The sequence below is a fragment of the Rattus norvegicus genome, chromosome 6, assembly GCF_036323735.1.
Source record: "Rattus norvegicus strain BN/NHsdMcwi chromosome 6, GRCr8, whole genome shotgun sequence".
Taxonomy (NCBI): Eukaryota; Metazoa; Chordata; class Mammalia; order Rodentia; family Muridae; genus Rattus; species Rattus norvegicus.
The window spans coordinates 32,856,424-33,318,923 of NC_086024.1; the positions used below are offsets into that span (position 1 = coordinate 32,856,424).

A 462,500-nucleotide genomic window follows, 5' to 3' on the forward strand; every position below is an offset into this window, starting at 1 on the left:
TAGACTCGAGGGGACTCAAGGCAGCACAGGAGCCTGTTGGAGTAACCCAAGGAGGATGCCTACCAAGATGGAGGCCGGGAGGGATGGAGTGGATGAACTTTGTGTGATGTGTCTTGGGACATCCATTCACATCAGTCCTGTATCTATGTCCTCTGTATGCCATATACTGAGTCCTCGAGATCTGGAGCTTAGAGGAAACCTTCAGACATGGAGAGCTGCAGCCACCAAATATTTAAGAAGACCTTAAAGGGTGCGGAGCTGCTCAGGAGAAAGAGGGCTTAAGACGATGTGCTGGGAAGAAGCCATTGTGTAGAGCCCTCGGTGACAAACTGTCCCTGGCCGGTCTCTATGCCCGCTGGGGCCTGCATGGCACAGGTGGCCTGTGGCCACATTTCTGTCTGATAGCATTTTGTACCCTGACAAACAAGGACAGGAGTGAACCTTGATGCCTGGAGGAGGCAGGGGCTGACGTACACGTGCACACTTTGTAAACTACAGAGCCTTACATGGGTGCCTGCTTTCCCTCCCTCTTTCCTCCTTGCCCTCCCTCCCCCCTCCCCCCTCCTTCCCTCTCTCGTCCTTGCCCTCCCTCCCCCCTCCCTTCTCTTTCTTCTCTTCCCTCTTGATCTTAGCCCAAGCTGGCCTCCAACTCATCAGCCTCCTGCCTCCAACACTTGGGCGCTGAGATTACAGGCTTCTGTCACCATGCCTGGCTAAGTTATTTCTCTATTCCGTCTGGTCCTGATAGTCACCTCTTACCTTTGATCTATAAATGAGTCAGGCCAAGTTTTTTCATTCTTTTTCCAATCACCATTTCTCCTCCGGAAGAATTATCAAAAGTGTCTTGAGCCTTAATCCTCTGTATAATGTAGCAGAACATGACCATAGGGCCAGTGTTTATTCATTGATTTTTATTAATTGTTCCTATCTTTCCCCTTATGATTTATATATTCCAGCTGCAACCTGTTGCTTCTGTGCTGTCCCCTCCTGGCCCTTTTCTGTCTTGATGCCTTTTTCTCCCTTGGGTCATGTTTTTAGCTTTTTTTCTTTTCTCCTTGTGATTCCTGAGGAAGACACTTTAATGAGAAACAGCTCCTCCCCATTCTCAACACTGCCTGGAAACAGAGGAGTAAGGGGCACCTTTGAGAAGGACCCACCCTCACCCCCTTTACCTCTGTAGATTGGACTTGAACATCAAGGTTTCTGTTTGTGGTTTGTTGTTGACTGTCTCTTCAAGATTGGCTCTCGAGATACACAGCTGAATCAGATTGTGCAGTGCCTATGGCGGCCACTGCTGGCAACGTCGCGGCTGGCTCTAGGTGGGCCCCTGGCACATCCTTCAGGCCTGACTTTTACCCATGAGGGCCATGCCAAGTTCTTACGTGACTGGCAACCTGGCTGGGTAACTTCTAGTCTTTTTTCCATTCCTATAACAAAACACCCAAGATCTGGTAATTTATGAAGAACAGTGGTATTAATAACTCATGAGTCTAGAGACTGGGAATTTTAAGAACATGGCGTCTAGTCAACTTCCGGTGAGGACCTCGTGTGGCTTCAACTGCTGCCAGAAAGCCAGGACTGGGGAGGAAAAATAACCTGAGTTATCCATAATTTGCTCTCGAGAGAACCAACCCAGTCACATGAGAAAGACATTGATTTCTTAAGGACCCGGATAACTTTTAAACACCATATGCTGTGGTAAACACCACAGTTAAAAGCAGTGTGGGGAGGAAAAGGTTTATTTCTCCTTGAAGATTACAGTTCATCATTGAGGGACTTCAGGGCAGGAACCTGAAGGCAGGAAAAGGTCACAAGGGAATGCTGCTTACTGGCTTGGGCCCCATGGCTTACTCAGCTGGTTTTCTTATACAAACCAGGACCACCTGCCCAGCACTGGCACCACCACAGGAATGCTGGTCCCTCACCCGTCAATCATTAACCAAGGAAACGTTTCCCAGACTTGCCTACAGGCCAGTCTGATGGAGGTGTCTTCTCAATTGAAGTTCTCTCTTCCCTAACGACCCTGGCTTGTATCGTTGACAAAACAAACAAATAAACAAACAAAATATCATATGTCAACATGAATTTTGAAGGAAACTGTATTCAAAATATAGTACCTGCAAACCTGATCATGGTAGGGGAACCTTCTTCGAAGGCAGTAGTGTGGAGGCAGGTTTAATACCTCTGTATGTGTCCCTATGTGCCTTGCAAGTCTTTCTCAGTCCCCAACTGTGGTATTGGATCCTCAGTCCCTTCTAAGAAATATCCACATGTTCTTTTTCTAGATACTTTGTCTACTTTGTTGTATTTGAGACCAGGTCTCTCACTAGCCTAGGTTGGCCTTGAAGTTGCCACCTAGCCAAGGATGACCTCGAGTTCATGATCTCCTTCCCCTATTTCCCAAGTGCTGAGATTACAGACTTACAACACCATACCTTGTTAATGTAATCTTTATTCTCCTGTATAGTTGTCGTCTTGGAGGCTTTTTGCCTCTGTCTGTCACCTTAAGCCTAGTCCTGGAAGCTTCTAGCCTCCATACATTGTAATCTAGGCCTAGACTGTTTTCAGCCTCTGAGACTAGTGCTGAATAAGCTCACCCTTTCTAGTTCCTTTTGAGCTGTAGCTGGCTGGTTCAATTCAGCTGTTCTGGCTCCAACTCCTCTCCAAGCTGACTGATTCAGTCCAGCTTCTTTCTTTCGGCTGCTCCTGAATTGCTCTGCTTGGCCTCATACTAACTTTGGCAATATAATCTTCTGGCTTCTTCTCATTCTCTGGCTTATTCTGTCTTCACCTGTGGCTAGCTTGTTCTGTCCCTCTCTGCAGCCTCTCTCTATAACTGTCCCAGTAAAACGTCCACCACCTCCTCCTCTTTCTGCCCTGCTCTTAAGTAACTTTCCTTTTCTCTCTCTTCTTGTGAGAGTTGGGCGTATCTTAGTCTGTCAATTCTTTCTCTGATTCATGACTTTGTCTGCCACTCAATTAGACATCACTTTCAAACATGGTGGGTCCTTCTACAGAGTAACTTTACCTTCGTTATTTGGGATTAAAGGTGAAAACCAAGGGTGTGTCTGTATTCCAGCCAGACGGATTAAAGTTGTGTGCTAAGGGCTGAGCCACACACCGACTAGAAAAAGATTGTTTTTGCTTGTTTGATTGTATTGCTTTGTTTTTTTCTCAGTACATACACAATCCCAGGGTTCACAGTGCGATCAAGTATCCTGCAGCAATACCTGCCTCTGAATGGTCTTTGAGTTTATGATTCTAGCATCCGTGTAACAGGCCAGACATGGTCTTCAACATGGCTATGGGGAGGGGAACACTGGATTGCTGGGGTCTTGTTGGCTTCCAGCCTAGCTCTAGGTTCAGTTAGAGATTCCACATCAAGGGACTAGGTGGTTTGTGATAGAGTAGGACACCTGGTGTCCTCTGGCCTCTATGTACACAGGTGTGTGTGCCTGAATACACACCTGTGCATTCACCCTACACACCTGTGCATTCACTCTACACACCTGTGCATTCACCTTACACTACTGTGCATTTACCCTACACACCTGTGCATTCACTCTACACACCTGTGCATTCACCTTACACTCCTGTGCATTCACCCTACACACCTGTGCATTCACCCTACACACCTGTGCATTCACCCTACACACCTGTGCATTTACCACACACACCTGTGCATTCACCTTACACTCCTGTGCATTCGCCCTACACACCTGTGCATTCATCCTACACACCTGTGCATTCACCTTACACTCCTGTGCATCCACTTACCTTTGCCTCTCCAGTGCTGCCCCAACAGTGCGTCTAATCAGTTCTCCAGTCCCCTCTGGGAGGTGCTTGCCCTTGTCCATGGCATTTTATAGCCAAAAAAAAAAAAAAAAAAAAAGTGGAGGTAGGCAGTGATGGGGAACACTGCCCGGGGAAGCATGGTGTGTCTGCTCTCAAGGCCAAGTTTTCCAGATTCAAATGCCCTAAAGGATTCTTTCTGGAGGATGCACAACTTCTGAATGTGAAATTTTGAATTATTGTGGCAGACTGTGCATGTCAGAGCATGTAGCACCACATTTTAAAAAAGACAATAACAAGATAAGCACAGGCGGCACGGGTGGCGTCAGGGTGGTGTGGTAAGTGCTGTGGGAACTTTGTGGAGCTTGTGTTGGGGGAGTTGGCTGCCTGGGCTATGGTGGGATTCTTGTGGCACTTGCAGAATTCTGTCTATGACTTTAACTGGGAATATAGACATATAACTTCTTATAACTGTCAACACCTGTCACAGTGTATTTGTGTACATACACACATACACATATGTACATACACACACAAACACGCACATGCACACACACAGATACAAACACACATACACGTGCACACATACACATACAGACACATACATGCACACACGCATACAGATACACATATATACACATAAATATACAAACACACATACACATGCACACATACACATACAGACACATGCACACACGCATGTACACAAACATACATACATACACACATATACACAAATGATTATGTGTGTAGAATCCAGAGTTAACAGAAAGATGTCTTCTGAATCACTTTTTATATTAGATAGGGTCTCTCACTGAACCCAGTACTCACCAGTTTAACTAGAATGGCTAGTCAACAAGATCCTGGAACTCTCTTGGTTCCTTGATGTAAAAGAAAAGTGGTCTGGACACTTTTGTGTCCAACAAACCCTGTGTCTGCAGTGCTGGATTACAGGCTTGTGCTCCCATAGTTAGCTTCTCCCGCTCTTCTTTCCAGCCCTGAGTGTACCTGGATAGGTGCTGATGGCTGCGGGATGCTATATTCCCAATCAAAAACATACAGAGAACTCCGCCATCACCATGCATGTACTACTGTGCCCTTGCATGCTCGGAATCTGAATTAGGTCCTCACTGTAACACTTAACTCATTGAGAGAGTTATAGCAGGAAGGTAATTATTATTTTTTTTTTTTTGGTACAAGATTTTAACTAATTTCTGTCTGGAAAATATGTTGAATAATGTGGAATTTTCTATTTGGGCTATCGTGTGTGAATGAAAAGCTTTCAGGTTTGGGAGCATTTTGGATTTCAGATTTTTTTGATTAGGGAAATTCAGTCCTGTGCTATAGAGCTTTTTGTGTGGCTTCTTGTGTATCTAGCACGTGTGACCTGTAATTTCTGATTTCATAAAGTTAAGTCATTTCCGGCTGGAGAATTGTTTCAGTTGTTTGAGAACACTTGCTTTTTGCAAAAGACCTAACTTCAATTCCCGGCACCCGTGTGGCCGCTCTCCACTGGCTGTAACCGCAGTTCCAGGAGCTCTGGAGCCCTCCTCTGGCCTCTTGGGGTACCAGGCACACACACGATTCACAGATGAACATGCAGGCATGCACACGGTACACAGGCATGCACACAAAACACGCACACACATATAATGACTCTAAAAGCACCTCTTAAAGAATTAAGTCATTTGGAAATAATCAGCTTACAGAAACCACCTAGATATTTGTGATGTTCCTTTTTTATTTGTGGTAGACTTTTCTTTAGTTGTTATTGATGACCTCCAGTTCCCTGGCATTTTCTTTCTGCTACTCGTACTTTTGAACATTTCTGAAATCTCTTTCTTAGAAACAACAGCCATCTTGTGTATTTTGCCTGTTCGGGTTCTATTTTATTATAAAAATACAATGTCCTAAATAAACTTGCCTGTCTAGATTTGCTGCTAAACACACTCGAAGGAAACAGCTGAAGACTTGGAGCGGAAGTAAATGCCTGCCGTCTAGAGAGGCACCTGTGGGCCTACGTGTGAGGTCAGGAAGTTGTGCAGGGGTGATCCATCTTCACCCGACTGGTGTATTGGCCCTTTAGACTTTGGAAGTGGCCTGGGCTCCTGCCCCCTTTCTTATTGAACCTTCTTCTCTTTCTCAGAGCTCCCATTCCTGTCCTAGATGAGCCACAGGAGGTGGCGTGTACGTGCCTCTTGTTTATACCCCATGTTGAATTCAGCCATCTTGCTCTACTGAGGTTTCAGCATCCCAGCCCACCTTGCATCACAGAGCACTTAGGCGTTACAGTTTTACACCTTGTGTGGCCCCTACCAGACCTGGGAGCACCTGCTGTTAGACATGCCTTTCCCACTTGCTCTAAAAGTCTGTCCTGCCTGTCAGGACTCAGCTACTTAGAATCATCGATTCTAGAGCAATAGGTTTAAGATGAGGGTGCTTCCCACTCCTGATGGCAGGCTTTAAGAAAGGAATGTTTATCTGTGGAGAGGGTTCCATCAGCAGAAGCTTGGCTTTTCCTCCTAAGATGTTGTGCTTACTGCATGAGGTAGAGAAACTGGGAGAGACCTCTCAGGGACCGAGTCCTCCTCAGGGCTGCCTGCTGACCAGGCCAGGGCTGTGCCCCTCTGAGCCTCCATTCCTGTTGCTTCCCTGTCCCCATCTTCCTGTGGGGACAGTAAAGGTCAGGATAATTGGTGCCTGACACATCCCCTTTCCAGATCCCCACTTCTGTTAGAGAGATGCTGTAGCTGATGTTAAATTTAGAACATGTAATTTCATTTGTATGTCTTGTGATGGACATTGGCTTTTCTATTCCCTTAAGGATCTTTTTCCTCTGCCAAACTCATGTGCTGTTGGACGAAGGCTTGCACAAGCTCTGGGCTGCTGGTAACATAGAGAGCTGGTGTCCCCGTCTACAGGAGAATCACTGCCTCCTATGATGACTTCTTTAAAGTTTATTGTGGCTGAGGACGCAGTTCAGTTAGAAGAGTGTTTGCCTAGCATGCACGAGGTCACAAGTTCAATTCCCAGCACCACAGAAGCCACACGTGGTAGTGTATGCCTGTAATCCCAGTACTCAGGGGTGGAGGCAGAAGTTCAGGGTTGTCTTCAGGTGTACAGTGAGTCAGAGTCTAGCCTGGACTATATGAGACCTTGCCTCTAAAAGAACAACAGTTTACTATTGTCTGCACACTGGCTTGGTACAATGAAATCACTCCCTAAATAATTGGTTAAATATCAGATAGTTAGGCTGACCTCTATGAAACCATCTATATCCAGTTGCTTTCAATTTGTCAAAAGAGCAGACTTATTTTATGTGGTTCAGTTTGGTATAGGGGAAACATGGAAATCCTGGAAAACACTATATCATATTTCACATAGACTTTATATAACCATAATATTATCCTTTAAGGTTAGCTACTGTTAGCATTGGACCCCGTTAGTAATGGGAATACTTATTTTCTCCTATTTTATGTACACACTCATAGTGAGAAACCAATTTAACCTAGGCAAGGGCATAAAGAAAAACAACGAAATTCCTCCTTCCCTCCCAAGTCTGGAGAAGGGATCCTGGCCTGCCACGACCTCAGCGTCCCCAGGGATGTGACACAGTTTTAGTACTGAGTGAACAAGAGCAAAGTTTACTCTGCCACCAAGAGCAGCTCTCCCGGGCTAAAGCCCTGGCCTACAGTGGACACTGCAGTGCGGAGGACTGCAGAGCATCCCCACCCAGCAGCGGTACCCAGATACCTGCCGTCACATGACCACACTCTCTCTGCTTCCTCCCTGGACAGATTCCTCCTAACCCTCCCCTGTCCTAGCAGTCACACTTGCCCTCTGCACCCACACCTTTCCACCCGCACCTTTCCACCCGCACCCCTCCACCCTCACTCCTCCATCCGCTCCATCTGCACCCCTCCATCCGCACCCCTCCATCCGCACCCCTCTACAGCCTGCCTCCCCCCAGCACTACTATCCTGTCTCCACATCGACTCTCACTATTAAGAGCCACAGACTCTCGTGCATAGGACCTGACAGCATACACAGGATTTCCCACCTCCCCTTTGAGTCCTGAACCTGCTCCCAGGCCGGCGACCCACCAAACAGGCTGGCACCTTGCAGTAATCATTAGCTCCCTAGCTGGTAAAGAGCTGGGTAGATTGGACTGGGAATCAGGGCTTCTGACACCATCACGTCCACGGTTCTGCTCTCTAGAGGGCTCAGTGGTCTATCACAGACCCTGCTCTCACACTTCCCCAGGCCAGGGCTCCAGGCAGCCGAGGCAGTAGACGCAAGATCCCCTCTGGCAGCCACAGCACCCCCGCCCCTCTCATCTGCAAATATTCTCAGACGAAATGCAGTTTAGTCCACGTCAGTGGACCTCTGTGGAGTTAGGAGTCATAAATAAGCATGCAGTGGTAATGCTGAGGCTAGAACTGGCACTTGAGTGAGGTTTCTGGTTTACCAGAACTTTACTCACTGGCATTATGCGGTCTTTACCACAACCTCTGAGACCTGACACAGTCAACACTGTCAAAGTTCGGGCCATTGTCACTCTGCCCATGATCACAGCACTGGTTACAGCAGATCTAGCTTTGGAGTCAGATGGTCTAGCCTCAGGTTACTCAGTCTGTCCCATATTCTACCCTTCACCGTGAAGGTGGGGTTATAAGCTCAGCAAGGTTAATGGGTTATCCCGGACTCTGGCCCCCATGGAGGGGCAGAGTGTGCAGTCAGCTCCCATCCCCTGACAAAACAGCTGAGGAACATTAAAAAAAAAATTCTGGTCAGGTATGGTGGTGCACACCTTTAATCCCAGCCCTCGGGAAGCAGAGGCAGGCAGATCTCTGAGTTTGAGGCCAGCCTGGTCTACAGAGTGAGTTCCAGGGCAACCAGAGTTACACAGAGAAACCCGTCTTGGAAAACAAAAACCAAATAATTCTGAGGCCAATTCTGCCACCATGCCTGCTCTGCCACAGTGGGCAGTGGCCTTATTCTGTGGGCTAGAATTAATTCTTCCTTCCTCGTTTTAGTTCTTGTCAGGGGTTTAGTTAAAACAAAGACGACAACAACAACAACAACAACAACAACAACAACAACAACAAAATAACCAATAAACTCTGTCTCATATAAAAGGTAGGGGCTGGGAAGATGGCTCAGCGTTCACATGCAAACATGGCTATGACAGCGTGTGAGTGTAACCCCAATGCTGTGGGGGTGGAGACAAGAAGGTCCTCTGAGGTCACTGGCCAGCCAGTGTAGCGTTAATGGCAAGCCTCCGGTTCAACGAGAGCCTCTGTCCCCTGTTTGCACACACATGGCCATGCACACCCACACACACACAGGAAAACAAAACAAAACAATGACACGGCCTGATCTAGTTTATCAAAAAGTGACGAAACCAAAAGAATGGGTGAGTCCGTAATTGTGTTTGGAGATTTCCGCACTCCTCAGTTACTGACGGAACAAACTGAAATTAGTGTCTGTCTGTTACGCACATGGACCACTTGAGTGAACTGAAGTCAGCTGGACTGACAGCACATTCCTAGAAGCTTATGCCTAACAACTGCCGCACATAGGGTTTCTGACGTGCTCTCGGCGTGTATGTGTGCACTAAAGCATCGTATCCTATCTACTTATACATTTAAAAACAATACAGTTAGGGCTAGAGAGGCGGCCCAGTGGTTAAGAGCACCGGCTGCACTTCCAGAGGCCCTGGGTTCAATTCCCAGCACCACATGGAGGCTCACAACTGTCTGTAGCTCCAGTTCCAGGGGATTCAACACTCTTTTATGGCTTCCGAGAGTATTGCACACTTGTGGTGTGCAGACATACGCGCAGGCAAAACATCCATACACGTAATAAAAATAAATCTTTTGAAAGATCCATAACATTAAAAAAATACAATTCTATAAATGATGTCTCAGGACAAGATGTGGGCGAGGTACCACGCATAGCTGTGGAGGGAACACACAAACACTTCAGTCCTTGTCACTCATTTGCATATAATATTCGAGATGCCCCCGTGACAGTGAATTCTGCTGAACCCATGATGTCTGGGATAGCGCAAGACACGGAACAAACCCCCAAATAAATATCCTCATCTGTGGCTAGGCAGGGTGTGCATGGTCCCTCGAGGCTGTCCTTCTCCACGTACTAGGATGTCTTTAAATGCAGAGAGGTGGGGGAGTCCTCAAACACACACAGGCAAAGAATTCCCTCTTCTCTCTCTGGTTGCCTCCCTGAACTAGCCAGCCACTCGGTACTGAAGTTGATGGACCCCAAGGAAAGGGAAGATGGGACAAATCCTGCGTCTTTGCTTTCTTTCCTCCTCACTGGTTAGTGAGCAGGAGGTACAGGCATTACTAGACCGTGTGTGTTTCAGAGTGAAGAGCACGTTAATGCCGTAGAGCGTCCCCGCCACTGTGCTGAGAATGAAGGGTGTGTTCAATTGATCCACGCGGCTCATTGCATCATTGCTGTGGTCCCAAGCATGAATCACATGCTCTCAACCAGCATCGAGCATTTAAAGATAGAGGTCAAACCTCTGCTAACTAATAATGTTAAATAGTGAACCCACCCTGGCATGTCCAAGGATCATGGAAGAGAAGGCAAAAGTTTTAATTTATTTTAATTTTTGTATGTGTATGTGGTTTTTTGTTTTGTCGTTTTTTGTTCTTTAGAGGCAGGGTTTCTCTGTGTAGACCTGGCTTTCCTGGAATTTGCTCTGAAGACCAGGCTGGCTTCAAACTTGGAGATCTGCTGCCTCCCAAGTGCTGGGATTAAAGGTGTGCACCACCACCACCTAGCCTCATGTGTGTGTATTTTTTAAATCAAGTTTGAAGGTAAATGATTAGGTGGGCTGGAGAGATGGCTCAGTGATTAAGAGCACTGACTGCTCTTCCAGAGGTCCTGAGTTCAATTCCCAGCAACACTGGCAGCTCACAACTGTCTGTAATTCCCTCTAGTTCCAGAGGATCTGACACACACACACACACACATGCAAAACACCCATGCACATAAACAAATAAATAAAAATTTAAAAAGAAAGGCATGTGATTAATATAAAAGACCCAAGTTTATTTTTATGTGCTAACAAAATCTAATGGAGATTTTTAAAAATCCACCTTAAGAAACATCCCAAACTATACTTAAAAGCTGTAGGTGGCAGGATGTGTGTAAGAATTCTATAGAAAGTCCCTTGGAAGCTAGGTGCCTTGTTCTCCCTGAAGTTGGAGTTGTATGTGGTTGTAAACTACCCAGCATGGGTCGTCTGCAAGAGCAGTGTATGCTTTTAGCCATGGAGCCATATCTTAATTTTATTTTAACATCTGTATGTATCTGTACGCCACAGTACATGTATGGAGGTCAGAGGACTGCCAAGTGTCTGTTCTTCCTTCCCACCATGTGGATTCTTCTAGAAATCAAACTCAGGTGTCAGGCTGTTAGCAATCGGGCTAACACTAAGCTATCACACCAACAACCTTAAAAAAACGATTAATTTATTTTACATTACTCCTATTTTATATTAATCCTATCAAAATAATCCCTACCAAAAGGATTTATACTCAATGTAAAATTATACATGTATGTTGACTTATTGTCACATAAAAAAATCTTTAGAACTTCCTTGTTTTTCCCCAATTCTAGGGTTTCTAACTACAAAGCCAATTTTGAGTGTGTGGTTTTATTTCTGAGTTTAGATCTGCATGATCTCTCAGTTTATAGATCACCACTGATTGTTGCATCTGTCTGACTACCAGCTATCGATCATCATTTGAATTTTATTAATTTGCATAGTGAAGGGAACACCAGCCTGTTGTGATCCATGAGGAAGTCACTGACTTCATACATGTTTCCTCCCCAGCTTTGGAACTGATAAAACAGTTCCCAGAATTCCACTGTTCACTGCAGTCCTGCACATCATTGGGACCCTCATTTGGAAAAGCGCAACTTTGTCATCCTTCATCCACGATACTTAAATTCAGAACAGATTCCGTTTTCCTCATTTTGACTTTAAGCAGCTCCACTTCTGCTTAATCCTCCATCAGCTCTGCTTTCTAAAAAAGGAGTAGATCCGTCACTGACATGGGTGGGTGGGTGGCAGTAAATGACAGATGATTGGCTTGGCAGTGTGGGCGAGGTCACCTTGAGTTTCCTGGCCTCAGAAAACAGAACAGAGTGCAACAGGTGGACTGAGTGCCCAGGCTTTGTCCCAGCATCCTAGCAGGCTCCCCTCCACTGCCAGCCCCATGCAGCATGTGTCGGGAGGTGAGGTGTGGGCAGTGAAACGGTGACATTTTTGGCATACCTGATGGGCTCAATGTGGAGGTTGTGGAGGGAGAAGTTTGCTGGGAGCGATTTAAGGTGCTCAACTCTGAATCCTGGAGATTCCACCTGGTTGGGGGAGAGGGTGAAGGATCATCCCAATAGGAGATTTCCACAGTGGAGTCTCTATCTTGATGGGTCTTCAGACTGATGTTGGTCAGGGGTCCAGAGGAGTGGGGAATTTCAAATAGCACTCATGTTTCTTCATTGTTTCTTCACAAGAGGACTTCAGATTCATTCCAGAAAGGCAGGGAGGGAGAGCTGAGGAAGAGAAAAGAAAGGAAGCCAGTCTTGAAATACCCACTCTTCTGCACAAGATGGCCCCTGTGGTGTTTCTGCTCTTGGCCCATTTCATTTCCAGAGAGTATGATGAACATAGTTTGGGGTTCAGACCTACCTTCCTCACTGCCATTTTCATTCTCTATATAATAAAATGTAGAGCCAGGGGAGAGAGTGCTTGCTTAGAGCTGGGGGCGTGGCTGGGAAGGCTCTGTAGATAGGCAGCATTTAGCTACATCATGAGGGAAGGGGAGAGCTGTGGTCAGCTTGGGGAGTTGCATGTCTCGTATTGGGGTGAGATGTGGTTTTGTTTGTTGAGTGAAAAATGAGGACAGAGAGAGAGGAGAGAGAGAGAAGAGAAAGGAGGGGGTAGGGCTAAGAGAGGAGCCACAGACCAAGAGGTCAGTAGAGGAACCAGGAGCCAAGAGAGTGCATGGGCAAAATGGTTGAAGTTATATAGGAGAAAAGAGAAGCCTGAGGTCGGGTGGAGAGCGAAGCTCTGGGCTGGAGAGATTTAGGGTGGGTGGTGGTGGTGGTGGTGGTGGTGGTGTGTGTGTGTGTGTGTGTGTGTGTGTGTGTGTGTGTGTGTGTGTCTGTGTGTGTGAGGGGGGGTGGAGCATGCTTGTGAACCTGAGCACCAGGATGACACTAACAGGTGCCTGTAAGTAGAGACTGACCTTGATATTGCTAATAGGCATCCCAGGCATTGGTTAATGAAGGAGCCACAGGTCCCTCTTGCCACAGTTCAGTAGGAACTATCTTCTTAAGTGCCCAAGAGAATGGTGGCTTTTGTGTAAATGCCAGACTTTGGCAACAGGAATTTCTTGAGACCTAACAGTTGCCTGATGTCTAATAAACGTGGGCCTAGCAAGCCCCTCCCTCTTCTCCTCCTGCCTCTGTGTATTGTACTGAGTGGCTGTGGTGTCAGATGTTTGCCCAGTACTGGGTTGTCAGTGAGGATGGTGTAGATTTCCCCTGCTTATCCTGTCAAGGACAGATACCCATTCAACTAGAAGACAAACACTTCAACATTTAAAGATAGTAATACACTCATGGGTTTTATGGAACAGAACGCAGCCTCCAAGTGTATTACAAAGTGAGATGAAAGGTTACCTCCCCAGAGACTGTGGTGGAAAAGTTTGAGAGATCTTGAATATGGATGTTAACACGTAGAGATCAAGGGTCCTGGCAGGGAGTAGGGCACATGAGGCAAGAGCTTGGCTCAGGTAGACAATCTACATGGAGGAAGTAGGATGTGTAGGGAAAAACCATAAAGCCCAAAGTCTGTAGACCTAGCAGGCCAGAACTAAGACTGAGAACTTTTGGACAATGGGCAACTTTGGGGTGCTTTAGCTGGAGGTGGTGTCTTAGTGTTCTATTGCTGTGAAGAGACACCATGACCACAGCAAGTCTTACAAAGGAAAGAATTTAATTGGGGCTGGCTTACAGTTTCAGAGGTTTAGTCCATTATCACCATGGCCAGGAGCATGGTGGCGTATAGGTAGATGTGGTGCTGGAGAGGTGACTGAGAGTTCTACATCTGGATTTGCAGGCAGCTGGAAGAAAGAAGACACTGGGCCAGGATGGGGTTTTGAAATCTCAATGCCTGTCCCCCTAGTGACACACTCCCTCCAAGGCCACACCTCCTAATCCTTCCCATGCAATGCCATTCCCTGATGACAAAGCACTCAAATATATGAGCCTATGTGGATCATTCTTATTTAAACCACCACAGCTGATACTTGGAAAATGGCAAATGTGGAAGGTTAATATGAAATCAGGGGTAGATCGGCAGGACTAGAGAGGAGTCAGAAAGACCGGAGATCTCCAAGCTTTATGGGAGAGAAAGGTTTGGGGTACATGTTGACTGGAGGAATAACAACGAGACCTGAAGGCACTGACCTGGGAATACCAGGCGTTATGACTGGCGTAGTCACTGCAAGTACAGTGCACAGCCCCAGTGAAGCAGGGGTGCAAACTGTACCAATTATGGGGGTTAGCTAAGGTTTACTGAGGCTTGGTTGTGTTGGATGCCTTGCCTTGTCAGATGGGGCAGTCAGTCAGAAGAGTTGTGTTTTCATTCCTCAGTTGACAAAAAAATGGGACCTCAAATTGACCCTGGTGAGGACACTTGGGCATTCACTTTGGTATAAATAGTGTTTCCTACTCCTGGATGCACCTTTGAGTTTCTGGGTGGCTTTTTAACAATACAATGTCTAGACTTTTGATCTCACTGTTTTGGGATGTTGCCTGGCCATAGTGCTACATGATGCTAACATGTAGCTAAGCTGGGATCTGCTGAGGAAGGGCAAGCGGGGTACATACAGGTGGCTCCAGCTTGAGACGGGGCTGGCTGGAGGATGGGGTTAAGACAGATGATACGTATCTTTGTCGTGTGACTGAGGTGGTACATCGACAAGACTGGTCTGTGATCAAGAAGGAGGCAGAGAAGAAATGGTGGGAGGAGGAACCTTAACATGAGGTAGAGGCCAATCGTGTCATTGTTGACAAATGACAGCTAATGAATGGACATGGGACAGGCTGAAGCATCCATTCCAAGGCTTTTGTTTAAAGTACCAGGAAGGTTGGATGGCTGTTGCTTTGTTGTGGGATGTGTTACTCCGCCTTGTAGTGGTGCAGGGATAGCAGTCACCAGGGAGAGGCAATAATGCAGGCATGAGGGAGAGCCCCTCCTTTTGTTTCCTTGAATTTTTTTTTCTTCTTTTTTCTTTTTTTCGGAGCTGGGGACTGAACCCAGGGCCTTGCACTTGCTAGGCAAGCGCTCTTCCGCTGAGCCAAATCCCCAACCCGTTTCCTTGAATTTTTATGGCACTCTCCCTCCATATAGCCTGACGTTGAACTTGAAATCCTGCTGACCCTGCCTCTCAAGTGCTGGGGTTACATGTGTGCGCCACCACCATTGGTTCTGGAACTTTTTTTTTAACTAGGTCCCCTCAGGGTGGTGATAGGTTTGCCCCAGAAACTGACCTAGAAAAACAGCAGTTGGTGTAGCACTGGCCTTGTATGTACAAGGCTCTGGGGTCGCTCTCCAGGATCACACAGAAGCCAGTGTGGTGGTGTATACCTGTAACCATGCCACTCAGGAGAAAGAGAGGTAGGAGGATAAAGAAGGGTAACCTGCACAGTGAGTTTGAAGCCAGGCTGGGTTGCACGAAAGTCAGTCAAAGTCAGCCAAAGGAAAGAAAAGGAAAAGAGAAATAGGAACTGGGGGATTGAGTCAGAAGTGGGAACTAGAAAACATATGCACAGATGTCCTCAGGAACACCGTGAGAGGCTCTAGGGGAGGGGCTGCCGAGCCCCAGTGGAGGAACTGGGAATGAATCAAGTCCCAAGGAGGAAAGCATGGTCGGGAGGGGTAGATACTTCTGCTCTGTGCAGCTGAGTGGGCAGAATGTGTCACCGCCAAGACCTGAGTCTTCTGAACTCTGACGCGGGCACTTCAGATTCCCAGAGGGGTTTTCCCCTAAGGATTTGGATACAAGGGGTGGGGGCTCCTGGGCCTGTGGAGTCATGGACTGACTTCCTCCAAATATGACATGCCATGTTCATCTGATGATGGTATTTCTGGAGTTTAGACGTTTTCTTTTGTCTCTAGACTACTTTCCTCTTTCTCCTGGGAGGCCAGCAAGCTCCAAGGTCTACTTGTCTTTTCCCCAGTACTAGGATTAGCAGCATCCCCGTGCCTGGCATTTTTACTTGGATTCTAGGGATTGAACTAAAGTCCTCAGGCTTTATTAGCAAGCCTTTTCTCAGTTACTTATCCCTCCAGCCCCTGGGACATAGTTTCCAGGTTCCTTCTCATGAGTGTGAGGGGATCTGTGTTAGAAATACAGTATGACTCCTAAAAGTACTTTGTTATTACTTCATGACTGTATTTTTGCTACTGTTATGATATACTACCGCCAAGGAGTCTCCGTCCTCAGGTTGAGAACCCCCGGCTTAGAACCGCACTAGACCGTGAAGAACCCTGTTATTCAGATTACTCTCTACATGGTATACCCTTTTGTCTTTCTTTCATTTGTTATTGCCAATAGGCAATCAGGTAGAAATCAGACAGGATTTCTTACAACCCAGAATCCATACGTGAAGATTTATTGCACAGCTGATGTTTTCACTGTATGTGAAGCACACACCTTTGAGTGCCTAGCGCAGCAGCTTTTCCTCCGGTCGTTTGCTGACTTACTCTGACTCTCCTCTGAATCGATCTCTCTCCTGTTTACTGCAGCATCTTTACCCTCCAGAGATTCAAGCCCCCTGAGGTCTTTCATCTTTAGGACCCTGCATGGGGCCCCGCCACCCACTGGAAAAGCTCAATAGGTTTAAATTGGCCACTTTTAAAAGAAAGGCCTGAAGCCAAACATGATTAAAGCATTTTAAAATAGACTCTGCAAGTGGGGTTGAGATTATTTGGTTTGGAGACAGAGACCAAGGTGACTAAAATAATGAGGTTCCATCAATAAAAAAGGACAGAAAGTGCTGTGGCCAGTGTTTCCATTTCTTTGCTGAAGCAACGAGAGCAAGGGCAGTTTTTGATTGGCTTTGTGCTTCCTAGTCATCTGGGCTAATAGATCTTTTTGAGAATCTGATAAAAGAAATGGACTTGTGTGCTACAAAATGGCAACTTTCTCCCTAGTTTCAGGGACTCACTAAAAATCCTAAAACTTAGTCTATATTTGAGTGACCTACCCCTGGGTTAGTGTAAGTAGTTCAACATCAGTGCTTTATATCTACAGGAGAGCAAGGAGGTAGACCAGATGACCTTCTCTGGTTTACTCACCAGGACTGGGCCCTTCTTTGTGAGTGCAGTTATCAAGCTTCTAATCTTGTTACTCTGCAAGTTTCTCTAGTATTCTGATCTTAATTCATGAATGAACATGTGAACGAATTCTGTTTTGGGGAACAGGGAAGCATGTTGGAGCTAGTCTTGGCCTTGATATAATACCAACAAGTTCTATTCCTTGTAGGGCAAAGATAAAGTGTGCTAGTATTTGACAAAGCCAAACTCACAGATTTATCCAGTGTAGACCCTGGTAGGCAGGAGGGCTGGGGCAAGTGGGGTTCAAATTAGTGCCACAGAGTCCTGCAGTTGTCTATCTTATAGGAGACTAAACAGAGCCCATTGTGGCTATGGTAAGAGAACCTGTGGGACCAGCCAGGTCAAAGACAGAAGAGCCTGAAAGTCGTGGCCTCCATGTTTTGAGTCTCTGGGGAGAAGTCCTCACGTCAGAGCCTCAGAGTGGTACCCCTGGGAGTTGAGTAGGCTGCTCTGGCAGTACTGCAGGCCACGAGGGAGCTTGTACAAATGTCAAGTCGGATGGCTGCCTCATCTAGAAGCCCTTTTAGTTTTTGAAAAGACATTAAGTATTTTTCTCTAGAGGCATGTACAAGATCATAACACAGGAAGCTTCTGGAAGTCCCTTTGGTAGGAACTTAGGAAGTACCAAGATGGGGAGGGTAAGCACACGTGAGCCCTGTATTGTATTCAAGATGGTTATACTTAAAGGAGACCCCAGGATACTTTGGTACTGCAATCTGGGGGGTTGCTTGAGGCCACATGTAGTCATGTCTCTGTCTATAGATTTTATGCCTCCTCTGGATGCCTGTCCTGAGCTCTTGGGGAACTCTAGCCCTCACCCAGTCTGGGGGACCCCCTCCAGTTAGCAGAGGATACTGAAATATAGGGAAGAAACCTGGGCTCATAGAGAAAGACCAGGTTCCACTTTCAACATGGCCAAGATACCATGGTTTCAGAAAGCCCGTCTCTCTGGTTTCAGGTCAGTTCTTTCACCAAGTGAGCATGGAAGATGTCATGGTCCCCCCCCCCCATGGTGCTGGGGCTTGTATAAAAAGGGAGATGAGGCGTGTGGAAGCTCTCAAGTATTCCTTCCTCGTTCAGATCTGTGTAGCCACTGTCTCCTTTCTGGAAGCAAAGATTTGGAAATGTCCTAAGAATGCATTTTATGCTGAGCCCTATGGGAGGTGGAGCCGATATTATCTCTCTGAGACCTGCTTATTTTATTTTTATTGCTTAATTAGTGAATTTATTTAGAGACAGGGTTTCTCTCTATAGCCCTGGCTGTCCAGGAACTCCCTCCATAGGCCAGATTGGCCTTGAACTCCCTGACTCCCCCTCCTCTGCCTCCCAGGTGCTGGGTCTAAAGTCATGCGCCATCATGTCCAGCTTGAAACTGTTTAGACTGGTCTTCAAGGCTGTGGTGAGGATGAGGAGCCAGGTGTCAGCCAGGTGAAGGTCATTGCTCCAGCCTTCGAAGCCCACCAGCTCAAGGCCAAGGTCCATCTCCTCCTACCATGGATTGTCCGCCAGTAGCCCTGGGCAACTTTCCAGTTATTCTGGGCACTAGGGGAAAATCAGATTCACCACCAAAGCACCCCCACCCTCAAGAAGCAGACAAATGAATAAGGGAGAAAGGACGAAAGAAGCAAGGAGCAGTGGTTTTGCCTTTAATCCCAGCCACTGGGAGGCGGAGGCAGGGGATCTCTGTGAGTTTGAGGCCAGCCTGGTCTACATGGTGAGCTCCAAGAGAGCCAGAGCTACATAATGGGGCCCTGTCTGGAAAAAACAAACAAGCATATAAAAATGGAAGGAAAGAAGGAAAGGAGGGAGGGAGAGAGGGAGGAAGGTGAGGAAGGGGGGGTTGTGCCACTTGGCGTGGTAGGCCTCTAGGAAGAGGGAGCATTTGAGTAAAATCCTGACTGACAGAAGCCACTATGGGTGTCTCCAGAGGTCTGAAGCAGGGCTTCCCTGAGCTGGGAACTCCACACTGGCACATGGCATAGCCACAGGCTCTGGGCACACTGTCTTGGGTTAGAGGAGATTGGCTGCCTTGTGAGTTACCGTCTCCTTCACTCCCTTATGTCCTGCAGCTGCTTAGAGACTTTTTTTTTTCCAAAACATCCAAGTATGTCTTAATGAAGAGAGGCTCAGAGCTGCCTAACCCCAGCAACAGAACATTATCAGTCTCCAGGGTGACCCACACCAACACTGGCACCAGAGTGCTCTGGAATCTTCAGGCTGCAGTGAGCTATAAGGCAAGACTGGCTTTAGGCAAGAGAACCAGCAGACCACCTTCAGAGGGCAGCTTCTATTTTAAAGCCCTCTTAGAGCTCCCGGTTCCCCTGGGGCTGTTAGAAAAGTTCAAGACATCTTGATGCATAGACTTCTAAAAGGAAAGACTCCCTGAGGGACTTACTTCTCTCATGCCTGACTGCTGTAAACACTTCCTCAGGCTACATGGGCTGAAGCTCTGCTCTGGGTCCTTACCCACTCGGAAGACTTGTTCATGTATTCATTGTTTTCATTTTGGCTTAATTTAAAAAGATACTTCTTTGTTGAGTGTATGTGTGTATGTATATATGTGTTATATGTGTGTGTATGTGTGTGGAGCAAGTGCCTTTACCTAAGTTAACTTGCTGCCCTCTTACCCTTCTTCTTCTTCTTCTTCTTCTTCTTCTTCTTCTTCTTCTTCTTCTTCTTCTTCTTCTTCTTCTTCTTCTTCTTCTTCTTCTTCTTCTTCTTCCTCTTCCTCTTCCTCTTCCTCTTCCTCTTCCTCTTCTTCTTCTTCTCCTTCCTCCTCCTTCTCCCCTCTCCTCCTCTCCTCCTTCTTGAGACAGCCTCTCATGTAGCCCAGGCTGACCTTGAACTCTCTTATGTAGTCAAGATTGATGCTGAACTCCAGATCTTCTGCCTCTATCTCCAGAGTGCTAGGACTATGGGCTGTGCTGTGCAACCGCTCCTGGTTATTCATTGCTTTTCAAATGATTTTATTTATTTGATTGGTTTAAGAGGAAATCTGGGCTGAAGAGATGGTTCAGTGGTTAAGCACACTTGCTGCTCTTCCAGAGGACTTGGGTTGAATTCGCACATGCACCCACATAGAAATTCAAAACTGTAACTCCAGTTCCAGGGGTTCAAACACCTTCATGCAGGCAAAACACCAATGCACATAAAATAAAAATGAATAAATCAAAAAAGAAATTTCCATAGACTATTTTTAGAATTAAGAAAACTGTTTTTTGGGGGTGGGGTGGAGCGGGGAGTGGCTTTGTGTTCCTATGCTAATTAGGGATGGAAGCCAGAGTCTGAGGTGCGCCAGGCAAGTACCCCATACTGTTATATCCCAGCCCAAGAAAACTTTGTAGTGTATAGAGACCCAAGGATCTGGTAGCTATAACATGGCAAACTTTTGCCACACAGAACAGTCTACAGGGAACCCCTATGGTGAGAAGTTTCGGGAGCACTTGAGTGTGTCTCAGCCGACGCTCTTAGGAGAACATCCTTAGATAGCGGTCTGGCCATGTGATATGTGATGAACTCCATGTGCTGCTGCTCCAGAACCACACCGAGCAGGGAGAGGCCTGGGGCCAGCAGTCCTGGCTCTTGCTGGCTGCCTCTGTAGCTGCCTTGGTGGGGCAGCATCTCATGGCTCTGACCTCATTTACCTGAAGAAAGCTTGAGGCTTTATTGTGTGGGAAGATCAGGCTCCTGTGTTCTATCCCCCCCCTTTTTCCTCTCTCTCTCTCTCTCTCCCCCCTCTTCCTCTCTCCCTCTCTCTGTCTCTCTCTCCTCTATTTGATAGGGTATTGTGCTATAGCTCAGGCTGGCCTCAAACTATCTATCCCCCTGCCTCAGCCTCTCGAGTGCTGGGATTACAGGACTGTACCATAATGCCTGGCCCCCCATCTTTCTCTAATATCCCCGCTTCCATGGTGATGTCATCACCACCTCCATGGTGGAAGTTGTGCACACACAGCTATGTAGATGATGGTCAGCATCTCTGTGTGTGTTCTCCGCGCCCGGTGTTCTGGGTGGCTCATCACCCACCTGCTCTGCTGTCTTAGCTTTCTTCCTCTTTCTCGGGATGAGGGTTGGGGAAGCCTGGAATGTTAATGAGGCTCAAACAGCAGAAGCTGTGTCTGGGGTGGCAGGTTGATGATAATTTCTGTGCTGTTTGCTGGCTGCCTGGTAAATCTTAGGATGGTGTCACCTGCATGGGTCTGTCCCATTCAACAACTGTCAGCTTCCAGATCACCTGGTGGGGCATGGGGTCAGATTGGACCTCGGGGACACAGTAAGGAATAGGACAGTTGTACCTGAAATAGGGAAGGTGATATAGGGCAGGCATGGCTGCCTCCCAGCTCTACAGAAGGTTCTGTGGAGTACATGGGAGGCCTGAGCAGAGCTGAGCAGGTGGATGGGGTGTGGCTCGAGTGAGCTGGAGGCTGAGAAGGAGAAGGATGCAGGCTGGCTGCTCTAGAGGGAGGAGAGCAAATTCTGAGAAGGAAACGCCCAGACTCGTGACTCCTAAGGCCTCATCCGAGAAAACCATTTGTCACAATCACCCGATCCATTTTGGATCCTCAATGGGGTTCAGGTTTTCCCCAAAGGCTGCATGCCCCTCCCCAAAGGTTGTACCCCTCTAAGGCTGCACCCCCCAACCCGGCCCCAAATCTCTCCAAGTACAATGAGAGGCAGTGCTGACAGAGGTCATCTAGAGCAGGGCCCACTTCTCACTGTCACGCCCTTGCTTAAGGCCTTACCTGCCTGGCTTTCTCCCACCTGACAGTGGTCCCTAGGGGACAGAGACACATGACAGTCACCCGTCCTTCTGGTCAGCCTAGGGCTGGCTCACTGCCAGAGTGGAAGCTTCTGTCCCCGAGCACATTCTGAGGGACAGATCTATCTTCCTTAAGATGACACTCTTACATTGTAAATATGAAAGAGAAACCCCCATGTTTCACCTCTTGGGAGACAATGACTCCTGCTGTGTTTGGAGTCAATGGGATATCTGCAGACATATATCTTTGTTTGGGCTTAAAATGTATGTAGCCTGTGAGTGGGGGGTCACAGTAAAGAAATCACCAAGATGGCTACTCTGAGATTTGGGGAGGTGGGGTATTGTGGATAAGAGGAAGAACATTGAGAGGGATCTAGAAGAGTCCACAGCAAAGAGAAAAAGAAGCAGAGTGGGCATGGCCAGGGATGTCTTTGAGAGAAGCAAGATAATAACAAGAGCATAGTTGGGGTTCAGGGGAGCCTTGCTGTTATATAGAGGATGAAAGGTCCTGGGCGGGCCAGTGACCTACAGCATCCTGGGAGCTGGCACTGTGGAGGAGGAGTGGGGGAGGTGAGGAGGGCCAGGAGGCTGCCTCAGACTATGAAATGCACAATAAGTGTGCATAGGGACTAGAAGGGCCAGCCTGGGCTTTGATGTGCAACTGTAGGTACGTGCCAAGGGAAGTAGCCCTTTCTGGCTGGCAGAACCGATTCCCATGTTTCTGAGAAATGCTGGCTGTGGACTTTTAGCAATCCTATAGTCCAGCTTGAACTGAGCAGGGACCCTCATTTCCGGACATATGCACTGCCTTTTGGAATTTGGGAAATTGGAGTTTCCCTTTGGACCAGACACAACCCACACTCCTGTGCTTTAAGGCTGATATCTTTGTGACAGTTTTAGTTTAAAACATGCCCAGTGTCCTTTATGGGGAAGATGGGTTGTACGTGTAAGTGGGCTTGAGTACTTCGGGGTAGTTTGAAACCCAGAGTAGGCCTTGAGCGTGGGAGGGGATGGGGTGTTTGACTTGGGGTCATTGCTTGGTTGTGCTGCTTTCTGTGTGCAAGGGGGTACAGTATAGAGACTGTTGACATGACCGCTCCAGGAGATGGGTCATGACTTTTATTGTAGATATAAGAGAAAGCAGAGAGAGAAAGAAGCAGAGTAAACTTTCCAAAGCAGGGCTAGGAAAATGGGAGAGCAACAGGAAAGAATAGTAGAGAAAGCAAGAGAATTGAACGCATGGGCTGGAGAGATGGCTCAGCCATTAAAGGCCTGGCTCACCAACAAAAATATGAGACTAGAATGCATGTGCACACATGCATGTGGATACACACACACACAGAGAGAGAGAGAGAGAGAGAGAGAGAGAGAGAGAGAAGGAGGAGGAGGAGGAGGAGGAGGAAGAGGAGGAGGAAGTGGATAGGAACAGGTAGAGTATGGTGAGACTAAGTGCAGAGAATCGTGAGACTATCTGAGGTATAAGAAGGATGGGTAGCTGTGGGGAGGAAGCCCGTGAGCTAGAGAGCGTTTAGGGTAGGGGGAATGAGAAGACTAAGATGCTAGCATGGGCTGGTGATAAATGTGTAACAGGTACTTGTGATACTGAGGGAGCCTGGAGGCCAGCATGGGCTTTGATATGCTGACAGGTGCCACTGGTATATGTTAATGGGGAGCCATATGTCCCTTCAGCTGGCTATTTCTAAGGGAAATGACTCCTTTTGGTGGCTGGGAACCAGTTTCACAAGTCCCTGGGGAATGCTGGCTTTTCTCTAACCTCCAGAAAGCGCACAGTCTAGCCTGAACTCATCTCTGGATGTGTGGACTGCCTTTTGGAGTTTGGGGAATTGGACTTTCACTCCCCATAAAATCAGAACGATGCCCTAGCAGTGACTGGAAGAGAGGAAGCTGAGAAAGTGTGTCCTGTGTCTAGGAGTAGATGTACTGTTGACATGATGGGGGACACTGAGGCCTGCTGCCCTCCCTGGCTTCCTCACTCAGTGCTCTTCCGGGGTCTCTGAGGGATCATGCAGTGGTGCTGGGAGACCCCTTACCCTCAGGGCTCTACGGGTGTGCACTTGGACCTTCCTTCCCTGTGGCCAGCTCCTGCTTCCCTGGATTGTTGGAGGTTTCCTTGGCTTGGCAGCATTGGCCTGCTGGATTTATGCCCTGATTAGCCTCTGTGAGACCTTGGTGGAACCTCCCAGCACCCATCACTTCTGTCAGAGGCTGCCAAGCTCCTTTGAGGCTCTGCAACCATTATTCCAGCAAGGGAGGGTGCGGAATGGAATAGAACCCTGGACTTCGTTCGGGGAGCGAAAAGGACTGGAGGCTTAAGAAACTCAAACCCTGGCCTCCTGCTGGAATTACTAAGAGAGAGGTGAATTCATGGGGGCGGGGGGTTCTGCCACGCACAGGCCCTGCACACCTACTTCCTTACAGAGAGCTTTTTGGAGCCAGTGGGCATCAAATGCTGGTTGGGAAAAGGATGAGGGGACTGTGACTGGGCTCTCGAGGACAGAAACATTGTGACAACCTGAGAACCATCCACCTCTCCTGCTCTTTGGAGTCCTTCCTGGGCTTCACGGACCAAACCTTCCTCAGTCTCAACTTCTGCCTTCAGAATAAGGCCAATGAAGACACCGGGGGGATCAAGGCTGGGGATCAAATAGCTTCAGGGACCACTGTGTAGTGAGAATTAGGTATAAACTCGGGGTCCTCCTGAGTTCTTGTCTCTACTGTGTACACTTTATTTTAGAAATAGGCAGATCACAGATGCACGGTCCCGTGAAGAGCGTCATCAGGCATGAGCCTGCATCTACATTCCTTGACTTAAAGTGTTTCTGGTGATAGTTTGGTTTTCTTGGGTCACCCCCCTATAGGGTAACCATGTCTTTCCTGTTTGTCCTTCTGAGATGGCCAGGCAGGGAGGCAGGGCCTGCCCATGTTGGGGGGTGGGGGTGGGGACAGGATGATTCGAGGGCTTTAGCTCTAGTTCAGGCTAGGTATAGTCAGGGAGAAATGTACAAATACCTCTCCAGAGTCAGACCTGTGGTTGTAGGGCATCCTTCCCTACCTGGAGCCCTCTGTTTGGGGACACTGGGGTTCACAGTGGAGACCTAGCTATATGGGTCCTAGTTGGACACTCCCTCCATGTGCAGTGTCTTTTTTACAAGCCTCTCAGAGCCTCAGCCCTGGTGGCTGCTATAGAGGAACCAGCCTGACCTGCCGGTTTGTGGCTCTGTGAGCTTGGGTGTCGTGGGCAGAGTCAGTGGCCATTTGGCCCTGCAGGAGGATGGCCCCTGCTGGAGACTCTTGGGCAGCTTGCTAAACTGACTCTGAGACCCAGCAGGGCCCATCTCTATGACTGGCTTCAGTTCACCTCAGAGCGTTTGAGACGCTCAAGCAGATATAGCCCACCAAGACGGCGGGGCCTGTCAGGAAAGCAGGCAGTACAGGGATGGTACTGAAGATTTTGACCCCAGATAATGGCAGCTGGGACTGCCTCGGCCCAGAAGTAACACAGCTCTTAGACGGTGAGCCAGCCGCCCAGGAACTTAGGAATCTACTCAGTGTCTTCTGAGCAGTGCAGACACACATTCCATCCCCTGAATCATCGTTATTCAGCAGCCCCGTGGTGGAGCTTCCCGTGGACTCAATGCTGCCTCAGCCTGTGCCCTGCCCTGCCCCCTTCCCCCAAAGCTCTGTAGGGTGTGGTGGTGAGTCCTTAAGGTGCTGGGGACCAGCTCTGATTAAGTGAAAAACAGCTCACAGAGGGTGTGGCATAACCAGGAGAGTACTCATCCCCTTATCTGTCCTCTAAAGCGTGCATTTAAAATCCCAGTGCTGACTTCGCCATAATTTCCTCTGACCCCAGACTCTGCTGTGTATGCCATGGGCTGATTTTCTCTTCCTGTAGGGCCAGAAACTAAATTCCTAATTTCCTTTTCATCCTGCTTTCAATTCCAATCTTGGCGGGGGGTGGAGGGGAGATAGCCGCACCTACCATCTCTAGGTGGTGACTGTCCCCCCTTCCCTGCAGGACCTGAGGAAAAGGGCAGAGGAGCAAGGATAGCTTCGAGAAGGTGTGGAGAGGGGCTGGAGAAAGAGTTCACTGGGTGAGAGCACTGACTACTCTTGGAGACCTGAGTTTCGTCCCCAGCACGCACATGATGGCTCACAACTGTCTATAACTTTAGTCCCAGGGGATCTGATGCCCTCTTCTGACATCCTTAGATACCAGGCATGCACATGGTACACAAACATATATGTAGGCAAAACACTCTTATACATAAAATGGGAAAAAAAAACTAAAGAGGGAAAGAGAGAGACATGACGTGGAGCTGGTTCCAGAGAAATAGTTAGAGCTAGACCAGGAAGCAGCTTTCATGAGAAAGCCCACTCAGGCCAGTGGACTACTTGCAGACCAACAGGGAATAAATCCTTGACCCAGCCATTCCAGGTACTGACCAAAGCTCAGAGCCAATAAGCAGCCACTAACACCGGGAGCCATGTGTGATGGGGACATTCAGGTCCTTATCCAAGGCTCCCTCCAGCAGGAAACTGTTGGGTCTGCAAATCCAGCACCCTTTAGGCATGCCTGGGGACCAGGTCGGCAGACAGAGCAGCCTCCTGACAGCCACACTCTCCCACCGGCGCTAGGCTTGTGGGCAGTGGGCTGGTACGGACAGCACCTACCAAGCTGGGGTTCATACACGCAGCTGATTAAACAGCTGAGTAGCCAAGAGTTGCTCCGCCTCTCAGGGAGGCGACCGGTCGTTGTATGATGCAGGAGAGGAACAGCCATTTCTCACCAGACTTGTCAGCTTGCATCCAAGTCTTGTGGCCTGTACACCCTCCTGGCCTGGAGCCATGTCTTGTTGATTGTGATTTACAGGGAAGGCTCCACTCAGGGGCCCCTAACGTTGATCCTTAGAGCTGGATGACTCCTAGTTGACCCTGCCAGCCCCACCTCCATGTCCCTGTTTTCCTGAAGATACACAGTCATCAGCCCTGTTTTCTCTCTTCCTTGGCACGCAGATCCTGGCTAACGTCTTCCTCTACCTGTGCGCCATCATCGTGGGCATCATGTCCTACTACATGGCAGACCGTAAGCACCGAAAGGCCTTCCTGGAGGCCCGCCAGTCGCTGGAGGTGAAGATGAATCTGGAGGAGCAGAGCCAGCAGCAGGTGAGACTCGGGGCTCGGCAGGCCCTGGGAGAAGGGGGTCTTGGGCCTGGGTTTGTGCTAAGAGAAGGAGTGTGTAAGAAGGAGAGCCTGCTGATGCTGTGGGCTTGTGCAGGGCAAGAGCCCATGAGGCCCATAGAAGTAGCAGCAGCAGCCCGGTCCTTGAGGCTCTCCTGTTTACCTTTCTCCATCTGGAGGAGAGCTCGCTTGTCCCTGCTCTCTGTTTACTGGCTGTGCTCCAGCCTAATTCACACAGAATGGTTTCCCCCAACCCCCCTACTCCCACGTGACTCAGCCTTTTAAATGAGTTCCGGTCTGGATTCATCTCGCTTTTTAAAGGTCTCTAGAAATGACACCCACCAATGTCCTGTAGGTCTACCTCCATTCCCTGAAACTGAGGCTAGTCCTCATGTTATGCTGGTGGTGGGTGTGGGCTGTGTGGGGTGAATGGGTGCTATAGGTTTCCAGAAGCTTCTAGGCTCTGCCACAAAGGCTGATGGGCCTTTAGCTTGGGGATCATTTAAATGAGCTCCCTCTGTTGGCCTCATCTACGCTCTCTAGACCAGCAGTTCTCAACCTGTGGGTTATGACTGCATATCAGATAACATGCATATCAAATATTTAGGTTATGATTCACAACAGTGGCAAAATCAGTTATGAAGTCACAGTGAAATAATTTTATGGCTGGCGGTCACCACAACACGAGGAACCGTATCGAAGGGTGTCAGCATCAGGCATGTTGAGAGCCGCTGATGTGAACAGTGGTATTTGAAGGCACAGGTAGTCACTTGGCTGATGAGACCCAGTTCCGTGTCCCCTGGGGTGTGTGCCCTCTGTGTACCAGGGAGATCTGGAAGTTTCCAGAGTTTCGAGAAAGCAGGATTTATAGGAGGATTTCCCTTGCCCCTGTGGTCACAAAGACCCCTGATGTGCGGCCCGTGGTATTCTTGGGGACCTGCTGGATATATTTATAAAATTCGCCGTTATGGCTTTATAAAGGCGCTGTGTGTCTAGTCTCTTATGCCATGGTGGCATTCCAGAGGCACCGCTGAAGTAGCGCAGGAGGGAGTTCCTTTATCCCTCAGAGCCTTACTTCCCTCACTGAGAGCACAGGTGCAGCGTTTGCCTTGCAGGGTTTCCGGGGGGTCACTCACCTGTGAACTTGGGAATGGCCATGGCACCTTTAGGTTCTTATCCCCAGGGCCACATGCTGCCTCTGGGCAGGGTCAGTGCAGACAGTCTGGAGACTGGTCTTTTCTGGTGCCCTAGAAATCTGGGACACTGTGGAACAGCCTGCAGGTACTGGCACTGCCCCCTGCTGCCTGCCTACCCGTGCCAACAAGGTGGACCTCGGGGGCCCCCCAGTAAGCAAGCTGCAGGTGAGGCAGATAGGAGTGGTGGGGGGTCCTCTGCGTTCACTGAGCACACAGTATGTATCTGTGAGTGCCCACTACGAGGGATGAGTTTAACCAGGCTGTATCCTGAGTGTGGCCTTAGCCTCTTTTTATTCATTTTTATTTTACATCTATGGATGTTTTGCCGGCATGTGTATCTGTGTGCTCTGTGCATGCAGTACCCACAGAGGCACTCTCCTAAGGGTAGTGGATTTCCTGGAACTGGAGTTACAGATGCTGTGAGCCCCCCTGTGGGCGCTGAGAGTAACTTGGGTCTTCTGCAAGAGCTCTTAACCATGAAGCCATCTCTCCAGCTCCGTTCCTTAGCCTCCTGAGGCCTCCGTTTCTCTCCTTGCAAAGCTCCCCCTGAGAGAGTGTTTTAAGGTAGTGGGTGCTCTGGTGAACCCTGCAGGAGGGCTTAGTGTCCTTTCAACCGGAGGGGTATGACTGTGCCCCCTGTTGGGGTTTCGGTGCACTCCCGTTTCCTCGGGAGTTCATGACACTGCTTATAGTAGGAAGGGGCTTGCCAATCTCATATCCATACTGTTGGCTTACCAGACCCCCGCTCCCCCACTGCTGCCTGGAAGAGTCTATGTGCGCTGTGCATAGTGAGGACGTTCGGAGTTCTTCAGAGGAGCTCCAAGTACCCAGGACAATGGGAAGATTCGACTTTTGTCACAGAAACAGGTGGTTCAGAGTTTGTTGGGTTTTGATACCTTTTGAAGACCCCCACCCACCGAAACTTGTTCATTTTGTCTAAATTTTCAAAATGTTGACACAATGCTCATGATATTTTCTTTCTTTTGATGGCCTATCATCTGTGAGATTTTCACTGATTTAAAAAAAAGAATTATTTATTTATTATAAATAATTTTACACTGCAGCTGTCTTCAGACACACCAGAAGAGGGCATCAGATCTCATTACAGATGGTTGTGAGCCACCATGTGGTTGCTGGGATTTGAACTCAGGACCTCTGGAAGAGCAGTCAGTGCTTTTAACTGCTGAGCCATCTCTCCAGCCCTGCACTGATTGATTGTTTTGATCACTGGTAATTTGTACCTCCATTTTTTCAGTTTTTTTCTTCATCTGCCTTGCTAATCAATAGACTCAGGATTAGTCTCACCGCTGAGACACCTTATATTATATTTTTCTGCTGTCTTTGTACATTTCTTGCCTTTCACTCATTCATTTATGCTTTTTAACAACTTTATCATTTTCTCCTTGTTGTTTCTTTGATTTACTTCATGTCCTCCTTGCCTTCTATGTATGTAACCTACATGAATAACCTTTGACATGTTTTGCTAAAATGCGCTTTTAAATTTTTTCTTTGTTTTGTGAGACAGGGATGTTCTACATAGCCCTGGCTGTCTTAGAACTCACTATGTAGGCCAGGCTGGCCTTGAACTCACAGAGATCTGCCTGCCTCTGCCTCCTGAGTGCTGGGATTAAGCCACCACACTAGGTCCTAAAATCATACGCATCTAATGTGATCATATGCATCTAACGTGATACATTTCTCCTGACCACACTGCTTTAGCTTATCCTGTGTTCTTTAAAAGATTTTTATGGACATGTGAGTGCTTGCATGTATGTATGTGCAGCGTACAAGTGGCTGGGGCCTGAGGGGGCCAAGAGAGGCTGCAGATCCTCTAGAACTGAAGTTACAGGCGGTTGTGAGCTGTGGGATGTGGGTGCTGGGAGCCAGACTTGCTTCCTCTGCAAAGATCAGCAAGTACTCCTAACTACCGAGCCGGTTGCTTTAGCCCCTCTGACAGTATCTCTCCTTGTTTTGTTCTGTTCTGTCATGTAGCCCAGGCTGGCCTCAAGCTCACCATGTAGCCAAGGGTGGTCTTGAGTTCTTGTTCCTTCTCCCTCTGCCTCCCTAATGCTGAGATGGTGGGTGTGACGTCACTCCTGGCCTACATCTATTTGCTGCATTTCCACGCGTGTTTATCGAAATATATCTGATTCATGAGTTCACAATTTCTGAACATCTAGGAATTTGTTTAAAATTATGCTTTTGTTATTTTTAGCTTGACTCAGAAAAACATCCCTGGGTTTTATTTTGCTACACCAAAGAATAATGTGTATTTTCCAGAATGAGTCCAATATCTTTGGCACAAATAGAACTTGTGCTCACATTAAATCAGTGGTTACAAGGAAGACTTTTTAGCAACAGTTTAATTTCAGTTAACAATTTCCTACTCTCCACTTTCTGGCTGTTGTTATGCTGTGTTTTAATTCAACATGCGTTTAAAGATGGACAACACATTATCATGATTTTCTTATATAGTCAGTATTTACTAGCCACGCCCACTTTCTTCTCTAACCCCTCTCTATTCCTCTGAGCCTGGAACTTCAGTTTTTGTTAGACTATCTGTACAGGAAGCCCCTGGGAATAACTGTCCACACCCCTGCACCTCAACCCTATGCCTCACCCCTGTGCCTCACCCCTGCACCTCACCTGTGCCTCACCCCTTCACCTCACCTGTGCCTCACCCCTGCACCTCACCTCTGCACCTCACCTGTGCCTCACCCCTGCACCTCACCTGTGCCTCACCCCTGCACCTCACCTCTGTGCCTCACCCCTTCACCTCACCTGTGCCTCTCACCCCTTCACCTCACCTGTGCCTCACCCCTGCACCTCACCTGTGCCTCACCCCTTCACCTCACCCCTGTGCCTCACCCCTGCACCTCACGTGTGCCTCACCCCAGTGCCTCAACCCTGTGCCTCACCCCTGTGCCTCACCTCTGCGCTTCACCCCTGTGCCTCACCTCTGTGCCTCAACCCTGTGCCTCACCTCTGTGCCTCACCTCTGTGCCTCACCCCTGTGCCTCAACCCTGTGCCTCACCTCTGTGCCTCACCTCTGTGCCTCACCCCTTCACCTCACCCCTGTGTCTCACCCCTGCACCTCACCTGTGCCTCACCCCTGCACCTCACCCCTGTGTCTCACCCCTGCACCTCACCTGTGCCTCACCCCTGCACCTCACCCCTGTGTCTCACCCCTGCACCTCACCTGTGCCTCACCCCTGCACCTCACGTGTGCCTCACCCCAGTGTCTCACCTCTGTGTCTCACCTCTGCGCATCACCCCTGTGCCTCACCTCTGTGCCTCACCTCTGTGCCTCACCTCTGTGCCTCACCTCTGTGCCTCACCCCTTCACCTCACCCCTGTGTCTCACCCCTGCACCTCACCTGTGCCTCACCCCTTCACCTCACCTGTGCCTCACCCCTGCACCTCACCCCTGTGTCTCACCCCTGCACCTCACCTGTGCCTCACCCCTGCACCTCACCCCTGTGTCTCACCCCTGCACCTCACCTGTGCCTCACCCCTGCACCTCACGTGTGCCTCACCCCAGTGTCTCACCTCTGTGTCTCACCTCTGCGCTTCACCCCTGTGCCTCACCTCTGTGCCTCACCTCTGTGCCTCTCACCTGTGCCTCACCTCTGTGCCTCACCTCTGTGCCTCACCCCTGCACCTCACCCCTGTGCCTCACCTCTGTGTCTCACCTCTTTGCCTCACCTCTGTGCCACACCCCTGTACTTCACCTGTGCCTCACCTCTGTGCCTCACCTCTGTGCCTCACCCCTGTGCCTCACCTCTGTGCCTCACCTCTGTGCCTCACCTGTGCCTCACCCCTGTGCCTCACCCCTGCACCTCACCCCTATGCCTCACCCTGTGCCTCACCTCTGTGCCTCATCCCTGCACCTCACCCCTATGCCTCACCCCTGTGCCTCACCTCTGCATCTCTTCTTTGATGTCAGTTGCAAGCAACTCTGTAGCTCTCACACTTGTACCGGGGATCTGGTCAGGTCCCCATGCTCGTACACAGCAAGAGTGTTAGTCACAGGTCCCGATTTTCTGTTGTTGTTCTTTTAATTAAAGATTTTTACTAATTATTTTATTTTATGCTTTTATGTGTATGCATGTTTTGCCTGCTTGCCCCTTTTGTGCATGCCTGGTGCCCAGGGGGGCCAGAAGAGGTTGCCACATCCCCTGAAACTTAGAGTCACCAATGGTTGTGAGCTGCCACGTAGGCACTGGGAACTGAGCCTGGCTCCTCTTACCTAGCCACAGAGCCATCCTTCTAGCATTCTTTTCTCTTTTTAAATACAGAGTCAACTCAGGCTGGCCTAGAGCTAGTGACAACCCTGCCTCAGCCCCCTGGACACTGAGATCACAGGAGTGTGCCACCATGCCTGGCTTCCCCACTGCCCCAACTCTCTTCCGTTTCCTTTCTACACCTCAGGCAGAGAGTACTTGTGCTGACCCCGGTTTCACTTTCTGATCTTTTCTTTCACTGCTTTGCCAACCAATCCCTGCCAGTCCTTCTGCCCATGTCTTAAATACAGGATTTTGTAGCATGTCACCTGACATGACAGGGACAATAGTATTTATAATTCCTTTAAGGAATGTTACTCAATGATACATTGATGTGCAAGTTCTTTTGGTTTATATTCTTAAAAGAATAATAGCAAAATGATGTGGACTCTTCAGTGTGAGAGAGTGGTGGAGACAGTGATTCTGTCGGCGTCTCTAGATTACACATAGACAGTCAGACTTCAAAGTTTACAGATAAAGTTAACTTCAGCACTGCCCCTGAGGGGGGACCTCTCTCAATTCAGACAGCTTTCAGGCCAAAAAAATTTTTTTTAAGACTTATTTATTTTATGTATGTGAGTACACTGTAGCTGTCTTCAGACACACCAGAAGAGGGCATCAGATCCCATTACAGATGGTTGTGAGCCACCACGTGGTTGCTGGAATTTGAACCCAGGACCTTTCTCTCAAAGAGCACTCAGTGCTCTTCACTGCTGAGCCATCTCTCCAGCCTCCAGACCAAAATTTTGATGGTTTAAAGTATTATGTGTGTGTTTTTAAATTTTTTTGTGAAATAGGATTGCTCATAGCCCAGGGTAGACTTGACCTTGAAATGTAGCCAAGGATGACCTTGAACTTGTGGTCCTCCTGTCTTTGCCTCCTAAGTGCAGGGGTTGCAGGTGTGCTCTAACATACTCCATTGGTCCTGGTCCTTCATGAAGACATTTTCCTCAGCATCACTCCCTTTTAATACCACCTAAGTGCCTGGCTGTCCACGAAAGCCTCTGTTGTTGACTTCCTCTGGGACCTGACTGGGAGTTTGTTTAGTACCCGTGTGTTTTTGCTCAGTCCTGGGATTTCAGCTCTGGTCTCCCTTCACTCCCTCTTCTACACCGCCAGTCGCACATGGGGAAGAGACCCCGTGCAATTCGAGTCTTTGCTTTTGATATGAAAAAGTTCATATCATGTCTTGTGTAAGAGCTAGATTTTTTTATTTAATTAATGTGTGTGTGTGTGTGCGCGTGTGTGTGTTGTGTGTGTGTGCATGCCTGTGCACATGCATGTGGAGGCCAGAGTTTCTCTGCCTTGTTCCTTTGAGACACCATCCCCATTAAACCTCATGTTCCTTGTTTGGCTTAGGCTGGCTAGCCTGTGAACTCCTAGCATCCCCAACCCTACGCGCCCCCATTGGTGGGTTACCAGCATTCATGGCCACGTCTGGCTTTTATGAGTGTTGCTGGGCCTTCAGACTCTGGTCACTAAGCTTGTGCATCAAGCATCCTGCCCCACTGAGCTGTCTCCACCAACCTCTGGGTTTTCTTTTCCAGCCTTAATAAAAAGTGGCACTCATAGTCAAAACCACAGGTAAATTTACTCAGGACAGCTCATTAACCACAGGATCCATGGCTGCATTCAGGGAAGGGCACGGCGAGCACAGGAACAGTGTCCGCAGTGTACTCTGCATAGCCATTCTTGTACGAGAGCCAACTTCAGTAGGAGCCCAGCGTTGACACACAGAAGGACCTCTGCACACTGCAGCACCTGGTCTCTTGTCCTGATGAAGAATTATGTGTAAAAGTATACTGACTGGCCACCGGGGCATGACCTCACTTGCGGGTAATTCACTCTGACCTCTATTTAAACTTTCAAGTTTGGCTTCAGCGGCAGAAGGATCTGCTGCTCTCTCAGAGGATCGGAGCCTGGTTCTCAGCACTCACATCAAGTGGCCCACCACTTCCCATAACTCCAGATCCAAGACAGCAGATGCCCTCTGCTGGCTTCTGCAGACACGTGGGCACACACACAAATGGATCCTTCAGAAACCTTGACTTCAGGTCTCTGGTTAAATAGAGCATTCTGTATCTCAGAGCACTTATGCTAAGATCTCTCAGCCATAGTGTCTGGAATAGAGAAGGGTCTACATTTCTCTTGATTTTGGGCTGTCTTCTGGGTTTGTTTTTTTTTTTTTTTAAACTAAATGCCAGATACTGTGTACGGAAGGTTGACTGTGAATGGCACTCTATCTCTTACCTTCCCCAGCAGACATCTGTGGTTGGAACAGATCACTCAGGTCCGGCCGGTGTGATGGAGAGGATGACTTAAAGTTCTTAACGTTAGAGAGTACTGCGTCTGCTCTTAGGAGGCTGGTCCTCCTCTTCAGGGGAGGGACTTGAGCTCCTTAGCTGTCGGATGCTGTGGACAGTCTTCTGTCTGTACCTCATTTTTGGTTCTTGCGTCTGCACACGCTCAGGAGGAACAGAGTCCCGGAAGTCAGCCTCGTGTTAAGCTCCCATCCTTCAGCACCTCAGACCTGTTGCTCTGTCTAGAGTCTTTGCGAGCCAAGTCTCATCTCACCATTGCCTGGTTCCTGGCCTCGGGGGAAAGATGTTGGAGTGTATTAGGTTCACCTAAATATGTTTCTTTTTTTCTTTAAGCTCCTCATATCTTAACAATTGTGATGTTTCTTATTGCTTCTAGAGAGGTAGAATTTATGTGTGTGCAGTGTCTATGTGCTGTGTGTGTGTGTGTGTGTGTGTGTGTGTGTGTGTGTGCAGTGTCTATGTGCTGTGTGTGTGTGTGTGCAGTGTCTATGTGCTCTGTGTGTGTGTGTGTGTGTGTGTGTGTGTGTGTGTGTGTATAAGCCAGAGAACAAGCTCCCTTTAAAAAAAAAAAAAAAAAAAAAGACAGGATCTCTCATTAGCCCAGAACTTGAAATTTGGGTAGGCTGGGTAGGCTGTTCTAGACTGGGCTAGGCTGGTTGGTCAGGAAGCCTCAGGGATTTGCCTGTCTCTGCTGCCTCAGTGTGGGGCTTACTAGCATGGACCACCATGTGCGGCTTTTTCATGTAGGCTTTGGGTCTAGAACTCAGATCGCAAGATGAGCCAGCTTCTCAGCCCTCCTAGCCGTTTTTTTTTTTTTTTTTTTTTTTTTTTTCCGGAGCTGGGGACCGAACCCAGGGCCTTGTGCTTGCTAGGCAAGCACTCTACCACTGAGCTAAATCCCCAACCCCTCTCCTAGCCGTTTTTAAGAACAGTGCGGCACCAAGTCCTTTTACAGTGTGAAGCAGTAGATCATCCCAAACAGGAAGGAATCCTGCCTGTTAACACTGACTCCTCATTCCCCAGCCTCTGGTGGCATCGATGAAGCCACCTTCTGTAGGTATCTCGTAAGCAGAAGCACAGTACCCATCCTCTTACATCCAGCTTGCTTTGTTTATTAGCATAATGTCTTCAGGGTTCGTCTGTGCATAGCATGTGCAGAACTTCCTCCTCTCCCGGGCGGCATTCTACTGTTGTAGACCACAGTTTACCCGCCAGGACCTTCGAGTGGCGTTTCCATCGAGAATTGCCTTGTTTATCCTTCAGTCTGTTGTGAATGATGTCACTGCGAACACTGATGCTCGAGCGTTAGTCCAGTCTTTACTTTGCCCCTCTTGGCTATGAAGCCAGCAGTGGAATTGCCGGGTCGTACAGTACCACTGTGTTTAACTTCCTAGGGCACCAGCCTTGTACATTTTCAATGTTGATAAACATTGCCAAATCGTCTCATACACATGTTCAAACAATTTATCTTCCTTTCAGTGATGAGTGAGAGTTGCTTAGACACTTACGTTTCCCTCACTTATCTAGAAAATACTTCTTTGCTCTTGGAACCCCTGATGCCCTAGACACTGTTCTTGTTCGTGGAGTCGGCAGACCCAGGTTCTTGCACACCCCATCCCTGTGTGTCTCTTCATCTTGTGACTGACACCAGAGCCTGTACCACAGGGGATCAGCCTCACCCCCTAATCCTATGCCAGTGGCCTCAGATCTGAATTAAGTGCTTGCACCAGCTTTCTTGGGACACTAGGCTTTCCCTGTGACTTTGGGGCTATGCCTCTTTGTCTCCAGTTTAATCTTCTGAAAAAACAGAATTAAAGACAAAATCATCATCGTGGATGATTTGGGAGCACATGGTGCAAGAAGGTAGAAGTGAGCTTTAAAACTATGAAGTCCTTTGATGCTGTTAACTATGAGGACATGTTTCAGCCCCTGGGGACACACCGGCTGAAGGAGGGTTGAGGAAGAAGGTGGCAGCCAGTTGAGAGAGTACCTTTCTCCTCTGTTCCAGTCAGGACAGTGGTTACACCCTCTCTGGGCATCAGGGCTGACTGTACACAGGAGCCTCCGCCAGGTTGACTTGGGATCCGAGAGCAGGTCTCCATGTGCTTTCCTCTGTCCGAGCCCCTGGTACGGGTGGAAATGAGATGACAGACAGGGACACTCGGGACAAAAGGCTTTAAAGAGCCACTTGAAGTCCCTGCCACACTAAATATCATCTGTGTGGTCCTTGCATAAATGTCAGAACATCCTCGGTGCCAGCTCTGAAGCCGGATGAGGTCCTTTGAGAAGGCAGCACTCAGGCCCAGGTCTCACACTGTGGTGTCAACATGTATCAGGTGCTTTCTGAACTGCTTTTGTGCCAGCCCTGCCCCCGAGGCTGCGTGAAGCCCTCAGCCAGTCTCCTCTTGCCCTCATCTTCCTCCTCTGTCACCGCAGGGACCCTGTCCAGGTGACTCTGGGCACAGTCCCTTTTCTACCATCTCCATGGAGGTGTCTGGCTTCTTGCTTGGGATGAAGGTGGACAGAGTTATGGCTGCCAAGAAGGGGTGAGGTGGTCCACTCCTTTCACACACAGACACCCCTCCCACATTTTCACAAGGGAGGCACCCATCTGGTGACAGATGGGTGGAGACAAAGTAAGTAAGAAAGGTTGGGAACAAAGTGGTTTGGCCCCACTGCCGGACTTGGCTCCTGCTTCCCTGAAGAGCAGAGCTGTGTCTGGCTTAACTCCAAAGCCTAACTGATGTGTCTTTCTGAGCATGACTCTGCCATGAAAAGAGATTCAGGCCAGACATCACGGGTGGTCGGGTACCTGGATGGAGTAGAGCTATCTGAGTGGACTTGGGGTCTCTCCAGTCTCCTCTCAGCTCCATGGGTATGTTAGTGTGGATCCAGAGGACCAGAGGGAAGAACTTTCATTATTTGTTGTGATTCCCATGTGACCTTACTTTGAGGATTAGTTTGGGACCTTGAGAGTTGCCAAGCACCCCAACTGGCAACCGAGGCACCCAGAACATCACACCTGTTGCCAGGCACAGACTTCAGAATCGTGAGGTACCTGAATCACCCCCAGAAGCATTTCCCAGGCAGCGAAAGTGAGGAATGAGGTGCATAGAGAGGTGGCGGGGAGGTAGCCAGCCTAGGCTTACACTTCCTCAGGGCACACCCTACCCTAATTCAGCCTCCACCCTCCAGCACTTCGGAAGCTGCATTCAGGCTCCGGTGGGAGATGCTGGGTATACAGGGTTATAAGAGAGCTGTCCACTGTCAGCCCTGGGAATCATGGCTTAGGGGACACTGCTTCTGTGGTGCCCACACAGGTGAAGAGCTGCCGTATCCTGCTTCTCAGCCTGTCTCTGCCTGGGTCATGATCCTTCACCTGAGGTCCGGCGCTTTTGTGAGCCAGGACTTTACTTGTGTTTGCCACAGGATTGGGTTTCTCTCCAGGAGCTGAGAACTTGGAATGCACTGCCCCATTGGCTCCATGTCTGAGTGTCCCTGTCCTTGTCCTTTGCTCAGGCCTGCTTTACTGCCTACCTCAAGTCCTTTGGCTGCTAGGACATGGTGCAGAGTCCCCTTAACCTGAGCCTTGTTCTCTTTGGAGGGCCGTGGGGGGAGGGGAGAACCAGGTTTCTAGTACCAACCCCAAAGTTGTCCTGGCAACAGTGAGGTGGGGTGATGGGCCTGCTTCTGGTTGTGGTCAGAGAGCAGGGCACCTCCCGGACCCACAGGGGCGCTGGACTTCAGTGTCCCTAGTGTTGAAAGTGGGTGGATCTCCTGATAGGGCCACAGATGCCCCTTCTCCAGCATTAATTTGGAAATACACTTCCATTTTAGCCTTTAAACAAAAACACTCTTGAATATAGTTAATATTCTTAGCTTTCGTTGTAGCTTTGAGATTCCTTGACGTGAGAAAAGTCGGAAGGTGCTTTCCTTACGTTGAATGGTAAATATGGTTTCTCTGTTGCTTCCAGTTTCCACCATTTGGACTTTATAGAATGTTCTTCATGCCAGTAATTGAGAACTTAGCAAGGCATGTCCCTGTTTCAGGCAGTTTGGGCAAGGGGGCTTCTGGTGAGGGTAGGAGGGCTCTGCTGTGCTGTGCCGTCTCCAGGCATCAGTGATAAATGAGGTTGGCACTTTTAAGCCCCTCCCCCAACTGAGCCCCACCTCCCAAGCCCTTCCTACCCTAAAGACTTCCTTCTGAGCCTCTGCTGGTCGAGCAGGTCTCCAGTCCTGACCACCACTGCTGGCAACGTCCTCAGCAGCTGTGCACCCGTGGTCTGTGGCCAGGGCTTGGAGCATCTCTTAAGTGGCTGAGGGACTGCCGCTGCGGCTAGTAGTCCAGGTAGCCTATTAAATGCCTAATTAATAATTAAGAGATGTTTACATCCTCTACAGCAACCTGGGTTTTTTACTATTGTGACTAATCTCACCCTGTGGCCCAGGCTAGCCTTGAACTCATGGCACTCCTGCCTCAGCCTTCCGATACGGGCATTACAGGTGTGAATGAGCCACCATGCTGGGCTTCAGCGTGAGACCTCGAGCTGAACCATTTGGCACTTGGCCCTGAGAAGTTTCTTATGGGCTCTGAGCCCAGCCTGTCTGTGGAGCAGGAATAGAGAATAGCATGGTTAGGAAGTCCATGAGAGGCCTGGGGAGATGGCTCAGTGGTTGAGAGCACGTATTTTGCCTTTGCGGATGACCTGAGTTCATGGTCCCAGTACCCATGTCAGGGGCCCCACAACTGCCTATAACTCCAACCCCAGGGCATCTAATGCCTTCTTCTGGTCTCTGCGGGCTCCTGCATGCACATACATATACTAGCAGACAGGTAAGCAGGCACGAAGGCACGCACATGCATACGCACACATACAGTAAGCATACATTCAGGTCACAGGTACCCAGGGCCACCTTCCAAGAGGACATGGTCCTGAGCGTAATAGATTCTGTGAGGGTGGCCGGCAGAATGGGTATGAGCTACAGAGTAGGGAAAGGAACTTACCAGGAACCACGGGTAGAAGGGAGTTGGCATTAGTAGCTTGAGCCAGGCAAAGCTTTCTTGAGGTAGAGCGGAGTGAAGACCTGAAGGTGGCGAGCAGCAAGCCATGCAGGGGGAGGCAGCATGGGAAAGGACCTGGGGGTGTCCCCAGGACACGAGGAACACAGTACTATAGAACAGAAGGAGATGGGAATGGGGTGTGCCCATGGGACAGGACCACAGTACAATGGGACAGGAGAGGGAAGAGAGGCAGAGTGGTCCTGTGAGCCTCAGCCTGGAGCCTGCAGTCCTGGCGAGAGCCTTGGCTTTGCGCTAAAGAGGGCTAGGACTAGCCATCCCAGGGCATTGGAGTTTAAACAGGTAAGGGTAGCTATTGGTGGGGAAGATATAGCCAAGGAAGTAGGGAGATCAGTGGGACGTGGTGACCCAGATCAGGAAGACAATGGTAGAAGCTAAATGCAAGGAGGACATAGATGCATCCTGAAGGCAGAGATGGCCAGCTGTACAGCTAGGTGGACCAGAGAGTGGAAAGAATTGAGGACAGAGAGGAGGTTGTTGGGTTATGGGTAGGCTATGGTTAAGTTTGAGGTGCTTCTGGATATCATAATGGAGGGGTAAACGTCCCACACAGACACTTTCAGGGAATAGAGGTCGTTCTGTGAATTAACTACACAACTGGTAGGTTTGAGGGCTGAGACCCACGTTTGTGGACTTTTACATGGGCCCCGCTGGGCTAAGTGGGTAAGATAGGGCCTCCTAATATGCTGGTGGGCTCAGCGAAAGCTGTTGAGCATGCAGCTCCTGGCAAGCCTTCAATTGCTTCTATTAGGGTCTTATGAGAGTCAGGTTTCTCCTGAAAGGCCCCCCCTCCAGCCTTCACTCTGGTCCAGAGTCACTGGGGCTTACCAGAAGCTAGCCAGAAGAGTAAAGCCTTTGCCTCCCCATTCCAGTCAGGAGTTCTGTCGTGTTCTGGTCTGCCTGTTGTAGGACATGGCATGATAAAGGGTGCCTAAGGTATAAGGAACTCTAATCTGAATGGGGTTGGACATGGGATAAACACAGTTCAAGAAAGAAGAGCTCAGAATGTAAAATAAAGGCAAAGGGTCCAGGAAAAGCAGAGGGATGAGGGATTCAGCAGACCACTATGGAAATACTCAGTATTTGGAACTGGTCTTAAAGCATAATGATTCTTAGGGCTGGAGAGATGGCTCAGCAGTTAGGAGCACCTTCTGGAGAAGGCCTGAGTTCCATCCCCGAGCCTATTATCAGTAACTGCAGTTCCAATCTGACGTCCTCTTCTGGCTTTCATGGGCACTGCACACATGTGGTGCACATTCATACATGCAAGCAACACACTCACACATAGTACATAGTAAACATTTATAAAGCACATGATTCTTTCCGAGCTTTTCAAAAAGAAGAAGGGAGCTGGTGAACAGGTGCTGGCAGAAAGTAGTTGATCTGGGTCAGAGCAATGGTGTGTGGGGATGGGGCATGTGCTTACTCTGTGTGTGTGCAGTAGGTGTGCATACACATGTGTTTATTTCCATGTTTGTGTGTGCACAAATGTGTATGCATATGCATGTGTTGTCTCTGTGTATTTGTGTGCCTATGCATGCATGTGTATAAATGTGCATATGTATGCATGCTTGTCTATGTGTATTTATGTGCCTATGCATGTGTTTATATGTGTGTACATGAGTATATGTATATGTATGTGTGTCTGCACATATGAATGAGTGTATGTGTGTGTGTGTGTGTGTGTGTGTGTGTGTGTGTGTGTGTGTGATAGGGAACTGTTGTGTGATGGGCAGTCATCATTGGTAGAATATTCTTTGTTCTCAGTGTGGAAGAGACTGGTGTCAGACAAGCCAGGCACTGACTTGGGGACAGAGCTGGAGGGGGTGGCTGTTACTCACAATAAAGGGAAGCAGGAATACATTGGGAAGGCATGCTAGTGAGGCTGACTCTTTTCCTCAGGAGTTGGCACAGGGAGGGATTGAAGCCATGGGCAGCTTCGTCCATGTGGGAGCGAGTCTGCATCGTTTGCTGGGGCCGCCATGCCCAGCATGCTGTTGAGCCGTCTTTTTCTGGGTCAGTGACAGAGCAGGTGATGTGAGCTGCCAGGTCAGACTCTGGAAGCACTGTCCCCAACCACGCACAGATGTCACCAGCACATCCCCGTGAGCACAGGGCTCAGGCTAGACTTAGTTTCCACATTGTCTTAAAGCTATCTGTCTACTACAGAAGCCACTAGCCATATGTAACCGTTTAAACTGTGATTGACTTCAACTAAAAGTCAGTTCTCCTAGTTGGATTGTTAAACACGAGGGTCTTCTGTAGCCTTGGGTGACTCAACCTTGCCTGGTTTAGGTGATGCTGAGGGCCAAGCCCAGAGCTTTATGCATGTTAGGCAAGTACTCTCCCACCTAAGCCATGTCCCCAGCCCCACTTTCTCAGTTGTATCGGTCAATATCTGTGTGCTCAGTAGCTGCACATGGCAAGTGGCTACCATATTGGCCAGCACAGATTCAGAGCGTTCCCGTGACTCAGGAAGTTTTGCTAGAGCCCTTCTAGAACATGACAGCTTGTCTCCTGGGCCATGTCTCCTCCTCGATGGCTCATTAACTCACTAAGCCTCTGAGGAACACCTACTCCGTGCCAGATTGGCTCGGCAAGGATGGCAGGTACCACAAACTTTGGACCCCGTGGGCTGTCTCCTCAGAGTGCAGTCATCTTGGCCCGTGCGCTTTCCTGGTCTCTAGACACCACTTGGGAGCCCAAGCCCGTGACAGGAAGTGGGGCATGGTCAGCAATGAAGAGAGCTCTGAGGTCCTGGTCCTTCCCGACCTGATGCTTATCTTCCTGCACGGACGAGGGCGACTAGTCACTGAATGTCTGAGTCTGGGACTAGATCATGCAAGGACAATAGCCTTCAGTTTCCAGATTTTCCACACTGGTCCTCTCCTTGGGGGGAGCTGAGATATTTGGACTTGACCTCACTTCCTGCCTCCCATAGCCTCCTCTGCCCAGAGGGTTAGGCCAGAATGGGCGCTTGGAGGGCTTCCAAATGGCCTAGAAGCTCCAGGAATCTGGGTATTTGGATAAATTGGAAACAGGACCGGATGTATTTGGCTAAGTAGTTGCAGGCTGCTTACAGTGGCAAGTATGTGGGTGGGTAGGTGTATGCTACACAGCACAAGAGGTAGACTTTACCCATCTCACAGACACTGTATACTCAACATCCATGCCACCAGGGTCTACACCCCCCCAGCCCCCACCCCACTCACACACATATACACACACTCACACACGCATATACACACTCGAACCCACTCACCCATACACTCACACATACACTGACACACACATTCTCACACACTCACACTCTCTTACACACATACACACTCACATACACACTATCTCACAATACTCTTACACACTCACACAATACACACTTTCTCTTACACACACACTCATACACTCACACACACTCACACAATATACACACTTACATACATACATGCACACTCACATACACTCTCACAATACTCTCTTACACACTCACATGCATACATACTTTCACACACACTCACACACACAGACTCATTCACACTCATATACTCACACATATACTCTCACACATACACACTCACATACTCACACCTGCATACACACTCTCACTCTCACACACACACACTTACACACTTTCTCTCACACATAGTCATACTCACCCATACTCTTATACATACGTCCTCTCTCACACACGCATTCTCTCTCTCACACACGCATTCTCTCTCTCACACACTCACACACAGTTCCCCCACCACCTCCTACAAGTGGATTCCTTTGCTGTCAGTGTCTCCTCTCTTGCAAGGCTGTTGCAGACGCTTAGCCTCTCACCAGCAGAGTTCATTTATCCAAATCCCTCCTGGCTTCCTTGCTGTAATTAACTCCTGAACGCCTCATCAGAGTGTCAACTCTAACAACCGAGGGCCCCTGGGACAATGCTGGCCTCCTTCCTCCATCTCAATCCTGAGCCAGCACTCTGAGTCACTGCTGACAAGGACCTGACTGGTTCCTTCTGAGCTTGGTGGGGGCCATGTTGACAGACTTCGCCTCTGCATAGCCGTGTACTGTTTACACATGTGACCCTGGCCCGGGTTAGGAGGCAAGGATCCTACCTAGGGTACTGTGGCCTTTTCTCTGAGGTACAGGCCTTGCCACCTCCACCCCGTCAGCCCCGTACTTCGAGGTGTGTTTGCACACTGCCTAAGACAAGCCTGGGGGTGCTTCTCCCCCAAATCTGAGGGCTTTTTGCTTTTACCCTGAAGGCCTCCCAGAGTTCAAGTCCTTCTCTCTGCAGACTTTGGCCTTTTTCCCATACAGTTTCAGGCCTTTGACTTGTCCGCACCTGTAGCCATTAGGGCAGAGCTGACCTGCTGTCTTTTCAGAGCTGAGTGGTGCAGTCTCAGTGCCCCAGACCTTGCTCTCTGGCTCTTAGGCTTTGGTTAGTCCACCACCCTTGGGCCAGCCTCCTACCTCCAGCTTAACACCCACAATCCTTCTTACCAGGCTTCAGGACTCCCACCCCCGAGGCTCACACATTCTTTGTACTGTGACAAAAAATACTCTCCTTTCTCAGAAGGCATCTGCTCCTTTATCAGCCTTCACCCAAGGCTTCCAAAGTGAGTCCTCTCCACACAGCACCTTTGCTCAGACGTGAGGGGGCTCTGTGATCCCTGCAAATCCCCCACCCGACTTTCCAGCTGCCTCTCAGCCCCCGGAGATGCCCTGCTCAAGCTCCCTAACTTCCTGCTCACTTCCTGCTCACTTCCTGAGGGAAGCCTGAGTGTGCTATCCTCCTGCAGCAAGAGGTGTGCGTGCGGGGTGGGGGACGTTGGGGGAAGTTAGGGAGAGGAGAGACTGTCTAAAGGTGCAGGCACAAGGGGCACATTTCAGTGGCCACGCATGCAGTGAAGTCCTTCAGATCTACCAGCATGGCAGATGTCAGCCCCCCCCCCTTATTATTGTGGCTCTTCTGTTCCTCCACAGTTGGTTTGGGGACTTAGATGGGTAATATAACATTCATGCTCACTTTACGGCACCCTGTCCATTTCACCAGATCACCATGGGTAAAATCTATATTAACCACAGTCCTTGTGACATAACTAACTTTTCTGTGACTCTTGAAAAGTTTTCTCTCTGAAAGGTTTCATACTTTGAACAGTGGAAAGAGCTTACAAGGGTTCCCATTGTATTGTTGAAAGGCTAAACCCAGAAGTGCTTGCCCAAGGTGAGAGGCCTTGGTAGCCTGATCCCTTGAAGCATGACCCCCGACCTGCTGTGCGCCCCCATCCCTCTGCCTGCCTATCTTCCAGAGATCATGTCTCATGTAACCCAGACTGACCTCGGACGGGCCTTGTACTCCTGACCATCCTGTTTCTGCCTTTCTAGTGCTGGGATTACAGGCTTTTATGGAGAGGGGGTTAGGAGGGGGGCGGCAGGGAGGAAACTAATGGCCTCCACAGACAGGGGATTTCTGAGACTTTTTGTGGTTTAGCCTCCAGAGTCACCCTCATCTTGTAGTCATGCTGAGACTTGAGGGTCCAGACCCAGCTAGGGAGGAGGCAATGTTTAAAGGGGAGTCAGGGTGTGACCAGGGACATACAACTCTTCCCAGGGCTGGAGTGATCTCTGGTATCCTTGAGGTCCTAAGGGGGCCCAAAAGGGTTTTGCTGTGTCCCCAGAGCTCTGAGGCAGCGGAAGAGGAGTGGCGTCAGGTAGCTGGGGTTGTAGCTCACAGGCTAGCAAGATCAACTCGGGGCTCGACCTTCCTAAACCTGAGTTCTGTGTATGTGCTTACACAGAATGCACTGCCCCCACTCTGAGCCTCCGTCACTTAGCACCGGTATGCACATTGGTGGTGTGGATACATGTGCACATGTCGAAGGTGGTGGACTGTCAGGAGAGTTGCGGCGAATAGAGGGACCCTTGTTTGTATATTTTCATTACCCCACCTGCTTGAGAGAATCCACGAAGCCTGGCTGAGGGACAGAAAGGTGTTCTGCTGATACTACGCTATCCAAAGGAGCACAGCCCAGAACTCCGTGACCACCCTGGAAGCTGAGAGGAAGATGGGGCCACACCTTGTTGAGGTCCCAACTCCCTCAGCCATACTTCGCAGTGACACAGGACAGCTAGGATATACCAAGTACGTCCTGGGGGCCGGGCATTGTTCTGAGTGCTTCCAGCTAATGAGCCACTTAGTCCCGACTCACCACCTAGGAAACCAGGCACCAGGGATTTTGGGTGACTTGTGTGATATCACACTGGGAATATAGAGTTACATTCTTCACCCTGCCTGCTCCCACCCCTGTGGGTTTTGGTTGACAAGAGCAATTACATGTTTCCCACTCCAGGTAGGCCGGTGCCTTGAGATGTTCAGTCTAAAGCCCTACGCCCACCCCACCCCTGCCTCCTCTCTACTGCTTTCAGAATTCCCAGCTTCTGCTACTCAGGACTCCAGCTTTCTTTGGGCTGCCCTTGAGGCTAACAGGGCCCTGGCTCTGGCTGTTTGCTTATTTACTATCAGATTTCTCTGACTTCACCTCACTGGCAGGGGCTTGGGGACACCAAGGGCCAGGGTCACCGAGTCTTACTTGCTCTGCTAGGCTGTAGGTCCCTGGGGCACTCTGCTGCTTCTTGGGCTCCGGTGGAGCTAGGGCAGGGCGCACTGGGGTTATTTATGTGGCTTCTCATCCCCATTCTGTAATGATGCCATCTCGAGGTTCTTAACACTGGACAAGGGCAAGCAGTAAGATTTGTGTACGAAGCACTTCGGGCTAGAGCTGGGCACCAGCCATCCTGAAACTACGTGACTCATGAGACTCAAGCAGTGGTGACCGAGCTCCTGACACCCCCCAGCTTCTCAGTAGCTGAGCTCAAGGTGTCCTCTGGCTTGGTCACAAGGATTCTGTCACCCAGGGTGCTCAACCTATAGCTTTATCACATCTCTACTCTTTTCTCCAGCCCCGCCCCCTTCTCTCCTTGCCAAGGGTTCTCTTGCCCTTTGACCTTCACAGTTTCCATCCTGTTAAACCTTCACCAGACACCATCATCCCTTCCTTCCCCCTGCGGATGATGGAGACCGCATTTTTGCTTTCCTCTAATTCCTGCCCTGCACCCCTGGGGGGTCCTGTGTCCTCCTCCCCCAGCCATACCTCATTATGATACTGTCTGCTGTAGCTCCTTCTTTCCCTTCCACCCAGTCTGAGCCATGTGCTACCGTGATTTCCAGAGCTTCTGGTGTGGCCTCTAGGCCTCTCCTCAGCGCTGACTGCAGGGTGTTCCCTCATGAAGGCCCTGTGGGCCTCCTCAGCCTAGGCACGTGTATGGCCACGCTCCCGACTTTCCCTCACATCTGGTTTTCTTCCGCGGTTCCATATTTTGAGCACTGGCGCCATCCCCTCAGATGTCCAAGCCACAGATTTTTTTTTTCTGGAAAGAGTTAGAGTGCAAATATTTCTGGCTTCGCCAGCCATATGGTCTTTGTCATAACTGCTCAATGCTTGTTGGCGTGTGAAAACAGTCAGAAACAATGTGTAAACAAGCGGGCCCGGCTGGGTGCCAATAAAACTTTATGAAAGCAGACAGCAAACACGTTTGGCCCAGAGGCCAGCATGCCGACTCTTGATCTCCACCTAGTTAGGACTTGAACAGCATTTCTGTTTCTACTGTCACCAAGATACTTTCAGGCCCTTGAGCCGTAGAGGACTTTCCTTGAATGTCTGCCTTGGATACGTGGCTCACTCTCTCAGAAAGGCCTTTGTTTACCTACCTTTGAGACTCCTCGCTGGCTCACGTGGTGGGTTTGACCCCTTCCCCACGTGGTACTCTCCTCCCTACTTTGGTGGTCTCCACCGTCTCCGCTGCCTCCATTTTCACAACGGAGGTCCACAATTCTGACCTGTGTCCTCAGGAGACGCTAGGCTCATGTAGAATTCTTGCCGGCTCTGGGATTACCGTATGTATGTGTCATAGGACTTCAGTCAGGTTGAGTCTGAATTGGTGATTGCTCTGTGAAGGTGCTGTGGGAGGCATGAGAGGGGCCGCACTTCTCATAGACAGAGGAGCAAGTTGTGCCAATGGCTGTCAGTTGATATGCAGGCTGCCGTGTCGGGGTAAGGAACCACCCAGCCTGGCCTTTGTCTGCTGCCATACGGGCACTGGAGCCTCGGTGCAACGCTGTGTAGTTCCTGAGTGACATCCCTCACCAGGATCAGGGGTTTCTTTCCAGAAGCGTCTGAACTTGGCCTTGTAGGAGGAGTGCGCCATTTCCCGCCAACCCTGTGCTTCTCCTCACAGGAAAACCTTATGCTTTCCATCCTGCCAAAGCATGTGGCTGACGAGATGTTGAAGGACATGAAGAAAGATGAGAGTCAGAAGGACCAGCAGCAGTTCAACACCATGTACATGTACCGCCATGAGAATGTCAGGTGTGATGGCGGAGGGACCCTGGGCCCTGACAGCAGGATGGCCAGGGAGGCACACTGCTCCATGGGATCTATTGAGTAATGGGGGGCCTGGTTTTCCCAAGGACTAGAGGCAAGGCCACCCCACAACGTGCACCTCGGTTCCCCTGAACCAATGGGAGGAGCCATTGTAGTAGACAGCAGGGTGCAAATGTGCATCACCTGCCTGGGCTTACCGGCAGCTGAATAAATATCACCCAGAGAAGGGCACCTAGCCCTCTGAGGCTAAGGGTGGGAGGGAGTCAGAAGGGGTGGGGTAGTGGTCAGTAGGCAGGACCTTTGCAGAAGATAAGCTTCAGAGTCCAAGCCGTGTCAGGACCTCACTGCATCAGGGTTGAGTAAGACTGTTCCCTGCTGGCGGGATTGGTGGCGAGCTGCTGCCTGGAGTCTCACTGCCTATGCCCTCTCCTCCTGCAGCATCCTGTTTGCAGATATTGTGGGCTTTACCCAGCTGTCCTCTGCTTGCAGTGCCCAGGAGCTCGTGAAGCTACTCAACGAGCTCTTTGCCCGCTTTGACAAGCTGGCGGCCGTAAGTCCCAAACGTGCCCACTCCTGCTACTGTGGTCCGCAACCCTCTGCCCTGTCTCTGGCTCCCAAGCTTTCCCTACCTGGCCTTCCTCCACCTGTTGTGCCTTTCCTCCATGGCCAGGGGCCAGGAGCATAGCCCACGCTCTGCCCTTTCAGAAATACCACCAGCTGAGGATCAAGATCCTAGGCGACTGTTACTACTGCATCTGCGGCCTGCCTGACTACCGGGAGGACCACGCCGTGTGCTCCATCCTGATGGGGCTTGCCATGGTAGAGGCCATCTCGTAAGTGGGTCCCTCTGGGGGTGGGGGGAGGGACTGGCCAAATGTCCTGCACCATGGCTGATCTACTTGAGGCACGGAATGAGGTTCAGTTCTGGTCCTGAAATCCAGATGTGGCTTCCCCATAGCTAAGGGAAACAACAAAACTCCTCAGTCTCTAGGTCATGTGTCTCAGGTCTGGCTAGGGGAAGGGAAGCCCATGCATGAGCTGGAGGTTTAGGGTGGGGTGGGGTGAGAGGGCCGGGATGCCAGCATGGATTCTGTAACAGAAATTCACAATGCTGAGAGAACATGGAAGCCAGCACGCACTCTGGCTGTGTCCACAGCATGTAGAACACACCAGACACACACTCAGGGAAGCATTAACTTTATGAATGAATGAGGGATGGAAGAAATAGGAGGTTCTCTTGCGGAAGTCACCGTGTTCCCCATGCTTGTCCTCACTGAACCTGGGCCCTGGCCTCCATTAACCCCAGTGCAAGCCACTTGGCTCAGGCAGAAAGCCAGAGGGGACATGCTAGGTCCTCTCAGTCTGGAGGAGGAGTCCACCTGCGAGGAATTCCAAAGGCCACAGGGCACCTCACAATGCCAGGCCTGACCCAGCACCACCACTCTGTGCCTGGCAGGTACGTGCGGGAGAAGACCAAGACCGGAGTGGACATGCGTGTGGGGGTGCACACAGGCACTGTGCTAGGTGGCGTCCTGGGCCAGAAGCGCTGGCAGTATGATGTATGGTCTACCGATGTCACTGTGGCAAACAAGATGGAGGCTGGCGGCATCCCAGGGTGAGTACTCTTTCCAAGGGGGTAGATATAAGGGCCAAGGGAGTGGGGATCATCTCATCCACTCTCAGGGCTGTGGCCCTAATGAGGGACAAGGGGTCCAAAAAATCTCATTCCTCCCATGTTGTAGCTTTATTCTTGTTCCTATATTTAACACTGCCCAAAAACAACCTGTGGAAGAAAGGATTTATTTGGCTTATACTTCCAGTTTATCACTAAAGGGAAGTCAGAGAAGGAGCAGAGGCAGAAACCATGGAAGTTTACTAGCTCAATCTCTTCCTCCCTGGCAGTAGTTTTCTTGTACAGTTCAGAGCCTAGGAATGGTGCTGCCCACAGTGGGCTGGAAGCTGGCATCTGCCATGTCTCTGTAAAAGGAGACAGGTTTCGGATGCTGTAGGAGGTAGACAGAGATTCATGGAAGCTGGCTTCCAAGCCCAGGCCCTTGGATCATTAGTCAAGATAATTTCTTTCAGACATGGTTATAGGTCAATATGATCTGGGCAGTTCCTCAGTTAAAATTCCTTATTCCCGGGTGACTCTAGGTGGTGTGGAGTTGACCAAAAAACAAACAAAACTTAAGCAGCACACCTGCACACCCAGCTGTCTGGGAGAGTGCCCTCAGGTGCCTGTCTCTGGGCAGGATGCAGGAGGCCTGGCCTACCTTTCCTGCCTTTGGGGCCTTATTAGAGGCAGTTCCTGTTCTCTCCTTAGTGACTCTGAGGCTTTTAGTCCCTTTGGTAGGAGGGGAGACAAGGTAGAGAGAATCTAATTCTTGATGTCAGCACTCAGAGCTGGTATTCAAATTTGGTATCTCATTCGATACCTAAAAGATTTATTTCTATTATTTTCACATATGTGTAGGCATATGTATCTGTATGTGGGTGTGCATGCATGTTGTGTGGTACCTGCAGAGACCAGAGGCATCGGATCCTCTGGAGTTAGAGTTATAGATGGTTGTGAACTGCCAGATGCCGGTACTGGGAACCAAACCCAGGTCCTCTGGAAGAGGAGGAAGTGCTCTTAACCACTGAGCCATCTCTTTAGCCACTCATCTGATACTTAAAAACCAGGAAGGAAAATTTCGTTTCTGTTCTAAGAATTCGACAGCCTCTGGGACGGAAGCTCAGAGCACTGGGCACCACGTTGACCATACAGTTAGCCAACTGCAGGTCTGCTCCCCTGGTCCCTACTGCACATGCTCTGGAGTCATTCATCCCAGCAGCAGTCAGTGCTTGTGTGCCACTGTGTGTCTCTGGGGCAGGCAAGGGCTACCTCCGGAGCATGCTCAGAGCCTCTCTCTGTGCTGCAGGCGCGTGCACATTTCCCAGAGCACCATGGACTGCCTGAAAGGGGAGTTCGATGTCGAACCTGGTGATGGTGGCAGTCGCTGCGACTACCTAGATGAGAAGGGCATCGAAACCTACCTCATCATTGCCTCCAAGCCAGAGGTGAAGAAGACAGCTCAAAATGGCCTCAACGGCTCGGTGAGTCCTCTGTCCAACTCTAAGTGCAGCGAGGAGGAAAGAAGGGGATTTAGAAAAGAGCAGTTAGGTGCGGTGTGGTGGCGAGCTCCTGAAAGTCTAGCACACGGGAGGCTGAGGCAGGACTCCAAAGCCTGCCTAGGCCACACAGCAAGTTCAGGAACTTCTTAGGGTTATATAAGCAAGTTCAAGGCCAGCCTGGGCCTATGTAGCAGGATCCTGTGACAAAAAATACATTACGTTAATAGAGCGGTCATAGAAGGCTGGCTGGTGGTTGACACAAGAAGAAGAGCACAGCATGAGAAATGCTTGAGTCCCATGGCACTCAGTCTGGTGGTAGTTTCTTTCTGAAACCAGGTCTGGGGGACAACGGTGTCATGTGTGACAAGCTGGAGTTCACATGACAGTATGTCCTGAGACAGCAGCCAGAAGGGAGAGGCCACCACAAGCCTGGAAGTGGCTAAAGCTACAGTGGTGTTATGTGCACCAAGGGAGGGAGATGCAGTGAGCGGGGGCTGCAGAGGGGAGCCAGAGCCAAGGAAGGGTTTCCAGTGGAAATGAGAAGGAACAGAACAAAAGCAGTCTGGGGCCTGCCCCGGGCCTGGTCCCTGCACAGTGTCTGCCACAACCTCCCCCTGCTTACTCTGCTCCAGTAATGCTGGCCTCTTGGCTGTCACTTGCATCCTCAGGGCACAGCCTACTGCTAGCTGTTCATTTACCCTGTAATTCCCTTTCCTTTTTGATGTCCCTTCACATCTGTTCTGAAGTGCTGTCTTCACAGAGACACCCTCCTCCGATGACCCTCTTTATGACTGGATTCCCCCCAGCAACCCCCACGCCCTCTTTCTCCATCCCATTTTCTTTTGACTGCCTTTTCTTCCCTTACCTATTTTGCTATTGTCTGCCCTTCCTCTTGAGAATGTGGGTTAGGAGAAGTCAGGGCTCAACAGACACTTATGAACTGGGCGAGCAAACTGTTTCCCTTGACAGAGTCTGGCTTGCTCCATCAAGGGCAAACACTGACCTGAGGTTTACAGCGGTTACTCGCTTGACAAGGCCCCCACCCAAGAGATCTCAGGGCACTGCCGTGGAGTCGGTGTCTTAGCAATAGGAGTTGGAGCACCTGGGTCCTCTCTCTGTTTCGAAAACTGTTCTTAGTAGCAATGGTTACTAGAAATGACAGGATTTAAAACATGGACGTTATAGAGGACAAACTGATGAAATTTCTTTGTCAGCAAGACTTCCATAAATGTAGAAGGAAGTTTCTAGAACAATAGAACAGTCACAGGCTGGGGCAGTTAGGAGGTTATGTTTCACGGTCCTGAGGAGCACTCTTTTCTGTGGCAGGCCCTGCCAAACGGAGCACCGGCATCCAAGCCCAGCTCCCCTGCCCTTATTGAGACCAAGGAGCCCAATGGGAGTGCCCATGCCAGCGGCTCCACATCAGAGGAGGCTGAAGAACAGGAGGCCCAGGTGGGTGTGGAGTCCGCAGGAATGGGGACGGATGGGCTGCTGCAGCGGGAGCCCATGCTGTGAGGATGCAGTTACAGGGGAGAAGGGAGGATAAGGTCCCCAGAGGCACTCCCCTGAAGCATCTTCTCGCTGGTGTGGCCTAGGCGTGTAGGCTCATGCTCTGTGAGGATTCTAGGATGGGAACGTATTTGCGAGTGAGAGTTTGTATCAAGCCACGCCCTTCTCATAAACCCATGAGTTTCATGCATCGAAGACCTGGAAGTAAGGGCTGCCATGTTGCCCCAAGGGATAAGGAGACAACCCAGAATTTCCCTTTACTAAGAAACTTGTCGAACGTGCCCACTGATGAAGGCGACATCTGCCTTAAAGTCCCTGTGGCTGGAAGCTGGCATCTGCCATGTCTCTGTGAACGGAGACAGGTTTCGGATGCTGTAGGAGGTAGACAGAGATTCATGGAAGCTGGCTTTTCTTTGCACATCCATCCGACTGCTTCTCTTGACAATAATTTTCTTGGGGCTGGAGAGATGGCTCAGTGGTTTTGAGCACTGGCTGCTCTTCCAGAGGATGTGGGTTCAAATCCCAGCACCCACATGGCGGCTCACACCTGTCTGTAACTCCAGTTCAGAAGCTTCTGACACCTTCCACAGACATACATACAGGCAAAACACCAATGCACATAAAATAAAAGCAAAGAGATTTTTGTTTTTGATAGGAAGTGGACTCATAAACTATGGAGCTTGCCTCAGACGTGGCTCTAGAGGCCGGTGAGTCTTCAGCCCTACCCGTTAGTGGGTGTCATACACATCTAGCTCACACTCCATGAAAGAGACTCTTGGTGCCAGAGCAGGCCACCCACAATGTTTTTTGGGAGGAAAAAAATTAGGGACCAAGTAAGCTGGGCCTCAAACCAGGAATCTCAGCTCTGCCTTCAAATGCCCTTCAGACTTGCACAGCCTTGATGGGTCTGAGCAGTCACCCCTTGGGCTGATGGCTGTAAGACTTCTGTTTTGGACCTTTTTCTGATGGGGCATAAAGTGGTGGTGGATGCCCGCTCTGCCAGCCCTTTCTCATTAGACCACTAGCGACTGATAATCTTGAGCCCTGAGACTGGGATTACAGGATCCCAAGGTCATCCGTATGTAAGGCTTCTTGTGAGAAGAGGGGCGACAGGCCCATCCGAGACCGGTTCCCCAAGGCACCTGCATCAGTGGACAGCTCCCATAGAGCTTCCCAGGGAGACAGTGGCCGGGTGGAACCAGGGAAAGGGTTTGGTCCTCAGGAGTGTGACCCTTCGTTCCCTCCCCTTCACTAGTCTTCCCCACACCCGACCCCACCTGTCCCATCTGCCCCACTGACTCTGCCTCCCTGGCTTACAGGCTGACAACCCCTCGTTCCCCAACCCCCGCCGCAGGCTGCGCCTCCAGGACCTGGCAGACCGTGTGGTGGACGCCTCTGAGGATGAGCACGAACTGAACCAGCTTCTTAACGAGGCCCTGCTGGAGCGGGAGTCCGCCCAGGTGTAAGTGGCTACTGCTGAGGCCCCAGCTGCCAACCCTCACTGGCCCTTACTCAGTGCAGGGAATAGTATCTGAAACAGGGCCCCGTCCCAGCAATCATGGTAGGCCTGTCATGTGGGTCACAGGGCTTGTTTCCGTGGCAGGGTAAAGAAGAGAAACACATTCCTCCTAACGATGAGGTTCATGGACCCAGAGATGGAAACACGCTACTCGGTGGAGAAGGAGAAGCAGAGTGGGGCTGCCTTCAGCTGTTCCTGTGTGGTCCTTTTCTGCACGGCCATGGTGGAGATACTTATCGACCCCTGGTGAGGAGGTACAGGGTGGGGCTGACAGGCCAGGAGAAGGGGGATCAGGGAATGGGTGGCAGCAGTATAAGGGGCGGGGGCCTCTGACCTTGTTTGGGTTCCTGGTTTCTTTCCCTGACCCCCACCTGGATTCCACGGCAACATCAACCCCGGAACGAGATCTCAGCCGGGGCAGGAAGGCTGGTGACAGGCCCATCCAAGAGGATGGAGACATGGTTAGATGGCTGCTACAGAGTTCTAGGGAGAAGAGTGGGGATGTCGCCAAATCTTTAGTCAGAGTCACGTTGACTCTCAGCTCATCTTTGTAAATCTAGATTCTAGGCTCTAGACACAAACTGACGTCAGTGGCATTTCCTCTGGGGTAAGACACGGTATTCCAGAGTCAGCTCAGGTGTGGAAGTCCTACCTGAAGGTTAATGATCACCTTCCTGGCCTCAAGGGACAAGTGGGCATCTCCCCTCTGCACGAGTCTTTCATGCACAGATCCTGGAGCCCTGCTTGGGGTATTTGGAACCCTTGGTACCTGGCTGCCATCTGAGGTTCTGTAGGCAGGACAGTGGCAGGTCCCCGAAGGCACCATGAGTGCCCGCTTGTTCATCTGCCAAGTAAGGACACCCGCCCTGCATGACTCTCAAGACTGTTGTGAAATTAGAGCCGTTCAGTTTATAAACGCTGAGTTGGGTCTGGGGACGTAGCAGTTCTTGTGAAGCTTATGTCTCATGGGGAGTGGGGCGGTGATGGGGGAAGGCATGAACAGGTAAACAGGAAAGTCTGTGTGTGGTGGTGATGAATGTGGGTAAAGAGAAGAAGGGTAAAAGGGGGTGCGGCAGGGTTGTAGGTTTCTGTAGGATGGTCAGAGCAGGGCTCGCCGACAAGGTGGTATTTTACAGTCCTGAAGGGCTGGGGAGTGAGTCAAGGGATGCTCGTCTCAGGCAGGCATGGAGGGAGGCAGCAGTGGGCCAAGCCTCTCAAGGCATAGTGGGGGGACAGTGCTGGGAGCTGGGGTGGTATGGACAATGACAGGAGTCAGGGTAGGGAGCCGGGCACAGTTCATGCTTTTGGGTGCAGAGGCTGGCAGAAAGATTCAAGGTGGGTACAGATTTGAGAAGGGAACCCTCTGAGTGTGTCAGAACAGGTTAGCGTGCAGGAGTGGAAGCTGAGGCCAGGCAGGGTTACAGAAGGTGAGGATGAGGGGCTGCACTCGAGTTTTATTGATGGCTGGATGACTGGATTTTGAAGACCGTGATGGCACGAGTCACTGGCTGGTTTGCTATGGGGTATGAAAGGGCAGAGTCAAGGACATCCCCAGAGCCTCTTCATTTGAGCAAAGGGCATTAGCCACGTAGAGAATATAGGAGAGGGAGCCTTAGAGCAGGAGAGGTCTAGAGTGAGCTGCCCGTGTGGCACTGCCCATGAGGCAGCTGAGTTAGTCTGGGGCTCAGGGCGAGGCTAGAGGAAACCTGAGCGCCACCCACATAACGCACACTCGGGAGCGTGAGGCTCACTGAGATCACGAAGGGGGAGTGAGTGGAAAGAGAAGCCCTTAAGGCCTGTATGTGGTGACAAAACCAGACACCAAAGAGATCCCCCAAACCAAGTGAGATGTAAGAGGCGACCCCGAGTTTGATACTAGATTGGCAACCTAAGCTTCTGGGATCTCTTGGCAACAGTATTCTCCGTGGAGGGATGAGATATAAGGAGGATCTGGAGCAGATGGATTTCCCAGAGCGGAGGGAAGAAGTGGATGTGGAAAACCTCATTCCGTGTGCAGTGTTCGGTCAGAGGTCACACTTCCCCAGCTCTCGGCACTTCTGAGTTCTGCTCTGTACTGTTCTCACCCCAGCTACAGGGCTGCTGCTCGTTCCTAAGAACCCTTTCCCAGGCTATTACTGGGCTATTTTCAGGGCATCTGTGACCCTCCTCACCTCTGGAAAAGTCCCAGCGGACACTTAGCAGCTCGAGGGTGGCATTCCCAGGCCCTTTGTTGGCATTCCTCTCTGCCAGGGCCTGCCATTCTTGTTCTGCTAAGATAATAACAGCAGTTCCCTGGTGTCAAAGAGAAGATGCCAGTCATAAGCTTATGCTCAGCTGACCACTGTACTACCCAGTCCCCTTCTCTCTGCCATAGGTTGATGACAAACTACGTGACCTTCGTGGTTGGAGAGGTTCTGCTCTTGATCCTGACCATCTGTTCGATGGCTGCCATCTTCCCCAGGGTAAGAGGCACTCCCCAGTTGAGCCTGGAACCTTCTAGTCCCTAGAGTAGTACTCTGTGTAAATGATAGGATTTGGGCTTCTGGTCAAGTCCTGATAGACTTGTCTGTGGGGGTCATTTAGGCATCCATCCATCCATCCATCCATCCATCCATCCATCCATCCATCCATCCTCCTCCCCCATTCATCCCTTATGTGACGTGGTATCTTGAGGACCATGACTAAACATATATAAGTCAATAAAGCACAATCCAACTGGAAGATGGGTTGACTTCAACTGTGTGAAAGACCTTAAAAGCCAGCTTGAGAGTTCTGTGAGCACTTGTGTGCCAGGAAGTTTTTGATTAGAACGACAAGGGAAAAGCAGTCTTAGAAAATCAGTCTAACAGTGTCTAACAGGCCACTTGCCAGGTGACCTGGTGTACTGATGCAGAAAAGGAAGAGGGAGGCAGCTAGGCAGATGGCTATCCCTGAATGCTGCTCCTTGCCCTGGCCTCACTTCTGGGGGCTGCCCACATATTCTGGATGTGTCTGCCTAACCAGGAGCTATGACCTGAAGGCCTAGGGCTATACTGCCTCAAGGACTGTCAGTTTTGGGGGCCCATAGGCAAAGCATGGCCTTTTAGGTTTCTAGAACCAGAGCATGGGAACAGCCATGAGCAGTCGTCCCTTCAAGACATACAGGTGGAGGCTCAACCCCCTTGAAATCACTCTTGTTTGTTCTCCTAGGCATTTCCTAAGAAGCTCGTGGCCTTCTCATCTTGGATTGACCGGACCCGCTGGGCCAGAAATACCTGGGCCATGTTAGCCATCTTCATTCTGGTTATGGCCAATGTTGTGGACATGGTGAGCTTTTGCTTCTTTGCTGAAGTGGGGCTAAACCCAGGGGAGAGGGGCTGTACTCTGTCAGCTTGCTAGTCCATTCCTCTGTCAGCATATATTTCAGGCAGATAAATCTGACACAGGACATCCCAGTGAGGTGGAGAGGGTCTTCAGAGAACTTCCAAGACTGACTGAGTTCTTCGTAGCCCCTTCCCTCCCACCATCCAGTGTCCCCAGTCCTCAGCTAGGTGCACCAACATCTGTGGTTTCACCTGAAGGGATTAAAGTTCAGAAAGGTTTGTTTGTTTGCTTTAGGTCACATAGTAACAGTGAAAAATTGAAGCAGTTTTAGAAGCTGGGAGATAACTCAATTGGTAACCAGCTTGGGACCCAAGTTTCATCCCCAGAATGCATGTGGAAAAGGCCTGGTGTGGTGGTGTATGCTTATAGTCTCGGTGATGGGAGGCAAGACACTAGTCTCTGGGATCACTGGCCAGCCAATTTATTTATTGACTTGTACTGGGCCAGTGGGAGACCTCGTCTCAAAAACAGAAAAGGAAAAACAAAAAGCAGATGCCACTGATGGAATGACACAGGACTGTTCTAGCTTCCAAAAGTACACGCATCTTGTATATGTATATGCACACACCTGAGATGTCTTCCTCAACCACAAGGTGTACGATACAAGCACTCATGAGCTGTGTTCCTGGAAGCATAGCCAGTGTCGGGATCCACTGGGCTGAGGTGGGCCCGTTTTATCAGGGATCGTCCCACATTCCTAGGTGGCCGAGCAGGAACAGCCTCACAGAGCCTGGGAGATCTCTGGGGAGGCCATCTTCTGTTCTGCTCAGTTTGTGGAGAGCTAGGGTTCCAAGAGAGGGCAGCCGGATGCTCTGTGAGGGACAGGGGACAGGAAAGGTCACTGTTCCCACCAGTCGATACATTCTGTTCTAATTTGGGCATACTGAATGTACTCTCCTAAGTCCTCTTAAGAATGTTGTATAACATTCTTGTAATTTAACAACTTAAGCCTAGAGCCTTACTTTGGAAGCACTAGAAGCGGGAACTGCAGGGCTATAACTGGACAGCTACCTGGTCAAGAAGTGAGAGCTCCAGAGTGCAGGACGTCTGTGGGCTGCATGGTGTCCACCATGTAGAATGACGCCCATGATCCCATGAGACATACGAAGTTGATATCCAGGTCCAAGGACCTGGGATGGGTGCACAGGGATCCCGCACGTCCTGGCATTGCATGCCAAGTCCTTACCCAAAGCTAGGCGAGCTGCAGGCTATCTAGAAAGGCTTAGTTAGCTCGAGGACACACTTTCTGTTGATGGTGAACAGTATTAGTGCAACCAATGAACAGACTCCACAAGGTAAGGGTGCCTTGTTGGCAGAATAGCTGTCACCCCAGAGATTCTGAATGGCCACACAGCCTCTCTTGCAGTGAGTGTGATAGGAAAAGCATGTTGGACCAGGAGCCAGGAGCTCTGGTTCCAGGGTCTCCTATCACCACTTGCTAACCGTCGGAGGGATTTCTGTAGAATAGGAGCAGTGACACGCTCTTCGCAGCAGTCACTAATGTGTAAGCTCACTCTCTGTTAGACTTCCCGTCTCTCTGAGGGCACTGTGGAGAGAGCTAGCTGATCGTCGTGGTGGCCGAGAAACCCCTCTGATCTTTTACCCCTCCCCTCCCCATTGTCCTGGCCTCCAGCTGAGCTGTCTCCAGTACTACATGGGACCTTACAACGTGACAACCGGGATAGAGCTGGACGGTGGCTGTATGGAGAACCCCAAGTACTACAACTATGTTGCTGTGCTGTCCCTCATCGCCACCATCATGCTGGTGCAGGTCAGCCACATGGTGAAGCTGACACTCATGCTGCTCGTCACAGGCGCCGTGACTGCCATCAACCTGTATGCCTGGTGTCCTGTCTTTGATGAATACGACCACAAACGCTTTCAGGAAAAGGAGTAAGATGAAGCCTGATTGAGGGTGTGCATGGCCTCTTTCCTCTCACGTGCCCCACCCCATCCCTGACTCAGGTTCATCAGAGAAGTAAGGAGTCATGAAAATTCAGGGCTTCTCACAGACACGCACAGCTTGTTGGGAGTGGTCCTTTCCATCTCACCGAGTAGATGTGGGACACCTCAGTGTCTGGCTGGGGTATCAGCCTCTTATGTCCAGCTATGGCCTGAATGCGCTATTATCTTCTCAACAGCTCTCCTATGGTGGCCTTAGAGAAGATGCAGGTACTTTCCACCCCTGGGCTCAATGGCACTGACAGGTAAGAGTCATTACATTTCCCCCTTGTCTGCTTCATAGCCCTGGCCAGAGACAGCAACTGTAACACGGTTGCCGGTGTATCAGTTAAAGCGGTTGCGTATTTCTATGGGTTAGCTAGGCAGAGGCTATGCTCCGTGTGGACCTGGCCATCTGGGTTCCTCTTACATCAGAGACAGAGGAGCAGAGAGCAGAAATGTGTGTGCAGATGAGAGGGCACAGAGGCTGGAGCTGAAAAGACTCAAGTGGGTGGCAGCTGCAGTCAGCAGGCCAGCAGGATACACACAGGCAGGGAGGCGAAGAAAGAGGGCTAAGTTGGAATGAAGGTGGTTAGCCCTCCCCTCAGGAATCCACCTAGATCAGCTTTCCTGGGCTGTCTTCCCCACGAATATTCCCTAATGTTTGCATACTAAAGTTTTAGATCAGACCCTGAGGTGAGGTTTTTGTTTTTGTTTTTTAAAGACAGTACTAGTAGAGGAAGAGTCGGAGAGTTGAATGTGCCCTTCATAAAATAAGTCTAAATGGCTAGACAGTGGTGGTGCACATCTTTAATTCCAGCACTCGAGAGGTGAATCTCTGTGAGTTCAAGGCTGGCCTGGACTACAGAGTGAATTTCAGGGGGAAAAAAAGTCTTAAATGGACACCAGTGAAGGGCATTTAGACAAGCAAAATAAAACCCAAACACAATTAAAGCCATAAGAAACTGTCACTATACCCCTACCAATTTGGCAAAATTTTCAAGCTGTTATTAAGTTCAGTGTAACCTCATACACTCTTGGTGGTGGTAAACATTGTTATAGCCATTTAGATTTGGTTAGGAATAGACCTGGGGGGGGGGGGTTGGAGACACACTCATTTGGTAGAAAGCTTGCTTTAGCATGGACAAAGTCTTGGGTTCCCAACACTGCATAAACTAGAAATGGTGGTGTGTACCTACAATGGAAGCAGGAGGTCAATAGTTCAAGGCCAGCCTGAGACACATGAGATCCTATCTCAAACAAAAATCTAAAACCCATAGCCCAGAAACTCCACTTCTATACCCATCTTAGAAAAGAACATACATACATACATACATACATACTCACTCCAAGGTAGTTGTACAAGAATATCCCTAGTATCATCATCCATAATACAAAGCCCAAATGACACCAGCATAACAGATACTCTTCATGCAGCAGAGTATACAGTGACAGAAGGTAGCTGTAGGGCCACACCAAACTATGGCTAAAGTTAGAAAGACACCATAGCAAAACTGCAGCCTGGTCCCACCACTGGGGAGTCTCTTTCTTCTTCAAAATCAGGATAGCTACAGCTTGGATGTGTCGGGTGCTGCAGCTGAGTCTGAGGAGCAGCCCAATGTGAACGGCCTGCAGCCGGGGAAGCTGGGGCTGCTGCTGATTCCAACTCCAGTACCCCAGTCACATGCCGGGGAGGGGAGGGGAGGGCAGCCTGGACTGAGGAACTGATGCCAGGGCGGGGGCGGGGGCGCTTCTGAAGGGATAGCTAACAGCACAGCCCTGTTGGAGGGTGGCAAAGGGACACTTCATGCTCTTGTCTATCCAGCAGGCTGCCCCTGGTGCCTTCCAAGTACTCGATGACTGTGATGATGTTCGTTATGATGCTGAGCTTTTACTACTTCTCACGCCACGTGAGTGCCACACCCGCTTCCGTGCTAAGGGCCTCCTAGCCAGCAATCTTAGAGCTCAGAAGCACAGGCACCTACGAAAAGCAGCTCCTTCACCTAACACGACAGTGGATGCACAGCTCTGCTGTGTCCTGGGTTCTTCTTCTGCCCTCCTCCAGGATGTGCAGTGTTCCCTAGGCAGGGCTCAAGGCCTCTGCACTCACCCTGGCATGGGTGGTCACTGCCGCACTAGCATTGGAGCCAGAGAGAAAGGGAAAGGCCCCAATGAAATTCTGTTCAGTAAAGATGAAGATACAAGGACAGTTAGCTTGGATGCCCCCAAGTGGTTTGCCAGGAAAGTACAGCCTCCCCAAGGCACTTCACAAATGGATCTGCTAGAGATGGGGATGCCTCTTGGTTCTGGCAGAGCCTTCTCTGTCCCCCTACCCCCACGCCCCTGGCCCCCAACCCCGGACCTGCAACTAAGTTCAAAGTCTTCTTGGAGCTCCACTGTATCAAGAGAACCAGGTCCTCAGTACAAATGTGGGATAACATTTTGATTAGGTGACTCCTCTCAGCTCGCCTGTCATTTAGCGATCTCCTTCCAGTGTTAGCACACGATACTCAATACCCCGTTCCAGATCTTTCCATTGGATGGCTTTCGAGCACTCATCTCACCTAACCTGTGCCTGTAGGTGGAGAAACTGGCCCGGACACTGTTCTTGTGGAAGATTGAGGTCCATGACCAGAAAGAACGTGTGTACGAGATGCGCCGGTGGAACGAGGCCTTGGTCACCAACATGTTGCCAGAGCATGTTGCACGCCATTTCCTGGGCTCCAAGAAGAGAGATGAGGTAAGAGGATGTCAGGTGGAGCTTATGCTTTCTGCCAAGGAGCACCCGCTATCAAAGGCCTTTTATAACTGGGGTTGAAGTCCAAGTATGGCTGGACCTAACCAGAAACATCAACAAGAGGTAGTCCCAGGGTGTCTTCTACAGAGCCTTGCTGAACCAGAGTGCCCCTTCTGCCAATAAGACCTTCTCAAACCAAGGTGGTTGGCCATTTTACTGACCTTCCCTGGAGGCTTCTGTCGCTGGGATGAAGCACCACGACCATAAGCAACTTACTTACACTTCCAGGCAAACAGTCCATCACTGAGGGAAGGCAGGAAGGGACAGATGCAGAGGCCATGGAGGATGCTCCTCATTCTAATCATTCAAAGTTGGGTTCAATAGTTGAGTGCACACATCATGTGTGAGGACAACAGAAGACCCCTTAGTACACCATCCTACCAGGCAGCCATCCCTCGAGAGCTTGGGCCCTGCTCTGCGTGTGGTTTATGTATGTGTATGCATGTGTCCACATGGAGGCTGGAGGATGACACACTGGTGCTTTTCTTTACTGCTTGTCCCCAGTATGTGGAGGGAGTGTCTCTTGCAGAAGCCAGGGCTGCTAGTCTGACTAGCCGGCTGGCCTCCACCTCAGTGCACTCAACTCTGGCCCTTATGTTTGTGCAGCAGTGCTGCACCCCAGCTCAGTCCTGCCTCTTTTTAGGAGCTGTACAGCCAGTCTTATGACGAGATTGGAGTCATGTTTGCCTCCTTGCCCAACTTTGCCGACTTCTACACTGAGGAGAGCATCAATAATGGTGGCATCGAGTGTCTACGCTTCCTCAATGAGATCATCTCTGATTTTGACTCTGTGAGTGTCCTCCAATCCGAGCTAGCTCCTTTTATATCACATCCCAAGACAAGTTCTCCACATTTCCCACATGAGTCTTTGACACTAACTGGGCTTCTGCAGACATCCAGAACCCATGAGTCTGAAGGCTATGGCAGGGTCCTGGGATGGCCCTGGAAAAGTTCGTGTGATTAAGGATCATCTTCTCTCTTACCTCTGACTGGATACTTTTCCTTAGGACGTTGGCCACTTAAGGAGACTTAACTTAGTGTTAAGTTATGGTAACTGAGGCTGAGGTTTATGTGCCAAGGTAGCATGGAATGAACAAAGCCACTGCAGGAGAGTGTCCCTTAGGTGCATTGTTGATCCTTGAAAACAGGCAAATTTGATAACAAACTCAATCCTCTTCCTTAGTTCTACTAATTCTGTCCGCAGCTCCTGGACAATCCCAAATTCCGGGTCATCACCAAGATCAAAACCATCGGCAGCACCTATATGGCAGCTTCTGGAGTCACACCAGATGTCAACACCAATGGCTTTACAAGCTCCAGCAAGGTAATTCTTTAACTAGCAAAGTAACCCAGTAGCTAGAGAGGCAGCTCTGACCAGAAGAGTAAGAGATGGACAGCCGTAGCCCATGGAAAACAAGAATCAGATGAAAAGTTGATTCTTGTGGGAAGGGCTCATCCCCCACAGTGCCACCAGCAGCACCAATGGGCCATGCCCCCAAGGGTTTAGGTATTGTATCAGTTCTGGAGCAGTGGAAACTCCTGGCTGCTGTTGACTGGCCTTTTCACTGAGCTTGGGTAGACCTGTGGAACCTGTTGTGCAATTCCCTGATGGAGATTCACAAGCAAGCATGGATCTCAAACGATCATCTAGTTTTCCTTTACACCGACACTTTCTGAATTAAGGCTAAGTAAACCAAGATGAAGGTGCTCACCAAGTGCTTACAACCTTGAGGGACCAAGCAAGGACCAGACTCAAAACAGCAACGAGAGCTCTGCCTTGTGATCAGTCACGTGGCACACTGGTCGTAACTGAGAAAGGGCCTCCTTCCCACCTTCTGGGCCGTCTTTGCCCTAGACAGATGCGTGACTTCTGTCGGCATTGGTGACATGCTAGCCCTGAAGAGAGTACCCACACTGTCGCAGCTATGCCTCATTGTTATTCTGACAGTGTTACCGTGCTTCCTTCCACACAGGAGGAAAAGTCAGACAAGGAGCGCTGGCAGCACCTGGCTGACCTGGCAGACTTTGCACTAGCCATGAAGGACACGCTTACAAACATCAACAACCAGTCATTCAACAACTTCATGCTGCGCATAGGTAACGGCATTGCCATCGCTGGGGTGCTCGGCAGAACAGAGGCTTAAAAGGCAGATGGTAGGGGAGCCAGATGACCTTTAGTTCTGCTCCCTTTGAGGTGACCCCATGTAGAAATCTACAGTGATGAAAGAGTATAAAGACAGACCCATCCCTACTGTTCCCAATGGCAGTTCAGACTCCCTTCTGCATCTGATTCTCCCAAGGTTTATGCCAGCTACACGATGAGGAGTGGCCTCACCACTTCTGGGCAAATTTACAGGAGTTTGAAGTATCAGGAAGGTTACATTGAAGCTGGCCACTACAGTCCTGAGAAACAGCTGTGCAGGAATGTTTAACAAGGAACACAGCCTTGTGGTGGGGGTCAGATGATTGTCTGTGAAAGAGAAATTGGTAGCTTCTGCAAGCTAATGCAAGCTTGGCTTGTGGCTGTGCTCCACACTCTCTACACTAGGCATGAACAAAGGAGGAGTTCTGGCTGGAGTCATTGGAGCCCGGAAGCCACACTATGACATCTGGGGGAACACGGTCAATGTGGCCAGCAGGATGGAATCCACAGGGGTCATGGGCAATATCCAGGTATGTGCAGCACCAGAACTGAGCATGTGTTTGAATGCAGGGAGTGCAACAGAAGCAGAAGCCTGGGTGCTTTGCCATATATTACAGCCCCTGTGGCCCATATATATATGGGCCTCAGGTCAGTGTTGGCAGTAGGTAACATATATTGAGGCCTTGAGAGCTTTAACTGGAGGGAGAAAAGGCTTTGGTCCATTCGAAACCTTGGTAGTCTGTTGCTTGAGTGGCCGTCTGTGGTTCTCACCCATGCGGGGCTGGGAGGAAGTACTACACACTCTATCTATGTATACTACTATTGAAGCAGCAGCAGCAACACCTGGAGCCATCAGCCCTAACTGACAAAAAACCCTTCTTTCCTACCATCCTGGCTTTCTCTAACTTTGTCTCTGTTCTCCATGTGCAGGTGGTAGAAGAGACACAGGTCATCCTTCGAGAGTATGGCTTCCGCTTTGTGAGGCGAGGACCCATCTTTGTGAAGGGCAAAGGGGAGCTTCTGACCTTTTTCTTAAAGGGGCGGGACAGGCCAGCTGCCTTCCCCAATGGCTCCTCTGTTACACTGCCCCACCAAGTGGTGGACAACCCCTGAACAGCCCTGGCTCCACAGCGGTCCACACTGGAAGGGAGACATTTTGGAAGCAGAGAAAAGCTTTGGGAAAGGGCAAACGACCGAGTCCCGGGGTTCCCAACTGTTGAAGTGCACATTCCCATAGACTTTAGGTTTCAGATTTCCTCCAGCCTCCCTGTGTGGCTGTGAGCTCTGAGCGTGGCTATTCCTACTCCTCAGTGTGCCTGTAGCTTCCCCAAAGCAGGGGTCTAGGCATAGTACTGGAGCAGCCTTTCCAGAGCCTTTGTTCCAGCTCAGCCCTTCACCCCTAGAGAGGCCACAGCCACTGTGAGCAGGATGCCAGCAGATGTGGGATGAAGCTGCCTGTGCTGCAGGGTGGGGGCACAGGCTGGGCTCAGGGCCGAGAAGGCTCGGCGCCTGGCTGCGCCCTCCTGTCTAGTTAAGTCAATGGCCCTTACCCCGATGTTCCTGATAATCTTGAAAGGTTCTTCTGGAACCCCCGTGTCACCTTAGTCACGAGAGCAGAAAGTGCAATATTTCCTTTCACCTGGTTGGGAAGGGGGGTTATTTCTGAAAGAAAAAAATATATAAACAGATCTTCTACATTTATATTTTTAACCTGTTCAAAAAACAACTTTCCAATATTGCCTTGTCTTCTGAGCTCTTGCTACAGTCGCCTTTGCTACTGCTTTAACAGAGAATCTGCAGGTGTTGATAAAGAACAGGACTGTTTTATTAAAAGCTTTACTCAACTTGATGGGACTGTTGTGGCAATTCTGTTACTGTGACACAGACTTCCCACCCCAAACCTCTGTCAGGGGGACCCATGCTGGCTTACCATCCATGCATTCTTCAGGGAGTTTGCCGGAGCTCCCTCACATGGAGATTTCTAGGGAGCAGCTAATTTAGAGTGAAGCCCAAAAGCTGGGCCTGTGGAATAGCGATCCTATTTGGGACTAGCAGAGGAAGGGAAGGAATTGTAACGGCAGAACGTGACTAGCAGACAGGCCTAACGATGTCAAGAAGCCCTAAGCTGAGGAACAGTACATGTTGCACACCACAGCCCCATGGTTGAAGAGAAAAGGCGTATTAAAGTGTCTAGGAAGTGGGAAGATCACAGCCATGCCTGGAGCATGCAGGAGGGAGACATGACGGGGAGGCTCCCCTCATCGATGTGCATATTTCCAACAGTGCGTCCTGAAAGTGACTTCATGCATTCCGTTCTCTGCCCAATTGTTATAGGAAATAATACTAAGTATACAGAAACCCCAAGTATAAAAATACTGCCTCTCACCAAAGAGTGGCCTAGAACATGCTGCTCCAAACCCTAGACTAAAAAGTTCTTCCCCTTCTTAACTATAAGCCCTACCAGAGATTGATGGCTCCCACCAAAGCTAGAGATGCTTATGAAATGTCTTCAGTTACCCCCATTTTAGCTGATTTTCAGCAAGAATATATATACATACGGTCAAATCAACACTGGTACTTATAGGAGGAAGAGACAACTCTGGAGCACTGTACCGAGTGAACAGGCAATCATGGAGGACTGTCTGAATCACCCAGTGCCTACAGACATGGACTTGTCTATGTCTACACACAGGCTCCTGGTGATTCCCAGGACGTGGGTATCTGTTCTTACAGTGGTACCCACGCAAGCTCTCCCAACAGCTTTTGCTGACAGGTCCTGATTGCAGGCAGCACAAGTGTGCTCACTTTAGATGGTCCCAAACAGAGAAAGCTTTTCAGGAGACCAGGTTCAAATGCAGCATTTCTGTCTCTTTGGAAAATGAAGCAAACGCCTGGTGCAGGGTCTTGGTACGGAAGAGCATTTCATGGGATGCTCTGTGCTCTTCCCAATGAGGGGACGATGCTTCCACACCTAAAGGAAGAGAGTCTGTCAAGCCTGTTAATGCAACCAGAGGAGGGAGTCAGAACTCAGACCGCCACTCTTCTGGACCCACCTGACTTTTTATTTTTTGTCTTTAGCTCTAGAGAGGATGCCTCACCAGGGTTATTCAGAGAACAGGAACTTAGAAAAATATAGACAGAGATGGACAGTTTAAAACCTGTGGGTGTGCAACTTGTGGCATCGTCAGAATACTGCCCTCCACCCCCACTACTGCCCATGTCAGATTATTATGGTACCTCTAGGCAAGAGGACACCAAAGTGTCCTGGCAGCCCTGACCACCTGCCACCTAGAGAATATACCCTAGAGTACTCAGTGTATGCTAACCCCATCCCAGAGAATCCCAGCACTCTGCCTCAGTGTTCTGTCTTGGGGTGGGGAGCACATGCCTGTGAAATTTAATTGTAATTAATGAGAGCATTCTGGCCGATCTGGGAAAGGAAAGGGATAGGGAAAACTAAGATTATGATACTTAACATCTACAAAGAGAAAAACCTGTAGAAACTGTAGAAATTGGTAAATTTCTAGTATGTGAACAGAGGGCTCCCAGTGGTCTACTTGATCTTATCCCACATACTCCACTCCAATTGCTTGAACTAGACAGAACATGTAAACTTTTCAGTGAGGCTTCGTTCCTCATACCTGCTGGCCTTGTCACAGTGACTCCTGTGGGAAGAGCTGCTGTGAGGTCCTCATACAGCAACCTGGCACTAAAGGAGAAGGCCTGGGTCCCGTGTTCCACTTTATAGGTGAATGACAGCAAGTTGCACAGGGCGCTTCTCTGCAAAGGTCCCGTGAGGAAAGCGCAGAAGTCACTCTACCGGGGGAAGGGTGGAGAGGGTGATTACTGTTCCAGAGGCACCCTGAGGTATGGGGCGAACCCTCTAGCCTGACCCCACACAACACTTTGTCTCCTGAAACAAAAGGGCCATCAAGAGTCTGGCAGGAAGCACTTCCAGGGGATGGTCAAGGAACAGGTGCAGGAGATAGCATTTCTGCCAAGTTTCACTGAAATTATCGTGTGGAAAGACACTCTGTTTAGCTGATGCCTGGATAGAGGTAGAGCTGCTCAGCTACAGAGTCGTTTATTTTCTTTGTATTTACTTCTAGGGTTTCCACCCTAAGAAGGCAGCCAGAGTTCAGGAGTCCTACCAGTCCTCTGTGGAACTGGACACCTATGTTCAGCACAGCACTGCACACAGAGCATCAGAGTTCAGAATCCATGCTGCATTAACAGCATGGAAACTGTCCGTGCTGTGACGAAAGTGTGAGGATCCCCATTAGGACGGTGACCCTAGAACAGGACCTGCTCTTCAGCATCACTGAGAGCTGCGGAAGGGTGGGAAAGGAAGAGAGGGAAATCTCTTCTAGGTAAGAAACAAGTACCAGGAAGTGAGTGGACAGGCCGGGTATGGTGACACAGGCCCATAACCACCCATGATGCCACAGCAGGAGACTGCTCTGGAGTCTGAGAGTGGCTGCGACATCACAGTAAGTTCCAGGCCAGCATGGGCTACAGAGTGAACACCTATTTCAAACCAGTCAGTCAGTCAGCCAGCCAGCCAACCAACCAGAGTAAAGAAGGGTAATGGACAGACTCTGCCTCAGCATTAGGAAACGTCAGGGTTGGGGCCATAGCTCAGTGGCAGAGTGCTTTCCCAGCATGCACAGGGCCTTCAGTCTCCAACCTTGCCAAAAATAAATATATTAAAAATAAAACCAGCCATGTTGGCAAACACTTGTAATCCCAGCATCTGGGAGGTAGAGACAGGTATATTGGCCCAAGTTCAAGACCACACTGGGCCACATTCTAGCTGTATAGCTAGAATTAAAGAACTCTGTCTCAAAAATAAATGTGCTTTCTTCTTTAAGAAAGCATGCTCCTTTGTCTTCCTTTGAAGTCTGTCATGGGCAATAACATATAATAATAAATAATAAATAATAAAATTAGACACAAAAATCCCTACACAAATACCTCAAGTTGGTCTGCCTGATACTTCCTTCCCACGTAGGCATTTAGGTACTCCGAGAGACTAAACAGGAGGCGCTGAACGTCAGTCTGTAGGTATGCTGTGGCTATCTTTTCCAGAGGGATGAAGGCTGGGATGGAATGGTGATGAATCCGGAGTGGTTTCTCTATGGCGAGGTCCACAAAGTAGGAATCTAGTAGGTTCCCCTCAAAGGCGGTGCTGATGTACACACAGACTCTACGGTTGGTCAACTTCCCGCTGAGCCCTAGGCAAACAGTAAGCAACACCTCTCAGATGTCAGACAGAGGTCCTGGGCTGCCGTCTGGGCATTCCGGTAACCTTGTACAAGGCTTAGTATACAGACACTATGCACAAATACTGCTCGAGTGGGCGACACCATACGTTCCTCCTGACTGGTTCACAGGAGCCTAAACTGTTAAAATTACAGATGGATGGGGGAAGTAAGAAGATACCCCAGATATCAAATTAAGAAAAAATTAAAAATTTTTACTCTATGGATTCTTTATTCCCTGAGTTACAGTTTTTGTGAGTCCCCAGTTTTCCCCACAGTTCTCTGTGGCACAGTGAAGAACAAATTACTACTTATGATGAAACAGAGATCTGAAGTTCAAACTCTAACCACGACTATAACTCAGGCAAGCAGTAAAGTTCTAGCAGAGGGTCTAGCAAATGATTGTGAGGAGAAATGGTTCTAGCAAGCCGCCAACCACCCATCCTTTACTGTCTAAAGGGGCAGAGCTTACAGGCAGACAGGCCTACAAACCAGCACGGCAGTTTGTGTAAGTAAGTTCTGAGGAACTTCGTCCAGCACTGGTAACAGAGCTAGCTGACCAACTCATGACCAATCAGATGAGAACAATGTCCTACCTGTAAATCGATATGCCTGCAGAATGGCTTTCAGGTTTCTCCACTGCTTTTCCAGAACTTCCTGTTCACTAAGCGTGGTTTTGCTTGAGTCTTCTTTGGCAGAAGATTCTTTAACCTACAAGATACATAGCAAATATGTGGTTACAACAGGGGTACCACAGTCTTTGCCACCATCTGATTGAGTAGCAGTAAAGGCAGTTTATTCTGTAAGGCATCAGAAATTGGTGTTTCCGTGACTGAAACCTCACAGGGTGCTGACATGTACAGCAGAGAGAGGATGTGGGCCATGCTGTGAGGAATCGCGAGCAGAACTGCTAGCTAATAAACCAGGATTCGATGGCCCTGGAGAAGACCGAAGAGGAACAAGAAAAGGTGAGAACGAAGTCTAGGAGGAGCACAGGGTGGACCAGACAGACGGCTGTGGTAAATCCAGAAAGGCTGTTCTCAGCCAGACTGTAGGGTTTTGTGAGCCAGGACCCCCCAAGACTTGAACTTGTTACAGCCCAACAGACACTACCAGGCTACCTTTTCTTCAGAGAATAAGTCTGAGCTGAATGGACTACCCAAATGAAATAAGCAAACAGAAAACCACCTGAAGGTATTTTTAAAATCCAAACAGAACTGAGAAGAAAAAGAAAGAAAAGCTTTTGAAGAAGTTTGTTTTCCTGAAGTTCTCCCCTCCCTCAGAGCACTTGCTGATCTGCACTCCAAGGCCTACTTTCAAGGGAACCACTGCTACCACAGTGGCCAAGATCCCACAAGAAAGGAAGCCCACATCTGCATACAGTCTGGCACATGCCAAGTCCAGAACTGCACGTGTGTGGCTGGGGTTAAGAAATGACATAAAAAGAAACTGCTCATGGTTACAGACCTGTCCCCAACACTTCCAAACTTGTGACTGGAGAAGGGCTGCACCCTAGACCACCCAAGCAGCCATGTGCTATCTGCCTGCTGGGGTGGGGGTGGGGAACAAAACTGAAGTCTCTGGAGGAAGACAGCACAGCTCAGAACCCTGCTAACCGTTTTCTCAAGCTCATCACTGACTAAGAAAAACATTACCAAGCATACGATCCAATTAACTTTTTTTTTGTCAATTGGACAAAAGCTAGAGCAGAGGATTATCAACTTGTGGGCTGAGAACACTTTGAAGCTGAACAACCCTTAGGGGTTGCCTAAGACCATCAGAAGCACAGATATTTATATTATGATTCATAACAGTAGCAAGATTACAGCTATGCAGCAGCAACAAAAATAATATTACAGTTGGGAGTCAGCACAGCATGAGGACCTGTATTAAAGGGTGGCAGCAGTAGGAAGGGTGAGAACCATTGTTCTAGAGGCATCTGAAAGGGGAGCCTCAGTTGAGAAAATGTCCCCATCAGATTGACTGGAGGCAAGTCTGTGGGGAAACTTCTTGATTAACGACTGATTTGAGAGGGCCTAGCCATTGTGGGTGGTACCTAGCCCACAACTTTGGAGAGCAAGTGGTCCTGGGTTGTGTAACAAAGCAGACTAAGTATAGAGAGCAAGCCAGTAATCAGCTCCTCCATCTGCTTCAGTGCCTGCCCAGATTTCCCTCATTATAGATGGAAAGCTGTAAGAAAGAAACCCTTCCCCTCCAAGTCCTTTCTGGTCATGATGGCTCACAATAGAAACTAACACACATACCAAAAGGAGAGATAAGCCATCCATGGTGGCACACACCTTTAATCCCAGCACTCAGGAGGCAGAGGCAGGCAGATCTCTGTGAGTTTGAGGCCAGCCCGGTCTACATAGTGTGTGTTCCAGGACAGCCAGGGCTATATCACAAGACCCTGTCTCAGAAAAGATATCCTATCATGGAAGGAAGAGGGCTCACAGATTCCCCCCTACGGGCTGTTAACAATGAGAGAACACTTCCTCCTCGGACATAGCCACTGGCAAGGTGCTGATATTCCTGTCCTGTAAGCAAACCCTAATAAGCAACCCAATGAAAACCACTGGGTCACTACCTTATAAAACAAAACAAAAAACTGTGAAAGGAAAAGGGGGACAAGCTGGGACAAGGGATGGAGCAGGGAAGGTAATAGGAGTAACATTACATATGTGTATGAAGATGTAATGAGATCCTTTATTATAATAATTGGAAACTTAAAAAAAGAAACAATTATTAAGAAAAGGCGATTAGCCAGGTGGGTGGTGGTGGAACTTGCCTTTAGTCCTGGCATTCGAGGCAGATCTCTGAGTTTGAGACCAGAGAAGAGTTCCAGGACAGCCAGGGCTACCCAGAGAAACCCTATCTTTGAAACAAACAAACAAAAGAAAAAAGAAAAGGTGAGGTAGACATCTAGGCTCGGGTGTAGGCCACGCCTGTCATAACAGGTAAGAGGTCCACCTTAGAACCCTTCCACATCCTCCATTCAGATTCCAAAGACCCCAAACCAACCCTTCCCGCCTTCCCACTACCAAGTCCCCATTCCTCTATGGGCAGATAACTGCCGCTCAGGTGAGCCCTGTCAGTGGAGAGGTGCAGGATATGCCGTCAGAACAGAGAAGCTCTGCTGGACCAAAGACCACGTTAACTGCCAGGAAGTCCCGCTTCCAACTCTGATGTTCTACCAGAGGTTATGTCAGTCACTCTACAAGTTGGAAAAAAAGAAATGAACAATTTTCTTGATAGATACCACTTACCAAAGTTAAATCAAGATCACTAAACAATATAAACAGACCTATAACCCTATCATTAAAAGTCTCCCAACCAAGAAAACCAAACCAAACCAAAAACAAAAACAAAAAAACAAAACAAAACAAAACAAAAAAATCCCCAAGGTTAGATGGTTTTAGGACAGAATTCTACCAGACTTTCAAAGAAGAACTAGTACCAATACTTCTCAAATTATTCCACAAAATAGAAACAGAAGGAATATTGCCAAATTCATTTTATGAGGCCAGTTATTCTGAAACTCAAACCACACAAAGACTCTAAGAAAATTACAGACCAATTTCCCTCATGAACATTGATGCAAAAATATTCAATAAAATACTTGCAAGCCAAATCCAACAACACATCAAAGAGATCATTCACTATGATCAAGCAGGCTTCATCCCAAAGATGCAGGCATGGTTCGATATGTCAATGTAAACAACCTGAAATCATCTCATAGATGCTGAAAAAGCTTCTGACATCCACACCCCTTCGTGACAGCAGTCTTGGCGAGACTAGGGATACTAGAGACAAACGTAAGCACGATAAAGGCAGCATACAGCAAGCCCATAGCCAACATTAGAGTAAATGGAGGGCAGCTCAAAGCAGTTCCACTAAAATCAGGACCAAGACAGGGTTGTTCACTCTCCATCATCTATTCAATACAGTGCTTGAAATCTAGCTAGAGCAGTAAGACAACTAAAGGAGATCAAGGGGATACAAATTGGGACGGAAGAGGTCAAAATATTGTTATTTGCAGATGATATGGTAGTATACACAAGTGATACTCCCAAATCCTACCAGTTAGCAACACCTTCAGTGAAGTGGCTGGATACAAGATTAGCTCAAAAAGCAAAAAAAATTTCAGTAGCCCTCCTACAAACAACAAATGGGCTGAGAAAGAAATCAGGGAAACAATACCCTTCACAATAGCCACAAATAACATAAAATATATTGGGAGGATGAAGGGAGAGAGTACTGGGAGAGACAACTGGAACTGGGGGGCATTTTGGGTTCAAGGTAGAAACTTACTGCAATGGAAATTTCCATTGATCTCTGAAGGTGACCCTAGTGAAGAATCCTAGCAACAGGAGATACAGAACCGGAATCAGACATGTCCTGTAACCAGGCCCTGTCCACTGGGACACCAACCCAGTCTTAAAACCTTCTACCTACAATTTATCCTGCTTGCAAGATGTGCTGGGGTAAAGGTGGCACAGAAATTGTGCGAGCAGCCAACCATTGACTGGCCCAGCTTGAGGCCCATGCTGTAAAAGGGAGCCCACACTTGACACTATCTAGAGGTCCAGGAACCAGAGTCTGGATGCCCAGAGACCTAGGATAGAACCAACCAACCAAACCTCAATGAAATGACCCCTAATGATACTCTGCTGTACTCGAAGATCAGAAGCTAGCATAATCCTCGTCAGAGAGGCTTCATCCAGCAACAGACAGGAGGAGATGCAGAGACCCACAGCCAAACATGCTCTGGAAGGGGAGGAAGTACTCTGGGAGGTAGAAGGGCCAAGGACACAAGAACATTGCCCACAGAGTCAACTAAGTGGGACCCACAGAGACTGAAGCAGATACCATGGAGCCTGTGTGGGTTTGACCTAGGCCTTGTGCATACTTGTTACAGTTCTGTAGCTTCATGCTCTTGTGGGACTCCTAACAGTGGGAGTGGGAGCCGTCTCTGACTCCATTGTCCGCTCTTGGAACCCTTTTCCTCCTACTGAGCTGTCTCCAGCTTTAATATGAGTGTTTGTGCCTAGTCTTACTGCAAGCTTATATTCTGTGTTTGCTTGATATCCCTGGGAGGTCTGCCCTTTTCTGAAGGGAAATGGAGGAGTGGATCTAGGGAAGAGGGGAGGTGTGGAGAGGGGAAGTGGGAGGAGAGGACAGAGGGGAAAGTGCAGTGGGGTATAATATGAAAGAAGAATAAGTTTTAAAAAAAGAAATGAAACGGTAGTTAAATGAAACAGGCATGTTTTTATATTCATTAAAACAAGCATCAATGCAAAACTTAAGATTGGAAAATCAGTATAGATATGTTACAGGAAGACAAGAACAAACTAACTAAAAAACCCAGTATTCATGGGAATCCCAGAAATATAATAAAGAATGCCACTGATACATTACTTGAAATGATAATGGTCACATTTTTAATAAAAGAAAACCTTCAAGTACTAAAATAAAGAACACCGCACCTGACCACATTATGGCATAAATCTGTCACATACCAAAGACAGAGAACATTAAACTGTGGAAAAGCAAGCAAGCAAATTCAAACAAGAATATCACTTAATAAGACTAATGCCTAATCATGAAAATATGGGCCTAGAGATAACAGATAACATCCTTAAAGTATGAATGAAAATGACATTCAAACTGATCTCTAGACTCCAAATATAAAATGGAAAGAATCTTTTTTTTTCTTTCTTTCTTTCTTTCCTTCCTTCCTTTTCTTTTTGAGACAGGGTCTATTATGTAGCCCTGGCTGTCCCGGAACTCACTATGTACATCAGGCTGGCCTCAAACTCAGAGATCCACTTTCCTCTGCCTCAAGAGTGCTGGGATTAAAGATGTGCACCATATCCAGCCTTCAAATGTAGATCTGTACAACAAAACACTCAACTAGGAAAAACATCTAAAAGACAGAATAAAACACTTGAGGGGTAACCTATTGTTTGTATTGTTATAGCCCAGGCTGAACCTGAACTCTGGATCGTTCCTCCTTAACCTTCCCCAAGCGTTGGCATTCTAAGGCCTGTGCCGCCACGGTAGACAGGATCTTTTCTTTTGTTAAGTGAGGTTTAAAGCTCGCACCATGCCCATCTTTCACATCGCCATGCACATCACAGACTAAATACCTGGCCCTCAAAAAATAAGGTCACTGTTTAACAGACCAATGGAACCAAACAATCTAGAAACAACCAACTACCATTCGATGAGACAACACACACACAGAAATCTATTCTAGAAAGACTATCTCTGAAAGACTACGAGGTGTTAAATTGTACAGAATACCACCATCGTGGTGTTAGATGAGGATTTATGAAACAAAAACACAGAGCTAAGTTTCAAAATGATCTCCATGTACAGAAATGGAAGGCAAGCCACAGTCTAAAGGGAAGAACTCAAACCCGAAATATGTAAAGAAAAAACTCTTAACTGATGACATCTGTCTGTCTGTCTGTCTGTCTGTCTGTCTCAAAGGCCTTGAACAAATACTTGAAATTCTCAAGATTCTAACACATAGCCCTGAAGGGAGATTGATTTTAGGATCCACTCTGGGTACCCAAATCTACTGATGCTCAAGTCCCTTGCCAAAACGGCCAGAGACTTGCATATAACCTCCATTTCTTGTATACTTCAAATTCTCTCTGGATTACCAGTAACACTTAATAAAATTATGTAAATACCATGCAACAATTACAAAAAACAGCAGACACTTCACTGTTTACGAGGATGACAAGAGGAAAGTCAAACGCAAATGAAGCCCACAGTAAGAACTATTTCAGTCCTACCATAATGAGAAACTTAAAACTGACGACGCCAAGCACTGGTGAAGTTGCAGAACAATGGGAGCCGCTCACTAGCTACTGCTGGGGACATAAAACGGGCACATGCACTTTACTCATGTCCATGTCCTAGAAGAATGTCACAGCAGCAATCCTCATAATGAATCCAAAGTGAAATAACCCAAACCACCCACATGGCTGTCACAGAACAGGTCAATTGTAAAGGTCATGAAACAGAACTGTGGAGCAGCAATAGTGACGTGAATGTGTCTGCACAGACTGTACCTCTCAGCACAATAAGCCAGACACAAGGGTTCACACTATACAGCGGTATGGAGTTCAGGGTATGGTGACACTCTTGAGGCTGAGACAGCAGGAAGACCAGCTGTTTGGTCTATGCCAGCTTGGGTTAGAGTGAGTTTGGGCCTGGCTAAGTAGCAAGATTTAAAACAATGCTCAGAAACAGATAAAGACCATTCTTGGTGACAGAAGCTGGATCCGTGGCTACACTGAAGGACATGCTTACCAGGAGGCAAAAGGACAACCCTGGTAATAGCCTGCCTTTTTCATTTGCTTGTATTCCCTTAAGACATTCATTAGCTTCTTCACATTACATATTTTACTTCACTAAAAAGCAAATTAAAGAAAAGAGGAAGAGTGGGAAGGAAGGGAAGGAGAAGGCAGGAAGGCTAGCCCTATGGGTGATGATGGCATCATGGGAGTGGTTACTGACTGCCTTTGGGCAGGGAGAAGATGTAACATTTTGTAACATGTTCTTGGCCCTAAAGAATTTAGTGAAAAAAATGGAAATATTAAGAGATCCCAAACTCCCAAACAACTGTCATTCTCCTCAGATCCAAGCCATCTGGTAAGTACTTACCACTTGTGTTGATAATGTTTAATGCATAGCAGAAGAGACTCTAGGTACAAAGACAACCGAAAGGAACATTTGACAGATCTGCTGACTGGACCTCAGCTTCATTTGGGAAACCAGAACGAAGGACTGGCCAATGTGCGCTATGAAATTTTGAGATTGGGTAACGGAACATTGGCACCAATGGTAAAATTATAAACGGCTCAGATCTGCTGAGGTTGAGGAACCAGACTCAGGTGTCTATGAGAGAAGGCCAAGGGGACTTGTTACAAAGAACACCAAGAACTCACCCGCCTCCTCATCCACCTGACAATTAGTAGTTGGTTGTTTCTCTGTATAAGCCCTGGCTCTCCTCAACTTGCTCTATAGACCAGGCTGGCCTCGAACTCACAGAGATCTGTCTGCCTCTGCCTCTCGAGTGCTGGGATCAAAGGTGTGCACAACCACTGTGTGGCTAGTACTTGATACTCTTAGCAACATCTTTACAGGTCTGATTATTTGATGAGTCAAAGACTTGAAATCAATTTGGTCTGATCTCAAGGCAAGCACATGATCCAGGTTTACTGACCCTAAGATTCCCAGATTGTGGCTGATCTTCCGGACCCGGTAGAGCCAACCTGGCCTTTCTACTCACTCTGGCTCGCCACTGCTTCACTTCCACCCTCAGCCTATCTCGCTGTTGCTGCAGTTCTCGAATCTTGGTTCTAAGAGAACTTTCCTTTTCACGAACTGTTGGTTCTTCAGACTTTCTATTCGATCTGTTCATTTGAGCCTCTAGTCTTTCCAGGTGAGCTAAAACACCTAAAGAAAGAGAAAACAAACAAACAAACAGACAAATAAACACCCTTCATAATCAGACAAAGGTTTAACTTTGGCAAAAAGCGTGCTCCAAAAAGGAGCAGTTTGCTGTGCTAAACGCTGACCAAAAGCAGCAAGTCAGGGAGGAGAAGCCCTATTTCACCTTGCAGGTTACAGTCTGCCGTGAAGAGGAGTCGGGGCACAGGCGTAAAGCAGGAGCTAAAGCAGATGGCTGAGGAACACTGCTTGCTGCTGGCTTGCTCAGTTTGTATTTTATCCACCCCAGGGCCACCTGCCTGGGATGGTTCCACCCACAATGGGTTAGGCGCTCCTCCATTAATTAGCAGTCAAGAAAATGCCCTAAAGGAACTGCCCATCAACCAATCTATGAGTGAATTCCTCAACAGCTGAGGGTCCTTCTTCATTGACCCATCAAACTGACAACCAGAAACAGTCATCACCACAGACAGCACATACAAATAGGCCAAATTAACAATTAATTAATGCATTTATTTATTTATTTACTAAGATGGTCTTTCCTACATGTCTGGCCCAGAACTCACTGCATAGGTCAGGTTGTCCTTGAACTCACAGAGATCCATCTGCTTCTGCCCAGAATGCTGGGATCAAAGGCATGCACTGACACAACTAGTTCTGCCATAAATTTATGAAACCATAGGCCTGAACAACCAAACCAGAGCTGATCAACCTCCCTGCTGAACGCTGGTGTGGAAACACGCCCTGATTAGTGCACTCACTTGAGGAGAACAAGACTCCTGATCTGCCCATTGCTTGCTTTGTAGGCAGCTGCATCTCATCTAAGCCTGCTTATCACAGAAGCACAAGTCTAGAGTGGAAAAGCACGATTCTCCATGCTCTCCCACAACCCAGATGGACTCTCCCTGGAGAAGAACGATGCTTCACCTCGTGTAATCAGGTTCCTTAAGCAGATTGAGTATTTACTTTGCAGGGTTCACAAGAATAGACATACACAGAAATCTGTTCTTTATTTGTCTTGGGACAGACCTGGCTCATTCACCACCCAGCCAAGGCTAGACATCAAATTATTAGTATATATCTCCTTTAAAAAACAAAACAAGGGGCTGGGGATTTAGCTCAGTGGTAGAGCGCTTACCTAGGAAGCGCAAGGCCCTGGGTTTGGACCCCAGCTCCGAAGCTCAGCGGTAGAGCGCTTGCCTAGCAAGCGCAAGGCCCTGGGTTCGGTCCCCAGCTCCGAAAAAAAGAAAAAAAAAAACAACAAAAACAAAACAAAACAAAAACAAAAAGCTTGGGGCTGGAGAGACGGGCTCAGTGGTTAAGAGCACTGACTGCTCTTCCAGAGGTCGTGAGTTCAATTCCCAGCAACCGCCTGGTGGCTCACGACCATCTGTAATGGGACCTGATGCCCTCTTCTGGTGTGTCTGAAGACAGCTACAGTGTACTCATACATAAATCAATAAAAAATGTCTAAAAACACAAACTTCCGTAAGGTCAAGAGATTCCCACAGTAGGCATCACCACGGTATTTCACTTGGGTCTCTCACGGTTTCCGACTCCTGACCTATTTCCTTAAGAGCTTTAGACAGCAGTTATCACATCTCTCTGCTGTTTCCAGTTCCTCTCCACATTCACACAATAAATGGCGGTAATTAACAAGCAGAAAGAGAAGACCCACATGATCATAACTAAATGTTTCAATCTTTTGGATTGAAGAGATGACAAGGGAACTGAAGAATAATTGACCTGTGGAGGTCTGATGATTATTCAAAACCTTTCACTCATCACTTAGCTTACCCTGGTGTGATGACACACAGAAGAGAGAGGCAGAGGAGCACGGTGAGTTCCAGGCAAACTGGGGATTACATAGTAATTTAGTTCTAGAGTTGTGGGTTACACCTGATTGCAGCATTTTTTTTTTAACAAGTCATCAATCTTTTAGTTTTTTTTTTTTAATTTATTTATTATATATACTATAGCTGTCTTCAGATACACCAGAAGAGGGCATCAGATCTCCTTACAGATGGTTGTGAGCCACCATGTGGTTGCTGGGAATTGAACTCATGACCTCTGGAAGAGCAGTCGGGTGCTCTTAACCGCTGAGCCATCTCTCCAGCCCCAATCTTTTAGTTTTTTAGTAACAATTTCAACCCACATGTTGTTTATTACCTCACTTTTTTTTTTAAAGGAGAAAGTGAGGCAGAATTGTAATGTGTCTAAAACAGAATATTTATAAAGGTAGAGCCCTGAATAAAATCCATATTTTATCACCAAAGTTACAGCCCTACAGTGGCCCTTCCTTCGTAATAGTCTGGAAAGAGAGATCTTACTGTGGTAAGGGAAAGGCCAACCCTTTAATACCTCCTTTACACTCTGTGCCTGGACACAAAGAATTTGCAGATTCCATCTTCTCTTAGGGTTCTCAAGTGCTTTTTCTCAAGTGGACGGACAGGGCAGGTTTAACATGGACCCGAACGATCTTAACTGTAAACAGGAAAAGAAACGCGAATCATCAATCTATTGCCACTATTGCCTGACAGTTCCCAGACAAGCAAAGTGTCCCCGCTGTTCTCCTTTGCCTGGTACTGGTCAGCCTTGTCCACGCCTACTTCACCGCCGTGGCCACTACGGTCCAGCCGGGCTTCCTCAAATACCCAAAGAAGCTGTACATTAATGCTAATCGGTCTACCACTGGGTCTTGATTTCTCATCAACGCTTCCCCGCTCAAGATCCAAGATCCAGTTCTAAGAATTCCCGCCGAGCGCAACTTCAAAAACGCAACTTGCTGATCCCAGCGTGCTTTGCGCTTCCGCCGTACAAAAACATGGTGGCGCCCACGGCTCCACACTAATCCCAGCATGCAACGCAAAATGCGTCCGGCCATTCTGATGATCAGGAAGATGGCAGGCTCTGGGGTGGAGCCACAGATCCTTGTACAGTACTTAGTATTACGAAAGGATCTATCTCAGGCTCCTTTTTCCTGGCCCACGGGCGCATTGGTAGCGCAGGCTTGTCACGCCGCCACAGCAGCCTTGCACCTTCATCGAGACCATCCGCACACAGCAGCTTATCTCCGGGAGCTGGGGCGCATGCGCAAGGTGGTTCTCGAGGTGAGGCGTAGTGGAGTATCCGGAGGGACGCTAAGGGGATGGGGTGCCGAAGCCGGAAGTAGATCTGCTCTTGGGCATAATCCTTAACTTCCGGGAGCACATGTGGCGTGATTGTAGGAGGGACCTTTTAAGAGTTTGGGGAATGGTCTGCGGCTTGAGCTGCTCTGTAGCGAACCTTCCCTGGGCAGAGCATGACTGTGAAGAGTAGACGTAGACCCCGCTGTCACAGGGTTCACCAGAAACTGGTTGTTCCAGCGTCCCTTAGATCCCTGGGAGGGCGAAGCTGGGGGAAGCGTGGCCCTTTATGCCTGTGCACCAATCTGCCTTTTAAAGCCGAGCCTAAAATTACTACTGCCTTAATAAGTATGGTTAGTAAGAAATAGAGGCCGTTTATTTAAAAGGAGAAACACTCAGGAAAGCGGGAAAAGGGATACATTTTTCAGAAGCTCTGGAGTCTCATAACTGTCATCCACATAGTACCAGTTTCTCTAGAGAGAGATTGTTATGTAGAAAAACACTGTCAAGGGAGTGAGAATGGAAGAACAATGGCCAAAGGGACTGTCGTGACAACCTACATGTTTACATCTGAGGGGTGCTTTCTCGTCTAGATGATACACATACCCATTGGATTAACTTTTTTTTTTTTTTAAAGATTACTTAAATTATGTGTGGGCATGTGTGTCTGTGGGGTATATGAGCATGAATGCAGGTGTCTTTGGAAGACAGAAGAGGATGTAGGATCTGCAGCTGTAGTTATGGGCAGTGTGAACAACTCAGTGTGGGTACTGGAAACCAAACTGGTCTTCTGAAAGAGCAGTATCCCCCAGACACTAAGCCATCCCTTTGGCTCCTGGACTAACTCTTAAGGGTTAGGACCATAGGACATTCTTTACCAGAAAGCCTTCTGGATCTCCTAGAATTTCAAAAAGTTGTGATTTTATCCAGGTCAAGATCCTCTTGGCCTTAGATCCTATTCTGCTAACCAAAAACCATATAATAGGGTAGATTAAAAAGGGTTGGTGAGGTGGCTCATTGGATAAAGGCATATGCCACCAAGCCGGACAACCTGAGTTCTATCCCTGGACTCACTTGAAGGGAAAAAAAAACAAAAAACAAAAAACAAATCTTACAAGCTATCCTCAGGGTGAATGCATAATACAACGTTCTAGTTTGCTTTTTGTTGCTGAGATAAATACCGTGGCCAAAAAATCAACTTGAGAAGGAAAGGTTTATTACACCTTACAGGTTACATCCATTATCTAGACAAGCTAAAGCAGGAAATCAAGGCAGGATCTTGAAGCAGAAACCACAGAGGGACACTGTTTACTGGCTCCCCTGACTCTCTCAGCTACCTTTCTTATACTGTTAAGATCCACTTGTGTTGTGGTTTTCCCTGGAGTTATCTGTATTTTGATGCTAATTCCACTGCCCCAAGGACAGCTGCCTAATCTTGTACTCAGGAATCATGTGACTTCACCAGAAACTTCTCCCCTTTGAATTTGTAAAATATAGGTAAGGGGCAGGTACAGCATAGAAGGAGGCCTGTCATTGGAGGAGAAGGAAGGATGGGCGGGAGAGAAGTTTGAAGGAAGAGGAGGAGACTGGAATGGAAAGGAGGAGAGGAGAGGAGAGGGAGAAGCTGAGACAGGACAATATGGTGGGTGACATTAAGATTCTATGCTGTACCTTTACAGGTTGTTACAAATTTTTTTGTTGTTGTTAAAAATGTTTTTAAGGGATGGATGGTACTGAGCTTTGTATGTTTAGGTGGGCAATTATATCTTACCAATTGGGTCAAAGATTATTGTGTTGTGTGTTCTTTTATGTGACGATTTGAGTATAGCAAAGTGTGTGGCGGCAGGAGACACTGGGCCACCGAGGAGTTGTTTCCGCCAAGATGTCTAGCAGATATCTTGGGGCACCATGGTGCCGAACCCAGCGAGGTAAAAAGACAGTGATACCTTTTTTATTTTTTATATTTTTACAACAACACACTTGCCTAGGGATGGTACCACCCACAGTGGACTGAGCCCTCTTGCATCAAGTAGTTGAGAGATGTGTCCTGCATCAACTTAGGCTTGGGCCTGAGCTGATGAGAGAGGGAGAAGGAAGGTATGTGTAACTTTAGAAATCATTCCAGTGGTCAGCTGGGTCACGGATGGCTGAAGGATGAGGGTGAGCTGCAGAAGGCACACAGCCGTAAGGAAACTAGATACCATACACCAGAATTCAATACGAAAAAGAAAATTGCATTTGATTAACGGGCTATCAAGCCTCCTTCTCGGTCCCTTCCTAGCCACTTCGGTAAGATCCCAAAGAAAGGAAGTAGCAAACCAGTGGACACAGCTGCTGCCCTACACTCTTTGGTGGAGCCACAGCTCCAGTTTCAGAGCCCTCCCACCCTCTTGTGATCCTCTGACACTTCCTAAATGGGTTGTTCAGTCTGTGTTGTGTGTTCTGCAACTCGTAGGCTGCCGATGAGACCACCTTGAAGGAGCTGGCTGAGACCCTGCAGCAGAAGAACGTTGATCACACACTGTGGCTGGAGCAGCCAGAGAATATTGCCACTTGCATTGCCCTGAGGCCATACCCCAAGGAAGAAGTCAGCCAGTATTTGAAGAAGTTCCGATTGTTCAAGTGACTGATGTTCTGGTAGAAGAGAATGTCAGCTGGGTTTGGGGAGCCAAATGGCCTACATCCTGATGCATTATGGATTCCTTTCAATGTTCATGTACTCTTCCCTTCTAATTAGGGTGGTTTCTTGAGAACCAGCACAAATTGAAATTAAAGCCCTTATTAGTAAGCACCTGCTACTATCATCATTATCATCATCGCCACCAAGTTCAAGTGAGGAGAGTTGATAAGCACCAGTAGTATCTGTGGGTCATTGCTGAAGCACAATATATATATATATATATATATATATATATATATATATATATATATATATATATATATATATATATTGGTTAGGAATAATGGACTTCACTCAGGTTTAAAATGTTGCCTTTGGGTTCCTTACCTCCCCTGCCCCTTCCCTGCTCCCTATTTCCCTCTCCTTTCCTTGCTGCCCTGTCACCAGCCTCTCATCTCTCGCTCAATAGTAGAATGCTTCTAGTCTTCCCCTTTCTCCTGAACTTAACTTCATTTAACTTATCACCTTCACAAAGTCTTACCAGCCAAGAATTATTCCCTTCTCTAAACATCTGTACATGCCAGACAGGACCCTTTCAAAAATATTTCTGTAAACATTTGCATGTGACAACAGAAATGGATTGAACATTTATGAAGCAAAGTTTATTGTAAACAGAGCTTTTCTGTGCCTCCCTTGTTCTTTAATGATGACACAGAGACCTGGCATTTTTATTAAGAAGCTTCTTGCACTATGGCTGGGCAGGGGGTCACATCTATTCTAACCCAACTATGCTGGTCTGACCTACCACCCCACCACCTTAGTCTCACCCTGGCTGCTCCATCTGACCTCCCATGGTGACCCTCTCTGGTGGAGTCTCTGGTGAATCCACCTCTCTCTGGTCCCCATCAGAGACCCTGTCACTGGGATCAGAAGCCCCCCTCCTGCTCTCCTGCCCTGCTATTGGCTGATTGGCTTCTTATTAACCAATCAGAGATGATGGAAAATAATTTTTACGCACCATCGAAGACAGGAGATGCTTGACAATGCCGATGTTGGGACTGCAACCTGATCCTCTGGCACAGAAATCAGCATGTGATTACACAGTGCACAAAACCATCCCATAACCATTTATATGGAGTAATTTTTTTCTGTAGAAAGAATTATATGAAACATGAAAGCTAGGAGTTGTGGCTTATGGACTTGAGAAATGGCCCTGCACCTGGGAAGCTGAGGCAGGGGGAATGTCTTGAGTTCAAAGCTGGTCTTGTTGTTGAGCAAGATCCTGTCTCAAAAATAAATAAATAAATAAGTAAATAAATAAGTAAATAAATAAATAGGAATAGGCTAAAAATATTAAGATGAGTATATTGATCAACTCCTTATTCCTATAATGAAACACATGTGATAATTAACTTACAAAGAGAACATATGTGGCGAAGCCTGCCTCTTGCCTCATAGCCCGGAAACAGAAAGAGAACACGGAAGAGAGTGGTGCCCCAGAATTCTTTCAAGGGCATGTTCTCGGCTACCCAATGACTTCCCTCTAGGTCCTGTCTCCTAAAGGCTGCTTTGTCTTCTATTAGGGTCACTGTAGGAGCAAACACTTAACATTTGGGCCTCTGAGGCACATTTACCTGAGTGGGTAAAGAGCTCTGGAAGAATCTGTGTAGTGCTGAGGGCAGCGCCAGGTCAGGGAGCCAAAGGAAGCTCGGGGTAAGAGAGCAACAAGAACAGCACAGGATTTCAGCAAATAACTGAAAAGGCTTTAGCAGTTGGGAGTGCACTGCAGACTCAGTGAAAGCAGTTTAAAGAGCCTAAGGGTGAAAATCAGATTCTAGTTTGAGACAAGAATGGGAGGGGAGTGCTGGAGATCACTTCGGGAAATTCAGAGGGAAGAAGGGAAGGTAATAGTTGAAGGGGAAGCTGGAAAGTTAAATTCTAGGTTATGTTAATGGCTTTTAAATAAGTGTGTGTTATAGTTTTCCTCTCCCAAATAATTGAGGCTGGACTATTATATTTATTTAACCAGCTTTAAGGGCACAACAACTGAGCAGTATTACTCCATTTTAATCCTCTAAAATAATATGGCTATCTCCCAGCCAAAATCCCTGAGATACTTTATTTTATTGCTTTCTCTGCTTCAGCTGTTTTTCCCATGTCTCCTGGACTCTCCCCATGGCTAATCCCCACTTCCCCTGTCTATCTTGCCCCCTCCCCTGACTCGGAGGGAAATCCTGCCTTATTCTCTCCCCTGCTCAGTCATTGGCTGATTGGCTTTTATTGACAAATAAGAAAATAAATGGGTAGCAATACTTACAGGACATTGAGTCAGGAGATACATAGATAAGGATTGCAACTAGATAGGCGGGCACAGAAATCAGCATCTGAATTACACAGTGCACAAGAACATTGTGCCTACAAGGACCCACCTGGAAAACTGTTTTAAAAGTTTGAGCAAGATAATGGGTAAGGGAACACAACCAGCTCCAGAGACTATAGCACCACCTTCTGGCCTCCATGGGCACAGCAAACACACGGTGCACAGACATATATGCCGGCAAATACTTACATATATATTAATATATATTATATATATGATGAATTAAAACACTTTTTAATTATTTATTTTGTATGTATGGGTATTTTCTGCATGCATGTCTGTGCACTAAGTGTGTGCATTGTGCCCACAGAGGCCAGAAGGGAGCTTTTGATCCCCTGGGATTACAGGCAGATGTGAGCTACCTATCATGTGGATACTGGGAATCAAACTCAGGTTCGCTGGAGGAGAGCAGCCAGTGCTTTGGACCACTGAGCCATCTCTCCAACCCCCTTCTTCTTTTTCTTATCTCATTGCATTGGCTAGGACCTCTTGTCCTACAGCAGTGGTGCTAACAGGAGTCCATTGGTTGCTATCGGTTTAACAGTAATGTTTTTAGATTTTTTTTTAACTGAATCAAATTATAGGGGTTTTTTTGGACTCCTTTTCTAAAATTAAATTAACATAAAAAGATTAAAAAAATATCTTTTTATACCTATGGAGGCAACTATATGACCTTTCTCTACTGTCGCTGTGGTGAGTTACACTGCTAGACTCCAAATATCAACTAGTCTTTATTCTTGGAGTAAACTCCCTGGAAGGGGATGGCATAGTTGCAAAACCTGGCTTGGGGTCATTTTACAGTCTCCTTAAAGACTGTTGCCGATGACTTCCTGCCTGTATCTTCAACCCCAGTTTCTCTCCAAAGTTTCACGCTGTTGATCTGAGTTCACTTGGATGCCTGATAGGAATCTTAAACATATGACAGGAAGCAAGTAAATATGTGTTTCTTCCCCGCCTCTGTGAGGGCCATTCCATCCTTCCAGTTGCCCAGGCCCAACACCCGGGAATCACTTTTGTTCTCCCCCTTCCCGCCTCTCCCCCTTACCCTGCATCTGAGATGCCAGCAGATTGCTGCCTGTGGCTGAGGACCACTTCCAGGACCTCATCAGGGCCCGTTCAGTTTATCACCTCTTGATGCTGCAGCACCTCCCCAGCAGGTCTCCTTGCTTCTGCATTTGCTTTCTTTGCAACTGTTTTCAACACAAAAGTTCCTTAGTACTGACTCTGTTCGGGTTTCTATAGCAACTTTGGGATTAAAGGCGTTATTTCAGTTTAAAGTTCCACATCATAGTCAGTTATGGAAGGAAGTCAGGGCAGGACCCTGGAGGCAGGAGCTGATGCAGAGGTCACAGAGAGGTGCTGCTTACTGACTTACCCCTATAGCTGGCTCAGCCTGCCTTCTTGTGTCACCGGGTTCCACCTGCCCAGTCACCAAGCAAAGCAATGCCCCACAGGCTTGCCTACAGGCTAATCAGAGGGGTGTTTTCTCAATGAAAAGTCCTTCTTCCTCGATACGTCTAGGTTTCTGTCAAGCTGATTAAAAACCAACCAGCACAATACCCAGGCTGAGAACTTATTGTTCCCTGTTAAAAGTTCCAAGGCTGCAGAACCTCTTTGACCCATTACCTCCTGTTCTCTTGCTCCTCTATCGCCCCAGAACTCTGCACCTCCGGCTCCTCTCCATAAGGCCTTCCCTGCTGTCTCATCTCTAGCTTGTCACTCAAACATCACCTCTCCCGAAGGCCTGTTCTGTTTTCCTTGAACCCAGGGCCTTGTGCTTGCTAGGCAAGCGCTCTACCACTGAGCTAAATCCCCAACTCCCTGTTTTCCCATTTTAAATGGTGGTTCCTCCTCCCTTTCAGAGTTCCTGCCTCTCCCTCCTTACTTAAATTTTCCCTTCAGCACTTGCTCCCTGCCACGGTCACAGTCATCGATTGTGCATAGGTGCATAGTACATGTATGGTGTGTATGCCACCTGCACAGTACAGGACGGCTTTGTGGGTTCAGTTTTCTCTATCTACTCTTGCAGGCATAACAGTTCTGGGAGCTGTGTCAAGGTATCCTTGTGTTATTCAAATGCTTGTTTCTTGGGGCTCACATATCTTCTTTCAATCAGGATGTGGCGTTGTAATGCTTATGTTAGGAATCTCCTGGAGACAGAGAGAGAGAGAGAGAGAGAGAGAGAGAGAGAGAGAGAGAGAGAGAGAGAGAGAGAGAGGGCTCAGTGGTTAAGAGCACTGACTGCACGTCCTGAGTTCAATTCCCAGCAACCACATGGTGGCTCACAACCATCGGAAATGAGATCTGATGCCCTCTTCTGAGGTGTCTGAAGACAGCTACAGTGTGCTCGTATAAATAAAATAAATCTAAAAAAAAAAAAAAAGAATCTCGTTTCAAGTTTGCGCAAATAATTCTTACCATTTATTCTCTGCCTTGTCAATAAATGCTGACCATCCAGTGGCTGGGCAGAAGAGAGAATAAGGGCGGAAGTCTTGACAGCCAAGGGAGGGGGAGAGGAAGTGAGTTGCAGATCTGCCCCGAGGAAAGAGAAAAGAGTTCTCGATGAGTTCAGCAAAAAATGGAAGGCCTCAGTGCAAGTATTATTGGTATGTTGGCTGGGAGGTAGCCAGATTAGCTTAGGGGGGTTAAGACAGATCATTTGACTGCCCAGATATTGAGGTGAAACTTGGAAACAAATCTTGGTCTCTCTGTGTCATTATTGGGAACTAGTGAGGATAAATAATTCATTTTACTTTGACATAGGTTTGGGGGATTAAACTCAGGTTATCAAGTTTGTGTGACAAATGTTTTTTTACCTGTTAAGCCATCTCTCAAGCCAACTATTAAATTATTTTTTAAAAATTCATCACCTAAAATAAGTATTCGAACTTTTATAAGACAAAGCCTTATAGAATCTAGCTTCTTTGAGGTAGACCTTGGGGGTAGGGAGGGGGGTACTGTTTACTTTCACTTAGGTCACAGTGGTTCTCAACCTTCCTAATGCTGTGACCCCATAATATATAGTTCCTTATGTTTTGGTGACCCCTCAACCCTAAAATTATTACATCGCTACTTCACCGTTGAAGGTTGGTCTGTTGCTATGTATTACAATGCCAAATACTGGCCCTGGTTGCCACAAGGATGAGAAGATTCTCACGTACACCAAGTGATGCTATGTAACCTTGATCCCCAAGTTATCCTGATTGGTTAAGAAAGATGCTGACAGCTTATAGCTAGGCAGAAGAGAGATAGGCAGGGTTTCCATTCTTGGGCTTGGGGTCTAAGACAAGAGACCATAGAAAGGGGAGGAGAAAGTGGAGAGAGAAGACACCATGGGGTAGGTGACTCATGAGAACATGGCCATGAGGGCTGACCAATCAGAGTAAGAGTGGCCCAGGCAGAACATTGCAAGTTATAACTCGGGGTTATTGACAGCAGAGTAGACACTAATAGCCTAGAGGGCAGAGATCTGCCCAGCTCTAGTGCTTTAAGGCTTATCATAAAAATAAAGGGGTTGTGTCTTTTATCTGGGACCTGAATGATGTAAGGAGGAGTAGAAACCCAAGATTAAATATTTTCAACAACATTTCATAACTGTGTTTTTGCTACTGTTATAATTGTAAATATCCAATATGCAGGATATCTGATACTTGACCCTCCCCCTCAAAGGGGTCCACAGGTTGAGATCCACTGACTTAGGATCATAAGATCACATTAGATAAATCAGTTAGGAGTGGGTCACTTAAGACAGACCCCCTAGGGCTATAGGTTCACAGATGGGAACTATATCTTTCTTAAACATCATTGCTTCTACTCCCATATATGCTCGGGGATTTCCTTAGTGAAAAACTTTCAAGAGAAGCTAGGAGAACAATTTGAAGACTAAAGAGAGCTACCTGAGTCTTTAAATAGAGAATGTTCAATAGGAACCGTTCTCCACGTATGATTTCAACTCTAAATTCTAGATTACCAAGTAATTATCATTTAAAATGCAATTCCTAGCACCAGAAGAATGTTCAGGTAAGAATTAATTTAGAAAGTTTTTTTTTTCTCTCTTTTTTTTTTTTTTTTCGGAGCTGGGGTCCGAACCCAGGGCCTTGCGCTTGCTAGGCAAGTGCTCTACCACTGAGCTAAATCCCCAACCCCGAGAATCAATTTAAATGTGCTTGTGTTTATGCAAGTTTGTAGGTTAAAATGGAAAATGAACAGGCAGTGCGGAGCCTAAGATTTGGGACAGGCTGTATGGCGATCGTCTTAGAACCAAGAGCAAAGCAGAGCTAGGCAGGGCTAGGCCGTTTTGAGGAAAGAAATCCCAGGTAAGACCTCTGAGATCTGAGATCTCCCTGTTCGCTGACTCAGTCCATCTGCCCCACACTTCGAGTGGGCAGCTTTCAGAGGCACTGGCATTGAAGTTGAGTCTAAGAAATCTCAGAGCCATCCCACAACTGCTTCATCTTAACACTAAATGTTGCTTTTCAGAGGTCCACACTGCAGATCAGAAAGAGATGGGATTCACTTTCTGCTCATTTGGGAAGGAAGCCTGCAAGTGTTTCAGTGATCTTCAACGTGGTTCAGTTCCTGCATTTGGAGACTTTCAAAGACTGGTTAAAAAAAAAGAATTCCTGGGGTTGGGGATTTAGCTCAGTGGTAGAGCGCTTGCCTATTCCAGCTCCGAAAAAAAGAAAAGGGGGAAAAAAAAAGAATTCCTTCACAATTCGTGAAAAAGGGAAAATGTAGAAACAGAACCGCGCCATGCAAGTTGTGCACGTATTTGTAACCTTCTAGAAATGCAAAGATCCTGATTCCAGGGGACAGCTCAGTGCCGACTTGTCCCTTAGCAGCTGAAACACTCCATTGCTCCAATCAGCATTCAAGAGGGGGCTGGGAAGAATGTTCTGAGAAGGGGAAAAGATGTGTCTGACTTCTGACGGAGATGACTTAGTGCAGGAAAGAGACCAGTGTGCATATAGCCAAGTGCTAATGAAGGAAACCCTGCTCTGAGTGCAAATCGAGGGCTGTAACCTGGGGAAGGTTCTGGAACAGGGCCCTGAAGGATGAGAACTAGAAAGAAATCATTCTAGACAAGGCAGGAATGAATGTGGGAACAGTTGAGTATAAGGACCAGTAGTAGCCTGAATGTGGTTCCATTCCCAGCTGTCTGGAGGCTCAGGCAGGTGGATTTTAAGCTCAAAGCTTGCCTGGTCTATGAAGTGAGACCCTGCCTCAACAATAGACAAAGAATAAAAACCAGATGAATGCTTGGAGCGTTTGTTTTCTAGAGAGCAGAGGTTGCCACACTTGGGCTGATTTGCTCTAAGTAGGAAGCAGTCGCCACCAAGAACTTCCAAAGCTGTTTTATTTTCTAAATAAAAAAAAGTCAGAAGCCTCAATGGAACTTAAGTTCTGAAGAATAATTTTGAATTCATTAGGATTCCCAGTGTGGAGCTAGAAAAATGGGTACACATTGAATGGTTAAGAGTGTTTGTTCCTCAGGCTGGAGAGCCAGCTCAGTGGTTAAGAGCACTGTTCCAGAGGTCCTGAATTCAAGTCCCAGCAACCACATGGTGGCTCACAGCCATCTATAATGAGGTCTGGTGCCCTCTTCTGCCTCTCTTTCTGAGGTCCTAGCTCTCGCTCAAACACACACACACACACACACACACACACACACACACACACACACACACAATTTGTGTGACTCCAGCATCCAGTGAATCAGATGATGTCATCTAATGCCCTCTGTTATGTGAACAACCCCCCTCCCCCAATACACATACAAGTGAAAATTATCAGCCTTAAGCAGGTACGGTGGTACGGTGATACGGTGATACGGTGGTACGTACCTTTAAAGCAGTAGAGAAATGGAGCCAGATAGATCTCCATGAGTTTGGGGCCAGCCTGGTCTATGTAACAAAGTGAAACCCCATCGGAAACAACCATGACAACAGAGCCCTGGTGGCTCCCAGCCTTTCTGTTGGTATCTGAGAGTCTCATCTTTAGTGGTGATTCTGTTTAACACTGAGGGGTTTCATCCAGAAGCTCAACATCTAACTCACAGGCCGGAATTTCTGAACTCCTTCGCCACAAGTTGGGGATTCAGTTTCAAGATCTGTGAACGGGCCTGCTCTACACTGCGGGGTGGGGGTGCTGAAAGATGAAACGCAGGGGGAGAGAGCCGATGGCGAACTTCCTGGCAGAGCAGAAAGGGATAGCAACATTTGCGGCACTGAGTCTCAACCTGTGGGTCTCGACCCTTTCAGATAACCTGCATATAAGATATTTACATTACAATTCATAGCAGTAGGAAAATTACAGTTGTGAGGTAGTAACGAAATAATTTTATGGTTAGGGGTCACCACAACACGAGGAACTGCATTAAAGGGTCACATTAGAAATGCTGAGAGCTGCTGGCTTAGAGAACGAGAGTCTCTGCCGCAGGTAAGATGGAGTCTCCACCGTGGTAAACGGGCAGCTCAAGCAGTTATGCCTGGTGATGTCCATGTCAGTCACACATCAGCCCATCAAAAACAGAAGCTATTTTTATGGCCTGGGATTTTTTTTTTTTTTTACTTTGTTCTAAATCTTAGGACCTTTGGCCACAGGGATGGGAGGACTCTCTGATGAGAAAGTAGCTGGTCCTTTCATCGTTTTACTCTTGGTTTCTGCTTGGTAGGCTTCACCATCTAAAGTGAGCACAGACAAGAACGCTTCCAACTGTGCTCCACGAAAACTCTGACTTTGAATTATAGACTCTACAATGACCTGGCTTCACGGAAAGGATCCTGATAGACACAGACTTCTGGAGTCTACCCAGGGTCCCATGCATGCTAGGTGAATTCATTATAACAGAGCTGTATTTAGCATACTTCCCAGAAGAAAGCTGGGTTTAAGTTCTACATGAGATTAAAGTCTGTAGACTCTTAACAGTCTTGAATCATCTAGTTCACGACAGTAAACCAGAGTCTGCAATTAAAAGATGAGGCTGGAGGGATGCCTCAGCGGTTAGAGCACTGCTGCCTTTGCAGAGGTGCCAGGTTCCAGGTCCCAGCACCTCCATGGTGGCTCGCAATCATCTGTAAGTCCAGTTCCAGGGGATCCAATGCCTTCTGCTGCCCTCTGCAGGCATCAGGCTCTCCTGTGGCCCACATACACACATGCAGGCGAAACACTCACACACGATACATTTTTAAAGCTGGATTTCATGTCCCCACATTGATAAACAGTTTTTTTGTGTCATAACTCGGCGAAACTTTTTTCCTGTTTACAGCTCTCTCGAAGGTCTGCAGAGGCTCTCTAGGTCTGCAGAGGCTGAGGCAGTGATCCTAACCACCTTAGAAAATGTTAGAGCACACATGTACATTCATTGAATGTCTTTAATATTGTCACCAGCTACACATAGGTGGGTAGAAGGAACAGAAGGCTCTGCTTCTGGTTGGGTAGGGCTAGTTATGGAAGAGACCTTAGCTATCAGATGCTATGATTTCCAAACAAGGCCCTCAAGCCTAGCACAGGTTCCTACTAGAGTTGGCCCCTTCAGCTACTTTCCAGCTCCACCAGCTGACAGAACTCTGAGGGCTTGTTTGACCCAGAAGCCAGCTTTCTATGGCTCCTTCCCATCTCCGCCTTCCTGTGCTCCTCAAATCTGTCCTGGACCCACCCTTCACGGCGCTGTCTGCTGTACTCTCAGTACCTCACCTCCAATGTCATCTCTGTGCAAGGGAGCCTGCGCTGACCTCCAGGTGTGGCCCCTCTCAGAGACCTCTCCCTCCTTTGTGCCACTCCCCACAAGTTAGCACAGGGCAGGGGCCAATTCTGTTTTCACCCTTTCTTATTCCTGGAGCCTTGGGTAAGGAATAAAATATGTCGAGTAAGTAAATGATGGCAGAGCCTTTGTTTTTCAATATTAAGATTATGGTAGCAATGAAAATAAAATAGGCAAAGAAAACTAACATTGCTGGCAGAACAGGCTCAACCTCCAGCAAAAAGAATGCATGGGCTCAATTAAATCAGTGAAACGTAGAGGCAGGGGAATGAATGGTCAGGGACCATTCAGCATATTCAAGTGCAGGTGCGTTTCTGACAAGAGCAGTTAATGTCAGCACAGGATTAGCACTGTGTAAGCAGACAACTATCCTTTCTTTTGCTTGGTCAGCCCAAGAGGCAGCTTCTAGGAACTTCTCTGTTAATGGAATCTTCCCTAGACAAGACCACAAGGCAGGCAGTTTCCTCATTCTAGCACCTCAGCTTTCCTCACTGTTTCTGTCTGCTGTTCTCTCTTCACTGCCATTCAGGATAACTTTACACCAGTGGGAGGCCTCATCTAAAAGGAGTATCACATTCCTCTCATCCTATGGGAAAAATGTATTATTTCATTTTGAAATATGATTTTAAACAGCAGATTCCAAGTCTGCAATTATGTGTGGGGATATACATGAGAAACAGGCCCTCCGGAAGTGGTTCTACTATGGGTCTAAGTTTAAACTAAAATTATTATTGGGGTGTGTGTGTGTACACACAGCATAGCACTCCTCTGGAGGTCAGGGGACAACTTTCAGGGATGAGGAGCCCTCTCTTTCCACCATGGTTTCTAGGACAGAACTGAAGTTGCTGGGCTTCCAGATGCTGAGTCGTCTTCCTGACAGGGCCTAACGTTTCACACTGAAGCAGCATCCTCGAGTAGAATTCCACCTGTATCAGTAACTGAGAGAGGTATGCTTTTTCACAGTTCTTTAGTGTTGCCTGGATATATGCTAGCCCCAGACACAACAGGGTTTACTCATCAGACCAATGGCACAGTTAAGTCAGCATTTCCTCAAGCCCCCCCCCCCCCAACATCGTGACATTGGTCTCATCAAAATCTTTCTATATGTCCCCTCCCCTCCACAGCGCATAAATGAAGAGACAGTCCATGAGGTTGTTAAACAAATTCTATTCAGTAGCTGGAAAAGTCAATTTCCTGTGGAATGACAGGAATTACATAGAAGCAAGCAATTTTATTTTCCTCAAATGTAGCAATAATTTTAATCTGTACATACATAAAACAAACAGTGCAATTATAAAACCTTGAAGGTGACATGCATACTTTAAGGTGCAGTGGGGATGGGGGAGGACATTAGCATCTCCAACTTTCCTTACTGCTGTTCTTTTCTAGGTCCTTACGCACAAGCCCGGAGTCAGGAAACTCCATCTGGAATGCTGAATTAAAGGTGGACTTCCTGAAGTCTGCATGTTTATTATCACAAACAAAATGGAAACGACCTCTTAGAGCAGTTTGGTAGGAACTAGAGTAACATGGCTGGGCTTTCAAGCTGGAAATGGATGAGATCAGGGATGCACTTTCTGGAAAACTAAAAAAGAGAATGTCTGTAACTGAGGGTCCTATTTCTGTTTCATAGCTGCTACCACATGAGCCCTTCCACCAGTTTCAAAGTCCTGTAGTTTCTGAGTAGATGCTGTTCTTATGGAGTTGTTTGTACCAGGGGCGGTGAGATGCAGAAGGAAGGACCTGGGGAAATGGCTTCTTCCTTGAAGTCTTGAGTCCATGCTCCTCATCTGCATTGGTTCTTATGGCCTTTTCTCTGCCGTGCGAGCAGAGGTAGCTGGTGCAGAAGGTCAGTGTTGTCGCCCACAGGCCAGGTGTCGGGCAAGGTTAGCACGGGAGGTCTCCCTTGGCCTCTCTGGCCATGCTTGCTCAAGCTCTCCCAGCCTGTAGCAGAACTGCTAGCACTAGAGTCGGTTTGCTGGCTCCTTTCTTGGAGGGCCAGGGTGAGCTGGGATGTGGCAGAATAACAAGACGAGGGCCTCGGAGCAGAACAGAGAAACACATTTGCACTGATGGAAATTCAAATTCCCAAAGTTATTCTGAGACAAAAAGAGGAGATTTTCTTTGAGCGCTGACTTCCCTTCATACAAGCGGCCTGTGTACTTTGATCAGCTCAGCTAGAATTGCTCTTTCCAGCGGTGCCACTTTGATGAGACCCAAAGTAAATCCATACATGGCTTCACAGTTACTGGGATAACGAATTACCAGCCAAATATAATTGCAGTTCAATCAACATTATATTTCACACACAAATTTAGAAAAACCAAGAGGATGAAAAAAAGCATAAAATTAAACAGAACAAAATCAATTTCTACAAGAAATCAAAATATATTTACAGTGAGATTTAAGGGAAAAAAAGCTACTCGGATCATAAACTTAATTTTATTTTAAATAACTTTAGCTACCTTGCTGTTAACAGAGTAAAAGCAGAAAGAACAGGCTGCCTTCCCCGCAGACTTAATCAGAAAATCGTATCTACAATAATTGATAGAACTCGGTTCTTGTCCTTCACCCATCTTATCAAAAATTATTGCATTTTCCCCCCAAACTGCATTTTTGGATTCCGTGGTGAACACACCTATTTCATCCTCTCTCCTGGAGGCATCGTGGTTTAAATCCATCTTTATAAAAAGGAGAAGGGTACATGTGTAGACGCAAAATAATCTCTCGGTGCCAACAGATCGGGCGGAGTTGCTTGAAGAAGCTGATTGTGCGCACAAGCTGCCTGGGGGCAGGGGAGGGGGGCTGTGGTGGGAGGAGCGTGACAGCCTTTGGTGGACAGACAGGTGGGGCCCCAAGGCTCTTCTTCCAGGGCAGGGACAGCCCTGAGCCAGTGAGGCAGGGCTTCGTCCTCCCCTCCGAACTCGTTATTTTGGTTTCCCTCCAAAAGCCTTTATCCAGATAAGAAGCCAATGACTGATTATAAAAATAAGAATAATTAACTTTTGGCTCAAGAAATAAGATTGTCCAACTGTTCTGCCTTGTTATTCTTTTCAATATCCAAGGCCTTTACAAAGAAGGAAACAAAAACACCACCTCTCAATCTCCCAACAAAAGTGAACTTTTTTCTTTTCTTTTTTTTTTTTTTTTTTTTTTTTTGCTCCAAATGCTACGACCTGAAGAATGGCTGCAGATTGAGATATCAAAAATCTCAGAAAAATATATAATATATTTGTATAACTCTGCATGTCTATTATTTAAATTTCACATTCCTTTAAAAGTGGTTATTCAGTCAGTAGCTGCTGAAGGAGGCTCTTCTGCTGGGCCTGGGGGGTCTGTGGTCCTGACGTGGGTTTTTGAGTTCCCAGAGGACCAGGCTGGTTCAGGTAAGGGTCCCCGCCTACCAGGTTCACTGTACACTGGACGTCAGCAAACACCTGAAGCTGCTGCACCTGCTGGAACACAGATAAAAGATGTGTTTAGACAGAAGGGCCTGCCCCCCCGGCTTATGAGTGGGTACTACGTGAAGTGGAAACTCACTAGAGCTCCTCTAGTCTGTAGTCACCACAGAGAAGAACTCTTCTGTCTTCTTGTCCTACAAAAAGAAAATCGCTGCACTCATTTTGCTCAGGGTTCTGGAAAGTTCACACTTAAAATAAAACCAAACCTGGACTGGTCACGCCTCCTACAGTGTTGCCATCTGGACCCAAAGTGTCTTCCCTAACACTGTCACGGCCGGGGAAAGCCCAGCTTCAGAGTTTGGGGGTACAGTGGTGGGCTTTAAAAAATCACATGCTAATTGGAAAACTAGCTCAAGATCATCAATGGATGAGTTTTAACGGGAAAATATTTTTTTATGTCACTGAGAAATAAGGGCTTTTACTGAGTATTAGCAAAATAAAGTCACCGCACTCTGCCGGCACTGGCATCCTGAGGCTCACATCTAGACGGTTAGTGTCACACACTGTACACAGCTCCTTCACACAACACAGAGCAGCAGAGACATTTTGTCTCTGATTTTTTCTCCCTCATAGACAATTTACTCAAACACACCAGCTCAAAAACCAATAAACATCATTTAAGAACAGTATGAATTTCCCTTTATTTCTAGTAGTATATAATAAATGAATGTATTCCTTAAAATGTCTAAACTTACATAGTTCTGGCATCTCCTACTGGAAAACAAAAGCAGTATTAGTCTTTCCACACTAGCCTTATTAAAACATTGTCTACAGAATTGATTAAGAGGCCACACTTCCGAATGCCCCACGTGACAAATGGAAATGCTTTCTAAGGTAGCTCAGTAAGTAAGACTTTTGGCAGATGTGCCTCATATTTAATAGGTTGTAGAGGATTTTATATTAGTAACATCTTATATTGGTCATTTATCACTAATGCATCCAGTTTATTCAACTTTTCTGAAAATGTTCTAAATGGAATATAAGCTGTTTCCATTACCCCCACTGCCCAACTGACCAGTGTCCTGTCACCAAGTGTCTGTGTCAGGCTAGCCTGTGGTCTCCTTAGTCTTACTCCCTTGTCTGCCCCTTGACTCCCTCTCTAGGACACAGACAGCCATGGAGCCCTTCAGTGTCTGCTGAGTTAGGCTAGCATCCCTCCTTCCCCGTCATCCTTAGTCACCAGCTTCTCGGGCTTGGCTCCTGGCTCTGCTGGGCTCCTTCCCTGATCTCTCTCACGAGACTACCACACACCATCTTTGGTCCATTTCCAGCTGCTGTATCCGTCTCACAGTGGGTCTTGTAGCTACTGATCCCATTCTTTCTCTTCTAGAAACTCACAGGGCCTTCTTTTCTCACACCAGCCTCCCAACCCACGCCCTGCTTCTTCACTCCGTGTTCCTTTCCTCTTTTCTGTCTGTCCTCACGCAGCTGAACCTTGGTACTCCCTTCGTCTTCCCCTTTTCTGTACGCCAGTCTGCATGCCACTATTCCTGTGATGTCTCTAGTTCTGTCTAACTCAGTTTCCAGTTTCTGTCTGGCAAACACAGAATGAGGGATAAGAAGACATCATGCTGGGCTACAATGAATGAAGATTATCACACTGGACCTTCACATGAGCACAAACAATGATGCTTTTCTGTTTTAAAAGCAACACAAAAATTCTATGCTTATTTGTTTCTAAGTATGAAATATTGGAGGAGAACATCATAGGTGATTTTCTTCCCTAAATATTTTAAAACAATCCTGATAAAGAAAGGAACCACAAAACAAACTAGAAAGAAAATTCTGCTTCTTTAAAAAAAAAGAGTATTTTAAAAGAGTATATAAAAATTATAAAGATTACATTAGATTCCAAAACTTTTATGAGGATGCCTGAGACCAGACCTAAAGAGACTTAAACTCCTACGTCTGCACAGGCAGGCAGAGGCTGACAGAGGAGCTGGAAACGTGCTGGCGAGGAGAGAGGACGCAGCTCCAGACTCCCCCAGTCCCTGCACTGTTCACCCTAACTCAAGCACCGTCTGAGGACGCTGGACTCTCAACACCTGGGTGTGGAGCCATCTGTCATGCTGCTCGGACATGTCTGTATGAAGGTGACTTTCAACATCTAGTGGACGACAACTGACTTCCATTTTCCATCACAAATGCCCATTTTTACCTCACAGGACTTAGATGAAGTGCACTACAGCTCAGCCTCTGGACACGGCCTCCAGACTCACTTCCCATTCTGAACACCAACATCCCTTCCCTCTCCTCCTCTAGCCAATGAGTGTGTTAACAGTCATCTCCTTCAGGGATGGCTTTGTCACCAGGTCAGAGCCCAGGTTCCTGCACTCAGCATTCAAGTCAAGTGTGACGCCATCTACTCTGCCTCTTGGTTCCTGTGACTGACACACACACTCTCTCTCTGTCTATCTCTGTCTCTCTGTCTCTCTCCTCCCTTCCTCTGTCCTCAACCTCTCTCTGTCTGTCTGTCTGTCTTAAGACAGGGTTTCTCTACATAGCCCTTGCTGTCCTAGATTCACTCTGTAAACCAGGCTGGCCTTAAACTCACAGATCCACCTACTTCTGCCTTCTGAGTGCTACCACTGCCTACTGATTGCCATGGTTTCTTGTCACACACTTTTTGTTCTCAGTGGCTGTGGCTTCCTATAACTATATGACGGTATAGCTATTTCCTGCCTCTGGATCCCAACAACTGCCACTCTTCTCTCCCTCACATGACCTGAGGATTGTTGTTCAAGCCCAGCTTAGTCCACCTCCCATGTAAATGTCCTCTGACCATCTTAGCTTCATTCATTTCAGTACTGGGATAGAACCCAGAGCCTTTGTGAGATAGACGAGTGTCCTGCCACTGAGCTGTGTGTCATCCCTGTTTATCCTTTCTGTGGATGCTTGGATTTTGATACACACATATTTGGTAGTCTACCTTCTTTGTTTACACAACACGTTATATGCATGGTTCTGTGTGCTGCACCTTTAACAGGTCCTGAGAAGGCTCTGGTGGCGGGAAGATCTCTCTAGCTTGTGAATAATGCCCACAGTTAAAGGGCCTCCCTCAGGTTCCGTCTCTTCGTCTGTGAAGGAAAGGAGTACTACAGCCTCCACAGTTACAATGGAAGGTTAAATGAGATAGGCCCACTGTGGAGAGCACGGCTCCCTGCAAGTCATACACTTTACAGTAAGGATGTATGCATTTTTATGTCTGTGTGCCCTGACCTCTGTGTTAATAGTAAGAGATCGAAGACTAAATCAGCTGCCAAAGTGAATTAACCCCACCCCTAAATTTAGAAGAGACCACCTTGCTATTTTGCTGTTCAGAAGTGCCCTGCTAGGGAGGCACAGTGCAGAGCAGACACTGCTTTGTCTCAGTACTGAACTATTCTGAGATCTTTGGTTACAGCATTTTAGAACACTGGTTTACCGCAGAGCTCGTATCACTATTAGTGGCCACATCTGTGACTGCACTATCTGACCAGGAACTAAATACGCCCTTTGCCAGCTTATCTCATTTAACCTTCTCAACGCCCAGTAAGCAAGCATGTTGGCCGTTCTGTAGTCATACAGAACTCAAGAGAGGACTTTAAAAATCCACAGTGCCAAGGCTGGGAAGGAAAGAGCCAGGGACCACACCCACGTCTGACTTCCAGGGTTCGGCTCTTAACCATGTCATGTGACGTCCTCCACGTCTCCAGAGTGATTGCATCTGCCAGCTCTGCACTAGGATTTTCTTTCTTACTGACCTGGTTTCCATCTGCTTCGGTTTTGAGAAGGTCAGTGGATGAGAGCTGGTTGCAGTAGAGGCCTGTGTGTCTCAGTGCTGGATCATTCATCTATTAGGGATAAACAAAGACCCAATTTTCAGCTAGTTGTTTAAGCTGAAAACCACAGTCTTCAATAAGACAGACAGGAAAGTTCAAGGAGGACTGCCAACCTAACAGCCATTTATGACATTGCCAGAGTCAGACAGAAGCTCCCTTGTGGGTAGAGACTATGAGGACTTCCGGATGCTGGTTCTGCTCTCTTGCTGACCTAGGTGGTTGCCTGGAGTGTTGAGCTTGTGAGAATCATTAAGTTGCATACTTTTCTGTATATTCTAATAATTGACATGAATAAAGAGCAAATTCTTTTTTCCGTCTGTCTTTCCTTGACTTACTCTCTCTCCTCTCACACAGGGATACACACTCAAGTTGATTCACCACCTCAGCTAAGAGCCAGTAACAAAGGGCTGGAGAGATGGTGAGTTACTCTTGAAGAGGATCTGAGTTTGGTTTTTAGCACCCAAATCAGGTGGCTCAACCCATCTATAACTCCAGCTCCAGGGGAGTCCAATGCCTCTGGCTTCTGTAGGCAACTGCACTTACATATGGGTGCACATACCCACAAGAATGCATGCACCTGAAGACATGCACACACCCACCTGCACACATATACATGAACACACACGAACACACACACAAACTTAATAAATCTTAAAAAGAAATCAGTAGCAAAGATCATATTTATACCACTGTCTGAATTCACAACAAACAAACAAACAAACAAACAAACAAACAAACAAACAACTCAGGAATCCAAACCAAACCCCAACCCTCCCCTAGCCCGCAACCTGGCTAGAGTGTGGAACAAAGGCATTTTGAGACACCAGACAAAGGCAATGCAGAGCACTGTATCTCTGAGATCTGGAAAACTACTGGGGACTCACTATTGTAGCAATTTTCTAGTCCACAGTTGAGAAGGCACCTTGAGTTTAGAAGCTGTTGGAATTCCCAGGGAAGAATATCAAAGGAGAAAAGGTCAAAGAGACAGGTCTGAAAATGTGTAAGGTCCTCTGGTCTGTGGCTCACAATGTAGAGGAAAGAGGTGCCTGAATAAATAACACGGGATAATCCCAAAAAACCCACACAGGGCTCCGACCGGGTCTCTGCCTCAACAGCCAGAGTGGAAAAATGCCAGATTCGTGAGGTAGCAGGAAATACAGTAGAGCCTTACTACTAAGGCAAAAGTGCATATAAATACTGCTTTATGCCAAATAAAAAGTAATACCTGAAAGGATCAAATTGCTTCCAGGGAACCTAACTGCTTCCCATAACAAAGATCAGAAATATTTTTAAGAAGATAGATAGTAAATTTTCATAGTCTTATGTTCAACAAAAAATTACCAGTCACATATAGAACAGACAACCATGAACCATAATGAAAGGAAAACCAATGAACTGGAATCAGTTCCAGGCCAGTTCAGGTGCCAGGACTTGCCAGGTGAGAATTTAAGATGGTTGCTTTCCATATGTTCAAGAGGCAAAAAGAGCTCTTACTTTGCCATTGCCAAGTCCTATAAAAGTAGAGGCTTAGGGTGCTCGAGATCAGTTGCTCAGTTTCTCATAGAACTCACTGCCATACCTAAGGAAGTCATTGCTAAGAGAAGTGTGACAAATGTTAACACTGACTGTAGGAGGACAGGAAATGCCCTGAAGACATACACGATGGTCTAGCACTTGAATTGTGAAGTTGCTAAGGCCTTAGAAGCACCACGTCCATCTTTGTGCACTTGTGTCCACCTGTGATGAGCTGAAATACTTCCAGTTGGTGGAGGCCTCCCTTTGTGATGAACACCAAGCCAACCTAATGAAGGTTAATGGCAACAAGAAACTACCCCTAGTAGGTAAGCGTCTGCAAAATTGATTGAGGGAAAACCCTGTAAAATGGTTGCTGTATCTCGATAGTAGTTAAGGCTTGTGGCAATGAATCTTAAGCCAAGGTTATAACTAAAGAATACTTCAAATTCAAGAAATGAAATAATGAAAAACCTGGCTCATTCAAAAAAGATAGAGAGCTGGCAAGAGACTCAGTCTCATCTAACAGGATGACTCAGCAGGTAAAGCACCTTCTGCACAGGTCCAATGACCTGAGTTCCATCTCCAGATCTACATACAAGTGAAGGAGGGAGCTGACTCAACAACATAAGAAGACAGCAGAGGAAAGATGAAAGGTATGTTAGCAATTTGAAAAAGAAAAGATTCATAGATAACATCTAGATATTGAAATGTCTGAGATGAAAAAATACCAGACAAAATTAGCAGATTAGATAATGAAAAAAACCAAACAAACACATAGGGGCCTCAGATACAGCTTAGCTGACTAAATGCTTGCTGGGGTACATGAAGCCTTGAATTCAATACTCAGCATCACATAAAAAAATCAGGTATGGTGGCACATGTCTGTAATCACAATACTTGAAGAAACAGGAAGATCAGAAGTTCAAGGTTATCCTTGGTTGAGGTCAGCCTGGGCTACAGGATCCACTCCCTCCTTCAGCCCCAGGGTATCAGTGAATGATCTACTATATGTGTTACTGGAGGGAAGGGATAGTGTCAGAAAAAACAAGTTTGAAGAATGACTAACATTTTCCTATAATTTGATGAAAATTATACATTCATGGACCAAGAATCTAAATAAGTCCCAAGAACAGGAAACAAAGAAAAGCATGTCATAATCAATTACTGGAAGTCCATTACAAAGAGGATAAAACGACAGCAGAAATAAACCCCTCATTAGGATGAGCTGGGAGGCAGCAGTTTACTGTCCTGAAAGTTCACACTGCCGCACTGGAGCTCAGGGAAAGTACTTCCGGAGATAAAGTAGGAACAGAGACTTATAAAGCCAGACTTGGCAGCAGACCTGCACCATGAAAAACACTACAGGAAGTAGGGAATTATACCAGATAGGCAAATACAGAGAAATTACTTAAAATTTAAAAACAGTTGACTGAAAAGTAACCATGTAGTGAGGCATATATAACATACACAGATATAATAGGAGTGATAACATAGGAGGGCCAAGTGGAAACACACTGAATAAGATTCTTCCACTACATATGACATGATGATGGCTATGGAAAGTGAAAGAATATAAGTGCTAAAGCAAAGGTAATCAGACAGTTATATGATGGTGGATAAGACAACAAAGTAGATAAAACAAAGAAACATTCATTCATACGTACAAAAAGTCAAAAAGAGGACAAAGCAAGAACAAATAAGATGGACTATTTAAACCCAACCATACCATGGGGGCGTGGTAGTGTATGCCTTCAATACCAGCCTGGCCTACATAATGAGTTCCAGGCCCAGCAAGACTATATAACCACATTAAATATACATGGACTAACTGATCTAATTAAAAGGCAAAGACTACTGAATTAAACAAAAATGTAAAATACAACTACATAAGGAATACCTGTTAGATATATTTTCACCCAATTATATTTTGTTTTAATCTAAAGGAAATAGTGAATAACCTAATCTAATAATAACAAAGATAAAATTAATTTTATTTTGTGCCTTTATTTTACTACAAGATGGGCACTGAAGGACCCAGTAATTGGGAGGTAGAGGAAGGAGAGCAAGAGTTCAAGATCATCCTCCTTCACATAGCCAGCTGTAGGCTAGCCTGGGCTACATGAAACCTTGTCTCAAAAAGTAAACAAAACAATACAGATTATTAAGTTACTAGGTTCTGTTTCCTTAGGCTTACTATATAATTTCTGGGAAACAGGAATTCAAAAAAAGGAAATCTATAGAAAAGATAGCCAGTGTTTGTGTGTGTGTGTGTACGTTTGTATGTATGTATGTATGTATGTATGTATGTATGTATGTATGTATGTATGTGTGTGTGTGTATTCTATAAAATTGTTATAATGTTATTCTATAATTCTATAATATTCTGGGGGGTGTCAGAAGAAAATTTGCAGGAGTCAGTTCTCTCCTTTTAACCTGTGGGCCCTATGGGTCCCAGGGACTGAACTCAGGAAGTCAGGCCTGGCTAGCAAGCACCTTTACCCATTGAGCCGTTTGTCTGGTCCATTCTATATTTTTTATTTTTACTTTTGTATTTTGTTTATGTGTATACCTGTACACTACATACATGCAGAGGTCAGAAGAGGGTGTTGGGATCCTTGGAATTACGGATAATTGTGAGCCCCCATGTCGGTGCTGGAAATTAAGCCCTGGTTTTCTGGAAGAGCAGCGGATGCTCTTAACCACTGATCTTCTGTTCTAACTTTCAGGGATGAGTACTAATCAGACAGTGGGAAGGGATAAAGAAGCATGGTTCCTGCTGATAACTGTCAACATACCTGGTTTTCCTCGGTAGTTGACAGTGTTGTGTGGTGGGTGGTAAAGCTGCCAACTCTGCTGCTTACCTGCTCAGAGCACACAGTGTTCATCCCTGGCATCTGCAGAGAGCTCATTTGCATCTGGCCCATCATTGGATTCATGTTCTGAACGTTTGCGTTTCCACCTGCCATGGACACGGTGATGCTCATGTTGTTGTACACTCCTGGCTGTGCAGGGGCAGGCTGGCTCTGGACGGCTTGACTGAACACACTGTTAACTCAAAAACAATCCAGGTTACATGCACTGTTCATGAACATGGGGTTAATGGGACTGGAGTTTGTTTTTATTAGACAGAATTCCGAATACAGTATTTTACATTTTAAATACTTGTAAATATATATTAGAGCAGATCATAATTCAGGTACGTTCTGAATTCTGCCTAATGGGCTTAATAATGAAATGGTTCATGTCCAGTTTCCCCCTCAGTGGTGAACGTAGATAAATTTCACATCTTTTCTTGGAAGCAACATACAAAGGCAGCTGTGCTTTGCAGAGAGCTTGTTTAAACTGAGCTCTGTACTTATTCGTGGTCAGGCTTTGGACTGTTACTAGTTCAAGGATCTCAAATGTAAGGTAAGTTTATTTTAGTAGTTAAAGTAATTTGGAATAAATTTCAAGTAAATTCAAATTGGAACTTTATATACAAACTCTGAAAAAACCTCCAATGACACAAATGTATACTTCTAAAAGAAAACAGTTTGTCTTTTGTAAGATCTAAAAATACCAAATATTTTGATTGTTACTCAATCGTAATTTCTGATTCCAAAAATGATTTTGCCAGTTGTTACTTATTTATTCCTTGTTAGCTCTCAAGTGGTAAGTAGGACTTCCTGACAACTATAGCTTCAGTCCATTAAGGTAATCATACTGAAATCAACAAGCCAAGAAAAAGTCTATTCATCATGGATAAAGAAAAGTAGCAATTTTCTCCCCACGTTAATTATAAAACACTGAAAATTATAAACCTCAGAAACAGTCAATAATGCATCTATGAACCTTTCAAGTCTGCACAGTGTGTATGCTTGTTAGGCAGTGTTCCTACAACTAAAGGGACCGATCTCGTCTATTAACCTGCATTCACTTTCCAACAAGAACATTTCGCCTTAGCATTCCTTTGTCAATTGGTACCCAAGTCATCCCTGTGGGGAGCAAAGCTCCGTAAGTTAACACACATGGTAGTTCTAAGAACTGCGGTGATGTTTAACTGAAGAAAGCTTAGTTAGAGCTTAATTTTCCTTCAGATTTACACTCGGAACTGTATATTAACTTGTGTTCCTTTGGACTGTTCTTAATTACACTTTACTTTTTTCCATCAAGGGAAGAAGACAGACCCCTCTGTGGCCTTAACCACTGTTGTAGGTCAGCTAGACTCACAGCACCTTAGGTCCAGTTCTCATGTACCCTGCATTCCTGTCCACCTCACAGGGATGATCACTGCTATTTTAAGTAGTGCTACTTATTTTTCAACCCAGAGAGAGAGAGAGAGAGAGAGAGAGAGAGAGAGAGAGAGAGAGAGAGAGAGAGAGAAGAGAAGAGAAGAGAAAGATGAAGACACCTGGTCCAGAGTGGTTCCCATTGGTGCTACAGATTAGTAATAACCAAAAAGGTCCTTGTTTAAGTACGTCTGAGAAACAAGAGGGTGTGGCTTTTACAGTGGTTCTACTGAGAACCACTCTAAGGTCTGTGTGGAGCTCTCCACACAGATAGATGAGTGTGATCCAGACACAGACCAGTTCTAGGACACATAGATTCGGTGTAACAGTTGGAGTTCTGATATCTGCCTTGGGAGTCTGGCCAGTACTCTGGCTATAGCTAAGACAGGAAGCTACTGTGATACAGGGTGCTATAGGTCAAGCGTGTTAGATGTATAGGTGGGTGGGGCAATGGCGTGATTTGTTGGTTTGTTTGATATGAGACGTGAAAAACAGAACAACTATAAGAATGAAGTTGTCACGTACTAAGATGGAGAAACGTAGGAGGTCAGGTTTTAGGAAGAGTGTCAGTTAGGTTTGGGATGGCTTTAGACTTCTGAGACTGAGACGGCAGTGAGGCAGTTGGATATACAGTATGACATTTGGGGAGATGTATAGCCTAGAGATTAGACTTTACATAAAAGACTAAGTGTACAGACACTTGCTACAGTAGGTCTAGAAGGAGAGAGATGGGTTGAATGAGGCCATGACTGTATGTGAGGGCCTGGGTCGGCTGGCTGTCCCCTTCAGAACTATCATCTACTTCCTGTGGATCAAGATCTCTTACTGGCCTGAAGCTTGCCATTTAGACGTATGTCAGAGAGCTCAGGGATTCTCCAGTCTTGGATTATAAACTGGGGCCAACAGTCCTGGCATTTTGATGTGGTTTCAGGAGTTAGGCAGGTACTCTATATTTTTTTTAACAGGGCTTTGTACTCACTAAGAAATGGAAGTCAATCCTGAACTCCTGATCCTCTTGTCTCTACTTCCCAAACGTTGAGATTACAGGTTTGCCACAATGCTTGCCTTAAGACTGGAGGTGATGGCCAAGAGAACAAGTTGTGAGAAAGAGATCCTAGGATGGATTCCTGGGCTTGCCTGGAGGCCAAGGCGCTTACCTCCTAGCAAATGATGGTCTCCAGCAAGAGAGACTAAGTAGGAGGGAAGTCATCAACAGCAAGAGAGCAAGAAAAAAAGGTGTTCCAAAATCCAAAAGAAGAAAGAACTTTAAAAAAAAGGTAAATATATCAAATGCTGCTGACATGAATTGCACCTGGCACCACACAGGACACTAACCACTGTGGCAGGAACACTCTTTGGTGGTGAAGATGAGCCTGACTGGCTTGACAGGACGTGGGCGGAGGTGAACAGAGCACAGTCTGTCAGGGAATTAAAGTGCAAGTTGGAACAGAGACAGGTTAGTGAAACCTGTCAGCATGGCTTCCCAGTTGTTCCCCTTCCTTTCCTCCCTCTCTTCTCTCTTCTTTCTCCTTTACTTCCTCCCTATTCTCTGTCCATATCTCTGTTTCTAGGGACTCTACCTCATGGCTTGTATGTGCTAAGTAAGAACTTCCCTGCTGAGCTCTACTGCTAGCCACTCATATTTACATTAAATATGTAGGTGCCTCCAGTATGGAACATTCACCCCAGGGTTTCACTGGGGAGTTGCTGTGTCTAAGCACAGCAGAAAGAGCTGGAAAAGGGGACTGCGTGCCTACAGGGTGCAATTATAATGACAAACCATGCAGTCTCAAGTGAGTCAGGAAGTTGGGATTAGAACGCACTAAGAGGCTGAATGCTTCTTGCATGTTTCAGAGATGGTTCCACTCCCAACCCATTTACTCACAGTCTTCACTGAGAGCTACACAGTTTTCTCACAAAAGCTTCCCTCTCTCACCTTTCAATGAACTTTAAGAGAATATGGTTTTATGTTTTCAACTTTAACTGCCTTACTTATTATATTGTCAGACTAAATGGTTTCCCTGTCATCAGAACCAAGACACAACCAAATTAAAATCTTTATAAAATCAAGTGGTGTGTGAAAAGTTCAGCATTCAGAATTAAAAAAAAAAAAAAGACTCAGCGAGGTAATTTTATAAGCTAACCGGGTAGGATGAGGCCACTGAGACTCCAGACATGTAAGAGCAGGTGAAGCAGATGACGTTAGAAGCCTCAGGACTGTTGGGTATTGTCTGAGAGCTCTCAAACACTCTGAGTGGAGTGAGGCTATGTGAACTCTAACATTTTACTTGTGTGGCTTTAAGAAATTATCTGCTCTATTTTCAATAAAAAGATTTTCTTATCATCATAGTTTATAGAGAATTTATTTTAATCAGTGGATATCAAGTTTGGCCTTTTTCTGTACCTGATTTAACAACATATTTTCTACATCTGTCCTGGAAAAGTTGTTACTGATAGGCACAGGCCTCATCCCTCAGGTGTGTGAAGACTGGGGTAAAAAGGCCAGAGCCGCTAGACCCTTACAATGTAAATGCACAAATGTGCCTAACTGATGAATTGATGCTTCATGCATTAACAATCCTATTTCCCTTTGCTGATAACAAAATTCAGTTCCTTCTATCACGAAAGTGGTAGTAACCAGTCTACCTGGATTGTGAACACACAATCACCTTAGGGAAGCATGGCTGCTCTTGTGAGCTGCAGAATGCCAGGGGTTTTCATACAGAAAAACCATCCCCTTACTTGTTGTTTCCCATTGTTCCTTGCTGCCAGGCCTTCATGTCCGGTGACTGGTACCCAGAAGTGGGTGGAGTTTGTTGGAGCAGAGAGCTTTGAGGAGGGATTGGCATCGGCACCATGGAGCTCCCAGGGCTTAGAGATGGGGCAAAGTTGGCCTCAGCTTGGGGAACCAGTCCTGAAAATTGACACACATTAATTGATGTAAATACACCATAAATGTATCAACATCATAAAATAATAATAACAAAAGCACCTGCTATAATTCACTTAGAAATGCCTTCTTTAACAGAGCAGAAATTAAGGAAAAGTGGTCTCTTAACAGCATTGCAGGAAATCTTAGTACAAGTAGACAAACAAGCACGAAGTCTGGAAGGGCTTTTAGTTGCTGGGATATTCACTTGTACAGTAGGACTATGTTTGATATTTTTCTGTTATTTTTTTGCTAATAAGAATTTTCAAGTGCAAAAACAATAAACATATAAAGTAGATTTTTTATCTGATAAAAAATAACTTGAGAAAGGAAAATAATTGGGCAAGAAAAACCCATATGTGAAATGCAAAATCATCAGACTACTTCCCAGGCTTCTCTGTGTGCTCTGTCTTCCTTTTCCCTCTTTAAAAAAGCTGTATCTATAGAGGTGAAACTCACCCATGGCGTCCATATTCAGTGACCTTAGTGAATGTACAGAATCGTGCAACCAACCATTACCACACTGCAGCTTAGGCATTTGGATCCCACCTGATTCCTCCGTGCCTATTCCTAATGGACAATCTCTGTCTGTATTCATGCAAACTCAGATCTGCATATAAACTGTTCTTTGTTTTTAAGACAGCATCTGAAGACTTTCAGGCTGGCCTTGAACTTGTTACAGAGTCAAGGGTTACCTTGAATTTCTTACCTTCTTGTTTCAACCTCCTGACTGCTGAGATTATAAGTGTGGATGCTGCCATGTGAAGCTGGGGTTAAACCTAGGACCTATGCACACTAGGAAAGCACTCTTCCAGTGGAGCTAAAGCTTCAGACTTCATAGATCATAAGATACCATCATAAGATCTATCTGGTCTTTTGTGCCTGGCTTCTTTCACTTAGCATGGCACTTTTGGGATTCAACCATTTTGAAGCATTTGTCAGCTCAGTGTTCATTCCTTTTTAAGTTTAGAAACATGTTTATTAACAGACATCAATAAAACTATGTTAAGAAGAAACTGGTATAAAAATAGTATTTTATTTATAGACATTTTATTCTGTTGTAGTGATATACATCTCACTGTATGTACATATAAGCTTTGAAATTAGATAGTTGTCTAATTTTATCTTTCCTGTACAAAACTGTTTTGGTTACTCTAGGTCCTGTAAGTTTCCATATACATTAGAGTATATAATATGGGGAAGTTGTCAATTTTTCTAAAAAAATGTTGAAATTTTGGATTGCAGTGAATAATAGGATCGATTTCAAATGAATTATTAGCATTTTTTTACTCTGCTTTAAAAAAACCCTGAGCATTTTATTTATTATTTTTATGTGTATGGATGTCTGTGCACCACATGCATGAAATACCCATGGAACCCAGAAGAGGGTGCTGGCTCTCCAGAGACGAGAGAGATACGGTCATGGGTGCTGGGAATCAAACCACGTGCTCTTAACTGCTGAGCCATCTCGCCAGCCTCATCACAATTAGAGTATTGAGGCAAGTCCTCTCTCTATAGTCCTGCCTGTCCTGGAGCTCACATTGTAGACCAGGGCAGCCTTGAACTCATGGAGCTCCTGCTGCCCCTGGTAATCAAGTGTTGGGATTAAAGGCAGGCACCTCTGCTTTCCTCTTGTTATTCTAGTTTCCATTGTTATTATTCCCTTCTTATGTAACTGTTTAACCAGCTGTTCCCACTATTTACTGTATTTTTTTAACCTATGCTCTTCACTGTAAGTTTGATTTCTATTTTATGGATCTTATCTATTTAACATGCTCAAATTTCCTTCTAATTTATTGAACACACAGAACACATTCATAGTTTCTAATTCCTCAAAGTGACGATTTTTTGAATATGAAAGTTCCTACCTCATTCTAACATCTGTATGATTTTTATTAGTGTGTGTGTGTGAATTATATAAATAATAGGCCTCACTGTGACATTTTATGTTTGTATTCAATATACTTGGATTATATTAACTTCCTTTATTGTCCCCTCTTGTCTCCTCTCCGCAGGTCCCCTTTGTCTTCTCAAATAATCTGGGCTGGGTTTGGTAGTTACAGGCTACATTTTTCTGCTTCTTTGCCTGCCTGGTGGTTTTAAAAGCCAACCTTCAGATTTCCTGAATTTTACCTTTTAGGAGCTTTATATATATATAACTTTAAGACGATGTTTGAGTGTTTCCGAGCTTACTGTCTGCATTGTGGTTAGGTTATATGGAAACCTTAGCTCTTTTGGGGTCTTGTACCTAGAGAAATCAAGAACAAGATTTGGGTTGGGACTTATTTTGCCCACCTGAGGTAAAACAATATTCTAATTGACACCTATGAGTTATGAGGTTTTCCAGGCTGGTTAGAAGGACAATGGCCCCATGTGAACTCTGAACACTGTTTCTCCTAATCTTCAGGCTTGCCGCTCAGTCCCTGCCACTCTTGCTGGATTCTGAACAGCAGTGCGCTCTGCCAGTCCCTAGGACTGCTGTCTCCTGTTCTTTGTCTGACACTGCTTCTCCCCCAAAGAAGAAGGAATATGGCCACTGTCACTCTTCCACTACAACAGAAGCCCTTAAAAACGTGTTTCTTTTCATGTTTTGTTATGCTAGTGCTTTCTTTTCACTTGTTTCCATAAGAAATTGTATCTCAAAGCTGAAGGCTTTTCAAGACAGATGAAGTTAGTTATAAAAGTCTAGAAGCAGCTGATAATTTAGTATAATTCTTTCAAGTATTTTTCAGAAAGTCATGTATATTCTTAAAAAAGATTTATTTTTATTTTATGTGTATATGTGAGTGTCTGCAAGTATGTATCTGCACCATGTGCATGCCTTGTGCCTAAGAGAGTAGAAGAGAACGTCAGGTCTCCTGGAGCTGGAGTAATAGACAGTTGTGTGTAGTGTGGTTTACCTTATGTGCCTGGCCCTTTAATAATTCTTAGGTGTCAGAACTGCTTGATCCTATGACCTTCAGTGTTAGTTGCCTCTTGGATTTTTGGGGACAGGATAGGTTGTACAAAAGCTAGCTGAGGCAGAGAAAGTGGATTGGGCTAGCAGAGTAAGAAGAGAAGACAGTTGGTGCAGAAGATATTGTTAGAGATAGTTGAGTTGGGAGAAGCTGAGCTGAGCAGAGGCTAGAACTGTTGTTTGGAGCTGTTAGTACTGGGAAAACTGGGAGAAAGAACTGTTAAAGCAGACTGCTGGGGAACAGAGGGAGGAACAGTTGGGAGAAACATTTAGAGGTGCGGGCTAGAAACTGGGAGGCGGGCTGGCCAGGAGTTAAGAGGCCTGGTTACTGTTCTAAAACAGCTAGCCACTTTATCATTGTGAGCTGCCATGTGGGTGCTGGGAGCTGAACCCACGTCCTGTGCACAGAAGTGAACGCTCAACCCTCACATGTAGGCTGACCTCTGCTTTCCGCTGCTGTGTCCTTATGTCTTTGCGCACACAGTGCAGATGCCTGTACAGAACACTCCGCTGTGCTGACCTCTCACTGACCCCTCCTTATCTTTCTGTGTGCTCAATCTGCCCAGAGATGGACTTAACTTACTCTTCTTATTTTCTCCACAGGCTGTAATTTTAAAAATACTTTAAAATTTCTGTGAAAGCTGTAATTTGTATATTTTCTAAACTTTCACTTAAAGCTTAACTATTTTTAAAAAAATATGGTATAAATAAAGCAATGCATTCTTTGTGTGCATCTTCTATATGTAACTCAAACTTCGGTAAATAACTTAGATCTTTCCTTCATTTATGATTCCTGAGGGTACGTTTTTGTTTTTGACATTATTTTCATGTTAATGTGGGTGATTTTTCATAACTTCTACATTTAAAATTTTCTTTGCTTACAGTCTTTTTGTGTTTGATGTATTGTTAACTTTATATGTGATAAAATAATTTGAGAAAAAAGGTGGATCCCAAAGGATAAAAGATTACAAAATACTCTGGATGATATTTTATAGGATTAAAATAAGCAAATAAGAGAACCCAAGTACATCACAATACTGTTTACTTTTTTATTTTTTTGAGATAGGGTCTTTTATATAAGCCAGACTGACTTTGTAAGACATATGTGGTTTAGAATGACCTTCCTTCTGGTCCTGCTTCCACCTCCCAAGTGCTAGGACTATGAGTCTGCCTGGTTCACACAACACCAGGGTCTCGTATATACTATTACCAACTGTGCTGCCGCCTCAGCCCGGTTGCCTACTTGCTCTAAACAATGTGTGTGTCTGAGCAGTTGCCTTTGTTTTTGTTGTTTTAGTGCTGACCTTTTATACTATCACCTAAAAATATTTTTAACCATTTATTTTAGGTTTTGCCCCATATATGGATATATACTGTGTGTGTTCCTGGTGCCAGTGGAGTCCAGAAGAGGGCCCTGGATCCCCTGGAACTGGAGTTACAGGTGGGTTTACAGCATCTGGTGCTGGGAACCAAACCTGGGTCCTCCAGAAGAGCAGCCAGTGCTCTTAACCACTGAGCAATCTGTCTAGGTCCCTGTCCCCAGTTTTAAAATAATTTTCAAAGAGAATTTTAAAAAGTAGTTTTCAAATTCAAAGTGGAACTGAATGGAAGGTTCAGAACCCCTTCACTCTCCGCCATTTCATATCTCCAGCTTTCCAGTCTTCACCTTCTCCCCCACAGCATGGGACACTGTTACAGCTGACTGCCTACCCTGACACAGCTATGTATGCAGAGTCCAATAGGAAGAAGCTGGCCATAGAGAATCTGACGGAGAGGTGCAACTCTGGTCTCAGTGTGTCAAATTTACTGGCAACAGAAACAGAAGCATGAAGCGGACTCAGAAAAGCCCTTGCACCTGTGACTCCTTATGTTACCGTAACCTCCCCCTCCCCCCTCCCTCCCCTCATTGTCTTGCCCCGCCCTCCTTCCGCTGTCCCCACACTGCTCTGTCAGCCCTCACTCCATCTCTTCTGGAACTTGGATTCCCATCAACCTCAGACCTGGTTTCAAAGCCCCGGAAGCTGGCTGCTGTCATGCTGGGGCTCTTTTACAATCTAGAGAATAGAAATGAACAACTTGCATCTTGAAACATTGTTTGCTATTCAATGAAAGGTTAACACTTTTATAATGTTCTTCCCAAGCAGCTCACCAGAGAACTGAGAACTACCATTTCATTTCACTTTGCAAAGTGATAAAGCTGCCTTCCTCCCAGCGCCCACCTTCTGGGTTTTGCTTATATTATGAATGGTGACTTTACAAAATACCCTACTTTTTATAAAAGTTATTTTTTGGTTAATCACAAAAGCTGGTCTGGAAGAAAGAAAATGTAGATAGCAGATAGAGACCCGACGCTGGGCACATGCTGCCTGCATGTGTCCTCCAGTTGCCTTCTCATGGCATTTGTTTCTAAGCAGCTTTAAAGCTCATGTTTGGTTCATTTATATAATCAAGGGTTTTATTAATTTTTTTTAGGAATTGGTCATTAAATTTGCATAAACATGATGAAGGCATGATAGATTAATCAAGCATGTATTATCCCCACTGCTTTTAGACTCTCAAAGTGATAAAAAATAAAAAGGATCATGGTCTAGGATACAGTAAAAAGTAGTGAAAATAAAAGATTAAAAATAAAGCTTCTATAAATCAGAATAGTTACTGTGGAGGAAGTCAACTTATTCAGCTACCAGTGGTATCATCAATAAGAAGTCTGCGACACTTTGTAAATATTGATTATCCTTATATAAACTATTGAAACAACATTATCCAATGACTGAGTTAATGGATTAAAACCTGCTACCTGAGAAGGACTTCGTTTGAGTAGATTTCACAGGGATCCAGGAGAGAAATATAAGTGAATTTGCTCTGTACATAAAATTAAAAGTTTGAGTCAGAAATCTTTACAAATCCCCTAACTTATTAATCTCAGCCGCCAAGCTGAGGAAAGTGTTAAAGCTCTCAAGCATTCAGTGGTGACCGAGGCTGGAGTCTAAGCTCGACTTTACTACTTATAGCCTTCCTCTTCAGCAGTGACTCAAAGCACGCAACAGAAGCACATGCAGAGCAGGGTGGCCCCTACCGGTGTCAGGAAACAGCAAGTGCACCGCTTACCTGACCCTGGGTACTGGAAGACATTCTGCTGCATCTGCGGACTGATGCCAGTACCAAACTGTCCTCCCATGTTCCCTGCCATGCCTCTGTTCACCATGCTGCTGCGGGTGGCCAAGGATGCCTCAGGGTTTGCTGCCAGTTGAGAGAAAGGGCTGGTAGAAGCAGGTGGGGTTCCTGGATTTGTACCATAGTTTGGTGGGTAGGGGAACTGCTGTGGAGCACCCTGAGGAAGACGGGGGTTCCCCATTTGAACTGGGAGTCCGGATGAAGGAGGGATGTTGTTCCCAAAGCTTTGGTGCCTCATGAGCATGGCTCTTTGCTGCTGGATAATTTGCCTCTGTCGATGCTGCTGACTGTACAGCTCCCGTTGGCGCTGTGCCAACATCTGAGCATTCAGGGGTGGCTACAAAGAAGGAAAGATATCTTACTTATTACAATTATTATAATCATCTACCTGCTTTGGAATGCTTATAGGATAAAGCCCAGTAGCATGAAGCAAAATAAAATGTAGCAAACCAGCATGTTACAAGCAAAGCCAAAATGGAGGATTGCATAAGTAAAATCACAGGAGAAAAATAACTATATTTTATTTATTTTTTAAAATTTATTTCATATGTATATCACATACATGCAGGAGTCTGCTGTGGTCAAAAGAGGGCGTCAGATCCCCTGATACTGAAGTTACCCTTGGTTGTGAGCCACCCTCAGGAAGAGCAGCCAGCACTTTAAACTGAACTGCTGAACCATCTCTCCAGCCCGTTAGTACATTTTATAGGACACAAAGTAGCTAAGAAATGCTAAGATAATACCTATTAGTTGTTTAAACTCAAATTAAAAAAATCAATGTCAAAAAGAACTACATAAGGAAACTCAAAGTAAATATTAAGTAGTTTTGTGATACTGGACAAGAAATCTACTAAGAAGCATAAAGACCTCAGGGAAGCTGGAGAAGCTGCACTTGCTGAGTCCCTAAGGTAGTTACACCTCCATCCATAAATGCACGTCCCTGTTTCTCTACAGAGACACAGCCTCTCCCTTCTTTGCTATCTTCACTGCTACACTCTGTTTAAATTAATAAAGTATGATTGAAAGTGATTTCATAATTATTTTCTGTATTTCTCAAAATTATAATACATAGGTATTATCTTTATGCTTAGGAAAACTTATAAAGGCCACTAAAAGGGGGAAAACTACAAACTGGAAGATTCAATGCCTAAAAATTATCATTTAATTAACTAGAAATAAGATCACTGGGAACTGAACTGAACCGGACCCACAGATCCCTGCACCCAAATCCCATAAGAGAAAGAGCTGGACCCTCAGACAAGCAGACACTTCTGAGAACTCAGAGGAGACAACTACTTTCTGCCCATATTCCTGACCCAAGAGGAAATCACCTAGTGCCATCTGTGCCCTCTGGGCACAGGGACCTAGGAGCAGTCGGCCGCAGCACCCTTTGTGTTTCTGCTTGTGACAAGAGTTGAAATCCAGTCGCCAGGAGTGCCTCCATACCAGAGAGCAGAGCTCTCTGTTCGCAGACCAGGTGAAAGAAAACAGGTCTACAGGAGTGCTGACACACAGGCATACAGGAGGGTCAAGCCACTGTCAGAGACAGCAAGACAAGCTAACACTGGAGACAACCTGATGACAAGAGGCAAGCTCAGGAACCTAAGCAACAGAAACCAAGACTACTTGGCATCATCAGAGCCAAGTTCTCCCACCAAAACAAATACTGGATATCCAAACACACTGGAAAAACAAGACTTAGATTTAAAAATCAGATTTTATGATGATGATGGAGGACTTTAAGAAGTACATAAATAACTCCCTTAAAGAAATACAGGACAACACAAGTAAATAAGTAGAAGCCCTTAAAGAGGAAACACAAAAATCCCTTAAAGAATTAACAGCTTGACAGGTGAAGGAATTGAGCAAAACCATCCAGGATCTAAAAATGGAAATAGAAACAATAAAGAAAGCACAAAGGGAGAGAACCCTGGAGATAGGAAACCTGGAGAAGAGATCAGGAGTCAAAGATGCAAGCATCACCAACAGAAGACAAGAGATAGAAGAGAGAATCTCAGGGGCAGAAGATACCATAGAAAACATCGACACAACTGTCAAAGATAATGTAAAATGCAAAAAGCTCCTAGCCCAAAATATCCAGGAAATCCAGGACACAATGAGAAAATCAAACCTAAGGATAATAGGTATAGAAGAGAGAAAAGACTCCCAACTTAAAGGGCCAGTAAATATCTTCAACAAAATTATAGAAGAAAACTTCCCTAACCTAAAGAAAGAGATGCCCATTAGCATACAAGAAGCCCAAGGAACTCCAAATAGATTGAACCAGAAAAGAAATTCCTCCCATCACATAAGAGTCAAAACACCAAATGCACAAAACAGAGAAAGAATGTTAAAAGCAGTAAGGGAAAAAGGTCAAGTAACATATAAAGGCAGACCTGTAAGTATTACATCAGACTTCTCACCAGAGACTATGAAAAGCAAAAGATCCTGGACAGATGTCATACAGACCCTAAGAAAACACAAATGCCAGGCCAGGTTACTATATCCAGCAAAACTCTCAATTAACATAGATGGAGAAACCAAGACATTCCATGACAAAACCAAGTTTACACAATATCTTTCTACAAATCCAGTCCTACAAACAATAATAAATGGAAAACTTAAACACAAGGGGGGAAACTACACCCTAGAAAAAGCAAGAAAGTAATCTCCTTGCAACGAAACCAAAAAGCAAGAAAGTAATCTCCTTGCAACGAAACCTAAAGAAGAGAGACACACAAACATAATTCCACCTCTAACAATGAAAAAAACAGGAAGCAACAATCACTATTCCTTAATATCTCTCAACATCAATGGACTCAATTCCCTAATAAAAAGATATAGACTAACAGACTGAATATTGTAAAGAGGACCCAGCATTTTGCTGCATACAGGAAACACACCTCGGAGACAAAGACAGACACTACTTCAGAGTAAAAGGCTGGAAAACAACTTTCCAAGCAAATGGTCGGAAGAAGCAAGCTGGAGTAGCCATTCTAATATTAAATAAAATCAACTTTCAACCAAAAGTTATTAAAAAAGATAAGAAAGGACATTTCATATTCATCAAAGGAAAAATCCACCAAGATGAACTCTCAATCTTAAATATCTATGCTCCAAATGCAAGGGTACATACATTCATAAAAGAAACCTTACTAAAGCTCAAAGCATACATTGCACCTCATACAGTAACAGTAGGAGATTTCAATACCCCACTCTCATCAATGGACAGATCATGGAAACATAAATTAAACAGAGACATAGAGAAACTAACAGAAGTTATGAACCAAATGGACTTAACAGATATTTATAGAACATTCTATCCTAAAACAAAAGGATATACCTTCTTCTCAGCACCTCAGTACCTTCTTCAAAATTGACAATATAATCAGCCACAAAACAGGCCTCAATAGATACAAGAAGACTGAAATAGTCCCATGCATCCTATCAAATCACCATGCACTAAGGCTGATCTTCAATAACAATAATGACAGAAAGTCCACATATACATGGAAGTTGAACAACACTCTACTAAATAACTTGGTCAAGGAAGAAATAAAGAAAGAAATTAAAGACTTTATAGAATTTAATGAAAATGAAGGCACAACACAGCCAAACTTATGGGACACAATGAAAGCAGTGCTAAGAGGAAAACTCAAAGCCCCAAGTGCCTCCAAAAAGAAACAGGAGAGAGCATACATTAGCAGCTTGACAGCACAGGTAAAATCTCTAGAACAAAAAGAAGCAAACACACCCAAGAGGAGTAGAAGGCAGGAAATAATCAAACTCAGGGCTGAAATCAACCAAGTAGAAACAAAAAGGACTATACAAAGAATCAACAAAACCAGGACCTGGTTCTTTGAGAAAATCAACAAGATAGATACACCCTTAGCCAGACTAACCAGAGGGCACAGAGAGTATATCCAAATTAACAAAATAAGATATGAAAAGGGAGACATAACAACAGAATCTGAGGAAATAAAAAAAAATCACCGGATCTTACTTCAAAAGCCTATATTCAATAAAACTGGGAAATCTGGAGGAAATGGACAATTTTATAGACAAATACCAGGTACCAAAGTTAAATCAGGAACAGATAACAGCCCCATACATAACTCTAAAGAAATAGAAGCAGTTATTAAAAGTCTCCCAACCAAAAAGAACCCAGGACTGGATGGGTTTAGTGCACAATTCTAGCAGACCTTCCTAGAAGGCCTCACACCAATACTATCCAAACTATTCCACAAAATAGAAACATATGGAGCACTACTAAATTCCTTCTATGAAGCCACAATTACACTTATACCTAAACCACACAAAGACCCAACAAAGAAAGAGAACTTCAGACCAATTTCCCTCGTGAATATCAATGGAAAAATACTCAATAAAATTCTTGCAAACCGAATGCAAGAACACATCAAAACAATCATCCATCATGATCAAGTAGGCTTCATCCCAGGCATTCAGGGATGGTTTAATATATGGAAATCCATCAACGTAACCCACTATATAAACAAAGTCAAAGAAAAAAAACCCACATGATCATTTCATCAGATGCTGAGAAAGCATTTGACAAAATTCAAAACCCCTTCATGATAAAAGTCCTGGAAAGATCAGGAATTTAGGGCCCATCTCTAAACATAGTAAAAGCCAAAGACAGCAAACCAGTAACTAACATCAAACTAAATGGAGAGAAACTTGAAGCTGAAATCAGGGACTAGACAAGGCTGCCCACTCTCTCCCTACTTATTCAATATAGTACTTGAAGTCCTAGCCAGAGAAATCAGACAACAAAAGGAGGTCAAAGGGATACAAATTGGAAAGGAAGAAGTCAAAATATCACTATTTGCAGAGGATATGATAGTATACTTAACTGACCCCAAAAGTTCCACCAGAGAACTCCTAAGCCTGATAAACAACTTCAGCAAAGTCGTTGGATAAAAAATTAATTCAAACAAATCAGTAGCCTTCCTCTACTTAAAGGATAAACAGGCTAAGAGGGGGAAATGACATCCTTCATAATAGTCACAAATAATATAAAATACCTTGGTGTGACTCTAACCAAGCAAGTGAAAGATCTGTATGACAAGAACTTCAAGTCCCCAAAGAAAGAAGTTGAAAAAGATCTCAGAAAATGGAAAGACCTTCCATGCTCATGGATTGGCAGGATTAATATAGTAAAAAAGGCCATCTTGCCGAAAGCAATCTACAGATTCAATGCAATCCCCCATCAAAATTCCAACTCAATTCTTCATACATAGAGTTAGAAAGAGCAATTTGCAGATTAATTAGGAAAAGCAAAAAAACCCAGGATAGTGAAAACTATTCACAGCAATAAAAGAACTTCTGGGGGGAATTCCCATCTCTGTCCTCAAGCTGTATTATAGAGAAATAGTGATAAAAACTGTTTGGTTTTGGTACAGAGAGAGACAGGCAGGTAGATCAGTGGTATATAATTGAAGACCCAGAAATGAACCCACACACCTATAGTCACTTGATTTTTGACAAAGGAGCCAAAACCATCCAATGCAAAAAAGATAGCATTTTCAGCAAATGGTGCTGGTTCAATTAGAGGTCAGCATGTTAAGAATGCAAATGGATCCATTCTTATCACCCTGTACAAAGCTTAAGTCCAAGTGGATCAAGGACCTCCACATAAAACAAGATGCACTCAAATTAAGAGAAGAAAAAGTGGGGATATTTTAATATTTTTGCTTCAACAACTTAAGCCAAGTTGATATAAATATTTAAGAGGTAAGAACTGTAAAAATAAGCTGAAGAGATGGTTCAGTGGATAAGAGTTCTGGCTGCTCTTCCAGAGATCCCAAGTTCAGTTCCCAGTACTTTTATGGTGCCTCATGACTGTCTGATCTCTAACAGGATCCTATGTCTTCTTATGGTGTGCAGGTGTACATGCAGCCAAAGCATAGCCATATATAGAAAGTATATAAGTAAGTCTTTTAAACAGAGCAAAACAATAGGGGCTGGTGAGGGCTTTGTGGTTAAGGGCACTGGACTAGTGGACCCAGGTTCAATTCCCAGCACCCACATGACAGCTCACAACTGACTGTAACTGTAGTATCGAGGGAGTCTGACCTCCTTTTCTGACCTCCATGGGCACTACTTGTACATGGTCCACAGACATCGGTGACGGCAGAATACACATATACATAAAATAAAAATAAAGAATCAAAAAAATAAAACACTCAAAATAAATCTTGAAAATCTCTTCATGAAATGGACCTTAATAAACTTGGGACAAATACAGGAAGCTACCATTAATCAAAGGGATAAAGTTCTTCTTGAAAACAGATCTAAAAAAACAGATCCGAGCAGTGGAAGTACCTTTAATCCCAGCACTGAGGAAGCAGAGGAAGGCAGATCCCTGTGAGCTTCAGAACAGCCAGGGCTACAGAGAAAAACCATGTCTTGAAAAACAAAACAAAACCAGATGTGAGCATCTTCACGAGTCCATATTTGAGTTTCTTGATCTTTTAAAAGTAGTAAACCTCAGTGTCGAATCCCATGTAGGAGTAACTAAGTTATAAGGAAATCAGACTCCACTTTAGCAAGCCACACGATTTCTGTCAGAGAACCATATTTCATTTTTCCCAAAGAGGACAGCATGTAGTTGGCAGATTTCATTTTAAAGGACCTGTGCATATGCTTCATCAATGCCTGTGCTGAAACAGCACCTTCCAAAGAAGGCTTTACTGATGTGCCATGTTGCTTTTCAAGTGACAAGTGAGAGGTGACTTCAGGCTGATCTGACTACCTCACTAGCGTAAGCCACTGCCCATGATGCCTAAGGTAGTATTGTGCTGCGTAATGATCTAAAATAGCTGTTTCCATTTACTTCTCTTGTGATCTTATTTGTTTTGTTTTGTTTTATCATGTACCTGTACATACTACACAGGATTGTTATGGGAATTTTATTTTATTTTATTTGTAGTTTTTTTGTTTGTTAGTTTACATTTCAAATGTTATTTTCTTTCCCAGTTTCTGGGACATAAGCCCCCTATCCCATCTCCTTCCCCTTCTTCTATGAAGGTGTTCCCCTCCCTATCCACACCCCCCCTCCCCCTGCCCAACATTCCCCTACACTGGGAGTCCATCCTTGGCAGGACCGAGGGCTTCTCCATCCATTGATGCCCAATAAAGCCATCCTCTGCTACATATGCAGTTGGAGCCCTGGGTCAGTTCATGTGTACTCTTTGGGTAGTGGTTTAGTCCCTGAGAGCTCTGGTTGGTTGGCATTGTTGTTCTTATGGGGTTGCGAACCCCTTCAGCTCTTTCAATCCTTTCTCTAACTCCTCCAGTGGGGATCCCATTCTCAGTACAAATGCCTCTGTATGTGACATGCTCTAGCTGTGCCTCTCAGGAGACATCTACATCCAGCTCCTGTCAGCATGTACTTCTTAGTCTCATCAATCTTATCTAGTTTGATGGCTGTATATATGTGGGCCACATGTAGGGCAGGCTGTGAATGGCCATTCCTTCAGTCTCTGCTCCAAACTTTGCCTCCATATCCCCTCCTATGAATATTTTCTTTCCCAGTTTCTTGGACATAAGCTCCCCTATCCCATCCTATGAATATTTTTGTTCCCCCTTTTAAGTAGAACTGAAGCATCCACACTTTGGTCGTCCTTCTTCTTGACCTTCATGTGGTCTGTGGATTGTATTTTGGGTAATTCGAGCTTTCGGGCTAATATCCACTTTAAAAAAAGACTTACTTATATACTTTCTGTATATGGCTATGCTTTGGCTGCATGTACACCTGCACACCATAAGAGGATATAGGATCCTGTTAGAGATCAGACAGTCATGAGGCACCATAAAAGTACTGGGAACTGAACTTGGGATCTCTGGAAGAGCAGCCAGAACTCTTATCCACTGAACCATCTCTCCAGCTCATTTTTACAGTTCTTACCTCTTAAATATTTATATCAACTTGGCTTTAAGTTGTTGAAGCAAAAACATTAAAATATATATGGAAGTGAATGCTAGATCTCATTCAGAAGGACGGCCAAATTTGTTTGTTTTTCATTTGTTTGTTTTGGTGTATATGTGTATGTGTGTGTGTGTGTGTGTGTGTGTGTGTGTGTGTGTGTGTGTGTGTGTGTGTGTGTGTGTTGGAGTATGGTTTTGCCACATATCCCAGACTGGTCTTAGACTTGGGATCCTCCTGCTTCAGCTTCCTAAATGCTGGGATTGCACACCAGAATTCCTCCGGTTTAAAATGTTTGTTGTCTTACTGCACATGTGTGTGCATACATACATGCCACACTGCATATGCAGCCGTCAGAACACAGATGAGGCAAGTCCACTCCGTACCATCTTATCCAGTTATGATTAAGTGTAAAATTCCACGACTCTGGTTTATAGCAATAGTTTTGTAATAAACACCTAGAAAGTGCTGCTGTTTCTGCTCACCAGGGTCATAGTTTCTCCTGACCGTCCAGTATCATGAAACAATGACAGAAAGAGTAAAAAGAAGCGCCGCTCTCTGGCGTTAGACGAGCTATGAGACAGCGTCACGAGTAGGCTAACTCACTCCACAAGCAATGCACACCGGAGGATCATTTACAGCTGAGCTCTCAGGCATCCCAGCAACACTCAAGTCAACACTCAGACACAGCGCTTGGCCTGGAGGAGCTCTACCAACGTCTGGCTTCTGCTCACCTGAGGTGTTATCTGCTGCTGCATGCCTGACCTCATGTTCATGCCAACAGGAGCATTTGCTGCAAACTGGTTCAAGATAGCTTGCCGGTTTTGGTGCATCAACTAAGGGAAATGGAGACAAGGAAGAATCACTTTTACAGCTAAACATGGCATGGCCTTATAAAGTAACACAGACTTTACTGATTATTGAAAAGTTTTAGTAGTGAGGCTTACGAACATCTCCCATTCAATTTGCCAAAGGGCTAATAACTCCCACTCCTTATCAGATAATCATTGCTTTTGGAACATTTAAAGGTAGGATATACACGTAAATATACACATACAATATCAGTGTGCTTCTGAAAGCATGGGAATAGTTACTTCAGGAAAGTATGATATTACAGGAAAAGAAACAACTTTAGGTCTTATAATACTGGGATGGAGCAGGTTTGAAGTAAGGACTGTGAGGGAGGCTGGGGACAGGGGTACACGGAAGCCAAGGCCTGACGGCACTCCCACTGCATCTGAAACTAGACTTGGGGAACATCCAACATGATCTCACTAGCCAGAGAGAATTACGTAAGAAACAAATGTGCTCTGAGAAAATGGATTATTTATTTAACTAGAAGAAGTAATCACTTTAGACCCACATTTCCCAAATTGCTGTTCCAAAGCACATTGTTCTGTGGGACATTAATAGATGTGCCAGGAAAATAGCGAACTGTGCTGTAGGAAGTACTGGGAGTGAGGCTTACATAAGGTGAGACAGCCATTTACTGCAGTAACGTTGTGCGCTTTTAACTGGCCGCAGCACACTGTGCATCTATCTCCGAGAAGGGGCAGCCTACGATTCGTTCATCACAAACCTTTCTTCTTCTTATTTACAGCCATCAATTTGATCTCCAAGAATAACCTGTGGGATGCTGGTTTGGAAGGCCAGTCTGGATCAAGCTACTGTTACAGGGCTATGTGTCCCTTTACTTTATCAGACAACAATAAAGTCACCTGGAAGATTTTACTGTAAATAACCTGTGGATTACATTCTTAAATTTCCTCAAATAATCTGATAGCAGTAACAATAACGTCAACACTACATTATTCTGTTGTTGTATTACTGTTGTCGCAGTGATGGGGACTGGTCCTCACAGGTGCTTCGGGAGCACTCCTCCCCTGAGCTATACTGTGGTCTACTATGGTACCCAGATTGATTTTAAACTGTTGGCGCTGATGATCCTTCTGCACTGGTTTTCTGAGTAGTGGGTAATGCAGGCATATGCCATGAAATTCAGCTCTGTGCTACTTGATGTTCATAAATTATAAATTATACAAATGGATAATTATGGATATGTTTTATTGAACTCTATGTAAGGAGATAGCCTATTAGTGTCACATACACACACACACACACACACACACACACACACACACTCACGCAAACCCAAAGCCCTGTGAGCAGTGATTAAGTTTCTTATTGCCTAACGGCTTACCTCTGAATTCTGGATTTATTTATTTTCTGACTCCCAGAAGATCAGAAACAAAACAAAACAAAACAGACTTTGTGGAAAAATTAATACAATATAAATGATAAAGTAAAAATCCGAAGCTTTGTGGAATAAGATAAAACATTCACAATCATTTAAAAATAAAGGGATTCCTGGTACCCAAGCCTATGTATGCAGAACTCTCAGAAGACTATGGACATGACACATATATACCAACATTTTGTCTCCTGAGCGGTAAATACTCCCGCTGTGAACAAGCGTCTAAGAGATGTAAAGGAAGCAGAGCAAAGACATTCCCTCTGCAGCCCCTCACGTCTGTGTAATCTTCACAGCTATGCCCATCAGCCCTGTGCCACTTTTGGAACGACTTGAAGGAAACTCAGCTTTTTTCCTGAACTGAATATGAAGCAGTTTCGTGAATTCGGGGACCTAACCTCATTCCTTGCTGGGCCTTGCTCACTGAACCTTTAACCTGAGGCCACAGCTCCTTAATTGCAGCTGTGAGTTGAGCATATAAGCACATCTCTTCTCTTCTGACTTAGCATTCAGCACACACTGCTTGCGATGTGATCCAATGTCTCTGGCAGACAGTGGGTTCTGACTCTTGGTTGGTTGATGAGGGAGAATTCTGAGTTTGAGGATAGCATGGGCAATACGGTAGTTCTCATTAAAGGCTACAATATACCAGGCACTGCACTAAGAGTGTTACAGTCTCTTACTGATGCACATGCTTCTTTATGAGGTAAAGGAATTTATCTGACTAGTTTTGCAGTCGGAATCCATTACTCTTATAGCCATTAAGCCACGAGACCCTTCCTTTTTCTAGGATGCGTGGGTTGAAGACAGGGTTGTGAGAATGTTGGAAATGCCCTCTACCATTGTCCTAGCTTTCTAGTGTATCTTCTTATTTAGTTTTCTTCCTGAGTTAATGCTGCTCTAACCAATTTCTTCAAATGCTTTTCTAGAAACTCAAAGAAATACACAAGTATAGTTGAAAACCTGGTAACAAGCAGCGGCAGCCTCCAGGCCAGTCAGAGGCTCAGAGCTGGTGTGTTACACCATCTGCTCATGGCCGTCTGTTCCTAATACCATCTTAAATGGTTACAGCACCACACAGATTCATTTCTTGTCTGAGAGGTTTAACTCCCAGACCTCCAATATGTATCCTTTCTCTTATTCATATTATCACCAGATTTCAATTTGACCAACTTCAAATAACATACATTTTATTTTTTCTTAACAACCCAATTGGATTTATTTTTTTTTCAGTAAATCCAATTTATAAACTAAGTTACAGTTCTCTTTATTAATTTAGTAATTACATGATATCTAATCTAAAACTTGTTTGTATCTCAAAGCACAAAGTCTATATTCCTTTTAAGCTGTAGGTTTCAAAGTGCTCTGCTGCAATCAGCATTCCTTAGTGAAAGGGTCGCTTCCTCGTATCCTAGCAGACCCAGGATGGCTGTTGGATCTTTCACTGAGATCTGGAAATGGAGTGGACACTTTTGGCGTAGTGACTGTGCTGTCATGGAGCACTCTGGCACAAACCTTGGGGAAGAATGAGCCCCAGAGGACAGCACTCACCTGCTGCTGCCCCTGTAGCCGCTGCTGCAGCTGCAGCCGAAGCTGGTTGGGTGCAGCTGGAGGTCTATTTAGAGTCTGCCGGGGTTGCATGCCCATGTTGGGTGAAAAGGTTCCTCGAGGAGGTGTTACTTGAACCGGCATAGTACCCAGTGAAGGCTTCTGTCGGACCATGCCTTGGAAAGGGCCAGAGAGACCGGCGGTGGGAGAAGGAGACGAGTATGGCTGGGGATAGAGGGTGGGCCTGTCTTCCATCATCAAAGGTGGTGTTGCTTGCTGTGGTGGAAATCTCTCAGATAATACATCTAATCCACCTCCCTGTAAGGAAAGAAGCCACAACAATGTATATATAAACAAAGTTCTGGCAACCCATGTGTGTCTATAGAAATTTGTATGTGGGAGAAGTCATCTCTAGCAGGACTTAGAATTCTGAATTCATGCTCTTCAGAAGCTCGTCACCCAAAGGAACCACTGCTTAGAAATCACTCTGGTGGCCACCCAGGCACCGTCTGAACAAGCACCTGTACAAGTTTGTCAATCCCCAGCGCTCTGTCTAGCTCGGCCAGCTCCGTCTCATCTTTGCCACTGAGGAAAGACACCAGTTGTTCCAGAAGGGCCTTCTCATCATTTCTTCCTTCTACTGTTGTTGGTGGACAGAGGAGCTCATCCAACTGTGAGCTAATACATTGGCTATGGGAGCAGAAGGTGAGAAAGGCAGGAGAAAATGATTCAATTTTAAGAATGTAAACACATATACATACATATATGCACAAATCTGGTTTTAGCAAGTTCTGTTACGATGTTGGCAATGAGTTCTAGTACAATGAAATGCCCTACAATCAGTGTGCAGAGATCCAAAGAACATGTTTTGGATGCATTTGCATTGTGTCTGTGTGGGCCTGGGTATATACTCTCCTATGTGCTCAGGAGAAGCCAGTGGCTGATGTTAAGATGCCTTCCTCTGTAGCTCTTCACTTTAGCTTCTGAGCTCACCAATTGGCTAAACTGGCTGGGCGCCCAGCGCCTCTCACCTATGCCTCCCAGACCTGGGATTATAGATACATGTTGGCACACTTGTATCTACTGATTTCTGGAAATCTAAACTCAGGTCCTCAAACCTATACAAAAGTGTCTACCTGCTGAGCCACCTTCCTAGGCACAAAACAACAGTTAATGCACAGTTTGACCACAATTTCCATTCTTTTGTCAACTACTGAGAAATTTCCATATTCTTCCTGTTAGCTTAAAGAAAATACCCTGGAAAATGAACTAAATGTAATTGAGAGGAGAAACACTTTTTAAAAGGCGTATATATTCATTTTAAGTGTCTGCATCTGTGCATAAGTATATGTGTGTGCACCATGATTGAGCAGATTTCTGGAGACGTCAGAGAAGGGTGGTGGATCTCCAGGAACTGAGTCACGGGTGTTTGGGAGCCACCTGTTAAAGGTACTGGGTACCAAACCTGGGTTCTCTGAAAGAGCAGAAAGGGCTCCTAACTGCTGGACCAACTCCCTAGCTCTGTAAAGAGTCCTTAATAAAAGTAAAAGCCAAAAAATTCCGCTAATTTATTTTTCAGATTTATTCTTTTCTGTGTGTGTGGGCGGTGTGTGCACGCACAGGCATGTGTGTGCAAGTGTTTGTGTCTGTGTGTTCCTCCCTCCCTCCCTCCCTCTCTTTTCTCTTTCGTTCATCCCCCCTCCCATCCCCCGTTTTCAGGTTGTGGGACTCAGTGTCGGATTTTCATGCTTGTGTGGCGGGCAGCACTTTACCCAGTGAGCCATGTTGCCAGACCTTAAGATTTATTCTTATCCTATTGACTGTATGAATATCATTAAATACTATGACTGAATCACAATCAAAACAGCAAATCTATTTTATGCTTTCAAAATTGAAGAAATTATTTCATAATATAAAGTGACTATTATATACAAAAGAAGTTAAGTTGAAAAACATTAACATGCTAGTAGTTCAGCCAAAAACCCCACCAAATTGCTCACTGAGTAATTCATGTAGTCTAATCCAAGAGGACATTAATTGATGTATAAAATTATATATATAAAATAATAAAATATTATTACATGAGCAATATGACAAAGAATTATTCTTCTGGGAAAAGAAAAGGGAAAGCAGTTCAGAAAGGTTCCTAAATATATTAATTCTTCCCTTGAATGGCATGGATGAGATGTGGTCTGTGCTGTGAAACCCAGAGGCCTGTAAGTTAGGAAATTACAGCCCGCTGAGATGGAACACTGAGCAGATATTTGCTCTCCTTACAGATCTTGCTCTGAACATAGACAAATGGTGGAAAAAATGACCCAGAGCTGAGAGTTGAAGGCAACCTGACTGGCCCAGGAAGGCCGGCTTATCCACAGGGATACATGGGCAGCAAAGCAATACAAGCGGTGGGAGGCAGAACGCGGCGTGCACACCACACCAGTCTGATGGCGATTACAAATAGACCTGCCTGTGGTCGTGCAGTAAACGCTCTGCTCCATCTAAGCTCGACACATCATTTCATGCCTCCCTTTTAATTAAGCACTCATGTTGATTTATAGCTCAAAATTACTGGTGCACACTGAAATCCAGTCTGGGGAGGGTAGTTCTGGTTTAGAAGCTGGTAGCTGACAGTGTATAAAATAGGAAGCATCTTACTTACTCTTCTGGTTTACTCTGATTTATCGCCGTCACAGTATTATTTGCCCATGGAATCTGATCCCCTGCTCCTGGTTGTCCAAACTGGTTATCGATTGCTTCTAATTCTAGTTCAGGCAATCCTGATTGAAGAGAAAAGGCTCACTGTCACAAAGGAAGACAAGGTAGCATTTCACAAGTAATACACTATACAGGAGAGTAGGAGTTCCCTATAAAGTATTACTTATGATACTCAAGATAAAAAAAAAAAAACCAGGCTGGATTATGGGTTTGGAACCAAAGAAAAAAATATACGCACTTTAAAAAAATTATCTGCAGCAGCTTTAAAAAAATTAGTTTATTTCGTGTTTTGCCTGCAAGTATGTCTGTGTACCACATGCACACAGTGCCTGAAGAGGCCAGAAGAGAGCACCAGATCCTCTGGGACTGAACTTACAGATGGTTGTGAGCCACCTATGGGTGCTGGGAACTGAACTCAGGGCCTCTGGAAGGGCGGCCAGTGCTCTCACCACGGAGCCATCCCTCCAGCCCTATGTAGCAGCTCTCTGAAAGTGTTATGGCTATCCGTAAACTACTTACATTAGAGAAGACTAAAATCCCAGACATTCTGGGACTGAGGAGTTAGGTATAGATACTGACAGTGTGCTGTTGAAGAAAGAAGAAGAAAGAAGGTTCCGAGACACTCTATTTGCCTAGATTCTGTCCCTATTAACACATAAAAACTGATAGAAAATTCTAGGAGGCGCTCCTTGTGTATCTTTGTGGTTCACATTAAGTAGCAAGTGAGATTCTTTTTCTGTTTATAATGGTTCTTTGTAATTTCTAAAGTGAATACACTCTAATCCATCATTGTATGGTCAAAATTGTGCTCTTCTCCCCAAATTCATCATGTGGAAATTCTAACATCTAGGACTTCAAAACATGACTAACTGGAGAGAGAATCTTTGATGAGGGTTTTGTTGCAAATAGGCCATTACTGTGACTCCTACTTCACTATAGCTAAAGTTATAGTCTGTATAAGTCAAGAAGGACATCAACAGCACAGAGGGAAGGTGGCATTCTCAAGATAAAGGGAAAAGACTTCAGAAGAAACCTTCCTTTGACACCTTGGATTCCTAGCCTCCGGATTGAGAGAAAAATGTGTGATGCTTTGTTACAGCAGATCTAGCTAACTAAAACAACTTTTTAAAAAGTAAAAGGGCCTTGGAATTTGCTGCTTTTGTGGTCTTAGGGATGGAAGCCAGTGTCCATGAATGCTAGGCACTGAGCTGTATACCCCTTCTAGGCCTTGGAAGTTTTAAGAGGAAATTAAGTAGAATTTCACTTTCTGGCAATGTTGGACACCTGTAATCCTAGCACCCAAGAAGCTGAGGCAGAAGGATTGCCATAAGTTTAAGGTGAGCTGGTGTGTATAATGAGTTCATGGCCAGCCTGAGGTACATAGGTAGATCTGTCTCAAACCAAAACCAAAACCCCAAGTTCTGCATTTTAATTATGAATGAGTAGATTTGAGGACGTCTAAAAATATACAAAACGCACGAGGTTTATTTTTAACATTAAAATATCTTAACCACACATTTACTTTCGTTGTTTTCAGTGTATTTGTGATTATATGTGCATGTGTGTATATACATACTCAACTCTGTAGGACGGGAGCTCAGAGGTTGACTTTGGGTGTCTCCACTATCCCTCCTACCTCCGTCATTTTTAATAAAAAAAAGTGCATGAGTGTTTTGACTATGCATATGTCTCAGTACTGAGTGTGCTCTCAGTTCAGAGGCCAGAAGAAGGGGCCAGATTCCCTGGGATGGGAGTCACAGACACTCGTGAGCTGTCGTGTGGTTACTACAAATCAAAGCTCTGGGAGCAGCCCATGCTCGTAATCATCATTATTTAAGATAGCTTCCTCACGACCTGGTGTATCACTTTGCTAGACTGGCTGGTCACAGCCTTCTGTGGATCTATCATCTTCTCTCTGGCACCAGATCTGGGCTCAAGCTCTTTATCTACTGAGCCACACACCCCCCCCAGCCTGATGATGAATTTTTAAAAAGACCTATTTATTTTTATGTATGTGAGTGTTTGGGGAGTTTTATGTATACAGTGATGGTCTGGGGCATAGGCACATATGTCTAAGGCTTTAGTCCCTAGTTAGTAGAACTCTTTTGGAAGAATTAGGAGGTGTGGTCTTGTTAGAGAAGGTATATTAATGGGGGTGGGCTTTGAGGTTTCAAAGGCCCAGTCTTCACCCCCTCCTCTCTCTGCTTGCTGCCTGCACATCAGAATGTAAAGCTCTCAGCTAATGTTCCAGTGCCATGTCTGTTTGCTTCCTGCCATCACAGTCATTGACTTACCCTCCAAAACTGTAGATAACCCTTAATTAAATGTTTCCTTTGGTAAGATTTGCCTTGGACATCATGTCTCTCCATAGCAACAGGATAGTAACTGAGACACACGATTAGAGTATGCACCTGGTGCCCTTGGAGGCCAGAAAAGGGCACCATATCTTATAGAACTGGAGTTACTTATGGTTGTGAGCTGACATGTAAGTGCTAGGACTGAGCCTGGGTGTTTTGCAAGAACAACAAGTGCTCTTAACTGCAGAGGCAACTGTCCAGCCTGACACTTCCTTTATATAAATGCATGCAACTATAACTTTTAATTAAACTTAAGTCCAACTGGGGCAAAGGGTATAAAAATCAAGTCCTGTAGGATTCCGAAAGATCTAACAAACAATACAACTAAAACAGTGCCGGGAAATTCCCTCTTGAGTTCTCTCGGGAGCCGTCAGGTTGGCAGTCACAGGCTTCCTAAGGCTGCCTGGCTGCTCTGCTCACCAACCATTTAAGAAATGCAGCCCAGAAAAAGTTAATCATTTCATCTTGACAAGATGTACACGGCTCTTACTATCACCGCCAAGTACTGCAGTAAGAGGCTACCTAACTGATGTTAGGACACAGCATCTTATTTTACTGGTTTTGATGGAAAATGCTAAGAGAATAAGCTAGATAAAATATTGTCAAAATAGCTAGACATGGTGGCATATGCCTATGAGAAGCTAAGGCCAGCCTGCCTTGTCTCAAATTAAAAAATATAAAACTAAACCCCCAAAAGAATGGAGAGAGATTCATGTGTTAAGTCTGATGTCCAGGCAAACATGCATAAATAAAAACAAACCACAATAAAACCTACAACCAAAATCACTTTGGTTCACTTAAAAGTTTTGTTTATATAGGTTGGATGGTTAAAGGAAGTCTGTCCAGGATGACTTCAACCTTTAGACTTCTTTCAGAATGCCAGAAGAAAGTCCTTAGAAGCTAGGAAATACACAAGTTTTCTGTTTGTTGTGGGGGGGGGTCCCCTATTTTTAGTCATGCTTGTTTTCTCACCACAGACAAAAATGAGTATATGTATTGCATGTATGTGTGTACATATATTCTATGTGTGTGTGTTTGTGTGCATGTGAGTGTGTGTGTAAGTAAAACAGAACGAAGGTTATTTTTGGAGAGAGGCAGCTAAAGTGGAGTTAAAAAAAGGAGCCCCCAAAGATAGCTAATAGAGCCTCTGCATATACACACATAATGCTATTCTTTCAGATGACGATTTGCTATGCCCATGACTCCTGGGCTCCAGTCATTCAGGCTGTCCTCCACCATCAGCTCAGCATTCATTTCATCAATTTAAATCTAGCCAAAGAGAAACTCTGTATCCTCACTAGCTAGAGTGAATGCAGAAAAAGGTTATTAAATAATTTAACAACTTTCTGCACTGCAGGGAGACAGATCTTCTTTCAGGAGGTGGCTTCTGCCCAAGTTACTATCTCCAATGGCTGACCCAACAACTTCCCATTCTCACATTCACAGCTAATCTTTCTCAGCTGCTGAAAAGAAAACTTCTGGCTCAGTTTGTTGTATCTGGCTGTAACTGTGCATGGCAGTTAGAGTGTCACTGTTGTCTTTTATTCATTAAGTAAATAAGGGCTGATTTCTTTAGTAAATAAAACTCCCATAAATTAGTAAGAACCCAATAACCAAGTAGATAAATGGTCAGAGATCATAAAGAGATCATGTAAAATCACTGAAAATGGTCAACTTAACTCTGAGTAAAATAATACAGTTTGAAATTATATTGTGAAAACAAAAATCCATCATATTTATAATGATGAGTAAACACAATTCAAAGTTCTGCAAAAGATATGCAGAAATAGGACCATCAGAAGTATGCTCTGTGAGAAGGATCTTGTATTACTATCTACGTATCAGTCCTCTGATCCAGACACTTATAGTTAGAATTTGTACTTCATATATGACCTCATAAGTAATAACTGTCTCCAACATAGGTTCCTCATTAGAGCTCTGTAATAGTAAAAGATACCAATCACCTCTCAGAAACCTTAATCCTCATACAGATACCAAACAGTGCAAATTGGGAACAGCAAGCCATCCAAGGAAAAGGTTAATGTACAAAACAGTCAATGTGCAAAGTATGATGCTTTTTTCCTCAATATGTAGCTCAGTTTGACCTTGAATTTGCTTATGTAGCTAGACTGGCTTTTAACTGGTGATACTCCTGCTGTGTGTGCTGTGTGAGTGTACATACTTGAGTGCACACACACACACACACACACATACACACACACACAGCACACACACACGGAAGATGAAGAGAAGTCTGTGTATGTCATATAGATAATATTACATAGTTTTATCGGTATTGTTTTGCTATCTTGTGTGACTATCTTAATAATATAAATTTAAAAATCCCATACTTTATGTAACATCTAAAACAAGAAAGTACAATGACTCTTTTTTTTTTTTTTCTTTTTTTCGGAGCTGGGGACCGAACCCAGGGCCTTGCGCTTGCTAGGACAATGACTCTTAAGTACTAAAAACTTATTCCATTTGGAACTTCTTACTTTATAGTTATATATTTTAATGCTGTCCAAGTTAATAGGATTTAAAAATAATCACTAAGGAAATATATGTTAAGGGAGTGTAGAAACAACTGCAGAAGGAGCTCACTTCTAGAATTCCTTGGGAACTACTTAACCAGGCTGTAGTCTTTTAAAGGGTCTCTTCATAGTAAACTTGAGTTAAATTTTGAATAAAACAAGCATTCTGGGATGGCAAGATGGCGCAGCAGCAAAGGCCCTTGCTGTCACGATCAAGGCTGACCTCGCCTTTACTTTGCACATCTGATACTCCTGTCTCTACCTTCTGGGATCACCAGCATATATCACCATGATCAGTTCTATGTGCTGCTAGAGATGGAACCCAGGACATTATACATGTGAGACGGGCACTCTGCCAGCTGCACTTCATCCCTATTTGCTGTTATTTCTTGCTTTTTTTAATACTGCAAAACTTTGTTACAAATAAGATCTGGGGAAATCCCTGATCCTATCCAATGCATTAACAACCACAGAGAGCACGGCAGGTTGTTCTTTTAAAAGATCCCATTGAAAATAGTAAAAAGTGGCAGTCCTAGGCTTAGTTGCACTCCTGAGGGAGTGAAACCCTCACACAGCTAGCTGGATCTGAAAGGTTACTGAACCATCCAGAATTTAAAGCTTCATTCCCACACTGAACAGGGAGGAAGAACACTTTTATGGTCCAGCCAGGGTAAACTATCTCTATCCTTTTCATCACAAAATGGACAACTTTGAATGCAAAAGTGAACTCTAATTTCACTTATGTGTGGTTATATGTGGTTAACCTTTCAGTGAGAGTAGCTAATGGGTAGTCATTAACCCAGGTGCCACAGAAGTTAGAAAAGTTCTGCTCAGTGAAGGAAATAGGGCAGGTGGATCATCAGAGAGTTCGTTTGTCAGAGAGCTCAGGTTACCCACCATATGTACTCCTTTCGCTCTGACCTGGAGTAAGGGTATGCATGCTACAGGTTATAGAAGATGCATTAACAAGGCCAGGATCTAATAGAGGAAGCATGAAGAACTTTCCTCATAACCAGAGATCAATCCAAAGGCACACACAGGGTCTCATGCTCAACTTGGAATTTGCAGATTTAGGCTGTTTCTGTGCTGTCATTTCTAGCCTTTTAATTTTATATGGGTACTGGGAAATGAACCTGGGCCCCTCTGCTTGCAAGCACAGTGCCAATTAAACCATCTCTCCAGCCTTGGTATTATTTCTCTGATCAACAAGCTTTGTTAAAAATAACATTACCAACTATCAAACATTCAATTGACTCCCCAAAACAGGGATATGGACGCAGCTCAAAAGGACACTGCAGGGGAGAAGACAACTACTGAGAGTGAGGCCAACCTGGGCTACTCCGAAGGAGTTTGTCTCAAAACCACAGCAAGAGCCCCCAACAAAAGCCCAAAGAACGAAACAAAAATCAGTGAAGTAAGAAAAATGGAGAGAGAGAATAAAAAAAAAGTCTCGAGCTGAAAGGACAGCAGAAGCCCGAGGAGCGGGAGAGCAGACTCATGAAGTCTAAGGACAAAGCACAGATGGACACAAGCGGGTGCCCAACTCAACTAAATTAAGGCAGGAGATTCTCCTGAACGCGCTTCTCAGAAGAGGATCAGAGCAACCCTGAGGAACAGGACACGGGTTGTTGCTGGGACAATTAAAGGACAATGAACAGCTGCCACCAGACCTCTGCCCTGATGCAGCTGACTCTGGAATGTGCCCATGGATTAGGGTGGTGAGTCTGTGACTCATGGTAGAAGTTCAGCCCAGGGAGTCTCCTGTGGGTGCCAGGGCTGCCACAAGGAGGCTGCTGTTGCAGACCTCTATTCCCTCTCGGCAACTGAGAGATGAGGCCTCTCTGGTCAGAATCTATGTTCACTGCCAGGAAAAGAGCTTCCTACTTTAGCTAAAGAAACATGCTAGCTACCAGAATTTTCAAATTCCAAGTCTTCCAGTGCACACTGAGAGGCAGTAAAAGTTTACCACTCAAGCAGTGTCAACAGCAGCAGAAAGAAGACAAACAAATTTAGTAATGAAAGAAACTTAGAAAAAAAAGTACTAGTACAGAAATGGATCGACCATGAAGTAGCTACAATAGTCGTCTGGATTTGCACAGCTTCCTCCATCCAGTAGAATGCTACTGTTGAGTGAGGTCTGACAGAGCAGAGACTGGTAGGCAGGGTGCCCAGGCCCCTCCAATGTGAACTCAGTACTTTGTTTTCTATTCTCACACACTTGGGAGAGACCCCCATCCTCACCCCACCCCCACCCCCAGTTTGGGCGTTGACCCTCTTAGGAAGACAAGACAACCTCAGGAGGAGGTTCTGGAGTCAGTGGAAATCTAACCAAGTCACAAAGCTCTTTGGGGCCAGGAGTGGGTCCTAGTATTCAAAGATGGGAAGCTACTAAAGTGGATGTAGCTATGACGGGGACAAGCAGAAGTGGCTCTCAGTGCACATCAGCAGCAGGAGCAGACAGGACTCACAAGTTCAGCATGCTGCTACCACCTAAGACCTGTTTGATCAACCCTGGCATTGGAGGGCCTTCTAATGGGAGAAAGGAGCTTCTTTAATTCTCCTTTCAAAGTATTTTACTTTTATGTATATGAATGTTAGCCTGCACACAATACATGTACCATATGCATGCCTGGTACGTGTGGAGGCCAGAGGAAGGCAGCAGCTGAGCCCTGACATTGGAGTTACTGACTGTTGGAGGCTGTGAACTTGGAGTCTCTGGAGAAGCACAAGTGCTCTTCATTACTGAGCCATCTCTCCAGCTCTGACTTCTCCAGTTCTTCATTGTCATTCATAACTTCTCAGTATTTTTAGTACTGCTTTACTTTATTTTAAAAAGAATCTTTTGTTTTTTCTTCTAAAATTATTTAATTTCATTTACATGTTTTTTCTTTTATTTTATACGTGGACATTTACCAGCAGAGCGGGGGTTGCAGTGACACTTCCCTTAGTCCAGGTGAGCTGCACTACAGAGGCTTTTTGCTCACACTTCTTCCTCTTCTGTCCTCTTCCCTTTCCTGGCTCCCTCCTTGACTGAGCTGTTTTATTCGCCTACCATGAATTCTTAACCTCATAGTTTATTTTATATTACTTTTGCACTTTCTTCTAGTAACTGTGGCTTGTTTTTTCTTTTCTATCATATTTGTTTTTCTTCACTACTTTATGTAAAGGAGTTTCTACCTCCATTTTCTTCTCTTTTGAAAAGTAGTGTAATCCGCTGGTGACAAACTCCTGGCTGGCCCTGGAGACAGGTGCTGGCTGTTTTGTTTGTTCTTCCATCACTTTTACATCCTTTTCACCTTTGTTTATTTTAAGTGATATTGGGTATAGAAATTAGCAGTTTTTGGTTATTCATTTGATATCCTGTGTCATTTTCCTTTGTTTTAAAGTTTTATTTTATCACTGGTTCTAATTGTTTTCAGGTAATTTGATATGATGTCTTTCCCCCTTTTCCGTTGTTCATAGCATATGCCATTTCCCCCTCTCATTTCGGGTTCCTCCTACCTCCGCCTACTTGGTAAATGTCTCCAAGAAAACACTGGGCTGTCTCGGCTTGCTGGGAGGCAGAGGGGGGAGTTTGAGGCCAGTCTGGTGGATATCAGCACGGTCCCAGAGTAAGACTGTCTCAGAACCACAAGACGGAACAAGATCAAATCAGTCCTTTCTACCTCACAAACAGAGCTAAGCGAGGTTGGTTGTAGAGCTGGCCTTCTGTGTTGCTTTCTCAGAGACCATGATGCCACACTGCAGTGTGAAAAGAACGATTTCATGTGTCTATTCATTCCCCAGGGTTTATAGGGGAAGAGCTGTCTAGAGTCCACCACTGCTATAATGCTTGGAAGCCCTTTAACTACAACACAGCCTCATTTAGCTTCTTCTAATATTACTTTTGGAAACCAGTTTACTACATGCAATTCTTATCCCTTTCTCTCTCTTTTTTCCCCTCTTTCTTTTTTCTTCTTTCTTCCTTTTTATTTGCTTGTTTGCTTGCTTGAAGCAGGGTCTCACTATGAAGTCCTGGTTGACCTAGAACTCATTGTAGAGACCGGGCTGGCCTCAAACTCAGAGATCCAGCTGCCTCTGCCTCCTAAGTGCTGGGAATAAAGGAGTGTGACACTGTCTGCTGTTCTGCTTCCTTTTACAAGCAGGTCTTTATTAAAGTTGTGATAGTCTCTGGCTCTATCTTCTCAGTCAGTGCTCCTGTACTGCTCACTGGGTAAGCTCAGTGCAAGTTTTCTCAGTTCTAGAAGCCGTCTCTGTGTTGGTCAGGTGGCTTCTGCACACAGTGAAAAGGGTCTTTTTTTTTATTTATCCACGTCTTACATCTTCTTTCTGGGCATTCAGTGTCTCCTGAGAAAACCTCTCCATTCTCTCACACTTGATAGGGAAGAGGAACAGGAGTTCTAATAAATTAATGCATAGATTTTTATTTTACCTATTTATTTAGTCCCATGTCTTACTGGATTCCCACCTGGGCTAGATTCTGGAGGCTTTCAATTTCAGTTACCAGAAACTTTGATTTCAAACATTTATTTATTATTATTTGTTTTTTAGGGTCTTATGCAGCTCAGGGTAGTTTCCATATCACCATGCAGCTGAGGATGACCTTGAATCCCAGATCTGTACCTCTCCACTGCTAGAATTACAGGCATGAGTTACAGTGCCCAGTTCAGCCATTTCATCAAAATTCTACTTTGTATCTCAAACAGGGTAAGACTTGGAAATTCATTTCTTTATTAATAAATGGAATGTAAAGCTTGAACTTAGCCTTCTGACTCCTCCTCTAGAGGTCCTGACTTCTGAAAGGTCCAGTGAGAAGGAAGTAAGTGAAGACCCATGTTGGAACCCATTCGACAAGAGGAGAGGATGGAAGAATTCTAGAACATTCCAGAGGTTTGCTTCACTTTCAAGGTCACACAGTGGTTTTATCATTAATTTTTTTTTCTAATTTTGAAATCTGATATGTGAAAAAAAGATTGCAAATTCCATGAATTGCAAGTATTATAATATTAGTCTATTTTATTTAGAAGAATGCTAATCAGTAGTGACATATTTTAACACTGTGGTCTCCTAAATAATATTCCATGAAAATCTCATTCTATGTGGTAATGCATATTACTTGAGAAAAGCAATTCTATAATATAGAGAATTTCAGAAATGCTTGTTAAAGAAATATGAATTGATTTCTCTAATTTAAAACCATCTGGAAACTTTAATAGCCAAGTAAAATTTCATCAGGAAATAATGGGCATGCAGTAGTTGTTTAGGGTATTTTGAAACAGAATCTCTTCTTTTTATAATTTATAAAACTATTATATTTTTGGTTGTGAGTCTAGCCTTTAATGGCTGAGCCATCTCTCCAGCCCGTCACACTCTTTCATGATAAAAGTCTTGGAAAGGTCAGGAATTCAAGGTCCATACCTAAACACAGTAAAAGCCATATACAGCAAACTAGTATCCAACATCAAACCAAACGGAGAGAAACTTGAAGCAACCCCACTAAAAACAGGGACTAGACAAGGCTGTCCACTCTTTCCCTACCTATTCAACAAAGTACTTGAAGTCCTAGCCAGAAAAATTGAACAACAAATGAGGTCAAAGGGATACAAATTGGAAAGGAAGAAGTCAAAATATCACTATTTGCAGAGGATATGATAGTATATTTAAGTGACCCCAAAAGTTCCACCAGAGAACGACTAAGCCTGATAAACACCTTCAGCAAAGTGGTTGGATATAAAATTAACTCAAATAAATCAGTAGCCTTCCTCTATTTAAAGGATAAACAGGCTGAGAAGGAAATTAGGAAAGTGACACCCTTCATAATAGTCATGAGTAATATAAAATACCTTGGTGTGACTCTAACCAAGCAAGTGAAAAATCTGTATGACAAGAACTTCAAGTCTCCTAAGAAAGAAGTTGAAAAAGATCTCAGAAAATGGAAAGACCTTCCATGCTCATGGATTGGCGGGATTAATATAGTGAAAAAGGCCATCTTGCCAAAAGCAATCTACAGATTCAATACAATCCCCATCAAAATTCCAATTTAATTCTTCATAGAGTTAGAAAGAGCAATCTGCAGATTAATTAGGAAAAGCAAAAAACCCAGGATAGTGAAAACTACTCTCAGCAATAAAAGAACTTCTGGGGGAATCACCATCTCTGACCTCAAGCTGTATTACAGAGCAATAGTGATAAAAACTGTATGGTATTGGTATAGAGGCAGGCAGGTAGATCAATGGAATAGAATTGAAGACCCAGAAATGAACCTGCACACCTATGGTCACTTGATCTTTGACAAAGGAGCTAAAACTATCCAATGGAAAAAAGATAGCATTTTCAACAAATGGTGCTGGTTCAACTGGAGGTCAGCATGTAGAAGAATGCAAATTGATCCATTCTTACTGCCTTGTGCAAAGCTCAAGTCCAAGTGGATCAAAGACCTCCACAAAAAACAAGAAACACTGAAACTAATAGAAAAGAAAGTGGGGAAGAGTCTTGAACACATGGGTACAGGGGAAAATTTCTTAATAGAACACCAGTGGCTTATGCTCTAAGATCAAGAATCGACAAATGGGACCTCATAAAATTACAAAGCTTCTGTAAGGCAAAGGGCACTGTCATCAGGACAAAATGGCAACCAATAGATTGGGAAAATATCTTTACCAATCCTATATCTGATAGAGGGCTAATATTCAAAATATACAAAGAACTAAAGAAGTTAGACTCCGGAGAGTCAAATAACCCTATGAAAAATGGGGTACAGAGCTAAATAGAATTGTTAGCTGAGGAATGCTGAATGGTTGAGAAGCACCTAAAGAAATGTTTAACATCCGTAGTCTTTGGGGAAATGCAAATCAAAACAACCCTGAGATTCTACCTCACACTAGTCAGAATGGCTAAGATCAAAAACTCAGGTGACAACAGATGCTGGCTGGCGAGGATGTGGAGAAAGAGGAACACTCCTCCATTGTTGGTGGGATTAAAGCCTGGTACAACCATTCTGGAAATCTGTCTGGAGATTCCTCAGAAAACTGGACATAGTACTACCTGAGGACCCAGGTATACCATTCCTGGGCACACACCCAAAAAATGCTCCATTATGTTCATAGCAGCCTTATTTATAATAGCCAGAAGCTGGAAAGAACCCAGATGTCCTTCAACAGAAGAATGGATACAGAAAATGTGGTACATCTACACAATGGAGTACTACTCAGCTATTAGAAAAAATGACTTCATGAAATTCTTAGGCAAATGGATGGAACTAGAAAATATCATTCTGAGTGAGGTAACCCAGTCACAAAAGAACACAAATGGTATGTACTCACTGATAAGTGGATATTAGCCCAAAAGCTTGGAATACCTAAGAAAAAATTCACAGATCATATGAAGCCCAAGAAGATGGAAACTAAAATGTGGATGCTTCATTCCTTCTTAGAAGGGAGAACAAAATACTCACAGGAGGAAATACAAGGACAAAGAGTGGAGCAGGGACTAAAGACAAGGTCATCCAGCCAGAAGCTGGAAAGAAGCCAGATGCCCTTCAACAGAGGAATGGATACAGAAAATGTGGTACATCTACACAATGGAATATTACTCAGCTATCAAAAACAACGAGTTTATGAAATTCGTAGGCAAATGGTTGGAACTGGAAAATATCATCCTGAGTGAGCTAACCCAATCACAGAAAAACACACATGGTATGCACTCATTGATAAGTGGCTATTAGCCCAAATGCTTGAATTACCCTAGATGCGTAGAACAAATGAAACTCAAGACGGATGATCAAAATGTGAATGCTTCACTCCTTCTTTAAATGAGGAAAAAGAATACCCTTGGCAGGGAAGGGAGAGGCAAAGATTAAAACAGAGACTGAAGGAACACCCATTCAGAGCCTGCCCCACATGTGGCCCATACATATACAGCCACCCAATTAGACAAGATGGATGAAGCAAAGAAGTGCAGACCGACAGGAGCCGGATGTAGATCGCTCCTGAGAGACACAGCCAGAATACAGCAAATACAGAGGCGAATGCCAGCAGCAAACCACTGAACTGAGACTAGGACCCCCGTTGAAGGAATCAGAGAAAGAACTGGAAGAGCTTGAAGGGGCTCGAGACCCCATATGTACAACAATGCCAAGCAACCAGAGCTTCCAGGGACTAAGCCACTACCTAAAGACTATACATGGACTGACCCTGGACTCTGACCTCATAGGTAGCAATGAATATCCTAGTAAGAGCACCAGTGGAAGGGGAAGCCCTGGGTCCTGCTAAGACTGAACCCCCAGTGAACTAGATTGTTGGGGGGAGGGCGGCAATGGGGGGAGGATGGGGAGGGGAACACCCATAAGGAAGGGGAGGGGGGAGGGGGATGTTTGCCCGGAAACCGGGAAAGGGAATAACACTCGAAATGTATATAAGAAATACTCAAGTTAAAAAAAAAAAAAAAAAAAGACAAGGTCATCCAGAGACTGCCTTACCTGGGGATCCATTCCATATGCAGCCACCAACCTCAGTCACTATTGCTGATACCAAGAAGTGCTTACTGACAGGAGCCAGATATGGGTGTCTTCTGAGAGGTTCTGCCAGAGCCCTACTGATACAGATGAGGATGCTTGCAGCTAACCATTGGACTGAACAAGGAGTCCCCAATGGAGGAGTTAGAGAAAAGACTAAAGGAACTGAAGGGGTTTGTAACACCATAGGAAGAACAACAATATCAACCAACCAAATCCCACCAGAGCTCCCAGGGACTAAACTACCAACCTAAGAATACACATGGAGTGACCCATGACTCCAGCCATAAATGTGGCAGAGGATGGCATTGTCCAGCATTAGTGGGAGGAGAAGCCCTTGGTCCTGTGAAGGCTCATTTCCACATTGTAGGGGAATGCCAAGATGTTGAGGTTGGAGTGGGTAGGTGGGAGTGGGAGCACCCTCATAGAAGCAGGGGGAGGGGGATGGGAACATGGGCAAGGGGGGGGAAAGGGGATAACATTTGAAATGTAAATACATAAAATATCCAAGAAAAATAAAATTATAAAAAAAGACTAACATTCAGGAGAGATATTTGAAAAACATGCTGTGACCCAATAGTGCATTTCTGAGTGTTGTTATGTGTACTCTGGGTAAGAACACAAACCACTCTCCTTACCACCAACCACTCACTGTAACAACAACTACAAAAGAAGGGGTTCTACTACATTAGAACTATCCAAGATTGGGTGTCTGCAATCCTCGTACTTAGAAATGAAGGTAGAAGGATTAGTGTTCATGCTCATTCTCAGCTACCAAGCGAAGTTTGAGACTACTCTGGGATTCATCAGGACTCAGTCTAAAAAAAATGCACGATCTAAAGACTAAAGACAACTGTTTCATGTTTAGAGTGGCATTGTGAAAAGATGTTTCATTCCTAACAGACAAAAGTGTTCTGCAATAATGGAGCAAGACAAAGGGTTAACCCACAGTCCAACTAAACACTTAAAGTGACTTGCTTCCCCCAGCACGTACTGTTCAGCCTGGGAGCAGATCTGGCAGGGGTGGGCTGAAGTGAAGCGGGCAGGATCTCCGACTTGATGTTCACACCGGGGACCGCACCATCCATTCTGTCTGTCTCACACAAGCCCGGCAACTGCGCTGCCTTCTCCAGTGTGGGCAATAACTGATCAAACTGGTCAAGGTCAGCTGAAAACTAAGAGGAGAAACAACAGTTAGAAGAAATGTGCTTTATGATTTCATCTGAGGGAATGTAGAACAAAGGTGTTTTCTTCAACTCTAGAAACCAAATTGGCAGAGACTGAATTAAGAAGAGATAGGAGTGAAACTTTATTGAAATTACATCTTCTGGTGCATGCCTAATCCTAGCACTCAGGAGGCAGAGACAGGGGGATCTCTGAGTTGAAGCCCACCTTGTTCTACAGAGCAAGTTACAGGATAGCCAGAGCTATACAAAGAAACTCTGACATAAAAAGCAAACAAAAACACATCAACAAAAAGAAGTTACATGATATCTATTCAACTAGGGAAAATCTAGACTATGACATAATAGTAATATTATACAGTAACATTTATATCTAGTATAGCTTGGTAGGAAGTATGGATATAAGAGAAGGATGGGCTGGAAAGATAAAAAGATGACATGCTATGATGCATCGTGGTGCTTTGTTTTTCTGTCTTAGCTTTCAAAATTCTGTAGTACAAATTTGTATTATATCTTTTTAAATATAAAAGGAAAATTTTTTTTAAAAAGTGTGAGAACTTCAAAGATCTCAGAAAACCCAAGAATTTCACAGACTAGAGAGTCTGTCTGAGGTTATAGATATAAAAAGAAAAAACTTTTAGAGTAGTAGTATACTACAGTACTGTGGGATAATTAATTAGCACAAATGTCAACCCATTTCTGTTTCACCATTTTATTGAACTAATTTTTCCTTTTAGATTGTGTAAGTAGAATTCCAAGTATGCCCTTTAATATCCCTTTATATGAACATGTCACAATGAAATTATCCATTCTCTGTAATGGAGTTTTGGGCTATTTCTAGTTTTTGGCTACTATAAGTAATGCTCTGTGAACAGTTTAAGCTTGTCTTTTATTACACATGTGTAAGAAGCACAAACCACATGGGAAAAATGGACAAATTCAACCATATTAAAATAAAATTTGCTTCATAAAAACCAAGACAAAACAAAGTAATGAGAACAACCCCCCCCCCCCCAATGAAACCACAAGACACAGTGCAGAGGACGCCTGCGACGTATAACCAGCAGTGGACCACTCCTCAGACACACGAGGGACACTTACACAGAGGCCAACAGACAGAGGACAGCAGATTTAAAAATGGCTAGACTGGGGCTGGGGATTTAGCTCAGTGGTAGAGCGCTTACCTAGGAAGCGCAAGGCCCTGGGTTCGGTCCCCAGCTCCGAAAAAAAAAAGAATCAAAAAAAAAAAAAAAATGGCTAGACTGGCAAGTTACAAAAGAAAGAAAGTATCTAAATGATCAATGGTCATTTATCAGAAAATGTAAAGTAAAACTATGAACTACTACATTATAGCTCCTAGAATGGTTTAATTTAAAAGACTGACAATACCAAGAACTACCAAGGATAGAGAACAAAGACAAGGAATGGGAAACAAAGACAAGTAGAGTGGGAAAACCACACACCTACTAACAATGAGTGTATGCACAATTTAGGATTATGCAATTCCACTTCTAAGTATAAACTCAACAGAAATGTGTACACATGGCCACTGAGACAGATGTATAAGCATATCTGATATACAGTAACATGATTTTATAAAGATATTTTAAATTTTAATTTTCAAGCTTGATAGTTTTAATATACCTAATGTTTAAGACTGTGTTTCTGCTTAAAAATATTAGTTTTATTGTATTAAAAATATGGGTCAAAACATACAAGTAAAGAGACACTGAAAATATAGAGAGCTTAGCCCAGGGTAGTTAAGAATGTTCCCAGGTATAGAATGTATTAAGGAAGAGAGATAGTTTAAGAGTCAGGGGAAAATTAAGCTGCTTCAGGAAATTCAAGGGCCTGAGCATTGAGTGTGACCCTTGTCTCCCAATGGAGAGTCCTAATAAGCTGCACTGTGAATGTGCCATTTAGTTGTAAAGGGCTCTCTACCTACATGACGTGAACGCTCTTAGAAGGAAAGGGTCTCTTTTATGACGTTCTTTCACAGTTTATAAGCAATTGCTCAATAAACAAATCTGCCTATTAACTTTCATACCAGCTCCACCACAGATGCTTCTAACACTTATGAACAGCTTCTTTTCACTTCTGTCTCAGGACATGTTGAGTAAAGGCAGTGACCTGCTACCCAGAATAGCTAAGTTCCCGCCTTCTACTGAGGGTGCTCAGAAGCAGAAGACAGGAAAGAGGCTTAGGAGCCGCCTTCAGCAGGTCAGTCTACCTGTGTCCTCACACTTCGCTCTTATTTCATGGACATCAGAGCTTCCTCAAATTAGCTGTTACCCATAATCCTTTGAAGAACTTCCTTCAAAATGCATATGTTCCTGGATTCTGTCCTGGAATGGTGTTACTATATGAAGTTGGGAGGAGGGGATGAGGACAGGTGTACTTTAAAATGTCCTGAGACACTGGGTGTGGCCACACAAGCCTTTAATCACAGCAGAGGTAGAGGGGTCTCTGAGTGTTCAAGGACAGCCTCGTCTACATAGTCAGATCCTATAGCTACTACATATACTACATATATATCCTAGAATGGCTTACTTTAAAAGACTGACAATACCCGAAACAGTCTTAAGATGTAAACTCCATCTATAGAAAAACAGTAGAAGGAATAGAGAGGAAAGAAAGAAGGCCATCATTTAAAAAAATGACACAGGACCATTGCAGCCTCTAGAGTTTTACAAGGAATGCCTGAGGGCACTCCATGGCTTCAACCTCTAAGTCAATGGTTTTCAACCTTCCTAATGCTGTGACCTTTTAATACAGTTTCTCACACTGTGGTGACCCTCAACCATAAAGTTATTTTCATTGCTACTTCATAACTATAATTTTGCTACTGTTATGAATTATAATGTAAATATCTGACATGCAGGCTATCTGGTATGGGACTACAGGTTGAGAACTACGCTCTGAGAAGAGAAGACAGGATAAGAGCCCATCCAGATCTAGTCTAGAGAGGGAGTAGAAAAGGCAAAACGGAAGAAATAAAAGCCCATTCTATGAAGCAAGGATTCACCCACCTGGCTCTGGGACTCGAGTTTAACCTCCTCGGGAGCAGGTTTGGTCACTGGGGCTGGGTTTGTGTTACAAGGATCCATCTGCTCTTTCTTCTCCACTTTGACCTTTACGTCATCCAGGCTCAGGTTTGGAGTTGATCTTAAATCTTTCTCATCTTTGTCTAAAAGGTAGCGTAGGAGCTGATGGTCTTTTGACTCTTTTTTCTTTGAAGCATCCAGTTCTAGTTTTATGCTGGCACTCCCCTGGGCTTGTCCAGACACTGACATAGCAGTAGAAGCTGACGCACTGTCCTTCTTTTCGGGTTCCACAGACAAGGTGGTGATGTCTGAGGGGCTGCCCTCCTGTAAAAGCCGATGCAGAATTTTATGCCGCTCAGTCAGAGAGCTGTGGGAAGAGGGACAAGTACCTCCTGAGGGGTTAGAGGAGGCGGAGCTGGAAGTGCCAGTGCAGGACAGGACGTCTTTGCAGCTCGTGTCTATGTCAGCATGCCGTAACTGCTGCTCTGCGGTAGTCGTCAATAGCTGTACTAGTTTGTGACTAGTTTGAGAGTACTTACTGTCTCCATCTGAGAGTCTGTCATTGTTATGCAGAAGTCCTGAGTCCAGAGGCTTGCCTTCGTTAGCACTGTTGTCTGACTGAATCATTTCATTTAAAATGGATGCAATCTCTTTGTTGTCTTTGGACTCGGCTTTTGCTGGTTGCATACTTAATCTGCTAGGTGAATTCTGTGAGCTCATCTGCCGAAGGACTGGAGAGCCGGCAGAGAAGCCAACAGAATTATTGGGTCCTTCATTCATACCTTGTAAAGATGTTACTGGGATATTGGAATAGGATCGGTTATTATTACTACAGGCACCGCTAGTGATGCCAACCGGGGAGCTTAATGTTGGAATATTTGGAGGAAATGAATTGTTTGACATCCTGGCCCTTGTTGCCAAGCCAGAATTAGCTTGTCTCCTCGGAGACATGAACTGTGCGAGGGAAATTCCTGTACCTTCCATAGGAGAATTATTGAGGTTTAAAGACGGATTACTGCTCTGGGAACCTGCCTGTCCCTGGCTTAAGGCAACGCTGGCTACAATCTGATTTCCAGGTGAGCATCCAAAGCTCCCTTGGCTGCTGCTAGAGTTACTGTGACTGCTGCCGCTGTTAAGGTCTGTGCTCTGCTGGCGGTTTGCTCTGGCAGAGACCATGTTGTTGTTGGATGGTGGCAACGTGGATGAACGGGTCACACCATGGGCTGGAGAGATACCAGGATTGACTGAGGGGTTTATTCGGGGAATTGACATTCCAGAATTAGTGTCATCTTGAGGAGAAAGCCCACTGTGCTCCCTAGGGGAAAAATATATTATTATTCAATCATTTTAATCTGCTTTTATTAGATTTTCATAATGATATTATAAGAAAGGCCATCAGCCTCATTAATGTTCCAAACTATCAAGTAGAGGTTCTGCATCGACCTAAATTAAGAGAATCAGGGACCTGCCACTACCACTGAGAGGGGCAGCACCACTTCCTAGGAAACAGTGCCTAAGGATTCTTACGTCAGTGACAGCTTCAGTGCTGTGAGAAACAAATTGGTGTTGGGAAAATATGCAATAGATATACTAATACGCTTATCTAAGATTAATATAAATAATTATGATTGCAGTGGTAATTTACTTTGAAGGAGAAACTTCCCATATCTTTATTTAGAAAGCATTTTATTTATGGCTCCCCTGTTACAGCTTTTAAGTATTTCAACTCCAAAGAGGAAGACTGGGTAAGGAAAATACTGTGTTGCTGATGCAAAAATTAAAGAGGGTGATATGTAGACATAGCAGATGTTTTGGAAGAGAAATCACAATATGAAAAAAAGAACTGTGCTAATTCCACTCACAAGAAAAATTTCAACTAAAACTAGAAAAAGTCAGAATACTGAACCCAGGTTTAACTGAGTTCTTTACTCAAATGTGTAACTATGACAACAGATTTGTGACTGGCATTACCATGTTCCAATGCACAAAACATCAGATGGAAAAAGATGAAGTGAGGGGGAAATGTCTTTGTTCTTAATGCTAAATTATATGCACTTATAACTTAGGGCTTCTTAACAAACAACAGCATAAAAGGACAATTTCATGATTTGCTATGTGCATCAGTATAGATCTCACTTAGAAATAGGGAACAAATTAAAAGCAATACTGAAAGACTTCAAGTTGAGAGTTTAATGAGTAAGGCTTCTATGATAAACTGTCAACTTGAACTCAAGGGCCATAGATGTCCTAATAAAGCGCATTTAAAAACAAAATAGCAATGCTATCAACTTTGGAATCTCTTCTAAGGCTGTTATGTGCTCATGAAGAATGTTGTAAATTTTTAGGCACCATTTTGTTTTCACCCCCTAAAAAATGATTTCTCAGTCCCACCTTTCCTGTCTCCCTTTATGAACAACAAAGCTATTAGGTAACAAAACTCTAAAATCCAATATGGATATACTAATAGATAATTAATATTAATTATGGATATACTCATCAAGCTATTCTTATGCTAACTTAGAATTTCTCTCCAAATAAATAGTACCTGTCGATGATATGAATTCCCATGATGAAAGGCTGCATGTCAGGACTTTGAGGGTAGCAAAGTTTACACTTGGTGTGGGCGCTAAGCATTGTCCCATCATTCAATATGAATCTATAGGATGGGCTGGAGGCAGTGCCACGAGTCATCACTGTGTCAAACAGAAGAAAAACCTAGTTAAAATTCTGACACTTGAACGCTGGGCAAAGGAGAGTTACCAAGTCTTATTTTTAGCAAGAACCTCATTGAAAATGCCCTCCCAATTGCTGCCTTCTCTGACTCAAAGAGCAGTTCAGAGATTTGGGGAAGGGGGATTCCGGCTAAGATATACCACTTGACGGACTTTAACAGTCTAATCTGAATGGCTGCCTCTTGACATAAAGTAGGATTGTGACAAACACCAACCTAATAAAATCTTAAATCTTTCTATACTGGGCAAGTTATCCAAATTTATTGTCTCCATTTAAAATACTGGGAAGTACTTTTCTGCCTTTTGCCTTTAGTGTTATCTTTAACAAGTTTTCTTTTATTATCTTTGGCTGCCTGGTGATTTACATTATAGCTCTACTGAGATATAGTTCACATACCATGAAATTCACCCCCTCTGTTTTAAGTGATTTGCAAAGTTCTTCATTTACTGAGGAAATCAAATCCCTTAGGTCCCCTCTGACAAATTATTACACATATCTATATTATTTTAATGTTATAATTTTTGGGCTTGCCATATAACCCAAGTTGGCCCCAAATAGTCACTCCTCTTGCCTCAGCCTGCTAAGCACTAAGATTAAAAGCCTGTTTAATGAGCAAATTAAGATAAAACCAATGCCTACTAGTAAGGGGGGAATGTAGGCTGTCAGTGAAATTACTTTACAAACAGTATCACTTAACTTCTGTCTTAAACAGCAGGCAAGAGCGTAACCACTGCGGGAAGTGCTTGTGAATTGTGTAGAGACTGTCCAAGATTGAAGAACTGAAATGTCACTGATGTTTTAGTAACACCGTAATTCTATCCTGACGCTTTCTAGACTCAGCAATAGAAAAATTAAAAAGATCAAACCCACCAAAATACAGGAACTATGATCACAAATGCCTGCTAATGTTTAGTTTGTAAGAAAGATGTTGAGGACATTTTACTTCTTGAGGTAAAGTCTCTGCATATAGCCCAGACTGGCCATGTAGCCCAAGTGGGCCCCAAACACTCACTCTTCTTGCCTCGGCCTGCAGAGCACTAACATTAAAAGCCTACTCAGCTACATTTTGAATATCACTTAGAAGAGATGTAAAATGGTCAATAAATATTTTTTCAAGCTACATACTACTGGAGAGAAGAGAAGAGATGTTCTCTTTTTATCTCGGGCATCCAGCATGGACTGAGGAGAGAGAGTGCTGTCAGGCACCAGGATGACATCTGCCTAAGTGCAGAAACCAGGACAGAAAGTGCACTTTCAGCTAAGTCACTGCCGTGCTGGCCAAATGTAGTGTGGAGAAATTAGTATTTAATAAGAAAATTAAGGATCCAAAGAATCTTTAATGGATATTGATAATTTCTGTGGAAGGGTATAGGTAAATTTTTGCTATAGTGAGTCCTCAAATTATATTAACAATCCAAACTGTTTATATCTTCAAATAATATGCATTTAGAAAAACACAACTTCAACAGAAAAGTGGCATTATATAATCCACTATTAACATTAGATTTTAAAGGGCCAGAGAAGGGGCTGGGGATTTAGCTCAGTGGTTAGAGCGCTTACCTAGGAAGCGCAAGGCCCTGGGTTCGGTCCCCAGCTCCGAAAAAAAAAAAAAAAAAAAAAAAAAAGAACCAAAAAAAAAAAAAAAAATAAAGGGCCAGAGAAAACAAATAACAAATCTTTTTGTTTTTTGTTTTTTTTTTGGTTCTTTTTTTTTTTTTTTTTCGGAGCTGGGGACCGAACCCAGGGCCTTGCGCTTCCTAGGCAAGTACCACTGAGCTAAATCCCCAGCCCACAAATAACAAATCTTACATGATTTTACTTACTCCATTTCCCACCTTATCTTGTTCATTTTGCAAATCTCCTTATTACATAGGGGGATGGACAGTAGCCACTTTACAGAGCTGCTCTGCTCAACCCAGCAGCATGAGCCTACATGTGGTCATTTGAAATTAAACATAAAATTCACTTCCTCAGTCACACTACCTACACTCTTAGTCCTTGATGTCCACATGGAACTAGCGGCTACGGTGCTGACTTTCATTTTCAACACTGTTCCTTCTTCACAAATGTCTCTCCAAGTACCTTTTACAAAGCATGCTTCAGTAGCTAGTGTAGGGCTATGTTCTAGCCTCCCTTGCTTTCTACTCCCCACTGACCTTTACGCTATGCTCTGCAATAAAGGAAGCGCTGGCTGATTGATCTTCAGTCTGGAGCTTGTGTAATGGAACTGGGCTAATAATAGCATGTAACTGAATGTTCTTTCTAAAGAACAGATTTTCAATCTTAGGTATATTTTCAAAACACTTATATCTCAATTTATGTTCTTACTTTTATAGGAATCAAGACTTAATTTTATAAAGGAAATTAATTAAGAGGAAATTCCTTATTGATCATCTATTGTAAATGAGAAACAATCAGAAACTTGGGATAACATGGGAACCTTAGGATATTTGATGTGGATTATAAAAACAATCTTTGATTAGTTAGGCTGCCTAAACTTAAGATTCTAGCTAAAGCTGTAAAAAAAATGTAAAATTTGGATAACAAATTAAATATCATACTTAGAGTTTTGAAGTTATTATAGATGATAATGTATGGATTATAATTTATTGAGAATTATTCTTTGAAATGAGAAAAAGGTAGTTATTTAATATAGCAAAGCTTCCTTGAGGATGGGGAGGGGAACACCAATCTAGAAGGGGAGGGGGAGGGGTTAGGGGGATGTTGGCCCGGAAACTGGGAAAGGGAATAACAATCGAAATAAGAAATACTCAAGTTAATAAAGATGGAGGGGGAAAAAAAAAGCTTCCTTTCTTTTTTCCTTGGTAATGGGAATCCAGCTCAGACTCAAACATGTTAGGCAAATACTCAGCTTTTAAGCGATAAAAGCCCTAATTCTTAAAAATTCGACTTACTAAAACCTGACTCTAGTTAAATGAGATTCTGATGTCTGTTTGGTCATAAGCAGATAGTAAACAGGAGGTCACCATGAGCAAAGAAAGGAGTAAGGCTAGGAGTCAGGTCCACACTTGACCTTTCCTGCTCTGTGTAAGTCTGGGATTTAATGAGAATTGACCTTTCCCATGTCAGTTATTCACCACTAAAATGGAGCTAGTGATGTTATGAGGCAATATCTAGTGAGGATGCTAGTCCGCACTAGGGTTTAAGTGACTACTTTCTGCATAACCAACAAAGAAAAATAAGCAGTTTCCAGAGTACAAATGGCCCAGATAATATACATTTAATCAATTTCTAACCTTTATATTAATGCACCAGAAGGCGGATAAGGTAGCCACCAGGGCTCACTACAGACACGACACATAAACATTTATTTTGTACCCCACAGAGTCCCTTTAACTGGCTTCAGGGTTAGGTTTGGAATTTCATTTTCATCCAAGGTCTCATGGTCTTGCTTCTGATCAGAGTTTTTGCCAAATACTCAGCAAATATTTTGGTCTCTGACTTCCTTCTTCTTTTTAAAATTTATTTTGAGACAGGATCTTACTACTTAGTTCAAGTTGGCCTCAAACTCACTGTCCTGCTCCCTCTCCCTCTCGAGTGCTAAGTTACACACACAGATGTGTGAGCAGGCCCAGCCTAATTCCTGACATGTGTGCCCCTTAAAGCGTTTAGCTGGAAGGACTATAACTACAGGGCACTGCTGACATCTGGGAGTCCTGTGCTAAAAGCAAAGATGTCTTTTCTTTAACTTCGTCTCAGAAATGGCCTCAAGTAAGAAGAAACAAGCAAACCAACCTTCCCTGGCCAGACCAATTGTAGAAGTACAGTTATTTAAGAATGTGATCTTTCCTAAAGCACTAGGCGCTTTCTGGAAGCCAACCAACTGAACAAGGAGCAAATGTTGGCAGCGCCAGACCTAGGGAGTGTTTCCCTAGAGAGAAGAATAAACGAAGCAAAGCAAAAGGCTGCTCTTAGGTAAAGAAAAAGTTACTCCTACATGGACGTTCATTCTCTCTCCTCCTTCTGCATATTCTAAGATTTTAAAGTTAACAATATAGAATAAATTCTGTTCAGTTCATCAACATTTCTATAGGAGGCAAGTAAGTTAATATTTAAAAATTTTCAATAAAGTTTGAAATAAAAAAGATTTTTGGTCATCTGAACTCTGATATTAACTACATAAACTCAAAAAGCATTTTGGGTAATTGTTAATGTGGGCATTTAGTGTTATATGGAAACTTCTAAACTTCCTGGGGCTGGGGATTTAGCTCAGTGGTAGAGCACTTGCCTAGCAAGTGCAAGGCCCTGGGTTCGGTCCCCAGCTCCGGAAAAAACAAACAACAACAACAACAACAACAACAACAACAACAACACCACCCTAAACTTCCTGATAGCATTAACCCCACTTGTGACATATGTATGTTGATGTGTTATTTTACACACACATGTGTGCATGCACACACAATTGTGAGATTTTTTTTTTGAGACAGGATCTCACTCTGTAGCCCAGGCAAGCCTCACCTTGTAACAATCCCCTTTTCTTAGTCTCTTATATGGTAGAATTTCAGGCATGAGTCACCATTTCTAGCACTCTATTTTGTAAGTATAAAGTTAAGGTAACAAAAAAATGACCAATGAATTAATAAAGATAAAGTTATTTTTAGTTCTATTACTGAAGTAAAATTTTATTAATACAGAACTGCAAAGACATGTAAGAGTGAGATTATATTATTTATATAAACATCTGAGATATTTAAAAGATAAGAAATTATGACCTATTATTAAACTATAATTAAACAAAGCTTTTATAAAACTACTTTGTAGGCCATACATACATAAATACATACATACATCTCAGCACTTCCCACTCTGAGGGAAAATAAGTATCCTGAGTAGAAGAGTTTAAATGGTACCTTTGTTGTAGAACTTTTGGGAACTTAAAATACCTTACCTATGCCATGAGTCTCCTAAAACAGGAGAATAGAGCATCTATCATACTCAATTAAACATTAACAACACTTCCTGGTTACAGATGTTAAAAATCTTGTGAAACCTAGCTTCATATTTTCCAGATTTTTCTGCAAGACAGCATTTTCCCCTCAGTCTCATCTAACAGTATGGCGTATTGTCAGGAAATCCTCAGTCTCATCTAACAGTATGGTGTATTGTCAGGAGATCTCACTTAGCAACTGCATTGGCAACCACTGCATCCAGGACACCGTGAAGTGTCTGTTCTCATCTTTCTTCAAAGCACTGGTCTGAACTGAACAGAACCTGTGAATCTTCTCCAAACCATCTCCACTCATATTAGCTTTCTCCAATTTAAAGTGCCTCGAGTGGTTTTAGTACCCACTACTTTCCCGAGTCTCAGCGCAGGGCCATGGCTTCAATCTTGCTCAAGCAAGTGTTCCTATGTGTTCTTGGCTGGGATGTGGTTACAAATGTGTCCCTGGAAGATGAAGCAGTAAGCATCATTTGAAAATACTTTATGATCTGGGTGTGGTAGTCTGCTGTTGGGATTCCAGCACTTGAGAGGTAGGGGCAAGGTCAGAAATTCAAGGTCTTTCTCAGCCACATTAATAGGGTTGAGACCAACAAGCCTGGGCTACAGCAGAGTCTGTGTCAAAAAAAAAAAAAAAAAGGCTGGGGAAAGCACTAACATAGTTTGTATGAAGCTTCAGGTTCAATCTCTAGCACTAAATACCCCCCAACCCCCCAAAAACAGACAGACAAACAAACTAAAATATAAGCTGTCTTAGCCCAAAGCAGCCAAAACCAACCAACCAACCACCAACCATCACCACCTCCACTACCACCACTACCATCACCACCACCACCACCACCACCAAACAAATTACACAATGGAATACTACTCAGCTATTAAGAATGAGGACATCTTGAGTTTTGCTGGCAAATGGATGGAACTAGAAAATATCATCCTGAGTGAGGTAACTCAGACCCAAAAGGACATGCATGGTATTTTCTCACTAATAAGTGGATATCAGCCAAAAAAAAAAAAAAAAAAGTACAGAATACCCATGATACAAGGGCCCAAGTAAGGACACCTCAGTCCCACTTGTGAGGGAGAAGAAAGCAACCACAAGAGAGAGTGGGGAGGGAGGGGGGACAGGGGAGAGAAAGGGGGATGCAGGTTTAGGGAGAGGGGAACATGATCTGGTATTGGGTGGGAGAAAAGGACTGAAGCCCTGAGGGCCAGCAGAAAGAATGGAAACAGGTAACCTCAGGAGGAAGGAGGTTGGGAGGACCCTCGAGAATGTACCAGAGACCTGGGAAGTGAGAGACTCTCAGGTTCAAAAGGGGGGGGGTAGGTGAAAGGCCCTACAGTGGGGAGAGGGAACCCCCACTGGGCAGAAAGATAGAGCACCAAGTGTGGAATGGGGTTGCTATCCCACAGTCAAAACTCTGACCCATAATTCTTCCTGTCTGAAAGAAATGCAGGGATGGAAATGGAGAGGAGCCTGAGGAAAAGAAGGTCCAGGCACAGGACCTGACACCCTTACTGAGGTATGGGGCATGCACAAAAAAGAGCCTTATCATGATTGTCCTCCGAAAGACCCAACAAGTGGTTGAAAGAGTCAGATGCAGATATGTGCACCCAACCATTGAACAGAAGCTGCTGACCTGTCTGGTTGAATTAGGGAAAAGCTGGAGGAAACTGAGGAGGAGGTCGAACCTGTAGGAGGACCGGCAGTCTCAATTAACCTGGACCCCTGAGATCTCTCAGACACTGGATCACCAACCAGGCAGCAGGCGCCAGCTGAGATGAGGCCCCCAACACATATACAGCAGAGGATCCCTGAGTTTGGGTTCAGTCAGAGAAGATGTACCTAAGTCTCAGAAGACTGGAGGTCCCAGGATGTTTAGCAGTCTGGTGGGGTGGGTGGATTAGGGAGGGAGGAGGTATAGGATGTGGAACAGTTGGAGGGTAGACTGGGAGGGTAACAAAATCTGCAGTAAATAAATAAATAGAAATGCCTCATGAGGAAAAGGAGATGGATTACAATTCTTCCTCTTGCAAAGTTTGGAGCAGAGACTGAAGGAACACCCATTCAGAGCCTGCCCCACATGTGGCCCATATATATATATATATATATATATATATATACAGCCACCAAAACTAGATAAGATGGATGAAGTTAAGAAGTGCATGCTGACAGGAACTGGATGTAGATCTCTCCTGAGAGACACAGTCAGAGCATGTCAAACACAGAGGCGAATGCTAGCAGCAAACCACTGAACTGAAAATAGGACCCCAGGTAGAGGAATTAGAGAAAGTATTGAAAGAGCTGAAGGTGCTTGCAGCCCCATAAGAACAACAATGCCAACTAACCAGAGCTCCCAGGGATTAAACCACTACCCAAAGAGTACACATGAACAGGCCCATGGCTCGAGCTGCATATGTAGCATAGGGTGGCCTTGTTTGGCACCAAAGGAAGGAGACCCTTGGTCCTGCCAAGGTTGGAACCCCAGTGTAAGTGAATGTCTGGAGGGCAGGGAGGCGGGAAGGGGGGTGGATGGGGAGGGGATCATCCTTATGGAAGAAGGGGAGGGGGAGAGGATAGAAGGCTTATGGACAGGAAACTGGGAAAGGAAATAACATTTGAAATGTAAATAAAAAATATCCAATAAAAAACAAAAACAAAACAAAAAACAAAAGCAAACAAACAAATTCTTTCTTTTTACACTGTCCCCTAAATTATTGTATTTTGTATGCTGATAGATTAGTTATTTATTAGATCTTAATTAACCTAATTCATAGAGACTACTAATAGTTTATAAACTATGGCTCTTTTGTATCTGTGTGGAGCTTAATCATTTGAACAATAAATACCATTTTACCTTAGTGGAAATGTATACAAATTATAGGCAAATGAAATTAAGTTTCTCAGGTCTGCTTTAGAAGGTTCGCCTTGGAAACTATGGCAAAAAAAATCAAAGACCCATATACACTTCATACATTCGGTAATGATTGGAAGCCATGCTCTAAATCCCAAACCTATTCAAAAGCCAAGCACTGTGGCATAAAGGAAGTCCAAAGTCATAATTAGAGGGAATCCATCATTTTTACCATGGCTTCCAAGCTAGGAGGTAGGACTGCCTGAGGGAGTTAAAAATAATGTAGATTTTTGGTTTTTATAACAAAACAATCTTGAGGAGTGTCATAGAATTTAATAAGGAGCCCTCTGAAGAACTACAACTTTAAGATATATATATATATATATATATATATATATATATATATATATATATCTTACAAAGAAATTCTTTCTATTAGGAAGCAACTAACCTGTAATGTAATGAATGACACATCATCAGGAAACTAAGACAGAATGTTATGAAGGCAATGTTATTATGGGGAAAATGTTAAAATGAACAAGGGTGTGAGAATAATTTAGTTGTATTTTAGGACTAGCAATCGGTAGAGACTATCGGCTTAAAGCTTACATCCAGAAAGGAGTACTAGGCTACCATACATGATAGCATTTTCTAGTGCACAGACAATGCCTTAATTCTGAATCTCTGTGAACTTTCCGACCTTGATTCACAAATCATTTCCCTACCTTTCCTTACCACTGCCAGATTTCTTACGGGCATGAGATACTTGTTCTGTTCTTCCACAGACCTCCTAGACGTGGTATTTGACAGTTAATGCCACTGGGCATAGTTTTAAATTTAGAAATTCAATCTACATCAGAAGATAGATATTTCAACACTCATCAAAATTAAAATGAACAGTAATAAAGCTCTCTGACACACTTGTTTTCTTGGGGAAAAATCTTTAAGAGATAGACAAAAAAATTCTTGCTCTCTCAAATTATCAAACTTGAAATTGCCTTTTAATAGTTATACTTCTATTATCACACTGATTTTAGAGCTGTCCTATATTCTCCTAATATATTCTGGGCAAACCTGCTTCCTAGCCATCACTGTATCCCTGGCACCTTATATACATAGTGTTCTATGCATGTAAGGAACTGGACACATCTGCTGAATGAATGGATGGATGAATGAGTGAGTGAGCGACTGCCACATGACATCCTCGTCTTTAGGATGTGCATCCTGGGCTTCAGGATCCACTCATGAGTTACTTTGCTTACCCATTTCTTCCTTTCCTAAGACTTATTACAGAGTTGTAATTTGGAGAAAATACTTATCAGCTATCAACTCCAAGAAGAGTTTCTCAATAGCAACACACAGGTTAAGGGGGGAAAAAAAAACAAGACAAAAGTGTTACCTTCTTGAAACAGCTGTCGGGCATAAGATGGCTCTCTGCCCTGAGGTTGGAAAAAAGCATAGATACATTTCCTTACTAAATCTTCCCAGCCAGTCCTGCCAGCAGCTCTCAGGGAGCTAGTGTCAATAGAGATGATTTTGCCTGCACGGAGAAAGAATGGTAGGATCTTGATTATAAATCATCCACATTTTAAAATCACCAGCTATATCTAATGAATATTCTCTTTCCAAATATTTGAGAGTCAAAACCAGTAAAAAGGACCATTTCTACTCGCTTCATATATTATAGTATATATTAGAGCACACTAGAGAAATGACACGGACTGTGTGGTCTTGGATTGCTATGCACTACTGTGTCCGATTCAGCTCTACGCAGGGTATAGCTCCGTTGGTCCAGCACCTGTCTATGATGCATGAGGCTCTGGGCTCAGTTCCTAGTACTGCTCAACAGGGCATGGTGGCACATGCCTGTAGTGTCAGCACTTGGGAGATGGAGGTACACAAGGACCAGAAGCTCAAGGTCATCCCCAGCTACACAATTAGCTGATGTCGGCCTGGGCTTCTTGAGGTCACAATCATACATAATTCCTCCAGTATGGAGCAACTGAAACCATCTGAAGTTGTTGAGACACTGAGTTCAAGTCCCCAGGCCTGTGTGGATTCCACTTTCTGCACACTGTCCCTCTGTACAGCTTTCTGCATCCTGAGGAGAAACTGCACTGCTCCAAGGGGACAGAGGACCATTATGTGTATCAGTCTAGTTTAAGCTGTTTCCCAGTGACTAAGTGGGGAGACTATGAGAAAGAAGCAAGCTTTCCTCACTGTTTTAAAACGTCTGGTTAATCTCTATAGGCAATTCTACAACAAAGGCAAGAAGCAATAAAAGTGGACTCAGAAAAGGCACTAAATCAAAACCTAAAGATTTATGAGGCACCACACTATTGAAATAGTGTTTTATAAATTCCAGTGGTAATTTGCTAGAGTTATCATATTTGGTCAGATTCCCTATTGTCCCTGAGGGAGTTCTGTGTAAGTTATTTCTCAGTGATTTTTCAGGCCTGTTTTTATTATCTATGCCCATAAGAGCCTGAGCTCCATATCCTGTACATCCCTACCCTGCTAGACTTTTCTATCACCCATTATTGTGGGGCTTCTGTATTTTTTGGAAGGAGTAAATGAAAAGCTGGTATCTCACTGCTATCTAAGTTTGATTAATTATTAACAAGGCTGAGCACTTTCCACGTTTCTTCAATATTCATGTTTCTTCTATGAATTCCTGATCTTATTTACCCCTCTTGATACAATCAAGTCAAGCCTGTCCTATGTGTATGCTTCCTCATTTAACTAAAATCACAGTTCTCTCCTCTTCCCTCAATCTGGCTTTCTAAGTAATAAAATACCCATTAGTGTCCCCTTAACTCATTATAGTCTGGGATCTAATGTAGCCAAACCCACTTGAGGATCCTGTCAGTCAGCTCTTAGAACAAATGAAGACAGCAAAAATACCAGTTGAAAATCAAATAAGAGAGTGTGGTTACTTAAAACAGTTTGAAGAGAGTCTGGTGACTGCAATGGAGCGCCCTGCCATACATAAGGTTACTATAAGCGACAATGCTACTGTTACCTAATCTTCATCATAATACATAATAGTCCTCACAGGCAATGACCAGGGTGTGTGTGCATTCATGTGTGTGTGTGTGTGTGTGTGTGTGTGTGTGTGTGTGTGTGTGTGTGCTTGTGTAAAGTGCTCTACAAGATAGCAAGGGAATGTGGAATTGTGGAAGAGAAAGTGATTGTTTTCAGCAATAGCACTAAATGGTTAGGCTATGTAAAGAACTCTGCTTAGAGAGAGAACCATGAAGAGTTTGCTTTAGTACATCTACTTACCAAATGGAAGTTGAACCAACCACTAACCAACCAAACAGAAGACAACAAAGACAAGAAAAAAAATCACAATTCAATCTTTCCCAATAGAAGGTTTTCTAAAAATGTGGCATGAACTAGAAGAGCTTGAAGGGGCTCGAGACCCCATATGTACAACAATGCCAAGCAACCAGAGCTTCCAGGGACTAAGCCACTACCTAAAGACTATACATGGACTGACCCTGGACTCTGACCCCATAGGTAGCAATGAATATCCTAGTAAGAGCACCAGTGGAAGGGGAAGCCCTGGGTCCTGCTAAGACTGAACCCCCAGTGAACTAGATTGTTGGGGGGAGGGCGGCAATGGGGGAAGGATGGGGAGGGGAGCACCCAGAAAGAAGGGGAGGGGGGAGGCAGATGTTTGCCTGGAAACCGGGAAAGGGAATAACACTGGAAATGTATACAAGAAATACTCAAGTTAATAATAATAATAAAAAAATGTGGCATGAACATTTATAGTTCTAAAAAGTACCATTGAAATGAAGTATTTAATATTTACCTTACTGTCCTATTATTTCAGTGAATTCTACTCTATGATATAATAAAACACTAGCTTTACATTTTAAGTCTAATTCCTAGTTCTCTGATAGCCTGGTGTGAGAGGTGCTGTGGTCAAAGGTAACGTGATAGAAAGAAAGTACTTCATTAGGGATAAACACTTTCACAGCCAGCAATTAGTTACTGTTTCTTACTCATAAAACAAGTACGCAGGTATCAGTTATTTTCAAAAAAGTCTTATTTTGAATTATTTAAAAATTTATTTTATGTGTACTTGTGCACATGTGAGTCTGTTTCTTACGTGTGTGCCTGGTGTCTTTGGAAGCTGTAAGAAGGCATCAGATCCTGTGAGACTGAAGTTATAGACAACTTTCAGTGGGCATGCGGATGCTGGGAATCAAACCTGGGCCCACTGTGAGAACAGCCAGTGCTCTTACTTCTGAGCCACCTTTCTAGACCCTGGAATGTGTTATTTTTGAGGTCCCTTTTAGTTGATCAATTATTGTGACTCCCAGGAGTTAATTTTCTTATTTTAAGTGTCATGATTATTTTTATTGACTTACATGTAAGATGCAGCAGAAAATTTAATGTAAATTCTTTGATTTAATGCAGTATTTAACATAGAAATGAGAATAAGTTGAAAACTACTGTTCACAAACTATCCTAGTACCGTTTTGTGCACATGTGTGTTTGTGGGTGTGGAGATGCGCCATGGGGCATGACAGGAGGTCAGTGGACAAGTTAGAGCCTCAGGACTCTCCTTCCACTTTCATGTGGGATTGGGGATGGAGTTCAGGCTGCCATGCTTGTGTCAAGTGCCACCCTACGGCTCTGTCACTACCTTTCAGTCTCTCATGTCTGACATACACTGTGCAGCCAGACAAACATCCTTCCCAGCGGCTTCTCAGTCTGCATCTCATAAAAGCCCAATCTAGCTTCTTTCCATATCAATCAGTTTCTGATAAAAAGGCCAGTTTTCTTTGTCAATGAAACCTATTTTCTTCCATATAAAATATCCCTGGCTTCCAATAAGGCTTTGTTGGACTTTTCCAGTGTTGCTCATGAAAGAAACTGGGAGTGAAGATGCCATGTGGCAGAGGGAGAAAAGGACGGAGGGAGAGAGCGAGTGCAGTCTCTCTCTCCACGCTCCCGGGCCTCTCCATAGCTGCTTTGTTTGCTTTCATATTTGGGCTAATTGACCACCCACCATCTTTTTGGGAAGAGCATTTGGACTTTATCTTAAAAACACATGAATAAATCATATAACATAAGAGTATCAGATTTCTGAAACTTAAAAAGTTGTTAAATATAGAATAGAATCTTTAAAGTACGGTAAAAGAATGCACATTAAAATGGACAAAGAATAAGTTAAGTTGAAGTAATTTTAAAATTTCTGCTCAAAAATATATGCCTATTATCTATCTCTGGTTTAAACTTAGGAACGTGTCCAGGAGATGCATCTCAGAGTATGTGAAAACATGACTGTCAGTTTGAAGATAAATTAACCAGGAGGAAACTGTGACAAACTGTGAACAACAGCTGCAGTTTGCTCTAGATGGGAACCAGATCTTAACTGGCACTTTTTAAAGAAGAAAGTATAATTTTCAGGTACTCTCCTGTTACACAATGCAGCCCTACTGTCCACCTCAGTCCTGCTAATGTTAGGGCTGGTCTACCTATTTCTTGGGTCAGGAGTGCTCACTGTAAACCAAGGCCCTGCCACACTGAGCACTTCTGACACTTACACTTAGGGTGTGTGGCACTTCTTCATGGTCCAAGGTCTCAATATTAGCTCAAACCTCAGTAAGACCTTTTAGAATGACCACCTAATTTCAAAAAGGATCTCCAAAAGTATAGCACTCACTTTCTATTTGTTTGAGATAAGGCCTTGCTATGTTGCCCAGGCTTGTCCTAATGTGTGGATACAGGCAACACAACTGCTTCAGGCCACCTAGGAGCCGGGACAGTGATGTTCCTACTGGTGTGGTCACCATTGGTCCTTACTAACCGTACGTGGGGAGCACTTGCACTCATGGCACCACTTCTGCTGACTCAAGTGGTGTGTGCTGAATAGACTTTAAACAAGGACTAGGAACATAGCCAGATACATTACAATGTTTTACGTGTATCCATTTATAATGTATACGTGTGTCCATGTGTATGGTTCCTTCCTTCCTACATGGGGGTTCGAGGGTCAAGTTCAGGTTGTTAGGCTTGCAACAACCCACTGATCCCTCTGGATGCCCCCACAAATATATTTAAAAACAGTATTAAACCCATTATATTTATATCCAATTATATATGTATAGATTCATATATTAGCAAATTCATATTTCTTTAAAAATTTAATCAAGGAGATTCATGATCGCATAGACATATCCATGGGAACATTGTTAAGAGCTGGCCTCTACAGCATCTGACTGTCAATATGAAGATGACTATTTAAAATGCTTTCTATATAAGACCGGGAAGCAGACAATTGGATATAATCAGTGTACTGCATCATTAATAACTAAGAAACATTTTTAACTTTGTGAATACCTGTAGTATCTTGCTTGGTCATAAAGGATTCTACACCTGTAATGGCTGGAGGCCGAGGTAATCGACGAGCAATACAAATCAAACACGACTGGAAATCTGCCCAAAACAAGAATGGAAGATTGAACGAAGTATAGAGAAAATGTCTGCATCAATTACTTGAAAGTTTTTTTTTTTTAAATCACATGTTTCAGGATTTACTGCTGTATTATAATCACTCTAACATAACAGCATAGAAGCAGGAAGATCCCGGGCAACACTAATTAGAAAGTAAGCCGGAGTAAGGCTCCCTTCACTGAACACTTGCACATCAACTGTAGGAGACAGGTGATAACAGCCAGAGTAACAGTTCTGGTTCCACGTAAGCAACACAGTTTTGTTGTTGTTTTCACTGCTATGAACTAAATTCAAGGGACTTAGATCTGCTAAGCATATGCTCTGTCACCAGTCCCCAACACTACTTTTAAATTAAATTACGTGTATGAATGCTCTGCCATGCTCGTATGTCTGCACCGTGTGCATGCAGTACCTACAGAGGCCAGAAGAGGGCGTAAGATCCCCTGGAACTGTAGTTACACACAGTTGTAAGCTGCAATGTGGATGCTGGGAATCGAACTTGGGTCCTTTAGAAGAGTGCTCTTAACTTTGGACACATCTCTCTAGCCTTCTGTGCTGGCTAGCTTTATGTCAGTACGACACAAGCAAGAGTCATCAGAGAGGAAGGATCATCAACTGAGAAAAATGCCTCCATAAGAAAGGGCTATAGCCAGGCCTGTGGGGCATTTTCTTAATTAGTGCATAGGGGAGGGCCCAGCCCACTGTGGGTGGGGCCATCCCAGGGCTGGGGGTCCTGAGTACTATAAGAAACCAGGTAGCAAACCATGATAACAAGCCAGTAAGAAGCACCCTTCCATGACATCTGCATCAGCTCCTGCCTCCAGGTTCCAGCCCTGTTTGAGTTCCTGTCCTGACTTCCTTTAATGAAAGACTACAGTGAGGAAGTGGAAGCCAAATAAACCCTTTTCTCCCCAAGTTTCTTTGGTTATAGTGTTTCATCATGGCAATAGAGACCCTGAGTAGGACACCCCTTAACAATGTTTTAAAAATAGTTTTATTGTCAATACTTACCTTCATGCTACATACTATTCTCATAACTACTATAAAGTAATGATCATAGAACAGAACCAAGATTTACAGCTGAAGTGGTAAGACTTTGGTCTTGACAAAAGACTTGTTAGAGGAGGAGAGGGGTCAGGGTCTATGTATCCAGGCTGGGGTGATTTTACTTTAGAGACCTAAATAATATAAGATTTATTTTGTTGATTCAATAAAGAGTGTGATCTATTGAAAGACTGTAGGTTTATATTCCAACATGGAATCATTTGGGGGACTCTATATATCCCAGAAAGGGCCTTACAATGTAACTCAGGCTGGCCGTAGAATTACTATGTAGACCAGGCTGGCCTCAAAACTTGCAATCCTTTTGCATTCACATTCCCAGCTGTAGCAATTATAGGTTTATGCCACCGTGACTGGCAACAGAGAATTTTATATTTTTAGAATTTACTTTTTTCTGAAGTCCTATTTTGCATTTTATAAAGGTCTAGATACACTATTGCACACGAATGGCAAAGAATGGTGATGTGGGAAAGGCTCCCAGTTGATCATCAATCATCTCGATCTTTTGGTGACATCAGCTACTGAACTGCCTCTGATAGACTTGCCTCCTCTTTCCCCTGATCCTTACTCTGGGTCCCAATTTGTGGTATTCCTAAACTTATCTGAGTCTCGGTTGACACTTATCCTTACCCATTGAACTCCACTTCATGTACAAAAACCCATGGCAATATCATGTTCATACCTCAGCCAGGGCTTCCGTTTTTTAAAAATAAACTTTCTCCTGCATTTTGAAGTCTGAAAATGCTAACACTATCCTCCAATGTCTCCTGCATTCTAAAGATGAAACTTCCTAAACACCAGGGGTGTTAAACAGCCTGTTGCATCTGGTACATTTCCAAATGAGGCAGGTAGTTATCTATTTTATTTCAAGTTAGCAAAATAGGCTTGAATGATTTGACATCTCAGTGGGAATGCTGGCATAAAGCTGAAACTTTGGGGGCATTATTAAGGGCTTGGCTCTGCATATTTATAATGTTGTTTAAAGTATGAAAAGAAACTGAGTCTGGCACAGTGCTATCCTCCTGCAGTCCGAGTACTTATGAAGTTGAGGCAGGAGACTGCTTCTAAGTTCTAGTCTAGCCTAAGCTACATAATGAGTTGAAGGCCAGGCTGTAATACAAAATGAAAGAAACTCTATCTCAAAATGCCAAATGGGCTGGGCCTGGGGGTGCACACCACTAATAGGAGCACTTGGGAGGAAGAAGCAGGAGGGTCTCTCTGAGTCTGAGGCTACTCTGGTCCTACCCAGCAAATTCTAGGCCACACAGAGCTACACAGTGATACCCTGTCTCAAGAAAAAAAAAGGTATAAAATTGAACTGTGGTTATGACAAATAGAGTAACCAAAAATATCTCAGGAAGATAGTATGCAGTCATTTTCCCCTGGTTTTTCAAGCCAAAGATAAATTAATCACTTTAAAATGACCCTTTACCTTCGCCATCTTCTTGGATTGATTTTGGCTGTGACACCGTGAAACACTGCATTACTTCATAGCGCTGGCAAGCTTCTTGGTTCTCAGTGCCTGGCTCATCGGGAGGGTGAATCAGCATCCTGCAGTTAAATGTATGGCTGTTTCGGCGTGTTGCCTCTTGAGGCCAAGGAACTCCATTTACTAGGGAGGCAAAATCGATTTATATGCTTGTGAATAAAGAAAACTATCAACTCTGAAGATACGAAAACACACTTCAAGGCGTCTGGCTGATTAGAAATCCATTATTAAAAGACTGCCTTACATCCTTAGATCTAACTGTATACCACGTCAATGAGGAATATCTACCAGTTAGAAACTGGAGCATTTCCAAGAAAATGTATAAGAGCTCAGACAGCAATTACACTACTTCACTAACAGAGCTTGGAAACAAAGGCAGGATTAAAAATTACTGGAGTGGCAGCCAACTCTTCGTTTGCACCTATGCATCTCAAGTGAGAAGATGTAAGGCCACAGTTACCACTCTAAGCAGGACTCATCAGAGCTCAATCTGAAGTCAGGCTCTTTGTGCATGGGGGAGAAGACTAAAAGTTTGTCCAACAAGTCTGTGACTTAGAATAGAAAAGAACAATTGGTTTCTTATAGCCATTAATTACTTCATTAATTTAATGAGCATAAAACATGTTATAATACTTTGAATATAGTATATATCAGTAAGTAATAATAAAAGATTACAAACAAACATTGTCTCATTTACTATAAGAAAGTTAAGCTTAGTTGTAGAAAAGATACCGTTTATGTTAAGTAAGAATTCCTGTCCCGTCCAGATCATGGATGCCAGGGGGCAGAGGGCTTAAAGCACCACCCCCACGCCCACCCATCAGCCCACTCTCCTTGTACACATCCCATCACTCTGAGTATGAGAGGAAGTATGCAAACTTCTCCTGAACAACTGCTCTTCACAGGTTATTAGGTTCAGGTCACTTAATATTTGATTTCCAGTTGCTTCATCCATAAAATTAAAGGATCCACTGAATGCTAAAAATAGTTGTACTCTACAGTCTAGGACAAAACACCCAGAAGTTCTCGATGCTCTAATTTGAGTAAAAATTAGAGATTTATTTAGGCAATCATTCAGGTCCCCAGTTAGCTGTAGTAACAGCTAACATTTTATATATATATCCAATTTATTTATATAGGATTCATGGCTAGGACCTTTTTCTTTCTACTTTTGAAACACATATGGGCTAAACAATAGAATAAAGTAGACAGTAAAATTAATCTGAAGATTAACCTACTTAATCATTTTTAGAGCTTTCTTCTCCAACTAAAGTTAAGAGCTATGATAAAAATAATGCTTAAGATTTTGTTTACCACCTGGTTTGCATGGTATTTACCCAGATTTATTCAACTATCAAGGATGGTCTCAGCTTGTTGAACATACTTGCAAAGAAAAGTTACTTGCTTAATGTTGCCAGAGGAAATCCAGCTAAATATCTGTTTAATTCAGTTCAGATAGTGAGAAATAGGATAGAAAAAAGAAACAAAACAAAACAAAACAAAAAACCAGGCAGCAAAGTGGCTAAACTCAGGACAGCATACAGAGCTATGAGGCAAACAGGCAGCAATGGGGGAAGTGACTTCCTTCAGATTTAATTTCATAACCTGTTATGTCAAAAGTTTAAGAAAAAATTTGTATTGTTTAAGAATTTCATACATGCATATAGTGTATTTTGATCAAGCCCACCTCTATTTCCTCACAATTTCATGTTTTTGTTCACACACACACACACACACACACACACACACACACACACACACATTTGTAGTTTTATTATTTTATGTATATGGGTGTTTTGTTTATATGTATGTCTGTGTACCTGCATGCAGTGCCCACAGAAGTCTGAAGAGTGTATTAGATCCATTGGAATCGGAGTTACAGACAATCGTGAACTGCTCTATGGGTGCTGGGAACTGAACCTAGGTCTCCAGAAGAGCAAACAGTGCTTTTAACTGCAGGACCATCTCTCTAGCCCCTTTTGTTTGTTTGCTTCATAAAACTCCACCTGCTGTTGCCAGTATGTGAATAGTGTGCCGGGCCATCGACTGACACATAGATATCCTCTTGGGGACCACATCTCTCAAGAATCCAGCCTCTCTTCCCCAACAGCCACCAACTGCCAACAGCTCCTCAGCTATCCAGCTTTATGAGCACCTCCTCTCTGAAAAGTGGGAATTTATCTGGCTTGGGCTTGTGCAGGTTTTATGTAGGCAGTCACGGCTTTGTGAGTTCATGCGGTGCAACTGTGCTTCCCTGTTTTGCTGCAGTAATCCTTTGGTTTCTAATCAAGTTGGTATCAACCTGGAAGCTTCTCCCCTATTGGCCAGCTTGCATTGTGCTGGATGGTACTATGTATGCTACCAGGAAAGAACAGTAATCATCAGTCTTTCTCAGCTAAGAACCCTCTAGACATAATGTCATCCAACCTGGCAAGGTATGTCTACTGGTGGCATAAATACTAAGGGAATAATCAAGCGTTTTCTGATTGAATTTAAGGCCCATTCCACATGACAGAATGAGTTCCTGGCACTGTTAATGGGGCTAAGAATCCATGGTTGGTTAGGTCGTAGGCCCTGAAGGAGAATCTACTGTTATTCTGCTACATGGACATGATATTAAACTGGCTCCTAAAGACATTGCCATACCCAGAAATTAGTGCACCTCTCAGTCCGAATCAGAGAAAGCCCTTCATGCAGTAGAGGGCAATTGAGCAAGACCCACAAACGGTCAATGCACAGAGATAAGAGATCATGGAGTGCTCAGTCCTAAGTGGGCAGCATATCACATCCCATCTTCCAAAGGCTCTGGGATCATAGAGGACGAGGGGGCGGAAAGATTATATGAAACTTGTTTTGGTAAAAAATATTGAGAACTTCTAACTAAAGTCACTAAAGTTATTCTGGCAACAAATTACATTTTAACCATCATAACTTCTTAAACAAACAAACAAACAAATAAATAAATAATAGAAAGATAACCTCCAAGCCTATTGACCCTTCTTACACACAGGGAGCTATTTCAGATGACACTTCTAGATCCCCTCTATAGCATAATTCCCATTAGATTTCTTTGGCTTATCTAAATAACTTATTACAACAGAGCTCAAGGCTTTTTTTTCACCCAATCTTTTCAACACTAAGTTTTCACTTACAAAGACTGCATTTTCGAGAAAAGACAAACCCAGGCTCGGTGTTCTCTGTTGGGCAGGCACAGATAGGTGCAGACAAGTGATGTGAAGTGCTGACAAGCTCAGGGCTTTGTTTGAGAGTGCTGGGTGGGCTGTGTAATCTTTACTACTTGCTCTTTCCTTTTAACACATTTCTCCTTAAAGGAATAAATGCAGCTGACAGTATTTTAAAAACCTGCCAACAAAAATCCAATCAAAATATTGCAAAACAGTAAAAAGGGTTTTTCGTTGTTTCAATATTGGGAATTAAACTCAGGACCTAACTGCTTGCTAGGTACATTCAAGGCAAGTGTTCTACCACTGAGCTGCACGCTCAGCTCAAAGCCCTTTGAAAGGAAGCAGCATCTACTCAGTTTAATTTTAAAAAGAACTAAAGAGAACTGAACTTTATAATTGACATGTAAGGTCTGTAAAAATATTCACTTGGTGGGGACGGAACAAAGAAGCACATTACGAAAGGACATTGTTCTTCCATGACATCAATTTCTAAAAACATCTACAAATCAAGTAGTTGTGAATGATACAAAATTATAGATCTATCTCTTATGAAATTAAAAATTCCAAAACATTTAGATAAATTCAACAATAGTAATATTAACTAAATTTAGAGGAAACTCATCTAGGTGAGAGGTTAAGTATCATTTGAATGCTCTCCAAACTTCTCATGAATGGTAAGGCCTAATGAAGAATTAAATGTGTTGCAAGGTCACACTGCTAGTAGGTGGTAGAGGAATGATGAGTTTCTTATGTCTGTTTGATATTAAAATGTCAGTGCTCTTAATTTCTATAGTGTTTGCAAGAGAAGTAAATGCCAAGTTGTGAGAACTTATATCCATTTTCTTCCAAAGTTCAAGCTACAGCTTATTAGAATTTCACAAATAAATCTTAAACTTTCACAACATAAGCCTTAGTGTATGTGTGTGGGGTGTATGCACATCTCTGTGTAGGTATATGTATGTGTGTGCATGTGGAAACCAGAGGTTCCTCAATAGCACCCCATCTTCTCTTTTTCTCTTACTAAACCTGGGCCTCCCCACTTGGCTAGACTGGCTAAGCAGCAAGTCCAGGAGTCTTCCTTCCTCTGTCTTTCACCACTGGGCTAATGGATGTGCTCTGCCAAGCCCATCCCCTTACACAGAGTATAGAGTCCTAAACTCAAGTCTTGTGTGGTAAGCACTATAGCGATTGGGCCAGCTCTACAGTCCCCTTCTTGGGTAAAACCTCTCACTATATTAGCCTTTCAGTGCTCAGATGTTATCTTACCATGGGGAGGGGAACACCCATATAGAAGGGGAGGGGGAAGGGGAGGGGGAGGGGGGATGTTGGCCTGGAAACTGGGAAAGGAAATAACAATTGAATGTAAATAAGAAATATCCAAGTTAATAAAGATGGAGAAAAAAATAGATTTTAGACAATGAAATCTTCTTCCCCTAAAAATTGAAAAGCAATTGTGGAACAAGTTTTTTTAAGCTGTTCAAAATTTCTTTTTTTAAAAAAAAGATTTATTTTTTTCATATAAGTACACTGTAGCTGTCTTCAGACGCACCAGAAGAGGGCATCAGATCCCATTACAGATGGTTGTGAGCCACCATGTGGGTGCTGGGAATTGAACTCAGGACCTCTGGAAGAGCAGGCAGTGCTCTTAACCGCTGAGTCATTTCTCTGGCCCTCAAAATTTCTTGATGTGAGCACAAGAATATAATCTTTTGAATCATGTCAGTGATTTATTCATATATTTTGGTGAATATATAAATATGCAAATTTGTAAATAATGATCTTAATTTTTCTAATTTCTTCATAGCTGAAACTTACTTTTCTGGAGGCTGATATACATACATAGTGATTTTACCTGGTTCCCTTTCTGATTTTCTAATGATTTGATAGTTCTTATAAGGGATATTTAAGTATAGATACTGTAGTTTGCTTTCTCTTCGATGTTTCTTAGAAAAGTATCTTTTCTAAGTTACTACAGTTGGGCTTTAACTTCTCAATGGTTTCTAACAGGTGACCAAAGGCCACTGAAAAACTAGATGCTATGCTGGTTGTCTCCTGAGCGTGCCTATGGTTGTGGGTCTACTCACTGTACTTGGTAGTAGAGACAGTTAGGCTGTGTCATTTCCATGCTTCTGTTCTTTCCTTCCTTGGGGATTGAGGAAATGAGCCGTGAACTATCATACCTCCCCCAGTTGCAGTAGAGGCTAGAACCAGTCAAGGACCTACTGGTGGCCAACAGTGGCATCACTATGACATCACATATTGATGACAGTCGGGTCTGATTTACCTCTTGGGAGTGATGTGGGCAAATGGAATAGGAACATATCTGTAATAACCATGCTCTGAGGAGCGATGTGTGGCTTTTGCACAATAAGCCTTTTCTTCAGGGGCTGAGGAAAGCTCGGTTTTATTTTTTGTGACCTCAGCTCTCTTCCCAACCAGGAAAGCTGTTAAACTCAACAGACATTTTGTTAATCAAATGGGAATATTAAGGTTTTTAAGGTAACAATAAAATGAAATAGCTCATTTAAATCCACACGCCAGCTCTTCAGGGTGGCAGAACAAAACCCCCTAGAGCATGGGAGCCCAGGAAAAAGCACAGGTGTCACACTAAGGGAGCCTTACTTTCACTCCCCTGCTCCTGCCTCAGTGCCCACATTAATGGTGCCGAAACCCTCCTAAGTGCTACTCAGAGATGTTCCCATGCAGTGTCTCTGAGGAAAAAACCTCGGGTTTGATCAGTGCATCTGTGTGCTAAGCTAGTCTTACTTAAGAGCTAGTTGAACAAAGAAATGATGAAAAAAAATAGGAACAAAACATCTGAAATGGATGGAATCTGAAATTAAATATCAAAGGCTTTCCATTTTCCTCTAAATACATCGACTACTTGAAACCTATCTACCTTAGAGACCAGGAACTCAATCACTAGGAGTAACTGAACCTTGAGTCCTGAAAACCTTTTTAGCAGGAGTCTCAAAATTCAAGGAGCAAACAGAGGGCAGCTGTTAGTCCATTCAGGTCCCTAGAGAATCAGTAGAAGTATGGTGGCTTCCAAGGTCCCCCTTGCCTTAAGCACAGTTTAGTGGAAGGAGCAGCAGCTGGAGACCAATGCCATTAACCCTCTTAGCTTGGCTTCTCCCCAGTGGGCCGGCCATCAAATCATAGTTGGACTATGGAGTTGAAAGAACTTACTCCAAACAGTTACTTTTTTTGGAGGTATAAAGTGCAGCAGCATTACCCCTTCTGACCATTGATCCTCCCTTCTGTTCTTATTTCTATGACGGGGCAGTGAGAAGGGCATTTCCTCCCTCCCTTCATATAATCCAAACTGAAAGCAAAGGAAACCATAGGCAGAGGCTTCTTGCAGTCAGGTGACTTAACTGTGTGTCACCTGTACTGTCTTGTGACAACAAAGATTCTTATGAACTATTGAAATAGGTGAAGCTGTAACCATAATAAAACTACTTCAAGTATTTTTTACACTATTAACATATATGTAATAATACTAAGTATTAGAAATAAAAAGTTAATTATTTCTACCTAGTGATTTTGGTAGTAGATTCTTGACAAATTCTGCATGATCTCCCACATGCAGTATGCTGTAGACGCTGGTATTCATTAATTCTTCCTGATTGTAACCCAGGTAGCTGGTCACATTTTCTGACACAAATACAATTCTTCCTTCACAGTTCACAACAAAGAAAAATCCATCCAAAGCCTGCAAAGCCAAAAATAAAAACAAAAAGAAAAGGATTAAGACATGAAGGCATTAATTAAAACATTGGGAGTTTAAAAAATAAAAGGAGAACATTTTTCTCTTTAAAAAGATATTAGAAATAAACATGTGTCAAGTTACACTGCAGATTGGTTCTCTGTGAGGGGAGTTATGATTGTCAAATGGGCTAAACACTAAAGTTTCCAGTAGGTATGAATGAAAAACAACTAACCATCTTTCTTAGAAATAATTTCATTTAAATGTTTGTTTTTATTTTTAAGTGTCTGTGTGTGTGTGTGTCTGTGTGTGCACACATGAGTGCAGACGCCCTTGGAGGACAGAGATGCTGGATGTTCTGTAACTGTTACAGTGGTTGGGAGCTGCTTGCTGTAGGTGCCAAGATCAAACCTGGGTCTTCTGCAGAGCAGTGGGTGCTCTTAACACAGTCTCCTCAGCCCAGAGAGTATTTTTATTGTAGTAAATGCGAAGTAAGTGGCTCACTCATTTTGAAAATCTTGACATTATGAGGCTTGATACCTGGCCTTTGCCTTTGAGAAACCTGCTCAAGGTGGACATGCACAATAAAGCACTAGCGATCAATCAAGTGTCACACATACATGGGACACCATGAGCACAGACCAGGATGCCTAATTTTACAAAGTCCTACCCAACTTATGGAGAGGAGAAGAGAGGAAGAAGGCTTAGGGAGTTACTGCAGGCAGAGAAGCATATGGCACACGGCAAGGTATAAGCAGTTGTAGAGCTGAGGTGTACAAAGTACAGTGAGGCCTGTGGGTAGCAAATGTGTTAGTGGAAAGGACAAGAGCCCAGTTCTAGGGGCCTCCTATGTGCAGACATGGAGCCAGCTTCTCCAAGGGGAGATACATGCACCCACAGGGGTAAAAGATATTTCCCATGGCACAGAAACTGTTAGACCCTTTAGATGGCAATCTAAAACATATGGACAAAATCAACCCAATAAACATATAACATGATGGTCCTTCAGGAAGTCCAGACAGTTCAGATTTTTAGGGAAGATTTGGAATACTGAAGCTGTCAATGTCACCTTACTTACTTGCCATCTTCCCAGCTATTTGAAAAATGATACAGTTAGTTTGTTATAACTGAAACAACTCAATTTAATCTCTATTGATACAGAGATCTCAAAAGAAATAAAATTGGTTAAGAAATATTTAAAAAATGTTCATCATTCATAGCATTAGAGAAATGCAAATTAAAACAACTTTGAGGTTTCACCTTACCCATTGGCTGAGGGAGCCAATGCTGTGAGGAAGCAGGGAAGGAAACCCTCATTCGCTCCTGCTAGGACTACAAAGTGGGGCAGTCACTATGGAAATTGGGGTGAGAAACTCTCTAAAAACCAAAAATAAATATACCATATAACCCAGCTCCACCGGTCCTTGGCATCTGAGGACTCAAGGACTCAGTGTCCTCTCCCACAGATGCTCATCAGCCTGCTCACTGCCGCTGCACTCACAGTGGTTTAGAAACAGGAAGGGAGGAGTGGAAAAGGGGAACAGAATGGGGGCGGGGGCAGGGGCAGGAGAGAAGCCCAGAGAGCCAGGAGAATGGAAATTTGCAGCCTCAAGGGGTGGGAGGTGGGGAGACCCTCTAGAGAGTACCAGAGACCTGGGAGGTGAGAGAATCTCAGGACTCAGTGGGGCCATAATGGCCAGCAATGGGCAGAGGGAACAGATCACCTCCAGTAGATAGACAGGGCTGGAAGTGGAAAGACAAGGCTACTAACCCACAGTCAAAATTTCTGACCCAAAATTGTTCCTGTCTAAAAGAACTGCAGGGACAAAAATGAAGAAGAGACTGAAGGAAAGGTAGTCCTGTAACTGGCCCAACTTGGGATCCATCTGGGGGTAGAGGTGGGGATGGGGGGAGCCAAGGCCTGACACTATTACTGATGCTATGCTGTGCTTACAGACAGGAGTCTAGCATGGCTGCTCTCTGAGAGGCCCTACCAGCAGCTGACTGAGACAGATGCAGATACTTATACACAACCATTGAACTAAGTTGGGGACCCCTATGATTGAATTAGGGAAAGGATTGAAGAAGCTGAAGGGGAGGGCAACCACATAGGAAGACAAAGTCTCAACTAACCTGTACCCCAGGGAGCTCCCAGAGACTGAGCCCCCAACCAGGAGCACACATGGGCTGGTTCGAGCGTGTAAGCACGTACATAGCAGAGGACTGCCTGGTCTGGCCTCAGTGGGAGAAGATGGGCCTAATCCTCCAGAGACTTGAGGCCTGGTGGGGAGGGGCACCTTCTTGGTGGGGGAGGAATGGGATGAGGAATCGTGGGAGGAGGGACCAGGAGGGGGAGCATTGGCTAGAATGTAAACAAATAAAATAATTTAAAAAATGGAAAGACCCTAAATGTTCTTCAGCTGATGAATGAATAATGAACATGTGATTCATTCACACACACACACACACACACACACACACACACACGCGCGCGCGCGCGTGCGCACAAATACTACTCAGTTGTAAAGAAATATGAAACCATGGAAAAATTTCATATGAATGGATAGAACCAGATAATATATTCAGTAAGATACCTCAGACCTAGAAATATAAAGGCTACCTATTCTCTCTCATTTGGGGATCTTAGCTCCAAATTCCAGATGTGAAGATATTTAAACTGGTGTAACCACAGAGACCAAGAAAGGTTCCATGGGAGCAATGAGGTAGTTTTACAGAATGGAGTACGATATTGGGGTGTGTGGAAAGAGGGAAGGAGTCTTTAATTGGGGGGGGGGGGGAGGAAGGAGGGCCATACCATAGAAGAGGAAGGAGAGAGATAAATAACAGTGAGGATGTTTGAAATAGCCACATATTTTCTTAAAATTGCATATGATACATATAGGTGGGGTGTGTGTGTGTGTGTGTGTGTGTGTGTGTGTGTGTGTGTACAGTTTAAATGAAGTTATAGCACTTGGGATGATAATGCCTCCAAAGAATCATCTAACTAAACTGGCATGAGGCATGAGAAAACTCCTCTTGAGTTCTGGGTCAGGGGAGTCTAAGAAATTCTCAAAACATACAGGCCATTGTTGTTGCAGCCTAGAAGTTGAAGATATAGTCCCTATTGCTGATACAGATTCCCCATTCTACATATAGGACTCAGGATTAGAGCTGGATCTGTCCTGAAAGTCTCCTCCCAAAGGTGTTAGGTAAGTTACTAAGTGAGACAGGCATTAGTCCTATGCAGCTGTCACATCTGTGAGCTACCACAACAACTCGCATGGTCAAGACACCTCCACATGGGCACTGGGGAAGATCTCCTGAACAAAACACCAATGGCTTATGCTCTAAGATCAAGAATCAACAAATGGGATCTCATAAAACTGCAAAGCTTCTGTACGGCAAAAGACACTGTTATTAGGACAAAATGGCAACCAACAGATTGGGAAAATATCTTTACCAATCCTATATCTGATAGAGGGTTAATATCTAAAATATACAAAGAACTCAAGAAGTTAGACTCCGGAGAGTCAAATAACCCTATGAAAAATGGGGTACAGAGCTGAACAAAACATTCTCAGCTGAGGATTATTGAATGGCCAAAAAGCACCTAAAGAAATGTTCAACATCCTTAGTCATCAGGAAAATGTAAATCAAAACAACCCTGAGATTCCACCTCGCACCAGTCAGAATGGCTAAGATAAAAAAACTCAGGTGACAGCAGATGCTGGTAAGGATGTGGAGAAAGAGAAACACTCCTCCACTGTTGGTGGGATTGCAAACTGGTACAACCACTCTGGAAATCAGTTTGGAAGTTCCTCAGAAAATTGGACATTTCACTACCTGAGGACCCAGCTATTCCTCTCCTGGGCATACACCCAAAAGATGCTCCAACATATAAAAAAGACACGTGCTCCACTATGTTCATAGCAGCCTTATTTATAATAGCCAGAAGTTGGAAAGAACCCAGATGCCCTTCAACAGAGAAATGGATACAGAACATGTGGCTCATCTACATACTGGAATATTACTCACCTATCAAAAACAATGGCTTCATGAAATTCATAGGCAAATGAAATGAACTAGAAAATATCATCCTGAGTGAGGTAACTCAATCACAGAAAAATATACTTGGTATGCACTCATTTATAAGTGGATATTAGCCAAAAAGCCCGAATTACCCAAGATGCAATCCACAGACCACAGGAAGCTCAAGAAGAAGGATGACCAAAATGCAGATGCTCCCACTCCTTCTTAAAAGGGGAAAAAATATCCATAGGAGGGGATATGGAAGCAAAGTTTAGAGCAGTGACCTATTCAGAGCCTGACTTACATGTGGCCCATATATATACAGCCACCAAAACTAGATAAGATTGATGAAGCTAAAAAATGCATGCTGAAAGGGACCAGATATAGATCTCTCCTGAGAGACACATCCAGAGCATGTCCAATACAGAGGTTAATGCCAGCAGCAAACCACTGAATTGAGAACAGGACCCCCTTGGGGGGAATTAGAGGAAGTATTGAAAGAGCTGAAGGAGCTTGCAACCCCATAAAAACAACAATGCCAACCAACCAGATCTTCCAGGGACTAAACCACTACCCAAAGACTATACATGGACTGACCCAGGGCTCCAACTGCATATGTAGCAGAGAATAGCCTTGTTGGGGCACCAGTGGAAGGGGAATATTGGGGGGGCAGTAAGGGAGATGGATGGGGGAATACCTGTATGGGGGAGGGGGAGGGGGTGGGGACTTAGGGATAGGAAACAGGGAAAGGGAATAACATTTGAAATGTAAGTGAAGAAATATATCTATTAAAAATATATGCAGTGTATACATATGTATACACATATATGAAATACATATATACATAAAAAAGGTACCTCCAAAGGTTCACTTATATCTTAGTGGTAACCAACAGCTGTCTAATTGGACTTAATTGGTCATCTCACTAGAAGGGAAATCATGTCTGCTACTGTACACCTAGCCAGTCACTGATAGCTTGTGAGGCTGTGGCTCCTGGAGGAGAACCATTGTTTAGGAGAACCTAAACCAGCATAATTCCTAACTGCAATCTAAACAATTATATATCGACATCCACAAATAAGTGTAGTACCTGCCCCATGCAAAGAAGGTTCTTTTCACTGAAGATGGAAACTACTAAAGAAAGCCACAACTGTTCAAATGAGAGAGTGACCAGCCTCAAACTTGCTCCATAGTGTTGAACTGCTAATCTTCCTTTCTCAACCTCCCAGTACTGAGATTATAGGCAGGTACCATCAATGCCAAGTTCTGTGACTGAAAAATTTAATCCTTTGGACAATATCTTTCATCCTGGACCCTTCTCCTTCCCAGTCCCTAGAAACTGCCCTGTGTCTGCCTCTCTAAAGGCCAAGTTTATACTGCACATAAGTGACCCCCGGAAGCACTTGCCTTTCTGTTAGTTGGCTCATACCATTTCGTACAGTATCTTCCAGGCTTACCTATGTTGTTATAAGTAACATTCCTTACGCTTTTTAAGGGTAGAATAGTATTCTATTGTGAATATATATTGTATTTCCTTTATTGATTTACCCATTAGTGGATACTTCAGTTGAAATGTAAATTAAAATGATGTACCTGTCAGAATGGCCAGTATTGTAAAGACAAAAAATAAAAGTACAGATGAGCATTCAGAGAAAAGGGATTCTTTGTACTTGCTGGTAAGAATATAAACTTGTAGAGTCAATATGGAATACAGCATAGAAGATCCTCAAAAGTCAAAAATGAAAACCAGAAATACCAGATAACCTAGCCATCTAGGTGACCATACACCTGTGTCTATAGTCACAGAAACCGCAGTCAGTTCCTTGAAGAGGTTCCATTGCGGCATTACTCAAGATATGCAGGGTATGCAATCAGCCCAAGTGTCCATCAGTGGTGAAAGAAAGAAATTATTGCTTAAAATACTACATTTAACGTAGATAACTCTGTCATAAAGCACACAGCCAAGGTTTCTTTAAGAGAGCACAACCCATTTTTAGTAATTACTGTAACATTTTCAAGTCCAGCAACTTAACCATTCAGCTACTGTGTCTCCACTAGGATTTTCCTTAGTAAGAAAAAAGAGAAAGATATTTGTATTCACACTGGTTGCTATGGCTGCTTCTCACTCAATCTAAAAATGCAAAAGAGGTAGGGGTGCAATGATATATAAACCTCAAACTGAACAAACTGAACAAAAACTCTGTAAACTCTTTTGAGGTTGATGGATACACAAAGGCACTTTCATATTCAACTAAGTTATAAATATCATAGTGGGTGGTCAGCATATATTTATTTATCTTGCAGTTTATATAAAAATAATAATTAAAAATTCACATTTAAAAAAAAAGTAGCTCTAAAATCTTTTGGATATCCTTGGATAATAGTTAAATCAGTGGTGCATACCATTCAATGCTCCTAATTTTTGTTTTTTATTATAAATGAGACATGCTTACATACATTCTACAACATAAAAAAAATAAAACTAATCGATGATGTGCTACAAGCACAATCTTTAAAAATGATAGAACCTAAATGTCCCTCAACTGAAGAATGGATACAGAAAATGTGGTATATTTATATAATGGAGTACTATCAGCTATTAAAAACAAGGGTGTCATGGATTTTAAAAACAAATGGATGGAACTAGAAAATATCATTCTGAGTGAGGTAACCCAGACCCAGAAGGACACGCGTGGTATGTTCTCACTCATAAGTGGATAATCGCCATAAAGTACAGGATACCCATGCTATAATCCACAGACCCAGAGAACCCAAATAACAAGCAGTACCTGAGGGAGAATGGTTGAATCTTTCTCAGAAAGGGACATAAAACAGATGTCAGAGGTGGATGGAGGGAAGGCCTGAGTGGGAGAGAGGTGGGGAGGGGAGCAGAGCAGTGTGGAATCACAGGTAGGGAGAGCAGGGGAAGGAGAATAGAAACTGGTAGTGGCAGGCAGAGGGGCAGCTCTAAGAAGTGCCAGAGATCTGGGATGAGGAGACCCTGGGGTATCTATGGGGGTGACTCTGGCAGAAACTCCTAGCAGTAGGGGATATGGATCCTGATGTGGCCACTTCCTGTAGCCAGGCAGGACTCCCAGTAGAAGGATAAGGACAGCAAACCACCTACAAAACCTTTGACCCAAAACGTGTCGTGCCTACAAGATGTGCAGGGACAAAGATAGAGCAAAGGAGAGAATGGTCAACCAATGACTGGCCTAACCTGAGCCTCATTTCATGGACAAGCACCAACTCCTGACACTATTAATGATACTCTTTTATGCTTGCAGACAGGAGTCTAGCATAACTGTCCCCTGAGAGGCTCCACCCAGGAGCCAATGGAAAGAGATGCAGAGACTCACAGTCAAACATTAGATGGAGCTCCGGGAGTCTTGTGCAAGAGCTGGGGTTAGGATTGAGAGATCCAAAGAGGATAGGGACTCCACGGGAAAACCAACAGTCAGCTAACCTGGACCCTTGGGGGGTTTTCAGAAACTGAACCACCAACCAAAGAGTCATGAATTTTTTTTTTCTTTTTTTTCGGAGCTGGGGACCAAACCCAGGGCCTTGCGCTTGCTAGAGTCATGGATTTTGAAGGCAAATGGATGGAACTAGCATGGGCCAGACATAGGCCCCTCTCCCCCCCTGCACATGTGTAGCAGATGTGCAGCTTGGTCTTCATATGGATCCCCCAACAACTGGAGTGGGGGCTGTCCCTGAATCTGTTGCCTGCCTGTAGATCCCATTCCCCCTAACTGGTCTGCCTTGTCTGGCCTCAGTGAGGAGTACCTAGTCCTGCAGTGACTTAATGTGTTGGGGTGGAGGGTGAGGGTAGAAGAGTGGGGATGGTGGTTCTGTAACAGGGGGGAAGGAGCTGGGGGAGGGTACTAGGAGGAGAGGGTGCTGATATTAGGATGTAAAGTGAATAAATAAATTTTTGAAAAACTAAAAATGATAATTCAGGGAATGTTTTTGGGACTAGTGTTATGAATATATATATATATATACAAACATCCCTATTTCCTAAACTCTGTCTGATGAAGACAATTTGCTGTCATTATTCTTTTTCTACAAGTTCCACTCACATGTGCTCCTGGGGAGGAATCTTCCCGACAGCTGGCCTTATGATGTGCTGCACAGAGAGATGATAACGAATGCTTGTCCACTAAGTACAACACAATCTGGGAGCTTTGCCATCTGTCCAAGATGGTGCCCTTTAAGGAGAACCACCTTGGTCTCACAGCAGGGCTCATACTGGGCAGGACTTCCTGCAGAGCCCTGGATCTAAATGAGACTGCCACTTAAGGTTACTGAACAAAGGATTTGGAATAAAACACATAATTCCCAATACCTTTACAGTACCCAAGCAGACAAAGACAACAAAGAAATTTATAGTGGGGTTAAAGATTCCTTTAAGAGTAAAGTCTCTTTAAGAAGGCAACACTGCTCCTGACCAGGCATAGGAGACTATCTGTAAGCTATGGAAACAGAAGAAACTGTATTCAAGACTTTGAAAATAGAGATGTGTACAAGTCTGTTAGTAAGACTCCCCCCCAAACCCCTACCCCAGGGACAGAAATACAGGCTGCAAAAAGGACAGGGAAAGAATTTAGTTTGCATATATTTGGGTAAATAAATATGCAAGCTTGTTTCAAGAGGGAAAAGCATGTGCATGCATGCACAGATAAGTGCTTGAAACATCCATGTACAGAGAAGGTGTTTAAGCTGATCGACTGGTTTGGAGACAGCATTTACACTCAAAATCCAGGCAGTAGGACTCAGAGAGAACAGAGGTGAAATAATACAGTAGTTGCAAAGTAATTCAAGTATAAAAGGTCTTCATTTTCTAAAGCTTGATAGCAATTTAATTCTCATTTACATGTGCATGTATATACATGTGTATGTATGTATGTGTGTATTAAAATCACTGTAAATCTTTTAATTCAGAAAATGTTCTAGGACAATATTTAGTCCAATGCAGTAGATCTTTCATTTAAAAGTGAAATTCTATAGTATAATACATTGTATTGGCTAGCTAAATTAGTTATATATTAGGTAATGACCTAATTCAGTTTTCTTTTCCCATATAATTCTTATCACTCCATTATGTAGGCTTTGGTTTGCATCAGACTATCTCTATGAAATAAATTTTATGTCTATTACTGACATTAATCCTGAAATAACAACTATGAAGCAGTCTTTGTAATCAAATTCTATTTTTAAAAGTTTAAAGAACTACTTTTTTCATAATTTATTAATTGGATATATGACATTAAATTGGTAAGGACAAGATTTTCATTTTGGGGTCAGCAAGGACACTTACCTCCAGAAGAAGGGGGCCCAGCGACTCCTTCTCTATCACTCCTTGACTGCTCGATGAGATGTCGGACTTCTGCACGTCATCATCAGTTGTGGATTTCTCTGCAATAATGAAACTTTAAAAACTATGCATCCAAGGAGCTCAATTTCATCAGAGCCAGTTTATGAAGACATATAGATTTGTATTATTGATATAAGAATGATTTATTTTTAAGCAAATTATAAAAAATGTAAAACTTACTAAGTTTATACAGATTAAGTTATTGCATATGAACACAAAGCATTTAAAATTTTAGGGAAAACTGTAGACAGGAATAGTTATGCGTCAGGGGATGGCCTTCAGAATGGGAACAGAAGTGATGGGCAGTTCTGGATCCTGTCTCTAGAGGAAGAATGCATGCTTGTCTGTCTTCCTCCACCCTAGTCTGCACAGTTGGGATGCAGACATTGCCAGCCATGTTTATTACACACTGGGATGGAAACAGCCTAGGAATGGCAGCAAAATCCACAGGGGGCCTCTGAATCCTTGACATCTACCTAGGTTGTCCTGACAAGCCATTGCATTTTGTCCAAGTTGTAGCATCTATGCCTCCTTATTATAGCCTCTCAGATATGTAATTACATTTTATTAGTCAATATTAACATCTCTATAACAAAAGTCATAAGTATTGTATAAGTAAATCCAGGTTATGTTATATTTTGTATATCATTTACTTTATACATGTTTATATATTATATTTTTATGTAGTTTTAAGTTTTCAAATTGTTTGTGTTGTTTAAATCATTCCTAAAATCCTGGCCAGGCATGACAGCACACATATTCTTGGCCCTAGCACTGGGGAGACGGTGGCAGGTAGATCTCTGAGTTTGAAGCTAGCTTGTTCTAAATACGTACAGGCCACACAGAGCTACATAGTGAGATCCTGTCTCAAAACAGAACAAAACAAACAAACAAACAAACAAACAAACACTCAAACACTCAAACACCCAAATCAAAGTGACAGCCATATTACCAAACCCAAAGCCAACAATAAAAGCCTTCCCTCCTGGCCATCTATGGCAGGCCCGCGTGCTCACAGTCCAGCGGCACTTCTTCTACAGTCCCCTTCCACCTGCTGCGAGTGCAGCTGCCTTTATGGTCTTAGGGTTAGGCTTGCTTGTTTTGTTTTGTTGCTTTTGTTTTTGTCCTGGAACTCACTCTGTAGGCTGACCTGGAACTCACAGAGATCCTTCTGCCTCTGCCTCCCAAGTGCTGGGACTAAAGGTCTGTGCTACCACCTCCTACCTCACGTTTTGATTTTTGGTGTCCACACAACAGTAAAGCCTGTGTCTCCTTTTCCCATTTCTGTGATCAGTTTCTGGTTTCGCCGGGTTAAGATCCTATGTCTTTGTTTCTTAGTTTAGTCCTAAGGCTCTGATAGCCACACAGAGTTGTAGGTCTAGAGGTCTTGTTTGCAAAATTACTTTGAACCCATTCTGAAATCAATCTGCTGTGCTTGAGACCTATGTCTCCTTTGGTTTTTTTCCTTGGTGTTTTCACACATCACTATAGTGTGCATGGGTATGAGCATTCTGTACTCACTGTGCCAGGCCTGGATGAGTCTCCCCGACCCCCTCGTTGAGATAGGGTCCCCTATGCAGTACAGGCTGATTTGGGCATGTGCTTCTCTTGCCTCAGCACCCCGACTGCTGGGATCACAGGTGCACTCCATCCAGCAAGCCCACCTACTGGACTGTTTTAGATCCAGAGTCAGAGCCTTCTGTTTTCAAGAAAGGTTTGTTGGTGGTGGTTTTTTAAGGTGTTTTTTTTTTTTTCAGTTTTTTAAGGTGTTTTTTTTTTTTCATTCCTCTTGCCATTTGTTATCCTCTATCCAGTCTTGAACAAATCCTATACATTTCTTAGCTTTTCCTTTTATTTTCTATTACTTCTCTGTCTATTTTACTTTCTAAGAGATTACTTAAAATTAACTTATATGGCAGATATAAAAAGTACTGTGGGACAAAGAAATCAAGAAAGGCATAGAAGGATATGCAGATTTTCCATTTAAGCTTTTTTTCTTTTTTTTTCTTTTTTTAAGAGAAGAGCAGTTGGGGACACTTTCAGTGAGAAGCCATTTGAGAAAGGACATGAAGGGGTGAGAGAGTGGGCACAGGCAGTGGGTACCCAGGGAGAGAAAGAACATCAGGGGACAGAAGAGCTGGTCTGATTGACCAGTGTGCCTGTGGTAGCAGACAGCATGAAGAGACAAAGAAGAGAAATGCAATAATGTGGTGGGGATTTTTCCAAGCACCCTGCTTTGACTTCCAAAAGGTACTGTCTTTCTATGGTACAACGTCTCCTCTGTCCGAGGGGCTGGCATGTTAGTTTTGTCTGCCTCTGTTTCCCTATTCCTCTTTCTGCCTTTTTTTTTTTTTTTTTTAACCACTGGCTTTCCTGAGATGCCTGTGGCTTTGTTCATTTGAGACTCATAAAAACAGCACCTGGTGACTAAAATGTAGTAAGAGTTAAGTTTCTATGAGGGATCACCCCCAAATGTTTCTTTGCTGGGACTGCTGGGTTTCCTCAGAAAATCCTGCTTCTCTTGTTTGGGATAGTAAGAGCAAGCAAGGATGCTGGTGTCTGTAGGCTTCTTGTTTCTCCTCTTGGCTAAATCGGCTGTTACTGGACTACTCTGTAGTTTCTAAGATCTTATCACTGCTGTAATCACTGTGAAGGTCTTGGGGCTTGTGTTCTAATCACCACAGATCTCCTCAAACATAATGTGTGTCAGCTCACTCACCTGAAACCTCTACAACACTCGGTGAGCAACAGTGCTCCCCAGAGAGCTTTACCTTTGTTTCTGGCCTTAACCTAAGGGATAGTGGTATGGGATTCCCAGCAACTCTGGGTGCTATAAATATGAACCTCAAAAAATACAATGGGACCCCCTGTCCTCAGAGCACTATTTCCCTTTTCCCTAATGTGAACCAGGCAGAGGTAAACTTCTTCATACAAGCCAGAGAGATTTTCATCAAGAATTACTGTACTTTAGCTGGATGCCAGGGCCTCAGAGCTCACCCATAACTTGTGTTTCTGCCTAAGGCCCCATGGCATAGGCTCCAAAACATCCCAAGCTTGCTTAATTACTTCACTAGTTTTCAACTCAGTTTAATAAGCTCCTTTGCAATACCAAGAAAGGATCTTTGACTCAATAAAATAAAAATTGTCTAAACAAAAACATTTCTTTACTAAAAGCATAAAGCAACGTGGGCTCTTAAGAATGGAAAGGTAGAATAATGTGTCATAAACATCACAACAACCAAGAACATGGCCTTTATTTATTCTTACCTTGCTCCATTCTCTTCATTAGCTGTATCTGATCTACTGTCTTCTTCAAGATCTTGCATTTATCTGGTTTTACACTCAAGCTGTCAATGTCACTGATGTTGGCAGACAGTAATTCAGCTAGTTCTTCTAAATACTTATTTTCTTGCTCCCTGCGCCTCTTCTCAGTACTGTTAAACACAATCACACATACAAAAAAAAAAAAAGTCCAGTTAGCATTTATTTATACCGTATTTTTTCCTTTTCTGATCAAACATATTTGAAGAAAATCTTGTTTTTACCTAAAATATAAAACTAGATTTAAAAACCAAATTAAAATCACATCTACAACTCAGACACAAGTACTCAAAATAATTCTGGCTAAATATGTGAAGATGACTGCTATGAGAGATGGTTTGCTAACAATATATATACCTCAATTATTTTCAGATAACAAATGGCTACTAGATATTAAAGGAACTAGACAGAAAGCAAATGTACCTCTCATGTTTTGAGATACTGTGCATTTGAAATAGAATAGGAATTTTCAAGTAATTTTGCTACAGTTTAAGTGGCACTATGATTATAGTTCAGACGAATTTTAATGAGGAATCTGATAAGCCCTTCATTCTTATTCTGATAGGAACATTAGTTGTTCCTCATGAAAAAGAAACTATTCAAAAGTACACTCTAAAAATCAGCTACAGAAAGAACAGCAAGCAGTGGGTTACAGCTTCCTTCTAAATATAACAGAAAATAAAACATACATGTAAGTTCTTGTCCACATTAAAACTAAATCAAATGTGATTACCTTAAAGCAAAACAAAAGAAGAGGATCAAGTCACAGACAGTACTTTAAAAGCAGTCTCCTGAATATACGGAATGATTACTGTTGGTTTTTGCTTTTCAATCTTTCCCCCTAATTTATTTTTCCAAGTCACCAGCAATTTGCTTTAGGTAATGCATTCAATGATGGTAAAATATTACTCTGAAACTTTCCATTATCCAAATAAAACAGGAATAACTATTCATGACATGCTTTGTTAAAGTCATTTGGCTAATAATAAAAGTGGTAGGAGAAAAGGTGATAAGTGAGAAAAATCAGTTGCTAAAAACCTTAAAATCAACAACTAAAAAGTCCTTTACTTTTCTTAAAATTTTTAAAGACTTTAAAAGCAAAGGCAGTTATACGGCACTGTGAGCTGAAGTAACCCAGCCAACTAATTTACTGCATTTGCTATAAAACAAAGTCCTAACAAATGGTACATATCCCCAAACACAATCAGACTTAAAACTATAACAACCACACATTCTGTCTTTATCTGTTAAATCTTTCATTACTGAGGAATTATTTCCACTTTGCATAGTAAAACTCTATCTAATAACTTAAACAGAACACAGCAAGGTGTCCCGACAAACTTCACTCTGAGGCATTGAGGCAAAGCATGAATAAAATGAGGAACATATTTCCATATGCAGAAGGGTTTATCCGTAACATGATAGTATTTGAGGACATGTGATTTTACCTTAGGGAACCTCAGACAGCAGACACATTTAGTAGATTCAGTAGTGGGAGCTTTTTAAACTTAAAGGTCTAAGTTTCAATAGGGGCAATGAACTTAGATTTACTTGGTGGGTCCCCCAGATATCTTTTGTTTGTTGGTTTTATTTTGAGAATGTGTCACTATACAGTCCTGGCTATTCTTGAACTGGTGATGAATCTCCATCTACCTTGAGAGTGCTGGGATAACAGGTATGTGCTTCTGTACTCAGCCACCAAACGTGTTTTTGCCACTAAGTTCTAGGTAATACTGAAATGCCTGAAACCATTATGGAGTAAAAGAAAAGTATCCCAATATAGAGAGGAAATGGAACAAGAAACTATACATAGTAAGGTAAAGCAGATGTCAATAAAATGACTTGAGCTTCACTGTAGGGAAAGGAAAATCATCTTTAAGTGAAGCAGCCAATAACTACCTAGGGACAACAAGAGCAGACATGCTCAGAGTCAGAATGGGAAGAATGTAGAATAGAAAGACATCTTAAATGGAAAAGACCCCCTTTACTATTTTAGACTAACTTTCTTCATTTGCTAAACCTCTTTCTTACCTCTTATGTGGCAGACATGCTAGTAAACACTATCCTGAGCTAAATTCTCATGAGTAAAGTTAGCCTCACAGTCTTCTGTGGCATCAGTTCCAGGATGCCCATGGACAACAAAATCTGAGCACTTGCAAACCTTTGACATAAAATGGTGTGGTTGCATAGACTGTGAAAATTCTTCCCCAAGCTTAAAGCCATGTCTATATTACTTGCAATACCTTATGCAGTGCAAATGCTATATAAGTAGCTATCATACTATATTTAGGCAATAGTACTACACAAAGTTGATATATGTTTGGTATAGATGCCATTTTTTTCCAGAATACTTTTGATCCTATGGATATGAAGAGACTTCTGTATCTTTCCTTAATTAATGTACTGGCAATTATATGACAGATAATCAATCATGTGACGTTTCCTAAGCACTCTGAAGTAAATTAGATGTAGCTCCCACTAGAAAGGAAATAAAAGGAAACGGACCATTGTAATTCTTTATGACAAAAATCAAACTCTACAGAAACACACAGAAATGGCTCTAAACCCAGAGAAAGAATGGCACTAAGCTAGAGGTAGAAAGATCTTATTTTCTAGAAGGTAACTTGGCTTTATCAACTGTATAAAGTGAGAGTGGAAATATGAAGTTCAAAACCAATACCTAACAGGCAAGTGTGGCTGAACCACAGAATTGTATAGGCAAGAGGGATTGGGGGCAGGGCCACACTGATCTCACCTGACCTGTCCAGGTGCAGTGTGACTACAGCTCAGGAGCACAGGCTCAAACTTGCAGGCACTAACTAGCTATCAAACCCCAGACAAGTGAGCAGCAGTTTACCCTCTCTGCTTCATCTCTTCATCTGTGCCCCTGGGATAATGACAATAATTACCTCCTAGGGTTTGCGAGGATTTAAAAAGGTAAGATGTGTAAAATGCATTGCTAAGTTCTTGGCATGTCCTATTAGCTCAATAAATGCCATCTAATATGACTTTAATTACAATGCTTTATTTGTAAGAAAATGGGGAACCCAAGGGGACTTAAGAAGAATTAATGGCATGGCCAGATCTGTAAGCTCCTTAAAGATAGGAAACCTGTCTCTCACGTCATTATATCCTTATAACAGCACACAGATGGTGTTGGCTGAGCAGTTAGCATTTGATAAGCACTTGTTGATTAAGCTGGAAATGATCATGAAGGATAAAGTGTAGTAAATCACCATTTAAAACTAACGCCTTAACCTTCATTTTCTTAGAACAAATGAGGGATTGAAGATACAGAAGCTACCTCACCACAAGAAACTGTCTAACTGAGAAGTCACTGTCTTGAGCTCTGTAGACCGTAATATTTGGCTCTGCCACAGGGCTGGCAATACCGTGTGAGGCCTAACAGATGCTCTTTATGATTAATGAGCTCACAGTCTGTTTGGGAGACAGCATATAATAAGACCGGAGGAAGCATTGCAAGGTGGCATTAATACACAAGCAGTTTCAAAGTAATAAATTTTTGATTTTCCATATCAAAGATAATGCTTTATTAAAACTGAATCCCATACATATAAACCTGAAGAAGTCAGTGCTTTCAAATATCTTTCAAGCAAACATCAAGATAATTATCTCAAAACATCAGAAGAGGAGAAAAAGAATACATAAAATGTTGGTATTTGTGATGATGTTATCATGTACAGACGCACACACACGGAACAAAACAAAGGCAGTTACAGATAAGCCATTACAAGAAAGAAAATTGTTCAGCACAATAGGCAGATATGTTATTGATCCCCACAGCTGTTAGCAGTCACATCCATTAGTAGCTATCACTTTGCAAATACAATATGGGCATGACAGTATTCATCTTGAACCCCAGCTCCCTCAAGCTGTTGTAGGAGGACTGGCCCAAGCTCAAGGCTACTGTGGACTACAGAATGAAACCCTGCCTAAAACAAAACAAAGGAATCACAAAAATGCAAAGTGCACTTATAATAAAATATTAATATGGCAACACACCAATTTTATATGGTATTATAAGCTTTTTAGTATTTGTTCTTATATATTCAAATTTTCCTCAAATGAGAAATTAGACATAAAAGGTAATATTTTATTTATCCTTAGGTTTCCCTTTAAGAAAGACTGAATTTATATAGAAATGGACTTTGACAACACACATCTGGTTCGCATCTTGGCATGGACCTTGATCCTAGCATCTGGGCACATGTGCTTGAGCACTCAGGTGACTGTCCTGTGGGGTTGTGGTCACTTTTCTTTTTCCAGTCTCTAGCCCTAGCATTCTTTCAAACCCTCTCCTTCCCCTGCCTGAGAGAAAAGCAGGCACTGCTAGCTGCAGTGATACTGGGTGAAGCTGTGCAGCTCTCCTCTGAGATCAGAGATCTCATCAGTTGGGGTATCCTGCTTTCCTTGCCCCTGGGGGAACATGTGGGATGTTTATAGACCATTTTGTAATTACAACTAGGACACTACTGACATTTCGGTGTATAAGCAGTAACACCGCAAAACATCCTACAACACACACGACAGCTTCCATAGCAAAGAATTCTCTGGTTCGAAATATCAGTAGTACATATACTGAGAAAAATTTGTAGTTCCTAGAAGCCAAATGGAATAAAATCTGGACTTTCCTCTTGTTAGCTGAGAAAACGCTTTTGCTCTAAGTGAAGCTCTCCTTCATCTGGCACGTGTTAGGGTTCCCTTAGCACTAAACCTCTTCTTGTCTCCTTAATGTAGGCATTTTTCAAAACACAGCAAGTAGTTAATGCCACAAATAATTATTTTAACATAAATATTATAACAATGTACTTCTTAGTTCCTAAGATAGCATTTAAAGATGTTCAAAAGTTTTATTTATTTGTTTGACAGGATTCTTGTCCTTACTAGTTAAAAGACACACATGGCACAGTGAACTAGGGATACGGTGGTGGTCAGCATGAGCAGATAGGCCCCTTACCTTAGAGCAGCCTATAGTCTAGCAAAGAAGCTAAGAACTCACGCAAAGAGCATATACTCCAGCAACAGCCAGGAACTATGAATCAAAGCCACAAAGATGCACAGAACAGATACATAAAAGGGGGAGATTTGAGCTAATAGTTGTGGGAGGAAGAGAAGCCTCCCTTTGAGGAAGAAATGGCTTACCACGGCATCTGCAATAACAGCTAGAGATTAATCCTGAAAATAAAGAGGATGCAAGCAAGAAGGAAGAAGAAGCACATTCAGAGGCCTGGGATGAGGTGGGGTGGGGCAGACTGTGCTAAATGAGCAGGAGGAGGCAGGTGGCCACTCAATGTGGAGTAAATGAAACGAAGGCCAAAGTGTTGGAGAAATGACAAAACAGCTCTGCCAGAGACAAGTACATTCCTACCTTGATGCCAGTGTGTCACATGGCGATCCTTTTCTCTTATGTGAGTCTGGGTTCGCAGGGTCGGATGAACTGTCCCCAAGGCCACTCATGTTGATGAACTTCACACCTAAATGGGGTGGGTAAGCAAAACAAATCTCTCATGACCTTTCTCACCAAATAAGGGTAGGGGAAGCCCCTTTGTTATTTCTAAACACCACAAAACAAGACAAGACAACCACAACATAACCTTGTAAACAGTGACTAAGTGAGCACAGTCGTCACAGCAGGGCACCAGCCTCTTTTGCTATGCTTACTTTCCTAAGACAGTGAAACAAAATTAACAATCCCCTATAAATGGTTGTAGTCAATCAGAATAAAGATTTTCTTAGAATAACTAAATAGAGATATTTTTACTAAGAGAAAAATCACTTGCATGTATAAATATAAAAAATGGACTCTGAAAAATTTTAGAATTATTATTCAGATTCAAAATTATTATTAGGCCTTACTTTGCAAAAAGGCTTAAAACAACTTTATTCATGAGGCTGGAGATTTTATACTGATAGAGGATGAACAATATACATATGACTCAAGTTAAAGTGATAAGCTCAAGTTTGAATTGTACTTTTCCACTCTGAATTCCATACTCCTAACCTTGTGTTTATGTCATCCAGAGACGAAGATCAAATGTTTAGTCTATGTTAGGCTCTTAGTATGGATGCCAGAGAACACAGAGTCACTCCCCGTTGCATGTCAGCCAGGTCTTCACATGTGCCAGTTACTGATCTGTCCACATCAATCACTGCTCTGCAGAATCCCGAAGGAGGCTCAGAGCCCTCTCCCTGACTGAGAGTCAGCAGTCCCTCTTGGATTTCAATAGTGCAAAATATGACCCTTATCATTACTCCACTCACCCTCAGAGAGGAGGGGAAACTCAGGAAATGAGAAGACTGGCAGCGCTTCCTCAAGTTTAAGTTACTACATAATGCAGCACTGCATGTCAACATCAACACTCAAGCCAGGGACCAGCAGCCTCTCACAGCCTTAGTCCTTTCCCAGTTCTAAAATCTACTCTTTCTAGAGCTCTTCTAAAGGCTAAAGACCGTTGCCCTCTTCTCATTATATAAAAAAATACCTACAATTTTAATCATGAGATTACTGCATGTGGGGGTTGGGGATTTAGCTCAGTGGTAGAGATCTTGCATAGCAAGATCTGTCTTTAGACAGAAAATATTGTTCTTTAGTTTGTTATACATCTTAGGCAGCTGCCTCAAAGTCCCAGTCTTCCTAGTTCCTGTCCCCAACCCCAGGACTGCGATCTTGCAACTACTTTTTTTTTTTTTTTTATTAACTTGAGTATTTCTTATATACATTTCGAGTGTTATTCCCTTTCCCGGTTTCCGGGCAAACATCTCCCTCCCCCTCCCCTTCCTTATGGGTGTTCCCCTCCCCATCCTCCCCCCATTGCCGCCCTCCCCCCAACAATCTAAGTTCACTGGGGGTTCAGTCTTAGCAGGACCCAGGGCTTCCCCTTCCACTGGTGCTCTTACTAGGATATTCATTGGTACCTATGAGGTCAGAGTCCAGGGTCAGTCCATGTATAGTCTTTAGGTAGTGGCTTAGTCCCTGGAAGCTCTAGTTGCTTGACATTGTTGTACATATGGGGTCTCGAGCCCCTTCAAGCTCTTCCAGTTCTTTCTCTGATTCCTTCAACGGGGGTCCTAGTCTCAGTTCAGTGGTTTGCTGCTGGCATTCGCCTCTGTATTTGCTGTATTCTGGCTGTGTCTCTCAGGAGCGATCTACATCCGGCTCCTGTCGGCCTGTACTTCTTTGCTTCATCCATCTTGTCTAATTGGATGGCTGTATATGTATGGGCCACATGTGGGGCAGGCTCTGAATGGGTGTTCCTTCTGTGTCTGTTTTAATCTTTGCCTCTCTATTCCCTGCCAAGGGTATTCTTGTTCCCCTTTTAAAGAAGGAGTGAAGCATTCACATTTTGATCATCCGTCTTGAGTTTCATTTGTTCTGTGCATCTAGGGTAATTCAAGCATTTGGGCTAATAGCCACTTATCAATGAGTGCATAGCATGTGTGTTTTTCTGTCATTGGGTTATCTCACTCAGGATGATATTTTCCAGTTCCAACCATTTGCCTATGAATTTCATAAAGTCATTGTTTTTGATAGCTGAGTAATATTCCATTGTGTAGATGTACCACATTTTCTGTATCATTCCTCTGTTGAAGGGCATCTGGGTTCTTTCCAGCTTCTGGCTATTATAAATAAGGCTGCGATGAACATAGTGGAGCACGTGTCTTTTTATATGTTGGGGCATCTTTTGGGTATATGCCCAAGAGAGGTATAGCTGGATCCTCAGGCAGTTCAATGTCCAATTTTCTGAGGAACCTCCAGACTGATTTCCAGAATGGTTTTACCAGTCTGCAATCCCACCAACAATGGAGGAGTGTTCCTCTTTCTCCACATCCTCGCCAGCATCTGCTGTCACCTGAGTTTTTGATCTTAGCCATTCTCACTGGTGTGAGGTGAAATCTCAGGGTTGTTTTGATTTGCATTTCCCTTATGACTAAAGATGTTGAACATTTCTTTAGGTGTTTCTCAGCCATTTGGCATTCCTCAGCTCTGAATTGTTTGTTTAGCTCTGAACCCCATTTTTTAATAGGGTTATTTGTCTCCCTGCGGTCTAACTTCTTGAGTTCTTTGTATATTTTGGATATAAGGCCTCTATCTGTTGTAGGATTGGTAAAGATCTTTTCCCAATCTGTTGGTTGCCGTTTTGTCCTAACCACAGTGTCCTTTGCCTTACAGAAGCTTTGCAGTTTTATGATATCCCATTTGTCGATTCTTGATCTTAGAGCATAAGCCATTGGTGTTTTGTTCAGGAAATTTTTTCCAGTGCCCATGTGTTCCAGATGCTTCCCTAGTTTTTCTTCTATTAGTTTGAGTGTGTCTGGTTTGATGTGGAGGTCCTTGATCCACTTGGACTTAAGCTTTGTACAGGGTAATAAGCATGGATCGATCTGCATTCTTTTACATATTGACCTCCAGTTGAACCAGCACCATTTGCTGAAAATGCTATCTTTTTTCCATTGGATGGTTTTGGCTCCTTTGTCAAAAATCAAGTGCCCATAGGTGTGTGGGTTCATTTCTGGGTCTTCAATTCTATTCCATTGGTCTATCTGTCTGTCTCTGTACCAATACCATGCAGTTTTTATCACTATTGCTCTGTAATACTGCTTGAGTTCAGGGATAGTGATTCCCCCTGAAGTCCTTTTATTGTTGAGGATAGTTTTAGCTATCCTGGGGTTTTTGTTATTCCAGATGAATTTGCATATTGTTCTGTCTAACTCTTTGAAGAATTGGATTGGTATTTTGATGGGGATTGCATTGAATCTGTAGATCGCTTTTGGTAAAATGGCCATTTTTACTATAGTAATCCTGCCAATCCATGAGCATGGGAGATCTTTCCATCTTCTGAGGTCTTCTTCAATTTCTTTCTTCAGAGTCTTGAAGTTCTTATTGTACAGATCTTTTACTTGCTTGGTTAAAGTCACACCGAGGTACTTTATGTTATTTGGGTCTATTATGAAGGGTGTCGTTTCCCTAATTTCTTTCTCGGCTTGTTTCTCTTTTGTGTAGAGGAAGGCTACTGATTTATTTGAGTTAATTTTATACCCAGCCACTTTGCTGAAGTTGTTTATCAGCTTTAGTAGTTCTCTGGTGGAACTTTTGGGATCACTTAAATATACTATCATATCATTTGCAAATAGTGATATTTTGACTTCTTCTTTTCCGATCTGTATCCCCTTGACCTCCTTTTGTTGTCTGATTGCTCTGGCTAGAACTTCAAGAACTATATTGAATAAGTAGGGAGAGAGTGGGCAGCCTTTTCTAGTCCCTGATTTTAGTGGGATTGCTTCAAGTTTCTCTCCATTTAGTTTAATGTTAGCAACTGGTTTGCTGTATATGGCTTTTACTATGTTTAGGTATGGGCCTTGAATTCCTATTCTTTCCAGGACTTTTATCATGAAGGGGTGTTGAATTTTGTCAAATGCTTTCTCAGCATCTAATGAAATGATCATGTGGTTTTGTTCTTTCAGTTTGTTTATATAATGGATCACGTTGATGGTTTTCCGTACATTAAACCATCCCTGCATGCCTGGGATGAAGCAACTACTTTTTAATTCTTTTCCTTGTTTATCTATCATTCTTCATGTCTATCCATTTTCTCCAGTTCACTCTTAGGAGACTGTTATGTCTGGTGTGTTTTACATACAGGTTGTAGGATATCTTGTCTTTAAGAGATTTTATATTGTCTCCTTCTTCAGTCTCAGATATAATTACGATCCTAGCTTGAAACTAAATTTTTTAAGGATTCTAGATTGATTGCTCCTCAGTTCCCTTCACCATCCTTCTCATTTCTGATCTGTCACATAAACAGCAGAAAGGCACTCTGGTCCTGGTGCCATTCCCAAGACACCACTGTTTGTTTTGTTCTGCTTTTCATATAGTCAAGTGGATTCCCATACTGAAGGATGATCAAAAACAGCAAGGGGCAGAAAAAAATCATTTAATTTACAGTGTGACCATTACCTGCCTGTCCTTGGTCTAAGTACTTAATGTCGCTTATGCATTTTTGTGTGTGTATGTGTGCATCCTACGTGCAAGAGCATACCAGGATCTGCTTTTGTTTCCTAAATCCACCTCCCCTTCATGTTTTCCTTGTCACTGAGGAGAGCTCAGGTCATCTTCTTGTAGACTACAGAAATAGTTTTCCAAACAGTCTCCAGTTTCCAACCTTGTTTTTCTGAAATGACCCACTGAAGAGGCACCATATTATCTACTAAAGGCAAGTCTGAGCATGCCTGAAATGTGTCACTAAATCCTAATTACTCATAGATCTCCTCCCCACCACATAGTAGAGTTTCACAGTTCACCTAGAATCAGTGCATTACAGAACTTGGTGAATGAATGACTACAAATGCCTCTCCAGTCAAGCAAGTGTTTTACACAGACAGACAGACAGACAGACAGACAGACAGACAGACAGACACACACACACACACACACACACACACACACACCCACACCCACACACACGCACCTTGTATTTTCCTGTTGTTGTAGCTGTTGTTTTAGATACCATTTCACTATGTATTCTAGACTGGCCTTGCACTCCTAGAGATTGACCGGTCTCTGTCTCTGTCTAAATGCTGGGATGTTTTATGTACTATATAGTACACATATAACCTATATAGAAACACATTATACAAAATATGCAATCTGAGTATGCAAAAGTGTATTACAGATATTAGTTTTAGCTTTAACCACAATAAAAATCAAAATAAAATTCTTGGCTACATGCTATGCTACTATCAAAGGTAACTTCAGGCACAATTAAGGAAACATGTTTAAACTGACCTCAGTGTGGGGAGCAGTCCAATTTTGTGAGCTCTAATGTTCACTGCACTCTATGAGTGCAATAACTTCCCATGTAGGCCCTGCACATCCAACTGTGAATATAATTTATAAAGTCTCTGTTCCCGTAGTTTCCTCTTATTTGGAGGGATGTAAATGTTATCCTTTTAAAAGTAATGTATATGGCATATTTAAGAAACTGGTAAGTACTCTGGAGAAAAATGAGGCAAAAGTGTGTTTAGCTGCATGGCCGTGTGGACAAGCTGGCATGCCAGGTGAGAAGAGTGAGCTGGAGCAGAGGGAGGGAACTGGCAGTGACAAACAAAAAAGATGAAGGCAGAACGGAAGTGTTTTGTTGTTGTTTTCTTTTGAGAAGCAGTAACGAACCAGCTGGGACTGGGGATAGAATACTAGGATATGAAGTCAGAGGGAGAACAGGAGGCAAAACCAGGTGAGGCCTCACCCAAGCTGAGAAAAGTCCTAACAATGCTCTTGTTAGCATGAGTTCTGTAACTGAATCAGTCTCAAAAGAAGAGTATCAGTTACATGGAAGGGAAGCGAGGTTGGCCTGGCTAGTATTTAGATGGGAGAATATCAGCTAGATAGGTGTTATTAATAAAACAACATCTTTTTAAACATTGAGATTCAAAGAAGGAGAATTAAGGTTAACTCAGTACCACAGAAGTAAACATGTATTTATTAAGATGGGACTATGACAAGATGCCCAAGTTGAACATCTGCTGAGTTTTTCTGAAATTCTGGAGCGAAGGCAGCAGACAAAGCAGCAGCCACTAAATGGGCACCTTACAAAAATAAGAGGCAATGTTCAGAGAATTGTAGGAGAGCCCCCATTAATCTGTTGATGGCTCGATCCCTGTATTAAGTGTCTTATACTTACAAAACACAACACACACAGTAATACAAAGCCTCCAATAGGAACAAGCTATCAGAGCTGTCATGAGTATGTAAAATGACTTTACATTTGGTTGTTAGGGGATTTAAGTCAGGGCAATTAACAAAGCCAATTTGCATATCACTTTTTAACAAGACTGAACATGTCTTGGTAAAAGTAGTCTGTTGACTTAAAGAGGTGCTAAATTATACCCAATTTCATGCAATTTCTAAAGAGTAATTTCAGTGACCCAAAACTACATCTATCTCTGGTAAAATGTGCCAGATCAACCTCAATAGGTGAAGGCACATGGGACAGGATGTTACCCTTAAATTTAGTTAATTTCTCTACATACAAAATTAGCTATTTGTCTCTCGGATTGAGCTTAGAACTGCATAATTCAAAGAATCAGCATCAGTTAGCTAACAAACAACTCTAAGAGTGTCCTTTGCCCAGCAGACAAGTGGCACAGAAAAAAAAAAATACACAAGATGAAGGTGACACTCCAAGAGCCAAAGATCCCCAAACTGATCCTCCACTCAAAAAGAACCACGGCAAAGCTCCTGTACTTTATAGACGGCGAGCTTCTGTAAGAAAGTTTCTCAAGCTAGAGTCCTCAGACAGCTCATGCTCTCGTGACTAGAACAGTCACTGTCCTTTCAAGGTGGAATGAAGGCCCGCTGTTTGCAGATACTCTACTTGGTTTATCCATTCATCAACTGGTGGACATTTAAATCATTTCTACTTCTGGAGATTATCAATAACATGGTTATGAATGCTTATGCAGAAGCATTTGTGGATGTAAATTTTAATTATCTTGAGTGTAAAACTGGGAGTAGAACTGCTATGTCATATAGTAATTAACTCTTGACTCTGGGGAAATGCAAATCTAAGGTGACGAAGCATGAGGACTCAATTCTACACGCTGTCAACAGCATTCTTCTGGGGAAACGCTACTTCGTTCCGGCTTTGATTCATGTTTCCGTAATGCTAATGACTCTGAGCGTCTTCCTCTGCACTTCCTGGTCTCCTTATACCTTCAAGGGAAACTGGTCTCATTAGGGCCTTTACTTACTTTTACACTAAGTTTTACTGTATTTAAATATTTACTCTGCACATTTAAGTCATGATGTTATCAGGCACACACATATAGTAAACTGGTTATTACTGTGAAGCAAATTAACACCCATAATCTCACATAAACATCCTTCACTGTGGCAAGAGCAGTTATCACCTACCTGAGATCTAAGAATTACCTGCTACTGTGAACTCTACCGCGTGTTATATAAGAGTCTTTAGACTGTTTGTCCAACTGATAGTCTTACCTTTATCTCTTCAACTGTTTAAACACACTGCTTATCTGCCAGCACTTCCACTGAGGAATACTAGCTCTCATTTTACAATAACCCTGAAGCTTCCCAGACCAAACTCATCCTACCATTTAAAAAACAATAATGCTTTACAGGTAATGGTTCTCCTTCCACATGTTTACGGTGACAAAGTTCTTAAAATCTTCTCTACCTGGGAGACTTCTTTGTTCATACTGAGTCCTCAAAGCAGATATGGTCAAATTGAGTGCTCCAGAGGGCGGCTTCTGGGGGAGTGGAGGAACGCAGTGGTGTCCAGAGATGGTGCTAGTCGATTTGCTCTCCCCTCATTTAAGGTCAATTACACGAACAACTAAAATAAGTGAGAAGAAAAAAGCAAATGGGAGGTTAGATTGCCATTTATTCTTCAAGAAATAATAGAGCTCAAAAATACTAGGAAATGAGAGAAATGCAAATTTTCAAGTCAAATGGAAAATATTTCCAAACCACAATGGATGAAGATCTGAATTTACAGGCAAAGACCTTCCTGGAGATGTTATTTGAGACAGCTTGCCACTAAGGTAATCAATACATAATTACACTCTGCTCAGTTTCTGAGAGACCTGCTGAGAAGCTTTAAAAAACCATCTATGCCATTACATGCCTATCCTTCTTGTTACGTATAAAACATAATTTTCCTGTTCCTGATTATTTCGTTATTTGAATATTCTTATGTATTATGATTATGAGAAGCTTACGTGCTTTTATATTTAAAGTCAGTTGCATTCTTGCTCCAACAATGATGGATTCTCTTGTGCTGTATTAATCTGCTCACAGATAAGAGTTATAAACTGTGGATGAAATATAAAAAATAACTTTGAAGAAACTGGAAAGTGATCAAAGCAGAATCAAATTGTAGATCTGACTCTTATTCAAAGAAGGGAGCTACATTGGGCAAAATGCATGCTTAGATTTTCTCTGTAGGAACTTTTTCAAGGCTTCCCTTACTAAGTGCTGGGAAGCTGGACTAAAGACGAGAAGTCACAGCTGATAGGCTTCAGTTGTCAGTGAGTGCAGAGCAGAACTAACGGAAAACTCCAAATGGTTGACACAATTATCTATTCTCCAAAGTTATAAACTGTGGCAAGCAACTCCATCTTCATACAACTGAATGTGGGAACCACAGAAGTTCTGACAACAGTAAAAGGGTTCTGAACACTCAAGGACCAAAAATTAATGTGAAATTAAATGCATAACTCGTCTGAAATACTTTTGACCCTGTTCCTTCACATTGCACCTCATGAAGTGGCTGTTGCTTTGGTTCTTCACGTGCACTGTGCACATTCACGCCACATGTGCGCTGCAGCACGATAACCGTGGTGTCTGAGACACCTCAGCTCGGATGTCAGACATCACATGTTATGAGTCACAGGGTTGGACTGCGCACACAAACTTTTCTGCTCTTAGAGAATATAACTGTTTAATTATGAAAAACAAAGGCAGTATTTCCCAAATGTCATTCTTCAGCACTTAAGTCTCAAATATTTTCATTGCATTCTTAGGAAAATGATTAGAAAATGGCTGCTTATATGGTAGGCTTGATTTTTTTTTAAGATTTAATTTTATTTTTTAGTGTATGTCTCCTCTCTCCCTCCCCCTTCTTCTTCCTCCTCCTCCTCTTCCTCCTCCTCCTCTTCCTCCTCCTCCTCTTCCTCCTCTTCTTCCTCCTCCTCTTCTTCTTCTTCTTCTTCTTCTTCTTTTTCTTCCTCTCTCTCTCTCTCTCTCTCTCTCTCTCTCTCTCTCTCTCTCTCTCTCTCTCTCTCTCTCTCTCTCTGTGTTGAGCCCAGAAGATAGTGTCAGATCACACACTATCAGGAACTGGAGTTATAGACATTTGTGAGCCATTTGCTATGGGTATTGAGAACCAAACTTGAGGTTTCTGGAAGAGCAGCAAATGCTCTTGACTGTTGACTCCTCTTTCCAGCTCCTTCAACTTAATTAAAAAAAAGATAATTAAATGAATTTTGGTTTGGGATTGGGCTAGAATTCCCAGTAATTTCTGAAATGGTCCTAAATATGCTTTTCCGTTCTGTACTGCATATTTATGTGAGGCAGCTTTCTCAGCATTGACAACTAAAAAATATCAAAATATTGATCAATTCTGAAAAATGCCAAAGATACTTTGCATCCTGTAGTATCAAACATTCAACCAGGATTTCACTCTTTATTTAATCTTTTTTAAAAACATGTATTTTCTTTTATGTATGTGAATGCTCTGCCTGCTTGTACATATCTGCAGCACATGTTGTCTTAAGCCTGTGGAGATTAGAAGAGCGTGTTGGATCTCCTCGTGTAGGATGACAGGGCAAAGAAAGCCACTCTGAGCCTGACCTACCCCAAGACCAAGGTTAAGGAAAGAACACCCTGACTTTATCCAAGACCAAGACCAGGGCTAAAAATCAGAATCCCACCAACCCGTGGGCTTGCCATAGAACCCACCAACCCCTGAGTACAAAATCCTACTGGTCCCTGAGCTTCAGGATCAGACAACAGGATCCCACCAATCCCAGGCCACCCTGGAAACCTCTGCCCCCAAAGAAATCCCACATAAACCCCACCTTCTGCTCAGTTCTCTGCTTCTTCTCACCTGAACAGACCTGGGTTTTCCCTCCCAGTAGATCTCTTCTGTGAGGCTTAGGCTTGCTGTCTGGTGTGACTGGTGGTCCTTGGCCTGCCAGGACGTACCTGTTCTCTCAGAGTTGCCACACTTGATGTTCTGTCTCGGATATGGCCTCCCGGTGCCTGTGCTCCACCTCTGGGTCTAAGCTGCACTGGTACCCATCCCTCATCTCTGGTCAACCCACAACAGATTCCCCTTCCAGCAGGCCAATAAACAGCTCAGGACCCCATCCACCAGTTGTAACTAGGTAAGTTTTCCCTTTAGTCAGTGTAAATGCTTCCAGAGTCCAAGAAAGCGACCATTAGTATCTGGCACCCTCTGGTGCTCAGCCAGTCCTGAAGGCTACAATGGCCTTCATCACCTGACCCATGCCCCTACAGTCAGGTCCAGTCTGGCTATCATGTCTTCTCTTGCCCAGTTTGTCAACCTTCACTTTGGGGCTGCCTATAAATCCCATGGCTCCTCTAGGCCCTCCTGGCTTTTGTGACTCTGTTCTCCAAACTTTTCCAGCCACCCCTTCTGCCCCTGTCTTAGGCCTCAGTTTCCTTCTCAACTTCTGGCCTCTATGAAAGCCCTGATAACAGGTCAGGAGTTTCTCTTAAGCTTAGCCAGTTTAAGCCTCTGATCCCTGTTGAGTGAGGTGATGACCCACTGAATGGCTTGTATCTTCCTCTGGTCCTCCCTCAAACACCCACAACTCCAGGTTGAAATGACATTTTCCTTTCCCTCTCTCATCTATAAGAATGGTGTCTTCCATACCAGCTCATTCCCCTTGGGATGCCTTTAGAAAGTCTCCAGTCTCTATATCTGACACCCAACCTGAAGGGCCCTAAATTCTTTCACTTTTGCAGTCAAATGTGGCCTCAATAAGCCCTTAGATAGTCAAAACAATTGGCTGCCTAATGGTACCTGTCTTAGTCAGGGTTTCCACTCTTGCACAAACATCATGGCCAACAAGCAAGTTGGGGAGGAAAGAAAGGATCTATCCAGTTTACATTTCCACATTGCTGTTAATCACCAAAAGAAGTCAGGACTAGGACTCAAGCAAGACGAGAAGCAGGAGCTGATGCAGAGGCCATGGAGGGATGTTACTTACTGGCTTGCTTCCCATGGCATGCTCAGCTTGCTTTCTTATAGAACCCAAGACTCCCAGCCCAGGGATGGCACCACCCACAATGGGCTCTTCACCTTTGATCACTAATTGAGAAAATGCCTTACAGCTGGATCTCCTGGAAGCATTTCCTCAAGGAAGGCTCCTTTCTCTGTGATAACTACAGCTTGTGTCAAGTTGACACACAAAACCAGCCAGTGCAGCACCCTAGATTCAAATGTTATTCAGGACTTTTACGAAAACTGTGAGCGACCTCTGGGTCTAAGAAATGGAAAGATTCCCCATTTCTCTTTTATCTCCTTCAAGCCTGTTTGTTTTTGTCTAGTCTCTCCCCGACACTCTAAGGTGTACATGTCCTATCTTTTAAGTTGTTGTTGATGGATCTATAAGTTTGTTGTAAAGTGGGAGCCAGGAGTCAGACTTCTACAGAGGCGGGGAAGTGAAGGACTAGTCCAGCTGCCATGGGTACATACTCTTCTCTGCCCAGAAAATCTCATCGGCTCCTTCCTGCAGTGTCCTCTGTCTATATCCAGAGCTCAAAAGTTTCCTATCTCCACGCCTTCTTTGTTCTCAGCTTTCTGGATTCAGTTCTACAAGGATGAACTTTGGGTCTGAGCAGCGCTGGACTGTTGTTTTACGCTGTTCCAATATGTTCATTTAATGGTTTTCTCCAAAATCTCTGTCCCACATCAGTCAAGCCACTTGACTATGTGACACAAAAAGGAGAGCAAAACAAAATAAAGGGACAAACTATTCCCATGTGGATGACTGGTACTCATCTCATACTCCTGTGGTTCTGGTTTAACTCTCTAAAACGTGTGCTAAAGTATACATCTTTGTAAGCATATTGGGTATGATTAAAGCCCTGTAAAATCTGTAACAAAAAAGTGAAAACATGTAACATTGAGGCTGATGGTTAAAAATCTACACATAGGTAATTTTAAAGGAACATGTGGCTTGCTGCCACTTAGCTGCTGTCCCCCATTGAGATGGAAACAGCTACATGGCTGATCTTTGTCAGGGTTGGAAAGGATAGATTTTTGCCATGTGACTTTACTCTCATCTTGATTAAAAGTGACCACATGGCATAAGCCAAAGGAAACCAACTCCTCCTAGCTATGAAGCCCAGACCAGATGATTTCTCCCCTAATTTTTATCATGGTAATGACCCTGCCCCCCCAGAGCCTTGCCCTTATTGGCCACAGTCTCTTCTCTTCATCTCTGGCCTCTTTACTCTCCTTTAAATCAACCCTCTCAGGCACCCATTTCCACCCATTTCTGCCAATGGGATGCCCTTTAACTTCCCTTATCTGGCCTAAACCAGTCATGGTTCTCCCTTTGTGGGAGTTTGTGGGGTGGATGGCTTGGTCATTGTACGCATCCCTTCTCACCAAGTGAATTCTCTCAAATAGAAAAGAGATTGTGGTCTTCCACTCTTAATTCTTCCGCCTTCATTAAAGAATTCCAGTATGTTACCCAATCTTACAACCTCACCTTCCATGATGTTTATATGATTCTCAACAATGACCTTCTTCCTAAGGAGTGCAAGCGAGTCTGGGACCAGGTTAGGGCACACACAGATGAAACCCACCAAACTAATGCCACCCACTAGCTAGGGTCGAGTCAGTCCCTGACCAGGATCCTGAATGGAATTACAATAGGGATAAATTTATAACTTGCCCTCTGGCCAGTGTCCGCAAGGTTACCCTTAAAGCAGTAAATTATAATAAAATCTAAGAGGTCATTCAGGACAGACATGAAAACCCATTCCAAATCCCAGACCGCCTTACAACGGCCCTCTTGCATTCTGGATCCCATGTCCCCAGATGGAAAACAACTCCTTATGACCTATGTCTTCTCCCAGAATTTCCCTGATACTGGGGCCAAATCTAAACGTCTAGATAAAAGACCACTGACTCCATGATAGAAGCCTTAGCTGTGGCCTTCACGATATACCAAGGGAAGTGAAAAGTTCCAAACATTAAACACATTTGATTCTGGTGAGGCCTTTTAGCCTCTGGGTCCCTGTTTCAAATGTGGCCAGGAGGGTTACTGGGCCCCAATCTGCCCAAACCCTTTCAAACCATTCTGACCATGCCATGTGTCTGAGTTAGGGTTTCCATTGCTGTAAAGTGACACCATTACCAAGGCAAGTCTTATAAGGACAACATTTAACTGGGGGTAGCTTACAGGTTTAGAGGTTCAGTCCATTATCATTAAGGTGGGAGCGTGGCAGCATCCAGGCAGGCACAGTGCAGGCAGAGCTGAATGTTCTACATTTTCATAGCATGAAGGCTGCTAGCAGAATACTGGCTTACAGGGAGCTAGGATAAGTGCCTGAAAGCCCACACCCACAGTGACACACCTACTCCAACAGGACCACACCTTCTAATAGTGCCACTCCTTAGGCCGAGCATATACAAACAAAACATCACACCATGGTACCATCAACAGGGACATTGGGCCACTGACTATCATTGTGTCCTTTGTGGCATGAGGATATCAAACCCAAATTACCCTCCAGCTGACCTCCTAGGTCTGGCCATGGACCATCTGTCACCTGCTTGCTGCACACTGGGGCCACTTTTTTGGTTTTCTCCTCACTCTTCTGTTGTTAGAGTATGGGAATATTCTTACCAGCCTCACCACCCCCACCCTAACCAATGAACTGTATTTTTAGGGGTATTTCCCTTACCTACTCCTTCCTAGTGGTACCAACCCTTTTCCATCCCCTTGCTGGGAAGGGAATTCCTAGTTGAAGTAGGAGCCTCTATTTCTTTTGCTCTCCCCATCCATTTGACCCCAAGCTCAACAGCCAACCCTCTTCTTCTCCCGCAAACCATACAATCTGACACACCTTTCCCCTTACCAGCTTTCCACGTCCTCAGGATAGAACACCCCAAACTCCCAATAGCCAACATCACTTCCCCTCTCATTCAATTACAAAAACCTTTCTCTCCCATCCAGGGCAAAGAAAAGCAGTCCATCCACCTGATTCTGGTTGTTTGAAAAGTTTTGTCTATACTCAAGTTAATAAAAAAAAAAAAGAAAGAAAGAAAGAAAAGTTTTGTCTAGATAGAAATTTATCTCTAGGCTTTCTGGTCACTGGATTCAGTTTACAAAAGATAGGATTTTTAAACAATACATGTTTAATACAGCATTAAAACTACATCTCCATGCACTCATGTATCTGTGGCCATGAGTCAACTCCTTATATGTGAATCAGAAAAGTTAGCCTTTAAATTGCATGTTACTGTTTCTCTTCTCACCACCTGTCCCTCCTAACACAGCAGGGTCTCCGAGCACCACTCCCTTTTGAGGTCTCTCTTCCAGCAGCATTACCTCAGGGAAGCATACTTACTTTTCAGCCACACCCACATCTCAACATTTCAAACTGACTCAAGTTGCTGATTTGACTCTCTTAAGGTGTGTACAGATAAACTGATTCTGCTGGCTTTTGCCATCCACCATATTTCGTTCCAGATGCTAGAGCTCATCTCTTCAGTTCCCCCTTCCCTCCTCCTGCTCCAACCATCTGTCTCTCCTAGTTTACTCAATAAATGTCTTCTTTCAGGTCCTGGAACCTGCTATATACACTGGACCCCACAATATAGGCAAGTCTCCAGTTATTAAGACACTTGTTCCTACTCTCTTTTTAATTGGAACCAAATTCCCTGTTTCCTTGTCTCCTCGCCATGGCAGCTGCCTGCTAAGCTTTAAAGCTTCCCTGGCCTCTGCAACCTTGTCCCGCCTATCTCTTAGCTCTGTCCTAGAAGGCTCACAGCACTCTATGCCCTCCTGGGCCTCTCAGCTTCCACTTGGAACTTATAGAAACTCCATCCAGTGGAGTGTGACTCTTCCTCTCTCTCTGTTCATGGACTCAGACTTTATTAAAGCCTCACTCTACTACTATAAACAGCTTGACCTCAGTATATTTCAAAGTCCACAATTGCTACTGCACAATCAAATGTCCTGAAAATCGTTTATATCTAAACTTGCACTCTCCTCCTGTATTTCTTCCTACCTACACCTGTCCAGGATAGCTCTTACAAATGCATGTTTAACTTCCAAGAGACTGAGACCAACCTCTCTACCTGTAACCAACAGCCCATCCTAACAGGAAATTGTTCTATTGTCAGGCTGCCAAAGGTTGATTCAGTCCCCTACAATACCCTTATCCATCTCTCCTCTGAGGGTTACCCCATGCCAGTTTTCTTCATGACAGGAGGAAGAATACTATAAAATGTGGCCAGAAACTTAAAGAGGATGCTAATATTGGTCCTGCAAAAACTATGGGACAGATTTAGGTAATCCTAATTTTATATCAGCTACTGAATAATACTCTGACTGGCAGTCTTGGAGAGTGCTGGTTGTATGTTCCTCCCAGGTCAAATTCACGTCCACCAATTGTAGTCTCCCCTATTGGGTACTAGGTTCTCTCATCTTGCCTCTAGCTGTCCTGGGCTATGCCTTATCTCTCCCATCTCTCTTCTGTATCTCAGACTGTCTTAACTCCTTAGTTCATGGGCACACTGGATCCCTCAAATTATAACACTACTTTGGCTCTGAGCACTGCCATCGAGCCCTTATGTCTGAACATTCACAGTGCCTTGATTAGCTGTGGCACTCAAGTTTACAACTGCCTATCTGGTGGGCAGCCTGAGACGTGTGCCCAGCTGTTCCTTTTTCCAAAATTAGGAGTGGTACCTAGTGAAAAACAGTTGCTTTTTCTCATCGCAGGCCTGCATGTCCTGGAGCACATAGCGCTGTGCCCCTACCTCCCCTGCCAGGAGGTTGCACAGCCCTTCAGCCAGGTTAAATTCCTCTTCCCTTAGAAGGTCATGTCTGATAGCACCTGGAATCCCTCTTTATTCCAATGAGGCAACTTCAGTGCCTGGACCCCAGCCAATGATGTACACACACCCTGAAAGCCCCTGCCCACCCCCAAAAGTTTAAGTGCCTTTGTTCCTCCCATTAAAGAAGTTGTCTCACTGAAGCTGTTTCCTGAGAGTCTGTTCTTGACATCCTTACTGCTGCCTGAGGTGGAGCCTGAACTCCACCCAAATGCCAGGATACCTTTCCCCTCAGAGCTGTAACACTTACAGAAACAGTATAGGAAATCAGGACTAGAGAATGCCTACCTTAGAAGAGAGGTTATCAGCACAACTGCAAAGACGCAAGGACTCCTGGCCGTCAACTGCTACCTTTAAGTAGCTTTGGTCACCATTCTCTTCTTTTGCTTTCACTTTCAGGGTAACACAATTCTCTAGATTTCATTCATTCATTTGTATTTGTGTACATATGTACTTTGCCTGCATTTATGCGCATCACTTGCATGCAGTCTCCACAGAGGCCAGAAGAGAGCATCAGATCCCCATGGACGTATCCTACAGACGGTTGTTAGCTCTGCCATGTGGATGCTGAACTTGGGTCCTCCGGAAGAGTAGCCAATCCTTCTAACCACTTGGCCATCTTTCCAGCCCCCAGAGAAACAAGGTCCTTATACTGAGCCCTCTGAAGAATCACCAGTACAGATTTAACTGGTTCTTCTTTTTCCACTTAGAACCAGTCTTTCTTAGGGTTCATAGGATTGTTATTAGTATTCAGGCTGTTTCCTATCTTAAAAATTTTGTATTGGTTGCTCACACTTTCTTCTTTCTCTAATTTTGATTCCTCAGAATTAATCAAACTCATTGATTTTATTTTTGCTGATGTTATTTTAACTATAATTTAGAAAGGGACCAATACTCAATACCTGCTCAAACTACCATGTCTACCTGGATTAAGTATTGAATGCTACTCCTAACTTTAAGTATTACTGTTATTTCATTTTAGAACATTTAAAATCGTGTTTCATGTATCCTTAAAGATCTTAGCTTTGACAATTTTAAAATCCACCATTCTGACATTTAAAAACAAAAACAGCCAGTAGGATGGACAGTTGTGGTGCACACCTTTAAACCCAGCACTTGGGAGGTGGAGGCAGGCAGATCTCTTGAGTTTGAGACCAGCCTCGTCTACAGAATTGAGTTCCAGGGCAGCCAGGGCTACACAGAGAAACTCTGTCTTGCGAAAAACAAAACAATGAACACACAAAAATAAGCAAAACAGCTATTAAGTGAAATAATTGGGTAAATGAAAAATTTAAGCAGCTGTAATATGCAGTAAGCCCTATCTATGCAATTTGACTGGAAGGGACACAGATCAAAGCAATGTCTGTACACACAACTAACACTATGAATTGTGACTTTAGAGTAAGTAGCAAAATGGTTCCTTCCATTAGCAACAGCTGATTTATGAGATGGCTATCAAAAGAAGCTACAGACCAGTGTTCTTTATTCTCTTACCCATCTATATTAACTGTTGACACTGTAGAAGTCATTTGTTATTAATAAAACTTACAATATAAGCATTTCACATTATTCTAATAATTAGTACAGATTCAAGGTTATTTTCATTATAAGCCATTTATAACTTTCCTTAGGATATACTTTCTGATGTGCGTGTGCTGGCTTGAGTAAGAGATGCCTCCCACAGGCTTGTGTATCACACTTGATCCCCACTCTTTGGGAAAAGTTATGGAACCTTAGGCAGGTGGAGCCTTGCTATAGGAAGTCTGTCACTGGAGCAGGCTTTGAGGGTGGATAGCTTCGTGTCCCACTTCCTGTTCTATTTCTCTGCTTCCTGTATGTTGAATACACTGTGGTCATCCAGCGTCCTGCTCTGCTGCACACTTTCTCTACTGGTTATCATGCCTTTCTAGCTACAATGGACTCTAGATGCTAGCATTTTAGACATAAGCTAAAATATACCCTTTCTCTTCTACAGTTTTTTTTTAAATAGTATTTTACCACAAGTGCAGAAAGCAAACACGGGGTAGAAATGAATAAGGTAAAGTATGAACTCCCAGTGTGTTCACACTAATGGCTTAGATGAACTATGCTGTCACAGTTTATGGTAATTGTAATATTTTTTCAGCAGCATAAAGTTATGATTCCATACTATTCTTATTAATTTTCTTACCAAATGCATTTCGGACAAGAAGATATATGAAAAATAATGTAAAGGCAGATTTTTTTCTGAGATTAAAATTCTTTATGAGAAATGATGCTACTATTTTTTCTATTAAATAATGACAAAAGTGTTGTGTTCCCTAGATTTAAGTTGAAAATGATATAAATAAAATGGAAATAAGGCCATTTGTATTAATACTAAAATTTATAATTCAGAAGTAACTAAAGTTTGATTTTGCTATAGAATGTAGTCACTTCCCTCTGTAGAGAGGAGATTTGTCAGTAACAGAGATTTTAAAAGTAAAGTTCTTTACTTTTTATGACAGAATGACATTTTTAAGTTTCCCTTTTTGTATTTCTTTAAAAGGCTCAATTACTTTTATGATTAGAAAATTCAACTATGAAAATCTTCCTATCTCTTTCAAAAACACCTTATTTCTTCATACAAGTTTTCAGATTTTTAAAAAACTTTTCTGAGTAAATCTAGGGAATTTTTAGGAAAATACAATTGTATTATGTTTGAACTGATACAAATTGCTGGTCTGTATACAAAGCAAATGCTCCAAGGGGAATCCTGCTAAAGTCTCCATCTGGGCATGCTCAGTAAGTAGTAAGACTACAATGAGCCAGCAATAATACTCTGGCACATGAGAAATAAGGAAAGTGAGCAATGTTCATCCTAGCAATTTTTATAATGGTAAAAATGGAAACACCCAAAAATGTCCTCCAACAATAGATGGACTAGTAAATTCTAGAATACTGTTAAAATATAACCTTACAATAGTGCCATAAATGAACAGAATCTGAACTATTAACATCTACCTATGGGTACCCAGACTCTTTTCTTATCACTGAGGGAATAAATACAGGAATAAAATTAAAAGTATGGATTCTAGAGTCCAACTATACTATGTTACTTTCTGGCTGTGTACTTTTAATCTTGGATAAAATACTTTTACTTAGTGTTAGAAGAAACATTTAATACTTTTAAGTGACTTAAGACAGCATATGGCACATGATAAACATGATTTAGACCTTAATCAACTAAGTTTTAGCCCTTCTACTTGGCAGCTACCTTCCAATAACTGATATAAACCATTATATTTCCCATAAAGACCAGTGTGTGTGCGGGCTGTATGTTGTCTATGTCTAGTGAATGCCAATGAGCTGAGTGGAGGGGTGTGTGCACACGGCTTCCCGGCCAGAGGGGATGTCGGTGCTTTCTACTTTTTGCCTGGAGAAAGCTCTTTTCCTGAACCGGAAGCTCACCATGTGTACTCTTAGTCTAGTCAGTGAGTTCTTAGGATGAGCCTATCTCTGTTCCCCCAAGACTGGGAGCTCACATACTGGCAACCAGGGCTGGCTGGCTTTCTTTTCTTTTCTTCTCCCAACACGAGTGCTAGGATTCAAACTCAGATCCCCACATGCAGTTTTCACCCACTAAGGGAACTCCCAATGCCCTCCCACTGTTTTCACCCAACTTATCAATTTAATTGTCCATAATATTTTCTGTTTCAGAAGATGTACATACCTCCGTATCTTGTTTTTCACTTTCACTATGCTTTAGGAAGATACTGATGCTTATATGCTAGATTTTAAAATGTAAACAAAGAATCAATCCAGAGTACTAAACCTTAAATTCCATTTCTCATCTATTCTTTAAGACAGATTATAAATTTATAGTCAAAATTGTACATTCAATAGCCTGTATATCAACTACTAAGGCTAAAAAATTAATGAGTAGTACATTCACCATAACATTTATGTGGAAAAAATACAAAACGCCTCAGACTAGTAAATTCTAGCATTATTAATTCTAGATATAAGCACATTCAGCCTAGAGATTAGTCTCAAAAGACTATTCCTATTATTTTTATCTCTATTAAGTTCTACATCTATATTCCTCTGCCTTTTTTTTAAACCAGAGCTGAGGACCAAACCAGGGCCTTGAGCTTGCTAGGCAAGTACTCTACCACTGAGCTCAATCCCCAACCCCACATTTCTCTGACTTAATTGTTTTACATTTATTTATTTATTTGTTTGTTTGTGTGTGTGTGTGTGTGTGTGTGTGTGTGTGTGTGTGTGTCCATGCATGCATGCCACACCTCACATATATTCTCTCCTACCATGTGGATCCCAGGGATTGAACTCATGTTGTCAGACTTAGAGGCATGAACTTTTACCACCAATCCCTTCTGGCTTTTAAAAAAACCTAATATTAAGTTTAAACCTTTGTTGAAAACTAACTTTTTGTCTAATTCTTCATTCTTCTTTCACATGCACTTTCTTCCTTCTCCCTTCTCAAAAGGATCATTATATCCTGTGATTGCTGTATCCCAAGATGTACACAGTTACAGCCCAGCCACCTTCCACACATGCACTCAAACCAACCATGCAGTTTGTCAGAAAGGCCTCCGATGCACACACGTGCAGTCTGACACTCGTCAGACTTGTTTTCTGTGGTATTTTGCCTCACTGTAAAGGCCCAAACTCCCCCCCAGCCCACTTCCTCAGAGCATCCTCTGCTTTGGTCAGCTGCCCTCCCCAGTCTTTCTCCCTCACTGCAATGCCTCCATCCCGACAAGGCCTCTGCTGGGAAGGTGCTCCCTCAGACTTTCTTTTCTTAGTCGTATTTTAAATGCACATATTTGCTGGGTAACTGTACTTACTGCTCTCTTCCCCCACTAAACCATAAGCTCCCATATGGATAGTTTAAATCCACAAAACACAGAGAGAAAGTAAAACAAGTAAGTTAGTAAAACTGCTGGATGAGTCCCCACAACCTAGAGAAAGCCTATTTCTGACTTCACTGTACAATGTAATCTCTGTCCCCTCCCTTCTCCACTCCTTTCCTTTTCCCACAAGGTAAGAGAAAACACCTAGGGTTGAGTCCATCTTCAAATAACTGAAAAATAACCCTAACACCTAAACTGCAAGGATTAGCTCTCTGCTAACAAGCAGCTCTACCAAGTTAGGAGGTGGCCCACCCAAATCAGGCTAGAATACTATCACAGGGAAAGGCCTGGAGATGCACATCTTTAATCTCAGCACTCAGGAGGCAGAGGAAAGAGGGTTTCTATGAGCCCAAGGGCACCCAGGTATACACAGTCAGTTCCAGGCTACACAAGGCTACATAAGGAGACCCCATATCAAACAAAAATAAAAACAAAACATTGTTCAGGTATCCTAATTCTCAATACAGGCTAGAAGCAATTTTGTTAAATGCTAGAACAAAAACAAGATTAAATCGCTTTATCAAATAGTTAGATTTAGCAGTTATTTATCAGGTGTGTGCTTATCGTGTTGATTTTGTTCTTTAAGCAGTGTATATCTATTCTCCATATTGTGAATAGACAAAGCCAGTTTTACACACAAAGCTCCTCTTTGTACCTAAAGGTAGCAAATACCCAAAAGATGCCTCAACATATAAAAGAGACACGTGCTCCACTATGTTCATCGCAGCCTTATTTATAATAGCCAGAAACTGGAAAGAACCCAGATGCCCTTCAACAGAGGAATGGATACAGAAAATGTGGTACATCTACACAATGGAATATTACTCAGCTATCAAAAACAACGGCTTTGTGAAATTCGTAGGCAAATGGTTGGAACTGGAAAATATCATCCTGAGTGAGCTAACCCAATCACAGAAAGACATACATGGTATGCACTCATTGATAAGTGACTATTAGCCCAAATGCTTGAATTACCCTAGATCCCTAGAACAAACGAAACTCAAGACGGATGATCAAAATGTGAATGCTTCACTCCTTCTTTAAATGAGGAAAAAGAATACCCTTGGCAGGGAAGGGAGAGGCAAAGATTGAAACAGAGACTGAAGGAACACCCATTCAGAGCCTGCCCCACATGTGGCCCATACATATACAGCCACCCAATTAGACAAGATGGATGAAGCAAAGAAGTGCAGACTGACAGGAGCCGGATGTAGATCGCTCCTGAGAGACACAGCCAGAATACAGCAAATACAGAGGCGAATGCCAGCAGCAAACCATTGAACTGAGAATAGGTCCCCCGTTGAAGGAATCAGAGAAAGAACTGGAAGAGCTTGAAGGGGCTCGAGACCCCAAAAGTACAACAATGTCAAGCAACCAGAGCTTCCAGGGACTAAGCCACTACCTAAAGACTATACATGGACTGACCCTGGACTCTGACCCCATAGGTAGCAATGAATATCCTAGTAAGAGCACCAGTGGAAGGGGAAGCTCTGGGTCCTGCTAAGACTGAACCCCCAGTGAACTAGACTATGGGGGGAGGGCGGCAATGGGGGGAGGGTTGGGAGGGGAACACCCATAAGGAAGGGGAGGGGGGAGGGGGATGTTTGCCCGGAAACCGGGAAAGGGAATAACACCTGAAATATATATAAGAAATACTCAAGTTAATAAAAAAAAATATCAAAAACAAAACAAAAAAAGGTAGCAAATAATCAATAAGGCATAAAATTATTTCTATCTGGGTATTTCTATTTCATTTTTCATGTATCAAAATTATGATGCTGACAGGAGCCTGATATAGCTGTCTCCTGAGAGGCTCTGTCAGAGTGTGACAAATACAGAGGTGAATGCTAGCAGCCAACCATTGACCTAAGAACACAGTTCCCATTGGAGGAATTAGAGAAAGGATTGAAGGAGCTAAAGAGGTTTGCAACCCCATAGGAAGAACAACAATATCAACCGACCAGACCCCCTCCCCACCCAGAGCTCCCAGGGACTAAACGACCAACCAGTGAGTACACAGGAAGGACCCATGGCTCCAGCCACATATGTAGCAGAGGATGGTCTTGTCTGGAATCAATAGGAGGAGAAGGCCTTGGTTCTGTGAAGGCTCGTTTCCCCATTGTAGGGGAATGAATGCCAGGATGTTGAGGTGAGAGTGGGTGGGTGGGAGTGGGAGCATCTTCATAGAAGCAGGGGGAGGAAGGGGGGAATGGAGAACGGGGGGAAAGAAGATAACGTTTGAAATGTAAATACATAAATTATCCTATAAAAACGTAATTAATTTTCATTCCATCTTTATGAAATGAGAAGTTCCAGTCGTGTAACAAGGTGTGTTACCATATGGTCACACTTAACTAACTGTTCTATACAGCAACATGCAAAGTCCCTGGGGTGGGAAGACACAGAATAACCTGAGGACTGACCTGCGACTTTAAGAGAATACATGGTTGACTTTAGTGAGGTATTTTTACATACTGCATATTTAATTTACTAAGCATGCATCCTTTCTTTTGGTAACAGGACTTCAGTCATCAGATATCTAAGAACTCAGTGTGTGGGAGGCATGGTGTCAAACGCTGGGGATGCAGCTGTGACAGAAGAGGCAAAGCCTCCATTCCCCTTTAACTTTAGATTGGATGACTAAACAAAGTTTACGAGTAAAAGTGCTATCTCAGCTGAGACCACATATAAAAGCTGTTTTTCACTCTTTTATATTGGACTCATGTCCTCATATACACTGGGAAAGTGGTCTACTGATCCTATAGAAAAATCTAACTCCAAAATTATTTCAGTGATTCTAATCCTCCTGCATCAGTCATGAACTTATTATTTATATAATGCCTACATTTGGATATCCAGGCAATAACCGCGGGACTGACGATGCAGCTCAGTTAATCGACTGTTTGCCTAACATGCCGGAAGCTCTGGGTTCCATTCTCAGCCCAGTCCAACTGAGTATGGTGGCATATGCTTGTAATTCTAGCATTTGAGAGATAGAGGCAGCTTCCTCGGAAGATCAAGGCCAGCCCCAGTTACCAGATGAATCTCAGGCTAGCCTAAGCTACAACTAACCTTGTCTCAGAAATTTAGAATCAATAAATAAATGTTTAATGAGACTACAAGAAAATTCTCATCTCTATCATTCCAAGTCACTACTATGCCCTTACCGTCTCCATGTATCTCTGGCCTTGAACTTAGAGCTGTCGTCCGTCCTGCCTCGTCCTCTTGAATGTTGTGGTCATAGGCAGACAGACGCCAGGACACCTACCTCCTACCGTTTGTGTCTGGTGTCCATCAGAACAGCATCCTGCTCATTACCGTCCATGCTGTTAGCAATGCAGCTCTGAAGCACTTCAACCACAGGTGGTGCTTACTCTGCCGCACTCCTTGTCAGTAATCAAGCACACCATTAGCAGTTTTGCACAAAGAATTATTCACACACCTACCACTCAAGGCTTCCCCTCAACAGAGCTGAATTAGCCGAGCTTAAAAATATAAAAAAGTAAACTAAATAAATGTAGAAAAAGAAATATACCATAACAGAATCTTCCTTTTTTAAGTGCCCTGCCCCTGCCACTCTCGCACAGTGTGTGTGTGTGTGTGTGTGTGTGTGTGTGTGTGTGTTTGCGTGTGCGCGCAGGTGCTTGCTTGCCAAAGTGCACATGTGGAGATCACAGAATAACTTTCAGGAGCTGTCCTCTCCTGCACCTGTATGAGGCAGGGGACTGAAAGCAGGTATGCAGGCCTTTGCACAGCCTGCTGGCCAGTAATTAGAGAATTTCAAGCCCTTCTCTCAGTAATTGACAGAAGGACAAATGCCTCAGGAACAAGAACAGAAGTAGCTTGGGCAGTCTAGCTGATATTTACCCCTTACACCTGACTGGCATTTTTTTTTTTTTTGTTTTGAACAAACACAATTGCAGACAACTAGTCTCAGGTATATACAGACATTTTACCAGTAAGGACTACATACTGAGAAGCTAAAGTAAATGCAAAGGAATTAAAGTCATTGAAATATGGTAAATATAACTGAAATAAAATAAAAGGCAGAACATAACATTTAGTAAAAAATCCAAAGCTTTAAATGTTTAAAATTTGAATTTTAAATACTAAAAAACAGAATTTGAAAAAATTAAAATGATAATGAAAAATGATAACAAAAATAGAAATTATTACATATGTTAAAAATTAACAAGGGGAGAGGATATTATTGCCTTAAATTCTTATTTTAAGCAAAAGCAGATTTTTAAGTTTTCCTCATAAAAATCTAAAAACAAAAGCAAAAAAGATGAAAGGAACCAAAGAAGAAAACAACTAACATTGGAAATCAATCAAAAGAATCAAACGATAGAGACGATAAGAAAGTCACAGTTTAAGGATCGCCAAGACTTAGAATGTAGCATGAGCAACATTTCCTGTGGCATGTCTGAAATCAACATGGCGCACTTAAGCACCAGTGCTGTCCACCTCCCATTGCCCTAATCTCTACAGGGGTCACAAACAACTGGACTATTGTCTCTGGGCCAAGCAGGGTTCATCAATGCCTCTTACACTTTTGCAAATGGCTAGAGATCAGTGTTTCATCACACACACACACACACACACACACACACACACACACACACACACACCCCACATACAAACCAAAGCTCAGTTTGAATGCCGGAAGCTAAGTGTACAACGATGCAGTCGCGTTCATCTGCTCCTGGCTCCGGCTAATTCTGTCCTCCACCAGATGGGCTGAGGAGCTGCCGCATGGTCAGCAATATCTATATCTTTACCATCTGGTCATTTACAGAAAAGGTTCACTGACCCCTACTCTTCTCAACCTTTCTACTCCTCTTTTATCCAATCATGTATCCAATCCAAGGGTCTGTTTAAAATCTCAGAGTTATCATTTTTCTTCCTAGAAAATATCTTGAATAGAATCTTCTGTATTGATGTGTAGAGTGTTGAAGATTTTCTCTCTGTGTGCATTTCCAATAGGTTAGCAGGAACTTCCCAAAAAAAGGAAGCTATCGGCAGATCTTCCTGGTTGCTGCCGCCTCGGAGAGCTCGTAGGCAGCACCCCACGAGCAAACTTGAGCCTCGGGACCACAGGTAAGACCAACTTTTCTGCTGCAAGCGACCTGCCTGGTGAACTCAGGACACACAGAGGCAAAATTCCTCTATAACCGGGCACTTCCAGTTTTTAGCTCGGGGGGGGGGGGGGGAAGTCCCAAACCAGTTTTTAGCGTGGGGGGGGGGGGAGTCCCAAACCAGCGGATCCCGGCCCGCAGCAGCTCTCTGCTCACCGCCTGGTCAGGTGGGCACTCCTGAGGCTGCAGAGCGGAAGAGACCACCAACACTGCCCATCCCTGCTCACATCCCTGGCCCAAGAGGAAACTGTATACGGCCTTTGGGTCCCGTAGAGGAGAGCCCAGGAGCAGCAGATCCACTGTGTCTGAGACACCGTCAGAACCTGAAGGGACAGACCGGATAAACAGTTCTCTGCACCCAAATCCCGTGGGAGGAAGAGCTAAACCTTCAGAGAGGCAGACAAGCTTGGGAAACCAGAAGAGACTGCACTCTGCACACATCTCTGACGCCAGAGGAAAACACCAAACGCCATCTGGAACCCTGGTGCACGGAAGCTCCCGGAAAGGGTGGCGCAGATCTTCCTGGTTGCTGCCGCCGTGGAGAGCTCATAAGCAACACCCCACGAGCAAACTTGAGCCTCAGGACCACAGGTAAGACCAACTTTTCTGCTGCAAGTGACCTGCCTGGTGAACTCAAGACACAGGCCCACAGGAACAGCTGAAGACCTGTAGAGAGGAAAAACTACACGCCCGAAAGCAGAACACTCTGTCCCCATAACTGGCTGAAAGAAAACAGGAAAACAGGTCTACAGCACTCCTGACACACAGGCTTATAGGACAGTCTAGCCACTGTCAGAAATAGCAGAACAAAGTAACACTAGAGATAATCTGATGGCGAGAGGCAAGCCCAGGAACCCAAGCAACAGAAACCAAGACTACATGGCATCATCAGAGCCCAATTCTCCCACCAAAGCAAACAGGGAATATCCAAACACACCAGAAAAGCAAGATCTAGTTTCAAAATCATATTTGATCATGATGCTGGAGGACTTCAAGAAAGACGTGAAGAACTCCCTTAGAGAACAAGTAGAAGCCTACAGAGAGGAATCGCAAAAATCCCTGAAAGAATTCCAGGAAAACATAAATAAACAAGTAGAAGCCCATAGAGAGGAGTCACAAAAATCCCTGAAAGAATTCAAGGAAAACACAATCAAACAGGTGAAGGAATTAAAAATGGACATAGAAGCAATCAAGAAAGAACACATGGAAACAACCCTGGATATAGAAAACCAAAAGAAGAGACAAGGAGCTGTAGATACGAGCTTCACCAACAGAATACAAGAGATGGAAGAGAGAATCTCAGGAGCAGAAGATTCCATAGAAATCATTGACTCAACTGTCAAAGATAATGTAAAGCGGAAAAAGCTAGTGGTCCAAAACATACAGGAAATCCAGGACTCAATGAGAAGATCAAACCTAAGGATAATAGGTATAGAAGAGAGTGAAGACTCCCAGCTCAAAGGACCAGTAAATATCGTCAACAAAATCATAGAAGAAAACTTCCCTTACCTAAAAAAAGAGATACCCATAGGCATACAAGAAGCCTACAGAACTCCAAATAGATTGGACCAGAAAAGAAACACCTCCCGTCACATAATAGTCAAAACACCAAACGTACAAAATAAAGAAAGAATATTAAAAGCAGTAAGGGAAAAAGGTCAAGTAACATATAAAGGCAGACCTATCAGAATCACACCAGACTTTTCACCAGAAACTATGAAAGCCAGAAGATCCTGGACAGATGTCATACAGACCCTAAGAGAACACAAATGCCAGCCCAGGTTACTGTATCCTGCAAAACTCTCAATTAACATAGATGGAGAAACCAAGATATTCCATGAGAAAACCAAATTTACACAATATCTTTCTACAAATCCAGCCCTACAAAGGATAATAAATGGTAAAGCCCAACATAAGGAGGCAAGCTATAACCTAGAAGAAGCAAGAAACTAATCGTCTTGGGAACAAAACAAAGAGAAGAAAAGCACACAAACATAACCTCATATCCAAATATGAATATAACAGGAAACAATAATCACTATTCCTTAATATCTCTCAACATCAATGGCCTCAACTCCCCAATAAAAAGACATAGATTAACAAACTGGATACACAACGAGGACCCTGCATTCTGCTGCCTACAGGAAACACACCTCAGAGACAAAGACAGACACTACCTCAGAGTGAAAGGCTGGAAAACAACTTTCCAAGCAAATGGTCAGAAGAAGCAAGCTGGAGTAGCCATTCTAATATCAAATAAAATCAATTTCCAACTAAAAGTCATCAAAAAAGATAAGGAAGGACACTTCATATTCATCAAAGGAAAAATCCACCAAGATGAACTCTCAATCCTAAATATCTATGCCCCAAATACAAGGGCACCTACATACGTAAAAGAAACCTTACTAAAGCTCAAAACACACATTGCACCTCACACAATAATAGTAGGAGATTTCAACACCCCACTCTCATCAATGGACAGATCATGGAAACAGAAATTAAACAAAGACGTAGACAGACTAAGAGAAGTCATGAGCCAAACGGACTTAACAGATATTTATAGAACATTCTATCCTAAAGCAAAAGGATATACCTTCTTCTCAGCTCCTCATGGTACTTTCTCCAAAATTGACCATATAATTGGTCAAAAAACGGGCCTCAACAGGTACAGAAAGATAGAAATAATCCCATGCGTGCTATCAGACCACCACGGCCTAAAACTGGTCTTCAATAATAATAAGGGAAGAATGTCCACATATATGTAGAAATTGAACAATGCTCTACTCAATGATAACCTGGTCAAGGAAGAAATAAAGAAAGAAATTAAAGACTTTTTAGAATTTAATGAAAATGAAGGTACAACATACCCAAACTTACGGGACACAATGAAAGCTGTGCTAAGAGGAAAACTCATAGCGCTGAGTGCCTGCAGAAAGAAACAGGAAAGAGCATATGTCAGCAGCTTGACAGCACACCTAAAAGCTCTAGAGCAAAAAGAAGCAAATACACCCAGGAGGAGTAGAAGGCAGGAAATAATCAAACTCAGAGCTGAAATCAACCAAGTAGAAACAAAAGGGACCATAGAAAGAATCAACAGAACCAAAAGTTGGTTCTTTGAGAAAATCAACAAGATAGATAAACCCTTAGCCAGACTAATGAGAGGACACAGAGAGTGTGTCCAAATTAACAAAATCATTAATGAAAAGGGAGACATAACTACAGATTCAGAGGAAATTCAAAAAATCATCAGATCTTACTATAAAAGCCTATATTCAACAAAACTTGAAAATCTGCAGGAAATGGACAATTTCCTAGACAGATACCAGGTACCGAAGTTAAATCAGGAACAGATAAACCAGTTAAACAACCCCATAACTCCTAAGGAAATAGAAGCAGTCATTAAAGGTCTCCCAACCAAAAAGAGCCCAGGTCCAGACGGGTTCAGTGCAGAATTCTATCAGACCTTCATAGAAGACCTCATACCAATATTATCCAAACTATTCCACAAAATTGAAACAGATGGAGCACTACCGAATTCCTTCTATGAAGCCACAATTACTCTTATACCTAAACCACACAAAGACCCAACAAAGAAAGAGAACTTCAGACCAATTTCCCTTATGAATATCGACGCAAAAATACTCAATAAAATTCTGGCAAACCGAATCCAAGAGCACATCAAAACAATCATCCACCATGATCAAGTAGGCTTCATCCCAGGCATGCAGGGATGGTTTAATATATGGAAAACCATCAACGTGATCCATTATATAAACAAACTGAAAGAACAAAACCACATGATCATTTCATTAGATGCTGAGAAAGCATTTGACAAAATTCAACACCCCTTCATGATAAACGTCCTGTAAAGAATTGGAATTCAATGCCCATACCTAAACATAGTAAAAGCCATATACAGCAAACCAGTTGCTAACATTAAACTAAATGGAGAGAAACTTGAAGCAATCCCACTAAAATCAGGGACTAGACAAGGCTGCCCACTCTCTCCCTACTTATTGAATATAGTTCTTGAAGTTCTAGCCAGAGCAATCAGACAACAAAAGGAGGTCAAGGGGATACAGATCGGAAAAGAAGAAGTCAAAATATCACTATTTGCAGATGATATGATAGTATATTTAAGTGATCCCAAAAGTTCCACCAGAGAACTACTAAAGCTCATAAACAACTTCAGCAAAGCGGCTGGGTATAAAATTAACTCAAATAAATCAGTAGCCTTCCTCTACACAAAAGAGAAACAAGCCGAGAAAGAAATTTAGGGAAACGACACACTTCATAATAGACCCAAATAACATAAAGTACCTCGGTGTGACTTTAACCAAGCAAGTAAAAGATCTGTACAATAAGAACTTCAAGACTCTGAAGAAAGAAATTGAAGAAGACCTCAGAAGATGGAAAGATCTCCCATGCTCATGGATTGGCAGGATTACTATAGTAAAAATGGCCATTTTACCAAAAGCGATCTACAGATTCAATGCAATCCCCATCAAAATACCAATCCAATTCTTCAAAGAGTTAGACAGAACAATATGCAAATTCATCTGGAATAACAAAAACCCCAGGATAGCTAAAACTATCCTCAACAATAAAAGGACTTCAGGGGGAATCACTATCCCTGAACTCAAGCAGTATTACAGAGCAATAGTGATAAAAACTGCATGGTATTGGTACAGAGACAGACAGATAGACCAATGGAACAGAATTGAAGACCCAGAAATGAACCCACACACCTATGGGCACTTGATTTTTGACAAAGGAGCCAAAACCATCCAATGGAAAAAAGATAGCATTTTCAGCAAATGGTGCTGGTTCAACTGGAGGTCAACATGTAGAAGAATGCAGATCGATCCATGCTTATCACCCTGTACAAAGCTTAAGTCCAAGTGGATCAAGGACCTCCACATCAAACCAGATACACTCAAACTAATAGAAGAAAAACTAGGGAAGCATCTGGAACATATGGGCACTGGAAAAAATTTCCTGAACAAAACACCAATGGCTTATGCTCTAAGATCAAGAATCGACAAATGGGATCTCATAAAACTGCAAAGCTTCTGTAAGGCAAAGGACACTGTCATTAGGACAAAATGACAAGATTGGGAAAAGATCTTTACCATTCCTACATCTGATAGAGGACTATTATCCAATGTATACAAAAAAACTTAAGAAGTTAGGCTCCAGAGAGTCAAGTAACCCTATTAAAAATGGGGTACAGGGGTTTGGGGATTTAGCTCAGTGGTAGAGCGCTTGCCTAGAAAGCACAAGGCCCTGGGTTCGGTCCCCAGCTCCGAAAAAAAGAAAAAGAAAGAAAAATGGGGTACAGAGCTAAACAAAGAATTCTCAGCTGAGGAATATGGAATGGCTGAGAATCACCTAAAGAAATGTTCAACATCCTTAGTCATCAGGGAAATGTGAATTAAAACAACACTGAGATTCCACCTCACACCAGTCAGAATGGCTCAGATCAAAAACTCAGGTGACAGCAGATGTTGGCGAGGATGTGGAGAAAGAGGAACACTCCTCCATTGTTGGTGGGATTGCAAGCTGGTACAACCATTCTGGAAATCAGTCTGGAGGTTCCTCAGAAAATTAGACATAGTACTACCTGAGGACCCAGTTATATACCACTCCTGGGCATATACCCAAAAGATGCCCCAACATATAAAAAAGACACGTGCTCCACTATGTTCATCGCAGCCTTATTTATAATAGCCAGAAGCTGGAAAGAAGCCAGATGCCCTTCAACAGAGGAATGGATACAGAAAATGTGGTACATCTACACAATGGAATATTACTCAGCTATCAAAAACAACGAGTTTATGAAATTCGTAGGCAAATGGTTGGAACTGGAAAATATCATCCTGAGTGAGGTAACCCAATCACAGAAAAACGCACATGGTATGCACTCATTGATAAGTGGCTATTAGCCCAAATGCTTGAATTACCCTAGATGCCTAGAACAAATGAAACTCAAGACGGATGATCAAAATGTGAATGCTTCACTCCTTCTTTAAAAGGGGAACAAGAATACCCTTGGCAGGGAATAGAGAGGCAAAGATTAAAACAGACACAGAAGGAACACCCATTCAGAGCCTGCCCCACATGTGGTCCATACATATACAGCCACCCAATTAGACAAGATGGATGAAGCAAAGAAGTACAGGCCGACAGGAGCCGGATGTAGATCTCTCCTGAGAGACACAACCAGAATACAGCAAATACAGAGGCGAATGCCAGCAGCAAACCACTGAACTGAGAATAGGACCCCCGTTGAAGGAATCAGAGAAAGAACTGGAAGAGCTTGAAGGGGCTTGAGACCCCATATGTACAACAATGCCAAGCAACCAGAGCTTCCAGGGTCTAAGCCACTACCCAAAGACTATACATGGACTGACCCTGGACTCTGACCCCATAGGTAGCAATGAATATCCTAGTAAGATCACCAGTGGAAGGGGAAGCCCTGGGTCCTGCTAAGACTGAACCCCCAGTGAACGAGATTGTTGGGGGGAGGGCGGCAATGGGGGGAGGATGGGGAGGGGAACACCCATAAAGAAGGGGAGGGGGAAGGATTAGGGGGATGTTTGCCCGGAAACCGGGAAAGGGAATAACACTCGAAATGTATATAAGAAATACTCAAGTTAATTTAAAAAAAAAAGCGTGACATACACATACACACACACACACACACACACACACACACACACACACACACACACAGAAAAGGAAGCTATCATTCATCAAAAGGAGACCGACAGGAGTTCAGCTGGAAAAATGGATGAGAGCTAAGAGAACTATTTTCCTCTCCTGTAAAGAACAATTTTCTAAATGTTTCAACATTGGGTTTTTAAATGCAGTATTCCAGCTGGACGAACAAACTCCCCTAAACTCATGGTAATGATTCTTTCCAACTCATTGTTTAGGTTGAGTAGGAAGAAACTGCAGTTCTACAAAGGAAAAAAAAAATTCTACTTCAGTAGAATTTTTCTTCTACCAGAAGAAAGATAATATTATGTGTCAAAACTAGCATTTCTTATCAAGTATCACGCAACCATGTCCTCCTACAAACCACAGCTATATTTTCCTACTAAGTTTCATTAAGATGTATGTACAGATACATCTTAATAGAATGTCTTAGAAAGGTCATACATAATGATATTTCAACGTTTATTATCAAATCTCATTCTCTCTTCTCCAAATGTTACCTTGTAGGTGTAAAGGCATTTCTTTCAGTGGGATCCCAGTTAAATAATTCATTCAAAATGACGCTCAGCCTAGCTTACCTTTTGTAAAAATCAAAATTTTATATATGCAAGGAAAGGAACAGAGCTCTCTAAAACGTATATAAGAGAGGCTAGAGAGATGGTTTAGCAACTAAGAGCAGTTGCTACCTTTGCAGAGGACTCAGGTTCAAGTTTCAGGACTCACATGGTGGCTCAAAGCCTCACAGTTCCTGGTTAAAAGAATCCAAACACCCTCTTCTGGCTTCTACATGCACATGGTGCATATAAATTCAGACAAACATTCATACACACGAAATCACAAGTGTTAAAAAACTTTACAAAATAAAAACACACAATTAAAACAACTAAAAATTTCCATTTTGTTTTTAATATTCTCAATACATTTTTGTCAAAACATTGAACATGACATTTGTTGTATAAGCTAAATGAATAATATAAAATTTGTTACGCACACACACATGCACATACAACACACCCATGCACACACACAAAGTGGGTACTTTAAGTCATTTTATTAGAGAAGGCGAGGCCTTGAGAGACAGCTCACAGTTAAGAGCATGTATTACTTTTCCAGAGGACTCAAGTGGGGATCCCAGCACCCCACACCAGGTAGCTGACAACCACCTGTAATTCTAGCTTCTAGGGTATCCAACATCTTCATTTGTGTGTGTTCATACATACACAATTAAGAATAGTAAAAATAAATACTTTTTAAAACCCTAAAAAGTGAAATAATGGTTTAGGAAGTCATGAGTTCTAGATCGGGGCCTCTGTGATTCATTAGCTTTGTTATGTGCCGAGTTCATGAGGTAGATCTTCCGTAAGCTAACTTTTACATGAGAGCAGGTGGAAGACCAGATGGGTAATAAACACAGTATGACTAGATCAAGGAAAAGTCATCACTACTATTACTGTTAAATTTGAAAGCACACTTTTCACTGATTTTGAACCTAAGGCCATATTTGTACTTGGAAAAGGTAAAAAACTCAATAGTTTGGAAAAATTATTCTTTTTCAATTTTGCATAAGTGTTTTTCAAGAAGGTTTACCATGTAATTTAAGTCTAAAACACGTTAAAATAAATATTTGGCAAGAATAAATTTAGGATACCATTCCTAAGGAACTGCTCCTTAGGGCTCAACTGGCTTTTCTGAATGGTACTATAATTGACACAATTAAGCAATGAACAGGGCGAAGATGTATTATGAAAGACTCTTGATAAACACTGACTACAGAAGAGCTTAAACCACATACTTAAATTCTTCTCAGGTGTAAGTTCACTAAAACAACAAAGGGAATGGAAGTCGTAAGTAACATCAAATCTTAATCATAAACGAGAAGAAAGTACAAAACATCCATGTTTTGCTATTTGACCATCTGGAATACACTACAGCTCCCTGAAAGCATGAGAAATTTGCAAGTATAATTACATTCTGGAACTACTAGCATGACATGCTTCAATAAATACACTAAGACGAGATCTGCTGATAAAACGACTGACATGAAAATGGATAGAGTTTCATTATTTGGATATCTGTTCCACCTAAATTCTAAAGAAAACCAAGAAATTGTTCGTGGAATAGAAGAGGAGTAAGAAAGCAAGCAAGCGCCCCATAAACACCCAGTGTGGTGCTCTGCTATAGTGTGGAGGCAGAACACAAGTGCAACTTCTTCCTTCTCTGTCCTCCCTGCTCCAAATCTGGCCCAACTCTCTGTGGTAAAAACTGACTTAAGGTGTGGGCATGCAGCTCAGCTCTACCACACTTGCTAGTTATGGGCAAGGCTTTGAGTTAAAACTCCAATCCCAGTAACATAGGAGAGAAAAACCAGTCTGCTAGGATTAGAATGTACGAATTCTCTACTAAAGTCGAGGTAGCTGAAAGTCTGGACAGCAAGGACAAACATTTATGCTTCCTCTTGATGGCTCTGGTGATTGAATATGAAGTAACTGGACTAGAAAGGTGAGGCAAAGGAAGAACCGCACTAGTGTGATTTTTAACCATGGCCCTGGCCTCCGAGCAATGGAGAATTGTGACCACAGAACTACCCAGACACAATGAACTGCAACAGTTGAGCAAGCAAGACACTGGACAAGAACTGGGAGTGACAAAAAGAAGCTGTCTGTCACCACGTGAAAATTACCAAAGTTATTTATGCTCACTGCATAACTCCGGAACACAGGTAAGAGAATTAAATAAAATCATCCACAACTCCACTTCCTAGAATTAGTCAAGTATCTGTACATGCACTGTTCTACAAATATAGACAAAAACATACTTTGGTTTTAATAATCATAAAACTACGAGGCACATATTATTGAAATTATGCATAGAACTTAGATTTGCTCCATTTTTGTCTATCCACACCGTGGGGCCAGAGCGTTGGCTCTGTTGGTTCAGCAGCTCAGAACACTTGTTACTCTTAGAGGACTCATGCTCACTTCCCAAATCTCATTTGGTGGCTCACAACCATCCATAACGCTAGTGCCAGGGGATCCAACACCCTCTCCTCACCTCTCTAGGCACCAAGCACAAAAGTAGGGCATATACCTGCAGACAAAACACTCATCTACATAAAATAAAATAGAATAAAATAAAATAAATCTAAAAAAAACCCAACAACATTGTGAAGAAGCCTCTTCTGGCCGAAACTCTGTTTACACTCTTAGAAATACCAATGATGCTGGCACGGGAGGCTCATTAATGTCAGTTAGCCAAACCTGGGCATATGGTCGATAACAGATGTCTGAGGAAGGCTAATGAATTCAATTATGTACACATTAATTATGAGGCAGCACCAGGACATCTAAGGAGTACGTATAGCTGACTTAAAAGGAGGAAGGTTTGCAGCTCTTGGGATTGCCAACGTTGGAGCTATAGCGTAGTACATGGGAAGACCAAGAAAGAGTACAAAGAAAGAAGCCTGCATTTCCTGAACTCCAGAAGCACTGCAACACAGTGGGGAAAGACGAGTCTAGGGTCAAACACCTACCCAACATTTACAACCAGTTAGGGCCACACGCTCATCCTCAAGTCATTGCAGCCCAGAGCCACTAGTGCGTCATGTTCAGTGCGTCACATCCCCCCAACCATGCCATAAAGTGTCAAGCAATCAAGTATGTCATGGTAGGTTTGTGGGCTAGCACTATAAATCTCATGTTTTTCTGAGGGCTGTGGCTGGTCCTCATATGTACAGACTTGTCAGCATGGTAAACACATCTATGGCTATTCTTCCAACTTCCTCTTTTCAGACTTTCCTCAGTACCTTTCCAAGATTTTGCTTTTACTTACACACTTGATTTCATCTGCCTCCTCTATCTTAAGAAATGTGGCCTCCTAACAACTGCTTCTTAATCTTTCCAAATATCACAGCAACTGTTCTACCTTCCCCAGGCCAATCAGGGAGTATTTACACAGGAAACATGACCTCCTACTGGTGGGTGTGACACGGATGTCAGCGCTGACTCTGAGATAAAAGCACTCCCTTACATCAGGTGACACCAGAACAGACCCAGCTCCTGCTTGCTTTGGGGTACTCCTAAAGACAGTTTATTCATCATTTCTATGTCCCCTGGGATCTTATACAATCACTTGTTTTTAACATCCTCTTCCTTTCCCTAGGTCCACATTCCTCCCTTTCTTAGAAGTTCTTTATTCTTTCTCTTTCCTCCTCCCTGTTTACACAAAAACAGCCATCTTTATAAGGTTTTGAACCTGTTATTTTGCTGGGAAAGAGTATTAAAGATAGAAAGAATCTTAACTCTTTAATATATGAATGTATATGACAGCAGCAATAAACTATAGCAAAGTAAAGCCCTGTGCTGAGCATGGGACACTTAGACAGCCTTCCTCACTTGTGCAGAAGAGTGAAGAGCAGGGGAACAGGAAGCAATAGTTATCCACCCAGTGAACGAACGGTCACCTCCATCCTGAAGATTACTCACTTTCCTTCTCCCCTTCTTTCCCCAGACATATAATACAGTATCTCAACAGGTACAGGACGATTCCAGAGGATGTTGCAGGACAGAAAATCCAATGTTTGTGTAAATAGTCATTTCTAGTAGAAAACGATTTTAATAATAATAAGGCCAAACCTAAAGTCAAGCTCTTAATATTCCAACATTAACCTGATAAAAGTGTGCTTTTCCAGTGCCCCTGATATTTTCATAGTAGATGACTGGAATACCTTTTAATAATGACAGACTTCTCCAAGTTTTGAGGTTGCCCTGATGCTAGACTCACTCTCTAATGTCATATTCTCAATTTTTCTTCTGGAAAATGATTCTTCATCTATTGTAGCTGGGTGAGTAATCTCAGTGTGCTTACCGCAGTAAAGCATTTAGCAAGGTCATTGTCTATGTGTCTGCTGAAGATAGAGACAGTGGGACCATAGCTCCTTGAGAGCAGGAAGCTAAGCTATGCTCACTGCTTCGTGGCTGAAGCTTAGCACAGTGCTTGGCACCAAACAGATCCGCAGAAGCACCAGCATCAGCTTCCAGTGGCACATCTGCCAGTGCCATGACTGGATGCCAGTGTTTCTACTGCTCCCCAAACATTATTAAACCATGCTACATAGAAGTCAGACACTAACCACCTACTCACTTTCCCTCTATTCCCAGACATATAATACAGTATCTCAACAGGTACAGGAATAATGGCATATACACGAAGGACTTAAAACCAATTTATGAGTTCTAGAATCAAGTAGTAATGCCAACAGCTGACTAATGTATATGTGTCATGTGTGACACCTGCATTAGTTTGCCATCTGTTGGCATAACAAAACACTGACAGAAACTAACATGGCAGAGGAAAGACTCTACCTAAGCTTATAGGTTATACAAGGTAAGGCAAGAACTACAGCAGGAATCTGGAGGCAGGAACTGAAGCAGAGACCATGGGAGAATGCTGCTCACCGGCTTGCTCTCCTCAGCTACTTATACATCCCAGGCCCACCTGCCCAGGGTGACACTGCCCATAGTGGTCTTCAGGGGGAGGGATGGAAGGAAAGAGGGAAAGAAAGACAGAGAATTGACTTTCACTTTCTATGGTGCTGCAGAGTTTAAAGTCTTTTAGAACAAAGACCCAAAGATGATCCTCAAGTCCTTCAATTGGCTAGCTCATTTAAAAATATTTGAGAGTTCAAATTGATTTCAATGTTACTATTCTTCAAGGACTTGGGGCAGCATTGAAATAATAGACAACTAAAATTATGTGATATATATATGTATATATATATATAAAGGTTGTAAGCATAGGAGCCTATTTGTGGAACAGAGACATACAACTGAGGATCCCGCATCAATGGGATCCAATTTCTTATAGTTCTAAAACACTGTTCATCATGTACTGACCCTTGGAAACAACTGCATATTCTGAATGTATAAGTAAAATATAAATAAAAATACAATATGTAAATATTCTATAAATATTGCGAATATTTCTTGTGGATTATTTCTTTGCATGAGCTGAACTGGCTGAAGAATTATAAAGTAAGACAGGATATTGAAGAATCTTGTTCCATCTAGAAAGGCTGGCAGATTAACTGAGATTGGAAAGTACACACAGTTGCTCAGCTAATGTTCCTAGCATTGGAATAGCTATGCAAAATGAATATTATAAAGCGGCAACATTTATCCCTGTGCAATATCACAGTCAACATAAAATTCTTATTTTGAAATCATTCTAAGTATGAAAAAATGATTAAAATTCAAGTTCACTTACGTTACTTTATGAGTTAATTTACTATACTTTAGTACTTATAAGTATACTCTCATATATCAGCAAATGTAGAAATTCAGGATACAAGTTCACAATATAAAATACAGTCTCTAAGTTAAAACATTAAAGACTGGGTTAAACCTAAGACCTAAGCTTCAACCAAAAGTAACCAATGGCAACAAAACCAAAATGTTTAGGACTCTCTGGCCTCGTACTTCAGTAAAGAGATTTCCGAGATTCCTGACAGTGTGGGTTTATGAAGTTTATAACGAGAACTATTTTACAAAACTTGCTATAGAAATTGCTGCAGTGTTTGCTTACCATTTTCTACAAGTATTTCTTGTGTGTGAACAGTGTGTGTTGTGCTGGGAACAAACACAGGAGGCCAAATAAACGGTGGAAGTGCTCTACCTCCAAGCTATACCCCCCAGGCCCACAAGTCTTTATCACCAGTAAAATCAACATAGTAATTGTGTGCACATTTTAAATATTTGTTAAGAGAGTAAGTGAAATGCTCACACACACGAGTTCCTTACATCTGAGTGAAATCTCATAACCTTGTTCTTAAAAGCTTGCTTCAACACAGATACTGTCAAAACATTCTTTAAAACTCATAAAGTCTACCACTGTCCTCTGCACCACACAGGGGCCTCCATATGCCACTCTCTAAGACACATCAGATCATACTGTCATTTTATGAAATAAATTGGGCAAGGTTAGAGATCCTACTGTGCCCATCAAAACTTTGCATTCAAATACTAACAGCTTTTTAGACTGTTGAAAGTTCAATAATCTCTCTACAGAATCTGGAAGGCTAAAAAGACACTAACATAATCACAGACTGTCACAGGATTCATTCATCAACAAGAGACCGACAAGAGTTCAGCTGTTATCAATAGGGTCCCTAATAAATAATAATTTAACAATTATTAAGTCTCAATATCTTTGACTTACAGGAGTGGCTATCTCCTCAAATGTGAAAAGAGAGGTTGATCATTCTAAACTCTATGATTACATGGTTTTAGAAAAGAAAACAAATCGGTTTTGTATATTCTTCTGGAAGGAATATGATGCTGCGGAGGCCTATAAAAAGGCTTTTAACTTTGGTGATGGTTAGCTATAAAACTCAATAAAGGCTGGAGACATTTTACCTCAAAAGAATTCCCACAGGAACATATTTTTGTGAAAATTACCAGGAGCGTTTAGTGATTGTCTGAAGTGGCACCTGAAACTCCTTATGGGTTTATGGTCTGGAAATGTAATAGAATTCAGCAAATTGGGAGTGTGTTAATAATGTTCAAAACAAAATAGTACTAGGAACTGAACCTACTGCCTTATGTATGTAAGAAAACTTTTAAAAATTGTTATTTTGATACAAGGATACCCTAAATTTCCTAGGCTGGACTCAAACTTGGCAATGGTCCTCCTGCTGCTACGTCCAAAGTTGGGATTGCAGGCATATGCCACCATACCTTACGGGAAATGTTGGATTTGCTAAGGACGGAAGAGAACAAGGATTTACAAGAATTAAAAAGCGTTACAAGTTGGCTATATCTAGCATGTAAATCTGAAACCTAATGCTGTAAATCTCGAGTTCTTTGAGCAACCACATAATACCACAAATAAGAACTTCCACACCTGGCACCACAGTGAGTCTCAGTCTAAATGCAGTTGCTCTAAAGATATTAATCAATTTATCTTCAAACTATAATGTAAGATAATGTTTGAAATATAAGTAAATCCTGTTTCAATTCATAGTGTATATGTTCATATCTTACTGTGTGTATGTAAATATTACAGGGTCTTGGAAAAACCCTAAATGTCTAACACTTCTGGTCTGAAGAATTTCAGAATAGAGATAATCAATTTGCAACTTAGCATATAAAACTCTTCTCGTAACCAAAGGTTCAGATGCGCGATAACCAGACCATTATGATTCTACAATGTCACTTTCTACTCTAATGAGCCAGCGATGGTGAGAATACTTTTTTAGAATTCCACATTTAAATTAGCATTAGATCAATTCTATTCTTTTCATCTGGACAATCCATTTGGAGACAGAACTTGAATAAAAATACAAAACTAACAAGAGTAATTAAATTATAACAATGGTTTACATTTCTGAAAGATTAAATATCAATCAAGCACATTGAAATTGGAACTTAGCCTTATTACAGCCTAATTTATAGTTAAGTATGTTAAGCTAGCATGAGAATTTTCACTGTATTTTTATGAAAAAGTTAAGACACTTTTCAAATGTAGAAGAAAATAAAATTAAAAAAATCTGAGTTATTGCAGTGGGAAACGAGAATTAACTACACAATTCTTTAGAGGCTAATTAAAAAAAATTCTGAGGTTAAGGTTTTTCTAAATTATTTGCAGAATAGGCCTGAAAGGTGACAGTATCTGCTAGCATAGTCTAGTTTTGGTGCACATCTTTTATGCAAGCTTCTCTCAGGATTTCTCTTGTCTAAACTGGGTCCCCAGGGAAGCAGCAAGGAGAAATTCTGTAATTATTTTCTGATGCAATGAAGGGAGAGGCCTTTCTAATACTGAATCTTGAGGAAAATAATGGCTCTGCCCCAATTGTGATAGCAAAACCCTTGCCAGAATTGTAAGAGGAAATTGACTAGAATTTCTGGTATGCGTTTCTTTTATCGTTTTTAGTGAAAATACACCTAATTTCCTTAGTGTCTTTAAATTAGGTTATAAATCAGAAATCAGGTACTTTTGTTATAAAATACAAGTTACAATTTGTACTATTCATAAAAGGAAACCATTTAGATAGTTATAGAAGCTTCTAGTAACAATGTGAACTCTGCACTCCTTAAGGCTGCACTTACAAATTCCTTAGGAATTATGAATACAGTGCTTTGTTTCTTTGTAATTCCTTCACACGAATTACACTATGTAAAAGGCTTGGAGAAGGAAAACATATCTGTAAATCTTAGTTTGCACTGACCCCTATAATTCAAGTGTATATTCCTGTTCATACTCCTGTTTCCCAAAGAATGATGTGCTTCCTAATACTTGCAAAAGTATTAGTAGCAGAGTTGCATTACAATTAGATTTAATGCTTTTCTTCTCTTTGGCTGATTCTTTGCTTTTCTAAATAGTACTTAGAACTAAAGACAGACTGGGCACGACTTCATCTGTAAATGCCTATATGCATCACAGTAAAAAAAAAAAAATGTAAACCAAGAAAACAACCAAATAAAGCAGCACTTTGCTCCTAGGAATTGCCACTAGCAATTCTGCTTCTGTGACACCAGGTATATGACAATTTCTAAGAGGCTCAGTGTTTGCCATCTCTAAAGTGAGGCTGTGAACTCCAAGGTCACTTAGCTGACAGCAGATTTAGAGTAAATTCACTGGAGATGATGAACACATGTAAAAAGAGGAAAGTGTGTTTTAAAAAAATGTAATATTTACACTCTAAGAATTTCTTTTTACTACCAGAATTTAAACAGAATAAAGACCTAGAAGATCCATTTGTGATACCTAATCTTGACTGTCAACACAATTGGTTGGAGAAAGGCCCAGGAGACAAAGCACAGTTCTGGGTGTGTCTGCCACTGCCTTTCCAGAGACCACTAAATTGTGAAGGCTCTGACATAATGAGTGGTTTAATTTGCTGAAGGATACAAAATTGGATCAGACTATTGGGAGGTGGTAGAAACTGTAGAAGGTAGGGCTTGTTGGAAGAAGTGGGACACTGGGGAGCTGTCTCTGAAGTGAATATCATGCCCTTGGCCCTCTTTGCTTGCTCTGTTTGCCATGAGGTTCTTCTGCCCAAGCAACCATGTATCGAAACTTGTGAAACAGTGAAGCAAAGAAATGCTTCTTCCATCACAGTTCTTTTTCCCCTGGCATTTGTCACACAATTCAAAAGTAGCTATCATGCTAAGCCTGCACTTTCTCCAAACATCACTACCCCTGACATAGTCTATCTAGAGCATCAGTTCTCAACCTGAGGTTCAGAAACCTCAGGGTAGAAAAACTCTTTCACAGGGATCGCCTAGACCATCGGAAAACACAGATATTTATATTAAGATTTGTAGCAGTAGTAAAATTACATTTATAAAGTAACAACAAAAATAATTTTATGGTTGGGGGTCACCACAACCTAAGGAACTGTATTAATGGGTCACAGCATGAGGAAGGTTGAGAACCACTTCTCTAGAGCAGATGTGGATCTTTTCTGTAAAGAGCCAATTAGTTAATACTTTAGGTTTTCTAGATTACAGAGTACAACAGCTCAGCTCTACTATCTGAACATAAAAGTAGCCATGGTCTGTATACAAACTAATGGGCACTATGGCTCAATAAAACTTTACTCATAAGACAGAGGCTGCAAAACCTAGTCTTGCTCCATAAACTAGTTTGCCAACTATTGGTCTAGATCATTTGAGGCAAAACAAGATGTGTAAAAGTTAGCTATGTACTAAGAAGACATAGTTTCAAAATAGAGACCTCTTTAAAATGAACTCTTTCCTTAAATTTCTGAGAATGGTGAAAAATAAAAGCCCTATATGAGTGGGAATGTGATATAGCCAAGAGTTTATGTAGGATTTCCGGTTGTACTGTATGCTCAGTGACATTCAGGCTTCCTCTCCCTTGTCAACAGTGCCATCCACTAAGGCAATGCTAACTGCCAAGCTTTCTAGAAATCACTTATTCTGACCTTCTGATAGGAGCTGAATCCTTGACTCTTGATTTTGGCAAACAAACACTTAGTACCCTTCATCAAACTTTTAATTCTATTTCATTCCTTTGTTTACCACGAATCCAAAGCTATTACCTCCTATCCTGAGCTCCAAATGCCAACTATGTCTATCACTTACTCAGAAAAAGATGGCAAGGAATAGGGACAGAGAAGAAAAGGCTGCAGACAGAGCAGGCCTAAGTGAAGGGCATGCTCTAGCAACCCCTTTCCAGTCTCTACCAGAGTCGGGAGAAGACCTGAGTGAAAACTTTAGCTGCAACAAAGAACATCTGACTTGATGGGAAGTGCTCACTAACGAAAGAACACAGTCACAGGGTAGCTGTGTTCTTACACTTTTATCTAGCTGGCACTGCTCCCGGTGAGAGGCTGACTGAGGTTACTAAAGTTCCCGAGGAGCCTCTACTCATTAGTAACCACGGTCACTATTTCAAAACAACATAAAATTAAAAAGTAGGAGGAAATAAAAATTTGAGAAGCGACTTTTTGGAATTTCAGAAAACAAAGAGAATAGTAACAAGACAGAGGATTGTGTCTGAGACAGGCTTCAGTACTGTGCTTCTCAGAGGAGCCATTGGGTTCCTGACCTCCCAGCCCCAGTTTTAGTACCTTTGCCCCAGCCAGGAGCAATTCTGTAGTGGTGATGCAATCACTTACAGTCCTATCTCATTAACCCAAGTAATAGTTCTGCGAGGGACTGCTGAATCTGACTCCTAACAGAAAAGCTGACTAGAAAAACAAACCACGAGCACAGCGTTGCTTTCTAAATGCAGTGTATGTGACTTGTGGCCTGAGATGGTACCTAGAAAAGGGAGTTGCCTGCCCCCAAGACCTGTACAGATGGGGTCCCTGTACTGAGAGGGGAAGCAGACCCTACAACTGATGCCCATTAACAGAGGGAAATAGCTTTCTCTGGTGACAGTCACTGGGGACAGCACTCATACTTCACTGCAGGCCCAGCCTAGGAGGAGCTGACTAACAAACTCAACCTCACCTTTGTGAACCTTTTGTTTCATTTTGCTTTATTTTGGATTTTTTTTTTAAATCATAATGGTCTTTTGCCTGTTTGTTTTGATTTTCATTTTTGTGAGGTTTTGTTGTTGTTCTTCTTCTTGTTGTTGTTTCTTTCCTTTTTTTAATCCAAAGAACATAAAGTAGGATGGGTAGAGGAAGATTAGGAAGGAGTGAGGAAACAGAAAAAACATGACCAAAATCTATTATTTATTTAAAAGTAGCTTATGTGATTATTGTCTCTGTCTTTCTGTCTCTGTCTGTGTCTCTGTCCATGTCTCTCTGTCTGTGTCTCTGTCTGTGTGTGTGTCTCTCTCTGTCTCTCTCTCTGTCTCTCTCTCTCTGTCTCTCTCTCTGTCTCTCTCTCTCTCTGTCTCTCTCTCTCTCTCTGTCTCTCTCTCTCTCTGTTTCTGGCCTTGCCTCACAGAGGTCCCTGGCTCTCCTGAGCAGTAGGCTTGCATGTACCATCACACCTAACTTAAGTCATTCTTGTTCATTGTTTTGCAAAAGATTTCTAAGACTTCTATCATACCTTCCTCTTTTCAACATCAGGGATCTTTTGGGTTATTAAATAATCCAGTCATTTGATCTCTGAGTGCCTGTGGTGTCAGGACATTCAGAGTGATAGTGTGGTGAAACTGGCACCGTCACTTGCTGACAGGGACAAAAAGCTGCAACTTTAGGGAACAGTTTTACTTTAAGTGGTGAGAACCTCAAGAAATGTTGCTGTCTTTGAGGGAATTTCTACAATTGGGGAAAATATTTAATTCTAGTCTCACATTTCATAACTACAAAAGTAGCAAGCATATTATTTTACTTTTTATTTATGGTTGCTTATGTGCATTCGTGTGTGTGTGTGTGTGTGTGTGTGTGTGTGTGTGTGTGTATGTGTGTGTGTGCGCGTAGAGGGTCCAAATCAGATGGGACACATGTGAACACTTATGAAAATATTATGGCTTTAAGAATATCCTCAAAGAGGTCCCTGATCTGACTGAAAATTGAGAGCCACTGAAGGCAGTCAGAAAGGTAACAGGGGAAGTCCTCTTCCTTTTCCTGGTATCTATCTTGTTGCATGACCCAGTACTATTTGAAATGACACTAAACCAGTTATTTCTAAATCTGTTACATTAATATACAGGGATTAATAGGAGATTAATTCATTCTCTGATATAGCCATAAAGATAACCTGAAATCAGGGAAATATTGATAGTCAGTTGGGTCTACTTGGACGAGTCCTGTGAAACTGATGCAATCTAATATAGAACATGAAGAAAAATGAAGAAAATAGTAAGGAGGCATAAAGTAAACTGCCATTCTTTATTTAAGATATTTGTAATCCCACAGTTCCCTGCTCCCAAAGCCCATGGGAGAGAGAGATCATCGCCTAGACATGTGGGCACTCCTGAGACTGTAAGGCACGAGAGACCGCCACTTCTGCCCACCTTTGCTCACACCCCTGGCCCAAGAGAAAACTGTATAGGGCCTCTGGGCACAGGGAGAAAGGGGCAGTCAAGCTGCAGGAGCCCTGCGGTCCAGTCTGCGCCCAGATCTGAAGGGACCCAGTCAAAGAGCTCCCTGCACCAAAATCCTGTGGGAGGGAGAGCTAGACCTTCAGAGGGGCAGACACGCCTGGGAAACCAGAGGAGACTACTCTCTGCCCACATTTCTGACTCTAGAGGAAAACACCTAACGCCATCTGGGCGTCCTGCGCACAGGGACCCAGAAGTAGGGGCAGGCCTTTCTGGTTGCTGCCCTCACAGAGAGCTGAAATCCAGCCCTGAGGAGCAACTTCAGGCCCGAGACCAGAGGTAAGACCAACTTTTCTGCTCCAAGTGACCTGCCTGGTAGACTCAGGACACACGCCCACAGGAACAGCTGAAAGCCAGTAGACAGGAATGACTACACGCCTGAAAGCAGAACATTCTGTTCCCATAACTGGCTGAAAGAAAACAGGAAAACAGGTCTACAGCACTCCTGACACACAGGCCTATAGGACGGTCAAGCCACTGCCAGAAATAGCAGGACAAAGTAACACTAGACATAATCTGATGGCAAGAGGCAAGCGCAGGAACCGAAGCAACAGAAACCAAGACTACAAGGCATCATCAGAGCCCAATTCTCCCACCAAAGCAAACACTGAATATCCAAACATACCAGAAAAGAAAAATCTATATTTAAAATCACATTTGATCATGATGATGGAGGACATAAAGAACTCCCTTAGAGAAATGCAGGAAAAAACAAGTAAACAAGTAGAAGCCCTTAGAGAGGAAACACAAAAATCCCTGAATTATAGGAAAACAAAATCAAACAGGTGAAGGAATTGAAAGTGGAAAAAGAAACAATAAAGAAAGCACAAAGGGAGATAACCCTGGATATAGAAAATCAAAGGAAGAGACAAGGAGCTGTAGATACGAGCTTCACCAACAGAATACAGGAGATGGAAGAGAGAATCTCAGGAGCAGAAGATTCCATAGAAATCATCCACACAACTGTCAAAGATAATGTAAAATGGAAAAAGCTACTGGCCCAAAACATACAGGAAATCCAGGACACAATGAGAAGATCAAACCTAAGGATAATAGGTATAGAAGAGAGTGAAGACTCCCAGCTCAAAGGACCAGTAAATATCGTCAACAAAATCATAGAAGAAAACTTCCCTAAACTAAAGAAAGAGATGCCCATAGGCATACAAGAAGCCTACAGAACTCCAAATAGATTGGACCAGAAAAGAAACACCTCCCGTCACATAATAGTCAAAACACCAAACGTACAAAATAAAGAAAGAATATTAAAAGCAGTAAGGGAAAAAGGTCAAGTAACATATAAAGGCAGACCTATCAGAATCACACCAGACTTTTCGCCAGAAACTATGAAAGCCAGAAGATCCTGGACAGATGTCATACAGACCCTAAGAGAACACAAATGCCAGCCCAGGTTACTGTATCCTGCAAAACTCTCAATTAACATAGATGGAGAAACCAAGATATTTCATGACAAAAGCAAATTTACACAGTATCTTTCTACAAATCCAGCACTACAAAGGATAATAAATGGTAAAGCCCAACACAAGGAGGCAAGCTACACCCTAGAAAAAGCAAGAAACTAATCATTTTGCAATAAAACAAAGAGAAGACAAGCACACAAACATAATCTCACATCCAAATACGAACATAACAGAAAGCAACGATCACTATTCCTTAATATCTCTCAACATCAATGGACTCAATTCCCCAATACAAAGACACAGATTAACAAACAGGATACGTAATGAGGACCCAGCATTTTGCTGCCTACAGGAAACACACCTCAGAGACAAAGGCTGGAAAACAACTTTCCAATTAAATGAGCTGAAGAAGCAAGCTGGAGTAGCCATTCTAATATCGAATAAAATCGATTTTCAACCAAAAGTCATCAAAAAAGATAAGAAAGGACACTGCATATTCATCAAAGGAAAAATCCACCAAGATGAACTCTCAATCCTAAATATCTATGGTCCAAATACAAGGGCACCTACATACATAAAAGAAACCTTACTAAAGTTCAAAGCACACATTGCACCTCACACAACAATAATAAAGAGATTTCAACACCCCACTCTCATCAATGGACAGATCATGGAAACAGAAATTAAACAGAGACATAGACAGACTAACAGAAGTCATGAACCAAATGGACTTAATGGATATTTATAGAACATTCTATCCTAAAACAAAAGGATATACCTTCTTCTCACCACCTCATGGTACTGTCTCCAAAATTGACCATATAATCGGGCACAAAACAGGCCTCAACAGATACAGAAAGATAGAAATAATCCCATGCGTGCTATCAGACCAGCATGGCCTAAAGCTGGTCTTCAATAACAATAAGGGAAGAAGGCCCACATATACATGGAAGTTGAACAATGCTCTACTCAATAATAACCTGGTCGGGGTTGGGGATTCAGCTCAGTGGTAGAGCGCTTGCCTAGCAAGCACAAGGCCCTGGGTTCGGTCCCCAGCTCCGAAAAAAAGAAAAAACAAAACAACAACAACAACAACAAAAAACCAATAACCTGGTCAAGGAAGAAATAGAGAAAGAAATGAAAAACTTTTTAGAATTTAATGAAAATGAAGGTACAACATACCCAAACTTACGGGACACACTGAAAGCTGTGCTAAGAGGAAAACTCATAGCTCTGAGTGCCTGCAGAAAGAAACAGGAGAGAGCATATATCAGCAGCTTGACAGCACACCTAAAAGCTCTAGAACAAAAAGAAGCAAATACACCCAGGAGGAGTAGAAGGCAGGAAATAATCAAACTCAGAGCTGAAATCAACCAAGTAGAAACAAAAAGGACTATACAAAGAATCAACAGAACCAAAAGCTGGTTCTTTGAGAAAATCAACAAGATAGATAAACCCTTAGCCAGACTAACCAGAAGACACAGAGAGTATGTCCAAATTAACAAAATCAGAAATGAAATGGGAGATATAACAACAGAATCAGAAGAAATTAAAAAAAATCATCAGATTCTACTACAAAAGCCCATATTCAACAAAACTTGAAGATCTGGAAGAAATGGACAATTTCCTAGACAGATACCAGGTATTGAAGTTAAATCAGGAACAGATAAACCATTTCAACAACCGCATAACTCCTAAAGAAATAGAAGCAGTCATGAATAGTCTCCCAACCAAAAAGAGCCCAGGTCTAGATGGGTTCAGTGCAGAATTCTATCAGACCTTTATAGAAGACCTCATACCAATACTATCCAAACTATTCCACAAAATTGAAACAGACAGAGCGCTACCAAGTTCCTTCTATGAAGCCACAATTACTCTTATACCTAAACCACACAAAGATCCAACAAAGAAAGAGAACTGCGAACCAATTTCCCTTTGAATATCAAGGCAAAGATACTCAATAAAATTCTTGCAAACCGAATCCAAGAGCACATCAAAACAATCATCCATCATGATCAAGTAGGCTTTATCCCAGGTATGCAGGGATGGTTTAATATATGGAAAACCATCAACGTAATCCACTGTATGAACAAACTGAAAGATAAAAACCACATGATCATTTCATTAGATGCTGAGAAAGCATTTGACAAAATTCAACAGCCCCTCATGATAAAAGTCCTGGAAAGAATAGGAATTCAAGGCCCATACCTAAACATAGTAAAAGCCATATACAGCAAACCAGTAGCTAACATTAAACTAAATGGAGAGAAACTTGAAGCAATCCCACTAAAATCAGGGACTAGAAAAGGCTGCCCAATCTCTCCCTACTCATTCAATATAGTTCTCAAAGTCCTAGTCAGAGCAATCAGAAAACAAAAAGAGATCAAAGGGATACAGACTGAAAAGGAAGAAGTCAAAATATCACTATTTGCAGATGATATGATAGTTTATTTAAGTGATTCCAAAAGTTCCACCAGAGAACTATTAAACCTGATAAACACCTTCAGCAAAGTGGCTGGGTACAAAATTAACTCAAATAAATCATTAGCCTTCCTTTACACAAAAGAGAAACAAGCCAAGAAAGAAATTAGGGAAACGACACCTTTCATAATAGTTCCAAATAATATAAAATACCTCAGTGTGACTTTAACCAAGCAAGTGAAAGATCTGTATGTTAAGAACTTCAAGCCTCTGAAGAAAGAAATTGAAGATCTCAGAAGATGGAAAGATCTCCCAGTGCTCATGGATTGGCAGGATTAATATTGTAAAAATGGCCATTTTACCAAAAGCAATCTACAGATTCAATGTAATCCCCATCAAAATACCAATCCAATTCTTCAGAGAGTTAGACAAAACAATATGCAAATTCATCTGGAATAACAAAAAACCCAGGATAGCTAAAACTATGCTCAACAATAAAAGGACTTCCAGGGGAATCACTATCACTGAACTCAAGCAGTATTACAGAGCAATAGTGATAAAAACTGCATGGTATTGGTACAGAGACAGGCAGATAGATCAGTGGAATAGAATTGAAGACCCAGGAATGAACCCACACACCTATGGTCACTTCATTTTTGACAAAGGAGTCAAAACCATCCAATGGAACAAAGATAGCCTTTTCAGCAAATGGTGCTGGTTCAACTGGAGGTCAGCATGTAGAAGAATTCAGATCAATCTATTCTTATCACCCTGTACAAAGCTTAAGTCCAAGTGGATCAAGGACCTCCACATCAAACCAGATACACTCAAACTAATAGAAGAAAAAGTGGGGAAGAATCTCAAACACACGGGCACTGGAAAAAATTTCCTGAACAAAACACCAATCAATGGCTTATGCTCTAAGATCAAGAATCGACAAATAGGAACTCATAAAACTACAAAGCTTCTGTAAGGCAAAGGACACTGTGGTTAGGACAAAATGGCAACAAACAGATTGGGAAAAGATCTTTACCAATCCTACAACTGATAGAGGGCTTATATCTAAAATATACAAAGAACTCACAAAGTTAGACTGCAGGGAGACAAAAAACCCTTTGTAAAATTGGGTTCAGAGCTAAACAAAGAATTCACAGCTGAGGAATGTTGAATGGCTGAGAAGCACCTAAAGAAATGTTCAACATCTTTAGTCATAATGGAAATGCAAATCAAAACAACCCTGAGATTCCACCTCACATCAGTCAGATTGGCTACGATCAAAAACTCTGGCGACAGCAGATGCTGGCGGGGATGTGGAGAAAGAGGAACACTCCTCCATTGTTGATGGGATTGCAGACTGGTACAACCATTCTGGAAATCAGTCTGGAGGTTCCTCAGAAAACTGGACATTGCGCTACCTGAGGACTCAGCTATACCTCTCTTGGACATATACCCAAAAGATGGCCCAACATATAACAAAGACACCTGCTCCACTATTGTTCATAGCAGCCTTATTTATAATAGCCAGAAGCTGGAAAGAACTCAGATGCCCTTCGACAGAGGAATGGATACAGAAAATGTGGTACATCTACACAATGAAGTACTACTCAACTATCCAAAAACAATGACTATGAAATTCATAAGCAAATGGATGGAACTGGAAAATATCCTCCTGAGTGAGGTAACCCAAGCACAGAAAAACATACATGGTACGCACTCATTGATAAGTGGATATTAGCCCAAATGCTCAAATTACCCTAGATGCACAGAACACATGAAACTCAAGAAGGATGACCAAAATGCAGATGTTTCACTCCTTCTTTAAAAGGGGAACAAGAATACCTTGGGAGGGGATAGGGAGGCAAAGTTTAGAACAGAGGCTGAAGGAACACCCATTCAGAGTCTGCCCCACATGTGGCCCATACATATATAGCCACTAAACTAGATAAGATGGATGAAGCAAAGAAGTGCAGGCTGACAGGAACCGAATGTAGATCTCTCCTGAGAGACACAGCCAGAATATGGCAAATACACAGGTGAATGCCAGCAGCAAACCACTGAACTGAGAATAGGACCCCCGTTGAAGGAATCAAAGAAAGGACTTTCAGTCCTGAAGGGGCTTGAGACCCCATATGAACAACAATGCCAACCAACCAGAGCTTCCAGGGACTAAGCCACTACCCAAAGACTATATATGGACTGACCCTGGGCTCTAACTGTATAGGTAGCAATGAATAGCCTAGTAAGGGCACCAGTGGAAAGGGAAGCCCTTGGTCCTGCCAAGGGTGGACCCGCAGTGACCGGGATTCTTGGGGGGAGGGTGATAATGTGGGGAGGATTGGGAGGGGAACACCTATATAGAATGGGAGGGGGAGGGGTTAGGGGGATGTTTGCCTGGAAATCGGGAAAGGGAATAACATTTGAAATATAAATAAGGAATACCCAATTTAATAAAGATGGGAAAAAATAAAATAAAATAAAATAAAAGACATTTGTAACTAGTTGGATCCCCCAGCCCCACACACAAAAGTGTAACTAACATATAAGTTACATTACTCCTCAAGCAAGCAAGCCAAGAGAACTTACGTATATATTTTAATAAAATGGAATATAGAAATTCTAGTCTTAATACAAAACAATTCTTAAAAGTAAAAGATTAATTTGTAAACCTAAATTTCTAGATAGTAAACTATACTTTCATTTAAAATAATCTAAAGTTTTTAAAATTAGCAACAATCAAGCATAAATATATGAAGAAAGAGGGAATTTTAGTTATAATTAAAATAAAAATAGGGGTTGGGGATTTAGCTCAGTGGTAGAGCGCTTGCCTAGCAAGCGCAAGGCCCTGGGTTCGGTCCCCAGCTCCAAAAATAAAAAAAAGAAAAAAGAGAAAAAATAAAAATAAAAATAAAGTAAGTGAAAATTAAAAGTATTTGAGTTGGTAATAGAGTTCTGTGGTGGGCAGAGTGTTTGCCTAGTCCATATGATGTCCTGGGTTTGCTCTCCACCACCACCACCACCACCACACACACACACACACTCACACACTCTCTCTCTCTCTCTCTCTCTCTCTCTCTCTCTCTCTCTCTCTCTCAACAAAGACATGAAAAGAGAAAAAAACCTTAAAAGTACTTGCTGAATCTGGGAAGGAAGAAACCTTTTCTCATTCTAAATAAAAGTGTGGACATATTTACCACATATAAAGGAAACAGAGAGATGACAGACCATGTGTGGATCTCATAATCCAAGGAAAAGCACATGGAAGATTTATGAGTTTTCTTTTGTATCTTGTATATGATGGAATAGGAACTAAAGAAGCTGGCAACCTAGAAACATCTGAAAGCCAAGACCTCCCTAAAAACACCAAACTAACAAACAAAACAAAATCCTGTTCTCCTTTGCCAAACAACCAGGGACAAGACAATACAGACAAAAGCTATTTTGCTTAGCCAAACACAAAAAATTGGGTGTGGGTGTAGGTTGGGAGGCTCTCTGGTCTCTGTTCCACCACTGCCATCGCAGGGCACACTGGAGTCCCTCAGCCTACAGCAGGAAGGCCAGCTTTCCCAGCCAGAGGAGTGTCAGAGCCCAGTAGAGAAGCCTGCCGGCAGGCTGGTAACAAGACCTCTTTCTCTCAGTAAAGGCTATGCAGACCGCCTGGCATTGTCACCTGGTTTCTCTGCCATAGGCTGGTGTCAGGGGAAGCCTCTGTGAGTTAGGCCTTTTACCTCTGCACAGTGATGGGAACATGCCCCTGCAGAGGCCACAGGGGAGTGTTTATGAGGCAGTGAGGCACCCCTGCCTCTCTCAACCAGGAATAAAGAGAGCTAACTCCCATGTAGAGTATTAAAAGCGTAAAAGTAGGGAATTGGACTCCTATCCGTGGGGTAATAATAAGCAGCAGCCTTCCTGTGCTGAAGCAACTGCGGTGGAGGATAGACCAGGGGTTTGTTTAGCTTTCTCTTTGAGATAGGGTGTACTTTACATAACACAGTCTGGTGTCAAACTCACCATCTTCGTCCCTCAGCCTTCCAAGTGCTAGGAGTTCAGGGACTCTGCCACCGTACCCAACTACACTGGGACAGTTAAATAGATTACAGAACCTCGGATATAGTACCCATAATTTTCAAGTATCCAATGAAAATCCCTTATATCAAAAACTAGGAATTCAGTTTTAGATTTATTTTTATTAATTTTAAATCTATGTGTGGTTATATGAGGAGTCAAGAGACTTCAGATTCCCCTGCAGTTGGAGTTACAGGGGGTTGTGAGCCACCTGATATGGGTGCTAGGAACCGATCTGGGGTCTTTATAAAAGGATCTGAACCACTAAAGCCATTTCTCCAGCACCAGGAACTGCTAGCATTTATAACTGAATGAAAAAGGAGGATCTGCAGATACCAAGATGCTGGAGATGCTGAAATTATCTGAGAAGGAATTGTGACTGGCCATGGGGAGAGGAGCTGTCTGCCTTTAGTTTTCTCACATATTTGAAACAAAACAAAGGAAAGCCAGAAGAATAATATAGGGACATTAGCAAGGCAAGGGAGACCGTAAGGAGGGATTTCAGACCGGGAGACTAAATGGACGGGTGCAGAGGAGATTCTCGGGTCTGAAAGACTACAAGCTTTCCAATTTTATCAACAGGTAGAAAGCAAATGAACAGAGCCTCGGACAGACCTGTGTGACTACAGCAAATGATGAACTGTGGCATCATCTCACAAAAGGTGAGAACTGTGGCATCATCTCACAAAAGGTGAGAACTGTGGCATCATCTCACAAAAGGTGAGAACTGGCCAGAATTAAAGAAAAAAAGATACCAGGGGTTGTAAGTTGGTGGCAAGATGTCTCAGTGGGTAAAGTTGTTGAGAAAGACTGAGGACCTGAGTTCAGTTCCCATAAGCCACATGAAAGCCGGAAGGATGGGTACACCTTAATTCTAGCACCAGAGAGGCAAAGAGGCCACCTGTCCTGACATAGTCAGCAAACAAGTGAGACCTTCCCTCAACAAGTTGGTCACTATCAAGAGTTTCCCTGTAACCTACGCGCGCGCACACACACACACACACACACACACACACACACACACACACAGGGAGGGAGGGAGGGAGGGAGGGAGGGAGAGAGAGAGAGAGAGAGAGCGCGCAAGCAAGCTTAAGTAATCTTAAAAAAAAAAAAAAAAAAGGAAACTCAGCTAAGTATCAAACAATAATTTCCACCAAGCCTTACGTCAGTTAAATTTGAGAAAACTAAAGACACAGAAAAGGAAGGAAAAGCTTTGCCTACAATGGAAAACGAATTCACATAACAGTTGGTTTCTCATGACAAACAAAGGAGGGATGAAGGAATTGTCACACAAGTTTTCACTGCAGTCCTCGAATGCATCTGTGTATTTCTAACTCTTTTCTCCTGTTTCCTGTTTCTTGGTAAGGTTAAAATCTGGTGGTGGAATGTAAGACCCCGTGACATTAAGTGACATTAAACAACAACAACAACAACGGGGAATATAAATGATACTGCTTTTTAATAGAAGAGTTTTAATTTATGCTTGGCAATAGGAAAAAATCCAGAGATTAAACTAATCTGAGGCTTATTTTCAATCTTCTTGATTGAGAACTGGTCTATTTCTACTTTACTCTTATACCTGGAATTTAATTGTTCAGAGATTTCCACAAATATCTGTAGTATTTACCAAGACCGTTCTCCCTCTAGGACCACGAAACAATCCAAAAAGACTATTGTAGCGTTATGTCAAGTTGACACAGGCTAGAGTCATCTGGAAGAGAGAATCTCAACTGAGAAAATGCTCCCACCATGGCTGGCCTGCGGGCAAGCCTGTGCTGCATTTTCTTGATTGCTGATTGATGTGGACTGGGCCCATCCTACTGGGGGTGGGTGGTCCTGGAGGGCGTCAGAAACAAGCTGAGCAAGACTTGAGGGACAAGCCAGTAAGCACACTTTTTTATGGTCTTTGCAGAAAGTCCCACCTTCAGGTTTTTACCTTGCCTTCACTGACTTCCTGGATGATGCACTACAAGTTAATGAGATAAAATAAGCCCTTTGCACCCCCTCTCCAAGTTGCTTTTGCTCATGGTGTTTTATCACAGCAATAATGTTCTGACTAAAAGATGACTATCCGGTATGTAAATGATGCTGGCAAAAATGGCAAACCAATGGAGTAAAAGTAAAAGTGATTTACACACCATACCAGCAAACAGAAGAAGGAAAAACGGATCGAATGGATTAAATGCCAAAATTAAATCTCATTATTAGAAAGAAGTGGGGGACTAGAGAGATGGCTCAATGGTTAAGAGCACTGACTGCTCTTACAGAGGTCCTGAGTTCAAATCCCAACAACTACATGGTGCCTCACAACCATCTGTTATGGAATCTGATGCCCTCTTCTGGTGTGCTCTGAAGATAGCTACAGTGTAATTATATATAGTAAATAAATAAATTTTAAAAAGTAAGAAAAAGTGTTAACTGGAGAGAGAAGGTAGCAAAGTTAGTTAAAGAATATAGAGTTGGGGGTTGGGTATTTAGCTCAGCGGTAGAGCGCTTGCCTAGAGAGCGCAAGGCCCTGGGTTTGGTCCCCAGCTCCGGGAAAAAAAAAAAAAAAAAAAAAAGAATATAGAGTTACATGTGAAGTAATAAATACAAGAAATTCTGGAGACTTTTTTTGCATGATAATATGAATTAACACTTAAAAATGGGAAAAACAATATATACTAATAAATACATAGATAATAAATCATATAAAGTGTTTTCTAACCAGCTTTAGTTATCACATAAGGATATTTTATGCATCTGAGCAAAGTAGCCTTTTTCAAATAAACTAAGATGTATACATTGTATATAAAGAAAAATGTTGATAAACATTTATATGTATTTTGAAAATTGAATACTAATAGCAAATAATTAACAGCTAATTTTTTTTCTTTTTCTATTTTTTGGAGCTGGGGACCGAACCCAGGGCCTTGCGCTTGCTAGGCAAGCGCTCTACCACGGAGCTAAATCCCCAACCCCTTAACAGCTAATTTTTAACTGTAATAATTGTATTATACTGTGATAATGCTATTTTAAAAAAAAACTTCACCTTTTCCAGGGCCATAGTGAAGTATTTACAGACCAAGGACATGATGTTTGTATTTGTTTCAAAACGTGACAGTCAAAGGTGTAGAAGAGGGTAAAAACAAAGATGGCCCTGTATTCTAATTGTTTGAGACAGGCAAGAGTTCACTACTCTATTTTTGGCTATTTTCAAGATCAGGACCAGTGTAGTAACATTTCAAGAGCAGTGTGGATAAGACATTAAGGCTGCTGAGGCAGGGGCAGGCACGCAGCTCAGCTGGCAGAACACTTACCTAACATGCCAGAAGCTCAGGGTCAGTCGCCAGCATGGCTACACATGGTGGCACATGCCGACACCTCCAGACCGTGGGAGGTGGAGGCAGGATAATGAGAAGTTCAGGGTCATCCTTGGCTACATAGCTAATCTGAGGCTAGCAAAGGCTACATAAGACCTTGTTTTTAAAAGAAAAGGTAGGCTAGCACAGTGTGGTAGTTCTTAAATCAACTCCCACCCCAGAGATAGCAATAGTTTTAAAACCAAAATATTCACTAGATATTCTTCTAGATGAAATATTGGTTACTAAATCCCGTTAATTTATTTAAAATTAATAAAGTGGGCCTTACAACACAGAAAGGGCAGGGGAAGTAACATATATGTAAAGGAGTAGTGTGAGCTCAAGGGCAACCTGAGTCATAGTGTCCTAAACCACAGCAGAGCGGTGGTGAATCTGGAGCTGGGGCTGGGGAGATGGCTTGGCAGTTAAAAGCACTTACTGTTCTTACATAGAAGGATGTGGAGGGGAGGTGTTCCTCCACCCACATGGCAGCTTTCAACCACCTGTAACTCCAGTTCCAGAGGACGTAGCACCCTCTACTGGCCTCCTTGACATGCATACAGTGAACAGACACAATATCACAAACATAAAATTAAAAAACAATAAATAATAAACAAAGAATATGCTGTGTTTTTTTTAAAGTTGAAAACACAGAATAGAGACTGCTAAGATAAGGAATAAAGGTATTTGCTGCCACCACCCTGAGTTCAATCCTAGTGCCGCATGAGGAGGGAAAGAACTTCACGAAGTTGTCCCCTGACTTTTGCACTGGGGCATGCATCCCTCATGGTGCGCATATACACTTGCACATGTGCCTACACACTCACTAATAAATGAGTAAAGATCTTATTTTTTTAAAGATTTAATCTAAGAAAGTCATTTGCTTGTTTCAAACCAATGCAATAACTCCTCAAAACTCATAAAATCCAAAAGTCTTACAAAATAGACTATCATTTTTGCTATTCTGTTTCAGGCATGTCAAATGTTCTCGCGTTAGTTCTACTGTTAAACAGTGTTAGTAAGTGATTATGCAGTAAACAACGTTTTTAGTATAGTTCTAAGAATATAAATGTATATGTAGAATTTCAAAACTACCAGTATGTGCAATATACAAGTTCTATACTCGCCTACCCCACTAAACTAAGGCACTTCCTCATGTTTATATGTCTGTCAGACCCTAAACCCCTAGCCTGTGACCGTTGTCCATCAGAAGGCTTTCTGAGTATACTAGAATGTCATGGGAGTGGAACCACAGAGTGTGCAAGTGCTTGAGGCCACCTTTTCTCGCCTAGCACAATGCCACTGCAGACCCAAGCTGCTGATGGGTCAGTAAGTCCTTCACTGCGTAGTCAGCAACTTATGGCTACACCACACTGGTCGTTCATCCTTTCAAAACCATGTGGGCTGCTTTTGGCATGTGTGACTGTGAGTGGAGCTGCTATAAGGACCGATGTAGTGCTTAATTAAAGATATGCACCAAGGTTGACTGTTCTAGTTTGTAAGCTGTTACCACTATGGGAAAGTGGAATATATGAAAATCTTGTCATATATTTGCAACTTCTTTGAGAATAAAATTTGTTCCAGTACTACTTAATACCATAATTATACATTTGTAATGTTTTCATTGTTCCCAGTCATATAAGAGAGTTCCAATTTTTCTGTATCTTGGATGACCCTGTATTGTCCTGATTTCCTATATTTGTTAAGTAAGTTTAGTAGCATCGTATTGTGGATTTAATCTGAATTTCCCTAAGGCAGTGCAAAGACTGAAAGGCTGATGATTTCAAATATCTTTTCAATTGAGCTTACTTACCAACCTTTGATGAAGGATGTCTTTTATTAATTTTGTGTGTACATGGTACTACATGTCATGTCTGTACATATTATATTTGTGGAGGCTAACATGGAAATTCTTTTTCAATTACCCTCTGGAATGTGAGCTTGATCTGGCTGAAACATCTGTCACCCCAATGAACGCCAGGGTTGATTCCACTGATCTGACTGGCTAGGCAGGTGCGTCCCTCCTGAAGCTGCATCTGTTGGTCCTGTGTCGGTCCCTCAAAGAGGGCAACCTTCCCCAATAAAGGAGGACTAGTCTTTGCTCAAGGTACAGGAGTAGCTGTCTTCCCCAATAAAACCTCCAAACAAGCTCTCCTTACCTTCTGATTGAGAGACAGAGTCTCTCCCTGAAGTTAGAACCACACACGCTGTGCCTAGACTGACTACTCAGCAGGTTCCTTCCTGACTCTCCACCCCTAGTCCTGGAGCTATGACACCCAGGCTTTCAAATGGGTACTGTGGTTCCAAATTCAAGTCCTTATGTTTGCATAGAGCATTTATTGACTTAACTATATCCTAAATCCCCATGTTGTTCATTTTTAAATTGGCCGTTTCTTTATGCTAGTGTTTCAAAAGTTCTTTGTATGAGCTTGATACAAGTCCTTTATGGAGTCTGTTATTTGCAAATGCTGTTCAGTCTGAAGATTGTATTTTCAATCTCTGAATGGTGGCTTTTGCAGTAAAAGCTTTTAACTGTTATGAAGCCCAATCTACCACTCTTCTTTAACAGATCACACTGCTGGTTTCGTGTCTAAGAACTCTTTCCAACCCTTAGGCTATGAAGGTTTGTTTTCTGTTTTCTTCCTAAAGCTTTATGGTTTCACACTTCACTTTTTAGATGTACAGAGTGTTTGGAGTTGATGCTTTTGTAAGGTCTGAGTACAGTCATGGTCCATTTTCCTCACATAGGAATGCAAAGCCAGGTTTTAACAATAAAGGGTTTATTCCCCTGGAAAAGCTAAGCCAATGTCAAAAAAGGTTGATCTCTATATTAAAGATGACTTAGAGAACTGGGGGGGAGGGAGGGAATGATGGTTAAGATTTTCTATAAAGAGTGATTTTCCCTTGAAATGCCACATTGTTGAGGTAATAATTTCAAAATGCTATGATCAGAAAAAGAAAAGCAAATTAAATATTTTCTGAACATTTATCATATTCTTTGCATAGGGCGGTATGTTTTACCCAAATGTTCCTATGTAAAAACTTTTACAATAAGTTTAACTAGTTGGCATTATTTCTACTTAACAGAGAAAAACACTGAGCTTATACAGCTCAATTGGTTTTATTTTCTTCTTTAGTCATATTTTCCTAATTTGTATTTATAACATTCTCATTATGAAAAAAATGAAACCATTTCTGGAAAATCTCCACATAAGTGAGAAAATTAGCAAATACCAATACCAAGATGATGCAGATACATGAATTATCTGGCAAGGATTTGAGAGCAGCATCAGTAAAGTGTTCCAGAAAACAATTAGGAAAACAGCTGAAACAGATGGAAAACACAAAGCCTTAGCAAAGAAACAGAATATATTAACAAATGGACATTTTAGAAGTGAAAATACAATATCCAAAATTAAACTCACAGATTAATATATTAGCAAATGAAGATTCATGAATAATAAAGAGTGAACTTGAAGACAGATCAATAGAAACAATCAAATCTGAATAGAAAAATAATCACTGGAGCCTTAGGGAAGTGAAGAACAATTAGAGAAAATACATTTTTGTCTTCAAAGTTCCAAAAGAAGAAGAAAGAAAATGGACTGTTTACCACCTGCCTCCCTTTATAAAACTGGTCTACATGGCCCCCATACTGCCCCCCATCCTCCCGTCCCCCCCAGCCCCCCACATCCTGCCCCCACACAACCTCCCCCTCCACCCCTTTACCCCTCACATCCTGCCCCTACACATCCTCCCCTCCACCCCTCCAACCCCCCCGACATCCTGCCCCCATACATCCTTCCCTCCATATCCCCCACACATCCTCCCCCCACACATCCTCCCCCCACACATCCTCCCCCCACACATCCTCCCCCTCTACACTCCTCCCTCTGTGCCGAGCCAGTCTCTTCACTTCCAGAATTTATATTCTGTATAATCCGTAACTGCAAGCTCCGCAACTCTTCAAACTGCAGTGAGTTCAGTGTCCGTCTGACTAAAGGAACAGAACCGAGAGCCAGGACTATGCTGGCTCACTGAGCTTCCCGGTTTCCTTAACAGAGATGATCACTTTTCCCTTCCACAAATGGCTAGGTCTCACAGCAATCTTTCATTTTCTTCAGAAGACTCAATTACCTGGAGTTAAGTATTTTTCTTTTTTATTGGTCTCTTCCACTAAAAAGCCACTGGACTTTATAGACTCTAGCCTCTGATACATAATTTATGCTGAATTTCATATTTGGTGATGGATAGCTGAAAACTACTTCTGTGGGAATTCAGTTCTTAAAATGAGAATTTTAATGTTATCGAGATAAAGTTATTATACAATAAACATGACCAATTTAAATGTATAGAACGAAGAGTGGTAACCATGAAAAACCACCCATGTAATTGCTACCATGAACATTCCTATTATCTCACCAAAATTTGTCTTCATGATTCTTTATAATCTAGACAAGTTCAGCTTCAAAATATAAAAAATCCAGAATGACTTGGAATCACAGAAGTGATTTGGTTAATGACAGAAGTTTTATTCTATATGTACCAATTTAAAAAAAATCAAAATACATATGTACTAACATTTAGTGAGATGATCTTCCTGTATTCCTTTCCTGTTCTCCAGGGAAAGAGAGGAAGGGAGGGAGGGAGAAAGGATGTGTGTGTGTGTGTGTGTGTGTGTGTGTGTGTGTGTGTGTGTGTGTGTGTAGGGGGTGGTGCACATACACTGTGTTCATCTGAATTCAGGCCAGAAGTCAATATTGGGTATCTTCAGTTATCTCTTGCCCTAGCTTTTAAGACAGGGTTTCTTAAAACCTGGAGAAGTCTCAGCTAGAGCTCAGACAATGCGCTAGCTCCAAGTACCTTCCTGTCTCATCCACGTCCCCAATGCTGAGAGGTTATGGACGGCTGCCACTGTGCCAGGCTTTCATGTCGGGACATCTGAATTCCGGATCCCATGCCTGTGTGGCAGGCACTCACTGACCATCTGCCCAGGCCGGAGAGCGTGTGCTTCCTCATTCCTCAAGTTCTGCATCTGCTCTGCAGCGCTCCCTGTTCTCTCCTCTTGTGCATCTCCAGATCGTCATTTGAGACAACTGTCTATGTTCTATGACTACTACTACTTTCATCTTAAGATCTGTACCCGGTTTATCAGCAGTCATGAGTCCATTAGGGACTAACTGATAACCCACAACATGCCTTACACATCTGTGCAAACCGAACATCTGGCGTGCACAGCCAACTGTCATACTAGATGAGTTAATTTATCAATATCATGATTCAGGTGAGACATATCCTACTCTGCAAACCTCAACTCAGCACCTAGCTCTGAAATAAAATAGTTTTGTAGGCATTTGGGCCTATATTCTAAATTACTGAATAGTCAGTTCAATTAAAATCTCACCATTTGATTGTCAAAGCTTTCATTTCATTTTTAAAATTCTGAAATTTTACAATGATGCTTAAAAACACTGTGCAACTGTCATACTTAAACATCTGTGTATCTTTGAATAAGATAATTTATGATGGTTTTCCATTTCATAAACAATAAAAAATTAATTTTTCATAATAATTGGAAACAAATTGGCTTTTCTTTAAAATTTCTTCTTAGTTCATTTCAAATAAATTTCAGGATCATAATTCAGCATAACAGCCTGCTTCATAAATGTCAATTTTCACCACCCAACTGCTGCTAACATGCTAAAAGCTGGGGAAAGAAGCCTATTTCTCCAAAAGCCCTAAGGGGAAAACTTGATCTTCAATTTATAATTTAAAAAAATTTAAATTAGATTCCTCACTAGAGGATTATAATTTTACAAACATTTTAACAATATATTTGACAAAGCAATGACAGTTGACTGTGTTCTTCTGTCCTCAGGGAAGAGAGAGATTTTAAGAAACAAAGACTCACACATTTGTTAAAGTCAACAGACATTTTTAACAGTTTTATCAATAAACATTTTGTAAATTATCTTAAAAGTTATCAGTAAAATCCTTTATTGTTTTTAATTGCCATAGTAACACTATCTTTTCCCACAACAAAATTCACCTTTCAGAATTTACAAGGATAATATTTGTTTAAAAACATTAGGTGGCCAGAATTTTATTCATATTTAAAATGAGGACCCCAGTTTTATAGATGCCACTGAAACAACTGACCTCAAGTGCTGGTCTATTTCTAACACATGGCCCTTAGCTCCCAGAAACTGGTGTGCATATCAAAGCCAGATTAACCTTCAGAATTACCCAGCTATTTTGATATGAAGCCTGTTGGAACCCATCAATGACTCCCTGTACTGAAGAAGTCCTACTACACACACAAAACTGCAAGCCTACTCAGGACCCTGCCTTTACCTGTGGCTACACCTCCTTTCTTGTCCTCTAGTCAACTCCTGCTGGCAGGCTGTTCCTGTTCTCTCCTGGAGAGGCCTTTTAATTCAGACCCTCCTAAACTTTCAAACCCTATTTCAAATCTTTCCCCCTGCCCCCAAAGAAAAACTTTCACCAAACAACATGTGTTCGCTCCCTATTCCTCTTAGCAAGTTTCTTAAAAAGGTTCTGAGCTAGGTGTGGTAGTACATATCTATGATCACAGCACTTGAAAGGGGAAGAAAGGAAAATCAGAAGTTCAGGCCATCTCTTGGCTACATATTGAGTTTGATGCCAACCTAAGCTACATGAGATCTTGTTTTAAAAACAAAAACAACAAAAAAAGCAAAGAAGTTTTCACTATATATGTTTTAATTAAAAATCCATTATCCCATGGGTTTGTTTTTCTTAAAATCAATACTAAGTAATTGTTGAGTAACTACTGAACTCCAAGATAGTCTTGGCATTGGCTTAACAGCAGAGAACAAAATGATGTCATCTCTGTTGCTACAGTGCTTACCTTTCTGTGTAAGCGATAGGAACTAATAGGTTGACTACTGCTAACTAACTAGGTCATCCTTAGTGTTTACTATTACAGTAACCATTGTGAATATAGTCCTAACACAGCTTTGCGATCTCTTGGACTGCTTACTTAGGGTCAATTCCCAAAGTAGTATCATTAAATCAATAGCTTGGATAGATGTATGGCTTTTAAGATATACACTACCATTTTGCTTCCAAATGAGCTATTCCAATTCAAAAGCAATATGTGTCTATTTGGTTCCTTATAGACCTCTTATTGTTGCTCAATAAGAAAAAAAGTTATTATTGTTTTAATTTCCAATGAGGTTCAATTCTTTTTATGTCTGTTTATTTTGTTTTTCCAATGGGAATGTCCTATACTTGCTAAAATCTGTTTATAAAACAGTAATCATTTAAGGTCATGTTTAGAAATCCTTTTTTAAAGTTTTAATTATAACAAATTCTTTAGTAAAATGTGCTTAATTTTATACAATTACCATTTTATAGTTTTCTTACTTTAGACTCCTATTTTTTGCATAGTTCTAACTTTTTAATGTTCAAAAGTTAACCATAACATGGCTATGAACAGTATATGGAGAGGCTCAACACTACATTTTCTAATTGCTATTTGAGTATCCTAAAACTTAAGCAATTATACCATTGACAGATTTTATACTTATTGTAATTAAATTCCTAAATGATGTTTCTTCAACTCTAAAGAGAATTATTTTTCTGAAATATAAGCATAGGTGCTGAATCTCAGAAAGTATAACTAAAATTTAAAAGGCATTAGCAAGGGGCTGGGGATTTAGCTCAGTGGTAGAGCGCTTACCTAGGAAGCACAAGGCCCTGGGTTCGGTCCCCAGCTCCGAAAAAAAGAACCAAAAAAAAAGAACCAAAAAAAAAAAAAAAAAGGCATTAGCAAGAGCAGTTGTAATACATGTTACTGTTTCCGATGTGCAAGCCTATAGGACATTCTTCCCCTTCATTATGCCCATCTAGGACCACAGCTAGTTGAGAGCTTGGGCAAACTCACATGCAGTTGAATTTTAACTTAATTTGAAAGCCTGATTTACTTGAAACAGTTTTCAGAACGATTGAATCATGAAAAAGCACTAAAATAAAAAGCTATTGTGATGCAAAGGTTGTCTGCTGCAAGCCAAGCAAGGGCATTTAAAGGCACTAGAAATTGGCCAGTCTCTCAAAATAGACCACAGAATTATTGAAGCGGGAAGATATTGATGTCACCAATGTGCATTTTATCAAGTACTGTCCCACAAGTGCTGGATATCAATATGTTAGAAGTTTCCAGCGAACTGAAAAAGGAAGCTATTTAATTTATGGTTTCTCTATAGAAAATTGAAACTGTGATTTTAGCCCCCCCCCCAAAAAAAGGAAGAAAAAGAAAGAAAAAGAAAAGAAAGAAAAAGAAAAGTAGTTAAATTCCAAGACTTTCCCATAGTACTGAAATTATCCAGAAAGTTACAATGTGCAGAGACCAGTACAGCAAACGTAGGTGAGGGGATGCAGTTTGCCAAAATGTGGAAAAGGACTAAACCCAATCTTATGGTTCCAAAGAAGATGGCTATGCAGATAAGTATATACTGGTGTTAATAAATCTTTCGAATATTGTTTGAGGACTGAAGGGAGAAGGTATTTAACTGAGCAGAGAGTTCAAGGTACAGTCCGTCATGGAGGAGGTTAAGGCGGCAGCACTTGAGGCCGCTCATAAGCATTCTTGCTCCAATAGAGATGAGAGAATGACAAACAGTGAGCAGACTAAAGCCAGTCCAACATGGGCAGGTACCATAGCCCACAGCTCCATGTCAAGCATCTAGGGCTTGTGATAGTTGGCAGGGCTTGAGAGAGGTTGAGTAGTCGCGGCCTCCATGTCTACAGCCTGTAGTAGCACACAGACTCTCCTGCACACTCTGTCTTCAGCTCTTCTTGGTGGATAGCCACGGTTCTGAATCTCGACTCTCCTGGGGTCTCTACTGCAACCTGGGTTTCACACTCACAGCTTCACAATACTGCTTTTTATTACCTGGCCTCGGCTGCTTTCTGAATCCATGGCACAGGGAAGACTCCATGAACCTTCAATCTTTCACCTCTCATGCCTCAAAAAGCAGTATGACATCTACATAAGCTTAGTTCTTCAGTCAGCTAAAGACGTGCACCACAGACAATCAGCTACATTTATTCAGTTACCCATTTATTTATTCCTTTCTTCTTTGAGAATAACACAAAGAGGTGGCTTATGAAAGTAATGGCACAATGCATAAAGATCAAATTATTGTGATTCAGAAAAAACAGATATATAGAGACTGAAAAAAGTTCAACCCACCAGACCACCAGTAAGGTAACCAGGCAGAAAACACAGTCAGTCAAAAAAAGCTCATGGAACTGCAGATGAACAACAGCATGAGAAAATGGCTGAGGAAAAGCTAATAAGTATGGATCTTAAGTCACCAAAGAGTAAAAGGAATAAGAACTGTCAAAGACCATGCAGTACTGGTCAAAGAGCAAAACATCACATTTGTGTGTCTGTGTCTGTGTCTGTGTGCATTCTGAGGACTGATCCAGAGTCTTGCACACCCCACTCCCAGTCCTGGATCAGGTTATTATTATCCAGAGACTTATGGCACAGGAAGCCAAGGATTTCTGCTTCTTTCTAGTCAGTTACAGGTAAGCCAATACCTGAAATACTCAGAATTTGCCAACTGCTCTTCTGACTTCCCTTTCTTAGGTCTACATATTTTATATTTTAATTTGTTTCACAATTTTACATACATGTGCTTTGCATAGTGTCCACTCTTACCTCTTACCTCCTTGTTCCACCCTCTCTACTCTTCATAAATCTCTCTAGAAAGCTCATGTCTATTCATTTTATTTTATGACCTACTAAGATTAACCAGAGTTTGGAACGATGAACCCTGGAGGGCTTCACAGAGGGTAGACAACTAAAGACAGTAATTCTTCCTCTCCTGGAACGTATTGACTAGCCAATAGTTCAGAAGTAAATGGTAGGCCGTGACCCATCCCCCTTCCTTGACTGACTGTGGATATGGCTGGTCTTATGTGGGCCAGTGTGGTAACTATAGCCATGTGAGTTAATGATCACAAGAGTCATGCTGAATTTCTGGAATGGCATTTTATAGCCTTCCACCCTATATTCTGGTTCTTAATGCTTCCTGTCCCTCTTCCACTATGTTTCCTGGTGGTATAACAGATTTATTCAGGATGGGCCCACATTGGTCATCTATTTTCTGCTTCTTGATTGGGTCCACATCTTAGCCCACAAAAAAAAAAAAAGAAAATGGAAAAGATGATGATGAATCTCCACAAACTGGCATGAAGGAGTAACAGGGATCCAATGTATCCTCTCAGATTAGACAACCAGAAAACTGAGTAAGACAAATGAATGGCATTTGGGTTTTGGTGGTGGTTGTTGTTGTTTTGAGAAAGGCTCTCTCTATGTACCTCACGTAAGTCATCTCACTCACTAAAACTCACCAGGGAGGTTAGGACGTAACCTACCCAGTAAAGTAATTGTCAACTAAGCAGGAGGAACTGAGTTCAGATCCCTAGAACCCACATGAATACCCAGTGATGGAGAGGCAGGGAAAGGAGAGTCTCTGGGTCTTGTTGGCCATCCAGTCTAGCACACACACACACACACACACACACACACACACACACACACACACACACGTGTGCATATGTTGCACATGCATACATGCACACACAAAGAAAATACCTCGTCCATACTAGTCAAAATCGTACATGCCATTAGGGCCTTTTGTAATAGAAAATGGTCCCAGTTCTTTTTCTCCTCCTTTCTCAATGTAGTCTTTCTGTTTACCTTCATATTTTATCTAAAAAAACCATGTCATCAGAGAGTCCTCTCGTCATTAACTGTGCCAAACCACACTGCCTTCAGAGAGAGCACTTTCCCAGCCACTGACCCTGTTTTCCTCCTACTCCTTATGGGAACCTCAGCAAGCTTCTTTGTCACCAGCATGATTCGGAACTGACTCGTTGACTACTTGGTGAACTAACTAGGATAATAGAGCTCTCCAGAAGAAGAGAATCACTTACCAAGTCAGGCATACTGGAGTACACCTATAATCTGGGATCTTGGGATGGATGGCAGGAAGATTAAGAATTCAAAGCCAGATGCACGGTCAATTAAAGGACAGCCTACACTACTCAAAAAATAAAAATAAAAAATAAAACCCTCCAGCAATGACGACAACAAAATACCTTCCCTGGATTTTCAGAATAGTTTTATAGCATCCAATGAGTATATTTTCATCTTTTTTTAAATAATCAATAGAGTATTTCTCAGCATAGACATAGACTTGAAAGTATAAAAGAATTCACTGGCAAAACAATTTGGCCCTAGAATCAACATAAGAAAAAAAAATCCCTTTAACTTCCTACCATGGTTTTAGTTTGTCCAGATTTACTTACTGACTGACTTCCTTCCTTCTTTCCTTCTTTCCTTCTTTCCTTCCCTCCTTCCTTCCTTTCCTTTCCTTTAAGCAAGTTGAGCTTTTCCTAATAATTTTAAAGATTTTGCATAAATTGGCATAAAGTTAAGTGTTCTCTTTCACACCTTCTTTTTAAATTTTGTTCCTACAATCTCTTTTGGTTTTCCACATTTCCCCCTCAAACCCTAACTACCTCTGCATTGCCCATTGGACTGCCCCTTTGCTCCTAGCCTGCTTTGTCATCTGATGACAGCATCCTTTTCTACTGTTTATTTTGCTGAGTTTTGGTTGTTTTACTGAAATCTGAAACTGAATGTTTAGTACATTATTTTCTTCTTTACTACTAAAATGACAACCTGCAATATAGGAGATCCTATCTCAAAAAAATAGTAAATTTAACTAAGATTATAAATTTGAATTTAAGCACAGTATTGGTCTAAATTGAGTTCTATTTCAGCTTACTAAATAACAATTGTTGTCTACTATTAAGTAGTTATTTGAGAAATATTTGATTTTTCCAAATTAGGGTTAAGCATTTTTAAATTTCTGTTATAGTTACAAAAAGGACATATATTTTCAGTTTTGTTCATTCCTAGAATTTACTGTTGTCTTGTTTGTTTTGTTGCTGTTTTGAAAATATTTTTCTGTTCCACAATAGAATGGAGAAGCACCTTTAATCTCAAACTAAAATGGAAGCTTCCTATTCAACTAAAGCTGCACAATCAGTTCTACTTCTTAGGCTTGCAATTCTCCCTAGCATTAAATCCATCTAGAGAGGGGCTGGAGAGAAGGCTCAGCAAGGGGTTGGGGTTTGACCCAGCGTCCACATTAGGCAACTCACAATTGCCTATAGCTCCCAGGATCTGATGCCCTCTTCTGGCCTCCAAGGGCATCTACACGCACATGGTAGACTTAAACAGATGCAGATATACACATACACATACATAAAACAAAAACTTACTATTCAGTAGAAAAAGTAAGAAAATAATTCCCAAAATTGTGTATCTAACTTAATTTTATGTCCACTTTATTAGATTTTAAAGGGCAAAAAAGTATTTCTTAATATAAGGAAGTTTTCATTTTAAAAGAATGTCAAGAGCCCAGTGATGGTGGCACACACCTTTAATACCAGCACTCAGAAGGCAGAGGCAGGCAGATCTCTGTGAGTTCGAGGCCAGCCTGGTTTACAGAACAAGTTCCAGGACAGCCAGGACTACACAAAGAGACCCTGTCTGGAAAAATAAAAGAAACAAAAACCAAAATGTCAAGAATGACTCAGTGACATGTCTGGCACACAACCATGGAGACCTGGATTTGGAACCCCAGCACCTATGTGAAAGCGGTGGCACTGAGAATCTGTAACCCCAGTACTGGAAAGGAGGATCCAGGGAAGCTATGGACCACTAGAGCTGGCTGGCCAGCCAGTGCAAGCAAAGCAAAGATTTCTAGGATCAGAGACCCTGACTCAAAAATTAGCTTAATTAATTAATAAGGTGGATGATGATTAAAGCAGACTCTCAACACCAACCTCTGGCCTGTATACCCACATACACTAACACGTACACAGACACACATAGCTGAGCATGATGTAATCATTAGTAAGAAACTTAGTTTGAAGCCAGCCTGGGCTATTTACCAAGTTCAAGGTTTTGTAGCTACATAGGGAAGAACCTCATAGGATCTATTAACATTTTTATTACATTTAATTAAAATAGGATGGTGTTCACACCCCCAGCACATGTGTCACAACAATGAGCAGTAGTCAGCTCTCTTTCTACCATGTGGGTTCTGGAGAATGAGCCCAGAATTTTGGGTTTGCCAACAAGTATTTTTACATACTGCACCATCTTACTAGCCAATAAAAGATGTTCAAACAAAAAAATGTTTTTCAAAACTTAAAAATTTAGTATTAAATTACATGTTCCCAAGTTAGGCCTCTCTGTCTTACTTTGTCTTTGTTAGGCAAGGGTCGAGTGAAAGAGCCCTGTACACACTAGGCAGGTCTTTATCACTGGGATACACCAAGTCTTGTGGTCATTGTTATTTGAGGAAATTAAAGTGATAAGATATTTAAAATGCTATGCTATATCAAATTCCATGAACTTACCTACACACAGAGGCACTGGGTTTGATCTACAGTAGCAGACACACAAATGCACAAATAACACAAGAAACAAAAAATACTACTGTCAAAATCAGTAAAACCTCCTTGCTTTAACTAGAGGATGACTAAAGTACATTGTATAAATGTATGAAATAGCACAATAAAACCCATTATTCAGTGTCATTAATATATACCTATAAATGTTTTTAAAGCTAAAAAAATGCAGTTTGTCTAGTGAGTAGCATGTTAAAATTATGACCTTTCTTGTATAAGATACCATACAACAAATGCATTTGTAACTATAATAATTTTCTAGAAGTTCTACCATATCATAACCTTAAACTGAATCAGAGAACCAGCTCCTTTGTTTCCCCAAATCTAAATTCTTTGTAATTTGTTTATACTATAAAAACCCCGGGGCTGGGGATTTAGCTCAGTGGTAGAGCGCTTACCTAGGAAGCGCAAAGCCCTGGGTTCAGTCCCCAGCTCAAAAAAAAAAAAACCCTAATATTTAATAATCTGATTAAAAATCAAGTCTTCATTTTAAACCAGGTGTCATCCCAAGGCAAAGGAATGGATAAATCCTAGTCTACTCTGAGATGTTTACCTTCTAAGTCAGCCTTCCTGCAGTTGTTTCCTCTCACACAGAACACAGACAGCATCTAACTCCACATGGAAATCGGGGTTGTATTCAGCATGCAGTGTCTACCAAGCGCAGCAGCATGGAGCATGCCTGGGTCTGCTCGGAAGGCTGTGAGGAGAGCAGCACTTGAGCCTGGGAGCCCCTAATCAGCCTGGGTGGCATAAGATGGGCCATCTCAAAGACATAGCATCTAGCTACAATGCGTACCATCCAGCAGTAACTAAATACCAGTGTCACATCTGTCTCATTCATAGTGCCTCTCTTTCCTCTTGCGTTCACTCCAGCCCATGCTCTATCACACAACCACAGCACACTTCTCCACTTAGCATCATATTTAAAGCAACACTGTCTCAATAGTTTTACAACCACAGCTACCAAAGGGTAACTAAGCTTGCTTATTCCTGTGTATTAGATTCTGGCTGGCTTCATACAGTCCAGAATTTGTCTTCTCTCTCAAAATTTCTGTTAACAGAAAAAGTAATAGGCTCCTGTCATAAACATTAGCTTTGTTCTTCAAAAACAATGTTTTTTCTTACCAATAACCTACACCCCAGGAGCAAAGCCTCCTCTTTATATATAATCTCAATAACCATGAACTCTAGATTTCAATAGCTACAATCACTTAAGAGTTATGATGGCATACTCTGGAATATGAAAGACATTCTTCTTTAAAATCTTCAGTTTTCAGGTTCTTTCAAAAATACCTCTAAAGATCCATTACAGGCCTCTTCGATTTATTACTCCACAGATGGACAGGTGCAGATGAGGGTGATCGATAGTCCATGGGAAACAATGCCACATTTAATTAGCTATGCCAGGTCATCAAAGTGCCATGTTGAAGACACGGCAGGAAAAGCTATCTGTAACTGTGACCCATCTCTCTCTCTCGGGGGTGAAATCACCCGAGTCTATGTGCCTCACTCATAAATAACTCCGTGATCTCAGCAGCATCTCACACTGTCCTGTTTGTAATTGGGCTGGGAAAAGTCAGATTTTCTCCTGAAATGCCCACTCCCATAGCAAATATTCTTCTGGCATTAGTAATAATACTAAGGTATTTGTAATATGAGTTAACATTTTCCACACTCAAAGACGATTGTTTTTTTAAGTTCTTTATAGAGACCATAGCAATTATGCCTTAGAATCACTATCACACATCTTCAGTTTCCCCACATGCCTAGGACCACGACTTCCTACCTTACCAAGACTTACCAAGTATTTTTTTTCTTTTACAGTTTTAAATACTAAAGGATAAAGAACAGTTTTTGAACCGTGCCTTGTAGTTGTTTCTCAAATGGAGAGGTATATTTACTAAATACATATCATATGTGCTAAATACCGTAGTAAGGACATTGGCTTGTTTTATCTCAAGTGCCTTCTAAACGGTTAAGTAGGATGCAATCACACAATAGCTGTAGGAGTTATGGGGAGGAGGTGTAATGTTACAGAGGTGCTCACACAGGAGACCAATGAAACCAAAAGAAACCAAAGAAAATGAGCTACGAATAAGATGTTTACAGATCAAGGTATTCTTCAACTGCAGATGCCGTTACGGGACACTTGATTCTTTGATTTTTCTGCTATGTACTAAACTAATTCTTTGTCTCTTAATTAATTCCTTGTATTAATAAAGGAGTAAACTCAACAGACCTCTGTATTCTCTTAAGCATTAAGACAAGTTCCAAAATCAAAATTACAAAGGAAAACTGGTCTGTTAAAATTGGACTCACCAACCAGCATACTGAAAAACAAATGTAAAAATAATTAAATAAAATAATTGAAAATAAGTCATTAGAATTAAAAGTTATAAAGAGAGGCAAGACTGGAGAGGCAGCAGACTGCAAGGCTGGAGCCCTGGAAGTCAGTCCAGCCTCCCATACAGCAGATAATTAACTTTTGGCACTTAGCCTCTCTTCATTGGAGTTCTTGTGAGAGTCTAGTGAGTCAATCTGCATAAAGCGCTTAGAATAGAGCCTTAAATAATAAATACTACACAGCCAATCTGTCCTTTGTGAGAAATATCTTCTTTATTGAAAACTCAAGAAATTATTTGAATTAAGAATTCAGCTCATTGCTCAGTGAGCATAGCTGAACAAAGAGCAATGGTTGGACCTTTTACTTAGAGATGAGTTTTCAAGAAGACCACAAACTATCTCTTGCCCCTCCTACCAGTATGCTGTCTCAGTCATAAACACCTAACATGAGCAACGATCACTCATCTGATGGCAAAACTCATCTCCACGACAGACTTGCTTGTACGCTGGAAAATAATCAGACCCAAGGCATACCTTGCACCCATGAATATGTCAGTGTGTCCCTCAAAATATCAGGACTGTGAAAACATAACTTCATGTTATTATTCATATTTAGAACTAAGGAGAGTTCTTGAATATCAAATATCCAATCAGTATTCAAATTTCCATGATTGTGCCATATCACCTAAGGACAAAATCTGGACCATCTAAAAGTTCCAACCTTGCCAGTGAGTAACCTGACACTTTGTTTTTTCTTCCTTTACTCATCCTTTATTTGTGTGTTGAGTGCGGGTGGGTGGGAGAGAAGCCTATGCACCAAGGACGTGTATTATGCTGACAATATGCAGTGTTTTGTATATTTCTCTATTCCCATAAACAAGCACTAGAACACCTGATCAGATTTGGATTGAAATTTAATTTGGAGGCAAGATTACTTCACAGGAAGGCTGTACTGTAAATGTCCACTAAGTCTTCCTGTAATGCTAGCAGCCACTGGTGACCTTTGCTCAGGATCAGGAATTTGTTCTCAATGGTGACATTCTGCTCCATCGCCCTTTCTCCTCCTATTAACTAAAACATTCCTGAGAAAAGAAACTTCCTCTCAGCCATGAATGATTTGTCTACCCTGAAGTATAGCTGGTTCCTAAGTATACTTCAAACAAAACTAAGCGTGGTAGTTTGTTTGTATGTCTATGAGCATCTTAGGAACACACACGTAAACATATTCGAAGGGATTCGCTATATTGTTGCTATGCTTACCGGCTCTATCGGCCTCATTTTGGACTGGCCACAGCCCACTGCTTGTACATCTGGATTGTTTTTGCCAAAGTCCCACCTATTCCCCTATCTTTTTTTTAATAGCCTCACTGCAAAAATGTTTATGGGGAGAGATTGGAATCAGTTTGAGATGCAATCAATCTTATTCAGCCTTTTTCTTTTTTATCCTTTATTTTTACTAAAGTAAAATTTTCTAGCTAAAAATCACCCATCAATAGATTGACTGTTATGATGGAACATTAAATGAGGCATTAAGCAAGATTTTTCACTTATGTCTACTTCCAGTACTCTGTTGAATTAAAAAAAATTTAAAGCATCATTATACAAAGCTGATAATTAGATATTTTAATCTGAGTGATTAGAAGACAAAGGTTCCTATTCTTTTCTGTTTGCCTTGGATTACAGAAGTAATTTTCAAGCTAAAATATATTTTCTTGTTTTCTTCTATTGTGTGTTTATCCAGTATATAAAATGTGGGTTTTGTCAGAAGCCCTTGGTCCTGTGAAGGATGGACCCCCCAGTGCAGGGGAATATTGGGGGGCAATAACGGGGACGTACAGGGGGAATACCTGTATGGGGGAGGAGGAGGGGAAAGAATGGGGCCTTATGGACAGGAAACCGGGAAGGAGAATAACGTTTGAAATGTAAGTAAACAAGTATATGTAATAAAAAAATTTTTAAAAAATGTGGGTTTCATTATGACATTTTCATACATGCTTCTCATGTTCTTTGCTCATTACACTCTTTGTTGTTGTTGTTTTCTTTTATTGGATTTTTTAATTTACATTTCAAATGTTATTCCCTTTCCCAGATATAAGCCCCCAATCACATCTCCCTCCCCTTCTTCTATAAGGGTGTTTCCCTCTGTATTCACCCCCCTTTCCACCCCACCCCAACATTCCCCTAAACTGGGGTCCAACCTTGGCAGAACCAAGGGCTTCTCCTTCCATTGGTGCTCAACAAGGCCATCTTCTGCTACATATGCAGCTAGAGCCATGGGTCAGTCCATGTATAGTCTTTGGTTGGTGGTTTACTCCCTGGGAGTTCTGGTTGGTTGGCATTGTGCTTCTTCTGGGGTTGCAAGCCCCTTCAGCTCTCCCAATCCTTTCTCTAATTCCTCCAACTGGTGTTCCATTCTCAGTTTAATGGTTTACTGCTAGCACTCGCCTCTGTATTTGACACGTTCTGGCTGTGTCTCTCAGGAGACATCTATATCCGGCTCTTGTCAGCATGCACTTCTTAGCTTCATCAATCTTATCTAGTTTTGGTGGCTGTGTATATATGGGCTATGTGAGGGACAGGCTCTGAATGGCTGTTCCTTCAGTCTCTGCTCCAAGCTTTGCCTCCATATCTTCTACTACGAATATCTTTGTTCCCCCTTTTAAGAAGGACTGAAGAATCCACATTTTAGACATCCTTCTTCTTGAGTTTCATGTGGTCTGTGGATTGTATCTTGGGTAATTTGGGCTTTTGAGCTAATATCCATTTATCAGTGAGTGCATACCATGTGTGTTTTTCTGTGATTGAGTTACATCACTCAGGATGATATTTTCCAGTTCCAACCATTTGCCTATGAATTTCATAAAGTCATTGTTTTTGATAGCTGAGTAATATCCCATTGTGTAGCTGTACCACATTTTCTGTATCCATTCCTCTGTTGAAGGGCATCTGGGTTCTTTCCAGCTTCTGGCTATTATAAATAAGGCTGCTATGAATATAGTGGAGCATGTGTCTTTGTTGTATATTGGAGTATCTTTTGGGTATATGCCCAGGAGAGGTATAGCTAGGTCCTCGGGTAGTGCAATGTCCAGTTTTCTGAGGAACCTCCAGACTGATTTCCAGAATGGTTGTACCAGTCTGCAATCCCACCAACAATGGAGGAGTGTTCCTCTTTCTCCACATCCTCGCCAGCATCTCCTGCCACCTGAGTTTTTGATCTCAGCCATTCTGATTAGTGTGAGGTAGAATCTCAGAATTGTTTGATTTGCATTTCCCTTATGACTAAAGATGTTGAACATTTCTTTAGGTGTTTCTCAGCCACTTGATATTCCTCAGCTGTGAATTATTTGTTTAGTTCTGTACCCCATTTTTAAATAGGGTTATTTGTCTCCCTGCAGTCTAACTTCTTGAATTCTTTGTATATTTTGGATATTAGCCCTCTATCAGATGTAGGATTGGTGAAGATCTTTTCCCAATCTGTTGGTTGTCATTTTGTCCTAAAGACAGTGTCCTTTGCCTTACAGAAGCTTTGCAGCTTTATGAGGTCCCATTTGTCTATTCTTGATCTTAGAGCATAAGCCATTGGTGTTTTGTTCAGGAAATTTTCCCCAGTGCCCATGTGATCAAGACTCTTCCCCACGTTTTTTTCTATTAGTTTGAGTGTATCTGGTTTGATGTGGAGGTCCTTGATCCACTTGGACTTAAGCTTTGTACAGGGTGATAAGCATGGATCAATCTGCATTCTTCTACATGCTGACCTCCAGTTGAACCAGCACCATTTGCTGAAAAGGCTATCTTTGTTCCATTGGATGGTTTTGACTCCTTTGTCAAAAATGAAGTGACCATAGGTGTGTGGGTTCATTCCTGGGTCTTCAATTCTATTCCACTGATCTACCTGCCTGTCTCTGTACCAATACCATGCAGTTTTTATCACTATTGCTCTGTAATACTGCTTGTGGTCAGGGATGGTGATTCCCCCAGAAGTTCTTTTGTTGTTGAGTATAGTTTTTGCTATTCTGGATTTTTTGTTATTCCAAATGAATTTGCAAATTGCTCTTTCTATGAAGAATTGAATAGGAATTTTGATGGGGATTGCATTGAATCTGTAGATTGCTTTTGGCAAAATGGCCATCTTTACTATATTAATCCTGCCAATCCATGAGCATAGGTCTTTTCATCTTCTGAGATCTTCTTCAATTTCTTTCTTCAGAGACTTGAAGTTTTGTCATATAGATCTTTCACTTGCTTGGTTAGAGTCACACAGAAGTATTTTATATTATTTGGGACTATTGTGAAGGGTGTCCTTTCCCTAATTTCTTTTTCAACCTGTATATCCTTTGAGTAGAGGAAGGTTACTCATTTGTTTGAGTTAATTTTATACCCAGCCACTTTGCTAAAGTTGTTTATCAGTCTTAGTAGTTCTATGGTGGAACTTTTGGGGTCACTTAAGTATACTATCATATCATCTGCAAATAGTGATATTTTGACTTCTTCCTTTCCAATTTGTATCCTCCTTTCGTTTGTCTGATTGCTCTGGCTAGGACATTGAGTACTATATTGAATAAGTAGGAAGAGAGTGGATAGATTTGTCTAGTCTCTGATTTTAGTGGGATTGCTTCAAGTTTCTCTCCATTTAGTTTAATGTTAGCTACTGGTTTGCTGCATATTGCTTTTACTATGTTTAGATATGGGCCTTGAGTTCCTGAACTTTCCAGGACTTTTATTATGAAAGGGTGTTGAATTTTGTCAAATGCTTTCTCGGCATCTAATGAGATGATCATGTGGTTTTTTTCTTTGAGTTTGTTTATATAGTGGATTACGTTGGTGGATTTCCATATTATTGAACCATCCCTGCATCCCTGGGATGAAGCCTACTTGATCATGATGGATGATCATTTTGATGTGCTCTTGGATTCAGTTTGCAAGAATTTTATTGAGTATTTTTCCTTCAATATTCATAAGGGAAATTGGTCTGAAGTTTTCTTTCTTTGTTGGGTCTTTGTGTGGTTTAGGTATAAGTGTAATTGTGGCTTCATAGAAGAAATTTGGTAGTGCTCCATCTGTTTCTATTTTGTGGAATCGTTTGGACAGTATTGGTATTAGGTCCTCTGTGAAGGTCTGATAGAATTCTGCACTAAACCCATCTGGTCCTGGGTTCTTTTTGATTGGGAGACTTTTAATAACTGCTTCTATTTCTTTAGAGTTATGTATGGGGTTGTTTAGATGGTTTATCTGTTCCTGATTTAACTTTGGTACCTGATATTTGTCTAGAAAATTGTCCATTTCCTCCAGATTTTCCAGTTTTGTTGAATATAAGATTTTGTAGTATGATTCAGTGATTTTTTTGAATTTCCTCAAGTTCTGTTGTTATGTTTCCCTTTTCATTTCTGATTTTGTTAATTTGGATTCTCTCTCTGTGCCCTCTGGTTAGTCTGGCTAAGGGTTTATCTATCTTGTTGATTTTCTCAAAGAACTAGCTCCTAGTTTTGGTGATTCTTCATATAGTCCTTTTTGTTTCTACTTGGTTGATTTCAGCGCTGAGTTTGATTATTTCCTGCCCTCTACTCCTCTTTGGTGAATTTGCTTCTTTTTGTTCTAGAGCTTTCAGATATGCATTTCACCAGGTTTTCATTATTTGTTTCTGTTACTGATCTCGATTTTGCCAATTCTTTTTCTACGATCATGTGACAATCCTTAAGTCATTTGAGTTCTCTCTGACTTCTTTATACACACTTATTTATATTTATGTGTGTGTGAATGTGTGTGTGTGTGTGTCTAACTTGAACATACAGAGCTCAGAAGTGTGTGTGTGTGTGTGTGTCTAACTTGAACATACAGAGCTCAGAAGTGTGTGTGTGTGTGTGTGTCTAACTTGAACATACAGAGCTCAGAAGTGTGTGTGTGTGTGTCTGTGCATGCGCGCGCCTGCGCGCGTGCATAGTCATGTAAGCACAGAGGTCCAAATTTAATTCTTTTAAAATTATCATCCTCAATAATTCTCCACATATCCTGTGAGGCAGGCTCTTTCTTGTATGTGTGTTGGATATGCACATGAGAACGTAGGTGTATGTACCCATGTACATGAATGTGGAGGCCAAAGCAAGGCAATGAGTGTCTTCCTTTATCACTCTCTAACGTACCTCATTGTAGCGTTTCACACTGAACTTGAGCTTGAGTTTCTGAGTTTGCTGACTAGACAGCAAGCCCTTGTGACACCAGACAGAGTCTCTCAGTGAAGCAAACACTCACAGACTTGGGTAGACTAGCTGGTGAGCAAGCCCAAGGATCCTCCTGTTGCCACCTCTTCAACTCTAAACTCCCCTCCTAGAAATGCCTTAGCTACATCCCAAAAGTTCAGAGAAGTGGGTTTTGCGATTATTTGACTTTAGGAATTTTTTAATTCCCTGATATTTTGTAACTTAGTAAAATAATCAGATAGAGGGAAATAATTAAACTCTTTGAGATATTCTATGTATAAATCAGACTTTATAAAGTTTGTGTATCTTATCTTTAACATCAAAACTTGTAAGAGTAATGAAATTGACCTATGTAAAATACTAAATCAGGCCCTCTCAAATAAGGAAAAATGAAATTATCACTTGTCAATAAATATTTATTCAATTTACAAAATATAGATTCACAAGCATGTAAACATTTTCCCATGTAGACAGTATATGATATTGTGGGAAACCTTAATTTTTTAGTTGCTGACCATTTATTTCTTTACAACTTCTAAAAAGATATGGGTTTAGAGGCCAAATACTGCTAATACCCATAATTTTTACCCCTTTTCATCCTGAATCATGATTGGAACTACATTATTGAATACTAATTCTATCCCTGAAAAAGGACAGAGTATGAACTGATAGCTGCAATCTCTTATACCTAATACTCCAAGACACCCTTCCCTACAGCTTTTAGTAGTTTTTCTGTAGTTGTCTGTGCTTTGAGGTGAAGGAACAAATGCAGCTTTGCTGGGCTATACGTAGTTTTAAAATAAATCAACCAATCAACCAACCAAAACAAGATACAAACAAGAAAGCTCTTGTTTAGATCTTCAATGCTAACCAGCACACCTAAATGAAGTGTTGGAATGTTCTCTGAATATCAGAGCTTTCCTTCTCCCGAAAAAACAAAATACCCGCTAGCATACATATGACACTAATTGCTTTTCCAGATGGTATGCCTTTGATAAGACATTTTTGCCAAAAGCTCATTTTACTTTCTCTCCAAGCATAATATTTATCATTAACTTTGAAACTGGTTTTACAAGCTTCTCATTTGTAGTGTGTACTGAGAGTTTTTTTCCTATGAAAAGGACATTTCTAGTTACTGTAGTAGCAGAGCGTTCTGGTTTTAGTAATAATATTCATTAATATCACTCCAAAACTCATTTATATTGTTTTATGTACACAGTTCATGACACTCTAAATACTAATTATTACAAAGAAGCTAAGAACCATGAACTCAGTTTCCCAGAGTATCATGAAAGAAGCCTGTACCCTCCCTGCAGGCTGCAGCCCAGTACAGACAGCCCAGCACAGCACAGCACAGCCCAGCACAGCACAGGCCTCACCCTTTCCTCACCTACTTTACCCAAATTTGTGTCCAATTCTTTCCTTTGTCCAGATGAAAAGATGTTTAAAGGTAACACGGTAGTTGTGTAATGTGTAATAAAGAACATATACTCCGGTAAATTTTTCAGGGCTTTAAATCATTCTCTCAAGTTTTACTGACTTCACTTCACTGGAATCCGACCCAGCAACACAATTCCATAATCTCAGAATCTAAACTCTGAAACATGGTCAGAGATTTCAGTTCAAAGGTATTATGAAACTTTCAATTCTCTTTATTTTCCAAAGGGAAAATTACCTCATGAGACCTTGCAATATTGGAGAGATATGTGAAATTGATTAATTCAAAATTTTGAACAAGAATTTAAGCAATGTATTTTAAACTGCAGAGAACATTTAGAAGTAGATCACAGCATCCACAAACAGTTAGCAAAGAAATTCACATGATCATAATTCCCTACACCCAAATTCTGTCCATTGGTAAGTTCTGTACAGAACTTAACTATACGGCTTAGAAAGGGAATCAAAACCATGATTTTATGGTTACACATTCTTTGGTTTCAGATGTTGGTTTTAGTCTTGTTGGCCTCAGAGAACACATGCTGCATAACTTACGTCTTCAACATCATTCATAATAAAGTTCTAGAGTAATTTACATCTTTCCACAAATCTAGAAACCATTTTTATTTTATTTTGTTTCACTGTAAAGATTAGACACTCAAATGATACTCAAGTAAAGAAGAAACGTCATATCTGCAAACAGTATTACGGTGGCTCTGAGTGAGCCACACCATATATTTATGCATTACTCACCTTTGCTTCAAAATTACACACACACACACACACACACACACACACACACACACACACACCACACACACACACATACATACACATACACACACGCACATACACACAGTCACACACACACACACAACACACACACACAAACGTACATGGACCTATTACTAGACGCCAATGACAGTTTTTAAACTTGTTACTAAGGCAACATCACACTTCTATCTGATATGAGCTAACTTTTCTTTAAGAAAGTAAGCGGTTGCACCATCATCCTCTTCTAGGAGGAAAGTCTTTTACAGCTAAGGCCATTTAGGATTTCCACAGCACTACTTTTACTCTTTTCAATATACTGCTTTCCATATCTTCCTAACAAAACAAAAAATATGCAATTACTCCTAATAGGTATCTTTATATTCTAACAAAATACTATTTTTTATATTTCTGTAAAAATACCTAGAAATGAATCAACTTTGTCTACCCAACATACATTCTTTACATCTATATAAAAAATAGTGAAAAACCAAATAATTTAATTTTTAAACAAAATACATAACTAACTCTCCCCTGTTTACAATTTGTATGCATTCTAAACAACTAGATAACTGCTGCTGTGTTTCACCTTCCTTTAGTTTTAGTTGTCTTATGCATTCTTTAAAGTGGATGGAGAGTTACCCTGTGTTTTAGAGGAGTCATGTGACTCTCTAGTCTGTATCTTGCCTTCCTCTTCGACATGAAAGTAGTCCACCAGATCCAAAGGTCCCATAGGAATAACAGTGACACTCTGGAGTATAGAAAACCCTTAACAGTGAGGTTAAGAGAAAGGGAAAACAAGTTTCTAATTGACACACAGAATGTCTTTTCTAAAAGTCTCGCTATGTGAGTGGTCTGTTAGGATGTGGGATTTAGTGGTTAATGTCAAGGATCATGACGTAGTCAGATAACCATTAAACTGATTTTCTCTTTAGCTCTGTTCTGTGGAAGCAGGGTCTCACTGTACGGTGAGGTCGGCCTCAACCTCATGGTGAGTCCCCTATCAGTCTCCTAAGTCCTGGGAATGCAGGTGTGTACAGGACACTCAGGTGCGCTCCACTTCAGTACTAAGTTACAGAGTATCAATCTTCTAATCACGGACACACTTTGTTAGTCAGAAGAAATACAACTTCCAAAATCTAAACTTTTCCCCTGCTGATTTTTTGGGGAAAGTGGAGTGAGGCAGGGCATGGACACTCAAACATATAAGATTTAAACTTACAAAGCCTACATACAGAAATCACATTACAAAATCACTACCAAGTCAAGTAAAACTGTGCCTCAAATACCTTTGAATAAGTAGAAATTCTGAATGTTGGTGTCTTCATTTGGAAGCCAGGTTTCCTCCTCTGTGATCTTGTCTGAAGGGCCTTGGTGTTATCATCAGGTCAATTCCAGTTTCATTTCCTTTAGTAGGGACAGATCTAAAGCAGAAGGAAGAAGGGACACTTAGGCCACGGAAATGATGATGAAGTCACTATTTCCCAGCAAGCACACAAGGATTCTTAGATGCTCCAACTGGTCATTCATGTCACTGCTACAGCTTGAAAAGAATTAAATCAAAGACTAAAGGTATAACAGGGAAATATATAAAGTTGCTGAGAAGTTGACTGGTTTTTTCTTTTTTTCTTTTTTAAGGTCAGATAGCTTATGGTGATCAGCAGCAAACTGATTGGACACTGGTGTTGCAAAGCCGTGGGATCCTCAGACTGCTCACACAGAGCCGCTGCAGTCGTGGCAGTGGCTTCTGCACCCTCTGCACCCCAAGCCAGGTAAAACAGACAGAGGGAAGGACAGGAGTTCAGAATAAGATAACTCTGCAATAGCAAAGACCCAGTGTTGTGGATGGTGCTTGCATTGGGGCCACTGCTAATGCTGAGTGCTACCTCAAAGTTGCCGCCACACAGTGGACACTGTACAGCCATGGCCTTGTGAAGAGGGTGAGACCTAATGGCTCCAGTCTTAGCACTCGGTGAAGTTTGCATGCTAGGAACCTAACCTACCAACTAACTGCTGTGTTCCCAGCCCTCAGTAGTAACATTAACATTTCTCAAAATCACAAAAACAGATCATCAAGCTTCAGAGATGATCATTCTATCAGATCACTTTAGGAATCTGGGCTACTTAATTCTACCTGTGGTTCCCAGGGCTGACATCCAGTCAGCTTATTCAGAACACTAACCATCTGGACAACTACCGTCTCTCCTCTTCTCATACCCAGTGTTCTGTGGTTCTTCACCACGCTCATTTATTCCACAACTGCTGTCCTTTATTCCACACAAATGGCCAAGTATGTGGAAAACACTGTTCAGCACCACTAATAAACAGGGAAATGCAAATCGAAACCACAATGAGATATCATCTCACTTCAATAAGAATGGCTACTATCAAAAAGACAAAAGGCAGCAAGTGCTGATGGGGATGTGGAAGAAAGGGAACCCTTGTATACTGTGGTTGGAAATGCAAATTACTACCTCCATTATGGAAAATAGTATGGAGATTCCTCAAAAATTAAAAATAGAACCACCATATGATCCAGAAATCCATTTCTGGGTATACATCCAAAGGAAATGGAATCAGTACATCAAAGAGACATCTGCACTCCAATGTTCATTGCAGCACTATTCATAATAGCAAGAAATGGAAACAGCTGAAGTGCCCATCAACTGATGAATGGATAAAGATAATGTGGTATACACACCCAGTGGAATATAGTCAGCCATAAAACAGATTGAAATCCTGTCATTTGTGACAACATGGATAGAACTGAGGGTAATTACATTAATTGAAATAAGCCAGTGACTGAAAGATGAGCGCTGCATAATCTCACTCCCATGTGGCATATAAAAAGTTGATCTTGGAGATGTTAAGAGTAAAGTGAACATTACTAGAGGACGGAGAGGGAGACTGAGCAAAAGGTAACTTAGAGCTAACTTAGAGAGAAAGAAGAAACTCTGGTTGTGTGCTGGAGAGTGGTATTAACAATGTGGTATATACTTTAAAGAGATTGGAGGAAATTAAGTAGTTTTTTTACCACAAAGAAATAATAAATGTTTGAGAAGACAGATGTTTAAGTTGATTAAAACCATTAAATAATGAACATATACATCAACACCATCACATGCTAGGGAGGCAAAGACAAGGAGATCCTTGAAGCTTCCTGGCTAGGTTATGTGGCAAGTTTTACACCCATGAAATTCTATCTCAAAAACAAAGTGGATGGTGACTGAGGAATAATAGCTGAGACTGTACTTTGAGCTTCACATATATGTGCCTACATGTACATGTGTATACGCAAACACACACATAAGGGGAAAAACCACATGATACTTCACAAATAAGTATGACTTTTGTTTTCATCCACCAGTTAAAAGGTACATTTAAAAATTCAACCCCACTAATATTATTGTATGGTTTATGTATAAATCAGAAAATATGTAGAATAATCTTAAATTGAGATTAGGGAAATGGCTCAGTTGACCAAGGGTTTGCTGCACAAGCATGGGACCTGAGTTCAGATTCTCAGCACTGGGTGTTTTGGTGAGTGAAGACAGGCAGTGCTTGAGCTCAGGGTCCAGTGAAGACACCATGTCTCAGAAAAACAAAAATGTGAAAAATACACAACACTGACTTCTGGCCTCCTCATGCAAACACTTATATGTGTCCTCACATGTGTGCAGACACACAAATACATATACACATACACAAAACACATGTAAAATTTTAAATCTTAAAAATGTTTATTATGCTAATAAATGAGTTCCCCTCTGTGTCATTTTATCTTTTCTCTCAAGCTGACTCTATGACCCTATCTGAAGCCAATTAACTATCTACCCACTGAGAAATCAAAGGACACTCCTCAAAGTGACTGGCCTCAAAATCTGAAAGCTGCCACCTCTCACTGAGGGTTACTGTCAATTGGCTTGAGAAAAATGAAACAGTGTGTAAGAGATAAAAGCCAATAGATATTCTGTTCTACTTGGAAGTTCAATAGTGCTTCCCTAAAGAGCTGGTCCCTCTAGTTGAATCTTCATAAATGAAGAATAAAGGAAAACAGAAAGCATTATAGAAGATCAGTGAGAACAGCACACACTTTGTCAAGAATTCTGGTGGTTTAAAAAAGAGATGTCCCCAATAGGCTCATATATATTTGAACACTTAGCTCCCAGGGGCTGACACTGACTGCAAAGGATATGGAAGCTTTAGCCTTGCAGGAGGAAGTACATCACTGGGGCTGAGCTTTGGGAGTTGATACCTTTGCCATACTTCTTGTTCTCTTTGCTTCTGTGTGTAGATAAACACATGAGTAGCTAACTTCAGGCTTCTGCCTCCATGCCATGCCTTTCCTGCCATGATGGACTCTATCCCCCTGAAACCATAAGCTAAAATGAGCCATTTCTCTTCTAAGTTGCTGTGTAAGTGTGTTTTATCATAGCAACAACAAAATGACCAATAAGAAAACTAGTGCCAAGACACTGGGGTCGTTGCTATGAAGAACATGGAAGGGTTTGGAGCGTTGGACTAGAAATGCTATTGGATGCTATAAGTGGAACCTACTGTGGGCCATTCTGATAGAGGCCTTGCAGACTACACTGCTGAAAGGTAATGAAGAAAGTGGAGGGCCGGCTCACGGGTCCCTGAGGTGAACAGGACTCTATTAACAACCGGGCTAGAAGCCTTCCATGTGATATTTTGGCAATGAATCTGGTTGTATTCTGCCTGTGTCCTGAGAATTCACATCAGCTAAGTTAAAATGAAGCAGGTTAATTTCTTTGGCAGGACATTTTATCACAGCAACAGGAAAGTGGCTAATGCAGACCCTAAGCAGCTCCACTTTTACACAGAAGACAGAGAGCCACAAAGGCATGTCTTCCCTGAGGTGCAGTGGGAGTCTCTCTCTCTCTCTCTCTCTCTCTCTCTCTCTCTCTCTCTCTCTCTCTCTCACACACACACACACACACACACACAGAGTTCAATAAGAACTGATCTGAAATTTTAATGAATTCTTCAAAATCTAATAAAAACCAGTATGTTACTACCCACTGACTTCCATGTGAATGTGTGCACATGTGTGTGTTAAACAATCATATACACATGCCACACATACACACACACTCAGAGAGTAGGGGGTGGAGAGAGAGGGAGGAAGAGGGAGAGGGAGGGAGAGGGAGGGAGAGGGAGAGGGAGAGGGGAGGAGGCCAGAGGAGCCTTGCATTATTAGAACAGTGTGGAGGAGGAAGATTCTAGGAACAGGCCTAAAAGCTTGTCTCTAATTGGGAAAATAAACAAACAAACAAACAACAACAAAAAAAAACCCCAGAAACAATATAATAAAATCCCTTTCACTTCAGTGTCCAGGCAAAGTTCACTGCTTAAAGGGAGAATGAAATCAAAATGCTTAGGCCTCAGGGGAGTGGAAAAACACTCAGCATGAGAAACAAAGAATATTGTTGCTAGGGTTGAAGAAATGGGAAAAGGTAATGGGCAAGGGATGCTGCACGATGACAAGGACACATCTCCTCCAACTTGGAGCAGAGAAGGTATTCCTGCCCAGGACTATTGACAAATAAATGGTAGAATACGACTTCCATAAGGGAGTGAGGGCAAGACTGTGGACAAAGCCCACGCCTCAGTGTCTGATTACAATTCAGTCTGGATCAGGATAAGAGAGAAGTCCACCTTACTCCACTGCACAGCGAAGAGAAGCAATCATCCATCATCAGGATGAAGTAGAACAGCTCTGCAGAACAGATGTGCAAAGGCTGAAGGTGAAAGTGGAAGAGAACAGAGGGAGGAAGCATGCAGTGCCAGACACAGTGCTCTAGACACAAGGGAACAGAGACTGAGTACATGGGGAACTCAAAACATATTTATGAAGAGATACAGCAACTCACAAAAACAAAAGTCATAGAGTTGTTGAAACCATAACAGACTTTAATGTCCTCAGAATATTAGTCTAGTCGAAAAAAACAGTGGACGAGCAAGTGTGAAGAATGTTGAGTTCTCCAGGCAAGAACAAGGGCCAGGTGACTATCTGTAACCACCAAAAAAAGGGAAAAGAAATACACTTAATTTTCCTCTTATTTTTTTCTTTTTTTCATTTTCATGTTTTTGTGTATGATATGCAAGTATGTATACATGTTTACATGTATGTGGATAAGTGTGTGTGTGTGTGTGTGTGTGTGTGTGTACATGCACATTGTTACACATGCATGTGGAGGCCCAAGGCTGATGTCAGAAAACATTCTATATCAATCTTACATCTTACGCAATGAGGAAGGGCCTCTCTATCAAACCCAGAGCTTACCAATGTGGCTAGACTTGCTAGCCAGCTTGCTCTAAGAATCCCCTAGAATCTTTGCTTTATAAAGATAAGCTTCCATGAACAGCAAACATTTACATGGGTTCTGAGGGTCAGATCTCTGGTCCTCATGCTTGTAGGGCAAGTAATCAACCACTAAGCCATTTCCCCAGCTCTCCTCTTATTTATGTCCACTTCAGAATATTTGCTAATTAGGCAAAGAAAATAAAATTATTGTAGGGTAAAAACACATATAGAAATAAATGTGCTACAGAAAAAAAGAAAGATTAAAAATGAGACCAATTTGTCTTAAGTCTATCACATGACACATGGAGGACATATTACTTTAAGCAAGATGTGATATATTTAAAACATGTATCTTTTAAATTTTGTTTGCTTTGTTTTTCAAACAAGGTCTTCCTTCGAAGTTTTGGTTGTCCTAGAACTCATTATGGAGATCAGGCTAGCCTCGTGCCTCCTAAGTGCTGGGATTGAAGGTGGCTAAGATATACATCTTTTAAAATCTTGGAGTAATAGTTCTCACAAGGACAAATATTCTCCCAACATCACCCTTTATACACAAAGAATTTTTAACAAAGCCTAGAGACGCACATGCATGCCACATGCACATATGCATTCAAAAAGGCCAAGAAATACTTAGGATAAGTTCAACAAAATAAATGAAAGATTCACGTGCTCAAAATAAATCAAGCACTTCAACAAAGATTTCTACCATGCAAGATTCTGCCCTGAACACAGAGTTAAACCATAACTATCTGCAAGATAAATATCTGACGAAGAACCTAGTTCTAGAATACAATTAATTGTTTAATATAGCAAGAAAATAACTAACCAATAAAATAATAGGAAAATACCTGAACAATGCAAAGAGGACAACTCTACCACACGGTTTAGGATCCAATTTGTGTACTCAATCTTCCCCGCTAATCCTTTGCCTCCTCACTAGCCCACTCCTGTCTGAATGGAGCATTCACATTCTATCTCAAACAAAGAAGTATCCAGAAGAGGAGCATGGTACTCTTCCCTAGGTTGTGGTTCTGTTTTCCAGCTTGAGTTACCCGTGGTCAGTGGTAGTTGAAAACATTAAATAGAAAATTCCAAAAGTAATCTATACGTTTTAAATTATGTGTCGGGGTTGGGGATTTAGCTCAGTGGTAGAGCGCTTGCCTAGGAAGTGCAAGGCCCTGGGTTCGGTCCCCAGCTCCGAAAAAAAAGAAAAGAAAAATTATGTGTCATTCAGAGTAGTCCGGTGCTGTCCGCTCTGAAATGGAGATGATACTTTTGCTGAGGTGTTTTCAGAACGTCAACAGCAGCCTGAGGCTAAGTCACAGTGGCCAGGTCATTCACCCTCCTTCAGATGATCACACAGGCACTGTAACGTCTCGTGTCACTCCTAGACGGAGAAGTACAGTACTCACACAGTACAACACACAGTACAATAAGACGCACTTCAGTCCTCCTCTCCTCCTTCATGCTGGCAACGCACCCAGAGCCCGGGACACTAGCTGCATCTTTTATCATCAATCCTCATTCCCAGCCTCTTCCTGTACATTACAGCTCCTCTCATTTCATCTTTATAGAATCTCCTCATCCTTTAAACAATTTCACAATATATTACATGAAATATGTAATTTAATTAGTGTCTCACTGGTACTGCTTCCAATATTTTGACACAGCCATCAATGCTATGTTACTCAGGAAGCAGAATGACTAGGCTAAAGAATATCTGCATTTAAATTATGGTAACTTTCTGGTTTGGTTTGGTTTTGTTTGAGACAGAGTTCTTCTATATAGACCTGTTTACCTTAGAACTCATTATATAGACCAGACTATTCTTGAACTCAGAGATCCTCCTGCCTCAGCCTCCCAAGTGCTGAGACTAAAGGCGTGTGCCATCACAACTGGCTTCATTATGATAAACTGTTCCACAAAGTTCACCTGGGCTTTAGAAAACCAGGGAATTGTTAACTTTCCATATCAGGTTAAATTCTTATAGCACAGCTCCAATTACCAAGAAAAGGTGTTGTGGAAGCTCTAATCCAAGATAAATTTGTACAGAGTAAAAACAGTAAGAGTTTTTAAAAATATGTTTATTTCATTTCTTAAGACAGGATCTCATTCTATACCCTAGTATGGCCTAGAACTGGCTATGTAGCTCAGGCTGGCAATGAACTTGCAATCTGAAAGTCTATGTTTGGCAAACACTGGGAGTAGAGGTGTAAGCTACCACACCAGACTAGAAAGACTTGTACCAGGGCCTTCTGTGATTTTAAAATCTTTTAAATTAAGATAATTTTCATTTAATATTTATAAAATCCAATTTCTAACAGGATTAAAATCTAATTTGTAACAGGATTACAAATTAGAATATAGGATCAATCAAGGCCATGTAGATACAATTAAAAGATTAGATCATGTGATAGATGATACGGCAATGTGCTCTCCTTCAAAGATGACTGGCATAGATTCCTTCCTTCCAACTGATGAGACTTGGCTTCCCAGTCACTCCACCCTGCCTGGCCCTATGTCTTACTCTGACCAGGGGATCTGATGGAAATGATGTCCTTAAACTCGAGCTTCCCCTTTTGTCTCTTAGAAGCCAGAAGACGATGTAAGAAATCTGAACATCTAACATCGCAGTGCTGTGGAGAGGCCATGGGTAGATACTTGGGAGTGTCAGTCATATGAGTGAAGTTACTGATAGAGCAGCCAGAGGAGCAAACAGCTGAACGAGTTTGAGCCCAGCCAAAGCACACGGGAGTAGAAGTCCTAGTTAAATGCTGCCCACACTCTGGTCCCATAGAACTGTTCAAAAGAAAAAGGGTTTTAAGCCATCAAGTTTAGGGGCAATGTTTATTGTGTGCCATTAAAGCAAATGAAACAGATGCTATTAAGCTCATGGTAGCAGCAAATTATAAACACTGAATATTGAAATTCAATCTACCTATTCCAGGCTGTAAATTCTCATTGATTGACAAGAAGAAAACATGTAAAAATTTTAACTGAACTGTATGAAGTCCTGTTACTCCAGGACTAATGAGTCTAATGGACTTAGTTTCAGAGGCAATTTTAGAAAACACACATTATTTAAATGATGTTCCTTGCAGAGAGGTTCTGAAAAGACAGAAGACATATTAAATCAGAGCTGAACACAGGCATTTCATGTCATGGGAGACCAAGGTGACATGATCTTGATGTTTTTGTTCTTTGAAGACTTAATGCAAGGAACTAGATGAATGCATAATTAAGAGATTCACTAGACTGCCTTTCTCAGCGATGATGTTTTAAGTGGGATTTTGATAGACATGAGATAACTGTCAGTTTCTGGTTAAATTTATTTATAGTAAATATCTTACAATATTGGTCAAAGTTAAAAACGTATATTTAGGGCCCTAAAGTCTTCGCCAGATCTCTCCTGAGTTGCTCCAATGATGCACACCTTATAGTCTTTGACATATACCATAAAAGTACCTTGATCTTGACATATTTAATGTTGAATAGCCTCTGTTCAAAGAGACATTTCTTCTCAGTCACTATGTGCAGTACCCACTTAAATTCCAGCCCCTTGGGAGAAAATGACCCACGAATCATTTAAGATTCTTCACTATAAGGTAGGCAAATGAGATCATTATTTAGTCATTAATTTTTATCAATGTGAATTCAAGAGTATTAAGCTTTGCCTGCATAATCTAATATTATGGGCTTCATTGTTCGAGTTGTTGCTCAGCCGTTGTAGCCTTGGCCCCTGGGTGCTGTTTTCACATTGGTTTCTCTATCCTTCTGCCCAGCCACTGCCCTTTCAGATTTTGAGTATTCTCTGCCCAAGTCCTGAAATCAGCCACTCTTTAAAAACCTTAGCTCCCTCTTTCCTTCTCTCTCTCTCTCTCTCTCTCTCTCTCTCTCTCTCTCTCTCTCTCTTTAATTAGAGAACAGTATTAACCCACACAATCTAAGTGTTGTGTGTGAGTGTTACTTTGTATTACTGTCTCCAGGCCAGGCCCTATTGACATAGCTAAAGAATGAGTTACACAAGTCATTGTTCATCACACACACACACACACACACACACACACACACTAGCCGTCTTCAGACACACCAGAAGAGGGCATCAGATCACATTACAGATGGTTGTGAGCCAGCATGTGGGTACTGGAAATTGAACTCAGGACCTCTGGAAGAGCGGTCAGTGCTCTAAACCGCTGAGCCATCTCTCCAGCCCCATCACAATCATTTCTGAAGCTGTTAACTACACTGAATTCAACAAGCACTCATGCTAATGTCTTTAATACAAAGTTCATTCTAGTCTTCTTCTCACCTAAAACTTCACTCCTCAAAGTGAGAAACTTGTCTCTACCTGCTGTCATTTCCTTATGTTTCTAACGCCTATACTTTTCTGAATTTTCCTACCTTTTAAAATCCTAAAACCTTACCAACAAAATCCTCATTTTAGAAGTACTGTCTAAGAGTACGACCTAGATTGTCTGTTTACTGTCCCAAATTGATGTTTTTAATATTGATAACTCTAGACACTGTGGTGATTTGACTTAGATAGGTTCATATATTTGAATACGGTACCCACTTGGTGGAACTGTTTGGGAAGGATTGGTAAGGATGGCCTTGTTGGAGAAGATGTGCTGCTGAGGGGTGAGCTTTGGGGTTTCAGAAGACTCATGTGATTCCCAGTTAGCTCTCTTTCTCTTATAGATATGGATCAAGATGTGAGCTCTCAGCCATTCCTTCACGCTGACATCATGAACTCTAACCTCTGAGACAGAAGCCACAAATGCTGTCTTTTATACATGGCCTTGGCCATGCTGTTTTATCATCACAATAAAAAAGTAACTATGACACTTTGCAAATTGTTTCTACCTTAAGTCTCTTTTCTAAACTTTAAATCCAAATAGCTATCAGTTAGATCTCAACTTAGGTATTCTATAAGCAACTCTCATTCATCATTATCATCATCAATTTACCTACAAAAACTTCTACATCAATCTAGCATCCAACCACAAAATCTAAATCTACTTATGATCTCCATTCTTATGATCCTATTATAGCCAGTCTATTGTGACCTCTGACCTAAAAATATTTATTACTAGAACAAAAGAATTAGTAAGACAACCCCTTAGTTAATCTCACCTGCCTCTAATACATTTATACTCTAGCTTAAGTGATTTTTTATAAAGTAAACTAGATCATATCTATATCACTTCTGCATCCCCCCCCCCCCCAGAGCTGAGGACCGAACCCAGGGCCTTATGCTTGCTAGGCAAGCGCTCTACCACTATGCTAAGTCCCCAACCCATCACTTCTGCATTCTTAAAAATCCTTCCATAGCTTCCCTTCTCCCTAAGATAAGCCTGAGTCATCTGACATTGCTTTCCAGGTTCTACATGACACCTGCCCAGCTTACACATGCATGATGATCACCTGTCAATTTTACTTCGTATTCTCTGCAAGTAATCTAAAATCTGTTTCCTCCTATGCCTGCCTCCTGATTACTGTGACTATAACCAGGGACCACGTGCAAGCCAAATTTTCAACTAGAAGCCTCCTAGTACTTTAAACCAAAGGTGCAGCATTTTTTATTAAATAAGAGACTGGATTCCAACCAAACCGATTATCTTTTGAAAATAATTCCCTCACCCCTTACTCCCACCAATAACCAAAGAATTGTCTCTTCTCCTTAAACAATAGCAGTATGACTGGCATATTTCTAATCATCTTTACTTTGTGAGTTTTTTTTAAGGTGAGACTCTAGTTTAGCAGAACTTCCTTTGAGCATTTGCTTATCTTTTTTGTCTATTGTGTATGCCATCTTTTTGTCAAAATATCAGGCTCTCCCCAAGATTCTGCAAAATCAATTGAAATAATATCCTAACCCACTAGTATGGTTTTTTGGAGTGTCCAAGTTTCTTTTCACTATAATTCTAGTTCAGAGTGAATGGTGTCATTTTCCAAAAGCCTGTACCTGTATCAGAATACTCCTGATCATAACACATTCTCTTTAAGCCTAAGAACTCTGTGATTGTTTTTTAAAAACATGTTACAATGCTGTAATTATTTAACAGGTAGCCATCTGCTGTGAAAACTCAACTTGTTCCTTCTTTTGAGTTAGTGAATCATTTTCCCTCCTATCAGTTTACTGTCTGCTCACATCTACAAAGGCCTATGTTCTTTCAGAAATGGAAACTGCGACTGGCTCTTTCAAGGATTATTAGGACCTATGTTAAAACTAGGTTTTAATTGTTCATTTGTATCTAATTTGGAGACCCAATCAGCTGGCTCCATAACCTTCTCTCTGGCTGCACAGAAAAGGCTGCAAAGGCTGGCCTCCCTCAGCACCTAGGAAGAGGCTGCCAAGGCTAGCCTTAGTAAGCAGGCTTGCAGCAGTAACTGCACACTCCCTTAGTCAAGTAGGATTAGCTTCAGTTGCACAAGAACAAATACCTGTGGTTAGAATGGAGAGGTTTATTTTTCTATTGTAAGAGGTCTGGAAAAATGTCATTTGGGATAGACTGGCAGCTCAATAGCTACACAGAGCCCCGGGTTGTTTCATTTTTCTTCCTCCTAGCCTTGCTCCATGGTATCCAGTGTTCCAAATCATCTTATGGCCGACAAAACAACAACACCCTACCACCGAAGCCAGAGCAATTCCATCCCTGTCCTCGCAGAAGACAGGAGGAAAGGATGAGAGCTCCTCTGAGGTTTTCCAGGGGAGTCCATTCCCTTTAAAGAACTTTCCTAGAAGCCCTGCCCAAAGATTCTGTTTATAGCCACTAGGAAGTGTCATTTTACAGCTGTGCTCAGTGACATGCCCACAATATGGCGGTTACGTTACTAAAGAAATAGAGAGTAGACTTTAGGCAGGTAACCAGCAGGCTCTACCTCAACATTTCTTCGATCTCAAACAAGGGTCTAGACTTCTAGTATTCTTCTTAATTATGATAGCAAATCAAAACCAGGCGGGTGGAACACATGTTCTCCCTCAGGCAGTAGGATAGTAGGTAGGACAGACCTCTTGTGTTTTAAGGCTGCCTTAAGCACTAACTCTTTAAAACAGTTTTTGATTTTCAAATACTGTGATAAAAACAGAATCTCTTCACACTATGTTTGCATAATTGGTTTTAAAAGACTTTTTTTTTTAAGGCAAGATCTCCCTCCATAACCCTAGGTGTCCTGGACTTGGCTATGTAGACCAGGCTGACCTTGAAATCACAGAAACCCCACAGGCTGGGATTAAAGGTGTGTGCCACTATGTTGACTGGGTGTTGTTGTTGTTGTTGTTGTTGTTGTTGTTGTTGGTTTTGGTTTTTTGTTTTTCATTTTTTTTTGAGGCAGTTTTGTTTGCAGTCTAGATCCAAACTTGCAATCCTCCTGCCTTAATCCTTTTGAGAGCTTTAGTGCTAGTACAGGTGTGCCACTATGGCCAGCCTCAAAGGACTCATAATTGAGTACTTTTTAACATGATGGTTAAGTGGAAGACAGAAGGGGCTCTCTGGGATCATGACAGACTTGCAGTTCAAGTAGCTAAGGAGAATAAGCACATAACAGGTGAAGAAAATACTTCTGCCCCAGCCATAGACTTGAAGAAGCAGGAGGAAGTACAGCATCAAGTAAAAGGATAACAGCTGTATAATGTCTGTAGCTGAGCAGTAAGACACTAGCAGAGAGCGATGACAAAGGGCCCATGGGTGTCCAGTCTCCTGTCACCTCTGCATCCTGCTGCTACACCACAGTGCTCACAGACCCCTAAGTGCCTGCAGCACACTCCGTCACCTCCATCTTACTTCACTGACTCAACACCCGTAGTCTGCTTCTAGAGGCACCCCCTACTCTAGGAAGCTATTCCTGTCGGTCACCTCTTAATTGCCACATACACTAGTGAGTGAGTGCTGACCACTCCTTTCCTTCTCTGGTTTTCATGATACCAGTCTCGCTCATTTTACCTCTCACTATCAGCTTTTCTTTCCTCTCTTGCCTATCCTTTCAGCTGTTTTTGCACAAAGCTCCCAAATGGTAGCAGTCTGTCTCTATTTCCTGAGCTTTCTCACTTTTGAGAAACAGCTCAAACTACCACTCTCATTGTATGACTTCTCGCTTCTCAGCCCAAACCCTCAGCAGTCACCAGACCATGCTTTTCTGCATGGCTGTCTTACAGCACCTTAATCAGTGTAAACACAAGTGCCACATCAGTAGTTTTCATTCTCCCTCAGAAACTGCTTCCAACCTTCAATTTGCTCTAATGCCATGCTCTCAAGTAACATCATCTCTGGCCGCACAACCAAAATCAAGAACCTAAGGGATTCCAGGATTCTCCGTTCTCTTTTCTAATCCTGCATTCAATCTTCATAATTTAATTAGCACCTCTATATGAGCTACCTCTGTCTCTATCCCTGCTACTAATATCTTAGCTCAGGAGCTCATTGCATCACTGGACCCCAAAAAGATCACTGTCATCGATAAACTGTTCCATTTCAGCAACTATGTTTCTCATTCCCCAGATCTCTAATGGCCTCTTTTTTAAATAATTTATGAGCATTTTATAATTTTATGAGTATTGATTGGTGTTTTGTCCGTATGTATGTCTGTGTGTGGGTAGGACCAGAGCTACAGACAGTTGTAAGCTGCCACATAGGTGCTGGGAATTGAATCTAGGTCCTCTGGAAGAGCAGAAGAGCAGCCAGCCTTTTCACCACTGAGCCTCCAGCTCGAATTGCCTCTTTTAAACAAAGGCTTGCTCTAGTTTTGAAACATCTTCTCTCTTTAAAGGGCATAAGAAACTCATTGTGTAAATGACTAGCTACATTTACTTTAGAACTCTGTTGTAAATTATCACTTGACCCTAAGGTCTCCTGTTTACTGGTTCCATTTTATGGCACTGACTTAGTGAAACATGTGGAGATGCTTGTTTCTGTGCTTAAGTCCTGTTACACTCTGCTGAATTTCATACTCCTTACTATGGAAGTGACAGTCATCTCACACAGGTTACAGTAGAGTGGAGGAGAACACAGCAGGCCATGCAGGATAATTACAGGTACAAGCTTAGCTGGTTATCCTGGGTGCTTCCCAGCAGGACAGAGCCAGGTTGCTTGTGCCTCTTACCCATGGAGCAGACCATCTGTTTGGATCTAGTGTTGTTAGAGTGTACAGCGCTCAGAGCTGCCTGGTTGCTAAGTTGCAGCAATGCTAAACAATCACCCTATTAATTATTCTGGGAACTTTTCTGCTCCTACTCATATCCCACCTCTCTGGGCATGAGTATCACCCACAGAAATCCTGTTTTTAGAAATTCGCCAGTTTCTGAATTACCAAAAGTTCCCCTTCTTGTACCAACATAGCTAAATATGGGTTTTTTAAGTATTATTTCTACAGGTTTGGTAAAGAAGAGCAAAGGGGGCTGTGAGTGTCCCATCTGTCTGAAATCAGCAAGAATCTGTACTTTTCCCAGTCACCACCCTTCAGTGGCTACTGAATTTTACCAAAATCCAAATAACATCAAAGATATGGCCTACTAGTCCTATGGAATTCTACAATTTCATTAGGTATCTTAACAGCCAGGTAAAGTCACACACACCTTTAATCTCAGCACTTGGGAGGTAGAGGCAGCTAGATCTCTGAACTAGTCTGGTCTACAGAGTAACTAGCCATAGTGGGGCCCTGTCTAAAAACATAATAATAATAAAAAAGCATAAAAAGGCATCCCCTAACTTTAAAAGCTATATAAAGTTCCTAAACTTGTATACTGTTAGCTTGCACAAAAGGAAATACATTTTAGTCTACTTGATTTTTAGTAATAGATTTTAGAATTTGTACCATGATAGCTTCCAAGTGAGATGTACATCCCAGCTATTCTAATTAGTCTTCTACTAGTATCAGATGCTCTGAGATCATTTTTTATTATGAGGTTAGAAATATCACTTTTTTTTAAATTGGATTTTTTTTTATTTACATTTCAAATGTTGTTCCCTTTACCGGTTTCCCGGCCATACGCCCCCTATCCCATCCCCTTCCCTTTTCTATAAAGGTGTTCCCCTCCCCATCTGCACCCCCCACATTCCCATACACTGGGGGTTCAACCTTGGCAGGACCAAGGGCTTCCCCTTCCACTGGTGCCCCAACAAGGTTCTGCTACATATGCAGCTGGAGCCATGTGTCAGTCCATGTATAGTCTTTGGGTAGTGGTTTAGTCCCTGGGAGCTCTGGTTGGTTGGCATTGTTGTTCTTATGGGGTTGCCAGCCCCTTCAGCTTTTTCAATCCTTTTTCTAATTCCTCCAAGGGGGTCCCGTTCTCAGTTCAGTGGTTTGCTGCTGGCAAAGAAACAAAATGGTCTAGCTCATGCCCTTGCAGCCTAGAGGAGGCTATGCAAGCTCCTCGGTGGCTGAAGATGGCAAGGGCGGCCAGGCAGCCTTGGTTATGTATCACACCTGAGTTGTGCAGCCTTGGTTATGTATCACACCTGAATTCCCCAGCGCAACACAGCTCCACACTGTATTCCGCAGACATTAGCCATTTCCCAAATCTACTTTTGAGACCTCCAGGCCAATCAAGATCTGTCAGACTGGCTTGGCCCTTGTGGACCCTTCAGACACTGAAAAGGCACTCCACAAACACTATTAAAAGAAGTGAGTGACAACTGATAGAACCACACAGCCCTGCAGTCTAGGCCACTGACCCACACTCCCATGTCCAGCAGGGATCACTGATGTGATTACAGTTGAACTATGTGGAAATTACATCCCCGAACTCACCTGCCACTACAGCGCCACCACCTTCCCAAAAGACCACCAAGACTACTCGCCAGGAGCCAGGGTATCACTACAAAAGCCAATGACAAAACTGGATAAGGTGACAACAGATCCACCTAATTTGCAAATGTGGGAACACAAGAAAAATACAAAAGGAAGAACACAAATAACAGCCCCAAAAGCACATCTCGAGCCCAGTAGCAGACTCTAAAGAAAAAAACACAAAGTACCTGAAAAATACTTTAAAGTAATAGTTTTAACAATTTAGCAGGACACAAGGGAATACAGATAATGTAATGAAAACAGAAAGCCTCGCCAGAGACAGAGATCATGAAAAAGACCCAAACAAACCTTGGAGATGGTAATGGTGGACGAAAATATCACATATTTCCTCTTACAATGGAATTGAGATTTTTACATATTGAAGTACCCGGTAAGCAGAGTAGAGGGATAGAAAGGGTGGTGGGAGAAGTGAATATGAGCAAAGTACAAGTGTGTGTGTGTGTGTGTGTGTGTGTGTGTGTGTGTGTGTGTGTGTGTGTGTCTGTGTGTGTGTGTGTGCGCACGCTCCCTACGTGTTCACACGCATGTATAAACATGTGTGCTCACATACAAATCTCAACAACAGTTTAGATAATGGAGACTTATGAGCTTAAATTTAATTTTTATAAATAGCCAGTAAGATTAAGGTTTCCTTGAAAGAGTTACTTTATTTTCAATAATGCATCAGTGTGTGGTAAGTGCATGTGCATGAAGCTGCTCATAGGAGGCAGAGGCATTGGATCCCCTGGAGCTAGACGTGCAGATGGTTGTGAGCTGTGGGCACTGGGAATTTAACCCAGGTCCTGTGCCAGACTCAGAGGACTAGCCCAGAGTTGCTTTCCTTTTCATGGAAGAAATGAAGTACTATAGCCCATGAGACGTGTACACTATAATTATGTAGAGAAATATTGGAACTGTGGACACTTCAAAAGGAGAAGAGGAAAAAAAGGCACAGAAAAACTTCCTAATTAATATTATTAATGTGCTTAATAACAGCACAAATGACCCAAATGTTAGCAAATATAGACATCCAGACTGAAGAAGCTCAGACATCTTCAAATGGATGTGACTAAGAAAGATCCCCTCTATGACTTATTATAGTCAAATTTTAAAAGTGAAGTATGAAAAAGTCTAAAATAAGTAGCACTTGGAATATTTTAAAAAATCTAATAGACAGACATCTCAATAGAAACCTTACAGGCCAGGGAAAAACTGATGAAATAATCTGGGGGGAAAAACCTTGTTTGTTTTTTTTTTCTCTTCTTTCTTTTTTAATTTTTTTGATTATTTTATTTATTTACATTTCAAATGTTATCCCCCTTCCTGGTTTCCCCTCTGCAAACCCCCTATCTCATCCTCCCTTGCTTCTATGAGAGTGCTTCCCCACTCACCCACCCACTCCCACCTCATTGCCCTACCCTGGGCCATTGATGCCAGAGAAGGCCATGCTCTGCTACATAAGCAGCTAGAGCCATGGCTCCCTCCATGTATACTCTTCCAATGGTGGTTAATCCCTAGGAGCTCTGAGAGGTCTGGTTGGTTGATATTGTTCTTCCTATGGGGTTGCAAACCCCCTCAGCTCCTTCAGTCCTTTCCCTAACTCCTCCATTGGGGTTCCTGTATCAGTAAGGCTCTGGCAGAGCCTCTCAGGAGACATCCATATTAGACTCCTATCAGCAAGCACTTCTTGGCATCAGCAATAGTGACTGGGTTTGGTGGCTGCATATGGGATGGATCAAGGGGCTGGAGAAATGGTTCAGCGGTTAAAAGCACTGACTGCTCTTCCAGAGCTCCTGAGTTCAATTTCCAGCAACCACAACCATCTGTAATAGGATCTGATGCCCTCTTCTCGTGTGTCTGAAGACAGTGACAGTGTACTCACTTACATTAAACAAACAAACTTGTTAATGAAGGAAACCATATCAGAAAAACCACCCTCCAGCAATCACTACTTTCCAACACAGGATGGAGACCATCATGACCTCATCAATTTACAATGAACGACTGAGGCAATCTTAAATTCAAAAGAATTGTAACTACTATCATGAAAATTCAAAGATATATGGAACCCACCAACTGAGCATTTACAAAAAAGATAAAAGGCAAACAAACAATATCAACACAGAAAGCTACCACAGCATAAAATGGATACAAGGAATAATGACATATAAAATAAATATGAAAAAGTCTAAACTACAGCAGTAATCTCTTAATATATCAATAACTCTGATCTAGACAGATTAAACTAACTAAAATGGTTAGGTTAACTGAATACATAAAAGTACCTAGACCCAGCGATTTCATTGTCACCTTAAGAGACTTTACCAGTTGAGAGACCTACGAGACTTAAAGTAAATGGTTGGAGGAATATCCATGCAAACAAATCAAATATAAAAATTTAGTTATACTTTTATCATATAAACCAAATCTTTAGAAGATGTTCTCCTCCAATAAGAGGTTAATTATAAATATACACACAGCCAATGCTTGAACTCACCCAATAATGTAAAGCAAACATATAAGACATAAAGGGGTAGACTATGATACAGTAATAGCATCCCATTTTCATCAAAAGACAAAGATCATTCAAGACCTCCTCAACAAAAGAAAAAATCAGCAATGAAATACTGAAGTTAAACTGTATTAAAGAACAGATAATGTAACAGACAATAATAGTATATTACACCTAATGGCTGCTGAAAATACATTCTTCTCCTTGGCACAGGGAACGTGCCCTGGGAGAGAACGTGTATTGAGCCACAAAATAAGTCACAATAGACAATCAATCAATCAATAAATAAATAAATGAAACTAAACTCAACAGTAAAACTCAGAAACCATAACACAGTCTCAGACCACAATGGACAAGAACTAAAAAACCAACAAAGGAACCAACTTTAGAAATGTATAAAGCCTGGGAATTAAGCAACATACTCTACTAACCACTGAGTCAAAAGAGAAATGAAAATGTTCTTGGAACAAATGAAAATGGAATCCAAAACTAACAAGATTCAGCAAAAGCACTATTAGATTGGAGGCTACGGCTCAGCAGTTAGGAGCGTGCACTGCTTATGCAAGTGACCCATGTTCAAGTCTCAGGACCCGTGTAAGGTAACCACCTGTAACCTCAGCTCCAGAGATCAATGCCCCAGGCCCAAAGGCACCTGTACTCTGTGCATACACACACAAAGAAGCACGTGTGTGTGTGTGTGTGTGTGTGTGTGTGTGTGTGTGTGTGTGTGTGTGTGTGTTTGAAATTTTACAATGTTTTTAATGGAAGTTTATAATAGTAAATGCCTACATAAAAGAAAAGCTCACATAAACTATCTGATGATGATACAACTGAAAGTAAGTTCAAACCAAATCTAGAATTAGTAGAAGAAAGGAATAGCAAAGATCAGGACAGAAACAAGTACAGTTTAAAATAATATAGAATAGAAAACAAAATAAAGAGGTGAAATTTCTGAGAGCTAGATTTTTGGAAAGATTAAACTCATGAATCTTTAGCTACACTCACACATAAAAAGAAAGTCAGAAACAAAAGGAGACATTCCGAGCTCTGGTACAGAGGTGCAGAGGACACAAGTGCAGGCCAGTAGAAAATCTGACAAGTTTCTAGACACATAGCTCATGAGAACAATGATACAGACATAAAAACCTGAACAAATAATGAGTAATGATGTTAAATCAGAAATATTAAGTATCTGCAAGGAAAAGCACAGAGACAGCTTCAGTTATGTTTTAAACAAATGTTTAAAGAACAGCATCTCGAACTATGCCACAAAAGTGGGATGAGGGCTGGAGAGATGGCTCAGTGGTTAGAGCACTGACTGCTCTTCCAGATGGTCCTGAGTTCAAATCCCAGCAACCACATGGTGGCTCACAACCATCTGTAATGGGATCCTCTCCTTGTGTGTTGAAGACAGTGACAGTGTACTCATAAAATAAATAAACAATTTAAAAAAAGTGGGATAAAACTCTTCAAAGCTCACCCTGTAAGGTCAGCGCTATCCTGATACTACCTAACCCAGAGGCAAGAGCCCAACAAAAAGGAAGCTATAGGCTAATCAACTTGATGACATAACTAAAGCAACAGCACTGAAAACAGTATGCATCAAGACTACCTGGGATGGGTCAACATGCACAAATCAGTAATGTCATTACATAAGACCGACAGAGACAAAAACACCAGGCCAACCTAACATGTGTAGAAAAAGCAACAAGAAAATTCATTATCTTAGCATTGGAAAAAAGGGAAGGGGGGAGGGAGAGAGGAAGAGGGAGAAAGAGAGAGAAATGGGGAGAGAGAAGGAGAAAGGAAGCACACAGAAGGCACTGCAACACAAGGAAGACTGCATATGAAAACCACAGCCAAACAGCAAGCTGCACGTTCGATGAGAGATTCTCATCTCAGAAAATAAGGTGGCGAGCAATGGAGAAAAACACTTAGTTTTGATCTCTAACCTCCACAAACACAGGCACAGGCAAACATCCCTGTAGACATATGTGTACCACATACACAAAACAATAAATAAAAAATTAAAGATAAAAGAAAGCAATACCATTCACAATAAAAACATAAAGTACAATAAAATACCTACCCCCCGCCAAAAAAAAGAAACCCTTAACCAAGGAAGTAAATGACCTCTCCAAAGAGAAGCATGCTGAAAGAAACTGGAAAGCACACAGACCGCTCAGGATAGACAGCTTGGGTTCACAGATTGAAAGACTTAATAGTGCTGAAATGTCCACATGACCCTGAACTCTCCTCAGGGCCCACAGCATGCTGTCTGTGACATCAGTATCTCTTCTAATAAATCCCTTCCCCAAAAGGCAATCCCCCTTGAACCTGAAACCTTGCAAATCTATTTTAAGTAATCATAAACATTTTTCTCCTCACTCTTCACACTCAAACACATATTTCACTCAAGTGCTTCCCCTTCCTAGCAGCTCTGGAGAGGGGTGTGTGTGTGTGTGTGTGTGTGTGTGTGTGTGTGTGTGTGTGTGTGTGTGTGTGTGTGTGTTTAAAGGATGCTACACACCTAAGTCCAAATAAACATGGACCCTGGACTTTGCCATCTTTAAGGAAGTACGGAAGTAAAAAGAAACTGAAGAGGTGCGCCTGTGATAGGACAGAAATGCCACCACACAGTGCACCATGTTGAGTCTGCATGTAGATGAGGTGGTAGACGGGGCGCTGTGTGGAAACAACACATGGGCTCTGAGTGTAGTTGAATGGAATATCAGCTAGCAAACTAGAAGCCCTGGGTGCAGTTCCTACCACCATATGAATGAAGAAATAAACAAACCAAATAAAGATGTAAAATAATGGCACTTTGGAGAGGATGTGGAGCAAGAGGAACACTCCTCCATTGCTGGTCAGAGTACAAACTTGTACAGCCACTATGGAAGACAATTTGGTGGTTCCTCAGAAAACTGGAAATAGTTCTTCCTCAAGACACAGAGATTAACTACCAACCAAAAAGCATGCAGCAGGAGCAGGGACTGCCTCTGACTCTGTTGCCTGCCTTTGAATCCCTTTCCCCTTACTGGACTGCCTTGCTTAGCCACAATAGGAGATGTGCCTAGTCTTACTCCAACCTGATATGCCGAGGTGAGTTGATTTCAATGGGAGGTCTCCCCTTTTCTGAGGAGAAGGAAAGGCCGGAGGAGGAGGGGTAGTGAGGAGCGGGGGATGGCCTGGGAAGAGATGAAGGAGGGGAAGCTAAGATCGGGATATAAAGTAAATTAATTAATTAAAAACAAGATTTAGAGTACTCTAATACCACAGTGAATAAGATATTGTACGCCCACATACTACCTCCAGATGGACATGCTTTAAACAATCCCAAAAAGAAATGTTAACAATCTCAGCTTCTAAAAATAAAAGTACGTTAACAATGGTTTTTGTTTGTCTGGTCAGAATCAACTTTCTAAATAGAAAAATCAACAAATCGGAATAGTTTCTAAAAGTGTATCTTAGATTGTGTTCCAAAACCACTTTCAAAATTCTTATTTTTTTCAACAAATTAATGAATGGAATCTAAAATCCCCACTTGAATATATTAAGACTTTTATTAATGAAGATTGTTATAGAAAAGTAGATATGCCCTTAGCCTCATACACACATTTTAAAATAACTATCAAATGTAAGCAATAGATAAAGGCAGTCTGAAGGAGAAAGTAACCATGAACAACCTGTGAGGTAAAATGGGCAAAAGCCACAAATCTGAGTCACACACTCAGGACTGTGAAAGGACCAGATAAAAGAGACAGGTTTTCCACCCAAGGTAACATATCTATAAACAAACAAACCAACAAAATGCAATTCTTTATCAGTGATCTATCTCTAAGTCTTAATGGTAAACAAACTGATAGAATTCCTCCGATCCACTTTGGTTTTTCAAGACAGGGTTTCTCTGTGTAGCCCTGGTTGTCCTGGAACTCACTCTGTAGACCAGGCTGGCCTCAAACTCAGAGAGATGCCTCTGCCTCTCTGCCTCTCTGCCTCTCTGCCTCTCTGCCTCTCTGCCTCTCTGCCTCTCTGCCTCACTGCCTCACTGCCTCTCTCTGCCTCTCTCTCTCTGCCTCTCTCTCTCTGCCTCTCTCTGCCTCTCTCTGCCTCTCTGCCTCTCTGCCTCTCTGCCTCTCTTTGCCTCTCTTTGCCTCTCTTTGCCTCCCTTTGCCTCTCTCTCTCTCTCTCTCTGCCTCTCTCTGCCCCTCTCTGCCTCTCTGCGTCTCTGCCTCTCTCTGCCTCTCTCTGCCTCTCTCTGCCTCTCTCTCTCTCTGCCTCTCTCTCTCTCTCTCTCTGCCCCTCTGCCCCTCTGCCCCTCTGCCCCTCTGCCCCTCTGCCTCTGCCTCCTAAATGCTGGGATTAAAGGAGTCCGCTACCACTGCCTGGCTAGAATTTTTTTTAAACTTAAGTTAACTGCCCAACTGCTGTTCAAATAGATATTCTGATTGTTTACAGCTAAAAGACTTTCAAATAAGCTGGGAGAGGGGCAACTGTTAACTCTAAACTGGAAACACTGGGTTGTACCTGATACATTTTATAATCTTGGATCTCCCTTAGTAAAATTATTTTCTAAAAAAAAAAATAATAATTCATGGGGTTGGGGATATAACTCAATGGTGAGCGCTTGCCCTGGATTCGGTCCTTAGCTCCAGAAAAAAAAAAAGGCAAAATAACAAAACATAATACATAGAGTGTTACACAGGGAAGTAGAAATGATGTCTACAAGAAATTTAAAACCATTCTAAAATTCTTAAATAGACTAAAACTAAAACATGCTCATACTTTGCCACTAGAAAAAAATATCTGAGTTCAGGTTCACTATGCTAAATACGGCTGGTCTTTCCCATAAGATTAATATCTGTAAATTTTCAGAGAATAATGAAGAAAATACCAAAGGGAATCCACAAGTGACATCCACCTTTCAAGAGTCCTTGTAGAGAAGGGAACAAGGATGGACCGCAAAGATTAGAAAACCTGTGCCCTGCGAAGTCCTGGAGGCCACTCAGAGCCATCCAGTGAACAACATGTCACACCCTAGCCCTCTGCTCCATCGCAGGCTGCACGGTTAGATGGCTTTCAAGACTTGCTGCAATAATTAAAAAGCTTGATCACTGTACCTGTTAACAACACAAAGTAAGTCAGTCAGATAATATAAGAAAGACAATTTAAATGGTAAACAGTCAAAGGGTAGGTCACTGGGTTAAAAACAGGCTAGATCAAAATTAAGAACAATAAATAATATCCTTAGGAGGGGATATGGAAGCAAAGTTTAGAGCAGCGACTCAAGGAACGGCCATTCAGAGCCTGCCCCACATGTGGCCCATATATATACAGCCACCAAACTAGATAAGATTGATGAAGCTAAAAAATGCATGCTGAAAGGGACTGGATATATATCTCTCCTGAGAAACACATCCAGAGCATGTCCAATACAGAGGTCAATGCCAGCAGCAAACCACTGAACTGAGGACAGGACCCCTTGTGGGGAATTAGAGGAAGTACTGAAAGAGTTGAAGGAGCTTGCAACCCCATATGTACAACAATGCCAACCAACCAGAGCTTCCAGGGACTAAACCACTACCGAAAGACTATACATGGACTGACCCAGGGCTCCAACTGCATATGTAGCAGAGAATAGCCTTGTTGGGGCACCAGTGGAAGGGGAAGCCCTTGGTCCTGCCAAGGTTGGACCTCCAGTGCAGGGGAATATGGGGGAGCAGTAAGGGGGACATATGGGGGAATACCCATATGGGGGAGGGGGAGGGGAGGGAGTGGGGGCTTATGGACAGGAAACCAGAAAGGGGAATAACGCTTGAAATGTAAGTAAAGAAATATATCTAATAAAAAATTAAAAAAAAATAACAGTACGTAAGCAATAACATTTTTATTTATGCCATTATATCTAGTTAATGTTTATTAGCATCAACATTTCTAGCTGAGCAAGATGGTACAGGCCTATATTCCCAGTACTCGTAAGCACAGGCAGAAGTGAGAGTGGAGGCCAACACAGGGTACATAATAAGGTTCCTCCAATAATAATAAATTTAGAATTTCCACCTGTAAAACAAGGAAATTAAATTCAAATGTTATACACAGAAATCAATTAAAAGACTAAAGAAACATACAACCTGAAATCATTAAACTCTTAGATTATAAACCAGAGAGAGGTTGAGTGGTGATGGCGCATGCCTTTAGTCCTGGCACTTGGGAGGCAGAGGCAGGCCGATCTCTGTGAGTTCAAGGCCAGCCTGGTCTACATAGTTGTAGGTCAGCCAGGGTTACACAGTGAGACCCTGTCTCAGTAAATAACAACAAAAACCATGGAGAGAACACCTTTGGTTTTGGAAATGACTTTTTGATTATAGCACCAAAACTGAGGCTACAAAAGCAAAGAAATAGTTAACAAAATTAGAAGATAACCTATGCACTTGAAAATATTTGCAAACCATATACCTAATAAGGAACTGATGTTAAAAAAAATAGTGAGCTTGAGAGATGGCTCAGTGGTTAAGAGCACTGACTGCTCTTCCAGAGGTCCTGAGTTCAATTCCCAGCAACCACATGGTGGCTCATAACCATCTGTAATGGGATCTGATGCCCTCTTCTGGTGCGTCTGAAGACAGCTACAGTGTACTCAATATATAATAAATCTTAAAAAAAAAAAAAAAAAAAGTAGCCCACGCAGGTCTTCTATAGGTAACCACAGCTGCTCTGAGCGGCTGCAGATACATTCCTCATGCCCCAGGAGATGGCCACATGTGCATGTGCATAGAAACAGCACTGCCAGGGATTCTTATTAACAAAACAGAAGATATGAAGCTTGGAGGGAGAGTGGGTAAGAAGCAAGAAGGGGAACTGAAAGGAAGCCATGGTACATAGATATATAATCAATATATACTACATAAATGTATGGAACTTTCAAAGCAAAAAATAGGATTTTACAAAACACACGTAATTTAAAAGCAAGGAAATGTAATTCAATTTATAAAATGGGCAAAGGATCCAAATAGATCTCATGAGAAGAGGCTGAACATCACTACTCATAAGAGCTCATCCAGACCTGAGATCTCTCAGACACTGAGCCGCCAACCAGGCAGCCACACCAACTGGTCCGAGGCTCCTGACACAGATACAGCAGAGGACTGCCTGGTCTGTCCTCAGTGAGAGAAGACGCACCTAACCCTTGAGAGACTTAAGGCCCCAGAGAACGGGGAAGTCTGGTGGGGTTGGGGGTAGGATAGGCTGGGGGTTGGAGACATGCTACTGGAGATGGGGCGGTGAGGAATTAGATGAGGGACTGTAGGAGGATGTCCTAGATTGTAAAAAAAAAAAATGCAAATAAAAGCAATTAAAAAAAAGAGAATGCAAATGAAAACCAAGATACCATTGCTGTGCACTCCTCATGATAGCATCTCACAGCAAGAGATAAGAATTATTGAAACCCAAGAGGTATGTGTCATTGAGGGTGTGAGGAACTGGTGCGACCATTAAGGAAAATCCTGTGGGATGCCTAAGGAAGGAAATCTAGGACAGAAGGCTAGCAGTCTCCTCTATTATTTTACCTGCCATAGGGTCAGTTACATACAAAACTACAATCCCGGAATACAGGCATTTGTCTTGACTCTTTTCAAGCTACCTCTGTACTTCTAACACAATTCTCAATTTTATTATTAGTTCCAATTCTTAGCCTCTTACTGCATGTGCACAGTCACAGACTACTTTATTATTAGATCTCTATGTACAGGAGGGAAAACATCTATGGAGGCAGTTAGTATCCATGGGTGAGGGTGTCACAGACAATATCTGTGAAAACAACTGGGTGATACCATTCCACATGATCCAGTGGTCCTGCTTCCTCTGTGTATATGTCCAGAGAAAACAAAATTGCCTCAGAAAGGTATCTGCCTTCCTAATGCTCCACGTAACATTTATCATAGTAGACAAGAAATGGAAACAATTTAAGTATTCATCAACAGAAAAAGGGATAATCTATACATCGACATGATGAAACATGATTCAGTCTCCAAAAAGGTGGAAATTTTTACCATTTACCAAACATGGAAGAACCCAGGGAGCACTGTGCTAAGTGAAATGAGCCAAACACAGAAAAAAAAAATTGTATAACTTCATTTAGACAGAAAAAATAAAGTGTGGTTATGAACAAGACTATAGATATAGACCCTAAGATATAGGGTCAAAAGATTAAAGGTCAATAAAATGTTACTTTGAGTAAAGCATAGTGTGAAATCTTTTCTTTTTTTTTTTTTTTTATTAACTTGAGTATTTCTTATATACATTTCAAGTGTTATTCCCTTTCCCGGTTTCCGGGCAAAATCCCCCTCCCCCCTCCCCTTCCTTATGGGTGTTCCCCTCCCAACCCTCCCCCCATTGCCGCCCTCCCCCCATAGTCTAGTTCACTGGGGGTTCAGTCTTAGCAGGACCCAGGGCTTCCCCTTCCACTGGTGCTCTTACTAGGATATTCATTGCTACCTATGGGGTCAGAGTCCAGGGTCAGTCCATGTATAGTCTTTAGGTAGTGGCTTAGTCCCTGGAAGCTCTGGTTGCTTGACATTGTTGTACTTTTGGGGTCTCGAGCCCCTTCAAGCTCTTCCAGTTCTTTCTCTGATTCCTTCAACGGGGGACCTATTCTCAGTTCAGTGGTTTGCTGCTGGCATTCGCCTCTGTATTTGCTGTATTCTGGCTGTGTCTCTCAGGAGCGATCTACACCCGGCTCCTGTCGGTCTGCACTTCTTTGCTTCATCCATCTTGTCCAATTGGGTGGCTGTATATGTATGGGCCACCTGTGGGGCAGGCTCTGAATGGGTGTTCCTTCAGTCTCTGTTTTAATCTTTGCCTCTCCCTTCCCAGCCAAGGGTATTCTTTTTCCTCATTTAAAGAAGGAGTGAAGCATTCACATTTTGATCATCCGTCTTGAGTTTCGTTTGTTCTAGGGATCTAGGGTAATTCAAGCATTTGGGCTAATAGCCACTTATCAATGAGTGCATACCATGTATGTCTTTCTGTGATTGGGTTAGCTCACTCAGGATGATATTTTCCAGTTCCAACCATTTGCCTACGAATTTCATAGACTCGTTGTTTTTGATAGCTGAGTAATATTCCATTGTGTAGATGTACCACATTTTCTGTATCCATTCCTCTGTTGAAGGGCATCTCGATTCTTTCCATTTTCTGGCTACTATAAATAAGGCTGCGATGAACATAGTGGAGCACGTGTCTCTTTTATATGTTGAGGCATCTTTTGGGTATATGCCCAAGAGAGGTATAGCTGGATCCTCAGGCAGTTCAATGTCCAATTTTCTGAGGAACCTCCAGACTGATTTCCAGAATGGTTTTACCAGTCTGCAATCCCACCAACAATGGAGGAGTGTTCCTCTTTCTCCACATCCTCGCCAGCATCTGCTGTCACCTGAGTTTTTGATCTTAGCCATTCTCACTGGTGTGAGGTGAAATCTCAGGGTTGTTTTGATTTGCATTTCCCTTATGACTAAAGATGTTGAACATTTCTTTAGGTGTTTCTCAGCCATTCGGCATTCCTCAGCTATGAATTCTTTGTTTAGCTCTGAACCCCATTTTTTAATAGGGTTATTTGTTTCCCTGCGGTCTAACTTCTTGAGTTCTTTGTATATTTTGGATATAAGGCCTCTATCTGTTGTAGGATTGGTAAAGATCTTTTCCCAATCTGTTGGTTGCCGTTTTGTCCTAACCACCGTGTCCTTTGCCTTACAGAAGCTTTGCAGTTTTATGAGATCCCATTTGTCGATTCTTGATCTTAGAGCATAAGCCATTGGTGTTTTGTTCAGGAAATTTTTTCCAGTGCCCATGTGTTCCAGATGCTTCCCTAGTTTTTCTTCTATTAGTTTGAGTGTGTCTGGTTTGATGTGGAGGTCCTTGATCCACTTGGACTTAAGCTTTGTACAGGGTGATAAGCATGGATCGAGCTGCATTCTTCTACATGTTGCCCTCCAGTTGAACCAGCACCATTTGCTGAAAATGCTATCTTTTTTCCATTGGATGGTTTTGGCTCCTTTGTCAAAAATCAAGTGACCATAGGTGTGTGGGTTCATTTCTGGGTCTTCAATTCTATTCCATTGGTCTATCTGTCTGTCTCTGTACCAATACCATGCAGTTTTTATCACTATTGCTCTGTAATACTGCTTGAGTTCAGGGATAGTGATTCCCCCTGAAGTCCTTTTATTGTTGAGGATAGCTTTAGCTATCCTGGGTTTTTTGTTATTCCAGATGAATTTGCAAATTGTTCTGTCTAACTCTTTGAAGAATTGGATTGGTATTTTGATGGGGATTGCATTGAATCTGTAGATTGCTTTTGGTAAAATGGCCATTTTTACAATATTAATCCTGCCAATCCATGAGCATGGGAGATCTTTCCATCTTCTGAGGTCTTCTTCAATTTCTTTCCTCAGTGTCTTGAAGTTCTTATTGTACAGATCTTTTACTTGCTTGGTTAAAGTCACACCGAGGTACTTTATATTATTTGGGTCTATTATGAAGGGTGTCGTTTCCCTAATTTCTTTCTCGGCTTGTTTCTCTTTTGTATAGAGGAAGGCAACTGATTTATTTGAGTTAATTTTATACCCAGCCACTTTGCTGAAGTTGTTTATCAGCTTTAGTAGTTCTCTGGTGGAACTTTTGGGATCACTTAAATATACTATCATGTCATCTGCAAATAGTGATATTTTGACTTCTTTTCCGATCTGTATCCCCTTGATCTCCTTTTGTTGTCTGATTGCTCTGGCTAGAACTTCAAGAACTATATTGAATAAGTAGGGAGAGAGTGGGCAGCCTTGTCTAGTCCCTGATTTTAGTGGGATTGCTTCAAGTTTCTCTCCATTTAGTTTAATGTTAGCAACTGGTTTGCTGTATATGGCTTTTACTATGTTTAGGTATGAACTTGAATTCCTATTCTTTCCAGGACTTTTATCATGAAGGGGTGTTGAATTTTGTCAAATGCTTTCTCAGCATCTAATGAAATGATCATGTGGTTTTGTTCTTTCAGTTTGTTTATATGATGGATCACGTTGATGGTTTTCCGTATATTAAACCATCCCTGCATGCCTGGGATGAAGCCTACTTGATCATGGTGGATGATTGTTTTGATGTGCTCTTGAATTCGGTTTGCCAGAATTTTATTGAGTATTTTTGCGTCGATATTCATAAGGGAAATTGGTCTGAAGTTCTCTTTCTTTGTTGTGTCTTTGTGTGGTTTAGGTATAAGAGTAATTGTGGCTTCGTAGAAGGAATTCGGTAGTGCTCCATCTGTTTCAATTTTGTGGAATAGTTTGGATAATATTGGTATGAGGTCTTCTATGAAGGTTTGATAGAATTCTGCACTAAACCCGTCTGGACCTGGGCTCTTTTTGGTTGGAAGACCTTTAATGACTGCTTCTATTTCCTTAGCAGTTATGGGGTTGTTTAACTGGTTTATCTGTTCCTGATTTAACTTCGATACCTGGTATCTGTCTAGGAAATTGTCCATTTCCTGAAGATTTTCAAATTTTGTTGAATATAGGTTTTTATAGTAAGATCTGATGATTTTTTGAATTTCCTCTGAATCTGTAGTTATGTCTCCCTTTTCATTTCTAATTTTGTTAATTTGGACGCACTCTCTGTGTCCTCTCGTTAGTCTGGCTAAGGGTTTATCTATCTTGTTGATTTTCTCAAAGAACCAACTTTTGGTTCTGTTGATTCTTTCTATGGTCCTTTTTGTTTCTACTTGGTTGATTTCAGCTCTGAGTTTGATTATTTCCTGCCTTCTACTCCTCCTGGGTGTATTTGCTTCTTTTTGTTCTAGAGCTTTTAGGTGTGCTGTCAAGCTGCTGACATATGCTCTTTCCTGTTTCTTTCTGCAGGCACTCAGCGCTATGAGTTTTCCTCTTAGCACAGCTTTCATTGTGTCCCATAAGTTTGGGTATGTTGTATCTTCATTTTCATTAAATTCTAAAAAGTTTTTAATTTCTTTCTTTATTTCTTCCTTGACCAGGTTATCATTGAGTAGAGCATTGTTCAATTTCCACGTATATGTGGGCATTCTTCCCTTATTGTTATTGAAGACCAGTTTTAGGCCGTGGTGGTCCGATAGCACGCATGGGATTATCTCTATCTTTCTGTACCTGTTGAGGCCCGTTTTTTGACCAATTATATGGTCAATTTTGGAGAAAGTACCATGAGGAGCTGAGAAGAAGGTATATCCTTTTGCTTTAGGATAGAATGTTCTATAAATATCCGTTAAGTCCATTTGGCTCATGACTTCTCTTAGTCTGTCGACATCACTGTTTAATTTCTGTTTCCATGATCTGTCCATTGATGAGAGTGGGGTGTTGAAGTCTCCCACTATTATTGTGTGAGGTGCAATGTGTGTTTTGAGCTTTAGTAAGGTTTCTTTTACGTATGTAGGTGCCCTTGTATTTGGGGCATAGATATTTAGGATTGAGAGTTCATCTTGGTGGATTTTTCCTTTGATGAATATGAAGTGTCCTTCCTTATCTTTTTTGATGACTTTTAGTTGGAAATTGATTTTATTTGATATTAGAATGGCTACTCCAGCTTGCTTCTTCTGACCATTTGCTTGGAAAGTTGTTTTCCAGCCTTTCACTCTGAGGTAGTGTCTGTCTTTGTCTCTGAGGTGTGTTTCCTGTAGGCAGCAGAATGCAGGGTCCTCATTGCGTATCCAGTTTGTTAATCTATGTCTTTTTATTGGGGAGTTGAGGCCATTGATATTGAGAGATATTAAGGAATAGTGATTATTGCTTCCCTTTATATTCATATTTGGATGTGAGGTTATGTTTGTGTGCTTTCATTCTCTTTGTTTTGTTGCCAAGACGATTAGTTTCTTGCTTCTTCTAGGGTATAGTTTGCCTCCTTATGTTGGGCTTTACCATTTATTATCCTTTGTAGTGCTGGATTTGTAGAAAGATATTGTGTAAATTTGGTTTTGTCATGGAATATCTTGGTTTCTCCATCAATGTTAATTGAGAGTTTTGCTGGATACAGTAACCTGGGCTGGCATTTGTGTTCTCTTAGGGTCTGTATGACCTCAGTCCAGGATCTTCTGGCCTTCATAGTTTCTGGCGAGAAGTCTGGTGTGATTCTGATAGGTCTCCCTTTATATGTTACTTGACCTTTTTCCCTTACTGCTTTTAATATTCTTTCTTTATTTTGTGCGTTTGGTGTTTTGACTATTATGTGACGGGAGGTGTTTCTTTTCTGGTCCAATCTATTTGGAGTTCTGTAGGCTTCTTGTATGTCTATGGGTATCTCTTTTTTTAGGTTAGGGAAGTTTTCTTCTATGATTTTGTTGAAGATATTTACTGGTCCTTTGAGCTGGGAGTCTTCACTCTCTTCTATACCTATTATCCTTAGGTTTGATCTTCTCATTGAGTCCTGGATTTCCTGTATGTTTTGGACCAGTAGCTTTTTCCGCTTTACATTATCTTTGACAGTTGAGTCAATGATTTCTATGGAATCTTCTGCTCCTGAGATTCTCTCTTCCATCTCTTGAATTCTGTTGGTGAGGCTTGTATCTACAGCTCCTTGTCTCTTCTTTTGGTTTTCTATATCCAGGGTTGTTTCCATGTGTTCTTTCTTGATTGCTTCTATTTCCATTTTTAATTCCTTCAACTGTTTGATTGTGTTTTCCTGGAATTCTTTCAGGGATTTTTGCGATTCCTCTCTGTAGGCTTTTACTTGTTTATTAATGTTTTCCTGTGCTTCCCTAAGTGTGTTCATGTCTTTCTTGAAGTCCTCCAGCATCATGATCAAATATGATTTTGAAACTAGATCTTGCATTTCTGGTGTGTTTGGATATTCCATGTTTGTTTTGGTGGGAGAATTGGGCTCCGATGATGGCATGTAGTCTTGGTTTCTGTTGCTTGGGTTCCTGCGCTTGCCTCTCGCCATCAGATTATCTCTAGTGTTACTTTGTTCTGCTATTTCTGACAGTGGCTAGACTGTCCTATAAGCCTGTGTGACAGGAGTGCTGTAGACCTGTTTTCCTCTCTTTCAGTCAGTTATGGGGACAGAGTGTTCTGCTTTCTGGCGTATAGTTTTTCCTCTCTACAGGTCTTCAGCTGTTCCTGTGGGCCTGTGTCTTGAGTTCACCAGGCAGCTTTCTTGCAGCAGAAAATTTGGTCTTACCTGTGGTCCCGAGGCTCAGGTTCGCTCGTGGGGTGCTGCCCACGGGCTCTCTGCAGCGGCAGCAACCAGGAAGACCTGTGCCGCCCCTTCCGGGAACTTCAGTGCACCAGGGTTCCAGATGGTCTTTGGCTTTTTCCTCTGGCGTCCGAGATGTGTGTGCAGGGAGCAGTCACTTCTGGTTTCCCAGGCTTGTCTGCCTCTCTGAAGGTTTAGCTCTCCCTCCCACGGGATTTGGGTGCAGAGAACTATTAATCCGGTCTGTTTCTTTCAGGTTCCGGCAGTGTCTCAGGCACAGGGGTCCTGCAGCTCCTGGGCCCTTCCCCACGGGAGCCCAGAGGCCTTATACAGTTTCCTCTTGGGCCAGGGATGTGGGCAGGGGTGAGCAGAGTTGGTGGTCTCTTCCGCTCTGCAGCCTCAGGAGTGCCCACCTGACCAGGCGGTTGGGTCTCTCTCTCACCGGGTCTGGGAGCAGAGAGCTGCTGCGGGCCGGGATCCGCGGGTGTGGGACTTCCGGTAAACACAGAACGTGCCTGGTCCTAGAGAAATTCTGCTTTCCTGTGTCCCAAGCTCACCAGGCAGCTTTCTTGCAGCAGAAAATTTGGTCTTACCTGTGGTCCCGAGGCTCAGGTTCGCTCGTGGGGTGCTCCCCACGGGCTCTCTGCAGCGGCAGCAACCAGGAAGCGTGAAATCTTTTCTAGTGATTATTTCATTATTTTGTTATTTCCCAATATCAGTAATGATGGATTACAATTTTTAAATAGTCACTGGTTCAGGTGTATTTACTAAGCAGCAGTGCCCTAGTCTTTCTGCCCCTAAACCCCAAGGCTCATTGAGAATAGCCACTGTCCTCTCTTCTTAGTTTAAAAAGAAGGCAGTAAGAACTAACTACCTGATTTAGTAGGCAATTATGAGAGCAGGTAGGTAGGTTAGACGGCTGACTGATTTATCTAAAGGTATTTTTATGATCAAAGAGTATATTGATGCAAACAAAACATGGAGTACTGCCATGGGGGAGGGGATAATGAATTACAAATTTAGACAATCTTAATCTCACTGATTAAATAATCATCCTAATCTGAACTATCAAATTTAATCTAAACCACTATGTAAGGTTTTAAATAACATAATTTAACAAGGCACAAATTAGAGAATATTCAAAAGGGTTTTCAGTCCTGAAAATGGTGACGGAAAAGCCATTAGCCCAGTGAAATACAGCTGCATACAGGAAGTTTAAAGGAAGACAGAACAGCTCCCTTCAAAAATTGAAGACCTCAAAGTCATCTTCAAATGGCCAAGTCTTGACCTACATAAACGTACCCAGACTTTCCCTATACAACCTCAGAGAGTAGCTCCAAGATCTATATGTAGATGAGAAAGTGAGGCTGGCAGTTACTAGAACTTCCAATACCAGGAAGACCAGAATTTGAGGCAGCTGTTTTCATACATCTAGAGACAAACAGAACTGAGATATCCTGAACAACAGAAAGTCTTCCACTTCTCAGACTATTTCCTTTATTCTTATGCTTATTCTGAAATCCCTGTCTTCTAAGACAAATAAATTAGATCCCATTTTAGCTGCATGTTAGTCACTTATTAGCATTTTATGAGCATCTACCCATAAAGCAAATGTCATACGTCATAGTTCAATTGGCAGGCAGACCACAAAAGCTCACTTTGCAAAGCTTTACTACAATTTTAATTACAGCTGAGTCTGTTTTTATTTGCTTTTATCTTTTTCAGATTCAACATAACCTTCATTCTTACGTCTAAGTCTCCCAAAGTTGAAAAGAGAGAGAGAAAAGATTCCACTTAATACACCTGAGGTCTGAGCAAATGAGCAGGAACTACACAAGGCTCGATGAAAAAGTCTTTACTTCCCCTAAACGGTTGTTCCCAAAGTACCATCCTAGTCATTTTTTAATAAACAACTTGTCTTTAATATTCCACCCGTGTGAACAGTGTTCTCCACTCCTCACTCCCCCAGTATATGCCACTCACAAATATCCACGGCTCCTTCCTATACCATAGACCTAAACTCTAATGTTTCCCCTGTACTCTGTGGTAAATTCCACAATTACATCTCTCACTTCTAATTATATCTATATTGTTATTGTATTTTTTAAAAAAGGGTGGGGGGCGAGGGAGACTAGAGAGAAGGCTCAATGGTTAAAAGCACTTGATGCTTTTCCCATGGATCCAGGTTCAATTCCCAGCACCGACATGTGGCTCAGAACCATCTGTAACTCTAGACCCAAGAGATCCAGCAGACCCCCCATCCCCAGTCTCTGAGGGCATGGGATACATATGGTTCATAAATACACATGCAGACAAAACACCACACACTATTTTATTCATTTGTTTGCTTATTGTAAAATGGAACAATATAATTTGAACAATTAAAAAAATAATAAACAGCCTAACTCGAGGTGTGTCATTTTACTGTGAGTGGGTAGGAGGAGTTGTATTGCTGGAAATAAAATCTAGGGTTTCATATATGTTAAGCAAGCAATGAGCTACCTCCTTAACTCCTCTGAAGCATCCAAGAAAACACTGAAGAGCAGAAGTTCAGGCAACATAGGTAAACATTTTAAAATCACCTCTGTGAGTAAAGATATTGCAAAAGTCCATCTTAAACTTAAGCTGTATAGAATCAATTCTCACAAATGAACTTTCTCCTTTCTCTAATTCAGAGATTTCAAAGCCCTTGAAAAACCTGGTTTCTAACACTGACATCCCTTGGTAGTAGGGGTGGAGTGTCTATCAAAAGTAAGTACAGCTGGGGAAAATGGCTTCCAGTGCTCCTTGTCCAGGTGATTGTTCTTGGGTAAATTAATCATACAGTAAAGAGCAGTGTTCATTGTGTATGCCCATTGCACATAGCACTGAAATGCATAGGGCATTTTCCTATCTTATATACATAAATGATTGGACATATTTATAGAGCAGATAGGAACCACAAATGAGAGAAAATGTATTTGTCTGAGACTGGCTTCGCTTGCTTAACACAATTGTCTCCAGCTGCATCTCTTGTTCTATAAACAACACAGTTTTCTTCTGTGGCAGAAAGTTTCCCATTGTGCACATCACTTTTTTAAAATCTATTCCTTGTTGTCCAATACCTAGGTTGGTTTCATAACTTACCGACTGTGAAGAATACAACATCAATATGCAAATATCTCTGTGATACGTTGATTAGTGGGTAAGTATCTACAAATGGTATAGCTGGGTCACACGATAGATCTGTTGCAGCTTTTTGAGATTTTGTTGTGGCTTACATAGTGGCTAGCCGTAATACGTACATACATGCATGCATGCATACATGCATACATACATACATACATACATACATACATACATACATACATACATACAGCAGTGCAGGAAGGTTCTCTTCCACCCGCATTTTCATTACCACTTGCTTTCTTGTCGACTTGTGTAAATGTATTACACAAGTAAACAAAGATTTTTTTTCCTCCCACTCCACCAACTCTCTTTACTCAATGGTTTACCTCTGCTATGCATAAGCTTTCTGAATCTCACCAGATCCCATTTGTCAGCTGCTAGCATTATTTCCTGAGTGACTAGAGTCCTATTCAGAAAAACCTTATACCTCAAAATAGTTTCCCTCCTTTTTTCTCTAGCAGCTTGAGTCTCTAACCTTACATTAAGGCGTCTTAAGATACATTTGCAGTAGATTTGTACAGGGTGAGAGGCTGATCTAGCTTCCTTCTTCTGCATCTGGATATCCCCACAGCACCGTCCAAGAATCAGCTCCTTAACTGACAAGGTCCAGTCATCAATGTCTGCTCTTTGTGGTGCTATAAGAAATCTTTATCTACTCACACAGTAAAATACAAAAACTTTATGGTATGATTTTTTTTCTATAAATGTTACAGTTTTAAGCAATAGAATTAGTTCTGTGATTAGGGCTCTGGTTCTTTTAGGGTTTTGTTGTTTTTAACGGTTCAAAATCCAGTATTCACATGTAGATACCAAACACCAGCTGTTGGGAATCTTGATGAGAACAGGTGGCATACCTAAGTCCTACAACTTTTTCTTCATTTTCAAAATAGTTTTGAGTATATATGTCCTTTGCGTTTTAGGTAAATCTTAGAGTTAGTTCATCAGTTATAAAAAAAAGTTTGAATTTGATTGGGATCGCCCTACATGTATCTGAATATGGAACAGTTTCCAGAGTAGTGATAGCCTACCCATGGTTAGTATTCTGATGCATAAACACAAAATTCTTTCCCTATTTATCTGGGCCAACTTTGATTTCTCAGTGTGGAAGGACCCTCACAGACATGAGAGAGACCTGAGCTCCCAATAAAGGAGTCCGGGAGGAAGTCACATATGTATGGGAGGTGCAGAGAATATTGGTGTACACTGCGTCTAGAAGATAATGGGGACTGTGCAAGGACAGGAGTGATGAGAAAAGGGATCCCACAGCATATCAGAAAGGAGAGGCCCTGAACAGGTAAAGGTTCACAAACCACAACTCTTAGAAAAGTCACAGTGAAAAGTCTTCATCATTGGGAGCTCAGGTCTTTCTCAGGTCTGTGAGGGTCTTTCCACACTGGACACTCATCACACTCCGTCTATCCATATTTACTCAGCGTAAAATACCTTAGATATCTTTCAATATTAAAATCTTAAGCTGGAGCTGGAGAGACGGCTCAGCGGTTAAGAGCACTGACTGCTCTTCCAGAGGTCCTGAGTTCAAATCCCAGCAACCACAGGGTGGCTCACAACCATCTGTAATGGGATCTGATGCCCTCTTCTGGTGTGTCTGAAGATGGATATAGTGTACTTATATATAATAATAAATATAAATAAATCTAAAAAACAAAACCTTTAAGCCATAAAACTTAACATCGTGTGTGTGTGTGTGTGTGTGTGTGTGTGTGTGTGTGTGTGTAGCAAGTATCATACTTAGTGATATGAATAATTCTTATTTGAAGACATAACTGCTAGGGGCTAGAATCTTTTTCCCTTACTTGCTTTACATAAGGCTTAATCAAATAAAATGTAAGCAATGTAAACTATTAGCAATATGTATAAAACTGGACTGTTGACAAAAAATAAAAATGTGTTATTTTCAGCTAAAGTAGTCAAATGAATGTTATTGGCCTTATAGCAGAATGCATCAGTCACAGGCCTGTATACCACAGCTCCAGAGCCTGTGCATTTGTTAGTATAAATGTTTCTTTACAATTCCTTGTTCTTCCAGAACATAGTCAAAGAAACTGCTAAACCTAAAAAATTACCACCATCTAGAACCTCATGACTCTTGTTTTTGTTAACTGCAAGTTTGTGGTGGAAGTGTGAGGGGAGAAAGCCTGGAGAAAGGACTCAGTGGTTAACAGCACGTACTGTTCTTCCAGAAGGACTCAAGTTCAATTCCTAAAACCCACAATGAGTGGCTCAAAACTGCTTATAACTCCATCTCTAGGAGATCTAACACCTTCTAGACTCTGTGCATAAGCATATCCTCAGACACTCTCATGTACTTATGATTAAAAATAAGAATAAGGGGCTGGACAGATGACTCATCGGTTAAGAGCACTGGCTGCTTTTCCAGAGGACCCTGGTTCAATTCCCAGCACCCACATGGCAGCTCATAACTGTTTGTAACTCCAGTTCCAGAGGATCTGACACCCTCACACAGATATGCATGCAGTCAACACACCAATGCACATGAAATAAAAATAAATAAATCTTAAAAAAGAAAAGAGGGTTGGAGAGATGGTTCAGTGGTTAAAGGCACTGACTGCTCTTCCAGAGGTCATGAATTCAAATCCCAACAACCCAAGGTGACTCACAACCATCTGTAATGAGATCTGATGCCCTCTTCTGGTGTGTCTGAAGACAGAGTACTCATAGAAATATATAAAGTATATGCATGTATGTGTGTGTGTGCGCGCGCGCGCGTGTGTGTGTGTGTGTAGTTATTTATATTAAATAAATAAATCTTTAAAAAATAAGAATAAAAACCCAAAACCTTAAAATAATGTCAAATAACTTCCTATAACCAGTGGTCCCTGATCTTTACAAAGACCCACACATTTCCTCACTCTCTCACTTGCTCTCTCTTACATACTCTCTATAAAAAGAAATGCATAAGAAATACCCAATTTAATAAAGATTGAGAAAAAGAAGAAATGCACATTTAAATGAAAATGTCTCAGATTAACTATTCACTGTACCTTTGTCTATCTAATAATACAACATTGAAGACTACCTACAAAATGCACTGAAGACAACAGAAAACTAAATTGTGGTATAACCATGAAACAGAAATCCCAGGGGAGAAATGATGAGGAAGAATGCATATCACAACAGTACATTACAGCAGTGGTCCCCACCCTTCCTAATGCTGTCGCCCTTTATTGCAGTTCCCCATGTTGTGGTAACCCCCAACCATAACATTATTTTGTTGCTACTTCATAACTAATTTTGCTGTTATGAGTTGTGATGTGAATGTCTAATATGTGAGCCCTGTGAAAAGGTCAATTTGCCCCAAATGGGTTGCAGCCCATAGGTTTAGAAGCCCCATATTCTAGTATATACCTAAAGCTTAAAACATGCAAAACAACTTTACTACTCATGAAGACAAAGACATACATGATAATGTTTTTTCATGAGATGGGACTAATACCACCCCCTCATTCCCCCAAGTTAGGACATAATGTTAAGGATTCAAATAAACTGGACGAAAGGTACATGGATAATTGATTCACTCACTAGTACATGTATGAAATATATGAAGTTGGTGAATTCTATTAAAAAGAGTTAAAAGAGGTTGGGGATTTAGCTCAGCGGTAGAGCACTTGCCTAGCAAGCGCAAGGCCCTAGGTTCAATTCCCAGCTCCGAAAAAAAAGAAAAGAAAAAAAAAAGTTAAGACCTAACCAAGAATAAGTTCAGCCAGCAGAGTCTGTGGCAAACAGTTGTCTTATCATCTTAACCTTAACTCCTTTTGTGCTAAAGCTACGTGCAAACATAGGCCCAAATACCCTCATTTAATCACCCAACGGTACTAAAAATGGAGGTCTCTGAACTCAGCATAAAGGGGGTGTGGTTACAGTTGGCCATAGCCAATTAGCCACAGAGAAGGTCCAGAAAACAGTCACAAAGCAACTTTCCTAACAACTCTGGCATTTCAAAAGAATAGAACACGAATTCTTGGTTTAGAAAAGGATTTCACTTATTTCTTTAAAAACTCCAAATGAGCTCCTCGAAACAGCTTAATTCTGATTTATATAAAAAAACAAAACAAGCGTTACTGGCTGACAGTGCTTTGCACTACTCTGGCCTGAGTGTAATTGAAGCTTGCAGATTTTAGGGGACATGGATGAAATGAGTACTCACTACCAGGAGCAGGCTCCCACTGAATGAAAGAGTGAGCTTTACAACCATCCAGATGCCTAAAACTAAACCCATTTCTCCTACTGTATTGATGGAGATACGGCTCCTGTTTAAGTCTAAAACACTGTGCGTCATCATGTGTGTGCTCATCAACTCCTTTGCATTCAAAATGCTGCAGGAAAAAACGAATTGCAACTACAGACACATGAACTCCTAACCCTGTGCTCTTTCTGAAGCACTGTTTATAAAGTAATATTCGAATAGATGAGGCTTCTTGTCCCCAGCACTGTATACAGAAATGTACACACTCATCAGCAAGTATCCTAGCAGTTTAAAGGCCATCTAGACATGGAGGGCTGTACCCTGATTACAGGCTGGACCGCATCATCAATAAATTTACTCATAGTTTCCACATTCTATGATAAGGGCAAAGGTTAGTATGCTCTTGGTAAAGAAACTCCACTTAAGAACAAGAAAATACTCATTAGCAGAGACTCAGAGGAGAAACTAATGAGGTGGCAGAAGCATAAAGCAATTACAGTGTTGCCAAGAATGGTGAATCACAAGGACTGTTGAAATGTGCATTTGGAAGACAGTGGGTTTTACCTTTTTCTTCTGCTTTTTCCATACAGTTTCTCTGTATTGCCCTGGCTGACCTGGAACTTGCTCTGTAGACCAGGCTGGCCTTGAACTCAGAGATCCTACTGCCTCTGCCTCCCACGTGCTGGGATTAAAGGCAAGTGCTACCACCTCCAACACAGTAATGGCATAGGGCTATATGACTTAAAGAGTAATGGAAGAATCACAAGAAACAATGAGCCAAAAACCAAAGATCCCAGTTATGCCTTAGAGCAATGCACTAAAGCTATTACCAAAGATCAGCAAAACAAAGTACGTATCTGTCACCCTGCACACCTGAAACTAATCATCAGACCCTCTGCCACGGAGCCTGGCCACGTCTCAGATCTCCTCACAGCAGTTTTCCATGTACTCACTACCAATCTAGTGTAAGGGATAACACAGATCTCTTTCTTTTTGTCTTAATCTCTTATACCTGAAAATATTAGTAGTCTATAGTTTTAACCGATTTATTAATTACAGAATAGGTTCAAACATATAAAAATGTGTTAAAAAGAATGTTAAAATCTAACACACCTACTTACTCAGCTAAAGAAGTAAAATATAAATTCATTTACAAATTTATTTGTAAAAAGTATCTGTCCTTTTAGGCACAGAGATAAATTGTTACTCTATTCTTACTCTCTTAAGCATGTCTTTCCTGGGCCTACGAAACCAGCCCACGGAGGAACTGGCATCAAAGATCACAAGGGAGTTTTAGGCAACCTCTGACATGTGATGTTTACCATCTATAACGTTTCTGCCATTCTCTGCTCTCCCACATTTCAATAGTAACAAAGTTAAGGGGAAAGAAGTTAGAAAATGACCAGAGGTTTCCTTCCATCCAAAATTTTCAGTCTCTAGGAAACAAAGGCTTCTACCATCTTACTTGACTTGTGTGCTAACAGCACAGTTACGTCTCATTTTAACACTGACTCCATTTTTCAAGGCATTTTTACAAATAACATTAATTCTGCAAGGCCGATATACATGTACCCATTTTATAGACGTGAAAGAACATGGTGCTCACCAGCACGTTACTGGTGTAGAGCAGAGCTAGAGGTCTTGGGTCCAACTTCTTAGTGGCGTGGCCTTAGACACTTTACTTAACCTTTCTGAAGTGCAAAATAAAAAATGTCTGGCTTGTAGAGTAGTTATAAAAATAAGATTACATGATATACATAAATTACTTTGCATAGAACCTGGTATAAAATAAGCACTAGTGAGTATTGGCTGCTGGCGCCTTGTTCTTGTTAATTATGCAAAGATAAGAGCTCTGTGCAGGGAGCCAAGGCCAAAACTAGGTAGTCTTCAATTCCCCACAGCATTGCTTTCCCCAAGCGGTCCGCAGCATCCCTGTCTCTGCGGAGTATGATAACATCTGCACACACTGCCTCCCCTCTCAGCTAAACACCACGCTGGTCATTTTAATGTTCTAAGAACCAAGAGCCAATAGCAACTGCAGCACTGCTAACATCATGAAGGACTAGCTAGACATTACCTGTCCTGTACTCCTCTCACCCCCACAACTAAACCTTAGCCATGTTTTACATCAAAAGATCAACTTACCAGATACTCAGGGGCACAGCAGCATGGTAAACTAAATAAAAATCCAGACTGCAGAAAATTCTACAGGGCAAACCACCCAGGTTCTTCAAAAGATAGAATTACAAAGGGAGTGTGGAAGAGGGGGAAGGGAGAGGGAAGGGAAAGGGAAGGGAAGAGGGAGGAACTTAATTACCTTTAAGCCTCTCACAAAAGAGGCTGTAGTACAATCCTGTGTGCATCATCCTGAGGGGCAGATGCACTAGTGGCATAACCTGAAGCTTTACCTTTGCAGCATTCCTTTGTAATTCAATACATTGCCATGCTTTTGGAAAAGAAAGGGAATAATAACATGTAGCCTTCATATTGCCTATGGTGCAATGGAATAAAACTCTTATTCAAGAGAGCATTTCCAGAGACTTCAGATTCATGAGTTTTTAAAATGAGCTTCACCCTCAAATCTGTAAGAGATGGCAGAAACAAAGATCAAAGGATAAAAGAAATACAGCAGAAGCCACAAAGGAACATGTAAGTAACTGAAACTTGAGAAAAACTCCAGGCCTTCAACAGTATTAGCTCTAACAGGGACTGATCTAGACGTAGCCTACCTACTGTGGTGGGAAATGGAAATTTTAGTATGTACTTATCGAGGAGTAGTCATTAATGAAAATTAATGTGACATTTCAGTATGAGCGTGCATTAGAATACAAATCACTCATTTTCGTACTCATGTTCGTAGTCCAATCCCCAATATGTGAGACAGCTCACAGGAGTGCATTACAGTTTGTGACCATTTTGATTTGAAATATCTGCCACAGACTCCTGCTGTGAATGATTGCTCTTCAGCTGGTGGTCCTGCTCCGGGAGGCTGTGGAAACTTTGGGGGTGGACATGGACGGGGACGAAGACCACTGTAGTGTGATCTCTGCCAAGAGATAAGTGACTCTTCTCTGCCACACAGGCCACCGCCATTAGAGCCACACACCCATGGGTAGGACGTGTGAAATCATAAGCCAAAATCATCTTTGTTCATTTACATGGCTTCTGTCAAGCCTTTGGTTACATCTACACAAAGGTGAATAAACAAAAGGAAAAATTAAATTGGACAAGGAGGAAGAGAATGAAAACTATTAAGATTAAGTCGACAGTAAATTTACCATTTAAACCATATATCACAAGTCCCCACATCGTCGTAGGGGAAAGGCCACCATCGGGTTCTGAGCTCCTTCTAAAGAGAGAGATCCCATTAATGTCTCAAGAGTTGTGATGAGCATGCAGTATAAACAAGCTGGTCAGAGGAAAAACAGCTTGCCCTGGCCCATGATCAGAGACAGTCTCCTACAAGGGGTCGAATGTTAACAAGGCTGAAAAACAAAACAAGAAAATAGTTGTAGCTCATCTCCACTGAACCCTCTACCCAGGCAAAATTGCTACGCCTTTTCCTGTGAAAACTTGAGAAATGTTCTCAATGTGTAGAAGTAGCTACAATTACCACAATTGCCACTTTATAGAGGAAAAGCTAAAGCCCCAACAGGTGAAACTACGCAGTCCAGGAGTCAGCAGAGCAGCCAAGCTCAGGACTGCAGCTCAAGTGCCCAGTGTCTAACCCTTACACCGGGCGTCCTCACCAATAAGGTGAGGGCATAGCATCTGCCTTCAGCACAAAGTAGTATTTGGCCATCAAATATTAGCTCACTGCGTTGAGTATCAGCCCTCCAGATCAGCTGTTAGCAGTTCCCGCAGTAGTACTAGTAACAAAGCTAACAAGGGCGCCGCGATAAAGGAGATAAAGCCTCACCAAGAACGCCACAGTAAGAAGTGTAGTAAATTTCACAATGCTGTCTGTGTTAATGGCTCTCAATAAAGGTTGACTGCATGATGCTGAAGAAAGGTTCTGTCAGAGTAATTTTAGCACGCCCTAAAATAATGTAGTCAACACAGGTGGTTCTCAGATATTCTGATTTGATCCAGGTAAAAATTCATTGGCTTTAAAGCAATGGATTGAGTATGTTTTCTGTAATTCTCCAAGAAATGGTAATTCTAATTACTAGGTATATTTTTAAAAATTAAGCCACAGTGCAGAAAGTAGAAATGTACTTGCTTGAGTGAAGCTAAATGATAACATATGCATATATACATATATTTCATAGTCAATCAAGTACAAGTATAAGAATATTAAATTAAGGAATTGGTAACATATCAAAGTAGGCAGTCAACCTACCTTTTCATGGTGACTAGCCAAATAAGTAAAGGGCCACAACTGAAAATAGTTCTGAGGAGTTACCAATTAACTAGCAGACAGTTCATTCCTAGTATTCAGCCACAGAATGTGGTCATAAGTCTGTGTGCATAACTGTGTGTGTGTGTGTGTGTGTGTGTGTGTGTGTGTGTGTGTGTAAGCCTGCACTCACACACGCATGTACACATTGCTAGGAATTGAACACAGGACCTTGCACATGCTAGACAAGTGCTCTACCATTAAGCTATATCCTTAAACCTTGGTTTTGGCTTAAGACAGACTCTCACTAGTTGTGTAAACTGGCCTTGAACTCACTGTATAGCTTAGGCTAGCCTCCTACAGGCAACCTCCCTGCTGCCATCTCCTAAATTCTGAGACTACAATATATATCACCATGCTTGGCTAGAATGATCATAAAATTTGATACAGAAAATTTTCAAAGGCTTTCCAAAACCTCAGCTCACTTGTAAAATTAACTAAACTAAGCACTTTAGACTACTTAACCAGCTTCCACAGATAGTTTCTAATTTGTCAACTAAGTATCTAGAGATATGTGTAAAAATAAATAGGAGTTTTGAAGTAGATTTTCTATATTTCTACAAGAAATACTTAGCAAGCTCCCAAAGCCATCCCTAGTTGGTGTAAACACAACTACAACATTAGTATATTAAGCCCATAAAAGAAGCAATTAATTGGGGGAGGAGGGGGAGGCAACCCACCAGGACAGTGAGGGAACCTGAAGAGTGGAACTTTAGTGTGGGAAATTCTAAGTCCAACATATATTTGATAAGAGTATCAACTTTACCAACAGTCAAGGTACTACAAACTACAAAATTATCATTTTCAACCAGCAGATATGTCCAACTAGAAATGAAGACTAATACACAGCGTTAACGAAGGCAAGAAAAGCTATTATATTATATGCTGCTTGTGAAAGTGTAAATTAGTGTAGCCTTTGAAGTGACAATTTGAATAAGCACCAGGTATTATATGTGCATATCCAATAATGTCATGTGCATGTTCTCATACATGTGAAACAGATACAAGATATTTACTAAAACATATTTTGCAACAGAAAACTTGTTTGACTTGGGCTAGCAACATGGCTCAGCTGATTGCTGCCAAGCCTGAGGGCCTAAGATCCCACACGGAGACTGACAAGGAGAGACCAACTCCCACAAGTTGTCCTCTGATTTCCATAAGTGTGCCAGCACACACGCATATACACAAGTGCACACAAATTCAATACGTATTTCCTAAAAGCGGGCATCTAAAAAAACCTTTATCTTAATATTCATCAAAAGGGCACTGGTTAAATAAGTAACATAATGCATTCAACTGTAAGACCAATTACCCACTGAAAAGATAAAACGGCTCCTTCATGTTCTAGCATACAAAACTATCCATGAATGTAAGGAGAAAAGGCCAATAACAATATATGAGGTATTTTCCTTTTCATGTCTCAGTGAATGTGTATGTGGGCAACAGATGTACCGACAGGGATCTAGAGCAGCCAAGAATCTTTCAAATTCCAAAAGCTAGAAATGCAATCCATACTAGCTCTAGCAAATAAAGCAGCCGATTTGGTCTTTTAACTGAGAAACGATGGGTAGGTCTTATTTAAGGCTCAACAGTGCCCAAAGGCCTCAAAGGTTCTCTGTGCTCATGCACAGGAGAGCATGTAAAAGACTGACTATGTGTGAGCCTCTGGCTCAGGCGGTCTGTGTGCTGACCTCTTTTAGTGTATGGATCTAGAATGTCTGCCCCGGAAACTCCTATGCTAAAGGCTTGGCACCCCCAGATAGTGGTGCTCCTGAGAGATGGTAGAAACTTCAGGCAGAGCCTAGCTGGAAGACATAGGATACTAGGAGGCAAGCCTTGGTCCAGAACAAACATGTTCCAGCATGTTTCTCTGCTGTCTGGGTACCATTTGATGTCCAGTTTGCTCTACCATATGATCCCTGCCATGGCCTTCCTCCTCACAGTATCCCAGAAAGAATGGACAAGAGACTGGGGCCAACAGCATGAGCCCAACTAACTGTTTCCTGCTCTGAGATGATATTCTCCCAGGTTTTGTTTAAGTGATGGAGAACAATGGTCTCATTCTTTCCCACAGCAGGTCACTGACCTCATGGTACTTCTCTCTTCATCCAGTTCAGTGATTCCAATGAGCCTGGCCCCTCCTCTACATGGTTTGGAGTCTCAGGTACGTACACCACAAGTGCTTTGCTTTGCTCACATGACTATCCATTTTGCCACCATCACTGTGTCCAAGGGAATGGGGCATTATTAAAGACCATGCTACACCTAAAATAAAAAATAGCAGGGACTATCAGATAACCTAAATTAACATATGCCATGTAATTTTCTGGTTTCACCTTTCAACTCTATTTACTTTCATTTATTTGAATTTATTATTAGAATGCAATCAAGTATCATATATATATTGTTTACTTTTTAAGAGAAAGAAAATATTGTAATGTGGTAAAAAAAAAAAACCCAAGTTCTATCAAGTGTAGGATTAATAACTTTAGAAACAAAACTGATAAAAAAATATATAGTTTTATCACCTATAAAGATCTACACATCTATGGTGGTTTGAGGATGGCCCCTGTATGCTCATGTTAGTTTGAATGCTTGGTCCCCAGTTGATGGAACTGTTAGATAAGGACTAAGAGGTGTAGCTTTGTTGGAGGAAGGGTTTGTCTGGGGGCAGGCTTTGAGGTTTCAAAAACCTGTGCCATTGTAGTTAGCTTTCTCTGTCCCTCCAATTTGGGGATAAGATGTAAGTTTTTACCTACTGCCCGCCCTGCGTGCCCGACACCATATACCACCTCCACTTCCCACCCTTAAAACCATGCCCTCCCATCTCCCCTGCCATGATGTCACGGACTAACTCTCTAGAACTGTGAGTGCCTCCCCCCAGTGTTTTCCTTTATGAGTTGTCTTGGTCATGGTGTGTCTTCATAGCAAAGGAACAGTACATAAGGCAGTGACCTAGCTATGCACAACTGATCAGAATTTTAATACCTCAATGGCCCTTATCAAGCATGCTTTAGAAAGGAAAACAGAAAAGGAACACAGTTTGGTAAGAGAGAAGAGAAGACCTCCGAGATGCTATAGATACATTTTCAGACATCAGAACGTCTCTACCGGTATCCCAAAGCCCTGCACTTCTTTCTCTGCCTATAATCTTATCAACCAAGTGCTGAGGAAAGTTCTAAAGAGCTTATACCAAACAAACATTCACTTTCTATGAGTTTCAAATACCTACTCCACAACAACAGACTAAAGTGTATTGTTTTTAGTAGATGCAATAGTCAAATTTGCCTTTCGTAGACTAGAGGTTAAAATCCAGCACTTACAAGCTCCTTTTTACAAATGAATTTAACAATTAAAAAAAATTATGTTCAGGAGCTGGAGAAAGAACTCAGAGGATAGCAGCACTGGCTGCTCCTCCAGACCACCCAGATTCCATTCCAAGCACCACATTATGGTTCACAGTCATCTATAACTCCAGTTTTGGGGGTCCAATGCCTATGCAGGTACTAGGCAAGCACACAACACACACACACACACACACACACACACACACACACACACGCGCGCGCGCGCGCGCGCAAAACACTCATACACATAAAATTAAAATAAATAAATCTTGTTAAAAATATATTTAGCCAAATATAAAGGACTCAGTGTTGTTCAACAACTCTCAAACAGGTCCTTCCCATCTTGATAGTCACTTCAATAAAGAAAGTTAGTTCTCCTACGGTGAGGAAAGCCATCCTCTGCTCATGTATGTCTTCTGTCTGGATTTCCTAGTCCTTTCTGCAGTACTCTATGACTACCTTGGGAAGCAATGTGTCATTTTTGGAAAAGCCACAATAACCAAAGAAGTTTTCATGTTCCAGAAAATATATTAAAGCTTCATTATCTGCTTATATATCAATCCTTTTTCATGTACCATGAAACTATGCCGTAAGCATCATTCCAAATCCTACTAACTCTAGGTCAAATCCACTTCCTCCAGGAAGTCTATCCAAACCATGCGAGTCTCCAAGCCATCAGCATCAGCTTTAGAAATACACACTGTGAGTAGAGAACTATGAAAGCACTCAAATACAAACGAGTAGAAAAATCACCTCTCCCTGTTGTAATTTACAATTGGGTTGGAGGGAAAGAATATAGGTGAATTTAGCAATAAGTCAACAATCGTAATTTTCAAGCAAGTGCTAAATGTGTGCATGCTGAGATACAACATTCTCCCAGGAGACACTGTTGCACTGTTTTATATTTTTTAATTTGTATAAAGTTTAAGACAAAAAAGACTGCATCATGCAAATTATAATCGTTTTGGTTTTTAAAAAAAGATTTATTTATTTTTATTTTATGTGTATGGCTGTTTTGCCTGTGGACCATGAGTGTGCCTGGTGCCCACGGTGGCCAGAAGAGGGAATCAGAACCACTGACCAGAACGGCAGTCACAGATGGTTGTTAGCGGCCACATGGGTACTATAAGTTGAATCCAGGTTGTGTGCAAGACAAGCCAGCACGCTAAGCCTCCAGGCCTGATTACAATCTTCTTGATAGATAGGAACTTGAAGAATAACTTTTGGTGCCTCATATTACTATTCAAACAATGAGTGCTCAATAAGAAAAAAAAAGTTTCTCATGTAAAGAATATGTTTAAACAAATACACAAACAAACAAAACCAGAGAAGTAGTAATGATCAAGATCTTAGAATCTTTTACTCCAACGTCTCTAAGGCTAGAGGCAGAAAGAAGCATAAGTTTGTTTGTTCCATCTATGACAGAGGTTGCTCTATACTAAAAATAATAACCTACCAGGCTACTTCAGGTGTCTTTTTCTTTGGTTTTCAAGTTCTGAGCAGCAATTCTAACAGTTGATACCAAGACCTAATATGTGGTTAGGCAAGCATTCTGTCAATGAGCTATATGTCTAGCCACTGCCAGCAATATTGAGAAAAGGTTTTGCTTAGTTGCCCAGGCTAGCCTCAAACTTAAAACCCTCCTGCCTAGCCTCCTGAGCAGCAGTATGTTACCACATACAGTTATTCCAGACACTTCAGCATAACCCGTTATAGACAATGTTTTACACTTGAAAATGTGTTCTCCCTGTAATATTCTATCAAGTCACTATACACCTTGAGGTCTAGAATATATAATCTATGAGTATTCCAGAAACACACACATTCCTTAAGTACATTCACAAGCAGCATTGTGAGTTAATCAGTATCATTTGCTAATTCTTATTGAGCCTAAGACATCACAGAGGACAAAATATAAAACATAAACCTTTTGTTCATTTTATGTCATACTATGGATAACAGGACATGCAAAACAAGTCACAGAAAAAATATAAGTATGTATATATACACGATATATTATAAATTGAATAAGAAAAACAAAATGAGTTCATGGAAGGAACATGCTACCTTGAATTGTAAATTGACAAGGACTGAGACATCTGAGCGAAGTTTTAAAGAATAGGTATAGTTCTAGAATAAGCGAAAATATTCCACAGAAAGAAATAGGATATTTAGGGGACAATAAGCCAACAATTTCATTTCAAATAAACTACTGCAGAACACTAATTGAAAATAAAGCCAGAGAACAGATTGGTGCCAGACACTGGAAAGGTTTAAGTGATAGGCTGTGGAACAATTTTATTTTAATAGTAATGAGGACCTTGGAAGGCTTTTAGTAAATGCAGCACAAGTAAAAGTTAGCATGGTAGGGGCTAGGGAGTGGCTCGGTAGGTAAAAGCACCAGCCTGTGTACCAGAATCCTCAGCCTATGTAAGCACCAGGTGGATATGGAGGCCTGTGGAAGAAATCTAGGCTGGCCAAAAGCTCCGAGAATCCTGTCTCCATTTAAAAGGAGTTGGAGGTTGATCAAGGAAAACACCAGACACCAACTCCCAGCTTCTGGTCTCATATGCATACCCTGTACACACACACACACACACACACACACACACACACACACACACACACACACATGCACAGATGCATGTGCACATACATATATGCACTCACATACAGGAATATCATGAACATGCCCATAAAATATCAAGATTATTTTACAGTAAAATTTAGCAAAAACTAAAAGAGGGGCTGGCAAGATGTCTCAGCAGGCAAAAGTACTTGTTGCCATGTCCAATCGCCAGGATTTCATTCCTGGGACCCACATGATAGAAACAGAAAACCAACTCCTGGAAGCAGTCCTCTGGCCACCACATGGATACACAGGCATATATGTGCCACATGTGTATATGGCACACAGCACACACAAAGAAATAGTTTTATTTAATAGCTATTTTTATTTTATGTGTATGTTTTCCCTGAATGCAAGTGTGCTACGGTGTGTATGCCTGATGTTTGGTGGAAGTCAGGAGAGGGCACTGGATCACCAGAAACAGGACTTACAGACAGTTGTGAGCTGACGTGGAGGTGCGGGGAACCAAACCTGAGCCCTCTGAAAAAGCAGCCAATGTTCTAAACTGCTCAGCCATCTTTCCAGCCCTAAATAAATATTTTGAAAATAAAGGAAAAAAAGAAGCAATTCCATGGATTATAGGATCTTTTTCTTAAAAAGAATTATTTATTCATTTATCTTATGTATATACTGTACACTGTACACTCTAGCTGTCTTCAAACACCAGAAAAGGACATCAGATCCCATTACAGATGGTTGTGAGCCACCCTGTGGTTGCTGGGATTTGAACTCAGGACCTCTGGAAGAGCAGTCAGTGCTCTTAACCTTTGAGCCATCTCTCCAGCCCCAAAATCACTCTTTGATACTGCATTTGTAAGTAGACCTGAATTAACATTATAGTGGGAAGAAAAGGAAAAAGTAATGGGTCCACACACTCAGAAAGCTTTGAGTCTGTCAAATCGGAATCTATAACTCTAGTATGGCTGAGATTTGGGGACTAATGGGTATTTAAACATGCAACTCTGAATCCCAACCTACTCAGCAGAACTTCCTACACACACACACACACACACACACACACACACACACACACACACACACACACCTATATACCCAATCATACTTTTGTAAAATTGGGAAGAAGGGCTTGAGGGAGAAGTTATATATAAAAGAAACCAAATAATGTAGAGCCAGGCAGTTGTGCAACAAACAGAACTCAAACACCTGTAAAGGCCAAAGGCATTTGCAATCACATCTATTGCAAAATGGAAAAACTGCAAAACCAGTCATACTGCGGGCTTGAATAATGACATCAGATATATCCATTAAACTTGGCAAGAGGGTAAAACTGGATGAATAGTGTTATTGAGGTCCCTATCCTCAGCAACACAGGGGATGATGGATCCTTTCTGGAATTGGATGAGATCTGTAGATCCTCTCCCAGAGAAGTGATAACCTCACAAAATTTTACATATGAAGTGTTTACAGACTAAAGCCAACCTAGAGGCTATTAGCCCATAAACTCCAAGTTAAGAACTTCTACTGTGGGGCTGGAGAGATGGCTCGGGGGTTAAGAGCACTGACTGCTCTTCCAGAGGTCCTGAGTTCAAATCCCAGCAACCACATGGTGGCTCACGACCCTCTGTAATGAAATCTGATTGATGCCCTTTTCCCGTGCGTCTGAAGACATCGACAGTGTACTTACATAAAATAAATAAATCTTTAAAAAAAAAAAAAAAGAACCTCTACTGTGGAATAGTGTTAACAATTTTTATCATATATCCCACGGCTTTAAAGTTTTTTAACAGCAAATCATGCATATGTATATTTATGATTTATATACACAGCATACCAAGCTGATAAACTATGTGCTTTATAAAATCTATACAAAATATAAATTTAAGAATCTCAATTCCGGGGTTGGGGATTTGGCTCAGTGGTAGAGCGCTTGCCTAGCGAGCGCAAGGCCCTGGGTTCGATCCCCAGCTCCGAAAAAAAAAAAATAGAAAAAAAAATAGAATCTCAATTCCATCGAACTAAACAATTTTAAATAATTACTTTACTCATTGATTTATAAATCAATGTGTGTGCCCTTTCTAATAAATGCTATTATCAATTCTGATACTTTTTGACAATACTACAACTTAAACATGGGGGTGAGGTGTTTTTAATCTTGAATTCATACTTTTTTAAATACTACAGCTTGAGACTCTAGTCCTAAATTCAGTCCGTGTTTATAATAAATAACTATTTTGCTGGGCTTTAATGGTTAGCACAGCTGAAAAACATACTTTGTAAAGATGAATAAAACCCAAAAAGAACTCCATTACTAGCTGCACTGAATAAAACATGATATTCAATTGCAATTCCACTCACCATTTATGCAAAGGCTTTTTGCTAAAATTCAGCTACTGCATTTCCATATTTCCTGATGGCAATCAGTTGTTCTTACAAGCTAATCAGATAAAATTACCTTTTTATATTTTCAGCAGATGGGCTCAAAACCACTAAAATGTCTTTTTTACAAGGCTTTTATACAGGTTAGAAAACTTCGTTCATGAATTCAAGTGCTCATGTAAAAAAAGTTCTTCAAATTAACACTCATCATTACCAGCAATTAAATCCAATAGGATGGAAATGCTTCCAAACACCATTTCCAATATCCTCTCTCCAGCACTGAACTCTGTTTTCTTCCAAAAGGTAATTACTTTTTGAGTTGCTATTAAGAAAGTGTCGCTGTCACAAAGGGGCAGATTCAATGTGCTTATTTGCAGGACTGCATACCCCACATAACCACGTATTATAGAAGATGTCAGTAAATGGTAGTGTCTTTTTGTGGATGAACTGTCACCGAGTCAGACAATGCTCACTTAAGTCTTTGCCTAAAGGTAACTAAGTAATCTCTGTGGAACACAAAGCTGCATGGTGATCGCTGCAGTAAAAGTGGTGTCAGGAGTCTAGATCTACCTTGTAAAATTATAAACCTGAGATTCCCTTTACCCGGGCCTCCCTGAAGTGCACGACATCACAGACTGAAAGTGAAAGAACTTGCCCACCAACCTCTAATGTTTCTGGCATCTACCAAACAGCGGATGGAGATCCGACTGTGGAAACACTGGTCCACAGCAGCACCTCGGTCTAGGACCCTTTATTAGTTCCTTACAACCCGTTTCCGTTGTACAGCTACCTTCCAACTGCACTGTAACCACACAGAAAGTGCTACCAATTTGGCAAAAGACAACACTACTCTTTCAACTTAAACCTGGCTAAGGGCATTAGTTGGATACACATAGCTGTAACATGGTCCAAGGCTCTTTTATTTCAAAAACCCATGTATGCATGTGTGTGTCCGTGTCACAGCATCGGGTGGAGGTCAGGTGACACTCTGGGGAGTCGGTTCTCTTCTTCTACCATGTGGGTCCCAGGGATTGAGATCAGGTTGTCACATTTGGCAGCAAGTACCTTGACTTACTAAACCATCTCAACTGCCCAAGTCTTAATGGCATAGACTGCCTTAAATCCTTTCAGGAACACAGTAGGGTATAAATAAACAGTGAAGAATATTGAGAGCCGGGGGTTTGCAATTTGTATGATCAATCTCTTATGCAGTCAGGTGCATGTAGACAAGGAGAGGACTTTTTGCAATGAAAAACAACTCTACTGCATTAGTTTGAAAATGTCAAATGAAGTCAAGCATGGTAGTGCTTACCTTTGGTCCTAGCACTCAGGAGAGGTAGCACAGTGAGTTCAAGCCAGCTTGGTCTACAAAGTAAGTTCCAGGCCAGCCAGTGCTATACAGTGAAACTCTGCCTTAAAACACTAAAAATAGATAGATAGATAGATAGATAGATAGATAGATAGATAGATAGATAGATAGTCAGTCAACTAAGGGCTGGAGAGATGGTGGCATGGTTAAGACCACTGATGGCTCTTCCAGAGGAACCCTGGTTCAATTCCCAGCAACCACATGGTGGGTAACAACCATCTGTAACTCCTGTTGCACACTATCTTCTGGCCTCTGAGTGTATCAAGCATATATGTGGTGAGTAGGTACACACAGATATATGTGCAGGCAAAATACCCAAATACACACAAAAATAAAATAATAATTTTTAAAATATCAAATAATAATGCACTGTCTAAAAGAATAGCTGCTGCTTTTAAAAAAAAGTATAAGGCAGTTAAAGATTTTATACTGGGGTTGGGGATTTAGCTCAGTGGTAGAGCGCTTGCCTAGGAAGCGCAAGGCCCTGGGTTCGGTCCCCAGCTCTGAAAAAAAGAACCAAAAAAAAAAAAAGATTTTATACTAACTTCATTTCAAAAACCACGTGATCTGTTTTTAAATATATATAAAAATGAGTGAAATTTTTCTCAGTGTGGTAAACCTTACATATGGAATCATTTCAAAAATTATGAAAATATAAAATTTGGGATATAAAAACCTGCCAAGAAAAGATCCATATGAATTTGGAAAATGACTGTTCTCATTCTCATCCAGATCTACATACTTACTACATACTGCTCCCACTATGTCTGCCATTAAAGTCCTTCAGCATCACATGACTTCAATTTGAAGTCGGCTTCCTTCTCTCAGTTTGATGCTGTCCTGGCTCCACACTGTCCCCTTCATCACATGCTAAGAAACTCAAGCTTCCCTGCCCTTGCTTCTTGTCCATTTTCTCTTTCTGAGAGCACTGCTCTCTTCATCCAGCCCTTACAGAAAGCATGTCCAGGTTTTAGTGCATGTTCACCACCAAGCCCACCATGAAACCTGCCTTGATCTCTCTCTGATGAGATAACTCCTCTCTCTTTCCCTGGATCTTCAAGTACACTGCTGTCCCAGCATGTCTCCCACAGCACTCATCACAGCCAATTAATATTACAGGTATTTGTGTCGTCTTATCACTTCTCTTAGGTCATAATCACCTTAAGAATAGAATTTGTATCTTAACATTTCATTTCCTTATCTTTTAACAGCACAGCACCTTGAACAAGGTACTCAGGTAGCTATAGCTTCAGTGGATGCCCGTAGCTACTTAGAATCAATTACAGACTTCCTGTACCATCTAAAGTAGAAGTATTCCCGAAGTATAAGTAGGAATGTGAAGAACAAATAACATTTCCCTGATTTCCTCCACTCAAACTCAACAAAGTAGAACCAGAGTTATACATTTCAAAAACCAAGGGCATTTTATCCTTCAACTAACTGATCAAATACAATGTGATATATTTAAATATATACACAAACAATGAACTCTATGGCTACGAATACAAGTATGTAAATATTTCGACCATATAGGCAAACCAAAATTTTAAGATACAATAATATATTAAAACAGAGTAAGATGACTATCTAAAACACACTACAAACCCAGAGAATGATCAAACAATTTATTCCAAATGAAAGGAAATACCTTAAGCTTTATTTAAACACCATCAAAACTTAAGAGGCAGAATTTTATTGCTAAGAATCCAAAACCAGCCATTCAAAGATAAGCTCTCCTGGACAGAAGCACAAAAGAATCAACATTACTAAAGTACAAAGGTGAGACCAGAGAGCATAGGAATCTTAAAGCAACACTTTGACTAAGTAACTGGTGTGTATTCATGGTACCTAGGTTACCGGAAAGAAATAAAGTTTCAGGAGTCTTACAGCATCTGTATGGAACCCAAAGAAAGTCCAGAAAAGAGGGCTCTAATGTAGCCAAGTGTGGTAAATCTATCTTGGATAGATGCCAGTTTAAAGGTATGAATGGGACTTCCAGTCAGCCACCTTAGGCTCCAATGCCATCCGAATACCTACAAGCCGTGTGACCTTACATTGGCCACTTAATTTCCCTGAAACTTATTTCCTCCTTTATAATATGTGGTTTGTAGAGTTAGCATAATACCTGGCTCAGAGACAACACTCAATAAATATTTGCTGATTCTGAATGAGAGCAATACAAGAAAAGCAGGTATTCCTCTCCAAATACTTTTTGAAATTTCTGAGGGAAAATGGTCTTAATTACTTCCTTGTTAAAATAAAGTTGTCTCTCGGTATTTATGAGAGACTAATTCTAGAAACCCATGGAAATATCAAAAGCTGTGGGTTTTCAGGTGCCTTACATAAAATGACCTAGCGCTTCCACATAACCTCTCTTCTCAACCTTGCACACTTTAAAGTACTACTAGATTGCGTACAAACGCTAACACAATGTCAAGGCTTTCACATTTTATCATACTGTATTATTTAGGGAATGATGACAAAAATGCACATATTCAATACAGAAACAATTTTTTTTTTTGGTTCTTTTTTTCAGAGCTGGGGACCGAACCCAGGGCCTTGCGCTTCCTAGGCAAGCGCTCTACCACTGAGCTAAATCCCCAACCCCCAGAAACAATTTTTTTAAATGTTTTAAAATGTTCTTTATTCACCCCGCCCAGTAATGGGGATGAACATAAGGTCTCGGGTGAGCTGGTGAGCACTCACCACTAAGCTACATCACTACCCTTCTGGGTGTTCGCTATACATGGCTGTATGGTCAAAGGATAAGCATGGGCTGACTATTCCTCCCTTCATCCCTTCCTTCCCTCTCTCCTTCCTTCCTTCCTTCCTTCCTTCCTTCCTTCCTCCCTCTCTCCCTTCCTTCCTTCCTTCCTTCCTCCCTTCCTCCCTTCCCTCCTTCCTTCCTTCCTTCCTTCCTTCCTGAGCTCTGAGATTATTTCAAAGTTTACTAGAAGTACTAAAATTTTAAATCTCAGTAGCCAAGACCTTCGGTCTGGACTCTGTAATGTTAAGGAAATTATTCTAAATAACCCTAAAACTCTTCTACTCTCAATGCTGTGCTTCCTGCAGTCTCAATGATTTCCCAGTCCAATCAGTGAGGGAGTGAAGAAGGCAAGGAGAGGAAGGAGGGACTATACAGGAAATGTGAGTGATGCTTACAGAGTGGAAACCAGCTCTAATAGACCAGCTCTGACACTGTTTTTGAAGATCAAAAGAGCATAAAAGAAAAGGAAACACATTTTGAGTAAAGAAAATGAAACATAAGCTGAGAAGCAACATTCCTGTAGGTGACTATTTTTTAAGACAGGGTCTTACTCTGTCCCCCAGACTGGACTATGGAAGGTTATAATGCTTTCTTTATTTATGTGGAACTTTGCAGGTTACAAAGCATTTCTGATGTTATCTACAGCAAATTTTCTGAAATGGGAAATAAAAGACTCCACTTAAATGTTTTAGGGTTTGATAAATTTGTAGAGTCTTCACAAAAAACATCAGATGATATTTAGAAAGGATTTTTTTCAGTAGCTATGTATAGAATAATTAGAAAGACAAGTACAAGAAGGCAAGTATCTCTAAACATACACTTTATAGTTCTAGCACAAAAGAAAAGTGAAATCTGACCAATAGCTCAATTGATGGCAAAGAAACTCAGACCCTCACAGTGACTCCTATTGCGCCACATTCAAATGACCAGGGACCAGATATGCAACCAGAAAAAAAGAATATACAAGAAATTACAAAGAAAAAAGTGAGAGTCTTGGTGAGGGGTTAGGAGTGGAGTGCTAATGAGTATTAATGTTTACTATATGCCAGATCACAGCTAAACAAGGTTACTTAGCTTCACTTTTGAAAGCATAATAATATGAAACTAAGTACACTGTTCTAATTTTAAATATGAAACCTAAAGTTACATGAACTGGGAATCTGGAAGCCCCATGACCCAAACCCCTCTCTGACCTTTAAAATTGGCTCAAAGTACAAACTAATGGGTAAAAAGCTACAAACAAAAAGAATAAAAATACTGGACCTTAGTGAGGTGATCTGGTAGGCAAAGATGCTTGCTGAAAAGCCATGTGACCCAAGTCCAATCTCTGAAACTCACATGGTAGGAGAAGAGAGCCAACCTCCAAAAGTTGTCCTCTGATTTAGACATGTGTGCCATGACATGCATGTGCAAGTGCACACACACACACACACACACACACACACACACACACACACACACGAGTTTTCTTTTTAAGGCATCACTGTGGGAAAATCGGATACTCTGCTGTTACTAGGATTCTGGCCCTGCAGCTGGGATTGTACCTCTATTCTGACATGTATCTTTATCAGTTTGATCTCTGTTCCTAGCGATAAGACTCAGGGTCACTCAACACTATCATGTCCCTCCCCTCCTCATCCAAATATGTATGGTGTGGTGTAAGGGGGGGGCGGTAAAAGAACAAAAGGTGAGCACGACTAGACTGATTACTTGACAGTGTCTATTCTGGCATAAGGTACTTACCATTAAATGTGATCACTACACTAAGAAAGCCGGTTACTTTAGAGAATCTCAGAAGTACTGTTCTGTGAGCTGAGCACAGTGATACCACCTCTGTAATCCTGGAGACTAGGAGGCTAAGGCAAGAGGACTGAAACTTTGAGATCAGCCTGGGCAACTCAGCGCAACTGCCTAAAAAAATCAAATTGAGAGAGAATCGGGGGCTCAGCTGGGCGGTAGATGGCTTGCCTAGCATTCAAAGGGCCCTGGGTTTAACTCTCCTTATCACAAAGTAAATAAAAACACTGTGCTATGAATGGATTCATGGAGGGAGCCAGGATGCAACCTCTTTAACTTGCACTAATGGAGGACTTCCACATTGGTGTCAGTGTTTAATAATGACCTCTACATTAAGCTATATGTCCAGGAAAATGTAAAATAATGACTTCTGTGTTCTGCAGTAACTCAAATACCACACAGTCACAAGCCATTTCCAAAACTACACTAGGCTATAGAAAAAAGAAAAGTTATATATCCTTAAATAACTAAGAATAGTACCCAGCTGCCACCAGGCCATTTTATGACCCAACACCATATAATAAGGAATAAGGAATAGGCACACCGTCTAACTAAAATTTAAAGTTTAAAATGCATATACATCACTTCCTACGGTAAGAAAGAAAGAAAGAAAGAAAGAAAGAAAGAAAGAAAGAAAGAGAGAGAGAAAGAAAGAAATCAGAGCCCACAGGCCTATCCTCAATGGCCAGTGACAAAAGAGAAAATGATTAGTTAACATGGCAGAGCAATGAAGGAATCCGTTCGTATGGTCTAGTCTACTCCACTCATAGGGTCAAATCTACACAAATGAGGATAGGCGTCAGAGTGGAGACAAATCTGTTCATTCTCTAACCCAGACCAGACCTAGGGCTCTGTCATCCAACTCCTGAAGCCTGAGTATTCCTTCCACCCCACGCCCACGTTACATCTAGAATTTGCAGGTAATGCAGTAAAGCATCTGCCACAAGGACTCTGGTCCTCTGCCAGGAAAGTAAAAGCTAGCCCTCTGAGAATTGCCGTCATTATCAATGCCAAGACCATAATGAGCATCCTAGGGACCTCCTCTACTCATAACCTAGAAATTCTACTGAGTCTTGTGTACTCAGATTGAACTCCATACTTGCCTGAAGGGAGACCTAAGATGGACCACAGCTTAAGGTCAACCAGCTCTGTAAAACACAACATCCAAACAACTTGACTCCTTGACAGAAAGTACAGTAAACTAAAGCAAGAAACAGAAGCACTGTCGCCCCAAGAGAAGGGTGTGAAGCCTGTGACAACTGAACCAGGAGGGCTGAATGTCCTTGAAAAACAATTAGCAGTACCACCACCTGGTCCAGAGCCTGACTGGGAACAGCTTTTCCCAGGGATGTCCGACATCCTCCATCTCCCTTGCACTCTGCCTTTCAGCACCTCTCCACTACCCTCACTTACTTGACATTAAGACCTGGTGAAGATTGCTCCCCGGATTAAAAGGATCAAGAGGACATGCAGAGAACATTCCATCCCCGGAACAACACATTTAAGTTACTTAGACCCGTTTACCACCCTTCACTATAGAGTTAGAAGCATGACATTTTGCCAACAGTTTTGCAGTATACATCAGTCAGCACCATAGCAACCTAACCCTGTACCCACCGAGAGATCAACACATACACGAAAACGGGAAACTCAGCAAAAAGTATACTGTGACCCTAACTCCTGTAGCAGTCAAAGAAATGTCTTTAGTAGTAGCAGTATCTTCCCATCACACCCACTGCATGCTGCCCTTACAGCTTCCTGGCATAAGCAAGTTCTTGGGATTGTGCAAACTGCTGCTTCTGTTCCCAGCCCAGATTTCTAGAAATAAAATCCTGGGATTGAGGGAGAAATAAAAACAAACGTTGGCAGAAAGCAGGAGAAAGGAAGGCATTGTCTATATAATCCTGGTCAAAGTGAACAATCGTCATTAGTTCCATAGAGTTTTTATTTTCTTTCAATAAAACCGCTCAGCCAAAATTGTAGATCTAAAAACATCCCCTCGGCTTAAACCACACACACGAAAACAATTTTATAGACACAGCCCTATAAATTTTCTCAGAAACAAGGAAGAGATTAGCTGTAAATTATGTAAAAATTTAAGCTTTGCATCTATAAACCAAAGTTCAGTATGGATTAAATACGTGTAATAGATTAACGTAAAATGTCTCCAAAAACCAAACCGACTCTTACAAGCAACGGGCCTCGGATTTTCTCCCCAAGCTCCTGAAGTCTGAATAAGAAATGGAGAAAAAAATATGACAGACTTTAGGTCACAGAACCTACTTGGACCTTTTTCTACAAAGTACAAGAGATTAAATAGAAATACTCCCATTTTACCTACTTTATGACAAATTACTCGAAGAATGCCTATTTATGAAACTGAATCAAATCCCATGGCTACCTTTAACCCAAAACTATTTCTAGCTCGAGAGCCAAAGACCCAAGCAAATACGCAAATACTTTCTTTTCACCTTATTCCCAACATGAAGAAATCCGACCCCCCTCCTGCTACATCACAGCTTCTAGAAGAGGCCCCTTTGGCCGACTTTTTTTTTTTTTCAGGACTAACCTCCAACCAATTCCAGTCGAGGAAGCAAACCTCAAACAAATTTAACCCTTGAAATCCACCCCTACGACTCTACCACAGAGTCTAGGCTTCACTGCAGGACTGTCTTGCACAGACACTTAAAAGATTTCTTCGTGAAGTGAAAGCACTAAGCCTCCCAAATCATCACCATCATTTCTCTTGTCAATCACGGGGTGCTGGGACAGCGATTCACCTACGAACTCCTTACTCGCCAACATCATACTTCACATTTAAAAACTTACTGTGCGAAAAGGGAAAAAGAGAAGTCACCTTCTCCACAAGGACACCTGCCTCGCCTCTTCAGTGTCTCTATAAGGATAGCGGAGCCAGAAAGGCTAACAGATACTCCCCAGCTTAAAGTTTCCCTCCCTACTAAACTCTTTGGCCACAGCACCTCGGCTTGTCCTTGTCACACACAGGGTGTATTGTCAATCCCTCCGTCTCCCTCTAATATCACCACACTAGAGGGTGTCTGGCCCATGGGAGTGACTGCTTTTTAAAAAATGCATATGCAAATAATATTAAAGGAACCACCGCTGATGTGTGGTAAGGACGGAGGACCCCGGTGTCCAGTTTCTCTGAGTCTCTTCCAAGCGACTATGGAGAGCTCAAGATCCATCACTGACCATTAGCCAGCCCTACCTACAATCGTCGGGCCAACGTGTATTACTTGTCTTTCTAGGTCCTTTCAGCAGAACCTTGCAAAGGGACCAAATCCCAGCCGCAAGAGGAAAATCTCCTTTATCCGCCCATTCCTACCTCAGAAGCCCTAGTCCCAAGGGGAGAAAGGCAAGTGCAGCCAGGCTAGGCAAAGGGGCCGTCGAAAGCTGCACCCACAGAAAAGCACGCCTCGGTCGCCCCCATTTAGCTGTCCCGGCGAACAAGATTCAGAGAGGCTGACGGGCTGGCCAAGGTCACCGTGCTTGCTCGTCGGGGCCGAGGGGCGCCCGCGCCTACTTCCGGCTCCCCCTTTCGGCGGCGGCTCGGGGCGCCCGCTCCCCACCCGGCCCGCGGCCGCGCGCCCTCCGCGGATGCTCGCACTCCACTAACTAGGGCAACTGGAGTGCGCCGCAGGGACGGCGCTCTGCAGCGCGCAGCTCGCCCCGAGCAGCCCCCAGCTGGTGCGGTGACAGCTGCGACCTCCGCCCCCTGCAGCCGCGCCAGGCCAGCAGGGGAACTCGAGAAAAGTGGGAGCGGGAGATGGGTCCCAGAGCAAGCAGAGCCGGGACGGAGGGCGCCAGCTGCTCCCCGCCCCCTAGGGCCGCCGCGGCCGCGCGGCTCGTGACAGCTGCACCCACCGCGAGGCTCCCGCCGCCACCGCCACCACCGCCGCCGCCGCCGCCGCCACTCACCTGCCTCTGCCGCCGCCGCCTCTGGGCCGCGCTCCCCTGCGCCGCGCTCGCTCGCGACTGTGGCGGCGCCGCCGCGGACTCCGCCACTCCTCGGGCCGGGCGCCCGTCCCCGGGGCCCAGGCAACCCGCCGCCGCCGCCGCCGCCTCGGCTCTCCGGCCCCCTCCTCCGGAGCTGGAGTCCCCCCACTTCAGGGGGATGCAGAACCACCCCGGCGCAAGCTGTGCTTGAGGGAACAACAGCGAACTGCAGCCGAGGCGCTTGAGGCCGCGCTCCGACCGACGGACGACCGGACAAGGTGAATCGCGTCAGTCTCCCGCTCGCCCGGCCTGAAGAACAGGCATTTCAGCCGCTCTCCGCGGCCGCCATGTTCTCCTCCTCCAGGGCCGCCGCCGCCGCCGCCGCCGCCGCCCCCCGCTCGCGGCCCCGCCCCCCGTGCCCCGCCCGCAGCGCCCCGCCCTCGAGCCCCGCCCCACCTACTCGCGGCCCCGCCCTCACCCCTGCCCCCTCCGCGGGCGGGCCCAGAGCCCGGCTGCCCTCCGGCTCCGACGGCGCGCCCCCGGGCACCGCGACCCCACCGGCCCCGCGCGGCGTAAAGCCGCCCCGCGCCCTCTGCCGGCCGCAGGCACGCCAGGGCCGATGTCCTAAGGAAGTGTGAGGAGGCCAGAACTCTTCCCGCACAGACCCTCCCCTCGGGGCGGTCCTCTGTCCGCTGCCAGGAAGCCTCGAACCCCAGAGTACCCCTGGGCGGGCTGAGGGACCTGCGGCCTCCAGCTGTTCTTTATCATTTAGGGAAGGTTGGGGAGCGACCTGGAGGCCCTGGGGAATCACAGAGGAATCTGACCTGGGCCTGTCGCCACTCGTGAGTTGTGTTACTTTGAGTGAGAGACATCCCTTGGGCCTCGGTTTTGTTGTTGTTTTGTTTTGTTTTGTTTTGTTTTGTTGTTCTGTAAAATTTGAGAGGTGGTTTGCCTAGATGATTTCACAGACTATTAGACAAGGGAAAAGTAAGATCATCTGCCCCCTTTCTTTTTGCGGATGAAAAGATCTGACTGACAGTGTCTGGCTCTGCAATTGCGTAAATTGACTAAAATGTCTGTCATTCACAGATCTTTTCCCTCGAGGGGGACCCAAAATTTTTTTTTACCTCCTTTTCTTATTCTATAATGGAAGTGCTACTTGTGTTAGTAGTGTTCCTTGTCGCCAGATGAATCAAGCAGGCACAGGACAGCTCCTTAAGCCTTGATCACTTTATCTGGAAAGCAGCCCTTATCCCAAGACCGGCAATGTGACACTCACTGCTCTGTCCCTGGTGGTGGAAGTGCTGGGCGGCTATCCTTTGCTTTCCTGAGTTCTTGTCCTCGGTTAGCTGTCTTGTGCTGCTGTCTTCTGCTGTGTCTCATCCTGCATTTGATGCCCCAAAGCAGCCTGTGTAAATCTTTAAGTCCTCCATGTCCCTTCCCTGATGCAAATCTGACAACTCCCTGGCCCCTCTCTGAGACAAAGCAGGTCCCTCCACCCTACTACTGTCAGTGCCTTATGCTGCCTTTATCTTCCTTTCCTGGTCATGGTCATACAGCAGCCAGTAGAGCACACTTCATTTATACAGTCATCCATCCATCCATCCATCCCTGTGTTCATTTGGTTGATTCTTATCAAAGCCAGTGCCCTAGTGCATTTGATTAGCTCCTGCCCTTACCGTCCTTACAGTACCACCTACACAATCCACAGCCTTATTAATAGCTGAAATGCCCGAAGGCCTCTATTGAATTCTTAGTAGATATCTGAGTCATATCTACTTAGTCTACTTCTGTGGGGCCTGTTTCCTGATCTAGTACCTCTGCACTGTGCAAAGTGCCTTGTCCTGTCCTCTGGTGCTTACAGATGAGCCAGGCGTTGGGAATCCTCCTATCTCTACTGCACATCAGCCTTATCTTGGTTTTTCTACTAGTGTTTCTAGCCCCTCCATCCTTACTCTCCCCTCCTCCTGTTTCGTACCTCATTCTTTCTTTCTACCTATTCTCTGAACTTTGATTCACTGACACTTGTCCTGTCTTCTCCTTTGTGTGTGTAGGGGGGGGGGGGGCAGGGGTTGTTTGGTTCGTGCAGTTATGTACACATGTATGTCAACTTCTATAGTGCTTCCCCTTAATTTTTTTAATTTTAAATTGCATTTATTAGTGTGTCTGTGTGTGTGTGTGTGTGCATGAGGAGGTCAGAGGACAATTTACTAGAGTTCGTTCTCTTCTTTCCACCATGTTAGCTCCAGAATTCAACCTTAGACTCATTAGGCTTGCTTGGCAGCAAGCTCCCTTTCTCACTGAGTCATCTTATGGGCCACCTTCTTTTTTGAGGCTGTTTTCCTTGAGCCTAGAACTTACCACCTAGCTAGGCTGACTGCCCAGGGAGCTCCAAGAATCTACCTGTTTGTACCGCCAATTCCAACCATGGCAGGTTCACAGATTAAAACCAGCTTGTAAATGTCGGTGTCTTCAAATATTTAATTGTCTTTCCTTCCCCCTCTCTCATGTAAGTTGATTCGGTTTGTGTCCACAGCTTCAACAATTGGTCACTGTCTTCACTTTAAACCATTCTCAGGCTGGAGAGATGACTCAGTGGTTAAGAGCACTGGTTGCTCTTCCAAAGTACCCAGGTTCAATGCCCAGCACACCCATGGTCCTGACAGCTATTCATAACTCCATTGTCAGGATATCTGACATCCTTTTCTGGCCTCCCTGGGCACCAGGCACAAATGTGGTACACCAGCATAGATGCAGGCAAAGCACCCATACTCATAAAATAAATTAAAATTTTTAATTATATATTTTAAAATATTCTCAGTACTGAGATTTTTTTTGTTTGTTTGTTTGGACAGTACCTTGCTACATTCACAGACTGTTCTTCAAGTCTGGGTCCTCCTGCCTCTGCCTCCCAAGTTCTGTAAATATAGGTGTGTGCAGCCCTGCTAAGACTTTACTAGATTATGAATGTAACTTAAGTAGTACTTACATTGCTATAACTATTCACGAGTGCTAAAGAAAAGTCTTTCTCTGGGGTGAAATATCTTACTAAATGAACCCTTTGACCTTCCCTTGTCCTAGTCCCAAGCTAGCACAGTGATATCACTCTCTTGTCCTTCCTGAATGTTTGCCTTTTCTCTGGTCCAAGTCAACCTCTCTCTGGTTCCATCTGCTTTCACTAAGGAAGCCTACGTCCCTAAGTCCCACTAATCCTGCCCTCCCCCAGAATCCCCATACGCCAGAACCAAGGATTCATTAGTTAGATTTACTTCTTGAACCTCACAGTTGCCTCTCTGAAATCTAGCTACCTTAGTTATCTAAGAGAAACCTTCTTCACCTATAAGTTGCAGTATCGATCAACAAGCAGAACTAAGCCCATGAAATGAAGGTAAATTGAGGAGAGGTTTAAACATGAAAATCTAATGCAATGTTTAAACTTTATGGCCCAGATAGATGTGATGTTAGTCCAGACACTCTTGGCCCCACACATCAGGAATACTCATACACACACACACACACACACACACACACACACACACACACACATATATATATATATATATATATATATATATATATATATGACTATTTCTGTGAACAGGATCTGTAACATGGCCTATTGGATTTCTCCAGAACCTAATCATTTCCAGTTCCCAAAGAACACATGGCTAGTATACATCAAGCACTTTAGTTGTTAAGGCAAGAGCTGACTTAACTGTTGGCTTTTTCAAATAGTTTTGTTTTATAACAATGATACTGACTCATATATAAATAAGGAGAGTTTTTTAAAAAAATAAAGAGGACAGGGAAAAAGTTAAGTGGGTAAGAACATTTGCTTTTTGAGTTTGCAAACCTGAGTTTGAGTCCCCAACACCCATTCCAAACAAAAGCAAACAACAACAGAAACACATGTAAACATGTATGCCTAAGTTTCAACAATGGGGGGCAGAGACCAGCAGATCCCAGGAGCTCACTGCCTAACCAGTCTAATGGTGAGGTTCTGGGTCAGTGAGAGACCCTGTCTTTTGTCGAGACAGTGATATAGGAAAACACCTGACTGTTATTCAAGCATCCATGTGTGCATTCACAGGCATGCCCTAATACTTATATCTGTGCACACACTACACATATACATGAAATGAAGAAAAAAACAACTGGTGAGCCAGATAAAATTATAGTGAATACCTTTCCACACATTGTATACATATGTAGATTTGTACATATACTCAATTTTGTTGTGGTACTTTTGCACCCTCCCCCTATATGCTGGGAAGGAAGCCAGAGCCTCGTGTGTATAAGGCAAGCAATCTACTGACTGCGCTAGATTCCCAACTCTTATTATTCAATTTTATGTACAAAAATAAAATTACACTATGTTTATTGGTACTCTGGTATCTTTTGCTGAACAATATAATTTCATCATTAATGGTTAGATGCCTTTACACAGTATTATACAAGTTTGTTTACAGTGTTTCAGGGATTTTGTGTTTATTTTTTTTTAATAATTCTATAACCACGGCCCTCCATGCAGCTTGGAGATTATTTTCTTAAATCCTTAGATTAATTGCTAAGTTAGAATGTACATTGTTTGCCAAACTGACCTGCAGAAAACTGTCCCCACACTGTGATCCTATAGGACATGAGCCTTCTACCTCCCTACAAACTGCCATGGTTTTATCTATTTTAAATTGAGTAGGGTTGAAGGATAGATGTTAAGAAGAGTAGGCTAGAGGCGGGCATGGTCGCTAACACCTATATAACCCATCCCTTGAGAAGCTGCAGCGAGAGAAATATACCAAGTGTGAGGCCAGCTGGGATACATAGCAAATTTTCAAAAAAAGGGGAGAAGAGATGCTTTAAAGAAGAGGAAAAGGAGAAAAGGAGGACAAAGGAAGGACTAGAATAAGCCTGGCCCAGATCTGAGATTGCTCCGGGGGGTTCCTCTGCGACCTTGTGTTAACCATCTCAAAATCCCCGAGCCTCGCTCGCTGTCCTCGTCTGTAAAACAGGAGGCTAGCCCTTGCTTCAAAGGATCGCTGCAGAGACTAAGTAAAATGTCTGCCAGACACTTCATACAGCGTTTGGCATTTCGGATTGCCATGGGAAAGTGAAATTTAGCTCAAACCAAGAAGGTAAAAAATCTGCCCAGCTGCTCATCAGGCTGGGGTAATAGGCACGGATAAAGCCAGCTGCGGAGTTAACAGGATGCGGTGTCTTCTGAGGACATACTGCAGCTGTATATGTCATAATCACTCCCTTCTCTGAGTGGCTGCTGCTTTCCTATTCACTCAGAAACATTGTTCTCTAAAATCATAGATATCAAAACCCTTGCTGTTGGTAATTATAGCAGTATCTGTCTCTCTCTCTCTCTCTCTCTCTCTCTCTCTCTCTCTCTTTTTTTTTTTTTTTTTTTTTTTGACAAAGATAAAGGCTCAATGTACAACCCAGGCCTAGCGTTTTAGAAACAGGATTTTTGAGATGCGTCTATCTTAACTTTATTATTTCCAAACAACAGGACCCTGACTTTGCAGTCCAAAAAGACCCGTTTACAAACCGCGGTGCTCGACTTTAAGCCTATCAACACTCAGCTCTAATTAGACTGCTTCTAATCTCTGACGAGGGTCATATTTCAAATGTTGTTAAGCAGAATTAGCTATTACATGTGTGCAGAGTTTCTTTTGGAGCCTTATGAAGTTTTAACTATTTGAATGGATGACTTGCTATCTATAAGTCAGTAGGTTGAATGAGTTCTGCCTCACATGAAACCTTTTTTTTTTTATTATTATTAAATTTCCTAGAGTTTCTCTCAGTTCTAGAATGCCTTTAATCATTACTTGGCCGGTAAAGTTATTCACCCACAAGGCTGGTTTTTTTTGTTTGTTTGTTTTTTGTTTTTTTGTTTTTTTGTTTTTTTAGACAGATAAACAGATAAGCCTGGGTCAAAGCTTCTTATCAAAAATCAGGATCACCGTGCTTCCCACCAGACTTGGTGATTAGTTAACTACAACTTCCTGTACGTTATCCAGTAGTTGATTCTTGTCTTTAATGTTCTTGGGTTCTATGGTAGTTCATTTGCTTCCCAGGGCTATGTGATTAGCAGCATTATCTTGCTTTGTGTGTGAATTCTCCCCCGTTTGGGCAGCTCTCATCTATCTTGAACACGGTGGCAGCATAGGCAGGAACATAGTCAGATGACAGGTTTCCCTTGCTGACTGAATGGCTTCTTCACATCTCTAGCCTCAGTGACCATCTTGTTTCTTCCAGGATGGACATGCATACGAATCTTAGAGAAGACAGTGATATCGTACAATTCATTTGGACTTGTCGTTGTTGCTTATGCTTTTGTAGGGCTCGGGATTGAACCCAGAACCCTGTGCACGACAGACACGCACCTTGCCACTGAACCAAATCCTCTGCCCTTGATTTTTGTTGTGATTTGTTTTGGTTTTGTTCCAGTTTAGTTTGGTTTGGTTTGGTTTAGTTTAGTTTAGTTCGTTTTGTTTTGTTTTGTTTGAGACAGGGTTTTACAATATAACCCAGGCTTCAAACTTGCAGCAATCCTCCTGCCTCCACCTCTTGAGTGCTAAGATTGCAAGTATGTACCACCATGCCTGGCTGGTATTATGAGACAGAGTCTTTCTATGTGTAGCCCCGGCTGGCTTTTACCTGGCAGCGTTCCTACCTTCACGTCGCAGGCAAACCGTACCACAGCAACCTCTTTGGGGTTTAACGTGTGATTTACAGAGACTATCTTTCGTGTGGTGGAGATTTTGGTTATTATTTTAAATTTTTACTATCCAAAGCGCACTTCAGTGAGTGGTTTCCTTGCAATCTTCTGAGATTGCAAGATATTCTGTTTCTGGGTATTAACGATGTGCAACACAAACGTGTCTCCTTAACATATGCAGCCTTCAATCAGACTTGCTATAGTGGCTGCAGCTCAAATTTGAAGTTCGGATGCCAAAGTCAGTTGTACCAGTGGGAGGATAGGATTGGCAGCGGCCTGTGTTGTGGGCTTTGGGAAATGCCAGGCATATCCCCCCCAACCCCCCAAAGCTTACCATAGTGCCTGGAATTTCAACAACAAGATCCACTCTCTTAGATCTGTAGCCTGCTATCTTGGGATAATCTTTGAGACAAACCATTCCTCCCCGGGTACTGTAGGGAATCGAGAACAGTTAAATTCATTAAGTTGATAAGTGAAAGCAAGAGTTTACCTGTGCAACCATTGTTGTTAGTGTTTCGTTTTTTTCCTGCTTCCCTTTTCCCGAACCTGAAATTTAAAAGTTAATCTTTTTACGAAAGCTACATGTCATGCATTTTAACAAATTTATGGTAAAAGCAATCTGATGAGTATAAATTCCAGGTGTTTTTCTAAATTTACTTCCAGCTCCCTCCCTCATGCAGTAAACATTACTAAGTACCTATTACATGCAAGTGGTGTTCTTGAGATAAATAAACCCTGATTAGAACTACAGAACTCTTTATCGGTACATAAATGTGCGTACAATTTACCTGTCCGATCAAACATGTAGTCTGAGCATTGGCTATTCTGTGATCTACCTTCCTTTTTCAGTTATTATTACACACACACGCTATGTACATATGCCTCAGACTTCTTGGTTTCTAAGGATTACCACATTCTATTTTGTTAACTTTAGATATCTTCCCCTCCATTCTTGCTCCTGACTTCTCTTCTTGGGATTTATTCCTAAACAAAATTACAAAGCCAAAGGCCATAATGGTCACCCATTTGAGCGAGAAGGTGGATCAGATGATCCGTCTTAAGCTCCTTGTGGATGTAATCAAGCAGGTGGTTTTCTTCCCAATTTCTGGAGGCAGGGTTACCAAAAGGAATGCGTCACAAAACAAAAGGCCACCAGGGAAAGGTTCAGCCAGCCTTACTGAGAACAACAGGAGTGGTTGCTGGCAGTGACAGACACCCTTTCACCCTCCTTAAGTAATGGATTCCAGCACCTACAGGTAGATCATAGAGGGCGAGCCTTGCTGCATGCATCCTGCATGTAATCAACCACCTGGTTTCCCTTAGACTTGACTCTCTGTAGAAGAGCCCACACTCCAGCACTTTCCCAACTGCTGCTACCAAGTAGCTCTGATCTGCCAGTTTGTTCTTCTGTTTTTCTGCATATCAGGGATGACTATGAGCTGTCAGTCAAGCCGGTCATCATCCTACCAGGTGCTGATGCTGGAACAAGATCTGCTAAGACAGCTGACACACATGAGATCTCTCAGTGATGCCGTTGGTGCTCCCTACTCATTTCCCTACTAGAGCCCTTAGATGTGACACTGATCACACTTCTGTGACTCTCTCAATCTGCATACAGCATGAGACCCAAGCGGGCAGCCATGGGACTCTCTGGGGTGGCTATATAACAAAAGTCTACTCTCCCGGAGGAGTGAGAAAAGGGGAGGCATGCTTTTCTTTCACCTATCAGAGCTACCCAAACTGTGCTGTTTAGGCAAAGGAAAGGCATGAGAAGCCAGAGAGACTCAGCTGTACTAGCTTTAACTCCTCAGTCCCTAAGATGCTGGCAGGCAACGAGTTTTGAAATATAAGAACCATAAGTAGGTGTTTCACCCAGAGATTCAGCCATGTGACCATTCATTCAATCAACATTATTAAAACCTAATCTGAAATTATTCCAAATACATCAAAGGGTTCGATGCGGCAGACAAGATTTCTGTCCTTAATAATTTTAAACTACAAGGGAAACATAAATGAAAAATAAGCAAATAAACAAGGAAAGATTTTGTATAAATATGATGTATAAAGTGCCAACATTAGTGCCAAAGCAATTCAATGTGTTAGTTACTCTGAGAACTTTCCACCAGCCCAAAACTGAATAAAGTCTAAGAATATTATTGAGTTCAATTTCATAGACTAAGCGCCTTAGTCAATTTCATAGACTAAGTCCTGTAATTCAAAATTGAAAAGAGAGGGCTGGAGAGATGGCATAATGGTGATCAGTATTGGCTGTTCTTCCAGAGGACCTGGGCTTCATTCCCAGCACCCACAGGGAGGCTCACATCCAGTCCCAGAGGATATGATGCCCTCTTCTGGCCTCTGCAGGCACTACACACACATGACACAGGCAAAACACTCATACACAAAAGCTGGGAGAAAGAAAGAGGCTACCTGGCCTCAAGGGTGTTTCTCTTGAAGCGGAGGAAATTAGGTACGTTCAGGTTGGTGGCCTACTGTGTTGAAGGTGTCTTATCTTTATATTCTGTGCAGGGACATACACTTCCTGAGTTATAACCACTGTTGTCCATAGTCCTGGGTTCTGGGGGGAAGTGGGGTGATGGAACGTCAAATCCTCATAACGCAGCCTCGGGCTAATATGTGTCTGAGAGTCTTAGCCACAACTTAATGAAAGACAGCATGAGAAGCAGGTTAGGAATGAACAGCTATTTGAGGAGAAAACCTCACTGGTTACTTTCCCCTGACCTAACTTGCCTCCTCCAGCCTTCCTTGTCTCTAATATTTGGGGATTCTCAGCTTTAGATGCTTAGGGAATGAGGCTGTTTCCTTCTCCCTCCCTCTTTTCTCTCTACCCTCAACTTATTTTCACCAATGCACAGTTTCTGGAGTTGTATATTAGTTAAGTGTAATCGAGTCAGTTTTAATGCCAAGTGGTGTTGCTATGTAGACAGATGCTCAAGGTATTTTGTGATGTCACCAATCATTTAATCAATCTTTAAAGGGGAGGAGCACAATGTTTGTACGTTCGTTCAGAGCTAACACCTGTCAAGGACATGCCTCAAGCTCAATGTATCCTGGGTTCACAAACTCAGAGCCTGCATCTGACTTCTCGTCCAATGAGGATGTATAGCAATGATCTGAGGAAGAGCTGATGTCACCCTTCTGCTCCTTCACACTGCCTGCTCTTGTTCTCCCTGTCTCTTCTCCCCTGACTGTTCTTTTTCTGAAAGCTAAGCAAGAGTTCGCCATCTCCTTGCTTTTTCTATTTCCAGAATCTCAAGACACTGGGATGCATGTCCCTCTGTTTCTTCCCTCATCTACTTCCTATGCTCACAAAACCGCTATGGCTGGAAGAACCTTATGGTATAACTCACTCATATTAAGGTTGAGAGAGCTTAAGCAAGTTATCCGGTATCAAATGGCTATGGAGCTAGCTGCTTCCTGTAGGAGCCTTCCTCTACTCCAAGATGAGCCTAGGGAAAGGCCAGTGCTGCATGCTTAGAACATCGTGCTTACCTTCTGCTCCTTATCAGAAGGAAAAGCCAGAAACTTCAGTTTACTAAATCAAGGAAATCTGAGCACAATATACCATTAGGGGCTGGCGAGGATAAAACACTTGCTTCATGCCCATAAGGACCTGAGTTCGGATCCCCAGCACCCGTGTTAAAAGCCAGAGCTGTGGTGCCTGCCTATAACCCAAGGATGCGGGGGTGGGAATGGGAAAACCCCTGGAGTTTGCTAACCAGCCAGCCCAGGCAAGTCAGTGAGTTTCAGGTTCAGTGAGAGACCCCGTCTCAAAAACAGATGGGGAGCGATTAAGGAGGATAGCTAACGTCAACATAGACATGCACACACACAAAATATCATCAGCCAACCAGAGACAGAGGCGTGGAAGCAAGATTTCTAGCGATTAAAAATTGAGTAGGCAGTGAGGGATCCATGCTGACTCCCTCCTGACGTCTACTGATGGGAAAGATGATAACGGAGAACTGAAACGGAGATGCAGAGGTGGATGAATGGTTAAGACAAACTCCAGTTCCTGGGAATTCTGACCCCTGCAGGCCCCAGGGGACATATAGTACACATACATATGTGCATGCAGACATCCATGCATGCATGCATCCCTCATATAAAATAAATCTTTTTAAAAGCTAAACAGAGAAAAGAGGATCACCATGTAGCGTGCTTGAAACGTGAGCAGGTGGGAGGGCAGACAGCAAGACTCTTTAGAAAAGATTCAAATCCTGAGAATGAGAATTCACCACAGAAGGTCTTGCAGAAACAGAAGGCAGTAAGATAAGAGCTGTAAGTGGGAACATGGCCTCTTAGCTCATTCTACCACGAGCAGGGCTTTTGACTCGAAACTTCATAAAAATAGGGGCCATTTAAGGGTCTGCTGGACACTGCATGGGTTCCTGGCACATAGTAGGAATCTGTAATACCTACTGGGTGAGTAGATGCCTGGGCACAAACTACAGGAAGTTTCCTGTGGTGCGTGCATGCACTCAGTAGCAAAGATTTAGACCCAAGTTAAAGAAAGGGCAGAGGGAGAGGCAAGAAGGAAAGGGAGCTGGACTGTAACACAGATGCCCACTTTGGCCTCCCTGGCCAGGATGCTGGACAACATCCAGGAAACCAAGACAAATTGTCAGCAGTGGCTGCCACAGAGAGAAACTGACAGTTATGGTGACTTCAGTGCTGATGTTAATTGAAACTGTACATTACAGCATCAAGTTATTATCAGCCTGAGCTCTAAATGTGAAGTGAAATTTATCATGCAAATCTTTATGTGACTTACAGAGTAGTTGGTGCCCTTGACAGAAATGTTACCCCCCCAACCTGATGTGTGTGTGTGTGTGTGTGCGCGCGCGCGCGCGTGCGTGTTTACTCATGCACACATGCTTGTAGCAGTCAGAGAGCAATCGTGGGTGTTGGTGCTGTTTCTCAGGTGCTGTCCAGCATTTTTATTTTCAGACAGGGTCCCTCTCACTGGCTGCCCTCACTGGCTGACTGGCCAGCAAACCCAGGAGCCTTCATCTCCATCCCCATCAGCTTCACCATCTCCATCTCCCCAGGATTAGGACTACGAGCAGGTTCTACCACGAATGGCTTTTCTTTTTATATGTCAAACTCCCAGCTTTTCTGGGGATCAAACTCAGGTCATCACACCACCTCGGCAACCCAAGTACAATGGTTTACAATTGAAAGAGAGAACATAAAAAGCAATCTCACATGCCTTCAGAGGAACTTCTTCCCCACTAAATCCACCTCATGCTTCCCTATCCATTACAGAAGAGACTCACTGTTCCTTCAACTTTGTCCTCCAGGCACTGGCAACCCCCCAAATTGGCCACTTGCCCAGTCTCTGTCTTCCCTGACTCATCTGGCTCTTGGGCCAGCAGCACCCATGTGAGATCTGACTTCCATTAATGCCAGTCACTAGTATGGAGACAGTCAGTCCCCCACCCCAAAGAAGTACCTAACAGACCAGGTCCTTAACAAGACTTAACCACAGAAAGGGGGCGGCGATACATATGACATGGAGGGGAACTAAGCTTTAAGAAATAACAGGCTGAGGTGGGAGAGATGGCTCAGAGGTTAAAATCATTTGCTGTTGCAGAGATCCAACTCTTACACGGTAGTTCACAGCCATCACTAATTCCAGTTTTGGGGGTTCCAACACTCTCGTCTGACCTCCGAGAACACCAGGCGTGCACCCAGTGCACACACACCATACAAGCATGTGTATGAGTGTTTACTAAAAAAGAAGTGGCAGACTCTTCACATCTTAGGAGCTAAGAATGTAATCACTTGAGTTTTCCGTGGTCATATAAGGGACCCCATTTCTCTGTTCAAAAGACCAAAACCAACTACGTGTTCATGGTTTGTGGGATTAAGAACTTCTCTGGGTCCTACATTATATTTTGTATTATAAAACTTAGAGGGGTTGGGAATTTAGCTCAGTGGTAGAGTGCTTGCCTAGGAAGCGCAAGGCCCTGGGTTCGGTCCCCAGCTCCGGAAAAAAAAAAAAAAAAAAAAAAAAAAAGGAGAGAAAAAAAAAAAAACTTAGAGTAGGCCAGTTGTGGTGGTGCACATCATTAATACCAGCACTCAGGAGCCAGAGGCAGAGGCAGGGGAGTCTCTGAGTTACAGGCCATTCTAGTGTACAAAGCAAGTCCCAGGACAGCCAGGGTTACCCAGAGAACCCTGTCTCGGGGGAAAATCACTTAAAGTATTTCTGATGAAAATCCAGAAATAGGTTTGTCAGAAACTCACAGGTAATTCCATAACCATCATGACTCCCAAGAAATGTGGGCTTATCCTGTAGGATTGTAGTTGGCCAGCAGTCCATACCATTAGAGGGTGACACAAGTCCCTCCCCTGAGTGGTATACTGAAGTCCTAGCTTCCAGTACCTGAGCATGTTACTACATTTGATGAACAGACCTCTAAAAGGACAATTACCCAAAGGATAAACCCCATTTCTGTCTGCCTGGAGTCTCTGTAGTGAGAAGAAATGTGGGGATAAAAAAGACTCCAAGGATACATGGTCCATAGAGGAAAAGCTTAGTCCTTCCTGCAATTAGGGAAGCTCGGCTAGTTTACCCGGCCGGATCTGGCAGCTGTAACAGGGTAAGATGTAAGGAAAGACTGGCAAGTGGATTGGCAAAGTGGAGGGCGACTGAAACAGCAAAGTAGGGCACGGCCAGCATGGAGCCACCAGACAGACCTGAGGAGCTGGAGAGCAGGAAGGCAGGGAGCACAACTGGAGCCAACCCCTGAGACTCCCAAAATACAGCTCAAAGCCCCCACAGATGTCTTGGCTAGGGACATTTTGAGAGAAAGCATTTTGGGTAATGCATTGATAGCAAAGGGTCACTGTGAAGGTTGTTGACCACCGGCCAACAAAATGGTCTTTTGGAAAAGTGAATTAAGTGGTACTGCAAGACTAGCATATTAAGACATGATCTGAAAATTAGAAAGGTGCTTTTGAAAATACCTACTTTGATTTATCTTTGCTCACAATAATGTCTAACCGGCAGTGTTTGTTCAATAAATGATAACTATGAAGCAAATGTCCTCTGAAAACAAGGGCTTTCGTCCTTCGACTGTCTCCTAGGATAAACAAATGAACACCAGGATTCACACATCAAATTCCTCTGAGTTTGGTCCATGGGGGTCAATTTTATGCGGCCCAGTGATGCCCGATGAACTAATAGAACAGAGTTACTAGATCTTGAAAGCTTAAGGTCTGGTGTGGAGTTCTTTGGTAGAAACCAATGGAAAATAGATTTGTTACTAAAATTAAAAATTAATTTATTGTCTATCTTGGTACTGGAAAGCCTAGCATTAGGACTGAGGCAGGGGGATTACTGAGATTCAGAAGCCAACCTTAGGTTTGGGATATAGCTCAGTACATAGAATGCTTGACTAGCATATACAAAGGCCTGAGATCTGTCCCCAGGCTTACATAAAACAAGACGTGGTGGCAGCAGGAGAATTGGGCATCCAAAGTCATCCTTAGTTCAAAGCCAGCTTGGGATGTAATAATGAAATCTTACCTAAACATAGACGGATAGACAGAGACAGACAGATGATAGATAGATAGATAGATAGATAGATAGATAGATAGATAGATAGATAGATAGATAATGGCTGGGGAGATGGTTCAATTGGTAAATTATTTGCCTGGAAAGTATGAAGGTCTAAGTTCAGACCCCAGGACCCACAACCTGAGACACAGTGGTATGCACTATGGTAAGCTAGAAATCAGAGATGAGCAGTCTCTGGAAGCTTGATGGCCAGATAGTCTAGCCTACTTGGAGAAGTTCCAGGCTAACAAGAGACTCCATATCAAACAATAGCATAAAGCACGAGAGGAATGACACCCTCTAATCTCCACCTGGATTCACACCTGTGCACCCACATAGCTGCACATACATGTATGACCACGGATACAAATTTGCATACATACAAATAACTCATTGAAAAAAACACCAAGCAGATGAGAGAAAAGATCTGGTGGACCACTTGGCTCCTATGGGCCAACACAAAAGCGACTTCAAGAATCTTACCTTATAGTAATGGACAGAGCCTATGTTAGTGAGTCAAACCTTTGCAAAATGAGATGGTTAATGTTGACGCTGGAGCCCGGTCCTTCCTTCCATCCCATGCTCACAGAAATGAGACTTAGACTTGAACATATTACAAATGCCTTGGCCGTATAGCTAGGCTCTACCCTGACTAGACTCTTAATGTAAGATATCCCATCTATTTTAACATCCTGCCACGTGCCTGGTTACCTGTGCTCAGGGGCCGTGCATCTGTCTCCTCACTTCTTCCCAGGTTGAGCTCCAGTGCCTGTCTCCACCTCTACTTCCTGCGTAAGCCATAGGCCAAAGGCTTTTTAACTGACAGGCGTTGCCTCCGTACAGTATAGCAGACGTTCTCTCTACAGATCAGATTAGGGTTGAATGACCCTTTTGTGGACAGTGTGTGGCAAGTGACATTGCCGCTTTCTGTCATTCAGTCAGCGGAGGAACGCTCTTCATCCAAAGCCTCCCAGTTTTTAAAGTTGTTACCAAAAAAGCAGTTCAGTTTAATCAGAAGCAAACTTTACGTTTAATTCTTTCAGTAAGAACAAAAGAATCCCAGGTGGGCATTCACATGGCGGAATTTTTAAAGCTATACTTAGCAGTTCAAAACAATGAATTCATAAATGTGAAAATTCTCAAACGCAATTTAGTTTTGACTCTTGATCATGGAACAGCCAAACCCATGTGCTTCTCATCAGAGGAAGCAACTTGGCTGTTTCCACTGGTGGCGTCCAAGGTTGTATTGGTAATCTCATCACACAAAAACATGACAGAGGAAGGAGGTTCCTATGGGCCAGGCCCAGTCACCATCATGCTTTCCACAGACTGGGGCTGTCACTGCAAGGGAAACTGGGAAATGTAGTATAAGAGGGTGTTTACTCTGGTGTAAAGTCACGGATCTCTGCCATGGGGTCAGGTTCACTTGGGCAGGATCCGTTTCTATTCACACTGCTTCTTGCACTAAACATGTAGAACGACTCCACAATTGCTTGCCGGGCCCAGGGAGACGGCTCAGTCAGTACAGTGTTTGCTGCACAGGCATGAAGACCTGATTTTGGATGTCTGGCACCCAGACACAGTGTCGGGCAGACGACCGTGGGTCTGCAATCCTAATACTGGGAAGGCAGAAATAGGCATGGAGCTAGTCAGCCATCCAGTCTAGCTGATCTGTGAGTCCTGTGTTCACTTAAAGACCCTACTTCAAAGAAAGAAGGCGGAGAGTGACTGAGAGAGAAAAGCATTAATGTCTACCTCTGGCTGCCATATCTATACATACACATGAGCACATACACACACATACAATACGACACACACACACACACACTTGAAAAAAACTACCATTAACTAAATCTTAATTACAGCTCTGCCATTTCCTAATTGTATACATTTAGGCAAGTTACTTAACATTTCCTGTGCCTGTTCTCAGCATATAATGAAGATGAAAATGGTTGTGATTTGCTTCCCTGACCATGCCAAGTGCGTGAATGGATAGCAGCCGAAAATGTACCAACTAAGACAATAGTCACTGTTTCTCTGCTCCTGTCTTTTCTGCTGTGTTTATGAAATGGCTCTCTTTGCTTTCTTCCCAAACATCATTTCTGAGAATGAGTTCTAGCAACCCGGAAGCAATCAGCGGTTTGTGTTCTCTCTGTTTCTCTGTCTGAGTCTGTCTGTCTGAGTCTGTCTGTCTGTCTGTCTGTCTGTCTGTCTCTCTCTCTCTCTCTCTCTCTCTCTCCGTGTGTGTGTGTGTGTGTGTGTGTGTGTGTGTGTGTGTGTGTGTGGTTTCTAGATTGTGCTAGATTGTGTTTTCTTGGCAGTGAGTCTTGCAGCTGGATGACAGCGTTCGCTTTTCTGTGTGAGGCCCTTAGCACCTCAAAAACTTTATAAATTCCCACATAACTGCAGTCATCCTAAGACGCCGCTGAAAGCCACTATTTCCCGGTTTCCTGGCTTTAGCACTGGTAGTGAAGTTTGCTGCCCAATGATCAAGCACTGGGCTGAGACTACCTTTGTGTTTCTAGATCAGTCCCTGCTTTCTGCTTCCAGAGTTGCTCCAGGGCTCTCCAGGCTATGCTCTCCCACATACACTGCCCTGCAAGGGTGTCTCAGGTCATATTACTTCCTTTGATAGCCTTCAAATAGCTTTGTTTGTGTCTGCTCTTTCATTCACTCTCCCTAAACTAAGGTAGGAATCTGCAAACACTGTAGTGATATGCAGCTTCCAATATTTGTGACTGATCTGTCGCTTTTACACAGACCTACCCCATTGTTCTTTCCTGGGGCATCTTTGATTCTTCAAGCAAATAGATCCTCTCTGTCTTCTATAAATGTCCACATCTGTCAGAACTTTGAGATGCATCAAACTGATATTTCCTGGACCCAACCTCTACCCTTTTGTGCTTTCCTGGGTGCTGATGTTGGCATTTAATTTAAAAAAAAAAAAAGCCAGAATTGTTGGTGGCATCAAGAAGGTACAAGAGTGTTTGAGCCACTCAAGTTGGTGGATACATTACCTATTCTTCTAAAAGTAATCCTCTGGCTACATACAACCTTGAATTCTGCATCCTTGGGACAGTTGGCATGTTGAACTACCTTGGTAAATGGGCCAACATCAGCATCATCAGATCTTGGATACAGAACCTGGGGAACCTGAATTTCTCACAAAAGGAAGCTGATTTAGGCCACCAAGGAGTGATACCTCAAAGGAAACATGTTTTCACATTATTTTTCCAGTTATTTTGATATTTACAATTCACTGGGATGTTGGTAGTACCAGCTATCCCTAGAGCTGCTGCATGAGTCCCATGGGTGAACTGATAGGAAGTTAGTGTCATACTTTGAAATCTAAATGGAGTAGAAGGGAGGGAATATAAAAGAGAGAAAATAGACAAAATATTGCAATGCATGCCTTCTGGATATATTGTAGCAGGAAAGAATGGAACTATGGGAAACAAGAGAAACTCCAGGTGACACAGCATGAAAAAAGGAACGGGAACCAAACCCAGGGCCTTGCGCTTGCTAGGCAAGCGCTCTACCACTGAGCTAAATCCCCAACCCCTTGGAAGAGCCAAGTCTTAAAGATCAGTCTTTAACTGCTTTGATAATGGCAAGTGTGAGACATTGTAAAAGAAATGAAAGCCTGGGAGAACCTTTGGATGGGTTGGACATGGGATACTGTGGAGAAAGGGTGGCAGAAACAACCATGAGAATGTATCCAAATTAACAAAATCAGAAACAAAAAGGGAAACATAACAACAGAATCTGAGGAAGTTAAAAAAAATCATCAGATCCTACTACAAAAGCCTATATTTAAAAAAAATACTGGAAAATCTGGATGAAATGGACAATTTCCTAGACTAATACCAAGTACCAAGGCTAAATCAGAATCAGATAAACCATCTAAACAGTCCCATAACTCCTAAAGAAATAGAAGTAGAAGAAGTCTCCCAACCAAAAAAAAAAGCCCAGGACCTGATGGGTTTAGTGCAGAATTCTATCAGACCTCCATAGAAAACCTAATACTAATACTGTCCAAACTATTCCTCAAAATAGGAACCGAAGGAACATTACCCAATTCCTTCTATGAAGCCACAATTACACTTATACCTAAACTACACAAAGACCCAACAAAGAAAGAAAACTTCAGACCAATTTCCCTTATGAATATCGATGCAAAAGTACTCAATAAAATTCTCAAAAACTGAATCCAAGAACACATTGAAACAATCATCCATCATGATCAAGTAGGCTTCATCCCAGGGATGCAGGGATGGTTCAATGTACGGAAATCCACCAACATAATCCACTATATAAACAAACTCAAAGAAAAAAAAACACATGATCATCTCATTAGATTCTGAGAAAGTATTTGACAGAATTCAATACCCCTTCATGATAAAAGTCTTGGAAAGATCAGGAATTCAAGGCCCCTACCTAACCATAGTAAAAGCAATATACAGCAAACCAGTAGCCAACATCAAACTAAATGGAGAGAAACTTGAAGCAATCCCACTAAAATCAGGGACTAGATAAGGCTGCCCACTCTCTCCCTACTTATTCAATATAGTTCTCGAAGTCCTAGCCAGAGCAATCAAAGAGCAAAAGGTCAAAGAGATATAAATTGAAGAGGAAGAACTCCAATTATCACTATTTGCAGATGATATGATAGTATGCTTAAGAGACCCCAAAAGTTCCACCAAAGAACTACTAAACCTGATAAACAACTTCAGCAAAGTGTCTGGATATAAAATTAACTGAAACAAATCAGTAGCCTGCCTCTACTCAAAGAACAAACAGGCTGAGAAAGAAATTAAGGAAAGGACATCCTTCATAATTGTCACAAGCAACGTAAAATACTTTTTGTGACTCTAACCAAGCAAGTGAAAGAGCTGTATGTCAAGAACTTCAAGTCTCTGAAGAAAGAAATTGAAGAAGATTTCAGAAGATGGAAAGACCTCCCATGCTCATGGATTGGCAGGATTAATATTGTAAAAATGGCCATTTTACCAAAAGCAATCTACAGATTCAATGCAATCCCCATCAAAATTCGAACTCTATTCTTCATAGAGTTAGAAAGAGCAATTTGCAAATTCATTTGGAATAACAAAAAAAAAAAGGATAGCGAAAACTATACTCAACAACAAAAGAACTGCTGCAGGGAATCACCATCCCTGACCTCAAGCTATAATACAGAGTAATAGTGATAAAAACTGTATGGTTTTGGTACAGAGACAGGCAGGTAGCTCAATGGAATAGAATTGAAGACCCAGAAATTAACCTACACACCTATAGTCACTTGATTTTTGACAAAGGAGCTAAAACCATCCAGTGGAAAAAAGATAGCATTTTCAACAAATGGTGCTGGTTCAACTGGAGGTCAGCATGTAGAAGAATGCAAATCGATCCATTCTTATCACCCTGTACAAAGCTCAAGTCCAAGTGGATCAAGGACCTCCACATCAAACCAGATACACTCAAACTAATAGAAGAATAAGTGGGGAAGAACCTGGAACACATGGGCACTGGAGAAAATTCCCCAAACAAAACAGCAATGGCTTATGCTCTAAGAATCTCTAAGACAAATGGGCTCTCATAAAACTACAAACCTTCTGCAAGGCAAAAGACACTGTCATTAGGACAAAACTGCAACCAACAGATTGGGAAAAGATCTTTATCAATCCTACATCTGATAGAGGGCTAATATCCAAAATATACAAAGAATTCAAGAAGTTAGACTCCAGAGAGCCAAATAACCCTATTAAAAAATGGGGTTCAGAACTAAACAAAGAATTCTCAGCTGAGAAATATCGAATTGCTGAGAAGTACCTAAAGAAATGTTCAACATCCTTAGTCATCAGGGAAATGCAAATCAAAACAACCTTGAGAATCCACCTCACACCAGTCAGGATGGCTAAGATCAAAAATTCAGGTGACAGCAGATGCTGGCGAGGATGTGGAGAAAGAGGAACACTCCTCCATTGTTGGTAGAATTGCAAGCTGGTACAACCACTCTGGAAATCAGTCTGGAGGTTCCTCAGAAAATTGGACATTGTATACTACCTGTGGACCCAGCTATACCTCTCCTGGGCATATACCCAAATGATGCTCCAACATATAACAAAGACACATGTTTCACTATGTTCATAGCAGCCTTATTTATAATAGCCAGAAGCTGGAAAGAACCCAGATGCCCTTCAACAGAGGAATGGATACAGAAAATATGGTACATCTACACAATGGAATATTACTCAGCTATCAAAAACAATGACTTTATGAAATAGGCAAATGGATGGAACTGGAAAATATCATCCGGGGTGAGGTAACCCAATCACAGAAAAACACACATGGTATGCACTCACTGATAAGTGGATATTAGTTCAAAAGTTTGAATTACCCAAGATACTATCCATAGACCACATGAAGCTCAAGAAGAAGGACAACCAAAGTGTGGATGCTTCAGTCCTTCTTAGAAGGGGGAACAAAAATATTCATAGGAAGAGATATAGAGACAAAATTTGGAACAGAGACTGAAGGAACAGCCATTCAGAGCCTGTCCCACCTGGGTATCCAGTCCATATATATATATGTATGCATATACAGCCACCAAACCTAGACAATATTGATGAAGCCAAGAAATGTGTGCTGACAGGAGCCTGATATAGCTGTCTCCTAAGAGGTTCAGCCACAGCGTGACAAATACAGAGGCGAATCATATCAGCAAACTATTGAACTGAGAATGGGGTCCCCACTGAAGGAGTTAGAGAAAGGATTGAAGCAGCTGAAGGGGTTTGCAATCCCACAAGAACAAGAGTACCAACCAACCAACCAGAGCTCCCAGAGACTAAACCACTACCCAAAGAGTACAGATGGACAGACTCATGGCTCCAGCTGCATATGTAGCAGAGGAGAGCCTTGTTTGGGCACCAATGGGAGAAGAAGCCCTTGGTCCTGCCAAAGCTGGACTCTCCCCTTCCCAGTGTAGGGGAATGTCAGAGTGGGGAGGGGGGAAGGGAGGGTGGTTGGGGAGCACCTTTACAGAAGAAGGGGGAAGAGGGATTAGATAGGGGGCTTATGGATAGGAAACTGGGAAAGGGAATAACATTTGAATTGTCAATAAAAACTACCCCCCCCAACAAAAAGATCGTGATGTTCTACACTTCAGATAAGGCGTCATGGTCCCCAGCTTACAGCACTGGGATGGGGCTTAGAAGTCTATCCCCATTACTTTGAGCATGTCACTTGTCTGCTTTGAGTCAGTTTCCTCTTCTGTAAAATGCCTTTATTTAACCCTTTGGTGTGCTAGTGAAGCACAGATAAGAGGCTATGCAGGAATGTAAAGGGCATCCCAACAGGGCCATCAGTAGTGAGTCTGGGAAGAGCATCCAATTTGCATAAGAATCCTGCAAAATCAGCTGTAACTCTACCAGAAGTGCTGGCCTAACTTCACATGCGGGTAACAGAGGTGGGAGAGTCAGACCCCATGATATCTAAAAAGGACACTTTCCTTAGGGAGGCAGGCCTTCCACATCTCCATAGGATTTGGGGTGTGGCTCAACAGGAACCAAAGCTTACTTACATGCACACATGCATAGTAGAGTAAGCATTTGAAGACTCCTGGGAAAGAGTGTCAATGACGTTTCTATGGAACGGAAACCTAGGGGAAGCTAGTGTGGCCGTGTGACACACCCATAAAGCGGCCCAAGGAAGTAAGACCGAAATGGTGGTGATGTGGCATGGGCAACAACAGAAGAAAGAAAAGGCAGGAATAAAGTAGGAAATTAAAAGCAATGCTGTTGCCCACGACCTACCTGTGCAAGCTCGAGCCACACCAGATGCCAGCAGTGATGGGGGGATGGGCATGAGGTCACCCCTAGGTGAGAAGCTATTGGCAACTGATTGCTGTGGGGGTCTGAGGGTGATGGGTGTCAGTTTTTCCTAAGGCCATACATAAGTTAACCACATTCCAGGGTAAGGTCACACATCTAATAATACATGGGCAGTACAAAGTACTTGATTATTTTTTATTTGTTTATAAGTTGGGTGGGTAGGGAAAGGAGCAGATCTGGGAAGAATTAAGGAAGGGGACTAAAAAATGAGTAAAGCACGTAGTACAAAATCCACAAAGAACTAATAAAAAGGTATTTGTATAAAATGAAGGGGGCAACGCTGAGAAAAAGTTATCTTCCCATTAGATTCAACTACAAACGAACCAGTGATAAGAGATTTGTGTGTGCCTGCCTAAGAATGGACGTCAGCGCGCTGAGTGACACGCGTTTGTCATCTGAGCATTCAGGCAGCTGAAGCAGAAGGATCATGTTGGAGAACAACAGGAACTACATAGCAAGTTCAAGGCCAGCCTGAGTAACACAAACTCTGTCTTAAATCAAGAGCTGGAGGTGTAGTTCAGTGAGTGGTAGAACACTTGACTACAGGGCTGGAGGTTGTGGATCTGAAGCAAGTGGTAGTAAGAAAACAAACTTCCCTTGTTTTTCTTGAGAAGAAAACTCTTTGTAAACTAAATTACTTTGTATGTGCAAAAGAGAGAATTGGAGGAGTTCCATAATGTGTCTTCAGGTAGAGCAGAGCCCTTGACATAAAGTGAATGGTTGACCCAGTTTATTAAACAAATACACAAATCATTTGCCCTGCTTATCACTTTTTAAAGGACTGTATCTTCCTCCCGTTAGGACCCTTTGTATCAAAGTAAGGGTGTGTGTCAAACCTGACTTTCAACTCCAGATACCATTTTTTTTTTTTTACCGTCTCTCCCAAGGATGTCTTCTTGAATATATTCACTGGAGATGTTATACCCTATTCCTCTTTAAAAGTAACCAAACATAGAAGAGTTTAAGAAGGGACGTGCCCAGAGCTGGACCATGTGCAGGATATTTGAACTAAGAAACACAACAGTCATGGCTGAACCAGAAGGAATGAGGAGTTTCCAGCCAAGGAGACACAGGGGTGGGGTGGGGGTGGAGGGGATGAGAAAGCAGGAAAAAAGTTATCAGCAGAAAAAGAAAGATGGAGTACAGAGAGAATCCCAGAAGCTATAAGCCAAAAATGATGTATTTGGTGCCAAGGAGACAGCCTCCTGATTCCAGCCTCAGTGTGTGGACATACTTATCACGATGTAGATCTTCACCAGAGGCGTAGCATCCAACAATGGCTACCACTTATGGAGTACTTCCTGGGACTCCTATTCCCTGGGTTATTTCTTTTTATTTGCATGGTGTCTGTGAAGCCAGCATTATGATCACCTCTATTGGTTGATGAGAAACCTAAGACCTAACAAAATAGCAGGTGACTCAAGGTCATGAGCCACTATTGAGTGTTAGATTAAACACTTCAACCCATGCTCTGAACACCGTAGTTCTGTCTTCCCCTCCCCAATAACTAGAATTCACAGACTAAGCAACTGTGCCCATTCAGAGGCCAGAAGACAGAACTTTCTTCTCCCCAACATTTTGACATGTTAAAATGAATCTTATTGGTTTACACCAGAAAAAAAAAATCACCTATCAGATTAGATTAAAATTTTACTTGTGGGGTTGGGGATTTAGCTCAGTGGTAGAGCGCTTGCCTAGCAAGCACAAGGCACTGGGTTCGGTCCCCAGCTCCGAAAAAAAGAAAAGAAAAAAAATGTTTACTTGTACAGTTGTTTAATGGATATGGGGGACTTGTCTGCCCTGGGCCTCTCCCTTCCCAGGAAGAAAAGGATAAGAGGAAAAAAGGATCTGTGGGATATGGACATAAGAGAAAGGATAAGAAAGGTGCTTGTGAAGGGAGTTTTCTTTAAAAGTAGGTTAAGAGGAAGGCCAGCAGGAGAGGGCAGTTGCAAGAGATGCTTATGGGTGGAGGGTCCAGAGTGTCTTGGAATTTCAAGAGGCCAAATGGAATGTGGCCCATCCTGTATTTGGAGGGTGAGGTTCCAAGTACCTCAGGGACATCAGACAGAGCTTCTCTTTGAGTCAGGTGAGCAACAGGGTGTAAAGATTAGCTGACAGAAGGAGACACATGAACAAACACTTGATCACTGGCCCTTAAGAGGTCGTTAGAGGCCAGTTGATGGGACTAAAACAGATAAACACATAGGGGGAGATGAGCACCGGAAGCATGTGCCTCCCGCCTGTCGTGGGTAGCACACAGTCTAATACTCCCACACTGCAGCAAATGGTATTGTCCATGCAGACTCAAATACGAGAAAACAGTGTCCCCATGGGAAAGGGGGTCTAAACCTCAAGGACACCTCCAACATTGTTTTGTTTTGTTTTTTAAAGAAAAGATTCCCTTTGATAAACTCAACACCCCAACACTATCAGCTGTCACCTCAGGGAAAGGTTTTCAGTAAAATCAGTTTGGACAGCCATACACCATTTTTTAAAAAAAATAAGATGACTTACTAGGGAAGATTGTTATTCTAATTATAGCCACGCATGCATTATGCTGGAGGAAAACTGTATTTCTCACTGAGGTTCACAACAAAAGAAGTAGAGAACACACCCTCTTCTTGGGAATGGCTCTCTGCTGGAGATGCTTTTCTGCACAGGTCCTGCTTTATTTTCCATACTGTACATCACAAAGACAAAAAGCCTCGTTATTTTTCAAGTGTATATCCCAGCAAATGTATATTCTACTAGTAAAAGTGTGTTTTTCAAAGTGCCTCTCCCCTGCCAGTCTTATTTTTTTCCCCAAGGTCTAGGGTTTTCCTCACTGAAGAATGACTGGGCATAGTTACAGAGAACTGCAGCCCCTGAATGGTAGAAGCTGCATATGTCTCCAACAAGGAAGACCTATAAGGGTACTGTTTGGGATCTCCCCGCCCCCACTGCTGATCTGAATCTCATCTCTCTGTTTCTAGGTAGATTATAGAGACGTGCAGGCCGCCAAGAGTCTTATAGGCCAATGTTTAGATTCTATGAATTCCCAGGCAGGGTACTAGAGGTAAAAGGTTGTCATTCTCAATGTGGATCTGCTATAAAATTGTTAAGGTTTTAGCCAGAATGAGGGGCTCTTTAAAATATCAACTCTCTGGTCAGCATGACTACTGGATAATATGGGCGAAGGTTGACCACCACTAGTCAATGGTAACTGGATGTCATGGTGAACGCCCGTGATCCCAGCAACTGGAAGACCGAGCGAGGCAGGAGGAGGCCTCGTTTAAGGACATCCTAGGCTCTTGGGGAGTTTCAAATCAGCCAGGGCTGGGGGGTGTGGGGGGCGGGTTCTAAAACCAAAACAAAACACAAACACAAGCAAGCAAACAAAACCCAATAGGTAGATAGCTCCTGAAGGTCACCTGTTCTCAGCAAGAGAGGTTCGGTAGGATTCCTGCCAGCAATATTTATGAAACTTTAGAAGACGTGTCAGATCTAGAATTGATGAATTTTTAGACGACACCTCAGTGTCAAAAGATAATGGTGATATTCAAACTACCTTTTTAACATCGAAACTAGGAATAACTTAGATATGATATAGGGGGAAGAAGTAGAAGAGAAATGCAAACGTCTGTGAGAAAAGGGTCAGCTGCAAACAAGGAGGATGTGAGGAGGGTTTTTAACAGTACTTCTTACTTTTATAAATATGGGTGTTTTGCCTGCATGTCTTCACAGGTCTTGGGGCTTGTGAACCACTATGTGGGTACTAGCAATCAAACCCAGGTCCTCTGGAAGAGCAGCCAGCACTCTTTTTTTTTTTTTTTAGGTTTTTCTTTTTAAGAATTTTTTATTTTATTTTATTTTATGTATACTCTTTTTTTTAGGTTTTTCTTTTTAAGAATTATTTATTTTATTTTATGTATAGGAGTACACTGTAACTGCCTTCAGAAGAGGACATTGGAACCCATCACAAATGGCTGTGAGCCAGCATGTGGTTGCTGGGAATTGAACTCAGCACCCCTGGAAGAGCAGTCAGTGTGCTCTTAACTGCTGAGCCATCTCTCCATCCCTCAGCCAGCACTCTTAACCACTGCACCATCTCTTTAGCATTAATGTCTACAGGAAAAGGCAGAAGAGAAAGCCAAAAGGAAGGCTTAGAAGCTACAAGGCAATGGAATGAATATCATGTAGTATTTGGATCAGCCCAAGTCTGCAAGAGGAGGGGAGCATAAAGAGGATGCTTGGTGCAAGGAGATACTACATACATGCATGCACACATACATACATGTGTATATACATGTGTACATACATACATGGACAGAAACAGGATATAGCTTGAACTTTCCTCTAGGCAGGCAAGTATCCAGGGACTCATACTTGCTTTAGAGATCTGGGAGCCAAAACTAATCTCAGAGATGACGCAAGATTGGCCTGTGGGTGTAATTGGTGGAGTCAAGGGAAAGATAGCATCCATGAGCAAAGCTGGGAGTGTGACAAACAGGTAGTCCCACGGAAGAATGGGGCCAAAGGATCTGGGCAAAGAGCAGAGATGGGCAGGTGCTGGGCAAAGGAGCAGGAACTAGGACTTCTAGGGTAGAGCAAGCTGTTTGCAGTGACAGGTGGGAGGCAGAGCCTCGGGCTTTCCCAGGGCTCAGGAGCATCAGCGCATGGGATTCTTATGAGGCTGTTTAGGATGCTAAGCTGGTTTTACATAAATGACTGGAGCAATCCCTTCCTGTATCACGTGTAAGTGAATGGAAGCAAGCCTTTAACCTCAGCAAGAAGTAACAGCAACGACAGGAACAAAAACCACTAACGGTGGCAGCCAGACATATAGGTACACCACTGTGAACCCCGGCACTCAGCTGGGCTGAAGCAAAAGAACCAGGAGTTTGAGACCAGGCTGGGCTACACAGTGTGATCCTGTCTCAAAACAAACAAACAAACAAACAAACAAACCACAAACCAGACTACTCTCTCTGTCATGGGCTTTGGTTTGAGTCTTAGTACCATAAGTCACTAATGTAAACGGGAAATATATATAATATATATATATAATATATACATACATATATTACATTGGATTAAAATTAAGACCATAGTCCTGGGTGATCATATCCATCCCCATAGTATTAAGAATAGGTGTGTGAGGCTAGAGAGATGTTTCAGAGGACCCAAGTTCAGTGGCCAGCCCCCATGCTGGGCAGCTCACGACCTCTTGGAGCTCCAGTTCCAGAAGTATCTGACACCTCTGACCTCCAAAAGCACCTGCAGGCATGTGCACCTGCTTGCTCTCTCTCATTCTCTCTCGTTCTCTCTCTCTCTCTCTCTCTCTCTCTCTCTCTCTCTCTCTCTCTCTCTCTCTCTCTCTCTGGATTTTGGACAACTTCCAAATTCATCCCTCTACCCAAACCTCTCCTCTGAGTTCCAGCCCTCTGCAATCAGACATAACTCAAACTAATGAAGGCAAAAATGAAATTCTTTAAGTCCCCTGGCCCTTGTCTGACTGGAACATGTACTGTATATGTTGGCATTCTGGATCCCTCCTCTTCCTTGACCCCAACATCAAATCCAAATACTTCTTCCCATTGCCATGACGAATCTTCTTAAGTTCTATTGTCCTTACCAAGGAACAAATTCAGGATCTTCATGAAATTCCATAAAGCCATCTCTGTCTCCCTTCTTCTCCACCACCACCTTCTTCCCTGCCCCCAACTCCTTCTGGTTTTGTGCAGTTTTTTGCAGCCCTGTTTGATTATGTCTCTGTCTTTGTTTTACCAGCCTTATAAATACCTGGCCTTATCACCTATTGGGGATGTGTCTGTTTGATTCCGTTCCAGCCTTCATCCTCCCAAGCCCCTTATCCAAGGACCCTGGGTAACAGATTTATGAGTTAGTAGAATTTAGTTTTGCCCAGAACTGTGGAAGGCAGAGTAGTGAGCCAATTAAACCAATATTTTAAGAGTGAGTTAAGAGTGAGAAAGTGTGTTGTGGGGTGTGTGTGTGTGTGTGTGTGTGTGTGTGTGTGTGTGTGTGTGTGTATTAGTGAGTTAAGGCATATAAATCTAAAGGTTTGGCTTTTTTTGGAGGGGGTTGGGGGGTGGCGGGAAATTCCCTTCTGTGCTGAGGCAGGTGGGAAGAATTCAAGATCATCCTTAAGGTAAGGGGACAAACATGGGAGCTGGGCTCTCTCAGCAGTCGCTCTTTCTGCTTCTTTCTTGCTTTGCTGCAGCTGCCTCTCTTGCCCTGTCGCTTTCTCTTCCCACTCAAAGTAGCACCACCATCTGCAGCCAGACAGTTGGGTTATCAGCCAACAGCACATTTCCATGAAGTAGAGCAGCCCATAAAAGACAGAACGATACAAGATTTAGGTTCAGGCAGTGTTTTTCCCTCTCTGAGCTACCTACTTTGGGGTTCATACCTGAACCTCAGAAATCTGCAGGAAGCTGAGAGGCAGTATATAGACAGGAGAATCTGCAGAGAGGAGACTTGACAATGCGGACAGATGCCTCCAATATTATTTGTCAGAGCAGGCTAAGAGCAATATAATACCCTAACTTCTCTGATGCAGAAATAAGATATAAAATTAGGAAGTGGGCCTTCATGGAGGATGTCAGCTAAAACCTCATTCCAAATGTCACTTCCAGATAGAATTCCTTGCTTTACTATACATTTTCTATGCCCTTTGGAAGAGCTAGACCCTGTTTTGTTTAAGACCCCACCACCACCATTGGTACAGTGCTCAGCACTCAGAGACACTCATTAAGTCTTTGTTACATAAACATAATCACCCTAGCATCTCAATGCCGTAACCTCTTCCTACATTTTATACTTCACGATCTTTTCCCCTTTTAAACCAACTAATTTTGTCTTCAACACACTGCATGGTCACTCAAAATACTACAGATGGCCTGGCAGGACTAGGGCACAGAGGCCTTGAACAAGAAGCATGGAATGTTAGCCCTGCATAGAGCTCATCCTTACTTAGGTTCACTTCCCACACGGCGGAAGAAAGACAAGTTGAGAAAAGCCTGCTTTCCCCCCAACCTATGGGAGAAACTGAGGCCGAGGGAGGCAGAATAATTCATCCAGGTCCTCTCTGTTTCGCAGTGGTAGAGTTAGAAGTCATTAGGAATTTTTAGAAAGATGCTAAGCAAGGCAGGATTTAGTCAGGGCTCTGCCACATACACATCACTTGGGTAACGTATGGGCCTCATCTTCCTTTGGTAACAATGAGTAACCCACCTTCTTCACACAGTTTGCCCATTCTAGCACTCAATGATAAGAGGCTGACCCAGAAAAGAATATATTGAGTAGAAAAACGTAATGGTTTCCTTCTCTATCCTCCAGAGTGGACACAGCAGAGATGATTATAAGACAATGAACATTTCTATTGCTTACTTTTTCCTTTCTAATTTTAAAGGCATTTTTAAATGCTATTTTTATGAGTATGGGTGTTTTGCCTGCACGTGTCTCTGCACCATATGCATGCAGTGCCCATGGGAACCAGAAGAGGGTGTCAGATTTTCTGGAATTGAAGTTACAAATGGTTTTCAGGCACTATAGGAGTGCTGGGAGTTGAAGTGGGGGTCCCCTGTAACAACAGATCTCTTAAAAACAGTAACAACAGTGCTCTTAACTACTGAGCCATCTCTCCAGCCCCAGGTTATTTTTCTTAGAGTCAATTTTGAAAGTAAAGATAATAATTTTAATTTAAAAGGCACTTCAACAACATTAATTCTTAAGTCTCTCATATATATGTTATCTGATAATACACGTGCGCACACACACCACACACACACACACATACACAGATACACACCACATATTTTTCCTTCCTTGTCACCCAGCCTGCCCATCAGTCAGCCCGCAGAGAGGAGCACCTAGAGACCCAGGAAGCCAGGACAAGGGAGCCCCAAATCAGATGGATTCTGAGACACTTTTCCCCTTCCCTCAGGCTGAGATATTCTGCCATCTGTTTTGATTAAACCTTTCAAAATTCAACTTGTGTTTTTCCTTCCATTCCTTTGAAACCTCCTTTAATTCGAGAGTCTTCAGGCTTTCTTCTTACACTAACCCACCATCTGGTGCTTCTATTAAAAAAAAAAAAAAGAAGAAGAAGAAGAAGAAGAAGCAAGAGAAAACACATACAACAAACACTCTGAGTTCCTTGGAAGAAAGGTATAATGATGGGGCTAATTTATTCCCACAGTGAGGCCCATTACTATTTCCATGGCAACAGACTGTGATGTTCTGAACATGGGACTTTGTGATCTTCACAAGAACAGAATGGCAAAAGGCCCTGTTCAGACTCTTTGTCCTTATGGATTCTTGGGGCAGTCACCCTTGGTGGCTTCCAAGTGCCTACAGAATTAAGTCCAAAGGACATAGCATAGCATTCAAGGTCCTTCTCAGTGTGGTCCAGTGACCCCAGACTCATCTGCCAGCCTCAGGGGTTATGGGTGTCTGGTCCTTTTCTCCTTCTTCAATTGTCCTTATTGTCTCTATCATAAACTCTCTTTTCTCCATGCTCTTGCCTCTACTGTCTCCTCTCCTCACAACATCCTCCTCCCTAGCTCCTCCCTCCTTCTTTTTTTTTCCTTTTTTTTTTTCCTTTTGCTTCTTGATCTAACAAATTCCTCTTTGTTGTAAAGATTAAGCCGGAATGTTACTTCTTCTACAGACTCCTCCACGGATCGCCCAGGCGATAACAAACCTCTTTTCCGTCCTGCAAGCATTTTGCTCAATCAGATATAATGACACCTAAGATCTTGGACTATTGCTGGCTCACAGCACCTTCAATTGGATTGGATTCAGTGCTCTCGTAATGCACGGCAGTTTCACACTTGCCGGGCACCTCAGTTATTTCACATGAATTCTTGAGGACTCTGAGGCAAAGTGGCATCTTCAACCTATTTTCCTGTAGCAACTCTAAAGTCTGTCAATGATCAGGACAACAGAGTCAGAACTGTACCTGCAGGATAGGAAGAAGATAGACTTTAGGGTCAGGGCTATCGGGGTCCTGATTATGGGACCCCTCTAGTTTCCCTTTCTTCCCCTATGGAATGGTAAGAGAGAAAATGAGATTCTGTATGTGAAGGTGTTTGGCATTTATTAGATACCCAAGTCTTCTTCTTCCTTCTCCTTCGAATTTCATCTAGTAACATTTAGGAACAAGGTATTTCCTTCTGGTTCTGTTGTCACAATTTCTATATGATGCTGGAGCACTGGTGGCCAAACAAGTAAATGTTTCAGTCTTGACTAGAAAACAAAAGTCCACCTTCATTCCTGTGTGTAACCTAGTTTGATGGAAGCTACCAGATGCAGCTGTTGCAAAGGCTGGATGAACCAGTGTATGAATGCATGGAGCTCTTTAGCAGTGTTGGAGACACCTTGAGCGCTCAGGATGCTGTAATGACACACTCATCCTCATTGTTAGCATTATTATTTTCGTCATTTCTTGTGTGACAGAACAATAGGCCCTGGGAGGATTGCAGAGATTGTCAAGACAGCCTCACGACACCGTCCTCGCAATTTTCTTACCAGGGCCTGTTGGTGGCCACCATCATCCGTGCAGTCATTTCCTTCCACATGACTGTGGGCTTGAGTGAGATGGGCTTCTGTGCCTTATCTGTGGGCTTCCTAGTGGGTCAGCCTGAGGAAAACATTGCAGAAGATGGGTCAGCAGAACGCCAAGTGGCTTGCTTTTTCCTCTCCGTGAAAAGGGAACTCATACCAAAGTAGAACTCACGGGCCTTAGGCTCTCTCATCACCAAGACATTAATCTTCGGTAGTGGAGTGTTGACTGGGAAGAACCAGGTTCATGAAGGTTGTGTGTGTTGAACTGAGCTTGTTTTGGGCACTAAGGATTGAACCCAGGCTTTGTCTATGCTGCACAAGCCCTCTACCCTGAGCTGTGCCCTCCCTCAAACATTGGATATTTTTGCTGCTGCTGTTCCTCCTCCTCCTCCTCTTCCTCTTCCTCTCCTTCTCCCTCTTCCTCTTCCTCCTCCTCTTCCTCTTCTTCTCCTTCTTCCTCTGCCTCCTCCTCCTCTTTCTCTTGCTCCCCTCCTCCCCCTCTTTCTTTCCTCTTCCCCCTCCTCCTTTGATATTATTTTTCTTTTTGAGACATGATTTCACTATGCAACCATGGCTGGCCTGGAACAAACTTTGTAAACCAGATTAACCTCACAGAGATCCTCATGCCTCTACCTTCCAAAATGCTGGGATTAAAGGTGTATGCCACTAGCCCTGGCCTCCTTTGGTATTCTATTTTACTGAGCCAGGTTTCATAACCCAGGCTAACCTCAGACTCACTATATAGCTGAGCTTGGCAGCTCTATATAATGAGCAGGTTGCTCTGCTTATCCTCCCAAGGGCTGGACTTACCAGTGTGAGCTATCGTGTACCAGCGTAAGGTTCCTCAGTGGAAATAAACAATTCCCAGATTAAGAAACAGACTCAATTCTTGATCTCTGGAAGATGGAGGGTGAAGTCTAAAGAAAATGTGCCTGGAAAACATCAGCTAGGCACCAAGCAGAGCCCCTGCTGGATGGTCTCCTGGGACTGTCACTCCTATTTATCCAGCTATTTTTTTTATTAATTACCAATCTGATATCTAGTTCACTGTTGAACTAAGCAACACCTAGGTGCCCTATTATCAGCAGCAAATGAGTCCCAAGACTTGAAAACCCTGATAGTGCACACACACACACACACACACACACACACACACACTCACACACACATTCACACATACACATACACTCACACACACACACATACACACACTTTCTCCTCTCTCTCTCTCTCTCTCTCTCTCTCTCTCTCACACACACACACACACACACACACAAAATGGAGTTGAAAACATTCACCTTTTACATAGAGCACTTTACAACTTTTTCTGGCCTATTTAAAACATTAACATCTCCAGTTTTGCTCTTTGTTCATTGTTAAGTAAAATACTGGTTTCTTATATACACGCATGTTGATATCGACACTGTCAATCTGATCACAGAAACAGCTAAATTATTGACCAATCAACAGGCAGGTAGCGAACACAGTATGGATACAACTCGACAAAAGACTAATTCACATTCATGTGTGATAGAATAACACAGTGCTAATTTCACAATGCTACTCAGAATGGCATGCAATTTAAAACTCACGAATTTATTTCTGGAATTTTCTACTTAATATTTTTGGACTAAGGTTGACCTTGGGTACCTGAAACCATAGAGAGTGAAGTTGCAGATAAAGGGGAACTATTGTACCATGAAATCCGGTTTAGCAACCTGCACCACTCCACCACCACCGCGCCGCCACCACCACCACCACCATCCCATTACCTAAACAACCACAGACTATTAGGACATTCTTCCCTCCAGATTAAAAAAAAAAAACAAAAAAAGGTGATTTAGCATTAGAGTAATTTATCCTAATGGCACTTACTTAAAGTGGCAGAGGAAGGATTTAAGTTTAAATTCAAGTTGCTGGGACATTAGACCCCACGCTCTTTCTACAATGCATCCCAGAACTGCCAAGATCACCCGAAGACATCCCAAAATGCACCACGAGTGCTCGAGCACCACGGGGTCTAGGTGTGGGCTTTGTTTTCTTGATTTCTCAACATGTTCGGTTAGAATTGGGCTAACTTTTCTCTGGCTTTTCCTCTGGCCCTCTCTTGGATTGTGGCCTCTGGTCTGGGTCTGTTTAGGAACAGGCTTGGTCCCCAGTGTTCAGGGTGGGCAAAAGGTCCCAGGGAGGGGTTTGTGGTAAGTTCTTCGACACCCTCCCTTTTAGAACTCCCCCCCCCGCCCCCCTCCTCTCCTTTCTTTGGAGTTCCCCCCACCCCCGGCTGCTCGGGTGGGGGTGGGGGGCATTTGTTCTGACTTACTACACACTTTGAGCTCTTCTGACTCCTCTCCCTGCTGGTGTTCTTCCAACCCCAGTCAGTCCAATGTGGGTGCCCTTTCCCAGCTGCCCAGACCCGTTCAGATGTGCTTGGTTCAGCCCTAAATGACACCAAGATTCATTAGTAAATTGAACACACACACAAGAATCAAACACTACCCAGCAACCAACAGGGCTCAGGCAAGTTGTGGACTGCGTTGAAGCCAAGATTAATGTGCAAACGCCATTAGAATTAATGAACTACTTTGCATTCAACCGTTTCATCCCCTTTTACATGGGTTGTTCTGATTGTTAAAGTTTGTTTTTTTTTAAGTTAAGAAGCTTATTGGAAGTTAAATGGTGGGTATAAGTTTTAAAGTTGACCATGGGTTTAAAAGAAATACATTTTCTTTCACCAGCATTTTATATAACTACGTAAAATATGCATCCCTGCTTGAGGATCTTTAAATTTTCATGTTTATCAAAAATTAAGAAATAGGCATGAATTTAGCTACTTAAATAAACAACCCTTCTCTGCTCTCACGGAGTAAACTCTAGGTGTTTCTTCAAGGATGTGAAAGTGGCCCAAGTTCATTCGACTGCTCCCAATTCCCATTTTAAGTGCTGTACCATATAGTAGTCCCATTTCAAGGAAGCATTTTGCATCTGGTAAAATTTTGCTTCTCACAGTCAGCTAGAGAGCAGAGCCGCCTTCTCACAGTGAAGACTGTCTTGTCCCTTCTGGTCACTTGGATCACTCTTGGACAACTTCAGTTTCGAGTACTTAACAATTTTCTATGAGATGGTTTTGTGTGTGTGTGTGTGTGTGTGTGTGTGTGTGTGTGTGTGTGGTTGTATGTGTGTGTGTTTGTGTGTGTGTGGTTATATGTGTGTGTCTGAGTGTGTTTGTATGTGTGTGTGTGGTTGTATGTGTGTGTGAATGTGTGTGTGTGTGTGTGTGTGGTTTTGGGTGTGTGTGGTTTCGTGTGTGTATGATTGTATATGTATGTGGCTTTGTGTGTGTGTATGATTGTATATGTGTGTGTATGTGTGTAGTTTTGTGTGTGTGTATGTGGTTGTGTGTGTTTTGTGTGTGTGCATGTGGTTGTGTGTGTGGTTGTATGTGTGTGTGGTTGTGTGTGTGTGTGGTTGTGTGTGTGGTTGTATATGTGTGTGTGTACGTGTGTATGTGTGTGGTTTTGTGTGTATGTGGTTGTGTGTGTTTTGTGTGTGTGCATGTGGTTGTGTGTGTGTGGTTGTGTGTGTGTGTGGTTGTGTGTGTGTGTGGTTGTGTGTGTGGTTGTATATGTGTGTGTGTACGTGTGTATGTGTGTGGTTTTGTGTGTGTATGTGGTTGTGTGTGTTTTGTGTGTGCGCGCATGTGGTTGTGTGTGTGTGGTTGTATGTGTGTGGTTGTATGTGTGTGTCTGTGTGGTTATATGTGCGTGTGTGTGTGTGTGTGTGTATGTGTGTGTTTTCTTTGTGTGGGTTTCATTTGTTTTGTGTTTGTTTTAAGAATGATTTTACTTATGTAACCTAACCAGTCCCAAACTCTAGTCTCAAACTCACAGCAATCCTCCTGCCTCACCCTCTCAAGTGTTGGGATTGTGGACACGAGACATTCACACCTGGCCTGAGGTGGTTTTATAAAAAATGGCCTAACCCTCGAGTGATTGAATATCCTGCATGGTGGCCACGAACAACACAGGAGCATAGGTTTACCTCTATTTTTGTTTGCTTACTGCATACACGTGGTGTTGGTATACGTGTGTTTGCGAGTAGTAAGTGGACATCCACTGCCTTCCGCTACAACTGCCCATGGTTTTTGCTTTCTTTCGAGACAGAGTCTCTAATTGAACCCGGAGCTGGCAGTCTCAGGTGAGACTGGTTGGTCGGCAATCTCCCACGCCCACTTGGATCCCCTGTCTCCGTCTACTCTGCACTGGGACTCAAGTGTAATTGGTCAGGCTTTTGCCAGGGATGAGAACTCAGGTCCTCGTGCCTGAGCAGCAAATATTTTATCAACTGAGCCATCCATCAGTTCCCTGTGTCCAACCTCTCCGCCCCAATCTCTGGACCATTTTTTTTTTTTTAAGACAGGGTTTCTCTGTGTAACCCTGACTGGAATTCACTCTGTAGGCCAGGTTGGTCTAGAACTCCGAGATCCTCCTGTCACTGTCTCTGCCTCTGCCTCTGTACACTTATCATTCCCAGACCCATCTCCATTTTTTAAGAACCGGTCTGTGTGTTTTGATGCATCTGGAATCTCATCGCTACTTGTACTTGACCTGATAGCTGATACTTTGCTTCCTACAGCCACGCGATGCTTATTTACGTAGATGCAACTATGTTGTGGAACCGGGATTCTCATTACCTCCCTTGGCCACAACTCTTAAATGTTTCCTGGTAATTTGTGTTCTGCAAGGGATGAGACAGAACCACTGTTCTGCAGAAACTCGATAGTACCCTTCCTTCCCTGGGGAGCTTCTTGTTGCTCGGCTTCCCGCGGACCGACCGGCCACCCCAATCTTCCCTCGAGGTGTGGGCCCTCACATGAGTTTCCTAAGTATTTAGAACCAGAGGGGTTGGCAGGACAAGGGTAGTTTTAAGGATTCAAGAAGAAAAGGAGCCTCCTACACTGAACCCAGTTCCCGCACCGAAATTACTGCGGTCCCTGCCACTGCCGCCCCATGTGTTCTGGCTTTTACAGGATTGTTCTCCGTAGCTTTGCTCTGAGAGGTAAAGCCCCATTGCCCACTGCAAGTCTTAATGAAAAGCAGCTCATAAGCAAGTGACGTAACCTAATTGTAATCCAGGGATCAGCTCGGTTATATTATTTAAAGAAATAGCATCCATTTTCCGTGACCTGATTTAGAAAAGAAACCCAGGGAAGGAAGGAAAAAAAAAAAAAAAAAAAAAAAAAAAAAACCAGTTCAGCACTTGGCTTCCTGCGCTTGCTCTAATGAGAACACTGGTAAATAATTCAGAAACAATGACTTTCAAGAACGTTAAACTCAACTTAGCTCAGGATTCTAGCTCAAAGCAACTAAAGCTGCTTAGAGCAGATTGGAAGTGTTCGCGAAAAGAGCTTATTTTCGCGAAAATGTAGTCATTTAGAAAGTTTACTTTCCTCGGCAGTTCAACACATCTGGGGCACTGAGTAGGTGCAAGGGAAGAGCTCAGGGGCTGTGCTCTGCGGAAGCCTAAAATCCATCAAGGTCAATAAAGTATCTGGTATTGGTCCGTCCTTAGAAGCAAAGCCCATGGGTAACATAAGGTGTTAAGAGTGGGTAGAGGGAGACAGAGGCAGGCAAATCTCTCTGAGTTCTGAGTTCAAGGCTAGCCTGGTCTACATAGTTTCAGGACAGTCAGAGCTACATAGTGAAACCCTGTCAATAATAATAATAATAATAATAATAATAATAATAATAATAATAGAGTAGTTAGAGAAAGGAAGGAGCTATTGCAACTCTCCAGACTAGCTTTGTAATTATTCTATGAATCTAAACCTATTCTAGAATTAGAAAGCTTACTTTAAAGCCTGGTTAGGGAAAACATTTAGATGCACACAGAGAAGCACCTCTATCTTTGTTGCCCAGTTTATAGAAGGAAAACCAGGCTCACACATCAGGCTGCTTCACAAGTGGTATGGCTGGTCAGTGAACTTGAGAAGGATAAAACTGACCTCATCTGAGTCCCGATTCCTACTAATAGTGTGCTATGAGTCAAGGGGGTGGACTGGTCATCTGGTCCTTCCACAAACCTCATCCAACTGAGGCAGGCTCTGCTCTGTATATAATATGATATGATATAATATCTGACAATATGATAAAGCAGTCATAGAGCTGGAAGTTCTCTGTAAACCATGTTGGCCCATCTGCTCATCTCTAGGATGCGAACCAATCACACAGCCAGTAGCAGCCACTCTTAAATTTTGATTTTTCTCATATATTTGGTTCTATCACACACATGTCAGGGGCCATGTGGTAGCTGTGCTTTTGACCTACCATACTGTTTGACCTGTTCCTTTGGCTCAACACTATGTTGCTATTTATCAACAATATGATTATTTTCTCCATTGTGAACTCATTTTTCTCCATTATTTAATATTCTGTAGCAGAAACATGTCATAGTTGGTTTAAAATTTCCTCCACTTTTAAAATACTTATTAATGTATTGTGTATGGGTGTCTTGACTGCGTGTATGCTTATGTACCACATGCATGCCAGTGCCCATGAAGGCCAGAAGGAACAGGAAGTCTCGAAGCTGGAGTTACAGGTGGTTGTGGGCCTATGCCATGTTCCCATGCCACGGTCACTCGTTTCTGACTATGGAAAAATCTTTTATTCTCTACAAGTGAGCGCTGTGTTTCCTTTAACAGTGTCACCATAATGCATTGGGTAGACAGAAAGATACCGAAATGTCTGTGTGTGGGACCCTGTACCAAGCACTTCCTTTGATCTTCAGCTGACAGATGAAGGGAAGAAAGCCTACACACTAGACAATGTGTTTGAGGTCACAGAGCTAGTGAGAGGTGAGACTTAGAATCTTCACTGCGTGCAGCTGAGTCTAGGGCCCCCAGATGAGCTGAACTACTGAGCAAAAAGTTATAGCTAAAATGGTAAGTGCTGCAGCAAAAGGCTGTGGTGCCATACATACATACACATACATACATACATACGTACATACACATATATACATACAAAAATATATACATGCATGCATGAATACATACACACACATACACATACATACACATACATACATACACATATATACATGCATACAAAAATATATACATACATACATGCATACATACACACGCATACATACACATACACACAATACATACATACACATACACACAATACATACATACACATATATATACATACAAAAATATATACATACATGCATCCATGCATACATACACACATACATACATACACATACATACACATACACACAAAAATATATACATACACACAAAATACATACATACATACATGCATGCATGCATGCATACACACATTTGTTCTAAATTCTAGGGAACACAGGAGATACCCTGAACTATCTACCAAGAGAAAGTTGGTAGTATCTTTTTTGTTCCAGTTGCCATAGCAAAGCATCACATTGGGCGGCTTTAAAACAACAAAAACTTAGTTTTTGCAGTTCTGGAGGCTGGGAAGTCCAAGATGCCGAGAGAAGATGCCCTCTCTCTCTCTCTCTCTCACAGAAAGCTGTCTCCTCACTCTGACTCCACAGAGTGGCCTTTAAAAAAAATAATAATAAGGGTTCTATCCTTGCCTTCAAGGGCTCTGGCCTAACCTACCAACTCCCCAAAGTCCAACTCCAAATACACCGAGAATTAGGCTGTGATATATGAATTTGAGGGATTCGCAACCGTTCCACCGTTCTAAGTAGTGCAAAGTGGGGTGTGGCTCGGCGACAGAGGGCTTGCCTTGCCTTGCACATGCAAGACCCTAGGTTGACTCCCGACTTCAAAAGACATTAAGAGAAAGAAAGGTGGGGGAAGGGAAGGAGGGAGGGAGTAATGTGAGCATTGAGACAGGATGAGGAAGTAAGAGTTCTGCCTCAGAGGATGGATTTTAGGAACGTTGTTCAAGTATTCCCTGTGTAGTTCAACGCCAGTGGCTAGGTAGGACGTAACATTGTCATCTCCATCCCACAACTGTGAGGATTAACACCATACACATGCACGTATTTATACTTTTAAGTTATAATAACCCGGAAGACTGCCTAGAAGAGAAGGGTATCTGAGACTTTCTTTTGAAAGGAAGATAACGAGCTAAGCTGGAAGCTTAGCCATGGACTAGACTGAGATTGGTACTCGTAGGCCTCCAGGAGTTTAAATGTCACCCTAAATGCAGGAGGAATCCTTTGGTTTCAATTAGGAGCACCTTTGTCTACGAGAGAGAGAGAGAGAGAGAGAGAGAGAGAGAGAGAGAGAGAGAGAAATACACATCAACGTGGCCCCACCAGATGGCTCAACAGGTAAGAGGTGCCTCCTATCTAACCTGATGACCCAAGTTCTAGCCTTAGAATCCATATGGTTGAAGAAGAGAGCCAATCCCTGCAAGACGTCTTATGACCCCTTATGCTTACATGTGTTTGCACCTGTGCCTGCACGTGTGCACACATATAGTACATACATACATACATACATACATACATACATACATACATACATACATACATTAGAGATTTCTCAATAGTTTAGACCATGTACTACCCTTGCAGAAGACCCAGGGACCCAACAACACCTTCTGAATTCTATGGGCGCCTGAACTCATATGTGCATATGCATGCACGCACATGCACACACACACACACACACACACACACACACACACACACACTTTTTTTTAAGGAAAAGGGATACATGTGAACTGAAACCAGGTATGGAATAAAGAGACATTGGCTTTACGGTGTAAGGCCTTGCATGTAGTTCTGCCCCAGCTAGGACTCTTCACTCCCATTCCCTCCCAGGTGGGACCTGTTTTCCCTTCTACTTATTAGAATCCTACACATAGACTAGCAAGCTTTGCAGTTTAAGGAGTAAGCGTAAAATTTGGGCACTACAGACAGGAAGTCAGCAATGCCATTGTTAAGATAAACCTGGTTCACTGGCTGCGGGCAGGCCTGGGACAAGGAAGGGGGTCAGAAGTCCTGTGAGGTTAAAAGGAAAGATCTAAGAAACCAGCTCAGGATTGAAGGTATGATGTGTATTCAGGAAAGGTGGCCAAGACAAAGCTGAAACTCCTGCAGTCAGCTCTCTCCAGGGACTCAAGACTTCTGTATGCGGTTTGTATGGATGGGGACTGCACCAGAAAGACCTGAGAAGATTTGGTGCTTTCCACACAAGCCTATGCTTTAACGGTTAGAGAAACGTTAGGGGCTTCCCTGCCAGACCTTGATGCTGTTTACCAACCTTGTTTACCACCTGGTTCCCAACCTCTCTGATACCGAGACCCTTTAATACAGTTCCTCCTGTTGCGGTGACCACCAACCATAAAATTATTTCCGTTACTACTTCATACCTGTGATTTTGCTACTGTTATGAATGTAAGTATCTGTGTTTTGTGGTAATCTTAGGTGACCCCTGTGAAAGAGTCATTCGACCTCCCAAAGGAATTGTGACCCACCCGTTGATAAGGTTTACCTCATCTTCTCTTCCAGTATTTTTTAAAATTATTCTGATGTTTTATTCTCTGAATTTCCAATTATGCATTATCTCATGTAATATTAAAATACTTATATAGAGTGTTTTGGGTCTGACAGCATGAAATACTGTGCTGATGTGAACTAAATCCTGTATAAAACGTAATGACATAGTCAAGATTAGAGAAGGAGGAGGAGGAAGAAGAGGAGGAAGAGAAGGAGGAGGAGGAAGAGGGAGAGGAGGAGGAAGAAGGAAAGGAGGAGGAAGAAGAGGGAGAGGAGGAGGAAGAGGAGGAAGAGGAGGAAGAGGAGGAGGAAGAGGAGGAGGAAGAGGAGGAAGAGGAGGAGGAAGGGGAGGAAGAGGAGGAAGAAGAGGAAGAAGAGGAGGAAGAGGAGGAGGAGGAGGAGGAGGAGGAAGAGGAGGAAGAGGAAGAAAGGGATGAGAGCAGTAAATCCCAGTTGTGCAGAGTAACTAGGAAAAGTGGGGTCCTGGTTCTATGCATAAGAACCTAGGGCCCGGGGTTGGGGATTTAGCTCAGTGGTAGAGCGCTTGCCTAGGAAGCGCAAGGCCCTGGGTTCGGTCCCCAGCTCCGAAAAAAAAGAACCAAAAAAAAAAAAAAAAAAAAAAAAAAAAAGAACCTAGGGCCCAAGGCTATAGACTGAGTGTTCACACAAGAAGATAATGCGTGCCCACAGACTTGGAAAAGGCAGAATCAACATTGGAACCCCCGCACGCATCCTGTTAACACTTGTTAAGTCCATGACAAGGGAGCATAGAAACAAATGCTATTCCAGTGCTCACAGACACAGTAAAGGTGCTCTCTGCCTGACAAACAACACATGAAGTCTCCAATGGGAGTAGGGGGCAGAATGTCAGCCAAGTAATGAAGTAGGGTACCCTAAACATACATTAATCTCTGAATTCGTCTAGGACCCATAAAATATCTTAAGGCTGGCTCAATAAATAAATAAATAAATAAATAAATAAATAAATAAATAAATAAATAAATCTAACATCACAGTTTAGGGCACAAGATAAAGAAGAAACAACCTCATGTCCCCACCCACAAGAAGTCTCACTGGGCAAAACAGATTTAGAAACAAGCCAACACGAGGGAGATCTCACACACACAGCAGCAGGGGGACTTCACATCCTAAGAGCTAGCTAGCTACAACTGCATATGAAGTAAGACTATGAAAACCAGGCTATAGGCCCAGAATCCCAGCTACCAAAGCAGGATGACTGCAGGGTTGTTGGATAATTTTTAAAATGTGTGTGTGTGTGTGTGTGTGTGTGTGTGTGTGTGTGTGTGTGCATGTGCGCGCACCTGTGTGGACACACTCACACACTCACACACACTCAGGTATCTGCTAAGTCCCAAAGTGGGTGTCTGATACCCTAGAACTTGAGTTTCAACTGATTGTGAGTCACCCTATGTCCTCTACAGGAACAGTAAATATTCTTAACTACGGAGCCAGCTCTCCAGCCCAGGCTTCAGGCTTAAGACCATCTTAGGTGACTCACTGAGATTCTGTCTCAGAATTAAAAGTGAAAATAAGGGTGGAGCTAAACTCAATGGTAGAAAGTTTGCCTAACATGAATAAAGCTTCAGTTCAAAACCCAGTACTGGAAAGAGGAGAGAGAGAGACAGAGACAGAGAGAGAGAGAGAGAGAAAGAGACAGAGAGAGACTATTAAATAGGTTGAGTATTAAGGAGACCTTTTATTCTAAAGGAAAATTAATATATTTGATCTTATCAAAATTTAAAGCTTCTAGCTGGTAGAATATACACTTAACATGCGCGTGGCCTGGGTTCAGAACCTATCACCCTATCTCAAAAATTAAACTCCCGCTCCCCAGCATCCATGAATGTCGAAAGATAAGCTACAAACTAGGAAAATATGGCCTGCAGGGATTTAAGAAATATGTGTGAAAAAGTTAAGAGTTGGGGAAAAGTGGGGTTGGGGATTTGACTCAGTGGTAGAGCGCTTGCCTAGCAAGCGCAAGGCCCTGGGTTCGATCCCCAGCTCCGAAAAAAAGAATAGAAAAAAAAAAAGAGTTGGGGAAAAAAAGGGAAGTCCAGATATGGCTCAGTGGTGGTCTAAGGGTTTGATGGGATGAAACACGATGACCAAAAGCAGCTTGGGGAGGAAAGGGTTCATTTCATCTTATAGCCTCTAGTCCATCGTCCAGGGAGGGCAGGGCAGGAACCTGGTGGCAGGAACTGATGCAGAAGCCACAGGGAAATGCTGCCTACTGGCTCGTTCTTCATGGCCTGCTTGGCCTGCTTTCTATCACCCGGTATTACCAGCCCAAGGGGTGGCAGCACCCACAGCGAGCTGTGCCTTCCCACATCGATCATCCACCAAGAAAATGCACTACAGGCTATCCTGTAGGCAAACCTTATGAAGGCATCGTCTCAGTTGAAAGTCCCCTTCCCAAATGATTCCAACTTGTGTCAAGTGGGCATGCAATTGGCCATCACAGTGGTAGAGCACACACCTACCATGCATGAGAGCTGCATTAAAGCTTCACTACTAAGGGGGAGGGGAGAGAGAGAGAGAGAGAGAGAGAGAGAGAGAGAGAGAGAGAGAGAGGGAGAGAGAGGGAGAGGGAGAGAGAGAGAGAGAGAGAGAGAGAGAGAGAGAGAAACACTAAATACTTTTAAATGGAGTTACAGAAGGCAAAAACAGCAAGAGAGACAGTGTAGTGTTAAAAAGAAAAGAGGTAAAACTATGCAATACTTTAGAGAAAGATGTAAAGGTGTAAGTCCTCCCTCATACTGAAGAAACAGGAGCAAATACACACACATGTACACACACTCACATACAAATGCACTCATCCAGGCACACACCCACAAACCCATGTGGATGTGCACACACAAACTCGTAGGCTACTATATATGCACACACAAACATCTAGAATGCTGGATACAACGTAACCAGAGACAAAAAGCATGTAACTATAAGATAGTAACAAGTAGGGGCTTGGGCTGGGGATTTAGCTCAGTGGTAGAGCGCTTACCTAGGAAGCGCAAGGCCCTGGGTTCGGTCCCCAGCTCCGGGGAAAAAAAAAAAAGGAAAAAAAAAAAAAAAGAACAAGTAGGGGCTTAGGAGATGGCTCAGTGGGGAAAGCATTTGCCTCATACATTGGAGGACATGAGTTCATATCCCCAGAACTCATGTAACACTGGACATATAGCACTGTCATTCCGGTTCTTCTGTGATGTGGTGAGCAGGAGAGACAGAGCTTGTTGAACAGCTAAGCCTGGAATACTCAGCAGTGAACAGGAGAACCAATTTCTAACAAAGCAGGGAGGGCAAAGACTAACACCTAAGATTGTCCTGTGACCACCACATGCATGAGGTGGCACACTGCATGCACACACACACACACACACACACACACACACACACTTAAAAAAATGACTATTCTCAACAGAACAATAGCATCTCCAAGAAAGAGTAATACCTTCAAAGAAAGATAAAACTTAAAATTCTACATGTAATTAAAATGTCTTTTAAAATAACAGAAATAAAGAAGACACTCTCAGACAGGACAAGCGGGCTCGCAAGTGTGAAAGGAGTTATGAAGGCTGTTGAAGATGTTTCTACCCAGACTAACAAGAGAAAGTCATTGAAACAAAGGTGAAGACATCAGATAGAAAAAAGATGAAGGGTTGGGGATTTAGTCAGTGGTAGAGCGCTTGCCTAGCAAGCACAAGGCCCTGGGTTCGGTCCCCAGCTCCGAAAAAAAAGAAAAAAGAAAAAAAAAAGAAAAAAAGATGAAGACCAACTGATAAACTGTCAAACAAACAGATGGAATGTATACAAATATCACTTATATAAATAATAATTTAAAATAATAAATAGTAGTATTTTTTTTAAAAATTGGAGATTAAAAACAAGCTGCAAACAAAATACCAGCTAGGAATAGCATAACCTACTAAGCAGCTCCTGCGGGGAAGGCTCAGGGGGCTTTGTGGAAGAGGTGGGCAGACTGAAAGACTGAAAGAGCATCAGCATCAGGAGTTTGCTGTGAGATTGTGTCTCTAACTAATGTCATACATAAACTCTACGCCCAGCATCTATAGATGGCGTCCTTCCTCACGATCATTTGTGAGAAGGCAGAAAAACATGGACACACGGACTGTGCTCCACACCCTAAAGGAAATATTGGAAAAAAAAAAAAAGTCATGCACCGAATCGGAGCATGATTTGGTGAAGGTAAAAATAAGCAACGATTTTTTTTCTTGGTTTTTTTTTTTTGGGGGGGGGAGGGTTCGAGACAAGGTCTCACCATTGTAACTTTGACTAGCCTAAACTTGAATAAGTAGACCAGGCTGGCCTTGAACTCAGAGATCTGCCTGTGCCTCCTGGATGCTGGGATTAAAGGCCTGTGCCACCACACCCAGCAACATTTCTTTTTTAATGTTTGAATTTTTTAAAACATATGTTTTGATCATTGAGCCTTGACAAGTTCAAGCACAGGGAGCACAGAAGAGGCACCTACTGATGATGCGCATGTGTTGACTTTAACAAAGATGAAAATCAATGCACCAATTGTAGGCGTTAGAAAATGACTGGCATTGTAGAGAGTAGAAGGAACAATAAAGAGAACTACAGGACTGGAGAGGTGGCTCAGTGGTTAGCACTGACTGGACTCCTAGACGTCCTGAGTTCAATTCCCAGTAACCACATAGTTGCTCACAACCATCTGTAATGGGATCCGATGCCCTCTTCTGGTGTGTCTGAAGACAGCGACAGTGTACTAACATACATAAAATAAATAAATCTTAAATAATAATAATAATAATAGGAAGAAGAAGAAACAAGAGGAGGAGGAGGAAGAAGAAGGAGAAGAAGAAGGAGAAGAAGAAATTACAGAAACCCATTCTATGAAAACCAGACAGTAGCCACACAGACCTTTGACAAAACTAAGAACAGACCTTATTTTATCTGTTTTTAGACATTCTTGTATACTTTAAGTATAAAAATAACATAATTTGTGTTATCTAAAATTCAACAAATATGGTAAACCAGCCTACAATAAAGTTGATCCACAATAAAAACAAAAAGAAAACAGAGCAGGCTCGGGCTCAAATAAATAATATTATAAAGAGAACAAAAAAACTTAGCTGTGATCACAATAAAAATTCTTTCATTAATATAGCACACATATATCCACACACAGTTTTTATTTTTTAGCTTAAGAAATAGAAAATAAGCCAGACCTATGACCACAAGCAAACATGGAATAACAGTTAAACCTACCACAAGGAAAACACGAGGTTCACGTGATTTTACAGTCAAGTTCATTTCCAGAAAATTGAACTAAAAAATGGAAAATTCATTTTATGAGACTAGTATATTCTCAATGCTAAAAGCAGGCAATGACTATACAAGAGAGGAAAATATAAATCAGTCATGGTCAAATCATAAATGTACAAAGGAAAAGTCCTAAACAATTCCAATCCAGATACATGAGGCTTTTTAATCGTGCCAATTTAGATTTATTGTGCACTGATTAATTACCAGAAGGAAAAAAATCTGTAATTTCATCACAGTACATTAATAAAAGAAGCCAGCCATGTGACCTTCTCTAAGGATACAGGAAAAGCATTCAATAAAATTTAACAACCATTCATGATTTTAGAAAACACAGGACTCTTAGCTAAGTGGGAAGAAACAGACTTTTCTAAGCCTGGGGGCGGGGATATGTCCTCAGTAGTCTAATGTTAGAAGCATTTTTAAACTCAGAGAGAAATGGTGGCCATTACCATTGCATCAGTTAACAGTGTCCCCAAAATATAAAATATGTAACGATTGTCGTCATAGGGAAAAAACTATCATAGCATGCTAATCAGTCACTTAAAATTAATATCCCCAGGGTGATTAGACACCAGCACTTCTGCTATGTCGGAGCTCAGTTCCGATGATTTTCTGGCCTGTGATGTTGTGTTTTGCTATGCCTTGAAGCCTTTGGTTGAAAGCCAGACAAGATATATACTGGATTCAAGAAACTGAAGTAAACAGCTCATTCGTGTGAGGTTTTATATGATCTGGTTGGAGGTTAAGCCCTATTTGCTGTTGGCTGTGGTTTTAGGTATTAAAAACAAAAATGTCCTCTTGTGTCCTTGTCTTTGCCTCTTGTTGGCTTTAGGGTTCTATAATAAATAATGCCTGAGCCCAACACACAACTGCTTCGGCCACATTCTCTGATCTAATAAGGAATTTAAGTGATATAGTGATAAAGTATAGGGAGAGGAGACGAGGGCTGTTAGACTAAAGAATAAGAGACAGGCAAGGTTCGGTCCCCAGCTCCGAAAAAAAGAACCAAAAAAAAAAAAAAAAAAAAAAAGAGAGAGAGACAGGCAAAATGGCCCAGCATGTAAAGTGATGGCCACCAAGCCTGGGGACCTGAGTTCCTGTCCTAGCCCCTACATGGTGGAAGGAGAGAACTAATTTCAACAAGTTGTCCTCTCACCTTCACATGCAACCTATGGGATGAAGAACACCCTCCCCAATATGCACATGCATGCAATGTAACACACTCACACACACATACACATATATACACACACATACACACATATACACACACATACACACATATACACACACATACACACATATACACACACACACATACACACATATACACACATACACACATATACACACATACACACACACACATACACACACATACACACATACACATACACACTCACACATATACACATACACACACATACACACATATACACACACATACAAATACACACACATACACACATATACACACACATACACATACACACACACATACACACACATACACCTACACACACACATACACATACACACACATACACACACATACACACACACATACACACATATACACACACATACACATACACACACACATACACATATACACACACATACACATACACACACACATACACCTACACACACATACACACACATACACATACACCTACACACACACATACACATACACACATACATACACATATACACACATACACACACAATACACACACACATACACACATATACACACACATACACATACACACACACATACACACACATACACCTACACACACACATACACATACACACACATACACACACATACACACACACATACACACATATACACACACATACACATACACACACACATACACATATACACACACATACACATACACACACACATACACCTACACACACATACACACACATACACATACACCTACACACACACATACACATACACACATACATACACATATACACACATACACACACAATACACACACACATACACACATATACACACACATACACACACATACACACATGCACACATGCACACACATGCACACTAACTAAATAAACAAATAAAACCGTTTAAGTTTAAAAAGCATACAATTAGGCTTCTAGTGAGCCTGTGCCCCTAGACTGTGACCTTCACAGGGGCCATTTTCTCTGTCTGTACCCCCACCCCAATTCCCACACACCCCTTGTGAGAACCTGAGGCTAGAGGTAGCAGGGTTGGGGTACTTCTCCTTCCCTCTTTCCCCTTGCAGAAGTCCCAGACCCCAGCTTAGTTTTCAGTGGCTTCCTAAACCAGTGAGGATCTGGTAAAACAGCTTGTCTTGAGAGGAAGAACAACTGTAAGCAGTTTTCAAAAACAGTTACTCTCCACCTCTCTCAGCCAGAAGCACAAGGGGGTTTTGTTTAGTAGTCTCCACAAGGATACACATGTAGAGGATTCTGAAAGTTAAAACTCACAGAAGCGTAGAGGGACCACTAAAACTGCGCCCTCTGACCCGCTGATCCTCCAATGACTCAAGTTCAGCCTAGGCTCCCTAGTTCTAGGCCTCTGTTGTGGTTGCCCTTATGTTCTTGCTCCACTTTCTAGCTCTCAGTGTAGGCGGTACTGATTTGCTCTGTGACATCAGTTTTATGTTGGATTAATATACATTAGTATATTAATTGATCTTTATGTTGATTAATCGGTATTTAATTATAATTTTTACATATTAATTCTGTTAACATAATGATTAATATAAACATATCTTATATATTTGATTTTTAGTTTGATTGACCATTTCTCTTGTGATCTAGGGCGATATCTTCCTATTTTCTTTTATTTATTCTTTTTTTTTTTTTTTTGGTTCTTTTTTTCGGAGCTGGGGACCGAACCCAGGGCCTTGCGCTTCCTAGGTAAGCGCTCTACCACTGAGCTAAGTCCCCAGCCCCTCTTTTATTTATTCTATTGTAGACAGAGCCTCATGTAACCCAGGCTTGCTCTGTAGCCCATGGTGACCTTAATTCAGATCCTTCTGGCTGTAATAACTGAGTGCTGGGGTTATAGGCAGTGCCACCACATCTAGTTTATGCGGTGCTGGGCATTGGGTCCAGGGCTTCATGTTTGCTAGGCAAGTATTTGCCACTTAGCTTCATCCCCAGAAGGAGTGACAACTTCTAGCCTTACACTGAAGACCAGAAACCAGGAAGCTCCAATTAAACTGGCTTTAATTATCTATATAGAAAAAAAACCCTCCAAAACTCCAAGATAATCCACATTAGAACTAAAAAGAGATTTCAGTATGGTTTCTATATATAAATATATAAATTCAACAGCATTATTATATATTATGAACAAGCAAATGAACTGGATAATGGTGGCACACGCCTTTAATCCCAGCACTTGGGAGGCAGAGGCAGTTGGGTCTCTGAGTTCAAGACCAGCTTCGTTTACAGAGTGAGTTCCAGAACAGCCAGGCTAAACACAGAAACCCCGTCTCACAAAAACAAACATAAGAACCAAAAAAAAAAAAAAAAATCAGCAAGAAAGTGAAAATGCAGTTAGTAAAATCTTCTATTAATTGTAGAAAGAAATCCCTATGGTACCATTCTAACAAAAGACAAAAGGTATGTATGAAAAATACAAAGATTTTTTAAACAATATTTCTATTCACTCTCTGAGGATTTCATATGTACATCCAGTCTATGTTTATCATATCTTCCCCCAGTGCCCCTCCAAGTCCCCTAGCTCCACCCTTATATGCCTGCTTTCCAACTTCGTGTCTTTAAAAAAAAATAAATCAGCCACCCAATCCAATTAGCCAAGCGCGTTAGGACAAGCATGTGATCACAGTAGCCGGGAAGTTATGGCAGGAGAGCTGCAAAATTGTAGTCAGTATAGGCTATCTAGTAAACTCAAGGCTAGCCTGAGCTACACAACCAGGTACTGTCTCAAAACAAAACAAAACAAAACAAAACAAAACAAAACAAAACAAAACAAAACAAAAACAAAACCTTAAGTCAGAGGCTATAATGTAATCCTAAAGGAATCTCCTACAACGTGGCTCCTGGCTTCAATCTTCAACACCTACCAAAAATCTCGGCAATTGTACAGCCATCTCCTAGGTCCCAACGATTCTGCCCCGTAATATTTGCCTTTCTCAATGTGCCCTTTAACTGTTCTTCCAATGCAAAAGAAACAGTAGCTAACACGGTTGATGCTTGAACACAAAGCAAGACAGTCACGCGAACTGTTCTCTTCTTTATCATATTCTTGACTGTCTTGCACTCAAAGCAAATTAACAATAATAACAATAACAATAATAGCAAATTCAGCTTTAAAAATGAAGCAATAAAATCGCCAATAAACGTTATTAAATTTATTGTCCTGCGTGCACATCTTTTCTACGTGTTTAATGAAATGGGAAACATGTTTAAAACTTCTGCCTGCCAAGGCTTCGTAGTGGTCTTTCAAAGAAAAACGTTTGGGAGTTGTTTTGAACTATGGGCTGAAGTTGCCACTATTTTTTTTTTTTCAGGGCATACCATTTTCACTTGAAAGAAAGACTCACAAACCATGGTTATTCAGACTCAGGGATTTGGCAGGCATTTTAAAAAAAAAAAAAAAAAAGTAAGAAGAAGGACAAAGTGAGCTTGTTACCTCAGGGAGGGGGACTGATTACATCTGCTGCCAGTGATGGATGTTGAGCTCTTGGGCAAAAAAACCAGAATTTTAGAAGTTATGTCCATCACCACAAACTTCACAATTAAAAGTAAAACTTTGATTATCAGATCAGAAGTGTTGTAAATAAGTGTGCCCTTTGACATTTCACAATGAAATCTGTCAGCCTCATAAGGGCACAGAGATCAGCCAAGGAAACTAGTGTTTTCAAATGAGCAAGAGGGACCGACAGGTTTACGTGACAACACATAGGGACATTTATGTAATTTCAGGAAGCTATTATTTGTTGAATTTGGATTTCAGTTCTTTAATGAAGAATATGCAAAAATTATCTGAGACTATTAGGGTTCGTCCCCTTTACAACTAGCTACACATCTGTGAGATGCCGGCTGCATTACTCCAGTGAGACATTGCAACAGGTTGGATGCAGAAGCAGAGACGAGAAGCCTCAGACGATGTTAGGACAGACATCACTGGGGAGACTTGGGAAAATGCAGAACAAAGCCCCTTTTCTCACCTTATTTCTCGATATGGAAAATAGTTCCTTTTCATTTAAAAACGTGCAGTTTCTCTTGTTGTTTTGTAATGAATTTTAAAACAGTTGTGTTCCTCAGTGTCATGTTTGGATCACTAGACCCGATCCATATAAACAAAAGCTATTTCGAGTCTTTAATAATGTTCACAGTGTGGACAGTTGTAAAAGGATCCCAAGAGATAAACTTTGAAACATTTTGTCCTAGAGATTTTTATCTCTAACAATGTCCCACATCCCACCAAGAGAAAGGAAAAAAACCAACCAATGTTGGCAGCCATGTTGGGGACTCCTCTTCAAAAGCATGTTAGTGAATTATGTCAGTAAGAGGACGGGTAAACACTGTCAGTCATATAATAAATAGCTTTTGAAGTTAAAATGAACATGCTAGTTGTGTTTGGACTAATGCGGTCGATTTTGAGAAATTAAAACTTGTTACAAAAGGTGAAGAGACGGAATGATACCACTTTGTACATTTCCACACCAGTCTGACATCACTGCTTATGGACATGCCCATAAAGAGTACAAATGCATACCTTTTCTTGGAAATACCTGAGAGATCCAAACAAACCAGCCTCAGGAGATGGGCTGGTAGGTAAAACCACTTACTTCACATGTGTGAGGACTGAATCAGTTCCCCGGAACCCATATCAACCAAGTCAGTATGGTTCCCACCTATGATCCTAGCTCTCAGGATGTGGAGACATCCTAGCTAATTAGATTTGTCCACTGTGAGCTCCGGGCTCACCAAGAAACATTGTCTCAATTTAAAAAGTGGAGAACTATTGAGGAAGACACTTGGTGTCAACTTCCAATCTCCACAGGCAATTTGCACACCGCCCATACACATGTAAACATGCACATACACAGGAACACATGCATACCAAAAAAAAAAAAAAAAAAAGAAAGTCCAAACCAACAGCGCCAGCAGTGGGAGTGGGCAATGGGGCCAGGGGAAGGGAGGGACATTTCAAACGTATCCATGCAAACTCCTAAAAAAATGTGTGAAATAAACGTAGCACAAACCTAACATTAACTGATCTGGGGCCATAGGTATCATTCTGAACGTTGTTGTTTTCTGAAGGTTGCTGTTTATTTGAAATACTCTAGCTTTAAAACAACAACTTATTTTTAAGTGCCGTGCGGTTGCTCTCAATTAGTAAAAGGAGCCAGCTAGCTAGATCCCAGCGAAATGCTTTTTTTCCCCCTATCCAGGGCCAAAGGGCCAGCTGTCCGGCTTTTGCCTGTTGTTTATTGAGCCTAATAAGCGATGGGCTAGTCGGGGGGTGGAGTGAGGGGGGGTTCTGTCTGCAAAGCTCTTGATCCTGGGTTCTCAGTCATGGCTGCAGAGGAAATTCTCCCCCAGATTTCTTACAGAACCCCTGCAGCTGTCAGGCAGGGCACGAAGCCAGGATACCCAGTGAACAACTCACTCAAACAGGCACAGCATAGTTCCCGCTCAGTGCAGAACTCCCAACACAAAGTATCCTGTTCCTGTTCCTTTTGAAGCCAGAGAGAAGCCTTTGATTTGTGTGGTGATGATATCATGTAGCCTGCTGGGTGTAGCTGGGCTCTGGGCACAGAGCTGAGAGGCAACTAACTAATTCCCCCAGCACTAACTCTCCTGGGCCCATTGGGTAATTTTGGAATAAAGCAAAGATTATTATTATTATTTTGCCTTTAAATCCAGTCATCCCGTCCAGAAGCCCCCTTGCTTCCTGTTTTCTGAGGGTTTTTTTTTTTTTTTTTTAATTTTAATTGCAAGTACCCTGGGCAATAATTTTCAGACTTCATGGCCTCTGATAAGGAGGTAAGAGCTTGATATTCTGGTTTTGTTTCTGTTTGAGGAGTGTATGCCCAGAGGAATTGTATGTGTCCCAGATTCAACACAGCTGTTAATTAGAGCTGAGAACACTTGGTTGACCCCTATGTGGCTAATTGCTAGAATTGAGAAGCGTCTCTAAGGGCCTCGTATGATAACAACTGAAAATTGTACTGAGCCTCACCTAACGCTTCTGGAGCCGGTTCAGGACGGGAAGCAATAGGCTCCCTGCAGTTCCTGGCAGTGGAGAGGCAGCTCTGTGCTGAAGGAGCACTATTAAGGATTCTCTTCAGTGATTAAAACACCCACATTTCACTTTGGATGTGTGGCTTGAGGCGGAGTGGTAGAAAAGGCTGGCGGGAGAGCTCAGAACTGTGCAGCGAGAAGCATGTGTGGCCTACTTCGGGGGCTTTGGCTGCTCCCTAATATTTCAGCCAGCACAAGCACCACCAGCACTTTCTAGGATATTTCTGTTCTACACGGGGTGGGTTATTCCTGTCGGGGACCCCCCCCCCGACTGCTTCTAAATGAGCAGCTTGGTGTAAGTATTGTTTCCCACGCCTTAGGACTGCAATCACCACTAGCTCTCAAAATGGGGGACATGTATGGAAATCTACCTATCTTGCCACCGGGGATCACAAGAGTGACAATCACTTCCGGTTCTGTCTGCTCTATGAGAAGAAAACAAAAATAAGAGTATAACCAGAATCAGAAAGGTAGGGTGAGAGCTGGAGCGAGGTGGGCAAGAAGAGAAGAATAACAAGGAGGAAAAGTAAAGCTGACCCTCAAAAGGCTGCCAGGGATGTTGGCCAGAGAGAGGAGAATGGGGACAGAGAGATGGGGAGAGGGGGAGGAGTCTGCAGTGGAAGAGGGCGGATGAGACCTGCCAAACAGAGCAGCAAGGAAGGAGGAGCTTGTTCCTTCTCCCTAGCTTGGGGGGGAGGGGGCGGGGGGCGGGCAATGGAGAGTGTTTGGGCCTTCTCAGCCAAGAGGCCCAGAGTATACCCCAGATAGTCCTCTGGCCGACTCCACTACCTCAGCCTGGCCGAAGGAAGGTGTGCTGGAGCCAGCGTGTAAGGAGAGATTCATGATCCTTTTTCCAGGAGAGGTTCAAACCGCGAGTCCAATTCCAGGAAGTGATAGCAACAGAAACGCAACCCAGTCAGACTCGCCCAGGTCCGGGTTGGGGAGAGACCCAAGGGAGTTGGAGGAAAAGGAATGTATTTCATCGTCTATTAGAGCCAAGATAGGTTGTCAAGGGCACCCTGTTCCAGGGACAACTGGGGACTCTACTGGTCTTTTGTGAGTGTGGGGATCAAATTCAGGGCCTCCTGCTTGCTACGTAGACACTCTGTTACTGAGCTCTGGTCTCAGCCTGTTCTGCAAGGTCTCCAGACTTTAACTGAACCTTTCACCCTCCTTCCAACAATATTCTCCACTAATAAATGTGGAGCCCCCTTGAATGCTCGGCTGTGTTCAACAAGAGTAAGGGAAATGGAGACAGCCAAGAATAGCTGCAGGCTGCAGGCAAATGCCCTGAAGAAGAAAATCAAATATGCAAAGAATCACAGTGTGCAGCCAGAAGAGCATGAAATTACTAGGTAAATGGTGCGACAGAGGCTCAATCTGCAGAAATGAAATGGGAACGATGAGGGCTCGCGTAGTCAACGAGACTACGGGCCAGCGGTGGGCTCTGAGAAGCGAGACTGAGCAAATGCGCAGATGGGCTCCCTGGAGAAACTTACAGATTGGTCTCATTTCACTCAGGGATTCACACCGGAGACCAAGTCACAGACCGTTATCATCATGAGTTCACCCAAAGCGTCGGACATTGAAATTGGTCCTAAAAGTTCCCCTAGTTGCTCCACAAGTCCCGTCAACCCACACAACACCGGGGCCTTGTATAGGACAAGCAAGTGCTCTGTCCTGAGCTGCAGCCTCGGCCTGCTCACAAGGCTTGGGAGGCAGGGTCTTTATTCTCAGAATAGGAATTCACTTAATTGTACATATTGAGGCTCCAGCATCATACTTGAGAAAAATGAGTCCCAAGAGGTCGGTCAACTGTATAGACTTCAGGCTTTAATATTTTCCAGTGGAGTTGTCCTTTTCATTGATAAGGATTTTTTTTTTCCAGTGCTGGGGATTGAGCACATGCATCGAGTCACGGTTCCCTATAGATAGCTACACTTTAAAATAATCACATTTTGTTTTTTTGTTTTTGGGGGGTGGGGGTGGGGTGGCAGAGCCTTTTGTAACCAAGGCCAGCAAGGGTGATCTTCAATTCCTGATCCTATTGACCCTAATTCACAAGTGTCCAGATTATAGCTGTGTCTATCTGGTATTGAGAAGTATAATTTCATTTATTTTTATTTTTCCAGTTTCATGTGTGGGTGATGTGTGCGCATGCCCACATGTGTGTGCGTGTATGTACATGGGTGTGTGTGCACATATACACATGCATACACGTAAATGTGGTGATTGTAGGTTGGTGTTGGGATTTACTCTTGATCACTCTTCCATTGTATTCACTGAAACAAGGTCTTCTAATCAAACCCAGAACTCATTGATAGGGCTAGTCTCGATGGCCAACTTACCCTGGGGTCCCCTGACTCCATCTTCCAAAGCTGCAATAAGTTATGGGCTACTATGCCCACCTGACATAGCATATAGGGTTTTGGGAATTTGAACTCTGGTTCTCCCTTATGCTTGCTTGGCAAACGCTTTAACCATTGAGCCATGAACCCAGCCCAAAAGAATGACTCTAAATATTTTGGTTTTTTTTTTTAATAATAAATGTTTGACCATAGAAGTGTGTGAAATATAGATAAAACTCCAAATAAAAATCATTCACAATCACCTCATTCAATTCAGAGATGTTTTGATAGTCAGTAAGCATCCCTAGTAGCTTTACTTCAGGAGCAGACATATCTGGTCTCCTTTAAGGAAAAGCATTGTAGGCAGGATAATGTGGTAGGAAAAGCATGAGATTTAAAGGTCAAAGACTTCAGATCAAGCCCTGTCCAGTCACGATAAGGTGTGTGATCTTCTCCAAGTTAATTAACTTCCCCGGGCTTTTATTTCTCAATTCGTGAAATGATCAAGGTCCACTGATCCACTTCAGATGTCTGTTCTGAGTCTGAACTTCAAAAAAAAAAAAAATCAAACATTGTAAACTTGGAACGGTTAATTAAAACAAAAACAGTATCTGATGTTTTTAAAGGAATGCAGCAGCGTGTTAAAATAGGCCTCTTCCTTTCTTGGGAGTTTTGGCCCAAGCTCCAAAGCTGAAAACAATAGATTGAAGTGAGTGTCCTCCTCCACCCCCACCTCAACATCCTAAATGGGGTACAAGACTGCCTAGGCAGGACCTCCAGAGCAGCCGAGAGCCAGCACTGCCATGATCAGACCTGCCCAGAGCTCCAGGCATCGTGAGAGAAAAGTTAAGCAAGGGACCTAGCCAATGCCTTTGGACTTGACCAGAAAAAAAATGTCTGCCGTGGAAAAGGTGGCTGGAGATGTCTCAGGCAGGAGAGCAAAGTCTGGGGGTCCCTACAGGACACATGGCACTCACAAAATCCATAGGGCAGCTTATAGCAGGTAGCTATGTAGAAGAGAGATGGACCTCAGCCATATTATGGACCCTAAGAGGCCCTTCTAGATGATTCCAGCACAGGAAAACACTCTGTGAGACTGGTCCAGATACTGAGAAATTTGAGTCTGACTAAAGCGACCGTTGTCCACACAAGGACTGCTATGAAGGGAAGCTCAAAGAAGGAAAGGTCTTTAGGTCCTTAAAACTAGAAAGACAGCTATAGATTCCTCTATTCACCAAAGGCTCTGGGATTACCATGGCAAGAGCCATCTCTCGTTCCCTGGTTCTTTCAGTCCTGGCCCATCTATAGCAGAGGAGGTGAAACAGAGAGAAGAGAATGACCGTGCCCTCCTTCAGCATGTCTGGGAGTCTGGATATGGTCCACACTAACAGAGGAAAGTCACTTCATCTAGATAAGAATGTCTGGCATTAGATCAGATTGAATGTTTTAATACCTGAAGATAATCAGAAAACTGAAAGTAGGAGGAAAGATTTGAAAGAGCACTTTAAGGGAGCCAGAGAGATGTGTTCAATTGGTAAAGTGCCCATTACACAAACAAGAATTCAGATCTCCAGCCTCCAGGTGAAAAGCCGGGTGTGGCCCTATGCATCTGTGGTCCTGGCACTGGGGAGACAAACAGATCCCTGGGGCTTGATGCCTCCCACCCCACCTAACCAAACCCTTGAGCTCTGGGTTCAGTGACAGAGTCTGTCTCAAAAAACAAGGCAGAGAGTGGTCAAAGCCAATTGATATTGACCCCTGGCCTCCATACACATGTGCACCTGTATATACACGTGTGCACTGTACAAACACCAGTGCACTTATGTGCATGTACATGTGCACACGCCTACACAAAGGACTGCCATAAGCTAGAACAAACTGCTTTCTGCTCGAGCCCTCTCAGTTCATCTTGTTAAATACATTAGTTAACAGAAGACTATTCTGATGAGTTGGGGGGGAGGATCGACTGCCAGAGGGTGAGGACCAGTAGCCGTGCTTTAAAAATTAGACAATAAGATGATGGGGGCTGAGGATATTGCTGATGTAAATCTGGCAGGAGTTTTAATGACTGCTTAGATGAGGAAGGGAATAGAGTGGATGACTCATGTGAGCTTTTAAAGTCTCCAGCTCGAGTCTCTGGGAGACAGTGACTTGATGGATGGCAGTGGCACTTGTACAGCTAAATGTGACCACACACTTAGGTCAACGATGCTGCTCTATTTTTTTTTTCTTTTGAGTTCTTCAGTCGGGCATCTTCTGAGCCAATTTATGAGTCATGTAAGAGAATTGATCTCATTGCTTTTCATTTCTCCAATTTCTTCTCCCAATGTAATCCATCATTTAGCAAGCTCTGGTTGAGTATTCTATATACATTGTATGTTCTGCCAGGCACTGTAGGGAAAGGTCAGCAGGACGCAGGATCTGTCCTAAGACCGAAGGCCTCAGTCTATCTGTTCTACCTGTTTCAGTGAATTAATTGGGGTACCCAAGTTTCCATGGCCTGAGTCCTCTTATGTCTGTCAAGTCATTGTTCTTCATATAGAAAGGACCGAGCCTTATGTACACTGAGTAAGACACCATCATAAGTACATGATGTCGTCACATTGTGTCCAAATTGTCCAAATTCTGTTGTGCAGAATTTAAGCTATTATGACATTATCTAGAAATTTGATCTTTGTCAAAACTGTACTTTCTAAATATGAGCTGGTCATCAAATGCAGCATAAAAATAATAGGAAAAAAAGAAAAGGAAGGAAGAATGAATGAATGAAGCAAAGAAAGTAAGACCTACCCTAACAGAATATTAAAATTAGGAAACTATAAAAATTAAGCAATCAAAATTGTGAAGAATTTAAACCACAGTTGTTTCTATCTCAGAGCACATAGCTGGGTATAAAAACAGATGCAGAATGAAAGATGAACTGACACACAGAGCAAGCAAATTACAAGGGAAGATGTTATGAGGAATCTCACATGTCCAGTCTTCTTCCCACTGAAACCTCGTGAGCATAGTCATCACTAGCCACGTGCCCATTGGCATTCCAGTCTCCCAGACTCCAATCACATCCGCCCACCGAGCTCTGCCTGCAGCACCTCTAGATCACATCTGCAGGCTCTTCCACATTCCTCCTGCAAACCACTTCCAATGACATATGACCCATATGGTCAGGCTTAATCAGAGAAACTAAAACACTCTTGTTGCCAACATGCTCTATTGGTTTCTTTTGCCAACCTGTGACCAAAATACCTGACATAAATAACTTAAGGAAGATTTGCTTTGGCTCCAGCTCAGAGGGTTTAGTCCATCACAGCAGAGAATGCATGGTGACGCAAATCCATTCGTGGCAGCAGAAGTGTGAAGATGCAACCCTTCACATGGTGGGAGACTAGGAAGCGGCCTTATGGAAGGCTGGTCCCTAATGACCTACCTCTGCCATCTAAGCCTCACTTCCTATAGGCTCAGGAGCTCCATTCCCATAACTCTATAGTTAGGAACCCAAAACTCAAAATGTGAGCCCATGGAAAACATTTCAAGTTTAAACCATAACAGATAGCGAGTCTTCAGATTTCTAGTAAGCAGAGTGGTTAGGGAAAGATTCTCTAAGGATGTGGCATTTATGTGTAAAGGCCCCAAGGGATGATATATCACATGGACTGAAGAACTCAAAAGAAGGCACGAGTGCCTGAAACTCTGGGAAATGTAGAAAGAAGAGAATTAGAGAAGGACAGAGGCTGGAGACTTGAGCAACAACAAGGTAACCTAAAAAGTAGATTTGAAAATAATACGAGGTTTAGATGATCCTTATCATTATCTCTTTCTGTCTCTGTCTCTGTCTCTGTCTCTGTGTGTGTGTGTGTGTGTGTGTGTGTGTGTGTGTGTGTGAGAGAGAGAGAGAGAGAGAGAGAGAGAGAGAGAGAGAGAGGCAAAATGTGTCAACATTGGCAGAACAGTTAGACTCCTTTGCAAGAAATAACAATTTTCATGGCGTTTTAAATTTTGCCATATTCACATTTAACACAAAATTCACACTATTCACATTTTAGTTCTTTTTTTTTTTTTTTCCGGAGCTGGGGACCGAACCCAGGGCCTTGCGCTTCCTAGGTAAGCACTCTACCACTGAGCTAAATCCCCAGCCCCCACAATTCACATTTTAAACTAGGAAAACCTAAAACACAAACAGATATTTGCAAACTACACAAGAACTTTAAGCCTCATCACCAGTACCTCTGGGCAGAGCACAGGGAATCCTATGAAGCCCCCACAGCACGGCCTGCTAAGAAGCCCGTGAGAGAGGTTCGACGCTTGAGAAGAAGCCCGGTGGTGCATGAAACAATCCCAGCTAGGGCTGGCGATGAGGGGTGTCGGGTTTGGCTGCTGCTGAGGCTGGAGGCACTTTTGCTACTTTCTCATTATTGGGTCTGGATGACGCCCCGTTATTTCACATCACTGCTGTTACGGAACTTCACCTGCACAGGTCTCTTTTCCAGTATGTTCAGCAGTCGCCTTTAGACAGAGTTGTATTTGAGGAATACGTGGGTTATCTTCATGACTGTGATTTTTATTGTCTAGTGTGGCACTGATTGGTGCCTCCATTATTCAACCAAGGCTATGCATTTGTTTGTGAGACTCACTATGTAGCCAACCCGACTTACCATTCATGATCTCTGTGCCTCAGCCTTCCAAGTGCTGGGGGTAGCCAGCATGCACCACTACATCTGACTAAGGCTGTCTTAAGCGGTCGCCCATATTGTTCTTATGTCTCTAACTCATCACACCTAGCTGCGGAAGAGTATTTTGTGATAAAGACAAGTCACGTTGGACTGGGGGGATAGCTCAGTCAGAGACATGCTCGCTGTGCATAAGAGTGGATGCTTTGCATCCATGTGAAGAAGTCAGGCATGCTCAAGCCTACACAAAGAACCGAGGGAAGCTGGGAGCAGAAGAGGTGCTCTTCCCCAAGGAAGAGCACATCAATATGTTGTCCAGTGCCAGGCATTAGCCATGGAAACATACATACAAGTAACACTGTATGGACTCAACAGGTTACATTTAGGAGCAAATGCATGTGATAATAAGTGGGGGAGAAAGGAGCTGTGCATTGAATGGAAGTGGGAAAGAATATCTAAGAGGGTTTGGAGGGGAGAGGGGAGGGAGAGATGTGATTAAACTATAATCTCGAAAATTAAGGGAGGGGCTGGGGATTTAGCTCAGTGGTAGAGCGCTTACCTAGGAAGCACAAGGCCCTGGGTTCGGTCCCCAGCTCCGAAAAAAAAAAAAAAAAAAAAAAAAAAAGAACCAAGAAAATTAAGGGAAAAAATAATTCAAATTTAATGGCTTAAAAAAACAAATAAAATGAAAAACAAACAAACAAACAAAAAACAAAAAAAAAACAAAAACAAAAAACGAGGCCCGTGTGATCCCAGCGCTTGCTAGACTGTCAAGCTCAATCAACAACAATCTGCAGGATCGTTGAGAGGCCCTGACTCGAAAAATATGGAGAGACAGAGCAAGACACCCTGGCCTCCATACACATGTGTGTGTACATGACTCAAATAAAATTCAAAAATACCCTTCATATTTCAGCTACCAGTTCTCACAAGGATGTAAACTGTCTCTTCACAGAGTTGGTCTTGTAGGCCCGTGATGAGCTGCTGCTTGAGCCCGTTGCTCTTTGGACAGGCTGGTTTGTTCTCCTAAATGCATGCACTGGTCCACAGGCCTGCCAGGCTTCCATAGATGACTTACTCAAAACGCACGGAGCCTAAGAGACATATGGCGACATATTCAACGTCAAACAGAAGTCTGAAAATCGAGAATCCAGGTCTTCCAATTCCATTCTAAGTTTTTCTCCACTGGGGAAAATCATTTTCTGAGGAAGCTGACATTTAAGCAAATGGGCGTGTGCAAAGCACAGATGCAAAGTGAAACTGAATTACTCTTTTAAGGGCCATTCGATAATTATTTATTGAATGAAAACCACAGGGGACGATAGTTTTTTTTCCCCCCTCCGTGATGTCAAGTTTTAATCCCCCTTTTAACGTTATAACACCTATACCAGACAAGTAGCACTGAGACTCGGCTGCTTCCACTCCTGAAGAAATTTAATCTAGCTTCTTTCTACAAACACATTGACACAGGTGGCAGATTTCCCAAAACTTTTCTATAGTTCTGTTTTCTTGCAGCTGTATATCATGCCTCCAAAGTCCCTCAAAATTGACATTTATCGAGTTCCTCTTTTCCGTTTCCAAAAGACTAAAAACTCACACTGCAAGTTGCACACACCAGAGTCATCCTGGAAGACACATGTAAGGTTGGTGGCCGGTATGTAGCACGGTGGGTTTGTTGGGAGAACAATGCTTTATTAGCCAGCCATACACAGAGCCATAAACTGGATCCGTGTCAGCTAGAGTAGGTCATCCCCCTAGGTTTGCCATAATTACTTCCCTAGGCATGTGGCTCACAAATGAAACACATGCTATGATTTGATTTTTCAACTACAAAAAAAAAATTGGAGCAGAAATTCATCACCGACATGTTAAGAATTTGATGACTATAAATACTCTCTCCACAGAGCGCATTAATGTGGCGTGCACATTTGGGAAAAGGACAAGCACACCAGGGGATCCGAATACGAGTTTGACAGCAGAAATCAACCGGGGCCTACCTTTTGGTTTGACTAACATCAAACAGCTGTCCCACATGTGCAAAAATATATTCGACACTATTAAATTGTAAATGATTTAAGATACTGCGAGTGCTAGCCTTTGATCCTCTCAACTGTCTAACTCAGCAATGTTCAATGGAAATTCAATATATTTCACGTATGAAATTTTTACCTTCTCTGATAGCACATTAAAAGGTAAAAATGTAACAGGTGGAATTAATTTCAATGATACATTTAATTTAACCGAACATATTAAAAATACTGTCATTTCAATATGTGCCACTAGCCGTATTTCAAGAACCCATGTGACCACAGTTTACCATACTGTGCAGTGCAACCTGGCATTTCAGAACCGTCTTCCCCACCCTCAGCCTCCCAGCACCCTCTTCTGTGGCTTCTGACATGAGCCTAGGTTCTTCTATCATAAATGTCTAGCTCGCCTAGGCAGGCAACAATCTAAGTTGCTTTCTCATCTGCTATTTTTTTAGATTTGTGTGTGTGTGTGTGTGTGTGTGTGTGTGTGTGTGTGTGTGTGTGTACATGAGTGAAGTTGTCCAGAGGCCACACTGCATCACCTAGAACTGAAGTTACAGGAGGTTGTGAGCCACCAAACATGGGTGTTAGGAGCCATACCTAGGACCCCTGCCAAACACTGCTCACTTTTTTTTTTTTTTTTTTTTGGTTCTTTTTTTCGGAGCTGGGGACCGAACCCAGGGCCTTGCGCTTCCTAGGTAAGCACTCTACCACTGAGCTAAATCCCCAACCCCACAATGCTCACTCTTAACCACTGAGCATCTCTCCAGCTTCTCACTTGCGTTTTCTTTTTCTTTTCCTTTTTTTAAAAATCTTGTTATCTCTGCAGCCCCAGATCAATGTCTGACAACAATCTGCTCACTTCTGAGAGACACACTTTTTCATCCCTCCCTGTTTATCTTTGTGTCCCTTCCCCTTAGCACACTATCTGGTTCACTGACCTCCTTCGTGTGTGGGGTGGTTTGGAGAGGACCTGGGCAGGGGAGCGACTGCTAGAGAAGCTGTGCCGGTGAAATCATGAATGCTGTACCAGTTGCCTCTGTGAGTCTTCAGCTTTTGGACAAGCTCCTACCATTCACGGTTTTGACCATTTCAAGTTGGCTTTGTGTGTCCAAAGGACAAAGGGGTTGGCTGACCGGGACACAGAGCCTCCCACGTGAGACCTAACACTGTCTGAGAAGCCCAACTCAGCAGGCAGACAGAAGCACCCAACAGGAGGTGCTGGGCTGGAGGCCAAGGCAGGGATACCAGCTAGGAGTTAGACTAAAGAGAGAACTGGCAACGGTGTGGGAGCAGAGCAGCCTGGGTAGACATAGCTGCAGTGGGAGGTGGCACCTCCTAGCTTAGAGGAAACTACTCGCCGGGCCAGTTCCACGGTGTGGGTCTGAGAGGTTACCAGAAGCGCAGCCTGGAGCCTGTTCCTCCAGCTCCTGCGCCTCCATGAGCTATTTAATGAACTCCCTCAGTCCCTGAGAACACGTTATGGAGGAGTTAGTATAGATTTTACTGTGGAGACCAAGAACCCAGCCCCATTTTGGGGGTTACACCAGTCAGTTTTCTCTAGTACTACCAAGTGCATTATACCGCTGCTATCGGATTTATTTCCTTTAAATAAAATTTGTTGGACCTCTGGCCATGAAGGAGTAAGATTTGCACACATATTATCTTCTTCAGTTTTGATTATGCAACTTCTTTCTGGTACCAAAGTCCCCCAAATTCTGAGTGGCTGACGTTCCTTGACAATTCCTGTAAATAGTTATAATCATAAAAGCCACACGGAGACTTCATGGTACAGGTAGTTTGATTATCCTCCCACGGATTGTTTTATAGCCATGCTGTAAAAAAAAAAAAAGAAGAGAATGGGGAGAAGAGAGGACTCACCCACTAAGCCCACACCCACCCCATACCCAGCCGACTGCCTGCGTCCTGGTATGAGCCTGTGTGGGATGAGAAAATGAGACTACTCCCCTTTCTCTTCCTACCTGACCCAAGCTGGTAGGCTTTTCCAATACAAGCTGGTCTTTATGCTGTGCTGAAGATGTTGAGGAATTCATTCTGTTCCCAATTTTGCCATGAACAATGACCATAACGACCTCTTTGCAATATACAGATCTTTTCCTCATAAAAACAGAGAAACCACAACAGAACAGTAACCATTCTGAGCAAAGTCAAAAGGCCAATGACAAAATATTTGCCAATTCATATCACAAATGGCTGATGTCCTGATATAAAAAGATCCTGCAAATCAATAAGGTAATAATGACCAAAATGACCCCATAGAGAAATAGGCCAACGGAGAAACGGTTTATGGAAAGGAAACAGAGGGAAAATACTAAGACAAGCAACTCTTTAACATATGCAAAGGAAAAAATGTGGGTTTTCAAATACTATGCTGACATTCCATTTTTTAACATCTTAGAATGCTACAGACCAAAATGTAGGCCAAACCATGGTGCTGGCAAGAGCTGGGGAGATGGGTATGCTTACTGGTGAAAGTATAACTTGGAACTTGTAAAAGACAAGTTACAATTACACAGACTCTCAACTGGCATCCCAGCGCTGGAAATTCAGTCTACAGATACACTTACACATACATGAATTGAACTGTGGACAACTGCAGTATGTATGTGAGAGCAAAATAAGTACTCACATGTCATCCGAACGGAAGGAGAAAAGGAGACCATATCTTGACCAAATGGCTAAGCTGCCTTCATCCTGAGCCTCCCTGTGCATGAAGGAAGGCTATCTTCTGAAGGGGTGATCCTTATTAGGATAAGAAAGAAATTCAGACAGAGTGTTGGAGATTACATAAAGCATGCATAGCTCAGAGTCAACACACACACACACACACACACACACACACACACACACACACACACAATATGCACTCTTGTGATGCCAAGATGCAAAATGAAATACCTTGCTTAGAACAAGGCTTTATGGACCAGCAAGGTAGCTCCACAAGGACTCAAGTTGCCAAACCTGATGACCTACGTTCCATCCCCAGGACCCACAGGCGGGAGAAGAGGAGTAATTCCCTCCATATATCCATGCAGCCCTGACACACACACACACACACACACACACACACACACACACACACACACACACCAAATATAATTTTAGAAAATTAAAGGTTTTGTACAGTTCAACTATCTAAGCTCTCTTGGGCTCCTTTGCAAGTTAAAGAGAGGCAGGAGTAATGGAGAAAGGGAAGACTCTCCTAGACCCGCTCTCTGCCTTGCTACTGGGCCATGGGTATTGGAAGAGCTGTCATTGATGAGCAGCCCCACAGTGTAGACCTTCTTCTCTGCAGAGAAGGAAAGACTGAACCAGCACACACAAGCACATGTAGGAACCCCTGTAGGGGTGGGGTGGGGGTGGGAAGAGGTGGGGCTTACTACTCTGAGGCCTTCCCCACAAGTATTCCAGCCAACCATTGTCTAGGCAGCACGTCCCCAGGACACACTATTCAGGATGCCATTCTGTGCGAATGGCGCCTCTTGAAGAGAGTATAATTCAGACGCTGTCCACTGGAAATGAGAGTGTGTCAGCCCTGCAGGAAAAGGTGTCCTCATTCAAAGCCGAGAGAGAACTGAAAAGAAAACTGCAAGGATCCTTGCAAAAAGGACTCAAGTCGATGGGGCAGGAGTGAGTAGCAGACAGCACACAGAAGGGTCTTACCACAAAACGGGTGAAAATCATGACCAAGATTGGTCTCTGGGAGCTCTGGGCACTAAAGAAAACCCATCCCTATCTAAATGCTCTCAAAGCAGAGATGAAAAGTTTCACGGAGAAAAGAATGTCAAGGCAACAGAAGGCACGCAGTGAACTGCCATTCCCCACCCCACCCCCTTTGGGGAAGAGTGGTGTACAAGAAAGCCTTAAATTTATACTGTGGTGGTTTCTTGAAGTAACCACACCCATGTAACCAGCCCTCAGACACAGATATGGGACAGATCCACACCCAAGAAAGTTCCTCCGTGCTCCCACATAGCCAGGTTATCGTTTGGTAGATGTATGAATTCATTTCTGCTGGAAATGTATGGAGGAGTAGTTTTATTTGTTTAGGTTAGCATGCAACATAATGGGTCTCATCACAGCACCTTCATGCATACATCTTTATAATTTGTTCTTGGTTGTCCCCTTCCCCCACTGCCTTCTCCTCTAGCTGGTTCTCTTCCTTCCCAACTTCTGCTTTTTAAAGAATTTATTTCATTACTATTTCCCTCCTCCACTAAGATCTCTTCCTCCCTTCCCAAGATTCCCTGTCTAATTTAATGATCTATGTACACCTATGTAAATAGACACACACACACACACACACACACACATAATTTTAAATCTAAATTCTGCATATGAGAAAATATGTGATACCATGTTTGGGTCTGGTAATAAGAGATTTGAAGTTGCATCTGGTATGGGCTGGTTTTGTGTGTCAACTTGACACAAGCTGGACTTATGGAGAAAGGAGCCTCCCTTGAGAAAATGCCTCCATGAGATCCAGCTGTAAGGTATTTTCTCAATTAGTGATCAAAGGGACAGGGACCAACCTATTGTGGGTGGCACCATCCCTGGGCTGGTAGTCCTGGGTTCTACAAGAGAGCAAACTGAGCAAGCCAAGGGGAGCAAGCCAGTAAGCAGCATCCCTCCATGGCCTCTGCATCAGTTCCTGCCTCCAAGTTCCTGCCCTATGTGGAGTTCCTGTCCTGACTTCCTTTGGTGATGATCAGCAATATGGAGATGTAAGCTGAATAAACCCTTTCCCCCTCAACTTGCTTCTTGCTATGATGTTCTATGCAGGAATAGAAAACCTGACTAAGACACATCCATTTTGTTATAAATGCCATGACTTCATTTTTTGTGGCTTAGTAAAATTCCACTGTACGTGTGTACCATTATTTCTTTATCCATTCATTTGTTGCTGTACAGCTCAGCTGCTCCAGTTCCTGGCTGTCATAAGTAGTGCAGTTAGACACAAGGATGCGTGAATATCTCTGTGGTGCGCTCAGTTAGAGCCCTTTAGGTGTATATCCAAGTGCTAGTAGCTAGTGGCACAGTCGTTCTATTTTGTTTTTAAAGGAATTTCTATAAGGGCTTCCACAGTGGCTACACAAGTTAATATTCCCACCTGTGGTAATTAAGGGCTCGTCTTCCTCCACATCCTCCCTGGCATTTGTTGGCATTTTGTTTTATTGGAGAACAGCCATTCTGACGGGGATCAAATAGAATCTCCAAGTAGTTTTCATTTGCATTTCCCTGCTGGTTAAGGTTGTTGAACACTTTTTAAAATATTTCTCTCTCTTTCTCTCTCTCTCTCTCTCTCTCTCTCTCTCTCTCTCTCTCACACACACACACACACACACACACACACACACACACCCCTTCTTTTACTGTCTATTTAGTTCATAAGCCCATGCACTGATTGAGTTGATTTGTTTTTGTGCTGTTTAATTTTTACAGTTCTTTATATACCCCAAACCTTAGATGTGTAGTTGGCAAAGATATATATATATGTTTATATATATATTTGTTTCATGAGCTATCTCTTCACTTTGGGATCTGTTTACTTTGCTATGCAGAAGTGTTTTGATTTCTTTGATTTTTATTTTTTGTGGTATGAGTGCTCTTATAGTGCATGTTTTATAGTGTATTGTGTGGTTTATATGCACATAAATGTGCAGGTGGACAGGTTCATCCCTGTACATGTGAAGGATGAAGAAGGTGTCTACTGTTTACTTATTTATTTATTCATTTGTATTTGGTTTTTCCAGACAGTGATCCTCTGTGTAGCCCTGGCTGTCCTGGAACTCACTCTGTAGAGCAGGCTGGTCTCAAACTCACAGAGATCTGCCTGCTTCTGCTTCTAGATTGCTAAGATTAAAGGCATGCACCACCACCACCCAGCAAGTGTTCTACTCTTAAGACTGGTCTACTCTTGGGGCTGGGGATTTAGCTCAGTGGTAGAGCGCTTGCCTAGGAAGCGCAAGGCCCTGGGTTCGGTCCCCAGCTCCGAAAAAAAAAAAAGAACCAAAAAAAAAAAAAAAAAAAAAAAAAGACTGGTCTACTCTTTTTTTTTTTTTTTCTTTTTTTGTAGGACTGGTCTACTCTTAAACTTCTCTCACTAGGGTGGCAACCCACTAACCTCCCCACCCCCAAAGCCTTTTGTCTCCACCTCCTCGGTAGCTCTGGCAATACAGGCACACACATAGCCTCACACAGGTTTGACGGGTGCTGGGGATTCAAACTCAGGTCCTCAAGCCTGTAGAGAGCACTTTAAAAAATATTTATTTTTATTTTATTGGTGTGGATGCGTTGCCTGAACATATGTCTGTTTACCACATGTTTAAAGAGGGTGTCAGATCACCAGGAAATGGAGTTACAGATGATTATGGGTCACCATACGGGTGACGGAAATCAACCCAGATCCTGTGGAAGAACAGCTGTTGATCTTAACCACTCTCCAATAGATATTAGTCATCTCTCCAATTAAAAAGTGGGGACTTTTTAATTTCATGTAATCCCATTTGTTAACTCTTGAAATTATTTCCTGCATTGTCAGTGTACTGTTCAGAAAACCCTTGCATATACTTAGATCTTGAAGTGTTTTCTTCGTATTTTCCTACAGCGTTTTCAGATTGTTGGTGTATGTGATCTAGTTTCATAGCTCATTCTCCAACGTGTGGAAATCCAGTTGTCCTAGCACCATTTGTCAGAGAGACTGTTTCTTCTCTGGTGCCTGTTTGACAATAAGGTATAACTTGTTTCTGAGTGCTCTGTTCTACTCAGTCTACACAGCTGCTTTAGGACAGTGCCATGCTGTTTTGTTACTGTAGCTCTGCAGTGTGGTTTGAGACCAAGTGTTCCTCCAGCAACATTCTTTCTTCCCGATTGCTTGGTCTGTTTGGGGCCTTGGTGCTTCCATATGAATTCTAGGGTTGTTTTTGCTACTTCTGTGAAGAATGCCATTGAGATTTTAGGATCAGTTCTTTAGGTCATATAGTATGTGTCTTTAGTTTTGACACCATTGAGACGTTTTCAAGCATAACAGGACAGAGTTTCACATACCTGTAATCTGACCTCTGGGGAGTCTGAGGCCAGATAGGCATGGGTTTTGAGGCTATCCTGGGCTCCATGTTGAAATCTTGGAGGAGGGGGTAGGGTTGTAGAGTCTAGACTAGAAATTATTCCTCACAGTTTGTGCCTGCTTGGAATTCCTAATCCTTCTAATTTTCCCTGTTCTGAGGGGCTCAGCTCACTGTGGCCTTGCTGTAATTTATGCTTGCATTTCCCCGATGTTTAGACATCATCCAGGGTTGCCCTCACTCAGCCTTTGTGTGTGAATCATGTTACTTTTATTTGTGTGTGTGTGTGTGTGTGTGTGTGTGTGTGTGATGTGCAAAGCTTACAGTATTTTAATTATTGTCTATCTTTTCCTTTCTGAAATGAAGGGTCTTTCTATATTCTGAAGAGACACCCTTTCCCATATATATGAATATTCCATAACTTCTGCAGCCTGTTTAAGAAACTACTGCTACCTCCCATTGTAAAAATTCTCTCATTGTAGAAAACATGCTATCCATTTAACCTTCGCATTTAGTTCTGTAATGTCGGATTAGCATCAGTGTGTAGAGTAGTGCAGGAAGCCATGGTTATTTTTCTCCTAGATGTCCAGCCTGTTAGTTCAGCCCCATTGCTATCTGGGCCGCCTTGGTACCTTTGTAAACAAGGCAGCTTACACCTGCAGGTCTGCATCCTGAGCCCGGAGTGGGAAGCCACCTGAGACCAGCCGAATACCTGTCCATTATGTGTCCTCTTCTCCTGTCCTTCCGGCTGTGCCGACTTCTGTCCTGGCTCCTGACAGAACTCCTCATGCAGAGAAACTGCCTGAAAGGAGCTGTCCTACTTTACTATCTGTTGCTGTGATAAAACACTGGCCCAAAAGCAACTTGTGAGAGGGATAGGTTTATTTTAGCTTATACTTCCGGGTAAGAGCCCATCACTAGGGAAGTCAGGTCAGGAGTTCAAGTCAGGAATCTGAAACAGAAACCATCAAGGAAGGAGGGGTGGATCTCTGTTTGTCTCACTAACTCATGCCCAACTAGTTTTTTTCACACACCCCAGACAGCTGCCTAAGGATGGTACTGTGCACAGTGGGCTGGCTGGTTCCTCTGATGTCCATGTAGCAATCAAGAAGATGGTCCAGGGGCATGCCGAAGGCCAGTCTGATGGCGGCAACTCCAGTTGAAGCTCCCTCTTTTCAGGTGATTCCAGGTTGTGTTGAGAATAAAAATTAAACTGCATAGAGGATGAGAGTTAGGGAAAGTCAGGCAAATAGAGAAAAAGAGGGAGGGAAGGAGGAAGGCAGGGGGGGAATTGATAGGGATTACTACTCCTACCTTCCCTAGACCACAGACCCTTACCTGCATAGACCCTGACCTGCATAGATCCTGACCTGCATAGATCCTGACCTGCATAGACCCTGACCTACAGAGACCCTGACCTACAGAGACCCTGACCTGCAGAGACCCTGACCTGCATAGACCCTGACCTGCAGAGACCCTGACCTGCATAGACCCTGACCTACAGAGACCCTGACCTGCATAGACCCTGACCTGCATAGACCCTGACCTGCAGAGACCCTGACCTACAGAGACCCTGACCTGCATAGACTCTGACCTGCATTGACCCTGACCTGCAGAGACCCTGACCTGCAGAGACCCTGACCTGCATAGACTCTGACCTGCATTGACCCTGACCTGCAGAGACCCTGACCTGCAGAGACCCTGACCTGCAGAGACCCTGACCTGTAGCAGGCTTCAGCTGCAGGCAAGTGGCTGCCTTAAACATCAATGTTAGGCTGCGCTGGTGATGTCCAACCAAGATAAGGATTTTTATTCCTCAAAGTGGCCAGAAATGTAATGGAGGTGCTTGAATTCTCATCCAGAGGGGCCAGCAAAGGCTCCCTCCATTGACAAGCTTTAAAGGGATAGCTGGAGATAAAAATAAAGTTGCCTCCATGATTGCAAACAAGACCTGCTTGCTCAAGGAGCCAGCTCCACAAGAGAATCCTTTGAGAGTAAAGGAAAAGATTTAAATCTTAGCACACGAACTTTCCACTCTAACCACCGTTCATGCTTAGGAAGCACTGGCCATATGCGTTAAGGAAGAAGGTTGGTGATATGTGTAGAGATCAAAGGAGAATAAGAAGGCTGCAGGCATGCGTGGCTTCTGTCAATTACCCATCTCTCAGAAAGCTATGTATGATCACAGAGTGCATGTGTTTAATGTCAAGAATAAACAAATGAAAATCAAAGCCAATGGTCACTGCTCACCTGGCTCACGCTCATAACAGGCAACTTAATTATTGCCTTGCATCCATTATTCCATCCACTATGCCACATGTAAGGAGCAGGGTCGCTGCTTTCTCCACGCCCCCATCAGTGACGATGTCTCTTAAATAGTCTGTAACTACTGAACTAAGCCAAGTGCAGTTTTCAGGGCCTCATCCTCAGTTCTTGAGCTCTTTCCCTTCTTTCTGGAGCTGGGGATGGAATAACACAGCTTAATGTCTTCAGATGTCTGCACATAAGCATCTTACTTTCTTAAATCTTGACCCTTCTCTTTCATAACCCTGAGTTATAAACGTCTTTGTTAAACATCAGGTTTTCAGGCTAGAGATCGCACACCAAAACGGTGAACCTATGCTTTGCTTTAGAGTAACATTGTGACCTTGGGACGATGGAGCAGGAAGCACGGGGGGGGGGGGGGGTGACTTTTCATCTTTCCTGGTGCCTCGGCCAAATTCAGATGTTCTCATTTGAAACTTACTTGTTACACTGTATATAAAACATTAACTTTAAGCCAGGTATAGCGACTCATGCCTTTAATCCCAGCACTTGGGAGGCAGAAGCTGACAGATGTATGTCTGTGAAATTGAGGCCAGCCTGGTCTGCAGAGGGAGTTCCAGAACAGTCAGAGCTAGAGTGAGACTTTGTCTTGAAAAACAAAACCAAGCAATATGCTCTAACTATCTCTTACAGCATCGAATCATTGCTGGCCTAGTACTCAGTAGTAATACTGAATACTAATTCAGTACTAGTACCAAGCTGACCTCAAACTCACAGAGAGCTGCCTGCCTCTACCTCCTGAGTGCAGGGATTAAGGTGTGTGGCACCATGCCTAGCTAAGGGGTACAGTTCTTACACGATATTTCTACGCACATCAAGTTTCCCAAAATTTTGTAATTCTCATCACAGACAAGGGCAGATTTTCTAAACTATTAAATGTCCCTCCCAATAAATGAGAAAACTGGAGTCTTGAGTTGGCTCCACAGGAAAAGGCCCCTACCGGATAGACTGAGTGACCCCAGACGCCAGGAGAGGGTGAAAGTAGAAAATCAACTCCTCCCCTGTTCTCTAACCTCCACACGAGCACCACGTAGCCGCCCACACACGTCATGCACAATCATAATCAATACAGTTTTTCAAAAGAGGAAACAAATCAATGATAGAAACGAATCGCCCCAAAGTATGGCTAGCAGCAGGGATATAAATGGGTCATCTCCAAATGAAAACACGTTCAGTTTCATCCTGAGTAAAACGGGCTGGGTGCAATGGCACATGCTCGTAACTCCAGCGCTCCGGAAGTCCGATGGGAGGAGCAAGTGCAAGGCCAGTCTGAGCTACAGTAGCAAGGCCCTGCCTCACACAAAAACACGGAGAACTGGTGTTTTAAATGAGAATGCATTATTAGTTTACCTATAGATCGGAGCGATCTGAAAGCTGGATGACGTTGCATTTGGCAAGGCTGCGGGAAGAAGTCTCATACACTGCTGGTGCAAGTGTGGACTGGTGCAACCCTTGAGGGGATAATTAGAAAAACACTCATTAAAATGACAGTCGTGGCTGGAGGTGCAGCTCAGTGGTGAAATGCTTGCCTAGCATGGGCGAAGCCCTGAGTTCGAGTTCCAGCAATTACAGTAGGGTGTACTGCTTTGTTAAATGCACGCCAAAGAATTATATTTTATGTAAATTATACCTTGATTTTTAAAACGAAAAAGTCAGTGCTGGTGTCCTTGAGATAAATGTCATATGCACTATAAAGAGAATGAGTTCGCCCCAGTGAACTAGACTATGCGGGGAGGGTGGCAATGGGGGGAGGTTTGGGAGGGGAACACCCACAAGGAAGGGGAGGGGGGAGGGTGATGTCTGTCCGGAAACCGGGAAAGGGAATAACACTTGAAATGTATATAAGAAATACTCAAGATAATAAAAAAAAAAAAAAAATAAAGGGTCCTGTCAGGTTACACAGACAGTGGTGTGGAACGTGGTGGCAGAAAGCTGCCTTAAGGTACAGCATGACTAGCAAATCCAGGGCAAGCAAAATGAGAGTCAGCACTGCAAAGAGCTCATGAGAAACAGCATTTAATGCCTAGTGTTTGATAAAGAGCATTTTCTACCTATTTCTACCTTCTGTAAGAGCATTCGGAGTCCAACTCTCCTGTTCCTCAGAGCCCGTGGCCAGGCTTCATTTGCCTCAGTCTTAGTTTTACCATTATGAGTTGATGTTCTTCTGTCCTGCCCTCATGGACACTCCAATTTTGTGCTTATTTTGTGAGCCACAGTTGACATTGCATTCCTTTGGTGGTTTGTTAATGTTTGTTAATGTAAAGGGACGGACCATTGAGTCTCAGTAAAGAGGAATGACTCGGGTGCCCAGAGACATGCCTGCCTGCCTGTCTGTGGACAAAAATGATTATTGCTTTCCTTCCTGCATCAGCTGTGTTCTCTAGTTAACATTAATTCTGCTCATTTGGTGTAAAACAGCAAAGTGGGAAACACACCAAATTTGTCAGGCTAATAAACTTAAAAGGACAGTAAAAAAAAAAAAATAACAAGTATCAGCTTTTAGACTGAGAGCCTACTCCCTTTGTCCTGTATCAGTAGGCAATAAATCAGGAGCCTAGTAACCCCAAAAGCAGTTGATTCAAGAAATCTTCTCTGGAAAAATATCTGGATATGCAAGGACTGTTGACATTTATGGAGCACAACAAAAGTCAGGAGGCTGAATTTTTGCTCTAACACAAAGTCCTGCCTTTACATAGTGATTCCATTCAATATTTAAAAAGGGAATTCAAGCAGAAATAAGCATCCAAGGATTACCAGTCACATGAAAAGGGCATCAAAAGTGAAGGGAAAAAAACAAAATAAATAGAAGAGAAGCAAGTCAAAGGAATAAGACCATTCAAAAAGTGAAAAGTGAGAAGGTGCCCAAGAAAATACAATATTCTTTCCCTGTCTCTGTCTCTCTCTTTTCTAGACAGGGTTTCTCTGTGTAGCCCTGACTGTCCTGGAACTCATTCTGTAAACCAGGCTGGCCTCAAACTCAGAGATCTGCCTGCCTCCTGGTTTATATTCATGCATCTATATTAAACAAAAGATGGGCAATTTTTATATAACTTAATTTATTGGTAATTTTCTGACTAGTTCTTTTCTGTATTGTTTTTGGTGGTAGGTAACTGCACAAAAATGTAATTGACAGTGAAAATGTAAAGCCCTAAGTGAAGTTCCTCAGTTTTAAAGTGACCATTCTAACTGCATAGAAATTCAGATATCCCAAAAGATGACTCAGCAGTTAAGGGCACTTGTTGCTCTTGCAGAGGACACATGTTTGGCTCTCAGCACCCACATGGTGGCTCACAACCATCTGTATCTCCAGTTCCAGGGAACGTACTACCCTTTTCTGACCTCTGTGGGTACCAGGCTTGTGTGTGTTATACATATGCACATGCAGGCAAAACGCTCATTTAATAAAATAAATATAAAATCACTGCTATAATTAGAGTTTGGGACTGGACTGGTCAAGTGTTTGAAAGACTGCCTTAATCTAGCTGTGAGATGATTTTATTTGTGAGTTCATGCCAATAAAGTGGTTTTATTAAAAAAAAAAAAAAGAGAATGAGTTCGATCTACTAATATTACGCCATGTGACGAATGTTGATATAGTAAATTGAAAACTGGGGGGGAGGGGGGAGATCTGGATATAGTGACTCATATCTGGAATCCCAGTACTTGGGAAGCTAAGGCAAAAGGATCGCAAGTTCAAAGACAGCCTGGGCCACCTAGCAAGTTCCAGGCCAGCTTGGTTTTATAGTGAGATCCTGTCACAGAACTACTAACTAAATAGGCTAATAAGCCCTCGAGGGCACGGAGCGGCATATGAGCAAACCTAAAAGCTGTCATATATGTAGGCGTATGCACATGCCTACGTGTATACGTGTGTTGTGTGTAGAACTATACACACACTGATGATCTGTGGGGAGGAAGACTAGGACATACGGGGTCAGGGAATGGGCTTTCCCGGTACGTGTTTATATTCCGTACTTAATCACAGTATGCAATATTTTCCAAATATAATAACGCTTTAAGTCTTGGGGAGAGGCCAGAAATGGTGGCTCACACCTTTAATCCCAGCATTCAGGAAGCAAAGGCAAGTTAGATCTCTTGAGAGCTTGAGGCCAGCCTGGTCTACATAACAAGTTCTACAGCAACCAGGGCTACATAGTAAGACCCCATCTCAACAAAACAAACAAAAACCTTGGAAATAAATTTTAAGCACATATAAACTCTTCGTACAAGGAAACAAACTCCACTTCTACAGATTTATTTCAAATGTACACTCAAGGTCTAGGATGTATCTCGGTGGTATAGCACTTGCCTTGTGTGCAGGAAGTCTGAGGCTCTGTCCTGAACGAAAAATAAATAAATAAATAAGACAACACATCCAAGGTTAGGTTGACATATGTACAAGTTCGTTTATGATAGCGTTGTTTATAATTGCCACAGTTTGGAGTCAGTCAAAATACCCACAGTAGAACACTGTCGAAACCATGTGTTACGAAACGGTGACATCCTGAGAGGCGGCCAAAAGGAAGGAGGAAGCTCTGTAGGCAAGAAGACGGAAGTGAGGCCAAGTCTCCTTCCGTGGACCTGGGGAGATGACTCAGTAGGGAAACCACGTGCTGTGCAAATGTGAGGCCCAGAGTTTGGATCCCCAGAACCTACAGAAGAGATGGGCAGGTGTGGCAGCTACCTAGAATCCTAGGGTTCAAGAGGCAGACACGGGATCCTTTAGGTAAGCTGGCAAGAAACCATCTCAAGGGGCTGGGGATTTAGCTCAGTGGTTAGAGTGCTTACCTAGGAAGCGCAAGGCCCTGGGTTCGGTCCCCAGCTCCGAAAAAAAGAACCAAAAAAAAAAAAAAAAAAAAAAAAAGAAACCATCTCAAAATATTAGTGGCAAGCAAGTAAAGAAAATGCCCCACATTAACTTCTGGCCTCCACATGTACATGCATGCACACCCACACACATGAGCACGCCCATTCATACATGCTTACATACATACATACATACATACATACATACATACATACACCATACACACATACAAAAAACAGAGAGGGAATCTTCAGTGAAGAGTAAGGAGCCCCATTGCTGAGGTAAGGAGGAGGGTAATGTTTACTCATATTTGATTAAATATGAAAGCTTATTCTGGGAGGGCGCATCAAAAGATAAAAACAAGGTGGATGTGGTGCACACCTCTACTCCTAGTACTAGGGAGGCAGAGGTAGGCAGATTTTCGAGAGTTCAAGGCCAGCCTGATCTACAAAGTGAGACCCTGTGTCTTAGTTACTTATCTATTACAATTATGACAAAACACCATGACCAAGGCATTCGATCTGGGGTTCATGAGTCCAGAGGGTTACAGTCTGTGGCCATCATGTAAGGGAGCATGGCAGCAGGCAGGTAGCCAAGGCAACACCTGAGAGCTCACATTTTAATCCACAAAGCATGAGGCCGAGAAAGAGAGGTGGAGGGGCTAACTGGAAATAACATGGGGTTTTGAAACCTCAAAGTCCCCCCCACACACACACACACCGTCCAAATGACACACCTGCTTCAACAATGCCACACTAATCCTTCCCAAACAGTTCCTCCAACTGGGGAAACAAGTGTACAGATATATAAGCTTATGGGAGCCATTCTCATTCAAACCACCACACCAGGCTCAAAAAAGATGAAAAGAAAAACAAAGAGAGTCCTGTGTTGGCCATTGTTATGTCAACTTAACACAAGCTAGAGTAATCTGAAAAGAACCTTATGACCCGACTGTAGGATACTCTCTTAATCAGTGATTGAGGGAGGAGGACCCAGCCCATCGTGGGTGGGGCTACCCTCCTCCTGATGGTAGTCCCTAGACTCTATAAGGAAACAGACTGATCAAACCATGAGGAGCAAGCCAGTAAGCAGCACCCCTCCATGGCCTCTGCATCAGCTCCTGCCTCCAGGATTGCCAGGTTCCTGTCCGGTTTGAATTCCTGCCCTGATTTCCTTTCAGTAATGGACCATAAATGACAATGTAAGCCAAATAGACCCTTCCCTTCCCATCTTGCTTTTGGTCATGGTGTTTCATCACAGCAACAGAACGAAGACAAATCCCCTCCGGGGAGACAAACTTCAATGATAGAGGATGGAAATGAGAAGGAACGTTTGTACCTTTGACTTTAGAGGCCCATGGACAATTATCTATTAAAAATAAAACTCCAGCTGGACATGTAGTGCACGCCTTTAATCCCACTGCTTGGGAGGCAGAAGCAGGCAGATCTCTGTGAGTTCAAGGCTAACATGGTCTAGGAAGCAATTCTAGAACAGCAAGGGCTATTACACAGAGAAAGCCCGTCTTGGGGGAAAAAAAAAAACCCAATACATAAGTAAATAAATAATAAATAAATCTGATACAATAGTATGATATTCAACAGAGGAGTTGCTTATGAAGATAACCCTAAGTGTCTTTTAATGTCATAAAGAGACAGAAATCATTGTCTGTTTTCCATCGTGCGAGGCTGGAGATGGGGCTCAACATCTGAGAGCACTGGCTCTTCTAGAAGGCCCAAGTTCAATTCCCAGCTCCCACATCATGGCTCACAACTGCACCTAACTCTAGTTCCAGACCTTCTGATGCCTCTTCTGACCTCTGTGGGCACTGCATGCCTGTGGGACACGGACTAGACAAACACATAGGCAAACCACACATACATATAACAAATAAAAATAAATAAACAAACCGGGCCTGTCTCTGGGTATCGGTCCAAGTGGATAAACTGTTTATAGTCTGTAGACTTACCCTATATCATCAGAGCCCATTACAAAGGTTTTCTTACAGTTTGACAAGGATGAGGACACCTAAGGTAGAGAGTGGTAAAGTCACCAAAGGGAGGAGTTGGAGATTAGATCAGAGGTAGAGCGCTTTCTTAGCAAGCAAAAGGTCAGGGATCTGTCCTTAGATCCTGGTGTGGGGGATGGGATGAGGGAAGGCCTGGGTGGGAGAGGGGTCACCAAGGCGAAAGCTGGCATTTATTGACTTGGGAACTTCTCTGCAGAGAAAAATTCCCCCACAATGCTTTGCTTCTCCAGATGCAGACTCGAATGGCCCCCAGCCAGACACAGACAGTGTGGTCACAGCAGCTGTGTCAGCCTGCTGTGCCTGGTTCCCACGCAGGGGCTGTTGGATTCAAATGCCCAGAGAAACTTGAGACTCACATTCTAAGATAACTTCAGAACGAGAGGCTTATGTATACCAATAGCTCGTCGGTATTTCTAGATATGGACAATACTATCTTATTCTGTGGTATTGAGAAATTGTTTTGATTTAAAAGGGAAACAAGGGGTTGGGGATTTAGCTCAGTGGTAGAGCGCTTGCCTAGGAAGCGCAAGGCCCTGGGTTCGGTCCCCAGCTCCGAAAAAAAAGAACCAAAAAAAAAAAAAAAAAAAAAAAAAGCATAAAAGGGAAACAAATATGTGTGGCCTGTCTTGAAAAAACTGCTTCTAGGGCACATTGTTGTTGCAAAGATTAGATTGCATTGAACATATGATACAGAGATTGCTAACTTAAACTCTTCTGTGACAAGTGGGAATTATTATTTAGTGAGGCGGACTAAAACTTTTGGACGTTAGTTATAAATGTGTATTGTGCTGGGAGGTGGTGGCTCATGCCTTTTATCCCAGCACTCAGGAAGCAGAGGCAGGTAGATCTCTGAGTTTGAGGCTAGTCTGGTCTACAGAGGGAGTTCCAGGACAGCCTTGGGTGGGGGCTGGGGGGTGAGGGAGGAAGGGAGGGAGGGAGAGAAAGAGAGAAAGAATTTCTTTCCAACATGTTTCCCACATGTTTTCTACATTAACTTATGAAATATTCAGTATCTGAGAATTTTCTTGTATAAATTAGAACTTTTTTTGGTCACGTGAAAGAAAACACACGATCCAAACAGAGGCTTAAGCAAAACAAGTTTTTTTCTGGATTATGTAACAAACACAATTCCAGGGCTTCCTCTCCTGCTTCCTCCTCCCAAGCGTTGTTCACAGGCTGGTTCCCACTCAGACTATCAGTATCGCAATAACAGTTCCCTCGGCTCACATCCCTTCAGAAAAACTCTTAGCAGGTCCTGCACGGTGTGGTGCAAGATCCCAGCATCCACCCCCACTTCTGGTGGACTCCAGGTGAAACTCTTTGCCAGGCATTGCTCCTGGCAGAAGTTCTGTGCCCAAGCCAGGGGCAAAACTGGGGCGAAGTAGCCATACTGGGGAAGCAAGGGTTACCTCAGAAGGAGGGGGGCTTTGTGGAGGGCAGTGAGAACAGCTGTCTGTGGGGCAGCTGGAGCTTGGGGTAATTCGTGTGCAATGGAAATCTAGTAGGAGTGAGGGTCTGCCAAAACAAACAAGGGACTCGGAAGGAGAGTGGAAAGGATACAAAAGAGAAATACCCCAACCACTCCATGTTAATATTTTAAAGAAATTGATGTTTCTGGACTTGAGATGTAATTTCAAAAGGAAAGAATAATTGCTTTATTCTTCAGAACTTAAAAAAAAAAAAAAAACCTCCACAAAATGAACTTTGAGAAGAAAATTTTATCCTGAGAGTCACTGGGAATATGATTACTCTTCTAAAAGCATGTCAGACATAAAAGACGTGCTGGGAACCAACTACTGTCAGTTCTGGATGGAGTGTCTAGTTTGAAAATGATTTATTCTCCATGTAAGGCTCTCTCTCTTCTGTAATATGTAAATTGGAGGTGGTTCGTACAACCCAGTGAGAGCTAGAGTAAGAAGTTTGGCTTAAAAGCAGTGACTTTTAAAAATAGTTTTATTGTTAATCTCAGTATTCATCAAGTCTCTGATGGGAGGAAATTTAGTTCAATCATTTTTCTAAGTCGCTGCAGAGAATAAGTAATGATCAAAGAGAAACTGTTTCTGAATCGGCCGCGGTTCACATGTGGTCGTGAGACCAGGTAGCCAACGTGTGAGATTTCTCCTGAGCCCCTCTGGCAGGCACTAGCCATGGCCTAATCCAACAGCTCTTTCTCACGTCTTTCTTGATTAAAACAACAACAAACAAAAACGTTAAATATGTAAATAAAAGCCTTGGTTGTTCCGAAGTGCAAACCACTAGCTCAGTTGCACGGTCTTGGTAAACCACGGCGCTCCTTTTTCTCTGTGTCCCAAAAGAAGGACGTGTAATGAAGTTGTCCGCGAATTCTGCTGGGAGCCTCCATTTTTCTTTCTACTTAAGGGAGACGTAGAGCGAAGAGAAAGCCCCTTTGCTCGCCTTTCTTCCTTCCTCATGGCTCTCTGAAGCGCTATTTTGAGCATTGGCGCCATCTTGTGGCAACAACAGGAAAGGCATGAGAAGAGTCAGCCACCCCCGGTGCTTCTAGACATCTGAAATTATGGGTGGGGCCGAGCCATCTTTAGCTGCACATTTTGTTACATTTCAGCCCAAATAGTCCTGTGATGACATCTTTTCATTTTTTTAAATTTGAGGTCGACATACTAAAAAATCACATAGTTAAAAGTTGAAGTTATATACTTGCCTTGTAAAAGCTAAAACAAAGGATCGACTCATTCTTGAATGGCATTTCTTTTAAAAAGAGTTATTTTTCCTAATTCCATAAATGCATAAAATGTATTTTGACTTCGTTGTCTCCTCTTGTCCAGTCCCCACTTTCTTCTTTTCTAGGTCCCCTCTGAGTTCGATGTTTCCCACTGTTTAACTAGGGTTGCTTGAATGAGCATCAGTAAGGGGATATTATCCAGAGTACCAGCAACTTAGCAGTGGCTGCTCCAGAGAAGAAAACTATGCCATAAACTATGACTAGCTCTTCAAGGAGTGGTGGATCCAATAGGTCCCTCACCTACCCATCCATTTTGGAACGTTGTGGTCATTTGCAGGCACCCATCTTGGGAGTTTCAAATTTGGAAGATCTTTCCACTCCCCCCTCGCTGGTGTTCTCTGAGCCACGGAAGTGGTGCTGTCTCATTTGGGGCTGAGCACTCTGCAGTCTGACTCTCAGCTCTTTGACCAGTTATGAGTCTCTGAAAGTAACCTTCGCCCACTACAAAAATAAGCTTCTCTGACCAAGGCTGACAGTAGCACTACTCTATGGCCAAAAACATTTAAGAGGTAATTTGATGGGGCTGGAGAGATGGCTCAGTGGTTAAGAGCACTGACTGCTCTTCCAGAGGTCCTGAGTTCAATTCCCAGCAACCACATGGTGGCTCACAACTGTCTGTAGTGACATCTGATGCCCTCTCCTAGTGTGTCTGAAGACAGCTACAGTGTACTTATGTATAATAAATAAATAAATCTCTAAAAAAAAAGGTAGTTTGATGGACACAATTGGCCCATTTAGTAAATTAACAGTCATAATTTCCTTGCTTAGGGCCTATGGTCTCCCCAGCCATATTATCTTCTTGATCAGTTTTATAACACCATGCACGAAATCCCTCCAGAAGACCAGCAGAAAGCGGTTGGTTACCTGCAAGCAGTCATTCCATTGCTACGCCGATGAGTACGTCTTGCCTGGTGAGCTGTATCTTGCACGCCCTACAGCTGCATTAGATTGCTTACGGTTTTTCTTTCCCTGTCACCCAAAGTGCATCTACAAGCACTTGGAAAGCTAGTTAGCAGGGAGGAAACTTCCAGCTTAGTTCCAGCTTGACTTCTCTCCATCCTGCAGGCAAACTACGTGGGCTCTTAGCCATAGGGTGTTACTATCTAGTTCTCACGGGCAGCCGAGAGTAGTGTCAGTAGCTGGATTGCTTTGGGAACCAGAGGTCTCCTTGACCAACTGCCCATCCCTGGCCCTGGCATTTTCATTTAAAGCCCATGGCTTTCTGGGAGCTACATTACCTACCCATGTGGAGCGCCTCCATTCAACGCCTCGTAAATTAGTTTTGAAAGCAGTAGATTCCATAAGGCTTCTTCACACAATCTGAATTGTGGCTGACCTTCTCCCAGCTCCCATTTCTCTCCCAGTCTCCTGTCCTCTCCCCAGCAGCTGTTTTACCAACTCTCCTATTCGTCTGAATTTGATCTCAGGGTCTAAAACAGTTAGAGCCTTTTTACCATTTCCTTTGGAATGCTACTAAATAAGTTTGTTAGTAAGATAGCACTCTCTCACAGCTGACACCTGTCCCTGTGTCTCAACTATGGCAGTCAGTAAAATCTCAGGGGCTTGTAGTAAAAAGGGATTTTCACTAAAATGTAATCTAATTTTTAAAATTTACTTTTGACGGGTCTGTGAAAGCAGTGCACATGCGCTGTTCGATACATTTCGTGCACTAAGTAACTTTTCAGCCAGAATTGATGTACTCATCCCACTAAATACTCAGCTTTTCTTCATGGTGAATTCTTTCATAAATCTTCTAGCTTTGTGGGATGTGGAATGTTAGCTACGAGGCAGGAAAGAAAAGTTAACTATCAGATGGAATTCAGACAGCCTCTGTGTGCTCCTTCGACTTTAAATTTTATAGGTTGAGAATTTATATGCTCGCAAATCTTAAGAAACAATTTTTTGATTAGGCAAAAGTGCAGTTTTGTGTTTTAAGACAGGGTTTCTCTGTGTAGCCCTGACTGTCATGGGTCTGTAGACCACTCTGGTCTGGAACACAGAGATCCACAGGCCTCTTGAGTGCTGAGACTAAAGGTGTGCACCACCACTGCCTGGCAAACAAAATTACGTTCATTACTCTCCGTTCTCCTTAAATGCTTCGCGTTTCCCCCTTTTCCCTACTCCTCATTTTTCACACATACTCCCAGGTTCTATCTCCGCCATATCCTCGCCTCTGTGGAAGAGCATTCTTAATTTACTACTTTAGATTCAAGCCAAACCCAACACATTTTTCTAACTCTGTATCCTCCTTGGACTCTGTTCCAGAATGTGTTTCCAAATAGGAACGTCTCCTTACGTCTACGACATTGTAAGCACTTGTGTGGTGTGTGTTTATGGTAGTGTGTGTGTGTGTGTGTGTTTCCCCTTTACTTTGCAATCTAAGTATAATGAATACTTGTGAGAGTAGGAGACTTTCAAAAATTCTGCACATCCAAGCTCCATTACAGTGGATCAAGTGTGGGATATCTTTGGACAAACAACCTAGGATCTTAGGATTCATGGTTTTCTTAATAACTTCTCTCATCGATTTTGTTTTATAATTATGAAAGAAGGGGGAAATGGATGCCTAGACCAGCAACATCCCTTCGAGAGTATACAGTTACACTTGGATCTATTTTTTATTTACTGTGGTGATGGGGGAGGGGTGCACACATGTATCCCAGAGTATATACATAGAGAGCCAGAGTCAGTTCTCTCCATCCATCACATGGGTCCTGGGGATCTAATTCAGGTTGGCAGGCTTGCCTTTATCCACTGAGCTACCTCAATGGACCCTAATCTGGATTTTAAAATAATGAGAATAATGTGCAACACACACACACACACACACACACACACACACACACACACACACAGAGAGTAAAAGGATTGGCATGTTATTAAAATGTTACCAAGGAAGAAAGAACCTCTTGAAGGGAGGGGTATTTAAAGGAAAAGAACGATAAATCCTATTCTAACTGTGTTAAAATTAGTAACATGGGCTGGAGAGATGGCTCAGTGGTTAAGAGCACTGACTGCTCTTCCAGAGGTCCTGAGTTCAAATCCCAGCAACCATATGGTGGCTCACAACCATCTGTAATGGGATCTGATGCCCTCTTCTAGGGTGTATTAAGACAGCTACAGTTATAATAAATAAATATTAAAAAGTTAGTAACATACTTATCAAGACCCCATTTAGAAAGAAAAAGCAAGTTGGAGAGTGGAAATCATAATTACAAATCAAACACTAATGTATCTAGAATGAGATTTTAAAAACATACTACCAGCCAGGCATGGTGGTGCACACCTTTAATTCCAGAACTCTAGAGGCAGAAGCAGGTGAATCTCTGAGTTTAAGGCCAGACTGGTCTACAGAGTGAGGTCCAGGCCAGCCAACAGCTACATAGAAACCCTGTCTCAAAAACAAACAAACTCCCAAACCACCAAAACACAGAAACAACCCTAAACCCTCTTACCAATAAATAAAATGTATGGATATTCATGAATTACGGAAACTCCCTATCACAGGGCCATTTTCAAAAACCTGATGGCTTTAAAGAACATGTCAGCCAACTGAGAACTTTAAGTCCTCCTCGAGTTGGCTTCTCACTTCTATCCTGTCTTGATGAAGTTGCTAACAAAGAACATGAAGTGTGACTGTTGTCCCAGAGGCCTACTGCCTCTGCCTGCTAGCCTAGGCCTAGTCCTGGAAGCTTCCAGCCTCCCTCCGTACAATCTTATCTACCCCTAGACTGTTTTCAGCCTCTGACACTTATTGCTGAGTTAAGCTTACCCTTCCTTGTTCTTTTTTTTTTTTTTTTTTTTTTTTTTGGTTCTTTTTTTCAGAGCTGGGGACCGAACCCAGGGCCTTCCTTGTTCTTTCTGATCTCTGGCTGGCTGGTTCAACTCAGAGCTTGAGTTCTGACTGAAACTCCTCTCCAGATCGACTGATTTAATCTGGCTTCTTTCCCTTGGCCTCTTCTGAATTGCTCTGCTTGACCTTAAACTAACTCTCACAATCTGTTCTAATCTTCTAGCTCCTGCTCATCCTGTCTTGTTCTGTCTTCCCCTGTGTCTAGTTTGTTCTCTCCTCACTCTGTCTCTGTAAAACCCTCCCAGTAAAACTACTTCTCTTCTTTTTCTTTCTCTGCACTGCTTTCTTAAGTAGCTTCCCCTTCCTCTCTCTTCTTGTGTTGGGCATATCCTATTCTGTTAAATCTTTCTGTGATTTGTCACCTTGTCTGCCACACTAATTAGACATCACTTTCAAACATTGCTGCTTCCTTCTACAAACTACTTTCATTGTTTGGAATTAAAGGTGTGTACTAAGGGTGCATCTGTAGGCCAGCCTGAGAGATTGAAACTGTGTGCTAAGGGCTAAGCCACACTACAACTAGACACAGGTTTTTTTCAGTAAATAACACAATCTCGACTTCACCATGTGATCAAACATTCTGCAACAATTTCCCCTTTTTGTCTAAGCTAAAAATTGTATACAATTTAACTTTTACAACGGAGGCAATTATCAATTCCACAAACTTCACAGCCCCAACGTCCTTATGAGGATCTGTTGATGAGATGATCCTTCCTATCTGCAGTCCCGATCGCCTGTCTTCAGTGACAGTCCATTTCAGCATCCAGATGTTTGGCCCACCGGTCTGATGAATGAATGACAATCTGTCCTTCCTCAGTTGACTTGTTGAGCTGCCGTCATGCAGAGATCTGCTTTCTGTGTCTTCCTTGAGTTGTGCCTTTCCTGTGGAAAAGCTTCTCTTACTCCAGTCGGATCTGTATCAATTTTGATAGAACCCATGGTGTTTCACAGGCAAAACTTTTTCCCCAGTGTAACACATTCCCCGAGCTCCATTCTGATGTTAAAACATCTCTAAAGTATGCAGTTTGGTTTAATTCAGCCGTCTTTTCTACAATTCACTGTCCTTTGGCCAATCTTACCCCCCCCCCCTTTCTGTTAAAAGAATAAAACATACTTTTACAACAAAGCTCAGAACCCAGTGGGCAAGCAAAAAAAAAAAGTTCTGTAGGATTTCCGGAGTCCTGCCCACAGCGCAGAGTCCAAGAGAGGGCATACATGCCCGTCACCGTGGCGCATGGCGGTGAAGACAGAAGACTCACATTCGGGTTCATTAACAATACAAGATGAGCAATACATAAATTTGTCCCTGTGGCACATCCCACAGGGAAAACATTTAATTACTGAAATGAGGCTGGTTCCAGTGTTTGAGTGGATTTCCTCTGGATATAGGATTCTAAGCTGACCGATATTCGCATCGACACACAGGATTTTGGCTTCCACAGTTGCTGCTCAGAAGTTGGCAACCAAACTATTCCTTTGTGAACCTTTGTAAACCTTTTGCCTCTGGTTTGCTTCCCAGCAGTGTTCCTGTGTGGCCTCCTTCTTGACTGTTCCCAGGACCCACTTGTCCCCTTGCATCTGTGAGCTGAGGCCTACAACTGAAGAGCTTTCCAGGGGTATCTCATCAAACACTGCTTCTGCCTCTGTCTCTGGGTCTTTTGGGAAGAGCTCAGTCTGTTAGATGCGCCCCCGTCCCTGCCCCATGACTTGTCTTTGTCCATTTGTTCTTCTCTGCCATACTAAATGGCGTCCTGAGCTATATATGATTTGTTCATAAATCCTACATTTAAAAGTGCTTAGTTCTGGGCTGAAGAGATGGCTCAGCGGTTAAGAGCACCGACTGCTCTTCCAGAGGTCCTGAGTTCAATTCCCAGCAACCACATGGTGGCTCACAGCCATCTGTAATGGGATCTGACGCCCTCTTCTGGAGTGTCTGAGGACAGCGACCGTGTACTCATATAAAATGAAGAGTTTCTTCCTGTTTGTGCCTGTGAGTATGAGAACACTCTGCTGTCCTGTTTTATCCGGCTCCACCGTATTCCTCTGAGATAGGATCTTTCACAGAACCTGATGCTCTGGCCACCAGCCTCAAGCCTCAGAGATCCTCTTGCCTCACCCTTCACAGCATTGGCGTTAAAGGCACCATGCAGTCACTTCCGGTTTTTTCATGGATGTTGGGATCTGAACTCTTCTTCGTCTTTTTTTTTTTTTTTCCGGAGCTGGGGATCAAACCCAGGGCCTTGCGCTTGCTAGGCAAGCGCTCTACCACTGAGCTAAATCCCCAACCCCCCCCCCCTTTTTTTTTGAGATTTATCTATTTTATGTACATGGGTACATTGTCGCTGTCTTCAGACACACCAGAAAAGGGCATCAGATCCCATTACAGATGGTTGTGAGCCACCATGTGGTTGCTGGGATTTGATCTCAGGACCTCTGGAAGAGCAGTCAGTGCTCTTAACCTCTGAGCCATCTCTCCAGGCCCTGAACTCTTGTTAAGATTGCACAGCAAACTCTCTTACCCACTGAACTCTCTCTCTAGCCTCTCATCAGTTTCCTGCTCTCTTTAAAGTTTCTTCTGTGCTCACGTGTGTGCGCCCCAGTGTATGTATGGAATTCAGAAGAGTAGCTTGATCCGCTGGAACAAAAGGTCCAGTTGTCTGTGGGTCATCGTGCTGGTTCCTCAGATGCAAAACTAAGCCCTTTGGAAGATCAACCTGTGCTTTTAACCACTGAGCAACTTCTCCAGACCCACTGGCTGTTTCTTTTGTTTTTGTTTTTTGTTCTGTTTTGTTTTTTAATTAGGGCACTCATTTCTATGATTAGATTTTTTAAATTGCTTCTTTCTAACTCTGTTTTGCATTCATTTATTTATCTATGAGGGTGGGTGCTGGAGGTCAAACCCAGGTCTTCGTGGTATGAAGGGTAAGAACTCTAGCACTGAACTATATTCCTCCTCCCTGTGGGTGTGAGGCTATGTGGGGTTCATACTTAGCCAAGATTAGCTGCCCATAGTGTGCTTGCCTTTGATCCCAGCCCTGGAAGAGAGGCAGAGGGTAGAGACCATGATCTACATAGAGAGTTTCAGGACTTCCAGAGCTATGCAGAGAAATCCTGTCCTTAACAAACAAACAAACAAACACAATAGAACAAAGGAAAATAGCCAAATTTCACCTTAGCCTACTCGATCTTGACAGAAACAGCTGCTTTAGAGCAATTTCTGAAATTGCTGAAGGCTCGTTTCTATAGCCTGTCTTATTTTTCCCCCCCTTGCTTAGGGTGTTTAATTGTTTTGTATGCTTGGTTAGTGTTTCCTACATTCTGGCAATTGTATTTTTAATTATTTGTAAAAGTAACTTGGGAAGTCTACAATGATATTCTCTGTAGTGGGAGTTTGCTCTCTGTAAAAGCCCAGTTATATTATGTGACTATGTTTTTGTTTTAATCCTGGGCGTGGGATACGAGGCTGCTGCACAGCGGATGAAGTGCGCTAGCAGCGCTGTGATCATTGCCAGCCGCGGATAGTTTAATTCTGGGGACTCTGGAGAGGGTATAAATGGGAGAGCCCCAAGGGGACCTATGGCGGCGGCTCCCCCTGCTGTCGCTGCTGTTCGCTGTGGCATCCGTTGTTGCTGGACCGCTGGACATTCTGATGGCGAAGATTGGACGCACCCCAAGGAACCCACCCTAATCAGCAGGAAGTAACCTATAGAGGTCTATGTCCCTCTTTGCCTCAAACTTTGTTTCTCCCCTAACTAGTGTTGGGGTCTTGAAAGGGATAAGGGTTGGAAGGGAGGTAGAGGCGTAAGAACCCAATAAAATAGTAAAAACCAAACCAACCAACCAACCAAAAACCAAACCAGCAACAACAACAAAACACCAACAAGTCCCTTTCTCGAAAGACAGCTTTTCTTCTGACCGGCGCTTGGAACACTCACTACAATCTGCCGCATGCCTGGTCTCATAACCCTTACGTGTTATGCATGCCCCAACTCAAGGTGCATGGTAACTTACCCCGGCTGGCGTGGGCTCTGGATGCTAACTTTAGATCCCTGCATCCCAAAGCACTGATGAGGATGACTGTCTCAAGACAAAAATGGTACCAGTCCGTGCTGATGCCCACGTGGTACGGGTCCGTGCTGATGCCCACGTGGTACGGGTCCGTGCTGATGCCCACGTGGTACGGGTCCGTGCTGATGCCCACGTGGTACGGGTCCGTGCTGATGCCCACGTGGTACGGGTCCGTGCTGATGCCCACGTGGCACGGGTCCGTGCTGATGCCCACGTGGTACGGGTCCGTGCTGATGCCCACGTGGTACGGGTCCGTGCTGATGCCCACGTGGTACGGGTCCGTGCTGATGCCCACGTGGTACGGGTCCGTGCTGATGCCCACGTGGTACGGGTCCGTGCTGATGCCCACGTGGTACGAGTCCGTGCTGATGCCCACGTGGTACCGGTCCGTGCTGATGCCCACGTGGTACAGGTCCGAGCTGACGGCCATGTGGCCGCTGTGCACTCTTTCCTGAAAGACAGCTTCATATATCCTCTTCTAGCTCTGTCTTCAGGGGAAACATTTATCCTAATTACTTACGTCACCCTTGGAAACGGAAGTCTAATTTCAACTTTCTCATCTCCTCCTCTCATCCTCTAACCCTGACACACACTAACGACACAGATGAAAAAGGTGCAAGTTGAGTTTTGGTGTGGATTTCTACAGAATTTTTTTGTTGTATATTTTAAAGCAAATTACCTAACTTTTTGTTTTCAATTCTGTGGAACAAATTAAAATTAAATTCCTTGCCTTTAAGAAAATTAAGAGAGGATTAATGGAAAATATAAGATAAACTACTTGGTCCTGGGGGTGGGGGGAACCATTGTGGTATCCTCTATACTGATTTGGTCTGAGTGATAAAGAAAATGGATTTATACCTTTAAAACTAGATAAAAGTAATTTCGGCCTCCCAGTCATTCGGACTATGTCCCGTGTTAATCATGGCTGACATGCTTTTCTTTGGACTCTTTTCTCACCAATGATAGGGAAAATTCCTTGGCTGTAAAAGAAAAAAAAAATCAACAAGAGATATTTTACTCATAGAAACGCTAAATGCTCGACCTGTGTGCCCGTCAAAGGTTACAGGCACGATGGCTGTAACGAATGGCGCTCTCAGATAGTAGCTGGAATAGACTGGGTTGTAAACAGCCCCAGACCTGCTGGCTGTCTCATTACAGCATATTTCCACTCAGAGTTAGCTGCAGGTGCCCTGCGTCCTCCTCCGGACACAGCTCTTCCAAGCCAGCAACCTCCGTCTCTGCGAGGCAGCACCTCAGCATCTGGTTACCAAAAAAGAAAGGCTTCAAGGAACTAACGAGGGTGTCACCCCAGAAGTGACACTTGTCACTTTCACTGTTGGCTCATGTGTCATAACTGCTCACACAGACCCACCTAACAGCAAGGGAGCTGGGAGATGTGGAGGAGTGTGTGGATAGTCATCGATTAATAAATTACAATAAATTATTTTGCTTCAGATGTGATTGAACTCACAATGAACCCCTTGAAGTTTTTCCGACTAAAAGTTATTTCCAAAACACACAACAACCTTGGTGTGCACTCCTTCCGATATTTGGAGAAGCAGACCTTATGCTGCCTGCCTCCCACAGTGGCTAATTTTTAAAGAGGCTCTTACAGCCTCAAAACATAAAACTCAGCATGGAGGTTCTTTTCTTCTTGGATACATTCAGAGTGAAGGAACTGGGCTGAACGGTTTTAATGCCACTTAAGAACCCTTGAAATTAACCACCCAAACTAGTTATTTTTTCTTTTAACGCAACATTTGCGCACGCGCGCGCGCGCGCGCGCAGACACACACACACACACACACACACACACACAAATTTGGAGTTTTTATCCAAAACTGAAAATATGCACTATAAATTCCAGCCTTTAAAGCAAACTATTGAGGGCTGGGGAGCTGGCTCAGTGAGTAGAATGCTTGCTGGAAATGTGTGAGCTTCTGAGTTCAGATCCTCAGTGTGCACATAAAAGTCTGAAGAGTCCACCTCCAGTAGATAGACAGGGCCTCAAGTGGAAGGTCTGGGTTACCAATCCACAGTCAAAATTTCTGACCCAGAATTGTTCCTGTCTAAAAGAACTGCAGGGAAAAATGGAGAAGAGACTGAGGGAAAGTCAGTCCAATGACGGGCTCAACTTGAGATCTATCTCATGGGATGGGGGGAGCACCCAGGCCTGACACTATTCCTGATGCTATAATGTGCTTACAGACAGGAACTGGCTGTCCTCTGAGAGGCCCTACCAGCAGCTGACTGAGACAGAAGCAGATACACCCATTGGACTGAAGTCAGGAACCCCTATGGTTGAATTAGGGCAAGGATTGAAGAAGCTGAAGGGGAGGGTGATCCCATAGGAAGACCAGCAGTCTCAACTAACCTGGACCTCATGTAGCTCCCAGAGACAGAACCAGCCCAGGAGCATGCATGGTCTAGTCCCAGACCCCTGGCACATATATAGCAGAGGTCTGTCCTGTTTTGCCTCAGTGAGAGAAGATGCGCTTAATCCTTGAGAGACTTGAAGCCCCAGGGAAGGGGGAGGCCTAGTAGCGGGAGAATCCTCTCCAGGCAAGGAGGAGAAGGAATGGAATGAGGAACTGTGGGAGGGGGGGACCAAGGGGGCAGCAATGACTGGAATGTAAATGTAAAAAGGCACAGCAGTACACACCTTGTGATCTCAGCACTAAGAAGGCACAGAATCCCAGAGCTCACTGGCCACCAAACATAGTCAAATCTCTGAACTCCTGGTTCAGTGAAAGATCCTGTTTCAAAATAAAGAGTGGAGAAGAAATTAAATGCATGTGGTGTCAAGATCTTGCCTCTAGAGGTGTGTTTCCACATGCACACACACACAAAACAATACATGACATAAAAATTTTAATTTATTTTCAATAAATGTTAAATATAAATGAATATAATAATGGGGAACTAGTAAAATAAAAGGTAAATAAAGGGGAGAGCTGTATCTATAGTTCTAAAGATCCATAGTTTTATTTTGGTGGTTTAATTTCACTTAGAAGAGATCTTCTTATTGGACAGAAAAATATTGTAAAAGTATGTATGATTCAGAGCATACCCATACATGTACAAGTAATTTCCTCAATTAAAAAATAAGGACTACTAAAATCACACAAAAGATTTTCTCTGGTCCCACTCACTAATTCACAAGCTTATTCCTTTCTTCTTTTCTCCCTTCCTTTCTCTCTTCCTTCTTTCTTCTTCCTTCCTCTCTCTCTCTCTCTCTCTCTCTCTCTCTCTCTCTCTCTCTCTCTCTGTGTTTCTCTGTGTGTGTTTCTCTCTCGCTCTCCCTCTCCCCCTCCCTCCCTCCCTCCCTTCCTTCCTTCCTTCCTTCCTTCCTTCCTTCCTTCCTTTAAGAAATGACTACCATGGGTTCAGAGATGGCTCAGCAATTAAGAGTGCTGAATTTGGCAGGGCCTTGGTAGGGACAGAATGACTCCGTTCCTACCCCTGGGACAGGGCCAGCAGGTGTGGGCCTCTAAGAGTGTCAATGGGCATAAGGCTTGTTTGTATGATAAAGTACACATCTTAAGGAATGCATTCCCAGTTAATGTTAACGACTCCATGGTAATCAGAGACACCTTGAGTCCAGGAGACAGGTGTAGGTAATGTCTCAGCAGAATGGTAAATGCTGGGAACTTCAGGACAGGCCCTAAGGCTGTGAAAAAGAATTCTAAGAACATGAGTTCAAAAATATGTAATTTCTCAACTGCAGAAAATAAGGATGCAATATGAATTATATGAAGGGCTTCTCAAATCTAAAGGAGCAGGGGCAGCTGCACCATGAGCCAGCTTGTCAGAAAGATTCTAAGGAACGAGATAAGAAATGTAGGGAGTGGTGGTTGCAGGAGATCTTGGATCTTGTGCAACTCAGCTGCGTTTTATTGTTTATGCAGACAAATTCCTAAGTTCAGGATCAGCCTGACACACAGCAAGGGCAGCCCTAGGTGTGGTAGAGATGGTAATTTCTACTGATCTAGTTTACCCTGTGTGCTAACAGAGGCAGGAAGACGTCTGAATTCTTTTCTTTTTATTGGATTTTTTAAAATTTACATTTCAAATGTTATCCCCTTTCCCGGTTTCCCATCCATAAATCCCCTATCCCATCCTGCCCCACTTCTTCTATAAGGGTGTTCCCCCTCCCCAGCCACCCACCCCTTCCCCTCTCCCCACCCTGACATTCCCCTACACTGGAGGGTCCAGCCTTGGCAGGACCAAGGGCTTCTCCGCCCATTGGTGCCCAACATGGCCATCCTCTGCTACATATGCAGCTGGAGCCAGGAGTCTGTCCATGTGTACTCTTTGGGTAGTGGTTTAGTCCCTGGGAGCTCTGGTTGTTGGCATTGTTGTTCTTATGGGGTTGCAAGTCCCTTCAGCTCCTTCAATCTTTTCTCTAACTCCTCCAATGGGGACCCCATTCTCAGTTCAATGGTTGGCTGCTAGTATTCACTTCTGTGTTTGTCATGCTCTGGCAGAGCCTCTCAGGAGACAGCTATATCAGCTCCTGTCAGCATGCATTTCTTGGCATCAGCAATATTGTCTGGGTTTGGTAGCTGTATGTATATGGGCTGGATCCCCAGGTAGGGCAGGTTCTGAATGGCTATTCCTTCAGTCTCTGCTCTAACTTCATCTCCATATTTCCTCCTATGAATATTCTTGTTCCCCTTTTAAAGAAGGAGTGAAGCATTCACATTTTGATCATCCGTCTTGAGTTTCATGTGTTCTATGCATCTAGGGTAATTCAAGCATTTGGGCTAATAGCCACTTATCAATGAGTGCATACCATGTATGTCTTTCTGTGATTGGGTTACCTCACTCAGGATGATATTTTCCAGTTCCAACCATTTGCCTACGAATTTCATAAAGTCATTGTTTTTGATAGCTGAGTAATATTCAATTGTGTAGATGTACCACATTTTCTGTATCCATTCCTCTGTTGAAGGGCATCTGGGTTCTTTCCAGCTTCTGGCTATTATAAATAAGGCTGCGATGAACATAGTGGAGCACGTGTCTTTTTTATATGTTGGGGCATCTTTTGGGTATATGCCCAGGAGTGGTATATAACTGGGTCCTCAGGTAGTACTATGTCTAATTTTCTGAGGAACCTCCAGACTGATTTCCAGAATGGTTGTACCAGCTTGCAATCCCACCAACAATGGAGGAGTGTTCCTCTTTCTCCACATCCTCGCCAACATCTGCTGTCACCTGAGTTTTTGATCTGAGCCATTCTGACTGGTGTGAGGTGGAATCTCAGTGTTGTTTTAATTCACATTTCCCTGATGACTAAGGATGTTGAACATTTCTTTAGGTACTTCTCAGCCATTCCATATTCCTCAGCTGAGAATTCTTTGTTTAGCTCTGTACCCCATTTTTCTTTTTTTTTTTCTTTTTTTCGGAGCTGAGGACCGAATCCAGGGCCTTGTGCTTTCTAGGCAAGCGCTCTACCACTGAGCTAAATCCCCAAACCCCTGTACCCCATTTTTAATAGGGTTACTTGACTCTCTGGAGTCTAACTTCTTAAGTTTTTTTTGTATACATTGGATAATAGTCCTCTATCAGATGTAGGAATGGTAAAGATCTTTTCCCAATCTTGTCATTTTGTCCTAATGACAGTGTCCTTTACTTTACAGAAGCTTTGCAACTTTATGAGGTCCCATTTGTCGATTCTTGATCTTAGAGCATAAGCCATTGGTGTTCTGTTCAGGAAAATTTCCCCAGGGCCCATGTGTTTGAGATGCTTCCCCACTTTTTCTTCTATTAGTTTGAGTGCATCTGGTTTGATGTGGAGGTCCTTGATCCACTTGGACTTAAGCTTTGTACAGGGTGATAAGCATGGATCGATCTGCATTCTTCTACATTCTGACTTCCAATTGAACCAGCACCATTTGTTGAAAATGCTATCTTTCTTCCTTTGGATGGTTTTAGCTCCTTTGTCAAAGATCAAGTGATCATAGGTCTGTGGGTTCATTTCTGGGTCTTCAATTCTATTTCACTGATCTACCTGCCTGTCTCTGTACCAATACCATACAGTTTTTATCACTATTGCTCTGTAATACTGCTTGAGTTCAGGGATAGTGATTACCCCGGAAGTCCTTTTATTGTTGAGGATAGTTTTAGCTATCCTGGGTTTTTTGTTATTCCAGATGAACTTGCAAAATTTTCTGTCTAACTTTATGAAGAATTGGGTTGGAATTTTAATGGGGATTGCATTGAATCTATAGATCGCTTTTGGTAAAATGGCCATTTTTACTATATTAATCCTGCCAATCCATGAGCATGGGAGAACTTTCCATCTTCTGAGATCTTCTTCAATTTCTTTCCTCAGAGACTTGAAGTTCTTGTCATACAGATCTTTCACTTGCTTGGTTAGAGTCACACTGTGGTGGCTATTCCTGGTTGTCAACTTGACTCTATCTGGAATGAACTACAATCCAGAATTGGAAGGTTCACCTGTGATCCTGATCTTGAGGTTGCAAGATACAAGTTTCTGACCTGGATCTTGGTATGGAGATCCTGAGGCAAAATGGCTATGAATCCCAGGAACTTAAGGCAAGGAGATCTCTGAGTTCAAGGTCACCTGGGACAAAGCAAGTCCCAGACCTAGGTACACACCTTTAATCTGGGACACACCTTCTGCTGAACATTTACCTAAGGACATTGGAAGAAGGAAGAGTCTCTCTTTTTTGCCTACCTGCCTCCTGGGACTGAGTCACTGCTAGATCCTTGGACTTCCATTCAGAGCTTCTTCTGATCGTTGTTGGAGAGTTGGACTACAGACTGTAAGTCATCAACCAATTCTCTTACTATATAGAGATTACCCATAAATTCTATGACTAACCCTGACTAAGACACGCATCAAAGTATTTTACATTGCTTGTGACAATTGTGAAGAGTGTCCTCTCCCTAATTTCTTTCTCAGCCTGTTTGTTCTTTGAATAGAGGACAGCTACGGAATTGTTTGAGTAAATTTTATACCCAGCCACTTTGCTGAAGTTGTTTATCAGGTTTAGTGGTTCTTTGGTGGAACTTTTGGGGTCACTTAAGTATACTATCATGTCATCTACAAATAGTGATATTTTGACTTCTTCCTTTCCAATTTTTATCTCTTTGACCTCCTTTTGTTGTCTGATTGCTCTGGCTAGGACTTCAAGTACTATATTGAATAAGTAGGGAGAGAGTGGGCAGCCTTGTCTGTCCCTGATTTTGGTGGGATTGCTTCAAGTTTCTCTCCATTTAGTTTGATGTTGGTTACTGGTTGGTTGTATATTGCTTTTACTATGTTTAGGTAGGGGCCTTTTCCCTGATCTTTCCAAGACTTTTAACATGAAGAGGTGTTGAATTCTCAGAGTCTAATGAGATGATCATGTGGTTTTTTTTTCCTTTGAGTTTGTTTATATAGTGCATTACATTGATGGATTTCTGTATATTAAACCATCCCTGCATCCGATGAAGCCTACTTGATCATGATGGATGATTGTTTCGATGTGTTCTTGCATTCAGTTTTTGAGAATTTTATTGAGTATTGTGCATCGATATTCATAAGGGAAATTGGTCTGAAGTTCTCTTTCTTTGTTGGGTCTTCGTGTGGTTTCGATATAAGAGTAATTGTGGCTTCATAGAAGGAATTTGGTAGCGCTCTGTCTGTTTCTATTTTGTGGAATAGTTTGGACAGTATTAGTATTAGGTTTTCTATGAAGTTCTGGTAGAATTCTGCGCTAAACCCATCTGGTCCTGGGCTTTTTTTGGTTGGGAGACTTTTAATAACTGCTTCTATTTCTTTAGGAGTAATGGGACTGTTTAGATGGTTTATCTGATCCTGATTTAACTTTGGTACTTGGTATTAGTCTAGAAAATTGTCCATTTCATCCAGATTTTCCAGTTTTGTTGAATATAGGCTTTTGTAGTAGGATCTGATGATTTCTTTTTTTTAATTTCCTCAGATTCTTTTGTTATGTCTCCCTTTTCATTTCTGATTTTGTTAATTTGGATTCTCTCTCTGTGCCCTCTGGTTAGTCTGGCTAAGGGTTTATCTATTTTGTTGATTTTCTCAAAACCAGTCCTGGTTTTGTTGATTCTTTGTATAGTCCTTTTTGTTTCTACTTGGTTGATTTCAGCCCTGAGTTTGAATATTTCCGGCCTTCTACTCCTCTTGCGTGTATTTGCTTCTTTTTTATTCTAGAGTTTTTAGGTGTGCTGTCAAGCTGCTATTGTAAGCTCTCTCCAGTTTCTTTTTAGAGGCACTCAGAACTATGAGTTTTCCTCTTAGCGCTGCTGTCATTGTGTCCCGTAAGTTTGGGTATGCTGTGCCTTCATTTTCATTAAATTCTAAGACGTCTTTAATTTCTTTTTTTATTTCTTCCTTGACCAAGTTATCATTGAGAAGAGCATTCATTGTTTAACTTCCATGTTTATGAGGGCTTTCTGTCATTTTTGTTATTATTGAAGATCAGCCTTAGTACGTGGTGATCTGATAGGACGCATGTGATTATTTCTATATTTCTGTACCTGTTGAGGCCTGTTTTGTTACTGATTGTGTGGTCATTTTTGAACAAGGTACCATGAGGTGCTGAGAAGAAGGTATATCCTTTTGTTTTTGGATGAAATGTTCTGGGGCTGGAGAAATGACTCAGAGGTTAAGAGCACTGGCTGCTCTTCCAGAGGTCCTGAGTTCAATTCCCAGCAACCACATGGTGGCTCACAATCATCTGTAATGCGATCTGGTTGCCCTCTTCTCATGTGTCTGAAGACAGCTACAGCTACTTATATACATAAAAATGAATAAAAAATTAAAAAATGTTCTATAGATATTTGTTAAATCATTTGGTTCACAACTTCTGTTAATCTGTCTATGTCTCTGTTTAATTTCTGTTTCCATGATCTGTCCATTGATGAGAGTGGGGTGTTGAAGTCTCTCACTATTATTGTGTGAGGTGCAATGTGTGCTTTGAGCTTTAGTAAGGTTTCTTTTATGAATGTAGTGCCCTTGCATTTGGAACACATATATTCAGGATTGAGAGTTCATCTTGGTGGATTTTTCCTTTGAATATGAAATATCCTTCCTTTTTTGATAATTCTTGGATAAAAGTTGATTTTATTTGATATTAGAATGGCTACTCCAGCTTGTTTCCTGGGACCATTTTCTTGGAAAATTGTTTTCTAGACTTTTCTCTGAGATAGTATTTGTCTTTGTCACAAAGAATGCTGGGTCCTCTTTACATATCCAGTCTGTTAGTCTATGCCTTTCTATTGGGGAATTGAATCCATTGATGTTAAGAGATATTAAGGAATAGTGATTGTTGCTTCCTGTTATTTTTGTTGTTAGAGGTGGAATTAGGTTTGTGTGTCTCTCTTCTTTGGGGTTTGTTGCAAGGAGATTACTTTCTTGCTTTTTCTAGGGTGTCGTTTCCCTCCTTATGTTGGGCTTTACCATTTATTATCCTTTGTAGGGCTGGATTTGTAGAAAGATATTGTGTAAATTTGGTTTTGTCATGGAATATCTTGGTTTCTCCATCTCTGTTAATTGAGAGTTTTGCAGGATACAGTAATCTGGGCTGGCATTTGTGTTCTCTTAGGGTCTGTATGACATCTGTCAAGGATCTTCTGGCTTTCATAGTCTCTGGTGAGAAGTCTGGTGTAATTCTGATAGGTCTGCCTTTATATGTTACTTGACCTTTTTCCCTTACTGCTTTTAATATTCTTTCTTTGTTTTGTGCATTTGGTGTTTTGACTATTATGTGACAGGAGGAATTTCTTTTGTGGTCCAAACTATTTGGAGTTCCTTGGGCTTCTTGTATGTCTATGGGCATCTCTTTTTTTAGGTTAGGGAAGTTTTCTTCTATGATTTTGTTGAAGATATTTACTGGCTCTTTAAGTTGGGAATCTTCACTCTCTTCTATACCTATTATCCTTAGGTTTGATCTTCTCATTGTGTCCTGGATTTCCTGGATATTTTGGGCTAGGAGTTTTTTGCATTTTACATTATCTTTGACAGCTGTGTTGATGTTTTCTATGGTATTTTCTGCCCCCGAGATTCTCTCTTCTATCTCTTGTATTCTGTTGGTGATACTTGGGGCTATGACTCCTGATCTCTTTCCTAGGTTTTCTATCTCCAGGGTTGTCTCCCTTTGTAATTTCTTTATAGTTTCTATTTCCATTATTAGATCCTGGATGATTTTGTTCAATTCCTTTGCCTGTTTGGTTGTGTTTTCCTGTAATTCCTTAAGGGATTTTTATGTTTCCTCTTTAAGGGCTTCTACTTGTTTTCCTGTGTTGTCCTGTATTTCTTTTTTTTTTTTTTTTATTAACTTGAGTATTTCTTATATACATTTCGAGTGTTATTCCCTTTCCCGGTTTCCGGGCAAACATCCCCCTCCCCCCTCCCCTTCCTTATGGGTGTTCCCCTCCCAACCCTCCCCCCATTGCCGCCCTCCCCCCATAGACTAGTTCACTGGGGGTTCAGTCTTAGCAGGACCCAGGGCTTCCCCTTCCACTGGTGCTCTTACTAGGATATTCATTGCTACCTATGGGGTCAGAGTCCAGGGTCAGTCCATGTATAGTCTTTAGGTAGTGGCTTAGTCCCTGGAAGCTCTGGTTGCTTGGCATTGTTGTACTTTTGGGGTCTCGAGTCCCTTCAAGCTCTTCCAGTTCTTTCTCTGATTCCTTCAATAGGGGACCTATTCTCAGTTCAGTGGTTTGCTGCTGGCATTCGCCTCTATATTTGCTGTATTCTGGCTGTGTCTCTCAGGAGCGATCTACATCCGGCTCCTGTCGGTCTGCACTTCTTTGCTTCATCCATCTTGTCTAATTGGGTGGCTGTATATGTATGGGCCACATGTGGGGCAGGCTCTGAATGGGTGTTCTTTCAGTCTCTGTTTTAATCTTTGCCTCTCCCTTCCCTGCCAAGGGTATTCTTTTTCCTCATTTAAAGAAGGAGTGAAGCATTCACATTTTGATCATCCGTCTTGAGTTTCGTTTGTTCTAGGGATCTAGGGTAATTCAAGCATTTGGGCTAATAGCCACTTATCAATGAGTGCATACCATGTATGTCTTTCTGTGATTGGGTTAGCTCACTCAGGATGATATTTTCCAGTTCCAACCATTTGCCTACGAATTTCATAAACTCGTTGTTTTTGATAGCTGAGTAATATTCCATTGTGTAGATGTACCACATTTTCTGTATCCATTCCTCTGTTGAAGGGCATCTGGGTTCTTTCCATTTTCTGGCTATTATAAATAAGGCTGCGATGAACATAGTGGAGCACGTGTCTCTTTTATATGTTGAGGCATCTTTTGGGTATATGCCCAAGAGAGGTATAGCTGGATCCTCAGGCAGTTCAATGTCCAATTTTCTGAGGAACCTCCAGACTGATTTCCAGAATGGTTTTACCAGTCTGCAATCCCACCAACAATGGAGGAGTGTTCCTCTTTCTCCACATCCTCGCCAGCATCTGCTGTCACCTGAGTTTTTGATCTTAGCCAATCGCACTGGTGTGAGGTGAAATCTCAGGGTTGTTTTGATTTGCATTTCCCTTATGACTAAAGATGTTGAACATTTCTTTAGGTGTTTCTCAGCCATTCGGCATTCCTCAGCTGTGAATTCTTTGTTTAGCTCTGAACCCCATTTTTTAATAGGGTTATTTGTTTCCCTGCGGTCTAACTTCTTGAGTTCTTTGTATATTTTGGATATAAGGCCTCTATCTGTTGTAGGATTGGTAAAGATCTTTTCCCAATCTGTTGGTTGCCGTTTTGTCCTAACCACAGTGTCCTTTGCCTTACAGAAGCTTTGCAGTTTTATGAGATCCCATTTGTCGATTCTTGATCTTAGAGCATAAGCCATTGGTGTTTTGTTCAGGAAATTTTTTCCAGTGCCCATGTGTTCCAGATGCTTCCCTAGTTTTTCTTCTATTAGTTTGAGTGTGTCTGGTTTGATGTGGAGGTCCTTGATCCACTTGGACTTAAGCTTTGTACAGGGTGATAAGCATGGATCGAGCTGCATTCTTCTACATGTTGCCCTCCAGTTGAACCAGCACCATTTGCTGAAAATGCTATCTTTTTTCCATTTGATGGTTTTGGCTCCTTTGTCAAAAATCAAGTGACCATAGGTGTGTGGGTTCATTTCTGGGTCTTCAATTCTATTCCATTGGTCTATCTGTCTGTCTCTGTACCAATACCATGCAGTTTTTATCACTATTGCTCTGTAATACTGCTTGAGTTCAGGGATAGTGATTCCCCCTGAAGTCCTTTTATTGTTGAGGATAGCTTTAGCTATCCTGGGTTTTTTGTTATTCCAGATGAATTTGCAAATTGTTCTGTCTAACTCTTTGAAGAATTGGATTGGTATTTTGATGGGGATTGCATTGAATCTGTAGATTGCTTTTGGTAAAATGGCCATTTTTACTATATTAATCCTGCCAATCCATGAGCATGGGAGATCTTTCCATCTTCTGAGGTCTTCTTCAATTTCTTTCCTCAGTGTCTTGAAGTTCTTATTGTACAGATCTTTTACTTGCTTGGTTAAAGTCACACCGAGGTACTTTATATTATTTGGGTCTATTATGAAGGGTGTCGTTTCCCTAATTTCTTTCTCGGCTTGTTTCTCTTTTGTATAGAGGAAGGCAACTGATTTATTTGAGTTAATTTTATACCCAGCCACTTTGCTGAAGTTGTTTATCAGCTTTAGTAGTTCTCTGGTGGAACTTTTGGGATCACTTAAATATACTATCATGTCATCTGCAAATAGTGATATTTTGACTTCTTCTTTTCCGATCTGTATCCCTTTGATCTCCTTTTGTTGTCTGATTGCTCTGGCTAGAACTTCAAGAACTATATTGAATAAGTAGGGAGAGAGTGGGCAGCCTTGTCTAGTCCCTGATTTTAGTGGGATTGCTTCAAGTTTCTCTCCATTTAGTTTAATGTTAGCAACTGGTTTGCTGTATATGGCTTTTACTATGTTTAGGTATGGGCCTTGAATTCCTATTCTTTCCAGGACTTTTATCATGAAGGGGTGTTGAATTTTGTCAAATGCTTTCTCAGCATCTAATGAAATGATCATGTGGTTCTGTTCTTTCAGTTTGTTTATATAATGGATCACGTTGATGGTTTTCCGTATATTAAACCATCCCTGCATGCCTGGGATGAAGCCTACTTGATCATGATGGATGATTGTTTTGATGTGCTCTTGAATTCGGTTTGCCAGAATTTTATTGAGTATTTTTGCGTCGATATTCATAAGGGAAATTGGTCTGAAGTTCTCTTTCTTTGTTGTGTCTTTGTGTGGTTTAGGTATAAGAGTAATTGTGGCTTCGTAGAAGGAATTTGGTAGGGCTCCATCTGTTTCAATTTTGTGGAATAGTTTGGATAATATTGGTATGAGGTCTTCTATGAAGGTTTGATAGAATTCTGCACTAAACCCGTCTGGACCTGGGCTCTTTTTGGTTGGGAGACCTTTAATGACTGCTTCTATTTCCTTAGGAGTTATGGGGTTGTTTAACTGGTTTATCTGTTCCTGATTTAACTTCGATACCTGGTATCTGTCTAGGAAATTGTCCATTTCCTGAAGATTTTCAAATTTTGTTGAATATAGGTTTTTATAGTAAGATCTGATGATTTTTTGAATTTCCTCCGAATCTGTAGTTATGTCTCCCTTTTCATTTCTGATTTTGTTAATTTGGACACACTCTCTGTGTCCTCTCGTTAGTCTGGCTAAGGGTTTATCTATCTTGTTGATTTTCTCAAAGAACCAACTTTTGGTTCTGTTGATTCTTTCTATGGTCCTTTTTGTTTCTACTTGGTTGATTTCAGCTCTGAGTTTGATTATTTCCTGCCTTCTACTCCTCCTGGGTGTATTTGCTTCTTTTTGTTCTAGAGCTTTTAGGTGTGCTGTCAAGCTGCTGACATATGCTCTTTCCTGTTTCTTTCTGCAGGCACTCAGCGCTATGAGTTTTCCTCTTAGCACAGCTTTCATTGTGTCCCATAAGTTTGAGTATGTTGTATCTTCATTTTCATTAAATTCTAAAAAGTTTTTAATTTCTTTCTTTATTTCTTCCTTGACCAGGTTATCATTGAGTAGAGCATTGTTCAATTTCCACGTATATGTGGGCATTCTTCCCTTATTGTTATTGAAGACCAGTTTTAGGCCGTGGTGGTCCGATAGCACGCATGGGATTATTTCTATCTTTCTGTACCTGTTGAGGCCCGTTTTTTGACCAATTATATGGTCAATTTTGGAGAAAGTACCATGAGGAGCTGAGAAGAAGGTATATCCTTTTGCTTTAGGATAGAATGTTCTATAAATATCCGTTAAGTCCATTTGGCTCATGACTTCTCTTAGTCTGTCTACATCACTGTTTAATTTCTGTTTCCATGATCTGTCCATTGATGAGAGTGGGGTGTTGAAATCTCCCACTATTATTGTGTGAGGTGCAATGTGTGTTTTGAGCTTTAGTAAGGTTTCTTTTACGTATGTAGGTGCCCTTGTATTTGGGGCATAGATATTTAGGATTGAGAGTTCATCTTGGTTGATTTTTCCTTTGATGAATATGAAGTGTCCTTCCTTATCTTTTTTGATGACTTTTAGTTGGAAATTGATTTTATTTGATATTAGAATGGCTACTCCAGCTTGCTTCTTCTGACCATTTGCTTGGAAAGTTGTTTTCCAGCCTTTCACTCTGAGGTAGTGTCTGTCTTTGTCTCTGAGGTGTGTTTCCTGTAGGCAGCAGAATGCAGGGTCCTCGTTGCGTATCCAGTTTGTTAATCTATGTCTTTTTATTGGGGAGTTGAGGCCATTGATATTGAGAGATATTAAGGAATAGTGATTATTGCTTCCCGTTATATTCATATTTGGATGTGAGGTTATGTTTGTGTGCTTTCATTCTCTTTGTTTTGTTGCCAAGACGATTAGTTTCTTGCTTCTTCTAGGGTATAGCTTGCCTCCTTATGTTGGGCTTTACCATTTATTATCCTTTGTAGTGCTGGATTTGTAGAAAGATATTGTGTAAATTTGGTTTTGTCATGGAATATCTTGGTTTCTCCATCAATGTTAATTGAGAGTTTTGCTGGATACAGTAACCTGGGCTGGCATTTGTGTTCTCTTAGGGTCTGTATGACATCAGTCCAGGATCTTCTGGCCTTCATAGTTTCTGGCGAGAAGTCTGGTGTGATTCTGATAGGTCTCCCTTTATATGTTACTTGACCTTTTTCCCTTACTGCTTTTAATATTCTTTCTTTATTTTGTGCGTTTGGTGTTTTGACAATTATGTGACGGGAGGTGTTTCTTTTCTGGTCCAATCTATTTGGAGTTCTGTAGGCTTCTTGTATGTCTATGGGTATCTCTTTTTTTAGGTTAGGGAAGTTTTCTTCTATGATTTTGTTGAAGATATTTACTGGTCCTTTGAGCTGGGAGTCTTCACTCTCTTCTATACCTATTATCCTTAGGTTTGATCTTCTCATTGAGTCCTGGATTTCCTGTATGTTTTGGACCAGTAGCTTTTTCCGCTTTACATTATCTTTGACAGTTGAGTCAATGATTTCTATGGAATCTTCTGCTCCTGAGATTCTCTCTTCCATCTCTTGTATTCTGTTGGTGAAGCTTGTATCTACAGCTCCTTGTCTCTTCTTTTGGTTTTCTATATCCAGGGTTGTTTCCATGTGTTCTTTCTTGATTGCTTCTATTTCCATTTTTAATTCCTTCAACTGTTTGATTGTGTTTTCCTGGAATTCTTTCAGGGATTTTTGCGATTCCTCTCTGTAGGCTTTTACTTGTTTATTAATGTTTTCCTGTGCTTCCCTAAGTGTGTTCATGTCTTTCTTGAAGTCCTCCAGCATCATGATCAAATATGATTTTGAAACTAGATCTTGCTTTTCTGGTGCGTTTGGATATTCCATGTTTGTTTTGGTGGGAGAATTGGGCTCCGATGATGGCATGTAGTCTTGGTTTCTGTTGCTTGGGTTCCTGCGCTTGCCTCTCGCCATCAGATTATCTCTAGTGTTACTTTGTTCTGCTGTTTCTGACAGTGGCTAGACTGTCCTATAAGCCTGTGTGTCAGGAGTGCTGTAGACCTGTTTTCCTCTCTTTCAGTCAGTTATGGGGACAGAGTGTTCTGCTTTCGGGCGTGTGGTTTTTCCTCTCTACAGGTCTTCAGCTGTTCCTGTGGGCCTGTGTCTTGAGTTCACCAGGCAGCTTTCTTGCAGCAGAAAAGTTGGTCTTTCCTGTGGTCCCGAGGCTCAAGTTCGCTCGTGGGGTGCTGCCCACGGGCTCTCTGCAGCGGCAGCAACCAGGAAGACCTGTGCCGCCCCTTCCGGGAGCTTCAGTGCACCAGGGTTCCAGATGGTCTTTGGCTTTTTCCTCTGGTGTCCGAGATGTGTGTGCAGGGAGCAGTCTCTTCTGGTTTCCCAGGCTTGTCCGCCTCTCTGAAGGTTTAGCTCTCCCTACCACGGGATTTGGGTGCAGAGAACTGTTTATCCGGTCTGTTTCTTTCAGGTTCCGGCGGTGTCTCAGGCTGGTGTCCTGCCGCTCCTGGGCCCTCCCCCACGGGAGCCCAGAGGCCTTATACAGTTTCCTCTTGGGCCAGGGATGTGGGCAGGGGTGAGCAGTGTTGGTGGTCTCTTCCGCTCTGCAGCCTCAGGAGTGCCCACCTGACCAGGCGGTTGGGTTTCTCTCTCACCGGGTCTGGGAGCAGAGAGCTGCTGCGGGCCGGGATCCGCGGGTGGGGCGTCCTGTATTTCTTTAAGGGAGTTATTTATGTCCTTCTTAAAGTTCTCTATCATCATCATGAGATTGATTTTTAAATTCAAATCTTGCTTTTCTGGTGTGTTTGGATATCCAGTAATTCCTTTGGTGGGAGAATTGGTCTCTGATGATGCCAAGCAGTCTTGGTTTCCGTTGCTTAGGTTCCTTTGCTTGCCTCTTACCATCAGGTTGTCTCTGGTGTTAGTTTGTCTTGCTGTCTCTGACACTGGCTTGACCCTCCTGTAAGCCTGTGTGTCAGCACCCCTGGAGATAGGCTTTCTCCCAGCAGGATCTGGGTACAGAGAGCTGTGGGACTGGGTTAGCTCCAGGCACAGGCAGAAACTGGAAGAGTCCTGTCCCAGACTGCTCCTGGGTTTGTGTGTCCTGAGGGCTCCAGGCAGGTCCCCCGGAGCAGAAGTGGGGTGATCTTACCTCTGCTCTCAGGTGGGTCAGTGCTCCTTGCAACTGGCTTTCAGCTCTGGGCGCAGGCAGAGACCGGAAGGATCCTCTTCCTGACTGCTCCTAGGTTCCTGCGTCCAGAGGGCTCTAGGCTGGTTCCTTTTTGGCCAGGAATGTAAGCAGAAGTAGTGGTCTCTCCTGAGCTCTCAGGATTGTCTGCACGGGATTTGGGTACAGAGAGGTGTTGGACCGGGTCAGCTCCGGGCACAGGCGGATCTCTGAATTCTTTTGCAAAGTTAAAAGAAAATGTGTGCTTGCTGTTTCTTAAGAATGTGGGGGCTGGGGTGCTGGTATGCCGATTCATAGGATAAGCAAAGGAAACCTGGAGTAAAGGACTAAATTGATTTGTAAGGTAAAAGACTGGACTTAGGCTCTGAGGGAGAAGAGCTATCCAGAGAACTTTTTAGAATAGCAAGAGAGAACTGCTTCGAGAACTGTCTCAAGCAGAACATAGAGAGAACTGTCTGGAGATCTCCAGAGAAATCAGATCAGAGAGAAAGAAAGCAGGACAGAGAGAAAGCAGGCTATAGAAAGCTGTCTCCAGCAGAGTAACAGCCGCCAGCTTGGATGCACAATTTGACCTTGAGTCATTTGTTTTCACTGCTCCCAGACACCCCTTCCTCAGAACCCCTCTCCAAGCCAAGGCTGATGTTGCACAGGGGCATGGGGTTCAGTTCTTGACATCCACATTAATGGTTCACAACCATTTATAACCTCAGTTCCAGGGGATCCAAAGTCTTCTTCCAACCTCCTGGAGCACCAACCACACATGCAGTCAGATAGATACATGCAGGCAACATAAACATAATGTAAGTAAATAAGCACTATTGTAAACCTTATGTTATCTTTGAATTCTTAGGGCTTAAGCATCTTTGATATGTTTTTAGTTTTACATCCTTTACGTTTTCACTTGGATGAGATAATATACTGTGTACTCTGTGACCTTCTTCCTCTCCTCACTCAGCATCACATCCCTGAGATTGGCCGGTGCTGCTGTAGCTTCACTGTGAAATAGAATTCCATTCTATAAACGATGCTGTAGTCCGTCATCCCCCTGCTGCTGGACAGTGGTGCTGCTTCTAATATCATGCTGCTACAATTCGTGCCACCGTCACTGGGGACATAGCTTAGTGGTAAAGTACTTGCTTAGCGTTCACAAAGGCTCAGGGTCGATCCCAAGCACCACGAAAATAAAAACAAAGCCGTTCCACTGTGAGTCAGCTTGTTCTGGTGCACACTTGCGTAGGATGCTAGCTTAGAAATGGAAATGTGGTAATTTCGTCACCTTCAAGTTGCTGCCTCATCTTTTTTTTTTTTTTTTTTTTTTTTTTTTTTTGGTTCTTTTTTTCGGAGCTGGGGATCGAACCCAGGGCCTTGCGCTTCCTAGGTAAGCGCTCTACCACTGAGCTAAATCCCCAGCCCCGTTGCTGCCTCATCTTATACTCCCACTGGCAGAGTATCAAGAGTTTTAATTTCTCCACATAATTGACAAAATTCAGTATTACTGATAGCTTGACTAATGTAAAATTATACCTCTTCTTTCACTTTTTTTTTTTTTTTTTTTTTTTTAGATAGGATCTCACTGTGGCACCCAAGCTAGCCTGGACCTTGCTAGCCTCAAGCCTCAGTCTTCCAAGTAGCTAGAATTAGGAACACCTGTACCCGGTTATAATTATGTCTTAATGTATCATTTCTCTGTGGTTAAATATAGACGAGCATTTCTCCTTGTTGCATTCATTCCTTTTTTCTGTGTGTCAGTCAGCATTCAGGAGTCTGATAAACTTGGAAAGAAAGGGTTACTTTGTTTCAGTGTTGGAGGTTTCAATCCTCTGCTGATTGGCCCAGCTATTCTGGGCCTGTGCTAACACACAATGGTGTGAACTATAGAAGAAGCACCTTCACTTCCTGGCAAAAAAGCAAAGCCGGAAGGAGATCTGCAGCCCACAAAGTCTGAGCTGCTGGGAGACAATTTATGTCTACAGCACAGCTCTGAGTTTCCGTTCTAGGCTTTGCTTCTTTTCTACTGTTCCAATTTCATAATTCTTATTTTAATTTTTACATTAATTTAGTGTGTGTGTGTGTGTGTGTGTGTGTGTGTGTGTGTGTGTGTTGTACCACTGTGCAGTGGTGGTCAGAGGACAACTTGCAGGAACCATTTCTCCCTTCCATTGTGTAGGTTCCAGAACTTTGTCAGGTTCAATGGCAAGCATTTTTACCTACTGAATGATCTCACCGGCCCTAGAATACTACTTTAAACATACTGAACTTGTAAGTTTAAAGCAGAATATAGAAATGTATGGAAACAACTTGTATGAATTACCATTCACCTGTGAGCTCCACTGTTCTGGGAAGATAACACCGTGTGATCACGGCACGGCTTGTGTTCACAGTGGGGCAGAAGAAGCCTGGAGGAAAAAAGCTTCTGACAAAACAGAAGCCCGTGGATGGAAGCAGGTGAGACTGAATAGACAGCAGCCTGCCAAGAGGACTGCTCTTTATGTGCCTGCCTTCCTGCCAGCCGGAGGGTAAAGGTCAGGGGTAGACAAATGAACAAAGCAACAAACCCGGAAGGTATCAGAATGCACTTAACACTGCCTGAGTCCTGGTACAAATATAATTTTATGAATATGGACAGCTGGTTCTGAGATGTATGGAAAAGGCATAGCACCAAAATAACTAAGCTGGGGGGATGCCTCATCAGTTAAAAGCACTGGCTGCTCTTACAAAGGTTTGGTTCCCAGCAGCCTCATGGTGGCTCACAACCATCTGTAGCTCCAGTTCTAGGAGACCTGATGCCCCCTTGTGGCCTCTGTGGGCACTACACGTATGTGATGCACAGATACATACGTGCAAGCAAAGCATTCAGACACACAAATTTTAAAAATTAAAAAGTAATTAAACCTAAGCTAAACTTAGGCTAAGTTTTAAAATAAAGGAGTATACAAACGACACATGTCTGTAATTCTAACACCCAGGAGATACAGGAGGGGAGATCTGGATCTCAGGTCTATCCTTGACTATGTAACAAGTTTGAGGTCAGCCTGGAATACGTGAGGCCTGCTGCCAATCAAAACAAAACAAAAGCATCACTGCCCCACAAAAAGAAGAAAAATTAATGAACCGCATTATCTAGTTTTGTTTTTTGTGCCCAGGCTACACATAGAACGCTGTGTGTAGACCCCACTGCCTCTGCCCACTGAGTATGGCATTAAAGGAATGCACTGCCACCCTCGGCTCCAAGCTACTTAATTTCAGACTCACTGTAAAGCCACAGTAACCAATATAGCTACCATGAACTCAGTCTGAGTCCTGAAAGGTAAAGCTTTTTAAAGGTAAAAGTTGTGACATTCGTTTATTCAGTCGTGTGCACATTGCCCTACCTTAGGTCTAAACACAAAAGAAGTCGCCTTACCAAAAGAAGTACGGCATTGAAGGAGCACAAATTAGGAGTGAAACAAATTAAGTTTGCAGCTAATATATAAGCATACAAACCACGAGGCCCTCAACCCTTTAGAAATACAAATTTAGCTAACTGTGCCATGGCATCTTTGACCTAAGTCCCATGAACCTGGGGTTCTGACAGTAGTTACACTTACAATGGTTTTAAGTGGTGTTGGGCCTGACTAACTTCAGTGGGCTCCAGCTTTAACCTAGCATCCTCGGAAGCCATCCTTACTGCCCCCTCCCACTGCTCTGGATCTGCTGATATCAAACAGGTTTTCCCAGTCTCCTGTGCCTAAAGATCGGTTCCTTTGCCTTTTATTTATTTGCATCCGGGCTTGCGGAGCCTGGCTAGTCTTTTCCTTGGGCTCATCTCCCCACAGACAGGCCTCATAGTCCATTGAGAGGATCAGTCTCCTTTTTGCCCCCTAATTTTGTGGTTGTGGGTGGACAGCCTGCGCCAAAGCACCAAGAGCTGCATCAGGACTAGGAACGCCACCCTTTCCTGCAGCAGTGAGGTCTTTATGGGCATCTGCTGGTGCCGAGCTTCTTCTCGGAGGTGCTTGAAGGGCCTTCTCTATTTCTTTTTTTTTTTTTTTTAAGATTTATTTTATTTTATGTATGAGTACAGTGTTGCTGTCTCAGACACACCAGAAGAGGGCACCAGATCCCTCTACAGACGGTTGTGAGCCACCATGTGGTTGCTGGGAATTGAACTCAAGAACTCTGGAAGAGCAGTCAGTGCTCTTAACCACTGAGCCATCTCCCCAGCCCACCTTCTCTATTTCTTGATCAGTACGTTCTGACACAGTTCTTGATTGGCGCAATGATTACAGAATGCTTTCCATAACTTTCTCTACCCTGTGGCAACTTAATGAAGATCTGGGAAGTTTCTAGATGCCAGCTCACAGACAGCAAGCCTTAGTACTTTCACACGCCCCCCCCCCCCCCCCCGCGTCTTCAGCTGCCTTATGGTTCGTTTAAAAGAGCATCGCCTACACTCCGCAACATGGCTCCAAGAGACAGTCCGCTCAACAAGTGATTCAAAGGCTGTGAAGTAAGTCACCGCAGCGTATATAGCAACCATTCAGAACTAGACTATAAAAGCACAAGCAGTTGGGTCCAATGTATCATCTTGCCTGTAGGCTGGGACTGTGTATCAAGAAAGACTGTATCAAGTCCCTAGTGAGTCAACCACTGAGCAGCAGCAGATCCGAACACCTCATTGGTCACTGGATCATGATTAGTAGAACTCCTGGCCTTCCAGTGGATTATGGTGTGTTGAACTGGCAAGAGATCTGCTCCAGTACATTCTGTTGTGGCCGTCCAATTGTGTGATACACCATCCTAAAGTCATCTTAATTACAAGACTCCAGTGTCTAGATGTGGCCTCAAATTTTCCTGGGCTCCAGGGTGTGAGGGTTTTCAGTCTCTGGAATACAAAGCCTCCGTTTGGAGACATGATGCAGCCTAGGACTGCCCTTTCTTTGTCACAGCATTGAAGAAACCGATTCGAAGTTATACAGCAAGATGCTGTCTCTCCCCACGTTGGCTCAGCAGTAGTGGGTGGATGTTTGATACAGTGAGGCATGCCTCCTTTGAGTGTTTGATCTCATGGTGGAATGGCTATTCTAATAAGTGGTAGTGCCTCGTCATCCATATTTTGACCACTCAAGAATTTAGGAATGAGGTTCTCAGGAACTCTTTCTCTACCAGAGCTTCGGGTGAGCAAACTAGGAGTGGAACCAATGAGCACTTGTAGCCATCAAGCCACAGCCAGAAGGCAGAGGGTCGGGCGTCATGCGAGTAACACCAATACTTTGGCTACCCAAGTTGTATTGGGATAGAATTACTTTGGTGTGTGATACATCATGTTTTCTCCAGGAAAAGACACACAGCAGGCATGACCAAAGTGGAATTGGTGTCCTATAAGGATGTGCCAGGGGCAACTAGGAAAAGTTCCTTCACTCTTAAGAATGCCTTAGGAGAGACTGGCAAGATGGCTCAGAGGGTAAAGACCCAAAGCCTGATGATGTGAGTTCAACCCCCAGGACCCACAGGATGGAAGAAGAGGACAGAGAACTGATTCCTACAAATTATCCTTTGATCTGTGCTTACATGCACACCACACACACACACATACACACACACACACACAAACACACAAACAACACACACATACACATGTGCATACACATACACACCATCACATACATATGTGCATACACATACACACATGTGCATGTACACATGCACACAACATACACATACACATGTGCGCACACACACAACACACATACACATGTGCATACACATATACACACATGTGCATGTACACATGCACACACAACATACACATACATATGTGCACACACACATGTGCATGTGCATATACACATGCACAAACAACACACACATACACATGTGCATACACATACACACACATGTGCATGTACACATGCACATACAACATACACATGTGCGCACGCGGGTGCACACACACACACACACACACACACACACACAAGTAAATGGAGGAAGAGAGCAATGAGCACCCCAGGAAGTGCTAGCTTCCCCTACGGATGCTGTGTAGAGTGATGAGGTGAGACCTAGCTGCAGTCTGGGATTGACTGAACACAGAGGAAGACAGCTGTGAGACCAATAAGGAGAAAATAGAACCAGAGTCCCTGAACTAAGTTAATCTCAAATCCTAATTTTTTAACTTGTTTTTCTTGTTCTCTACACTAATACTATGTTGCTTAAGTCGGAGTTTGGTAGCTTATTTGAAGGAAAGAAATCTAAAATAATAGACGCCCTCCTTCAAATCAATTATGCCAGTTACCAGAGTCCTTGGCAGAGACATGGTTGTAGGGGTCCCGAGAGTTTGGTCTGGTCACTCAGTCCCTGCAGTGTTGAAAGCAGGATAGCGTTTATTTTCAGTGTAGATGTACCAGGGAGAATAAAGTCTAGTGACCTAAAATCTGTCTTTGAGGTGTAAGCAACAGCTTTGTGGCTATATATAGGGAGGTGCCAGAGTGGAGGAGATTTACACAGCTAGTAATCCTGGTGAGACTGTGGTCTGGGTGGTTATTAGCTTGGGACCAGCCAATGCCACAGCAGTGACTGCTGCTCGGGAGGCAGTTCAATTTCTGTCATGTCTGTGATCCTAGCGTTTAAGATAAACCAGGGGAAGAGAGTAACTCAGAACGGATCAGAGAGGGAGACACACAGAATCAGGCTAGGTCTCCTTCACCTGTACCCCTAGCAGAATGTCTCTGAGTTTGTTACATATGAAGAATATCCTCATTGGTGTGGTTTTAGTATTTTATTTTAAAAGCATGATTTAACTGTGGGAGTTATCGGCTCAGATGTTATAATCTTGTTTTTTATTGTGGTTCTGGAGACTGAACACATGACAGACAAGCCCTCTTCCAAAGAGTTACACCTGTGGGGTTGTCATACACAAGTTTTCAATGTTTACATGTTCAATTCCTTTGTGATTTCTCCTTTTTATCATTTACTGTATAGTCTGTATACTGTATATTGGTTGGGGTTTAGAAGGGGCAGGGTCCCAGGTACTCCAGGATGGCCTTGAACTCTCTGACCCTCCAGCTTCTGTCTCTAAAGTGTTGTAATTTGTCTTAGATTGAGTTTCATTGCTATGAAGAAACAGCACGAACACAGCAACTCCTGTAAAGAAAACATTTAATTGGGGCTGGCTTATAGGTTCAGAAGTTCAGTCCATGATCATCATGGAGGGAAGCATGGCAGCATCCAGGCAGACATGGTGCTGGAGGAGCCGAGAGTTCTACATCCTGATCTGCAGGCGTCAGCAGCAGACTATGTGACACACTGGGTGTAACACATAAGACCTCAAAGCCTGACCCACAGTGACACACTTCCTCCAACACGGCCACACCTACTCCAATAAGGCCATGCCTCCTAAGAGTGCCACTCCCTATGGCCGAGCATTCGAACACTTGTGTCCGTGGGGGCCATACTTATTCCTACCACCACAGTATTGTATGTTTGCTACCGTACCTGGCTCCTTGTAATAGTTTTTTATGGTCTTTTTCTCAGAATCTAAAAAGCAGTTGCACCTGCAGGTGATTTACTGATTATTCTTGTATCTTAAATTATTTATGAGTGTACGAATTTTAAACACACACACACACACACACACACACACACACACACACACACGTTCTTGTATATATACATACGTGTGCATGTAGAGACCAGAGGTCAACACCAGATGTCTTCCTCAGATGCTCTTCATCTTGGGTCTTTTTTTTTTTTAATGATTTATTTGTCCCATGTGCATTGGCGTTTTGCCTGTATGTATGTCTGTACGAGGCTGTTGGATCCCCTGGAACTGGAGCTACAGACAGTTGTGAGTGGGTGCTAGAGAGCAGGCAGTCTCGTAACTGCTGAGCCACCGCTCCAGTCCCCGACCCGACCCCTTTAAGACAGGGTCTCTCACTGAACCTAGAGCTTCACAGTTCAGCTAGATCAGGTAGCCATGCATCCCAAGGATCCTCCTGCTTCTTTCCATGTGGGATTACACTGTACTCGGCTTTTCATGGGGGTTCTAGGCCATCACACTTAGGTCTTCATGGCAAGCACCTTACCAAATGAACCATTCCTCCAGCCCCTGTGAGCGCAGAAGGTGTAATTAAAAATACTAATACATAAATAGTTCCCACAAGAAAGTTTAATTATTTCTCTGCAACACTTAGCCAGTTGTTACAGCAATGTCGCTGGTGTTCTGCAGTTACAGTGGTGAGCATTAGGTAATCAGCTGGTGAAGCTGAAGTACCAATCTTATTTTCTTCTACTTAAGAACATCCAGTGTATTCCTTCTCACATATCAGTCCCAAACGGTCAAACAACCGAGAGTGGCGATTTTAAATTGCTTTGGGACATATCTGAAGGTCCAGGTGTATAAGATGTAAGGAGCAGTTGTCCCCTTTGAACAATAGCAAGAGAGCTGGAGAGCTGGTTTGGAGCTCTGTCAGGGAAGCGTAGCTACTTGCATACCTTGACAGAAGACCAGTCTTCCTCTCTTGGGGAAGGTCGTCCTTTTCCACCAAGCCAGTCGCTCTGGGAAGGATGCCCATGGAGTGGTGAGGGAGAAAGGGGACCCCTGCCTAGCCAGCCAGATCAGCTGAATCAGCTCTGATGACCAATGGGGTGACAGATATTGCTGCCAGATTGCCCTTGTGCTCACGGATGGTACTATTAACATAGTGAAAATGGCCACCTTACCAAAAACAATCTACAAATTCAATGAAATCCCCACCAAAATTCCAACACGATTCTTTACAGCCAGCCTTGAAAGGACAGTATTCAACTTCACATGGAAAAAAAAAAAAACTCAAGATAGACAAAACAAACCTGCAATAAAAGAACTTCCAGGGGTACCACCATCCTAGATTGAAGCTATAGAGCTATAGTAATAAAACCCACATGCCATTGGTGCAAAAACAGTTGGTTAATCGGTGGAATTGAATTAAAGACTCAGAGGTAAATCTACACACCTGTGGACACATAGTTTTTGGTTTTTTTTTTTTTATAAAGAAGGCAGAAATATACAATAAAAAAAGCATCTTCAACAAATGGCACTGGTCTTACTGGAAGTCAGCATATAGAAGAATGCAAATAGATCCATATTTATCACACTGCACAAAAGTCAAATCCAAGTGGATCAAAGACCTCAACATAAAACTAGATACACCAAACCTGATGGGAGAGAAATAGCCTTGAACACATTGGCACGGGAGACGACTTTCTGAATAGAACACCAATCTTGTAGGCACTAAAATTAACAGTTAATAAATGGGGTCTCATGAAACTGAAAAGCTTCTGTAAGGATAAGGACACCACCAACAGGAGAAAACAGCAGCCTACAGAATGGGAAAATATTTTCACCAGATCCACATTTCACAGAGGGCTGATGTCACAAATATATAAAGAACTCAAGAAACTAGGCATCAACAAACCAAATAACCCAATTAAAAAATGGGGTACAGAGCTAAACAGAAGAATCTCAACAGAGGAATCTCAAATGGTGAAGAACTAAACAAATGTTCAACATCATTAGCCTTCAGGGAAATGCAAATCAAAACGACTGTGAGATTCCGTTTTATACTTGTCAGAATGACCAAGATCAAAAACGCAAGTGACAGCTCATGCTGATGAGGATGTGGAGGAAGAGAACACTCCTCCGTTGCTGGCGGAAGTTCAAACTTGTACTTTGGAAATCGATATGGCAGTTTCTCAGAAAACTGGGAATCGATCTACCTCAAGATCCTGCTGTACCACTCTGAGCATATACGGACGGTCCATCCTACCACAGGACAGTTGCTCAACTCTGATCATAACAGCTTTATAACAGCCAGAAACTGGAAACAACCTAGATGTCCCTCAACTGAAGAATGGATAAAGAAAATGTGGTACACTTACACAATGGAGTATTACTCAGTTGTTTAAAAAAAAATGGCATCATGAAAGTTGCAGGCAAATAAATGGAACTAGAGAAAAATCATCCTGGGTGAGGCAAACCAGACCCAGAAAGACAAGTATGGTATGAACTTACTTATAAATGGGTATTAATTATAAAAGATAATCATACTACAATTACAGACACGGAGAGGCTAAGTAACAAGGAGGGCTCAAGGGAGGATACAAGGATCTCCATGGGAAGGGTAAATAGATTTTGTGGGTGAACTTGGGAACAGGGGATCAGGTGTTTGAGGAGAATGGAGGGAGAGAGTACTGGGAGAAACAACTGGAATTGGGGGATATTGGGGACTTGAGGTAGAAACCTAGTACAATGGGAACTCCCTGGAATCTAAGATGGTAAACCTTGCCAAGATTACTAGTAATGAGGATAGAAGTCTGAACCAGGCATCTTCTGTAACCAGGCAAGGCTTCCAATGGAGGGATTGGATACCAACTGTCTTAGGGTTTTACTGCTGTGAGCAGACACCATGACCAAGACAAGTCAAGGACAACATTTAATTGGGGCTGACTTACAGGTTCAGAGTTCAGTTCATTATCACCAAGGTGGGAACTTGGCAGCATCCAGGCAGGCATGGTGCAGGAGGAGCTGAGTTCTACATCTTCATCTGAAGGCTGCTAGTGGAAGACTGACTTCCAGGCAGTTAGGATAAGAGTCTTAAGCCCATGCTCAAAGTGACACACCTACTCCAACAAGGCTACACCTCCTAATAGTGCCACACCCTGGGCCAAGCATTAACAAACCATCACACCAACTCAGTCACAAAACATTGAACCTACAATTTGTCCTGCCTGCAAAATGTGAGGTAAAGGTATTGTAGAATTTGTGGGAGTGGCCAACAAATGTTCCCTAATTGTTTGGTTGGCTAAATAAAGAAGGCAGAAGCTAATTGCCGGGTGAAGATATGGAGGCGGGTTTTCCAGTTTCCAGAGAGGAAGAGGAGGACATGATATAGTGAAAGGGCTTTCTTGGCCAGGCTGTAGGCAGAGACGAAGGACACCGTATAGGCCTGGGGGCTATTAGACCTGGTGGCAGCCTCTGCTGCCCACATAGAACTATTCCAGCAAAGCTATTCCAACATAGAATAGCAGATGAGTTTAGGAAAATAGATTCTGAGGCCAGCAGTTGTGACATCTGGCCGATTTTAAATATTAAGATTGTCTGGTGTTTTCCATTCACAATGATTCAGGTGGGCAAGAGAAAGGGCACAGCTGTGGGTCAGTCATTGATGGCCACAGAAGTGAGTGGTCTGTGTAGATTGTGGGAAAAGTGTTAGCTAGTGGAGGGGGCTGAATATAAGGCAGGTGGTCGGCTGTTAGTCCCAGAGCCTGGCTGGAACAAGTGTGGATTTAAAATTACACGCACAAACTAATGACTGGTCCAACTAGAGATCCACACCAAGAGAGGGAGCCCATGCCAGACACTGCCTGGAGGCCTAGAAACCAGAGTGTGGAGAGACAAGAGACCTACAATAGACCCAAACATTGACTGACAAAATAAAATAAAATGTCAATGAAATGATCCTAATGATCTACTACACTGGCAGACCAGAGCCTAGCATAATCGTCATCAGAGAGGCTTCATCCAGCAACTGATAGAAGCATACGTAAAGTCCCACAGCCAAACATTCGGCAGAGCTCAGTAATCCCTCAGAAGAGAGTAAGGAAGAACTGTAGGAGCCAGAGGGGTCAAGGAGCCCATATAATCAATTAACCAGGGCTCAGAGGGGCTCGCAGAGATTGAACTGGCAATCAGGGAGTCTGTACAGATCTTACCTAGGTCCTCTGCATACACGCTATGGTTGTGTAGCTTAGTGTTTTGTGGGACTCTTAACAGTGAGAGTGGGGCTGTCTCTGACTCCTTTGCCCATTTCAGGGATCTTCCTACTGAATTGCTGTCGAGAGTCCAATGTCCTGCCAGCAAGAACGACGTGAGGCAACAGGATTCTTCTGTGAACAAGCCTTTACTGTGTTACAGCTCTTCTTAGTGTTACAGCTCTCTTAGTGTTACAGCTCTCTTGAACAGGGACCCCGAGCAGCAAAGTCGCTCGACTTATATACACAACAGTATGCTAATTATCTCTCAGGGATTGGTGGGGCATGGATCACCCCACTACTTGTCCTCCAGGGATTGGCGGAGAATGAATCACCTCATTAGCATATTAATGGTCAACTGACACCTGGTGCATAAACCGCACATGTGCAGTACCGCTGTTCACCACTAGAGGGAGCCCTAGCAAGGGGACAAGCCTGCACATGCTCAGTAAGTTGTCGACATCCAGACAAGGCTGGATGTCGGTGCCATCTTTGTTTCGCCGCACCGAATTGCCTCGTCTGGCCTTCATATAAGGGTATGGGCACATACAATAGTCATATTGTAACTTGTAATGGCATGCTTGGTTGATATCCCTGGGAGATTTGCTCTTTTCTGAAGGGAACAGGAATGGATCTGTGGGAGACAGAAGGTAGTGAGAGGACATGGGAGGTGGAAGGTGGGAGGGGGGTGGACTGAGAGGAGATTAGGAAGGGGAAATTGTGGTCAGGATGTCATATAAGAAAGAAGAATAAATGATAAAAACAACAAGAGAAAGAGTGTGAAATTATGACCACTGTGTCACTTATATACCAGTCTAAATCTATTGTCTTTCTTCAGATTAACGTCAAAGACTTAAAATTTCAAATTCTGCATAGACTCGGTTTACAGCATTCTATAAGCATTGTTCTTGTTGGGATAGTCTGGCATATAAGACATTATTTATTAAGATGCCATCAAAGAGATTTGGAATGGAACTTACTTGGTAGAGCATTTGCCTGGTGTGTACCAAGCCCTGGGTTCCCTCCTCACCCCATAAACCTGGTGTGGTGACACAGCCTTGTAATTGCAGCAGAAGAAGAAGTGGGAGAATGAGAATTCAAGGTCATCCTTGTGCTCGAAGCCAAAGGGACCCTACCTTAAACAATTAAAAAAAAAAAAAACCAGCAAAAACCAATCAGAATCATCAAGTTGAAATGTTTGGTAAAATATTAGGTTTCTCATGCCAATCAAAATCTACCAAACCAGAAGGTTTGGGAATGAGTTCTTTGAATGGGTAGTTTAAACATAATTCCAAAGAGAACTTACACTGAAGATATTTATGTGATGGTATTTGTGTACAGCTGGTTCAACTTTGCATACTTTTAAAGAAGGGACCACTAGGGTGGGAGAAATGGCTCAATAGTTAAGAGCAGATGACCTGGTTTCTACTCCTAGCACCCACATGGCAGCTAAATAAATTTGCAACTCCAGTTCCAGGGGACCTAACAACTCTCTGACCTCTGTGGGCACTGCATACACGTGGTGCACAGACACACACACACACACACACAAAACACCCATACATACAAAATAAAATATAAATATTTTAAATATTTACTTTTAATTTACTTACCTATTTGTTTTATTTTGTTTTGTTTTGTCAGAGACAGGGTTTCTCTGTGCAGTATTGGCTGTCCTGGAACTTGCTCTGTAAACCAGGCCGGCCTTGAACTCTGAGATCTGCCTGCCTCTGCCTCCTGAGTACTGGAAACAAAGGAGTGCAACACCATGCTCGGCATGAACCTCGTTTTCTTAAAAAAAAAAAAAAAAAAGGAACTATTTTCATTGGCTTCCAGGAATCACTAAGAGACTGGAGTTAGTTCAATCAACCCATTTGAGAGTAATATCTGACAGAATAAAATAAGGCAGATAAGGGAGGCCGGTTATTCAAAACCTTAATCAGGGTTCTAGGTTGAACAGAGAAGGATGTTAGGTTTGCGGTCAGGGTGAAAGATCTGTGTTTAGGGATAAAGACTGGCAGGTGTACCGGGCTTTATTGTGGATAAAATCCTGTCTAATAGGTTTGATTACAGCATGACCTGCACAGTTTTAAATGAGATATGGTTTGGAATAATGTCTTTAAGTGGTTCTCATGCCTTAATATGTATTACTCCCAAGGTTCTTGGGCAGAAATCTTCAATTCAAATAAACACAGCAGGATATTTTCTGCAGGTGGTACGCCGAACACACTAGGAGAAACACTTGTTTTTTTGTTTTTTTGGGTTTGTTGTTTTGTTGTTTTTCTTTTTTACTTGACAGAAAATTCTGTCGGAGTTCACTGGCTCCCTGGGTATAACATCAAAGGCTAGTTCAAAACAGCTTGACTGCCCGTGTAAGCAAGAACGGAGAAAACAGCTGCTCAAAGACCGGCCATTTCTAATTCTTTGCTAAGTTTCCTGGAGACAGAAAACGGAAACCCCGGTTTTTTTGTTTTTTGTTTTTTGTTTTTTGGTTTGTTTTTAACTGCAAAACAGCAACAAGAAGCCACACAGTTGGTTCTGTGCACTGTCTGACCTCTAGGGGGAGTAAAAGGATTGACTTACACAAGCTCCCCTGCTGTGCGGGGGGGCGGGGGCGGGGGGGCGCGGAGCGGGGTGGACGAGGGAAAGGGAGGTGCCCTGTACAGGTCAAGGACGCCCTGAAGGTTTTATCGCTAAGGGTGGAGCTAAGAATGGAAGGTGCTAAGCGGTAAAAAGCTTTTGCTTAGCTGTAATGTCCTTTCTGGCCGGCCCTTACTTAAGTTGGTCTTTTGTGGTAACCTGGATTGGATTTGTTAAGGATTCTTAAAATAAAATCTTCCAACACTTGTTTTAAAAAATGGTAAATTTTATTCTGAAGGACTACTACAGTCTTGCAGTGGGTAAAGTAATCCACCTTAATTTTTAGAATTTTTTTTTTCTTTTTCTTTTTTTCGGAGCTGGGGACCGAACCCAGGGCCTTGCATTTGCTAGGCAAGCGCTCTGCCACTGAGCTAAATCCCCAACCCTTTTTTTAAAGATTTATTCATTTATTATATATAAGTACACTGTAGCTGTCATCAGATACACCAGAAGAGGACATTGGATCTCTTTACAGATGGTTGTGAGCCACCATGTGGTTGCTGGGAATTGAACTCAGGACCTCTGGAAGAGCAGTCGGGTGCTCTTAACCGCTGAGCCTTCTCTCCAGCCCCAGTCCACCTTAATTTTGAGCACGGCAAAGACAGGTCGGCATTGGCAGCCTCTGAGAAGGAAGGAATAGAAAATTTGAAGAATTACTAAGAAAAGACAGGGAGTTATTTTGGCGGTGGGTTAGAGATGGGTTCTACCTACAATTAGCCCTTGCTGTCCTGTAACTCATTATATGGAGCAAGGTGGCCTCAAGCTCACAGAGCTCTGCCTTTGTCAGCCTCTGGTGTCAGTCTCTGGTGTGTACCACCATGCCCAGATTTTGGTTATTTTACTAAATGGATTTGATAGGACTTAAACACAGGGCTGGAGGATAAAGAACTGGATCAGATAAAACTGACTTAGCAAGACTCCTGCTGTTGTGGGGTAGTCAGGCCTAGCAAGGACAGCAGAGGTCAAGACCTACTGTAGAAGGGGCAAAGAGACAGTCCTGCTAGGGTTGAAGGAGAAAGTGTTCTTTTCTCTGGTTTGATTGACTGTTCTTCCTCAGAATATAATTGAAGCTCAGCCCAGAGGGCTAAGGACCTGGGGGACAATCTCTATACAGACCTTAGTCTTGAAATCCTGCGAAACTTGAAATAAATATTCAGGGATCCAGGATCCAAACTCTCTTTCACGGGTGACAACTTAGATGATACAAACAGTCCTGGATTTACAATTTGGCTATGTCATGCCAAAAATGTATTTAATGTGATTGAGCTTCCAAACATCACAGCACACTATGAACGATAGCTGCTTGTCCTTGGGATTGGGTGGCCGGTTCCTTACTGCTGCCCTGTATTGTGAGGTGGTACCACATTACACACACCTAGCCAGAGAAAACTTGAAGAATGGTTTCTGTTGAATGTTTATGGCTATTATACTATTTTAAAGTAGAAAAAAAACCCATATCAAACCATTGTAAATTTGGAGCTAGCTATAAAGCATAACACATATGGAAATCCATATATATTCTGACTTAGAAAGTCTGTGTTTAAATACTGACTCTTTGGTTTATTATTATAGACCTAGGAAATAAATTTAATTACATGTCCAAATTTCGTAAGACTCCCTAGAATGGTCACAAACAAATTGACCCTGAAATACCTTACAAGACTGTCCTGTGGGTACACCCCCTCAGTGTATGATTAGAACAGGCCAAGGACACCCACGGACTGAAGGGCTCCTTTAGGAATGAGAAAGACTCAGAAAGGTGAAATAGCTTGTCTAGGACAAAACTGCTGGAAAGGCAGAATCAGAAATGCAAATGAGGT

General features: G+C 42.9%; 5 protein-coding genes, 1 long non-coding RNA gene and 1 other non-coding gene across 30 annotated transcripts in view; 3 read left to right on the forward strand and 4 right to left on the reverse strand.

The window, feature by feature from the left end:
* The window catches only part of Adcy3 (adenylate cyclase 3), a 103,573-nt gene extending 36,822 nt beyond the window's left edge, over nt 1–66,751 (forward strand). For 4 of the 7 annotated variants that reach the window (XM_039112876.2, XM_006239847.5, XM_006239848.5 and 1 more), the window contains exons 3-22: nt 27,036–27,185; nt 48,371–48,501; nt 48,955–49,066; nt 49,222–49,349; nt 49,973–50,131; nt 51,438–51,612; nt 52,957–53,082; nt 54,459–54,601; nt 54,743–54,904; nt 57,033–57,120; nt 57,848–57,964; nt 59,655–59,914; nt 60,163–60,228; nt 61,788–61,872; nt 62,544–62,702; nt 63,403–63,549; nt 63,964–64,083; nt 64,733–64,856; nt 65,308–65,432; nt 65,833–66,751. In XM_039112876.2, coding sequence (XP_038968804.1) covers nt 27,036–27,185; nt 48,371–48,501; nt 48,955–49,066; nt 49,222–49,349; nt 49,973–50,131; nt 51,438–51,612; nt 52,957–53,082; nt 54,459–54,601; nt 54,743–54,904; nt 57,033–57,120; nt 57,848–57,964; nt 59,655–59,914; nt 60,163–60,228; nt 61,788–61,872; nt 62,544–62,702; nt 63,403–63,549; nt 63,964–64,083; nt 64,733–64,856; nt 65,308–65,432; nt 65,833–66,015 — 2,760 coding nt within the window. In that variant the 3' untranslated portion in view covers nt 66,016–66,751. The remainder of the gene's footprint in view (nt 1–27,035; nt 27,186–48,370; nt 48,502–48,954; nt 49,067–49,221; nt 49,350–49,972; nt 50,132–51,437; nt 51,613–52,956; nt 53,083–54,458; nt 54,602–54,742; nt 54,905–57,032; nt 57,121–57,847; nt 57,965–59,654; nt 59,915–60,162; nt 60,229–61,787; nt 61,873–62,543; nt 62,703–63,402; nt 63,550–63,963; nt 64,084–64,732; nt 64,857–65,307; nt 65,433–65,832) is intronic. The other 3 variants (XM_063262445.1, XM_006239850.5, NM_130779.2) reach the window with 2 other exon arrangements.
* On the reverse strand, nt 66,704–81,456 carry Cenpo (centromere protein O). Of its 8 annotated transcripts, none has more exons than XM_063262475.1 (7): nt 81,322–81,456; nt 80,994–81,116; nt 78,472–78,638; nt 70,760–70,874; nt 69,877–70,136; nt 68,544–68,718; nt 66,704–67,873 (listed from the first exon to the last, which is right to left on the reverse strand). In XM_063262475.1, the coding sequence occupies exons 2-7, from the start codon at nt 81,037–81,039 to the stop codon at nt 67,737–67,739; spliced, it is 900 nt and encodes a 299-aa protein (XP_063118545.1). In that variant the 5' UTR covers nt 81,040–81,116; nt 81,322–81,456; the 3' UTR covers nt 66,704–67,736. The 8 variants fall into 8 exon arrangements, with proteins under 8 accessions (XP_063118545.1, XP_063118544.1, XP_008762768.1 ...); XM_063262474.1 differs by having other exon boundaries at nt 66,704–67,897; nt 81,212–81,456; XM_008764546.4 differs by having other exon boundaries at nt 78,406–78,638; nt 81,212–81,456.
* Nucleotides 81,457–81,480: 24 nt separating this feature from the next.
* Ptrhd1 (peptidyl-tRNA hydrolase domain containing 1) lies at nt 81,481–84,864 on the forward strand. The gene is given in 2 exon segments (NM_001134524.1): nt 81,481–81,742; nt 84,213–84,864. Coding segments are annotated over 2 exon segments (423 nt in total). The 5' UTR covers nt 81,481–81,490; the 3' UTR covers nt 84,384–84,864.
* Nucleotides 84,865–95,666: 10,802 nt separating this feature from the next.
* Nucleotides 95,667–373,406, reverse strand: Ncoa1 (nuclear receptor coactivator 1). Of its 9 annotated transcripts, none has more exons than XM_039112177.2 (23): nt 373,285–373,406; nt 370,929–371,040; nt 276,670–276,804; nt 201,148–201,306; nt 193,323–193,428; nt 187,880–188,046; nt 184,556–184,653; nt 175,035–175,212; nt 168,256–168,435; nt 165,648–165,743; nt 160,687–160,827; nt 151,282–151,429; nt 148,722–150,051; nt 145,503–145,683; nt 131,050–131,167; nt 128,912–129,080; nt 128,394–128,708; nt 125,326–125,427; nt 116,578–116,980; nt 110,327–110,498; nt 106,178–106,361; nt 101,724–101,813; nt 95,667–97,974 (listed from the first exon to the last, which is right to left on the reverse strand). In XM_039112177.2, the coding sequence occupies exons 5-23, from the start codon at nt 193,409–193,411 to the stop codon at nt 97,804–97,806; spliced, it is 4,332 nt and encodes a 1,443-aa protein (XP_038968105.1). In that variant the 5' UTR covers nt 193,412–193,428; nt 201,148–201,306; nt 276,670–276,804; nt 370,929–371,040; nt 373,285–373,406; the 3' UTR covers nt 95,667–97,803.
* Trnas-aga24 (transfer RNA serine (anticodon AGA) 24) lies at nt 224,847–224,921 on the forward strand. The gene has a single exon. It is a non-coding gene; the product is annotated as a tRNA-Ser (tRNA).
* Nucleotides 373,407–410,089: 36,683 nt separating the features above from the next.
* LOC134479112 (uncharacterized) lies at nt 410,090–429,873 on the reverse strand. Of its 3 annotated transcripts, none has more exons than XM_063262623.1 (3): nt 429,009–429,873; nt 412,901–413,001; nt 410,090–410,438 (listed from the first exon to the last, which is right to left on the reverse strand). In XM_063262623.1, the coding sequence occupies exons 1-2, from the start codon at nt 429,493–429,495 to the stop codon at nt 412,901–412,903; spliced, it is 588 nt and encodes a 195-aa protein (XP_063118693.1). In that variant the 5' UTR covers nt 429,496–429,873; the 3' UTR covers nt 410,090–410,438. The 3 variants fall into 3 exon arrangements, with proteins under 3 accessions (XP_063118693.1, XP_063118692.1, XP_063118694.1); XM_063262622.1 differs by lacking the exon at nt 410,090–410,438 and adding an exon at nt 410,745–411,684; XM_063262624.1 differs by lacking the exons at nt 410,090–410,438; nt 412,901–413,001 and adding an exon at nt 424,213–425,911.
* A 30,870-nt stretch (nt 429,874–460,743) lies between these two features.
* LOC134479114 (uncharacterized) overlaps nt 460,744–462,500 on the reverse strand; it is a 17,486-nt gene continuing 15,729 nt past the window's right edge. Inside the window, exon 3 of the long non-coding RNA XR_010052216.1 lies at nt 460,744–461,302. This is a non-coding gene — a long non-coding RNA (uncharacterized LOC134479114). The remainder of the gene's footprint in view (nt 461,303–462,500) is intronic.

Bases quoted from the DNA above. Each gene is read 5' to 3' on its own strand.
- Cenpo (XM_008764544.4), bottom strand. From the start codon at position 81,039: ATGGAATCTGCAAATTCTTTGTGTCCAGGCACAGAGTGTAAAGGAG. The intron at 78,639-80,993 runs GTATTAAAGGGT...CTCTTTCTTTAG, and splicing joins AGGCACAGAGTGTAAAGGAG to GTGTTTTAGCTCACCTGGAA. The intron at 68,719-69,876 runs GTATTTGTGTAG...TTCCCCCGGTAG, and splicing joins ATCAGGCAGACCAACTTGAG to AGTGACTTCTGCGCTTTCCT.
- Ncoa1 (XM_039112177.2), bottom strand. From the start codon at position 193,411: ATGAGTGGCCTTGGGGACAGTTCATCCGACCCTGCGAACCCAGACTCA. The intron at 188,047-193,322 runs GTAGGAATGTAC...TGTGTTTAACAG, and splicing joins TGTGACACACTGGCATCAAG to TACTGAGAAGAGGCGCAGGG. The intron at 125,428-128,393 runs GTGAGTGCTGTC...CATTTCCCTTAG, and splicing joins GGCTACAGGGGCAGCAGCAG to TTGATGCACCAAAACCGGCA.
- LOC134479112 (XM_063262623.1), bottom strand. From the start codon at position 429,495: ATGGCCGTCAGCTCGGACCTGTACCACGTGGGCATCAGCACGGACCGG. The intron at 413,002-429,008 runs GTAAGTTACCAT...TATCCCCTCAAG, and splicing joins CAGAGCCCACGCCAGCCGGG to GGTTGCACCAGTCCACACTT.